Below are 507,195 nucleotides of genomic sequence, written 5' to 3' on the forward strand. Positions count from 1 at the left end.
GTGTTTTACATAGCAAACAAAAATGATCCCAAAAAACCACATGCAAAATAATCATGTGAAATATCATGCCACATGGAGGCATGAAGAGGTATTTGGTCCCCAATTGATTTTACGCAATGCTATACATTCTTCTTGCTGAATTCCTCCACATCGCTGTGCTGTGTTGTAATTGTGGTTTATAAGGAACACTGAGACAAAGACATGACAAAGACACATAGAAGGTTGCTGCTGCTTCCCTCATTTGCAATCAAGCGCGTAATGTTCAAGAGTGAAAAGGCTCTGCGCTGCAAAATGTATGTGTGTGTGTAATGGGGTTGATGACCAGGGTGGAGGCGAGGAAGGGGGGAGGGAGGGTTCGTCAGTTATATAGCGTCTCTGCCTCTGCTTTGTACTCCTGTTTCTCTGAACCATCGGGATAAATACGCCGAGTTTTGAGTCAGTGTTTGATGAAGCGTTGCAGGTATCTTCTTCAGTGTTGTTTTTTTTAGCTTTTAAAGCACACAAGTGAAGGAAATACATTGAATCTAAACACGTATAAGAGCACATTCTCCTCAGATGGAGGCTTTCTTGCAGCCAAAGCGATCCGAAGGCACACCATAGGTCAGATACATTACAGACAAGAAGCAGTTTTTGCAGCAGAGTATGACCATGCTCAGCAATACTGCCATCTCCCTTCCCAGCAGTCTTCACCACCCTTCAGGAGGTGGGACAGCTTCTCGAGTTCTTACAAACATCTTCATCAGTCTGATTTAAATGTTTCAAACCAACGCTGTCAGATGACACTACTGTACGCGACGTTGTCAAGCGCGATGATTTCCCTGGTTGGCTGCCTTTGTCCTTCAGAGCCAGAGGACACTGGTCACGAATAAACCCTTCCACATCAGGCCCTAGGAGAAGCAGTAAACCAACATTTCCATAGGGACTTGGCTTTCCACGCTCCGCTGATATGCCTGTAATGCATGCATTTTAATGTGGCGCCCCTCTCAAACAGTATACCACCGCTGCTTCACTGGTGTTTGCATTCAGCTAAACTATTTTAGTCAGCACCTCTGTGCGTACCGTAGAACTTCTAATGAGCATGCCGTGCATGTGTGTAGCAGACTGCGTGTTCTTCATTGTAGCCATCAGTCAATAAATATTTTTATCCTGACATAAAACTTTGCATTATAATAGCACGCTGTTAAAGTGCATGTACTGTTTGTATTTTGAAGTCGACGACGCAGAATTATTTGCTATTTAAAATTCAAACTAGCATCAGTAAACTGCAGATCCTTGCTTTCATAAGAGGAGGTGATGCTGAAGTCTTGGGAACATGAATATGATCCATAGAAGTACCACTATACGTAATGCCAAGTAAACTACAAGTAGGAATGTCTGCTGGCTTTCATATACCAGGAAATGATTATTGTGATCGTGAAAGTTAGGGAGCAAAAATAGCCTACATCTATATATATAGGCTAAGTGAAATTTTCTGCACTTCTATTTACAGATGAGTCAAATAGATGTCAAACAGAGAATGTAAAATCAAAGAATGCTTACTTAAAGGAACAGTGTGGAACATTTCTGGGGATCTATTACCAGAAATGAAATATAATATACAAAGTTTTCATGACTGTATAATCACCTGAAACTAAGAATCGTTGTGTTTTCGTTAGCTTAGAATGAGCCCTTCATATCTACGTAGGGAGCAGGTCCTCTTCACAGAGTCCGCCATGTTTCTACAGTATCCCACAACAGACAAACCAAACACTGGTTACCTGAAGGCCACCGTAGTTCTCCAACATGCTTTTGAAACTGCGGAAACCTGATCCACATAGAGGGCAAAACCGTGGTACCGCCAGCCGCCGTCTGATTTCCATTGCTCCTTAAGTAGTGTTATTATGGTAAGGATGGCCTCTGAGCGAGGTGAACGGCGTTACACGGTTTTGCACTCGGTGGCTCACGTTACCAAAGTCTTGGAGAAGGAGGAGTGAGTGGAGGGGTACGCAGTCGGTTGCAATCTGCAACCACACCATAAGATGCTGCCAAATCCTACACACTGTACTTGTAAACAAGAGTTTACCTGTTCTTAGGCACAGCAGGGCTTTGTGCTAATATGCTCACAATGACAATGGTAGCATGTTGATGTTTAGACACAGTGGAGGGTATATGCAGGTATACCCACCTCTTTTTCTGGCAGTTTACAGTATACCCACTTCCTCCTTCGTAACCTATACCTACATCCACCTCATCAATGACGGTGACTTCTTACTGGCCTGGCCTTGCCCACTCTTCCAGCATATGCCACGTGGACCTGTCATCGCTCCTCTAATTTCCATACCAGTCAATGACCCACAGTAATAATTGTGATATATGGCCAAAGACGCAGCACCTTGGTTGCTGACCTTTCCCACAATCCCATACTGGGCAACCTTCACTACTACACCCCCCTCCTCTTCTTCAAACAGCCCTATTCAGGGGGGCCCTCCATCCTCCATCCTCCCTTCTCCCCCTCTCCCCCATCACCTCTGCATCTCGTCGCTGGCTCGATGTACGCGGCTCGCCACACTCCAGTGGCTCCATGAATGTTAATGTCGGGACTGGGGGGAGGGAAGGAGGGAGGTGTGGCTGCGTGGCTTAGGGAGCCGCTTCACCTGGTCTGAAATGCACAGCTACGTATAAGGAGCTTTTTGCATATTATTGTTCATATTAGTGGAGCTGTGTTTCTCCCATATTGTAAAAAGTGAGATTTCCATGTCTTTTATATTACAAAGCAGGTTTAAGTAATATATAAATACTGTGAAAGTATCAAAACACTCAATCCATGGAGAAATACACACAGCTGTCCATTTGTGATGTCACAAATCTACAATATTTAGACCATTTCACAGTTTTAAATGTAAACATACTAAATGTGCCCCAGTTTATTCCTGTTGCAGTGTATGTGAATGACATCAGCTGACAGGATGTAAACATGGACCCAAGCTGTTTTCTAGCAACGCAATTCTGTTGCCATTCCGTTGAAATGCGCTAAAACGGAGTGTTTCAGACATAGTATGAATACAGGTATATTCAGACAGACAGTATGAGAAAAATAATGTGTTTTTTTAACATTAAAGCATGTAAACATGTTCTAGTAGAAACCCAAAATACAAACATGAACCTGAAAATGAGCATGATATGTCCCCTTTAAATTGCAGTAATTTCAGTAACAGTCTGGTGCATGAGTATCAGTATTAGGAGAAATAGAAACCTAGTTATTATATACTCAACTACAGCATTATTGATTTCCTCCTGAAGATGAAAAACAGACATTTGATGAAATAGTTTTGTTAGTGGATCTGTTTATTGTTGTATTTTTCAGTGAAGTCAAGATTAAAACATTTAGTTGGAGCTTTTAACTTGAAGTCCTCTGTCTCGTTCTGATTCCTCTTCTGTCTGCAGCACTTTTGTCTGCTTGCGAATTAGCCCTCCTCTCCGTCGTCCCGGCGTTCGGCTAGTCACCGATGTTTACTAAGCTCTGACAGAATCAGAATGTATGCATTATGTGGTGATGATCACACGGTGTTGTAATCTTTGACCCCTGTGGCACGTTCCGAACGCAGATTGGAGATTAAGCCTCTCGTGCAGCTGGCTGACAGACTGCCTCGCTGCCCCTGGAGAGATTCACTGCCTGGCTGTAACTCTGCAGACTGGCCTCTCTGCATTAAAGATACAATACGTCATTCATTTTAATTTTTTTGATCTACAGATGGAAATTGCATTTCATAAATTCCGTTCGCCCTTCATCATTTAAGTCTATCAAACATTATAAATCATGAAAGCCTTGAAATGCATACTGTAGGGAAATCTCACTCAGAAGCACCAGCATCATAAAACTATATGCAAACAAAGCCAGCAGTGTTTTACCTCCCATTAGAGATTCAGCTTAAACCCACCTAGACCGGGAGTCATGTACTGTTTGATCAAACTATATGGCAGCATGTTCTGGGTACTAAATTTAATGGAAATGGACTGCTTTTATGACTTATGCCCTTTTGCTTCACCATATGAATAAATTGCTATTAATGCATGTGAATTTATGTGTACATTTTAGTTGAAAATCAAGTATATATATTTACCAGTTCTAACAACTACTTCATAAGAACTTTTGATTTATGGGCTTTCACTGAGTTCTAATGAAGAATGTGGGCTGCCTTTAATAAGTAGTACTTAAACTAACTTTACAGAAGTACAGGTATTATAAGACGTGGGGAAAATACACTTAAAGGAACAGTGTGTAGCATTAAAGGGGATTTATTGGTAGAAATGGAATATAATATTAATATGTTTTCTTTAGTTTATAATCACCTGAAAATAAGAACCGTGTTTTGGTTAAACCAAACACTGGCTCTAGAGAGAGCCAATCACGTTTTTGCGTCGGCCACCGTCGTTCTTCTTTGCTTGGGACATGGGAAATGTTTCAGTTGGTTGCAACCTAGCTGCCGCCAAATCCTACACACTGCACCTTTAAGCAAAATAAAAAAATGTGTTTAAAATTAGCCCACATTTAATAGGTACACTGACATGCAGCTTAAGTTAAATCCAAATTAAATTATACTTGCTGTTTGTGTTGTAGAATGATTTAATTTTAGTTATTATTAATTATTAAGAATTCAATTTGAAAAAGGAGTGCTTTAAGTAAACTTTACCTTAACACAAGCTTTATCACACTTATGGAAAATGCACTTGAAATGCAGTATATTTCAAAATACAACGTATACAAATTTACAACTTGAAAAATATTGACATGTTGATATACTTAGTAGTCGTCTACTAAAATAGATTTAAACCATATTGAAAATATTGCTAAATAGAAAGTTAGGCTACTTCTAATGTGGTAACAAGAAATACACACATTTACTCATACAGTATATTGGGAAAATATACCTGATCAAACATTTAACATGCATCTTAATATACGTATGGAAATATATTTCTATTTTTACTTGAGACGGTATATTGTATTATTCATCAGTTTTGCTTCATTTGGATATTAAAGAGGACCTATTATGCTTTTGTGCTTTTTCCCTTTCCTTTAGTGTATTATATAGTTTTTTGTGCATGTAAAAGGTCTGCAAAGTTACAAATCCCAATGTCCACTCCAAAGGGAGTTACTCTCCCCTACAGAAACACTGCTCCTGAACTGCCTGAAACGCCTTGCTTGAAGTTTTGCCTTTTCTTCCGTAACATGGTGATGTCACCAAGTAACACTTTTGCATAATACCTGACTAGCAGCTTGTTTGGTATGCCCTCAAACAAAGCTAGTTAGAGCGGAGTCCAAAAAGGTTTGGATCGGTTGATCAATCACAGCAGTGGGCCAGCTGACCAATTAGAGCAGACTGGGCTTTTCAGGAGGGCAGGGCAGGACCTCAAACGGAGCGTTTCAGACAGAGGATGAAAAGAGGTGCTGCAGCACAGCCGGTATGAGAAAAGTAAAGCGTTTTTTGAACATTAAAGCATGTAAACATGTTCTAGTAGAAACCCAAAAAACAAGTATATACCTGAAAATAAGCATAATAGGTCCTCTTTAAACATATTTTGTAGACAGGCCACAACTATGCTCATGTAAAACAACAGGCATTCTACATATGAGGTTGCCTTGATGTGACAGATGCTGGCTTATTCAGAGGTCACCTATTTCTATTCAGGACGGGCAAGAAAAAAAAATCTACTGACAGTTACTCAACTCATAAGACACATATGAAAAGTGTCTTAGTGTGGCTTGCCTGCTATACACTCTCCAACATGGTTGAAATGTAAAAAGGCAGGCAGGCAAGCAGAGATGAGATGAGCTCTTCAGAATCCTCAGCCTGGAGAGAATGAGAACAGCTGGGGCCTGGCACTCCCTCTGTGCCGCTCTACTCTTTGTCACGGCCAAAAGACTCTTGTTTTCAGGCAGTAATCAGACAGCCCTGGGGCTCTGTAAAGACCCTGTTCTCTTTTCATCTCAACTGTTGCACACACCCTGCTAATTGGAATCCTGCAACTGGGTCACAGGCATTGTCTCTCAAGTGCCGTCAAGTCATTGAGACGCGTGAATGTGGAATTATGGTTGCCTCAGATGCATGATTGAGTCCCCCCCCCCCTGCGCTATCTTAATGCCTCCATTTCAATCTCATCGCAGACACTGATTTTCTCCTTTTTTTTCCATTAATATTTCTTGCTGTTCCCTGTTCTGTTTTTGTCACAGTTCACCATCACTGGGGCTTGGCAATTGGGAAGTAAAATAAATGAAAATTCTGTAAATATCAGCTGAGTTCCTCTATTAAACGTAGGTATTTCTTTTGACTAACAAAAGGCAAACAAAGCCTTCAAGACTGTTGATGTAACTAAATGTATTTTATAGGAATGTCAAAGTTAACGCGATAATAACGCGTTAACGCAAAATTGTTATCACGCCATTCATTTCTTTAACACATTAACGCAATTGATCTTTCAGAGGTTGTAGCGGGCTCAGTTTTAAAGCTAGAGTGAAGATACTGGTGTATGAAACTAGGGAACCTAAGGAATCCATTGGTACCAACCATGGTATATGAAATGGAAGAAGGACTTAATGTACATGTTTAATGTTTTGGGTTTGGTTTTTGTTATCAATCTTTCATGAAATGGCTTAAAAACCACTGACATATTTTGTTCTACAGATGATAAAAGATGGGAATGGCTGTTTCATTTTGATATCTTCAACTTAGCTGACTTTATTTTAAAGCCATGGAAAAGAAGTCTAGATACTAGGGCTGTCAAAGTTAACGCAATAATGCAAATTTGTTTTAACGCCATGCATTAAGGCAACTTGCGATTTTTAGGTTGTAGCAGGCTCAGTTTTAAAGCTAGAGCGAAGGTACTGGCATCATAAGAAACTACAAAAAAACAAGGAATCCACTGGTACCAACCATGCATACTAGCATGTCGCAAAGAACGTAAGATATGGCTCCAAACGTATGCTAAATTTTGGTGAGGAAAAACTGGCACGGCCATTTTCAAAGGGGTCCTTTGACCTCTGACCTCAAGATATGTGAATTAAAATGGGTTCTATGGGTACCCACGAGTCTCCCCTTTACAGACATGCCCACTTTATGATAATCACATGCAGTTTGGGGCAAGCTGTTGTTGCCTGTTGGGCTTGAGTTTGTCATGTTATGATTTGAGCATATTTTTTTATGCTAAAATGCAGTACCTTTGAGGGTTTCTGGACAATATTTGTTATTGTTTTGTGTTAATTGATTTCCAATAATAAATATATACATACATTTACATAAAACAAGCATATTTGCCCACTCCCATGTTGATGAGAGTGTTAAATAATTGACAGATCTCCCTTTAAGGTGCATTTTGAACTGATAAAAGAAGTGCGATTAATCATGGACAATCATGCGATTAATCACTATTAAATATTTTAATCTATCGATAGCCCTAGTATTTTATTATAAATCAACACTTCTTATCCACATTGTAAATAGAAAAAAGGACAACATTAAGTCGCTTCCTGCAAGCTTCCCTCCATTCCAGTGGTTGAGGAGGAACCCGATTCCGTAGTTTGCCGGTGATTAAAAGAAGAATTAGCCGGCCTTCGCATGGCACCACAAATGAGCAAAACCCTCTGGGAGGCCAGAGAGACCAAGCAAGGCACATTTCCAATTATAGCACCAAATGACTCATTTTCTTATTGGGCCTCCTATAATTGTGGTGGGTATTGGGTGCATGCAACTCAATTTGTCTTACATATTTGTTGGTGGGATTGTAAAAGAGTTGACGGAGCCAAAGGGGATGATATGAAAGAATGAGACAAAATAAAATAAAAAAAAAGGATGAGACAGATCCCTCAATATTTGTTTGATCTGCTTCATCCTCCTTAATACTGTTGAAGTTTTAAAAGCCAGGGAGAAAATGCCACTTTAATCATCAGTGGATTGGGAAGACTATCATTTTCGAGTAATCAGAAAATGCCTCTCCAGAGTAATGGACTTTGTTCTGACTGCTGGAATTAATGAGGCTTCCAGTGATGCGATTATCTGTCCCGAGGATCATCAATATATAAAAATAATTGACAAATTAAATTACTGCAAATTCTTGGAAACTTGAGTTTTAAAACGGCCCTTTTTTCATGTAACAAAAATAGAAAGTTTTTGCACACAAACTAAGTTGGGTAAGCTTTATTAAATTTGCAGACACATTAAATTCTTCTCCATCCTTGTATAGGAAACAACCAGTTACTTATAAAGCAACTGGACTACAGGTCAATACAGTCACATTAAAAAGGCACAGCAGCACTGACCACGAAGCCGTTTCACATTGCTGACGTTGCATTTTCTGCAGAGCATTATGACACGATGATCTATTAGGACTGAGTTCAACATTATGGTGCCGTTTTTTCCCGACTATTATGCACTCTATTCTCACACAATTTGCTTGTCTATTGGTACCAAACTCAAGTAGAGGAGCAATATGCGATTCAAACACGTTTTTCACAAAAAATGAATATTAAAAAATAAGTAACATTACACACACTTGAGGTACAAAGTTATGAAAAAACTTAACTTGAAATTAATATTAAATAGAACAGTTGAGTGTGGATTACAGTGAAAATTAGACACCCTATTTGACATGTAACAGTGCACAGTAGTCTTTGTTCTTTCACAGACATTTAATGATTTATACATCTAATTAGAGCAAATTAAAAAATATTTTTTTAGTTAAAAAACAAACAAAAAAAAAACCTCAAAAAAATTGCAGTAATTGGTTTTAGGAGATAACTAGTTGTCAAAAAAACCAAAAAAAAAACCCAAGTGAGAACAGACTATTTTTCGAAAACAAGCACGCTATTATCCACTCTGATCATTTAAACTATTATCACCTCTGTATTTCTTACTGTTTGTACCACTTTTGTGCGTGTATGTGTTTAATGCACCACTTTAAACTGCAGGTTTGACTCTGGGTGCGATGTGAGGGAACAGTAAGCAGTAAAGTGCATCTTAAAGCAGCATGTGTTGTACTGTGCGAGCGAGAACAGAAGGGACAGCTGTGGTTTTTGTTGCGAGGCGAGCTGCCCGTCGCTCGCTGCAGGGTAACTGTGAAACAGTCGGGGTCTAAAAGGGACCCCGTCCCCGCTCCCTGCTGGGCTCTCCTGTCCAGATCTGTTGTAGTGTTCCCCCTCTGTCTTTGTTCAGTAACTAAGTGCTCCCTACTTAGGAGTGTAAAACCCCCTTTTTTCACACTAATGCCCCCAGCAATGTGTTGTCATTGTCAAGTTGGTCATCAAAACACTTGCGTATCTTTAACAAGCATATGTCACAAACCACGGTGCGTTTTAATATGACAACATTTTTTCTAAATGTATTGTTGTTGTGTTTGATTATCATGGAAGCATCAACATCAGCTTGGGCCGACTGTGTAAACTCCAATTACATATTAGATATTTCTTTAGTCAGTTTTTCAATTGCACTTGAATACAAAACACAACAGATTTATCTTAAACACAACACGCAAGACAATTTACAAAATGTCATAATTGATGTCAGTCAATCTGAAACTCCTGCTTAGTTGAGAATCATAGCCAACGATTCATCAGTAACCTCGGCAGCTGCCGAGGCCCATCACGTTGGCTCCTCCAGCCTCTCGGTTTCCAGCCCAGGTCTCAGCCGAGAGGAGGTCTGGCTGAGCCGGGGCTCCTTTTGGCGCTCGTTTGCGGGGCCTGAGCTGAGCGTCAGCCAGGCAGGGGGGGAGGGGAGGGGGCTAGGTGGAGGCCGACGTCTCCATTGTGGACAGGATGCGGACCACCTCGGCTCTCTGCGTGGGCGATATGTGCTGGGTCATGTGCACGATGGAATCCATGGCGACCTCTGGGTTGGCTTGAACGAGGCTTAAAAAAATAAAAGGAAAACTGTCATAATCATGCAAGGAAAGCTGGATTTCACATGTGTTTACCAGGTGGGCGGATGGATGGGGGCGGGGGGGGTAATGACAGGTGATAATGAGTTGCACTGTATAACTCTTCACCGCTGAACCTGCATTGTTTACAATCATCACCTGCGTATCTGCTTGAGGATGTGATCTCGGCGGATGTACTTGATGTTCTCGTCGACGACGGACCTCGCGCCCTCTTCTTCGGCTAGTTGCCTCTCCAGCCATGCCACCACCTCCTCATTATTATCCCACAGATAGGCCTGTATGATGCAGGAGGAGGGGGTGAGGGGGTTAAAGGAGTGGAGATGAATCATTGTGAGCAAGATTCAATGTATTTTTGGATGAATAAGGCCTAGAAATCACGTTTTCTGATGGTTAGGGGTGTCAAGGGACATTTGTCAAGTATTTATTAACATGGGAGTGGGTAAATATGCTTGCTTTATGCAAATGTATGTATATATTTATTACTGGAAATCAATTAACAACACATAACAATGACAAATATTGTCCAGAAACCCTCACAGGTACTGCATTTAGCATAAAAAAAATACGCTCAAATCATAACATGGCAAACTCAAGCCCAACAGGCAACGAGACTCGTTTGTACCCATAGAACCAGTATCTTCATTCTAGCATTAAAACTGAGCCCGCTACAACTTCAAAAAGATTGATTGCGTTAAAATTAGTGGTGTTAAAACAAATTTGCGCATTATTGCGGGGTTAACTTTGACAGCCCTTGCAGCAACATTCTCTTAAAATTGTTTTATATTTTCTCTTCATTTCAATTTTTTAAGAGAAAAAATAAGAGAAGTCAACTCCAGATGCACCAAACGTTCTTAACCATCCAGATCGGCTCTTAACTAGGTGTGCTCAATGATGAATCCCACTTGATCGTAAATTGGAGGCGTGTGGCCGATTGTTTATTATTTGTTTATTATTAGCATAGATAACGCGCCTTAAACACAACATAAGGTCCAACATTGGACCAACATAAGGTCCAACATTGGTCCATTGATCCCAATGGATCAATGGACCAATATCAATAGTATTTATTTAGTCCACAAATGTAATAATCCAATCATTACCAATCATCATAATAAAAAAAACCATAATAATCTAAATTTGATTTTATGATATTCATGCTTTTTTGTTGTTGTTCCTCAAATGTAAAACACATGTTTCCTTCCATTGGACAATTTGTGGACTTTGAAAACAAGATTTTTTTTTTTCCTTGTCTTGGTCGGAGTGCTCTCGACCATTCGTAAAATTTGTAATCTTTCCTAAGAGAAGAGCAAAAGTAAGAAACTCCCAGAAATCAATGGGAACGAACAAAATAAATACAACTCGTGGATACAAACAAAACTAAGAGGAAATTTGTTTGTATATGGCTTCCTGCATGAGGCCCAATGTGTGCAAGATTCAAAGTATTTCTGGATAAATAAGGCCTAGCAATCACACCTTTTCTTATGGTTATTGGGGATTAAAGGAAACAGTTACATGACAACATGACATGAGAAACTTACATATAATGTATGAACGGATTAAAATGTATAACATATCATGAATCAACAAATAATATCAACAACAAAAGAGATGGACAGGCACAAAGTGAGGGCCGGATGTCTTGTTGACTGGACCCCGATAGGAAAATTAGTATTCATGAGTGCTGGCATCTCTGATCCTAAACAAAGCCAGGCTGGAGGGCTTAGCAAAAAAGATTTTGGGGGGCTGAAGGGGGTTTAATGGGCTCTTGCCTTTTTTTTTTTTATGAACAGTCCTGCTTGAGGTTCACAAGAACATTTAATGCCCCTTATTAATCATTTTTAATCTGTTTGCTTTTAATTAAGAAACAGCGTGTTGCTCTCCTATCTGCACGTGCCAGGGCTGTGATTAATTGTGGCTTAAGACAGCCAGTCCTGATTGGGATAATATATTAGCTAACAAGAAGGCCACTTCTTAGGAGATCTCCAAAACGCCGGGCCCGGCTCCTGTCGCCCCTGCGGCTGGTCCACCGAGCCTGAGACTGAGCCTGAAACCGGGCCTGGAAGGGATGGCATTTATGGATCACTGAAGGATGTTTATTTTCATTAACTACCAGTTATCAGACCATCTGTATTTCATCATGATGCTTTAATAGGAATGCTTACTACTTCTTTATCTGGTGCACTTTGAGAAGAAGGAAATAGGAGCTTCAGGATAAAACCTCTAATAGTAATCATTCCTCGAGGCTAAGAGAGCGTTTACTTGAGCATATATACACTTCCCTGAAATGAAGTAAACCTCTGAGTTTAGTGGCGACAATCTGTCAAAGACTCTCTCCATAATTCATCACAGAACACTGGATATGATGACTTCGGTTATATGATAAACTATAGAATCTAAATATAAAATTGTAAAAACTATAGGGCTGTCAAAGTCAATGCGATAATGTGTTAACGCAAATTAGTTTTAACGCCACTAAATGTCTTTAATGCATTAACGCAACTTACGATTTTTAGGTTTAGGTAGCGGGCTCAGTTTTAAAGCTAGATACTGGCATCATATGAAACTAGAAAAAGCTAAGGAATCCATTGGTAACAACCATGTCGTACTAGCTTGTCACAAAGGAGCGGAAATAATGCTCCAAATTTACGCTAAATTTTGGCGAGGAAAAACTGGCATGGCCATTTTCAAAGGGGTCCCTTGACCTCTGACCTCAAGATATGTGAATAAAATGGGTACCCATGAGTCTCCCCTTTACAGACATGCCCACTTTATGATAACCACATGCAGTTTTGGGGCAAGTCATAGTCAAGTCAACACACTGACACACTGACAGCTGTTGTTGCCTGCTGGGCTGCAGTTTGCCATGTTATGATTTGAGCATATTTTTCTTATGCTAAATGCAGTACCTGTGAGGGTTTCTAGACAATACTTGTCATTGTTTTGTTTTGTTAATTGATTTCCAATAATAAATATATACATAGATTTGCATAAAGCAGCATATTTGCCCACTCCCATGTTGATAAGAGTATTAAATACTTGACAAATCTGCCTTTAAGGTGCATTTTGAACAGATAAAAAATGTGTGAGTATTCTATACTGTTTTGCCCTCATTTTAATCTCTTGGGTTTTATACTGCAAGATGTTTTGAGTAATTATATGGTATTTTTTGCACTTTTTAAAGCTATAAAGAACTACAAACTGACCACTCAAATGAGGCTGTACTGGCTAACTGACATTATTTTAATTTATAAATATGTATTTAAAATTAAAAAAGTAAAAGCTCAATTAAAAGTCCTTCAAGTCCTTAAAATTAACCCCCAGTTTACAAACTATGTAAGTCTATGAGATATTATTTATCTAGTTTTCTACATTTTCCACTCCTTGTCTATAGAAACAAGTCCTGTAAGTATGTGGTGGGGTTTTACCTTGACGGCCCCCTCGGCCTCCACAAACCAGCGGCGCAGCATGGCCTGGATCTGGCCGTCTGTCAGCTCGCTGTTGGCCTCTTGGATCTTCCTCTTCACCGTGTCCTCCAGCAGCAGACGCCGCAGGCGCCAGTAAAAGAACTGACGGGAGGTTGGCCATTCGAGGATATCCTGAGATGAGCAAAAGACAAAAATAAATAATGTAAATGCAGCTACTGTTATTAGAAGCTACTATCGCCTACATTTTACATACAAGTCGGTGTATTTCATTTAAAGGGGAATAAGATTAATTTTCTGCCTGTCTCACCCCATTCCTTGGATGTCACAATGACATAGAACTCATTAAGGAAATCGGACCACCTCTGTGCTGTACATTTGGCTTGATTTGAGAAATGGCTGTTTATTTTTTTTGGATTACATAATCCCAGGCCGAATATGTATGACACCATCTGCTTTAATACAAATTACACTCAATTTCAAGGGCTAATTAAGCTTTATGAAAACTGTATGTGAGAATCTTTTCATTTTGTTGTGGATTTACAAGTGTAACACTGTTAACTAGGTTAATGTGTGTTACAGAAATGTGTTATTCTGTAAATTAAAGGGGACCCATTATGCTTTTTCCCTTTACTTTAGAGTGCAACATAGTTTTTTTGTGCATGTAAAAGGTCTGCAAAGTTACAAAGCCCGAAGTCAACGCCAAATTGAGTTACTCTCCCCCACAGAAACACTGCTCCTAAACTGCCTGAAACGCCTTGCTTGAAGTCCTGCCTTTTCTTCCGTAACATGGTGATGTCACCAAGTAACACCGTTGCATAATACCTGACTAGCAGCTAGTTTGGTACGCCCTCAAATATAGCTAGTTAGAGCGGAGCTGGAGCGCAGTCTGAAGAGTTTGGTTCGTTTGACCAATCAGAAAATACAAGAATGCAACTGAAAATAAGCATAATAGGTCTTCTTTAAGTATTCATCGCAGTTGACTGAAGATCACCAATTTCTCTGTAGATGAACTCGAGTTGAACGTGCAGACCACTACAGATGGTAAAGTCTTTACAGTGTGGACAAAATACACTGCTCACATGACCAGAGGGGTCTTTCACAGATGGATGGCAGTCAAAGTGAGTGTGTGTATGTTTGTATGTGAAATATGGGACTGCGAAGGCACAGGATGAGACGGGGCCTGCCTGAGGCTGCTCTGTGGTTTCTAAAGGTGATTGACCAGGGTCATCATGAGATAATTATGAGGACGAGTCTCGCAGCCTGGTGCGACCACACATTATTCACTAGGCAGGTGCAGCAGCAGCTAGACTGATTCTCCCCTGTGGGCTTTTCAGGTTATTCACATACTGCACACACTCGCACTGTAGCAAATACACGCCCGCAAGAAGCGCTCACCGTTATTACGCCTTTCTCTTGCATGCGACCTGGGGTGTCGTGGAGGTCCGCAAACTGCACAGCCACCTGGTGGTAGATGGGCAGGAGGAACTCCTCGCGCTCCTTCAGCTTGGTCTCCAACTCTTTACGATCAGGGGGGCTCAGCTCTGGCGTTCCTGTTGGAAAACAATACCATAAAAACACTGAAAAAAACATAATTTGCCAAAACCTGACTGCCTGCAGGTTTTAATGGAGGATGGAACCTGCCAAAATCAAAAATAAATAAATAAATGACTCGATAAATAAATAAATATGCCATCAGATGTAGCAAAAATAATATTAAAAATAAATGTAGCCATTAATGAATTAATAAAATGTGACATAAATTGATATTTCTGTTTTAATCTCCTTCTTTATTTATTTATCTTTGTATTTTATATATATTTTTTTATTATTTTATATCAATCAATCAATTAATGGCTACATTTATTTTTAGTATTATTTTGCTGCATTTAATGACATATTTATTTATCTTTGTATTAATTCCCTTATTTATTTACTCTTCTGTGGCTACACAGGGCTGTGTATTGTCAAGAATCTGGCGATACGATACGCATCATGACACAGGGGTTGCAATTCAATATACTGCGATATATTACGATACTGTAAGCAAGGCCATGTATTGCAATTTTTTAAAATCTAAATATAAGAAAACTGTCATAGTAAATTATAAAGAACACAAGTAAAATAGTATTGAGCTAATCTTTGCATGTAAACTATTACTAAAAAATCAATAGAGTTTTTGAGAATCAATACAGTATCACTAAACAAAATATTGCGACACTCAATATTTTCAATATTTTCTTACACCCCTAGTCAAGTTGGTTAATCAATGAATTAATGGCTACATTTATTTTTAATATTATTTTTGCTGCATTTAATGTCATTTATTTATTTATTTATCGAGTCATTTATTTATATATTATTTTATTTATATATTCATTTATTTTTGTATTTTGCACGTTCCCTCCTCCATAGGTTTTGATTACAAGCCGTGTGTATAGACAAGGATTCACAGTTAATGCTAATGGATACAGGAAATATAATGTACAAGGTACTGAGCCAAGAATCCTGTCCTCACATAGTAGCATTATAGTTGGCCTTCCCTTATAGTCCCGTTACCATCAAATCAGCTTCTACATGAGCATGCAGCGGGGAATTAACTCCTGCTAACATCGTTTTGTTTTAGAGCTCCCCCAAACCCCTGGCTGCTGTCACCAAAGACTGATTTCTGTCAATTCCAATCTGTAAGCCTCCCCAACAAACCCTCCATTCCACCAGTTTCGCCCACAGCGCCCCACACAGCAACATTGGACCACAGTTGCTCTCTGAGCCTGGAGGAAAATCAATAGGCTGTGCAGGAGAGACAGGAGAGCTGGTGATTGATCTGAGCAGGCTGTGATTGACACGTCTCCCCGGGGGGAATGCGGTGAAGATGATACAATCAACCCCAGATAAAGAACGACTGAAAGCGCACATGCTCCCACCTGATATATTGCTCCTTACTAAAACGAGGGCGAGGCCGTGGGGGGACATAGACGCCAGTTAAGAGCTATAATTAGAATCGAAGTGGAGGACTCACCCAGTCTTTCAGACAAGCCCGTGTAGATCGGATCCACTCTTCTCATGGTCTTCACCAAATCCTTCCTCCTGAATTTGATCTCCACCGTTCCTTCAGGCTCCAAAACTCCACCTCTGGAGGCGAGAACGATTTAAGTGAACAAAAGGTGGTTTTGATAATGATGATGCTCCCTTTTTTTTCAGTCCAACTCACCGGCTGTCCTTGTCGGCGTACATCTCCATGTGACGTGGGTTGATGGTGGGGTCTATGACCACCCAGGATCCTCCCCTCAGCTCGGCCTGTGGGGGGATATAAATCAGCACCGGCTGCTTGTACTCCCTCAGCCCGTCCACGATGTAGGCCCCGAACTTCAGCACCTGGTCGTACATGTCTAAGAGGGAGAGTTTCATGTGAGACGCTGAATGGTTTTAAATCCCAGATTGGCTGATTACCGTTGAGACGGACGTACCTTTCATTCCTCCAGAAAAGCCCCTCCAGTTGGAAAATACCATAAGAGGTAGGCCCTCTCTGTTCAGGTCCTTGATGGCCTGGGCTGTTTTGAAAGCAGAGTCTGGGAACCACACCTGTCCTGCCTGCTGGATGATCTAAATATACAAATCAGAAAAATCTGCATCAGCACCTGGGTGTCTGTAAATTAGGGCTGTTTATTGGCAAGAATCTGGCGATACGATATGTATCATGATACAGGGGTAACCATTCAATATATTATGATACTGTAAGCAAGGCAATATATTCAGATTTTTTAAAATCTAATTTTAGGAAAACTGTCAGACACATTCCACATCTAAAAACGCTAGCTGTGATGCTTTTTTTTCAGTGTGTTTGGGAGGTTGTGCTTCTGTTGCGCCTGCCTTTACCAACCAAAACCTGCGTGCTGCAATGACGATGATGATAAAGTTGCGGTAATTTAGCAGGAAGCCTCACTGACCAAACACAATCAAAACAAAAATAAATTGATTTTAGCACCGTAAATCCCTCACAGTAGCTTTACACTCAATATTTTATTTAACATTATACCTTTCATATTATTATATATTTATAATATATTATTATATATTATATATTTTCTTACACCCCTACTGTAAGTGGTTGCCAGTTCACGCTTTAGTATATGCGCTTGAGCGACCCCTTACCTTCGCCTCTGAGTCCAGATTGGCTGGATCGGCTGGGATCGACAGCTCCACTGACCTGGTTTCCACAGCGACCACCCCGGTAGGTATCCCGCCCAGTCTGTGGAAGAGAGGCTATTCAGCGCTTGACATCTACAAAATACCTTGACTGCGTTTATAGTGCGAACAAATTCATTATTGGCGGTGTGTCATCATGTTTTAGTGCTCTGTTGGGGAGTCTTACCTGGCTCTGCCTACCACCACGCTCTGAGCCCACGGCTGCATGATCTCCATGAAGGAGCCCTGGTCAAAAAAGCCACTCTGCCAGGAACCCTTTGGAGCTGTATACACAGAGAGGATGAGGGAGAGTAGTGAGTGCAGAATGGTTAAAAAAAAAAAAAAAAAGAGTGAAAGAGGAAAGAAAGTGGAGTTGATAATTGCAAATTGGAAACTGAATCTCTTTCCATAGCGTTTTCAAGAACTCTGGCTTCATTCCTCCCGCAGTCCGAGGTTGCGTGTTTCTTTCCCTCCGAATCTGTAATCTTGGCAGCAAACCATGATGGATGACTGCAGGAGGAGGCTTATTCAGCTCTTTTTCTGCCTGCACACCCAGAGAAACATGCCCGGCCTGCGAGGTTACCATTCAATTAAGCCTCGCTGCTCGTCACTACCAGAGACGTTGACTGGCTTCCCACACGGTCCCCCAATCTCTTTGGCTGTCCCGAGCTGTAATTACACCGATGTGGAACCTGCTCAGTCCTGACCTGCAGTGTAAAACACGCTGGATCCATTTCGCTGCTATCTTGATGTTGTTGCCTTTAGCAACATGACGCTAGGCTTCACTGTTTCTCTATTAGTTTCTTAATAGTCTCTCCAGTAATGAATTTTTCCAACCTTTAACCAAGGGGATATTAGGATTAAATGATGAATATTATTTATTTTATAAATAACACACACAAAAAATGGGGAGTGTGGTTCTTTACAACTGCTGATAAAGCATTTTGAATAAAAATGATTAGTAGAGGAAATGAGCAAAAGTGAAAGTGTATAAATCATCATCATCGTAGTTAACAACCAGGATTCTATAAGAGGCAATACAACTTTCAGTGCAACTCAGTATTGGATGCAGCCATTTATCCCATTTCTGGAGTAGAGAATGGCTATAAGGCTGAATGTACAGTATGAATTGTGGGCTGCAACTAGCAATTGTTTTCATTATGGATTAAATCAGATGATTATTTAGTTATTAATATTGAAAATTTTGGTGTCAAAACTGGTGAAAAATGGCAGCCAGTTTCCCATAGCCATATTTGATGTCACAGAATTGCCTGTTTTTCCAAATCAACAATCACAAATGTATAAGATAAGATATTTAATTTACAGTCATATAAAAATGAAAAGAAAAGCAGGAAAGCCGAACAATGGAGAAGCTTAACAGGCAAATATTTGGCATTTTTGCTTAATAATTGATAAATTCCTTGAATTCATATGCAGAATTTGTAGGCAACGGGACAAGATTTTAGCATCGGAAGCGTTCTGGTTTCCATTTGTAGTCTGAGTAGTAGTGACCGATTCATGTTCGAGCAGGCTTTGGTTGAATGCAGGCAAACAGTCCATGTGGACAGCAAAAGAGGTAGAACATATTGGCCGAAATGCAATCTTGGAACCCACCGGCTATCGTCTGACGATGATTACGCTTTTTATTGGTTTAAAATTAGTTTGTAAATTTGTGAAACAATCCGGTCGCGCACGTCGTCTCTCAAACTCCAGTCTTGCATCTCAAGTTGCTAATTGGACTGTAAACAACGAGCAGCGCACGGAAAAGAAAGTCTTTGCCCGGATATTCATTGGCTACACCTGAAACGCCAAAAATATAGAGGCTTATCCGTCGTCAGAGAGATAACCGATGGGTTCTGAGATTGAGTAGTAGTTGAATGTGAGGAATAAGGACGACACCTGGGTTAATCAAAATGTTTTTTGTTTGTTTGTTTTTTTTAAATCCTACTCACTTAATATTTACTTATTTATTAAAGATCTGGCATCACAGAACCACCACCTGAACAGTATCTATTGGAACTACAGTCGCCTACACTATTCTGTACCAACCTACCTGGCAACAAAAATGAGCAATTAAAAGATCTCACTGGACACCCAGTCTTGGACACTCACTCTGGCTGGGACGTCCTGCTAGCATCCAGCGAGGGTCATAGGGAGTCTTTGTAGGTATAAAATCCACTAGCCGATCTATGGGATCCTTGGCATTGAGGATGGGCACTGGACTGGATTTACACTGAAAAAAAAAAGGAAATGTCTTTAGTTTTACGATGACAAAAAAAACACACAGCTCTTAACATTTGGATGAGTTCATTTATCACACGGATATATATAGGATGCAGCATCCTATTCAAAACGACAGCTAAACATTTACCATGGGCATGTAGGACAGCCACTGCAGGAGCGCGAAGACTCCCTCAAAGTCATCGCAAACAGTAGTGTGGGTCACGCCATTGTTGTGCATGATTTGAATGCCGCCGAGTTGGTTGTTGGACGTGTACACTTCTCTGCCCAGCACCTGTAGTGGGAAAAAGATGACAGGTATGGATTTTATTAGGGCTGCAACTAACGATTATTTTCATTGTTGATCATTTTCTCGATTAGTTGTTCAGTCTATGAAATGTCAGAAAATGGTTAGAAATATCCATCAGTGTTTCCCAAAACCCAAGACGGCATCTTCATATGTCTTGTTTTCAGTTGAATCCCAGATTGTGTGACATTTAATTTTGGCTTTTAAAAGGTATGTACTGTGGAAGCACTGCTCTTGAGACCTGCTTGAAAACTGGAGCAGCGATTTTCTGCCCAATTTAATTTAGTGTGGATTCCCCCTTTAAAAAAGCCTCCTCTCTCTGGTCTCCAATGGAGGCAACAGGGCTAATCCGCTGCTCATGTTGCGCAACCATGGCTGACAACAGGAGGTGTTGTCACCGGGCTTCTGGTGGTGTGGGGGTGGGCTGTGGATCATTGAGATCGCACACAGACATGCCGGGTAACTAAAGCCCCGTTTCCACCAAGAAGTTCCCGGTAATTTTAGTCCCTGGAACTACTTTTCAAGGAAGTAAAAGGTTCTTTCAGCCCACTGTTGTCTGTGTTTTCACCGCGGTCTAAAGACCTGCAAAGATTAGGCAAATTAGACCTCCGTTTCATCTAAAATACATGTTAAAAAAAAATAAACGTTTGGTTTTGTCTAACTGCGACGACATTTACCGCTGCATATATTTACCGATGCAATGAATGAAATACAGAAGAGGAAAATGAAACTAAAAGCGTTTGTATCCACAGTACATCCGTTGAGTGTTTGATGGTTATTTATTTGTGCTTTAGAACGTAACCGATATGAAACAATCAGAAAATAACTTTGGCACCACCACACTGCCTACCTCCTCTAACGTTACTGCTGGCCCTCGCGATCTCGCACTTTTTTTTTAATGAGTCAGGAGGCTGACATCAGAGCCTAACTTTACTTTAATGTTATCAGAAAAAAAGGGAAATGTTCTCCCCTCGTCCTAAATCGATACTAGAGTACTTCCTTGTTTATGAATGAAGCAGTACAGGAGTTGAAGCCATTGAAGCAGTGTGTGTGTTATAACAATCAGCGAAGGTCATCCCTGCAAACTCCACCCGGAAAGTCAGATAAAATGAGATAATCCTTTATTAGTCCCACAGCGGGGAAATTACAGTAGCAAGGGGGGACAGTGCAAACAACTAGTTACATACTTTAAGAAAGTACTACCTCCTTAACAGGGCCTTTTTTCGGGGTAACAAGGCCACGTAAAATGTCCCCGAAATTTAATTTAGAACCTGGTCCCTGCGGTCGAAATGCAATGGGCTCCTCAAAAGGTTCTGGGGCAAAGTTCCTGCGGTGAAAACGGGGCTTAACAGCATGGGGCCTTGCATTACATGCCCCACTGCCTCGTCAATACAGGTGATCAGCAGCCAGAAATCCCTCTACCACGGCGGTCACAGGTGGGTGGCATGCCCTTTCTCATCCAAAACACTCAATTAATTCAAAAGGCTTACATCCCTTTTTGTTGTCATGTGTATTCTGAATCTATATCCCTCATCTTCCAGTTGTGATAGATGTTTCTCTTGTATAAGGGTGATATGGAAGCCACCAAACTACTTTTTACCTGCCAAACTGCCCCTATGCCAACCGGAAGCCATAAAATCTCACTCCCCCAGCCCACCCTATTTTCATAAGCAGCCTAGAACAGGTGGCAGGGCCCTGCCATGGTTCCATAAAAATCAGAGAGGAGCTCAATCCCTACCCTCGGCTCTCACCTTTTCAGCCATCATTTACTTTCTTTATTACCATTAATGGTTATGTATCTGGCTACAAATCTAGGGCGCTCTCCTAAAGCTGTCAGGAAAGCCAGCGGCCCCGAGAAACATTGCAGTCACCTTGACATACACAAAACCCCCGGTGCCTCCGGCCATCGCCGGCTTCATTAAGATTCCACAGCAGAGAGGAGGGGATGGAGGAGGAGGAGGAGGAGGAGGAACAGAGGGAGATGACTGGGAGGAAGAAAATGAGGGGCCAACTGGATGTAACAGCTCACTGGGGTATTTACGCTCGTAGTTACTATCCACTCCCCATGAAAATATGAGAGCTTTCCAGCAGCTAATGGAATGATGATCTCTGGGTGGCAGCCTCCTGCTCTCCATTAAGTCTCAGTTAATAACCAGGAAACCACATGATAAACAGGCAGAAAGAACTATCCTATTTCTTGCACGTGTTTTGCTAGTAAAATCAGTGCTATTTTAAAATGCAATCAATTGTAAACAAATGATATACTGCAATACATCACCTGCGCATTGTTGACACTTGTCAGGCAAACATTACCACTCCCAAATAGAGCTAAACAGCGAGGCCATCTAAAAAACAATTGGAGCTCCCAGCAAATAGGTGTGCCATCATGGGGCCATTTGCATGATCTGTCATGTTCGCGATCTGTCATCAAATTTGAAATGGAGTCATCTTAATTCACTGACAAGGACGGAGAATGGAAAGCCAAGACAAGAGGAGGGTGGTGAAGCGTGACACACACACGTGCATCCGCACACACACACACACCAATCAACCGCGCGCAGAAAACAATCTGCCTCAGCAAAAACTTTTCGTTTTTGATTAAAAACAAATGATATGGGTGTCCTGCGCCGCAGCCTCCGGCATGTCGCTCTATTTCTATGCAAATACAACTTCATGGTTCGCTTTCAATTATTCCGCTCATGAGTGGCAGGCGGGCCTGTGGCTGGGATCGGAGGGGGGAATCCTAGTAGAACAGGAGGAGTCGGAAAGGAGGCTTGATCGCCGAGTTGAAACTGCACCAAAGTACACTTTTCTAATTTCTTTTCTTTGATATATATAAACACTAGGGTTGTCAATCGATTCAAATATTTAATCGCATGATTGTCCATAGTTAAGCACGATTAATCACTAATTTTTTATCTGTTCAAAATGTACCTTAAAGGGGGATTTGTCAAGTATTTAATACCCTTATCAACATGGGAGTGGGTAAATATGCTTGTTTTATGCAAATGTATGTATATATTTATTATTGGAAATCAATTAGCAACACAAAACAATGACAAATATTGTCCAGAAACCCTCACAGGTACTACATTTAGCATCAAAATATGTTCAAATCATAACAAACTCAAGCCCAACAGGCAACAACAGCTGTCAGTGTGCTGACTTGACTATGACTTGCCTAAAACTGCATGTGATTATCATAAAGTGGGCATGTCTGTAAAGGGGAGACTCGTGGGTACCCATAGAACCCATTTTCATTCACATATCTTGAGGTGAGAGGTCAAGGGAGCCCTTTAAAAAAGACCATGCCAGTTTTTCCTCACCAAAATTTAGCGCAAGTTTGGAGCGTTATTTGCGACATGCAAGTATGACATGGTTGGTACCAATGGATTCCTTAGGTTTTTTAGTTTCATATGATGCCAGTGTATTCACTCTAACTATAAAACTGAGCCCGCTACAACCTCCGAAAGATCGGCGGCCCTTTGGATTTTTAAGAGCTTTATTTAATATCGCAAGTTGTGTTAATGCGTTAAAGAAATTAGTGACAAATTTTGCGTTATTATCGCATTAACTTTGACAGTCCTAAAAAAAAAAAACCACACACAGCTCCCTTCCAGATCTGTTTGCTCTTACTCCCATATTAGCTGAAAAACTTAATAGAGAGCTAATGAGTATTTATAGTGAATTCCTCATTAAAATGCAAATTGTGTGAATTTAGAGAGAGAACACATTTGGTGCTTATTCAGTGTTTCAGTGCACACAATCACACAACGGCATCATTGTTTTCAATTTAAAAAAAAACAACAGTTTTTGTGTTGTACTGAAATACGCATTTACATAGATCATTTATTTTACCTTGTTGAGTGCTCCCGCTCCAGTGAGGATAATGTGAGAGTTGTCCACTTGAATGGTTCTCTGTCCGAGCCTCACCAGATAGGCCCCGATCCCTATGGCTCTGCATGTGACCTGTAGGTCAAGACAATCACGTCAAGGCTTGCAAGCCAATCACGACTCTTTGTGTCGAGCGAGTCTTTGTTCTCGCACAGCTCCAGGCTGAGGAGGAGGAGGAGACTACACATGTATGCGTGGTGCTTGTTGTGCACAAGTGCGGCCACTTCAGTCTTACCAGGTTCATGGTGATGATCTCATCGTAAGCCAGAGAGGATTCTCCAGCAATCATCCCAGACCCTTTCAGGTTCTCCACGCCCAGCCCTTCATCTTTTCCAATGATGTCAGTGATCTTGTACCTGCATGGCAACACACGTATTAACTCAAAAGCCAGACGTGACGCTCCAATAGCTTTCCCCTTCCATCGTCACCTCTCTGTTGTAGTCTCATGAGCTTTAAACCGTGAAGACGTGCATACTTGACTGATACTACAGCATCTTGTAGATTAATTTCCTCACGTACAAAGTTAGACACTAAGGTGTGATAAAAAAAAAGATGTACCTGGATTCTCCCTCATCCTCCACGTGTTCGCAATGCACAGAGTTCAGGGCTGAAACTTTCTTGTAATCCTGAGGTGTGAGGTAGAGATACTTGAAACCCTGTAGGGAGATATAGCAACGACTGCTTAGTTATGAAAGACAACAGTACAGATGCAAACCACAAAAACAGGGATAAGATAATCAAATACCATGATAAAGAAATACACTAATATATGCGGTATATACAAATAAATAAACACCCACAAATAAAATACTGTGTGACTGACCTTATACGGATCAGCTGGATCTTGCCAGGCCACGTGGAACATGTGCCTGATTTCCTCCGCCAGCCCGATGCGGGCGCCGCTGTTTGCTGCAATGTAGATCCGGGGGATGCGGCTCTCTCGGGCCATCTCGGAGGCCCGCAGGAACAAGACATCCTCCTGCGGCCCGAACGAGCCGATCTTGTGCGTGATGTCGTTGCTTATGACGATGATCTCGCGTCCCGCTGGGTATTCTGGCGTGCGCAGAGTCATCCGCCATGCCACCATGCCAATCTGTATAGACAGAACAGAGGCACTTCAACACACTAAATACTTCATAAATATAATGTCCCATAAATACACTGTGAATACTCTATATTTATTTAATTGTAGCATTTTATCCTTGGCATAAATAGAATTACTAGACATAGGTATTTTGTCTTAATGCACTTTCAATGATGCATTAATCATTGCCATAAAACAATAAAGTATTTAAAAAGCACTCGAGAACACAGCCAAAGAAACACAGAGACACCTACAGAGTGAAAGGGAAATTGCACATCTAAAAAGAGGAGGTAGAGAGACAAAGAAAAAGGTCATGGAAAAGCATGACTGTATTCATGTAAAGAGAAATCTATTTTAGTATGGGCCTTGGTCCTGGAATGATCTTCAGGCTAGGCTCAACCTGGAGTCCCTCATCTCGCTAGCCAGTTGAAAACAAAAGTTATCAGAAGTTTTAAATCACAAACTGTTCTTGCAAAAACGCATCAAAATTGTTGTTGCCTTATTGTCTATATATATATATATATATATATATCATACAGTTTCTGTGACTATCTAACCTCTTCTGTTGATGAGTGGACAGTTTTTACTCGGTAATGTATTGTTTGGTTTTTGTTTTTGTTTTATTGTATGTATGAAATCGACATGCATTCGACTTTTAACTTCACTGACTTCTTGGCCAGATCGCCGTCGTGAAATAATTTTTTTCTCAGTGGATTTTATCTGGTAAAATAAAGGTCAAAGGTTATATTGATAACATTTTTATGTAGACAAATAATACAAAAAAATAATAATAATGGCTTTTCCAAAAAAGAATATAATTGTATTATGAATGTGAATTAAACATTTAAAAAATGTTGGTGGGTCCAAAACGAATGTTTTGGTTATCTCTGTGGAAGATATCTGACGTTTGGTTCCCACTTCTAGTACAGCTCGTGAGCCAATAGTATTAGTATGTAGTAATAGTTTACCGAACTCGCAACCACTTGTTGTGAAGGGAACGCAATGGAACGGGTGGAGGGAAAATGTGACATCTAGTGGCTAAATGTTATCAGTTGCAACTTTAAATAAAATAAAGAAATCAAACTAAAAAGACTGACCTCGTTGCCCCCTGGCAGCCTGTTCATCTGCACCAGCTGACCTTGGGCGTCAAGAACCAGCTCTGTGAAGGTGAGCAGCTCATTAGGAAGAGGGCACTTGGGTAAGTGGGCGAAGGTCTGGTAAGAGTGCCACAGCTTTTTCAGAGCCTGCATAGAAAAAAAAATCAGAATAAAGTTATTCCATCAACATTATTTGGCCAATCTAAGCCCAATGGCCAAGATGTGAGATATTAGTTTCTGTATTGTACCTGTCTGAACATCTCTGGAAAGTCATAGACGTAGGTGGTGCCCAGAGACTGCGCCTGGAAGCGCTTCGACTGCAGCAGGTCCTTGGTCACGTAGGGGGTGTTGATGAGCATGCCGTGCAGCGGACCCTGCTTGTCTCCGTAAGCTTGGAACATGATCTGAGCCAAGAGGGACAAAGACAGAGTCACTTTATAGATATACTGACATCTTCTGCAACCTTGCCAAAACATCATGGACTTGAGAATGATGATGATAATGAGCATCTGTCATACCCACTGCTACAGCATTAACCAATACAAAGTATATGATGCAAAAAAAAAACTCATTCTATACACTATGAACACATTCACACAGAAGCACAACTCAGATGTTAAAGAGCAATGTACACACAGGAAGTAGTGTACAGCCTAGAGAGGACACCAGGCTTCGTCATCATACGTTATCAGGGCCATCAGACAGACAGAAACATTCACTTGTGCTACAATGTTGTTAAGTGCAGGTATGTTTGATGCAGGCCCTTCCAATCACAGATGTTTTGCTGGATTAGGAAAAAGATCAGCAGCATGTCTTTGTTTGCCAAAAGCATTCAACTCCACACTAAAGCCCTGTTTCCACCCAGAACTTCCTGGTAATTTTCGTCCAGGGACTACTTTTCAAGAAACTAAAAGTTTTTTTTTGGGGGGGGTAAAAAGTCGGAAAATGTCCCTGGAAATTAATTTAGACCCTGGTTCCTGCGGTTGAAACGCAATGAGTTCCTCAAAAGGTTACTAGTTCCGGGGTAAAATTCCTGCGGTCGAAACGGGGCTTAACACCCACATTATCTTGCAACTAGATTCTAAAGTGAAGTTCAATCATTTTTATAAATGATTGCAGGAAATGCAGTTTTTTTTTCTCAACCGTGTTTAGACTCAACGACTCTCCCATTCACTAATATGGATGGTTGATGAATGGCTGGATGAAGTGTAACTTACCTGATCAGCTGCGAGGTAAAAGGATACTACTGAAAGAATTGTCCACCGGGCTAAGGGCACGACACCATACTGGATCTTTATTTCAACTCAATAAAGCCAGAATGTTTATATTCTACTGTATTAAAAAAAAAGACCAACCCCATCTTTAACTTTACAAGAGAGGTTGTCAAATTGCATTCTGGGAGCTGAAGCCCTTTTGCCAGCGACCGGACAATAAAGCAGGTGAGATGGAAAATGTGTGAGTGCCCCACCTGTCGGTCTTTGGGCCCCACCTGTCCCGTTCGGGAGTCAGTGACCTCCTTGTACAGGCTGATGTCCAGGTAGTAGCCCGATTCATTCGTGAGGAAGAGGCGGATGGGGATTTGCTTTCCCGTCGGGGTCAGGCGGATGTTGATTTTCAGCTCGGCCTGAAGGACGCGCAGCTTCCACAGACGGCTGCCGTAGCGCATCACCATGGAGCGCACGGACTCCTCGATCTGGAGTTGGTAGAGGAAGCAAACTCATTAATAACACTGTGAGCTGTATCAGAGATATGTATGTGTGTGTGTGATAGTTTCACAAACCTTGGATGGGTCCATGATGACTGTGGGGACAAAATTGAGGAAGATGTGGTTGCAGTCGGTTCGTACGGTCGTGTTGTTGAAAGCTACCTCCAGCTCATCCATGGCTTCCAGCAGCAGACGCTCTGCCTCATTGTGAAGGTATTCAAAAGAGGCCTCCTAGTGAAGGAACAGATACAAAAAGAAAGATGTTTAATATGTAAAATCCAACAAAAGGACTTGTGTTGGAGAATCCAAAACTTCGGAAAATAACGTTAAAAAGGGAGTGCAAAGGTTGTTTCTCCATTGTCTCACCTTTGTGACCAGATCGGAGTGGCGGATGATGGCTCGCACAAAGAAGCGGTAGTCCGTCACCTCTATGCCCACCTCCACACGGGCCGCACCCAGGTACAAGTGCATCTTGTGGTTGGCACATGGGATGGCGGAGAGGGCAAAATTGCGCATGCGGTTGAGCTCCAACTGGAAAGCTAGTGCCGGCTCCAAATGGCGGTAGATCCTGTCCTCCTCAAACTATTGAGAAACCGGCACAATCACAAACATTTGAAATACTCAAAGACTTTCCTGAACTTTTTTTTCCTTTAAAAGTTTTAGACGTCCCTGCCATCATCTCCTCCATTAACAGAAGTAGTTCAAATTGGCAATTTCAGGAGTTGATGTAAGAGTAAAAAAAAAAAAAGATGCCTGTGAGCCGCACGCTGTATTAAGTAAATGAAATTATGGGCAATCTCCATCTCAGAAAGCTTGCTAATGGGTGTCATTTCTCTTAAATGGGAGACATAATTAAAGAGTTCATTACTTTAATGAGTTTTGGTGGTGTCATTGTGGTGAAACTATCAGGGGTAACGGAGAGGAAGAGCCATCGCTGATTGTGATAGAGTGAAATTCAGGGCTGCCAGGGGGGTGGAAAGTTGTTTCCTATAACCACAACACGGTTTTGAACGGTCTCCCAGACAAAGGAAAGTCAAACTGTTTTATTTTGAAATTTGTAGGTTAATTTGCAATGTCACAATAATCTGATGCATACATATATCCCTTCATCTTTTCAAGATGCGGTCATTTCTACATGAGCAAACACCAATTTGGCCATAAAAGGTACAGTGTGCGGGATTGTACACGCTTGTGAAACTGCAGTAACGTGAGCCGCAGAGTGCAAAACCATGGTAACGTCGTTCCTCTCACTCAGAGGCCATACTTACCATGATAACACTACTTTTGGTGGAACGGAAGTCAGACAGCGGCTGGCGGTAGCACAGTTTTGCACTCTGTGGCTCACGTTACTGCAGTTTCACAAGCGTGTCCGAGAACTATGGTTGCTTTCAAGTAACGTAAAAATACGAAAAGGCTCTCTCTAGAGCCAGTGTTTGCTTTGTCCATTCTGGGCTAGTGTAGAAACATGGCGGACTCCGTGAAGAGGACACGTAGATATGAAGGGCTCATTTTAAGCTAACGAAAACACAACGATTCTTAATTTCAGCCGTTTATACACTCATGAAAACAAAGTTATGAACATTATATTCCATTTCTGCTAATAGATCCCCCGAAATGTTACACACTGTTCCTTTAAGAAAACATGTAAAAGTTAAAAGTGATGATTTGACACATGGTTTGTAATATGTAGACACCCACCTTGTCTCTCGCACGGAATGTGAAAAATTTGGGGAATTCCCTCTGTGTGGAAGATAGTGAGACAGAAATAGAAAGAACAAAATCAATCAATAATGTCTGCATAACAAAACAAAAAAAACATGCTTGTAAGCACAGAAGTGTTAAGAATACAAAATCAGTTAGACATGTACTAACTAGAAACCTACAGTAATCACAGCAGGCGACAATAAGCTAAGCTGGGCTTTGCTACGACGGTAAGTATGGAGTATTATGCAGTGATGATCAGGACCTTGTTCTACATGTCATTTATCTATCAGGGAATCACTGTGTATTCACTCAGACAGCGAGCTCACATAATAATGGTAATAGGGCTGTATATATATAGCAGCACTCACTACGCTAATGAATAAAACATTTCCTTTTTTTGGAGACATTTGATCCTCTAAATAATGCGCGGCGGTAGCCCTGTTTGACGCTATCAGATGAAGTGTCCCACTTGCCAAAACAATGCCAGACCGATTGGGGACTCTCTCATCGGCTCGCAGCCTACACAATAACAAGGGGACTGGAATAGTACACACACACACACACACACACTGGCCATGATTTGACACTGTGATTACGTATCATATTTTACAATATAGTTACGATGAGCGTGCAGAATAGTGCAGGCTACTGAAAAACCCCTCCGCGTATCAAGGGCCGCATAATGATGGTGACGCGAGTCGTCGTGATTAGCTCTCATCAGAGACTGTGGTGCCATCAAAAGAAAAATCAAAGCCCTTTGTCAAAAAAATGACAGCGGAAAGCGAAAAGAACGGGGGCATTTCTCAAAAGCTAATCCTGTTCTAAATCCCTGCCATTATCATCCATATGCTAAGTGGGTGCTCTGTTGATAATGGGTCAAACCCTGGGAACACAAACTGTGTACTGCAGCACAATCGACGGAGCGTATCGCAAAACTGCCGTGATTGAGGGGTTTCAATTCCTTCTTTGCTATACGTGCTAAAAATGTGTGCTCACATTACAGCAAGGCACGAAAAACTGATATTTCATGGTGACAAAATCTGTGCAGTGAGTTCATGTCTTTAAGCTCTAAAAACTAACCCAAACATATATTGAGTCAGTACAATGTTGTGATAGGTTTCTTTTATTTATGCTGGTGCAACAGAGATGAACAACCTTCCTCTTGAGATCAGGGAGTTGCAGAATCCCATGGCTTGTAATGGATCAAGCAGTCACTGCTGGATAAAATCCATGTAGGTATATTTGTACCCTCTGTGGATCATCTACAGCAGTTTTTCCCCAAAGACTGCATCGGGACCCAAAGGTGGGTCGCGGGAGATTTTTTAGTCTTTTAAGATATATATCTGCAGTATACCTTTGAGTCTATTATTAATAATTATTAAATCTAATATGAAAGGCTAGCATACATTCTGTTTGTTTTACTGATGTGAGGAAATGAAAAGAATGAGAGAGCCCCTTAACTCTGCATAAATGCATTTATTTGGTCTCATTTATAAAGTATTTATGTATATGTTTTCAATAACACGTGCATAAAATGAAGTTGTGATTTATCAAACATATATATCTCTTGGAAATGGCTGGTTTACCTATTCAAGATAGTCTAAGGTGATGTGGAAATGGCAGTTAAAATGGTCAGGAACGTTCATTTACGCACAAAACTCTTCTCACGATTTATAAATAAGGCCTATTGTGAATTGGGTCGCGATGGTTTGTCATTTTTAAAACGTGGGTCTAGAGTATTTTAAAACCATTATACTGCAACTAGCTGTCTGGATTTAATGTGTAAGGCATGTTTGAACCAAATGTATTAATACTTTGTCCCATAAATCAAATCAAAGAGCCACCCATCCTCATTTCCTTCGTCTCCCTCTACTCACATGAAACCTTTGGTCCACCTCACAGTTGACTTGCTTCCTGAAATCCTGTCATCATAAATGCAGCGAAAAGCAAGGCATGCAAGAAAGAGAGATACAGAGACAAACAGGAAAAATAAGCTAGATTTCAAATTATTACCACATCATGTCATTCCATATATACACTAAGTATTAGTAATTACAAAAAGAGAGATGCGGAACAATTTGTTTTAAAAAAAAAAAATTGAGACATGCTATTCAGAACTGCTGATTTGGTGACATGCACGGCAGCAGATTGTGGAGACAGGTAGTTGTAAAAAAAAGTAAGATGGGCTCTCACCTTCTGGGCCACAAGGAAAGTCAGCCTACGGATGCCATGTTCAAACAGCAGAGATTTCTGGAATGGGAAAAATATCAGGATGAGATTTCTCTAAGACTTCCAAAAGATAGAATTACCGCCTCACTGCTGTATGCCTCCGCCAACCAGTGAAGCTGCAGTTTAAATCCATGTCCGTCCAAAATGCCATCACTTCATCATTTTATCCGGTTAAACATTTGTATGAAATTGTCATAATTAGAGTATGAATTCTTGAGGTATGGCCAAAAATGTGTTTTGTGAGGTCATGACCTTGACCATTGACCTTTGACCACCAAATTCTAATCAGTTCATCCTTGATTCCACTGAATCAAGGACATTTGTGCCAGATTTAAAGAAATTCCCTCCAGGCGTTCCTGAAATATCACGAGAATCGGACGGACGTGTGGTCACATTGACCTTGACGGTCTAGAACGGAGTCCACAAATAACGAAATCTGATCTTCAATCGGCAAAAACATGCAAAAACTCTCGCGAGACTCGCTGCCTAATCAGTTCATCCTAATTTCAAGTGGCCGTTTTTCCCAAATTTGAAGAATGTCCCTCCATGTGTTCCTGAGATATCGCGTTCACAAGAATTGTTCGTACTGACGGACAACCCGAAAACATAATGCCTCCAGCCACTGCTGTCGCCGGTGCGGAGGCATAAAAATAACTCTCACTGCTGAAATCAAGAGAAACAAAAGGCCTTGTTGTCGACCGCTCCCACCTTTGACTGAGTAAACTCTCGGAACACGGCTGCCAGGCCGTCGTCATCAATGTCGCTGTCCGTCTTAATGGCCACATTCAGGATATGGATAGGCTCGTCCAGGATGCTCTGGAGGACAAAGCAATTGCACATTTCATTCTAAGGTACACAGACAGTCACACAGGTCAATGAGCAGCAATCAGTTTCCCCTCACCTTGTTGTCCTCTTCGCCGTACAGGACGGGATTACCTCCCTCCGGGAAGGTCGGACTTGACGGAGGAGAGTCAGAGAAGCAGCTCAACACGTCGTTTATGTTCCTGCAGAGGAGGAAAAAGTCATACGTGCAATTAATCACACTTGAAAATATCATCCTCACCTATCAATCAAATACATCAAAGTTATTTCATACAAAATAGGACTGACCTGGTGAACTCCTGGAAGGAGCGGAAAGCGACCATGGCTCCCATGCGCTGACAAGGCGGCGTAAAGGACGTGTCGAGCAGAACGTCGCTGACGCTGTTCATGTGCAGCATGCCGTAGTGGTTTAGGTTGGATGAGAATGACATCCTAGAGTGTCGACACAGAGCGATTAACAATGGGAATCTGACACGCTGCTAGAAATGACTGAAGATTTTCCCCATCCACCTTTAAGAACCTCACAACAGTTTTGATCCCTCAGTTTTTTGGCAATTTGAGATGGACCACAATTATGTGTTAATTGTAGGAGACTCTTTATTTTAAAAACTGAATGAGGTTCAAATTATTGAAAAAAAAGCAAGTAGGAACACCATCGCTTGTGAACACAGACCACATGTTAGTCAAATTAAACCCAAAAATATTCCTTGCACAGGAACAAGGAAACACCAGAAAGACCCTTTAAATATTCACTTTGTTGGGTGTTAGTCCTTTCGGTTGCAAGAAGCCGTCCCAGAAGTTACCACCCGCTGAAAGCACTCAAGATGTTTTTTGTGTGTCAAACCTGTCGTCAGACTCTGAATCGGAGGCATTTTTCTTTTCAGGGTTATCATCCTTAGATTTACTATCTTGTGCTTTAAGGTCCCGGGGTTTCTTTTCCTGTAATCTAGTGTCGGCAGCTTTTATAAAGTCCAGGATGGGAGCAGACATTCTCCTGGCAGGACAGTCACAGTCACAAGTTTCAGTTCGGGAGATTTTGCACCGGTGTACATCATGTCATTTGAATTATCTTACACCACTTTACATCCCAAGATATTCCAAATCTCAACTACATTGAAGTACACACACACAATAGTTTGGGATATAACACTCTTTCACAAAGACACAAACACAGTCTCAACAAAATGCTTAACACAGAGGCTGAATGCCAAGGGCCATGCTGTTGTCAGCAAGATTAAGAATCATTGTGTTTCTCAATCAGACGAAATTCCAGTTGCTAAATCTGTTTCATTTTTGGATTTTTTTTAAAGTTGCACAACTTCACAATTTGTTGACTTTATCACCAGATGAATTAATTATATCATGAATTACTGCTTTGACCATGCAGCTAGGTAGTCACTATTAGTCTATGCAATGAAAGGAATGTTTACAATACCTGTTTAGAGTGGGGATGTTCCCTCTGCAATCAAACAACATTGATTACTTCGTGGTTAGTTGCAGGCATCAGGAGAGGGAGACAGTCAAAAGTGTAGCAATGTGTGTGTGTGTGTGTGTGTGTGTGTGTGTGTGTGTGTGTGTGTGCCCCTTTAATGTGATGAATTTGCACTGATCAATATTAGGGCTGACCCGAATGCTTCAAAGCTTTGACCGTTGCCATGGTAATGAACCGCCAAATCAGTATTCAAATGCTTTTTTTTTAATGTAAGTATATAATAATGTATAAATCCTCAAATAGCCCATGAAATAAGGAATAATCCCACAACATTATTCCTTATTCATATTAAACATGAATATTTATTAGTAATTTTCAGACAGATATCACTATTTGTTGTGTGTGTAGAGTTGCGTACAGTAGTGCGGCAGCGGCATTGAAATGGGGGAGATGGAGACAGACAGATAAACATGTCAGCCTGCTGAGTTTGAATATTTCTCATCGAAGCCCCAAAAATGGTGTTCGGGACAGCCCTAATCAATATCTAAATGAATCCAATGAATGTAAAAATAGAGGATAAAGTGAATCTACACACATAAACACACATTTCACTTCCTGACTGCTCCCTTTACAACATGCATTATGAGATCCTAAAGGCACTCCTTGTCCTGAGGTATACCCCCTGAACAAAGACGGTGATTCATTTCACACACACTCATGCTGTCTTTAGTTCACAGTGATGAGATAAACACGAAGGTTAATTCAGACACTAGGGTGACCAGACGTCCCGAAAAATTCGGGACAGTCCCCGAACTTGTACAGTAGTGCCACGAGTTGATAAACAACTACGCATAAGAGGAGTCTGGAGGGAAATACCCATGGATCATTGCTGCCTTACGAGATCCAAACAAAGCGTTTCGCAAAGTCTGCAAGTAAGAATACTGCTATTCATATTACTACTGTTCATTGACACTGAATGTAATGTACTGGAGGCCACGCCCATCCCCAACTGTCCCGAATTTCACCCATTCTCATCTGGTCACCCTATCACACACATACAATCACAAGCATGCAATCAAATGTGCGTACGAAAAACGATTGGACTGCGAAGCGATAAACAAGCAAAATACACCGGAACACATTCACACGCAGACAACCCGGACACGATCACACACGTGGGATGCAACAGAAAAAATGCCACAGTACTTCGTCTGGTACAAGCTTTTTTTTCAAATGCCGGGCATGTACGAGACAAATCCTGAGTTTGTCTATTCGGATTCTTAAGTTTAAGCACCCTGGTGTTTTGCCAGGACTTAACAAGGAAGAGCGACTGATATGAGACTCTTGGAAGTTGGAAGCCTTTTTTGCTCACACATTTGTTGACAAACCAAGAAAAGTATTTTTTCAAAATACCTTCTTTTGCACATGAGGAGCATTATTTACACGGAGAACAACGATGAACAATGAACACGTAGCTGGGAAGGTGGGAGGGTAACCGTGGCACCATGGATGACGTCAGATTGTGAAGTAAACTCATTTTAAAAGTAACTTATTCATCATCAGCGCCTTAGATATTTATCTTATAGTAATAGGCATTGGAGTGTTATGTTTTGTGTAACCACAGCACACCTCCACCTATGCTACAAACACATAGACAATTGAATAACACAGTGTTGTGTGAGGCAGGAAAGATACAAATATAGAAGGAGCCACCGAATGATGCTGATAATTCTGAGGAAAAAGGCAGTGCGATGACCAAATGTATGCTCTTTCCACTGATGTAAAATTCAATATCCATCCCTTTCCATAGTGCCGTTTAAGGGGGGGGGAGCAATGGGAAAGGTGATGCACAACATGTGAGCATTGCGGGAATTTTGTGTGCCTGATACCTGTTGGGGTGCGAGGTGGGAAGCATGAACTGGAACTCCACTATACACGTGTTGTCCCTCAGCTGCCGATGCTGAACGCTGTTGAGCTCATAGGCGATGTACGCTCTGCGGACGTACACCTGCGGTTATTAGAGATAAGAAAATATTAGTTTGATTATTATGTGAATCGCCTGCATTTTAACATTCGATCAAATGAAGTAAAAAGGCAAATAGAGATTGTTCCTCTCACCTCAAGGGCAGCCATCCTGACTACCTGATTACTGTGGTAGAAGAAGTTGGGCAGAACGTCGAAGATGGACGTTTCTGACAGGATCAGTTTCTAGAAACAAAAAACAAAAAAGGAAAATAAGTCATCTTTAAAACTTTCTCCCATTTTCAGAGCATTAGATAAATCCAGTGGGCAACTCCGGGGTCTAAAAAGTGAAGCCAATGCGGAAGTTCCTTAAACTTGCATTCTTTTTAATAGCCAGCAGGGGGCGACTCCTCTGGTTGCAAAAATAAGTCTGATTGTATAGAAATCTATGAGAAAATGACCCTACTTCTCACTTGATTTATTACCTCAGTAAAAATGAGTTTCAAGTCACTGCCACAGCATTGTTCGGTCTACGAGTTGTCCATGTTTTCATCTTAGAACTTTGACCTTTTCACAGTGTGTTTTCAGTTCATGAAAGTTAATTAGAACCTTTTCGGTCGCCTAAAAATGTCTCCAGCTTATGGTTGAACTTAGCTCCCCTCTCTACTCGTGTCACTTCTGGTTTAAAAAAAACAAGATGGTGACGGCCGAAATGCTGAACTGGAGGCTTCGAAAAGGCAGTCCACAAACCAATGGGTGACGTCACGGTGACTACGTCCACTTCTTATATACAGTCTATGGATAAACCCAACTCCTTTATTGCCTACCTGCAGGTTCTCGATGCAGAATTGGTGTCCGTACATATCAATGGCAGAGAGGAAGATGGACTCCACCTGGTTGTGTCGGAGCTCGTAAGAGGGGAGGTGGGAAGCTATCAACACCTGGGTAGAAAGGATGAATGGAATACTGTCAACTCATTTATTTATTATTAAACGAAATTAAAATTATTAAATTTGTTAACAAAAATTCGAAATCCCCATCTGACCTGCCGGGCACGCAGCGCCACCTTGGCGTTGGTCGTCTTGCTGAGCTGGGTGAGTTCGGTCAAGATAGCCATCAGTTCGTCCGTCAGCGTGGGATCACGGCCACACAGCTGATCCTAGACACAGGAGGTGGTAACGTTACATAACATCACCGGCTGGATGTCTTACAACTCTTTAGTTCTGACTCGAGCAAGGACGGACACTTACGATGAGCATAGTAACCAGCAGGTTCTTCTTGGTGACTTGAGCGTGGGAGAAGATGTAGTTGAGCACGTTGGCCATGTCGCCTTTGTTTTCCTCACGCAGTGCGAACACACACTTGTCGTAGTGTCCTGTTAAGAGGCCGACATGTAAGAGCTTTGATAAATACAGCACAGGGGAATGAAAAGGATAACAAATGCTGAGGTGGTTATTGTGAAAGAGCTCCACCAAGTGGACAGAACGGTCTCTTGCATGTGGCAACATGTCACCACAATGAACCCTTGAAACCAATTATTAAGTGTGTTGATGGTGCTGTCCCTCACCATTCTGAAACTGGATCTCCACTTTCAGGTACTGTCTGAGCAAGTCCATCACCACCGCCTTCATGTGACCTCTGATGCCACTGCGATACCTGTTGGAGACAAACACAGTCTGGTCAGACACAAAGAAGAACGCAGCATTGATCTAAGTGGGCACAGTAGATCTAGTGACTAGGAAAACTGCAATCTGCCACTTTGGGTCATAGGCTGTTATGTAAATCCAAGAGATCAATGCATTACATTGAGATAGATAGAAAGTATCATACTCACTTCTGCACAAGCTGAACGATGCTTTGTGTGTTCATAAAGAAGACTTCTCTCTCGGACTTCTTGTTAAGAGTAGCAGCATGACTGTCCAGGATGTTTGCAATCTGGAAAGATAAACAATATAAGAAGTTAATCCGGCAGTGCAAGGCTATAATAGTTTTGAATTTTTATTTTATTTTAGTTTTGAATATGTAGTTTATTTTAGTTTTGACTTTTCAATTTCATTTTAGCGTAGTTTTAGTTTAGTTTCAGTTTTTTTTGTTAGGGCCAGGCATAATGTCTCAGAAGCATGTACCTACATACAAAATACATGGTTGGAGAACTATTTAGGAATGGTCAAAATGTTTCATGTTTGATCTTCACGCTACATTTGTGAAGCAATTGCGGCATAGCGCCATCTCCTGGAATGTCAAGTCCATTCAATTTCTGTGGTTCAATGTCACGAGAGTTGAAGGAAGTTCATGCAGTCTCCTTTTATTGGTTGTGATATACAGTATTATAACTGGAAAAGTTAAAACTGAAACTACTATTACTATAATAACTTTGCAGCAGTGAAGACTTAACTGATGACCCCCTCAGTTAGCTTCCTCCCTTTATATCAAGAGGTCCTAACTGGGTGTGAAATGTGTGAATAAACTAGAGATGAATATCATTAGAGTTGTGTGATAACACCCTTTCACTACAGCTCACATCAGTGTACTAGCCTTTCTTTGCTCTTCATAAATTATGCATGTTTTAACAGTAATAAAATAAATAAATAAATAAATAATAATAAAAAGTGTTTAAATAATCCAGCAACTTGTTGTAAGACAAAATTCTTGTCTCATTACATTTCACATCGAGAAACTCTGAGTGAATCCAACTGTTATATGTGTAAACACAATTCCTTATGCACACACAGACAGAGACAGTACTTGCATTCTGCTTACCCTTTTGCAGATATGCAAATATATTTTGAAATGATTTGTTTGCACAAGAAACTGTACAAAAAGTCATGAGGAGGAGTGTTTTTCTGGCTGAATGGAAAATTACTGTGCACTATGGTTGAGAAATCCCACTGCCAAACTAACACAACTTTTAGAAGAAAATCGATCACTGTGGAAACCAATACAACCCAATTATTATAACGGGCTTTTACTGCTGTTTTGTAGATGATCTAATGTGGCAGCATTACAAATGTGCTATATATCTATACATAACTAATTACTCTGTTCTCTGTGGGGGTTACCGTGGAAACCAAACATTATTATTAATGGCACAGAAAAAAAAGTGCTCAACAGGAGTTTTACTGTTATCAGGCGAGGTACGTTTAAGAAGAATTCTGTGGGCGTAGTTAGTGTGGTGTGTTGGGGCACCTGCTGGCTGGGAAACTGGCAGAGCACGGAGGTGATGTTGCTGGCATACTGAGCCATCTCCTTCTTGATGCACTTCTCCACAGCGGGGGGGATGCGGCCGGACACGCTGGTCATGATGTCCTGAAGCTCCAGCAGCGGCAAAGAGGGGTCGCGCATGGTTTTCATCAACCTCTCCACGCACTCTTTCAACTAGGACAGACACAAGAGGCAGATATTTAAAAGGAACTGCTTACAGTTGATGTTGCCGTGTACCCGGGTGTGTGTGTGAATTCTTACTTTAGCGCTGAAGAAAGGCTCGGGAAGACAGTAGCCGTTCATTATGTGAACAAGGTGATCCAGTGTGTTGTGGAAGACTCTGTGTAGCTTCTCCCCTCTCAGAGCTACTGCTTGGATAATAGGCAGGGGCCCGGTGTGCAGCTCTGCCTGTAAGACAAATACTTATAATTAAGCACATTTTACAACATTGTTGTGCATATGCTGGTGCTCATGGTGTAGTCTAGAAGGAAGTAGTGTGCATACTCTGAAATAAACAAGGTATTCTGTCTAAATGCAAGTTGAAGAAAACAATATCCTGAATAATGTTTGTACAAAAAAGTAGTCCAACATGTGTAGTTCACACTTTTTTCTTCTGTGGGCATTACTTTCTAACCAGTAGTGACACATTTACCAGAACTGGGCTCCTTCTCCACCACTAAGTCTGCCTCCCTGTTTATGCAGACACCCGTTTCCTTGAGGTAATTGAGCCTTCATCTTCGTTGGCAGCCTCAATTTCCTGCCTCATTGATGTTTGGACTTCATAACATACACAAAAATGCACACACCCAAAGAACTAATATATAGGCTAAGAGTAAGTAGAGTGCATCTTGTGTGTATGAAGATGTAGACCCCTGCCATTATGACAGCCTGTTACTTTTCATAATAGAAAGAGCTGAAAGCTAAACTGTATGGCCTAACTTGAAATGCAAACTTGAACTAAACAAAGACATATTAGTAATATTATAGTCCATTTAGCTAGTCCCACTCAGAGTGAAATTGATACTTTTGGTTCGTTTTCTATTTAGTCTGGTACGGTTTCAGAGTGCACAAATTAAAGCAGACGAAGTTAAAAATTAATTAGCTGAGAGGTGTGTACAAAGTAGTGAAGGTATCTTTTTCGTCCCGAGAGCTGCCACTTCTATGCAGGGAATCGCGAACTTTGACATATTGCTGTCAACGTTTTTCGGCACTGATCTACTGTGTCCTCGAATCCATTTCCTCCTGTTTATCTCCAATGACTTGATAAACGTCACTATTTTTGTGGACTTTATTTAACATATTCTGTGTGTTGCCTTTGACCCGGATGTCGAGCAAAAACATCAGACTTCTGCAGAAGTCCAGGTCCATCCTCTCTCACTCATGTTAACCTGTCATTTACCTGTGTCCATCTAAACAAACGCCCGCGCAGGCAGCCTGCATTTTGGTTTTCTTGGACCACTTCGAACCAGTTGTTTTGGTCCGAACCAAAGTATGATTACTGCGTTCGCAACTGCCCAAATGAACCGTACCAGAGTTTGATTAAAACGGAATAACGTTGGCTTGTGAAAGCGCCCTTACATAGTATTTTAGCAGGCATATGAGAATTCCTACTTAGCGTACAGTACACCTGCGTAGATTGCATTAGTCAGACACACAGTACCTGTTGCACTCTGCTGGGGTCGTCTAGTTGCAGCTTGGCTATGACACAGCCAGGCTCCAGTGCTGCTCCAGCCCTCTTCACATAGTGAATACAACCAGACTCTGCAGCTGTCAAGGTCATTACCATCTTCATCACCTGGAATTTACAAGTACAATGATTATATCTTTACAACTCAAACAAAACTAAAGTGAAAATTTTAACTGATTCCATCTTTCTTGTGGACAACATACAAACATACTGTACCTCTATTTCAGCGTAGCACTGGCCAGAAAACACGTGTCCGCCATCCTCGACTGTGTACTGGATCAGTTTTCCTGCTGAAGGAGATCGCAGCAGCGAAGGGTCGTTCTCCCTTTCAAAAACACAGGTCTTGTTCCCAATTGTGATGCGATACCTGTAGGGGGGGAAAAAAAGATACTTTGTCTTAACAGAAATCAGAAGTCTTAAGTGCATCAAGTAGTTTCTGTAAAGTTGTTAACAGAGTCAAGATATTTCCAGGCAACTATTTAGCAAATTAAAACATGTGTTTCATTTCATTATCTTTTCATTCAATGTCATTCTAAAGCTTCGTTGCCTCTTACCTGTCCACCTCTTCTTTCATGTACGTAGTGTAGCTGCTTCCATCATAAGACAGCAAAAGACCTCCATCGCTGAGCCGATGGACGTCCACTTCGGCGGAGGAGTGGTTCATGATGACCACGTAGGAGTTGGGACACTGGCGCGTCACTGTCAGGACGTACTTGGTGCCTTCGTAGATCAGTTCCACGTCCACGGTGTTGAGAAGTGTGTGTGCTGGCAGCACCTGGCCCCTGGTCGGAGAGTAAAGAGCGTCTTATATTTTCTATTCTATTTTCTTTTTCCGATAGTATCTACTGCTTGGAATGGATTCATATGACATGCCATATGTTTTTTACCTTTCCAGAGAGTGCAGAAAGTTGGACACACTGTTCCTTAGATTGACATCTGCCACATGAAGAGCCCCGCTCACAATTCCCAGCATGGTATCTGGACGCTCCGCCTGCACACAACATACACTCATTACTTCTTAGCCAGGAAAAAGCTTCAAGTCAAAAGCTTTGACGTTTTAGTTTAGCCCACGTCCAGTGGCGGCTGGTGGAATTTTTTTCTAGGTAGGGCTATGCCACATCCAATCAATTTCAGCAAACAAGCCGGTATGATTTAATGCAAAAAAAGTGAGGGTATCAAAAACACATTACTACTTTTCAGTTAAATAATCAACAATTATTTTATTCCAACAGGAGCAGTAAATAATGCTTAGACAACAGTATAATATGTACTCAGCGGTGGAAAGTAACTAAGTACATTTACTCAAGTACAATTTTGAGGTACTTGTACTTTACTTGAGTATTTCCATGTTGTGATACTTTCTACTTCTACTCCACATCTCAGAGGGAAATATTGTACTTTTTACTACACTACATTGATTTAATAACTTTAGTTACTTTACAGATTCAGATTATTAATACAAAATATAATCAACGAATGAATGATGTATTATTATAGATTAACAGTAGAACATGAAACAGGTAACGTGAAAGAACTCATGTTTCTCTGTGTCCTCCGGTTTCCTCCGGTGCTCCTAATGGCATCTGCTGCCTAGCAACCGTCTATGAGAGCCGGCTGTCAATCACTCCGAACTCCGACCAAACGGTCAAACTAGGCAGCGCTGATCAAATATGAATACATTTTCTGTTACGTTAATGACTATTTCTCGCCTCAGATGTCTTCAGAATCATCTTGTAGTGCACGGTTTAGCTGTAAAATGAGAAAGTTTGTGACGCCGCCGCTTTTGTGAAATCTGGTGAAGGAACGCCAAGTTCTGGTCACATGACCAGAGCACAGCCAATAGGAATGCTCTCTCTCGATGAACTGACCTGTGATTGGTCAAAGTCTCCCGTCACAGGCTAGATGTTCTGAAGCTTGACGTCAGCAGTAGCTGCTTCGGGCGATAAAATAATCGCCCATCTCGTATCAGATTTGAGGACGCTGATTGGCTAAATTTAATGTCAATCGTTCAGAGCTTGAATCAGCTATTGGCTAAGCTGCTGCGTAGACCCGCCTGCCCGGGGCAATTTTTTCAGTCGCCCCAGAGCTGAACTTCAGACATACAGAGGAGGAGGAGAGACAGGGGATGTGCAGGAAAACCATATATTTTGCACAGATGATTTTCTATCATATTTTCCACATATTACTGGGTGCATTCCATATTTTAAACACAAATATCGACAAATTTTTATAATTTATTATTAGTAGTAGTAGTAGTAATGTTTTTTTTTGTGTGTGGCTGTCTGGCTCAGGGGGGTTGGCGCCCTAGCGCCCTATATTGACCAGCCGCCACTGCCCACGTCCCATTCGCTAACATGGAGGGGGCGGGATTAATGACCTATACTGCAGCCAGCCACCAGGAGGCGATCGAGATGTTTCGGCTTCATTTTTGGGGAGCCGTCATGTCGGCAATCTTTATATACAGTCTGTGGTCTCAACACTTAGACGTAGTGTGGTTTCAGCACGGACATTATAACATGGGTCAGTATATCAAACACGTCTTTTCTCATTATAGTTTTCCATAATATCTCTACATACCTGCATCTTCTCCGAGATGAGCCTGTCCAACCAGCCTGTGTCGATGGTGTTGTGCTGAAAGCTTTCAGTCTCCAGCAGCTTAATGAGGTATTCCACTGTGGTCCTGAAGTCTCCTCTGATAGACAGCTCCTTCAGAGCCACCACCAAGTTGCTAGAAAGAGATTAAAACGTAACCAAATATGTCAACGATAAAAACCTCTGATTGGACAAATGTTTTGTTTTTTTATTTTCTGTGTACTCACGAGATGGCTTCTTCCCGATTCTCTCCCCAAGAGAAACAGTGTCCAAACTGGGAGTCGGCGAACTCGTGCAGCCCTCCAGCCGCTGCGACGCTGAAGTAGCCCCACACGTTCTTATTGCTGCGGAAATTCAGCTCTTGCACTGTTCCCGAGCTCGGCTTGAAACCCTGCAATCGCACCACATTTCACCTTCTCATGAACTGAACCAGCTTATTTGACATTAAGAGAAGGGTTACATCTAGAAGTAAGAACAATAGCCTTTAAGAACAAGTATTTTGCGTACCGGGACGCAGTGAGGCTTACCTCATCGGGGTTTTCACTGGTGATACGTGCTGCAATGACGTGACCCCGTGGGGAGGGGGCTGTCGACAGACCCTCAAAGTCAATGGGAGAGTCTCCCCAGGGCTGGACCCCGTAAAGCATCCTGATGTCTTTGATCCTTTGAAGAGGAATACCCATAGCAATCTGACAGAAGATAGATGTATTAGAAGGGGTGTAAGAAAATATCGAGTATCACAATATTCTGTTTTGTGATACTGTATTAATTCTCCAAAACACTATTGATTTTTAATTAATAGTTTACAAGCAAAGATTAATTAGTCAATACTTTATTTTATTTCCAAAGAAATGTTCCCTCTCAGTGTATGTGCCCTCTCAAAGTAGTGCTATGATGTTGGATGTTACAGGGACTGTGATAAATGCAAATGCAGATTCTACTGTTCGGATTGCATAAGAAAGTACATTTTTTTTCTCTGATTTTATGCATATGGTGGGGTTGTTCTTTATACTATGACAGTTTCCCTTAAAATTAGATTAAAAACCCCCCGCAATATATCACCTTTACAGACATGCCCACTTTATGATACTTGCATGCAGTTTGGGGCAAAAACCATGCAGTTTTTTTGAGTGCAGTTCAAATGTGTTATTTTCACCTATTCTAAAATGGTGTATTTGAATATTTCTGCATACTGGAGTCCCTAAACAGTCTTGGAATTACAAAGATTGGGTATCACTGTAAAGCTGAGACTCTTGTGGATCCAATGAGTCCAATTGTATTCATGTGTAATGATGTTGGTCCCCACAGTAGCTAATTCAGTTAGTTCTGTTTTCACTCAGATGTTATACATATGGCGGTGTGTTCTTTATACTATGACAGTTTTCCTAAAATTATATTTGAAAAAATTGCAATATATCACCTTGCTTAGTCTTTCAATATATTGCAATATATTGAATCGTTACCCCTGTATCGTGATACGTATTGTTTTGCCAGATTCTTGCCAATGCACAGCTAGGTATCAGTACAAAATATGTTTATGCATACATACATAGATATATAGAACAGGCTCACAGGCCCTGAACCAAAAATGTAAACAACACATTATAGCACACAATATAGACTTTGATTGTATTATCTTTGAATGAACCACATAAAGTTGTCCCCTGCGTGCTTTCTGACGGTTGTCAACATCATGTTTTCTAGACAACCGATAAGCACCATCTTTCTTACAAATAGTGAGTCCTGTTGCCTGGAAAAAAAAAGATCCTCATCCTTTGTGCCGGAGTCAGTGTGTCACTCCCACAGTAACATCCAACCAGCTCGGCTACAAAGCTTTCCCAGCAACACTGCCCTTCAGCTTGACTGCCGCTGACCTACTTACACACGATCCTAAACACTGCTGAACACATCACGTGATGAGTGCTGCTACAACCACTAGATCTACCACACGGGTTCCTGCCTCCTTCTTTTGCAGTCCGTTGTCATGGAGACAGGGGGCCCCGTCTAGTGCAAAGCGTTGAAGCGTGCTAACTTTGTCTGCTGCAGGACGGTCCCAGACTCAAACTGTACAGTATGTGATGTAAAGTGTGCTCTTTGTAACACTGAAGGGTGGGGGTGTCTGGGTGGAACTGACCTGTAGTTGGGCAGCAGGCAAGTTGATATCAGCCACCATCTCAGTACAGGGGTGTTCCACCTGTAGACGAGGGTTGAGCTCCAGGAAGTAGAAGCTGCCGTCCTGGCTGTAGAGGTACTCCACTGTACCTGCACTGACGTAGCCCACCATTTTAGCCAGCTTCACCGCACACTGAGGAGGGAAAACAACTCAGGTTCAAATGCTTTCAATAAATCTGAATTTACTAAGTTGGTGTTAGATCTCCATTTATCAGCTATATACAAGTACAAACAATGCTAGATGGGTTGTACCCTTTCCATATCCTCAAACACATCAGAAGTGGCGATGGTAGCGGGAGCCTCCTCTATAATTTTCTGGTGCCGTCGCTGCACAGAACAGTCTCTACCAAACAGGGATATGGCATTGCCATATTGATCGGCCAAGATCTGGACCTCCAGGTGGCGGGCGTGCTTGGCGAGCTGCATGACGAAAATAGGCGATCCTGGAACTTCTGCCTGGACCTGGAGAACCAAAGAGAAAGTAAATCCCCTGCAGCCAAAAAATGCCCAAACATCCTGTTCTAAATGTCCGTACTTTTTCCCGCACTTTGGTGCAGCCACATTTTCCCATTTGGATCTCTAAAGTGGCTTCAAACCTTATTCTATAATGTGTTACGTCCTGCACGGTGTTTCAAATTAAAAGCTGGATTTTTAGCCTGAGTTTCCACGTACCTGTCTGAAGAGATTGGGGAAATCATCAGCAGAGTTGACTTTACGGATGCCTTTTCCTCCGCCTCCCTCCGAGGCTTTCACCATGACGGGGTAGCCGACCTTCTCCGCAGCCTGGAAAGCGACGGAAATATACAGCTTTCAAGCATACATGCACAGTATACTGCAGCACACGTGCAACATTCATTTGGCATTAGGAACCTTCAGTTAAAATGACATGATTACCTTCATGCCATCCTCCACATCCTGGATGCAGCCAAGCTCATACACGTCAGTCGGAACATTGACGATTTTCTTCTTTTGGTGGTTTTCCGACCATTCTACTGTCAGGCCTGAGAAAACAAACGAATGGATAACATATTCAGCATACAAGCAAACACCTACTACACAGAGATGGGATCGAGTCATTGTTTTGCAAGTCACAAGTAAGTCTCAAGTCTTTGTACTCAAGTCCCAAGTCCTAACCTTCGAGTTTTGAGTCCTAAACAAGTCATAAAGCGCTCTTGAGCAAATGTAACAACAGAGTAACTGGCGCCAACTGGCGCTCAATAACGTAACATTAGTTCTTCTCCTGCAAATTGATTGGATGCTGTCTGATTGGTTCAAACAAAGTGGATCTGGGGAATTAAGTGTAAGATAATCAAATGTAAGTCCCAAGAATATTCACAAAAATAAAGAGTCCAGAGTTCAAACAAAAAAAAAAAAAAAAACTTTTCAGGGATTCAGCAATAAAAAACAAAAGAGTTTGTTCAGTTCACTTTTTACCCCCACGAGTAAATCCTCCTAAAACATTCCATAAAGGATCTCTCAAAAAGTAAATAAAGCCAACATCTCCGACGCTTGAGTTACCTCCAGTACCGGGCAGTTGATCGCCTTCATGCACACACTTTTTAAATAACATACTTTTTTAATCTTTGGGCTTTGGCGAAGGTATCACGTATTTTCAAGTCAAAAGGCTCAAGTCCAAGCGAAGTCACGAGTCACTGGTGTTAAAGTCCAAGTCAAGATGCAAGTCTTTTTTATTTTTTTCAAGTCGAGTCTAAAGCCATTAAATTTGTGACTCAAGTCCACACCTCTGCTACTACATGAAGTTTAAATCTGATCCTAAACAGCCTTAACAAAAGACTATGTTTGGACCCGACACAAACTGCACCCTACCTTCGCCGCTCCAGGGAAGGGTTGGAATGCCAGCTGTCTGAGCCACGATAGACGAGGCAATCTTGTCTCCTAGAGCCCACATAGCTTGACTTGGGGGACCTGGAAAAAAAAGCATTTTAATTGAGTGGACTGATGATGTGAAGGGTCAAAGGGATAGACAACGTAAGAAGCTTCTCTTACCCATGAAAGCAATGCCATTCTTGTGAAGCAGCTCTGGTAGTTTGGGGTTCTCGGAGGCATGACCCCATCCAGCCCACACTGCCTGTAAGAACCGAGAGAATGACAACGAGTATTCAATCAATGATACAAGTGTAAATTACTGTGGGAAAACTATAGATATAGTAAGTGTGAGGTCGTACCTGAACAGGTATGCGTTTAGCAATGTCCAGAATGAGCTCGACATTGGCGTAGTTGTTGTTATTAGTTCCTCCCGGCACCGGCACGTAATGATCTGCCATTTTGATGTACTCTGAGAAAGACAGAACCACAGAAAACCTCTTTGTTTTTCCCCATGTTGCTGGAGTCACATCTACAAAATCCCTCACTGGGTGCCAGTGCACTGTCTTGTGAATTAGCTAAGGTGTTTGGATGCACTGCAAAAGAGCTGAGGGTGTGTGTTTTGCCTTGACATATCAAACTAAAGCTCACCTGCGTTGGCCTTCAGGTCCTCCGGGGTCACCATCACAACAAAGCGGATTGCCCTTTCATTGCGAAACATCTCATAGGCCCAGCGGCGGATGGAGCGCATGCATTTGACCGCTGCAATGCCATTGTTGGCGATGAGCACCTGGAGAAGCAAAATAGTTTAGTTATCAATGTTGATTTGCACACATAAGTTGAAATACTTCACTAGGTATTGGCTGATCTTATCTTGTCACAGATAGTAATTACATTTTCGTGGGGCTGTGTGATGCAAACGCACAATTTGTTCTGTTTTAGAGTTCTTCACTGGTTTGTTTTTCATCATTAAAGAAGTTGTGCTAAATAAAAAAATCATCACCTTCTCGATGACCTTGTTGCCGCCAAAGCGGGTGACGAACTCAGCAGGAGAAGCCACGGTGAAGTCCCTCTGGAGATCAATACGCCGCCGGTCTCTGCCCTGCTTCACCAGGTGCAGCCCTGACATGCTCGGCCTGTTTTAAGAAATACAAGGAATGCATGAGACAGCCATTCATATGACACCTCCAGTTTCGGAAAGAACAGTGTGTTATGTAGCTATAATAACAAGCAGATAACTCATTTTTTTCCAGTGTGCAAAACACAAGACGAGAATTTAGATATTAAACTCCCAGGGGCAAACTGTTGTGCGAGTGTTTCGGCAGCAGCGGTGCTTTAAAAACGGTTTATGTTTATAGCCCAGAACATAAAAAAGTCACTGATATCACCTCATATTGATAAGAAGCTGACTGGTCTAAGGAGCAGAGGATGTGACTACTGTCTCTTATCTTAAATGTTATAGCTTGTCGGTGAGTTACAGCTTAATCAATCAGAACATGTACTTATGATGAATGATAGGAATGATTTTGGAAAGTGTTAGAAAAGCAAAAAATAAAAGGGTCAAACAATATCTTTAAGAAGCTTACAGTATAGCCACACAGAGAGAGCAGAACATATTGTGCATAGCAGGACACTTTACAGTCCTCAAAATATGTTTACATTGTGCTTTGGCAGACACCCCCGTCCAGTATTTCCAGTTTTAAAACAGCTGTCCCAAGTTCTTTCAGCTAAAGCCCAACTTCTCTCGTCCCTGTTTGTCCCCATGAAACTGATCAGACAAAACCAGACTGGGCAAAGCAATGACCCCCATATCTTGTGTACAGTAGATAATGTGATTCTAAAATGTGCAAGCTGCAAGCAAAATCAAACTTTCCTGACAATATTTACAGACCAAATTTACAGATAAACATGTATAAAATCTGTTTTTAACGAAAGGAGAAAAAAGCATGTCTATGAGAGAAGATAGTGTACATCAGCACGTGTATCTCATTTGAATCTCAAATCTTCTGTGAGGCTTTAGAGGAAAATGTGATTTCACAAGCCGCTGTGAAAGCGACAGTGAAATGCAAGGTCTAGGCAGCCCAGTAAAAGAAAACTGGGGCCGGCAGACGGACTAAAGACTGCTGCAAGCTTTTAAATGAAGTTCTGTCAGTGCTGAAAAGCTCCTTTTCGGCCGTCGGATTGGAAATTTCTGTGTGTAAACATTTTTTCAACTTTCCCAAACCAACGTTTCTGAAGTCTATGCCTACTTTCCAGGCCTACCACCCAGACTCACAACACAAAGAAAGCCTTTAGCAGTGTACAGCTAGTGAAACCACATTTTTTTCACATGTGCTGTAGAACGGTCTACCCAGTAGTACATAGTTTGAACAGAGTGTCATTTGTACTACAGGAGTAGTCTCATAGAGACAGCATTTGAAGATGCAAATTCCCTGTGTTGTATTTGCAAGCCACTCAGAAATAATGGGATTTGAGGCTGCTAGATTAATGTCTTCCGTAATATGTAAATGTATGCATCACTATGGGTACAATTTACAAACGACGGAACAAAAGTAAATCATCCAGAAAAGCTTCAATTGAAACAGTGATTTTCTTAAACCCTAAAGAACCAGTAATATTTTCCAAGTAAACATGATACCATCTTGATCAAAATTGGTCTGCATGCCTGAGAAAAGACACACTTTAGAATACCTGAACTAATCATAACAGTAAAAACCAGACCAGGTTTGCATTCTGACCTCAGATTCTGTATGGGCCCATCAATGTGGTCGAATCCCATTTCAAACGTGCTGCTCGAGCTATCAGAGGACGGCGACGAGGAGCGAGTCTCCTTCTCCTCCAACTGCAAGTCAGGCTTCCCGGGGATCTCATCCTCCGAGTTCTCCTCCGACACCGATCCCACGATGAAGTGAGAGTTCAACGCTGCGATGGCTGGGTTCTTCTTGGCAGCACCGTCCTGCTGTGCCATGGCTGGACGACACGAACAGGCTGCAAATACTGCAGGAAAGAGACAAAACAGTGGCAGCAAACAGTTATAAAGGCGATATGGAGTCCAAATATCATGGTACAGTGTGTGTCACAAGAGCGCCGTGATTCTGTTTGTCATATTGCAAAAGTGGGTTACATAATCTGAAGTATCTCGAACTGATATTGCAAAACTTGGACTCACTCCGGGAGCATCAGTACATTTTGTGCAGGCTCTGCAAAAACGTGCCATTATTGAACATGCCCAAACAGTTGTAGGTCAGAATGCAAGAAGGGATTAAATAATGACACTGTCATCAGTTAACCACACAGCCAGAAGCATATGAAGCATTGTTTCAGCCCCAAATAACTGCAACCCCCATATAAAAACACTGATTATCCTGTGAAAAGCATATATTAAACAGTCTATAAAACATGTATAAATCCTGCCTGCATGTGAGATAAAGTGTGCCTGCTACTTAGGACTGGGCAATATATTGATATTAAATTGATATTTTGATATGAGAATAGATATTGTCTTTTTTTGTTTATCATAATATGCCATAAGTGTTTCTGGTTTTAAATAGATAATTCATACGACACCTTCTCACACAAAAATATATCTTATACTGTATATGTTCTTAATGTATATGTTCTTAATATGCCTGTATATGTTCTTAATATGCCCTTGTACAAAGTATTTCCTTTTATAATTGTAATATAACTTATTATTTTAATGGAGCTTCCCAGCAAAAAGCATTTCACACGATTGTACCTTGACAATAAACATCTTGAATCTTGAATCTTGGTTTTAAAGGCTACATTACAGTAAAATGATGTCATTTTCTGAACTTACCAGACTGTTCTAACTGCTCTGTTATTTGCCTTTACCCACTTAGTGATTATATCCACATTACTGATGGTTATTTATCAAAAATAACGTTGTGTAAATAGTTTGTGAAATATCGTCGCAATACTGATATATCGAGGTAATTGGTAAAGAAAAATATTGTGATATTTTATTTTTTCTCCATATCACCCTACTGCCCTACTGCCAATAGAAAGAAACAAAAGAACACTTGTAGCCAATGTAATGCAACGAGACAGTCGTATGACTACAACTCGATGTTGCATACATTGATTTCAGGGCCCATTTAACTGAAAAGACTAACAGTAACTCCTCTAGTATTCTAGTAGTCTTCTCCTTCACTTCCTCGTTTAATAAGTTACTAAGGACGTGCTATATACAATGTTAATTAACACCACTATGGAAACATCGAGATGTGCTGCTGTCCAACCTGACAGTTTCTGTGGCTCAGAGGGTAGAGCAGGTTGTCCACCAAATCGGAAGGTCGGATGATCGATCCCCGCCTTGAGCAAGACACTTAACCCCAAATTGTTCCCGAAGGCATAGCCATCGGTGTGTGAATGAGTATTTAGATTAGAACCTGATGGGCAAAGTTGGCAGCCTCTGACATCTGTGTGTGAATGTTGATATGTAGTGTAAAGAGCTTTGAGTGGTTGGAAGACTAGAAAAGCGCTATATAAATACAAGTCCATCTATTCCTTTACGTTGATACAATAAAGTTGTCTCGGCAGGTGGCCGACTCCCAGGTATGGCACACCTTACCTACCTAGCTTTAGCTGCTTGCGGGACCAGAAAAACAAGCCAAGCACTGCAGCCAGACCCACTGCAACCGTGAGCCAGGAGAACATCACACAACGATACCGAAAGCTGCATTTAACAGAGCGAAACTTCTGACTAAAACCATATTATTTAATGTCGTAGCTGATAAAGTGCTTCCTAGCTAGCTCCTGTCAGCGTTGAGTTAACTAATAACGTAGTTGTCAAGTGAAAGCTAGCTTCATATAAACTCACCAGCAGCCACAGATAAGCTGCTAATAACCTAGGTGTTAGCTATAGCTTACCGACAGCAGCTAATACAGTTATAATGCCACAGTTAGTGGCTCTAATACAGTGACTGTCTGTCTGCAGGTGCGCTGTACTGCAGAGTGAGCGGAACTAAACCACAGAGAGGAGGACTAATGTGAGATAAACATGTCGACTCACCGTGGGAGATGCACCGAAACGTAATCCTGAAAAAAAGTTGAGTCCAAAAGATCAATGAATTAGTTGTGTCTGTCTGTCAGACATCTCTGTGTTCCAGTGATGATGAAAGAAACAAATCACATCATGATGCGGTAGCAGACGGTTTAACAGCAGAGAGTGGGGTGATGTGATGATGTGATGATGCGCAGTAGGCAGGTTACTCCTGGACGTTGACCTCTGACCGCAACTTCCGCTATAGAAATAGAGTAAAGTAGAAAAGACGCCACACTATGGATGGATTCTGCTTCACACCCCAAGATGGCTGCAGCAAAAGGTATGTGGGAAGTACAATAAAAATAGTATTCATATTATGTATTGTGTATATAAATATATATATATATATATATATACATATATTATGTATTATATATTTTATATTATGTATGATACATAGTGTTAAATGGTATGTGGAAAGTAAAATAAAAATAGTATTAATATTATATATTGTGTATATATATATATATACATATATATTATGTTTTATATATGTCATATTATGTATGATACATAGTGTTAAATGGTATGTGGGAAGTAAAATAAAAATAGTATTAATATTATACATTGTGTGTGTATATATATATATATATATATATATATATATATATATATATATATATATATATATTATGTATTATATATGTTATATTATGTATGATACATAGTGTTAAATGGTATGTGGGAAAAAGGTTTGTGGGAAGTTAAATAAAAATAGTATTAATATTATATATTATGTATATATATGTATTATATATGTTATATTATGTATAATACATAGTGTTAAATAAAGAGAAATAGTGGAGTTAAAAGAAATACACCTTCTTCTTCAGCTGAAACAAAATGACCAGACTCATTTACTATTATTATTTTGTTTTCCTTACACATTATTTAACCATTCGACAAGTGTTGTAGAAATAGCAACGTTCCCAACTATGCATATAAAGTCCCTCTTTTGTGTTGTGTTAAATGAAATTATTAAAACAATATCAAATGTGTGAAAAGCTAACCCTAACACTAAAACAATTCACAAAGTGAAGCTGAAGGGAAAAAAGAATAAAGTTAGCTGTGATTTCATGAGCAAAACGCACTAGACTTCCACTGCGTGTACTGCAAAAAAGATTAATTCAAGATTCAAGATTCTTTTCTATCTATTTCGCCTAGATCTATGAAGGTGTCGTTCGCAAAGAACCAATCAGATTCAAGAGCGACTTTATGGGCGGGTCTAAGAGGGTGATGGGAGGGGCGGGTCCCGGAAGAGGTTGTCTCTCTTCTAGCATGTGCTGTCTGTCTGCCGCACAACACTGCTGATGTCTGACACCTCACGTGTGTTTTGTCCGCAGAAAACGTTTCACAGTTTCAGGTCTTTGTTATCGCATGTGCTTGAAACCACACTTATCTGACAGACCGCTGTTAGAATTACAAGACCACTTCTGATCAGGCATTTATGACAACAATAAAGCAGTAGGACAACGCCTCGAGTCTATACCTTGCAGGCAGATGCCATTTCGTTTCCAGGAAGCAATGTGGGATGAACCTTGATGAACCTATTTGATACAGTGTAGTGTATGGGATGAACCCAGAACACTGATCCTGGCTGCTAATGACATAAGGGTGTCAGTCTCTTGGCATTTGAATACAACAACTATATCATGATTCTGCAACATTATTCTTTAAAACTATTCAATTATTATTTGCATAATAACAGTGCGATGTAAACACTAGCTGAAATCACTAAAATGCACACCCAGCTAAGTTATCGATGAAATTCATAAAATGATCCCTAGGCCACGCAGACCAAGAATTGAATGGCCATCTATTTTATTTCAATAAACCCAACTCTCTATTTAAATCAAGATTTTGCGATCACCGACTTGCTGCATCATTTTGCCTGTACCTTGAGCTTGTTTAAAGTACAATTATGTACCGTTGGTGTGATTTTGTACCTTTTTAAAGCTGCAGTAGGCAGAATATTTTTGGCATCATTGGGCAAAAATTCCATAATAACCTTTCAGCGTATTGTAACTCAAGTGCTCTGAGATATAACTAGACGTTGCACCTCCTAATGGCTCTGTTTTCATGCTTTAGAAAATCTAGCCATGTGACAGAAAGCTTTGGCCAATCACAGGTCATTTCAGAGAGAGCGTTTCCTATTGGCTGTGCTCTGGCTAGTGGGCGGTGCTTGGAAATATTATATTACAGTAACAGAATATTGATTCATATTTGATCAACGCTGCCTAGTTTGATTGGAGTTCCCAAGTGATTGACAGCAGCTCAGAGACGACAGCTGGGCGGCAGGCTCCAGCTCGGCTCTGATTGGTTGTTTTCCTCCGGTCTGTGAAATCTTGTAGATGCCGTTAGGAGCACTGGGGGAAACCGGAGGACACAGAGAGGCACACAATTTTTTTCAGATTACCCGTCTCATGCACTAATATCAGGATATAGCGACCGTTTTATAAATTTGTTTTTAATCATATTTGCTCCAATTCTACGCACTGCAGCTTATAAAATAAGATCAAATTGATTCCTGGAGGGAATTCACAATAAGCTACCCAGCAGTAGCCTATAAAGAAGATCTTGAAATGAGGTCTACCAGTTGCAACATTTATGTGACGTATACACATTAATGCATCCCTAATTTTAATCCAATAATATTATCTTGAAATGGGCCATTCTGCATAATGAGTAGGCTAATTTTACTTTTGGTACTTTGAGTATATTTTAATGCTTCTACTTTTGTACTTTTACTGAAGCAAAATTTTGAATGCAGCACTTTTTACTTGTAACAGAGTATTTCTACATTGTGGTATTTCTACTTTCAAAATGTCAAAAATAGTAAATGTGAAAGGATCTGTATCTGCACCAGCTCAGCTTCCAAAAATCAGCCCCTGTGCTGCAAAGGATCAGATTAGTACGGTGTGATAAGTCACCCAATTGATTTTTATACTTATGGAACGAAAAGAAGACTTCTCATTCTTTTATTTCCTGACTGTTTTGTTGTTGCATGGTAGCCTATATTTTCAGCTGCAGGGGTTTTAAGACACAAAATAAGAACAGAACAGTCGATTAGAAGGCCTAAATAAAATGGGAACTATAAAGATGTGAGCTCAGTGCTGTAATGAATCCAATGTCATAAACTGTGATTTAAATTGCGTGAAATAACCTCTCGGTGCCAGTTTTTCCCAATCATATCTTTATAGATTAATTCCACTATCTAAACTGTCTTTGAATAGTGATATAAAAAAAAATGTGGTGTTAATGCAATTGTGATCCACTAGATGGCCTCAGAGGCCATTAGTTTGCCATCTCTAAGTACAGTAAATTAAAGAACAAACCGTCTCGACAAGCAGGTGTTTTTTTTAAAGTTAAAATTGTAGCCTTATGTATCATATAGTTCAACATTGCATTAATATCATTAAACAAATTAAAGATCTATATATTTTTACTCTTATCTTTTTTCTATATTTGGCCCTCAAAGCTAACAACAAGAAAACTGAGATATACTGTATAAGACATTCCTCCATATATAGGTTAAAGGGAGGGATGAAATCTGTTGTATTTATTATCTGTTATATTTATTTATTCCATACAAAGAACAGCACATGTAACAAACTTGACATAAGAATATTTGCTATTCATCTATCTAACATTCTATCTTATTTGTAATTTGTTTTTGGGTGTACAGAGACTTTATCTATTTGAATTAGGGCTGTCAATCAATTCAAATATTTAATCGCTATAAATAGCATGATTGTCCATGATTAATCACAAATTTTTCTCTGTTTAAAATGTCCATTAAAGGCAAATTTGTCAAGTATTTAATAATCTTATCAACGTGAGTAGGTAAATATGCTTGCATTATGCAAATGTATCTATATATTTATGATTGGAAGTCAATTAACAACACAAAACAATGACAAATATTGTCCAGAAACCCTCACAGGTACTGCATTTAGCATAAAAAATATGCTCAAATCATAACATCGCAAACTCAAGCCCAACGGGCAACAACAGCTGTCAGTGTGTCAGTGTGCTGACTTGACTATGACTTGCCCCAAACTGCATGTGATTATCATAAAGTGGGCATGTCTGTAAAGGGCAGACTCGTGGGTACCCATAGAACCCATTTTCATTCACACATCTTGAGGTCCGAGGTCAAGGGACCCCTTTTGAAAATGACCATGCCAGTTTTTCCTTGCCAAAATTTAGCGCAAGTTTGGCGCGTTATTTAGCCTCTTTCAGGACAAGTATGACATGTTGGTACCAACCAAAAATTAGTGCCGTTAAAACAAATTTGCGTTAACTTTGACAGCCCTAATTTGAATGCATTTGCTGAGAAAATCCACAATACAACTGCAAACAGTCAGAGGAAGTTATCTCAGTGATCACCGTTGACCTTCCCTTTCCAAACCTATGTATAGTTAGTGTTTATGGCATATTTTTACACAACTGTCCGTCTGCTCCCCTTTTTTAATGGTTTAGCTATTTGATTCATACTTCAAGCATCACCTTTCTGTATCCGCACTCTAACCGAGTCCCCGCAAGACCCACTCTAGTGCTTTATTCATGATAACACAGGCTTTTGGATGATATCCCTGTTAAGAGCATTATTCATATTGTATGCTACAGACGACTATCTAGTCCCTTTAAGCCATCTGTGTTGACATTTTTTATCACGGCACTTACTTTCAGAGGAGATTTAGAGCACCAATATGCTGAGTATTCTTCCAGGAATATGTGATGCAACCGTGTCATGCGGAGGATAATAATTAATTTATAAATCCCATCTGAGCTTTACAGACCTGAGAACGTGTATCGCTTCTCTTGACACATTCCAGATCACTTATAGATGGGCAGCACCTTGTGGTTGAAATATTAACTTATCTGTGAGTTAATAGTTTTCAAGTTTTCTATGCAATGTGAGATAATTACCCCAACACCTATGCTATTGCTTGCCCGTCAACTAGACCTAAAAAAGAGGAATATGGGTGCAGGGTGAGGCAGGATGTTGTTGACCTTTCCTTTTGGTGCATCTCTCCCAACAACCGCCCAAAACTATCCAGCACTGCAGGGAGTACTCTTCTGCTGTCTGCAAAACTTTGCCGTTGACCTCCTCGCCACGTTTTTGAGCCAGGGGAGATGTTCTTTCGGTTTAACGCCATACGCTCAGCCAAGGAGAAAATGCACACAATAGAGGTTCAGACGGGAGCCCAGCACAGCGGGAGATCTTTCAGATCAATTTTCCTCCTGGGAGACCACCTGAATTTTTCACACCAGCAGCTACCGTACAGTGAAAAAGTTTTGTTATGGAGTGCCATGCCACGGTTATTTTGTCATGGTTGAGAAACTAGTACAAAGACATTTTAGATGATAGCTGTCTTCATCATACTGACGTTTGAAATACGACTTACAGAATTAACTTTTTAAGAGGTATATCTGTGAATTGATTCCATTGAATAACTATAGCTAAGCGATGCAATATTTGTCTCCACAATGAATAGAATGTGAAGTGAAACACATTTTTTTTTCTTTTATTTACTTATAAGTGAAAATATTAGTAGTGCTAATAGTCTTATATTTGGGGTTTATTAGGGCATTTGACTGGTTTGCATTGATAATTCAAGCATTGCAGTTTGTGGTTTATGTTTCCTGTGGCTTTTCCCTTTAAAAGTTCTCCCTCCACACTGGGCTATGTCAGGCAGATAGATGACATCATCATCAGCAAAACTAGCGGCCTTTTAACACCCGCTGTGTGTGACGGCCTTAATGATGACCATGGTGGATTTACCCTGCTGTATCCATTGTGATAATGTACCATGGTGAACTCGCACTCCTTTTCTCCAAGTGTAAATATAGCCTGAACCATCTCCTTTGCATACATATGCAGCTATACAGTTTACATGAATGGACTATAGCTTATACTGTATATCCAGAAGTGACATGACCCTTTGTCACAATGTACCACTACTCTCTAATGCAGGGGTGCCCAATACGTCGATCGCGATCTACTGGTCGATCGCAAAGGTAGTGTGGGTAGATCGCATGGCATTAAAAAAATAAATAAAAAAAAAATAATTAAAAATAGACGTCAGCCTATCAGAGCAGATTGAGAACTGTCTGTCAGAGTTTGACAGACGCTTTCAAGACTTTGTTTAACTGGAGCCAGTCGCTACATTCATGTGCTACCCTTTTCGGGAAGATGCTGAGGCTGATTCACTTGCATCAAAAATTGCAACACTGTTTCACCTGAACTCATCTGGAGTGGAGGATGAGATTTTGACACTACAAGCTGACATTCAGCTTAAGTCCAGGGCTCATGGACAGTTCTGGAACTTACTCATAGAGGAAAAGTACCCCAACATGAGGAAATGTGCTACCTCCTTGACTGCATTATTCGGCTCCACTTATTTATGCGAGTCAGCCTTTTCCCACATGAAGATTATTAAGTCCAAATACCGTTCCACCTTGACTGATAATCATTTGGAAGTGTGCTTGAGGCTGGCTATCAGCAGCTACTGTCCGGACTATGCATCCCTGGCTGATTCCATTCAGTGCAAGTCATCAGAGTAAGGTAATGACAAAAAATGTACAGAGTTATATTGTACAATATGGGTTCATGCAGTTATGCAAGGTACACCAACATATATTGTACATATAAAGAATACTCAATATATTTATAAATAAATATATGTTTTGCATTTTTATAGTAGGTAGATCATTTTGACTTGGTCATTTTATAAGTAGCTCGCATGCTGAAAAAGTGTGTGCACCCCTGCTCTAATGCCTTCAGCAGGGTTGCATTGCTCTCTCTGTGAAGCTTTCCAGGGGGTCGTTTTTCTCCCTGTCCTTAATTAACAATGTTATCCTGCCAGCTCTTATATTTGTGAACCACTGTTAGTTTACTTATAGTAAAGATTTCATAACGTGAGGCTGAAATATAAGCAGTATTTCCTTCCAGAGGCCTATTGTAGCCGTTCCTTATCTCCTCTTAAAGGTCCAATGTGTAGGATCTGGCGGTATCTCGTGGTGAGGTGAGGAGATTGCAACCAACTGAAGCCTCTCCCATGACCCAAGCATGTCGGAGAGCTATGGTAGCCGTCGCAAAAACGCAAATGTCCCTCTCTAGAGCCATTTGGAGCAGAGCCAGTGCGTAGAGTGTGTCTGTACGTGGGAAGTGAGTGATGAAGAGAGAGAGAGAGAGAGTGGCGGTGACAAGAGCGAATAACGTTATCGACTCCGGGCCGAACAGGAAAAGTTAACAAAGTTTGGTTTGTCCGTTCTGGGCTATACTGTTGAAACATGGCGGTGCAACATGGCGGACTCCGTTGAGAGGACTCGCTCCCTATGTAGATATAAACGGCTAAGCAAACGAAAACACAACGATTCTTATTATCAGGTGACTATGCGCTAAAGAAAACATACTTATTAATATCATATTCCATTTCTGCAAGTAGATCTCCCTAATTGTTACACACTAGTCATTTAAAGGGGAATTCAGAGCATTTCTATTGCCTCCGCATAGCTCTCAACATGCCGACGGCTGAGCCAGTGGTTCACAGCTAACAGTGCCCCCATGTTTCAAGGAAACAAAGCAAAAGTGCCCTCTTGGATACCCTTATGTAGATAAAACATGATGAAGTGCCCTCTATGGTACCATTCCAGTAGAGAAAACAATATGCAGTTCACTAATAGTGGAATAAATGGAGAAAATTTGATGCAGTGCCATATAGGCTGCCCACATGCTAGAAAACGTTCTGTGCTGGTGCCTCACAGCATGCAGCTGGTGACCTATTTATTTATTCATTCATTTTCGCCCCTACCCCTAAAACAGCCTAAGTCCGCCACTATATCTTTACATAGCAAATAGTGGTTTGCTGCTATATTAATGCTCTGAATCCCATAAAGAGAACCTTTAATGTTCGGATAAAATGTGTTAATCTTTGTGAGCCCTATATACATGAACATATAAAATATGCACTTATACACTGTTAGCAAACTTGTGTGAAAGCTCAAGTGTGTGGAAAGGTCATATACTTCTAAATACCCAAGAAATATTTCAACAAAACATCCTACATCGACCACATGAATCAATATTTAATTTCTGTATTCAGAAAAAAAAAGTATTTTTCTGTGCAGCTTGAGCAGATGTACGAGCAGAGCAGATTAGCAACTCAAGTGTAGCTTTGCTGTCACAAGCAGAGATGTTTTGGGAATTGCCCCGGCAAGCAGTGAGCTGCACTCATGCATATGGAATGAAGTGCACAGGACCGCTCATTCACCTTTATTGCTCAGCCACCATTGCTATGGCCAAGGGCATGGCAGCAGCAGCAGCAGCAGCTGTTGCACAGAGCCACTTTTAGCTTGCTGCGAAGCTTCAACAAGCGATAATATGAAGCTGCAATTCCCCCCCAAAAATTAAATACTTAAGTGACACATTTTTAATTCACTTGCTATTATTGATTCTTGGAGAGTGGGAGCAGCAGTGCCAAGATGTACTATCCTAAGATTGCTTTCCAAAACCATTACTGCAGAATTAAGATCATTAGGTTCCCATCAATCTTTGCCTTACAATGCATTTAACTGTCAGATGATGAGAGTGAGTAATTTGGTTAGAAGGTCAGCCAGGGCCACGGTGCCATACTCCTAACAAACATGGAAAATTGAGGACAGGCCAGAAAAGAAAAGCACGAGGGCTGATCTTGCCAAAACAGTATTCGGAAGTACAATCGAAATTTAGTTTAGTCAAATTAACTTAAAGGATTATAGGCCTAACATCCAGACAGATCCTGATCCACGCCGGATGAGCTGGTTTCATTGAATCCAGCTCTTGAATCCAGTCCAACTCTTGACACGTCTGTGTAGCTTTGTAGACATTGATCTTTGATGGTCTAGTGGCCAACAACCTTTTATATATAATTTGTTTTTGTTAATCAGTGTGCCACGTCAACATTAAAGTTAACATTACATTTAATTATGACACCTCATCAAAATTTTAATCTCCAACGGATCTGTAATTTTATTCCATCCATATAGGCAACATGCATAGCATTAATCCAACCAAACTTAGAGGCAGTGTAGGGTGGGTCTTTGTGGAATGTGGGTTGTAAAAAAAATCAATCAAACTACCGTAAATAACAGGCTGCACAACTGCCAATGGCTGTGCTAATCTGGCATGCATATGAGAGCACTTCAACATTTACAAAAACTCCCTTGCACACTTATTGCTAGTGTGCCATTGGTTAAGCTACCGCGTGCCAATGGTGGCACCCAAGGTCGCCTGGTCTATAACATAAAATAATGACAAATGATTACTGATCTATGCTTCAGTATTTTTCAGCTTCATATAGTATTTATTAACACAAAAGAAAGACAAATGCTTAGCTGTTAGAGTCTAGACCTTTAATTACCTCTGTTTTAAGCACCATCCATGACAATGCGCTATACTTGGTTGGGTTAGCTTGTGTGGAGAAATCAATCACAAATTATGGTGAGTTATCTTATTTAAGATGTACATAGTGATGCGACAGCAGAGGTAATGTGATATCTGACCTGTTTCTCATACTAGACATCTGGATATTTAATGTGCAATGTAACATCAACGATACTATATAAACATATCAAGACAACTGCATGAAATGTGAACATCTTTATTTAAATTGTGGAAAAACAATTCACCTGAATAATTTGGCAGACAACCTGCCAGATTACTGAAGACATTTTTCTTAAGTGCTGGTTTAAAAAAAACAAAACGAAATCCTGAGTTTTTCCCTCCAAGTTCATGGTGCGGCTTTGGTACATGTGAAACTGTGAACAGGTGGTTTCCTCATATCTCAATGGCAGGTTTAACAGTGATCAGTTACAGTATTCAGTCTCAGAAGGCTTTGATTTGTCATGTTTTATACAGTATGTGAAAACTAGAACAAAATATTTACACCATCATACAGAATAAAGGAGTGTTTTATTCATTTTTAAAGCACATTATTGTCCTGCTGTAAAGCATTCCACTTTGGGCATTGAGTTTTGCTTAGCTCGTTTCCCCCCAAAGGAATTCAAATGAACATATTTTTAATAGTTTTTTGTATTACTATAGAATGTCCAGTAAGCATTGATTTGGTGTTTTTGCAAATCAAAAAGACACCCAGATGTCTAGAACTCGGCAAAATTTGGTTGAATCAGTCAAAGATTTGTTTAGACATCTAGGTTGCATTTAAAGGAACAGTGTGTAACATATAAAAGACTTAAAACTTTTAAGTTTAAGATTTAAGAAGTTCCAGATAGGGCCATTCGCTTTTTCGCATCTGCCACCGTAGTTCTCCTACACGCTTGGCAGACGGGAGAAGTTTCAGTCGGTTGCAATCTGCAACCTCACCGCTAGATGTCGCCAGATCCTACACACTGCACCTTTAATGGTTGTTTCAAATGACTATATATCAACATGTCGTGAGAACCTCCTTCACACTGATAAATATAATTAAGCCTAGTGTCTTTTGACCTGTAAATCACCAAATCAGTGTTTATTAGGCAGCTTTATTGATGATATAATGACAACTTGAATAGCAGCAACACATGCAGTTTCTGACAAAATATGTATTTAAGGTGATTATTATGTGCAACTTCATAAACTTGTTTGTGTCACTCGGTATCCACCACGTGTAGGATGAAAAACAACATACAGGAGAGTCTATTGTGGAGGAAGTCCTCTAACCGGATTATGCGTGTTTGGTAGTTCATTAATGTTTTTCGGTGAAGCAGTCTTCTGCTTGGCCTTGGTTTTGTGACTGTGATTGTCAGACACTGGGCTCGACTCTCTGCTGCCCCCAGATTTGGACACCTCAGACTGTGAGTTTGTACTGCCAGGCGATCTGGTTGTCAGTAGGTTTTGGCCTGAGGTGACCGAGGTGGTGGGGATCTGATAGGGGCTGAATCGCAACCAGGGCCGAGAGCTGCGGAAACAGTGGTTTCTGGCCAGCGTGGAGGTCGCAGAACAGGTGGGGAGTGCTGGCGCTGCCATGTAGCCGTATGGATAGGAGAACAGTCCTCCGAAGGGTGACAGCGAGATTCCCTGTGCGAAAGAATAAGATTGTTAATTGTTAAACACCATCGATTTTCTGATGTTCAGACTTTTTGGGAAACAAGCACAGTTGCTCAAACTGATTGTGAAGCCATTTCTGTTTGTGTCCCCTCGTCACAGATTGCATGTCTGAGTTGTGAGCTCAGCTTAGGAGTGGTATTATAGAGAAAAATTCAGAAAAATTAGCAGAAATGTGTGTTTTTTCTTCTATTATTTCCTACCCTAGTAATCATCTTGCACCCCCTAAGATTCTTCTCTTGACCCCTTGTAGGTAGGGAACTACTGGCCTGGATTAGCATAGGCCTAATGGTGTGGAAAATGCATAGACTTTATATAAGAAGTGGACGTAGTCGCTGTGACTTCACCCATTGGTTTATGGACGGCCTTTTCGAAGCCTTGAGTTTAGCATTTTGGCTGTCGCCATCTTGGCTTTGGCCATCGCCATCTTGGTTTTTTGCAACCAAAAGTGACACTAGAGGGTGGAGCTAAGTACAACCGAACGCTGAATAAGAAATTTTTAGGCGACCAAAGTGTTACAATTAACTTTCATGAACATGAACACCCAGACCGGACGACGCTGTGGTAGTGACCTGTCAATCACAAGGTAGACACGCCCTAAAGCATACCCTGCTTTATTGTCTATTTGACTCTAAATGGGACTATAATTTACTAAATGAATATCATGCTGTATTGAAGAAGACTTGAAACTAGCGATAGAGACCATAAACTCATGTTTACAATCTTTACTGAGGTAATAAATCAAGTGAGAGGTAGGCTCATTTTCTCATAGACTTCCATACAATCTGACAATCTTTTTTCAACCAGAGGAGTCGCCCCCTGCTGGCTATTAAAAAGAATGCAAGTTTAAGGCACTTCAGTATTGGCTTCACTTTTCAGAACCGGAGGTTGCTTACTGGGAAAATGCCATATTATTTGAGGCTTGCACTGCGGCAACAAATTGACCTTGCAGATTTGCGGAGTGTAACATTTGTCAATTCAGATTTCTTTCACCATTCCATCACCTCGTCCAGCAGAGAGAGTTTTGCATTGTTGGGCCATTAAGAAATTTATTAACAACTTTCGAATCAGTCTTTCCACTCAATGATATCACATGAGTTTTCTTCTTTACTTCTTTTGCAAGCACTTTTTTATAAAGAAAACTGTTCTTTCATTAGAGGAATATTGGAAGGAAGGTCGCTAAGACCCCCCAACTGCTTGGGGCGCCTGTCAATGGACTGCCCCCTCGCTCTGATATAACTCCATTAATGCATGTGCGTAGGTCCTGTTTGTGCATGTGTGTTTATTTCGGGCTAATGTGTAAAAATAACAATGGACTGGAAAAAATTTAATTTCCCCTCGGGGATAAATAAAGTATGTCTTCTTCTTCTTTTAAGACCCCACTGCACTTCTTGTTTAATGGTTGCTTGGTCAATTTGGCGATCAAGGACTGTATTAACCCACATTTTATTCCCAAAAGTATAATTATCTTAATTGTATAATCTGAAACATACAACAATTGCATTTCATAATTTTTTAAACATTGAATTTGAAGTATTTAAAGCTCATAACGAGCATGATCTTATTGGCTGGAGGCTGATAACATTACTTCATCCAGGACTAAAACATATACAGTACAATTTAAAGGGTCAGTTCACCCAATTTACAAAAATATTTTTTTTAACTTTTTCCTAGAGGGACTATAAAGATACCATCACTATACCCATGTTTTTTGTAATGACACCTTCAATGGAATCTTTAAGTGCTTTGATGGAGTAGTGGCAGATGTTTTTGTGAGGAAATACATGTGAATGGATCCTTTAAGGAGCCAACATCCTGAGCCTCCGATATCTGGTCATTATAAGAATATGTGTGATATAAGGAATAGCGTGCTCCTGCTGAACCTTACCTGAGATGCCAGCATGTGCTGCGACAGGTGAAACATGAAGGGAGATGGACAGGTGATGCTCTGAGAAGACAGGCCTCCGTTTTCTACTCCAGGCAAAGAAGACAACAGATGTCCCACACCATCTGGCTTCACCGATAACTGTCCCGGATGAAACAACAAAGGTGCTCCGAGCTTGAGAAACTGTTGACTGTGCGCACTCGAGAAATCCAAAGTCTGAAGGTGACCAGAGCCGAGGGACAAGGAGCTCTGCGTTTGCGATGTCATAAGCGGGGCACCGTCTTTGATTTCGCTCATGTGCTTTTTTGAAGAATCCATCTCTGTAGAGTACAAATCATCTGATGTCCTAAACACTGTCCTCTCTTTTGTTGTGTCCTGATTGTCGTCGCTCCTACTGAGAGCAGGCTGGTTCCACGGTATCTCATCGCTCTTCTGTCTCAAAGTAGACACATGTTCAGTCCTGGAACAGCTTGCTTCAGCAATGTCCTCATCTTGTAGATCGATATCTGAATCACTTCCAATATTGTTGTCATCTGGGGGGGAAAAAAACATTAGATTCATTAAATTTATGTGCAGTTAAAAGTAAAACAAGCGTAGTTCTGCCTTGTGCCCTTATTAGAACCGTAGACCGTATATATATAGATAGATGACGCGTCTCTACTTCCTCCCACTGCACAAAAGTGAAGCCAAAATATCCCAGATACGGGAGCTGCCATCTTGAGATTTTGACGTCATTTAGAGCCAGAATCTGCGGTGTAGTGATCGGGCAGTGGATCAGCGGTATCGAGGTCCGAACCGATCGTGAGCCATGCACGGCTGCAGCTTGTTAGAGAGAGATAATCACAGCTGTCAACCACGACGTCTCAGCCCCTTTTTATAGCATCAAATAACTAATTAAACCCAAACTTATCAGAAAAATTAACATTTGAACATACATCAGCGTGATAAGAACTACTTAAAGTGACAGAAACCATTTTCAGGAAAAAATTATTTGACATGTACTTTGACTTTTTAGTTTGGCCCATGCCCCATCCGCTAACATAAAGGGGATTTATGACCTATACTGCAGCCAGCCACCAGGGGGCAATCAAGATGTTTTGGCTTCACTTTTGGAGAGCTGTCACGTCATCCATCTTACAGTCTATGATTAGAACACAGTGGGGACGGAGATGACTTAGTGCAAACATCTTGAGCCATGAACGAGACAGTGTTCATGTGTGACTAACCTCAAGGCACTTGAACAGTGGATTCATTAAAGCAAAGCTATATTTTGTTTTGCCAGATTGAGTCATACAGTACACAATTTTCCCCCTATTGTGTTTTCTGGCCACCTCATTAGTGAAAGTTTATTGTTGACTTTGAAAACAGGACAAAACAACAATCTTACTAGCTGATGAAGACCATGATATGTGGTTGAAAGCTAATGAAAAGAGCTAGTATGTAGACCCCGAGTGTTAAGATTTGTTTTGTTACTGTAGTACATATTTGTAACGCCCATCTTATCTTCTCAGAAGGCATCATCTCCAGTGACCGTAGTTAACACGTCAGAAAGCCAACAATAGGGTCTTTTTCACGGAACACATTTTGATGTGTCACAGTAAGAAAAGCACAGGTGTAAATAATAAAATGAATGAAGGCTGGATTTCATTTTAGCTGCTTCAGTGTCAGGGTCCTGCTATTATGCATGCTGGCTCACTGTCACACTGTCATGGATTACTCATGGATTACAAATCACCTATACTCAGATCTCTTCATTGGCTCCCTGTAGCATATAGGATCCACTTTAAAATTCTCACTCTCACTTACAGAGCATTACACGGTGAGACTGCATATATGGCTGAACTACTTTACCCCTATTCATCAGCTCACTCTCTTAGGTCTAACAATGCATTTCTCTATGTATTGTGTTTTATTTGTTGATTTCTTAACCACGTGGCTTGTGTGGTCACCTCCTTTTATATGAGCTCTTGGTGACACTTCATTTTATAGGTCCGCAAATTTCATGATAATTAGGTGATAATTAGCAAGTAACCTATTTGAAATTTCTTTGGAATTACTGCCAAATTACCCCAATATTTACCTCATTTATCAAAAATTACTTTATTATAAACATGATTTAAAAATGATATGCTAAAATAGTAGATAATCGTTAAAATAGGGCCCTTAGGCTTGAGAAGCGGATGTGCGCTGCTCTTCATTGGAGGTGGAAAACCAAAACTAATAGAAGACACTTCTGATCAGGCACATTGTGTGACTTATCGTCTACAAAAATGTAACCTGGTAGCTGATTTAACGATTCAGGGAGTTTTTTTAAGAAATTTAAAATAAGTTATTATGCTAATTATAATCTATTTACCAGCAGACATGGAAATAAAGCATATCAATTAACTTTGTATTCTTTTCCTGGAAATGTACTATATAAATTACCAGCTATTTATTACTGCTTATTGGGAAATAGCGGAATATAATTATCAAATAATGTTTATAATAGATATAAAATAATGATAATAAGTCCAGAGTCAAGTCTCAAGTCAAGACAGCGAAACAAAGTAATTTTTGATAAATGTTGAGGTAAATATTGGGGTAATTTTGCAGTAATTCCAAAGAACTTTCAAATAGGTTACTCGCTAATTATCACCTAATTACTATGAAATTTGCAGACCTGTAAAATGAAGAGTTACCGAGCTCTTTCTTGTATGTTTGCATATTGATCTTGTCAATCACTTTGTGATGTATGTCTGTGACAAGCGCTTTATAAATACTTTTTACTTACTAATTCATTTTCACATACATTGTTTATCTCATACTGTCTGTCTGAATATACCTGTATTCACCCTCTGTCTGAAACCGTTTTAGCGTTTGTCTCTTTAAGCCCCCCTCCTGAAAAAGCCCAGTCTGCTCTGATTGGCTTTTGAGAAAAATATGGTGCACCTTTGCAAAGGTAGTTCTCAAGCCGTGGGTGGAGATACTCAGAAGGGTATTATTTCACATTTTGTGGGTTGATATGCACTCCAGATACCCAGATGTATGTGCACAAGCACTTAAAAAGTGAGTTTTTCATGGTATGTCCCCTTTAAGATCCACATTTGAATTCTGATTTAATATGTGCATATGTAAAGAAAAGTTTCATAAAAAAATCTTTGTGGCTCCAGAGGGAGCTGCTTGAAATCTGATTAATTGCCTAAAGGATGTTGCATGAGTCAGCTTCGATTGGGACACACCCAAATCTCCACCAAACCATTGGTGGTCGAGTTGCATTGTGGGCAATGTAGGCGCCAGATTTTGATAAGGAAGAATGATGTTTAGTGACTGCACGTTTAACACTTAGTCCTATTAAAAAAACTATGTGGGTTCATTGAAACATTGTCATAGAGTCAGTTTAATGACATAATAGACTGCTAGTTAACCCACCTTGACAGGTTGGTGTGGACATCAGAGGGCTGCTCACCAGCTCCCGAGGAGAATAAAACGGATCACTGGTACTGGGCTGTTCACACGAGTCATCAGAATCAGCACAGTCCGCTTTGCTTTGGTTCTCGTGCATTGAAGAAACAGTTAACTGCTTACTCCTGCAGGATCACAAATTCAGATTAGGTCAACATATATACCCATATGGGTATATGCCCTTTAATATTATGATGAATCATGATGGCAAAACAAATACCTCTTTTCTCGCCTCCCATTTCCAGTGTCTCTGAATCCTTTGGCGAAGGGATTGTTGTCGATTTTTAGCTGTGTAATCTTATAAAGAAAAGGAAAAAATCAGCAAGGGGCAAAAATAGAGATCCTTGCACAGCATCCACAAAGCTCATATGTGGCACTAATGATGGAGCCTCTTTTTTAGGCCCTATATGACCTTAAAATTGACCTTTCCAAACCATCGCAATAGGCACCATGTTTCTCTCTTAATTTGACATACAAATAAAATCCACATCACTGCAAAATCATTGCCAGGGGCATCTGGTGTATAATGCATGCATATGACTAGATTAGGAGTGGGTGTGGAGGGAGGGAGGATGGAGGTTACCTTTTCATTCTGATAAGCAGTGACAGCAATGAACTCTGTCTCCGGGAAAACATAAGTCCGGAAGGTGCTGTAGGGAAGCTTCATTATGTCGTTGGCTCTCACAATATGAAATCTGGGTTGGTATTTATGCATCGAATTCAAAATTGTCTGGGAAAAAATGAATACAAAGAAAGAATATGAATGGTGTGGAGAGTAAATTACATAATTTACTAGAATGACTCATAGAAGTTCAATTTAAAAATAAATTAATACTGCAATAATTAAAGATAGAATAATTGCTATAGGATACTTACAAATCCATGCTTATCCGAAATATTATTGGTGAGTTTGAGTTTATGGAAAGCGACTGGCTTGCTCATCCACTGCTCTCCTTTGGACGGGCTGTCCGGGTGGATGTACATGCGCTTTGGCATCTCCGGGTCAGCTTTTCCCGCCACCACCCAGCGGGAGTTGTGAAACTTGTAGCGGCAGTCATCAACAGCGACGATGTCCATCAGCAGGATGTACTTTGCTGTTTCAACCAGCCCGTCTACACGCACTTTGAAAGCCGGGAACATCCTCCTGTGGCAGAGAGAGAATTAATTCGAATCTTTAATTTGGACTTTTTTGCATGCATTAGAGAATTTTTTCGTTAATATATAAAAAAAAATTAGTTTGGATGATGGAAAAATTGAATAGTCTAATTTTTTTTTTTTTATTATAGTTGGCTAATTGAGCATTGATTGAACTGGATCCCTGGAACTATAAGTGATCAAAGGGCCCTGATCAGAAGGACTGATGTATTGGCTTCTTAAAAAATTACAAACAGCAGCTAAATCCCTAAAAATCAATCCCATAATAATAAAAACAAGTTATAACTTAGAATAAAATGATGGCATTTAAACACCCATGACTTTACGTCCCATAATGGCACTTTCAATATTCACATTCACCTATTTTTTCTTTTTTCTTTATTTATTTGCACATATATAAAACTTCACAAAATCCAGTCAATGAAAAAAACAAAACAAGAAGTACACAAAATGTGCAGGAAAAACCTAACCAAAAACACATCCAAACAATCCAATAAAAACAATGAAATACATACAAAAAAAACAGTACAGAAGAAAAGAAAATATATCTAAACATATCAAAAGATAATTAGACATCATGAATTAAATGTGATGATAATTTAATTTTTTTTAAATGTTCTAAGGATAACCTACCTTCCTGATTTTGTAATAACCATCTCAGTTCCCATTTTGTGAAATTCATTCCATAAAGTCTTTGACTCCAGCGTGACTTTTGGGTCGTCTTCCAGCCCTTCTTCGTCCGCCTGCAGGCTCTTAAAGGACCGCGGCGGATGAACCGGCTGCTGCTGCCGCTGTTGACCCAGAGCCGTGCGTAAAAGCCCCGCGTCAGAGGCGGCGCGCTCCGGCAGAGGCTCGACCAGGGAGGCGGCGACGTCTGGGAAAGAGAGCGCGGCGGGGAAAAACGATGGCTGAGCGGCGGTAAAGAAGGCTGACAAGGGCAAGGCACCTGGTCGATGAGCTTGGAAAGGGTGGTAAGCCATGGCAGCCGCTGCTGTGTCGACTGGATCTCTCATCGGGGCATCTGATCTGACAGGTCGATACTACATAAAGTCTCACTTGCTGCTGCTGCTGCTGCAGGCGCGCAAATTGCAACAACCTTTTTGGAGAGTTTGTGAGTTTTGTAGCATGACCAAGAGATCAAATGTCCAGAAGTCTCCAGTCAAGATATTGAGATGCAATGATGGTCCTTTTTTTGCAGTCTAGATCCACTTTGGCACCATGCATGCGCAAAGCTGGTTAAAAACTGCAGTGGCACCGAGGAATGTGGACCAAGAGGGTGATAAAAAAAGATGGTGTTTTTACTCTGTCACACGTCTGTCCTCTCCTCTCCGGCACGCCACACTAATGAGCCAAATATCTTCACTGTCCCTACCAATTACACACAGGCTGGGCGTGGTTTCTACCGCTCACACTACAGGGACATAGTGGGATTTTAGTGGGTTAGACAGCAGCATGCATAACAACATTAATAAGTAGTAGCACAGCATGAATGAATGATTATTAAAGTATTTTATCAACTTTGTTTTTTATATATATATCTTAATATATTATAATACCTATTAATAAGAATGAGAATAAAATGTATCATTATTATTATTACTATTACTGTATTTTTGATTTATATATTTTCTTTGTTTATTTTGTGTGAAATCTCCATATATGAAATGCAAATTATTATTATTATTATTATTAATAATAATAATAATAATAATTAGAAATTAATTATGTATATAGAATGCAGTCAATTGAAAATACATTGACGCAAGGGTGTAATAAATTGTGATTATGACAGCATTCATTAGAGATGTTTTAATTTGGAGGATGCCATCATCTGGAAAAAGTTTAACAGTTTGAATCCCAAATACAAAAGGTTTTCTTGTGACAATAACACGATTTTTTTTTTCGAAATACTATACTATGACATACTATACTATGGCATTTTTGTGTATTTTTTTTTTTTTTTACATATTATACTACGATATTGGAGAATGAAATAAAAGAAGAAGAATATACAGGTGATGATCGTCATGCCATATAGGCCTATTCCCACAAGTGACATTCAAAACATTCTCTAAATGTGTCTGAACTTCTGGATGGCTGGCTGACTCATTCGCTCCTCTATTATCCATCTTTTGAATACAGCCCAGGTTTTTGATGAAGTGCATGGATCTGTTAATTAAGGCGGACTTGGGCGCCAGTTTGCTGGCGTCCCACGAAGAGCCGAGAGCTCTCTCCTGTCACTTCACATTTAGGCAACTCTCCAAATCCTCAAGTTGCCTGCTCCAGTTTTCCTCCCAGTGCAGCCTGCAGGGCTACTTTAGCTTTTTGTGAACAGGAGAGAACCTGAGTTAAGGAATGAACATGACTGCAAGGATCTGAATGAAAGCAGCACTTGTCTAATGAAAGACGAGATAAAACGTGGGACAATTTGGCTCTTCAGTGATGGCAAGACATAAGAGCTTTTTTTTTCTTTCTTTTTACTCATTTTCTTTTTTGTAATCTCCCTTGTAGACCAATCTAAGACTATAGGCATTGAACAAACTTGGAGTGAAAGGTTTTTCAATAATTCATCCATTAATTATAACTGTAGAGGAGGCTAGAGTCTAGACTTTTCGGGAAAAAACATAATTTAAATGAAGTTAAGGTTTCCTTCCTAAGTTACAAAGTGTTGTGAAGTGTTAATTTCCGCTGATAGGCTATCCTTTGTTATATTAGGCTTATGCAAAAGATGAATTTGATGTAGATTCAACAGGTTCCCTGGTAATATTAAAGGCTTTATTAATATTAGAAAGGGAATATTAATATTGCAAGGCTCTAGTGAAACATCAAAACAGCAGTGAAAACAATTGTTCCCTTTCAGCAATGTGATCTAGTGGTGTGTTTGCACATTTAAAACAACATATATGTAATTTATTTATCTATTTATTAATTTATTGTCATCCTCATATTACATATCAATATCAGCACAATGTCTACAGAAAACACAACTTACACCAAGTCCCATAAAAAGATGAGGAGGAAAGTTGAACTCAATCGGCCACTGAATTTAAAGCTTTTATTTATACATTTAGAATTTTCTTATCTTGATCAAGATGGGTTGTTTTATATTCATATTATTTCCCTAGTTGACAGAATTGAAGCAGAGAAATTTCCTTAAACGAAAATACAAAGTTGACCACTGATGTGCTCTCTCTCTCTCTCTCTCTCTCTCTCTCTCTCTCTCTCTCTCTCTCTCTCTCTCTCTCTATTTCTTTTCTTTTCTAGGTGGAATTTGTAATCAAATTACAGTTTCTTCAATGATAATTTACTGAACTTTTGTAAATTCTGTCAGAATCAAATCAAAGCATGATGTTTCCTCTGATGACAACTTCCAGGTCAGCTGAATGAGCTGATTCTCGGGCCTGTAAAGTAAGTCAGTGATATCCTACACTGATTGAATTGGCAAATGCCTTTGTTTCCTTGCATTAATTTAAAAAAAAAAAATGTTGCATCTTTCTTTATTGAAGTCTTCAAAATGTATTTGTGCAATATTGCATACAAATTAGAATATCACAAGCCACTTATTAATAATGCAGTCATACAGAGAAAGAGACATGAAAACAAAAATGTTACATTACTTTGTAAGAATTACTGATAATATAAGGACAATAGTTTGTTCATTTACAGGATCTTGGAGGAAAGGTTCCATATACCATCACTTAAAAGAGAATATATAACTCTCACAATAATGATTGTTTACTTTTAATCAGTCCTTTTCTCCTGAAAGAATAAAAAAAAGTCTGCTGTTTTTTCTCTTTGCTGCACCGAGGGCTGGACCACAATGAGTGCAAGGTGAAGTGGAGTGCTGCTTGACAGTTACAAGGCAGGAAAGGCTCGGGATAGGAAGTGATCTCACAGGTCCAACAAATGATCAATGGCTCCCGAGATAGAGAAGGGTAATAACTTGTAATCAAAGCCATGAGAGGAGTTCAGAGAAGCACGATCGAGAGTAGACGGGTGGGAAGACATCACTCACCACTCCTTTCTGTAGACTTTCACAGAAATGGCGTGCATGCCATGAGGTTGCCTCTCTAACACAGCCAATGACAACACTAGAAAAAAAGTTTGCGGTTGAAGAAGGGAGCTGGCTGTGGTTGGGTCTGCTTTTCCTCACTCAGCGCTACTGAGAGGGATGGTCTGATATGCCACCATTTTTTCCTCTGGTGCAGCTCCAGCCGACGACGGCTTGAGAGAAGCGCCAGAACAGGAAGGAGGCAATCAATCTGAGTGATGGTGCATGCATTTCACCTCCCAGGTCACAGTCCACACCTGGGACAAATTCAGAAGAATGTTAGGCCACTGAGGGTTCCTGGCAAAGTCATCCAAAGGGCAAGCCAGTAAAGAACGTATCACATCTGAGGGTTGGGAGAGCACTCTTAAATGACAAACGGGAGGAAGAGGACAGGAAGATAAACTTAAGCGTGGACTTAAGGCCGAGCGGAGAGGTCAAAGGAAGCGGTCACCTCAAGTGTTGTCTGGGCTCTGTAGGGCCTTGTTTTAATCATGACATCATATTGGTAACATAATAGACACAACACATGGATCTGTTTATCCTGATTGTAAGCTCTAGACGCTGGGATTAGTGTTGCTCCGCAAGCAGAGAGATGCATTACCACAAAAATGGCGCATTTATGGATTCAATTAAGAGTATCTTTCCTGTAATGCGCAGGGAAGATATTTGTATCCTCTGCCTCCATTTATTTTTCATTACACATGAATCGCATGTTTATTTGTTGTTGCATTAAAAATGTCTGTCCATGCTTATCTGAGGGTGATTCACGATGATATCACTTTCCAAAGCTCAGACTTCAGTGTACTTTCCGAGCTCCAGCAGAGTGGAATGTGGCACATTAAAGAGGTTGAGATGATGAACTCCATTAGAGAGCTGAACACTTTGTGCTGCATCTTGAAGGTCCCACATGTGTTTTGTTGTACTTTTTGTTTCCAAACCATTTCACTTTCGTGCCAGATTTTGCATGTTTTGACACCATACTGTGTACACTGCTTAATTCTCCATACACTCTAAAAGGAAAGGAGAAACAGTCTTACTAAATATTTATGCCCGAATGACACCATATTGTAGATAAATGCTGAGTTTGCGCTTTACTTACACTTTCTTAAAGGTGCCGTGTGTAGGATCTGGCAGCATCTAGTGGTGAGGTTGAGGATTGCAACCAACTGAAACTTCTACCATGTGCCAAGCATGTAGGAGAACTACTTTGGCCGACGCGAAAATGTGGAAATGCGAATGGCCCTATCTAGAGCCAGTGTTTGGTTTGTCCGTTCTGGGCTGCTGTAGAAACATGGCTGCCACTTCCATGAAAAGGACCTTCGCGTAAGAAGATAAAAACGTCTCATTCTAAGGTAACAAAAACACAACGATTCATATTTTCAGATGATTATACCACTAAAGAAAACATAATATTATATTCCATTTACGCTAATAGATCCACCTTAATGTTACACACCGTTCCTTTAATTCACTGGGTCATCACAGAACTTGCGCAAGACAATGGACTGTAACCCTTTAAAGGATTAATGGTATAGCTAATGAATGTACTTGTACTATTGGACATTTGTATTCCATGCCAGTATGGGGTGGTGGCCCTTACTGTTAGGGCACTATGATGCAGCTGTAGTTGCTATGTTTTGATGGAACTGCAAGACTGTGCTACAAGCACTGGGCAACTTGGTCGTAAAAGTGAAGCCAATGTGGAAGTGCTTTAAACTTGCATTTTTTTCTAATTGCCAGCAGGGGGCGACTCCTCTGGTTGCAAAAAGAAGTCTGATTGTATAGAAGTCTATGAGAAAATGACCCTACTTCTCACTTGATTTATTACCTCAGAAAACATTGTAAACATGAGTTTATGGTCTCAATCTCTAGTTTCAAGTCTTCTTCAATATACAGCATGATATTCATTTAGTAAATTATGGTCCCATTTGGAGTAAAATAGACGATAAACAGGATATGCTTTAGGGCGTGACTAACTTGTGATTGACATGTTGCCACCACGGCGTTTTCTGGTCTGAGTGTTGTCTGTGTTTTTGTCTTACAACTTTAACCCTTTCACAGTGTGTTACCAGTTCATGAAAGTTAATTATAACCTTTTTCCATCCATCCATCTTCTTCAACTGCTTATCCGGGATCGGGTCGCGGGGGCAACACCTCCAGCAGGGGACCCCAAACTTCCCTTTCCCGGGCCACATTAACCAGCTCTGACTGGGGGATCCCGAGGCGTTCCCAGGCCAGAGTAGAGATATAATCTCTCCACCTAGTCCTGGGTCTTCCCCGTGGTCTCCTCCCAGCTGGTCGTGCCTGGAACACCTCCCAAGGGAGGCGCCCAGGAGGCATCCGTGCTAGATGCCCGAACCACCTCAACTGGCTCCTTTCGACGCAAAGGAGCAAGGACTCTACTCCGAGTCCCTCACGGATGACTGAGCTTCTTACCCTATCTCTAAGGGAGACGCCAGCCACCCTCCTTTTTGGTTGCCTAAAAATGCCTTATTCAGTGTTCGGTTGTACTTAGCTCCACCCTCTCATGTCGCTTCTGGTTGCAAAAAAAAATATGGCGACGGCCAAAAACCAAGATGACAACAGCCAAAATGCCGAACTCAAGGCTTCGAGTCCACAAACCAATGGGTGACGTCACAGTGACTACGTCCACTTCTTATATAGCATACAGTCTATGGTTTGGATGGAACCACATGTCAAACTTCAAGTCCATGGCAAGTCCTCTGCAACTCAGCACGAGAAATCATCTACTTCAGGTTAATGTTTGTCAGGAAAAGAATTTACTCAGACCATCCATTTTCCATTGTTCAGTTGGCTAGCTTAGCGCTAAACTTGTTTGTTGCCAATTAGGTACCACCATTAGGTTGCAAATCAATTGCAGTTGATGCCCGAATGAAGGCACTGACGTTGTCATTGACCCATAGACATCAGGAGACACTTTGTATCTTCCCTGGCCTGTACTGCAATCTACTTTAATCATCTCTGACAGACCTTCTTGATAAAGTAGATGGATTTAATGCCTCGGGGTACTGTGAACTTGGATAGCTTAGCTTCATACGCAACTGACCCATTAGTTTTCACATGCACACTGTATAGCCATGCGCACACACTTACCCTTTGTACAGGACTGAAAGCCACCAGTCTGCTTGAAGCACAGTATTATCAGCCCTGTCTAAAAGGTCATTAACACGGATGCAGACTGGTTGATATTACTCTCGCTCGACCTCCCCCCTTACAAACATCACTTGAGCTATACCTATTTAGCTCAATGGCAGAGTGAAAGAGGAGATGAACGCTAACAATAAGAGCAGAATGGATGTATAGAAATGGGCAGGCGATGTGTCACTCTGTTACAGAGATGTGTTCTTTCTTTTCTTACTATATTGTAGGATTTCTAGCCAAGCAGTGTGCCTTTATGGATGGTAATGTTGGTCAGTACGTCTCAACAAATGCTGGATGGATTGCCATCCATGCCAATCTTTTCAGAGACATTCATGTTCCTCAGAGGATGAATTGTGACTTTGGTGAACCCGTGTCTTACCCTCTAGAGTTACCCTCTGAGTTTAACATTTGTAGAAATGTCTCACCAATTATTGGATGGATTGCCAAGAAAAGTATGCATTGTCATAACTTTGAAGATAACTTAACTTTGTATCTAACACCCACATCAAGTCTAAGTTTTATTTTGTCCAACAGTGTCCGATACTCATTTGTCAAATACCAAATAGGCTACCCGCAAAACTAATGACATTACCATCTTCCTCAGCTTATGTTTTGTGCTAATTAACAAGTGTTAGAAGATAGTAGGCTAGATGTTGAAGCCAATGAGGAAGTGCCTTAAACTTGCATTCTTTCTTATAGCCAGCAGGGGGCGACTCCTCTGGTTGCAAAAAGAAGTCTGATTGTATAGAAGTCTGAGAAAATGACCCTGGAGTCTTGCGGATGGAACTGCAAGACTGTGCTACAAGCAGTGGGCAACTTGGTTTGAAAAGTGAAGCCAATGTGGAAGTGCTTTAAACTTGCAATTTTTCTAACAGCCAGCAGGGGGTGACTCCTCTGGTTGCAAAAATAAGTCTGATTGTCTATGGGAAAGTTGGGAAAATGACCCTACTTCTCACTTGATTTATTACCTCAGTAAACATTGTAAACATGAGTTTATGGTCTCAATCGCTAGTTTCAAGTCTTCTTCAATTCAGCATGATATTTAGTATATTATGGTCCCATTTAGAGTCAAATAGACCATAAAGTCTATTGCAATATATGTATTGCATTGCATCCCACCGTACAGGTAGGCCCTTTTTTCCGGTCACTCTAGCAAATATGTGTAATGATCCAAGATAGATTGAATTTGAGCAAATTCATCCAAGCATTAGCTTTGCTGAACACCACAGCAGACTAAGTGAGTTGGTTCATGTGAGTTCAGTGAATGATATGAATGGAATGGTTTGATAGCTTTTAACTTAAAGGTTGAGATAAAGACAGAGCGAGACGCATTTGTATGCAATTTAGTGTGAATGGCTCGCGTGTGGATCAACTGACCTCTTAGAAAGAGAGACGGGTTGTCTATGAGATAAACCTAATGTTGTAGTAATGAATTTTGGGTTGCATTAACCCATTTGTGGTGGTGTTTCAAGAGCAGACTCTGAGCGTCTGGGATTCCAACTTAATCTAATGACAGAGACGCAGAGACACAACTAATTATAAAGAGAGGGCCATGTCATTGTTCTTGCTGCGGGGACTATAAATATATAGCCCCAAATTGAATCAGGGCCTAATAGACACACTGTAAGAGACGCCATGTCAATTCTAACCATCTTAAAGCCTTGTGAACTCCCAGTGCAAAGTGGCACTGGCAACAAAACGTCCAATGGGTTTTGGAAAAAAGCATCTTTTGTTCACTTAATGGAATTAGGAAATATTTTTGCTTCCTAAACAAGTTAAACATACGACTCAATGGCATGGCAGACAGACTTCTTATTTTGGAAATAGGCCTAATGCTTAATAGAGTTGACTCCCTGTTGAGGCACCGTCGCACCACTATAACTTTGTTTGTTTAGATTTATTGGATTTACAGGAAGACGTGTTTACTTCAAATTCATTTAGCAGGCTTTCAGAGGGACTGACTGATGTATGTGGCTCAACTTTGAAAGCTTCTTGCGTACATGCTCTTGCTATAGTAGTATTCAAGATGACAGGGCTTTCTCACTTCTTATGTTAAATCAAATACATCAACATTAAATTGCAAGTGTAATACATTAAATGCCAATTTAATTTTGATCTTAGATCAATATATAATAAAGAAAGCTTTGTCAGGACCACATAGATGTGATTCACTTGCTTCTGTCATATAGAGCAGTAGTTCCTAACCTTTTTCCTTAGGGACACCTTTTCTATCATTGAGTAAACTGATGACTCCCATCTAAGTGACATATTTTATGGATATTTCATATTATATTCAATGCATAACAATAACGGTACAGAACAACTGATGAACTGTACAATTAACCCAATACAATAACTGCAGGAAGTTTGTCTTTAGGTCCTCACCGTGCACTTATCCTGTTTCCTCATTGGCCGTTGAGTGTTGGAGTTTTCTCATTGGCCATTGAGTGTTGGGAGTTTCCTCACTGGCTGTTGAGTGTTGGAGTTTCCTCATTGGCTGTTGAGTGTTTGAGTTTCCTCATTGGCCGTTGAGTGTTGGAGTTTCCTCATTGCCCGTTAAGTGTTGGAGGTTCCTCATTGGCCATTGCTCTTTCAAAATGAAAAGGCGGTAACAGTCCTTTGTTTACATCTTCACAGGGGTGCAGTGGTTCCACTCACCTTCGCAAGTGATTGCCTCGCTTCCCAGCATGGTACGCTTGATGGGCTGCCACTAGACACAAGGCACTAGGCATCTAATTGGATGAACGCTTTCCCTCATGGCAAAGAGTATCAATATACGTTCATTGCTCGTGGGCTGCTGCTCCCAGATTTCAAACCAAAACCAACATGGCGACTCGTTTGGAAACTTTCTTCTCTTATATCACAGAAATAGTTCATCGAAATGTGTTTCTGAAAACATTTTATGCGAGAAATAAGCCATGCATTTGTCTTTATTTTTCAGTCGACAACGGTTAGTTTAAAAGTTTCTAGGGAGTTTCTGGAGGCGGCGAGTCGCGCCGGTTGCCTAGACCTCAACTTTATGCAAATGAGGAGTGGCCAACGGCTGCTTACATAGACAATGGGAAGTGTGGAAAGAGGCTGTGAACATGTACCATTACTGGATTTAACATTATAGACATGACCACTGACTATTTGTGTGACAATTTAGCCCCAAAATCACAGACTGACCTTACACGGTCCAGACATATACTCGGTTTTGACCGAGTCTTTTTTTAAAAGTTAAAAAAGTTGTCTTACACCCCTTAAAATCAAGACCCCTAACCCAACCCCCCGTTATAGCTTTGGTGACCCCTAGTGGGGGTCGTGACCCTCAGGTTTGGAACCAGTCTTATAGAGTAACTATCATAGAATGTCTAACCTTCTCACGATAAAACCTGTTTAGAGTATTTATGCATGCAATATACAGATAGTTGGACATATTAAATATTGAAATATTGGCTTGTACTTTGGATGAACTGTTTTAAGGCCATGATACTCATTGGGACAAAAACATGTTAAAAAGAAGAAGAGAATAAAACAGGTCATGTCTGACTGAGGACATTATTCATTACAAAGGTTTAGACCTTTATCCTGTGGGATGCCGCATCTCTCCGGTTGCTTTGCTGCATCAGATTTGCTATTAAATCATTTACTACATCATGTCTCTCTAAGCCTGCAACTCCTGTGCATTTCCTGGTATCCGAAACGTCAGAAATCCCATCAGAGAGACAGAGACAGCCAGCAGAAGGCTTTTGTACAGCTGCCTTTTTAACGCATCTCTACTCTGCCTCACCTGAAAGTCTTTTTGGAGCGTCGTCTTTCAGTTCTTTTGGAACCCCTGGTAGCAGTACGAGGGCCCAAAGTGTCTACTAAGGGACCTTTCATAGCCAAATAAGGCTGCCTCCATGCCTGAGGGCATGTGACAGTGGTGGATGGGACCTGAGAGGACAAGAGGGCTCCACAGTACTCAATATTACATGACAGTCTGTGTAGCTGCGTGGCACTGCAGCTCACTTTACAGAGAAAAGCTACAATGTAACAGTGTCTGATTATGCTGTACAGGTTTGGCAACACACAACTGCTGTGTATTCTTTTGAACCTTCCTGGTGTCTCACATTATTTTTTTGTGAAAATACAAAGAGTTACAACTGGGTTATCATTGAGAGACCTGGCCAGCTGACATATAGAAATAGCAATGTATAAGCTGCTACTGCATGGACAACGAAGCTTCCAACCCTCAGTGAGAATAATGATTTGTTAGGGGTGTGTTTCATTTCAAGTGATTGTAGAACATTACTTGTTGCAGTAATGTTTTGCATCAATAACTAAATTCTTAATGATGATTGCCTGGAACAGCACCACATTGTTCGCTGTGCACGCCATTTTCACTCCTCATCTATCTATCTATCTATCTATCTATCTATCTATCTATCTATCTATCTATCTATCTATCTATCTATCTATCTATCTATCTATCTATCTATCTATCTATCTATCTATCTATCTATCTATCTATCTATCTATCTATCTATCTATCTATGATGTTGTGTTGCCAAACCTAAGGAAGGGTTTTGTTTAATTCATAACATTAAGAATGTGTTTACTACGACTGAAAAGAGATGCCGAGGGGTCCGACAAAGCGTGAGTATGTGACGAGTAGAGGCATGCCGCGGGCATGGTCAGAATAATGAAATCAGGGAAGGAAATGAAATCAAAGGCGGAAAAAAAATCTATATTAGACTTTATAAATAACATCACATGGTACAAAAAGTGCTCTATTGTTGTGTTGCGAGTTGCAGCGTGCAGCAGAATCACTGCCGGCAAATTAGAGAATCGAATAGCACGTTTTACTTGTGACTTTGGAATGTAATTGGTTGCTGTGCCGTTTTTGACAGTTTTGACCTGGATCCAGGTCTATATGAGTCTCCCCTCCTGTCTTTCTTATCTTACCAAAGCCGAACCACTGTGAGCCCGTGACCACACAAATAAACTACGTTGGTATGGTGTAACTAAGGTTACTCCCCAGTGAGTGTGTGTCCAATGAATTGGTCAGTTGTGCTAAAGAATTCTGGGATAGCACATGGGGTGACCCGCACTACCCTGGGCCACCCACCGAGCCCTGCTCTTGGAAAAATCTAGTCTTTCCTTGAATTTCAATTTAACAGAACAGTTAATTAGCTAATCCCCCTTGCTGGCATACCCATTGTAATGTTTATTAAGCTTGACATCGTTGCTTGCATGGCTGTATGCGTGTGTTAGCGCATGTGTGTTTGCTTTTCACCTGTTGGCTGGGTAATGGTGTTAGCAGTGCAGATGTTACTGAGAAATTGGTGAAGTGCCAATGACAGGCTGAAGGACTGCAGCAATATAGGCTGTATGGGTTTAGATGCAAAAAAATCACAACCAACTCCCCACAAAATAATCCTATATGCATTTACAACGCAAAGGAACAAATTATTAAGATCTAATTAATTAAGTGTTCTTAAAGGTACAGTGTGTAGGATTTGGCGACATCTAGTGACGTGGTTGCAGATTGCAACCAACTGGGTAACCCTTCGTTCACTCCTCCCTCTCACGAAAATGTGAGCCGCCGAGGGCAAAACCATGGTAACGCTTGCTCAGAGTCCATCCTTACCATAATAACACTACTTTAGGAGTAACAGAAGTCAGACGGAGGCTGGCGGTACCACAGTTTTGCACTCAGCAGCTCACGTTACCACAGTTTCACAAGCGTGTCGGAGAACTACGGTGGCATTCAGGTAACGTAAAAACGTGAAAGGCTTTCTCTAGAGCCAGTGTTTGGTTTGTTCATTCTGGGCTACTGTAGAAACATGGCAGAGCAACATGGCAGACTCAGGACCCACTCCCTATGTACAGTAGATATGAAGGGTTCATTCTAAGCTAACAAAAACACAATTCTTAGTTTCATTAAGACATATTTATGAATATTTTTAATTACATTTCTGCTAATTACACTGTGTTCATTCTATTGTGTAAAAGTAGTCTTGTAATAATGAATAAATGATTCATGCATTATTGCTAATGACTTCATCTAAGTGTTTCCCACAGCTTTGCCAAGTCCCATCAGAGGCTAATCGAAGCTAATTACAATGGGTTGCGAGATTAGGGCTGGTGGGATAGAAAAAGCTGAGCCAAGCATTCGGACTGGGATGCAATGAGATCGCAAACACAGGCGGCTAAATTGATGTGCTCCTGGTCTATTACAGGATGAAGAGCTCAGTGACCTGAAAAGACTTCAGAGTTGAGTTGTTGTCCTCAAGTCTGAGATTGTGAATAGCCTATTTGTTCGTGTTTGATTGTGAATTGGGCTGATAAACTTTTCAGTTATGAGTTGTAAGTGTTGCGTCAGATGATTTGTGTCTTGTCAGACCGAATATCTGTCATGTGATGACCCTTCTTAAATTTGTTCCGTGATTCAGTCTGCATTTGCGCTCCGGGGATTGACCATTGGCGACCTTGCATTCTCCCAACAAGATTATCTTGAGATTCACGAGAAAAACTATTTCTACTCGGTCATCCTTTGAGGATGTAATGTACAGCCAAAACACACTGGCAAAAACAACATTTTATTTTTGTTTGACTTTATCACAAAGCACTCAAGGGTGTACTTTTAAAATGCAGTAGATTTAATACATAGTTTGGTGAAAGTTCAAAGAGGAAGATTACTTTTCAGCATCTTGCTCTCCGCAATTCAATCTGATTTTGTCACGTCTGTCAAACTCCTGTTAAATTACCTTGTTGCTGCTCAGACCTAGTCCAATGAGCTTCTCAGGAATCCACACTGTGAAAGGGTTAAAGTTCTAAGAAGAAAACACAGACAACATCCAGACCGGACAACGCTGTGGTAGCGACCTGTCAATAGCAAGGTATCCACACCCTAAAGCAAACCCTGCTTTATGGTCTATTTGACTCTAAATGGGACCATAATTTACTAAATGAACATCATGCTGTATTGAAGAAGACTTGAAACTAGTCATTGAGACCATAAACTCATGTTTACAATGTTTACTGAGGTAATAAATCAAGTGATAAGTAGGCTCATTTTCTTCAATTTCTATACAATCGGACTTCTTTTTGCAACCAGAGGAGTCGCCCCCTGCTGGCTATTACAAAGAATGCAAGTTTAAGGCACTTCAGCATTGGCTTCACTTTTCAGAATCAGAGGTTGCCGCCTGTTCTAGACTGATGAGACTCTTTAATACTGTTTAATGTAGTGATAATAATTTCATGATGTCAAGGAATGGACAAAATAGATAATATCATGTTTGCTTATGGTATAGGCTACTGTATATTGTGATATAATACTTTTTTTAATTGTTTTCGCTCACGCTTCATTTTACAGGTCCACATTAGGTGATAATTAGCAGGTAACCTATTTGAAATTTCTTTGAAATTACTGCCAAATTACCCTAATATTTACCTAAGTGTTACCTATATGTATATCAGATACATTTATGTCGCTTCAATACACAGGTCCTAGTACACAAGCAGTAACGCCTTTTTCAGTGTAATCTCCATGCAATAGTGGGAAACCTAATTGTCACCAAAAGCATTTTTATGCAAACATACACAATCCACTGTCCTTGTCATCTAGTATTATCTACCAGTGTGCTAAGATCGTGCGTGAAGGCACGGTGGCACCGGACTGCAGTTCCTATTCAGTCGCACCCTGTCACCAACTCTTGGGCTACTCTGCAAAAGGCTGTGCCAATGTCAACAGCGTGATAGTCTTTACAGGTTAGCCGGAGTTGTGTGTGTGTGTGTATGTGTGTGTGTGTGTGTGTTTGTGTATACGTGTTGTTTGGCTCTGTGCAGCTGGAATCTGCTTTCCTTTGCTGGCCGATGTGTTGAGTATGTGAAAGTGTTGCCGTTAAAAGCTGCAGATGCGTGCTGGCAGTGACAGAGGAGGCGTTGGACAGCTCCCAGGCTCCAGCACGTCCTCCTGACTTCACCCTCACCTTAATCCAAACTGAAAAGACAACACATTTCTAGCAACACAAATTCAGTGACTTGAGAGCTGCCTCCATTGCCAGCAGGGAATTAGGAATGAGATGAGTCAACTGTTTCTTTTCACATCTCCCCTCTGTGTTTTTGCATCTGTGAGCATCCGTGTGTGTTTCTGCACATATACCCAGATTTGGCATGAACAAAAACAGTAAAGGACAAACAGCAGTAGCAAGGAAGAACAGACACTCCTGTCTTATCAAATGAGTTCCTTTGTGCAAGCATTTACCAAAAAAAGGCTTTTAAGGATTAGAGTGACTAGTACCCGAAAACATGCCTGTTCAGAACGGGCTGAATGCTTGGCCTGTGGTTTGCTCGAGAGCTGCTCATACACTCGACACTGCATTTCCTTGGGGTCTGAGCAATACACCTGCCATGGCATAGCGTCACACACCCAAGTCGCGGTTAGAGACATCAGTGAAATACACTCTGGACAGAGTATTAGGGCCACATTGAGGAAAAAAAAAATAAATCTGAGATTTTGAGAATAAAGTCATAATATTACGAGAATAAAGTAATACATTTACGAGAAAAAAAAGTTGTATTATGAGAATAAAGTCATAAGTTTATGAGAAAAAAGTTGTGGTATTATGAGAATAAAGTCATAATATTATAAAGTAGCAATTTTACGTGTTATTTTAGAGGGGAAATAGAGCAGCGTGCCGCCTGTGTGAAAATGAGAAATGTGGAACATCTTGTGAAGTTATACTTTAGTATAACTTCACAAGATGTTATACTAGATGTCTTTATTTGCCAAGTATTTCTTCACAAATAAAGAAATACTTGGCACATCAGCACCACATTATCATAAGCATCAGGACCTTGAAAAGATTGTGTAAGAAACTGCATTTATTCCAAAGAAATAACCACACGAACCTAGGACCTCTTTTTTCTCGTAAAGTTATGTCTTTATTCTCGTAATAATAAAATGTTTCTTTCTTGTAAAGTTATGACTTTATTCTCTTAATATTGCGACTTTTTTTTCTTGAAATATTATGACTTTATTCTCGAAATCTCAGATTTTTTTTTTCCTCAATGTGGTCCTAATACTCCGTTGTAAAAAAATACACCCTGTTTCTCGTGGTCAGAAACATTGGTGAAATACACTAAGCAGAGGTAATTTCCAAATAGGTGTATTAGTCACTTGTTTTGATATAACTATTGCGGTTATAAAGTAAAACATGGATTTAATTAGCGGAGGTATTTTGCTGGAGGTAACGTTAGGCTTTTAGTGTTATAAGTTAGTATCAAGTCATACGCCGGGGAAATACAGTCTTCCTCACGATGGAAAAACTGCTCGTGTTGACTCCAGGGAAGTGAAGAAGAGTCCGGTTGTAATGTTTTATTCAGCATCCATGTAATGTTAGAATATCCAGCACCCATGTGACATTAGCTTTGTCCAACATCCAGCAGCAAAAGGAAGTGGAGTGAATGTAAGTCAGGCCCGCTGTGGACGACATGCTGGACTCAGTAGATAGAGCCCTGAAGCCCGGCCCTCGCTGCTGCATAGAGCGCTGTGTTTGTTTATTAATATTAAACGTGTCGCATGTCCAAATTGTACCAAACATGATCAGAGCACCCCTTTGGGTCCCCAGCAATACACCGGCCAAATGTGAAGTAGATCGGATGAACGGTTGTCGAGATATGCAAAGGACATACAGACAGACAGAGATTCCTTGCTTTATAGTTGACTATGTGATTTGTCTGTTTCTTGCCAGATTTTTTTTTGCTCACATTTTCATTCAGATTTTTTTTTTCATTCAGATAGGCTATGTGCAATTTATATTTTAAGAAATTTCTGTATACTCCCTTTTTTTCTTTTCCTTTAAGACTAAGGCCCCTATTCAAATCGCAGCGACAAGTGCAAACCGATAGTTCTTGGGCGGATCATGGCCTGTTTGGGCATCTCACTGTGAATCAATCGAATTTCAAGGACAGGAAAATACCAAATGGTCGGTGCGCTGCCATGAAAATAGGGCCTCTAGAGTTGCAAACTTAATTTTGTTGCACTTGAAGTGAATAAAGACAGCATACTACTGTATATTTACCAACCGCGACAGTGACGTTGGTATTGTTTCCATCTTGTGAGTCTGTATTAGTCATCATGGCAAAATGTGTTCTTAGAGACACCTACTGTAGCGAGAACTACCACAGAGGCGGTTTTGAGTAATTTGCCAGGTGTTTATATTTCTGTCTGTGTGTGGACAGATTTTGTCACCATGATAGCATTGCAATCGTGCAAGATGCAGTCACAAAACTTTTCAGGTGTGTAGTTGAGATCAAAATGAAGACCGAGTTCAAAGACGGGAGTGGTCCGAGCAAGGGCGCCGGACGTATTAGGGTAGGAATTGGGTGCGATTTGGCGTTGCGGCTGGTGTGATCCCAATGCAACATGGTCTCTAGTTTAGCTTTTGTATTCATTATGTGTTTGCATTAGGGGTGCAACTAATGATTATTTTCATTGTCGATTAGTTGTTTGGTCTATAAAATGTCAGAAAATGGTGAAAAATATTGATCAGTTTTTCCCAAAGCCCAAGACGACATCTGTAAATGTCTTGTTTTGTTCGCAACTCAAAGATATTCAGTTTACTGTCATAGAGGAGTAAAGAAACCAGAAAATATTCACATTTAAGAAGCTGGAATCAGAGATTTTTTTTCCTTAAACAATTACTCAAACTGATTAATCGATTAACAAAATAGTTGGTGATTAATTTAATAGATAGATATCTAATCGATTAATCGTTGCAGCTCTATTTTGCATCAATCTATCAGCAAAAAGCATGGCACCACTGCATAAAAACCTCGTTTGAGGTATGATTCTAGATGCGGCACAGGAACCATAGCTGACACTAATCTTGACCCTAACTGGAAAAATTTAATTTGTCGATGCTCAGCCACGTCAACTTGATCCCCGGCCACACACTGCTTAATCAGTTCAGTGGGGTTACTAATTGACCTTCTCACAAAACCTAGTCAGCACTGTGTTTGCTGTAAGCGCTGGGTGTCAGGCGGGATAACACTTTTTGCCTGTGGTTCACAGCGATGACCCTCGATGGCGTTATAATCCCGGCTTCAGAGGTTTGATCAGAGTAAGAGCATTATAAGCTATGGCAGGTCAGATGGCCGCCTTAAAGCAATGATGGCCCACAAGGACACATTAGCGGAGGATTAAACACAGTGGTTACATATGGTGACAAAACTGCTTTAACAAAAAGAAGAGCACACCATTAACTTCTCAGCACGTCATCTTGGCGAGCTAATCATTGTGTCACACTATTCCCCACGAAATCGCCTTAGGTTTGACAGCTGTAAACTTAACCCTCCTCGATGTTTTCAGTTCAAACATTTTAACGAATTTTCTCCAAAATGTGTAAGCCTCTTGGCTTTTGTTGTAACTTTTGTATGATTTTGTCCCATCCTTTGTTAGATATAATATATTATATATAATATATTATATATATATAATATATATAAAATATATATATATTATATATATATATATTCCGAGCAATATTTGTGTAATCGCGTGTTCGCTCGACACCGATTGATAGATTACTAACACCATCCTTACATCATTCCAATCTGCCTTAAACCTTCCGCTTATGTGTGTGAGGTGAAACTGATTTTTTCAGGGAAACAGCCACAGGACTTAAAGGCAGCTAAGAATCTTAACCTCAACAAACCTCTAAATCCAGCTCCAAAATGCCAACATACTATGGTGGGTCACATCTGTCGCTCTATAACCAAACGCTCATTGTCACAGCAATTAAAATGGTGTAAGATGCTAAGAATAGTGTAGGCGTTTCCTTCCATGTCTTGCTGCAGTCAAAATATCCAGAGTGGCAGTTTACTTTGACATAAGTCATTACTATATAGACATTGCAGGTGAAATTTTCAAATGTAGTAAATTTGACTTATTTGATGTAACATTTCATATTTAAAATTGACCATTTCACAGATGTCGTAGTAACCACTATACACTTTCATTTCAGCCAAATCCCATCTGGGCGTAACGTGATGACAGCATTACTTGTAGTAGGCTAACGTGGCACCTGAGCATGTTGACCCCTGGCTCCGAATTAAATAGATTTAATGATCAGAGGACAAACCTTCTCTGACGGTCTACTTGTTCCTGGAAAACTTGTGTGCCTAGAGAGCCCGAGGAAAGCGAATTAGCCACTTGAATCCATCTGTATCGTGCTTTTTGGGTGTCTCATTTCAACATATCGTCATACAACAGTTTGTATCTTCTGAAAAGTTATTCCTCATTTTTCATGCGTTTTCCTATGAATGTCTTTTCAAAATAAAACTACAATGAGAACAGCAATGTATCCTCATACAACGGTTCATATGATTTTTTTACAAAAAGTTATTCCTCATTTTTTGTACGTTTTCCTACGAATTTGCAGCAACACGTGAGGCACATCTCAAGTTTCCACTCAAGTCTTTTCAAAATAAAACTACTATGAGAACAGCAATGTATCCTCATACAACAGTCATATGATTTTTTTTACGAAAAGTTATTCCTCGTTTTTGTGCGTTTTCCTACGAATGTGCAGCAACATGTGAGGCGCATCTCAATTTCCTATCCAGTCTTTTCAAAATAAAACTACTATGAGAACAGCAATGTATCCTCATGTATCCTCATACGAAATTTCTGTGTTTTTTTTCATCTACCCATCCAGCCCCGATCTCCTCCCTATGTGGCGTTTGTTGCTCTTTATACTTTCTGGTTCACGATTACGTGGATTACATATGAATCGATTTTGTGGGATATATACGAATTACAGTGCATTTCTTTTTTGAAGGTATAGCTATGCACGGTGTATGAGATCAGCCTGCTCATTTAAGAACAGCAATCCATCCGCTTTTGACATCAGTTGCCTGCGAAGTAGTAAAGCATCAAGTATCAGTCCGTGTTGAGCTTTACAAAATGATGCATGTAGTAGAATGTTTTAATTGTAGAGTTAATACTCACCAATCTGTGTATGAAATGATTTCACATACACAATCATTTATTACGTTTATTCACAAGGTTTTCACAAGCTTTATATGGAGTTTTAACTAACTGAGTAACACACTGCACAAAGGGAAAAAGAAAACATTTTCCTTCATTTTCCTTTACAATTTAACACCACAGTGTACAGCAGGGCTCATTGGCATTTCTTAACAAGATTGATCCACAGCCAGTGGAGTGGCTTAGTGGGAATAAGTGGACAATTCTTAAACCTATGGATAAAACATGCAACCCCGTTGCCGAGCCAGAGGCAATGGCATCAACAAACTACATTGTGCTGGTATGACAGCCGACTAGACTGTTGTCAGGCTATTAAATAGGCACTCTCAGTCGCTATAAGCCCCATAGATGTGGGTCAATAAGGGCCTACTACACCTACTAGTAGGTTTTATCATCTATTCACATGGTATATCACCAAAAGAAGGTATAAAACAACAAAGCAGCAACCTCTAGTGACGGAGCAGAAGTCAGGCGTCTTTGTGTTCATAGTTATTTTAACCCAAAACATGATGTTTTTCCCTAAACTTAACTGTTTGTTTGTTTTGCCTAAACCTAAATAAGTCGAAATTTGATTGCCTAAATCTAAAAAAGCCTTTTTGTTTGTGGTCAAAACGTGACGTTTCATTAAATTTTACAACATGTTAAATGTGTTGCTTTTAAGTCTCACTTTCAGTTTTACAACATAGCAGGCGTAGTAGGCCTCTAATGACCCACATGTATGGCATTTATAGCGACTGATAATGCCTATTTAATGGCCTGATAACAGTTGAATCGATTGCCAAGATATTAGGTTGCAGAACAGTGTGAAATGAGTGCTGAGAAGTGAATTTGACTAAGGAGAAATGCTGTTCAAAAATAACAAAACAAAAAAATGACCATGTAACATAAAATATAACATAAAAAACGTTAAGGTCTTTTTTGTTGGACATAAGGTGGACTTTAAGTTCATTCCATGACACTTTCTCAGATTATGTTCACTCTGTGCACATGTGCTGCAATGGGCAGAAAAGAGTGACTTTGAGCTGCAGGCGTTTTGGTTGAGTGTCCCTGTGAGTTTTTGTCTATGAGCAAGAGAGTGACCGATGGAGGCGCTGGACCGTGATGGAGCAGAAAGGGACGGTGATGATGACTGTATCAGGGGTGAGGGTGCAATCCGTCTAAATGAGTGACTCTTGTCTGAAGTGCTGTCGGGAAGGTTCCATGTGATCCTGGTCAACAACACACACCATCCAGTTGGGAGGCGTCAACGTGGTGCCAGACCTCATGACCTACCACAAAGGGAAGCCATTGTGTTGCAACAAGCCCCCCTATTCAGGAACCGTCGTCAATATCAGCTACTGTAATGAGCATAACTAGAAACATTCTGATTCATCACAAGATGCATGTAAACCACATCAGTGGTGCCACAAAGCAGAACCAGAAATGCAGAGTTTGATTACAACATGACATAAATAAGATAATAATGAAAGGAGGAATGTGAGTTGGGGAAAGTCCGAGTCCTATCTTGTGTGAGCGAAACATACAAAGAATCATTTTTATGACGAAAGCAGTATTTGATCACGATCCTGCCTGCTGTCTTTGAGTCAGAGCAAGGGGCGGGGGGGAGAAAAGGAGGGCACGTCACCTCCCATCATCTGGAGAAGTCTTTCTCCTCATAGCACTTACTCTGGAGCCTCCCAAGAGTGGCAGAGGGCAAGCCATTAAAGGCCTGCTGAAACACTACCGATACTGTCACAAGGAGACAGGAGACATGGAAAGAAACAAGTAAGGCAGGCTGTGACACTCTTCCTCTCACGGCTCTCGCTGCTCCTGTCCGTACTAAGAGAGGAACAGCGGTTTAATTTAATAATGAAAATTTCATAGGCCACTGATGCAAGGTATGAAGCTACAAATACAGAAATAAAGTGCGAGGGTAGCAGTCAGAACAGGTGGGTGACAAATTAAAGGCGAGTAAGTCTGGTCTACCACAAACTGCCAACACAGCTTGAGTTTCAGGTCTGTGAGCCATCATTCCCTGTATGGAAGCACCATGTTTCTACACTCATTTACTCAGGTTTTTCCTTAAATCTGTCTGTATCTGCTTGACTGTCCCAGTAAACATGGTTTGGGTGATTAGAGGATGAAAGGGAATGACATCTATGTTACATCTTGTTTCTTCAACGCGTAGCAGATTCTATAACAGATCTACTGCACATTGAAATATAGTAAATAGGGCTGTAAATCTATTAAAATATTTATTTGCGATTAATGACATGATTGTCCATAGTTAATCGCAATTAATCGCAAATGAATTGCTAATTTTTTTTTATCTGTTCAAAATGCACCTTAAAGGATTTGTCAAGTATTTAATACACTTATCAACATGGGAGTGGGCAAATATGCTGCTTTATGCAAATATATGTATATATTCATTAGTGGAAATCAATTAACAACACAAAACAATGACACAATATTGTCCAGAAATCCTCACAGGTACTGCATTTAGCATAAAAATAATAAATCATAACATGGCAAACTGAAGCCCAACAGGCAACAACAGCTGTCAGTGTGTCAGTGGGCTGACTTGACTATGACTTGCCCCAAACTGCATGTGATTATCATAAAGTGGGCATGAATGTAAAGGGGAGACTCGTGGGTACCCATAGAACCCATTTTCATGAACATATCTTGAGGTCAGAGGTCAACGGAACCCCAAAATTTTGCATCAAATTTTCAAATGATGTAGTTTTAAGCCCAACCATGTAGTTCTTTCCTAAACGTAACTAAGTGGTTTTGTTGCCTAAACCTAAAGTGACGCCAAGGGTAGTGGTTTTGATGCGGCGGTATGTGATGAGTTGGGATGAGAACATGTTGGTTGGCAATGTAAAGAATGGGAAGTATGTATTTGCTCTCTGCGCCCCCCCCCCTCCCAGTTTGCTGTGATGATGCTTATTTGTAGGAAATACGAGGAGGGGGAGTAGAGGGAGAGGTGGTGGACAATGATACGCTCCACTGGCTGATGTACAGTGACAGACTGTCTGCAGTAAGAGGGGAATGTTGCATGTTTGGCAGGTCAGCAGATGCTGGGCTGACAGTCAATGAAATATTCAAGTCAAGACACAATCATGGATCTGATGTCTGTAATGTCTCAGAAACAGACCCTGGGTAAGGACAGGAAATGTGTTCCTAAAGTACAGTATATATCACAGGGACAAAATATCACAAGAAAAAAATGACCAGTGATGTTTTTCATTTACCTTTATGTGAGTCTGGCTTTCAAGCCCACCTTACTGCAGGGATGGAAAGACTGGTAGAATGTAATTTTTTTCTACCTATAGTATACAGTAATAGCCAATGACACCACCATTCACTATTGAATGAGTAAAGCTTAAAGCAGACATTGGAGTGTCCCAGGAGCTGCTTATGCTCACTTGTAGGGAGGTGGCAAATCAATAAAGATCAATTATTGTTGCCAAAACTGCCATCCATATACTTAATATTCAGCATAAATCAAATATGGCAAACCATTTTTCCTATTTAAAGGACCAGTGTGTAACAATTAGGGGGATCTATAGACAGAAATGGAATAATATATTAATGAAAAAGTATCTTTTTTTTTGTGTATAATCACATGATGATAAGAATCATGTTTTCGTTACCTTAGAAGGAAGTGTTTATATTTACATAGTGAGCGAGTTTTCTCTCCACGGAGTCCGCCACCATCATGTTTCTACAGTAGCCCAGAACGGACAGACCAAACACTCTTAACTTTTCCTGCTTGGGCCAGAATTGAACTCCCTTGAACTCGCTCTTTTTGCCACCACTCTCTCTCTTGCTTCACTACTCACTTCCCTCGTACACACACACACACACACACACACACACACACACACACACACACACACACACTGGCTCTACTCCAAATGATTCGAGATAGGGCCATTTGCGTTTTCCCATCAGCCACCGTAGCTCTCCAACACGCTTGGCACACGGGAGAGGCTTCAGTTGGTTGCAATCTCCTCAACTCACCGCTATAGATACCGCCAGATCCTACACACTGGACCTTTAAGTGGCTTATATTCAAACAGTCTAGTCACATTCATAGGAGTGATTTATGCTTTCCATTTGCCAGCAACTTCTTAATCTTTGGCTGCATTTCTTCTTTAAAAATGGAAATACAGGAAGTGCAAATCATTCTCAAAACTCAACTCAAGGTCTGCTGACTCGGTTGTTCTGGAGCTTGCTCCGTTGTCATGAAACTGTAGATGTGAACTTTCCATTTTTATGAGCATGCGTTATTATTCTCTTCTGTGTTGGTTTACAAGTCATTTTTAACAGACAACGTCAAGATGTTATATGCTATGTTTATTACTGATCCATACCTGTGGAATTTGAATTGTAGACACCATATTTTCTGATTTAAAAAAAAAAAAAGTGTGTAATAAGATATTGAAGAGACTACTGTAAAGATGCAACTGTTTAATCCTTTTACATCACTGCCATCTACTGGAACAAAATGCCAGTGCACCGTTTACAAACATGAGCATAAGTATTCCCCCTATATATTCAAGCTACACAGTAGCTGAAGGCAATATAGACACGGTTTTATTAACAAAGTTGGTTTACTTTTACGAAACAGAAACATGCTAAAGTCATTAAATATAGTCATGATAACAGCTGCACACACACTGGGCTATAGATATTGTCGTTTGAACAACACCGCAACAACAGACATAACGGCACCGATTGGAAGATGAGAACTTTATTACAACACACAGACACTGTATATCCAGTCACTTTCAACGCACGTAGCTTATACAGTTAGTCCTGAAAATGTGCAGGTTGTAGTGGATGTGTGAAGCCAGACCTAGAAGTATTGTCATTGTCAAGAAAACAAACCACATGCCCATTAACATTCATGACCTCTGGACACTTACACAACATACAGAGTAGATCCGAGCATGCCAGACTCCTGAAAAAAAAAAACAATAACTTTGCATAATAATGTACTGTACAAACTTCTATTGCATATTGACGTACTGTACAAAACCAACAAACTGCTCTGAAAAAAAACAAAAAAACATTAACCAGGTTTATAGGAGCAGGTTTAGTATGCTGTAGTGTGGATGGTAAAATGGCAATGACTGCAGGTTGCATGATAAATCCCAAATATCAAAACCTGTGAAAAGCACCTCTGACTCATTTGTGCTAAGGCAACCATGACACTTTTTTATGGAAAAGGAAGGCAAAACATATCAGCTAAAACAGTGACCGAGCTGCCATGTTGTTAACGCGAGTTAGAGCTTTTAAAATTTACACCTTGAAACGGATCCTTCCTGCATTCACACATAAGGTGTTTTATGTGCAGATTAAAACACAAGTTATGGGAGTAAAGCACACACAAGGATACAATATATGAAAACAAATAGAAAGGCTTATAGTGCTCCAGGGATGACGTATTTAGTTAGCATCGCCCTGGGTTCCCATTGGGTTTTGGATTATTGCAGAAAATAAGCTCTGTGGTGAACAAACATTTATGATACTTATAAGTTTAGTTCAGCAAGATAATCTCCACAATTTAACACTACTTCTATGATTTTTGAAGCGGGAATGCAATCACCAGAAGTAACGTTAGGCTATAAACGAACTACACCATGGTCGCATGAACGCCACTTGTTAGCAACCGTCTTTTTTAAGACCTATAAAAGCTTCAAAATTCACGATTGGAATATTTGTTATGTGTATTTTATGTTGTAGAACTAAACATTAATTCTCTTAAGCTTGTGTTAACCACAGACCTTATTTCAGGCATCTAACTAAAAACCCATTTACTTCCAGACGAGGGAACTAAAAGGGATAAAATGTGAACTCATTTCCAGGTTTTGGACTCATTCCTATAGCACTCTATTGAAATGGTGTTAGTGCCTATAGTGGACACTTAAAAATTAACTGGATGTTATAGAAAGAAACAAATGTCAAGGGTAAAGCAGACTCCTAGCCACCTCCCAGTGAGGCACAGGTATTGATATAGGCTTTCACATCAGCACCCAACACAGTACCAATACCCATTGGGCCAAATCATAAATGGAGATGCCAAAAAAAATGTCAAGCAAAGTACCATCAAAGGGTCAATTCACTAAAACCACACATATGTACATGGATAGATACCACGAGGGAGAGTTTGTTTTTTTCTGATTTGATGAACAGACCAAGCGATGCATAAGATACACCAATTAGCTGAGGAGCAATTGGGATCATAACAGTACATAATTAGTCACTGGTGACCATAAAACAAATAATAGACTTAAAAATCAATACCCTCATCATAATTACCTCAGACCATTGCGTGTCAAATTTTCCCATTATTTTTGCATGCTACATTAACGGTATTAAAAAATGACAGAGGTTTCTATTGCACCCAATTAAACAATAAAAGAAACCTCTAACAGTTAATGATGTTCCGATACCGAGTACCGATCCGATACCAGCGTGATAAAGATTGTTGTTGTTATCGTCACGACAAACTCCCAGCCATCAGTTCTTCTTCGCTGCTCTAAAACAGTAGTTGCCAGTGGCAGCCATGATACATCCAGGGCGACAGCACAGTGAAGGTTTTGGAGCGGCGAAGGAGAATTGATTTCCAGTTAAACAAGTTGATTTCTTTCTGGTTCAATAAATTAGGGTATCGGATCGGTGCATAGACTCGTCGATACCAATCCCGAATTTTGGGCAGTATCTGACATTATCGGACAGTATCGGAACAACTCAACAGCGGCATAGTAGCACATTTCATCTAAGAGGAAAGATTCCAAACAACTGGTCTGAGGTATTGAACCCAATGAAGGAAAGACTGGCATGTTAAAAAGTAAAAATTGTGAATTCATTTGATAAAAATCTAATCTGGAAGCTTGCATGTGTCACAATTTTATCTCAGATCGTAGTGATCCATCTTCTTCAAAATACGTCTTTTTGATATACAATACATACTTCTACGTATGAAAATAGATTGAATGGATCTAAAGTTTTAAATTTTTTCGCAAACACTCAAATTTAAAGAGGGGGGGCAGGAAGAAGAGCAAGAAGAAAAAGGTTAAAACAGCAACACATTTACAGTCTCATTTCTCACATATTTACAAAAACAAGACTTTGTATAAAAAAGTATACATCTAGGAATAGACCTGATACATGAGCAAAGTTGACACGATGCAGATTATCCTTCCGGCCTCAGGGCAAAAAAACACTGTTTCTATATGAGACGAGGTTCAGCACACGCACAAGGCAGCGTTGCGGTGCTGTGGTAGGATACCGCTTTCCTCGGAGGAGCTTCTCGTTTGACGGGATTGTTCACTTTGTACATTGCTGCGAGGCGTCTCCCGGGGGAAGCTTTCGCCGGAGGACCGACCGGGCCGACGGGGAGGACCTCTGAGTTCAGGGGGGGTGTGCGGAGAACGGCGAGACCTTTTTGACGGAGGAGCAGGAGCAGCAGCAGCAGCAGCGCAGTCCATTTGGGTTGTCGAGTCTTGCTTTTCGAAGACATTCGCAGAACCGTCCGAGGGGGGCAGCGTGGCCCTCGCGGAGTCAACGTCGGGTGAAAGCTGTGCGGCGGCACAGGAAGCCGCCTCGTACAGCCCAAATGCCTGCTCCAGAGCTGTGGAACTGTCTTTGAACGGGGAGGAATCACTCCGCTGAAAAAAAACAAATCATAAAATGTAATTAAAATTTGATAATTTATTATCACATTATATTATAATACACATGTATTTATACATTTAAATCAATTCTGTTTCTTTTTGTCAAGAAAAAATGCTATTCATCAATCTAAAATAAATAAATGAGACACACAGATGGAAGCTGTTACAAATGGGACATAGACTAAAAGCATGGAAATAAACAACAGTTTGACAAACAATATTGGATTAAGATGTTTTCAGATGGTTCTATGTTGAGTTTTAGGAATGTAGAGAGTGAATATAGATCTATGACTTACAATTGATAGAATACTGACACTGGGTAATTCAGGAGGTAGAAGCATGCTCAGTGCTCTAGTAGCTATTCACTTTTTAAAAAAACATAATGCTCTGTTCAAAAGCATTATTACTTGGTGTTCTCTCACCAAATACTTCACTGCCTGTCTACCGGCGGGACTTTTTTTTTTGGCTGATGTACTTCATTTCATGAAGCTAGAGAAAATCAGACACACACTACGTGGCTCCATCTCCAAATCTGAACGAGTTTAGCAGCCCTTCCTTAGACATATTTCTTCCTATATGACCAAGATGACCCATACATTAGTAATCATTCCACACTACGAACCATTTTTTGTTGTTTGTCTCTCTTTATTTTTAATTCTTTTTTCTTAATTTTGATTTGGCTTTTGCAAGTAGTCAATCATTTTTTTTAAATATATTATTCTTATTGTTTTTTTTCTTACATTTTTGTCCCTTTTTTTGTCTTTGGGCTTCATGACTCTGCTATAACTTGCTGATATTCCTATATTTTGGGAGGATTTATACATTATGTATTGTATCATATGTCATTGCCCAATGATATGTTGTGTATAAGAAAATTCAAATAAACAGTCCGCAATCAAAAAACTATGATTGAGGGAAAATAAGAAAGATCAAATGATCATCTTCTCCTCCCAAAGAAAATCCCTCTCCTATTTAAAAGAGTTATGGAAAGTAGGCCGAATGTATATTTTTTTTAAAAACACCCCTTAAAATCAAGAAGGCCTTGCGACCCACCGTGAAGCTTTGGTGACCCCTAGAGGGGGTCGGGACCCCCAGGTTGGGAACCAGTGGTTTATATCATTTGTTAATCCAATACCATAGGAGACATCAACAATGTTACCAGATTCTCACTTGGTATATCTTAAGACTGAATACAAGAAGCTATAAAGGGTGTGATATCCAGTATACTGTAATTAGCATTGGCACAGTGAAATGTCTGTTCAACATGTTTTAAATACCTTTTAATAAACCATTTTGAGTTCACTGTCTCCCTCTACTGGCTAAAGTAGGAACAAGGTTTAATGTGGTACTGGTGATGGTAACCATCATTTAAGTCATTTAATGTTTTTGAATTAGTTATTTCACTTTTCTTTTCAAATACTGGCCAACAGATTTAAAGATGATCTACAGCTCTCTTATAGCAGTACAATATCAATACCAGGGTAATCTATGCTCCCAAGCAGAGAGGACCAGCCTCATTTTCATATCCAAATAGCAGATTTTTTCGCCACCAGTCTCAACAACAGAAGCCTGGCTATTCAGCTAATAGATCATAAACAAATCATTGGCTGGTCATATTTGCTGACACTTTTGATACATTTGTTTTCATAACTGAGCAGTCACCTCACTACCACTCCAGGCACGGCCATCCCTCATGTTCTTCTCCATATATCTCATCTTCTTCAAAAAACATGTCATCCTCATTCTCCTCCTGTTGGCCCCGGAAACAAAGAGTGATTTGTTGAAACTGACGGTCCACCGATTAAAAAACGGCCGGTATGACCTTACGTAAACAGCCATCGGTGACCACAAACTTTTAGATTTTAACTGGTGAGAGTATTAAACAAAATGACAATAAAAAATGGACTGGAATATATAAAAAAGGACAATACAGTGAAAAGCAAGCAACAAACAAACACAGAAATATTCAGTATATTTTTCCATTGTCAGAGTGGCTGTGAGGTGCTTTCCCCGACTCTGCATTTTGGAAAATATATAATATGTAATTTTGCTGTATGATTTATATGGTTCATCCTAATGAAAGAGGATGCAACAAAGTTATGGCACTAACCGTTGGGATCGCACATGTGTTATAAGTTGTTCCCGGAAAGGGAACATGGTCCATTCCTGTAGACATGTCGACGACGATCTCATCTCGATGCATAGGGATAGGCGGGCCTCCGCGCTCCTGTAGCGCCAGGACAATAACTGTTGTGTTGTCTGCACGGAGCATGCGCTCTTTCCAAAACAGTAGGGCTGTGCATCCCAGCCGCCGGGCGCAGGACATTCCCTTTGGTCCCTAAAAGCAAAAAGAAAATGAATGAGTTCATATAATCCTGTAAATTCTAAAGCTTCCAGGCTCCAACAAGTGTGAAGATAATAACTATGACTACTTTCATCCTGTCAAAATTATAACTATTTTAAATTTTGTGTATGCAATGGCGATTTTTTTTCCGATTAATTCACATGTCAAGATTTGATAAACTGTTTTTGTCATGAATACTTTCACACAGACCGTGAATGTTACGCGGCTAAAAAGGGACACTTTCTTTTCGAAACAAGGTTGATTTCCTGAGCGTTCGCACCGCAAATAAAGGCATCAACCAATCACGTTGTGCAGAACGGGTTGAGTTGCACCTATATTCATGAAACAATAACGGAAGCTCCGTAGTCCGAACCAGGATGGCAAACTTAATTGCTCCTTTCAACCTTGACAAAGTCATCGCACACCGGATTCCACTCCTTCCGTTCTTACCTTTCACAATAAAAGCCCTAGACAAACAGACATAGCATTTTGCATTTTCGTGTTGTTTATTCGTTATGCCCCCCGGTGTGTAAAGGCCTTTAGTTGCACAATTACGTACCACCATTTTGTCGTGGCTAGAACACATGTTGACGGCATTCTTCGGCGGCATCATATTCCACAGTCCGTCGCTGCCGAGGATGATGTAGCGATGCCGGTTGGGGTCGAGGGTCATCACGGTGGTGTCGGGCTCTGGGGAAACCACAAACTCCCCGCTGTAGAAATCGTAGCTCCAGAGGTCACCTTTTCAAAAGATAACAAAAAAATAATATCACTTTTAGAGGAATAATTAAACAAAAAAATACCAATATACAGTATAACTTTATGGATTTTACTCATTTTTACCGAGGGATCGGGCCACAGCCAGGAAGGGGATCTGGTCAATGACTGTGCTCCTCCTCACGGGGCCATTATGGGTCAGCCTGGGCCTCTTCCACACAACACGGTTCACCCCAGATTTCTTCATTACACTACAGTTACAAGAACACACTTCAATACAAAGGCAAGCTTAGAAGATTGACAGGAAATACAGCAAGGTTGAAACGAACAAGTGCAAGAAACCATCTGTGTGATGTTATTTGGCTGTTTGACATAGCCCCTGCCCTTATAATACAACTCAATCTATGTCTTCTATGAGGTCCTGTTCGCCAACTCACCTGCCACCCAGTCGCTCGATCCTTTCTTTTTCTTTAGGAAGTTCAGGTTTATGGTCTTGTGTTATTTCCAGCGCCTGGAGCGTGATATCAGAGGCGTTTTCTTGCACTCCGACCACCACCGCCGAATCCCCTACATGGGCGACGTACATGTGAACTCCGCGGATCACAATCACGCTGGCGGTGGTGCCTGATGTGCTGGGCAGGCCGGTAATAGTCTTTGGCCACTCCGCTGTAAAGGGAGAAAAAAGAAGTAACATGTTACTCAGTGATATGGTCAAAGTTTTTAAGGGAAACATTGTTGGTAGTATCAGTGAGGGCAATAAAACAAAGCCAAAATGTTGTTAATTATGAAAAAAATAGTTGTGATTCATCTGACACTGCAACATACAGGCTACTTAAATGCTGCATGAGTAGGGTTTGTTTTTAAAAACAATATGCTTTCTCAGATTTATATTGAAGCCAAGTAAAAAGTAGATTGAAGATGGAAATACCTTACTGGACTTATGTCTGATTTCCACTATACACCAATGGAGCCATAAGAGGATTATGAACATACGGAATAATACAGTTAGGAAGCCTTTCCATCTGGCATAAAGGCATTAATATTGTCTACCAAGGTCAGGATGCCTCTACCACAAGATATGTTAGTTTGCATGTAAACAAACATGTAAATTGTAGTTCAGCCTGCAAGCAAGTCTGAAGAAAATGTGCACTTCAAACCTGCTTAACTTCACTTTTGCAGCAGCTACACAGCCCATGGCCTTAAGAGCAACCATGTATGGGGAATGATTTGGCTCTGTTTGCTCAGTGTTTGTGCTCTACACAGCATCTTACTGCATCAATACAAATAAAACAATTGTTATGTTTCTCAATTTGCCAACATGGAGTTTTAGACTCCAGGAAAACAAGCCAAATTAAAAGAATGTTCTTCAATTTGATGAACTGCAAAACTCTATCACTATCCCACAGCACTGGTGATGAAGATAGACTCTGTTAGTAACGGATCAGAGAGCTGTTTCATAAAGCATGACGACCACATAAGCCAGGCTTAACCCGAGTAAATCTGGTTTATTTTGGAGAAATTTGGTTTCATAACTCAGGATTAAATAGGTTTGACCCATGTTACCATAGAAACACATCCCTCTGCAGGGTAGCCTCATGCTGTTTAGGCGACTTTTTTTAGACTTCAGCTCAGGCTTAACCAGTATTTCACTTTAATATTTAATCATTCATATCACAGGTTTAATATGTGCTGCTCTGTGGCTGTGAACATCACGGTTTGCTTTACTTCTCTCCATTAGTGAATTGATCTGAGCTTCATATCTCAGGTTTGTGTTTTACGGTTGTTACTCAAGAAGAATTTTCAAAATAAGGCCTGCTTCTCGTAGCTTTCTTTATAAACCTGATTCAGCACCACTTTCTACAAACCTTTCCTGCAGAAATATGTGTATATTATCTAGGGATGCACCGATCCGACTTTTTCAGTCGCGATACCTGGGCGTTGGGTGTCGGCCGATACCGAGTACCGATACCAGTGTTTAATGAATAAGCTGTATGCCTCACTGTGTGGAAGTGACTGGGATCATTCTTCTATGTGTGTAAGGCAACATCAGGCTTGACTTAAACATTGCTTTCCTAACATTATAAAACAAAACATAACAAATAGATATACATTTACTGTATTGTTATTTATTATCAAAATAATAGATCGTACTGATCGTAGCAACTCGGTAAAACATCTTTAAAATGAACAGGAATTAAAACTCAGTTGTAAACCTTTTCAATACAGCAACAAATTGGTCAAAACAGGAATTAAAAATACAGTATATAATGTATATAGTATATAAACATAGAATTGAATTTAATAGAGCGGGCCCCATTGTCACCGATATCCGATCCAGCTATTTGAGTCAGTATCTGCCTGATATCTGATCCGGTATCGGATAACCTCTCTCTCTCTCTCTCTCTTACTTCACAGTGAATTGATGTGATCTGAGCATCATGTCTCAGGTTTGTGTTTTACTGTTGTTACTCAAGAATACTTTTCACAATAAGTCATACTTCTTGTAGCCGACTACATGAAACCTGATTTCTGCAGAAATATGTGTGTATTATTCAGAGAATTTTATATTAGAGGGAAAAGACATTGTATTTCTGTCAAATTGAGAGACGGATGAACAAAATACACATGAGAGAAATACACGCTTTCAATAACAGGGATGTAAGAGCCAAAACCTGATGCTGGCATACTGAGGTTGTGGTGTAATTCACTTTTATGAACACTAGGTGGCACTGCATTAATTGACTGACCCAGTCACGGGTATATAAGTAAGGAGGTGTGTTGTTGGCGTCAGGGTTTAGCCCGGAAGGGCAAATGGTTTTTGACCGCAGGGACGCTGAATTGTTTGCCGTGTTATTATTGTTTACTCGTTGCTATGGTAACTGGACTTGCTTCCTTAATACCATATTAGGAATAAATGAACTATTATTGTAAAACCAACGAGCGGACTCAGGATCAGTTTTGTACAGCACAACAGACAACTAAAGGACCATCTACAGCGAAAAGCGCGTCAGTCCAGGGCTAATCACCTCAGTAGCTAAAGTATTAGATTTTAGCTCCTACAATTAGTCAAAAACCCGTCCTGTTGGAACTCAACGGAGGCGACGCGGGAGGACGAGGAGAGCTGCCGGTGTGGATTTCGGCTTCGTTTGGAGGACGTCTGCAGCCATCCATGGGCGGTAGGACGGAGGAGCTACGGAGCTAATGCTAAAGCCGGCTGTGGAGCATCGGACCACGGCATCACTACAAGGCGCCCGACGCGGAGGTATCGTAGCGCTACACTGTGTAATGGCCATATAGTGTGTGCACACATACGCGGGCGGAAATCCAATGCATTGGTTGCCGAAGCGGGCGGACTTTGGACTTTGCGCTGACTGTTTGTTGCATTGACTGTTAAGTGACTGACCGTTTAGTATGGAGAGTCGCGAAGCGGCGTCGGGCCGTATTACCGGTACTGGTGCACAAACCGCTAGTGAGACTGGCGGTGTTGAAACACCAGCTGAGAAGCGGGTAGTAAAGCTCACCGTGAAAGCGCCTGCTGATAAACTGGAAAAGTTGCAAGACAGCAGAAGGGCTAATCTAAACAAAGTAACAAACATAAGAAAATCAATTCAAAGTTTGATGGTTATGGGTGATAAAGAACAGGTACAAAATGCTCTTGAAGAGTTGATTAATGTGTGTAATGAAGCTAAATGTGTGCATGAATCTCTGTTGGTTTTGTTGCCATGTGATGAAAAAGAAAAACATGTGACATGGTTTAAAGCCAAAATGCTGGCACCTAATGAGTGTATTGCTGAGGCAAAAAGGTGGGTTTCATGCATTGAAGGTGACACACATGAAAATGGTAATATTGAGGATGATATTCATCCAGATGACAGTGTTTCTAATGTTTGTAGCAAACACTCAAGCCACAAAAGTGTGAGCAGTGGTAAGTCAAGTACCACATCCTCTGCCAGAATAAAGGTGGAGGCAGACAGAGCTGCACTCATGGCTCGTGTTGGAGCTTTGAAAGAAAGGCAAGCTTTGGAGGAGCAAGAGAACAGCAGTTGAAGAGGAAAAGAGAGCAGCTTGACTTGGAAGCTGAACTAGCTGCATCCACTGCTAAGCTAGCAGTATTGAGGGCATATGATGTGGGAAGCTCCTCTCAAGTACCATCAAATGGCATGAATTCCTATTTGCAAAGGGAAAAAAGGAAACTGGAATCTGCAAATGTATTGAATCCTTCTGCAAAGGAATACAAACCTGGATCATGGAAATCATCACAACAAAATGATATGACAAAAGAATCATTACTGTCTAACAGGCCATTGGATATGAGACCAAATGAACATCAGCAGGAAAACAGTTTGTTGGGAACATCACAGCATCTGCAGTACCAACCAACAACTGCTCAGTTAAAGCCAGAGGAAAGGCAGCCTACATACCAGCATCTGGTCGGTCAACATCCAACTGTGGACATACTTACCATCATGCACAGACAAAATGAAATCACAGCTGCTTTGGTTCAACAGCAGCGTTCACTGTCTCTACCACCGAGAGATATTCCCTTATTCGAAGGGGATCCTCTCCAATACAGGACATTCATCAAAGCCTTTGAGCAAGGAGTGGAGGAAAAGGCAGGAAAAGCAGATTGTTTGTATTATTTGGAACAGTTTACCAGAGGACAACCACAAGAACTGGTACGTAGCTGCCAACATATGGCTCCTGAGCGTGGCTATGCAGTGGCAAAGGGTCTTCTACAGGAACACTTTGGAAATCAGTACAAAATCGCAACTGCTTATATGGAAAAGGCTTTGGCTTGGCAAATAATAAAATCTGAGGACGTGAAAGCACTCCAAGCTTACTCTTTGTTCTTACGTGGCTGTTGTAACGTGATGGGGGAACTCCAGTACATGGAAGAACTGGATATGCCTGTAAATATGAGAGCCATCATTTCAAAGTTGCCATACAAAATGAGAGAACAATGGAGGACAGTAGCTCATGACATAATGGAGAAAAGCAATAACAGAGCTTACTTCATTGATCTGGTCAAATTCATGGAGCGTCATGTCAGAATTCTTTCCGACCCACTGTTTGGCAACATACAGGAACCAACATCTGGCGTTACTGGGACAAAGCCTCTCACCAGTTTTAAGCCACAGTCTGGGTACAAGGTGAAGGGAAACATTGTCGCCACCACAGTAACATCTAAGGACTTGCCCCAGGAGGCTAAGGAACCAACATCAGTTCCAGCCAAAGCTGAAAAAGACGAATGCCTCTGCTGTGCTCGTAGTCACTCATTGGACGAGTGCAAACAGTTCAAGGGAAAGAAGCACAAGGAGAAAATTCTGTTTCTGAGGGAAAAGGGAGTTTGCTTTGCATGCTTAGGTGATGGTCACATGAGCAGGGAGTGCGAGATGCGCATGACATGCAAGGTTTGTGGACAAACTCATCCCACTGTGCTTCACATCAAAAGGCAAACAACAGCTTGGCAGCAGGAACCATCTGAACAGCCATATTCATTCCAAACATGTGGACATACAGGGGCCGGTGAGGACCGGTGTGTTCTATCCATTCTCCCTGTAAAGGTGAAATCTGCCAAAGGAAATCGCATTATTGAAACCTATGCCTTTTTGGATCCTGGTAGTTCAGCCACATTCTGCTCAGAACATCTAATGCAGAGGCTGAATGTTACAGGCAGAAGAACCAGCTTCTTGTTGCGCACAATGGGTCAAGAAACAGTTGTTCCAGCTTACTCCTTGACTGGTTTGGAGGTCTCTGATCTTGATGGCAATGACTTCTATATTCTCCCAGAGGTTTTCACACAGAAGAAAATGCCAGTTACAACCGATAGCATGGTGACACATGAGGACCTGGCTAAATGGCCCTACTTGTCAAAGGTACACATTCCAAGCATTAAGGCAAATGTCGACCTGTTGATTGGAACAAATGCTCCCAAGATATTGGAGCCTTGGGAGGTCATCAACAGCTGCGAGAATGGCCCGTATGCCATTAGGACTGTGCTGGGATGGGTTGTAAATGGGCCGCTGATTGGAAACAGTGGCACCCTGGAGGCAGGGCTTCCCTCCGCTAATGTAAACCGGATCTCTGTGTGCAAACTGGAAACTGGAGCACTCAACGGTACTTCAGGATGGGAAGTATTGTTTGAAATTGCCCTTGAAAAGCAAGGAAGTATATCTGCCTAACAACTTTGTGGTGGCAAAGCAAAGTATCCAGGGTTTGAGGAAAAGGTTCCTCAACAACAAACACTTGCACCAGGAGTATGCAGGGTACATGAATGCGCTCATCAGTAAGACCTATGCAGAGCCAGTACCTCAACATCAACTGCATCAGGAAAATGGTCCTACTGTCCAGCTCATTGGCTACTTGTTTGACTGGAGAGGGCTCAAGACATCAGTTGCCTGGTTCCTCAGGTTAAAGGTCGGGTTGTTAGGAAGGATTCGCCTACGAAAGCAGCTGGAAGCTTCTGAGGCTAACCATTCAGAGGAAACCAGTCAGGACAGACCAAAGCCACCATAATTGAAAGGCCAGTCACGAAACTCTGTTTGGTATATGGAGTTTAAATACATAACTTGGTGTATTGTAACATTTGGCTCCTCTTTTTTGTGTATTTTGTTTGAATTGTTATGTCTGCCTACCATAACAATTAGGGGCTGGTGTGTAAGAGCCAAAACCTGATGCTGGCATACTGAGGTTGTGGTGTAATTCACTTTTATGAACACTAGGTGGCACTGCATTAATTGACTGACCCAGTCACCGGTATATAAGTAAGGAGGTGTGTTGTTGGCGTCAGGGTTTAGCCCGGAAGGGCAAAGGGCAAATGGTTTTTGACCGCAGGGACGCTGAATTGTTTGCCGTGTTATTATTGTTTACTCATTGCTATGGTAACTGGACTTGCTTCCTTAATACCATATTAGGAATAAATGAACTATTATTGTAAAACCAACGAGCGGACTCCGGATCAGTTTTGTACAGCACAACAGACAACTAAAGGACCATCTACAGCGAAAAGCGCGTCAGTCCAGGGCTAATCACCTCAGTAGCTAAAGTATTAGATTTTAGCTCCTACAAGGGATGTTGAGACTGAATAATAATACATACTACTGCACTTTTAAAAAGGGAACATCTGTGATGCACAGGGTGAACACAAGTGCAGCGTTAAAAAGTAAAAACATAGATTTGAACCTGATGATCAAATTGACAGAATAGGGTTTTATAATGTACAACTAAAATTAAATTATTTAGTTTTTTTCCCCCTCTTTTAACCCTTAACCCACTTATAATGCTGTGATGGAACCATTCATCAGAGCTATATATTGTAGGCAAGGTCTGACATTAACCTTTTTCCTCACCTGCCACTGTGGCAGGTCACTGAACATTTCTACCGGCCACTACATTTGTTTTGTCTGCCACTTCTGAAATCTAGGTAGAACGCTTTTAAATTGTAAACACTGAGTCAGTGGTACCAGACTGTAGAATTTTAGAATATATCACGTAACCTTAATCCATGACTATATTTAATTTAGGCTTTAGAATTGCTTTTTTAAAATAATATTTCTCCATATAAGGAAAACCTGTCTGCCATGGTGGCAGGTGACCTGAAATGTTTACCTGCCACAGCCGACATTTACCCTGTTATTTGGCAGGTGGCAGGTGCTAATTTCATTCCCTGATTGTAGGGGGTTGTGCTAAATCTGAGAGCTGTGTGTTGTGGTCAGATGACAGCTCACTGTGTTCATGTGTAATGGGATGGACCAGTCGCCAGAGGAGATTGTGGACATCATCATCACACCAGCTGAGTAGGATGCTGCTGCTGCTGCCTCATCATGTGACACAGTTGTGTTGCTGAAACTGTGACAACAGCAGGAATTATGAGCTAAAATGCAGCAATCAAAAAATGAGGGAGCTTAACTTTGATGACTTGCGTAGCTCTTTCCACATTATATGGTGACAACCTGCAACATGATGACCAAATTGACAGAAATAGGGTTTTATAATGTACAATTTGACAGCCTTCTATCGCCTGACGAATATAGCAAGAACTGCTAGAGTCCTCACTAAGACCAAGAAATGGTTTAGGGCCAAAATGCATTTCAGATCTTCTGCTATGTTATGAACCATCCAGACCTCAGGTCATCTAGATCAGGTCTGCTTAGTGTCCCCCAGAGTCAGAACTAAACATGCAGAAGAAGCGTTCAGTTTTTATGCACCAAATATTTGGAACAAGCTCCCAGAAACCTGCAGGGCCAACTCCAACTCTTGAGTTCTTTTAAATCAAAGCTTAAAACTTTCCTGTTTTGCTGCTGCTGCCTTTTATTAAACCAGATAATGATCTTATATACTGCACTAGAGCTTTTACTCTTGTGTGTTATATTCTATTTTAGCTTCTATCCTAGTTTTTATTTTTAACAAGTTTTTATTTTCTAATCTTTAATGTTTTTATAACTGTTTTAATTATGTCTTGATGTTCTTTTGCACTTTGTTGCAATGTTCTTGAATGTTTATGTAAAGGACTTTGAATTGCCCTGTTGCTGAAATGTGCTATACAAATAAAGCTGCCTTGCCTTGCAACTAAAATTCAATTATTTAGGTTTTCTGACAGGTTTCAGGTTTAGCATGATGCTTTTTTCCCTTTTAACCCTTAAACCCACTTCTAATGTTGTGATGAAACCATTCACCAGAGCTATATACTGTTTTGTAGCTGGGTTGTGTGTTGTGGTCAGATGACAGCTCACTGTGTTCATGTGTAATGGGATGGGCCAGTCGCCAGAGGGATTGTGGACATCATCATCACACCAGCTGAGTAGGATGCTGCTGCTGCTGCTTGCATCATGTGACACAGTTTTGTTGCTGAAACTGTGAACTGTGACAGCATGAATTATGAGCTAAAATGCAGCAATACAAAATTAGGGAGCTTAACTTTGATGACTTACGTAGCTCTTTCCACATCGCATGGTGACAGGCGATGAAGCCCTTCTTCAGAGCAGCACACACTTCACTGTGATCCGTCGACCAGAACCCCCGCTGCCTTTTCAATAAATCCCACAGATTCTCTCTGGCGAAGTGTGCCGCTTCTCGGCCTCCGTGGCCGTCAAACACAGCGAAAAACGCCACAGACCTCCGAGTGTCGACTGCATGCTCTGCGACTTTCCCCTCCGACGACACCGGTGCAGCGTTGTTGCCACCACTGTCCTCGTTTGATAGGTTCTCTACCCACATTGCAGAAGCTGGGCCGGATTCGGCAGCAACGTTATTATGACCGTGTGTCTCATTTTCAGTCTGTTTTGTTGGTTCACTCTCAGCTTTCCCCTGTCCTCCCTGTCCTCCCTGTCCTCCATGTCCTCCATGTCCCTGCGACTTCGGATAATCTTCGCCTGGCGACGGCTCGTACTCGATTCTGATCTCGACAACATCCTCCATGTATTTCCTCCCCCCTTGCTCGGAGAATGCACTCATGCGAAATATAATCCCCTCGTCCATGATTAGTGAACGCCTACTGGTTATTATCTAAGCAATAAAAGGGGGTACATGTAGTTTGCTAATTGTAGCTTCCAAAACTACAAATTTTTGAACCGATTTTGCCGCGATTGTATGGCCGAAGGCTTCCTTCCTTTTTGTTTATCTTCTCCGGAGACGTCCCCGCTGTACGTAATGACGTCATTTTTCTCTCCCCACCTATCAAGTTTGCATCTACGCATGGCACGCCATGCTGCCTTTAGGGGCTGCTCGACAAAATTGGAATTACATCAGTAGATTAGTACAGACCACAACAAAACTGCAAAATAGTCTTGAATATGGTTCTTTTCATGACTCGCTTGATGATATCATCCTCAATTTGTCATTGACGGATCCCAGCTGCCGTGCTTTCGCATTAGTATGACAACTCAAGAGAACTTTCTAAAAAGGACTCTTAAAGAAATGAGGGGAAGTGAACGTCGCAAAATTTGCACAGAATTCACCCCAACTATGACACAACGACAGGCTAAGTAAGCAAACTATTTCAATATGTTTCTGTTGTGTGACCATTATTTTGACAGCAATGGGTCTATCATCCACAAATATATCCATATTTTCAGAAGCAATATTACAGCTTGCATGCAGCTTTCACATATTGGGAAAATGGTCATTAACTTGACAGAGAACAGGTATAAACACTTTATTCAGCAAAACCTTATTGCCTTTTTAGCTTTTTAAAATATTTAACGCCCCAGGCTTGAATTAACACCGTGAGTGATTAACACCGATTCATTTCTATTAGATAAATCATTATCAGCAGGTCAATTTGGCGGCCAACTTGAAAAATGGCCGCTATCTTGGATTTTCAAGTGGCCAATCGTTTATATTTGCATAGTGACACCTCAGCAATCATCATGCCAAATTTGGTGCTTGTATCACTATTTGCACAATTTGATTGAAAAATGGATGTTATCCGCTCCACTAATTAAACTAATGATGGCCTAATTCCATTTAGCTGCTTTGTTTTCAGGACTCTGGTGTTGTGTATGCTGTCTCACTGTCACAATACCATGGCTTACCAAGGGACATTGTAATATGATGAAGCCATCATGTTATCAGAGCTGTTCTTTTCCTGCAATGCCAAGTCACACTTCTGTTGTGAAAAAGGCCTATCCTGCTCCTCAGTGTCAGGGACAGCAATCTCCATCACACCCCAGCTGTTTTGGAGGTGTGTCAGCGTGTCAGCCTTATACTCTTACGCCATTGAATGTGGCTTATAAAGATCTTTTTCATTTGCTTGTTGTATCATGAAACATTTTCTCTACAGCCCACTGTCAAGATGCTTTTTATTTTAAGCCTCCAGTATTTGTCTTCGTTGTGTTTGTGTCTTGTGGGAACTTGTGGTATAGGTGTAAGCGTGTGTGTGCATGTGACATGTTCTGATAAAACATCCTGTGCGTTCCAATACTACCATACTATTTAGTATGCCAGAAAAAACATTTAGTATTTCCCAATACATAGTATGCCAAAAACACCAGGATGTCCTATGATGGTGATGCATTTTGCAGTATGCAAGCCAGCATGCTTTTTTGGCTATTCTAACCCACAATCCTCTGTGCAGCAGATATATGAGTTTCCAGTGTTTCAGCCTGATGAATGTTAAGATTCACTCAAAAATCACTGTTGCAGGCTGGGTGAATGTAATGCTACGTCTGGTGTAGTTTAAAAAAAAAAAAAAAAGAACATGGATCACGTGGTAGTGTTGAAAAAATTCAACGTTTTTTGTAAAAAACACACAGTCTATAAGAAAACATAATGCTGTTTTGGGTTTTATTACTGCATTGAGTGTTTGAATGAGCTCTTTATCAAGTACAGGGCTACAGTAATGCCAGGTGGAGGCCTTAACCTTAATTCTCCACCTTCACCCCCCTTATTCACAGATATTCAATATACCGTTTAAAACAGGAATTTTCAGAAACAACACGTTGACAGCACAAATACATCTATTTTACTACGAGTAGAATTCTACAAGGGATCTCATATGTTGATATATGGTCTTCATATGGAAAACACTTGACATTGATTCATGACTTGTAATCCCACCTATGGTATACATTGTTGTGCATGTTTATATATGTACTGCTAAGTAATGTGTGTGTGTGCGTGTAAGCATGCATTTATTCCTGAGGTCACAAGTGACAGTGTGCAAGTAGTACACGTTTGTGCAATGTGTATGGAGATGCATACAGTATAGGCCTATGTGTGTAATGCAATACAGACAGGCCTCTTTGGACTTGAGAATAGAGATGTGGTTGTTGAGATTGCACTGAAATATTGCTGTTTTTTATTACACAAACACAGGTGTTTGTGGAAGTTCACATTCAAATCTTTGGTTTGAATGATCAATGTTAACAAGAAATTGTCTTACAAGATAAAATGCATGCATGGTAATCAAGTCTCTTCCCAAATAAGGACGCATTTGTATTCAAATATTTCTCACTGCTGTGACCTAACACACATTCCTGAAACCTATATGCATTCCTCTCAAGACCTATACTCAGCTGTGAGCTTTGATGGTGGATTTCTCTGCTCCTTTCAGGGAAAATCTTTACATCGCTCTCTTGTGTATGTGTGTGTGTGAGAGAGAGAGAGAGAGAGAGAGAGAGTGAGAGTGAGAGAGAGAGAAGATGCACGTTTTAGGGGAGAAATAGGAATTTCCCACATTATACTTTCCCTCGGTGTCTCCATCCCCTTTTCATCCCTTAATACCCAAAGCTGTGACCTTGACTTTAACCCTCAAACCCCCATGTTTTAGTATCCATCATCTGCTACATTTTCTTTCCTTCTTCCTTCCTGTCTTTTCTTCCGTCATTCTCTTTGCTGTTTATGTCCATTAATAGTCTAGCCCTCTGAGAGGAACCTGTCTGCACACAGGCCACCATTACCAATGAAGAGGCAAAGTGATTTCCATGTAAATGGTGTCAGAATGTCATTTTCAAGTGAAGCCGCTGAGAAAATGAATTCCTGAAGACGAGAGAGATTACCAAGGGGCAACGACACCTGGATTGCATTCTCACAGATTCCCCATGCAGCTCTTGTATTATGGTCCATCCACAAAAATAGCTTTGTTTGGCTCCCCGACTGTGTGAATGCTGAAGTGTCAGTCAGCCCAACCAAAGAGGAGAAAGGGGAAAGCGACTCAGATATTACCATATAAATGTATGGTAATATAACCATTTTTTGATATGAGCAAATCACAGTTAAACTATACTGAGTGTAAGTGTGTGTGTGTGTGTGTGTGTGTGTGTGCGCGCGCGCGCTCTTATTGAAGGCATTTGTTTCCTCATCAACGTACAGTACGGTCAAAGTGTAATGATTAATTGGTGAGGGTACAATGTAAATAGATTATATTTGGACCTCAGTCGACCTTAGGGCTAGCCATTAGTCTATGTGACAGGTTGACCATACAGCTAGAGAAACAATTATTAAGACCAAGACCATTAATGAAAGGCAAAGAGAGGCTAGGACCAAGGGTTAACAGGTTTTTGGAAATCTCAGCCTCAATCCAAATCTCTTCTTTTTTCTTTTTCCAACAGAGAGAAGACACATCAGGGAAATGAATCGGCAACACATTCACAGATGTAAGTACAGGTTTATCATCTCACTGCTACTGTGTGACTGTCCTTAAAGAAACGGTATGTAACATTTTGGGGTATCTATTGGCAGAAATAGAATATAATATTCATAACTATGTTTTCATTAGTGTAAAATCACCTGAAACTAAGAATCGTTGTGTTTTTATTAGCTTATAGATTGAGCTCACAGAGTCCTCCGTGATGCTCCACCATGTTTCTACTAGGGATGTCACGGTACCAAAAATCTAGTAGTCGATACCAATACCAGTGAATTTACACGATTCTCGATACCAATTCGATACCACGGTAAAAAAAACCCCAAAAATAAATAAATCCTATGTAATTCAACACGCACTCCTTTATTTAAACATTTGAACATTACAAAAAAGAGAGGCATGTAGCCTTTAAGTAATAAATGAAAAGAAATGTCTATTAATACTGCAAAACAGAACAGTGGCATGTAGCCTTCAAGTATTTAAAACAAACAATATTGTCTGGATGTCTGTCTTTGAGGTGCTTTGTTAAATTGGAAGTATTTCCTATTTTGGAAAGAAAAGTACGACGGCACCGTTACTGCACCTCATACTGTTTTTTGCGAATCTATTATTACTCCTTTAAATCCGCCTCGAACACAAAGTACTTCCATACCCGACTCTTGCTATTTGTTTTCTCAACGAGTTGAGGCGGATGTAGAGCTGCAGCAGCTGCCATCTTTCACGGCTCGTGTTGTTGTTTTTTTCCGTGCTGTTACGGCGTTCTTCTTCTTCCTTCATTTCACGGCAGATGAGAACACTTGTAAGCGTATACTACCCCATTAGATCTGGAAGAATCGCATCTCCGGTACCTCCGCTAAGGTACCAAATGACCATTACAGGCATCGTTCGGTACCTTTGGTACCGAAGAAAACGAGTACCGTCACATTTTTTGAATTTTGGTACCGAGTTGGTACCGAAGTATTGGTTCTCGTGACATCCCTAGTTTCTACAGTAGCCCAGAACGGACAAACCAAACACTGCATCTAGCGAGAGCCTTTGGTGTTTTTACATTATCTGAAGGCCACTGTAGTTCGCCGTAGAGTGCAAAACCGTTGTACCGCCAGCTGTTATTATGGTGAGGATGGCCTCTGAGCGAGTGCGAACCGTGTTACCGCTAAAGGTGTAAATCACAAGTTTAATCACGATACGATATCATTTTGATTCTTTGGACAACGATACAATATTTGCTGATATCACAAAGTCTGCCACGATATGATTCCTATTCGATAAAATGTAAAATTAGAAAATTTGCTCCGGCTGGTGGGCGGTGCTTGGCATTTCCTCAACTGATCTCAACATGGCTGCCGAGTCACAAACTTTCTCATTTTACAGCTAAACAGTACACTAGAAGATGTTTCTGAAAACATTTTATGTGAGAAATAGGCATTACATTAACAGAATCTTGATTCATATTTGATCAGCGCTGCCAAGTTTGGCTGTATGATCGGAGTTTGCGAGTGATTGACAACTGCTCATAGACGGCAGGCTCCAGCTCGGCTGTGATTGGTTGTTTTCCTCCGGTCTGTGAAATCTTGCACATGTCATTAGGAGCACCGGAGGACACAGAGGCACATGTTTTTTTTTCAGATCACCTGTCTCATCCACGACTGTCAGGATATAGTGATCGTTTTATAAAAATAACTTTTTTTAATCATATTTTCTCCAATTCTACCAACTGCAGCTTTAAATGTTGAATACAAGGTTGAGAACATACATGGTAAATGTGACAAAGAGCATAAATAAGTGTAATAAATTAAAGAGATAAATAGTTTAATGTGTCAGTGTTGAAACATTGAAGAAACGGCGTCGGAAAAGAACAAAGGGAAGTCCACAGAAAAGGAGATGATTGTCGTTTGCTTCACAACAAAGCATTCAATAGATATCCTGCATCCTCCAAATACAAAACATATTTTTTTATGATTGTCCATCACATACTGTCCGTCTTTGTGTATCTCACCTCAGGTTCAAACTGCAACTGACTTGGTCATTCTGACCCAGCTGAGCAACATTTTTTTTTTCGCTAGAGGAGACCACGTTTTCCTCTCCAGATGATTATCTTTCCAATGTCACACTCACAAGTCTGCTCCTGTCAGCGTGATAGATGACCATGATATCGACTTGAGGTTAATTCAAAACCGCACTGCTGAGTTAGATGAAGGATCTGGATAAGAGCGCTGTTGATAAGAGTGCAGTTGAAAAGAAAATTGTTTTGGGTCACATGCCTTGATGCCCCTCTATTGCAGCATCAGACTCGATACATTTCCCCATCATTTTTCTTTCCACAGAAGAATTATAGGCAAGGATACCTAAAAGCCAAACACATAAATGTTTGCCTTTATGGTGTTTGGGTATATAGTATACTGTGCAGGTCTAAGGCTTGCCTTAAATCCCCTGATTTACTGTCAGTTAGGAATAAACATTTGCCTCAACATAGATTGATCTTTCCATAGTACAGGATTTTTAATGCAGCAATGAAACTAAACTTGTTCTGTTTGGCTGATTTGAATACAACACAAAATTACACCTATAAAGCTCCTGTGTATTTTGCCTGATTTGTGCAAATCCACTGAGCCCATCACACTGTTGCATGGTAGATTGAATAGAATAAATAGCTTGCTGAGCAATGTTGCGGATCAATTTGCCTTTTGTTGCACACATCATTACACAGAAGAAGATGCATTCATCAGTCATTGTGGACATTGTTTCCAATACAATAACATACAAAAAAAAATCAATTATTGTAAACAACATTGGATGTGAGCAAAGGTGATCTGGTCATGAAAAAAAAAAATACACAAAGGGGTGCATAGTGGGAGAGAAAAAGGCACGGACATGCAAGCAAGTCATGTGGACTGGAAAAAAATCTAAAATTTCTTTTGGTGCAAATGTGTTTGTCTTTGCTATCTCCATGATGAATTGGGTGTTTTTCCTGCCTTCAGGCCTATGCATGCTAAGGTGCCAGCACCCCCACTGCTTATACCTGAATAGGAATAAGCAGGTAGCAAAAATAAATGGACAAAAACCATTTCAATTTCACTCAGTGAAAGAGAGGCAGGCTGGTTTTAGCTGCGGGTGAACGTGGACCCTGTGGGATGCTTTTCTGCAGATTGTGAACCACGACGTGTCCCCGTATTGCAACAACAACACACTGTGATTCTCTACCCATTGCTGCAAGAAGCTTTGAGCTGTGATGCTTCAAAAAGATACAGTCCATATACAGTATATGCACACTAGACTACAAATTGTGGGTAATAACAGCTCATTTTTGCAATACTAAGTGTTATAATAAATAACGCTGTAAGAAATGTTGAAGTAGTGTTGCTATATTCAAGACAGACACTCTACAAATATTCAAAATTAGTGCTGTTAGTGGATTAAAATATTTAAATCGCGATTAATCGCAAAAATCACACATTTTGTATCTGTTCAAAATGTACCTTAAAGTGAGATTGTCAAGTATTTAATGCTCTTATCAACATGGGAGTGGGCAAATATGCTTGCTTTATGCAAATGTATGTATATATTTATTATTGGAAATCATTTAACAACACAAAACAATGACAAATATTGTCCAGAAATCCTCACAGGTGCTGCATTTAGCATAAAAGAAATATACTCAAATCATAACTCAAGCCTAACAGGCAACAACAGCTGTCAGTGTGCTGACTTGACTATAACTTGCCCAAAACTGCATGTGATTATGATAAAGTGGGCATGTCTGTAAAGGGGAGTCTCGTGGGTACCCAGAGAACCCATTTCCATTCACATATATGGAGGTCAGAGGTCAAGGGACCCCTTTGAAAATGGCCATAACAGTTTTTCCTTGCCAAAATTTAGTGTAAGTTTGGGGCATTATTTAGCCTCCTTCAATTACATGGTTGGTACCAATGTATTCCTTAGTTTTTTTCTAGTTTCATATGATGCGAGTATTTTCACTAGCTGAAATCACCAAATCAGTTAAGTCTAGCATAAAGAAAAAGAAACTTGCCTTTCAACAGGGAGGTGCATCAGATTTATACTCAGCCACCAAGGAGCTTAAAATTGAAATTTTGAGGGCAAAACGGAGCTATAAATCAGACCTGGAAAACAAAATGGCTGCTAATAATCTTGGGTCAGCTTGGACCAGCATGAAAACCATTGCTGGCCTCCAGAGCACAAAAAATAGCACAAACATCACTTTAAATAGCTTTGATTCAGATACTGAATTTGCTAATTCTCTTAATTGTTTTTATAATCGTTTTGATGTGTTTGATTTTGGGAAAGAGATTCAGGAACTGAGCCTCAGACTTCAGGACAATCAGCACTTTCCTATAAACCAAAAGGATGTTGAAAAAGCTTTCTTCCGCACAAAAGTAAACAAGAGCCCTGGACCAGATAATATCTGCGGCCGTTTACTGAAGTCTTGTGCAAAAGAATTGAGCCCAGTTTTTAATTATATTTTTAATCAATCTTTAGAAACACAGCACGTCCCCAAAGTCTGGAAGGATGCTGTTGTTGTCCCGGTTCCTAAATCAAAATGTCCCAAAATTTTAAATGATTTTAGACCAATTGCCCTGACCTCCATCGTAATGAAAACTCTTGAAAAACTGGTAAGGTCAGAAATTTTAAACATCACCGCACACGCACTTGATCCGCTGCAGTTTGCATATCGGCCTAACAGAGGAGTGGAGGACGCCACACTCACTCTGCTTAACCTGCTTTTTAAACACCTGGAGGGAAATGGGTGTCATGCCCGGCTTTTATTCATTGACTTCTCCTCTGCTTTTAACACAATTCAACCACACATTTTAACCCACAGGCTGTTAGAACATTTTAACTTAAGTAACAACCTTGTGGGCTGGATTTTAGACTTTTTAACCAACAGAACACAGAGAGTCAGAGTCAATGGGTTTTTATCAAACAAAGTGGGCTCTTCAACTGGATCCCCACAAGGGTGTGTGCTCTCACCCTTGCTTTTTATTCTTTACACTAATATGTGTCAGAGCACTTTTAAAAATCAAACTATTTTAAAGTATGCGGATGACTCTGTTATTGTCAGTCTTCTTCAGGGCAATGAGAGCAGCCATGGCCCTGTAGTTGATGACTTCGTCAAATGGTGTGAAGAATCACATCTGCAACTAAACATTTCTAAAACCAAAGATATGGTCATTGATTTCAGAAGACATGCTTGTAAACCTGAAATCACAATTATCAAGGGTCAAACTGTCGAACATGTGCAGTCATACAAATACCTTGGGACCGTCATTGACACTAAACTGAACTTTGAGGCAAATTGTGAAGCCGTATGCAAGAAGGGGCACCAGCGCCTGTTCTGCTTGAGGAAGCTGTCCCACTTTCACATTGAAAAAAACATAATGACGCTATTTTATCGTGCTTTTATTGAGTCTGTTTTATCCTTTGCACTAGTGTCATGGTTTGGTACTCTGCCTCTGAAGGACAAAAATAAGCTGAGTCAGATTATTAAATGGTCCAGTCGGCTGATTGGCGAGTCACAGCTGAGTTTAGAGTCTCTGTATACCAGACAGTTACAGCGGATAGCCAGCTACATTTCACAAGATGACTCCCATCCTCTGTCGGGTGAATTCCAGCTTCTCCCATCTGGTCGGAGGTTTAGGGTCCCAAAGTGCAGAACAAAGCGCTACAGGAACAGTTTTGTTCCAGCTGCAATAGTTCACTTAAATAAGTCATAGCAGTTTTTGCACATACTTATTTATGGAAGTTTATCCCTTTTCTCATTTTATTGTGTCTTTTCTGTCCTGATATTTCAGTAGTGTTTTATACTGTTGTTGTGGCCTTCTCTTTTTGCTGGGTCCTGTTTCCAGTAAGCCCTTGAGTACCCCTTGTCATGTTTTTGGTATGTCTGTCTCTTGTCTGTGCTCTACCTCATTGTCGATACGGATGTCATCTTTTTTTTGCTGCAAAACAAATCTACCTACGGGTACAAATAAAGTCACCTGAACCACCTGAACCTGAAAACTGAACCCGCTACAACCTCCGAAATCGAAATTTGCGTTAATGCGTTATTATCGCGTGAGAGACTGCCTCAATTCAAATAGATTCACATTTTACTTAGAATTTACAGAACACTCTGGTTTACCAGTACATTCAATGAAAGCATTCAGAATAGTCCTTCAACTTGCCACTTATTAATTATGTAGTCCATGATGATAAAAAAGGATTGAAAATTGGAAATGGAGAAAAAAAACATGGTCTTATTTTTTTTTATATTCTGATGAAATAAAAATAAAAATGCTAATTCTATTGTTAAAAATCACTATTTTATCATGTCCTTGAGTGTGTGAGGTGTCGGGCTTTAATCTGTGAGAGTAAATTGTGTGAGTGCAGCCTTAGGACCCTGAGGATATTGGACCTAGGTTGCTGCAGAGGTAGCTTTGTGATTTGTATGCACCCCATCTGATAGCGTCTCCTGGATCACAGATGGATTATTTAGGCTTTTCCTTCGGCACAGGCTCCTTCTTTTGATTTTTTCCTGCTTTTTTTTTTTTTTTACAGGTCCGCATTGTATCTCCCTTTTTCTTCCCGTCTCTGCTTTCATTGTTGGATGCCTCAAAAACGCACACTTGGCAGAGATTTGGCATTACCAGAGAAAATGGAACAATAATGCTGGAGGAATAACCTGGAGGGGTAAGTTGTAAAGTTGTACTCATTCATATTAGTGAGGCTATATCTTTAGTAATTTCACTATTGTGAGTGCGCATGTTTTTGGCATAGGTGGCTTCGGAGGGAATTGAATCCTTTCCCTGGCCATTGATTCATTCAGGAGCAGATGCTGTCCACGTGCTGCGGTGCTGAAAGTTATTCGTAGTGAATGTTATTTGTATTCTGATGATTGTATGTTGCCAAACAAGCAATAATTGCTGAATATACCTCTTAATTCTTTAACATTTCTCCTTCCATACATTTACTCTGTCTGAAGACAAGTTAAAAGTGAAGTCTATTTCATAAAATAACCATGCAATATTTTATTGTACTTTGTATTAAAGGTTAAAAAAATAGCTAAATTATAACTTCATTTTACTATAACATCCTAAATAATAAAAGCTCAGTCAACCTGATAAGGTGACATGTACTGAAATGCATGTACCAAGAATGTATGATACATTTATATATATAACCTTCATATTTTTCTTTCTTGATGCTCTCTGTTTTTTATGTTATTTCTCTGGCTTCTGGTTGTGAAAATCCTTAAGTGGTTTCCAAAACCCTAAAGGGATTAAGCTGTGGCTGCGTACAAGTAACCATTGCTAGAATTACATTCAAGCAAATCCAAACCCATATCTTAAAAGATCACTTAATCTGGTGGGTTTAGTTTATTTGGCCGTACTATCAACTCAAAAAAAGGTTGCCCTTAACTGTATTTCCTGGCCAAATAAAGGGGAGGTATGACGTTTTATTTTCAGCAAATAGTGTGGAGGTACAGTATGATGACCATTCTACCGTACTGTACTATGAATGAGAGCATTGACTGAAAAATCACTTGCCAGGTCGAGTGGAGTCAGTAGGTTCATTCCCTATTAAATCCCTTAAAGCTTCAGTAGGCAGAATATTTTTGGCATCATTGCGCAACAAATCCATAATAACCTTGCAGCATATTGTAATTCAAGTGTTCTGAGAGATAACTAGACTTCTGCATCTCCTCATGGCTCTGTTTTCAGGCTTTAAAAAATCTAGCCCGTGACGGGAGACTTTGGCCAATCACAGGTCATTTCAGAGAGAGAGCGTTCCTATTGGCTGTTCATTCAACGGAGGCAGCTGTCAATCACTCGCAATCAAATGGTCAAACTAGGCAGCGCTGATCAAATATGAATCGATATTCTGTTACTGTAATGCTTATTTCTCAAATGTTTTCAGAAACATCTTGTAGTGTACTGTATAGCTGTAAAATTAGAAAGTTTGCTCCGGCTGGTGGGCGGTGCTTGGTTTTGGCTCGACTGTTTTCAACATAGTCACTAGTCACAAACTTTCTCATTTTACAGCTAAACAGTACACTAAAATATATTTCTGAAAACATTTTATGCCAGAAATATGCATTACAGTAACATAATCTTGATTCATATTTGATCAGCGCTGCCTAGTTTGACCGTTGATCGGAGCTTGCGAGTGATTGACAGCTGCTCTGAGACGACAGGCTCCAGCTCGGCTCTGATTGGTTGTTTTTCTCCGGTCTTTGAAATTGGGATTTGCCATTGGGAGCACCGGAGGATACAGAGACACATGTTTTTTTTCTTATTCAGATTACCTGTCTCATGCACTACTGTCAGAATATAATGACAGTTTTATAAAAATAACTTTTTTTCATCATATTTTCTTCATCTTGCCTACCCCAGCTTTAATCTGTAAATGCCTTTATGTGAGCCTGAGGTGTTAGCTGCAGTAGGCACCTTGGTCATTTGGGTGGCCATCAATATTTCCTCCTTTTCTCTTAAAACCTAAATTCCTTCTCAAGTGTTTACACCACACCAAACATACTTTTCGTTTAGTTGTCTAAGGTCTTGATGCTGACTTATCAGTGTCGTCCATCGTCTGGGGCAAAAGGTCACTTGTCCCTGGGATCATCTGTTACCCTCAGGCCGGTTTTTCTCCTCCACAATGCAGACTCAGCCGACTATGACTTGTTACTATGAGCCCTGACAGGTCCCCAGACATCGCCTCTCATACTTTTAATATCCTTTGTCTTGCTCCGATAGCTCCCGTAATGCATTATAGCGGCAGTGATGAAAGCCTGTGTTCGTCTCCCCATCCATTTCCCCCAAAAGACACAGCCATATGTCAGCGATAACTGCCAGGTGTTGATAAGAACTCTTCAGAGGAGACGGCGAGCCTCGTACAATGTTAAAGTGTGCGTTTACTTGATTGACAGTAATATATGCAGGTGGTTTGTGTGTTGTGTGTACATCAAATATCTGAATCTGTCTCTAAAAGCACAAGCCTCTTCTTCCACATACCTCCCTCTGTGGTCTTGATTTAGACTCCAGTTATTGTGCGTGAAAAAAAAAGTCAGTGAATCATACTTCCTGGTTGGTTGTGCCCCCGGCTTTCACTCCGCACCCTGGTGATGTTGTACTACAGAGCTGCTGATTAACCATCACATTTGAGCCTACAATGTGCATAGAGCTACAGATTTAAACGTCTGGCCTTATATACAAATTTGGTGCGTATATACCTGCAAACGCTACAGGTGCGGTACAATATGTTGGCTATTCCTTGCAATTTGCGTCCAAAATAAATGTGTCTGTTGAATTTAAGCATCTCCCCTGCACCTTTTGACATGACACACCTCGTATAACATATTGCAATTGCACGTATCTGTCTCCATGAGTACAGGGGATTGCATTTAGGAGGGAGAAAAGATGGGGAGGGGGATGCTGAAAGCTGCTTGTGTTTACGCTCCAGTGCCCTCTACAGTATGTGATCTGTCTGCTGTGATATAGGGGGAGTTCCTGTTCTGTCTTATAGACAATATGTTAGATGGTAAGCTGTGATTATTCCCCAGTAGACCGAAGAAGGAAGGGGAAATCAGCAGTCCTGTCTCCTTTGATCTGCAGGCTCTCCCCATTAGCTCACACTCCAACAGATATTTTATTGTCATTTAGTTCAGTGCGGGCAAGTTTGCGAGTGTCGGTGAATGCGGGTGTGCAAGTTGTGAGGAGAGCATCTACTGTATATACCACAGTGTTATGTACCCACAGGGTATGTGCATGTTATTTCCATTATATTAATACTAATGAGACCAACACAAAGTTGAAGGTGCAGTGTGTAGGATTTGTCCGCATCTTGTGGTGTGAGATAAATCACTCTGATTGGCTGTTCAGCTTAAGCGATTCAGTGCACGAGAAGAGAAACGGAAGTGAGGAAAGCAAGCCAACAAGTAAAGTCGAGAGGGCAAACACATCTTAATCTCATCTGATCATTCCGATACACGGATATTTTCACGGCGACATGGCCATCTAATGAAGCCAAGTGGTGATTGAAAGTGGTGTGAAAATGGTCGGCAAACGCTGCTTTATGTCATGTACGTATCATAACAACTGCTTGTATATCCACAGTCCTCGGTCTTCCGGTTTCCCTTTTTGAATGGCGAATACGGACAACCACTACCTGCTGGTAGGGAGAGTTATTTCATCTCATGCAGGCGCAGAACGTACGTAATAGTCGGCCAATGGCTGTAGTCTCTGTGGTGTATTTGAGTGCAGCTTTTTGACCAAGACACAGGCGACGTGAGGCTACGCACAGTCTGCCTTCATCGCTGCTAGTTATTTGATGTCTGGTTGGTGTGTCTGGGCCATTAGGAGCAACGGAAGTCAGATGGCGGCTGGTGGTATTACAGTTTTGCACTCTGCAGTTCACTTTACCGTAATTTCACAAGCGTGTCGGAGAACTACGGTGGCCTTCAGATAACCTAAAAACACGAAAGGTTCTCTACTAGAGCCAGTGTTTGGTTTGCCCTTTCTGGGCTACTGTAGAAACATGGTGGTGCAACATGGCGGACTCGGTGAAGAGGACCCGCTCCCTATGTAGATATGAATTGCTCATTCTAAGTTAACGAAAACAATGATTTTTAGTTTCTAGGTGATTATACACCAATGAAAACATAGTTATGAATATTTGATTTCTGCTAATAGATCCCCCAAAATGTTACACACTATTCCTTTAATTGGAAATGCTCTATTCACTGAAAGCATACTGTATACAGTATAAAGCACAGAAGAGAACTATAAGTGTTGACAACACATACTGCTAATCTTTACATAGTGCACCTTGTCTTTTCACATCATGCTTTAGGTGTGAAAGTAACATTTTCCACTGCAGTTATCAGCATATTACACATACATTTAGGTGCTTTTTCTGTTTCACTCATATTTGTGTCCTCCCACTTTCATATTTTTAAATTACATCTTAGATTTATTATTGTTTTCCCTCTACACCCACTTTCTGCCATTCTCCTTTTTGTATTCCCCATATTAGATATGTTAGATAAAACTAAACAATGCCACGCTATTATTACCACCCACATTTAATATTCAGCACTCTACAAAATGCAATCTTCCTCACTCATTACGTTAGTGATATATCCTTGTGTAAATGTTTGTGTAGATGATGTATGGCAGATTTCAATATGAATTTTATTCATATTGAATATTGTATTATATTACTGTGTAATATTGTTTCTGGCTTTCATAGCTTTTGAAACCTCAGCATCTTTACAATATTGGCCAAGCACAGTAAAATCTCATTTTACTAATCAAATTTTTATTGCTGTGTCATGCATACAAATATGCCAAGCCCGCATTGACTTACAAGATTCCACAATTTATTATAAACCCCATCCAGAAGGAAGAACAGAACAGAGCTAAAAATAAAGCACACCTTGTATCATTAAATTTCAGACAGTCATATTTTATATATGTGTATATGTACAGATTCTAAATCTAAATAATGTATCTAATAGGGCTCCCAATCTATTAAAATATTTCTTATTTTTATTTCCATAGTTAATCACAATTAATCGCTTATTAATCACACATTTTTTTATCTGTTCAAAATGTACCTCAAAGGGAGATTTGTCAAGTATTTAATACTCTTATCAACATGGGAGTGGGCAAATACGCTAGCTTTTAGTGCATATTTATTATTGGAAATCAATTAACAACAAAAAACAATGACAAATATTGTCCAGAAACCCTCACAGGTACTGCATTTAGCATAAAAAATATGCTCAAATCATAACATGGCAAACTGCAGTCCAACAGGCTACAACAACTGTCAGTGTGCTGACTTGACTATGACTTGTCCAAAACTGCATGTGATTATCATAAAGCGGGCATGTCTGTAAAGGGGAGACTCGTGGGTACCCATAGAACTCATTTTCATTCACATATCCTGAGGTCAGAGGTCAAGGGACCCCTTTGAAAATGGCCATGCCAGTTTTTCCTCGCCAAAATGTAGCGTTAGTTTGGAGCATTATTTGGTGGTTGGTTCAAATGGATTCCTCAGGTTTTCTAGTTTCTTATGATGCCCTTTAATATATATGTACTCTAGCTGTAAAACTGGGTCCGCTACAACCTAAAAATCGCAAGTTGCGTTAATGCGTTGAAGAAATTAGTGGCCTTAAAACAAACTTGCATTAATGTGATATCATCACGGTAATCTTGACAGCCCTAGTATCTAGCCTTCTTTTACATGGTTTTAAAATAAAGTCTGCTATATTGAGGATATCAAAATGAAACAGCCATTCCCATCTTTTATCGTCTGTAGAACAAAATATCTGTTGTTTTTATTAGCCTTTTAGATTTCATTAAAAACTTCATGAAAGATTGATAACAAAAACCAAACCCAGAACATTAAACATGTACAGTAACTCCTTCTTTCATTCCATATACAGAAAAGGTAGTTGCTAACAACATATCACTGGTTAGTAGATAAATCTCAATCACAAGTTTTTGGCATATTTTTTACAATGTTGGCTGTCGTCTTTGCATTTCTCCGAACAATTAAAGCGGCGCATGGAGTCGGCGGCCGCAGGGTGCCAAGGCATCCCAGGAATCTGGCCGTCCATGAGACAGCTAGGATGAGTTGCAAAGCCGTTTGTACCACAGATGGCTGATCAGTACAACTGACTTCCTATTCCTCCCGCCTGGCGCTGTCACCGTGTCTCATCACCATTCCCACTTGAGAGCAAGGGTGTGTTTTATGTGTTTTGTGTGTGTGTGTGTGTGTGTGTGTGTGTGTGTGTGTATTTGTTGGGGATGTGCAGCAGGTAAATGTGAGCGTGTTTGACTTGGATTATGTATGAGCACATGAAATCTTGATGGAGCACTTGAACGCAAAAGCGTTCACAGTTTTGCACAAAACACAGAGAGAGAGAGTGTTTCAGATGTACTGCAGAAGCTCACTCGTGTGTTGGAATACGATAGGGGGAAGCAACATTGAAGCCGTAGCGATCAGCATTCCCCTCGGTATGTGTGTGTGGATGGATCGGACTGAAACGGACAGACTTGGAGTTTGGCTGCATGCTGGGTGGTTTTCAGAGGAAAGTCCATCTGTCCTTCCTCTCTTCTTTGTAGTGGAATTTCACACGGGAACATGGTTGTGTATAGTGCTCGCCAGCGGGGTAGATGGTGGACGAGGGGTTTGTTTTGTGATTCCACTTTGTGAGAGGAATTGTATAAAAACATGTTTAGCATAATGGGACTTTATTAGGCTAATGATAGTGTAATAAAATATAATGTTATCAGCGATCCCGACCGACATTACTGTCTTTAAGAGGCTGTCACGGGCTCAGTCTTAAAGAAAAAACTAAAAACTGGCATGGCCATTTTCAAAGGGGTCCCTTGACCTCTGACCTCAAGCTATGCGAATGAAAATGGGTTCTATGGGTACCCATGAGTCTCCCCTTTACAGACATGCCCACTTTATGATAATCACATGCAGTTTGGTGCAAATGCCATGCAGTTTTATTACATACAGTATACATTTTTCGTCTATTCTAAAAATGGGGTATTTGAATATTTCTTCATACTGGGGTCCCTAAACAGTTTTAGAATTGCATAAATGATATCATTCATTAGTCATATCATCGTTGTTTCACTGTAAATCTGAGATTCTTGTGGATCCAATAAGCCAAATTGTGTGATGATGTTAGTCCCCATAGTAGCCATTTCATTGTAACGAGACAATTTTTGGAAATTTGACCACACTGTATAAAATGCCCTTTTGTGACCTCTAGGATAATCACAGGTCTTGGTGTCTTAATGTGGTATTTTAGAGGGATTATTGATCATTTTTTATCAATTCTCAAGTAGTAAAAAAAATGGTTAAATTCAGCACCAAATCTGTGTAACAAATGGTATCAACCCAAAACATCTCCCACAATTTATTTTAATGAATTAATTTATTTGTGATTTATGACTAGAAAAACTTGACACACAGTGCTGAGCTGCTTGTCAAATTAATCTTCAGGTTCCCAGCTTTCAGATGATGTACACCACTTCTATGTGACATATACTGCTGACATGCTATCTCCCCCTTTGGCAAATAATGAAGCCAAAATAAAAGCAAAGAATGTTGCTATCTGACTATTGTTGGAGCACAGTGTATACTGATCATTTTATTCCTCCAGTATGTCTCAAGTTGATAATATAACAATAATAATAATAATAAAGTGATATCCCAATAAATGATGTCCCATAAATTCTAAAGTTCACCTCTTCCTCATCTGGTTCCAGGTTTATTAAGGCCTTGTTGAAAGCAGGTCAGGTCATCGGGGACCATGCTGGCTGTACAATCCCCCGTCACATTCTTTCTCATCAGCCTGCTCTGTATCGACCAGCTGCAGCAGGGCCATGCCATGGACTTTTCATCAGGTGAGAATCTTTTCACTGACCAGACATATTAGCAGAACTTCAGTCAGCACCTCATAGGTGCAGCTATACTGTCCTCTTGTGGCTGAAAAAAGACACAGAAATCAGCATATGTATTTATAAATTATTTTCATGAAATGTCCATAAAACAGGGCATCCCCAACTTGCCTTTAGTTGAGCATAATATATTTATTCTATTCTTTAAATTGTTCTCAGTGTTATGGTAATGATCATGATGATGAGACACACAGAGGTCAGGTGTAATCTCCGTGGATGATATTTTGAGGATTAACAACCTACAGTATCATGGTTGTTTTTAAATTAAATTATGGACTTCCATATAGATATGGTCACAGTGATAGCTTTGTTATTCTGTTTTGAGCGTTCTACTGGACAAATGATAATCAGTACAGTTATGATTAAATAACTATAAATATGATTAAATAACTAAAAAAAAATTAAAATAAATTCAACACATTTTAAAACCTGCACTCCAGCATGACAATAACAAAACAGTTAGATACTTGCCTTTGTTGCTGCTTATTGGTTTTAATTCCAAATGCTGTGATGAAGTGGTGGTGCCCTCTAGTGGTATATTTCTAGATAAAATCTATGACTATAAGCCACAGCCAATCACCCAGCCAGTGTGTAAAACATGGGTAAATCAATGGAAACTTTATGGTTGGTGCGTGTAAGCATTTGACTTATGAATGTTATGCATAATTCACATCTTTCAGATTGTGTTCATCGATGATATAATTTGAGTACTCTAAAGTGTACAAAATGTTTATTGCTTGCTTTCATTTCCTGTCTATAGTTATAGATGTTGTGTAGATGTAAAGTAGATTTATTTTCTGTTTACATAGAGGAGATCACATTATTCTTGCGACTAAGACGTTAATGCGTTCATACATACTTCATCTCTCTGTGACTGTGTGATTAAATTTGATCACACCTCACAGTGTTGGCGCTGCTACAATGTGCTTCCAGAGCAAAATGTATTCATCTAGTGGCAAGGGAAATATCTCTTTGCCGTCATGTGTTTTGTAAACGATCACAAACGATCTTCAACTTAACGAGTCATCATCTGAATCAAATTGACTAAAAGTTCATAAATCTGCTCTTTTGACAAAGATGGAAACCATAATATAATATATTGCGGCAACTTATGTAACTAGTTATGTTGCTGTGACTGCTGACATTTTGCAACAGTTTTCAGCTGTATTTCATCCATAAAAAAATATGTATTTGTTTTAGGTTACATAGACACACTGTCTGATCTGGCTGATGACATTACAAGCAATAGCTGAGTCTGTCTCCCCCCCTGCCACCTTTTTTTATACTTTGTGATTTATTTTTTTGGTCTAATATATTATATTATATTATTTATTTATTTATTTATTTATTTCATGCCCTGATATCTATTTAAGTTATTGCTTATGTATACATATGTTTGCATGTACTCTGCTCATGTTCACATGTTTTTTTTTTGTGTTGTTCCTTACTTTCTTTGGTGCAAGGTCTGGTGGGTGGGAGGGGATGGGGGAACGATTGACTGTGTAGGATATTGGAGAGAAGATTTGTCTGCAGGAAATGTTGTATTTGTTGTTTATTTTGTTTGATTGCTCTATTCCACCACTTTCTCAATGCTGAACAAATTAGCTAAAAAATAAATAAATAAATGAAAAATAAAAATCTTGGAAAATGTTCTTCTTTTGTGGTTTTAAAGGTAAGTACTAAATAGAAAGAAAAATAATGTGAGCCTGTGACCCATTTCTTTAGAAGTTCCACAACATTTCTCTATCAGTGAGATTTATTGACTTAGTTTCCTGTTCATGGTTAAAGTGAGGCCAGGAAGAAAAGACGTCTATGTTGCACATGGATAAGTTTGTACATTTTCGTTTTAAGTGTATTTTCCACTGTCGTCGTCCCCATGCAAACAGATGCAGTTAAACACAGAGGGAACCGTGAGGTCATCTCCCAAACACCTGCATCTGACCCAGCATCTGAACAAGACAACAACCTCGGATACAAAGGTACGCTGCCAAGTGCTAAATGTGATTTTATGCCATTCCGGTCGATCAGGAGCAATAATCTAACTTTCCTTTAAAGGGACAGTGTGTAACATTTTGGGGGATCTATTAGCAGAGATGGAATATAATATTCATAACTATATTTTTATTAGTGTATAATCATCTGCCTGTAAGAATTGTTGTGTTTTCGTTGGCTTAGAAGGAACCCTTCATATCTACATAAGGAGCGGGTCCTCTTCACAGAGTCTGCCATGTTGCTCCGCCATGTTTCTACAGTAGCCCAGAACGGACAAACCAAACACTGGCTCTAGAGAGCCTTTTGCTTTTTTATGTTACTTGACGGCCACCGTAATTCTCAGACACGCTTATGAAACTGTGGTAACGTGAGCCTCAGAGTGCAAAACCGTGGTATCGCCAGCCGCCGTCTGACTTCCATTGGCGTTACCACGGTTTGACACTCGGTTGCTCACGTTACCGCAGCCTTGGAAAGGGAAGAGTGAGCAGAGTGAGGTAGAACTCCGTTGGTTGCAAACTGCAACCACACCACTAGATGCCGCCAAATCCTACACACTGTACCTTTAACAAAGCAATGAAGAGCTTTGATCTTACCGCCTAGCTCTCTACACAACATATATCTATCATTCTTCCATCTCTTGTCATACGCAATGTTGTTGTTACTGCAGCATACAGTATACTTGTGTTAATCCAGCAGTACACGTCGTTTAGTCTCTTGTTTTTATTCTAATCTTGTCATCAAAATATCAGATCTGTTTTATCCAATTATTTCTGAGCGGCCTATACTTTTGTCTTGGTCTTGTAAAACAGTTTGAAAGAAATGTCTGAAATAAGCCTCGACTAAGCCAGCAGTGAGTTAAGTGGTGCTCCAGATTGTGCTGATTCTGTATTTTGTCCTTTGAAAGATACGACGTTGAACCCAATTCCCAGGAAGAGGACTATGTTTCCTTTTGCTGACAAAGACTCTAATACCACTTAATGCCAGTTCAGCAGCTGCAAGACCTCAAGTGCTGTGTCCAAAGCCAACGCAGTTCAATCCCCCCTCTCCCTTCGCTTTGACATTTTATGGCGAGGGCTCTGACTTTGGTGATGTATTGGGATAGAACAAAGCTAAACGTTTAGGAGTTCTCTCCCTATGGCCTCTATGGTTTTGGAGGATGACAAAATAAGACTCTCTGACGCCTGCCACAAATTTAAGTTAACAAGAAGACGAAAATGAGATGCTAAAATAATGATGTTTTTGGCCCTTTTATCTTTAATGGGCAGCATAACAACGTTTTTTTCTTTTGTGGAATCTAAATTGGAGCTCTTACTGGCTTCCATCTGATGTAGTTTATGTGGAGCTAATGGCTGAAAGAGGGATTCTTTATCTGTCTGTTTCCTCTCTCAAGATAAGATGCCTATTTTTTTCATTTTTTTTTTCATACCTTAAATCTTTTGTGGCACAGCAGGAAAGAAAAAAAAAGATGACAGTGAGATTGTGAGAAGTTGAAAGGATGTCCAAGTCTTAACGACTGATAAGACCAGCCGAGTAGCTGCCAGTTTGCCAATTTGGAGGGAGATCGAGGAGAGCAGAGGCACGGCTATTGCATCAGCTTTTCTCACAGTTTGATGGCGAAACGTGGAAGGCTGTCTCTTATTTTGCTTAGACACTTTGGTTGACCCTGAGCAACTATAGCGACGCGCAGTGAGAGGTGCTGCTGACAAATATGCAAAGGCATAAACGAGTGGAGGGAAATGACAGAGCTGTCACGGATAATAGGAAATAGGGAGAGTGGAAAATAAAAGCTAGAATGGGGAAAATAATGTAGTGAAAGTCGCTGTGCCATGTGTTACATACGCAAATATACACACAGCTCATACGGTCCACTTGCTCGCGTAATTAAAATCTGCATTTCACTCCTGATATCAGGTATAGTCTGTATTTTTTTCATGGACCAAACACTGACTAATACAGGACTCGCCGAGGCCAAGTTTGTTGGTCCGCGGAGGATCCAAATTATTTACTCCTTCATAAATATTTTTGGGGATTTGGCTTTGTGCTTTTTTTGGAGATATTTTCTCCCTCTGGCTCCGAACCAACTGGAGAGCTACTTTGGAGTGAAATAAATAAATAAAAATAGGTCTCAGTACTTGGCACGGTCTCCTTGAAACCCTTGCCATTTCATGTGCTGTGTTGCCATGAAGACGCGCTTGTCTTTGTGTCCGTTTTTTTCACCATCTGTTCCTGGAAAATATCAGTGTTGGAGTCTAGATGTTTTTGGATTGTGACCAATTGTGAAATGTGCGATAGAACCCACAAGCCGTGCATTTAGCTGTGTGCACTGCACCTGTTGTTATGTTGAGGCAACACGCGCATGAAGCAAGAGCCCCACTGTTGAATCTCTATCCTCTTGTTATTTGTGCTTTCGCCCTACTGTGATGGCAGCTAGTTTATACCTGTCAATGTTATAAAAAGAGACTAATTATACAGTCATTACATGACCAAGACCATATTGCTCTAAACAGCAGTGATTCTCAAAGTGGGGTCCGTGTCAGGGGGCGAAATAATTGACTATAAATTTTTAAATTGTGCCGTTCTAATTAAAAGTGCATTATCTACAGATGGGGACCATTTGCGCCAATAAAACAAGCTTATTGTGTCCATTACTCCACCAACGTTAGCTTTGAGCCAATAGAAACTCTGATAACTTCATTAATTTAAAGTTGAAGCACTGGTAAATTTAAATGTCTGGATTCATCAGTACTATGCTAGTGTTGCTACTGTTCATTTACTGAACGTTTTTAAGATCAATTACATGAAATTCAGACTATAAATGCTATCAAGTTGAGTCCAAATGCAATTTTTAATGAAATCACCCTTTGTTTAAAAGGTATATAAGTGGTATTAACATTCAATAACATTGCAAATTTCCCCGCTGTGGGACTAATAAAAGATTTTATTTTACCTTAACATGATTCAAATTGAAATGTGTTTCTGTTCATCACTATGAAACAAGTCTGAAGCATTTAGAGTGAAAAGTTTTAGAATATAAATAGCTCCAATGTGATCTAAGAGTACAAATGTAAGCATAATAGGTGTTACGATTAAGACGGGGTCCTTGGAAAATTCTCTCCCCCAAAAGTTTGAGAGCCCCTGCTCTACAGTGGTACTATTGCAGTCATTCAGTTTCAGCCCACTGAGCTGCCAGAGAGTCATATAATGGGGATAATATTGGCGGAAATAGAAAAATGTAAACAGAAACTGTCTGGTAGGGAAAAGAAACACAATTGCAATGTGCAAACAAAGAATAAAGACTTAATAATAGGGGAAATGGCAAGAAATATAGCAGTACTGTATATACCAGTGCCATTGTGTTGCTGCAAACATGTTGAATAGGGTATAGGAGAAAGAAAAAGAGAGTGGAAGGTGTTCTTGAATGGGGGGAAAAAAAATGGAAAGAATGCTTTATAAAGGCTCGTGGTGAGACAGTAATTTCCCATATTCTACTGGTTGTTTACCAACCGTGATGGCTCAGTTTAGACTGCAGCAGGCACTCCATTCAGCAGAGCCACCCAGTGGTCCACAATGGGCAATTAAAGGATTTGAGGCGAGGTCACGGAGAGGGAGGGCTGAGGAAGTCAATTTAGTTCAGTCTAAATGTGACTTTAAAGACCAGGAGCATCACTTCTGTGACGTGTTAGTGAGACAGAGTGATTGAAGTTAGTCTGAATACATAATTATCCTCTCTTTTCTTCTGTTACTAATTTTGGTTGGACATGGGAAGGAATTTTTAAGCGTGTGCTTTTTATTGTAGACGTGATGCGTGCACTTAACTTGACATATTTTTGTAGTGTCATGCAGCCTGCCTTCTTATTCCACTGGACGTTCTCAGCATGGCGTGGAAAGAATTAGGGAGCAGACGGAATTTCACTTTAAAGCGACAGTAGGCAGAATATTTTTGGCATCACTGGGCAAAAATGACATAATGACCTTTCAGCATAATTCAAGTGTTTTGAGAGATAACTAGACTTCTGCACCTCATCTTGGCTCTGTTTTCAGGCTTTAGAACATCTAGCCATTGACGGGAGACTTTGGCCAATCACGGGTAATTTCAGAGAGAGAGCGTTCCTATTGGCTGTTCATTCAACAGGCGCAGCTGTCAATCACTCGCAAACTCTGATCAAACAGTCAAACTAGGCAGCGCTGATCAAATATTAATTAATATTCTCTTCAAATGTTTTCAGAAACATCTTGTAGTGTACTGTTTAGCTGTAAAATGAGAAAGTTTGCTCTGGCTAGTGGGCGGTGCTTGGTATTTACTCAACTGATCTCAACATGGCTACCGAATGACACATTTTTTCATTTTACAGCTAAGCAGTACACTACGAGATGTTTCTCAAAACATTTGAGGCGAGAAATAGGCATTACAGTAACAGAATATTGATTTAGTATTTGATCAGCGCTGCCTAATTTGACCGTTTGATCGGAGTTCGCGAGTGATTGACAGCTGCTCAGAGACGACAAGGCTCCAGCTTGGCTCTGATTGGTTGTTTTCCTCCGGTCTGTGAAATCTTGCAGATGCCATTAGGAACACCGAAGGACACAAAGACACATTATTATTTTTTTCAGATGACATGTCTCATGCACTATACTGTCAGGATATAGTGAATGTTTCATAAAAATAACTTTTTTTTTGTATCATATTTGGTCAATTTCTACCCACTGCATCTTTAAATATCAATATTTCAAAACAAAAACTATAAGCCCAGACTGTGCTGCAGCCTTGCAGCCAGCAGAGGGAGTGCTGACCTCCTTAGAAATCACAAGACATTTCTGCGGTTCACTAGGTCAGAGATATATACTGTAACTATTAACTTTAAAAGGATTAATCTTAGCTTAATTCAAAATGTATTTGTATTTATCACTCAGGCAATGTGATTATTACTTCAGCATGTTTCATACCAAGACACAATATGTGAGGCATCACATTTCTAATGCACTTCAAATGCCATTTCATTTCCCAGTGGTGTGTTGAGAGGTCAAAGGGCGAAATCTTCATCGATTTTTGTCATGGAAAGAAGAACCACAATGCTCTCCGGGTGTGGAAGAAGGCACATTTTACTGGCTCATTATAGAAATACACTATTTATTTTTTTCCCCCATATATGTGCAGCCTGAGCTGGTTTTTGGTTTTAATTAATAAGCACACAGTGAAAGTGCACGTAGTCTTGATGGGAAGGTATAAATAGTATAAATAATTCATTCAAGGTCAAATGTTCACTTTCAACTGTAGACACACTTTAAAATATTAAGTGCACTTTTTTGTTTGGGGGAATTCTGCACCTTCATAAAATTCTCTTTTTAACATATAATGATGGACACTTAAAACAAAAGCGTTTGATTGGTGCAGCCAGTTTGGATCCTATATACTGCAGGCTTTCCAATAAGCTAGAAACAGCTTGAATCATGGGATGATCTTCTGTTGGCTATTAAAACTACATCCACATAGTTTGCAGTCATTTTTAGCCCAGGGTGTTTTTTCTTTTTCTTTTTCTTTTTTCATAAGAGGACGTGCCTTGATGCAAGTGGAGCCTCGTGTTGTGAATGTCTCCTTATGCGGTTAAATGGTGCCTGACTCGCAGGAATCTCCTCCTGCACAACAGAAAAAAAAAGCCTCTGACTGGTTTAAGGGGGGAAACCAAAGCAGCACTGAGTGCGCAAAGACGCGCGGCGCCTCATCCAACCAGGAACCAAGGGGGTCAAAAAACTACACGTTTAAACCATTAAAGCAGACTGACTGACTGCAACAGGACGACTCTCTTTTTTTGGGGGATTCTTGCTCTCCATTCAGCCGCAGAAAGCTTCTCCTCCCGACCGAAGTGGAACTAATAGCGTTTATCTGATCACAGATGAATTCCGCCAAGTTCTCTGCGTTTGGAAGTGAGACGTTCGGGGACAATCCGAGTGGCATTGAGTGGATTACTTCTCGAGTGCCTCCGACTGATCTCAACTTTGATTCAAAATAGAAAAATCCCACTCTCCGGTGGAGCAGTTGTTGAACAGTATTATCTGTGTCATTGCGGAGTTCAGGAACTCTCTCTCTCTCCATCACCGGCTCTGCGGTATAGAAGTTGTGATTTCGATGAAATAGACAGCAAAAGCGCATTCTAACTGGATTCCCACCGTCTCCAGCTGCTCTTGAATGATGCCTGCCTGTCTGACGGGGATTTACTGTCTACTGGCACTTCTACACATTTGTTCAGGTATTATTACCACCACAGCTTTTCCTTGTTTCAGTTTTCGAGTTTATTTGTCATATGCATTTAAAAGTACAGTGTATACAGTGAAATGCATTTTTACCCTGGCTCTCTCTCTCAGCCCTTAAAATCTATAAATAGTACAGTTGATAAATACTACAATAAATAAGACAATACCTGAGAATAAAATTATAAAACAACCTCCATAAAACAATCCACAGCTCTGCATTCATTTAGTGCTACTGTTCAGTAGTTCTGTGTTTTCAGGATGGGAAGTTTCAAAAAAAAAGAATAGCATGTGTATATAAAAAAAAGAATGGTTTAAATAGCAATGGTGGGAACAGAGAAAGAAGTGATGCATTTGCTAAGTTTGATCCATCATGGCACCCTGCGGGTATTTCAGTCACCTTTCCTCTGTTTAGCCAGCAGCCAGTATCTAGCTCTATGTGGCCCCTACTGACCCATACTGCGTCCTGCCTGGTTTGCTGAAAGTGACCCATTTATCTCTCTATGCTCTGCTGCAGCCCAGTGAAACACAAGCAGCTCTTATCACACCGGTGGAAATTAATTGCCACAGTTTAAGTGTCCAAAGAGGGGGGAAAAAAAGAGGTTTATTGTGTGAGAGCAGGTTGTGTTATGTATATGATAAGAAATGCATGTGAGGAGTCAAACATAGCAGGGTTATCATCATCTTCAGTGCTCAGTGGGTGCATACATTACAGGAGTTGCACAGGTTAATGAGAAGCAGAATGATGACTTCACTTGGGCAGTCCCTTTGCACCAGTCAGACCAGTATAAGGATACTTCCAATGGATGGGAAAAAAAGGCTCCATGCACTGGCAATGTCATGCATGGTAGTAGAGCAGCAGCGATCAATCAATGAGTTGTCAGCTTTTAATTAATCAACAACTATTTTGATTAATCAGTTTGAGTCATTTTTTTAAGATAAAAAAAGTAAAAATTCTCTGATTCTAGCTTCTTAAAGGTGAATATTTTCTGGTTTATTTACTCCTTTATGACAGTAAAATTAATATCTTTGAGTTTTGGACAAAACAAGACATTTGAGGATGTCATCTTGGGCTTTGGGAAACACTTAATGATCATTTTTCACAATTTATGACATTTTCTGGATTAAGTATATTGATTAATTGAGAAAATAATCAGCAGATTAATCGACAATGAAAATAACCATTTGATGCAGCCCTACATGGTAGATTCACTACTAGATTCTGGAATAAATATTTAAATACATGTTTTTTTGGGGGTGCGGGGTTGAGAGTTAGATTCCCATCTACTGTGGTATTTTTAGTTTGCTTTATATTTTTATCTCATAATTTGAGTATGCCTACTCCAACCCAGCACGACACATTTTGGGAAATTGTCAAACATCATGTGACTGAGACAGAGAAGAAAGCGTTGGATTATACTGTACATGTTGTGTGGTTGCTGTGTTTCTGTTGGAGGGTTCATGGTTCATTCTGGGAAAATGACCAAGCATAATATTGGTATAGCGCTGATATTGCAGGTGAAGGTTGGGGTGCACATCAGCAAGGAAAAGTTTTTGTTGGAGCGCTGACAGCATACTTACTTTCCACTAGACCGGTATTGGCTCACACGTTTTTTCTTTAGCCACGATCACTGCTCATGTTAGCCACTGTGTTGCAGTCAAGCAGCAGACCTTGCAGGTGTATCCATTGTAGGAGCATCACTTCCTCCACCCAAGGCACACTAATGTTATGCAAAATATAGGAGCAACTGTAGAGTGCTACTGGAATGAGTCCTAAAACCTGGAAATAAGTTGGCATTTTAGCACTTCCGGTTCCCTCATCTGGAAGTCAATGGGTTAGTTAGATGCCTGAAATAAGGTTTATTGTTAACACAAGCTTAAGAGATTTGAACGTTTTGTTCTACAATATAAAATATGTCAGTAAATATCCCACTTGTGAATTCTGAAGCATAAAAAAGGCGGTTGCTGGTTGGCCAACAAAAATACGTCATCCCTGGGGCACTCTATAGTCACATAGACCAATAGTTGGTAGCTTCAGTCCAGATATTAGATAACAACATGTTTACCTTTGCACCTGCTGTGGGACACGAGCTGATTGACCGCAGCACATCAAATAGTGAATAATGACTAAATCTTACCACCGTAACTTTTATTTTACCTATTTTAAGCTACTACTTTAAGCTAATTGTAGGTTAAAGCTTCAGCCTGATGTAGGAAGCAAACAAAAAAAAATACAAAACTAAAACTTTTTGATGATATTCACCAGTAATCATAGACATTTTCAGCGCATCTCTTCTTGTAACCACAGGCAAAGGCACATAAGAGATGTTTTTAGAAATTTCAAGAGTCCCTGAAACTCCCGACTGGCGCCAGTCTTGTTCACTCTGTAAGACAAAGACAGCTGTCAGTAACATTAGCAGTGGCCACTGACTGAAAAAAGAACAATATATTTTCAGCACTAGAGCTTTCATAAGTGTCTGTCACTGAGAGATGGGCTTTATTTAGTCCTTTCTTTGACAGTGTAGAGGCAGATTTTTCCAAGGTTTTTTGCTCTTAACCTTCTTGGGTGTGACACCATTCTTTAAAGTCAACATATTATGAGTGTTATTTATGTCCCATTTTCCAAACCAAACATAATGCACCAAATTTTCTTCCTTGCTTCTGTGACCAGAAGCAGAAGCTGCACAGTATCAACATGTGGATATAATACAGCCATTTACCAACGGTTTTCTTAAATTCCGGCGGTGACTCAAAAAAGGAAAACTTACTAAGGCTACCCTGTCCACATCAAGAGCACAAAAAAATGTGTATGACACCAATGTTCCAGTTCGTTGTCTCTAAATTTATAAACTGACACACTTGGTAACTACTCAATCCTGAGGAGCATTTAAAGAGTACTCAAGGACATTTGTGCTGTTCTATCCTTTTTAGGAATGTTCTCTGATCCTTCAACATGATGTGAATATGTTAATTTGCTTAACCTGACATGAAACTAACCCTTTATTTGAAGCTCAAAGAGTATTTAATCAATGCAAGATTTTATAAGGTGTACAGTAAATGTATAGCAATGGCCATATTTGAACCATAAACTGTTTATATAAGAAGTGGACGTAGTTTGTGGACTGCCATTTTGAAGCCTCAAGTTCGGCATTTTGGCTGGCGCCCTCTTGTTTTTTGGCTGTCACCATCTTGGTTTCTTGCAACCAAAAGTGACACGAGAGGGTGGAGCTAAGTACAACCGAACGCTGAACAAGACTTTTTTAGGCGACCAAAAAGGTCATAATTAACTTTCATGAACTGAAAACACACTGTGAAAGGGTTAAAGTTGCAAGATGAAAACACAACACCCAGACCGGACAACGCAGTGGTAGCGATCTGTCAATCACAAGGTAACCACGCCCTAAAGCATACCTAGCTTTATTGTATATTTGACTCTAAATGGGACCATAATTTACTAAATGAACATCATGCTGTATTGAAGAAGACTTGAAAGTAGCGATAGAGACCATAAACTCATGTTTACACTGTTTACTGAGGTCAAATCAAGTGAGAAGTAGGGTCATTTTCTCAAAGACTTCTCTACAATCGGACTTCTTTTTGCAACCAGATGAGTTGCCCCCTGCTGGCTATTAGAAAGAATGCAAGTTTAAGGCACTTCCGCATTGGCTTCACTTTTCTGACCCCAGAGTTGCCCACAGGTTTGACCCTCTGAGTGTGTTCATCACATCCCTATCCCACCATAGATTAGATTAGACAGGGATTTTTAAACATTATATATGGGATAGCTGCCAGGCTTACATGCCTGTCCTTGAAAATTAATCACGCATTACTAATTGCAATCCAAATTATTACATGTTCTTTCCTGCCTACTTTTGTTTAATGCATACCAACTCATCCATTTGTATGGCAACTTGACTGTAGCATAAAAATGGCCCATCATTAAAACATCAAGCTCTGAAAGCTGTGCTGTGAAGTGACTGCATCTTACTCAGAACTAAAGGGAAAACCATGGAACTCCCCTTTCGTCGAGAGTTTAATCTCCGCATAATAAATCTACCCACGGTAATTGGATGATGCATAATAATCTAAATGATGGACCATTAAAAGCATATGCTCGTGTCGAGATGGCTTTGTCCCTTTCATCCCACGGATCCAAATTATGCCTCCCCAGAGTGACGCCGTTACTTGCCTCGCCATTCTACCTGCTGTGTTTGATGGCCTGTAAACACTGTCTAAAAAGGAACCATGGGAAAATAAAAGAAGGGCTCATCCTGTTAGTCTTTGTTATGACGGTTGTCTCAACTGTGCTTCAGTACAGGATTCGAAAGCTCAGTTAACCCTCTCAGTTCTGCTGGGACTGTTAGGATTAATATCTTCATAATAGCCGCACTAGCTAAGCTAATAACTAGGCTAATTACTTGAGCAATAAGTGACCAAGGCCCTCGGAGGCTTATTTTACCTTTTATAGACCCCCTCGTATGTGTTATCAGTGGAGAAGTAAGTACAAGAGGGGCTGAGAGACCAGCAGAACACAGCCTAATCCCATCACTGGTGTGTGCAGCAGCCCCATAGGGAGCAGTTTGATTGAGACATGTGGCTGGCCTGCAGGAGTTAGTTGCACACAGGTCAGAGTTCACTTGTACCTACTCATGCTGCTTGGACAACTGACACTCGTGGCTGCAAGAGGTTGACTGTTGTGACCTAAAATACACAGCACAGCACTTGTTGCAGAACGCTGGACTTTAAGTAATGATGGCTTGATTGGGGTGAAAGCTGGCCTGCTGTGTCGTCCCCTAAGCTAACAAGACTCCCTGTAGTCTTTGTGGTGGTGACAGTGATGAGCCGAGTCCCACTGCTAATGAGGACTTCTTTCGCTATGGATGATGGGGCTGATGGGACATCTTTGCGCACCGACGGGAATTCCTTTGTTTGTTCCATGGAATTGTCAAATTCCTCCTTTCCTTCCTTAGAAGTAATGCAACTAACAAGCTTTGCCGGAGAGCAGTTTGAAAGAGCATCTTCATTAATGTTTATTTCTTGGAACACGCCAACGTGAAGGATAGGAATATGATTTTTTTTTTAAAAAAATCATTCAGGGTGTGGCCCCACTCTGCTTCATTCATGCTGTCTGAGAATCTGCAGAAACTACTCTGTTATTTTTGAAGAAAGATGCACTGGTTGCTTGCTAATTTAGCAGATGTTCTGTTATTCTTTACTGCTGGCAGCGACTCTGGCACAGCTTTGAATGGCTTTAAGGCTTTCAAGCTATTTTTATTGTTGCCCATCATTGGGATCCATCAAACCTGGTTTTAAGTGTATGTCTGGACTTCTTAAGCAGTTCTTGTGTTTATTAGGACTGTCATTCGATTAAGATATTTAATCAAGATTAATCACATGGTTATCTATAGTGATTAGTGATTAATCACAAATTAATCACTAATCACTTTTTTTATTTTTAAATAAATAAAAATTTTTTTTTTAAATTAATCGCACATATTTTATCTGTTTAAATTGTACCTTAAAGGGAGATTTGTCAAGTATTTCATTCTCTTATCAACATGGGAGTGGACAAAAATGCTTGCTTTATGCAAGTATATGTATATATTTAGGCTGTTATTGGAAATCAATTAATTAAATGTCCAGAAACCCTCAGAGCTACTGCATTTAGCATGAAAAACATGCACAAATCATAAGCAAACTCAAGCCCAACAGTCAAAAAACAGCGGTCAGTGTGTCAGTGTGCTGACTTGACTATGACTTGCCCCAAACGGCATGGGATTATCATAAATTGGGCATGTCTGTAAAGGGGAGACTCGTGGGTATCCATAGATTCATTCACATTTTCAGGTCAAGGGACCCCTTTGAAAATGGCAATGGCAGTTTTTCTCTCGCCAAAATTTAGCAAAAGTTTGGAGCATTATTGAGCCTCCTTCGTGACAAGCTAGTATGTCATTGGTTGGTACCAATGGATTCCTTAGGTTTTTCTAGTTAGCAGTAAGCTTTAAAACTGACCCCGCCACAACCTCAAAATCGCATGTTGCGTTAATGCATTAAAGAAATTAGTGGCGTTAAAATTAACGCTTTATTATTTCATTAACTTTGACAGCCCTAGTTTATATTTCGAAAGAGATGAGTCGGATAAACACATATACATCTTAAAGAGGAGTTATTATGCTTTTGTGCTTTTTCCCTTTCCTTTGGTGTGTTATATAGTTTTTTTTGTGCATGTAAAAAGGTCCGCAAAGTTACAAAGCCCAATATCCACGCTTAAGGGAGTTCTCTCTCCCCCACAAAAACACTGTTACTGAACTGCCTGAAACGCCTTGCTAAAGTCCTGCCCTTTCTTCTGTAACGTGGTGATGTCACCAAGTAACACATTTGCATAATACCTGTCTAGCGGCTAGTTTGGCACACCCTCAAGCAAAGCTAGTTAGAGCGGAGCTGGAGCAGAGTCCGAAGAGTTTGGATCGATTGACCAATCACAACAGAGTGGGCCAGCTGACCAATCAGAGAGTTGACTTTTTGGGAGGGCGGGGCAGGAGGGCGGGGCAGGAGCTCAAACAGAGCGTTTCAGACAGAGGGTGAAAAGGTGCTGCAGAACAGCTGGTATGAGAAAAATAATGTGTTTTTTGAACATTAAAGCATGTAAACATGTCCTAGTAGAAACACAGAGTACAAGAATGCACCTGCAAATAATTATAATAGGTCCTCTTTAAATTATCTGTCCATTGTCATACAGAGCATCTACAGAGTCAGCCCATGTAAAGATGGGTCATGCCAAAGGAATGTTGTTTGACACAGGTGTTTTTGACGTCATCATCACCTGAAAGATGCTCATGTGAACTTTGTCCCCCAGGAACTGTTCTGGCAGAGAAACTGAGACTGTATCTCTCTTGTCTCTCAAACCCCTGCAGACGTTGCTGCAATTGTTTGCCTCTGACTGAATGTGCATACATGCATATGTAATGGTGTTAGCACAAGCTTGTTTTTAGTGTGTGTTTTCGGATTGTGTGCTGAAAGCTGTGATTCGTGATTGCTTCCCTTGTTTACTCACCGGTTTCCTGTGGCGCTGCGAGGCCAAGCATGGTTGCCAACCCTGGGGATGGGAAGCTACTGAGAGCTTTAACAAGCGCCCGAGGGCCTGGAGATCACAGGTCATCACACCTTCTCACAGGCACACACATATACGTACACACACACAACTCCTCCTCCTCATTTTGAGGAGGATCGATAACTATCTGCCTGCCCCACAAAGGTAGCAGGTTCCTTGCCTGGAGGATCCTCCCACACCCATATACTACTTCCTTCAACCTTTTCAACACATCTCTGTAAAAATAGAATCACAGCAGTTCATTGGTTCAGTCAGATCGTTCAATTGTTTTCATCGACACTTAAAGCACAATAATATCTTTATTAGGTGCAACAACAACTCAAGCATGAGCTGAAACAAATAATATATAAATTAAAGGATTAAAAATGACTTTTAATTCTAATTTTACCATGAAAATATAAAAAGCATGAAGCTGAGCACAAAATAAAATAAAAAATATTAATTATAATGCATATATTAGCATGCAGACACTATTTTTACTAACCAAATAATTATGTAATTTAAGTAATGCGTTATTTAATGCCGTTAACACACCGGCTGTGTTTTTTTTTTACACGGCGAAAAAGTGATGTACTTTTTTTTTGGAACAAGGTCGATTTTCTGAGCTTTCGCACCGCGACTAAAGGCATCAACCAATCACGGTGTGCGGAATGGGTTGAGTTGCGCCTATATTTATGAAACAACAACACAGAGGCTTCATAATCTTAACCAAGATGGCAGAATGTATTACTCCTTTCAACCTTGTCAAAGGCATCGCTGACCAGATCCACTCCTTCTGTTCTTACCTTTCACAATAAAAGCCCTAGACATATGCTGTAGTATTCGCAGACAAGTATTTTGCATTTTTGTGTCCTTTTTTCATCACGACCCCGGTGTGTAAAGGCCTTAAGGCTGATAAAATGTGGTAGTACCCGCTGTGTCACAGAACTACGGCATAAGGAAAAAAATTAGAGAAAGATTCTTTTTATTTTGCATTTCGAGAATAAAGTTGAAATTCCAGTATATGCACTCACGCTAGTAGTTTGATTTATTCTCAAAAGTTTTACGTTTATCTCGACATTTCGTCTTTATTCTAAACATTTCGACTTTATTCTTAACAGTTTGACTTTATTCTCAAAATGCCCCCCAAAAAAAAACAAAAAAAAACATCCTCCTCTGATTTATTTTTCTTTATGCCAGGCCCTAATAGTCTTCCGTACAGATCACATCATACTACTGCGAAAACAAAATTAAGGTTGCAGACTAACACCACCCAATAAATAAGCCTAACATGGACCTTATATGGCTCTGCTAAATTATTATTTGTGAACTTGCTTTGATAAATCTTTTTGGCATCTTGTGCTGGTCACCCTCTCAGTTCCTCACAATAAACTGTGCTAAATAGTGAACCCATAGCCACGCTCATCTGGACAGACTAGCTTCTAAGATCAGAAATTCCCTTGGGTTTGTGGCTTTCTCCAGGCTGTTTGTACTCCTTTGGCCTAGGTTTCCTGTTCTGAGGTCAGTGTCCAGCCTTGGCTGTGTGCTGATCAGGCACTTTGGATAATTACTTCTGTGAATAAAATCTGCTCTTTATAGTTATGAGATTTATTCATAATGTAGGCTAATTGTTAAGACATCCTACACCTGAAGTGAGTTTATGAATTCATCTTGTTTCCTACTCTGATAATTAAGATGTACTGAGACTGGCAGAATGTGTCTCTGAAACTAATTGTTGTACATACTGTATATGGCCCTACAACTTGTCCATCCGTGCTTTAGCTAATGATTGCAGTGCTGCAGTGGTTGCTTTCAGAGTGATGCTGTATTCCTCAAGGATTTGGGTTGGAGAGTAATTGGGAGGATTAATATTTTTGAAAGGACAGCTTTAAAGGTCATAGTAATAGCATAACCTCAGAGATGCTTCTCAAGGTTACATCTCCTCTCCAGTCAGGCGGCTAATAATCAATAGGATCGATATGCTCCCAGTGACTTGGCTTATAGAATCGATAAGCCAAGTCACTGGTGCTTTCAGTTCAGTCGTCCGTTAAATAATGAATCATTTCTTGATACATTCAACTGGTTTGATTTTATGACATTTCTTTGAAATTCTAACATTATAATTTATTCTGACAGCCTTGATCAGAACACATCTAAACCAAACCCAGTGCTCCATTTGGCTTATTAGATCCCAGTACGAAGTTCAGTGATGATGAAGAGAGCGGGTGGAATCAGCAGGCCAGTATGATGCCCTCAGGACTGACCTTGTTATTACAGGGAGAGGACCTACCTAATGTTACCTTCATTAACCAGAGGTTGACGTTGGAATGTGTCTCAAAGCATCTCGAGCATTTTGACATACAGTCTCATTAGCTATAGTGGGAGAGCCAGTGGGAGATATTTGTATTACGTCCGAATGGCATGATGTTGAATGAAGATTTAAAGGGAGATACTGGCCAATACAGATACCCGTAGTCGTTGTATATCAGTTTGGTTTGTTATTCTTAGTGTCTAAAGCTAATTTCTCTCATTCAGCATGATTAACTGAAGAAATATTTCAATCCTGTAAAGTAGACTTGTGTGTTTAGTTCGTCTGATACAAGGATAAACATTTTTCCTTGCTACTTTTGATGTCTCGCTGACCAGTTCACAAGAACACCATCATTAATCTTTTTATTTTCGCCCCCACAGTCATCAAGAACCAAATTTCACATCTGCTAAGTCATCTATAGAGTTTGTGTAAATAAGACTGACACTTGTATGGTCTAAATAGAAAAAAAAGCTTCTTGGATCCAGGCTGTTCTTAGTTTTTCTATTTCAGTTCACTTATTCTACTAAATTTATCTTAAATGTATTGTTATTAGTATTACTTCTTATACACTTTATAGTTTTACTCTTGTTTCTATTCTTATGTTGTTGTAATTTACTTTTCTATTTTAATTTACTTATTTTTACTAGATTTATCTTGCTCTTATTGCTGTTCTATTTTTTTTTTTTTTTCGACTCATTGAATCAACAAGAGTCTCAGTTTTCCCCTCATACCCAATTTATGCAATTCTAAGACTGTTTAGGGACCCCAGTATGCAGAAATATTAAAATACACCATTTAAGAGTTATAACACATTTGTACTTCATGCAAAATAAATGCATTGTTTTTGCGCAGAACTGCATGTGGGCATGTCTGTAAAGGCAGACTCGTGGGTACCCATAGAACCCATTTTCATTCACATATCTTGAGGTCAGTCGTAAGGGACCCCTTTGAAAACGGCCATGCCAGTTTTTTCTCGCCAAAATTTAGCGCAAGTTTGGACCGTTATTTAACCTCCTTCCCGACATCCAAGTATAACATGGTTGGTACCAATAGATGAGCCCGCTAAAACGCTTCAAAATGCTTTTTTCCCGAAGCCAAAAATCTTTTTCCCACATGACCTTCTGCAGTTTTCTGCATGATGACGCTGCTACATGTACAGTGTATACAGTATATACAGTACATCCCTATAGTTTATTAACGTTACATACAGGAACTTAGATGGCGGTCTGCATTCTCCCACTTTGCAGAAGCAGACATGTCCATATTACTAGGGGATGCAGAGTGGCATGATAGCCAATAACATCATCATGTTTTTTTTATGCCTCAGGTTAATGAGGGAGTAAGAAAGAAATAAAGCTTGGACGGGGATAGTATCAAGGTGTTAGGAAGAGGGAAGACATCTGCAGTCTTTGGTGGCTATGTTATGAAATACAGTAATTAACTCATGTTCAGAATATATATGTAGGAACACGGAGATAAAAGGAAACTCCAGACACTCATTAATCTCACAGACATTTTGTTCCCATAGCCTGTGATTTTCAACCGCTATAAGAACTACTTCCAATCAGACAAATTACCTGCACTGGTTTTCCCACTTCAAACTTTGGCTTTATTGTGACCTGCGAGATTGCTATCAAGCGTGGACTGCAGCCAGATTATTAAAGCTGCTTTTATTCCAAATGGTGTTGGTTTGGCAGCGAGAGGTATGACGAATTGTTGCGTTCAGCTTTTTTTGTTCACGAATCATTGCAATTACATTTAACAGTCGAGTGGAACCTCTCTTCGACCGGCAGATCATTACAACTTTTGCCAAGATTTTCAGATTGCAAGCTAAGTTTTTGCATTCTTAAAGCACTTTATTACAACACACAAAAGTAACAGTTTACCTCAGAAACACCTCGTATACCCCTCAATCCTCACAACATGGCAAACAAAGCTGGGCTTTAACCCTATTCCACACGTCAACAACCAAACCCAGAGCCCCTCGTGCCAACATGCACGATCAACAGCACCACCGTGAATGGAGCCAAATAAAAAGCTGTTCATACAGATAAATTCTCGAATTACTACCAGATGAGCTGTTTTAATCACCTTTTAAAAATCAGTTTGAGCAGCTTATTGAAGGGTGAGCGTTTCATAGAAAAAAAAAAAAAGGATTGAAGTCTGTTCATAAACACTTCAATCCTGCACAGCAAAAACGAAGTGAAAAGCAATTTGTGTCAAGACACAGTTGAGATGATATTTGCCCAGTGGAAGTGATTGACACAAGCAGGTTTGCTGTGGAAAAAAAGAGGTCAGTATATTATGGATTTCCTAGAGCTGCTTCTTTTCCACGCTGAACTCTGACTTCTTGGCCGTGCTTTATTGCCACTTGTAGAATTGCTGCTTCCTGCAGGTACTGTTGATAGACTAGTGTCTGAACAAATATACACTGCATACTTTATAGGAGTGGATTATTTTGTCTGCACCGAGTACTGCAAGTACAGGAAGATCTAATATTTAAAATGAAGACTGTATTTCCACCAAGGTAGTAATGTGGCACCAGCAACAACAGCAGCTGTGTTTTGATAAGATTCACATTTGGCTCTTTGGCTTCACTGCTGCCAATGTGACGGACACCCGTTGGTGTTTTTCAAACAGTCTGACTGCTGCCTCAAGATCTGAAACCATTTTGAGAAACAACAAAACACATTTGATTGTTCTTTCTTTATAAGCAATGTCGGGTTAGAGTGTTAATTTGTGAAAATAAGACAAGTGACGTGCCACACTTTCGTAAACCTGTTTTGAGTTAGTACATTTTATTACTTCCTTTTTAATCCCAGAGTCTTATTGCAAAGGGAACACAGTTAGACACTAAAAGAAGTCATAGGTCACACTACCTGTGATATTGACAGAGAGGCATTTTATATATGCATGTGTAAATATTCTCTATCTTGCATAGATTCTTTGTGCACAGATGTTACCAAGAAGCACACAACATGAGTGAAACAGGTGGCCGGCAGCTCACATAGCTGGACATCAGTGAGTCACAGTCAGTCACGAGAGGGTGTGATGTACTTTGCAGTCTGCATTTTGAATCAGAAAGAGGAGCCAGAGATGCATTTAATCTTTGGATAGAGAACTTATGCTAAAATAATTTAATTGTCTCCTGGCTCTAGCTTCGTAAAGTACTTAACAGTGAGTGGTAGCAATTTTCTCATTTAACTGCAAATCTGTTTTCCAAAGTGTCAAACTATTCTTTGCAAAGTCAGATATAAATGTAATCCAACTAGAAAGAGATAGTTGGGTGTTTTGAAGCGGCGTTGTATGAGGTACTTATCCATAGTCAGTGTGTTACCTACAGTAGATGGCGGTCGGCACGTCCCCAGTTTGGAGAAGAAGACAGGAGTACCAACACGGGAGTAAAGCAATGTAATGCTGTGGACGGGGCTGGAAGCAAAATGTATTTTAGCCTCGCAAGAAAAAAAAAAATCAATATCAGTTTAAGTGTACGCTATATCTAGAATATTTTCACCTTACCGTGAGAAAACCCTTTCCAACGGGGAACTGAAGCCATTGTATCTATGCTCTCGCCAAAGCCACCAGACTCCGTTGAAAAAAAACTGTAATTATTACCTTGTGCAACCGCTGGGTTGCTGGTCTACCGCTGCCTTGATTGATTGATTGTGTTATTGTGTGACTTTGGTGAATCCTAAATATCCAAAGTCACACAATAAGACAAACTAACTAACAGATCGAGGCAGCGGTAGACCAGCAACTTCCGTGTTGTGCGAGGTAAAATTACTGGGTGGTTTTTTTCAATGGAGTCTGGTTGCTTTGGCGAGAGCATAGATAACGGCTTCAGTTCCCTATCGGAAACACATAGACTGTATAAGTGTTGCACGGCAAGGTAAACCCGCAAAAATATTCTAAATCTAACATACATATAAACTTATATTGATTTTTTTAGGTGGCTAAAATACGTTTTGCTGCCGGCCCCGTCCACATCAGTACACTGCTTTGGTTCCGTGCAGTAACTTTTGTCTGCTTCTCCAAACTGGGGGCGTGCCAACAACCATCTACTGTAGGTAATACACTAGCTCTGGATAAGTACCCCATACATTCCCACTTGAAAACACCCAAACTATCCCTTTAATACCATAGAACATGTTTCTGCTTATACTCTGATACAGTGAGGCTTATTGCAGAGCTAAGTGACATCCATCTATCCCTTCTACTACACAGGTTATTAACAATGCCAGTAAAATTGGAGTGAGTCTACACAGCACTAGCCTATAATCTCCTGTGGCTGAATGCACCCTCTTATTAATGTCCTCTTGGAACGTTGCGTTAATGCTATGATTATTTTTAGTGTCAATGCAGTCCAAAAGCATTCTGCCTCTTCAATAAGAGACAGTAATTTAGAGTCGGAAGAGCGGTTTAGAGGCAATTCTGAGTTGTGTTTGAATTTCTGTCTGTCTGTCTGTTGTTATTGAGACATTGTCTAATACAGTACATGTATGCACACATTCATGAAGTGGGACCTCAGTGGGCTTCAGAGTAGTAGATGGGTTTGGTGCTCAGGGCATAGTCTCTCTCCCTTCACAGTGTGACAGTCGGTTCACATCTGGGCTGCCACTACCAGGGGCGCAATTAAGACCGAAAATAAATGTAGGTCACGCAGACATGCACTTGTGACATGAAATGACACAGCATGAAGCTAATGTAATATTAATGTATTAACTCAGTTAGTGTAGCAAAAAGCGTTTTAAATGACAGTTTTATAGCTTACAAGCCTCAAAGGAGATGAAGGAAACATGATAAAGTACAGATGGTCAAACACACATTATGCAGTCTGTTTAAGTCTACGTTGTAACTGATGAGAAGATAAGGCAACCGCATTAAATCAGTATATGCAAGATTAACCCAAAGTGGATTTTGTATTTTTCTTTAATAATAACAAACTACATCTTCAGTGTCTGTCTCTATTCATGGGAAGTTTGACTTCCAAGCGCTGCCTGAGTGATAATCAATGGCCTATACAGCCTCTTTACTTTCCACTGAACATTTAATGGAGTGATGATAAGCCTCTCAGATGGGCTGCGGCTGGCCTTTCCAGGCACTTGTGCTTCAAAGGTGTTTCTCATCGCAAATACAGGAGCTTAACCGTCCATATGGCGAAGCAATACACAGTATATAAACAGCAAAACGTGTAGAGAATTCTGACAATTTTGGCTACAATTAGGGATTAACAGACAACAGTATTAGCATAGCTGTGAATATGTCATGCGCACTTGACCAGCAAGTCAGTTTAATGTCACGTTTGAGGAGCAAATCTAAATATTTCAATGAACTGAAGCAACAATAACATATTGTTGGATTCTAACTAACTGCAGGAATATAAGATGTGAAATGCAGACCACAGCTTGTGTGTCATTGACAGGCTGATGGATTTATTCTCCAGTTAATGTGTCCTGGTGACCTAGTTGGCTCAGATGTTTATCGTGTACCAGCAATGTTCTGGTTTGAATCTGCCCTGAGGACTTCATCGCTTGTTACCTTCCCAGTGAGCATTTAACCACTGACAACACAAAGCAGATTTTCTTTTTACAATATTGTATTATTGCACAGTAAAAGACAAACAAAATAAAAACAATTTAGGACCGGACTTCATGAAATTAACACACAAATAAATATTTGCACACAATTCTCAATGACGGAGCTTCATAAAGTAATTAAATTAGGGCTGTCAATCGATTAAAATATTTAATTGGAATTAATCGCATGATTGTCAATGGTGATTAATCGTAAATTAATCGCACATATTTTATATGTTCAAAATGTACCTTAAAGTGAGATTTGTCAAGTATTTTATACTCAACATGGGAGTAAGCAAATTGCTTTATGCAAATGTCTGTATATATTTATAATTGGAAATTGATTAAAAACACAAAACAATGACAAATATTGTCCAGAAACCCTCACAGATACTGCATTTAGAATAAAAGATATGCTCAAATCATAACATGGCAAACTGCAGCCCAACAGGTAACAACAGCTGTCAGTGTGTCAGTGTGCTGACTTGTCTATGACTTGCCCCAAACTGCATGTGATTATCATAAAGTGGGCATATCTGTAAAAGGGAGACTGGTGGGTACACATAGAACCCATTTGTATTCACATATCTTGAGGTCAGAGGTCAAGGGACCAGATTTTCCTCACCAAAATTTTGGCTAAGGGAAATTGTAATGGCCATTTTTTACTATTTTCTGACATTTTATAGACTTAATGATTAATGGATTCATAGTAAAAAAAAATAATTGGTAGGTTAATTGATATTGAAAACATTTGCTTTTCTAATTATTTCAAAATCTTCCTCTGCATCTTGTAATAGGAATTCTTTAGCCGCTTCAGCTTGTAAGCGTATTCCCACTATCTTTCTCTGAACATCTGGGCGCTGCAGTTGGTAGGCGTTATCATGTCCATGACCTTGACTCTCCTCTCTGCAGACTGCGTTGTGCATTTTGTTGTTAGAACAGTGCCGGAAGAAAGAACCTCACGGTATTGTAATTAAAGTTTTCCCTAACTTCCATGTGATTGAAATCACCTTTTACAAATGCAATTTAAGAAGATCAAATGTGCTAGCAGCACAACGTAAGAGAGAGAGAGAGAGAGAGAGAGAGTGCGGTTGCAGACACCTTGTCCTGGCCACACACAGACACAGAGGCGCACTCGCATTCCTTCCCCCGCATACTTGAGTGAATGACAGTGTTCAACTGTTCCACTTAATTGTAGTTTATACAGCCTGAGAAAGAATGTCTGGCATTTATTGGTTCCCTGTGTTTTACTTTGCAAATGAATGAGTGTGTGGGTATGTCTGGAGTAAGTGTCTCTGAGGGATGAGCAACTCAAATGGTTTATATTCCAATGAGTCAGTTTTGCTTTTCTTTTGTTAAAGGAATAACTCAGTGTTTTGGGGAAAATGAGCTTATTCGCTGTCATGCCGAGTGTTAGATGAGAAGATCGATACCACTCTCTCTTTGCAATAAATATGACAGCCTGTTCTCATACACCGTTCGTAGCTAAACCTACAAAAAGTAATGCACTGTAATTCATATATATACCACAAAGTCAATTTGTATGTAATCCAAGTAATCGTGAACCAGCAAGTATTAGAGACCGATGTTCGTATCCTGTGTGAGTCACGTAAGTTTCGTACTTAAGTTGCACCAACGTTCCTATTTGAACCCAAACGTTGACTTATTTGTCATCTAACTTCCGTACTTAAGTAATGCCACTTCCACAGTCTTTTTCTAAACCTAACTAAGTAGATTTGTTTCCTAAACCTAACCAAGTTGTTTCCTGTAAAGACGGAAGTATATTTGAAAAGACTGTATGTATGTAACGAGCAGAAATTGACACATGTTGCTTGACATTTATAGGAAAACTACGTAGTAAAATGTCATACAATTATGTATGAGGATACGTTGATTATGAAGCTAAAGCCAAGACACGGGTAGCTTAGCTTAGCATAAAGACTGGAAACAGGGGGAAACTGCTAGCTTGGCTCTGTCAAAAGGTAAAAAAAAAAAACTCCCACCAGCTCCTCTAGCACTCACTCTTTAACATGTTATATCTTGTTTGTTTAATCCATACAAAAACTGAAGTGTATAAATGACACATTGTGGTTTTATGGGGGGGTTTCTGTTGGACTATTTCTTGGCCAACCACAGCTAAGCTGAACTAACTGTCTCCCGGCTCGGGCTTCATATTAAACATATCCAGACATGAGAGTGATATCAGTCTTTTAATATGAAGACCTTTACACACTGGGGCGTGACGTATAAACGACACAAAAATGCAAAATACTCGCCTGCACATATTTTGCATCAAAACTATTCATACCGACAGCGATGCAAATTTGCGATTGTTACAACACTTTTTCAATAAAAGATTCAAACAGATTTGAACAGGCAGAGGACCAACTACTGGGATCCTGTTGACCCAGAGCATCTGGCAAGTTTGTCTGAGGTAAATAGTTGTATCGCCTAAGCTACTGAAAACTGTTTCATTGAGTTTCCTTTTAATTTAGCATTTCACTTTTCAATGTGAAGTGATGTCCTCTGGTAAACAGTTACGCAATGTATATGTCTAGGGCTTTTATTGTGAAAGGGAAGAACAGAAGGAGTGGATCTGGTATGCTCTGCATTTGTCAAGGTTGAAAGGAGTAATAGAGTTTGCCATCCTGGTTCGGACTACGGAGGCTCTGTGTTGTTGTACACTATAGTGTACATTTTGAATATGGTCGTTCCTGCTCAACATGATTGATTGATGGCTTATTTGAGGTGCGAAAGCTCAGAAAAATCAACCTTGTTCCGAAAAAAAAAAATGTAATTGCTTTTTTGCTGCATAAAAAAAAGCAAGAAAGCCAAGTAATTTTAAATTAATTTTAAATGTAGAAATATAAAAAGTAGGTCTGTCAATCAATTAGAATATTTAATCAACCTCTAAAAGGTCAATTGCGTTAATGAAATTGGTAGCGTCAAAAACAAATTTGTGTTAACGCGTTATTATCGCGTTAACTTTGACAGCCCTAATAAAAAGTAATGTTTATAATACTTATGTGTTTCAGTGCCATCATTAAAACCCTTGTTTTGATGGTCATGACAATAATCACCTAACAATAGACATACTATCCTCAACCTTGGTAGCAACAAAAGTCTTTGTGCAGTAATTGTTTTTTGATCTATCGACTGGCATTATTCCTTTTCCTTTCAAGTTATATTATTGCATGCTGATTTATATGAATATTCACATTCAACATTTATACTGCTCATTTATTTGAGCAGCAGCGAGGATTCTGCTGAGACAGCTAATCCCCCTTAATAAACACATGCATAAGCATTAAATCTTAGTTAAGTCAACAACATAAAACACCACATGAGGAGGCTGGGATGGTGGAGGGAGCTTCTGCAGCAAACGGCATTGGCTTGAGCGTAATCAACAGAGTAACAATAATTGTACGTTTATAATATCCGTGCTGTACACCTGCATGAATATGATTGGATGCGACTAGCCACACAGCTGTGAATGAGCCAATTATTGTGAAACATATTGCAAACAGCTGATGCCAATCAGCAAATACATGCCCGACTTCAGTGCTCTGCATGAACGAACTAGTTAATTATGCTTCGGTATGGAGAAAATGTGGATGGTTTTAAAAATAAGTATTACTCTGAGCACGATTTTGTCTTTTGTGTGCGTGTAACCTTTTTATTATATAGTCTGCACAGTGTTATAAAACAGGTCCCTGGTCTCCCTTATAGCCCCTTTTGATGTAGCGCTGAATCCACATTAGTCACAACTTGGCCTTGGAAGAGAGGATTTGTTGGATGTTTTGCTGGCATTTCCGTATAATCAGATGTGCTTAAAATACCAAAGGTGGCGCAGTGATGCACTGCAAACACTTGCATAATATCACCCACTTGTCTCACTAATACTTTGCTGCTGCGAGTTTAAAGAGTCAGACGAGACATGTCTCGTCTGGGTCTGTAAAGTGTATTTTTGGTAGAAATGCTGACAGCATTCAGTTGTTATTCAGACACAGGATTCACTGTGCAATATAAAGTCACACTTAATCCACTATTTTTGTGTAATTGTGTACTCGCACTGCATGTCAGGCCAAAGGTGGAGAAATGCCAACATCTGTCTAACGCTTGCTGGCTGTCCTTATTCAAAATTACATTATACATTTCTGACTACTAAATTTAGGGCAAAATTAAGGGCAAATATGCTTCCTTTATGCAAATGTATGTATATATTTATTATTGGAAATCAATTACCAGCACAAAAGAATGACAAATATTGTCCAGAAACCCTCACAGGTACTGCATTTAGCATAAAAAATATGCTCAAATCATAAGATGGCAAACTGAAGCCCAACAGGCAACAACAGCTGTCAGTGTGTCAGTGTGTTGACTTGACTATGACTTGCCCCAAACGGCATGTGATTATCATAAAGTGGGCATGTCTGTAAAGGGGAGACTCGAGGGTACCCATAGAATCCATTTTCATTCACATATCTTAAGGTCAGAGGTCAATGGAGCCCTTTGAAAATAGCCATGCCACATTTTCCTTGCCAAAATTTAGCGTAAGTTGGAGCGTCATTTAGCCTCCTTCGCGATAAAATAGCATGACATGGTTGATACCAATGGATTCCTTGCTTAAAACCTGAGCTCGCTACAACCTAAAAATCACAAGTCGGTTAATGCGTTAAATAAATTAGTGGCGTTAAAACTAATTTGCGTTAATGTGTTATTATCGCGTTAACTTTGACAGCCCTAAACTAAATATAAAACAAGTTTGGTAGTTCAGTTGAAGTTTTCACGGCGTGACTCTTTGGTGCTATGGTGGTCTTTTGTTTCTCTGTGTCTTGGCTGTCTCTCAAATGCTCTCTAAGCCCCTAAATCTTGATATCCGCCTTGTTCATCTGGCCTCGGATAGTTGTCTGTTCAAACATGTGGTGTCATTTGACTTACAAGAGTGCTGCTTTGAACTCAGAAGCTTCTGGAAATCTCTGTCTCGCCATTAAAAAGTGTGGGCTGATTCACCATCTAGCCCACGGGTCACAAAAAAAAAGAAAACTAAATGACTTTTACAGACTGAAACAAAAGGGATTTCCTTAACAAGACATAGCCGTTCCATTTACTGCGCACTCTTTAAGCCTCCAACCAAATCTGCCTGCCGTTTATTATTAGCTGTGCCTGACTACCACTCTTCCACTCGAGCACAGGTAATCCCACATGTACCTCAGGTGGAGATTTACCATTTCCACCACTGTGGGCTCTGGTAGGCTTGGTGTCGGAGTCACTGAGCAAGCTGATTGTGTCACACAGCTGTCAGCAGCACTCTACATTAATAAATGTCACCCGCTGCTTCTCTAGTACTTTGGGAAAACCACGAAGAGACAATTGTGCACATTCTTCCAGAAGTGAATTTGGAGGTTTTTGAGTCGGAGTTGACTAGTCTCCAAGTGATGCTCCGACAACATGTGTGTCAGCGTGTGCGTCTGTCAGCCCGTCTGAAGTGTTATACCTTTGGAAAGGATCGTTTTTCATGCAGAGCTGACAGATAGTGCGACCTCAGTGCACCAAGCTAATTTTGATTGTGATATTTGATATTTTTCTCTGTATATTTCTTTGGTTCCGTTCCAAACAGTCATAGTAGCCTCCTTTCATGCACTCTAAATACATACAGTACTGCACTGTACATGACACCGGGGTAGGTCGACCCAAGACCACCGGCGTTGCAGTAAATTACACTCATATTTGTCATATTGTGTTATTAGAATCTCATAGGGTATGATTTGTTGTTTCAAATCCCCTACCATCCCCCCTTTATCGCCTCTTTGTTTCCACCTCTTTTCCTCCTGTAATTTATCCCCTCATGCCTTCTTTTCTAACTCGCATATTCACCAAACCAACTTGAATAAAATACAAAATACCTAGCTTGTTATTCCACCATGCTGTGGCTTTGTACTCTATGCTTTTCTGCACATTTTAGTTGATTCTCCAGAGAGACACACATACTCTCTACCCACCTCGTTTCTCACTGACTGAGACAAAACTACACAGACATGCTCCTTTCTCTTTTATGCTTGTTGCTCTTCACTCCCCTTCCCTCGCTAGATCTTCACAAGACAACAGAACCGCCTCGGGGATGACTGGCAGAAAAATACATATTTGTAGGGGCACAGGTGCTACAAATGACCTTTGGTGTGTATGTATGTACTCCATTGTGCATCCGTGTGCATGGGTTTTGCATACTGATCGTATGCTGGCTGCTGGCCCTTTGCAGATAAAGCCCGGTCTTCTGGGGGCCCACTTGTGGTGGGCTGATATTGCCTTACTGTAATGCCAGGGAGCTTAGGGAGCTGCATGGACCCTTAGGCATCAGCCCAACACAATTAGAAAACACAGGCAGCATGTGTGTGACCGAAGGCCACAGTGGCCACCTTGTTTGTATTGTTCTGTTATAGGTTTAAATGTCTAGACCGTATGTAAAATTGTACTTAAATTAAATGTGTACAGCTATTCTTGCTCACAACTACATGGGTGGTTTTGCCTTTCTTTTGTTTTTTGTTTTTTGGAGAGCTATACATATGTGGTTTCAGATTTTTTCCCCTCATTTTCAAGATTATTCAGAACTCTGCAACGCAACATCTGGGGGTCATAGCAATCAGTCTTAGGTGTTAGTCTTGCAGGTGAGGACCTGGCTTTGTCCTGTTACCTTCCCAGGTTGTGCTATTGAAGAAATGGTTCAGTAAATTTGATTTATTTGCTCACAGTACTGAAAAAATGCCTGAAAATGTCAGTCGGTTGGCCCACCAGTTTGGTGCAGACTAGTGGGCAACATCCGGGTCTGAAAAGTGAAGCCAATGCAAAAGTGTCTTAAACTTGCATTCTTTCTAGCCAGCAGGGGGCGACTCCTCTGGTTGCAAAAAGTAATCAGATTGTATAGAAGTCTTTGAGAAAATTACCCTACTTCTCACTTGATTTGTTACCTCAGTAAACATTGTAAACATGAGTTTATGGTCTCAATCTCTAGTTTCAAGTTTTCTTCAATACAGCATGATGTTCATTTAGTGAATTATGGTCCCATTTAGAATACAATAGACCCGGGTATGCTTTAGGGCACGAACGGTAACATTTTGGTGGCCTAAAAATATCTTGTTCAGTGTTAGATTGTACTCTACCCTCTCATGTCACTTCTGGTTGCAAACAACCAAGATGGCGACGGCCAAAATGCCGAACTCGAGGCTTCAAAACAGCAGCCCACAAACCAATGGGTGATGTCATGGTGACTGCGTCCACTTCTTAAATACAGTCTATGGTGCAGATATTGGTGCCCAGAGGATGAATCCTAATAACTTGTAGCCGTGTTTTGAGCAAAATGTTAAAGTCAATATGCTAATAATATGCTTACAATGACAAAGTTAACATGCTGATGATTATTAGTGTTTACCATGGGCACCATCTTAGTTTATCATGTTAGCATGCTAACATTTGGTAATTAGCTCAATTGCGATTCTTTGTAGAGAAACTAAGTTTTTCAGATATGTCGATAAAATCAACTAATTGATTAGTCATTTAAGATTTTCTTTGGTTGAGGACAGTCCTAATTGTAAGCATATTTGCATGCCGCCTTTAGCATTTTGCTCAAAACGCAGCTACAGCCTCACAGTGCTGCTAGAGTGGCTGTAGACTTGTTTTCATTAAATTCCGTTCACCTCCATTATATTTGGGGTTTGAGGCAGAAATCTCAGAAGGAAATCACAAAACCTTGCCAAATACATCCCAAACTATCTGCATAGCAAGGTACACTAGGGCTTTGTGAGACAATTAGGTTTAATTTGTGTTAACTTCCCAAAAAGGCCTGTTTATGGTGTGTACATTACCTACATTTTTGCCTTTACGGACCTTCAAGCTACATTTGCACTGTGCTGGTGCAAAGAAAGGTCCTCTTGGGGCTCTTATTTTTCTTTTTCTTTTTTAAAGTGCTGGGGGTGTTACTGGGGAGTTTTTAGGTGGGTAATTACCCGCCTTTCCAATTCAACTTTTTGGCAGATTTTGCATTCATTAGCTTGTAGCCTTTTAGCTAGGTCGACCACTTGACAGCATTAAAGGAAAAGCAGACAAAGGAAGCAAATGGAAAGAAAGAAAAAAAAAAACCCTGAATGTAATAGTGAGGCAGTTGGAGGGCTTATCTCAGCAGTCCACATCCATTACTGCTTCCATCCAGGTAATATGGAGCTTTTTGATGCAAAAACATACAAAATGTCAACATAAGCTTTCACACTCATCAAAGGCCTATTGTTCCCGACTTCTTGTCTAAGTGGGGTTGTACTCTACTTCTTTAATACTATCACATTTTCCTTAATACGATTTTGGAAAAAAGACAGTAAATGTAGATTATGTGCAAACACACATCCAACACATTACCCCGGCGGATAGAATTCTCACCCGTTTCACAATGTGTGAGGTGTTATCTCTCTGGGTAAACACTTATCCGTGTGGGATTTATTGGTTGCAGCGGGAGTGTAGGAGCTCATCACTCTCTTGCACGGTGGTGATTATCTGCTTTACAGGGCCATCGGCACATTAAAGCGTGACCTGCTGAAGGCTGTGTAAGCTGGTGTTTGCAGAAGCATGAAAGAACAGGAAAAGTGTTCCCACAGCAATAAAATAGGTAAACAGTGGTGACATTAAATGCCACATTTCCTTCATATTTTCTGTCTCTCTTCACTCTCTCTCTCTGTGAATGAGCTGTTTTTTTTTAGCACAATTGCTTGTGCGTTTTGGTGTAGGATTAAATTTTACATTTACTCTGTAAAATAATGACTAGCTGTTTTGTAGAAGCCACCAGATTCTCCAGCCTTCACACAATACTGGAGGGGAAATAAAGGAGAGAAAATGAGCGTCGGTGTGTGTGTGTGGACAGGGTTGGAGGTGGGCTGTTCTCGACTGTTGGGGGATTGGAAAGAGATGGAAGGAATGTAAGATGTGCAGAGGCATTGGGGTTGTGTACCTGGATCTCATTAGGGGAGGTTTGCTTTGTCCTCCGCCTCACAGGGACTCATTGTTACACGGTTTCTTTGAGAAGACCAGCGTGATTGACATCTCAACAGTGTATCAGGGATTAGAGGTGATTTTGTGGTTGTTAGTGTAGAGTATGGTTGGAGGTATTGACTCGTATTTCTATGGCTGGTTTAACGATTTCAGAGGCTGTGGTAAAATTGGCTCCAAACGATGAACCCAAAGCATAAATAAATGTATACTCCAGTAGGGTGGAGGACAGAGAGTGATGGCTCCTGTTAAGGATGGTTATCCTTTCTCTTTAGCTCAGGAACAGGCATCTATGGACAATACACAGCTGCATGAAGACGTATACGTAGATTTTCCACCACATTTATTTCCCTATTTCACTAATAAGGGTGTAAGAAAATATCGATGCACGTGAGTATTGCGATATTATGTTTTGTATCTGTATCGATTCTCCAAAACTATCAATTCTTAATTAACCTCTTAAAAATCCACCCGCCCACGGACCTGTCCGCAATTCGATATTTCGGAGGATGTAGTGGGCTCGGTTCTAAAGCTAGAGTGAAGATATTCATCATATGAAACTAGAACCTAAGGAATCCATTGGTGCCAACCATGTCATACTTGCATTTCCCAAAAGAGGGGAAATAACGTTACAAAATGATGCTAAATTTTGGCGAGGAAAAACTGGCATGGCAATTTTCAAAGAGGTCCCCTTGACCTCTGACCTCAATATACAGTATATGAATGAAAATGGGTTCAATATGGGTACCCCCCTATGCAGACATGCCCACTTTAAGCTAATTCCATGCAGTTTTGCGCAAAAACCATACCGTTTTTTGAATGCAGTATAAATGTGTGATTTTCACCTAATCTAAAATTGTGTATTTTAATATTTCTGCATACTGGGTAGGGCTGCACGATTATAGTCAAAATGATAATCCTGATTATTTTGATCAATATTGATATCACGATTATTTATCAGGATTATTCATTGATTTTAGAGACAAAATATTTTATTTATCACATTTAAATATACAGAGCACTGCTTTCACTGCCACATTCCTCCTAATACAAGTATTTGCATCAAAATAAGACTTATTCCTTAAGTCTTATTTAAGTCTTAGTCCTTATTCACAGTGTATCTCCTAGAACCAAAATAAAATTATACCAAAACTTTTTACCCAAATATTAAATCAACAGAGCACTGCTTTCACTTTCACATTGTGCTACAGTACATTCCTGCTAATTACCAAATCTTTGCATCAAAATAAGACTTAAAATAAAGTTCTCTTCAACTGAATTTCATGCCTTTTTTGTTTTTCCCATAAAATATACTGTATATTATATTACTCATCTACTCTGGACTGCAGCCGCAACATTTAGAAACGTTTTTTTTTACAGGCTCTGCAGGGTGTGGCTCGAAGTGGCATGATAGCTCCCCAAAAGTGAAGCCAAATCATCTTGATCCCCCCGTATGAGTGTTTTTACATTTTACTTTTCAATATCACAGGAGATCCGGTTCATTTAATTGTGAGAATCCAAAATTGTGAATGCGATTAATATTTGATTAATTGTGCAGCCCTAAAACTGGGGTCCCTAAACAGAATTGCATATATTGGGTATGACTGGAAAGCTGAGACTCTTGTGGATCCAATATGTCCAGTTGTATTCATGTGTAATGATGTTAGTCCCCATAGTAGCCATTTCACATTGTGACTTTTTTTACTCCAATGGTGATGTGTCTTTATACTATGACAGTTTCCCTAAAATTAGATTTAAAAAAGTCAATATATCGCCTTGCTTGCTGTTTTGCAAAATATTACAATATATTGAATCGTTACCCCTGTATCATGATACGTATCGTATCGCCAGATTCCTGCAAATACACAGCCCTAGTCACTAATTAAGTGAACTGTGCAAACAATCACAATAATACATTCGGGGATTTGCATTTCCTCTATTGTTACCTGTAGTAGCAGAAGTTTCAGACACGTTTAAAATATTTCAACCATTGAAATGAACACAGCCGTCGTCTATAGCATTGTGTCGTCGGAGCCACTGATAACACCATAATCCCATTAGAATTCAGCCTTGAAGCTTTTTTTCAAAAAAACTGCTGTATATAAATATTCCTTTGCAAAGACATGTTTTAAGGCGAGACATGTTTTGAAAGATATTACTTCCCGAGGATTTCACATGTCAGCATTGTTTTTTTTAATTTACAATGCCTCATGGGGTTCCAACTGCTGAAACAAAAGAGAAACATTTTATGAGCGACATGCAATTGTGTGCTAATTATATTGTCAAACTGGATTATTGTTAATACAAGGCGCTTGCACAGCAATAATAATGTGCCGTGTCTAATTCCTTTAGAGCTGCTGCTGTTTTGATTAGTACTACTCTTTATTGCATGGAAGGATTATTTGATGTATTCTGCTCTTTGTGTTGTGTCTTACAAATACAGTAAGTCTCGTATACTAATACGGCAGTAAAGTGTATACATGGAACCAATTCTCCTCTTTGCTTATGTCACCTTTCAATGCTTTTTTCTCTCCAGGGTCTCGTCTTCGCCAGGAAGACTTCCCTCCTCGCATTGTGGAGCACCCCTCTGACCTCATTGTGTCCAAAGGGGAACCGGCCACTCTCAACTGCAAGGCCGAGGGTCGTCCGACCCCCACGGTGGAATGGTACAAAGACGGGGAGCGCGTCGAGACGGACCGCGACAACCCCCGCTCCCACCGCATGCTGCTGCCCAGCGGGTCCCTCTTCTTCCTGCGCATCGTCCACGGGCGACGGAGCAAGCCCGACGACGGCAGCTACGTGTGCGTGGCCCGAAACTATCTGGGCCAGGCCATTAGCCACAATGCATCCCTGGAAGTAGCCAGTAAGTTCTGCTGCTGTGTGTTGGTGTTTACGTGTGCTTAGAGCTTTGAAAATTCTGTTAAAAACATCATCAGAAAAATACACCTAACATATAAATGACCACAGCCAAACATTAGAATCAAAAGTGAGATCAGATTGCAAAGTCTTTGACCAAGAATAAGCAAGAAGCTATCTCTAATACGCAGGCATAAGATGCAGATATCAAGATAATCATTGGCTCAGCTCTTTTAAGCATTTTAATTGATTTCCCAATCTCTCAATGTGCGTGATGATAGCGGGGATTTTAATATTCATCTTCAAAGAAAGTAAACAGCTTTTGAAAAAAGTCTGGAAATGATTTCCTCAATCTAACCTTCAGATAATCCCCCTGCATAAAGTCCTGAAGCAAGAATAACTAAAGCAAACTTTATCGTACGTGGAAATACTTTGATTCTCACTAAAATATACAGTCTTTGTTGTATTACTTTACTTGGTGTCTTCTCACTTTCAACTCAACCAATTGCATTGATCTAATTATACATGAAACCATAGATTGTATAGAGTCTAGTGGACGTAGTCACCGTGACATCACCCATTGGTTTGTTGAAGCCTCGGCATCTGGATTTTTGGCCGTAACCATTTAGTTTTTTTGCAACCAGAAGGTTAAGGTTAAGTTAAGGTTCTAAGACAAAAGCATGGACAACATTCAGACCGAACAACGCCGTGGTAGCGACGTGTCAATCACAAGGTAGCCACGCCCTAAAGCATCCCCTGCTTTATTGTCTATTTGACTCTAAATGGGACCATAATTTACTAAATGAACATCATGCTGTATTGAACAAGACTTAAAACTAGCGATTGAGACCATAAACTCATGTTTACAATGTTTATTGAAGTAATAAATTAAGTGAGAAGTAGGGTCCTTTTCTCATAGACTTCTATATAATCTGATTTATTTTTGCAGCCAGAGAAGTCGCCCCCCTAAATTTAAAGCACTTCCGCATTGGCTTCACATTTCAGACCCCGGAGGTTGCCCACTGCATGAAACATTAAAGCCTGTTTTATTTTGTTGCTTTCCTACCAATATTGGTCATTTTTATGATCGAGGGACAGGTGTGAGTTCACTATGCGACCCACCTGTCAGACACGCAGCAGCTGTGCGTCTGCTTTAGTCCCCCAGGTTTAAACAAGTGCTGAGTGTGTCCCTAACAGGTGACAGTGTCAACTCGCTGAATCGTAGAGCTGTTAAGTGTCAAGTGTGTGGCGATGCCAGTTAAACAGCCTTTCACTGCAGTGCGTCTCAGGCAGGAATCTGTCAGGTTGCATGCAGCAGCCAAACGTGTCTGTGTGTATATATATGTTAGTTAGAGTGATGGAATGAAGCTTGTGTAGAAGCAGACAGAGGTTAGAGGGCAGAGGGCAAAAGGTCAAGGCTTACGACCATCAGAATAGGGTGAGTGCAGATGGTGTGTGAATCCCTATAGGACACAGGTTCTGCAAGTCCAAAAACACTGGGGTCTGGTTAACAACAAGACTGCACTGAAAGAAGGAAGTGTTGGTAACAAGGGTTAACAACCGCAGCAGTGCCCTTACACACCGCATAGTTCCCCATCCCCTTACCGTCCATCCCCCGCTCTGCTCAGCTGCGTCAGCTTACTGAGCTCTCTACCCGGCCAGGCTCGGTCTCCAGGGCACATACTTCGTAAAGGGTTTTAGAATAATAATACCCCGCTAGTATCCGTTTCACCTTTTGAATTATAATGAAAGAGATGGTCAAACGGTATCACGGTAATGCTAGATCAGCACTCTAACCCCGAGAAGCTCAGCCCTCTAGGGGGAGAGTTTATTACTCGGAGTTCGCTAAATTTACCGTCAGGTTTTAAGGTCGAGGGAGAAAGGAACACAGGGAGGACTTGTTGAAGCTGCCCGGATGAGTTATGTCTCCCCCCGGTTCATCCTTCAGAGGTCACACAGATTCATGGGTCACCCTGGGGCTGGATAGTAAAACAGAACCCCCTTTGGCAAATGCTGCTGAGTTAGGGAGTTTATAAGAGGCATGAGGAGCTGGGGAGTGTTAAAAGGAGGATTGACCTCACTGTGTCAATAGCCCAACGTGTCAGATCATTTGTCTGGTCTTGTTAATGGGATACTTGTTAATCTTTTAATGACTTTAATGTAGCTTCGACTAAAGGGAACTGTATTCAAAATAATGACTGGGTTTCGAGCTGACGTGTTACTCTTTTGTGTGATACGCAGTAAGCTGATGCTTTTGAATAATTTGCTTTGACAGCCTGTGCACACACACGAAAAGTATCATCATGTTTCACTTATTGAGTTTGTCATTCAAAAATCACTCAGGCAATAATGCCGTGCAATGACACTCACAGTAATAGAGCGGAATCATGGATTGCAATCATTTTCCAGTATAAAGTCACAATAGCTTTCAAACTGACTCCAAAATACACTGGATGTTCACTGATCTCCTCCTGCTTCAGTTGGTACATGTCAACCGGCAACAGTGAAAACAACAGCTGTGCGCAGCTCTCCAGCGCGTGCCAACGTTTTTTGGCCGTTCTGTGTCCTCCGCTCGCCACGCACAGTCGATCACACACGGGTCTACTACACAGGTAAAACACAGTCTGTTTATATCGCAGCCTCACATCTGCACATGTTGAATGTAAACCAGCATGTTACCGCTCTTCATGAACACATCTGGATGGGTGTTTGTCAGTGTAACGGGCTGAGATGATCTGAGATTCACTCTGTCACTTGTCTTTTTGAAAACTGGTAGTGTAAATGTAATTTTATTGTCACACATTGTACATAGCACAGCACACAGTGAAATTTTAGCTACTGCATTTAACCCATCCTAGTATATTAGGAGTCGAGCACCTCGGCAGTTCCTAGCTACCAGTCCACTCTCCATACTTGGTCTGTGCGGGGACTTGAACCAGCGACCTTCCGGTTCCCGAGCCATGTCCCCCATGCACTGAGCTACCCCCTGTTTAGTATAGTTGTAGTGTACTTTATCGCTAAACTGTGTCGCTGCGAACCGATCAGGTTAACATTGTGTTGATGGTCAAAACGCACACACATTCAGGTGTGCAATGCTGGACATTGGAGGGTGCATTGTCTGTGGTGCACGGCCCTTAAGAAGAAGAAGAAGAAGAAGAAGAAAGAGCACTTTATTAATCCCCGAAGGGAAATTCAATTTACCACTCTGTGTCCTGTGTTTACTGTTCTGTGTTTTACTGAACATCCAGCGTGCTAGTTAAATACTGACTGTGTCAGGTGTGTGCACATTTGGATATAAATAGGAGCTAGTACAGGCACAGCCTCATTTCCCAGATCAGTAACATTAACCACTAGCCATTAGTGCTTTATTTTAATTATGCTGATGGCTGTTCATTACCTTAAAGGGGAACACCATCTAGATTAAGAATTCCATTATGTTATTTCCATGGCCTAGGAAAGTTCAATCGATATTTGTGAACATGAGCTACTCTCTCTCAAAGCCAGAAACCAGAGAAGTAAGTCTCAAACTTGTGATGTCATAGGGTATAAAGTATGGAGCTGTTCCATAGACAATCAATGGGAGACTGATTTTGTGGACCCACAGAATGTTTGCTTTCTTTTTTATACCCAAATGAGATGTATTCTATTGTAGTGTTGTCAGTTGTGAAACAGAAAATGTTCCCATATACTCAGAACATTCCCCTGGGTGCTCTCAGTGACATCTAGAACATCTCTCCCCATTCATTGTTTATGGAGCAGATTCAGACTTTATACCCTATGACATCAAGTTTTTCACAAGAGTTTTAGCTCTCTAGTTTTTGGATTTGAGAGAGAGTTGTCCATGCTTACTAATATTTTTTGGATTGTCTTAGACCATAGGAATAACATGTATGAATTTTGAATATGGGCGTAGTTCCCCTTTAACCTTACCTTAAACCTTTTTTGCGGGTTCCACCCACATCCCCAAAGTGAACCCTTCACTTTAGTGCTATCATTAGGTCAGCATTTTATTTGTGCAATTCTTTGAGTTATGACCAAACACCTGCACAACTAATGACCTTCCCATCAGTCTCAGCTGTTTTTAGTGTTTAGTGCTAATACGCAAATGTTAGCATGCTAACATGCTAAATTAAGATGGTGAGAATGGTAAACCTTACACCTGCTTCACATCAGCATGTTAGCATTGTCATTGTGAGCAAGTTAGCATATGAATTTAGCATTTAACTGAAAGCACCGCTTCAATGAGCCAGTAGCACATTTGTAGAGTAAATGATGGACTCTCAGTGCACTGAAGATATGATGGCATTAGTCAATACAATGAATAATTTATGCTCCGCACCTGTCCCTAAAAATAAACGTTAAGAAGCCGTGGTTAATACATGATTGGCCGTCTTGAATATCTTGTCACTTTATATCTATATGATGAGTTCATGGACTTGGCTACTCAGGCAGGTATGTCGACAAAAGTCTCACGGAGCATTAGTCATTTCATCTTTCATCGACAAAGTAAATGAGAAAGCTACAGTGGGAAATTAATTACTTCTAAAAGCTTCAAGTCGATTCCAAATGAATTTACAGTATTATAACTTTTTCCAGTGCCGCTTTGATTCAAGCGAAGTAAGAGAGAAATGATGAAAAGCGGGGAGACGGCTGACAAAAGACAGGCTGGCAGGCAGAAAGCGACGGGAGCAGGAACGGAGTGACAGGGACAGACGGGAACAGAAGCGAGGGAGGAAGAAGTGTCTGTCCTTCAAGGCACAGAAGTGAAACTAGTTTGCAGAAAATTGAGGTGACGTGGTAGAGACAGTGACAGATGTAGTATGTGCTGGTGCCTGAAGCGTGACCATAGGGTTGAAATACTGTGTAAGCACACACAACATGCTCACAGACACACACACACACACACACACACACACACACATGGACTAGTGGAGCCCTTTCTGAAAGTGAAAGAGATGAAATGAGAGAAAAAAAAAGACATATAACTTAGTTCCTATCCAATAAATGTCACAGAAGACACTCAGCATATTTTTTTCTCTGCCTGCAGGGACCCTAGAGGACCCTGGGAAATGAACATATGTCCTATTGACCTCAGCCACTTGATTCAATCATGGAGCGCTTTATTGAGGTGAAGGCAAAGTCACAGCCTGTGTACTCTAAAGGTTATTGGATAGTAGACCTGTTTTTAAGTTCCGTAAGGGAGAGGAATAAATGTTATTCTTAAACTAATTGGACACTGCCATTTGCTAGAGGAAAGAGAGGCTTGTGGCAGGGCTGAAGGTTAGGACACTGCAGTGATGAAGTAATGAGCTACGGGAAAAGACAACAGTACAGCCACATTACTGCTTACGCGTGAGAGCGTATGAAGCAAAAGGTAGAAACATCCCCGCTGATTCCTCTATTTGTATATTGAGATATATATTTTTTTATTTATATGTCACACAAATACATTTACAAGACACAGCTGCTAAAGTCAAAAGAAAAACATCAAACATAACATTATATTAGGGCTATCAATCGATTAAAATATTTAATCGCATGATTGTCCATAGTTAATTGCGAATGATTGCAAATTAATTGCACATTTTTATCTGTTCAAAATGTACCTTAAAGTATGTAATACTCATGTCAACATGGGAGTGGGCAAATATGCTTGCTTTATGCAAATATATGTACATATTTATCATTGGAAATCAATTAACAACACAAAACAATGACAAATATTGTCCAGAAACCCTCACAGGTACTGCATTTAGCATAAAAAAATATGTTTAAATCATAACATGGCAAACTCAAGTCCAACAGGCAACAACAGCTGTCAGTGTGCTGACTTGACTATGACTTGCCCTAAACTGCATGAGATTATCATAAAGTGGGCGTGTCTGTAAAGGGGAGATTCATGGATACCCATAGAACCCATTTTCATGCACATATCTTGAGGTCAGAGGTTAAGGGACCCCTTTGAAAATGGCCATGCCAGTTTTTCCTTGCCAAAATGTAGCGCAACTTTGGAGCGTTATTTAGCCTCCTTCATGACAAGCTAGTATGGCATGGTTTGTACCAATGGATTCCTTAGGTTGATACCAGTGTCTTCACTCTATCTTTGCTTTAAAACTGAGCCCGCTACAACCTAAAAATCACAAGTTGCGTTAACACATTATTATCGCGTTAACTTTGACAGCCCTATTTAAAATATTTTATTTTGGCAGCTAAACGTATAGATATATGTAAGATGATTATAAATGGCAATAGAACAGTTTAACACAGACAATGAAGCAGTCTTGATGAGATTTCTTGCAACTTCCAAAGCATGCCCCGCCGACGCAATTTTTTTTGTGATATATACAAATACAGACACAGATAGAGTTGCATTACACATGTTACGTGCTACATTTCAGGTAGCACACATACATTATGTTTAAGTAGAAGACTTTATATGTTTCAATTGTGCACCACATAGCAGAGTAACCACAGTTAAGCCTGATTTGTATCCCTATAAAAGGCTTGTTTCCTCGTCTCAGGGTTTCTCCAAGTACATAAAATGTTTCATATGTGAATAGCCAACTCAGTGTTTGTGCATCCTCCATATTTTTAATGTTATGGCTAAACGAAATATTGTTACTTCCCAGTAAAAATGATAATAGACAACAACAGCAAAAAAGAAAAAGAAAATGGTATCAGTGAGATGTAATAGTGGACATATCCAGATCTCAGCTGAGCACATACAAATCTATGCTTCCTAGGTGCTTTATATAAAACATACATCTCCACACTGTATTAATATTTCATCATCCTAAATGTATGCAGTTTTGTTTTCTTTTCATAACTTGAAAAGGGAAAGCCAGAGGGAGACATGTGATGGCGTGTGGTAATTGCATGAATGCATTAACGTGACGGACATGTTCATCGTAACACCGTGCTCTCTGAAGTGGATCATGGGATATGCGCGGCTCAGTCAGACTGCGAGATTGACAGCTTAAGGTGGGACCCCTGGTCTGCCTCCCTGTCCGCTCTTCTTTGATTGTAATCTTGTGTTGGGAACGAGTGGGTTCAGGAGACGTACGTGGCAGCGAAGAGAGAGAGAGAGGCGGATTCTCAGAGGTCGCGTTTCCCCTCTGCCTGCCCCTATCCATTAACTAATGGCTCCCCACTTCAAATGGCTGTCACTGTCACTGACAGCATCCTGTCTGTAGTCACTCCGGATAAAAGCAATAAAAGATCCTAAGTGGCAGTGGAGCGGTATGTCTCAGGAAAGTTGTCATTTTCTCTCCACAAGGACCAGGAGTGATATTGTTTGATTGACAAACACAGACACATTGTAAATGCTCTTCATCCACAGCCACAGAGTCAGATATCAGTGTTTACTTCCAATTGCCTGTGACAGTCTGTGAATGCTGCGCTAGCCCTCTCGTTCCTCATTCTGTTTTCCGCTCCCTTGTTCTCTTCCCAGTTGGCCTATGGTTAGATCAGTCAGTGAATAAGTATCACACTCCGGGGACAGCTGGTTTGTGTTTACAGTCTGGAGACTGGGGCGAGTGCACTGCAAGTATTGTCTAAACAATTTTAGTTGCTATATTCCCCTAGGCTCAGCGTTTCCAAGAGCCAGATTTGTGCCAGAGTGTCAGGAACGCAGGGAAAGAGTTTGTTTGGCTCGCAGCGGCACGGTGAAGGGAGAAGAGAGGGGAAGTACTCAAGAGCTTCTGACAAAGACCATATGGTTCCTGGGTGTGTGGCAATATTATTTATCAGAATGTAAAGGCGTTCCTTTCGCATGTGTATGTGGTTGCATTGTGTCAGGACTGTGCTCTGTGCACGTGTGTCAACCAAACTTGAAAACCTTGAGACCTCAAAAATAGGGAGGATTTCAGAACCAAAGCGGGGTGTCTCAGGGACTTTCCTGCATTCTGGTGACTTTTAAAAAATGAAAATAGCTAAATAAGTACACTGCAACAGTATTTTTATGTTAAACAGGCCTACTTCTAATTTTACTTTTAATTCTCAGGAAAGAAAACTGAATAATTTGCCTCTCTAAACTTGTGTGTCATTTTTTGCCCCTGCTTGAGTATTTGTTTCTTTTAGTACTTCTCTCTCCGTCTTTCACTCACTGAAAATCCTTTCAGACACAGCGCGACAACAGCACCACTGCACTCTGAAACCCATTATTTCCAATGGCTTGAGCGAGCGCAGCTCAAACTCCGTTCTGTCGCAAGCAGCTCTCTTTCACCAGGGAAACGACATTTGGTGTAGCTCTATTGTTGTCTGGGTGGGAACAGTATAGGGCTTACACATAGGGCTGCACAATTAATAGAATATTAATTGCGATCACGATTTGGACTTCCCACAATTAAATGAACAATGATCAAATGCGATATTGATGTTTAAAAGGGCGTGCTCTGCTCATAGAGAACTCTGTCGAAACAAGCGCTTCCTAACATGAGACCATCCAGATGTGTTGGCTTCACTGTTGGGGAGCTGTCTCGCCGCTGCACGCGCCATACAGCAGCTGCCTGTAAAAAAAATTACCTGAATGTTGCGGCTGCAGTCCAGATTAGAAGAGTAATATACTGTATATTACTTGTTATGCCAACAAGCAAAACAAACATGCACTGAATTCAGGTGAAGACAAATCTTATTTTAAGTCTTATTTTATATGCAAAGAGTTGTTAATTAGCAGGAATGTAGTACAACATGGAAGTGAAAGCAGTGCTCTGTTTATTTAAATGTGAAATACGATTAGATTAATAAGATAAGATATTTAAAAGTGCAATGACAATATTTTGTCCCTAAAATCAATGAATAATCATGATAAATAATCAGGATCTCAATATTGATCAAATTGTGATTATCATTTTGGCCATAATTGTGCAGCCCTACTTATACATGCTGTGCAGTGCTAAAAACAGGTTGAGATAAGGAAAAGGAAAACAAGGTGTGAAAATGAAATCGGGAGAAATACGTGAGTATTGTGACCCCGGGAGGAAACTTGGAGTCTCCCTGGAAAATCAGGAGGATTGGCAAGTATGGTGTCAACTGAAACAGTCGCTACTGTGACAGGAAAGATAGGAGTGACCTTCACATCTTTACATTCTTTGACAGATTACTGAATTATACCATTAATTATTTTTTTTCACACTTTCTCTGACAAAAGGAGCTTTCATTTTGCTATAGGGATGCCTTGTAGCCATGTAAAGAAAATAAAAGAAATGTCTGCTTTACATGTGATATAATAAGCTGACAGGCACTGTGAATTATCTGCACTGTTTAAGGTTCCTTACAGACATATGAAGCCTTCTTTATTGGCATATGTTGTGTGTACACTTTTCTCTTTTCATGCATATCTTTGGAGGATAAGCCGAGGAGAGACAGACGTGCCGCAATGAGAGTCAAATCAACAAATCTGTCTGTTGAAGTTAGACTTTGTGTACAGTATGCCTCTGTGCGCCCATATGTGGGTGACATGATATGCTTTGGGTGGCTCTCCATTTCTTCTTCATGTTGGATATAATTTTGCTATGAGTAATGTATTCAGCTGTGGTTGTTGCTGGGGAGACACACTGTTTGGCTCGGCCCATTTCCCCCCCGACACTAAATCATTTCCCCCCTTTTTTCCCGCTCAGCGCTGAACCTCAGTGCTGGTGGCATTTCCCCGCAGCCTTCGGAGCAGCCAGATTTTATCCATTTCCGATAAAACTCCATGCTCGGTGTGTCATGTTACTCTGATGTCATATGTATTTTATTCACCCATTTGCTGATTTGTAACACGGAAAGAGAAACCTCCCAGAGGGGCCAAAATAACCAGCACTCATGTGCTTAGCTGCAGAAGTTTTTCCAACAAACTGAAATTAATTAACAGTGAAAACCCATCATCAAGTCACAACTTGCAACAAACCCTGTAATGACATAAGCTATGATATGTCTAGTGTGCCCTATATTTTACTTGTGAATTTGTCAGTGTGGAAGTATTAAGGGCTTACAGTATGGTTGAGTAATCCTGCTGTCAATGAGAGAAGAGGGATGGTTGTGAATTTGCTGAGATGTTAGCCTTTTCCATCCTCCATCTGTCACTCCATAACGCCACAGTCAACAGCACCCACCAGCCACATCTGTGCTCGGGGTTAATGCTATTTCCAGCAGGGGTCAAAGGTTGGGTCACTATTTCATCTTAACCTTGTGTCAGTTTCATTTGTCAAACATTTCCGCCTGCTCTCTCAAAATATGTGGTAACATATAAAAGTTATCAAGCTCAGTGCAACTCTGACAGTCCCTTCAGGGCGTGAGAATGAAAAATGAACACTCTCCCAGATGTGCGCTGTGTAATTGTGGTTTGATGATTGTTTGTTAGTGTTTATCATTAAAATGCCAACTTTTTAGACTATCATTAAGCTAATCAAAATTCTTATGCGATCTAGAAGAGGCGGACATTCTGTTTTGTTACTGCCAACCATAATCAAATATTTTCGGAATAAATACCAGACAGCGAAATTGCACGAATGTTTTTAAGCGATATAAACCAACATTCTTTCTTTGCTTAACAAAGTAAAATAATCCCATTCGATTTAGATGCTTTGCTTGCTCTTGGCTTACGGCAGTGCACTTGCTGTTGTGTCCACCACATAGGCACAGAGGCTCTTTCCTCTCATATACACAATTTAAACTCAAACTATTATTGCTAGTCTTTGAATAAGCCACATCAGCTTTCCTGCTATAGTCGTCACTTTATCTAATTAACAAACATGAACACACGTCTTGTCCTGCACCTTAGCTCATTGTGCGAGCAACCAAACAAGCATTCACTGAGAAAAAGTGCTAACGTCAGTTTGTGAGCTAGATAGATAATTAGCCGGTCAGCTGCAGCATATTAAACACAATGTAAACTTACCTACAAATGTTACTTTGGTTTGTTAAGATGTTAGTGTGGTCCTTACCCCTCACCACCACTGTTAACAACACACATTTTGCCCATGGTTTGTAAGCTTTAAGGCAAGATTACTTTTTCTCTTATTCCCCTGCTGGGGCTCTGCCTGCAAGCTGCTGTCAATCAAACACAAACACAACCCTCCAGCGGCTAAAAGATATTTCTGATATTTAGACCTTTTTTTGTTTGCTTTAATAATTAATAACTTTTGACAACAAATTGAAAATTATATAGACATTATGTTTGACTGCTAAATGTGATTTATTTTTAAGTCTTTAAAATAACTAACATGGTGCAGGCTGCCACGACCTGGCAGTCCATATAAAGTATATTGCTTAATAGAGCAGGGGGAAAATATCAACCAGCATAGTTTCGTGATATTTTGCGTGGCAATATCGTATCGATACACAGACGTCAAGTATTGATCTTTTATTATATAAACTATTACTATTGCAAATACAATAAGGATGTTAATCGATTAAAATATTTAATCGTGATTAATTGTATGATTGTCCATGCCATACCATACCAGTATCTTCACTCTAGGTTTAAAACTGAGCACGCTACAACCTAAAAAACGCAAGTTGCGTTAATGCATTAAAGAAATAAGTGGCATTAAAATTAATTTCCGTTAACGAATTATTATCACGTTAACTTCGACAGCCCTAAAATACAAATTAAACTTTTTGCTAACAATTGCTTTTTCAGTCCACTATTGTGCTGAGTTTTTTTTTCTGGTGCAGTCATGGGTAAAGTCAGTGGGATTGGCAGGAAGTTAGTCAAAACAAAGATGGAGACATCGGAGAGAGAAATCAGAAATGCGCCGTCCGCGTTTCAATCAAACGTCTGGACTTATTTTGGATTTTTTTTGCGAGGAAGGGAAGCAGGACTTGAGTGTGACACAAAATGTGCGAGGAGGGTCGTATGAAAATATTGTCACTGATATCTGATCTAGCTATGTGAGTCAGTATTGGCCCTATATCTGATCTGGTATCGGTATCAGTGCATTCCTAATCAATATTTGCTAAACAGGTATGTAGCCAACCAGCTGAAATAGTTTGGTTTACCTGAGAGGTAAAGCTAAATATCATCTGCATAGTAATGAACTGAGATGCATGCTATTATGATATGGTGAGAACCTAATATTGATAAAACATTGAAGCACACATAATCAAATCAGATAATTTTTTGAAACATTGCAGGGCAATCTGAGAGATACTACACTTTGCTGAATACTGTATCGCAATACAGTACTTCACAGAAATTACACCGCAGAGAAGCAGCCACAGACACTTGGAATCAGAGATGTGATCATTTGCCAGTGCAGCAGCAGCAGCAGCAGAGTATTAGACTGTTAATGCAGTATTGTTCCTACTGCTTACCAGCCACAACCAAAGATTCTGGTATCTTCTCTAATAGGCTGCAGATGTGGTGATTTATAACATGCAGTGGATTAGGGGACAAAGAGTGAGAGAGAGGGGTGGTTCCTCAATGGAAAGCAGAATAATGAGGTGAACAGTTCCAAGGCACATTCAACCATTCCTGTGCCTGCCTGGCTGTCAGTTCTGCATCCCCTATTTTCTGCCGTTTTCCTCCTCCTCCCCCTCCTCTTCCTCCTTCTGGAGCATCGCTTCATCTCTTTCTCCTGTGGGAATACTTTGGAATGTGCATACAGGTTTCTGATGGAGCTGCTGTTGTTGAAGCTGCTTACTGAAAGCTTTGATGACCATTGATGTGTTCCCCATTATTGTCACTACAAATTGTATGTATGTCTATCTGTGTACGGTGCGCAGTATGCAGAGGCAGACACCAAAACAAGGGTGTGTCTCTGTGTTTTCATGTCGATGCTGCCCTATCCTTAAAACGTAGTGGTCGAAAAACATAACATTATTTAAATTAAATTGATTTTTTGAATTAAATAGTGCCAAAAATTGTGTTTGAACTTGACTTGCATCACCACACTGCCACTTTAAGGGGATGTGCTTTTTCTATCTTCTATCAACAGCCTTTTTGTTATGTTGACATTGCAAGATTCAAATTCAATATTTTGCCAATTAATTGTGTTGCTATGCGTGGTTGTGGTGATAATTAATATTCACAATCTCTGTGTTTGCTTAGCTGGCAGCTTCCTTCCACACCCAGAGACAAAATTCCCTTTTTTTCTGTGTTATCAAGGCCAATATTCAAGGTCTCAGTTTTATTATGCGAGACAGGGACAGTGAGATGAATGAGAAGCGCTCGTCTACCTAGCAGTCTAGCATAAGTATCTACAAGCACCATTACAGTAGATATTTACATGTAGACTTTCCATTGCCTACATTCTCTCAGATATGTGAAAGTATATCGTCTTCAAATGCCACAGAATATGCAAAGATGGAATATTTCATCATGCAAAACTCCCCTCTGCCAATAAAACCATCCTCTCTGTTTGCTCAATCTCCGTTTTTCTCTGTGGAAAAGTCCCTTTAACTGTTCCTCCCAGACACTTCCCAAGGCTATTGCGGAGATATAACAAAGAGGCGCAGATACAGACAGCATGAGATGAGGCACTGGGAGCTGAAGGAGTGGATAAAGCTGAGAGGTAAAGGAAAACCGAGGGACACTGAAGAGGGACTGTAGATAATTAAAAGGATCTTCAGAGTGATATAGCCCTTAGCACTGGGACTGCTCATTCATTTACACACATATAAATGCCTCTCCACACATTAAAACCAGATAATGCAGCCAAAGATGTGTTGGTTTTACACTCTTCATGCTACATTCAGGACATAAATCTGTCTCCTCCCACCCGTATCTTTAATATGAGTTATGCAAAGCACGTTAGGATTCAACTCATTTTCATAACAGCAATCTACTCGCAATTTATCACTATCAAGCATGAAAAATATGCTATTATGCAGCTGAAATTATTTTTTTGGTTTAATATAATATATTGTGTTTCCAGGATGCAGTAATTTGCATATTCATTTTTAGGTTTAAATGTCAAATTGAAATATGTGCCTGATACTAATGAAACTGTTTCCTGTTGGAATCTAGTGGCGTTCACTTCCACTATCTATAGAGACTCACACATGCACAAACACACCACCGATGGAAGTTTACAGCTCATTTATCAGACTAATGTGATTATAATATGTATTCATAGTTAAGAATGGCAGGGGACTTAGCTGATATTACGTTTACTGTGCGTAGTAATCGATCAGCTTTTTTTCTAGTGACATAATTGACTTCTTTTAGGACAATGAAGGTCACGCGTGACTTAGTACTCTGCACTGTCTGGTGGAGTGGTGCTAATAGTGCTCTGCTTGTTTCTGGGGCTTGTAATCATGGCAGTTCTCTCCCGGGTCGCTGAGGTCAGAGGGATGAACAGCTGATTTGACTGTTTGACAACCTGTCAGCAACTGGTCTGCCACCAGAGTAATGTGTGTGTCAGTGAAAGAATGGAAGATGAGATAAATACCACCTGTTACTATGTGAATGGAACTGTCTGTCTGACCGCTCATATTCTACTGCTTGCTTGAGGGTAACAAGGGTAAGGTAGAGGGGGAAAATGCCTGCAAAAAAACACAAGGATTTAATTATTTAAAGGGGACATATCATGCTCATTTTCAGGTTGTATTTTGGGTTTCTACTAGAACATGTTTACATGCTTTAATGTTCAAAAAACACATTATTTTTCTCATAGTCTATCTGAATATACCTGAATATTCACCCTTTGTCTGAAAAGTTATGTTTGAGCGCCTGTCTCTTTAAGGCCCCCTCCTGAAAAAGCCCAGTCTGCTTTGATTCAAGCCCCCAGGAAGAACGCTGGGCTCTGAAGCAAATTTTCGTAGTGGCCAAATGGCAGTACTACAACTGCGTGTCCGTCACGTGATGCCATTGGGCCAAAAAATACTTTTTCCCTGAGACTTACATTGGGAAAGAGACGTCTGTAATTCAGCGAATGTTTTAGTTTTAGGTAAATCCACTTCCACTCCAGTATGAACACTTGAATAGCCCTTATTTAAATCAGTAAGTCCTAAAAGTCGTAAAATACACTAATAGCCGAATCCAGAGTTATTTCTCTTCCTCTGTTCATGTAAATGAGACCCAGATCGCGGTTGGAGCGAGGGCTTGAAGGCGGGGTTAAAGGAACCGCTACTGCGCCTGCTCTATTGGCCCAATGGATGCAGAAGATCGGCGAATGATCCGGGTACTTTATCACTCGGCAGTCGAGCCATTTTGGCTTGTTGCTCCACTGAGCAACTCTCATAGGAATGAACGGGATCCCGCCTACAACGCTGTATCCAGTTCTCTTTATACATCCATGCACTGATTGGTTTGCAAGAAAATATGGTGCACCTTTGCAAAGGTAGTGCGCAAGCCGTGGCCGGTATATTCAAATGAGCCTGCATGTGACATAGGAAGGGGAGCCAAATCTGAATGCTTGTTGAATCATATGTTTTCTAATCTAGGCAGCCAAAAAAAAACTGACTGGGTTGTCTTATTTCACAGTTTGTGGGTTGGTAGGCACTCCAGATACCCAAATGTATGAGTACAAACACAGTTTTCATGACCCCCTTTAAATCTTAAGAGTTTTGTTCAAACCAAAAATTTAACATTTGTACAGTCTGTGGCAGTAGGGAAACAAAGTGCTCAAATTACCAAGAATGCTTCCGTATTATTGATCAATTAGGTCACAACACTGTAACAAAAATGCAGCTTGTTAACTTTTGATTTCTCATCTAACGTATAGGCAGGTTACCCAAGTTTACTAAATGTATTTCCAGTAAGGAAAGTGTAGCAATCAAATCCATGATCAAATGTAGTCAGTAGTGATAAATGCACAAGGAGACTGAATGAAATACAACTGAACTGAGGAAGAAGATTTTTCTAAGGAAGTCATGTCTTTGTGACTGTGAAATAATGACACAAAACATCAGCATCTGTGCAAATTTAATAAGAGGAATAGCAGCTCTGTTTGCTCTATGCTTGATGGCACCTCCATTTTCTAGCGCCACATGATGTGTAGTAGCAGATGAATGAAGGGTGTGCTCTCCTACACGAATGCACAAATTGCCCCGGCTGCAGAGTGCTAATACGGTTTGCTTTTAAGCATAACCACAAAAATATATTTAGATATTCCAGTAAGACAATTCATACCCAGAAAACAACATGTATGAACACCTTTTGTGGTCTATTTATTAGGGCCGCCCCCTCTCGATTAGTTGACTAATTGGACGTTTTGGTCTTAGTCGACTAAGATTTCTTACTCAATTTGTCATTTTTTATGCTTTTTCATGCTGAATGACTTATTTCCACGAAACCTAAGAGCACATCACTGGTAAACACAAGATTTAAAGTGGTGCTTTTGTGTGATTCTTTGTGGAGAAACTCGGTTTCTATTGATTAAATCGATGAGTCGACAGATTCGTATATGAGTGTTTGTCGACTAAGAAGTTCTTTAGTTGAGGACAGCCTTGTTATTTATTGATTGTCGTAGTACCTCAGTGTCATTACATCCAGCATTTCCTTCCAGCCTCATAGCTAACTGTTAATTATTGACTAATTATTATTTGCCTACTCACTTGATGATGTGAGGAAAGACAGATAGTCCGATCTAGATCAAGTGATCTCATCATCTCTGAGTGTCAGACAGTATTTTGTTGAGATGTACATTCTGTAAGATCTCACCTTGCATTGGTACATTGTGGATCTAAACGTGTCTTTGGTACAACAGAATCAGGTTTCTATCTAGACTAGTTTATTGACCGTATAGCCTGGCAGTGCTTCTTCTCATGAAAGATTCAGAGGCATACATAAGAAGGATATTCCTTTCCAGGCACCGATCCTATATGTTATCCCAGCGGCCTCCGAGCTGAGCTGGCTAATTATAGGCTCACTGAATTCATTTGGAGTGAGTGAAGGGAACTGGATTGATCGGGTACTTGGATTGCAGCAAACTTCTCTCTTCTAGTGTGTGGTACTATGGACTTTTTAAGTGCAATAATCACACCGAATGTGTGAAAAGGTTTGGATGTTATGTCTGTTTGTTGGTCATGGTTTGTCAAAGCTGTAAATAAATAGCTTCAGGATTTCTGACATCCACCTCCTGTTTTATTGCCTGTCGACGTTTTTGCTACAAAACCCTCTCATGGCCTACCAGATATATGTATGTCATAATACGGCATGAGAAATGTGTTGCTAAAGGTCTCGCACCGAAATGTCGACAGGCAATAAAACATACCCACCCACCCGCTACACATCTTTTTCGTCCACTCTGTATTTTGATGTGCGAGAAGCCTCTCAAGATGAGTGGTTGTTTAATTGACAGCTGCTTCACTTAACTGGTACCCCTCACTGACAGATGAGGAAGTTTCTACACTAATAGCCATCGGACACCTGCGTGTCTTGTCAGTTTTTCCTTGAGGTTTGTTGACGGCGTGTGCAGCAGAGACAGCGGGATATGATGTGGGAACGCTGTCAGTCTGATGTCTTATATTCTCGCTGTCACCTCTTCTCTCTCACTCACACGACTTGCCATTTATAAATAGAGTACGCCGAAGCCATGTGTCGTTATTGTTGGCGTGCATTTCTTCCAGCATTTGTATCTCTGACAAACAAGCAAAAATATATATATCATGGACAGAGAGGATCAGATTTACTTCGAGGTTTTCATACATTCTTTTCATGCATTTATTTTTTGAAGCGCACTTTATTTATATTCACTTGCAGTTTTGTCATCCTGTTTTTCCTTCACTTCTTAGTACCTCAAATGCACGGTGTAACTTTCCCTGTATTTGTTATCTTTTTAATAAGCTGATACGCTAAATAAACCATAAAGTCTGAAGAATTCATATAAAATATACTGTACGCAGACAAGAGAATTGCAAGGTCAAGGCACTCATATTCCCCCTTTTCTTCATAGTGTATTTTCTTTCTGGGTTTTGCTTGTTTGAGTAGAACTTGGCCTTGGGTCTGCCTCTCTCCACCCTCTCTATCTGCTGCGGCTCTGTTGGCATTGATTATCTCAGACCTGAGGTATCCACTGTGTGTGTGTATGTGTGTGTGTGTGTGTGCATAATGTGTGTGTATCTGTTTCACCCTCTCTAGCTCCGTTGCATGCTGAGAAGGCAGATATATCTCTAGAGGTTCTGTAATAGAGCGTATAGTGTTGCCCGCCTCACATTGCCATGGGGGGATGGAGGTATAGTGTTGGATAGTGGGGAGGGATAGAGAGGAAAGGAAATAGGGGAGAGGGCAAAGGATGAGAGTATACATCGTTAACTTACAGATACGAATGAAATCCTGTCTGTTTGATTAGCCCTTTGACTCCACTGGTCACAAACACTCCTAGTTTTAGCTAATTGAATCGTGTTTTTATCTCCGCCAGGCGAAAGCGTGGGGGGAGATCATGCGTTCGGTCGAGTGTGTGCGTGCGTATATCTGTCTGTCCACGGCTAATCTTGCATACTACTTGACCCACCCGCCTAATACTTTTTGTGCACATATTTATGACCGTATGCTCAAGGACCTCTCATGGTTGCGGTGATTCACACTTTTTGAGAAACCTATTTTTATTGACTGTTTTATACAGGGCTGACCCGAATGCTTCGATGTTTCGACCATTGCCATGACTTCCAAAATCAGTATTCAAATAATTAGCATATATTTTTATACATAAATATGTAATAATAAAGTATACATCTCCAAGTAGCTCATGAAATAATGAATAATCCCACATTATTCATTATTCATATTCAACATTATTTATTATGAGTTGTTCTCAGATAGATATCGCTGTTGGTTGTGTGTAGAGGTGTATGTGTGTACAGTAGTGTAGCAGCAGTACAGTCCCGGCCACTGAAACGGGGAGATATAGAAAGACAGAAGAACGTATCAGCCGGCTGCGCCGCACCCCGAAGCTTCAAATACCTTTGAATATTTCTCACCAAAACTTCAAAGCCAAAGAATTTGGTATTCGGGAAAGCCCTAGTATTATACCGTCAATGCCTGCTGACTCCTCACTCCTCTTAACCGTCCGGTAGGGGCAGCAAGTGATCAACAACTGCTACAGTAGCAAAAAGCATTTCCAGCAATCGGCTAGGCTAAAAAACAGCCTTACCTAGTCTGTTGCAGACCACATTTTGGCTTTTTGTCGTGGCTCACAAACTGACATCCGTAGAAAAGTCTGCTCTTAATTTGAACTGGAGCATCTACAGATTCATTTCATACGTTAAGATCCACTAAAGTTAGGCACGATACGAGATGTAAAAAAATCCCAGTTTTTGTTATCTTCACCATGATCTTGACTGTAAGGGAGCTTGAGATTGAACTCTTCTTTGATTGGGAGGGGAGAGGGAGACCCGGTGGAGATCTGCGCTCTACTGAGTGCACTTTTTTCTAGTTTCGGGAGATATTTCGGGGTGGTAGCCAAAAGGTTAGAGAGGCGAACTTGTAACCGGAAGGTCGCCGGTATCCCCCGTACCGGCAGGATAAATCTGGGTGGGGAAAGTGAAAAAGCAGCGCCTCAGTAATTACCACCACTGAGGTGCCCTTGAGCAAGGCCCTTAACCCCAACCGCTCCAGTGGAGCAGCTCAGTGGCCACCAGGTCAGACTGTGGTTGTATTGGGCAGCTTCCAGGTGTGAATGTGATCAGGGCATTCCTGAAAAAGAGAACATTGCTCTCAGTGAATCTCCCCTGAATAAATAAATGAACAAAAACAAATCATGCAGAATGTACTTTGACCCAAATCAAAACAATAAACATAATATTTCCTTGCTTACCTTGGTATCTAGCCATGCAGATAGTTTTGGTTTTATGCCTCCATGAGTTGAGATATCTGTCTCTGAGATTGCTGTCTCCACTCCCAATGGAGGTGAATGGAATTTTGTTTTCTGGAGTTACCAGCATTTGAAAATGTTTTGTGTATTTTGTAACTTTGGTGAACCTGCCCTTTAACAGCTAAGTTTTAGAAGGTAACAGCACCAAGCCAGGTTCAATGGCAACATCAATTTTCAGAAACATTGTTCTGTTACTCTGGATAATCAAAAAAAACATCTCGATGGTTTCCATTGGTACTATTATTTTATTAAAAAGTACTTTTTTGAAAACTGTTCAAGGCCATGTCGTTGGATTATCCAGGGTAATAGGATGATTTGTACTGGAAAGACATGTTGCTTTGTCTTTTTTCAATGCTATGAGCACCACAAACACAATTCCATTGACCTCCATTGTATAGGCGGAGCAGATGTGCCAAAATCTGGCAAAATAAAACCAAGACTATCAGCATGTCTAAACACTACTATAATTAAGTGAGGAAATGTTTTTCAAATTTGAGTGAATTGGCCTTATAAAGAAAACAAGAGGAAAAACAGACAAGGCTGGTTGTTGAAGTCTTTTCTTTTTGCAAAAAAGATATTTAATCCACCTATATGTATCGGGAATAGACACATAACAGTAATAGATGTTAATGCTTCCACGCTGAGTATGTATGTGCAGTGAGGAGCAGCAGCACAGCTAGATGACTCCAGTACCAAATTGCTTCTGGGAGGTAGAAATGCAGGAAGCTTCACACTCCCATGAACACGCAGCGGGGTAACGTGCTGTACGTTGTTTACAGTATACACAGTCTGCCGTGTTTAATAGCCCTCCCCGTCACTCCCATTTGGTCCCTGAAAAGAACGACAAGCTCACAAACATCGGGACTTTAACAGCCCATGCATGTTAGTCACTACGCTTCAATGGAGGCTATTAAACATGGGCTACCTGCAACACAGACACCTACTGGGCCTAATCAAGGGTTTCAGTCCCAGTAAACCTCACTGTTCCTTGCATTGTAAATTACTGTAAGTCTACCGCGAACGTATGTTGACCTCCCGCTTTCCATTCAAACCCCCAAGCAGCGGCACATTTGTATCAAGCAGAGCGGAAAAAACACTGCGTCCAACAACAAACCAATTAATTTGGACACATGCTGCCATATGAGACGGCGAATTGAAATTAAGAAAATGGAAGTCAACCATGGCTATACGGAAAAACCTTGGTATAATGTGCAGCTCAGTGGCGTGTTGCGCGAGAGGTTGAGGAAGCTACGGAACTGAAACGGAAATGATAATTAACACTGACCTCGACTCGACCCTGATTCTCTCCTCTACATGTAAATTTTTTTCTTCTCCAGGCAGCCTTTAGCGACACAAAAGAAAGTCTCTCTCCACAGACTGTGAAGGACAACATTTCATTTGAGTCCACAATGCCAGACTTCCCAGACAAAAAGGTTATCCTATCCCCAACTGCCCTCTTTCTCATTTCTTCCTATTCGGATCCAGACAGTGCTGAGTCTACTAAGAGCAAGACAGCTGGAGGGATTACAGTGAGCTAATTATAAGATATCTATCCATAATTGCAGCGGATTACGCTATTATTCAAACAGATCTTAACGGCACAAATGCCTTAACCACCATCACATTACGTAGCATATATCGCTATGTATTATTCACTATTTATACAGCTGAAACTAAATACCACATTTCAGCTTAAAGAGCCTTGGTAAGGGGTAAAGAATAACCAAACTATATTACCCTTTACAGCTCTTTTCGCTGTCTGTAACGCATCATTGATAACTCCATTAGGCTTGTGCATTGAGGGTATTGTTGGACAGAAATGGCACGGTCCATTCAGGTAGCAGATCAATCGGCGAGACTAATTCCTGGAGGAGCGCATGATTTGACTTCTGGGCTGGCCTTAAGAGTGACATTTAGTGGAGGAAATCATTTGAGCAAATACCATTAATCTGGTGAAGATGTCCTGTCCTTAACTCCATCTACTCACTCCCTTTATATGATAAGAAAAGTGAATATGCGGTTATAAGGAAACTATTAACCATCTTGGAATTTTGCAATCTCTTCTTAATTCATTTGCACTGGTGGCACTGAAACATTACTGTCAATGTTTCAGTAGATCAATGGTCAACTGCACAAGATAAGTTGCAAAAGTCAGCTCTTAGGTGTTAAGGTACAGTCACATTTGAATTCAGTCCAATTAATTTTATTATGCCTCCGCGCTGGCGACAGCCGTGGCCAAAGGCAATATGTTTTTGGGTTGTCTATCCGTACGTCCCTACGTTCGTCTGTTCGTCTGTACGCACAGTCCATTCTCAGGAACGTCTAGAGGGAATTTCTTCAAATTTGGCACAAACGTCCACCTGGACTCAAGGATGAATTGATTGGATTTTGGTGATCAAAGATCAAGATCACTGTGACCTCATGTCCGTTCCATTCTCGTGATATCTCAGGAACGGTCGTGTCTAGAAGTTAACCGGCAAATTGCGAAAACTTGCAAAAACTCTTGCAAGACTCGCTGCCCGACAACCTATCTTAACCTTAACCGTTCAAGGTCAATGCCTAACCTTAACTATTGGAGGTCAATGCCTAACCTTAACCATCTCGCGAGAGTTTCGCAATATACGTGTTACCTTCTAGACACGAGCCTCAGGAACGCCTCGAGGGAATTTCTTCAAATTTGGCACAAATGTCCAATTGAAGTCAAGGATAAACTGATCAGATTTCGGTGGTCAAAAGTCACTGTGATCTCACAAAACATGTTTTTGGCCATAACTCAAGAATTCATATGCTAATTTCACACAAATGTCTAATAGGATGAAATAATGAATGAATAACGAATAATACATGTAAACTGAAACTTGACTGGTCGGCATACAACTGCGAGGCGGTAATTTGTTTGCACTTTGCACTGAAACCAGATGTGATCTCATGTCTTTGATACTAATAATACTAGTTAGTATACATAGTATTATAGCTGTAGTCCTAGTATGGCTGTGAGGCATTTAGCATTTTGAATAAAAATAAAAAGCTAAAATCATTTGTCATGTTGTAACTCGTGTACTCTATTCCTATCTCAAATGTGTCTTGGTAATTTACAGTACTTTGTACAATGGAGTGTAGTAGTCTAGTATGATATAAAGTGGGAGTCGATGGAAGTGAATGAGAAGAAAAGTGAATATCCACATGGTGCAAGTATTTGCGCGTCCTTCCATCCATCTGCATTTCTCTGTTGCCAGGGTGGCAGTATGTTGTTTATCAACCTCGCTGGTTTTTAAAATAATCCATTTAGCAGTATGTTCACTTTGCTTCCTGCTGCCTCCTGCCCGTCAGAGCAGCTGTCTCCGTACGCACGGCGCAGCAAGCCAACCTTAACGTCTTCTTTGCACTGCTGCTAAAACCAATTAAATTTACGGCAAAGAAATCACCTGATTACAAAGCTACCGAGCACCCCACTCCACCCCCACCCTACACCCACCATTTCCCTCTGGTGTCTGTATTCATGTGTGCATCTGTGTATGCATGCCACCAAGGGCAATGTTAAGAGCTGATCAGGTGGGAATGTGACATACTTTCTGCTTGTGAGTGCGCCTGTCTTCTTTGCTAATCCATATGGGCGCGGCACTAATTAAATCCAGCGGCTCAACCATTCACACCACTGGCTGCTTGGCACTGAGCAAAAAAAAATCTGTTGGTGTTCTGCCAGGTAATATGGCAAAACCAGCGGGGGGGAGTTTACGGGCGTCTGTGTTAATGTCAGTAATAGAGAAGGGGGTGTGATTGAGGGTGTTTGTGTGCAGTAAATATTAAATCTAGTCTAGTGTTTGTAGATGGGACAGTCAGATAGGGTTGCAGCTGATGATGTAGATGTCTGTGTAAGAGGCGAGCGTCTGTCAGCAGGGTTAATAGCGGAAGGCGGGGGTGACATCATGTCACGCGAGGCCTCCTCACTGCAGCCAACTCCGCTGGAGTCACTGAGACAGACTGGCAGGCTGCTCTTCTCTCCAGAAACGACAGCCTCTCTCAGCAATTTCCAAGCCTTATCAAATCTAAAGAGTATAAATGTGTGCCTTCCATCACCTCTGACCTCGTCACTCCCCCGTGGCTTTCTACCAGCCACCTTCCATCCCCACAGCAGAAACTTATTATCGGGTTATAAGTGAGGCGGCTTTAGCCTCGGATTTATTCTCTTGAGTGCATCCTATCCATTTTTTCTAGAATTGTTTAGTAGGAAATGTTTTATGTATTATTTGTGTGCAGATGTGCATGAGGGAGGTCACTTGTCTACAGGGATTTTATAATTGTCTGCTTGATGTAGTAATTTCACAGCAAACATGTTGATGTTCTCGTGTGAGACTATGCTTGATTAGTCCCCTGCATGGGAGGGCTAATGTGTCGGTTTATTGGTGTTGTGTTAACAGGGTAAAGATTTATGGAGGGAGGGGGAAGGCAGACCAGCTTGTATTCTGTGGTCCGCACAACATATAGATAGATAAATGGAAATTGGGTCCATTTGTCACTGCCCCTGACTTGCCTGGGACGCGGCGTACCTGTGGAGTGCAGAGCCAGGCAGAGATGTGACTATACAGAGAAGTGAGATGTTTGTCCAGTTGCTTATTGGGTCGTCTATATCACACGTGTCCCTCTTTGAGCCTGCTCTATAGCCCCCTGCACATGGTACTGCTGGCTCACTATACACCAAAGGAGAGAACAAGGCTTTTTAAAGATTCCCGGCTGTTTGTGCTCACACCTTTTGAAAAAAAAGTTTGTTGCTGTAATAAAGAGCTATACATAAAGCTTGGAAACCACATCCTGAAAGAGAAGAACAGTGAAATCACATTGTGCATACTTGTATTTATGGTTTCTACTAGAACATGTTTGCATGCTTTCAATAAAAAAAAAAATGGCTTTATTTTTCTGCTGCTGTGCTTATAGCACCTTTTTTCACCCTCCGTCTAAAATGTTCTGTTGGACCTCCGCTCCCCCCCTCCCGAAAAGCTGCTCCGATTGGTCAGCTGGCCCACTTTGTTGTGATTGGTCATCCGAATCAAACTCTTCGGACTGTGCTCCAGCTCCGCTCTAACTAGCTTTGTTTGAGGGCGTGCCAAACTAGCCGCTAGGCAGGCATTATGCAAATGTGTTACTTGGTGACATCACCACGTTACCAAAGAAAAGGCGGGACTTCATGCGTGGCATTTCAGGCAGTTCAGGAGCAGTGTTTCTGTGGGGAGAGTAACTCCCTTTGGTGTGGACTTTAGGCTTTGTAACTTTGCAAACCTTTTGTATGCACACAAATACTATATAACACACTAAAGGAGAGGGAAAAAGGCACAAGAGCATAATAGGTCCTCTTTAAAGACTACATCACATTGTTGCTAAAATAATAAAATGATGGCAAAGTAATGGTTCATTCACAGCCACACTGCATTTTAGCCTCTAAAAGGACAAGAACTTTAAGAGAAAGTTCTTTGAAAATCACATACTAAAAAATAAAGGGAGACAAACCACTCATCTAAGCGCATCCTTTATTGTTTTGAAAATGCAGTAGGCCTTTGTGTTTCTGAATGTCTCAAATTATTGTGTCACATTAAGGACTCAAACACACAGAAAGTGACACTGACATTGTTGTGCAACTTAAAAAATCAGCCCTGCGTGTGGTTACACGTTGGTTAATGTTAGGAAATGATTGTGGCTTCGGTTTTCTGTCATTGTTGACTTTTTCAATATTATACCGCGACCACACTCGTTCCCTAACCTTAACCAAGCAGTGCTTTGAGTTGCCTGAACATAACCATTAAGTCTAAGCACACTTTACAAGCAGAGATTATATTGTGGGAGCAGATATTTAATGAACACTTTGCAAATAAATTCAGCACCAACACTTTGCACCTTACCGTATTACGTTAATTAACAACGTTTCCTCATTATGTCGATGAAAAATATAATCCAGACGCCATTATGTTTCTAACAAAACAAACTTGCTGTTGCAAATTAGCAGTATAAAACCCTCATTTCTAGGAGACAGGATTGTTTATTAAGCACATTCCCCCTATAATTTCCTCAGGGATACAAGTTGTGGCACAAAATGGGGGGAAAAAATCTCCTCATGCACACACAGTAAGTGCTGAGTTTACCAGAAGCAACAGCAGTTTCTCTGGAACCTAGAAGAAGTGAGTAATTATAATGTTGAATGATAGCTTCCATGGCTACAAGGATACAGAAAACTGAAACTTCAGCAATATAAAACCCAATAAAAATACACCATATCATCAAATATGAGTTAATGTCTTCATCAAATGAAGGCATAAAAAAAAGTAGAATCTCACAGGTGATCAGTGACTAATGTTTGTTGGCCGTCATACAACAGAATGTGCACCTGTGTTGTTATTTATTTCAGATTATGAAGTTAGTCTTATTCAAGTCCTTTTACAGTAATGTTCAGCCAGCAGTTTTTCTGTTCCTTTTTTCATACGTAGAAAAGAAGAGAGAGACGTTGAGGCAGAGACAGACACAAAGCCACAGTGCAGTTGTGTGGTTTACTCTGGTATTCTGCTGACATGGGATCCATTAGGAGGGTTTCGGTGGGGGGGAGGGGGGGTTGGAGGGGTGGAGAATGCACAACAGGACTGGGAGAGAGAGAGAAAAAAAAAAAAGGGAAGCGTGTGGGCCTAAAAAATCAGCGAGGAAAATCTGAAAGACTTGAGAGCAGGTTTTTTGATGCAGGAGAGAAGAAAAAAGCAAGATGGGGAGGAGCAAAAGCCTTGAGAGATGGCGAGATAGCTCGGAGGAAACAAAGGAGATGAGAGTAAGCAGAGATTGAAGTTGGAAGACGGGAAAACACAAGGGAGAACGAAAAAGTGATGAGGGTGTACAGTACTGTACATGCACTGGAAGGAAAGAGATGAGAGGAGAGCTGGTGGGGGGCTGATTCAGCTTACTTTGGTGGAGAATCAAAGCTGCATGGTGGAGCCAATGAACTGTCACAAACAAAAAAAAATATTCAGGTGTGCACTTGCCTCAACCAAAACTGACAATGACGCACACTATTGACCTCATCTTGGCCTGCTAATTTGCTCCCATTCAGCCTAGGTGAATCACCTATAATGTGATAGGTGAATGCATTTCAACAGAGCTTATTCATGGCATACCTCATGCTAATGATAAGGCAGGGTGTCTGTACACACACTTAGCGATCTCTCCTGCGGTGCCCAAATGATAACCCTCCGTCCCTGTCATCACTGGCGCCTCGCACGCCAACCAACCGGGAGTGTCATTGTCAAGGAGATTGGAAACACCTGGAGGCTGGCTGGCATCGACCAACAGCAACATCAGTCGGGCCATATTTATGCAAAAATCAAACATTGACAGAACGTTTGTAGCCACGGGGCTGTGGCCTGTGTTTACGAGAGGGATTTTGCAGAGAGGGGATGGAGAAAGAGGATAACAGAGCGCACCGTATTAGCTTTTATTTTCGAAAATGCGCCTCATGTAATTACAGATTCTCACCTCTCTCACTTTGCTCACTTTTCTAGCAACATTTTCACATGCAAATATCCACTCTCTCCCCCAATTGTGCCCCCTGACCACAACATCAAACGGAATGAGCTATCAGAGACGAGAACCGGGCGAAGCATCCAATATCATTTTTTTTTTTTTTTTCGTATAATCACGTTTTTCTCTCTTCCCTTTTGGCATATCATTTCGAGCCCTCTGCTTTTTTTTCCCTCCCCCACACCTATCCTCAAACTCTCCTCGTCAGAAAGACAAATTACCCAGCGGGCTGCTCTTTTAGCTGTGCTTTCTGTACAATAATCAATTTGAGGACGAGAGAAAGAGAGAAGGCTCGAGAAACGTGAAATTATTCATCAGGGTCTCTCAGTAGCGGGGCTGTAGAAGTAGTAGAGGTGTAGGGGGGGGATGGTAGGGGCTACCTCGTCCTCCGTGAGATAATTAGGGAGAAGACCGAAGAGCAGAAATATAAGGGGAAGGCTGCAGGCCGGCGAGAGGAGAGAAAAAAAAGAGAGATGGAGAGGTGCAGACATGGGGGGGATCGTAGCTACTCAGAGAGCAGTTTGTTGTTATATTTGGAAATCTTGAGATGGTGTTTAGTTTGTCGTCCCAGCAACAGACAGATACACAGGAGAGGATGGAGGATAGACAGCTGGGGCTGGTGACGAGTGAAGGGGAAGTGTAGAGAGGAGGAGGAGGAAGAGCTTTGAGGGGAGCATGACTAGCTTCAGTTAAACTACTCAGGAGAAAAAGAAGGATAGCGCACAAGGAGGGGAAAAATGAGCCCGGCTCTCTCTTGTGGCGGGGTGTTTATTCAGAGACCTCTTGTTTCCTACCAATTAAAGGGGCTGGGGACTGCTTCAGCACAATATTCCCCGTCTTGCTCCCTCCTCTTCTCAATCTGTCTTCACTTTCTGCTTCCCTTCTTCTGCAATGTTTGCTCCATCTGCAATTTTTTTATCTTTTAAACATCTCACAATGTGCATGTGCTTGTATCTTCTCCTATCTGACATTCTCATTTATTTGACATCTAAATTTGTTAAGGAACACTTTCACCGCATGCGCGCCATAATCTGTAATATGTTTATCTTGTTTTAATTACTTGTATTATCTACAGCAGCTTGCATTTGTTCTGTTCTTATCGATGCCCTATACCCTTCTTTGTGCTGCTGCTGCCGCAATGACCCTATTTCCCCAGAGGGATCATTAAAGTTTCATCTTTCACCCCTCATTCGTTTCCCTCTCCATTCACTCCTCCCCGGTGCAGATCGGTCCAAACCAAACAAGCTTGTCGTTATACTCGATTTCTCGTACCGGTCCGACTAAATCTCCCGTCTGAAGGGTTTGTAAGCGCCAAAGACTACTGTGTCTAGGCTGTTTTTGTAATGTATAAAATAGGGCTGGGACGATTCATCTATCTCCCGATTTTATACTATCACCATAATTGGGTGTCGATTTGATATGTATTGCGATTCTACGAGAGTTGGGATTCGATATTACAATTTATTGCGATTTTTGTTAACTATTTTAACACAAGACCATGGGAAAAAGTGAAATCATACACTTGTAGGAACTTTTACTTTGGAAAATATCTAAATGAGTACAATAAGAATGTTTGATTTTCAGCAAGTATGTAGTCAGAGATGTCCTGAAGTCAAATATATCAGTCATTGTCAGGCATTATTTATAAAAAAAAATTCCAGCAACCCAAAAATCAAAGAATAAAGACATTTCCCTCACAAATTAGTAGTATTTTCTTATTAATTTATAAGAGAAATGTGATGTTTAATACTTCTGGTGAATATAATCCAATCAATCTTAATTCCATATATGTATTTTGTATATAGTTCCCTTTGTTAACACCTTATTTTGAAAACCGGACCTAGTCACACGTGTATACTTCTGCTAACTTCGCCAACTGCGTCGCTAGCTCTGCCGTCAGCTCCGTTCTCTCTATACATCCATGGTCAGCTCCATCGGGCCCATTTGAACGCATTTAACATAAATGTCAGTATATGGGTCATTAAAAAATGTATTTCAAAATCTTTCAAAAAAAAATTGTGATACATAAGTGAATACATTTTTTTCCCACCCCTAGTAAAAAAGCACATATGACAAATCTGTAGCTGTATCTTTGCATATGATCACATATTTCATTTCTGAAACCCCTATGAAGTTGATGGTCATATGGTGCATATATTTATATGTTTGCACCAAGCTCAGAATGTATTTCTAGAAGCCGCCTCGGAGGGTGAGAAATAATTGAGAACACTGTACAACAGAATGCTCGAAAGCCATGGACGCTTCATGTCATCTGCTCTGGAGTACACACATACACATCGACTTTCCCCCCGCCTGCACCCATCATTATCAGTATCAAACACCTGACAAGATGCACTATTTGGCTCTAAATCAGCCAATCATTCATTTCTTTTTTTTTTTTTTATACCTCTATGCTGCAGCTCTTCACACATCCCATCAGTAAATAATGTGTAGGCTGGCGTCAAATGCAGCATCTATACACGCCTCGGAGCCATGTGATTCTGCAATCTGCACCTGCACTGTCAGCATCTTTCCCTGTCACAATAATGCAATTTTCCTTGGTTGAATAAAGGCATTGTTGCGTAGTGTTGTGCATCTTGCTGCAGACTGCATGGCTGTCAATCAGTGTAATATGGCTTCGCAATATAATGCCACAGTCCCAGATATTTGTGTGAAAGCTGCCCATGATTCTCGCTATCTCTGTCTGATTTATATCATCTTTTTTTTTCCTGTCACACTGGAGAGCGTTACATACCTACCGTAGCCTCGTTCTCTCCAAGGCCTTGAATTGTCTCGCAGATTGATGACGGGTGGGGGGAAAGGACTAGGGCACCTCGGGGTACATTAGGATGCGGAACATAGCTGTAACTGCGAGTGTGTGTGTGTGCGTTTGTTGGGACATAACTTTGCCTATTTTGGCACCCGCCCCAGCCGAAGCACAAACATTACAGCGAGTCTCGTTCGGCGTTGCATTCGCCGTATCTCTTTGTTTCTTTGTGTCTGCATCTCTACTTCTACCCATGCTTGTATGTCTTTGTCTTGCTCACTTTTCTCTTTGTTGCAATACATCGCCCTCCCCACCACCAGCTCTTCCTCCTCCTCTCCATCGCCTCTCTTTGTGACCCGGGTGCACTCCTCCCTCGGAGCATCTCTCCTGGGTTTTGCTTTTTTATTATTTTCTACCCCTACCCACTTTGTCTTCTTCAACAAACAAAGGCCAGGTAGGAATTAGGCTAGATTCTCATTTAAACAAAGAGGAGCCCACTAAGCTTCAGATTTATGCTCTGTCTGCAGTGTGTAATTGCACATACCCCCAAGTTTGCCCCTCTTTTCTTTTTGTGTACAGTTCATGGAGAGGTGCTTATTTAGAACTCAACCTAGCCATAGGAGATTTTCCAAACACCATTTTCTAAGGTCATCCTGCTCAAACATAAGGTTTCCAAGGGGCTGTATACTGGAATACATTTGTCTCAAGGTCTGTCTGCTTTCCAGTTCTTTTGTTTTGTCAAACAAAGCCCGCAAAGGCTTTCTCACCAATCTCACTCCTTCAGGGTGTGTTTCGGGGGGGATTCGTCGGCCTTATTAGTGGAAAAAATCTCGCCGTTATTTTTTTGTCCGTGCAAAGAAATTAATTGACACACACACGCACTTGCGTACACGCTTCCCTCCGCTAACCATATTTTATCAACTCGTTAATGTTCCCAATTACTCTGTCAAACACTGCCAACGTTTTGCAGCGTGGCACGCTTATTGAAATGGTAATGCAACCATCTCAAAGTGAAAGTCTTTCATTCACTGGGCTTCTAAGTGGATTTATTCATGACAATTTACTCTTCTCATGCAGGATTACACTAATGAGAGGGTTCAAGGGTGGTGTGTGTGTGGCTTTTTCTCCACTTTCATGCGAGAGGGACTCTTGCCCCGGAGAGAAAGGGCCACGTTTTTCTAACTGCCTCCAGCTCTCTCCATTATTCAGAAAGAAGAGGACTTGATTTGTACCATTTCCCATTCTCATTGCACTTCCTGCCTTTTTTAAAGGATTCAGTTGTCGTTTATAGTCGTCGCTGTTTTTTTTTTTATCTGATTTGAATCACAAACCGGTCGGTGAATTGCTTCACACCTGGAACAGGCCTTAAATGGAATAGAGCAATGCTTGTGTGCCACAAGACCAGACTGCAAGGCATCTCCTCGCAGGAGGTCAGGTCCCTATGGGGAGGTATTGTTAGTACAGATCTCAGTATGTAGGTCATTGTGCTCCGAGTTCAACAATCCCCAGGTATTGCCTCTGCTCTCGTCATTTCAGCTCGCTACTGTCAGCGCCCTGTCATACACCTCTCTGCGTCCCCTTGCCCGTCGCTCATTAGTGTCCTCCACTCGTTTGCTCCTTTAGCTTCCTATCATCACTCACACCAGAAGGAATTCCAGTTTTGTTTGGAATAATTAACTGGAGATAGTGGTCATTTCACAATCACACGTTTTTTTTAAAAGCTTGCGGCAGGTGCTTAAAGTAAAGGACATGCTTGATGAGTTTAGTCGTATACACCATACAGTTTACCTGAGGTGGTTATGTGAATTTATGGCGATGGGTTTCAAGAACTCGTGGTGTACAAAGTGTAAGCTACTTACAAAATAACAGGCGGCAACAGCAGACACCACCCACACATATAAACATTTTATTCAGACTTCAGAAAGATTCAATCAATACAAGGCTTGCATCATCAAAAAGCTGAAGGAGCGCTCGGTCCTTGCAGACTTGCATAGAAAATACAAAGGACCGAATGCATTTGCACTGATTGAACTGACCGAGCTGCCATCTTTAGTCTGATTTACCCTCTATCCATTTATTTTGATTAATAGAAGTACATGTAGTGTAATGAAATAGTGAAGCCTTAGCAAAATTTACTTAAAATTCATTAGTACGTCGGATGATTGCAAAGTAATCCAATTTAAGTACCAGATTTAACAAGTAGAACCCCCGTGGGTTTACTCCCACACTCCAGTGGCACACAGGTCAGTTAAAACATAATCAATATAACAATTGCCGATGTAACATGAAAGCCTGTCATTGTTGCAGAAATGTAATGTAAAAGATAGTTGAGATACTATAACCTAATTTACTACATAGTAAGCTAATTATTATGGCAACAACTGGGTTGCATACAGCAGTACACTTGCATAAACTCCCACTGGTCAACGTATCCTTATACAACTGTTAGTATATCTTCCGAAAAGTTATTTTGTTATTTTTCCTGCGTTTTCCTGCAACATGAGCGATCATTGCCACTGTGCCAACCCCTGTAGTGTTTAGGCAACAAAACTACTTAGTTAGGTTTAGGAAAAGATCGTGTTTTGGGTTAACATAACTACGGAAGTGGCGTTACTAAGTATGGAAGTTTGTTTCACACAGAACACGAACACCGGTCTCCTGGGCGAGTCAGATGTTTTATGACCCACCTTCCACCCCGACCTCCTCCCTACACTACATCATCCTTCCTGATTCACGATTACGTAGATTACATACAAATCGATTATGTGGGTTATATATGAAATATAGTGCATTACCATTCATAGGTATAGTGTATGAGAACTGCACAGGTATAGAGGGCTTTACAAACCAGTGAGGTTGTGCCTGCAGCCCAGGGGGCAGAAAACACATGCTAGAATAGCTTGTATTACAATAATGTTGCACGTTGCATAATGATAAGATTAAAGGTAGGGTTGGTAAAGATTTTAAAAGCATTTTTTTTTTTGTTAAATTAGTTGATATTCTTATTACATCCCGACAGCAATCAATAAATCCAAGGCTCTGACAAAAAAAAAAAGGAAGAATCCAGTATCTGTGGCTGTCGCAGGACTGTAATAAACCCGTCCAATCATTTCATTCGACCCAAAAGTAATGATTGGACGGACTACCTACCTGCCTGTCTACCTGTGCACACTCATTGCGCGTCACCGGAGTCTTCCACAAGCTGCTAGCCTGACAGCTGTGAGTACTAACAATAGTCATGTTCATTGTTCATGTTCATTAGGATATGTTTGTGACACATACAGTACATATAGGCCTGAAGCAACAGACTGTCAGTTTTGCCGACTTGGCGAATTTCTGGGTAGATTTATGGACTTTTGGAGCTAATCAGCAGTTAGTACTAGTGGAGAAGAGTTGGCAACACTGGGTTTTGTTTTTCGGTTAGATCATTTTTAAAAATACTCTCGCTAGTTTCTCACCGACCCTGCCTTTAACTTTAACTTTAATCCTGTAGACATCGCAAATTGGTTAATTCTTATTTGTTATGAAATTTAAAAAAAAGACATTGTCTCTAGTATCCACAGAGATTTGGAATGGATTTGTGAGCTTTTGCAAAAGTAATCTTTGGCTAAGTTTTGATGGGTGGTTGACAGTTAACAGTCTTTTTCAAATCTATTCTGATCCCTGTACTATTTAGCCTACCATAGTCAGTCTAATCATTAACCGCAGTTGCGTCACACTGGGCTTCTGTACAGAAAGCAACAACAAACATGGGGATCCAACCATTTATACCACGCTATAGCATTACAATTCAGCACCGTTAATGTCTTTCTTTAAGCTATACTTCCCTACTTTAAAAATGGCAGTTTGATATAGAGCAGGTGTGTCCAGAGTGACGGTATGTTTTGTCTGAATGTCAGATCTTCACGGACAGAGCGGTCTCGCTTTTGTGTTGACTGCTCCAGAGTAAATGAGCATAAGTTATGTGTGGGAATGTTTTCAATAAAAACACTGTGTAGCCTATAAACAACAGAGCATGTGTGTGTGTGCGTCTGCTTCTCTGAACATGTGTAACAACTTGTCGGCCTCTCACAAAGCCTACAGCTCATAAAGATGTCTACAGCACTAGTTCTTAAATCTTAAAACCAAAACACAATGTAATGTCTGTGCACCTATATTTATCTTCTCAAAGGATTTAGTATTTGATATCGGTTTTATTTATACTGCACCACCTGTGTTAAATCTAGAAATCTGATCATCATCCTAAATACTGACGTAGTGTTTCGTTCTATTGTCATAAGGAAAGAGAGAGAAATCAAGCCGTTTTAGGGAACTGCGATTTAACCTTTTGCACTTTTGTTTGATTGACAATGTACCTAACCCCATCAGAGCGGTTTTCACCCAGCTCTTCTGCCACCCCACTAATTATCCTAATCTGCTTCATGTCCGTCTGTCTCTCTGTATCTGCCCTCTCCTTATTCTCCTCTTTCTTTTTCTCCCGTCTTCCTTCTTACAGAGGGATGGGGATGAGTGGAGGAGATTAAAATGGAGGTTACACAATCCTTTTAGCTGGTTTTAATGTCTGCCCCTCACGAGTGATATGTTCTGCACGTACATCAACAGGATTAGAGTGTCAGAACATCCGAGAACCGATGAACCGGTGCATCCATCCTTGCGCACACGCTCACACGCCATCATTGTATCCATAAACCCCCTGTCAGAATGCGGTGCCTCTTAATAGGTTGTGTGAACGTTCATTGCCAGTGTACCATCATTTCTGCTGACTTTCCTATCGTTATTGTGTTTTTCAATAGTGGAAAACAGCACAACTTAACAGATAAGTTAAGGCCAAAAAAGAGGCCAATTAAAGAGGCCAAAAATTTAGCATAAAACGAGAGTTTGTTCGGGTTGCAGGCACTTCCGTAACTACGGTTCTATGAATTCTGGATGACCTCCAGAGGTAGTGCTTAACACTTGATGTTATCCATCTTGCGCACTGCCTCTGGCGGTCAGGAAGAATGAAATAGAAACATGTGTGGGTTGGAATTAAGACACGGAAAACAAGACAAAACAATAAACAAGCAAAAATATGAGGCAATTTTGTAGTTTAAAGGGACTCGCCCTCGCGCTTTTGCTTGCACTACTGACACACATGAGACTGAACATGATTAACAGGCCTCATGTTGATTAACGTTAGCAACATTATCCAGCTAAAAACCACAATATCACTATATATTTCACATGCTTACCAAACGAAGGTCCGGCCGATGTTGATCCTAGGATTAACTTTTCCTGCTTCAGCCTCCCGACCGTGGTCAAAAGACACACGGGAGGCACCATAGTTTTGGTCGCCAGGGCCGGAGTCGATAATGTTACTCGCACCGGAGTTAACCCCCGTCACTCCACTCAGAAGTAGGGAAACAAGACAAGGAAAACCTCTGTTCTTGAGGAGCTGCAGCATTTATTTCTGCACTAACTGCAACTTCCACTGGACATTCACTTGATATTCTCAAAGCTAAACTAAATCTCTTTTGCTCCGCTGCTCGCTCGTTTTCTCACACACTCGCTGCCGCTCCCTCTCTCTCTTGCTTCACCACTCACTTCGCACTGGCTCTGCTATTCTCCCACAACACTATTTTCGTCCGATGTCGGTCACATTCCTGTTTTTCAAGATGGGCTTCTCTAGATATAACTTTGTTGTTTTTTTGCTTCCATGTTAGAGTCTGAGTTGCCGTGGGGGGCTGGTCATTTGTTGGCGTTAGCGGACTCCATGAACGTTAGCACACGTGGTTGCACACTGTTATCCCTGAAGGCATTCGCAAGCGCTCATGGCGTCACATCCGTTGGATTTTCCCGGAAAAAACAGCCCGGGTTCTTGACATTAAAAGCAGTCTACAGGCTGATAGAGGAAACCCAGAAAGTTGCTGAAGGTCTCGTTTTTTAGGTTAGGTTACAGCCTGTGCACACATTTGCAATAAAAAAAATTATTAAAAAACACTTGTAAAAACTTACATATAGACCCTTTAAATTCTGAGTATAGTAACAATAGTGGGTTGAGGTTATTTCTGTCTGTATGCTAATGTGTGTGAAGGTTGAAGAAGAGGGATTAAGGGTAGTGACAAAATGTTAATTGTCACAAGACAGCATGAGATGAAAATGATATAAACTATTAAAATAAAAGTAAACAATATCTGATATGAATCCAGTAAGCACAGATCAGCTTTGGGTAGGCATTCCCAACACGTCTTACATAAAGATGCATACGAAGCTAATGCCATGGCCATGACAGAGCTATCCACGGGGGAGAGCAAGAGAAAAGGTGTAAAGATTTGGCCCAACAAATATTATAACTGGGAGCTTTACCCCGGCAAGTTGTTGAGTTAATTGGCTCGCCAGACATAAGATGGATTTAGGGCCCTGCGTGCAAAAAAAAAAAAAAAAGAAGAAAACCTGTTTGCCCTGGGACTTTTGTGAGTAATGATTTCTGTGCAGAAAATGAAATTCAAATAGGGGAGCTTAGGGAGGACAGGCAAGGATTTTCTTGTTTGCTTCATAAGCAGCGCGCACTGTCTTTTGGATGCAAGTGTGTATTCCGCAACTCTCGTGTGGCGTAGTTATGAGACCGGGCTAATGCATGTATTCTAATTTGTATGTGAAGGACCTTCTTTTTTTTTTATTGGATTTGCTTGGTTGCAGTTTATATTAAGTTATTGGCTTTGGTATGTGCTTGTGAAGGGGTACAGGGCCCACTGGACCTCCTGCGTGAGTGTGTGTCTCTTTTTTCGATCTATCTGACCAGCTACAGTACATGAGCCGCACATATTGGTTTTTCGGTGGAGCAGCTGTTTCTCCTGCAGTTTTCTGTCTCTCCAGACTGCAGCTCTGTAAGAGCAAGGAGGAGAAAGGGGGGAGATGTATAAAAGCAGGGGGGTAGGAAGAGGTCAGGAGATAGATTGTGAGAAAAGTCAAGGTTTTTCTATCTGCTGGGTTTGGATAGGAGCTGTATTTTTAAGGCTAGCTTTGAGTATTTATTATATTTATATATTTTCAAGTAAGTGCTCTGGGGTATTTTAGTCAAAGAAAGCTGGTTTGTATTTAAGCTGAAATGAATGTTTTTTCTTAAGCACTGGGAAACATTAAGACTTCGGGACAGTGTAATAGATGCCAGTACTTATTTTTACTTATTACTACTTACTCTTGGAATAATGTGTTTTAGTGCGGTCTCGGTCCAGAGTGCCACGGAACAGAGAAGGAACCACAATTCCAGCCTCTGCCTTTTTTCCATTTTAGTATTTACATATCACTGACATGGTCTGATAAAGTATATGAAAATCTGTCACGCTGTGCCTACAATATGTAAGGAATAACAAGAGTCATTTTTAGAGACTTCATTTATTTTCTAGGGAGCATTTCATCAAACTCCCATTTTTCTCCGCTCACTATTGAACCATTTAGAGGAGGCCAGTGTGTACGTGATACTCGAATATGTAACTGATTAATAATGCATGGGGTTCCAATGGATGAAGTAAGTGAAATATAATCAGTTGCATTCACTTTTTACTGTTTATGTTATTTATTAAATAAATACCAAACAGTTATTCAGCGTTTCCAATGTGGGGGACTGTTTTTTATTTAACTGAAACAACTTTAAGCCTCCGGTAACATGTGGAAGTCATCTTTACTGTATTTCTGACATTTTATTCCATCTTAGTGAAATTCTATTTTGGTTAAAGGAATAGCTCAACATTTTGGGAATCCCTAAAGTCTTGTCATCGCCATCGCCGTGAGGTTGCCAAATACTGCAGAGACGCCGGAAAGCCACTACTCCCGGCCAAGAAAAAGTCCCCCTTAAAACCACAACTTGTCGTTTTTACACATTGGATTTTGTACAGATTAAACAAAAAAAAACATATCATGTGTTAATTAGTGAGCTTTGGAGGTGCTGCGAAGGTGGATTTTTGTCTACTTTGGACATATCCAGTTTGGCTGTTTCCTCCTGTTTCCAGTCTTTATGCTACTTACTGTAAGCTAAGCTAAGAGGCTGCTGGCTCTAGATTCATATTCAGCGCACAGACATCGATTTTCTCATCAAACTCTCAGGCAAGAAAGCAAATTAAGTGTTTGTTGAACTATTCCTTTACACCTGTTGTCAAAAACAAAACCATTCAAAACCTTTCTCTGACAAAAGAGAATACATCCTGGCAATTGAGGACTGTTCAACTGAATTTGAATCTGCTATTGGAAAGGTGAAGGGTCCCCTCCATTTATTTCTCTCACAAAGAAAACCATATTTATTATGCAGTTGGCAGCTAATTATGCTTATCAAGCTCAGACCCCGCTGATTGTAAAAAATGAGGTTCCATTCTTAATATTTAATTCCTCGAGTCAGCAGTGACTTACATGCCATGGCGTGTTTCCCCTTCTTTCATTTAGGTTCTGCTTTTATCTTTGTAATATGAAGATTCTGATAAATTATAAAACATATGAAAGTATAAAACACATCAAACTAATGATGTGGAAAAGCACTTTCTTCTTCCTAAAAATCTAAAAATCTGTCAGTAGTTGTTAAACAGGCATTTGTATGAGCTGATTGCTAATTGTATTCCTCCGCTACAATATGAGTTGGAAGCGGCAGCATGCACAGCTGTTGTCCTGCTTTTGGCAAAGCTATAACTGATATTAAACCGTCAGAGCCTTGCAGTAATGTTGACGTTGACTTTGGGGCATGCAAATGATTGCTGTACCAAAATAGTTGTACAGCTGGATCTGCAGTATATAAAAGCAATTTGAATACAAAATGCAGTAACGAGGGAGGGCTAGTTTATAACTGTGGTGACGAAAGGTGCCTCTGGCTGTCTCACGCAGCGATGCCGTGTGATAAGGTTACCGTGTGTGCCCCATGCCGCCTCCTCCGCCGCCGCTGTCTGTGGTGTTTGGATTGTGTTCCTTTTTGGTCCAGTTGGACTCTGCAGAGAGGATTATTGGAGCTCGGCTGCAGTAGGCCTTTCAAGCTACGGCTCAGGCTCCAGAGGACTAACAACAAGCCAGACACTGTCAGATCCAGGGGTAGCGAGGCCAAGGGCAGGATGCTTTGAAGTGGGCTATGAGATTCTCATCTGGAGGGATCAGATGGAGGGCGAAAAGAAGACAGCGAGAGGTGCAAAGCTCCAGCTAAACAGGCGAGCCGGGTTGGCTTCAGAAGCTGTAGAGAGGTGGGTTTCACTGTTAGAAGCCCGAGCCTGCAGTACATGCTACGAATGGCTTAAAAAACCTGTGGAAAGTCACGTGGCTGCAACATGTGAAACGGCCAAGTATGATTTGAGAATAACAAGAGAGACATGAAAGCCTACAAAGCCTTAAATGTTCTCTATACGATATCCAGAGCATTAATATAGCAGGGAACAGCTATTTGCTATTCAAAGATATGGAGGAGTAATAATAATAATAACTTTATTTATATAGCACCTTTCAAAACAAGGTTACAAAGTGCTTTACAATAAAAGCATGATAAAAGTAAGGCTGAGATCGTCAGGCAGGGAGTTCCACAGCTGAGGGGCCCGGACAGCAAAAACCCGGTCACCTTTGTTGACAAGTTTGGATGTAATGTAATGTCTACCTGAGCAGAGAATGAAGTCACTCTCCCTCTGTGTATGTTGTAATCCGAGCGTCTCCTTGCTTTGTTGACAAAGCTGAGTGCGTGCCTTTTAGTGCATGTGAGCGTGCTCCACTGGTTAGCTCACGACCGCTGCTCTACACTTCGCTCATATGGCGTTTACAGCTGATAACACCGTCCAGACCGGCGGCGCCGTCGCAGAAGCGTAGCACCCACCCTCCGGTTCCCCCTCGGGTTAACACTGTTAACTTTGTCAGCACTGTCATACTTTTCACTGTTAGCACCATTAGCTACGAGCCACCGGCTCAGCCGTCGCCATGGTGAGAGACGTGCTGAGAGACGTGCGGAGGCAATAGAAATACTCCCAATCTCGCATTTAGTAGGGATGCACCGATACCGATACCGGATTGGAAATCGGGCTGATACTGACTCAGATAGCTGGATCGGATATCGGTGACAATGAGGCCAATCTATTAAATTCAATTCTTCGTTTATATACTATATACATTATATACTAGAATTGTAATTCCTGTTTAAGTTTTGACCAATTTGTTGCTGCATTAAAAAGGTTTACACCTGAATTGTAATTCCTGTTCATTTTGAAGATTTTTTTGCTAATTTTATTTTAATAATAAATAGCAATCCACTAAAAAAAAAACACAGAGTTAACACCTCATTGTCACCAAAGTCAGCCAGTTTGAGCTCGCCCTTGTCGTTGATGAGCAGGTTCTGAGGCTTCAGGTCTCTGTGGAGTATTTTCCTCTTGTGACAGTAGGACAGACCACGCAGCAGCTGGAACATGAAGATCTTGACATTATGCATGCTCATGAGATTCCCGCAGTTGTCCAAGTATTGTTTAAGGTCACTGTCAAGATATACTGTATGTATTTATTTGGTACATTTTGTTTTACAAAGTTAGGAAAGCAATGTTTAAGTCGAGCCCGATGTTGCATTACATATAAAAGAATAATCCCAGTCACTTCCTCGCAGTGAGGACAACAGTTTATTAATTTAACACTGGCCATCGGATCAGTACTCTGCATCGGCCAAAGCCAAAGTATCTCTATCAGTATCGGGACTGAAAAAGTTGTTTCGGTGCATCCCTACCATTTAGCACAAAGCCTCAAAGTTTTTGAAGCAGATGGGGAGATACAGGAGAAATATTAATCATTCTGCAATCAAAGCACGCTGAGAAAAAAAATGATGTCTGTGTTTATATAGCAGAGGTAAGAAATAGGGTTTAATTTGTGTTGATTGCCCTCTGCATAATTCTTCACACATCCCTAAAATCAGGGCAGTCGTTGCAGGATGTCCACATTTTATCAGTCTGCAACATTTAATATATGCATCCAGCATATATTTTTCCTCATTGTCTCCGCCACTCCTTGAGAGTATAGCTTGTCAGGATACGTTTACTGATAAACAGGAATCAGTAATGTTGAGAAACTGGAGATAAGACAACAGTCTTGGCGTAGATTAGGAGTGCTTACATTTGTGTATGCCTGCATGGTTTTTACTTGGCCATGCATAATTTCGTATTATAACTTAATAACCAGATACATTTTCCCCTTCTGAGAACATAAACAGTCAAGTTTTACAAGCACATGTTCCAGATTATTTGTGTGCTTACCCGGCAACAATAGTACAACATGCAAAAATGGGCCAACTTTTCCTTGTTCACACACATACAAAAACATGCACACTTATGAGAACATTCTTCACTAACCTTTCATAAGCTTCCTCTGCTTTTAACCCTTATCTCTCTCCTCGCCTTATGTTTTACACTAACTCCGGCGCTATCACCGAAAATACATCTTTAACAAAGGGGGGTTTGAGGAAATAGTCCAGGCTTTCCAATCCTACAGAGACGTTAGGACCTCACACGATAGTAAAAACAGATGTGTAACCTGATTGGACTTATGAGATAGTATCAGTCAATCAATCAACACACACACACATACACACACTGTACGCACAATTGTGATGGTCTCACTTTCTTCCTGTCTGATGTAACCTCAACCGTGTTTTTGCGTCCCACGAGGAATGCCTTTTATCATGTGACACGGTCGTGTTGGCGGCAGCAGTGTTGGCGGTGGTGGGGACCGAGGAGGGGGGTCGTCAGACAGCTGTTTCCCATCAGCCCCCAGTCAACTGCAGTCATCCAGTTGCAACGCATGCTCATGAGGATCAGAGAGGCAGAGCAGCAGAGTGGAGCTCAAAGAAGTGCGGGGGCCAAAAATGCCTCCAATTAGGAGGTCATCCCAATTTGTTCTCCCGTATCCACGCTGCCCATCAGGGCGTCTCGGGCCCCGCTTGTCCCGGCGTTACGTACAAATCCGTTGCCAGAGGTGAACAAGTTGCCGCCATCTGGGAGTCATTATGCCTTTTCCTCATTGTTTCCTGTCTTTTCACCCCGACCCGGCTCGACTTGAGTTCTGCTCTCTCTGTGTTGGCTCAGCTCCCTTGGCTTGTTCGGGTTCTAAGCCCCCCACTGTAATTTAAGACTGGGAATGCTTAACAGCAGACACTCATGCACAGGCGTCTACATTAGCACATGTTGTTCACCTCATCAGGAGCAGCATTTTTCTCAGTTACATAGAACAAAAGATCTACCCCCTTTCTCTTTTACACACCCCAATTCCACTTTCTTTCTAGCGAACGATAGTCCCACACTACAGTTTACATTATTCCGGTAGATTTTTTTTTGACACATTTAAGTTTTGAGCATCCCTTGCCGCTCATCCCTGCTCATGGTGTCTAGAGCTCAATGGTATAGTCCTTGGCACTCTGTCAGGGGGTCCGCAAAATAATTTGCTATAAATCATGAAATTGTGCTGTATCGTTAAAAAGTGCATATCTACAGATGGGGACCATTCGCGCCAATAAAACAACCATATTGTGTCCATTACTCCCACCCACGTTAGCTTTGGGGCCAATAGAAATTGGATATCTGGATTTATTATGCCAGTCTTGACACTGTTCATTTTCTGACAACTTCTCAGATCAATTACTTGAAAAGTATAAATGTTGTCAAGTTGAGTCCATGCAATTTGAATAAAACGACAAAGTACATAAGTGGTGTTAACACGATAGTTCCAATGGCATAAGAGTACAAATGGTAGTAAGCATTATGCTTAATCGATGTTACAATAATAAGGGTGTCCTTGGAAAATGTTCTCCCCTGTTTGGGGTCCCTGGCCCCAAAAAGTGAAAAGAGAACCCCTGGTTTAGAGCTTGAGGCTGTACAGTGGAGCCCTTTATATACAGTCTACGGTGGAGACAGGAATGAGCCCACTGTGGCCACCAGAAATCACACTCTTCTGTTTGGGCTTCTTGGAGTGGATGCTTTGTCTCCAGTTCAGCTCCTGGCTAGCGAGCTATTTTTTTTTTTGTTCTGTGGCGCAGGCCACTCGTTGTGGAAAGATGATAAATTGCTGTGGTAGCTTTTCCGCTGGCTGCTAGTGGAGCCGTCTTGGATCTCACCTTTCTGCATTGCTCCGTAGTTGTGCATCTTCTCGTCTTACTGTCGGCCATTAGGACAAGCAGCTTTCTCAGCAGCTTGTCTTATCCCCTGTTTGGAGTGAGGGAGTAATCCCATGAGGAATCTTTCCAGATTGTGTCTGTTATATATTACAGCGCTGATTTACATGAGTGATATATCACATATATCATGTAATAGATATATTAACAACTCATCACAATGGAGGTATTTTGGGCAAGAGTTTGTGTGCTGCTCTTAAAACATGTGTTGGACAGAGCTAGCAAACAACCCTTTATTATGCTGCCTTTAAAAAGGAACCCGTAAGGTCGTATTTTAGCCAAGTACACAATATCCTGCTGTTCAAGTGGTTTAAGTTTTGAGAATGATGTTGCTAGGTGACAATATGGCCTTGTTCCCCTTGCAAAAGTGGTGATAATTTTGTGTTTTGTGCATTTAATTGCCATCCTAGGAACCGAAAAAAATAAATAAAAACAATACCCTTGGGCTGACATACAAAACATAAGCATACAATATTTCACAACTTCTCAACCCAGAGCTTCAAAATTCCCACTTGTGAAAGCTGTGAATACCACAGCAGTCAGTCAATGAACTCTTTTCGTTAACACAATAAACACAACCCCACTCGAAGGCACCAACATAATGAGCAAATATTGTAATTTCATTGTCAAATCATAGTCAAACATCATTAAATTCCACTCTATTGACTGTTCTGCTTTCCTTTCTGTGTGTTTTTACAGTTTTGCGCGATGACTTCAGACAGAACCCAGTGGACGTCATGGTCGCGGTGGGCGAGCCGGCCGTGCTGGAGTGCCAACCGCCCCGCGGGCACCCTGAACCCACAATATCCTGGAGGAGAGATGGCACCAACTTAGATGACAGAGATGAACGCATCACAGTAAGAGAGGCCACTTTGACCTTAAGTATTACACATAATTCTGACCTTTAAGGAATAGTTCACACGCAAAATCTTGTCAATACTTACCATCATGTTAGAGTCTAATAGCTTGACAAAACATTGATTACTGACAGGGATGCACAATATATACACTGTAGGTGGTGGTATGCACCTTTAAAGTTGGTTTGTGATCTGCCAATAAACACAGAGAAGAAGAAGAACAAACACAGCACGCTGACTAAGGGGCCAACCATGTTGTCGCCGGTGTGGATGTTTTTCACAGTTTCAGACGAAGACAACAAAATTGCAATTTACAATACAAGTTTTTTGATGTACTTTACTAGACAAAATAGTGATGTCAGTTAGATTTGGTTAGGTCAGAGCTATGGAATATTAAATCATCCATCTTTGCTCACTACATCTTTGCGTTTCTTACCCTCAGGCATGCATAAACTACAAGTTATGAACTTCTTTCTAAAATAAAAAAAGTGAAAATTATCGATTATCGGCAATGACAAACAGGTAATCATCGGTTATCGGTATCGGCTGAAAGAAATCCATAACGTGCTTCCCTAATTAGCGATTGGTACATTCATGTGATGCAAAACATTGCTGTTAGATGCTATTAATCACATGGCTTCACAACATTTGGATTATGCTGCACACGCTATTTGGTATTTAGCTGCCATTTTTGGAATTCTAAAGAACCAAATTACCTCTTCCCTCAGTCATTTTGAAGTATGGAAAAGCTTTTGGAGATCACAAAATAATTTCCTTGTGGTCCATGAGATCACTAAATAACATCATCTGTCCTCTCTGAGTTCCTGCACAGAATTAAAAATGCCAGGAGAAAAACCAAAACGAAGATTTATTTGGCCCATAAAAAAATGCTAACCACAAGAAAAACCAATTTTTATATGCCTGATGGCAAAAAATACACAACAACAAGCCGGCAGGCACTGGTAAGTGTCATCATATGAGCTATAGCATGCTATTAATCTGCTTTATTAAGTTGTCATGCGGCATACAGTACACAGCGGTGATTTTCTTTTCATGTTGTTGTATACACACTACTGATTTCAGAGCCAGGAGCGTCTGATTGGTCAGGCCAGCAGGAACAGGCTTCAAGAGTAGAACCATGTTTCAGCAGCTCACATGATTCCGTGTGTGTGTGTGAATGTTGATTTGTTTATCTGAATGTCTGTGCATGCTCCCGGGGACACACGAGAGCGGATTCAAAGCTCATGTTAGTGCGGAGTGACAGGTAGCGTCTCTCTGGGGGACTGTGATGGACAGAGCAGCTATCTCTGATTTAAGGAGAGGCATGGATCAGAGCCAGGGGGGGAGGCTCCACTGAGGGAAATACAAAGGCTGCGTCTTGCTTTGTACTTTTCTGCGTGCCTGTCTTTGTCCCCCCTAATCATCTTCTCTATATGGAAATATGTCTTTGCCATGAGAGTTCTCTCAAAGACATCACTTACTGTACAAAGACCAAAGGAGTCCACCACAAGTGATTCGTGGCTACTTTCCATCCTTTTGGAGTGTTCCCCATGTGGCCTGGACCATCATTTATTAATACTGATATGTAGATAAACTCAAGTTAATTCTCATAAACGATTTTGAGAAAGACTCACAGACAGGAAAGGTTTGATTTATTGATTTAAATTTTTAAAAAGACGCCTTTATACAGAAAAATACATGGGAATCACACTATAAGCAGCTTCAGAGTGTGTGTGCCTTTAGGGCATCTGAGGCTACGTGAAGAAGAAAGAGAACACATTGAACCGGAGCAGAAGCGAAAGCTGAGGTTTCAGTGTCCGAGATGGAGGATAGACAAAACCACATTTTTGGATTTCTTAGCAATGGAATTGCTAAAAACGAGGAGCGGTCAGTCCAGGAAATAAAAAAGGCTCTTGGTCTGCTCTTTAATCAGCTGCTAAAGTTACTAGTGCAGCAGTATTTACAGCAAACAGCAAGAAGAAGTTGCAGAACACAAGTATAGCATTAGTCCGTGGCATTGGTTTGAGCTATTGCAGTCCTTTAGGAATAATTCACTGGCATCGCCACTTACCGCACAATTTGATATTGGTTCATTGAGGGACAGTTATTACAGGATGCGCGATGAATCTGAGACTCGTATCTCTTTATCCAAGGTTCAACTGGATAACCTCAATCACCTGGTTTTAATATGGCTATGCATTTAATGAAAATATTAGTGCTTACTCAATGAGATGGAAAACTACCGTATGAGCCAATAATACATATATCCACTGACATTCAAGTAATTAGAAAGAAATCCTTTATTGTATGTCTACATGCCATAGGTTCACCTATTCTATATTTGCCGCCATACCATAGCTTTTATTAATGTAAATGAGCTGTTATGAGTTCATGCAATTGTCTTATCTTTCATGTGCAAATAAGAGACACAAAGACTAAACTATATATTAAAAATAAATAAGCTAAATCCATGTATTTATATTTTGATTAGAGCTGTCAATTGATTAAAATTGCAGTTAATCGCATGATTATCCATAGTTAATCGTGATTAATTGCGATTAATCGCACATTTTTTTATCTGTTCAAAATGTACTTTAGAGGGATATGTCTCAAGTATTTAATACTATTATCAACATGGGATTTGGCAAATATGCTTGCTTTGTGCAAATTAATGTATATATTTATTATTGGAAATCAATTCACAACACAAAACACTGACAAATACTGTCCAGAAACCCTCACAGGTTCTGCATTTATTTTCTAGTTTCATATGATACCAGTATCTCCACCCTAGCTTTAAAACCTGCTACACCCCCCAAAAGATCGATTGCGTTAATGTGTTAAAGAAATTTGTGGTGTTAAGATGAATTTGCGTTAACGCCTTATTATCGCATTAACTTTGACAGTCCTAGTATTTATATTTTAAAAGTAGAGGGTACTGTGTAGGATTTGGCAGCATCTAGTGGTGTGGTTGCATATAGCAATCAACTGAGTACCCCTCTGCTCACTGCTCGCTTTCGAAGACTGCGGTAACGTGAGCCGCCGGGTGCAAAACCATGGTAACGCCGTTCGCCTAAGAGGCTATCGTTACCATAATAACACCACTTTAGAAGCAACGGAAGTCAGACGGCGGCTGGCGGTACCACAGTTTTGCACTCTGCGGCTCACGTTACTGCAATTTCACAAGCGTGTCGGAGAACTACAGTGACCTTCAGGTTACGTAAAAATGTGGAAGTCTCTTGGCTACTGTAGAAACCTGGCGGAGCAACATGGCGGATTCTGTGAAGAGGACCCGCTCCCTATGTAGATATGAAGGGCTCATTCTAAGCTAACGAAAACACATCAATTCTTAGGTTCAGGTGATTATACACTAATGAAAACATAGTTATGAATATTATATTCCATTTCCGCTATTAAATCCCCCAAAATGTTCCACACTGTTCCTATAATATGTATTTGTTTTGTTTGGTTGCCAATACTGCCAATACATGCAGCCTGTCTTACTTACTTACTCAGGATTCCAACAATGATGTCATATGTCATTCATGGCTCATTCGCAGTGGTATAAACACCCCTGTTACTATATGCAGTCGTGCAGTCATGTTTTTTTAGTCACAGAACATTTTGCATTGACTCTAATGCGAGTCCGCTCCAAACATCCAAACCAACCCTCTTGGATACTGACAGGAATGGCTGAATCTGCAATACCAGCTCCCAAATTCCCCCTCCTTGCTCCTTGTGATTACTAGGGGTATGAAAAGTACACAGAACCACAAGTCACACACACCACAGTCTGTTAAATCTTCTTAGAACCACATCATTTGCATCACATTTAGAATGTCAGCCATAGTTAGGCCACTCTTAGTTGTTATGTGTTTGGTTTACTGTGCGAGCTGTTTGCGGTGGAAGGTTAGCCTGGAGGAGGCTTAGTAATAAATAAAAGGCTGTTGGTTTCATCGCTGCAGCAGCGATTTAATGATGTATTTCTATATAGTGAGTGGAGAGTGCTGCTCAACCGAGCCAGGTGCTGTTTAGCATGACGCTGAATCCCTTGCCTGCTTTGTGGACGCAGCACTGTAGGCAGCCTTGACCTCTGACCTCTGTTAAGAAACAACCACGCGATTAAAGGCTGCGTGTGTCTCTAGCAGGCATGTATGTATGAATAGATCGATTCCGTTGCTTACTCTGAGTAGTAAAAAAAGCAATCTTAAATCATAATAATGAGGCTGAAAGTTTAATTGAATGGCAGCGAGAAGGCATCTGATGCCTGTTATGTTTGTTTAGAAATCTTCAGACCCGCTACAGTAGCGATGCCTGCTCACTGCTGCTCCGGGATCACCTCTGGCACTGAGTAGCTACAGACTATCAGTGCAGTAGCTCACATTGAAAGCACTATAAAGACAGCTACCATAGTCTGTGGGGGCGTCTGCTGGATAGGAAATGAAAAGAAGGAAAACAGTATGGAGTGCATATATCTTCCACGTCTTTGTTGTGTGTGTGTGTATGTGTGTGTGTGTGCGGATATATCAGTATAGAGGAGGTAGAAAGTTTGGGAAAGGCAAAGAAGGCCGACTGAACATCTGAGGAAGGTCTCTACAAAGAGGCGGCGTCTTTGTTCCCAGGGTTCTGTGCTAATGTAGCACTAGATATGAATTATGTAATTTCATAATGGGTGACCTTCTAGTGCAGCTTGAAAGGCAGCGCAAATTCTGTTCCTTCAATAAAGAGATGCATACAGATGCACATAATCTACTTGCAAGCAACAAGCTACTTGCTGTTATGCCATCAAGTGCATACAAAAATGTATATTTTAAAGTGAAATATAGCCCAAGATGTGATTATATGTGTGTGGTATCATGCATCACCTCTGAGACCCGCATAGACACGTTTTTGTCTTTTTGTCTTTGGGGGGGGGGGGGGCATTTGGGGGTATAGAAGTGATGTACATCATCTGAAAGCTGGGAAGATTAATTTGAGATGCAGCTCAGCACTGTGCGTCAAGTTGTTCTAGTCATAAATCAGAAATAAACATGAATTGATTGATTAATTACAATTAATTGTGAGAGTGTATCAGGGTTTAGAACATTTTGAAAGAAGTATATGATGGCCATTCCCATGCTCTATTATGTCCCATAATTTGTTACAAATTTGGTGCTAAATTTAACCATTTTTTCATTTAACCACTGGAGAATTCATAAAAATGATCAGTAAACCCTCCAAAATACCACCACGTTAAGTCACCAAGACCTTGAGGAACACCATATAAAAAGCCATACTGTGATTTGAATTTGAATCTACCTAGGAAGGCCATGCATCCTCTGAATGTCATAGGTATCTAGTTTGTGGCTGTAAAGTTTCATGAGGCTGTGATTATCCTAGAGGTCACCACAGGTCATTTTATACAGTGTGGTCAAGTTTTTAAAAAATGGTCTCACTATATGAAATGGCTACTATGGGGACAAATATCATCACACATGAATATAATTGGGCTCATTGGATCCACAAGAGTCTCAGCTTTACAGCGATACCCAATTTATGCAATTCCAAGACTGTTTAGGGACCCCAGTATGCAGAAATATTCAAACACACCATTTTTAGACTAGGCGAAAATAACACATTTGTACTTCATGCATTAAACTATATGGCTTTTGCCCAAAACTGCATGGGATTATCATAAAGTTGGCATGTCTGTAAAGGGGAGACTCGTGGGTATAAGCTAGTTCCATATGATACCAGCAAGTTCACTCTAGCTCTAATGAGCCTGCTACAGCCTCTGAAAGACGGTAAAGTCGGCCGTCTCAGAGGCTTAAAGTTAACACATACATTAGTGAAAACTTTAGCTGTTGCACATTCCTTCACAAAATGTACAAATTGTGGCCATATTATTTATATGCGTTATGAAAGTGCCGCACTCACTCTGTTGTTGTGCTTTTCTTTTAGATTCGCAGTGGCAAGCTGATGATCACCAACACCAGGAAGAGCGATGCGGGGAAATACATCTGCGTTGGAACTAACATGGTGGGAGAGAGGGAGAGCGAGATCGCTGAACTCACTGTGCTAGGTAACATTTTTCGGCTTTGTGATTGCATTTCACAATGTTGCACTTAGTCTAAGTACCCTCTCAGTTCACCGTGGTTTAGTTTGCCAGCCTGATATGCGAGGTCTTTGTCACCGGTGTATAATAACCCATTAATTGCGTTGATTATGCAGCACTACCATCCAATCTGCCAGCTTTGGAGAGGTCTCCCACAAAAACATCTACCGCTGCTACATCCAACGCTACGACCTCTCAAACCTCTCAGCACAAGAGCTCCCCATGCTACCTCCAACACCCCCTATCTCTAAACGCCTGTTTCCAAGCCAGCATTTCTCCATCCCCCCACTTATTTTCCTAACATTTCCCATCAGAATAGAGCTCTTATCAGTATCACATGGTTAGATGACCTTGGTTGAGGTTGGGTGTATATAGTATAGGGCCCCATTGAGCCATTCAAGGCTGTGAGAATATTCTTGCTGAATACAAAACTAGGTCAAAATATGTTGTTCTACAGGTTGTGCATAATAAATGACTTTGGAGACTGACGGGTGATTATCTCTAGAATATTAAATGTTTCCAAACTCTATGATAATTGCAGTATGTAGATTACCTTGCATATTTTGCTAGGTTTTCTGTATTTATTAGAAGTGATTTTTTTTTTTTTAGGCTTTGTTGGAAAAAAAATTCCAAGCAATTGGTTGAAGTCATGGGAGCAGACAGTATTGGTAGTTAGAGCTAAAAATAACAAGATTTACAGTTACATAAACATGTTCATTGTTTTTTCTATCCCTCACCAGATAGTCGACTGACTGTGCTCACATTGAATACATGAATTCCAAAGTAAATGTTATTATTTTGCTATAATTCCTTGCACAAGTTCCTGCATCAAGTGCATAAGACGATAGAAACAAAATTAAACCCTTAATAAAAAGACAATAAACAATCCATTAGTACACTTGGTACAGTGACGTTTAGATAAGCTACAGTTACTACACAGATGTTGGAAAATTTACAATAATTTTAGTATTTTTTTTTAAGAATAAACAAGTACATTATGTAAACTAGTCAAGGATAACAAACTAGAGACCATCTTGCGATGGGCTCACACCAAATTGGGCCAAAAAAGTAAAGTGGTATTAAACACGGCTGCTGTCACTGTGGTCCAAGGCTGCAATAACAGGCAGGTGCTTCGGTGAACGTCATAAATGCTTTCTGGTGTGAAGTGCAAGCTAGCTTTTACCTTGTACGGCTAGCTAGCTGCATGTCAGCAAAACAACAATGGCGGCTCCCTAAAGATGTTAGCATAGATACTGCATTAGCGTCAGTTACATCAGAACTGGAGAGTATTTCTTCATTTAAAGAAGAGCAAAGAACGCCACTGAAGGAACTTTTCTCGATTGAAAAGATGTTTTTGCTCTTCTCCCGACTAGTATCAGCAAGAGTTTGATTGACAGATGGCTCATCCAATCGCTGCCAAGTATTTTTTTGAAAGAGCCTGTCCTTTTCCAATCAGTTTTCAATGACGGTTTCTCAGATGGTTCTGTGTAACAAATCATCTGGTGGGTCAGGTTAAGCTAGCTTGGCGCCATGTTAATAATTCCCCCCAAAAATAGGTTGTCCTCATAAGTAGCTAGCGCCGTGTTGTACAGCTCCGGGTATTCATACAGCAGCATTATCAACTACTCCATCGCTCTTCTTTCTTCTTCTGCCTCCTTCTATTTCCGCGAAAGCGCTTCCCCTCATTGACATCACACGCCTGTAAAGTTTCGTGACTGCATCTTGCACGGTTGTAACGCTATCGCGGTGACAAAATCTGTCCACAAACAGACATACATATAAACCTGGCAAAGTACTCAAAGCCACTTCTGTGGTAGTTCCCGTTACAGTAGGTGTCTCCAGGACCACAATTTTTGCCATGATGACACACACACAGATATTCACAAGGTGAAAACAACACCAATGTCGCTGTCACGGCTGGTAAAAAAGTGTAGGGATATATATAGGCACTCATTATGAACATTGTGACAGTGATGATTACATTGACATTTGTGCTTGTTGCTGCGATGCCGCCCTCCAGAGCGCCCGACCTTTCTGAAGCGGCCCAGCAGCGTGGTGGTGCTGGCAGAGGAGAGCGTGGAGTTCCACTGCGTGGTTCAAGGAGACCCTGTTCCCACTGTCCGCTGGAGGAAAGATGATTCCGACCTGCCTAAGGGCCGGTAATGCACAGAGGCCCTCTATGCACATTAATTTACCATGCAAACACAGTGTGTCAACTTTTTTCTTTCATCTCCTGACTGCGTGTGTGTGTCCGTCCTGCCTGCAGATTTGAAATCCTAGAGGACCATACCTTGATCGTTCGCCAAGTGACCTCTTCAGATGAGGGCTCCTATACATGCGTGGTGGAGAACATGGTTGGAAAGTCTGAATCATCCGCCACGCTCACTGTACACGGTCAGTACAACCCGACCCTCGCATGTTATGTCCTCTAAACGTAGCACCCCCCTCCTCTTCTAAACACACCTCTTTCATAGCTTTCCTTTTCAAGGATGAAGTATTTGCAACTCAGCTGCTTCTAGCCCCTAACTCTAACAACTAATCCTGTCTTGTAGTGTCACAAATTAGCAGACAGTGACTTCATTTTCATTATGATGTTGCCCTCAAGACAGTACAGACAGACAGTGTTTTTTTGTTTTTTCACTTCCTTGCTGGAGGTCTGCAGCAGTTCTAAAAAAAAACAAGCAGTATAGCATCAGTTTGTTTACAGTATGTCTCATGCTAATGTCCTGTACAAACTGAGAAGAGCATGCAAAGTAAATGTTTACGTGACCGCGGAAAATGGATCCATTTGGTCTGCGTGGTCCTGCCACAATGACACCCTTTAGTCCTTAAATCAGCGGCAGGAAACGAGCAGCGAGACACAGTCACACTCACAGACAGACCCACATACTGTATGTATACACATAAACACACGGCGGTGACACAGTGGGCGATATAGACTGTGAGGGCAGTAGGACTTAATTAAAGATAAGTCAGGGTTGGTCGCATGCTGGGAAATGACATGGTTCCAATTACATCGTCTTCGCCCTCCCTCCAAAAACCTGAGAAAACGAGCATCGGGGGGGACCGTAGCTAATTTGGGCGGTGGATAGAGAAGGGCTGGCAGATGAGTAGAAGTTGTATTATGGGATGAAACAGAGAGCTATCTAAGTTATTGCGTGTTTCATAATTAAATCAAAAAAAACTCTGGCAGGCGTTGTCGCAGCTCTAGTCGTAACCACAGAATCATTTTTACTGACCTAGAACATTTGGATGATATTAAGCAGTTGCTATTTGAAACACATGTCGCAGGCCAAGGAGCGTTTTATAAGGTCCCAAGTATCAGATGAAATGACTCCTCAGCATTGCACTCATTAAAAGTATCTGTATGTTTTTGGTCCTTTCAGACCGGGTGCTTAAACCCAGCTTTTCTGCAATTCATTTGAACACAAGAATGTTGAGCAATAGCCGCAGTCATCCTCTCGCAGCAGCTCCAAAACCAGCTAGGTTAGCTAGCCATTCATTTGACTATAAATCTAGTTTACAGATGTCAAGATGTACAGTAGTTCCCATCTCAAAATGTGTCTTTGTTCGTGTAGTACATTTAGTAGAGCAAATCCCTGCACAGCACCGGCAGTTCCTTCTATCCAGACACAATGCTTCTTCCTCACCCCTCACAGTTTATGTCCTCGTTAGGGGGGTTTCATCTTTGTCCAAAGACGCCTCAAGGCTGGCTGGCTCTGTAACTCAAACCGGCAATTACATACAGTTTTCACACCTCTCAGTCAACTAGTCTGCTGGGTTCTAATAGGGGCTAAACAGCATGCCTTGTCCTTTGACTTCTGTTCGTTTTTTTTTGGTCATTATAGTTTTGGGCGTCTGAAGAAATGTTTTACTATTCATTCCAAAAGCTTTCCAAAATCTCTTTTCATGTACATATTTTTCTATACTGAAACAGAGTCAGGACTGTCAGAGGTAGCGCGATAATAACGCATTAACGTAGATTAGTTTTAACCCCACTAATTTCTTTAACGCATTAAGGTGGCTAAATAACGCTTTAAACTTGCGCTAAATTTTGGCAAGGAAAAACTGGCATGGCCATTTTCAAACGGTCCCCTTGACCTCTGTTGTTGCCTGTTGGGCTTGAGTTTGTCATGATTATGATTTGACCATATTTTGTTATGCTAAATGCAGTACCTGTGAGGGTTTCTGGACAATATTTGTCATTGATTTGTGTTGTTAATTGATTTCCAGTAATACATTTATATACATACATTTGCATAAAGAAAGCATATTTACCCACTCCAATGTTGATACGATTATTAAATACATGACAAATCTCCCTTTAAGGTACATTTTTAACAGATAATAAATATGCGATTAATTTGCGATTCATCACGATTAACTACGGACAATCATCAATCGCGATAAAAATATTTTAATCGGTTGACAGCCCTAATGAACATGTATGAAAGAGTTGGTTATCCAAAATAATCCTTCATCACTTACACTGTTCATTGATGCCATCCATATTTCTTTATGAGGGGGTCAAATTAAATCAATCATATAAAACACATCATCGTCAATAAATTATAGGTTTTCTTTGTTTTTGTTTTTCACTCTGCCTATCCATATTTGCATGTAAAATAATGATAATGAAATACATTATCATTAGTAAATACATTTTTACTTGCACCCCCATACTACTGACTGTCTACTGCTTCATACCAACTCCATTGTGCTCTTTCAACCATGTGTCAATATTGTTGAGTGCATCATTGCAGTTCCATATACCTGAATGTGCCTTCATTACTCATTCCACTGCTCTTTTTTTGTGTCTTTTCCCTTGTAGTCAATACTGGTAAGTTATCATCCATCCCTCATCCACCACCCGATGACATCCCTGTCATTGTCCTATCTTCACTGTTATTCCATCCACCAATACAGTATGTAATTCATGTTATGTGTGAGCTAATAAATATATATGTGCTGTTTTTTTCATTTAAAAAAGGTAAATAATGGCGGTTTCTTGCTACATACAACACTTAGCCTGTATTCCCTGAGCTTTTCATGCATACTGAGATGTTCTAAAACTTGGAATGATGCAAATGTATCAGGCTGCCAGGTAATTAGGACCTCATTTCCTCTGCAGTGCCCCCAGCGTTTGCCATACGCCCCAGGAACCAGGTGGTGGCAGTGGGCAGGACGGTCACCTTCCAGTGCGAGGCCACTGGCAACCCACAGCCCGCGATCTTCTGGCAGAGGGAGGGCAGCGAGGTGAGACTTACCCTCAGTCTGTCATCACACTAAATCACTACTCAGTGCAAATAGATAGCGAGTGAATTGGTTTCTAACTCTGCGATCTCTGCCTCCTTCTCCAGAGTCTCCTGTTCTCTTACCAGCCACCGCAGCCCTTTAGCCGCCTGTCTGTCTCCCAGATGGGCAGCTTGACTATTACCGATGTTCAGCGCTCTGATGGCGGCTTCTACAGCTGCCAGGCTCTCAACATCGCCGGCAGTGTTATTACCAAAGCACTGCTGGAGGTCACAGACTGTGAGTAAAGCGAAGGTGTGGTGGAGATGAAGGGCAGATGGGCGGGATTCTTATTCAGCAGCTTTCGAGCTTCAATGTTTTGTCTTTTGGCTAAACGGACTACTTTGCTTCAACAGTTTTTTTTATTGTTGAGCCATTACCAGTCTGCAACCCAGGCTGCAGACTGGTAATGGTGAGAGCTACAGTACCTCCCTTATAGGTGTGGTAGTTGGCCTTGGTTACTACTCCCTTGTTACTGTCTGGGGAGGGATTTCAGGAGATGTTTTTCACATGTTGGGCTCAAAACCATCTGTTTCCATGGTGATTGTGTGTGAAGAGTGTCTGGCCTTATCTATCTTACCTTTGAAAATATAATGTCCTAACTTACAACAGTACAATATAATCTAAATTAAGAGGACTAGGGGAAATAGATTTATCATTATCCATTGTAACTCCATTAATATAACTTTCTATTCTACTGTAAATATGTGTGAATTAAGACTACAGGATTGACATATATGATATTACTTAAAGGTATTTTTATATAGAAAATGGTCTGAGCGACTGCAAATCTTAGGTGATGAATTAACTTTGTTAATTGTTTTTTTTTAAAAAGCAATTTAAATGTGCTTGGAGGCCCGCACCAGTAATTACACACCACCAGCAAAGTCTACAAGCTCCCAATTAACTGACCTGTGTGATCATCAATGCATGTGTGTGGGTAACTGCGTACCAGATACATACATATTAAATTAATGAAGATTATTGCTTCAGGCTTAAACAGATAGTTACTGTTACTCTGAGTTGTTCAGTGCAGCCCTGCTAGTTATAAAGGATAATGTGCTGCACATGCTGGTAATGCAGCGGCCTTTATAGGGAAATGAGAGGCATCCACTCAGTGAAAAATCTGTTACAGGTAATGGAAATAAAAAAAAAAAAAAAGATGGGGACATGTTTTATGTAATTTTTTTCAGTGGTCTATAGCGCCGCACTCATGCCTGCACCTGTTTCTCTCTACTCTCCCCTCCCCCAAATTATCTCCATCCCACCACACTCCTCTCATCCCCGTTTTTGGAGTGGTGCATTTGTATGGAAATAACTGGTACCTCCGGCAGTTTTCAAGGCGTGCGCTTCCATCACCTTTTTTTTGGGGTGTTTATTATTTATTTATCTAAAACCCCTGCCCCCATCCACAGGCTTTTAAAATGTAAGAGAGAGAGAGAGAGCCAAGAGAGAGCTCTGTTATCTAAGTGGGATTGTTATTAGTTGGGCTTTGCCGTTGTGATTGGAGCCGGCTCCAGCGGTACCTACTGCCGAATGAACGATTAGTTGCTCTCCGCTGGAGGGGAAAAGTTGATTTCTTTTTCCTCCGCTGCCTGCGCATGCCGCCTAAACCTATTGTTCTCTCTTTACCAATTTTCCTTTCAATATCTTTCACATCTTATCGGTCTTTCATTTCTTTGGCAGCATTTTCATTTTCTTTACTTTCATCTTTCTTACTTTTTATTTTTGTATCTCTCTCTTCAAGACTTTGATCTTTTGTCAACGTCAGTTTCCAATTCCGAATTATACGGTGGACACCACTGTTTTTTGGGGCATTTTGCCTCTATGTCATGGTGATAATAGAGATACAGACAGGATGAGAATGCAGGAAGAGAGAGGGGGATGTCATGATGCAACAACCGGAATCAAACCGGGGACCTTGCAGTTAAACGATACGCGTCTTAGCCACTCAGACACCAGACGCCCCTACTGTTTTTACTATTAATACTGTATAAACCCCAGTACAAGAAAGTAACATACCTTTTGTACCAACAGGAAATTATAGCATCATGTGACGGACTTCACATAAGAGACCCTGTTTCCTCTCTATTAAGCATACAAAGCATATGAGCACGACCAGCCTGTTCTCATTTCCAGGGCGTCAAATACTGAGGCTTTGTCGCGGACGTCAGCATTCAGTACCGCCGCACACGGCACCCGTTGACGTAGTTTAAAGAGCGAAAACACATACATAAGGTGGGAGGGAGGGAAGGTGGATGTGTCCAACAGACACAAGGCTTCCATCCAGGAGACCGCTGTTCATATCCCATGTGTTAAGTTTCACTTTCAGGTCACAATCAACTGTTCGTTTGCGTCCCGTGTTCACAATGTTCAGTATCATTTTCACTGTACAAACGTCAAAGTTTTAAGTCCAGTTCTTTCCTAAACCTAACTAAGTGGTTTTGTTGCCTAATGCTAAAGTGACGCCAAGGGTAACTACAGTGGTTTTGAAGCCAAAAATAAAGTGACACCAATGACGTGACAAAGCGGCGTTATGTTAAGGGTTGGGATGAAAGCGTGTTGGCACGACACCAGAAACTGAGATCTTTCCGTAACCTTACTTTACCAATACTGTCCTTTTTATAATGACCACAATGTTTCTGAAACCTCAAACAGATGCTTTTAGTTGCCTGAACATGACCCCCAAAACCTTAAACATGTTTTAGCTGGAGTGGCTTTTGTAGCAAAACATAAAACACATGTTCAATATGAATAAATTGTGTTTGAGTTATCATGAACAACACGTTTGGAGTTTCCTTGAAAACGTATTTGCACATTCTTAAATTTGAAAACTTCTCAAATAGCAAACAAAACATTTCTAAAGCATGTAATACTTTTGTTTTTTGGGTGTCTCCTTAATATCAAAATCAAACATATTTTATTGATCCCTGGAGGGAAATTGGGGCATTACAGTTGCTCTTAAATAAACATAAACAACATGTAAAAAAAAAAATAGAAATAAAGGAGTATGTAACATGTAAATTGTGTGCATAATGCTACAATATGTATCACAGTATATGTAGAAAAATATAAATAAATAATATAAATAAGAATAAGAAATGAGAATATAAGAAATATATGCAAATATTTAGATCAAGACATACAGTATATTACCATAGTGCAGATACATAAATATGAAATGCTGAGAAGTGTGTTAAATATACATGCTAGAATGGTATGAATAAGAATTAAATAAGAATATTTAATTCAGAGTATTGCACAGTTGAATTATTGAACAAATTGTTGTACAGTTGAGTTAAGTCAGTAATGCACAAGAGAATAATAATAAATTATGGGGTAGTAGCAGTTGACGGGTGAACTAAGTCCAGGTCCAGTCTATTGACATCTTATTATTAATAATCTGAGTGTCACACACTCAGATGCGCTAATAATTTTCACTCTGTGTTGCATTGTGGGACAATGGTATCCATCATCATACACAAAAGTGGGGGCATTTTTCAATAAACTTTATTTTGTAATGTTGCCGGTGTGAACCACACACGTTTTAACTATGTAGTATGATAAAAGGCCACCGGGCAAGTATTAACATTATTAGTCTTTCACTTCCCTACTTTTTTTTTTTTTTTATTAGCTGGGTCGGACCACCCTCCTCCTGTTATTAGGCAGGGCCCGCTCAATCAGACCATTCCTGTGGACAGCACAGTGGTCCTGGGTTGCCAAACGGCCGACTCTCCACCTCCTACAGTCCACTGGAAGAAGGACGGTGTGTTGGTGTCTCCGGTGGACTCCCGCATGTCCAGAGCAGACACAGGATCACTGGAGATCCGCTACGCTAAGGTAGGAGAAGTAAAATAACAGTTAGCATTTAGCACTGAGCCAAGCCAACCCACTAATATCTACCCATGTACTTCCTGTCCTCAGCTGGGAGATACAGGCTTCTACACTTGTGTGGCTTCTAGTCCCAATGGAGAGGCTTCCTGGACGGCATACTTACAGGTGGAGGGTAGGTCACACTAATCAAGACGGGCTCATAAAGGCTGAAGAGTCCTGTGTAGTGTACTTTAATGGATTTCTTGGTATCTCTGGCAGAGTTTGGAGTTGTTGTTCAGTCCAGTCAGCCGATTGACCCTAACCTGATTCCCAGTGCTCCGTCTAAACCCGAGGTGACTGACATCAGCCGTACCTCGGTCACTCTGTCGTGGAAATCAAACCCCAATGCTGGCGCGACACCTTCATCTTACCTGATCGAGGCATTCAGGTTAGACATACGTAGTATCCAGCATGTTACTTACTTGATGAAACTTCCCTTGCATCCTTGTGTTATCATTTCCTTCACCTCTTCCCTGCAGTTATACATTAGGCAGCAGATGGGTGACCCTAGCTGAGCATATAAAGACACAGACCTTTGTGCTGAAGAACCTGAAGCCTGCAGCCGTCTACCTCTTTATGGTCAGAGCGGTGAACGCTTACGGCCTCAGCGACCCCAGTCCAATCTCCGACTCTGTCAGAACGCAGGGTCAGTGTGGGCTTTTCATTCATCTTTCATTCCAATTTCATTTCCAAATGAAAAATTCTCTGTTGCTATTTTACTTCTTTACTTTCCTTTTGTACCAACAGACAGCACTTCCACCATGCAGGGAGTGGATCACCGTCACATCCAGAGGGAGCTGGGAGACGTGGTCATCCACCTGCACACGCCAACTGTCCTCTCGTCTTCCGCTGTCAGGATGCAGTGGATGGTAAGGAGGCCGTACCATGATGACTTTCCTGCGCACAGGCAACAGTTTTTGCTTACATGTCAGAGTTAATATGGAAAAAAAGGTCTAATGTGCTATTTTACCAGTAAATGCAAACACATACTGCATATCAACAAATTATATAAAAGCCAAGGGGTTCATGGGTTTAGAAATAAAACAAGACTGTCTGTGCTGACTGAGTTATTATCAGGGATTATTATAGAGCAGACTCTGATGTGTTTTCTCTTATTCTCCCAAGCAACACAAATAAGTGAACTGTCAGTGATGAATGAGCAAATGCACCTTCAACAGTGATATAGTGAAACAGAGAGATCTGAACACTTCAGGAGGAGCTTCTAGGCTAAAACTGCCTCATGTGAAAGTGTTTAAAAGATGTATTTTATGCTGAAATTACATGTCGTTTTCTCTCTAAACATATATTAATAGAGAATAAACCCACAGCACAGAAAAGTGATGTGATATGTTGTTCCGAACACATAGGAATTTAGTGCAGCATTTTTCAGTGTGGATGCATGCGTTTGGATGTGCCTCCACAGAAACTATTTGAAGGCATTCTTTGTCATAATTGTGTGGTTTAAATGGAAAGTGCTTAGTCTTCTCCTGGCTTGATTTTAACCAGAGCTATGTCGAGGGGAAACTATTAATGACCTCATATTGTGGCTTACAGTGAGAATTCACAGATATTAGGAAATGTTAGTCTGTATCAACCTAAAGGGAATTAACTGAGTTTTAACTAGGGCTGTCAAAGTCAACACGATAATAACGCAGGTTTGTTTTAATGGCACCAATTTCTTTAATGTATTAACGCAATAGATTTTTTGGAGGTTGAGGCGGGCTCAGTTTTAAAGTGAGAGTGAAGATCCTACTATCATATGAAACTAGAAAACCTAAGGAACCCATTGGTACTAAAGGAGGCTAAATATCGCTCCAAACTTGCGCTAAGGAAAAACTGTCATGGCCATTTTCAAAGGGGTCCCTTGACCTCTGACCTCAAGATATGTGAATTAAAATGGGTTCTATGGGTACCCACGAGTCTCCCTTTTACAGACACGCCCACTTTATGATAATCACATGCAGTGTTGGGGCAAGTCATAGTCAAGTCAGCACACTGACACACTGACAGCTGTTGTTGCCTGTTGGGCTTGAGTTTGCCATGTTATGAATGTGTGACTGTGAGGGTTTATAGATTTCCAGTAATAAATATATACATACATTTGCATAAAGCAAGTATATTTACCCACTCCCATGTTGATAAGCGTATTAAATACTTGACAAATCTCCCTTTAAGGTACATTTTAAACAGATAAAAAAATTAATTTGCGATTAATTGTGATTAACTATGGACAATTTAAACGATTGACAGCCCTAGTTTTCACAGATCATTCCTGCTGGATTTTCACTCTCACCCAAGATGAGGCGTGAACCTCTTAGATGTATGTTGTTTTAACTCCCACGCAGACTTCATTACAGCAATAAAACCTGCATCACATTCACACATCTCTTTGATTCAAACCCAGATGTTTATTTGCTCGTGATCAAAAAGGGTCTCAGTGTCATATTTATTGTGACATTTATGCAGCTTGTTTTTATCTCCGCGTGTGTCTCCACTAGGTCGAGCAGCAGTCTCCGTACATCCAGGGTTACAAGGTGCTTTACAGGGCGTCCGCCGAGCACGGCCAGCCGGAGGGGCAGTGGAGCGTCCTGGAGGTGCACGCCCCGCGGGAGGACGGGGTGGTGATCGGTCAGCTGAAGAGAGGATCCATCTACGAGTTCAAAGTGCGTCCCTTCTTTGATGAGTTCCAGGGAGCTGACAGCGAGGTGAAGGTGGTCAGGACGTTGGAAGAAGGTGACCGAAAACTTTTGTTCTGCAGTATTAAATGTATCTATAAATAGCAAAGTATTGAATAACATTGGTGCAATATTTGGAGGACAATACAAAAGCCAGGTATTGCTTTTTTTGTGTTAGAGATGCAGACCACACCTGGGATGCAGACAGCATAAAAATGAGCTGGTGTTTATGTCTGCATAGTTAACTGTATACCTCATTGTCTTAGCCCCTAGCAGAGCACCCCAGGGCGTTACAGTGACAAAGAGCGATGCCAATGGGACCGCCATCCTCGTTGCTTGGAAACCGCCTCCGGAACGGGAAGAAGCTGGAGTCATTCAGGAGTACAAGGTAAGAAAAGAAGGTCTCTCCCCCCCCCCCCCCTCGCCCTCTCCTGTAAACATGCTCTGACTCATGTGTATTACAATTAATGGCATCTTCGTGAGGGCTGACGACGCCTCTCGCGTTGTTAGATGTGTCCCTCAGGCAGTCACTGTCATCTCGTCGCCTTTTCTTGACAGATCTGGTGCCTGGGTAACGAGAGTCGCTATCATGTAAACCAGTCGGTCGACGGCTCCACCTTCTCAGTGCTCATCCCCAGTCTGGCGCCGGGAATTCGCTACAGCGTTGAGGTTGCGGCCAGCAACGGCGCCGGACCCGGGGTCAAGAGTGATGTCACTTTCTTTCAATTAGGTGAGAGTCCTCAACCAAAAAAGGAGTGTTTGTTTAGGGAGGCGTCACAAAAGTAGGCCTAAAAACAGGGTGAAAACTTCTATAACATGTCTTAGCCTCCTTTTCATTATATAGGCTTCATGAAAAATGTAATAAAGCACCATATTGTGCTTACCCTGCTGTTACTTGGCTTCATATAGTTTTTTAATGATGCCCTTTGCTGCTGCATCAACATTTTTGTACACACTGGAATCCTCAGTTCTGCACGTCATTGCAGTTGTTTTCACATATAATGTCTTCTCTCTCTCTTTCTCCTTTTTACCGGTCAGACTCTGCAGGCCAGATGATGGATATCAGTGAGGAAAGAGACACTCTGTCTCAGATTTCAGACGTGGTGAGGCAGCCGGCATTTATCGCCGGCATTGGCGCCACCTGCTGGCTGGTCCTCATGATCTTCAGTGTGTGGCTCTACCGTCACCGCAAGAAGAGAAGTGGCCTCAGCAGCACATACACCGGCATCCGCAAGGGTGTGTGTTCCTCTGTTGTTTGTCTGTTTGTGTGTGCGTATATCTTAGAAAGGTAGATAGATGTGGATGCTAACCCTATAGGCCAAGTGTGCATCTGCAGGTTATCATGTTACATTTGAAGGTCGTTATGATTATAGAAGGTATCAAGCCGTGACACGCTGCCACCACACTAAACAGCATCTCTGTGATATTATGGAATCATTTCAGAGGCTGATAAGCAGATAACATCAAAGGGTGCAAAATAATCTCCCCCTGACACAAAGACTTCAGAAACAACATTTGCATTTGCGACTACGCAGCCAGTCAAAAGGCTGACCTTTAGTCGCTCATTTGTAGAGTGTCATTTCCCTCAACACAGCGCAGTTCTTAGAGGCACAAGGCCTGTCAACCTGCCATTACCCCGTCTGCTACAATATCACTGTTATTTTCCCACACTCTCTCTCCCCCATTAACCTTCACCTGGACACTCTTCAAAGACAGAGGCAGCAGTAAAGGCAGATGGCATGTGGTTATTTACATGTTTGCACACATGAGTTTTTCACATGAAGAGATGTCCATCACACAGCCGATAGTACATGCATAGACACGTCAAAACCTCGTAGTGTGAGTAAGTAAGCACATAGCTACTATGATGATAAAGGTTATTGAAATGATTTCAGTTTGCTCATCTTACTCCTTGTCTGTCCCTACAGTCCCGTCATTCACCTTTACACCTACAGGTATGTACAGTAGGATTGTTCTGCTATAGTAATGTTTGATATTTTATGTATTTGGCAAGTAAAAGATTAGCGTTATTGTATTTTATTCAGATCCAAAGATTAAATTGCATCCTGTCTTTTTCATATGGAAAATTATGGAAGCACAACTGAAAGATTGCTCACTGCTAAAAGAGCATATAAATGTGATTTTACAAACATCTCAACATAGCATACGGCAAACAAAAAAACGAAATGGAGTGAGATTAAATTAAGTAAAACATCATCAAGAATATGAGCTAAAAGGGAAAGTGATTAAATAGTTCTCTCTCTAAAGTTGAAACTAAAGTAGCAACTGTTGCTACCTAAACAGTACACAATTCTAGTACTAGCATTTATGGAAATTAGGGCTGTCAATCTATTAAAATATTTAATAGAGATTAATGATTGTCCATATTTAATAATGATTAATTGCAAATTAATCACAATTTTTTTATCCGTTCAAAATGTACCTAAAAGGGAGATTTGTCACGTATTTAATACTCTTATCCGCAGGGGAGTTGGTAAATATGCTTGTTTATTTTGTATATATTTATTATTGGAAATCGATTAACAACCCAATACAATGACAAATATTGTCCAGAAACCCTCACAGGTACTGCATTTAGCATAAAGAAAATATACTCAAATCATAACATGATAAACTGCAGCCCAACAGGCAACAACAGCTGTCAGTGTGTCAGTGTGCTGACTTGACTATGACTTGCCCCAAAACTGCATGTGATTATCATAAAGTGGGCATGTCTGTAAAGGGGAGACTCGTGGGTACCCATAGAACCCATTTTAATTCACATATCTTGAGGTCAGAGGTCAAGGGACCCCTTTGAAAATGACACTGCCAGTTTTTCCTCACCAAAATTTAGCGTAAGTTTGGAGCGTTCTTCTCTCTAGTTTTAAAACTGAGCCCGCTACAAGGTAAAAATCACAACTTACATTAATGCATCAAAGAAATTAGTGGCGTTATTATCACGTTAAACTTTGACAGCCCTAATGGAAATATGTATTTGTTGAAATAAAATTGTGGATTTAGCTAATCATAATAAAGCAACAACATCTATATGCAGATAGTGTGCCAAGCTCACTAGGCTGGGTTCATTTGATTAAACAAGTAAAGTATGGAATATATTCTACAAGAAATGTATTTGTTTGATATTTTAGTGGTGGTGGAGGAGAAACCGTCTCAAACAGTGCATCGGTTCTGAAGTTCTGCGGAGGTCGGCAAAGGCACAGTCAATTATTTGTGTTGTGTTCATGCACATTAAACCACAGAGTCAGACTTTGTGCCCTGTCGAAGGAGTGCAGACTTCTGACTTTAGAGTCTTTGTTTATAATCTCTACCTGCCTTTCATGGCTTCACTTTCTCTGCCTTTGGCACTTCCTCTTCTTGACAGCTCATCAAGGTTTTTTTTTTTCCTGTTTCTCTTTGCAGTGGCGTATCAAAGAGGAGAATCTGTGTGCAGTGCTGGCAGGTGAGTGATATTTTTGTCCCTTTGTGTTTTATAGAGACTCGCAGGAGGAATGCACTCACATTGTGGAAACACTAGGGGGAGATGTCTCCCTGCTCTAAACGATGAACCTCATGCATCCACCCACCATGCTCATTCATCAGCGATATGTGAGAAAGGGCAGGTTTTGATTGACAGCTCTGTGGTCCTCCTTGTTGCAGACCTGGCCTTCTCAGCATGGGTGAACCTCTAAACCAGCTGTGGCTGCCAGACAATTGGCCAAATGCATGTGCCAATCACAAGGACTGTAGCATCAACTGCTGCAATAATGGCAACGGCACCAGTGACAGCAACATGACAACATACAGCCGACCAGGTAAGTGCAATACTGAGCTCATGTCATAGTTCAGGTACCAGTAGGAGTATCTCAGGTATATACTGTGTTGTGTGTCTTATAAAACAGCTTCCATCAGTGCTGAATCTTTGTGACTTCATGTGCTGCTTTGTCTCGTGTTCTCTTTAGCCGACTGCATAGCAAACTATGGAAACCATCCAGAAATCAAACAGGGGGGACAGCTTGGTTCGGAGACGGCCATTTACAGCGACGTGAACCTCTCCAACAAGCTCAATGAGATTAAAACGTTCAACAACTCCAACTTGTGCTACGCAAGTCCGGGAGGAGATCCAGCAGCCACGTACGAACCCATCCCGTACGCCACCACGCAGCTGATCCAGGCCAGCATTAAGAACAAGGCGGCCTCTGGTGTGGCTATGGCGGAGACTCTGGACATGCCCTGCTGGAAACAGCCTCCCAACCCGCCTCCGATACCAAAGGAGATGGCGGCACAGATGCAGTACAACATATTTGAGCAAAACATGCTAAATAAAGGTAAACAGGATCACATTTTGTTTGCTTTACACGATTTATATATAAAGAAAAAGAAAGCTAAATGTTCTCTTTGTCTTCAGATCACCTGCAAGGAAGTGAAGGTATGATCCACCCTAAAACCATCCCCTACAACCAGACCCGGGATCACAGCACAGGAGGCTCACACCACAGCTCCGACAGAGGCAGCAACAGCACCTCAGGTGAGGCCAACGGCTACTCTGTACAGTGGTGCATTTTAATGAGGTAAAGCCATAAGTCTTTGTTTACCTTGATGTTTTTTTCTTCTCATCTCGCAGGGAGTCAAAATCTAAAGAAAGGATCGCGGGCCCCGAAGATCCCAAAACATAATGCAGTAAGCTGGGGAGAAGCTCCGTCTCCTCCTCATGCCAACACCTGGGTCTGTGACGAGTATAGCCTACCCATGGAAAGGAGGTATGGGGGGGAGACACACTCAGATGCATGCACTAATACTCAGACCGTCACATACCGGTACTTTGCAAAAAAGTCAACGCCACGCCCCCTTTTGGGGGATAGAAAACTGAAAATCACATAGATATCAATGTAATTTGAATTGTGTTTGGATTGTAATTTTGGCAATACATTCATCTCTTGTTAAACAAATGTTTGTTTTATACCCATGTCTAATAATTATTTTGCGATCTTGCCAGAACCTGAGCGTTCGCAATACCTTAATAAATTAAAGATGATTGGTTGCTGCCATGTCCCTTCAGTCTTCCCCTGTCCAACACAGTGGCCGGATATTGTTTATCCAGAAATCTATATTCCATTGAATCACGTTAGGCTAAGTGTTGTCTGTAAATCACCAACTTGTTAATAGACAACTGTTTGATCTATAGGTTGAGATTTAGTGTATGACTGTATTACTGCAGCAGCCTCCCACTCAAGCCAACGTTACCTAGCCATGCTAGTCACTGTCACCAGCATCATTTAGCCATTAACCACACTGACAGTGAATATTCACGTATCGTATGTGCCTCAAATCTCAGTGTGAAAGCCTTGGTTAACCCGCTATACAACAGATTTTTGTCATTTTCTCTCTTGTGACAGCAAGTTTTTTTTCCTCAAAAGGAAGCGCAACCTCGGCGATGACGCGATGGTAGTCTGGTCTTCCTTGGAGCCATAAAACCCCTCTTTTATATATTTTTTAGGACATGGCAGGGGAAAAATCTGAGATTTTTGGTTTTATTGTTGGTGTAGCCAACTGCATAACAACTCTTCGGCATAGCGTTATTACTATTACCGGTTTGTTTAAAGTAGAAGTTTGAAGACATGTTTCAACTTCTTCTGTTTACCGTGTTGCCGGGATTGTTTTCCCTCAAAAGGGGGAAATGAGAGCCGACGAATATGACGTATTGCCGGTCTGATGTATGACACAGAAATGCATACAGTAGTCCCTTCAGTCGGTAGTGTTGAGGTGGAGTCTCGAAAAGAGATAGCTGCAGTAGTGCCCTGAAATATGCACCAAACATATGACTTTATTTGTTCTCGACTGACTATCCGGTGCATATAATTAGATAAAAATTAGAATTAGAAAAAAAAGATTTATTATTTTGAATGTGTCCTGTTAAAATATAGCTATTGCTTATTGTGTTGCTCTTTGGAAAGTGCAGACCACCAGGATACACTGACTGGAAAAACAAAAACAATACTATGATGAAGTTATCAGGCGTAATTGGAGGTATGCTGTGAACACCTGCAAACCTTCTGTCAAAACACGGCCTTATTGTCACAGCCGACACTTTTCACCAAACTAATTAAACAATTTACATTCTTGTCATTGTCAGACAGTTTACTGTGACAGCAGGTTTTACATAATTACTCCGTAAAATGCACAACGAAGAGAACAGAAACAAGCGTGCATCGAAGAGATGTGCAGCATCTCAGCAATAAAAACCAGATGGTGCAGAAAGCTTTTTGTTTCGTCTTTGTACGTTTTCCCATGATGGAAATTTGTGTTTTGATGGCGGACCGAGGGATTTGCACTCATGTCTAATGGGCTGTGACTAATGTGTCAGGACTGCCGGCACCCCTCATTCCTTTAGCCATTACCTCATGTCAGTTGTCCTTTTCTTTTCAGTTTTGATCTAGTGGAGAGAATAGAAAGCTGTCCTACTCCACCAGTTAGAGGGGCGGCTTCATCTCCTACCGAAGTGTCCTATAGTCACCAACCTAACACAACACCCCAGGGAGACCTGAGCAATGGTCTACACGATAGAGTCGAGCACCCCAGGTAACCAGATTAAACCTGAAACCATTTTTAACTGACACATTTTTTTGTTGTGACGAGATTGCACAGATTTCTTTTTAATGCACTTCCCAGCCACCCTCGCCCTCTTTCCCCAACACACACCTACAGCTCCATACCCTTCTGTATGGACACCGATGAACAGGAAGAGGATGAAGAGGAGGAGGAGGAAGAGGAGGAGGAGGCTGAGGAGGAGACAGACGCAGAGCTCGCTGAAAGTCACTACAGCCAACACCACAACCGGCAGAAGCACAAACACCAGCTGCACCACCCCTCTCCACACAAGCTGCTCCTCCACGGGCTGGAGCAGACCCCGGCCTCCAGCACCGGGGATCTGGACAGATCGGTCACGGGGTCCATGGTTAACAGCTGGGGCTCAGCGTCCGAGGACAACATCTCATCTGGCAGGTCCAGTGTTGTCAGCACCTCGGAGGGATCCTTCTTCACAGACGGCGATTTCAACCAGGCCGTAACGTCTTCGCGGGATATTGTAGGTCTGCGCATGTGCAGATACCCAGAGGAGTCAGGTGAGAAGGCCTCTGGGGAGGAAAGAATAATTTTTTTGGGGTTCAAACTTATTAGCCACACTAGTACCACGCCTCAAGGGATGGCAATATCAGTCTGTCATTTGGCCCATCTGTTTGGTCCAAGACAATGGAAATTGGTAAACACATTCACATGTTTCCATAGGATTTCCTGACTTTCCATCTAGCGCCATCATCCGGTAAAGATTTCATTGCCACGTTGTTAGCACGTCGATGTTAGCACGTCGATGTTAGCACGTCGATGTTAGCATTTCGCTCAAAGCACCACTGTGCCTTATGCTGCGTTCCATTAGAACTGGGAAGTTGGAATTTCATCTGGAATGCTCCCTGAAGTCAGATTTCTCACTCGGAAAAGTCGGACAAACCTCACCAACCCTGTCCTCAAAATCCAAGATGGCTGCTCTGCGCTACAGTAAAAAAAAGCTGTAGTAATATACTGTGTATAGCACTTATGTCTCATTTGTGACTCATTAAATCAGTCGTACACACAGTACTGTGGACAGTATGGCGTTTGTATGCACAATATACCGGAGTAATGCATTGTTATCAACTGGTATTGCTAGCAATAGCTTACAGTAGCTAACCTGACTGGACCAAACCCCATTAAGTTTGCTGACTTGTACTGGAATCACACTGGAATGCGGTCAGGCATTCGGGTGTGACGTCATTCCCAGCTTCGACTTCTGATTTCCGAGGTATATTGAACGCAGCATATCTACAGTACGTCATTTTTTTTCCTAGGATGGCAAAGTAATGACCACTCTACTTTGCCTCTGATTGGTTAGTACTCATTGCCTTCGTTGCATAAGGACTGAGATTGGTTAGGGTAAGAACATCAGGGGAAGCCAATCAGAGGCAGTGTGGGGCAGGTCATGCCTTTGCCATCCTATGGAAAAAAATATTGCATATACAGCCTCACAGAGCTGCTAGCAAAAGCTCTACCCAGTGAATATTTGACTGATATATCACTCAAATTAAAAGATTATGTATTTGTTATATGAAAAACATAAACTTTATCATGTCATATATCATGACTTTAATCTGATTTCTCTAACTCAGACACTTACAATGACTGCATTAGTATTTTACAACACATCAACTCAGAAGTTTACTGTTATATGTGACATTTTATGTGATCTAAACATGTTGTAAACACATGATTTGTGCTAAATCCTTATGATGATTTCAGGCCGGCGGCTCCAGCGGCCCAGCAGCCCCATGTCTACAGACAGCAACATGAGCCCTGCAATAACACATAAAAGACCCAGAAGGCATAAACAGAATCAGTCAGGTCAGCCGGACTACCAACCCAAAGATGTCTTCAATGATGGTAAAAAACTGAACCAAGAATGAGATTAGAGATGAACTCCTCCTAATCACTCTTGGATAACACTTGGATCTCTGTGCTCTACTGTTTTCCCCAGACTCTTGCATGCCTCTGAATTATTCCAGCCAGATGTCCCATGGTGACTACAAAGTGAGGGGGGCCACGCTGCCTCGGATGGGCTCTGGGGACGCCCGGGGTCGACGAGGCAGTGCTGGGACTCACAGGGTCAGGGAGGCTACGTCTGAGCAGAGAGAGAGCCAAGACAAGCACAAGACTCCACACGGAGGAAAAGGAAGCAGCAAAAGCCGACAGCACTCAGGCACTGAACGGATTACATTGCGCACTTTTTAATAAGTGATTGATTGACCAGCCAACTAAAATGTTTTCTTTCTTGTCTCTCCTACAGAATTTGGGGATGTCCTTCTGTACAGCCGTCCCTCTTTCCCATCAGGTCAAGCTCAGAGGGAGCCTGATGATACTAATTCATCCAGCTTTATGTCGTGTGGAGACTCAAGGACCAAACAGGGAGGACAGGTGGCACCGACAGGACAGGTGGAAGAGGTAAATCCAAATCACTATTTGGTGTTCTTTTGCACAAATATATGTGTTTTTATTAGCTGTGAGACAAGTTAAAGGTGCTATTGATAACATTCAGCCACTAGATGTCGCATTCTCCCTCCCCCGTTCCAATGCGTTCACTTCACAACAAGTCATTGCCAGGCACTTACCGTCAATCTCGTTTTTTCCTCACTAACTGACGACCCAGAGATACCATATGATACCAACGCCGTTTTACTATTGGCTCACAATAATGACTACTGTGTTTACAAAATTAAAAGCTGGTACTTTTTCACAACATTTTCCTGCGGATATTTCAGAATAAAAGCATTGTGCTAACAAATTAATTGATTCTTTCGGCCAATAAAATGCTACAGGGCTTTTACTTTGAAATGAAGACAGGAAGTGTAAAATATTTTTTTTCTGTGACATATTCTACAGATATAGACATTGAAACTGTAGAAATGTTGCTGGTATGATGTCAATATACTGTCAAAAGAACATTTTCACTGTCTGTTGTCGTTGTGAATCGCACGCAGCACGCTGTAAAAATAGGCGAGACCTTGAATCTCTAGAAGAGACGAAGCTGACACGCAGTCTGAGCCGCGCCACTCACGCGGGCAGTGTGGCTGCTGACGTTCACAATGAGGCCCGGGCTTTAGAAATGGGAATCGAATGTCAGATATCTTGCACAGAGATAAACAAAACATTAATTTTGGACCCGCTAACACTTTTAAAATGATTAATTCATGATCATAATCCTTTTTTTCCAGAAAACCCATACTTTTATATGGCACCTTTCTAAAGGCTATGTGGATGTATTATTTTTTGAAAAAATATATGTCTACATAAAAATGTTATCAATAGCACCTTTAAGTAACAATTTAAGTGCATTAAATGCGATAAGAGAAACATGACACTGTTTTCTTTTCACAGTTCCTGAAAAGCTAAGAAGCAATGCGAGCACAAAAGGAATATCCTACATTTGCTTCAGACGAAGGACTTTGACCTTTACGATATGGAAAAAAAAGACTCTAAAAATACTGCACAATACATGCTATTGTTTTCTACTTCAAATTTCTCATTAGGTGTTTAGAAAAAAAAGAAAAAAAGTGCCCTCATGTTTAAGTCTGTGGACTTCAATTTGATGCACTGTTTATTGTTTGCTTTTTGGGCGACCGGCCTCCAGGAGCCTGACCCGCTGGTTGCTCAGTAAAGTAAGATGAATGCACATTTGATGGCGGTCGTGAGTGTCTACACAAATATTGTCCATGGCGACTGCTTGATGCGGTCCGCACATGATCTTTGCTTGTCCGTTGTCTTTGTTATTTTACTGTAATTGATATTCCGTCATTACCAGCCATCTTGTAAATTCTTGAAATTGTTTACTGCCACAGAAGTGCTTCAAATTCAAATTTTATATAACAGTGTTAATGTTTTATAAGTGATGTACATCTTGTCTTTGTATTATTTGTCCTACTTTTGGTTATAAAAGCACAATCACTTAATTTTATTCTAAGTCTTTATTATATGAATTTTAGTCTGGAGGGAATCGGTCGTTGGAGTCGTGTTAATCATTTCATCAGTTCACTTCAGGCTGAGAAAATGATTGTTGATTGTGATTGTGCATTCGGTTGCGTACATTTGAGCTGCTTTCATTCAGATTTGAACTATCTGTTGTGTGTACTGAGAGAATTGCATGCAGATTCACCCTGTAGGAGCTTTTACTTAACATCTTGACTGCTTTGTCGTCCCTTTGGGATGATGGAAAAACCTGGTCATGGACTGGTTCCATTTATTGTTTTCTCCACTGAGTCCATTTCATTTAGTCTTGCGTTCCCTTGGCCATAACTTCTGGAGCAGGGCTGGACAATACGCTTCATTTATCCAATTACTGATCATCTTACCAACTTAAATTACCAACCAAAAAAAACTAATATTTTTAAGAACAATGTATTAAGAAAATATATTGATGTTGTTTATTTATAGTTACAAAGTGAAATTTGCATTGTGCTCTAGATTTGTATGTTCATATTGTCCAGCCCTATTCTATAAGTTATATATGGAACAAATATGTCACTTTAACTACTCTGTTTGAATAAATATTGCTGTTCCTTAAGCAACAACAACAAATAATCTTTTAACTCATTATTTAACATAATTCTATATTGCCTATCCTCTGTGCAGTTTCAAGTGAAACCCTACTTTTCCACCATGAATAACCAGAAATGGCAAAAAAAAAAAAAAAAGCTCATGGTACCATGACCTGAATCTCAGTGGTGGATGAAGTACCTGAAAGCCACACTTGAATAAAAGTACAGATACCTAATCAGAAAATTACTTTAGTAGAAGTCACCTATTAGAATATTACTTGAGTAAAAGTCTTAAAGTGTCTGATATTAAATGTACTTAAGTATTGAAAGTAAAAGTACAAGTAAGTGCTGTTAATAAAAAAGCAAGCAAGTCAGAATTTTGAGATTTATGAAATGTATGGGGTAGACACACATGCGCAAAATTAATATTTGCCTACCGTTCACTTCCATTCTATACGAGCGAAAGTGCGAAAAATCATTTACTTCCGGTTACGAGCACATTTGCATCTTTGCATTTGAAATGCAGTTCACTTTGAAGAACTTTCAGTTCGAGAATTGCCTCAGCAGGCGACAGACACACGCCTGCTTTCGCGCATGTGTGACCGTGCCTTCATTATTCCTCTTAACATGAACACCACCTTAAAAATGGAGGCTACTTCACACTTGAAGAAAAACAAGGTCTCCCCAATTTAAAGGATTTAAAGAACAAAATCCTTCTTTTTTTTCCCCTCGTAGTGGCAAGTAGCATAATCTGACATGCAGCCTGCCTGGACTTGAGCAGAGATCAAAACTTAATTAAAGCTTCGTGAGCACTCTGTTTGCACTTTCCCATCACGTAAAGCTAGGACCACTGATTTGCCAAACCTGCTTGCTTTCAATATTAATGAAGATACTTAGGGGAAGTGTATCGGAGTAAAAGTGTACATATTATTTAGGAAATGTAGTGGAGTAAAAGTGAAAGTTGACAGAAGTATAAAAAGTAAAGTAAAGTACAGATACTACCGAAAAGAAATACTTAAGTACTGCAACAAAGTATTATTACTACGTTACATTACACCACTGCTGAATATTCACAGACATATTAGAAAAAGATGGCAAACGTGCAACTGAATGTTAATCATTTCACTCGTATCTACAAAGGTGGTTTTTAAAATTAACAAAACTAAAGCTAAATAGAAAAACAAGTATGATGAGTTGAGTAGTATGTTTCCTGGTACTTTTTTCACCTTTTCCGTGAAATAAATTATTTTTTATTTCAAGACCTTGAGAAGTTTAAAGCAAAAAAATAAACAGCACACACAACAAGGCTTTGACAATAACCCTTTATTTCTTGAACCACTTCTCTGTATAATACGAAGTTCACTAAGTTTATACTTCAAGAGACATTATTGAATGGATATGGTTTATGAAATGTGCACTCTTTGTGTAGAAGTGGCATCAAGGAAACGATTCTTTAAAATGAACCTCAGTGATTCAGACCATGAAATTTGGTATATGTTTAAAAGCATATGAAATTTCAATTGCAGTATTCCCAAAGGCCAGCCATTGTTGAGAATTGTATTCATGATGAAAACATCTTCAAAGATATTTGTTCCTGTTTTGTTTAGTTCGGGTCATGACTTCAAACTGGCACCAGATTTTTTGCTGAATGCCCTTCAGTATCGTCCCACAGGTAAACCAATTCTGTGGTTGTGTGAGGTGATGGTGGATGAGGAAGACGGGAGAAAAAGAAAACTGTGAGGATGTGATGAGACATGCTGTTTCATTAACCTCACGTATGAACCTCAATCAACAGAGCAGCTGTGTGCTGTTGAAGGGAAGAAAGTCTTTCGCAGATGTCTTTCAATGCACGAGTTATGTGTGCGAGTATCAGTTTGACTATTCCTTGACTCGCTCAGTAAGTGGTGCATCATCCGCAAATAATTACAGTGATTTTATAATTTTACAGAAGTCATTCATTGTGATTAATTAACAAGGTTGATCCTGAACCAACTTCACTCAGCAGTGATAAGTGAAGTGAGTAGGTACCATGACCTTCGTGGTGCTTTTGTTTTTACCTCTGATATCAAATACAAAATGTGATTGTGACTACCTGAGTAGACACAAACTGAAGAATGACTTTGATTTCACTTTCAGTTCACTTTGTCTTTAATCTGAGTCCTTCAAATTAGACTTTGGTAGGCATTACTGACAATTACTCTATGTTTCTGATATTATTTTTGTTGTGAATGATTTAAGATTATCCAAAACGCTTAAAGCTGCAGTTGGTAATTTATTAGCCGTTAGCAAATATGATAAAAAGTTACTTTTTATAAATCTGTCACTATATCCTGACGGTAATGCATGAGACAGATACTCTATGAAAGAAATCATGTTTTTACCATGCCCGAACAAAAACAACCAATCAGAGCTGAGCAGCCTCAGGGAAGCTGTCAATCAAACTCCGATCGAACTGTCAAACGGCAGCGCTGATTAAATATGAATCAACATTCTATTACTGTAACACCTATTTCTTGCCTCAAATGTTTTCAGAAACATATTTTAGTATACCGTTTAGGTGTAAAATGAGAAAGTTTGTGACCGCCATATTGAATAGAGTCGAGCCAAAACCAAGCACCGCCCACTAGCCGGGGAAAACGTTCTCATTTTAGAATGAGAAATCTTGCATTAGGAGCGCAGGAGGGCAGAGATAAACCTGTTTTGTTTTTTTTATTGTTTTTTCAGATTACCTGTCTCATGCACTACTGTCAGGATACAGTGACCGCTTTATAAAAATAACCTTTTTTATCATATTTGCTCAAAGTTACCGACTTCAGCTTTAAAGCGGCCATAGTCAATATTTTTATGTTAACAATGGATCAAATATGTATGTAAGGGTTGTTTTTCATAAAGAAATCCACAGAGACTAATCACCTGACTCTGCAGTTCCCCACAGCTCTACAGTATGAAGCCTTCTGGTGTCTTTCAGCTCATTGTTTTGGTTGTCGGTCCTGTAACTTTACAGTTTTAGTTATTCACTTTCACCTCTCGCATCATCATCAAAACCCCATCGTACACTACCTGCCAAACACCAAATATCCGAGAGACACAGTTAATAACTAGCTGGTGAACATAGCGGAGAATATTTCCTTTAGGGGTTGGTGGAGATTAAAAACAGAGTGCTGGACACACACACACAACTCCAAATGAATGCTAATGTTACTTTGTATCTACTGAATAGAAAACTGTTTGCAAACAAGTTCATTATACCATTGTTTCACAGCTCATTTGCCTTCAGGTGCCCAAGAAATCAGTTATTGCAGGATAAACTTGAGTCAGTGTATGAAAATTTATCAGGTAATAGGCTACAATCTCCATATTTATGACCCATTTCAGAAGGTCAAGTGACCTGAAGGGACCAGGAGACAGACATAATGATAATAATGAAAACCTTTTTCAGTAATTAAATCTTAAATTCTCACAATCCACTGCTCCCCTCAACCTATAAACAATTAAACTCCCTATTTGGCTGTTTTCCCACTCTATCAAACTTAGCTTTCAGAACACACACTGCCAGCGGGAAGTGGATCAGAGGCAGAAGGATGGTCTCCTCACCTTTCAAGTAGGATCATACTTCTCAGAGAAGTTGTCTCAGTCCTTATTCCTACTTCTACATAAACACAACAGAACCTGGAGAAGTTTGTGGGAACAGAGAAAAAATAAAGTACAATGAAGAGGGCTGCTCAGCACTTTTTAAACCCTTAATCACCAACATCAATCCTCCTGTAGACTCACTGACCCGCAACAATCCACATCACTCAAGACACTTCACACAATAGCGGGAAACTTGTATGGTTTTCTTCAGTCTATCAACTGTTCTCACTCACTCACATTGTGGCAGTAGGTAAAGTGACTAAATGTGCAAGAAATAACCCAAATCGCTCTTAGTTATTCTGATGATCTACAAAAAAGAAAACACTGCAAAGCTACTTACTGTGTAACTAAAGAACATCGACAGTATAAACAAAAAAATAATTTAATAACAATTGTATTGAGTAGTGTAATTTTTGAGAACTTTATACGCCACAGTAGGATAATTTATCAGTTTTAATATTGATTACACACCGCAGCATATTAGACTGTCATCGGGTCATTGAATGGGGCGTTATCAGTGGTTATAAGCCTCATAGATGTGGGTCAGTAGGGCCCTGCTACACCCAGTAGTAGGATTTGTCATCTATTCACATTGTTGATTGCCAAAAGAAGGAATAAAATAAGACAACAGGGACCCTTAAGTGACTGCAGTAATTATTACAGGAGCATTAAGTTTCACTTTCACTTTTGAAACGTAGAACTTTAAGCCAAATCACGTTGTTTTTCTCTAAACTTAACTAAGTGGTTTTGTTGCCTAAACCTAAAGAATTTGTAGTTTTGTTGCCTGAACCTAAAGAAGCCATTTTTTTAGTGTTCAAAACGAGTGAAAGTAGATTGAAGTTCTTGCCGGTTCTACTAGACTACCCCAACCTTCTATAAGGGATAATGTACAGCGAGCCGGTCATTGTTGTGAAAGAATCCCCGACGCGGAGCAGTGGGTTGGACCCCGTCTCTCATCGCCCTGAAGGGGATTCTTTCATAACAATGACCCGCTAGCTGTACATTATCCCGCTTATTACACAGCTACTTACTTAACATATCAATATTTTGACACAAAAATGTTCCGCCAGAGTCCGACATCAGAACTGTGCCCATAGCAACGGTCTGCTATACAGAAATTGCAGACCGCAGAACGCCTTGATTGACCAATCAGAACCGAGTATTCAACACAGCCATGTAATAACGCTTGATATTGTTCTCCTCCCACCCCCCAGCTTCATGCATCCCTGAACACATGATTCAATGCCTGTATGGTGTAGAAAGAAATTAAAAAAAACTTGACATCATATATAGAAAATGATTTATTTAAATGGTGAAAGTGCTGCAGGCGGTGTGTCGCTCCCCGTCTGACCTTAATGCGTGTACATTAAACAAACAGACAAACCGAACTGAAAACATAACCTCCTTGGTGGAGATAACTAACTGTATGTTGACCTGATGTTAGCACATGTGTTTTCTTGTTGGAAATGCAATTGTGAGTGACGGGTTGTAAATGGGTTTTGGCAGGCAGCTGCCACCCCCTCTTCCCGGTACTGCATACCGGCACTGAATCTTTTAGTGGTACGGAGTACCATACCGGTGAACTTCTTTCACCCCTGATTCAAAATGTAACGTTTCATTCAGTTTTACAACACGTTGGAACGTGTTGCTTTTAAGTTTCGCTTTGATGCTCATCGCAAGTGATAATGTACATTTAACGAGCTGATAACATTCGAATCGAGTGCACAATTAGCCAAGGAAGCACTAAACACTCAGACAACATACTGATACAAAACATGTAGTAGTAGAGAAAATATAGAGAAAATATATCCTTGTATGTATTACTTACAATGTAATTACTAACATTTTATCACCTCTCATAATACATAATTAATGGCCGCATTCACAATATTTGCTCATTAACAGTAGGTGAGAGTCACAAAGGCTAATTTCAATACCTGTGAGACCGTCTCGTATGTGTCCTTGTGCAAAAAGTCTGACCTTTATAGTTGCACAGCCGTCAGCAGCTACGACAGTGCGATCTACCTTTTTTTGTCCAATTATCACTTCAAACGAGTGATATGACTGAATGATGGATGACTAATTTTAACTCACGCTGTGAAGGTAATGTCTATTCCAATCAACATCGCTGACCCATGATTGCTGAATTTAAAAAAAAATATATATATATACCCTATTAATAAGGGGGGGGGGAAATCCTTTTCATTATTGCCTCTGAGATGATGATTACATATAAAAAGCTGTTGTGTGCATGGGCATTACTTAAATTGAAACTTGAATATGCAACATTTAATAGTTTTTACAGTATGTTTACTGAGTCATTCATGCAATCAGCCTCTTCATGAATTATTCCAATGACTTGATTGCAACCAAATAGAATTCTGAGGATGATTCGGTCGTGTGAGTAATGCTGTTTTTCTTCTCTTGAAAAACTACTTCTGAACACCATAAATGGCTGCCTTCATCCCCTTCTATTGCTTTTGCTTTCTTTCTTCTGTTTTTCTTCCTTTTTCAAGGACAACTGTCTACAGTGGGTTATTCAAGTGTTTGCCTTGGTTTCTAAGATACTGCGTGTGAGTGTGTGTGTGTGTGTGTGTTCATGTGTGCTGCCAACTTTCATTTTCAATTTTGCCATGTTTATCCAGCAGATTCTCTGCAATCTGTTGACAAAGAGCCGGCCATGACAGCTAGGGCAAATGTGGCGGGATTGCTAGAGAAGCTGACAGAAAAAGTAAAACTGATGGCTGTCAACCCTGAGCAACTCTTCATAAGGGGGACATATCTATAGGGACGGTATGGCGAATAAAAATGTCTCCTCTGACCTACCAGCTGAGCTGCACCATATGTCATCTAGGTGTTCAATTTCCTCCCATTGTCACACGCCAAATGTTGAAATAATCCCAAATATTATTCCTGCATTTGTTGTGGAAGTCATTGGAGGCTTTGGAGGACTGGTACATGTAATCATTCAGGCAGCAGGGGTTTCTACATAATGAGGTTTATTGAGGTTGTGCAGAAGGCACTGTTGCAGGAAAAGAAGTCTGGAGGTGATGAAGACATTGATTAGCTTCAGAGCAGTGAAACAAACAGGTGGCGTCGGAGATAGGCAGCGTTTCTCCGGCTTTGGGGGGGGAATGTTTTCCTGTGTCATTGACATACTCGGAGGCAGGGGGGTGAGGTGACACCGGTGTTGAGTGAGAAGTTATGAGTGCAGGAGTAATGAAGTGCAAATTTACGATTTCAAAATTTATTGCAGTTGTGTTTGTGGAAGATTACTTTCTCTTAAAGCAGACAGTTGGCGAGGAATTAGGAGGTGTCAGAGATAATGAATCTGGTGGCGAGGTGGAGCTCGATCCAGCAGTGGTAAATTCAAATTTGTTTATGGAGATGCATCACTGTCTGTCACTATAAAAGTTGACTGCAAACCGGGGGAGGATAGGACACCGAGAGGACTTACAGTGGCAAATGAGAAAGCTGCACTCAAGGCAGAGAGGGTGATGACATGGCCTTATCTGGCAGCAGGAGAGTTAGTTATAACATCTAAATATAAATGTCGGAGCCCTATAGGAGAGAACGGGGGCTGTAACAAAGTATATATATACCATGAACAAAATCAATCACAAGTATATTATGTCACAAAGTGAAAGATTAACAACGTGTTTTAGGATTTGCAGAAAATACTAATGTATTTGAACTTGTTGTTCAAATACATTGTGTCATAGTTGTTGACATTCTCATTACATCCCGACAGCAATTAAAGGAACAATATGTAGGACTGACAGCTACACTTTCAAATGGGTAACAGCAGTCCAAATTCAAAATTCATGGCTCCAAATAATTGGACGTTTTTGCAATTTGAGGGTTACCTTCTTGACACGACCGCATTAGTCTCTGGCCAGCAGCAGTAGTTTAAATCACTTCCCCGGCTGTGTGTCTCAAATACTCGTTGCCTTGATAACCCAGCCGCACACGGACCACAGAGACATGTGCCGAGGCTTTTAATGTCGGGTAAAATCTAACGTTAACGTTACCTCTGTTGATCCTGTCTGTTTGCTTGCTTCCATGGCTGCAGAAGGCTGTGCCAATTTGTTTCATATGTGGCAACGGGGTTCCGAAATGGGCAGTGGACGGGGTCACACAGATCCAAAACAAAACAGACGCTCTGACCGGAATGGAAATTTCTAAGGAGAACTTATTGGCTGTAGCATTGATTGTTGTAGAAGCCAGTATTTCAATTCAGCATGTTTCCTTAATCTCTGATGACATGTAATGGTCATTTTCTGATTTATTACAGTTAATATATTACATATTGGTCCTTCAATAAATCAAATGCTCTGACAAAAAACGAAAACAAATCTGGTATCTGTGGGTGTTGCAGGATTGTAATAAACCCGTCTAATGAAATGACTGAATGGCCTATACACCTGCCTGACTGCGCACACTCTGCCCGTGCACTCATTGTGCATCACCAGAGTCTTCCAGCTGCTAGCTTGACAGCTTTGAGTACTAACAATAGCCATGTTTGTTGTTTATTTTCATTATGATATGTTTATAAGGATCATTTTGAGGAAGTGGCTTTGGAGGGAGGCCTGAAGGGATGGACTTGGTGACTTCCTCGCTAGATTTAGGGACTTTTGGAGCTTGTGCTGCTCACTACTTTCATTGGAGTTGGCAATACTGGGCTGGGTTTTTCGGTTGGATCATCTTTAAAATCGAGATTCAAAGAAAAAAAAAAATTAAGATTACTACCTTTAAAGGTCCCCTACAGACATTTTTTTTTAGACATATAAAAAATAATATGCTTTGAATAATACTTTTTTTCCTCAGAAAAGTTCAGTTTCAAAAATCCAGAATCTATGAATATCCAAGTATTTTTCATCTAAGAAATTTAACTTCTCGACAAAATATGTCTCTTTCTTCGCTGAAAAGTCCACCCACGTTTTTTTAGTGGAGGGGGACTTTAAGTTAAACATGGCCGGCAGGCGTTGTTGTCTTGTCTCTGATTAATTTGAATTAAATTTGAGACATTTTAGATTTAGGATAGTAAATGCACTGGCTGTTATCTGATCGGCTTTAAGGCTCTTATGGCTCAGGGAGAGTCCATGACAACATCAGCAGACTTTTGGACAATAGTGCAGAGACAATCTGTTTTAACTAGAAAGGCAGAACTACCAGCTCACCACTCCACTCTCCAGGGGAGCGTCCAGCAACTAGAGCTGAGTCTTTGTTTCAGTAGAGCGAGTCCTGGAGGCTGAGACCTGGAGAGTGTGTCCGGATTTGTGAGATTAAGTATATAGGCAAAGATACATATACTAATATCAGCATGCAAATGCACTTTCTGTATTTACTTAAACGCCCTCTATCAGAGACCTCCAGGGGAGGCCTCCCTGCTTCATATCAATGGCACAATGTGAAGTGGCAACATAAAAGAAGTAGTTGAACCATCAGGGTGAACAAGATGAAAATAAATTGGTCACTGAGGGAGCTAAAGGCCAGGAGACCGCTGGCCTTTGGCTTACCCTCAGGGTAACTGAGCCACAGAGCGGGACCCGCAGTCTCCGGTGGGGGTGCATGTTAACCACCACACTGTTTGAATGTTGCAATTAGCCAAATGTCATGAGTCAGAAATCTGCCTTTCAGGGCAATGTTACACATAATCAGGCTGAAAAGGTTGTCCACCACATGATGGGGAAAATTTCATGAAATGATGCCGCTCATGCAATATTGAGATCTAACAAAAGATAGAAAAGAGAGTGATGTTCCTTCCCTTTCTTCATCCATTAAAGCAGAAATAATGATTGCAGAGTAAGAAAGCCTACCCTATACTGAATGTAAAGTCTGGCTGTTATGCACAGCATTAAAAGGCTAGATAAAATACAGTATAATGAATGCAGATAGGTCTCGTTGGTCGTGTGTCAAAATATACAGTGGAGCTCTGTAATCACACTGTCTACATTTCCTTTGAGAATGTATGATTCTGACATTTCTTGTGTCTAAAATTGGCTCTTCACAGTCATGTTGGCACTACGGATATGAATATCGTGCATGCAAATATGCTAATCATTTTTGCATTTTGTTACATCTTGAATAAATATGTCCACTGTCTGTATTGTGTGAAGCTGATTTTGTTACTGTAAACTGCTGCCTGTCATTATTATTCATTTATGTTCACCTAGATAAGAGGGTGATTTACTCAGAGGACTGTTTTGTTGCATCCACAATCAGACAGACTGATTTTTGTTTAAATCTGTATGGCTATTTTGCACAAATGACTAAACACACTGAGTTCAAAGTGGATAGTCGCTATTTCTATAGATGTATTATGTGATTTTGTCTGAAGAACTGTCTTAAATATTAACATCTTTAATCTTTAGCCATTTGATTACATACAAAGGATGGAGGAAATGAAATATAGACATTTGTTCACACTAAGGCTGTCAATCGATTCAAATGTTTAATCCTGATTAATCACATCATTGTCCATGCTAAATCACAATTAATCAAATTTTTTAAGATGTTCAAAATGTACCTTAAAGGGAGATTGGTCAAGTTTTTAATACATTTTAGATTTAGTATTTTAATTAAACTCTTATCAGCATGGGAGTGGGTAAATATGCTTGCTTTATGCAAACATATGCATATATGTATTACTGGAAATCAATTAACAACACAAAACAATGACAAATATTGTCCATAAACCCTCACAAGAACTGCATTTAGCATATAAAATATGCTCAAATCATAATATGGCAAACTCAAGCCCAACAGGCAACAACAGCTGTCAGTGTGTCAGTGTGCTGACTTGACAGTGACTTGTCCAAAACTGCATGTGATTATCACAAAGTGGGAATGTCTGTAAAGGGGAAACTTTTGGGTACCCATAGAACCCATTTTCATTCACATATCTTGAGATCAGAGGTCAAGGGACCCCTATAAAAATGTCCATGACAGTTTTTCCTCACCAGAACTTAGCGTAAGTTTGGAGCGTTATTTAGCCTCCTTCGCAACGAGCTAGTATGACACGGTTGGTACCATATCTATCTTTAAAACTGAGCCCAGTACAATCTCTGGAAGATCGATTGTGTTGATGCGTTAAAGAAATTAGTGGCGTTAAAAAGAATTTACATCAACGCGTTATTATCTCGTTAACTTTGACAGCCCTAGTTCACACTTGTTTTTAAGCTTTCTCACATTGTTGTCACATCATTCAAATACTAGAATGAATGCTCGCAATGTGCCGTGTGAATTGTCTTTTTTATATAGTAATTGAAAAATGTCTGGCTAAATTAATGTGGTCGTCTCTGCTTTGTTGTCATTATTACTACTTGTGCTCTCTGTAGAAAAAAGGATCCTCCATTACAAATATTTCTTTGTAGCAATGTCCAGAGAAGTGAAGCAGTTTGAGGCCAAATTGTTCCCCTGAGTGCTGAACAAATAGCACAGCAGTAAATAACAGTTACAGTAAACACCCCTAAAGTGACCACACCATTCCAAACACCAGTGTATTAAACTAAATCTTTATAAGATGGAGCTGTAACTCTGCAGGTGGAACTTTGTAATTGGGCCCTGTGGGATTGGCTATGTGTTTCTGTTCTTCCGTTAAATTCACATGTACTACAAGCTAGATAAATTAAGAGGAGCCTATGCAGGACTTGGTGGTGAGATTGTGTGGAGGAAGAGCGGCTGATCCCTGTAATAGAGAAACCAAATTGTGTCAAAGTGAGTATAGTATTGACTACACAATGCCAAATCTTTTGTCCCCATATCACCTCTGGAAACTCAACCAGTTGGATTTAAAGCTTAAATGGTGGATTGCACATGGTGCCCTGTCTGCACAATATCTGCAGACAATCCTAATCCCTGTCTATCTCTCTCAAGATACAAATATTGACAAGCTGTCCCACACTGCGCATAGCACCAATTGCACCATAGCCTGAAGCTATCCTCCCCACTGCTGTCCAGATCTTTGCTTGGGGAAATGTCATTCAGAGATAACTGAATCTCTAACTGAGTCCTTCCTGGCTCCTCTGGGATGGAATAAAGTTGAATCTGAAACTTGTTCAAAACTATGGCCAAGACAAAATATGTTTTTAAGACACCATATATTTAACCAGTGTGTCAGACAGTCAATTCTTGGAGGCCATACACCATCCTCATGTGTGCAAGGATAATGGTAAAGCTTATAGATCTTTATTTGAATTTAAATTATTTGAATAAGATGGACAGTAACACAGTAATCTATACTATACTATGACTTTTTTATGACTTTTTTCTACATACTATTCTCTGACTTTTTTTGACATACTATTCTATGACTTTTTCCGACATACTATACTATGACTTTTTGACATATTACACTAAGACTTTTCGGACATGCTATATTATGGCTTTTTTGTGACTTTTTCGACACACTATAATATGACTTTTTTTTTTACTTTTTTGGACATGCTTATACGATGACTTTATGACCTTTTCCGACATACTATACAATTACTTTTTTATGACTTTTTTTGACATACTGTTGTTACTTATTTTCAATATAATATATTATAACTTTTTTATGACTTTTTTCTACATACTATACACATACTATAGTAAGACTTTTTGACATATTGCATGACATATTGCTATGACTTTTTTCGACATACTAAAATAAAAAAGTCATAGTATACTATGTCAAACTAAATAAAAAAGTCATAGTATGTAGAAAAATAGTCATATTATAGAAATATTTTTTTTTAAAAGGTCACAATATAGTATGTCGAAAAAATTAAAAAGTCATAGTATAGTATGTCAAAAATATATATATACAATTATAGTATAGTATGTCAAAAAAATCATAGTATAGTATGTCGAATAAAATGAAAAAGCCATAGTATATAGTATGTCGAAAAAAATTCATAGTATAGTATGTCGACAAAATAAAAAAGTCATACTATAGTATGACCGAAAAAAGTCAGTATAGTAATTAAAAAAAATAAGAAAAAGTCATAGTATAGTATGTCAAAAAAATGAAAAACGTAAGTGTAGTTTGTCGAATAAAAAGTTATAGTATAATATGTCGAAAAAATTAAAAAAATAATAGTATAGTATGTCAAAACATTTTTAAAAACAGTGAAAGTATAGTATGTCAGAAAAAAAAAGAACAGTCATAGTATAGTATATGAAAAAAAAAGCATAGTATAGTATGTCGAAAAAAGTAATAGTATAGTATGTCGAAAAATCAAAAAAGTACCAGTATAGTTTGTGGAAGAAAAATTATGGTACAGTATGTTTACATTTTTTTTCAAAAACTCAAAGTATAGTATGTTGAGAAAAAACTCCTAGAATAGTATGTTGAAAAAATTAAAAATTAAAATTAAAAATTAAAAAAAATGTAAAAGTCATTGTATAGTATGTCGAAAAAGTTTTTAAAAGTCATTATATGTTATGTTGAATAAAGACATTGTACAGTATGTCGAAAAAATTAAAATAAGTCATAGTATAGTAAAGTATGTCGAAAAAATTAAAATAAGTCTTAGTATAGTATGTCAAAAAAATTAAACAAAAGTCATAGTATAGTATGTCGAAAAAGGTCATAGTATAGTGTCGAAAAAATTAACTAAAGTCATAGTGTATTATGTTGAAACAAAAGTCACAATAGTATGTTGAAAAATTAAAAAGGTCAGAGTACAGTATTTTGAAAAAAGTCATTGTATACTATGTTGAAAAAAAGAAAAAAAAGTCATAGTATAGTATGTCGAAAAAAAGTCTTAGTATATCGAAAAAATTAAAAAGTCATACTATAGTATGTTGGAAAAAAGTCATAGTATAATATATCGAAAAAATTAAAAATTCATAGTATAGTATTTCGTAAAAAAGTCATAGTATTGTATATAGAAAACATTTAAATAAAGTCATAGTATATTACGTTCTGGCCTGATGAAAAGGAACTTTCAGTTCATTTTTGCAGCCACTAGGGATTGCTGCTTCTTTTTACTACAGGCTTTAATGCTTGTCCTTTGACACTGGTGGCCATGTTTGTTTTCCCCTGCACTCCTGAGTAGAAAGGTGAACACTCTAGTCAGAGCATCTGCATCCGTCTTCTTTTGGAATCACTTTTAGAATCATGGTCTGTACGTATTGCTTTTATAAGATGCAAATATTTACATCAATGTTTATATTTTGTGTGGATGGCTAGATTAGACCATGTTTTTTTATGTGTTACGCACTACTCATTGTTGACTATGTAACCTGTCCTGTTCATGGTTTTCCGCTAGATATATTGGTAGCTAGATATCTCACATATGCTTTATGACGCATATGATAGGCATGATGGAAATGTTTATTAATGAGGCTTATCTTAATCATTGTTTCCTTTATTTTATATTTTTATTTAAGTTTTACTCCATTCTCATACTGTCAATACTAACAGTGGTGCGCAATAAATCCATCATTCATTTACTACAGTGTGTTGAAGGAGCTATTTGTCTGTCTAGTTAAGGAAAAGTCATAATATTGTATGTCGAAAAAATTAAAAAAGTAATAGTGTAGTATGTCAAAAAAAAGGTCCTATTATAGTATGTCAAAAATATAAAAAAGTCATAGTATAGTATGTTGGAAAAAAAGTCATACTATACTATATCCAATTTAAAATATTAAAAAAAAAGTCAGTATTCTATGTCGAAAAAAAAGAGTATAGTATTTAAAAAAATATAGAAAAGTCATAGTGTATTAGTCACAAAAAAAGTCATAGTATAATATGTAAAAAAAAAGTAATAGCATAGTATTTAGAAAAAAATTAAAACAGTCATAGTATGGTATGTAAAAAAATCTAAATAAGTTTCAGTATAGTATTTGGAAAAGTCATATCATAGTATTTCGAAAATATAAATAATTCATAGTATAGTATGTCGAGAAAAAGTCATATAGTATGTCAACAATATGAAAAAGTCATAGTATAGCATGTTGAAAAAAAGTCATAGTATAGTAGGTTGAAAAACTAAAAATAAGTCGTAGTATAGTATGTCGAAAAAAAGTCATAGTATAGTTGGTCGAAAAAATTAAAAAAGTCTAAGTATAGTATATAAAAAAAACACTTAGTATAGTATGTTGAAAAAAGTCTTAGTATAGTATGTCGAAAAAAAGTCTTAGTATGTCGAAAAAATAAGAAGTCACAGTATAGTATGTTGAAAAATTAAAAAAAATTGTAAAGTATGTTGATTAAATAAACAAAATTCATAGTATGTTATGTCTAAAAAAAGTCATAGTATATAGTATTTCGACTGTTTTTTTTTAAGTCAAAAATATAAACAAAAAACACAGTATAATATGTCAGAAAAAATATCCAAAATACGTTACATACTGGCTATACATATTTTTCGACATACTATACTATGGCTTTTTTTAAAATACTATACTATAACTTTTTTTTACATAATATACTATGACTTTTTTTCGACATACATATGACTTTTTTATGTTTTCCAAATGCTATACTATGACTTTTTTCGACATGCTATACTTTGGCGTTTTACATTTTTTCGTCATACAATACTATGGCTATTTTTGCGACATACTATACTATGGCTTTTTTTCGACATACTATACTATGATTTTTTTTCGATATACTATACTATGACTTTTTAAATTTTTTCTTCATACTATACTATGACTTTTTTTTCGACATACTATACTATGACTTTTAAAATTTTTTCTTCATACTATACTATGGCTTTTTTTTTGACAAACTATACTATGGCTTTTCTTCGACAAAGTATACTATGGCTTTTTTTTCGACATACTATACTATGACTTTTTTTTATTTTTTGGACATACTATACTATGGCTTTTTTAATTTTTTCGACATGCTATACCATAACTTTTTTTTCAAAATACTATACTATGACTTTTAATTTTTTTTCATAATATACTATGGCTTTTTACTTCGACATACTGTACTATGACTTTTTATATTTTTTTGACGTACTATACTATGGCTTTATTTTGACATACTATACTATGTCCTGTTTTTTTTATTTTGTCAACATGCTATACTATGGCTTTTTTCCGACATACTATTCTATGACTTTTTAAATTTTTTCTAAATACTATACTAATGGCTTTTTTCGACATACTGTACTATGACTTTTTAAAAAAAATACTAAATACTATACTATGGCTTTTTTCGACATACTATACTATAACTTTTATGATGACTTTCTTTCGGCATACACAAGATTTACATACATATGTAAACATATAGTATGTAAATATATATACACACCCACCCACCCACCCACACACACACACACACATACACTCTACCGACAGTATATATATATAAACTATGTAAACATCAAGAAAGATATTTTGAAAGAATAAATTTAACCTAAGACATCAAAAATTCAGACAAATGTAAAGCATGGATCACATAAATCATCCAGAGCACCTTCTGTAAGGAGAGGCATTCTACATCTTTATCGTGTTCTGCTGTGGTATGGTTATTTGACAACATCTGACAAAGATCTCTGTTAGATCGAAATGTTTATCTGTTAACTCCAATTAGCTGGTTTCTACCATTACAGTGTATGGATCTTTTATCTGATGTTTGCCATGAGCAGGTTTTGAGAAATAGAATCACGTAAGATCAATACAGTCAGAACAACCCTGTAAAATAATTCATCATTTAACTGTGTAGCACCTGTGTGAGCCACTGGCTACGTTGTTGTATTAATACCACATATATAGGGCGCTAATATTCTAACATTGAATCCATGGACTTGGAAACAAGAAAGATATCTGTTCAGGCAAAAATAATAAAATTCTGTATTCTATATTGTATATAAAAAAAGACAATATCTAAACTAGCTTGAGAAGTTTAAAAAAAGGAATTTCAAAATTCCAAAACTTTTGTGGGTAAATGCAGTGTGTCAGATTCATAGGCATTGTGAGAAGAAATCTGGTTTGTTTTCACATACACATTTTATTTTGCATCAAAGGATTGAAAAACGGCCCAACTGTATGTGGCTGCGTATTCCTGAGGGCAAACCAATCTGGCAGATAAAGATTCTTCAAAGGGAGAGCCATTACCAGAACAATGATCAGAACAAAACCATCCAAAACAAGTGGAAAGACATCGCATCGCGAATCTCATTGGCAGAAAACGCTAATTGGCTGCATTTTAAAACTGGAAAAAGGTTTTTAAAAGCTCTTCAAATTTGGCAGTTGGTCAAGACTATACATCTTTGTGAGATGATAGTTTAAATTCATAACCATTTAACAGTGTAATACATAAGAACAAATATAGTATAGTTTATTTGATGTTTAACATCATATATACTTGTCGTTAAACTCTGCATGTCATTTGTCTTCAAGTGACAACAGGACATTTTGGCCTGGACATTTCCCTTTACTGTCATATTGTCCTTTCAATATTGCACTGTCACTATGTCACTGTATGTAATTGGAAAAAGAATTACCAAAACAAATATATATATATATTTTTATTAACATACTCTTTTTTTTTGTGAATGGCAGGGAAGAGACACAAACCTATTTTCCTATGTCTTTGCTTTGGATATCACAACTGATGTGTTGCTTTGTTACCATAAAACAATGTTCTGGTAACTATTTGCTGAGAACCATTGTTAGTGTAATGCATAATAGGAAGTAGTGTAAAACACAGTTTGTTATATTGGCGTATTATTTCCAAGTATTTACCTGTGTTTTTCCTTGCAGCTGTTTCTCAAAACAATTATAGCACAGCCAAGTATATATCTTCTGTTTAAGGTTCTGTTTAACATAGACGTCCCTCTTTGCCATTATGATTCTCCTCCTCAGCTCAGCTGACAATGGGTTTGTGCTTATTTTCACCAAAACGCTCTGTGCAAAGTACAACGATACAGTAGCTTCATCAAAATAAGCTAACAGTTTGAGCATTAATGAAAAAATCATTCACAGTAATAAATCACAAAAGAGACAACATTGGGTTTGGCTTGCATAGCAAAGCAAAAAGGAAGAGGAAAAAAAAACATTAAAAAATATATTTACAAATTATGCAAGTCCTTTTTCGTATTAGTTAGTCATTTTGTCGTGATTTTTCTTCTTCATCTCCACCGTGTGAATATTTGTACACCATGTGACAGAAAAAAGAAGCGGGACATATAACATACCGTTTACTCTTTTGAAGAGGGGGGATGAAAATAACACTGTGAGACTGGTGTCTGTGTCTGTACATGACATTTACAGCTCTGCATTTTATCTCGCACTCTGTTCCTTTTGTCTTCATTCTGTCTCCTCTCCGTCTCCCAAACATCATTCTGTGTCACTCGCAGAGAGAAAATCTCATAGCGCTTACAAACAAGGTGTCCTGGGACAGGGAACAACTGCAGGGAATGATGCTTCACAAAGACTCTGGAAGAGCAGAAAAACAACAATGTAAAATCTGGGTGACATTTAATACTTCACTCTCAATATCTGCATCTCCATTTTCACAATTCAAGGATGTATCTCATTTTGGATGCAAGCTTGAAATTGGTTGGATTCTACAGCTTTCCTTCTTGTTATACTTCTTGCAAATATACACTTTTTTATCCCTATTGAGAGGTATACATTATATAACTGTATTGTGATGCTGTCACAACTGACTAGAAGAGGCAAATCTGAGTTGTCTCGTCTTTCTTTACAAATTGTTGAAGTGACAGCCACAATTTACGATGCATTATTTGCCCTATAATTACTAAACTGCATGGCTTTTCTGTTATTCTTTGTCAATCAGAGTGAAGCAGAAAAAAAACAACAACTATAAAATGGATTATAAAAATGACAAGAAAGTTTCAGTAAAACTGGCATATTATTTCTCTCTGCAGACATAAGTGACATTTGCTTGCTTAGATTACATTCATTATGTTTTATGTGCACACAAGTACATCCTCGTGGGGATCAACACTTACAGTGCTCCCTTTTCTCTGTGCTGTTTGTGGAAGGATGCCCGTTGTGGGTGGGATCTGTGCCAGGTCTCTTGTGGGAGCCCCTACTCAGGGTGGCCCTGTTGGATGTTGTGCCGCTCCAGGAAGCCATATGCTGCCGCTCCAGCGTCGACACGGTCACCATGCACTCCTCAGAGGGGTCTGAGGCCGCAGCTGCCCACGAGCTGTGCATGCGGGAACCCACGCTGTGCAGGGACTTCATGGCCGGTGTGTGGGCTGCTGAGTGGATGGTAAACGAGGGGTATTTGGCGAAGGATACAAATGAGACATCATGATAGAGGTGCTCCTCTCTGAATTTACTATAAACGAGGATTTTCTGGCAAATACTGTGCTGGGAGAGCGTAAAAAGACATAACTTACTTTCGGCGTTGTTGTCTCTTCGTCTGGGCAGAGTCCCAACTTTGCCCGCCTGTGGTTTGAGGCCAGTCAGTGCTGCCCTCTTGTGGCCAAGGCTATGTGTGCCCTGTGCGCCATGGTCTGCTGAACCAGAGCTGTCGGAGCGACACTGTTGCGAGCTTTTACCTACCGAGAGGGAGTTAACAAAGATAAAGATTTGGCTAAGCATGCCTGAACAAGTATGTGGCTCACATGCAATGGATTGAGCAAGACACTTAAGTAATGGTGAATGTTACATCCTATACTTGCATTTATATAGCGCCTTTAAAGACTTCCGACGACTCATAGCGCTTTACACTCCATGTCAGCATTCCTATTCACACACACATTGATACACTGATGGCAGAGGCTGCCATACAAGGTGCCAACCTGCCCATCAGGATCTACTCTAAATACTCATTCACACACCGGTGGCACAGCCTTCAGGAGCAATTTCGGGGTTAAATGTCTTGCCTAAGGACACTTCGACAATTGAAATCAAGTCAAACTTGTGTTAAACATACGAGTCTACATGTGACGTCTTGAAAGGAGTATTGAAGATGATTCACAAGTTTCCATCACGCAGGATATTTGTGGAAATAAACAACTATAACTCCCTCATGCTTACTACTTAGTATACATTCTTAAGAGAATATCATTACTGAGTGCTTTAATCAGAAGGCCTCAGGACCTATTTTTCTTTGTTGCAGCAATTAAGCAACCAGTTGTATGAAGTTCAAAACATAGAACAGCATTGAATCTATTTAAATCATGAAAATATACCATTTAAAGCAGGGGTCTCAAACTCGCGGCCCGCGGGCCAATTGCGGCCCGCAAGACGATATTTTGTGGCCCCCACCTTGATATGAAAGTTTAATGTTAGTGCGGCCCGCAAATTTTTTTTTTTTTATAAAGTTTTTTTTTTTGGGGGGCATTTTTTCATTTTTATTGACAGGACAGTGGATAGAGTCTTGGAAAGGGGGGAGAGAGAGAGAGTGGATGCGGAAAGGGCCACAGGCCGGATTCGAACCCGGGCCGCCGCGGTCAGGACCAAGTCTTGTTACATGGGCGCCCGCTCTACCAACTGAGCTAACCAGGCGCCCTCGGCCCGCGAGATTTATGTGAATGGCAGTTTGCCGTGGAAGGTCCCTTTGTTGCGCGAGCCCGAGCTGAACGAACCTACCCATCACAGTGGGGTATATGGCTCCCGGGGACGGGCAATCGGCCGGGCTTGATGCAAGCAGAGAAACATTTCACAACAACTATGGTGGCGCCCGTGTAACATCGCATAAACTAGATTAAAGCTTGATTTATACTTCTGCGTTGAATCGACGCCGTAGCCTGACGTGCACCTCTCCAGAAATGTAACTACACGTCGCGGCGACGCAGACCGCAACAGCTGTGATTGGTCCAGTCTGTCAGCGATGCTGAGCGGCCAGGACCCCGGACAACCACAGAAAGTTCTACTTCTCTCTGCCTCCATCTTTTCAATGTTTGTTCACACAAATCCACTCAGATGAAAGAAGGAAACTCATAGAGACGCCGCCGCCAACTAGCGGTTTGGTGGTGTAATTGCAGAGCAACACAAACACAGCAGGCACGACTTTATTGTGGAGTGACACCAAGTGGAATGAATATATATCTTGTCACACAGCCCCAATCATGTCTTTTTCAAAGCCTGCAGTGAAGAGAAAGATTGGTGACGAGCACAGACAATTTCAGGAAAAGTGGGAGACGCAATAGAGGCCATGTTCAGAAGAACCGTTCATGTTCTTCAATGTTCCATTCATGTTCAGGACAGTTCATGTTCAGAAGAACCGTTCATGTTCAGAAGAACCCATTCAAGTTAAAGAACTGTTAATAATGACGTTTGAGAAGATTGTTTTTTTTTTAACAAAGCTTTTTTTGTGGAATACCTGATGCGGCCCAGCCTCACCCAGACTCTGCCTCCAGCGGCCCCCAGGTAAATTGAGTTTGAGACCACTGATTTAAAGCATTAAATCCACATCTGCAATATGGCACCCCCTGTGGAAATACTGCCACCACACTGGCTTTGTTCCTCATTTGTTTCACTGGACTGAAGCTATTTTCTCAATCTGCCTGCTAGCACTTCTAATACAAACATGACACGATAAAATGTTTGCATTGCTAATGTTGGTAAATATTTTTAGTCATACCGACCTGAGTTTTGCCCCGCAACGGCTTATTAAAAATGTTGAAAACACATATCCTCAATGCACAAGTCAATCTCTTAACCTGTCAAACAACGGAGTCTAAAAATGGTACAGTTCCGTCCCTGTGGGAGAAGCCTTCAAGTTTCTCTCTAAAGAAAGGCTTTCAGACAGAACCTTATTTATAAATGCATCAAATCTTAAATGTTCGACGTGTGGCTTTTCAAATATAGAGCACTACTAAAGTTTTTAATATATTCTATGTTATGGTTTTGATGTCTATGTCAGAATAGCTTCAAGTAACTTTTCACAGACTGCCTGAGAATATGTCTTTGATAAAGAATACTTACAGAGAAAAAAGGATAACCTATGATTTAGAGTAGAATATATAACAAAACTGGAAAGAGTATCTGTCTGTATGTCCTTCGAGTTTCTCAATAACCGTTCATCCGATGGACTTCACACTTGGCAGGTGTATTGCTGAGGACCCGAGGAAGTGCAGTGCTGAGTGTGAAGTTGTTTGGATGAGTGGTTCTTGAGAGAGATATACCGAAGTCCAAGACTGAATACTTTTAAGCCTATAAAAAATGTCTTACTTTACAACAGCTATGTTTATTTTACTACATTACCTTTCAGTGTCAATCACTGTCCCTGCTGGCTACATAAACATTTTTTTTTCATCTGAAAATTACACACAATTTCACCCAAAGCCCAGTTTTCCACTAGTACTTAAATGCAGCATGCATTTGCGGAACTGTATGGAGCTGGAGACGTGAAATTGTAAAACTTATCCGAGCGTATCAGGCGATCCGTGCGCACACAGGAATCTTTCCGAAAGCGAAAATGATCAGATCTGTGAAGTTGAAGCTAAACATCTGTACGTAAAATATGAATATGTATTCAGGTTATTTGTTTTACATGTGTTCGAATTGATTGGTATTTGTGTGTAGATTGGAACACAATTTGTGTACCCAAAATGACACACAAATTGTTATTTTTCATTTGTGTGATCATGTAATACACATTGAGAGTGACCATTTTGAGACTAATTTCACTCCATATTAAATGGGCTATTGTACGCCTTGGTCTTTGTTCTGTGCAGTGTGTCCGTAGGTGATAGTTCAGCCAGCCAACAGACTGCAGAGTGTTTGCTGCCTCAGTGGTCCAAACCCTATTGGCAGACAGGAATGTTGATATTGGCTGACTCTACGAAACCCTGGATTAGGTTAAAAAAAATATATGTTTTTGAACATTCAATGCCATGTTTTTTTACATTATTTTACTATTGGGATATCTGTGCATGGCAACTAAAAAGGCTTTGTTATGGAAAGCTTGTATTCATGGTTAAAAAAAAAAAAAAGGCAACATTGTTTGTCAGACACATGCATCCACAACCCTGACCTCCACACACACTTTGCCTTGCTACATTAAGAAGACACTTCTTCCTGCACAATGTCATGGGAGTTAAACTGTGTACTGCAAACTCCTCTAATATTAATGCAATTTCTTGGGCTGAGTGGCTGCAGCCTTTTCAGCTCCATATAGGAGGAAAAAAAGCAATGTGTCTGCACTTTTAATATGATCTGTCCACAGCTATTTGATGCCCGCATAATAACATATTTTCCGATAAAAACATGGTTACATTTTGTTATTCTTACATCTGTTTCTTTAGACATATGTTTTGAATAATGCTCCATTTGTTAGGGATAACGAGAAAATAAAACAATCCATGTAAGATACAAAGGGATCAATAAATATGTCCAAATCTCGATAAATATACATATATGTATGTGCATATGAATGTGTGCCTTCAATAAACAATAAATCAAATTACAGCTATAAATTAAAAACAGTATATTATTTTACTTAAAAATGTACTTGGAACTCTGTCATCCACAACATTTTCCATACTTTTATACATTCGTAATGAATATGTTCTATTGTTGAAATGGCATATATTAATACTAGGGATAATAACGCGTTAACACAAATATGTTTTAATGCCACTAATTTCTTTAACCCAACTTGTTTTTTTTTGGTTGTAGCAGGCTCAATTTTATAGTTAGAGTGAAGATACTGGCATCATATGAAACTAGAAAACCTAAGGAATCCATTGGTATCAACGTCTCATACTAGCTTTTCGTGAAGGGGGCTAAATAATGCTCCAAACTATGCTAAATTTTGGAGAGGGAAAACTGTCATGGCCATTTTCAAAGGGGTCCCTTGACCTCTGACCTCAAGATATGTGAATGAAAATGGGTTCTATGGGTACCCACGAGTCTCCCCTTGACAGACATGCCCACTTTATGATAATCACATGCAGTTTTGGGCAAGTCGTAGTCAAGTCAACACACTGACACACTGACAGCTGTTGTTGCCTGTTGGGCTTGAGTTTGCCATGTTATGATTTGAGCATATTTTATATGCTAAATGCAGTACTTGTGAGGGTTTCCGGACAATATTTGTCATTGTTTTGGGTTGTTAATTGATTTCCAATACATATATCATATCAAAATAAACATACATTTTCATAAAACAAGCATATTTGCCTACTCCCATGTTGATAAGAATATTAAATACTTACAAATCTCCCTTTAAGGTACATTTTGAACAAATTAACAACGTGTGATTAATTGCAATTAAATATCAATCGCTTGCCAGCCCTAATTTATACATAAGTTATTTACAAAAGCCCATAACTGGTATGTTTGCTCTATCATGTTATCTGTGGACTTATTATTTATCTATCTGCAGCTGCATTGGCCAAATTTCTCAAGGTTTCATCATATTTTGAGCTGCAGAAATGATGAGATGATGGCGCCTATACCCTTTTTACTGTCAATGCCCTGGTGGTCTACTCATTTAAAAGAAATGACTTCAGTCAAATTCGTTTTTTACCGCATGCAAAACATACCTGAGCCCTCAAGGTTATCCACGCTGTGACCGGGAGTGTATTCAAAGCCACACAGATTCTTTGACACCATAGCGTATCTTTCCTCCTCCTCCACATCCTCGTCTTCTTCAGAAAGGAGAGTTGCTCCCAGTTCAGAGCCCAGTGTACTGGACATGAAGTCCATGGGAGGGATGGGGGTGCTGGACACGTTTGGACTGCCCTTCATGTGCCTAATTCATTGTAGGGAAATACCGTATATTAGGGAATAAAATACATTTAAAAAAAGCAATGGAGGTCAGATAATGAGCATAAATACGTGAAAACAAGTTTCAGAATGCAGAATCAGTGCATATTCAGAAAGGTAGAGATGCAATGTGCAGAGACTGTGAATGCCTGCAGTGATTTCACTGATTACTTTCTCAGAGCTGGTGTGTGTTGTGCTAACACAATGGAGTTGTAATTGGGCTGGATAAAGGATATCTGGATGGGCAGGGCTGTCACCAACATGCCTGTTATCTCCCCCACAGCTGTCCTCCACGATGGCTCACATCCCGCCATGGAGGAGATGCATGCATAATTACCAACTCTATTTACTGATGTCAGAACAGCATGTTAGACTAAACCCAGTCATTACCCTCCAACACGTGTCGCCTCTGACTTGTCAAGTCTCCCGATGCTCCATCAAAGGTGCAATCAATAGGAGAGCTGTTTTTATCGCTCGCAAGAAACACGGGCCGCAGGTTTGGGCTGACACATGTAAATACCAGTATTATAAGACGCTCAAACATCGGCTATTGATATGCAAAAAACCCAAACTATCAACGGAATGAAATGAATAAAATTACAGGTATCTCTCCTCCTGAGCAAAGCAAACGTATTTGAACAAAATTGTGATGCAGGCACACAGTATAAAGGTTTTAAATGATCGAACAGTCACACAGGTTGTTTTTTTTTACAACCAAACTAGAATTATTGCCTCTTATGTATGGATGTATGGCTCCACCAACCAGAAAAGTTGCAATTTACATTTACGCTGTTCAAAATGTCATCACTTCATAATTGTATCCTGTTAGATATTTGTGTGAAATTGTCATAATTAGCATATGAATTCTTCAATTATGGCCAAAAAGGTGTTTTGTGAGGTGACAATGATATTGACCTTTGATCAACAAAATCTAATCAGGTCATCCTTGAGTCCAAGTGGAAGTCAAAGCGTTCCTGAGATATCGCTTTCACAAGAATGAAATGAACGTAAGGTCACAGTGACCTTGACGTTTGACCTTTGACCACCAAAATATAATCAGTTCATCCTTGAGTTCAACTGGACGTTTGTGCCAAATTTGAAGAAATTCCTTCAAGGCGTTCCAGAGATATCGCGTTCACAAGAATGGTATGGACGTGAGGTCACAGTGACCTTGACTTTTGACAACCAAAATCAAATCAGTTCATCCTTATCCATATCGCGTTCACGAGAATGGATCGGACGTACGTACGTACAGACGGTCGGACAGACAACCTGAAAACATAATCCCTCCGCCCACGGCTGTCGCCAGCGCGGAGACATAAAAAAATACATCAAATTATAGAAGGAAGTTGGTCTCAAAATGTAGTAAACCAGAGCAGTAAAAGTTCCTTACCATGACTGCTTGGCCACCTCGTATTGGTAAGCTCTGGTCAACTCATCCAAGTGGGCCTGCAAAATGGATTGCATTTCGTCATGGTGGGCAGAGCTGAGAGAGGAAGACGAGGGCTGGCTGAAGGAAGTTCCTGCCGGCGAGGAAGACCTTCCTCTCAGGGGAGGAGTGGGACCTCTCTCCTCCTCCACCTCATTGTCCAAATTCTGGTGGCGGTAGGCCTGGACGGACATGGGCGGGGCCCAGCTGTTGCTGTCATATCTGGCATGTGGACAAATGTTTTATGTATTAATCATCACATTGCTGAACAGTTGATTGCATATAATTGAAGAGGATAGGGAATATTTAAGGATTTACAGGGACAATTTGCCTCCTTTTATGATGAGGATGTCCAGTCATTGTTGGCGGTAAATGTGGTCAATTGAAGCAATAAATCCCCCGGTGCTTGGTGTGCTGTATTGGCCGAGAAAGCTGAGTTCTCCTGCTCGCGTAGCCGTGCTGGCAGTGCCTACATGTACCAGGAGGCATTGCGCTCCAGCTTCTGACTACCAGAGGTCTGCCGGCCATATTCTCTTGCACAGAAAATGCCGCCACAGCATTTTTTCGGCTGTGCACTCGAATAAATACGGCTGAATATCCGAGTCAGCCAAATTTACCCTCGTCCATATTTTGGGATGCCATTTTTGCTGTTTGAAACATACAGTAGCTAGTTTGCACTACAAGCAAAGACAGCAAGGGTGTTCTGTCTTTGAGCGGCATCTAGAACACATACATTTTTGCAAAACAGTCATAATCTTAGGTCGCGTAAATGACTTCAGCTTAAAGTGCCCTCTATCAGTATACAGAGGCTGGCAAAACAAGCCTTATCCACTATGGTCCTTGGTCCCGGAATGATCTGCAGGCCAAGCCTAAACTTGAGACCCTTCCCTCTTTACATTATTCTAAACTTAGAATAAAGGAGGTGGTCACTGCTAGCTGCAGTTACTTCAATTATCTAACAAACCAAAATGCCGCCTTGTTAATACACTGTATGATGTAATGTATTTTTGTCGTACCTATTGTTGCTGCTGTGATTTGATGTCGTTGTCTTGTTATGTGTTGATGCTGCTATCTGACCCTTGGCTAGGTCACACTTGTAAAAGAGGTTTTAATCTCGACGTGACTTCCTGATGAACAAATCCAAACTAAAATAAACTGTAGTTCTGCCTTGCATCCAACTAATGTCACGTCAAATGACGGCAAGGGATGCAGGAAGAACAAGAGATTTTGCAGCGTCAAACTCAGTTTCTCGGTCAATATAGCACGCAATGAGGAATTTATTCTTTCAATTGACTACGTTTACCATCGACACTGATTAGTCATCCACAGAAAAGGTAGTTCATTTTCCCTTTAATGACATTCCTATATTGACTTACTCTAGTCTGATTGGATTGAAAATTTCAGTTAAGTCAATAGATGACACATTCTCCCTCCCCCGTTCCATTGCTTTTACTTCACAATAAGTTGTTGCCAGGCACTTATCGTCAATCTCAGCCATTTATCCATTGGCTAGAGATACAATGTGACACCATTTTACTATTGTTGTGTATTGTTTTTGCTATTGTTTGCCTTGTTAGAAGTGGGAACCGAACATCAGATATGGTCCACAGAGATAAACAAAACATTAATTTTGGACCTGCCAAAATGTTTAAAATGATTAATTTACAATCATAACAATTTTTTTCAGGAAAAGCCATACTTTTATTCTGCAATTTTCTTAAAGCTCTGTGGATGTATTCTTATTTATTTTTTTAAATATTAATTTATATGAAAATGTTATCAACAAGACCTTTAATAATATATTTTCTTCCATTGGCAAGTGTATAACAGCTCAATACAAACCTATTTCTATTATTTTTTCTATATTAGGAAAATAGGTAGCTAGAGGTCTACTTCTTGTCCAAACTCTCTGATAGAAAACACACGCACACACACACACTCTGGGTACAGGTACAGGATATTGTGACCTCTGTGTTTGCATGTGTTTCTTCTGTCGACGTGTGTTTTTGTGTTTGTGTGCGCATCTGTTCCAGGGCAGAGATTGATGAGATATGAATGTATCTTACCCTCCTCCATGGTTTTCCTGGGGGTAACGGTCAAGGTCAACCTCGGTACCAGGGAGAGGGTGCATGGGTGGCGGAGGCAGGGGCATGTTAGCCCAGCACGTCCCATTTGATTTAGAGGCCTTTGTTCCACCCTTCACCTTCTTTTTCTTCCCAACCTTTGTACCTGGGGAGGAAAGGTAAAGAGGGAAAGAAGTTTAGTCTGTAGAAATCTCTGTACACAAATATTATTCTATACGGAATTCTCTAACACCTACCTTGAAAGCTATCTTCTATCTTTCTCTGCTATCTGAACTTTTTCAAACCCGTCTCCCACCCAATGTTCATTATTTCTCTTTTTTTTGTGTGCTGACAGCGCATTAGGACTTTTTTTTATGTTGACATTTCGTAAAGAGGCACAAAAACCTGCGGCAAACCACTTTAAGTTGCTTCCCCCACTTGCTTTACTTTATCTCCGGTAAGCCTGACATTTAGCTGAGCGCATGGGCTAATGTGCAAAAGTACACACAGAAATGCCTCCATGACTTTACTAAAAATGTATATATAGACTGCGTAAATATCTCAGAACACTGAGGGACTTTCCGCCATCACTAATCATGTTAACCCCAAAGAAATGCGTCATGATTGGGTGACATTTCTGGGCTAGATGAGCTCCCGGGGTAGAATTGTGATGAAGACAGAAGAGTAATTAAGAACATTATCCTAGGGGTCTGTTTTCAGTGAATATGTAAATAAATTCCCTCCTTTTCATTTTGCTCTATCTCTGGTTCAGTTTGCCAACTCCCTTGTAGCCCCTCTAACGGGCTTTTTATTTGCAAAATGTTGCTTTTGCCGGACGTTCAAGCACTGCTGCAGTCCACAGAGACACAAGACACATAAGCAAGAATCGAAAAACATCTTCTCTGCTAGACTTGAGAGGTTGAATGAGAGGTTTAGTATCTAAGATATATTCACTCTTGATTTATGTCTGCAAACCTCTGTCAATACATCAAATCTGGAGTATCGGCTGTCCTGTGGATGACATTTGCTGGTTAACAGTCCGGGTCAATTTAGATGGTACTTCCAAAAAATCCACAAACTGCATCTTACTTCCAGGAAGCTCCATCTGATGAAGCTCTCATCCTACTCTGACTGCGAACTCTGACCTAATGGGGACGTAGGGTCTTTCCTGCACATCTATTGGAACTGCCTAGGGGTAGTGTTTTTCTGGAAATTGGTATCTACAACCTCATCTGACCTACTTGTTACTAAAGTACCATTTTGTCCAAAGCTGCTCCTATTGAATGATACAGTACTTCCTCTCTAAACACTCTTTTAACGCAATCGATTTAGCGTGTTCTGTTTTAAAGCTAGAGTGAGGATACTGGTATCATATGAAACTAAAAAAACCTAAGGAATCCATTGGTACCAACCATGTCATACTAGCTTGTCGTGAAGGAGGCTAAATAACACTCTGGACTTTACGCTACATTTTGGCGAAGAAAAACTGTCATGGCCATTTTCAAAGGGGTCCCTTGACCTCTGACCTCAAGATATGTGAATGAAAATGGGTTCTATGGGTACCCACGAGTCTCCCCTTCACAGACATGCCCACTTTATGATAATCACATGCAGTTTGGGGCAAGTCATAGTCAAGTCAGCACACTGACAGCTGTTGTTGCCTCTTGGGCTTGAGTTTGCCATGTTATGATTTGAGCATATTTTTTATGCTAAATGCAGTACCTGTGAGGGTTTCTAGGCAATATTTGTCATTGTTTTGTGTTGTTAATTGATTTCTAATAATAAATATACATACATTTGCATAAAGCAAGCATATTTGCCAACTCCCATGTTGATAAGAGTATTAAATACTTGAGAAATACATTTTGAATAGATAAAAATGTGCGATTAATTTGCAGTTAATCACGATTAACTATGGACAATCATGTGATTAATAGCGATTAAATATTTTAATCAAATCGACAGACATAAATATATATATATATAAATATATATATATAGAGAGAGAGAGAGATATGAGAGAGAGAGAGAGAGAGACGCACTAGGTCATAGACCTATACAATTATTCTTATGCAAATATTACCATATTCGCATATCAACATACATGTCATGTAATTGTTTATATATGTGAGTATATACGTATATGTGCATATCATTTTTTTTCCCTTTACATTTTGATTTACTAAGGCCAATTATAATGTCTATTGGGTTGCAGCCAGGGGTGGGGGGCTAATTGTTCTGTATTTGTTTATGTGTGCTGTTTGTTACCCGTGTTGACATAGTTGACAACAAAAAAAGAGTGCAAACACACCGCCAAAAAAAAAAAAAAAAGGATTAAACTTTATCTTCAACGTTGCTCGTACCGCTGCCAGGTCGTCTGTCAGTCAGCGAGTAGCCCAGGTTTGCCATCTCCTGCTGGGCCTGGAGAGAAGCCTTCCAGCGGGGATCTGGCCTGTCCACGGCCAGCTCGTGGAAGCTGTTGGACTGGAGTATCTGAGTGGTAGCGTAGGGGGTGGGCTGACTGCCTCGCGCCGGGCTGCTGTAGCCCGCTTTCCCCATGAAGTCAATACTGCTGTAGATGGCACCATCAGACAGCATAGTGCCCGTCTTCTCCACCGCCGCGGACGGCAAAACATCTGAGACAAAAAAGAGGAGGGTGACAGAGCGAGGAGAGAAGAAAAAGGGATCATGGAGAGATAAGTTGACATGAAGTTAACGATCTTTAAGGTCATTAACACTCCCTGCTGCTCTGGCACTCTGCATTAGTTAAATACAGGTCTCAAATGGACTTGATATGAATGAAAGTGATTATCTGCTAGCACAATTAGCATGCAACACGCTGTGGGAGCCCGGTGGAGTGCTCACAAGAGGGATATTCAAACAGCGCTAACCTTCAGCTCTACTGTCTTGCACACATAAAGCCTGCAGCTCACCGGGGCTCCAATGAGCTGAGAGAACATACAATAAAAACACTCCAACTACATACAACCTTGCAAAAAAATGCACAATGGCAGGAGCATGAGAAAGAACGAAAAAGTTAATGCAAAAACTTAAATATCAGGCTTGTCAAATCCAATTAGCAAAGTATTGCCCTCAAAGGCTCTTTTAATTTGCATGCATGTGTTTGTTTGTGTGATGATTTGCTGTCACTGCGCTTCCAAATGGATGAGCATCAAAACTGTCGGACCAGGCATTGCTAAAACTGTATTTTCCAACACCCCAGCCCCAGCCTGTTTATGTTTTCTTACCGCCTCGGCCAAAGTTGCCGCCGCCCTTCGGACTCCCTAAACCCCCGTTAGCCGGGAGGCTCGTGGAGGGCCAGGAGTCAGCCAACCAGGGGAGGCCTTGGTCACCCGCTTTCAACAGCCCTGGACGGCTGTGAGAGGATGTTTGTAGAAGAAAGAGAGACAAAGAGAATAGACATAGTTAAATATCCAGCCTGGGCCGTAACAGTATTGCTCATTTTCTTCCTGCTGCATCAACAACAAATTGATGTGAAAACTCATTCAGCATATTCTCGCCTGTGGAGCAGCCCGGCGCACAGGCGCCAATAAACAACGGAGAGGCATAAAATGGCAAGTCTATAAATCAGACTTCTTTCTCCCCTCAACTCCACCACCCCTAACTCTCCCCGGAGAAACAAGGCAGGCCTAAATACACACTAAATCCACTTTAGAGCCTTAGCACAACAGAAATTTACATTTTAAATTGAGAATCATGGACAGCCCCTGGCAGATCGGCTACACTGCTGCACCGTCTCCATGGCAACACAGACAGCAAAAGCCCATTAGGTGGTTTAGGAAAGCTACCGTGTCATTTTGTCTTAGTGAAATACAACGGTCATGAATACAGGCTTTGACTTCAAGGTAGGAAAGTTGTGGGCAGCAATTCAGGGAGAAAAAAAGGCAATTTACAACCACTTCGTATCAGCTGCTGTGAAAAAAAAAAAAAGAAACAAAACATCCACATGCCTCGTGCATCCTGTTCGCATATGTTTGCTTAATGTGCAGCTACACAGTGAATTTTCCACCGAGGCTGATTCACAGAGCGCCGAGGGAATTGTTCACAGCTGACTTGGTGATGGCTCAAAGGTGTTCAAACAATTACATCAATAATTTCCATTTTAGAACGCACAAGCATATACATACATTTACATACATTTGCTTGGAAACACGTGCCAACACCCAACACAGTACACAATGTGGAGGAGCACACACAAAAGGGTTGGGCAAGGAACTGTTTATTTTTAGTCCATTATTTGCCACATTTGCTCTAGCTGTGGGCTTATCTGCTTGCTTAGGTGTGACAAAACGGAAAGAGGGAAGAGGGAGGAATAAAAAAAAAAGAAGAGGACCTTCATTCCCTTTCTGTTCTGCAAAGCAAATTCGCCCCCTTCCTCTTGCACACTTTGATATTCGGTGGATACAAAGGTTCATTTTGGGCATTTTGAGCCGGCGAGAAATTCTCACGGCCGCCGAGTGGAGTCTCAAGGTCCAGCACTTTGTTTTTCCATCGCCACATGCGACCCGTCACAGCGTACTGTACGCCAAGCATTTTTTGAACAGCACATTCATCACCTCTCTCCCCCCTTCCTCCCCCGACCTCTCGCTCTGCCAACAACCTCAGACTGAACCGAGAGCGAGCCAGTGAATAAAGCCCTCACCTGCGTTAATTGGTAGCGCTCACTTCAAAGGGGTGATTAATGATTTCATCAAGCGTACATCAGTGCAAATCATGCACCGAAATGAGTAAGCAGCGGGAATATTGGAACATGTATGCAAATTCTGTTCGTTATGAAAGAACTCTTCATTTAGTATGACAATAGGCTCTTGTCACTGAGGAGGCGGACTGAGCATAACACTGCGAGGCACTGAAATGTAAGTTAATTTCGGTTCTTACCTTCCATTTCTGATCAGGCCTCGGTCTCTTTGGAATGTAACTTGAGGAGAAAGGAGGAAAGAGGAAAATAAATGCCATTATTTTGTCTAAAAATGTACAGAAACACCATCAATTTGAATGACTGATAGAGTCTGCTGTCAAGAATGTAGGCAGCTAAATTACTAATGCACGATGCAAAGACATACCTGCACGGGTAAAGGTGAATGACTGAACTGCAATTCAAAAAGAAGAAGAAAGTAGATAAAGCGTCATGAATCATACATACTGATATACAAAAAGATGCAGCAATATTCTCACGTTCAAAAACATTCATGAAAGCAGGTGTGGAAATATGAAACGAGTCCTTTCATCTTTGCTTTGCTTGTTCATTTATCACTGACGATATGTCAGCGCTGATCACATCTTGATGAAACCCGAGGCGTTAATGCATAGCCGCTGCATTCCAGCATTTTCTGAAATACACTGATTGCCCCGAGGGATAAAGTTCAAATGGAAGTGACCCATTTGACCCCTTTTGCCCTGGGGAATCTGCATCATCAAAATTTGATTTATTAATGTCTTCCAAAATATAAATTGGAGCATAGAGGCTGTCTTAAAAACAGATATTTATACTGAAAATGAAATATTTCATTATTGGACACCTAAGAACACAACAAAAACAGCAATTAATGCTGCATTTAAGTATTTAATATCATTATAATTAAACTTAGTTAAAAAAAATAATAATAATATTTAAAGAGGACCTATTATGCTCATTTTCAGGTGCATATTTGTATTTTGGGTTTCTACTAGAACATGTTTATATGCTTTAATGTTCAAAAAACGCTTTATTTTACTCATACTAGCTTTGCTGTGGCACCTCTTTTCACCGTCTGTCTGAAATGCTCTGTTTGAGCCCCCTCCCCCAAAGAGCCCTGTCTGCTCTGATTGGTCAGCTGGCCCACTGCGTTGTGATTGGTCAACGGAACCAAACTCTTAGGACTCTAACTAGCTCTGTTTGAGGGCGTGCCAAACTAGCCGCTAGGCAGGTATTATGCAAATGTGTTACTTGGTGACATCACAACGTTATGGAAGAAAAGGCGGGGCATCAAGCAAGGCATTTCAGGCAGTTCAGGAGCAGTGTTTCTGTGGAGGAGAGTAACTCCCTTTGGCATGGTCTTAGGCCTTTGTAACTTTGGAGACCTTTTACATGCACAAAAAAACAGTAAAACACACTAAAGGAAAGGGAAAAAGCATAATAGGTCCTCTTTAAATATAAATCATATAATATTTTATATCTTAACCATTCCTGTAACAATTTGCTACATTTTCTCTAAATTGGAAATGTGTTTTTTTGGAATTAAACTCCTCAATTTGTTTTGGGAGAAGGGATCAGAGAAGCAGCACTCAATCATGTAAATCCCTATTGAATTAGGAAATCGCAGCGCTCTCTCCGCAAGTCACCACAGTGACAGCTGCAATACACATTATGATAATGGCACATAGCTATATGCTTGACTCGCGGAGGGATAAAAGAATATTTCAAACGTAAACCTGGACGAGCCTCGTGTTAATGTGCAAACAACACCAGCCGTGGTCTGATAATGGAAGGGGGATGTTAAATTACTTATTTCGCATGAATGTATTAGACTGTTGAGGTGCGGTGCTGATGGAACTCAGCACAGTTGATGCACATCAGTGCACAGTGAATTAAAGTAAATAGGGCCTATTTCCATTTGCGCTGAATACATTTCCTTTGTTCTGCATTTTAGCCAGCTCAAATGGAGTCACATCAGCGGTGACATCAGCTTTCGTTGGAGAGAGAGAGAGACCTAGTGTGCTTTGAGATTCTGTGTTGGTGCAGAACCATGTAAATTGATTTTTTTTTTTTTTTACCTGCATAGTTGCTGAGTCCCTTCCGCTTTTTTCTCCTCCAGTACAGCCAGGCGCTGAAGCCCATGAGGACGATCCAGCAGGCCCCTCCCAAACCGGCGATGAAGGCCGGCTGCTTCACCACGTCCGAGATGCTATTGTTGCCCTCCGATCCCGTCATTACGTCCCTCAGCTCTGCACCTGGGGGCACCGCACACAAATACACAACACACACAAAGAAGAGACAAATGAACAAATAACTATGTTTCAATAGTTGCTGTGGTGTGAATAATTCAGGATGAAAATTAAATCAATTCCATCTCCATTGTAGTCCAAAACATGCCTGAAATGTGAACCAAAAAAATGAATACATATCTGACAGAAGAGGACAATGTGAATGAATAACAAACAATTACCAGTATTATTTGTATAATTGTGTGTTTGGGTTCATTTTTTGGGGGGTTAATTCATCAGGTGCTACAAGAATGAGTCTTAAAACCCGGATAGGAGTTTGCACTTCAGGTTCCCTCGTCTGGAAGTCAATGGGTTTTCTGAATGGGTTTTTAGTTAGATGCCTGAAATAAGGTCTGTGGGTAATACGACGGTAATATGTTCTACAACATAAAATACATCAATAAATACCCCATTCCTGAATTTTTCAGCCTTTAAGTGTCTTAAAAAAAGGCAGTTACTAACAAGTGGCTAAATGAGACTACTAAACGTCATCACGGTGACTCGTCCGTCTTTACAGCCTTGGTGTGTTCTCTCACGCTGATGCGACGGTGGTGTAGTTTGTCTATAGCCTAACGTTAGCTTTTTACATCTGACAAATGCATTTACACTTAAAAAAAATCATAAAATTGGTGTTCATTTGTGGAGATTTTCTTGCTGAACAAAACGTGTAAGTATCATAAATGTGTGTTTGTCACAGAGATTATTTTCTGCAATAATCCAAAACCCAATGGAAAAATCCCATTGGCTTTTTGTTGAAGGAACCCAGGGCAATGCTAACTTCCTGGTTGGCCTACAAAAAAATATGTCATCCCTGGAGCACTCTATAAAAGCAAAAGATCCATTGTTCAGGTCAAATCATGCACTTAAAAAAAAACAATAAATAGAGCATATATTAAAGACACATGGACCACAAGAACAGCTAAAAGATGAGACAATGAAAAAAAACAAAACAGAGAGGGGTCAACTGTGGTAAAAGCACAAAAACACACACACTAAAAAAAAAGGAAAAAAAGGCATCAGTGCATCCAATATGTAGGCAGAGTAAATCAATTCAGCAGTGCACTTATCAACTTGAGCTGCAAGACACGAGATTGACAGAGCAGCTCTGACAGAGTTTGATTTTCTGTTGCGGCTACTGTGCTGTGAAATTAGATTCACAGTCTCCAGCAGGAAACCCCCCAACCCCACCCCACCTACCCCCGCCCCCGTCATTAAGCTTCAGTCCACATGCCTGTGTTTCCCTTTCTCTGTGCGTTAAGGGTGTTATTATATATCAGTCAAAAGTCACAGATGAAGAGCATCTGGCCGGGGCTCCGATATTGATTCTGGGCTTATATACTCTGGGCATCCTTTAGCTATTTGATAAGATGTGATAGGCTGATAAGCTCCTACAAAAACACTGTCTACTTTGTTAGCGCCAGCTGCCCACATATTGAGGAGGATTATTGATATGGCTAACAGTACTTGGCACGGTGTTACCAGACACTACACTTATTAATGAACCGCAATTGATTTCTCGGTAGACGTCTGCGTTGTAAAGTGCAATCTTCTTTCTCCAAGTGCAATAAATTGTTAAATCATCTTTCCAGACCCCCCTCCCAAGTCTGGGATGGAGACCTCCCCCATTATGAGGTCATTTCATTTGACTTCAGGTGTGTGAGAGTGGATTACCCAAGATGATGAGCTGGGGTTTGCTCTTGACCCCCACCCCTGCGCTGGTGCCTGCAGCCACCTCCACATGGTACTGCACACCGGTCTGCAGCCCCCCAACTACCACTGAACGGATGGTTGCGTCCACAGACTTATTGACATGGAAGCGGGTTTCGTTGGCCAGACACCAGATCTAACAAAGACAGACACACCAGACAGAATTCATTGTAAGGATACTAAAATATTCAATTTGGTAGAGCGTTAAAAAGGTGCAGAGTTTGATCCCACCTTGTACTCCTGGATGATGCCGTTCTGTTGGTCGGAGGGAGGAGGGTCCCACGACACGCTGATGGACGTGCTGTTATGGCTCCCGACTGTCAACACTGCCACTTGCTGTGGAGGCGCACCAGGTGCTGATTGGTCAAGAGGGGGGTGAAAAGAAACAAAGGAAATACATAAGAAAAAAAGAATAAAAATGATTTAGCATATGGTTCCTAACTGACTTTACTGTTTTTCAAAGGCTGTAGTAAGTTCAGTTAGAACTTGAGTGAAGCAGATATCATAAGGAATCCATTGGTACCAACCATGTCATGCTAGCTTGTCAGAAAGGAGGCTAAATAACGCTCCAAAGTTAGGCTACATTTTGTCGAGGAAAAACTGGCATGGCCATTTTCAAAGGGGTCCCTTGACCTCTGACCTCAAGATATATGAATGGAAAAGGGTTCTAACGGTACCCACAAGTCTCCCCTTTACAGACATGCCCACTTTATGATAATCACATGCAGTTTGGGGCAAAAACAATGCAGTTTTTTGCATGCAGTATAAATGTGTTATTTTCGCCTGTCCCAAAAATGATGTGTTTGAATATTTATGCATACTGGGGTCCCTAAACAGTCTTAGAATTACACACAGTACATTGGGTATCACTGACAGTGTCTTGGAGTCTCTCTGGAGACTTTCTCTGGAATCACTGGAGACTCTTGTGGATCCAATGAGCCCTATTGTATTCATGTGTGATGATGTAAGTCCCCATAGTAGCCCTTTCATTGTATTGAGACCATTTTTTTAAATTTGACCGCTAAAATGATCTGTTGTGACCTCTAGGATGATCACAACCTCGTGAAACTTTACAACCACAAACTAGAGACCTATAGAGCATTCAGATGAGGTATGGCTTTCCTAGCTAGATTGACAATAAGTGGGTTTCTCAGCAGTTTCCAGAACAGACGCGCTCGCCATCCAATCTCCGAAAAATGCAATTCTTGCAGAAATTTCCAAATGTCAAAGGTTTTTGATACCAAATTAGAGCATGGCTTTTTCTATGGTGTTACTTAATGTGTTGGTGTCTTAATGTGGTATTTTGGAGGGATTATTGATCATTTTTTTCATCAATTCTCAAGTGGTAAAAATGGTTAAATTTAGCACCAAATCTGTGTAACATATGGTATCAACTCCAAAATTGCTAAAAAAAATTATGAGACAATGACCATCATATACTTATATCATAACGTTTTAAGCCCTTATACACTTTCACAATTTATTTTAATAAATTAAGTAATTAATTAAATCATGTTTATTTCAGATTTATGACATTCATGTTCACCACTTCTATGTGGCATTTACTATTTACCTACTATCTGTACCCCCATAAATAAGACAAAAAAGGGTCTATAATGGGTCTCAGAGGTTCAACAGAAAAATGAGTGTCTCCTGTTTTTTTTATCATGTCAGAGAAGGATTTGTCTCACTCACTACCTCAACTCATATTCATACAGCAAGCCATACAACAAGGTCCTTTCTAAGCCAGCGTGGCAGATGGCTACCAGAGCACTTCATCTCAATTTCATATCTGAGGATTTCTTTTTTTTTTTGGGGATGCACTGGGGCCTAAAAAAAGGCACCATTCTTTTATTATACTGAGTTTAAGATTCTATTATCTTACTGGCATCATAAGTTACACACACCAAGGTCCAAATTGCACTCTACTAATAGCACACAGGATCACCCATCCAAGCAGACCAGCAAATTCAGATTTGAGCGGAATTTCCTCGTCCAAAGAAAAATGGCTGAGCCCAGCAGCAAATCATTCCCATAATGGACTACAACCATTACGGCCACATGTAAATGCATTCAGAGTAGCTGCATATCTTATCTGAGTGAAAATGGTCAGTCTCCGTGTCCTATAATGAGGATTCTGTGATGGTTTGTCAACAGAAATGTGGCGCTATGTGCCTCACGGTGCCAAATTCAAACTCCCTCCTTAATGCGTCATTTTTTTTTTAATGTACCAAACTGGCCTGATAACCTGCATGGACAGATTGGCGATTTGAAGAGACTGCGGTCTGCAGGAGGTAAACACCATGTCTATGCAACTGAGCAAATCATCATCTCTCACGGAACGGACTACACAACCGCTCTGGGCGCACAGTATCTCGCGATTCCCATTAAAACTATCATTATGTTCTGACTGAGTGGATGAAATAACTACTCTGAACCTAATTAAGGAACTGAAAAAAAATAATGCTATCTGCAGTTGGTCCGTGTAAGCAAGGCACTGAATGCCACGGCAGTGCGGAGAAGCCAAAGCAGGTGGTCCATGACGGGATTGTCTTGTTCGCCACCTGGACAGAGAGCAACATGGTTACTGTGACTTCTTCTCCAGATGGGATTAGGTTTTGTAAATGGTTGTTCCAATGTGCACAGTGTCTCTGTGAGGCAACAGCAAGCAGTGTTTGTATTGGTAGATCAGAGAAATAAAGCCAGGCCATTGTAGGAGTCCTGAGACTGACTGTCTTCTAACAGCTGGAAAGCTCTCAACATCTGGCTCAGTTCACTCATATAAGAAATGATGGCAAAAAAATGGATTTTTTGAAGTTGAAAAGATGAAACAAACCTCCCTGAATGATTTAACTTGTGCTTAAAAGAGAGGCTCTAAACAGATATGGCATGTCGGCAAAATATCTGACAGCCCGGCAGTACAAAGGAATTAAATCTGCCATATGAGAGGCACTTTATTTCTATTACATTTAACAAATTGACTCAACCCAGTTTGAGGATATCTATATTCAGCCATTTGGACAGTATTGACTTTCTGAAGCAATTACTGTTAAACCAACTCGCGCAGATGTACTGTCACAATAATAATGATGATTTTATGGTTCAGAAGGCAAAATGACTCATTTAATGACAGGACAGACAAATATACAACTCCTACACTTATGATATATTAATACTGAGATACCATCTGGCAGGGACGCACATAATCTTTGGTTAAAACAAACACTAACCAGCATAAATACAGAAGTCAACCTTTGCAAATGATTTGGATTGCTTACCAACATTCTGCAAAAGAAACCCAACACTTTATGTGTGGCTCATAATTTATAAGGCAATCCATCATCTTTGTAAGCCAAATTTCACAAAAATCAAATCAGAATCCTAAATCTATTGAGGGGAAAACAAACAATCAAAAACATCCAATAGAGCGCAAACTGCCACCAGTGTTGGAGCGTTCTTATGTTTACAAAACTCCAGCCAGGAAGTTTATCATTTATCATTTTGATTTGATTTTCCGAAAAAAAAAAAAAAAATAGTACATAGAAATAAAGCTGTTCAGCTGTTGGACTTTTGCACTACCACATAAACACGGAATAATAGCTTATGACCACAGTGATAACTAAAATATGCATTCAGTTTCATATTCAAACTGCGATCATGTCAAAGAGGAGGTTTAAAGAGGACCTATTATGCTTTTTTTCAGGTGCGTACTTGTATTTTGTGTTTCTACTAGAACATGTCTAAATGCTTTAATGTTCAAAAAACGCTTTATTTTTCTCACACCGGCTGTGCTGCAGCACCTCTTTTCCTCTGTCTGAAGCGCTGTGTTTGAGCTACTGTCCCCCCCTCCCAAAAAGCCCCGTCTTCTCTGATTGGTCAGCTGGCCCACTGTTGTGATTGGTCAACCCAACCAATTTCTTTGGACTCTGCTCCAGCTCCGCTCTAACTAACTTTATTTGAGGGTGTGCCAAACTAGCCGCTAGGCAGGTATTATGCAAATGTCTTACTTGGTGACATCACCATGTTACGGGAGAAAAGGCAGGACCTCAAGCAAGGCGTTTCAGGCAGTTCAGGAGCAGTGTTTCTGTGGGGGAGAGTAACTCCCTTTGGCGTGGACTTTGGGCTTTGTAGCATTGTAGACCTTTTACATGCACAAAAAACTATATAACGCACTAAAGGAAATGGAAAAATCACAAAAGCATAATAGGTCCTCTTTAACTTAAAACTATATATACATATTTTGGTTAACTAATGTGAGTGCACAATCAATCAAGTAAGTTTTCCAAATATCATTTCAGTGTTGCTGTTTCAGCAAACTGATGGAGCTTGCCCAGTCAGACGAAGGTATACATTAGGAGAAGACGGGAAGCATTAAGTGTAGTTCTGCAATTTCCGTATGTACGAGAACAATCCCCGAGGATGAATAATGGTTACAATACCAGTAATGACTCAGGATAACATTACAATAAAGGGCCACAACAGCGGAAAAAGGTCAAAGACTGTGCTCTTAATAATGTGACTAATAAGATATTAAGACTGATGGACACAGCGGAGTAATTTAAAGCAATAAATGCTTCCTGTTTGTGAGGGGAAATTTCAGTTTTTACTCACAGCTGTGCAATTAAACAAAAGGCACTTAAGCTGCTTAATGTCCTGCTATTCAAGGTATAAAGTGGTAAACATAACCTGCTATGCAAATGAGGACATCAATTAAGGTAATTAATTCATGAATTAGCAAACATTTCTATGTCAACACACCTGTCAACATATAACACATGTGTAATGTAAAATAAACTCTATCTGGTAGGGTCAGGGAGTTCTATTCCACACAGGCTGGTCTTTGCTCTTCACTGACCCTCTTGCCACGGTTTCATAATATCAGTATATCCTCATCTCAACAGCTATATCTCCTATAGCATTTCCTTTGGTTTGCCCTCAGCAGTGGTGGATCCTATGGATGACAGGGATGACGGTGACGTCACACAACCCACTGCCTCCGGCCACATTGCTCACACCAACAACTCATCGAAAGGATGCGAGGATCATTAATCTTAATGCACAATTTCCCCCTGTATGCAGTGGGAGACACCGGCTGTTTTGACCTCCGAGACCCCTAAGACGCCCTTTGCTGCCTTTCACAAACGCAGCGGCGCATTCCCAATCTGCCTTTGATGGATAGAGTGTTTTTCTCACAATTCTGCAGAGCAGTACATTTCCGGTCTCTAGAGTATCAGTAGATCAAGCCATTTTTTTCCTGTACCCATGGATCCCAAGTAACGAGAGCATGTGCCCCAGTCCACAAAGACCTCTAGTGATCCTGCGAGGCCATTTTAATTGGCCTACAGTGAGGTGAATTTCTCTTTGTGTCCCCTGTTCATAGCCGTCCTTATCCTCCTACTGTGAGGAAGATGCATTAATGGCCTCATTATGACTTGCTGTCAGTTCAGCCAAGTTCCACACAGTCCAGCTGGTTTCAGCACATGAATGCAATAAACTACATGAAGAGGTTCCCCCCCCCCCGCCCAGCCAGCAGGCACAACACAGCGTTTGTGAAGCACAGTAAGCACGCAAGTTAATTCTTAACCTTGTAAATGGTAGTTTGAGAAAACAATCCCAACTCAAGGGCCAGCCTTTTCCTGAGCTTTTAACCTTTTGACATGGTCCTCGTCAGTGGATGGAGTTCGCTCAGTTGTTATGAGAGTTGTTTTGATGTCATCCGTAGCACTTTTAGGACTTAGAAAAAGATATCTTGAGAAGAAGCTTTTAGCAAAGTTGAACTCCATTTTTTTAAGCCAAAATTTGTATACATTCTAGCAAACTAGTGTCGTTAAAGGTATGCCGAATTAGCAAGTTCTGAATTCATAAGGAGCGTCTCTCTTCTTTGACTTTTAAGGGGATTTATGGACGTTTATTCGCCATGGACATCGAAGATAATTATATTGTCGGAAAGTGCAAGTTCCATCGAATGTAAAAATATGTGTATCATGTATGTGTGTTCAGATTTGATTGAGCGATGACTCAGAGAAGGAGTGTGATTCTTTGACGCGTCACTCTATGACAAGAGATTGAGGCTATTATTAATTAATCAAATTATACTACAAGTTGTCCTTTTTACAAATAAAGGATGCAACAAATGATGTTATGTTAAACTCATTTGTGCAGTAAACAGTTAATCTAAGAAGAATCAGTAGCTGATCCAGCGGGCTACCTCCGTGGGTCTGAAAAGTGAAGCCAATGCGGAAGTGCCTTAAACTTGCATTCTTTCTAATAGCCAGCAGGGGGCGACTCCGCTGGTTGCAAAAAGAAGTTTGATTGTATAGAAGTCTATGAGAAAATGAGCCTACTTCTCACTTGATTTATTACCTCAGTAAACATTGTAAACATGAGTTTACGGTATCAATCACTAGTTTTCAAGTCCTCTTCAATACAGCATGATGACTCTGGGAGTTGTCTGTGTTTTAGTCATGGAACTTTAACCCTTTCATAGTATGTTTTCAGTTCATGAAAGTTAATTATAACCTTTCTGGATCAACTAAAATATCTTACTCAGCATTTGGTTGTACTTAGCTCCACCCTCTCGTGTCACCTCTGGTTGCAAATAACCAAGATGCTGAATTTGAGGCTTCAAAACGGCAGTCCACAAACCAATGGGTGACGTCACAGTGACTATGTCCTCTTCCTATACACAGTGTATGAGCTTATCAGTTGACCTGCACGATAGGAGGACACCAAGACGTGTTAACACCAATAAACTGGAGATTGAAACCATGTGTGTGTGTGTGTTGGTAAAGCGGGGTCATATCACGCAGGTCTGGTTGGTGCGTGACGGAGACATGGCAGCATGGGGTCCACAGAGGAGCAGAGAGAGAGTTGAGTGTATGTCAAAGGAGGCAGTTTGTGCCCTCCCCCTCTGCCCACCAACCCATAGAGGCCCAGGCTTGTCACAGACCCCCACTGCGCTGTCTGGGAGACCTGTTTTCACACACAGGGGACATGGCACTGCAGCAGCAGCATGCGCGTGTGGGCGGGTGTACTTGAAATGCCATTATCCGTTACTATCTAGCCATGAAGCCATTACTAGCGGCAACTAAACATAAAAGTAGGTAGAACCATTTACACAAGAGCATCTGCTCATGCATAAGTCACTAAATCTTACGTCTCTTTGCGACGTAAAGTCGGCAGAGAAATTGATTTTTGTCAGTAAATGTGAATTAATTTGTCCCCTTACCTTCCTCCATGGTGCGTGCTGTCATGGATTCACTGTCTGCCCCCTGGAACTCATTGAAGTATGGCCGCACTTTAATCTCATAGACGATGCCTTTCTTCAGACCGGGGAGAGTTATGTCTCTCTCTGAGGCGACCTTCAAGTCCTGTATCTGCCACGGCCCTGGGGAGGGCAGCCCTGACGTCTGCCGGTACAGAACACGGTAGCCTTGAATAAACTGGGATGGATTCTCCACCTGAGAGGGGAAAGGAGAGAGAGAGCGGGATGAAGACATACTGCACGGTAATGATGTGGGAGGTGGCGTACATCTGTGTGTAAACTGCTTTGGAGCTGTGGATCAGCATTCAGTTTGTGTCCTCTGTCAGTGACAATGCACGCTTAGTTAATCATACAGTTTAATTAGCAGCAGAGGAACAAGGAACCACGTGACGAGAGTTGTAGTGTATTTGCCAAAGCTGAACAGCACCCTTGAGTCAGACTCTTAGCACAATTTGGACTCAAAATACTTTTTCTTGCTGGTGCATTTCAGGGGAAGAGTAAAATATGTAACACGGGCGGAAGCACGGAAAGGCTTTTACAAGTGATATAAAGCAGCTGTTTATCATCGGACCAGTCAAAATATATCAGGACGGATCTCTTTTCTTCTCTCTTTCTCTCTCTGTATAGCCTCAGTCCGCATGTCATTAACAGAATGATTTTTGAATCTAAAAGCCTTAGAAACACAAGATGTAGAGCCACAAATGTATATCGTTGAGGCTGGTTGTCTGTTTTTCATATTGTCTTAGAAGAGATAGCTGAAGAATGAATGAAGATGAAGTCTGGAATGAAGATTGTGGTTACAACTAGGTGAGCGGCACTTTGCTGCATCTCTGTTTTGTCACCTGACATTTAGCGGAGTAACAGATTGCCCAATTAAAGCGGCAGTAGGCAGAATATTTTTGGCATCATTGGGCAAAAATTCCATATTAACCTTTCAACATATTGTAATTCAATTGTTCTGAGAGAAAACTAGACTTATGCACCTCCTCTTGGCTCTGTTTTCAAGCTTTAAAAAATCTAAGTTATTTCAGAGAGAGAGCGTTCCTAATGGCTGTTCATTCAACGGAGGCAGCTGTCATCACTCGCGAACATCGAACAAACGGTCAAAATAAGCAGCGCTGATCAATTATGAATCAAAGTTCTGTTACTGTAATGACTATTTCTTGCGTAAAATGTTTTCAGAAACATCTTGTAGTGTACTGTTTAGCTGTAAAAATGAGAAAGTTTGCTCCGGCTGGTGGGCGGTGCTTGGTATTGCCTCAACTTATCTCAACAAGGGGTCACAAACTTTCTCATTTTACAGCTAAACAGTACACTACAAGATGTTTCTGAAAACATTTTATGTGAGAAATAGGCATTTCAGTAACAGAATATTGATTCATATTTGATCAGTACTCCCTAGGTTGACCATTTGATCGGAGTTCACGAGTGATTGACAGCTGATCAGAGACGGCAAGGCTTCAGCTCGGGTCTGATATTTGTGCAACTGTTCCCACATCACATGCACAGGACAACAAAGACTTCAAACCAAATCCAACAGTGCACACAAGGACACTTTTGCTTGACATTGGGTAATGAATGAGTGTGTTCCCTGCAAATGGAGCCTGGTCGAAACACGACAGCAGACCCATTCAGATCAACCGCAAACGCAGGTTCATCCTGTCACTGTTGTTGTACAGACAAGCGTGAAATAGCAGACTAGCGTAAACCCATCCTAGGTGTGTCATTAACCTACAGCAGCAGACAGTGGGGACACCTTGCCAGCAGACAGGAATAACATTTCCCAGATAAAGGGCTGACTGCGAACTGCCTCCAGAAGTGACACATATATCACCTAATGGTGATGTATTTGTCCTGAATAGAAACATTAGTCTTGATTCCTGCATCACCTCAAACCATTCAAAATTGATGGAGCACCAGCTGCTCAGACTATGAATGTGTAGCCATCCCTCAATGTTTATTCAGTGCCTGTGCCAGCTAATCCAAAACATAGAGACATGCCAAGTATGAAGTTTCCCAAACAAGCTTGGGCGAAACTTGTTTTGCTGCTCTGAAGCTACTATAAATCACCACAAATGTTTAAAAAATGCAGTGGGGAACTCTGGTTCTGAAAAGTGGAAGCCAAAGTGGAAGTGCCTTAAACATGCATTCTTTCTAAAGGCCAGCAGGGGGCGACTCCTCTGGTTGCAAAAACAAGTCAGATTGTATAGAAGTCTGTGAGAAAATAACCCTACTTCTCACTTGATTTATTACCTCAGTAAACATTGTGAACATGAGTTTATGGTCTCAACCGTTAGTCTCAAGTCTTCTTCAATACAGTTCATTTAGTAAAATATGGTCCCATTTAGAGTCAAATAGACCATAAAGCAGGGTATACTTTAAGGCGTGGCTACCTAATTATTGACAGGTCGCTACCACGGCATTGTCCGGTCTGGGAGTTGTCCGTGTTTCATCTTAGAGCTTTACGTTAATGAATCGTGTCACTTCTGGTTGCAAAAAACCAAGATGGCGACAGCCAAAATCCCAAACTCGAGGCTTCAAAACGGCAGTCCACAAACTAATGGGTTACGTCACGTGACTACGTCCACTTCTTTTATACAGTCTATGAAAAGATCTTATATAAGTACTCACAGTCCATGTGACCTGCACTGAAGTGGAGCTAATGACCACGGGGTTATGCATGCTGACCACCACGTCTCCCAACTCCTTCTGCACGCGGCGATGGTCCACTCCCTGTGCTGTGGGACTAATGTCTGGGAGAGAGAAAGAAAGAAAGAAATTCAGGCATTTTGAGTGGAATATTGATGCGTATTGCTAAGAAGCCATTAAAATACAATCTTATTTCTGTACCTTGAGTGCGGACAGGCTCAGACATGGGGCTGGGGTCCCCGAGCCCTTGAGCATTGACTGCCCTGATGATGAACAGGTAGACAGTATTGGGTCGCAGATCCTTGACTGTGAATTCGGTGGTCTTCACATGGTCTGCCACTGTCTGCCAGCTGTTACTCACTGACTGACTGTAGAGAGAGAGCATGATGAAATAGAATTAATTAGGAAGAATCTCATCATTACTATAGAAGTAATCTAGACAGTTTATTTGGGGCGACACTGATTCTGCCGTGTTCCTAGAGACTGGAAGCAAAAACCACATGTCACACAGTAATGACATGCCATACTCACTTATGAAATACTTCCTGTCATTGTCAAAAAGAATAATCATGACTCATGCTACGCCTTTGTAGTCCTTTAACTAGCTGGTAAGGGAAGAAAAAAGCTAATTCTCATGTGCCAATCATTTTCTGCTGGAAGTGAGCTTTTATTTGCCAAATAATTAACATTCAAATTTAAATACCAGAATATTTTTTAACATTAATTGTAAGCCATTCAGAATATCCTGCTTGGAAATTGCCCTGGCTTGATTGAATGCCTATAGAAACACCAACTGCCATGAAAGTTTGGGGTCACTAAACGTAGCCAGAGGCCATAGGTCACAGACATACCCGAAGGCCTCAATGACATAGGAGGACACTGGGGAGCCCGCCTCTGGCCCCGGTTCCCATGACAACGAGATACTGCTCTTGGTAACATCGGTGACCTCTGGCTTGGAGGGCGGCCCTGGGAGGGCCGTGGCGTTGTGAGACATGAAGTCTAAGAGGTCAGTGGAGTCTGACAGAGAGGGAAACGTAGAGAGAGACAAAATTAATACCTGCAACTGCAAAAGCATATCGTGCGACGTTATGCTTGATATGCATTAAACTGTGTTCATTTTAAATATGAATCAGCAGACCTCTGACATCCAAGTAGGCACTCCACGATGTTTCTCCACTGGAGCTGGTGGCAACACAGGTGTACAACCCCAAATCAGACAGCTAAGGAAGACAGATTGTATTATCATTAATGCTCAAACAAGCTCCCATTTAATCTGCAGCATGAAAACTTCAACAGAAACTAAATTTAACACTCAAAACTAGGGCTGTCAATCAATTAAAATGTTTAATTGTGATTAATCGCAAATTAATCGCAAATTTTTTATCTGGTCAGAATACACCTTAAAGGGAGATCTGTCAAGTATTTAATACTCTTATCAACATGGGAGTGGACAAATATGCTTGCTTTATGCAAATGTATGTATATATCTATTATTGGAAATCAATTAACAACACAAAACAATGGCAAATTGTCTAGAAACCCTCACAGGTACTGCATTTAGCATAAAAAATATGCTCAACTCATAACATGGCAAACACAAACCCAACAAAGGGGAGACTCGTGGGTACCCAGAAACCATTTTAATTCACATATCTTGAGGTCAAAGGTCAAGGGACCCCTTTGAAAATGGCCATGCCAGGTTTTCCTTGCCAAAATTTAGCATAGGTTTGGAGTGTTATTTAGCCTCCTTTGCGTTTTTCTAGGTTCACATGGTGCCAGTATCTTTACTCTAGCTTTAAAACTGAGCCCGCTAAAACCTAAAAAACGCGAGTTGCATTAATGCGTTAAAGAAATTAGTAGCGTTAAAACAAATTTACATTAACGCGTTATTATGACGTTAACTATGACAGCCCTACCAAAAACCAAAGAGTTAGGTGAAGCTGTCACTATGAAACTGACCCATAAAGATTTCCTCTGTAATACAGATAATGCAGATTTTCATGGCTGTGCTCTGTTGCTGTGTTCCAGTGAATCCAATAGTCTTAGTGAGTCTGATCCCAGATGGCTTCTACAAGCTCCTTACGTCACTCTGGGCTTTTGAAGGAGGTTCGCAGCTAGTAGTACAGTAAAAATGCATTAACCTCCACTGGCCTGCATTTGGCTCGAGAAAAGCCGGAGAGTGGATGTGGAAACTTTAACGGCGGCCAATGAAAAAAAAAAAAAGAGCCCAGTAAGAGCTGACATTAATTTTCTTAATTGATTTCCTCCAATAATAGTCACCCACCCTATTCCCAGAGCCATCAGCATTATCATCATCAGTGCTGACACAGGGAATAAGAGATATGACAATCTATTTTATATTGGCAATGCCTCAGGAGCCACTCACAACTGTGCTATCTCTCAAGAGGGAGTCGAAGGGAGAGTGACGCAGGAAGAGCACTTTGACACTGTGACAGGACACTGTATATTGCACTCCCTCCATTATATTACCCCCTTTAGACTCCACTCACTTGTCCCCGTCCTTGAGACCTTGAGTCTAACTCCTGCCTCAGAGATTCAAACTAAATAGCAGGCGTTTAACAACTTATAAAAATCAATACTCGCTATTCATCTTTTAAAAGCAACCTGACTGCGCTTGTCCATTTGAATTACATTCAGCTGACATCAGCTGGCAGATGGGAGAAGTTCTCTTTCTTCTTTCAAATGCAATGGAAAAAAACTTTCTTTGTGTGTATCTATGTTTGTACAATACATGTAGATCCTTTTTTATGGTTGTTTTCATTGACAGTGCAGTGAAAGGTAGGTCATGAAAATAATGAAACACAGACATAGAAATAGAGGGCTACAGGAATGAGTCCTAAAACCATGAAAAGAGTTAGCAATTCAATGGTCAATGTATTTTTTGAATGGGTTTTTAGTTAGATGCCCAATATAAGGTCTGTGGTCAACACAAGCTTAAGAGATTTTAACATTTTGTTCTACAATATAAAATACGTCAGTAAATATCCCACTAGTGAATTTTGAAGCATATATGCGTCTTAAAAAAGGTGGTTGCTAACAAGTGGCTAAATGAGAATGACTCATACACCTTTACAGCCTAGTTGTGTATACTTGCGCTCATGCGTCCGTGACGTAGTTTGCTTATATAACGTTAGCTTTTTACTTCCAGGGATTGCATTTACACTTCAAAAATCATAAAAATTTGGTTTATTTGTGAAGATTATCTTGCTGAACAAAACGTCTAAGTATCATAAACGTTTGTTTAACACAGAGCTTATTTTCTGCAATAATCCAAAACCCAATTGAAAAGTCCAATTGGCTTTTTGTCTAGGAAACCCAGGGTGATGCTAACTTCCTGGTTGGCCTACAAAAATACATCATCCCTGGAGCACTCTATAGGAGTCCTTCCTGCTGAGGAGGAAACATTACACTGTATACAAGTACAACTTGCAGGTTAGTAAAATGTGAAATGTGTGCACAGTGTGATTATTTGCAGCCACACATCTACAAGAGATTCAACTGATATGGAGCTGAGTAGAAGACGACTCATTTTGGGGTAAAAAAATTCTCTCAAAGACTAATTAGCAATCCTTTGTTTTTATTAATTAATCCTCAGGTCCAGATAGAACCATTGCCAATGAAACTTGATTGCTGCAATTGCTTGGACCGCTTCAGGTACAGCAAAAAAGGAAGGCTTCATTGTAGTAAAGTCACAGTGGTTCCAGATCTCAGCAATTATTTTGGTGATGTTATCATATACGAGTTTAGGGTAAAAATTACAAAAACAAAGACCCAAATTGCAATAAACTGGAATTCCCCTTTAACCCCTCAACACCCGGCGGGACCGGCCGCTATTCTGTCTTTCAGAAGTTGTTCAAGCTAGAGTGAAGATACTGATATCATAAATGAAACTAGAACAGTTTTGCATGCAGTACAAATGTGTTGTTATCACCTGTACTAAAATGGTGTATTTTAATATTTCTGCATACTGGGGTCCCTAAATGTCTTAGAATTGCATAAATTCTGTATGACTCTGAGACTCTTGTGGATCCAATGAGCCCAATTGTATTCATGTGTGATGATGTTAGTCCCCATAGTAGCCATTTCAATGCAGTGTGACCATTTATTTTAAAACTTGACATCACTTTATAAAATGACCTGTGGTGACCTCTAGGATAAGCACAGCCTCATGAAACTTTACATCCACAAACTAGAGACCTATAGGGCATTCAGAGTATGTATGACTTCCCTAGATATATTGACAATAAGGGGGTTTCTGAGCAGTTTCCAGGACAGACTTTCTCGCCATCCAATCACCAAAAAATAAAATTCTTGCAGTAATTTCCAAATGTCAAAAGTTTTCGATACCAAAATCCCAGCATGTCTTTTTCTATGGTGTTCCTTGAGGTCTTGGTGTCTTAATGTGGTATTTGGGAGGGATTATTGATAATTTTTTATCAATTCTCGAGTGGTAAAAAAAACCAAATCTGTGTAGCAAATGGCATCAACCCAGAAATTGCTACAACAAATTATGAGACATAATAAAGCATGGCCATCATATACTTCTATCTTCATGTTCAAAGCCCTGATACACTTTCACAATTTATTTTGATGAATTAATTAAATTATAAATTAATTATTATTTCTTATGAATGACTATAATAACTTGACAAACAGCACTGAGCTGCACCTCAACTTGTAAGCCATTGTGCTACGTACTGTAATGCTACATGTACAATATATATGCATTTCTCTGTAATCCAGTGTAACCCACCCTGGTGCTCTGGATCTGAAGGCTGCCGTGCTCCAGCAGGGAAAACCGCGGGTCCTTTCCAAGCAGACTGGCGCCATTCTTCCGCCATGTGACTGTGGGCTCCGGGTCCCCCGACGCCTGACACCTGAGTAGGGACACGCTTCCCAAGGCCTGCGTTTGGTTGGACGGGCCTTGTCGGATAATGGGCGGAGGGCGGTCCTTCAGGGCTAAGGGTAATAATCAAGGAACAGGTGTTATTTTATTTTAAACGCACATTCCCACCACTGTTATTTTGATGTCATGGCCTTGGCATCTAGAAATGACTCTGGTTAGATTTTACCTGATTTGTGGATAAAAAAACAAAAAAAACATGACCTTATCACAAGGTGTTAATTTGTGATTGCAGTAATTGCATTAGTGACTGCAGGCCCAAGATGTTAGGGTTCAATCCGGCGGATATGTTGTGAGAGAAAGTGACTGTTTTTGTGGGCCTTTTTCCACAGTAAGGCAGTGTGCTCATGGCACTGCATCACACCTTTGAGCTTTAATTACTAGGTGAGGATTAACGATGCTTCACCCGTGGTGCTAATTACCATACCTTCTTTATAACACCTCTCAACACATTCATGCCTGTCCTCTCTCTTCCTACTCTGACTCATGGCTTCACCTCCTCCTCTTCGCCCCCCACCTAACACACACACTAAACTTAACTCTAAATTAGCATGCCGAGCAGAACAACAATACATCTCTTTTAAAGCTTTTTAAAGCATGTTATATCATCCAGAAAACAGCCCCTGCACTCTGCAACAGTAATTTCTGGAGTGTTGAAGCTCTCTAGGTCTTGTAACTACCCCCCCGCTTCCAATTTCCTCGCCGCTGCTCTCCACTGTTATCAGGTCTGTCTCCGTACGTACAAGTGTTTACAGCAGGTTCCCCCTGCCTTATCTTCCATCACACCTCCTTCAGCACAATGAGGAACATGGCAACTCGAGCAGAATGGCAGAGAAAAATCACGAACAACTAGGAGCAGGTACAGTACAGAACCACATAGAAGGCTGAATTGATTTGCATTTAAGTGGCAATATAAACGTCATCTGCAGTGTGTTGTTGACACGCATTTATTGGGAATTCACTGATATGTGACAGTGTTATGAACATGAAATAAATGCTTCAATAATCAGCCTTTCACGGGGAACTTCAGTTGAGCATTAGTCTTTATATTGGCTAAAGACAGACAGTCTAGTATTGCATTTTCAGGAAACATCTACTGTATAGCAAGCTATCATTACCCGCCCCCCCCCCAGCGACTGAGAGCCAACAACAACAACATCATATTGCTGTTCCTAATTTAGCTGTAGTCCTGTAAAAAATGAAATAATACACTCCAGGCTTTGGTGACAAAGGTAATAATAAAATGTTGCTTTTGGAGATTGTTTATCACTTATCAGAACCAGAGGCTGCTCAGGCTGTAAAATATACTGAATTGTTTTTAGTGGGTTTGCAGATAAAAGGGATGCGGACTTAACTACTGGTTGTATGCCTCCTACTGAGTTGAGAGAATGTTTGTTATTAATACACTTCTCACAAACTACCCAGTGTTCCATCGAAATCTGTGACCAAAGAGAGCCAGCAACACATGAGGTCAACATTTCTAACGGCTGTCGTCAGAAAATGTGACCTCACTGTACCTGTGTAATAAATGACGCAAATATGTAACAGAAAATACACAAAACTAAATTGGTAAAAAACATAAATGTATTTTAATACTTTTACTTTGAAGATATATTCACAAAACTCTAAAAGAAAAGCTGAAGATAAGCAGAGTGGGGTCGCATTTTCTGAAGACAGACGTCAAAACGGTGATGTCATATGCTGCTGGCTCTCTGCGGTCACAGATTTCGGTGGTCACAGATTTACACCGGTACTCTTCTCTGCCCTCTCCATATCAGGTTCTCTGGCAGGATTTTTCCTACCATTATAAGGCACAGTGCCAGCCTTTTGTGCAGTGCCTCATATGCCATATGGATATAACAAACAATGTTGAGAACATCTGGACGAGCCGACAGGGATGAGAACGAGGGTGCTGTAAATTATCGATACAATGTTCACCTTATTCCTTAATGTAATGTAATGTAATTAGTGAACTATTCATCATAACCTTTTTTTTGTGGACAAATATAATCAATGAAACATTATTTAAAGGTTTTCTGAATCTGCTCTTCTGATTTACTGAATATGATTTTACGGGCCAAACATTTCCAGAAGAATTAAATGTTCAGACGAAGGCTGTGATAAGTGTTAGTAATAAAATAATTATTTAACTAGTAATAATAATGGTACACAATCAAACTGCATAGTTTTAAAGGTACAGTGTGTAGGATTTGGTGGCATCTAGTGGTGTTGTTGCAGATTGCAACCAACTGAATACCCCTCAGCTCACTCCTACCTTTCCAAGATTGCGGTAACGTGAGCCGCCGAGTGCAAAACCATGGTAACGCTGTTCACCTCGCTTAGAGGCCATCCTTACCATAATAACACTACTGTAGGGGCAGCAGAAGTCAGACGGCGGCTGGCGTTACCACAGTTTTTCACTCTGTGGCTCAGGTTACCGTAGTTTCACAAGCTTGTCGGAGTACTACGGTGGCCTTCAGGTAACATGAAATGATGGTAAAAGCATGAAAGGCTTTCTCTGAACCTGTGGTTTCGTTTGTCCGTTCTGGGCTACTGTAGAAACATGGCAGAGCAACATGGCGAACTACATGAAGAGGACCTGCTCCCTATGTAGATATAGAGGGCTCATTCTAAACTAACAAAAACACAATGATTCTTAGATTTAGGTGATTATACACTGATGAAAACATAGCTATGAATTTTCTATTTCATTTCTATTTCTATTTCATAGATCCCCTGAAATGTCACACACTGTTCTTTTAAGTCAAGAACCATCAAATTTTCTTGGGCGAGGATCCCCAATATCTACAAGTATCTTTTACTCACTGTAGAAACTCAGAATGTAATAATGATTGCTGATACCGGCAGGCAGACACACACCAACATGTGAATAAGGGGAGTACTGGCACTTATTTTTTTCCACTTCAAGCACTGTCTAGTATCAAATCCCTGTAGGCTTGAAGTACGGCTTTAAAAGAGTGCGGTTTGCTCCTACAGTACGTGGAGGGCAGCGGCCGTGGTCAGCTTGGATTCCCAGCAGTTGCATTGGATTCTAATGGCGACCCAGTTTCACATCCATAGAAACTTGTTAAACCATGTCCGCTGCATCTCAACTGTCTATCAGTATGCTCAGGTTCCAAACAACTTTCAGCAAGAATTGGCTAAATACAATGCCTCTGTTTCAATCCTCACACACAACCCTCCTCAGCTTGCAAGCCAGTGTACGCGCATTACAGTGCACAAAAGCTGTTCTTATAGTGGTCAGGAGAACTGCCCTGTACTCGCACAAGAATCACTTTAGCACGTACCCTTCTCTCAAGTCTGACTGGATAAGTAATAAACCTGTCAGTCACACATCTGACGCAACAGGATGGAGCACATCCAAAGTTTACTTCCAGTGCAGGACCCTCTTGGACACCCCTAATCTTGAGTAATTCTAAAAACGTCCCGTCAAGCTTCCAAAGCTCCACTTAGTATCACGGCAACTCTCCGTTTACAGCCATCAATCAACAGCACTTCTCCCTTCCCTCGTGCTCGGCACCAACCATTTGGATATCGATCCGTCTCCTCCGAGTGACAGAACAGGAGTCATTTCCTATCCAAAAACACTTCAACAGATGTTAATTTAATAATGTGTGGAAAAGCAGAAAAAGCCAAGAAATAAATGGAGAGAAGGGCATAAACAGCTCCCAGCTGGCAGCGGCTCAGCACTTAATGTTGACATTAAAGCTTTGTCACACACACACACACATTTTTTTTTTAAAATGTCTCTCCATCAAGTAGACAGTTTTATTTTATACAGTTTCAGTCTTTTCAGGCCATTCACATTTACCACAGTGAGGTGATAATTAAAACGGATGATTGTGGGTGACTGGCTTTTAGAACATACTGTATAGATTCATCCTGGCAATGTGAGCGTGGGTAGACAAATAGGCTTTGATTTATTCACAGTTTTATTAGGTCTGAACAGTGCTGCAAGCTTATGCGTGTGTTTTTTTTGTATAATTTTAAAGCCCAGTATGCACCACGATAAAAATGCATCAAATACAAATACATAATACTTGTGACAAGGCTATTAATGTGTGTTGTTCGTATGCTACCCCGACAACATACTAAACAACATGCTAAAACAAACCTGTGACTTCAGGAATAATGACAGGAATATGAACATGTTGAGAGCAGTTGTAGTTACAAACTGATGTCATAATTCGTATAAATCATTCACACACTTAAATAGGCTACGATATCAAAACGTACGCACAACGACAAGCCAAGTAGGCCGATAAGGCAAGAATACTTAATTATACTGTTCTTAAGTATATCTCAATCAAAAGATTAAGTACAAGTAGGCCTGTAAACCAAGTATACTTAGACTTTTCTGTATACTTGTCAGTATAAGTCAAGTATACTTAGACTTTTCTGTATACTTGTCAGTATAAGCCAAGTATACTTAGACTTTTATATATACTTGTCAGTATAAGTCAAGTATACTTAGACTTTTATATATACTTGTCAGTATGAGCCAAGTATACTTAGACTTTTCTGTATACTTGTCAGTATGAGCCAAGTATACTTAAACTTTTCTGTATACTTATCAGTATGAGACAAGTATACTTAGACTTTTCTATATATTTGTCAGTATGAGCCAAGTATACTTACGTACGCTATTGGTAAGTATATCTCTGATAAGTTCATAATAAGTAAACTGCAATTATACTCTCTTAATTTAAGTTTAAAAGAAGTATACTACTAGCACACTTGAATAAACTTCTTTTTGGTAAGGGATAAATCAGTGGTGTTTCTGTCACATACCAGCAGGGTTGGGAGGGTTACTTTAAAAATGTAATCCAATACAATTACTAATTACCTGTTAAAAAATGTAATTAACAACTTAATCCAAGCATCACAATATAAAGGTAATGTAATCTGATTACTTTCAGTTACTTTTGGATTACCTCAATAAAAAATATGCAAATAAAGACAAGAGAAAAGAAAAATGCTGAAATTTCGCCACTATCTTTTATGTAAAGCAGAAAAGAGGAACAACATCACAGTACAGTGCAAGTTCTGCTTTCCAGCTGTAAAAATGCCGTCATCATCCAAGGACTTGAATCATTGGCACATTAGTTACCGGATTTTAACTGGGAGCAGCAGAAGTACCAATAAAAATTCAATTCAATTAACCTACATGCAAACTTTTAGGGCTTTACTGTGTCTTATTGTGGTTATATAAATGTAATTTATGGTGCTTTTAGATTGCTGCTATAGCTGATAAATTTCTGCTCAGGCATCTCTGACAATTACGGAGATGCCTGAGCGCCGTGTTGCTCGCTCTGTGAGAGAGACAGAGGGAAGAGAAGGTGGACTTTGCACAGAATGTTTGTGGGCGTTGCTAAATAATAATCATTTTAATGTCAATGTTATGAATGAAGCTTTGAATTATTCAGTAAAGCCTTACAAATTCCCCTTTTTTCTCCTGTATTGGAACCAGAAATATGAAGCAGTTTGATCATATCCTACGAACCGTCTTTTCACGCTGGGATGCCTCTCGGCAAAAAGAATAGTCTTGATGAACTGGAACATGCGCAAACCATCCTGCTTTGTGATAACTTGCGCTGTACTGTGATATTGTTCCTCTTTTCTGCTTTACATACAAAATAATAGCGAAATTTCCACCCAGTAAAAGCATTTTTTTCACTAACAAGAGCTACACCGACTATCTCTACCTGACGGCTTTATGTTAAATGTATTTTAAAATTGTAATCCTGCTAGTAATCCCCATTTTTTACCAAATGTATCTGAAATCTGATTATGTCTTTTTTTCTGTAACTGAAATGGATTACAGTTAAATTTTTTTGGTATCCTAATTACATAATGTAGTTCCATGTAATCTGTTACTCCCCAAGCCTGCCTACCAGTTATGGAGAAATCCCTTCTGGTGAAATGACCTGTGTATTCAGCGTTGCAATCATGCAATAGTGTTTTGTATTCACTAACATTGTGCATGGGCTTTTCCTAATGCATACAGTAATTAAACTAACATGGCGTAACAATAGAATGTAGGCTCAAAACATAATTGCTATTAGCGCATGTTGGTGCTGTTAAATCACATACCGTAATTCAAACAAAAAAAGTAGCTCTCATAGTTTGTGTGTCCAGACTTACCGTCTGCTACCTCAAGCTGGGCCTTGGCCAGGATGCTGCCTGCTACCGTGAGGGCCTGGCAGATATAATACCCGGCATCAGAGCGTTGCACAGATGAAATGGTCAACTCTCCATTCACGGACACAGAGACGCGGCTATCTCCCTGCGTTGGCTGGCTGGGAAACAGAAGATCCTACAGGGAGTGAAAGTGGGAAGGAAATAAAATGGGATGGCATACTTGCTTGGTAGCCCAAAGGTATAAAATGTAGGAACTGGAACCTCCTTTAAAGAGGAAGCATATTTTCCATCTGCATGTGAAAAATTTTGTGGAAAAATTCAGTATTTAGTTGTCTTGAAGAAGATACTGTATCCTCACAAATCCTCATAAAGTAAAAATTGTGTCACACAAAAACTGTTCCACTGCTTTGAATTAGGGCTGCAAATCGATTTAAATATTTAATCTCAATTAATTGTATGATTGTCCATAGTTAATCGTGATTAATCACAAATTAATTGCATATTTGTTATCTGTTCAGAATGTACCTTAAAGGGAGATTTGTCAAGTATTTAACCATTTTATCAACATGGGAGTGGGCAAATATGCTTGCTTTATGCAAATGTATGTATATATTTATTATTGGAAATCAATTAACAACACAAAACAATGACAAATATTGCCCAGAAACCATGTCGGATACTGCATTTAGCATAACAAATATATGCTCAAATCATTACATGGCAAACTGCAGCCCAGTGCGTCAGTGTGCTGACTTGACTATGACTTATCATAAAGTGGGCATGTCTGTAAAGGGGAGACTCGTGGGTACCCAGAGAACCCATTTTCATTCCCATATCTTCAGGTCAGAGGTCAAGGGACCCCTTTGAAAATGTTTCCTCGCCAAAATTTTAAACAAGTTTGTAGTATAACATGGTTGGTACCAATGGATTTCTTGGGTTTTTCTAGTTTAATATGATGCCAGGATCTTCACTCTAGCTATAAAACTGAGCATGCTACAACCAAAAATTAAATTAGTGGCATTAAAATAAATTTGCATTAAGGCATTATTATCACATTACCTTTGACAGCCCTAATTTAAATATATTATTTGGACTATTAGTGCAAATATCCTTCACATTATTGAGTAGTTTAAATCATATACTGCATTTCTGACAAGGTTCTGCTAAACTCATCTGTGTTGTACCCCAAGGGTCAATTTTGAGACCAATGTTTTTCTTAAATTACATTTTCACCCTTGGTCATTTAATAAACGGGCACATATACATATTTGCTTTTTATGCAGATGATATTTGTATCTTCCTGTCACTGATAGTAACTTAAACTATTCTTAAGATTAACTTATCCCATGTTTTTGTGTCTAAGTGACTAATGGGGACAATCATTTCTGAAATTGGTCCAGTATTGAGAGAAAACGCCGTCAATGTCAATGTAACGTTACGTTCACTAAAAATGCTTGTTTTTGCCACTGACAGGCTCAGATTGTTAGTGTGTCTGACAATATTATGGAAAGGACCATATAGAGAAATAAAACATTGTTCTTTAACTTTCACTTGATTCGGTCTATTTGTTTTTGTCCAAGTCCCGCTCAAGGAGAAGTCTCATTGTGAAATCTGAATATATCCTTATACTCTGGCTCACATAAAGATGGACAGAATTTAAAGACCTCATCCACATTGTCAAAGTCATCTAAATATTCAACCATGATATTGAAAATCTTTTAGTTAAGACTAAGCTACACTTTATGTACTCCAACACAACAAACTCTGCCCGACTGGCACTGGCTGGATGTATCTATTCCACCATTGTCTTCCAGCAACATGTCACCTCGAGAGATTTCAGAATGAGACTTCTCCTTGATCAAGACTCTTTCCATAATGTCTGACACTTATAATAAAAATCAGAGCCTGTCATGGCAAAAACTTTCAGTGGACAGAAATGACGGTGCCAGCTTGCCCCAATAGTTTTACATTGCAGCCCATGAGCAGCTGCAATCTACAGCGCTCTCCCTCAGTATTGGACCAATTTCAGAAATTATTGTCCCTATTAGTCAGTTACACAAAAAAATGGGAAAATAGGGTCCAGGTTGAAAAATACAGAAGTTACCCTTTAACATTTTGTCAATCGGGAAAGAATTTAAGAGTTTTGTGTATTTTAACTTCACATCTTTGGCCAACACAACTGACTTTAAAGCAATCGCTGCTGTGTTCAAGACATGTCTTCAAATCGCTGACATATTCCAACAAATATGTACAATGCCGTTAGAAAAGTGGGTCAATGTCTCTTTCCTACTAGGTCTGAATGGCAGTTTACCCCCAGAGTGATAATCCTGCTGTAATAACCTGCAGCCATGCTCGTAAAATTGAGGCATCAGCGTTGTCGTGATGTTTCTGCACCCCGAGCAGACAAGCTGATGGGCAGGAAAGGACATTAGCCTGCTTTCATTATGTCTAATGACTCTAATGCTGCACATGACATTGTTTCTTGCTAAGTGAATTGGCCGGTCAGACTGGTGCAGATTGATGATAAATGACCACTTCATTATCTGTATGTGGAACGGAACCACATTGTGCTGTCCCCTGGTTTGATCCTTTTAGTCGGATCTTTGCCCATTTTTTGAATATTTTAGATACTTTGCTCTGGATGATACCGCAGAATTTATGTCTGTATAGCAAGGCGGGCCTATAAGAGAAATCATTAATTCCCCATCATACACATATACATCCAGATACATACAAATTAGGGTTAGCGTTAATAACACGTTAACGCATATTTGTTTTAACACCACTAATTTCATTAACGCAACTTGCGATTTTTAAGTTGTAGCGGGCTCAGTTTTAAAGCTAGTGAAGATACTGGCATCATATGAAGCTAAAAAACCTAAGGAAAATATTGGTACCAACCATGTCACACTAGCTTGTCAAAAAGGAGGTTAAATCATGCTCCAAACTTACGCTAAATTTTGGTGAGAAAAAAACTGACATGGCCATTTTCAAAGGGGTCACTTGACCTCTGACCTCAAGATATGTGAATGAAAATTAGTTCTATGGGTACCAACGAGTCTCCCCTTTACAGACATGCCCGCTTTATGATAATTACATGCAGTTTGGGGCAAGTCATAGTCAAGTCAGCACACTGACACACTGACAGCTGTTGTTGCCTGTTGGGCTTGAGTTTGCAATGTTATGATTTGAGCATATTTTATTATGCTAAATGCAGTACCTGTGAGGGTTTCTGGACAATATTTATCATTCTTTTGTGTCAATTGATTTTCAATTATAAATATATACATACATTTGCACAAAGCAAGTATATTTACCCACTCCCATGTTGATAAGAGTATTAAATGCTTGACAAATCTTCCTTTAAGGTACACTTTGAGCAGATACAAAATGAACGATTAATCACGATTTCATATTTTAATTGATTGACAGCCCCAATATAAATTCAACAAAATCAGTATCCTCACCTGGCTTCCCTCTCGCTGCCAGAAGACAGTGGGCTGAGGTTTGCCCCTTGTCTCGCAAGGAAAGGTAGCTGTTCTTCCTTGTGCCACGATCTGGTCACGGGGTCGCACCACAAACTGGGGCGCCTCTGAAGTTAAAGGTGAAATAAACCATAACACAATAGCAACACACTTGCACAGACTTCAAAGTGGATATTATAGAAGGACTAGTTTAAAAGAAAAAATCTGGGACCGAAGGTCCAGCTGCAAAGCTAATAGGTTCATGCACTAGGTCTTTGTTATTTCTTTAAGAACTATTTCTTTAACTATATCAATCACACAAGCCATTCATCCAGCTGCCAGAACATCAGAATGAATGATATCAAGTAATTATCAGGGTGCCTTAACGTCTTTCTCAATTTGAGTTTTTGAATCAGGGCCTATCAATCATACTGTATCTGGACCCCTTGAAAAAAAAGTGAGGTGGTAAATCCAAACTGCCAGGGGAAGTCATGGGCTGATAGTAACAACGTAGATATGCATGTCCACTATTAGTTCCATGAATGTGTTTGTGGAATGCCGCAACAGTCCATGCATACAATGTGTGCGTGTGATCAAAAACAGAAAGAGAGCAACGCATGCACAATGGGATCAGCTCTTACTTACCAACGGGGCGAGCTGGTGACACAACAATGGTGTGGGTGAGATTAACACACAACAGAGAGAGAAGGAAAGCGAAGAGGAGTAGAACAGAGGGACAGAAAAATAAGAATGAAAATCAGAAATGAATGAGATGGAGTTGGGTTTCCATCCATGAAGTTAAGAGGGGGTGGGGGAGGAGGGTGGAGCTCAGTCACCAAAAGCAGGTGATGGCATGGGCCTCAAGGAAATGGCACCTTGGCAATGTTAGAGGGGAAGGGTAAGCATTGCCAAAAAACACTGGCTGGACAATTTATCTGTAACGCTTGTGTCACAATAATTGCACATTCACACAGTTAACAGATCTGTTTGTATAGCGGGTGTCTCTTGGACAAGGGCAGGCTTAGAATACATTAAAATCAGTAAATAGCAAATTATAATTATTACTGTCATGTATTACTTTTGTTGCACCATCAGCCCAATGAGAACTTTAATCAGTAAAAGTAATTAAAAACCCAAACAGCTAGTGCTGATATAACAACATTCAGATAAGGTCTATTTTTTTTCCTTATCATTGATCATTTCTTCAGAAAAATGTTCATGTCTTTGTCCAGTGTTTACTGCCTTAGTGCAGCTTTTGTATTAGTGATCTGTGTTAACTCACTATACATGTCTTATTTTATTATACCCAAGCACAAATCTGGCTTAACATAAAGGATATATTGCTCAAAATATGTCAAATATGTTTGACTCTGACACCAATCTTAAGATTGGGTTAGAACATCTCTTCATGGTATAAAACAATTCATGCATGAGTTTTAGGAACAAGAGTAAGAATCCAATATATAAAATAATAAAGAAGGAAAGTTATGATATGTAATGTACAGTGTGTATGATGTTTTTATCCAGGTGATAAGAACATGTTGGTTGGTTCCAAGTCAAGTGTTACTTCTCTTAAAGGGATAGTTTGGGTGTTTTGAAGTGGGGTTTTATGAGGTACTTATCTATAGTCAGTGTATTATCTACAGTAGATGATGGCTGTCACGCCCCCAGTTTGGAGAATCAGGCAGGGGTTACCGCACGGAACCAAAGCAATGTACCGCTATGGACGGGGCCGGCAGGAAAACCTATTTTAGCCACCTAAAAATAATCAATATCAGTTCAAGCGTACGCTATACCTTGCCATTAGACAGCTATAGAGTCTATGTTTCCGACGGGGAACTGACGCCGTTATGCTCTCGCCAAACTAACCACACTCCATTGAAAACAGTAATTTTACCTCGCAGAAGGTGGGAATAGTGCTCGTCTACCGCTGCCTCGATCGGTTAGTTAGTTTGTGTTATTATAGCACAAACAAACTGACGAATCGAGGCATCGGTAGACCAGCAATCCCCGTGTTCTGCGAGGTAAAATTACAGTTTTTTTCAATGAAGTCTGGTGTCTTTGGCGAGAGCATTGATGGATACAACGACTTCAGTTCCCTCTCAGAAAGGGCTGTTCTCACGGCAAGGTGTACACTTGGCTAAAATCCATTTTGCTGCCAGCCCCGTCCACAGCAGCACATTGCTTTGCTTCTGGGCGGTAACTCCTGTCTGTTTCTCCAAACTGGGGTTGCGTCGACCCGCATCTACTGTAGGTAACACGCTGACTATGGCTAAGTACCTCATACAACCCCACTTCAAAACACCCAAACTGTCCCTTTAAAGTGTATGAACAATGCTTTCACGCTCTCCAGTTATAATGCCAATGGGGTCTGATTCGCCAAATAGCAATATCATTTTTATTGTTACGATATCAACCTTTACTCTGAAGTAGCCTCCTCACGTTAATATGGTGTAAATATGGAGTGAGTGGGCTGGTATGGAGAATGAGCCCCCCAGGAGAAGTCATAACAGTTCACTTAGAGCTGGTTAGATTGTTCATATCTGGAGCCTGGCTGGAGATCTGGAGCAATCAAGTACATCAGCCCCGCTATATGAAAAGAAAAGCTGAGGCCAGGCCCAGCCTTTCAGCAGGGGGGCAATAACGCTCGTAAAGTGGGCAATAAAGGACTGATTGTCCTGCAGTCTGCTTTGGGAGACACAAAAAATATCAGGGATGGGTTATGAGCTTTGCCACAGGCGAGTCCACACAGTTACCCACCTCTGATAGTCAGGTAGGCAGAGGCCTCCAGTTTCCCAACGCGGTTCTCTGCTAGGCAGGTGAAGGTTCCTTGATCACTGACTGATGCTTTCTTTATCCTCAGCAGGAAGTCCTCTTTTTCATATCTGATGTCATACCTGGAGATAGCGACAACGAGTCAAGTGGTTGATTTCATCAAAACGGGATGATCAATAACAATTACGCACATCAAAAAATGTTCATTTAGATAAAGTAAATACAAACACTGAAATTGAATTGTGTAAACTTGTGTGATGTTTTTTAGATGTAGGCTTTTTATGTAGGTTGTGTCATTTTTTTGATAGAATAAAGACCGACTTTCTAAGACAATTAAAGACTCCCTGCTGCACACACTCTGCCGCAGAAGCAGAGAAAAAAAAGGGGAGCAATTATGCTGAGATGAAGGCACGGCAAAATGAAAGGTGCTTTCAGCTGGAACCCTGACTGTTCCACTATTTCAATATTTATAAAGACGAGCCACCCACTGTGGTGTGGGCTGTGCAGTACGCTATACTATATGTGTGTGTGTGTGAGTGCATCTGTGTGGGGAGAGAGTAAGCAAAAAGAGAGAGGGGAGACGGAGACAGAGGGGGAGAGACAGACAAACAGTCTGAGAGTAAGGGAGTGGCACAGTCTGACAAACTGGATTTGATGAATGAGCCAAGCAGTAAGAAATGACTAATTCATAAGATACGTTCCATGCATCAGTGCAGCATACTGCAAGGCAGCAGCGGTGCAGTTAGAGTGAGAGAAACATCTCAGCGACCAGAGTTTAGATAAGCGCCTCAGAGGGGGCTACGGACAGAAAGAGGAGAGGAGAGCAAAGGAGTCGGGCTCTCCCTCTCTGGGGTCCCTTTTGGCGTGAGAGATCCTGTGAAATTGTCTAGCCAGCCATACTGATTCCGAGATGGGAGACAAGTCAGGCAGAGAAATGGCACAAGGGGTGAGAAAAAGTCACATTTGAAATAGATGTTCCAAAAGGGTGTGGGCAGAATATCGATGGGGGCGGGGGGTTGGGGGGGGTTGCGAGGGTCTCGTCCAGAGTCTGCTGAGGACTCCATTCACAGCACATCTCTGACCCAGATACAGCCTTCCCAGGAGGCTGACGGGTTTACGGAAAAGAATGAAAGGAGTGGAAGGAGGGAAGTGAGGCGAAGCAGGTCTGAAAGTAGGACATGTTTCTAGAGTCAAGGGGTACCGAGGCAGAGGGCACCACACAGGTGGGCAGACAGACGGCCAGACGGAGAGAGACCGGAAGATACTATAGTCTGCCTCACGATCTGACACACCAGAGACGGTACCATTCAGTTGTTATATAATAATAATAATGGCTTGTAACAGGTGTTAAACTTGTAGCAGAAGGAACTGTTTTAGTAGATTACATTTCTTTAGTAGTCCTTTTAAATAAATAATCAATTTAACATAGATGACTTCTAGGTTTTGAGCATCACAGTCTCCATATTTACTCAATTATATCTGTTTAGTTACTCTTGTATTTGATTTACTTGATAGCAATTCTAGCAGAAATGTAATACATATACAAGTTAATCATTAGGGCAGTAAATCGATTAAAATATTTAATCGCGATTAATCGCATGCTTGTCCATAGTTAATCTGGACTAACCGCAAATTAATCACAATTTTTTCATCAGTTAAATGACTTATCTGTGACTTAAAGGGAGATTTGTCAAGTATTCAATACTTTTATCAACATGGGAGTGGGCAAAGGCTTGTTTTATGCAAATATATGTATAAATCTATTGTTGGAAATCAATTAACAATGCAAAACACTGACAAATATTGTCCAAAAATAATTGTAATTTCTCATGATGTGTCTGAAATTGCCATGGAACTACTCAACAAACTCAGAAAGAGTGCTAACCTGTGTTTTATGTTTAAATCGGTGTTGGTATTATATAAATTGGAGTTATTGCTCAATTTAGTCGTAAAAACATTTAAAATCAAGCTGAAATCCCATTTTGTCATCCCTTTATGCAGTCTTAAAGAGGACCTTTGCTTTTGTGCTTTTTCCCATTTCCTTTAGAAACACTGCTCCTGAACTTTTGAACTGCCCGAAACGCCTTGCTTGAAGTCCTGCCTTTTTCTTACGTAACGCGGTGATGTCACCAAGTAACACATTTGCATAAAACCTGCCCAGCGGCCAGTTTGGCACGCCCTCAAATAAAAAGCGAGTTAGAGCTGAGTTGGAGCAGAATCCGAAGAGTTTGGTTCGGTTGACCAATCACAACAGAGGTGTCCAGCTGACCAATCAGAGCAGATAAGGCTTTTCGGGAGTGGGGGCAGGAGCTCAAACAGAGTGTTTCAGACAGAGGGTGAAAAGAGGTGCCGCAGCACAGCCAGTATGAGAAAAATAAAGCGTTTTTTGAACATTAAAGCATGTAAACATGTTCTAGTAGAAACCCAAAATACAAATACGCACCCAAAAATAAGCATGATAGGTCCTCTTTAAATAATGTCAACATGTTTTGAATGCATTGTTAATAGTTTTATATTATTAAAAGGAAGAAAAAGAGATCTTAAACCTATAGTCAAACCAAGCGAAGGAATTAAAAGGCTTTGATGGATGGCCAGATTGCATAATGAGACACACTGTAATTAAAAATATAAAGCGCTGAGCACTAACTATTAAGGCCCACATGACAGGCTGATAATGACTTAAAAAAATAAGTGCTCTAATGGGATTGCGAGGCAATTAACATGTGCTTATGATGTGTGGGTACACAAGGGTGAACCAAACCGCAGGAACACCTTCGAATACGATGCAATCCAATGCGACAGCTTCACAAACTACCAAAAAAATGACCACAGAAATCAATCTATACAGACTGGACATTATACACCTCATATAGGTACTATTCCTTGTAGGGCAATTGTATTGGAATGCTTTATATTATGCATATACTCCATCTCTGGGCCTTTTAGTGCTTTGTGTACACACACACACACACACACACATAATGTACAGTGGTACTTGATTAGTCAAAAACAGCCATTGGACATGCTTTCATCTGTAGTTCAAACAGCAAATAATGAGATTTTCTGCCTGCTAATAAATGATTTTTACCACACTGATGAAAGTCTGCCATGAGTAATATGTTGATTTTTTTCCCCTCAAGTGGGACTCATTAGCTGTGCTTCAGCATTCATCAACTAGGACTTTTATCCACAGACACATGCATCCCTCACCTGCCACGGGGAATGTCCAAGTCCTCCTTTTTCCAGCGCAGCGTGGGAGGTGGGTCGCCATGAACCTGACACCTGAACTCGACGGTCTCGTCCACTAAGACCACCTGGTTCACAGGCCGTTGCACAAACACCGGCCTTTCTGTATGTGGGCAGCACACATGACATGGATGCTAAATATACTTCTGACAGAGTGGTAAATACTGTATGTGCTAGCGTGCAGCGAGTACCTGAGGAAAAACAAAATGCTTTATTCCTTTTTTTGATCCAGGCAAAGAATGTATGTCATACTGCTTACCAAACACTGAGAGCTGAGCTTTTTCACTCTCTCTCTCCCCAACCATGTTGGCCGCCACACACACATATATCCCCACATCACTCTTCTTGGTATTTGAGATGGTTAGCTTTCCTCCACGAACCTGACCAAAAAAAAACATTTACAAAGAACCAGTTCAATACAAAGTGCTTCACAGCTCCAGGTAAATGTGAACAGGTGAATCGTTGAGCGTGTGATTCAGAGTATAAGGGTCATGTAAAAGGTAGAGGAGTGCACCCCGGAGAGCAACCCACCGTGATCCTGTCATCTTTGAGGTCAAGGCGAGCTTTATCTTTCCTCCAGAAGGTGGTGGGTTCAGGATGCCCGCGTGGAGGCTGACACTCGAGACTGGCCGTCTCCCCGACCGCCACCACCACATCTTGCGGGTTCTGCCTGAAGTCGTCGCGTAACACTATGAGACAAAAATAAAGAGAGCGGTGGATGTTACTCCAACTGTAACGGTGGCTCATTCAGTTGATTAGTTTGAAGTTTCATCGCTCTGAGACTGAGCTGTCTTGGGCTTACTGACCCCATACCACCTTTTCCTAATGCAAAAGTCCAAAGATAATTCTATCTATTCAAGTAGACTGCCTCGCAGGACCCTCAGCAATCTCTCCGTCTTTAATAATACAGCTGTCCCCCCCCGAGGGTATGAGCACAGGCTCTTCTTTGATCTCAGTAGCTAAATGTAAGAGCGTGCAAAGCCAGGTAGGATTAATGGTACAATATACATGGGAAAGACATCCAGCAGAAGAGCAAGAAACATAAAAGGAAAGTAAAACTTTAAGGGAGGTCTAGAAGTTAAAGATCATGCATTACAAATTCAAACACTACAATTCTACAGCCCTTATAGTGGCTTCCTAAGAAAAATCTCCTTACATCCCACATAGGGAAAGTGTTGGATAGAACAAATAACCAACATCTTGAGTTCATAACACACATAAACACACCAGTGCTTATTGTTGTTGTTTTGTAAACCCACAGGTGATGGCAGCAATGCACACGTTGGGGCAGGCAGGTGGACAGTTTGACCTGAATCTTGTTCTAAAAGGAAACTTTATGGAGTCCATAATGGAACAGGTACATCCTCTGGGGAGTATGAATGAGTTCAGTCCATTAAAGTTAAAGTAGTTTATTGTGTACAAGTACTGTATGAGCAGAGGTGTGGACTCGAGTCACATGACGTGGACTTGAATCAGACTCGAGTCACCAATTTGATGACTTTAGACTCAACTGGACAAAATCAAACTCTTACAACTCGACTTGGACTTTAACACCAGTGACTCGTGGCTTCACTTGGACTTGAGCCTTTTGACTTGAAAATACTTGATACCTTCCCCCAAGCCCATGTGTTAAAAAGTGTGTTATTTAAAGTGCACAAATGCGATCAACTGCCCGGTACTGGCGGTAACTCAGTCAGCATCAGGGATGTTGGGTTTATTTACTTTTTGAGATATCCTTTATTGATTTGTGTGGCAAGAGGATTTACTCATGGGGGAACTGAACTGAACAAACTGAATTTCTATCTTTTGTTCTTTATTGCTGAATCCATGAAAAGTGGTGTTTTTTGGTTGAACTCTGGACTTTTTGGATAGTTTTTTTAATATTATTGGGTATTTGGGGCATTTGCTTATCTCACACTTAATTCCCCAGATCAACTTTGTTTAAACCAATCCAACACATCCAATCAAGTTACAGCAGAAAACCATGAAGTGCTAACCAGTTACTCTGTTGTTAAAATGGCATTACATTTGGTGAAGAGTGCATTATGACTTGTTTAGGACTTGGAAGTCAAATGTTAGGACTTCCTAACTTGACTTGGAACTTGACTTGGGACTTGTCAGTCTTGATTCAAGACTTGACTTGAGACTTGCCTGTCTTGACTTGGGACTTGACTTGGAACTTGTAAGTCTTGACTTGGTACTTGACTTAGGACTTGCCAGTCTTGACTTGGGTCTTGACTTGGGACTTGTCAGTCTTGACTTGGGACTTGAGTGCAGTGACTTGAGACTTACTTGTGACTTGCAACACAATAACTCGGTCCCACCTCTGACTATTAGTAGTAAAGTATGCACCTATTGGCCTGATGATTGTGCTAGAAGGACACCAAATCATTCAAATGTATCAGCTGGAAACCTGGAATAGCCACAAATACAATGATCAATACAATCTAAGTATCAAAGGCTGCACTGTGGGCTCTAAAAGATCCAATTTTTATACTTATTATTTTGATTAATAAAATGTACCAGTGGCTCAGACAAATTTATTTTTCTGAAACCTTGGATGAAAACAGCAGTTTGTACTTTGTAGCAGGCACACAGGGTCAGACCTTGGTTACATGAAAAGAGGCTGCACCACCGCATGTACAAATTGGAAGCAGCACCGGTGGCCAGGGATATTGACTGAATCACTCCTTTATGAAGCTTCATGAAATGACTAGGGAACAGGTGCAAGGTCTCATTTAGGACCAGGGGTAAAATGGTTTCAAAATATCTCATTAAGAGCAGCAAATGTTACTGAGATGTTCCTGTTAGAGGGTTATACTGTTTGAAAAATCATACGGCAAGTCCACCATGCTTTTCTGTAGAGGAATAAATACAGTAGCTAGAAGAGGGGCAACAACTCAGAAGAAAAAAAAAGCCTGGAATTATGACAGCTACTTGAAATGCAGATGGTGAAATATGCCAAAATTGCTTTTTTTATATCTCGAACGTACACACCCTTAGTTCATTAGTATTCCATTTATGGGCAGTTATTTCTGCATTCTTCCACTGTTGGACAAGCGTTTGAATTTATCAATTGCAGGGATGTCTGTACTTGTGTTCAAAGGAGCGAGAACATCAAGAATTGTCAGCCAAGCAATGCCTGTAGAAGCCATACTCATGCATTTTGAGTTACAAGGTTACGGCTTCAAAACTTCCTAATTCTGTCACAACTGTTATCCCAAAGAACAATTCAAAAGCTACTGCTTTAAGCAGGAATGACTGTACTGTAAGCCATCACTGGAATTATGGTTAAAAATAGAGATCACGATTTGGATCCTGCAATGAGTTGCGCCCGCTTTGCATTAATACCTTATGACATGTTGTTTTTGTGAAAAGCCTAACTGTGGGCCAATTTTGAATAATAAAGTGTCTTGTGTGACAACAGTTGAAATTAACTTTGAAAATAAAGGAAAATGGTTGTAAAGAGTTAAAACGTTTTTGTTTGTCAAAGAAAATCTCGTGGATAAATATTGGCTGCTAAGTGTCGTTTTGGATTTAAGATATAATGAATGACTAGTGAACCAAAATATTATTCACGCTTGCTGGATGTAGATAACAGATCATATTTAGCCAATTTAGTCCTTTTAATCATTCCATTTTGGTAGTCACTGCTTTTCCAAGAAATGTCTAATGTAAATCAAATGCATGTTGCATGACTAAAACCAAATGATAGTTTTTTAAAACTCAGAGCAGCATAGAACGGAAACACTGGTTTGGTTGCTTTTCATCCTCATTACAGCCGTAAGCTGTCCTGCTGATATACTGTAGCATGAATTCCAAGTCCCATGGGACACCTCTAGTGGAAAAGAAAATCAGGATGGAGCCAAAGGCCCTTCGGCCCAGCTGTCAATCACATCCAGTCTGTGCGGGCGTAAATGAGTCTCTGTTGCAGACACTACTTTGGCACAGACATATGCATGGTACGCTTAGTGACCCACTCCATACAGAAAACACTCATCCAGTCACACACAACTACCTTCCCGTTGCCATGTTGTCACATTACAGATGCTTCTGCAACGGCAAAGCTCGTCTCAAGAGACTGTGAAACCCAGACGCGCACAGGAGAAACTGGATAATTCAAGACAAGTGAAAGCCCAATTAGCCAAAAGTAAGGCATTGTGTCATATTGAATTGTGTGATATTTTACCGGAACAATAGTAACTGTGACACAGATCTAAAAACCTTATTACGTCTGCGACTAACAATTATTTGCATTGTCTATTAATCTATTGATTATTTTCTCGATTAATTGATTAGTCGTTTGGTCTATAAAAATGTCAGAAAATGTCCATCAGTGTTTCCAGAAGCCCAAGATGACGTCCTCAAATGTCTTGTTTTGTCCACATCTCAAAGATATCCAGTTTACTGTCATAGAGGAGTAAAGAAACCAGAAAATATTCACATTTGAGAAGCTGGTATCAAAGAATTCAGACTTTTCAAATCAAACAATACTGATTTTTTTCTTAAAGCCGTTTAATCAATTATCAAAATAGTTGGAGATAAATTTAATAGGTAACAACTAATCAATTAATCGTTGCAGCTCTAAACCCTAATAGAGACCGATAATAGTATGTTGTCTGCTACAGGTACTAGTGGTCCAAGGTCTCAGCAATTTGCAATTATATCTTTCAGGGCTGTCAATCGATTAAAATGTTTAATCGCGATTAATCGCATGGTTGTCCATAGATAATCGCAATTAATCAGAAATTAATCACACATTTTTTATCTGTTTAAAATGTACCTTTAAGGTAGATTGGTCAAGTGTTTAATATTCTTTTCAACATCAGAGTGGGCAAATATCCTTGCTTTACGCAAATGTATGTATATATTAATCATTGGAAATTAATTAACAACACAAAACAATGACAAATATTGTCCAGAAACCCTGACGGGTACTGCATTTAGCATAAAAATATGCTGAAATCATAACATGGCAAACTCCAGCCCAACAGGCAACAACAGCTGTCAGTGTGTCAGTGTGCTGACTTGACTATGACTTGCCCCAAACTGCATGTGATTCTCATAAAGTGGGCATGTCTGTAAAGGGGAGAATTGTGGGTACCCTGAAAACCCATTTTCATTCACATACAAGGGACCCCTTTGAAAAGGGCCATGCCAGTTTTCCTCACCAAAATTTAGCGCAAGTTTGCAGCGTTACTTAGCCTCCTTCATGACAAGCTACTATGACATGGTTGGTACCAATGTATTCCTTAGGTTTTTCTAGTTTCAGGTTTTCATATGATGATCTTCACTCTACGTTTAAAATTAAGCCTGCTACAACCTGAAAATCGCAAGTTGCTTTAATGTGTTAAAAAATTAGAGGCGTTAAAATGAAATTGCGTTAATGCGTTATTATCGTGTTAACTTTGACATCCCTAATATCTATCTCATTTAAAAGTCCCCAAACAATTAATTTCTCCTGTACGTTTCGCTTATTGTTTCAATTTCAGGGATATTTCCAATTTGCACAACACCCCAAAATTACAAAAAAATAGGGTTTTCATTTGTTTTATGATTGATGGTGTACACAATAAATCATGTCTAAATAAATTGGAAGTGACTGACTAATTATATACAATCTCTTGGTAATAGGCTACTGCCGATTTGAAAGGGTGTGGGGGTGGGGTCTTTGCCCAAATGCATAAATAGCGGTTGGTTCTGTGGTTGTGATTTATTCAACCCCGACGGTATGCATTACCCCGCTGCAGTGACAGCTATCCCACACCCCCAACGCTGCTGTGGGTGTCCCCTGTCCTTTCCTGTTCTCACTGCAGGTTTCTGTACGGTAGGTGGTGTTCGTCAAGGCATGTGAGATGTGGGGGTGGGGGGTGCTGTTGTTCTAATCTATTGGTCTCAAATGTGGCGCCCCTGTGGAGGCAGCACCCATGTGTAGTCTGTTGCCGGGTGGTAATTATTTCCGATGGCGGGGCCGCCACCGCTGCCTAATGTTGTCTGATTGAGTACTGCTCAATTATTCAAACAAGCCGTTCAGGGGGCTCACTCATTCACCAGTTTCATTTATCAAATCAGAAGGAGAATGATTTGTAAATGGGCTTCATTTCATGGCACAATGGGTGGTAAAATAATGTGACAAGGTGGAAGTATCTGAATACAAATAACTATACAGGGACTCATTATATGATTAATAGGCGTGTGCGGTTGTTGCAGATTTTTAGATATTCCATTTTAGCATCCTGATTTCTTGAGACCCTCTTCAGCTACAGCAGCACTCTATTTCATTTCAACATTTTTTACCATCAGATCCACGAAGATCCCACTTGAGATCTTGATGCACGTCGCTCAGCGCGAAAAGCTCCCCAAATCATCCAAATGTAGAACTCCATTTGGTAACAAATACCTGGATTTGGAGCAGCCTGTTTATTTCTACACAGTGGATAATGCTTCAAAACATTGCAGTACATTCACCAGACAACGCATTTATTATCTTGTCTGGTACACTTAATAGCTTGTGTATCCATTAAGCTTGCATACATTTACTGCGGCGTCTCTTTTCAAGGATGCGAGTCAGAGTTGCTGAGTGTCATGACATCACACAGTCATAAAAAGAAAAGTAAGTAAGAATGTTTTGTTGTGTTTGTATTTCAGTCGTCCTGTCGTTGCTGAGGGATGGCAATGTTGGTTTGTCTGTCACTTGGCCTGTGGTTCCACCACTGTGGCCTATAGTGTAATGAAATGCCATGAAATTCAGTCCAGACATTGACGGTCATGACGGGACCTCCACCTCTCCCTCGGTCCCTGTCACCTAGAATATCTTTGTTTTAAGCTGAGCTGGTGGCATGGCTCTAGGAGTGTCAATGTCAGTCTGTCGGTCGGCCCGCCACTTAAGTCCAGACCGAATATCTCTTCAAGTGAATACTTGAAGAGATATCCCTAGAGGGTCAATCCTGCTGACTTTGGTGAACCCCTGACTTTCCTTCCATTGCCAGGTTGAATGTTTTTTTGGTTGTTTTTTAGTGACATGTCTTGACAACTATTGGATGGACTGTCATGGCATTTGGTACAAACATTCATATATTCCTCAGGATGAATTGCAATAACTTCGGTATTCCACTGATTTGTCCTTTCAGCATATTGTAATTCAAGTGTTCTGAGAGAAAACTAGACTATTGCACCTCCTCTTGGCTCTGTTTTCAGGCTTTAAAAAATGTAGCCTGTGACGGAAGACTTTGGCCAATCACAGGTCATTTCAGAGAGAGAGAGAGCGTTCCTATTGGCTGTTCATTCAACGGAGGCAGCTGTCAATCACTCGCAAACTCCGATCAAACGGTCAAACTAGGCAGCGCAATCAAATATGGATTAATATTCTGTTACTGTAATGCCTATTTCCCGCCTCAAATGTTTTCAGAAACATCTTGTAGTGTAGTGTTTAGCTGTAAGATGAGAAAGTTTGCTCTGGCTGGTGGGCAGTGCTTGGTATTTCCTCAACTGATCTCAACATAGTGGCCGGGTCAACGTGATATTGAAAGTTAAGCAATATAATTCAAAGTCAAACCCATTTGGCCAAGCAGGACTAGACAATCAATTTCACCTTTAAAAGGTGAATAATAATAACGGAATAATAGTACGCTAAATTTTCAAAATGATCCAACCAAAAAAACAGTGTGGCCAACTCTTTTCCAATGAAAGTAGTACTAGCAGCAGTAGCTCCAAAAGTCCCTAAATCTGTAATAATGACAGTCCGTCCATTCACGCCTCTCTCCAAAGCCACTCCCCCAAAATTATCATTATGAATCTAAACAACAAATATGGCTATTGTTAGTACTCACAGGGGTCAAGCTAGCAGCTTGTGGAAGACAGGGTAACATGCAATGAGTGGATGGGCAGAGTGCGCGCAGGCAAGCTGTCCAATCATTTCATTCGGGGCAAAATGAAATGATTGGACGGCTAATGAGAATTTCAACAAATTACGTAATTATTAAACATAATTACATAATAAAAAATGTTTTTGAAGAACATTACCAACCCTAGCTTTAAGTGTAATGTAACCAAAATACAAAATTAGACAAGTAGTCATTTCCCCAGTGTATGCATGTATGTCCATGCATCTGTGAAAGAAACAGGAGATGGTGAGATGCAGACTCTGATGCGATTAAGGAGTTGCATTTTCTAATCATTTTTGACCTATTAATTTAGCACTAATTGAGTCAGTTCAGAGCATTAATGAATCGAAAAAGACATTCGTTCACTTCATAATACAAAATGGTAAATAAACAAGGTGTGACAGACAGATGGGGATGGGTGAAAAACTTACAACCCAATTAACTCATGCGGCATTTTGTTTACTTTGTAGGGATCTGCTTGTTTGCTTGTGCATGCTTGTGTGTGTGTCTTTGTGTGCATATGTGTGTGTGCCGGTGCAAGCAGGCTGGTGTTCCAGCAAGGGAATATATAACCCCACCCAAAAGAAAACTGTTGTGGTACAGTACTGTGAAGCAACACTGCAGAGGCAAAAAGAAACAGAATTGTATATGAGGAGAGATGACACTAACACCTTGCGAGTTATTGCATGTAACAGATGGCTGTATTTCCATTTTGGAATCACATATGCAATGAAGAATTGATGTGCTGCATGTGGACAAAGCTCGCCACATAGCAGGTTCAAACAGCAATCAGGTGGTATTCTGTTATATGCATTTATTAGGGCTGTCAAACGATTAAAATATTTATATAATCGTATGATTTTCCATAGTTTATTGTGAGTGATCCCAAATTAATCACGCATTTTTTATCTGTTCAAAATGTACCTTGAAGGGAGATTTTAATAAAACATATTTAATACTGTTATCAGCATGGGAGTGGACAAATATACTCACTCCATGAAAATGTATGAATATATTTATTATTGGAAACATAAACCCTCACAGGTACTGCATTGAGCATAAGAAATATGCTCAAATCATAACATGTCAAACTCAAGCCCAACAGGCAACAACAGCTGTCAGTATGTCAGTGTAATGACTTGACTATGGCTTGCCCCAAACTGCATGCGATTATCATAAAGTGGGCATTTCTGTAAAGGGGAGACTCGTGGGTATCCATAGAACCCATTTTCATTCACATATCTTGAGGTCAGAGGTCAAGGGACCCCTTTGAAAATGGCCATGCCCGTTTTTCCTCCCCAAAATATAGCGTTTGGAGCATTATTTAGCCTCCTTCACGACAAACTAGAATGACATGGTTGGTATCAATTGATTTGTTAGGTTTTCTAGTTTCATATGATATCAGTATCTTCCCTATCTTTAATTTGTTATTTTTTATGCAATGTGCTTGAGCAAGAATGTCAGGCATTGTGACGCTAAACTAACCATAAAACTGTTGTAAAGCTTTATACAGTTAGTGATCCGGCATCCAGAAAATGCTTTACAACAGCTAAGTGATTTCTTATGACAGTGGTCTGCTAAATTGTGGTTTGGAGTCTGCTGAAGATTCTTTTTGAACGCGATCGCCTGTAGGGGTGTGTCACTTTCTCAAGGATGTCCCATATCTGTCACATGCATAAAACGCACACTGACGCATACACACACACATGCATAAACAAAAAAAAACAGCTGCCCTGTCTTTATATCACAAACTTTGCTGATGACCACAACACATCATCGCTGCTCAAGAGACAGACGCAGAAATAGCAAGACAGATATGCAGACACACAAACGGGGAGGGGGGGAGGATAAATCTAGAGTGCAGAGGGCTATTTACATCGGGGGGATTTTTTGAATAAATAAACAACTTAACATGTCGGTGCCCTAAAAAAGTCATCAGCAATCAGTCAGGACTGCGATCAGCGGGGAGATGGGGAGCGTTTACAGAGTGTCCCTCGAGGCTACGAGCCCGGCACAGACGTACATTACCTATTATAATCCTGCCTTCCCAGCAGCAGGACACAATGTGAGCAAATCAAGGGCCTTATTCACAGAAAGAACATGCATGTAGACAACATTTCAATTCTTGGCATGTATTTAGGGTCCAGACAATATGCTTAAGTAGAAAAACAAAAGGGTACAAAAGGTAAATCAATATTGGTTTAGAATGAGGGGTAAATTGAATTCTTACAGTGGTTAAAGTCTCATTATAAAAGCTTATTAGTTGGTGCACAATTTCCAGCTCTAATTTGCATTATTGACCACTGCTGGAGTGTGTGTATGGGTAAATGTTTTTCTTATTTTCTCCAAATGTATTCATCAAGGATTGGTACCACATATGGACCAAATATGACCCGAGCTCATTTTTCCATTTTTGATACCCTACATAAATAATCCAAGGCAGCGTGAAATCAGGAGTTCCATGGCAACCAAAGTCAGCAGTCTCCAAATTTATAAGCAGGGCAGCTAGAAAACCTTAGCACCGCTTCACTTTGCTTTTTTGGCATCATTAGTGTCGAGTCCAATTGGCGTCAATATGAAGGTTGGAAATAGATGCACAGTGAAAAGTGGGCACGCCTCTGGCAACACAAAATTTAGCTAGAGTTTTAGATGCAATTTAGTTTCTGTAAACTGGGGACGACTATAGCTAACAGAGGCAGAATTTAATGGGGAGTGATGTTTTTCCCGCTGTTTCCTTTAGAATTATCTTCTATAAAATATTTATTGAGTTTTTGTATGCGCATTCAACCAAAAATACTGTTTATATTGAGAGCGTTACTATTGGCTGTGCTCCTGCTGGTAGGCGGTGCTTGGTATTTCCTAATCTTTCTCATTTTACAGCTAAACAGTACACTACAAGATGTTTCTGTAAATATTTGAGGGAAGAAATAGGCATTACATTGACAGAATATTGATTCATATTTGATCAGCGCTGCTTAGTTTGACCGTTTGGTCGGAGTTTGCGAGTGATTGACAGCTGCTCAGAGACGGCAAGGCTCCAGCTCGGCTCTGATTGGTTGTTTTCCTCCGGTCTGTGAAACCTTGCAGATGCCATTAGGAGCACCACGGAGGACACAGGAGGACACCGGAGGATACCGGAGGACACTGGAGGACACAGAGGCACATTATTTTTTTCAGATTACCTGACTCACGCACTACTGTCAGGATATAGTGACCGTTTTTTTAACCATATTTGCGCCATTTCTACCCACTGCTGCTTTAAGCATGCAAATGGCTTTTAAAATTTGTACTATACACAACCATAGGGCCCATTTTATGCTCTTTCCATGAGATGTTTGAATGTGAATTTACACTTAGGCGTTAGGCTAAAACATATTTTTTATGCATTCTTTGGCCTTTTAGTTAGGAGCCAGTCAACCACCATGAGGGGTTAACAATAAACGCCCCACCATTGTCATGTTTAATTAACCTCCATTCTCCTGTCATGTAATGTAAATTGAAGTTGTGGATGCTATAGGAGGAGGGTTCTCCTCCCTCCCCCTCAACCCCCATCTCCCACCATATCTCCATTCCCTCATCTCTCACTTGCCATGCCTCCAGTTACAGCAACAGCATTCCCTCAGACCACATTTCCACATCTATAATTAATTACTCCTGTCTCTGCATTTCTTCACTACAACACATTCCTCTATCTCTCAGACTAACCTTTATTGTAAATCTGCCCTGCTCCCCTCGACTATCTTGCATCTACTTACAACTGTAAACCCGGATGCACGTTTGTATGCAAGGCATTATGCACACATTTGACCTTAGTTCATGATTTTAAATTAAAGGATTCCTCATTAATTGTAGTGTTTTATCTTCTTGAGTATTCAAAGGAAAAATCTGATCGGCCTGGGAGGCCCATATGACCTGTGTTCATACTGCTCTGGCTCTTATTGGATGAACAGTAAGGAGGGAGAGAAAAAAATTGGAAGAAAGAAAAATATAGAAAAAGGCGCGATCACATTATTTCTCCTCAAAGACCATGGATATCATAAACCCTTACAGCAATATTGTGGGGATGTACAACATGAGCTGGAAAAATGAGTCAGGGATCAGAATCTAGCCTTTTATCCGCCTTGTTTCACTAAAGCAGCGGTCACCCAGAGAGAGGGAGCTTTCTTACATGCGCTCGTCTTCTCTAACTGAAATTATGCACGCTGCTGTGTTTCGCAGTCAGCGTCGTCTTCACCATCACAATGGAATGAACTGGATGGACCTTTAAAGGTTAAAAAAGGCGTAACCTGTTTTTCTACACCTTTCCTATAATTCTCTATAGGCTATATCATATTTCCCTTGACTTTTGTGGAATCTAATGGAAGAAAGTGATGTTAGAGAACAATCCGCGCGTCTGCAGCAACCTGCGTGATCAAACACATCTCATGATGGCCACCAGAGATGGCGGTACTAAGCCGTGTTTACCACAACATTCTGGTTATATCCTTCCTTGCACGGGTACATACAGATGGGCCACAATATGTGCATGTTTGGATAGTATATAGATATGTGTGAATGCATTTGAAGAAATGCTCGGAGCTATGAAGCACTGCACCCCCACTATACTGCTGGCATTCGGCGCAAAAGAAAACTAATTAATATGGTAATGTCAGGCTACCACATCTACTGATAATATATGGCACGCTTTGTTTGCACTGATTTGACCTTTGATCTCTAAATGAGAAAATGAACTGAAATGATCAGATATGAGTGTAGTACACAAGGTTCATGTGACCTGGAGGTGATGCAATTCATAGGCACATAATACATAATCCCCCCACCCTCCGGACCCATACGCCATGTTACACACAGGGCCTACAGACTGGTATCAGGGCGGATCAATAACAAATCTGACCAATACTGGGGTTTTAAGGACACTGATGTTGATATTTGAGTTTAAAAAATCTGATTTAATAGCTGATATTCTTTTTTACATTATGGATATTGAGTAAAGGACTCTATTGGTATCGGTATAACTTTAAGGGTACTGGTATTGGTACTGGCATAGTATTTTTAGTAGTAGTATTTCTATTTACTAATTTTTTTTAATGCATTTATTGTTTTTTAGTGTTACAGATAAATTCAATGTGACTGTTTTATAAACAAAACACACACACACACACAATGAGATATAAATAAATAGAATAAAATAATTAAATTAAATTAAAAAAGGGGGAGTTCAAGTTGTATACAAATTCAACATGAAATTTCATTGATGCTCTGTATGCAAAAATAATGACAACGACTATAGGTCTGCAAATTACATATGAGGAGATGTCAGGCATAGTATTTTTTTAAACAATACCCAGCCCTACTAATTGGTTGACATACTGTATATCTGAGAGCTACGGATCGGCCATCCGTGATGCTGATGTACCGGTGGGGTCACAAGTCGAGCATTCAGAAGTCACAAGTCGCCTTCCACGAGGTAGGAGGGGGTCCAGGTATAAGTCTCGGTAGCCCTAAGCTCCTCCCATATCCCTCCCAGCCCCCGTCACCGATGCTCCACTGAGCAGCTTAGAAGATTATTCACCCCAAATCTCTGTTAATCACATCTATGCACACCCCCCCTGGTGAACCCAAGGCCACCCAGCACAGATCCTGTATGTACATACGTACATACATACACAGAGAGCAGCTGCTCGCGGCTGCCGTTGACCTGCTGCTCTCTCCAACACCTTTCCCAGGATCTCTCTATACCTCTTCCATCACTTAAAGTGTCTAAGCAGATTAAAATGTGCTATCTATCAGGAAGAAAGACTGTGGTGCCACTTCAGAAAATGGCATGCATTTCTTATATATGACATTTCCATAGACAGTATGGAAAATCAGTCCAATCTTCCGGTGATCGCCCATGATGGGGTGATCGGTCTCTGCAGAGAGAGCACGTCGTTCCCCGTGTGAACACACGCATGCATATTCATGCGTGGTGGAGGTGCACGCTGACACACACCGAGGGAGGTACGTGTGCAAATACAATCGCGGGCGACATCTCTTTCTCTGTCACACACACGCGGAAGGTAAAACCGCTCAATCCATCAACATCTTTATGCAGCAGACGTTCACGTTTCAAGTTAATCATCTCTCTCTTCATCCTCTGTCAGTCTTCCTCTCGATTTTTTTTTCACCCACATTTTGTGAAACAAAGGAGGTGCCTTCTTCCAACTCTGTTCATCCACATACCCAAGTATTAGTCCCAATCACAAACAATCTACCCTGTCTATGTCCACCACATCACATCTCTCCCTAAGGACAAAAATGTATGTAATGGCTTTTAGAGTGAATCTAGAGCCAAGGTCCAAGTAAAAGAAAAAACAACAATTCAAATAGAGCAGTTCATTATTTGAGCAGAGCGTGCGGTGCAGTGGTTGACAAAATAACTGTAAATACTGACATGGCTAATCTCAGCACAGCTGTTAGCATTAGGTCCTTTAATCCCGGTCCAGATCGGTGATGTGCTCACACTAGCTTGGGGACAGATGAGCAACAGCCACCAGGCTGCCAAGTGGGCTAAAGGCAGCAGACTGGCCCCGACGCTCACTTTTCGACATGATAAGCTGTGAATCTGTGGGTCCTGGAGTGCGGCTCCAAACAGCACAGTCTTTGTGTTGCATCATACAGCCTTTTTGACTAAATGTGACAGCCTGAATCTGCCGCAATCTCACACCAAAACTCAGAAAGCCCAGAAATGAAGACAAATAGGGTCAGCTGACAAAAAACATCATGCACTCTTGTAAAGAGAGGAGACAATTTTATTAGTTTGTTCTTTGTTGGAACAAGCAATGAAAGGCAATGATTTAGCAGAACTACAGATGAGATACAAATATAATGTTGTTAAACTATAAACTATTAAGTCACACTATTTTGTATGATGTTTTTTTACACGTTTTCTTAATTAGCTTATAATGTGTGCAACATTTTGATCAAACTCCACTATATGTTTAAAGCCAAATTGGATTGAACATCCGTACACCTGAATCAGTACACCTGGCAGTGCACAACTCAGCTGTTGCTGTTGTATAAATAAACTATTGGTATTATTTATCCAGCTAAGTCTCCCAAAAATTACGTTCCCATTAGGGCAGTCAAAGTTAATGCGATATAAGGCGTTCGCAAATTTGTTTTACCGCCACTGATTTTTTTTAACGCATTAACGCAACTTTTAGGTGGTTGCGGGCTCAGTTTTAAAGCTAGCTTCATCATATGAAACTAGAAAACCTAAAGAATCCATTGCTAAAAACCACGTTAGACTAGCTTGTTAAGAAGAATGCTAAATAACGCTCCAAACTTACGCTAAATTTTGACGATGAAATACTGGCAGGGCCATATTCAAAGGGGTCCCTTGACCTCTGACTTCAAGATATGTGGATGAAAATGGGCTCTATGGGTACCCACAAGTCTCCTCTTTACAGGCATGCCCACTTTAGGGCTGAGTTCCAATAATAAATACATGTATATAAATACATTTGCATAAAGCAAGCATTTGCGCACTCTCATGTTGATAAGAGTATTAAATACTTTACAAATCTTTCTTTTTAAGGTACATTTTGAACAGATAAAAATATGTGTGATTAATCACGATTAACTATTTTAATCAATTGACAGCCCTAGTTCCCATACAACCAAACTGCACTGTAAATACATTTTTGATGGAAACATATTTTCTCCTGGATTACGTTTGTTTTTGACGTATCACAAATACATATGTAATCATTGTCCATGGGAGTCCGTGTAGGGAGGAGGTTGGTGTGGACAGGTGGGTTAACACAGGACATTCACCCAGGAAGCCGCTGTTTGTGTCCACTGTGAAACCAAAAGTCAACGTCGACCTACAAACATGCTTTTAATCCAAACCATGATGTTTTTTGACTAAACATAACCAAGCAGTGCTGTTGCATTTTTGATTTGTTTTGTTTCAATTTACACATTTTTAATCACGTGTTTAAATCTGTGACCGTAATCTGGGAGGAAATAAGTTTCCCTCGAAATTGAGAATGAAGTTTAGTGTTTGAAAACGTAATGTTGTGGGAGACAGAGTTGGATTTATCAGCTGCTTTTCTTTGTCTCTCTCTTTCTCTCTTTATATTGGGGTTACTTTGTTGAAAGACCAACAGAAACAGCGCCCAGCTCTTCAAGCAAACACACGTGTATCAATGCAGTTTGCTCAGATGTTCTCTATATAAAGAAGGATCTGCCCCGTTTGATTTTCTAGCCCTGCGCTTTATCTGATTTTATCAGAATCAAATCATATTTGTTGATGCTTTCATAACCTGTCAATCAGAGTTCTAACTGACGTGCTATCACTCATCACAGAGAGCTCCCCCTGATGAAATACAGTGCACAACACAGAGACGGTTCTTTTTTTTTTCCCTTGCGGCAATGTAATAACCCCTTTAAATCACGGTTAAAATGACTGCGGTGAGAGGCTGACTCTGCAGTATGAAGTGCTGCACTTGTCTGTTGCTGACACACCGGAGCCAGTCTGCCTTTACTGTCTGATCTGCATACAATGCTGTGTGCCAAACCCGGTCCCAGTCTGTGGTCAGATGAACCAGAGAGGAAACATCTGTGTCACGTATCAGAAAGAAGAAAGGTCAGAGGAGTAAGACATGTAATAAATGACTGACAGATGCAAGCGCGTACATGGATGCCAACACGTATTCTCTAGGTACAAAGGCGTAAGGAAACTGACAATCCTGTCTTAATCTCCTGGATGAGGAAAATCAACCAACACTCCCTCAGCATGCAAACAGACAGTGCAAACAAAATACACCCAGTTGGCTTCCACAGTCTGTCCTCTTTCAGCTCACTATTGAAATTCAAAGATTACTCGTTAAATTGAAACTATTTAATAAAACGATGGCATCAAAACTGAAAAAAATGGAAATTCCTACAAACTACAGGGTGTATTTACCTGAAGTTAGTTTCATTGCATTGAGCAGGGATTATGCAAGTTATTCAGCAATTCTGAAATGGGATGACATTGACTAACCCATTGCTGGCCTTCGATGAACTTCCTTGGTATATGCAGGCAGCAAAACGCTTAAATGATTCAGACTGTTTACTTAATGCGGCAGTAGGCAGAATATTTTTGGCATCATTGGGTAAAAATTCCATAATAATCTTTCAGCCTATTATAATTCAAATGCTCTGAGAGAAAACTAGACTTCTGCACCTCCTCTTGGCTCTGTTTTCAGGCTTTAAACAATCTAGAGACTTTGGCCAATCACAGGTCATTTCAGAGAGAGAGCATTTATATTGGCTGTTTGGTCAAAGGAGGCAGCTGTCAATAACTTGTGAACTCCGATCAAACTGTCAAACTAGGCAGCGCTGAACAAATATGAATCAATATTCTGTTACTGTAATGCCTATTTCTCGCCTCAAATGTTTTCAGAAACATCTTGTAGTGTACTGTTCAGCTGTAAAATGAGAAAGTTTGCTCCGGCTGGTGGGCGGTGCTTGGCATTTCCTCAACTGATCTCAACATGGCTGCCGGGTCACAAACTTTCTTATTTTACAGCTAAACAGTACACTACAAGATCTTAGGCATACAGTAGACATTACAGTAACAGAATATTGATTCATATTTGATCAGCGCTGCCTAGTTTGACCGTTTGATCGGAGTTTGCGAGTGATTGACAGCTGCTCAGAGACCACAGGCTCCAGCTCGGCTCTGATTGGTTGTTTTCCTCCGGTCTGTGAAATCTTGTAGATGCCATTAGGAGCACTGGAGAAAACTGGAGGACACAGAGGCTAATGATTTTTTCAGATTACCTGTCTCATGCAGTACTGTCAGGATATAGTGACCGTTTTATAATCGTTTTTTAATCAGATTTGCTCCAACCTGCCTACCCCAGCTTTAGTTGGCCTTTTTAAAAAACAAAAAGTTTTAGAAATGCCAAAACAAATTAACAGGTTGTTTTCCTTTCCCTGCTAATTATTAAATCTTCTAATCTTCTTGGTAAGCACCCAGATGCTTTCAAATAAAAAGGGACTAAAACGGGAGGATATTTTCTACTCATTATAATGTCCTTCTAAGATGGTTGGTGGTGTTTTTCAGCATGAAGTACAAAAGCCGAGAAGCTCCGAGACGGGAAAAGGAGGAAGATACGGGGGACTGAAGAAGGGGTCAATCAATAAAAGTTGGCTTTTCATAGTTAATACAGCTGTATTCAGCCTGTGCTCCCGACACTACAAAGACTGCACTTATGATTGTTAAGTTGCTCCAATTACTGGCTGGCAGAGGCATTTGAGAAAAGCACCATTAACCCCGGCATCCGAAGAAAACAGAAAACAGCCGGGTGTTTTCTCTCAGGGAATGTAATTGATGAGACACCGTGGAACAACACACCCACTGGAGCATCCAGTCCCACGGCAAATTATTGCTTGGCTTACAGTATGTGTGGAGTCTACCTGGTTGCTGTTTTCATCATATTTTTGTGCCTGACTACAGCAATAACATTCTATGAAACAGAATCGAATAAACACAGTACAATCTACTTCCGCAAAATAAAACCTTTCTTTTCCTTTTGTATAAAAATATCAAATTGTGCTTAATTTCACTGTAAGAGTAATAATTAACATTTCCGGGCTGAAGATTAACATGTAAAAAATGTAGGAGTATTTCAGTGTTTCACTTTTCCTGGCAGCAGTAATGTGCGTAAACACAGCTGCATTCAAAGTGTTTTCAGTAGACAGCCTAATCCACACAGCAGCAGAGGAATCATCCTTCAGTCTGACACACTGAGTCTTCAGCCCCCGCACATCACTAAAGCTTTTTTTCCCTGAAATTCTCTGAATCCAAGGCTGCATGTAAATAAACTATTTCTGTATTAAATATGTATATTGAAGTCTATGTTAGAATGAAATCCAAAGGGTGATGTAAAAAAGACTTATTCGGGCAGCACAAACACTAAGTGGTAAGTCATGAAACGGCAAGAAGGTCCTGAGTTTACATGTTCTCCCTGTATCTGTTTAGGTCTCCTCTGCTTTCCTCCCAACAGTCCAAAGTCATGCAGGTTAGGTGAAATTGGAAATTGCCCGTAGGTGTGAATGTGCTCATCAGTCCATATGCGTGATAGCTCTGTGAAAGACTGACGAGCTTTCCCTGCACACCCAATGTGTGCTGGGAAAGCTCGTCAGGCTCCGTCCTCTTTAACCTGAACATCAACTGGATGTATTGGCACATTGTACAGACATTCACATTACCCAGAGGATGGATCCTATCCATGCTGGTGATATTTGGTGTTAAAGGGATAGTTTGGGTGTTTTGAAGTGGGGTTGTATGAGGTACTTATCCATAGTCAGTATATTACCTACAGTAGATGACATCGGCACACCCCCAGTTTGGAGAAACAGACAGGAGTTACGGCCCAGAAGCAAAGCAATGTGCTGCTGTGGACGGGGCCGGCAGCAAAACGGATTTTAGCCAAGTGTACACTATATGTAGAATATTTTCACTGCTTTACCTTGCCGTGAGACAGCCCTTTCTGACAGGGAACTCAAGTCGTTGTATCCATCTATGTAAAGCCACCAGACTTCATTGAAAAAACTGTAATTTTACCTCGCAGAAAACAGGGATTGCTGGTCTACCGTCGCCTCGATTGGTCAGTTTGTTTGTGCTATAATAACACAAACTAACTAACTGATCGAGGCAGCGGTGGACGAGCACTATTCCCACCTTCTGCTAGGAAAAATTACTGTCTTTATCAATGCAGTCTGGTTGCTTTGGCAAGAGCATAGCCGCTTCAGTTCCCCGTCGGAAACGTTTCGGTAGCAAAACATATTTCAGCCACCTAAAAGAAAGGCTCAATCAATATCAGTGTAAATGTATGCTATATTTAGAATATTTTCATCAGTTTACCTTGCCGTGGGACAGCTATACAGTCTATGTTTCTGATGGGAAACTGAAGCCGTAATTTATGCTCTCGCCAAAGCCACCAGACTCCATTGAAAAAAACAGTAATTTTACCTCGCAGAACACAGTTGAGTTGAGGATCTACCGCTGCCTCGATTGGTTTGTGTTATTGTGTGATTCACCAAAGTCACAAAACAGCACAAACAAACTAACCGATCAAGATTAGCATAAATGTGCCAGCCTAATGTGGTAGGTGAGCGTGACACACTTTACAGCCCCACTAATGTGTGTTGTCGCCACAACAACAATCGCCATTTTCTTCTGACTTAGACAAACGACCACAGCAAACGTCCGTTCTACTCCTATTCCATTTCTGGGAGTGACAGTGTGTGAAGTGTCCTTTTTGAAAACATTTTATCAGTAAAAGTCAGGTGCAAACTATTCACGGATATGCTGGGTTTCAGCAAGATGGATTACTGTGTGGACCTTAGAAGTCTCCAATATCTGGAATCACATCTCTGCTGCCCCCATTGGCTTAATGGACTGGATCCTATGTGAGCATTCACTCCCCGTGTCACTCCGTTGCACCACTTCTGGCTCCACAAAATGCTAAAAATATTCCAGTATAAAGGTGAGTGGACTCCACATTCCCTTCAAAAAATTTCAAAAGGCTATGATTTATCCTGTAAGTGCGAAAATCTTCTTTCAGAGCATGCTTAAGAGCTTGCAGAATCTCATCCACCTCGTCAGCCATTTGGTGTAGGTATTAACCCCCCCCCACCCACACCCCCTCCTTCATAATCTCTATGCTGGGAGATAGGGGCAAAACATAATCAGCTCAGATAACTAGGCTATCACAGAGGTGTATAGGCTTCCATACCCATCATTTCTGCGTTATAATATTTTTAAAACACGTTTTTTTTCCACTAGAACATTTTCACTTAGCTCATTTGTCTTCATCCTATGGAGGCCGTCGGAGTTATTGCCAAGCAAAAAATTCCTTTGTTTCCTTATCATTTAATTGATCAGCAGAACGATCTGTAATAATGAATTGTTTCCGAGCAAATTCCTAAATTACAGAGCGCAGCGTGTAGTAACAACTTCATTAGACGGGGCTCGAGGTTTTTATCAGAATGAAACGTTCATTATAGCGTTAGCGTGCACTCACGTTTCTATCCGCGATAGAAATATCTAAATTAGAGCGTAAAAAAAAATCAACATATTCCTTTTCTTAAGCAAATACAGCTGGATAGACTGTTTTTACTCTTACTTCTTTGTTTGAGGAGTGTGTATGAATTAGTAATAAGACCAGTGATCCCCTTGCTGCTAAATAGGTTAGAGGAAAGAATATATAATTATGCACTGTATGAGGGAAGATGGGGGGTTGTGAGAGACGGCTCTACAGATGGAAAAACAGACTGCCAGATAGCAAGATGTTGAGGGGGATACAATGTAGAGAGAGTGTAGAGAGAGAGAGTGTTTATTCTGGATGGGTAGCTGTATAGTTTCAACCTTGGTGGGTGTGCTGTTGTCGAGCGCTGCATGGCTGAGTTGAGCTGCAGTGCAACTCGCTGTGGCTCACTCTCCAAACCCTCACCCACAGAGAGTTCCCCCAACTGTCACATGCCACTGAACCAGGGTAAACAGCGCGCACACACACACACACACACACACACACGCACATGCGCGCACACGCACATACACATACACATACACAGCAGAGCCATTTTCATTAACAGAACCACTGGCACACTCAGCCCAGCTGGTCCCTGAGTCGACACTGGAACTGCACATCTGGTGTCATTGCTCCGTTAGAGGGAGGCCATCTGGTTGGATGGATGGATGGATGGATGGATGGAGGGATGGAAAGAGGAAGGGGGGAGACAGGAAAAAGAGACAAAGGGGAGTCAAAGGAGATAGGGGAGACGGCGAAACCAGGCCTCTCATCGATACTGTGCCATTCAATGTTTCGCATAAAAAATGGATCTGTTTTGTCGGATGCGCCGTGTGTACTCTCTGCGTGCATTAGTCCTCTTCCGAGTAAGAGGATTAGATGTCAAAGTCAGGTTTGCACTCGGAGCATTTGGAGCTAATGGCAATGAACAGATAGCATGTTTAATGGCTCTCAGCAACGTCTTCTCAAACATGACTGATGCTCCCTCTGCATTGTCCTTTGGCTTACACGGGGGAACTTAATATTACATAATACACAAGAAACATTAATAATTGTTAGGTGTTTCCATGTGACGTCGCTTGAACTTCCCTGTTCTCCGTGCTGTAATGTGTTATGTTATTCAGTGCCTACCAGTCTATTTGTATTAGAACACTGGCTGTTGAAGGCACGCCCCGTATAGAATCCATGCGACGCTCCAATTAACCCCGCGTTTATACTTCACTGGAAACTATATATGCAGAGCCGCACCGCCGTGGCTGATTGTGCATGGTGTTGCGGAGACGCTCCGTCTACAGCTGCAAGCATGTGAAGGCGATGTGTAGACGCAAGAACAAGTCATGACAAAACCGTCTTAGTCACTTATTGATGCAATGGCACATAATGAAAAGCGAGGGCCCTTCTGCAGTGGTTTGCGGGTGCATATTAGGGCTGCACAATTAATCGAATATTAACGGAAATCACGATTTGGGCTTCCCACAATTAAATCAAAATGATCGCCAGCCAATAACCTGTGATCGTGATGTTTGGGGTTCACTTTTGGGGATAGATATTATCTATACAAACAATGTGTTTTCTGAGTAAATTGAGAGAATAATATTGTTTATTTAGCCTCTTAATGTAGCTAATTTTGCTCTCAAAGAACACCAGATTGATGCATTAACTTTAAAATGTAGCTAGCAAAAGGTAGGGTGAATATTTCTGTATTTTTTCATATTGCAAAAAAAATATATTGTACTGTCCAACATCGTGCTTTTGTTCTTTTTTACTGACCACAGTTTGACCCTACTTTACTTTACTTACTTTATACTTTATTGTCAGACAGGTCTGAAATTTGTTTTGCATAACAGCAGCTCCGTTTGCAACATCACAGAAAGGACAAAGACAATAAACAAGGATACAAACATTTAAACATTACAATCACAGAAGACAATATTCAGGGACCTTTAATGCACATTTGATCTGGGATTAGGCTCCATATTTAGTTTAAGGATTGACTGATGCAAAAAAGAGTGCTTCAGTCTAACCTTATTAAATCGTGGAACCCTGTATCTCCGATTCGATGGTAACAGTTGATATTCACTGTTCAAAACATGATTGGGGTTAGAGACGATGTTGTTAGCCAGCCTTAAGATGTTATTATGATAGGCTGATTCATAGAGTTTCTCAAGGGGTTGACCAACAATCTTTGAGCAGATTTTCATTTGTTGGAGCAGTTTTGACTTTAAAGTAGTTGACAAATTCTTGACGCCGATGAAGACATGTGACGCACGTTTAGGTCCCACATTGTGAGGCGAAAGGTCAGAAACCCTTGAACGCACCAGCAGTAACGCAGTTATATTTTATGTTAAGGCACATGCACACATACACACACACACACACACACACACACACACACACACACACACAAAGTGCCTCCTGCCGCCAGTGGCCAACTGAATCATGCTCTTATTAAACCTTGATCGGAATTCGAGCTAGGGCATTATCCACTTACAGTTATTAATGCTGCAGCTCTCCTGGGAGGGCAGAGCTGGCAGCGAGGGAGGGACGCACGCCACACATACAGATGCTGGCATAAAAGCTCCATGACTGGAGGTAGGATTGTTTACATTACATGCATGGATGAGGTCTGCATTGTTTCAACGACTAGAAAAAAACGCTGACCCTGTTAGGTAAAGAATGCACACGATCCACTGTGAAAAGAGATACAAAAAAAAGCACCGGGCAAAAACGTAATCCTTTAACAGACGCATTATCATCAAACCAATCAGGAAAGTGGCGAGCAGATACGATAACCCCGCGCTAGATGCTTGATGAGACATAACAAAAAATTGCTCCTAAAAATCCTAGCCTCAAGGGAGACAAAGAAATGGAGATTCTCGTTTTTACTTTTCCGGTACACTTAAAACCTCAGCCCCTGTTAATTAGAAATCCACAGACATTCCTTCTTTTGACAAAGTTAATTAAAAATGTGCACACTTTACCGCTGCTAGAGAGAAACATAAGAGTAAGAGGAGAGTGAAAAGGAAGGGAAATTAATGGAGAGTTCATGTTGCACGTACAGGAAGGCAATTAGAAGATGTTAAGTGGCTGGCTGATTGAAGGTCTTGTTAGTTCTGTGAAAGTAGATGGAGAGGTATAAAAGGAAAAAAAAACTAGATTTATGCAACATTCATGTATGTTGCCATGTTACGGAACTACTGAGATGAATTTGCATTGCTTCCAGGCGTATGAGCTAAGAGCTGTGTGTGCACACAACAGAGCAGGTGCAGAGGGAAAATATTAGTAGCCTAACTGCGTGAATACATTCAGTCTGTGTTTGTGTGTAGACTGCTGAATTCTTTGCAGTGAGTAACAGCAAGTGGCAGCCTTAAATCTTGATCTCTATTTGGAACTCTAGTTTGACACCACAGCTGAAGCGATTAGACGATTAATCGATTCCTTAATCTACAGAGAATCTGCAACAATTTTGATAATAGACTAATCGTTTATATCATTTAAAAAAAAATTATGCTTAAGAGTTTGTGGTTTCACATACGTGTGGCTGTCAATCAGCTAAAATATTTAATTGCGATTAATAACACATTCTTTATCTGTTCAAAAGGTACGTTAAAGGGAGATTAGTCAAGTATTTAATACTCTTATCAACAAGGGAGTGGGCAAATATGCTGCTTTAATGCAAATGTATGTATATATTTATTATTGGAAATCAATTAACAACACAAAACAATGACAAATATTGTCCAGAAACCCTCACAGGTACTGCATTTAGCATAATAAAATATGCTCAAATCATAACATGGCAAACTCAAGCCCAACAGGCAACAACAGCTGTCAGTGTGCTGACTTGACTATAATTTGCCCCAAAACTGCATGTGATTAGTATAAAGTGGGCATGTCTGTAAAGGGGAGACTCGTGGGTACCCATAGAACCCATTTTCAATCACATATCTTGAGGTCAGAGGTCAAGGGATCACTTTTAAAATGTCTATGCCAGTTTTTCCTCGCTACAATTTTTCTTAAGTTTGGAGTGTAATTTAGCTTCCTTCGCGACAAGCTAGCATACCAATGGATTCCTTATGTTTTATAGTTTCATTTGATGCCAGTATCTTCACTCTAGCTTTAAAACTGAGCCCGCTAAAACCTAAAAAATGTGGTGTTAAAACGAATTTGCGTTAACATGTTATCGCTTTAACTTTGACATCCCTAATCAGAACTGGAGAGTAATTCTTTATCGAAAAAAAACAGCGAAGAATTGCACTGAAGGTGATGTTTCCTTTGTTAGTTTGATTGACAGATGGTTCATCCAGTCACCTGCCAAGTATCTTTGTGTCAAAACCAAACCATCTGACGGGTCAGGTTATATCGGTCGGCCAAAAGAAGCAATTTGAAGACGTCAACTTGCAGCGCTAGAAAAATTGTGATGGACATTTTCCACTATTTTCATACATTTTATAGACCAAACAGAAATTAATCATTAGTTGCAGCCCTACTGACACCGCTGCACACGCCAAAGTCACCTTGTACACTAAAAACCAGAAACTCCTGCATTGGCTATTAGAGGAGACTTAAAGAAACACACTTATTACAATATCTTTAGATGCATTTTGGCCATTTACCTGCTGAGACGATTCCCTTCTCTTTGTTGTTCTGCTTTAGATGTGTGGCTTTAATTAAAGTTCCTCTAAACTGTATTGCTGTTTATGAGGGGAATCTGTTTACAATGGAGGAGTGGAAACTAATTTAAATTGTTGCCACCTACGCAGATGCTGTTTAATTGGATGGGACTGATAATGGCAGTGTTTTTGTTGTGGTTGAGGGGGGAAAAAAACACATTTCAAGAATGTTCTCTAATCTGCACAAGGGTCATTAGTGTTCACACAATCACAATAGTAAGCTGGATATAGGTAGAACTTATTGTGAGGCCCTGGCCAATAAATGGGAGGCAAAATGCTATCCTTATATCTGCTATTACTGCAGTGTTTGTAGGAGGTATTGCACATTAGTTTGCAGCAAAATGTCCTTCCCTCCAGTGCCAACTAACTTTAGGATTTGCGCTTTAACCAGTTGGTAGTCCTTTCTAATCCTTAATAGTCCTTCCAAGAGACGGAGCACCTGTATGTACATACGCCAAGCCGCAGTAGTGAATTTTCCACCCGGGGATGGAATGATACCAGCTAGGCCTTGCTGCCTGGACAACACAGTAATACAAGGGGAGTGGTGGCTGTTGAACGCGAGCCAGACCAGCTAGACAGGGGGAGGGGGGAACGCATGCTGGGAAAGGGAAGCGACAACTGTGGCTGGATCTGGCTTTGATGAGGAGGCATGAGAAGAGGGGAGGCTCAGTCTTCTTCGAGGGAAGCAGGTGTGTGAGGAGGTGATAAGGACGCCGTGGCAGGCACTACACACACACACACACAGGCGTGCAAACAAATAAAAATACTCCAGCAAATACCACTTGCTGAAACCGTTCAACACTAAATTTGAATGGCATCCCTTCAAATAACTGAGCTTGCACACTGGTGCAGAGCCTAACTCTCCCTGTTTGCTCGCATCATAAAAAAAGACAGACAGAGAATTATGGTGCAAGAAAAGAAAAAAAAGAAAAGAACGAGATGAAGGTGATGAGAAAAAGTGGGCGAAGGAGGTTCTTTTAAGGCGCTAATATTGTGGTAAACACTGCGTTTCTGGGGGAGAATGTGTGTGTGTGTTAGTTGCCTATACTGTAAGTGCTTGTACACATTATACCACACGCATATACATTAATGTGCGAGAGTTAAAGCGTCCCCGGGGAGTGCTTTGTGGCAATGTGTGGTACAGAACAGCGTAAAGTAATTTATGGATAAGATACTTTTTTTTTTTTTTGGCTGGCTTATTTCAGAATCCATTAAGATTAATTAAGTGCTGCTAAATGTGGTGCTATAGAGTTCAGATTTCAGATGCATTCTAATCATTAGCTCGCAGTTTATTCAGCCAGCTTAACAGCTGCTAATAGCCTGAGTGAAGCCGGTCCAGAGTGTTCTAATGGTCGGGGAACAGGGAGTACGGCTATTGGACTGGTGGACGGCGAATTAGTGATTGAGAACGTCTATTGCGGCGTTAATGTATAAACCATGGTGCATCGACATAGTATGCACCTGTCCATCCTTGTTAATCAAAGGCAGGGGGAGAGTAAGGGAGACAGAAAGCAGGCAATTAGACACTCTGTCATCAAATATTTTATTTGTTTGGCAGGAAGACTGCATTAAACAGTGAAGGGAGACACAGCCAAGCACGCCTCAGCCTACTTCATATCCACTGTTGTTTCAGATAGACTTTCCGCAAGCAATTAGCTCCAATCAGGGATTAATTGAGTTGACACAGAAGGAGAAAGGGTGGTTTTGGAATTGTTCTGCTTTAGCATTCGCCCTAAGTCCAATTAAAACGTCATTTCATTGATTGCCTGTCTGTTCGCTTCAACTAAGCATTTGTCAGCACACGTGTGTATATTTGTGTATGTTTCCATGTAAACAGTCTGTTTAGGCAATCTGTTTGTGGGCAATGGGACAAGATTTTGGTGTCGGCAGCATTCTGGTTTCCTTTTGTTGTCCGAGTAGTGCTGACCAATCACGTTCGAGCAGGCTTTAGTTGAATGCAGGTAAACAGTCCATGTGGAGAGCAAAAGAGACGGAACGCATTGGCCGAAATGCAATCTGGGAACCCACCGGCTATCATTTGACGATGATTTAGCTTTAAAGTTTGCTTGTAAACTGGCTACTTGTGAAACAATCCAGTCGCACATGTCGTCTCTCAACTCCAACTCCATTCTCGCATCCCAAGTTGCTAAGCAGACTGTAAACTATGAGCAGTGAAAAGAAAAGGAAGTGTTGGCCCAGATATCTGCTGGCTACACCGGAACCCCAGAAATATAGCCCCTGGCCCCCAGAGGCTTATCCGTCACCAGACCAATAGCCGATGGGTTCCAAGATTGTGTGTGCATATATGCCTTAAATCTTTATCATCATCCTACAGTTCCATGGAAACTGAAAAAAAAAAAAAACAGATGATGAGGACTGTAGGGATGTCAAAATTACAGAAATTTAGTAGTCGATACCAATACCGATGAAATTCCACAATTCTCGATACCCAATTCGATACCACGTTAACAAAAAACGATCTATGTACTTTAACATACGCTCCTTTATTACTGTTTGCATACTGTTTTCTGCAAATTTATTATAAATCCCTGATGATCTGCCTCAAATTTCACACCAAAAAACTAAATTTTACAAGACTACATTAGAATTCATCACAATAACCTTAAAAGTTAGCATCGCGCAATACTTATTTTTCCTGATTAGATCTTGAATGCACCATAATGTAACTCAAGGAGACCTAAGTACGTCAGCTGTTAGCTCTGTTATTTAGCCAAGAAGGACTGCGTTTCCCACCAGTTGCTAACAGCTAACGTTAACTAGCTCTCCTCCTGCCGATTTCAACACGAATTTGTTGTTCACAATGTAGCATTATCAGGAAAATTTTCTATCGTCCCTTAACACCCTTAGTCTCGAGCCCCTGACGGTACCCACGGTACTTGCAGTACTGTAGAAAAAAGGTGTACCATCACATTTTCAGAATTTTGGCATTGACATGGTACTTCTGACATTCCTAATTCCTAGAGGACTGTGTGATATCGTGGAAAGCTTCGGAACAAGCAAGTATAGGAGGACCTAGACTTAAGATTGCTGTTAACTGCCTTTTCAAGGGTCAAGAAGTTTAATAACTTCTGTCATGTTTGCAGATTTAAGTAGAGTAGTGTTTTCACTGTTCATTTAATGTAAGATGTTTCATTGTACTGCACTGACTGAAATTTAGTAGGAGTAACATACAGACAACCAACAAAGCTACTTTCCAATATATGAAAGAAAAAGGCTATGTTTCCTCAGGTATTCCTTGAAGGATACTGATGGCAAACACCTGATCACCTCTGATCTTTAAACCACACTTCAAAATGGACAAGAGAGCTGTGCCTGACGATATGAAACTGCTTTGATAAACTGAAAAATAGCTAGTAGTCTGAACATAAGAGCCTAAATATAAGTAAAATCAGGTCAGGCATTTCACCACACAATGAGCAATGACATAAATTATCTTAATAATCCACTCTTCTGCATAGTAGTTAATGAATTCAAACACGCCTACACATGAATTAAACTAAATTTGTCAAGCGATAAGAATTATTTGGGTTATTTATAATAGTCCCTTGTACTGAGCCTGGGCAAAATTACAAATGTATCCATTTTAAGAACAGAACTAAATATTTACAAACTTTTCTCTTTTTTGGGGCACTCAACTAACTATAGTCTTGTAATAAAAAAGCTAATATTGTAAATAGTTAATGAAAACATGAATTAATTCCATAAAATATGCAAAAGAGACAAGATAAATGTCCATATTTGATGGTGAAAAACATCCCGCGTGGATGACTGCACAGGGATAGACTTGTGTTCAACAGAAGCTGGTTATCTGAGGCGATCTGGACCAAGCTGGGAAAGAAAGTGCACTCACACAAACTTGTACCCTGAATAGCAAATTATGCAAAAATTAGTACTGTCTGTACCACTTAAGCCAGCCTTTTCCTTCCTGGACATGCTGAGCTTTTTGTACGAGTCATGTCAATTCATCAGTGGGCTATAATTATGGTATGTTAATGTTGATAATGGGGATCCGTGCGTCATGATCATCTGTGGCGTCATCTTTGTTTTGGATTGAAGAGTGGGCAAAGTGAGGAATCAGGATGGCTGGGGGCTGTTTTAAGCAGTAAAACAAAGGGACTTTAAAGAGGACCTGTTATGCTTTTGTGCTTTTACCCTTTCCTTTAGTGCGTTATAGTTTTTTTGTGCATGTACAATGTCTGCAAATTACAAAGCCCCAAGGCCACACCAAAGGGAATTCCTCTCCCGACAGAAACACTGCTCCTGAACTGCCTGAAAAGCCTTGCATGAAGTCCCGCCTTTTCTTCCGTAATGTGGTGATGTCACCAAGTAACACATTTGCATAATACCTGCCATCAGCTTGTTTGGCATACCCTCAAACAAAGCTAGTTAGCTATTTTTTTTTTTTTTTACATGAATAAAAGTTACAAAACATAACAGCATCCCTGCTGTGACTAAAATCAGTAAGAGAACTGCACATTTATAAAGATAATGGCTGGCGGAGGCTTTCAACAATTACACAATAACACACCGTACTGTAAACATGACTGACAGCACATGAAAGCATAGAGATCCACATCCATTTATTCACAGATAAAGCAGAGATATTGTAGATTCGATTTACTTTGTAATTCAAAAGCAGAATAAATCACCTTCATCTTCACCATATCTATTTTCCTCCCCTCTCATCCCCTTTAGCAATTGGCATTTTCACCACACACAATGAGCAAGCAGGTTACTAAACGGCATCACTTAAATCCACACAAACAGTGCATTTTCGCTTAGTAAATTACACGAATGGAGTCATTTTGTTAATCTTCTCATCCATTTTCCACTCAACAAGTGGCACACCTTAAAATACAAATGAATTATGTTAAAAGCCTCCAAAAAAAACAGTCTGCCTGCGTTCCTTCATGTCACAGCATGGCAAAAAAAATATTCTACATGGATGGTAAATCAGATTCTTCATTTAAAAAAAAAAAAAAAAAAATACTAAAAAGCCACAGCACTTTAACATCTGACTCTAATAGTAGTTAAAGGTACAGTGTGTAGGATTCAACGGCATCTAGTGGAGTGGTTGCATATTTCAACCAACTGAATATCCGTCAACTCACTCTCCTCTCTTTCCAAGACTGCGTTAACGTGAGCCACCGGGTGCAAAACCGTGGTAACGCCATTCTTACCATAATAACACTACTGTAGGAGCAACGGAAGTCAGACAGCGGCTGGCGGTACCACGATTTTACACTCTGCGACTCACGTTACCGAAGTTTCACAAGCGTGTCCAAGAACTACAGTGGCCATCAGGTAACATAAAAACGCAAAAGGCTCTCTCTAAAGCCAGTGTTAGATTTGTTCGTTCTGGGCTACTATAGAAACATGGCGGACTCTGTGAAGAGGACCCGCTCCCTATGTAAATATGAAGGGCTCATTCTAAGGTAACAAAAACACAACGATTCTTGGTTTCAGGTGATTATACACTAGTTACAAACATTATATTCCATTTCTGCAAATAGATCCCCCAAAATGTTACACACTGTAGTTTTAGGCAAGCTCGAGCGGAATGTCTGAGTTTAAGAAGTATAATTGCAAGTGCTTCAGCTGAGACATTTACTTCCAGATAAACAGAACAGGTAGGTCAAGTGTTAATACCTTAAATTTCTTCCCATTAAAAGGGTCTGTTTAATCGTCCTTGAGCAAGCTCTTACTCATTGTAACATATTGTACAATTTCTCAGAATCCCCACGAAATGATTTCTATATTTAATTAATAAATTCATCCTTTACTTTATCACAATTCAAATCATAAGAGTTTAATCATACCAAGAATAAGACGCATTGTTACATGTATCTAAATTCCTTTTGAACAGATAAAAAATGTGTGATTGATTTGCGATTAATCACGATTAACTATTGACAATCTTGCGATTAATCGCCATTAAATGTTTTAAACGACTGACAGCCCTAATATTTAGATAGGCAACACCACATGATCCATCATTGTGATTGGTAGGTCAAATCTGTCCTGAAATATTGCTGCAAAGAGTGGTTTTGCAATTACCAACGCAATTATTTCACACTCTGTGTGGGAGTCGGTAGTCTATCCAGGCAAGCAAGAGCTGTGCAAAAGCTATTTGAGCATATTGCTTGGCAGACATGACTAAAGTTAGGTGAGTAAGTTTGGGCATTTCTTCACAACAGCTTTCACAAACAGTTGGTCGGAATTTACTCCATTAGATATTTCCAGGAGAATTGTTCACCTCAGCTCTAGCAGTAACAGTGAGTCAAAGAGATAAAAAATGACCCTTTTGTCATTGGTATTTGTGTAAGATCTCGATCACAACTACAGCCTAGGGCAAGGCTAAAAGAACACTACATAAATTGCTTCATCTGTTAGTTACGGGAGTGTCTGCTACCCAACAGGCAGAGGATGCGGGCAGGCAATACAAGCCAACAACCTTATTGTTTCGGGGGGTTTTCATGACCCCTCGTGACAACTGCTTCCCCACAAAACATCCATCACGGGAAATGATGAGGTGCGTGTTTGTCTCTCTCCACTCTATATGCATTTCTGCGCACTCTGACAGAAAGCTGTCAGATGTGGGGGCTGGAGTGATTTTCCACTGGCATCCATGGAGAAAATCCTGGTTGGATTCAGAAGCTGCCTGGCTTTTTTTCTGATGTGTTAAGAGTGCTGGAGACAGGCCTGGCGGGTTTAAGCAGATTAATTAGGGTGTAGCAAAGACTGTGAAGAAATCTCTCTTCCATAGATGCTATATCCACTGACACAGCTTTGCATATACCGGCAAGTCCCCTGAAATGTGCTCACTACCCCCCGCATCTCGCTCTAAAACTCTCTCATGGACACACACACACACACACACATATATACTGCACACACACACACACTGGAGACACTGTTGGAGGGCAAAAAGTCTGCCATGGCCCCCCACTCATCCTCCCTCTCTCTCTCCGGGGTTAGTCCAATAATCATCCCTCTTTCCCTGAATGTGTTTACCCTCCCTGTTTTCCTCTAACTCTGTTTTTGCTTGGAACACATTTCCCCTTGTTAGCGCACTTGCAAGGAAAATTCTATTCTATTAGGGATGATTTTCACTTCCTGCCTCTCCGTCGGAACATGGTGTTCGTGTAAACAGGGTTGCCCACGAGGTGAACAGAAAAAAAAAAAATATGAGAAAGAAACAGACGAGCGAGGGATTAGCAGCTGGGAAAGTGGTGCGGTTTAAAATTCAGAACTGATGCACACCACCGATAATAATGGCTCTTTATGAGCAGCAGGCTGGGTGTTGCTCTAGAGATATATGGAAAGTGACCCAAACTGAAACCAAAACTTGTTATTCCTTCTCCGCTTTCCGCGAAATACCCATTATCTGCCATCTTATCTTGCCGCGCTGATTGATATTGAAGAAAAGACAAGGGCAGAAAATAGAAACACCCCCCCGCCCATCCCCGAATCCTCATCACCATCATCATTTTCATCATTACATGAAATATGACCGAGAGCATAATCCCACAATGCCGTGCAAACGTCGACGTGAGTTAGCGTCAAGAAGACACAAGAGATATGCATGCATCATCTGGCCAGGAGAACATCACTTGTGGGGAGACAGCCAGAGGCCCTACGGAGGAGAAGTGGAGAGGAGGGTGGTGGTGGTGGTGGTGGAGGGGGGGGGGGGGGGGGGGGGGGGGGGGGAAGAGAATAGTAGAGGGAGAAGAAGGAATAAAGGGTTCAGAACAACAGAAAAGGGAATTGAGAGGGAAGTGAAAAGAAAATGAGGTTCAATATTAGGGAGGGAAAAAGAGGATGAAGTGAGTGGGATATTCACCGTAGCACAGGGAGGGAAATAATACAGAGGCAATCAGAGAAAATGGAGGCATAATATCCCGGCGCTGCATAATCTCCGCAGATTCAAGCATAATGCATAATCTCCACAGGTTCAACAATACACCATGTGCCCTAATTCTGCAGCCAATTACAAAGTGGGTGCCGTTTGGTCGGTTTTCGCATGTGTGGGTATGGATTTGACTTGGATGTGGATTTGAGGTGGGTGTCTTTCTGAAGGGTGCAGCAGACAGCTGGGGTCCCCATGCATGCTCCGTCCCTCCCCTTTGCACTTCTCTAATGCCCTTCACTGACCAGATTAAAGCCCAAATGACAAATGCACAAAGGCTGGAAACATCTGTTCTGGAACACACTGTCCATCCACTCCCCGTGCTGAGCTCTGTTGGTCACTCCACAGTTCCGGTCCCCGCGCGGACAACATCTGCAGCGATGGACTAGTGCACATTAACTACTGGAGCATGAGACCAAGCTAACCCAGTAACCATGAGAGCATCGTCCTTTTTACACAGGAACACAAGTGCTTTATAAAAGAAAACTGCTTTCCACATTGTTGCCTTTTGTATAATTAAACTGATGTTATCTGTGTTCTTTAAACTAAAATGTGTATTTTGACAACCATTTAGGTAACGTGACATTTTACTAGTGATGTCACGAGAACTAATGCTTTGTTACAAAGTTGGTGCCAACATTCTGAAAACGTGACGGTACTCGTTTTTCTACAGTACCTTAGGTACCAGGGATCATGGCTCGAGGCTAATGTCATTATGTCGTTATGTCGTAATGACGTTAAATGTTAACAGCTCATGGGCAGCGCAGTCCTGCTTGGCTAAATAACGGAGCTAACAGCTAACGGAGGTTGCATTGAGTTACATTATGATGTGTTCAAGCTCTATTCAGTATTCAGAAGGGCACCGATACCGATACTGGATCGGATATAAGGTCAATATTGATTCAGATAGCTGGATCGGCTGATCCATTCAACTCAATTTTATGTTTATATACTATATATATTATTCACTGCAATTTTAATTCCTGTACAAGTTTTTTTTCTCCAATGTGTTGCTGCATTAAAAAAGATTTACACTTGAATTGTAATTCCTGTTAATTTTGAAGATTTTCCACCAAGTCGCAGATGTACGATTTATAACTTTAATAATTTAACAGTTAAATACAGTTATATCTGTGTATTTATTGGTCACATTTAGGTTTACAAAGTTAGGAAAGCAATGTTTAAGTCAAGCCCGATGTTGTCGATACACTTAAAAAGAATGATCCCAGTCACTTTCACACAGTAAGACATACAGGTTATTAATTAAACACTGGTATCGGATTGGTACTCTTTATCGGCCGATACCCAAAGCCCAGGTTTCGCTATCGGGACTGAAAAAGTAAGATTGGTGCATCCCTACTATTCAGTTAAAATGAGGCCAATTGGGCGAAGGTAAATTATAACATTATCATGATGAGTTCAAATGTAATCTTGTAAACATTTAGTTTTTGGCGAGAAACTTGAGGCAGATCATCAGGTGTTAATAATAATATATTTATTTTTTTTACCGTGGTAACGAATTAGGAATCGAGAATCGTGGAATTTCACAGGTACCGGTATCGACTATTTAATTTATTGTATCATGACATTCCTACATTTTACGATAGCCTGGTACTCATTCGACTCATTCTCAAGTGCGGTTTTCCTCGTGATGCATTTGAATTTGGGCTTAGTATCGGTGTTGTCTCGTGCCATCTTTCCCTCCAAGGGTACTCAGCTTGGGGTAAAAAGGGTTGCTGTTAGGAAAAAAGTGTTGTGACTTCTACGATCTACCACATGCTGATATTGTGCAACTTCCACTTAGCCTTGTTGTGTCTGCTTCACATTACACTCCATAACCCCTTTTCCTGCTGTACATAGCAGCCATGCCAGTCTCTTGCAAGCCTTAAAAAAAAAAAAACACTGGTTGTGAACGAAAGAGCTTTTGAGTCTTTGCCAAAAAATATGTTTCACTTCTACAACAAATGCAATTACACGGCGTGCCATCCTTCGTTGTGAACTAGTGTAAAGTGTCTTTAAGTATGAAGTTAAGCCACTATGGGCCCTGCAGCTCACGACATGTGCTTCCTATCACTTTTAATTCAGATAAGGGATTTTTACAGCTGCGGCTAAGGACTTAAGAGTCCTCACAGCATAGAGTAAATGGAGCATATTAGTAGCAGTGCACAAAATTCCATGAGGTGGAAGGCAGCACATCTATACCAACAACCTAGAAACTAAATGGTTTTATAAATTAAACAAATACTGAGTAAATATCTAGGCTATGAGGGTCACCAAGTCTGTAGGTTGAGGAGATGAAGGACACCAAATGGCGTGTTGTTTTGAATGTTGGAGATGAGGCAGTAATCTAGGGAGGGGAGTGGAAAGGTGCTTATTGGGAAGAATGTGAAGTCATAAACTGCAGTACTATGTGGGTGAATGAAGGATCAAAATAGACAGAAAGTAAAGGCATGCGGTGCCGGGTGGTTAGCAGCTCAGATACAGCACTTAGACTCCTGGTACACCGGCTCTGAATCGGCCACCCAGTCCATCGTTCTGCCCTAGCAATACTCCAACAGTAACTATTGCATGCTTTTCACAAAAACACATCAGGTGTGGATGGAATCTTATTTGCTTCCTTGTTGCAATTACATCCTGTACAACAGTGGAGAATGAATTGACACACATGGGGGTGCAGCACTCATTGGTATAAAAGGCAGTGACATGCCATACAGCATTTATTTATGAAATAACCTATCCCAGGTAAAAAGCACGCAGAAACACATGCTTGAGTGTGCGAGCTTGGATAAAAGAAAGACACTACGTTGGGTGAATTTCATGAATAAATCACGCTTCCGGATATTCCCTTTGCTTTTTACTCACTGAAGTGTATAAGAGTGATGTCATCCTTTTTCAACTGCCCTGGCACTCTCTCCACTTCTTGTGAATCAGAGGACACGATGGATGGAGTTGTTGACCGTTACTTGGCAAACCGATGTGATTGAGGTGAATGAACGGGCGAAACGGAAGTCTGGAAGGTGACACTTAGCAGATATAACAGCGCTTTGGCCTAGATTGGTGGGATGTTGGGTGGGCCACATGAATAATAAACTAACTACACAGTCCCTCTTGCTGGCTGTCTTCCCTCTCATCACCCCCCGCCAGACTGGAGACCACTGAAGGGAGTGGATCTAAGCTCACTCAAATTAGTGCCATGAAAAGACAAAGCTATTTCAACACAATGACTAGCTTCCAGTCCAGCTTAATATACCAGAAAAGAATGAAGATACTACATTATAATACTACTGCTTGTCCCTGGGTGCTTTCTTTATTTTCATTAGAAGCAAATGTGCCTGAAGATGCCTTCTTACCCATGTGCCAAGACAAGTCTTTATGCAGCGATTGTACATCAATCACTGCACAGCAACCATTATGAACCATTACCATTTTATTGAGAGACACATGACTTAGCTCAGGCTGTTATCATACACCGTTCGTAGCTTTACCTACGAAAAGTAACGCACTGTAATTCATATATATTCCACTAAATCAATTTGTATGTAATCCATGTAATCGTGAACCAGGAAGAATAAAGAGCGACAAATGCCACACTTTCGGCCAGGACACCGGTGTTCGTATCCCGTGTGAAACCAGAAGTTGATTCATTTACAGTGGTGGAAGAAGTTCTCAGATCATTGACTTAAGTAAAAGTAGAATTATCATGCCCTAAAAATACTCCAGTACAGGTAAAAGTCCTGAATTTCATATGTTACCTAAGTACAAGTACAGAAATATTATCAGCAAAATGTACTTTAAGTATCTAAAGTAAAAGTTATCATTACGTACAGTGGCTCCTTTTACAGTGTTACATTATGATATAATATTTCATTATTCTGTTTTTATCACTGATGAATACATTTAAGAGCATTTTAATGTTGTAGTTCGTCAATGTGGAGCCACTTTGAGATATTTATATACTAGTGGGTAGATTGGACTATATTATATAAGCATATCATATGTTGTTGAAGTAAAAGGTTAGTAGTAACTATAGCTATTAAATAAATGTAGTGGAGTAAAAAGTACAATATGTCCCTCTGGGATGTAGTGGAGTAGAAGAATAAAGTAGCATAAAATGGAAATACTCAAGTAAAGTACAAGTAGGATAAAATTGTACTTAAGTACAATACTTGAGTGAATGTACTTCACTGTTTGTTAAGTAAGTTATTTTAACCTAAACCACAATCTTTTCCTAAACCTAACTAAGTAGTTTTGTTGCCTAAACCTAACCAAGTATATCAAGCATAGTAATTTTAACCCGAACATTGACTTATATGTTACGTAACTTCTTTACTTAAGTAATGCCACTTCTGTAGTTATTTTAAACCAAACCATGATCGTTTCCTAAACCTAACTAAGTAGTATTGTTGCCAAAACTTAACCAAGTATTTTAAGCGTAGTTATTTTAACCCAAACATTGACTTATTTGTCACGTTAATTCCATAATTAAGTAACGCCACTTCCGTAATTATTTTAACCCAAAACATGACCTTTTCCTAAACCTAAATAAGTAGTTTTGTTGCCTTAACCTAACCAAGTTGTTTCCTGGGAAGACGGAAGATTATTTTGAAAGGACTGCATGCATGTAACGAATGGAAATTGACACATGTTACTGGACATTCATAGGAAAACGCAGGAAAAATGAGTAATGACTTCATAAGATATAAAAAACGTTTTATGAGGATATGTTGCTTAGCTTTGTCACTCAGATGCACACACATACATGTACTATGAGCACATGGGCATGCTAGGGGTGAGTTTGAATATTACTACTGTGTTTTTACTTTTTTTTTTCTACCATAATCCATTCTGTTCATCCTAATATTGATACCTGACTTTATGTAATGCTTATAAAACATGGCTGGATGTAAGCTTTCAGAAAAAAACAGAAGGCTAACACCCAGCGGCAGCGGCCATAGATGACAGCAGCAATAAGTTACTGCTGTATCTGTAATAGTGTGAAGGCCTCATTCAAGGTCTGCTAATGGAGAAGCTTAAGCCAGCGCCAACTCATCTAAAAGGAGATGTATGGCCATATTTCAAATTCAAATGTCGAAACACGACTGCATTAAATTATAGCCGATAATGTACTACTGTGCACGGCATCACAATATACTACCTTGAAAGGTAGACAGCGGCGTGTAATGAATCATTTTGTGATCCGTCATATTGGAAATGGATTGCGCGGTGCGGTCTTTGCCAAGTCGCAGCCCAAACGTGCACAGGCAAAATAAAATGATCAAGTTTTTCTGTATGTATGTATGAATGTAAATCTATCAGTTATGCTTCTGCCAGAGAGGGTAATGTAAATTAGTATATTGGCTGTATTTAAAATAAATATCTGGATGCATTTTTACCACATAGTCTTCTCTTGGACTAGTACAACTTAAGCATTAAAACTCAAGGCTACTCTGACAGGAAACAGATTTTTTCTCTCACTGTATGAGAAGCGCTGTCTGTCAGATAGGGACGGAGTAGCAGGCAGCTGAACCCTTCCACCACTGTTTTGCTGGAGGATTTTCAATCAGTGTGCAAGACACCTCGGGCACACAGGAATATTTGGTTTATTCATTCAACAGGGATCCTCAGTCACAGGCTATGACAGGTGCATGGGAGCAGCTTGACCCAATGTGACCTTTAGCAGAGTTTTGCCAATCACTTCCTGAACACAACTGCTGTTATACTAATGGATGGCACTGACTGCTGCTGTCATTAGACTGGACTTTGCAGTCAATACAGCCATCTTTGAATTAATATTGTCAAGTCGTACAATTTCCAGAACCCTTTACAATACTTTTCATCAGGCGCCAAGACACTACAGTTATGTCTTTTCTTTCCAAGGAAGTCCAACAATAGCCTTAAACTTGATGATGCACTTAATAAAAATGCATATCCAGAAGGATTAAATCAATTTATATAAGGGCAAATGAAAAATATCTAATCAACTGAGCACAAAATTGAGCCAAACAATATATTTTAATCATACTTTTTTTTTGCTTCAGTAGACTATTTTCTATTTGGTCAGCACTCTAGTTTTTGTCATGGAAACAATGCTGATTAACAAATATCCTTTGTCATATTACTTTCCCCTTGTAAAAAATATCATTGCTTCTTGATGGGGGAGGAGATGTAAGTTGGTATTTTATTGAAATTGAAATAAAAATGCAATATGCACATTATTTAAAGGGGAGACGTTGATTAAGTGGAATTATTATAGAGAAATATGAGTGGTGCCAAATGGAGATGATTTAAATTAAAGCCAAATTCAAATTAAAGTTGCCTAATTACCAACGCATCGCCACACATTTTAATTGAAGTCAGATTCAAGAGAATGACATGACCACCTAAAAGCATTTACCAGGGTATGATAGACACTCAGTGGCCACTTTATTAGGTACACCTGTCAATCTAATGCAATACAATACAACAGCTCAGCCGTAACATGTCTTTTTGCTGACATTGTCGGAAATGTTAAATTCAATTATATGTTAAATATTGAGGTCATAGTTAAAGGTTGTGTTGTAATGAACCACATCATACTGAGAGGTGTTTCAAATGTTTCGTCTATCCCAATTACATACATGAGTGGGGCAGAATATTAGAAACACCTCTCAATATAATGCAGTCCATCCATCCACCATCACTGACTATGACCTCAATGCTAAAACATATAATTTAATAAATGTAGGACAATTAAAAAAAAAAAAACTGAACATTATAGGCATCATAAAAGTAGATTTTATGGTAGAACCATTGTATTGGATTGCATAAGACTAGGGCTGCAAATAACGATTACTTTCATTGTTGATTCATTTGTTGATTATTTTCTCCATAATTGATTGGTTCTTTGGTCTATAAAATGTGAGAAAATGGTGAAAAATGTCGATCAAAGTTTCCCAAAGCCCAAAATGACGTCCTAAAATGTCTTGTTTTGTCCACAACTCGAAGAGATTCAATTTACCGTCATAGAAGAGTAAAGAAACCAGAAAATATTCACATTTAAGAAGCTGTTTTCAACTATTAGATCAATAAATAAAGTGGCACAGAATTTGGAAAACACAGAAAAGCATGTAACATGTTGAATTGTATCTTGAATGGCTGTTTCTGAAGAGAATTAGAGAGCAACAACAAGCTGCAACACAGTAAATGCAGTTAGTGTGCCTCCTCGCACCAGGCATATGTTTCTTCCAACCGACTGTAAGAAAGTGCACCAGAGCTCTTAAAGGTGTTTGCATGGCCCAATTAACACCAGATGCTAGCCCTTAGCTAACTTACCGAACCTCGCAATGCACAGACCTCCAAGGAGTGAGCATGGTCCAGTTAGCACCAGATGCTAGCCCCTTATCTCACTGTCCTCAGCCAAAAAATATGCATAAATTAGTTCCACTTGGCTGCTCTGGCCACCTCTACATCTGCACTGTTGTAAGCGTAAGGCCACCTTCAACAGAGGAAAATACATCTCCTATATGTTGGTATTGTTTTATTATTGTCTTACACTGACACAAAGACTAAATAACAAATGATGAGACATGTTGAGCTATTCAAAAAGGTCGTATGGTCATTTCATCAGCCGTATTACAGGCAAATATGCCATTATAATCAACCACTGCACTGGACAGCAATTACAGCAAGTATGCACGAAATGTAAATAGTCCAATGGGATTCTACTGCACTACTCTAACTGGATGAGAACACAGATGGTAATCAGCTGTACATTATCATTATGTACATTTTACTTCATGTGTGACCTCATTGAAAGCAACAACCCACTGTCCTAGGTCCAGACAACTAACATTTTCCTCATCGTGGCAGACAGAGTTGCAAATGAATCAGAGTGAAAACACAGGCAGCAAACAGCTTGCAAAATTCCCATCCGTCATGTTAATATTCAACCCAATACACTACATCAGTGGTTCCAAACCTGGGGTCAGGGCCCCCCTTAGGGAGGGCGTCAAAAATCACAGGGGGTGCGCCACAATTTGTCTGCTCTGTGGTTGTCAAAATTAAATTTGCACATATATAACCAAAATCATAATAACACAATTACTGGATAATTAATACAAAAGTATGTATATAAAACAATTTTAAAAGATTTTTGCTACTTAGTTGGCAACATTATGTTTAAATCTGGTATTTGTGCACAGTTGCAGATAAAGATTAGGCTACACTAATATTATCAGTATTACACTATTATGCTACTATTTGTAGAATTAGATTCCAGTAGTGGCAACATTGGATTGTTCCCGACTCGTGTGATCCAAACATTTCCAACAACTCCAGAGTGTTGAAAAGTCCAGAAGTCAACAGTTATTGAAAAAAGACAGATATAATAATTTCCAAAAGTCACAACATGTTTTTATCTAACAAAATATTCTGCTTCAATCCATCATTTTTGCCATTCAGCCTTTCAAAAACAACATTTTCTCCCGCTTGCCACACTCAAAAGCAGACACGCACATGTATTAACGGGGGAATCTAGCAGCAATCTAACAGGACCATAAATTAAATTTATGTAACCACAATATATCACAAAAAATCTATTTAGACTCTAACAATACTATAGTAAATTAATTAAGTCGTTACAATCACGGCAATCACTTGGTGAATCAGTCAAGACATCATCACTTTATGTTGAGAAAACTGATTTGAAAGTTGATTTAATAAAAAAGACTAACTCATTTAATACACTGAATCTTTTTTTTTTTTTTTTTAAATGATGACATCAGACGTACACACATATGCAATTAGGGGGGGCTTCAAGGGAAATAAGTGGGGAACCACTGCACTACATTATAGCAGGATACTGTGAATACAACATGCTGACCTGTAAAGAATGAGGCCTTATGACTGTCATTTTTCATAAATCATGGAGTCCCCATGTTTTTAATACCGGACAGTGCATTTTTCTCATTAATTTCAAAGCCTTTAACGCGTTTGAAGCATTCTGTGGGTTTCTCGTGGGTTTTGTGAGACTCTAAGTGCCCCGAGTTGGAAAAAGTTCAACTCTGAACAGATAAATGCTCTTAAGCTTTTTCTCTGCCGCCTAATCGTAAGAGCTCAGGGGGTGTCCTTCTCCACTGCACTGTCAACAACAGTACTGGAGGAAAAAAAAGGCTAGTAGTGCTTATTACTGACCACCCGGAGCTAGTATCTGATTAAACGGACAGAACTTGCCACGACATAAACAACCCACATCAAGCTAAGAGGAACATTAGAGGGGCATTTGAACCTTCGGGTACATTTTTAGATTTGTCTTTCGGTTACTGCTGTGTTTTCGATTGCCTTAGCTGTAAATAGTTATGTGCGGCTCGCTGGCACACAAGTCACCGATAGCGGATTATGTGCTGCCCAGCAACAGCAAGATGCCACCACTGCAAAAAAAGATGCCTCAGTGTGATTGGGTTAAGAGATTTAGGGTAGAAAAGGATTTGTTTCCAGTGTGCTAAGGCTTTTAAAGAATCATACTCTTGTAGGTATATTGACAGCTTTACATATCTTAGTTCTGGCTGTACTTGAATGGTAGCTCTTTTATCACAAGTCCAACTAGATACATGTCATTCAGAGCATAGAACATGATAATGTTCATCCCAATACACCTTTCAAAAGAAGATGGAAGCTCCTTCAATGTGTTCACTATATCAGATACCACTGATTGAATCCCCATAAATCTTAGAAGAAAGATATGTCCCAATATTTTATAGCAACATCTCAAATATCACAGATTTGGCTCAAAGGGACAATGTCACACAGAGTATAACCGTTATTCAGCTTTTAGTGAAACTGCAGAGTGATTTTCCCCCACAGTGTATTTGGTTTATCAGAATACACTGACCAGAACAGAACACATGAGAAGACAACACGTAATTGTTTTTTTCTGTTGCGTCATAATGTCCAAATTATGAGGCAATTAAGATATTAAACTTAAAGCTAGGGTTGGTAATTTTCTTCAAAAAGTTTGTTGGTATATTGGTTGAAATTCTCATTACATCCCGACAGCAATCAATAAATCAAAAGCTCTGACAAAAAAAATAAAGAAATCCGGTATTTGTGGCTGTAGCAGGACTGTAATAAGCCTGTCCAATCATTTCATTCTACAAGCTGTTAGCTTGACAGCTGTGAGTACTACCAATAGTCATGTTTGTTGTTTACGTTCATTATGAACATTTTGGGGGAGTGGCTTTGGAGGGAGGCCTAAAGGGACGGACTGTCAGTGTTGGCGACTTTCTCTTTAGATTTAGGGACTTTTGGAGGTAGTGCTGCTAGTTACTTTCATTGGAAAAGAGTTGGCAACACTGGATTGAGCTTTTCTGTTTGATCATTTTTAACCCTTTGAACCCTGCTTTGTCCGCCTGCATTGGTATTTTTGCTTATTGTGATGTAATTTCTTAGAGTATCTTCAAATGCTTCATATCCCTAAAATCTGTACAACCTAATCTAGCAGGTTGTGTCAGTCAATAAACTATAATACTTATAATTATTATAGAATAAATTAAGTTGTGCCATAAATAAAAAAAAATAAAAAAAAATTGGACATGTTTTTTCATCAAATTTTACAAAATAAACACACAAAACATACTGATCTAAATATTTCTAAATGTATAAACATGAACAAAATATTTCTTAAGACTCCATAAGTTATTTTTTTAGTTTTTGAGATATGCTAATTGTTATGGGCACATCCATAGCAAAGGCGTTTTAATAGTTTTGTTACTTTCCGCAAGACAGAAGTGTTAGGTTTCTGTTGCAAAAATAATGAATGCCCTTGTAATTATGTTTTTTTATCTTAGATCGATTAACACACGATCATGCGAACAATGATTTCCAGCAACCGCTCGCAGGAGGTTCATTAATATCTAGAGTACTCTTACTAGTTACTCTTACTATTACTCTCAACATTACCAACCCTAGCTTTAATTCAAGCATGTACATATTATATCATTTTATAATATGAAGATAACTATGGTGAAGGCAGAAAGAAAATAATGAAAGCAAAAACTTATCCTCAACACCTCGACAGCTGAGAAAGATCAGTTCTGATCATCTGGGTTCACAAAACTCTGTACTCTGTACCAGCTTAACGAGAGCAAGGCAGAGGAAGGCAAACAGGGGATAAGCACACAGGGGGGCTGTTGGACTGGCAACAGATGGTGCAATGTGGCCAACCTATCTACTCACAGAAAACATTGACAATCTGCCTGGGAACACACAGGGTTGGCAGGCACCAACTTTGGATGCTGTCAATGGGTAAGAGTGAAATGCATGATTGATGGCAACTTGCCACTTTCAAAAACACCAGAGAGTTTCCGTCCAATAGAAACCCTACTGAACCTTACTGTAAGTGGTGTGTGCTACATTTTCTTGAATCTCACCACTAGCGCTAACGAGGTGCTTAATAATATTAATGGCTGACCATAACCTCATTTCTGGTATCACATCAAAAACCCCGACCAGAGCCCAGGCCTGACCAAACACAAACACTGTCTAATCCCACTACGCACGTGGTGTGTGCCAGTTTTAAAGCGCAAATATGGAGGTGGGAAATGATTCCTTCCATGTGATGCACTTTGGGAGGGAACACTATTTCATGCCTGGAGAAAGCAAGGCTTTGACTCTCAAATTATGCCAATTAGGCTAATGTTGTTTACTGCATAGTCTGCGGCGCCGAATGGCTCAAAGGAATGCCCGTCACTGAAGGGAGCACAGTGACAAGGAAGCAGGGAATGAGGACGCAAATGATTTCTCAACAGGGACAAGACACAACACAAGCTGAGGGTCAAATTTGTATAATGTAAATAACCCCCGCATGGGTATTTTTTGCATATGGTGAGTAGAAGTGTTGACTGGTTTTTATAGCAGTACACGAAATACAAATATCTTGGCTTAAGAGTTGATGTGTTCTTCCTAAAGTTACTTAAAGCAGCAGTAAGAAAGATTGTAGCAAATACGATTAAAAAAAGTTATTTTTATAAAACAGTCACTAAATCCTGACAATAGTGAAAAAAAAATCTGAAAAAAAAAAAAAAAGTGCTTCTGTGTCGTCCGTTATCTGCAAGAACTACAGACCGGAGGAAAACAACCTATCAGAGCCGAGCTGGAGCCTTGCCGTCTCTGAGCAGCTGTCAATCACTCGCGAACTCCGATCAAACGGTCAAACTAGGCAACGCTGATCAAATATGAATCAATATTCTGTTATGTTAATGCCTATTTTTCGCTTCAAATGTTTTCAGAAACATCTTGTAGTCTACTGGTTAGCTGTAAAATGAAAAAGTTTGTGACCCGGCAGCCATGTTGAGATCAGTTGAGGAAATACCAAGCACTGCCCACTAGCCAGAGCAAACTTTTTCATTTTACAGCTAAACAGTACACTAAGAAATGTTTCTAAAAACATTTTATGTGAGATATAGGCATTAAAGGAACAGAATATTCATTTGTATTTGATCAGCGCTGCCTAATTTGACCATTTGATCGGAGTTTGTGAGTGATTGACAGCTGCCTCCGTTGAATAAACAGGCGAAAGGAACGCTCTGTGTCTGAAATGACCTGTAATTGGTCAAAGTCTCCCGTAACAGGCTAGATTTTTTAAAGCCTGAAAATAGAGCCATGAGGAAGTGCAGAAGTCTAGTTATCTCTCATAACACTTGAATTACAATATGCTGAATGGTTATTATGGAATTTTTGCCCAATGATGCCAAAAATATTCTGCCTACTGCCACTTCAAATGTTAAAGTTTCTTCACACATTTCAAAAGAAATGGAATTGGTGACTCCAAGATACTCATATCAATTGGCATGAGTGATCAGCTGTTGGTTCCCCTGGCCCGTTTCGCAAAATTAATTTGAGAGCACTGCTTCTCAGAGATCGCAGTCTCGCAAATTACAGATAAATTTGAGAGTGCTACAGGACTCTCACATGCTCACGCATGGGCCATAATTATGCTGTTTGTTTTGATTAGTGAAACGTGAAAATGAGAGAGGGGAAACAATTCCATGTTGCCAATCACTGCTTGAATATTGCAAATTTGGTGAAACAGGCTCCTGGTCTCTCTGGTCTTGCTAACTAATCTAATTAGTTAACTAACTGATTCTAAATGTTGTGTATTTCTGCGTGTTCTCTTTCTTATTAGGAAACAGCAACATTTTGGAATGCCAAAAATATTCAAGTAGCAGACATTCATTTTTAGCTGGAGGTGACCTTTGAAAATTGAAGTGAGAAATGTTGCCTGCAGTTGTAACTAAATAACATTAATTTTGTTGGTAAGTTGGCCAAAGGTCAAAATAAAACTCAGGGAAATCTGGCAGAAGATTCCTTTTATGAAAAAAAAACTCTCTAACATTCTACTATGTTAGAATGTTTTGTGTTTTTGCAGTTCAGAAGGATCAGAGTGATGTGTGGTGAGTCGTCTCTAGTGAAACAATCTAGCTGATCGCATCATATCAATTTCAGTAGCCAGAACCCTGTTAGGGCGTGTGTCCATATAGCGTTTTCCCCTGGCAGAAAAGCACCCGCAGGGCGCTGGGGAGCGTTCCATCCCAGCGCTTCATCAAAAAAGCGCTCCCGCTGCGCGTGGGTTTTGTTTCTATGACAACAATATCTGTATCACCACTCTAACTCATACTTCATTATCTATTTGGGCTACTATCTGTTTGTTTGACATTGCCTGTTTACCATGAGCACCAACCGGAGGATTGCTTGAAAAGGTGCGTCAGTGACCATACCAGCGCCTTTCTGACAAGTTCAGAGATTTTCAACTAGTAAAAGCGCTCAGAACGGCCGCACAAAAAAGTCAGAGCGCTTTATACACTCTCTCCTATGAATAATCAGCCTTAAAGGGTTAGTTCACCCTAATTACAAAAGCCAAAACAAAACAAACAAAAACATATTTCATTATTTAATTTACCCTATTGGTATTTAGCCATGCTTATATTTTCAGCTATGCCAGCAGCATGGCCATGTCTGTCTGATGGATTACCGTGAATCAATATGATAATTTATCACACAATAATACACAATTATGTCGTCTAAATTGATAATAACATGCATATACTAACTCAAATTTCTCAGAAAATTTGATCATTTTGTACTTAAGTTTTTAATAACATGAGAAAATAAATATTAATAAATAAAGTATTTCATATACACTATTTATTAGGGCTGTCAATCCTGATTAATTGCATGATTTTCCATTTGTGTTCACAATTATTCGCACATATTTTATTTTTTCAAAATGTACCTTAAAGGGAGATTTGTCAAGTATTTAATACTCTTATCAACATGGGAGAGGGCAATATACTTACTTTATGTATGTATGTATGTATATATTTATTACTGCAAATCAATTATCAACACAAAACAATGACAAATATTGTCCAGAAACCCTCACAGGCACTGCATTTAGCATAAAAAATATGCTCAAATCATAACATGACAAACTCAAGCCCCACAGGTAACAATAGCTGTCAGTGTGCTGACTTGACTATGACTTGACCCAAACTGTATGGGTTTACCATAAAGTTGGCATATCTGTAAAGGGAAGCCTCGTGGGTACCCATAGAACCCATTTTCATTCACATATCTTGAGGTCAGAATTCAAGGGACCCCTATGAAAATGGCCATGCCGCTTTTTCCTCACCAAAATTTAGCATACGTTTGGAGTGTTATTTAACCTCATTCCTGACAAGCCAGTATCACATGTTGCGTAAGTTTGGAACGTTACTGAGCAGCACAACCATTTATTTATTGAATTACCAGAAAACATGCTATATATCATTATCGAGATATGAAATGACTTATATCTGGATAGAAAATTGTGCCCATAGGCCTATCGCCCTGCCCTACAGTCCACAACTTTACCTCAAAGAATGAATCTCAAGCATTACTTCTACTCATTCTACTAAAACTTCAAATAAATGTCCGGTTTGTTTAATCACTCATCAAAATAATCACCACAGTGTGCTAAAAAACAATGCAGGCAGTAGATTTATCTAGCATCGCGGCTGATCAGTTTGTTGGCCGCCTGTAACTGGGAGGATATAATTGATGACTGTCTGGCTAATTCACTTAGCCCAGTCAAACAGAGGGGGACTCGTCTTGCTCTTGAGTTTTGTGCTAATGAACACCCTTGCATCCGTCGCCCTTCCACCCACACCTCCCTTCAACACATCGCTGTTTACGTCTTTCTGTCCCCTTCTTAATAGTTTGTGGGAGCTGTTCTAATTCCATCAACAGCCACTCACTCTGATGATTAGTGCCAGTCCACTGGTGGCCTGGAGGTCGCACAGTTGTTTGTTGACGGCGCTCTGAAGTAGCGCTCAGCTGCAGCGCTCAGCTGCAGCGTCTGAATAAAACAAGACTGAAGATGTGAAAAGCTGGCTCGGTGGTGGGCCATGTGTGATTGTACACATTGACAGCAGGTGACGGTCGATTATTAAAATTACACACTTGGATGTGAGAAACAAGTGACATGCTGCAACGGTACGAGAAACACAATGAGTCTTGTTTATCAAGCAAAAAAAATGCACGACCGTCTAATAATAAACAGACATGGCCTGATTTTTTTCTGGGAAATGGCTGATGTTATCATTTGTGTCAAATATGCACCCAACGGTACAGGAAATAGAATTTCAACAAGGGTGAGAATACTCCAGGTTTGTGCCACAGTGATGTTTTTTTCGGCTGAAGCAGTGAATGTTCCCTTACCGGCCTTGGATCAAATATGCCACTCTCCAGGGTCTTATTTTTGGCTTTCATATTTCAAATCGGGAGAAAAACATAGTTGAGAATTCGGGGTTAGTTTCAGTCATTTTCAACTGAAGAAAGATACATGCTCAATGTACAAAGCACTTCCCCTGTAAAACCACCATTCTGGAAAATATCCACAGTGTGCTTCAATACATAGCAAAAATGAAATAATCTTGCAGTATGGTCATACTGTCTTTAAGAGGACCTATTATGCTTTTGTGCTGCCTGCGTTATTGTCTATTTGACTCTAAATGGGACCATAATTTACTAAATGAATATCATGCTGTAATGAAGAAGACTTCAAACTTGCGATTGAGACCATAAACTCATGTTTACAAAATTTTACTGAGGTAATAAATCAAGTGAAAAGTAGGGTCATTTTCTCATAGACTTCTATACAATCAGACTTCTTTTTGCAACCAGAGGAGTCGCCCCCTGCTGGCTATTAGAAAGAATGCAAGTTTAAGGCACTCCCGCTTTGGCTTCACTTTTCAGACCCAGAGGTTGCCTCTGCTCCTAAACTGCCTGAAACTTCTTGCTGGAAGTCACGCCTTTTTCTTCTGTAATGTGATGTCACCAAGTAACACGTACATAATACCTGCCTAGTGACTAGTTTGGCACGTCCTCAAACAAAGCTAGTTAGAGCGGAGCTGGAGCGGAGTCCGAAGAGTTTGGTTTGGTTTACCAATCAAAACAGAGTGGGCCAGCTGACCAATCAGAGCAGACTGGGCTTTTCTCGGGGGATGAGCTCAAACACAGCGTTTCAGTACAACGGTGAAAAGAGGTGCTGCAGCACAGCCGGTATAAGAAAAATAAAGTGTTTGCTTTTTTTACATTAAAGCATGTAAGCATGCTCTAGTAGAAACCCAAAATACATATGCACCTGAACATATGCATAACAGGTCCTCTTTAATGGGCATCACAGTTGTATTGAAGTGAGCCAGAAGTCAGAGGCACAGGAGGAACAAGCATAACTGTAAGAAACAAGTCTGAAAGGGCAAACACTTTCAAATGTGTTAATGGATAATAAAGCAAACAAAAGAGGGAGTTGATACAGGGTGAGGAAAACATAAATTGTTTCTTCAAATGTAAGGAAAACTATCATTTTGCTTTTTAGGCGTTTTCTGCTTTTGCCATTTTACTCACAGTCCATTTAGAAAATCAATACAACATAAGACATACAAAGTGATTTTGCTATCTTACTGTCTATTGATTATTTGTCATGAGCTCTACTGTGCAACATGTATGGAAAAAAAACTGTGTAGAAATAAGTATTTGTTTGTTTTTTAAGCAAGGTTTGGTTAATTTATAAGACAAACAGCTGTCATGAGGTATATTATTTGTTTTTGCCAGGCTGCTGCCAGATGTAGATTTCTGGCATATCTACATCATTTACATATTTCAAGCTTTGCTACCATCTTAAACAGCTGAAGTGTTTTGCATCACATGGAATGAATAATGCCCCTTCAAATTTCATGTCAGACTGAAGCTCATAAAATGCATGACGAACCTCCAAAATTGAGCTTGTTCAGCACAAATGTGCCCAGGGGAGCAGCACCCCCCTCAAGTTAAGCTACATTTTCTAAGCCACTGGTTGAGATACAAAGCTACAGCCCATTAGAAAATTTCAGGATGTGTGTGGACTCTAAGGAAGCAGACCGTTTTGAGCCAGGCTCGCTGTCAGAGCACACCCACAGCACTTTCATCTACCCGCTCGCTCCCACCCGCAGCATTGCATGACAACTTTGGCTGCAGCAACACTGGCAGTAGCACTGCAGCCCCTGAAGGAGCCATGCCAGTATGCATCCCTATAGCCATGTTGTTCTGAATTACACAAAGAGGACTAGAGGCTGCCTTGGACATACTGTTTTTTTTTTATGTAAGAGACGCTCCAGAAAAAAAATAAACCTATTGACATTGTCTGCGCAAGAGGAGACAACAAAATAGGTTAGTGTCTGTTATTTCATCTGGGAAACATGACTGAAATAATCATTTGTGGGTAAAGTTGTGAGCGTGTAGCTTCTACAACTAGGAACTGAAGATCTAAATATATGGGGTTAGAAAACAACCCAATGCAAGTGGTATTTAAATTTGACTACTAAATTGCAAAGCCTACACAGTCATTATCTTGCCACCCAGCTTTAAAGGAGACCTCACAATCGGACAACTGAAAATCCCACAGTAGTCGATAAGAGTGGGAATCACCAGATTATTATTAATTATCACGATACTTGAGTCACAATACAATCTTATTGCGATTTTAAACATTTTGCGATAAGATATATTGCCATTTATTACCTTTTTTCAACTGCAAATTATGCCGTTTGTCAACATCTGCTTTATCTAATAAGATACAGATTTTACTCTGTTCATTCACATATCTTGAGGTTAAAGGTCAAGGGACCCCTTTGAAAATTGGCCATGCCAGTTTTTCCCGGCTAAATTTTGCTGGCTTTGGAGCTTTATTTAGCATTCTTTCCGACAAGCTATGACATGGTTCTACTGTCATATGATACCAGTATATTCACTATTGCTTGAAGACTGAGCCTGATATAATCTCTGAAAACAGAATAGGCAGCAGGCCGGCGGATCGTTAAGAGGTTAATAGTAGGGCTGTCCAAGTTAACATAATATTAATGTTTGCATTGATGCAAATTCGTTTCAACGCCACTAATTTCTTTAACGCAAACTTGCAGTTTTTATGTTGTAGGGGTTTTAAAGGTAGAGTGAAGATACTGGTATCATATGATACTAGAAAACCTAAGGAATCCATTGATACCATGTCAAACTAGATTGTCGTAAAGGAAGCTAAATGACGGTCCAAACTTACGCTAAATTTTGGCGAGGGAAAACTGGCATGATCATTTTCAAAGGGGTCCCTTGACCTCTGACCTCAAGATATGTGAATGAAAATGGCTTCTATGGGTACCGACGAGTCTCCCCTTTACAAACATGCCCACTTTATGATAATCACTTGCGGTTTTGGGTAAGTCATAGTCAAGTCAGCACACTGACACACTGACAGCTGTTGTTGCCTGTTGGGCTGCAGTTTGCCATGTTATGATTTGAGCATATTTTTTAAGCTAAATGCAGTACCTGTGAGGGTTTCTGGACAGTATGTGTCATTGTTTTGTGTTGTTAATTGATTTCCAATAATAAATATATACATACATTTGCATAAAGCAAGCATATTTTCCCACTCCCATGTTGATAACAGTATTAAATACTTGACAAATCTCCCTTTAGGGTTTATTTTGAACAGATAAAAACCGTGTGATTAATTTGTGATTTTATGATAACTATGGACAACAGAGACTTATTGAAGTGTGAGGTGCACTCCACTGTGCAAGTACTAAGATGGTACTACTTTCCCCATAAATATAGCAAAATCCATACAAATTCACAAAGAGATCTAAACAAGGCTTCAATAAGAATTCAATATTCTACAATACATCATTCAAGACTCATAAGAGAGCTGCTTTGGAATGAAAAGGAAAGCCATATTCCTCAGATTTAGATTTAGTTCCTGTTTGTTTGGTACTTGTTATTTGCAACAATACATTGTGTTTGTTTATTTCACCATCCATATGTATTGCTGATACATAAGTAGCGTACCTCTCTCCAACTCCAACAATAGGGGAAAAAAAAAACGATTTGTCAATAATAATTGCAGCTCCTACACTTACAATGAATGTGACAATTAACTTGGAAAATGAATTCAGAATGCCCGTTTGAGCTGCAAAAATACAAATGAGCTTTATTGTATTTAAGGGAGAACCAGAAAATCCCCGCAAAATCACTTTGACACAGTCATTGTGTTCATAAAGTCGGCCTCTATTCAGTCAAGGGAATCAGCGGAGCGGCTGTAACATTTGTCTCCTGACACTATAACGACAGTTTTGGGTCTCTGGTTTCTTTATGAGGGACAGTTAGTCACTGTCTTAAAATACAACAGTGCTGTTCAAGATGTAAAGACAGGGATACTGTTATAGTAGCTTATAGATAGTACAATATCAAACACCACAATGTCTCATGTTATACGTACAAGCCATATCCTGACACACACAGACACACATTCCCGTTTACCCAGCATTTCCTTAAGCATTAGTATTTCCAGGACCACTATTGATTTGAGAGAAAGGAGAGGAAACAGCACCGGTAAAGGAAGACAATAGGAATACAAGTGTCTAATGTGGAAAAAGGCAATAAGACAAAGAGAGGATGTGGCGCACAAAACGACACAAAGATCTCAGATAACGTCTCTGACTGAGTCGCTATTAGGTTCAGGGCTCTTATCTCAGTTTTTTTTCTTCTTTCTTTTTTTTTTCCGTTCCTATTTCATGATTTGCCCACAAAGCCAAGTGGGAGACAAATCCACAAAAGCCACAAGAGCACCGTTAAGACCATAACTCTGATGGGAAGAGTTCCTTCCGATTCTTATTACAACAAACTACAGGATACATCATAGTCAAGTCATTAAGTCCAACAACTTCCATGTTTTATGATTCAAAACAGGCATGTGTACAGGGTCGGCAAGTATATTTTTTTGTTTGCCACTCAGAAATTTTATCTGCCACTTTTTAAATCTATGCGCTAAATGAAAGAATAACATTTTAGATCATTCAATGTTCGATATATTTTACACAAAACAACATAATATACAAATTCCAGAGTTCGAATTACACCGTAGCTTTCTGGGAGCCCTATTTTTCGGGGGTAGAAGGATACTGTACACAGCACTGTATTGTACTTTGCTATTGTCATTTATAGTGCTTATTTGCGTAAAAACACAATTCAAATGATTAGGAAATACATGATTGTATTTTTATTTAAATATTTGCTTTGATTAAAAAACGTTGGCATCAGTAGTTTTAATTATGTATTATAAGCTGCTTAGAGCTAGTGTTAATGTTAGGAAGTTAAACAGGTCATAAGTCCCTCTCTAATATCTATTTTATATTGCTGGGAAAACATCTCATTCAAACAAATGGATTTATTAAAAGTTTCTTGCCAGAAACTTAATTTTACGAGATTACATTTGAAAACATCATGATAAAATTAGGATTTACCTTTGCCCAATACTCATTTTAACTGAACAGAGCTTGAACGCACCATAATGGACTCAATGGAACCTCCGTTAACATTAGTAGCTACGTAATTTAACAGCTTCTAACAGGTAACGTTACTAGCTCTCCTCCTGTTGATTTCAACACAGATTTGTTGTTCACAATGTAGCATTATCGGGGAAAAAATAGGGTGCGTCCCTCAGGTTTAGCAGCGCCATGCTTTTGAACGCTTTTTTTTCTCTCTGCCGTGGCTCCGGTCACAAACAAACTGAATGTTACAGCGTGCGTATGCATCATTGTGCATACGTAACAATCAGAAAGCATTAATACAGAGGAATCAATAGTCACGGAGGCATGAGATGCCAAGGAATCAAACAACTAGGAACCGATTCTCTGTTCCCATCCCCAGCATTTTCCCTGCCTGCAAAAGTGACGTATGGCCTGGCGATTTCATCCGCCACTGCCAACAATTTACTTGCATTTGGTGGGTGGCGGGTTAAAATTCCAGACCCTGCATGTGTATAGAAATGATTGGGCAGGCGAATGTTGTATAAATTCAAAATCAAAAGGCATTATAACTGCAACGGTTAATCGATTATTTGTCAACTATTAAATTAATCGCCAACTATTTTGATAATCAATTAATTGCTGTGAGTCATTTTTTAAGAAAACAAAAGTAAAAATTCTCTGATTCCAGCTTCTTAAATATGAATACTTTCCGGTATCTTTACTCCTCAATGACAGTAAGCTTAATATCTTTGAGTAGTGGACAAAAACAAAACATTTGAGGACGTCATCTTGGGCTTTAGGAAACGCTGATCAACATTTTTCACCATTTTTAGACCAAACAACAGTCGGACTAATCGAGAAAATGATCGTAAGATTAATAGACAATGAAAATGATCGTTGCAGCCCTAAAGATAATGTTTGCCTGGAATTCCCTGTTTGCTCCTTGTGTGTTACCACCTCTACGAGAGCGAGAAACAGAGAGCAGGGGAGACAGTGTGGGTGTTTGTGTGTGTGTGTGTGTGTGTGTGTGTGTGTGCATGATGCATGTATATCTGCGTGTGCGTCCGAGCGTGTGTGCATCTCGTTCATGGCAAGAAATCAGCTCAGTTTAGCACATAATGGAAATGTGAATAGCCCAGAGCGTCCTCTCTCTCGCTCCCACACAGGGAGAGAACTGGCTGGGAGCAGGCTGCATCTTTCCAAATCCAAACAGGGAGGGAAAGAGAGAGAGAGTTAGCTAGGTTAAAATCCTTCTCTCCCTCCCTGGAGCGATTCACAGCTCTGCCCATACATTACCCAAACAGGTCATCCAAACAGGTCTCACTAGCAGTCTGGAAAACATATTCGCACACATATGCGCACACATGTTATGCACACGGCTACACACACTTGTAGGTGGAAAGGTGACGTTGCTCATATTATGACGGATGGCGATCTCATATACGGATCTCTCAGCACCAAAATGATATGCTTAATTTAACATATACTCTACCTTTTTCAGATTCAACATTAACACTTTTCACATTTCCACAAAAGGTTACCAACCTCAATACATACTGCAATTTTTCCATTTTCTTGCCATGCAACACTGAGATTCCCCTTGACCAGGGCAGTACCTTTGTGCCCACAGGGATAAGATGAAAACTCAAGACTTACGTGCTACTTCTAGAGATGCGTTCCGGCTTACGGCCTCTCCCAGATAGTTCCGGGCCACGCACACGTAGCTGCCGTCGTCGGGCTTGCTCCGTCGGCCGTGGATGATGCGCAGGAAGAAGAGGGACCCGCTGGGCAGCAACATGCGATGGGAGCGGGGGTTGTCGCGGTCCGTCTCGACGCGCTCCCCGTCTTTGTACCATTCCACCGTGGGGGTCGGACGGCCCTCGGCCTTGCAGTTGAGAGTGGCTGGTTCCCCTTTGGACACAATGAGGTCAGAGGGGTGCTCCGCGATGCGGGGAGGGGAGTCTTCCTGGCGGATACGAGACCCTGGAGGGAGAAACGAGAGTATAAAGTTACCATTAAAGAAATAGTCATAGTAAATACATACACATAAAAAATGCATTTTAATTTTGCTGCAGCAGCAACAGCAGTATGTTTGGGGGAAAATGAAGTTAACTGTTAGCATGGCAAAACAATAGGGCAGCCCTCTCTTAGTCGATTAGTCTATTAATCGGTCCTTTTGTTCTTATTCAACAAAGATTTCTAGTCAGTTAGTCATTTTTTATGCTTTTTTTCATGCTGAATGACTTATTTCCAAGGCAATTATGATCACATTTGTGGTAAACACAAGATGTCAAGTGATGCTTTTGTGTGATTTTTTGTGGAGAAACTGTGATTCAAAATGTGAGAGGCCCCACACATAACGACATGTTAAATTGTTAAAAGCAGCACACCACTAACAGATTCCATTAATGAACAACAAGAGTCCGGACACAAAAAAATGGAAATCTCACAAAATATCTTGTAATCAAACATGACTTTAGTGTAAACAAACATGGCAGATGGTTAGTCTTTGCACTACTTTATACTGAAAATTCCCGAAGTATAGGCCAAAAATCAACACGTTGGAACTCCATTTCTGAGGTCCATCTTAGTACTACTTTATGCTTTGCGTTTTGCATTAGCTCTTGCATTAGCTTGGTTCTCAATTGGCTATCGTTCTTTCCCACGTGACTGCGTCATCTGCTGTCCTTGGGGTTCCCCACACACAACAGGATATACAATCGTAAATATTGAACATGTTTAATGTTTACGATTTGAGATCAGTGTGGCCAGGATGGACTTCCGAGCCGATCAGAGGATGTAACATACCTCACACCACAGAAATATCTGGAAAGATTATCTTAAGAACCATCAAAAAATCGGGACTTTGCTGACAGTTGTCGGGAGGGGGGATTCGGGCCCAAAATCGTCATGATTCTCATGTAGCATGTACCCGGCATAACACAATACGATTTTGTCGCCTAATCATTTAGTCGATTTAATCGACAGATCTGTAAAACTGTGTTTCTCCACAAAGAATCACACAAAAGCAACACTTTAAATCTTGCGTTTACCAGGGATGTGCTCATAAGTTTCTTAGAAATAAGTCAAACGACTAATCATCTACAGAAATCTTAGTCGACTAAGACCATAAAGACGGATTAATCGATTAATCGATGGAGGGGGCAGCCCTAATAAATGGTCTACATAAATCCAATCTCTCACTAACATTATATTTTCACTGCTTTTTAACCATGAAACATTAGATGTGTACACACATTCATAAATGTGATTGGTAGACTAAAACCACGTATAATTTCATTACAGTCCTTGAAAGGAAAGTTGATTAGTGTTGGCTTCTTACTACACTCAGGCTCCCATATTTACTTTCACAGACAGGAGCTGAGGAGTCATTACATCTCATTAGCTTTTTCATTAACACGTTCCATCAAACACTGACATCATCAAACATGTTGTCTCAGTGGGTGTAGAACAGCAGCTGCTACATTGGATTTTTATTCACTTTGTAATGTAATAGCATGGATACACAAAATGTACAATTCCTCCTTAAAGGCTACATTATTATACGAACATGCATAAATATTTAGATTTTAACCTGAGTGTTTGATAGCCGATCCTCAGCAAATGTCATGAGACCGATCCTGATAAGAGCAGCATCATCATTTGTGTAACCGCAACCCAGTTAACAACCCCTGCTCTCCATTTATTTGGCCGTGTGAACACCTTTCTGAAATTCTACCTCTAAATGTCACAGAGGAAATGTAGTGGCACTACTGTGTTTGTTTACAGACACGACAGCATCCCAGCTCTCATCTGTTTCATGGTGTATGAGCACATTAGAATATCTGTGTTAAAAGGTCTCCCATTTCCGTCGTGTGCATGCAAAACAAACCTAGAAAGTGATTTTTGAGTCGCTAAAAGAGACTTTTCGGACTGTCACGAGGCGAAGAAATAAGTAAGATATAAATAAATGAAAATGATGTTACACGGTCTTCTTGTCTTTTTTGCCTTTGATGGTGACAAATCCTACAAATTGCAAAGGCAACCATGATGACTGGCTGCTATACGGCTACCGAAATAAAGCTGCGAATGTGAGTAAAATTGATGTGACTGTCTATAATGTTAAGAGGTTTGTTGACAGAAAGCATTCCATTAGCATGGCGCCGACACGCCAAACTGAGGCGATACATTATGTTTTTAACATGCTTTTAAAAACCTATACATAATGCTTCTTGGGTAAGTAACATTTGTGTGGAGCCACAAACAAACACAGTCCCCGGGTTGCTGACTTCTTCTAATTGGTTGTCCCATTACCCAGCGTCCACTGTGGCTAATGCACAGTTTGACTTGTGCTGTCAGACAACAGAATTGAAATTAGAGGATTTAAGTTGTGGGTGTCTCAGTGGTTGGTATACTGTAAACTAGCAGCAAGCAGGTCCAGCGGGGTCCTGTCAGTCTGTTTTGCAATGTGATGGACTGGCAACCCATCCAGGGGGTTTGCCTGCTTTCTGCTCAATGCGTGCTCCAGCACCCCATGACCCTGAATATGAATAAGTGGGGATAGGAAATGAATAGATGGATGGATGTTTTTTTGTTTTTCTTTATGACTCCTTGATTGGCATTTTAAGAGCTGAATAGTCCTGTGTGTCAGCCCAGACGTACAGCAGTGCGTGAAATAGTCACAAAATTGAATGTATTGATTCATGAACATAGACGTAAATTTCACATTATTTTCATGATGATCAGCACAAAATCAATTTGTATGCAATCCACGTAATTGTGAAGCAGGAAGTATAGAGAGCGGCTGAACGGTGTGTAGAGAGGAGGTCAGGGTGGATGGGTGGGTCAAAATAATCATGACTTTCGCCCAGGAGACCGGTGTTCATTTCCACGGTAAAACCACAAGTCAAAGTTAAATTATTGTCATGTAACTTCCAAACTTAATTTACAGCACTTCCAGAGTCATTTTAACCCAAACCACACTCTTTTCCTAAACCTAACTAAGTAGTTTTGTTGCTGAAGCCTAACCAAGTCGATCTATTCCTCAACCTAACTAAGTAGTTTGTTGCCAAAGCCTAACCAAATCGATCTATTCCTAAATCTAACTAAGTAGTTTTGTTGCCTAAACCTAAAGAAGTCGATCTTTCCTAAACCTAATTAAGTAGTTTTGTTGTCGAAGCCTAACCAAGTTGATCTATTCCTTAACCTAACTAAGTAGTTTGTTGCCAAAGCCTAACCAAATCAATCTATTCCTAAACCTAACTAAGTAGTTTTGTTAGCTAAATCTAACCAAGTTGATCCTTTCCTAAACCTAACTAAGTACTTTTGTGGCCTAAGCCTAACCAAGTCAATTTATTCCTAAACCTAACTAAGTAGTTGTGTTGCCTAAACTTAACCAAGTCGATCTTTTCCTAAGCCTAGTAGTTTGGTTGCCTAAATATTACCAAGTCAATCTTTTACTAAACCTAACTAAGTAGTTTTATTTTGAAAAGACTGGAACGGAAATTGACACGAGCATTGAACCGCCCACAAAAAATATGTTCTTGAAAGTCGTGCTGAGCAGAAAATCTATGATATGAATAAAATAGATTAAATTTCATGACTATTTCACGGACTGCCGTGAGACTGTGTTGTGTGATGACAAATGCTCAGATTATAAATAATGATTCTTGGTATGGATACATTTAAAAAATGGCCAAAATGTGGCTTCTCTTTTAGCCTCGGACTGCCTAAAGCTGTTAAGCATCAAGCTTTGTCGTCTTTTTTTCTCTCCGACAGTGGGTCTGTTTATGGGGATCTGTCCATGGTGCTGAAGCTGAAACTCAAGGTCTGGCATGGCAGAAAAAAAAGCTGGTCAGGAGGAACAAGTTAGGGCTTGTAAGCAGGAACCACTCTCACAAAAGTCACTCTGAGGTGATGTCTGTCTACCAGTGGAGTTCAGAGGAACTCAATTCCGACTTACAACCAACCTCAAAGTCAGGCCGAGCCCTGCGAATTCAAAATCAGTGGCATTTATAAAAGACTTAAATAGACAGATACAACCCGTCAAAATGGCCACACAGTAATATAAATTGTTATTGTGCACAGACTGCAGCATTATCCTCTCTAATAAATCCCAGATTACCTACAGAATTGCCCCAGGCGTAGTCGGTCAGACACCAACAATTGGGATTACTTGTGCCTCCTTCTCACAGATGTTTGAATTTTAAATACTAAAACGAAAAAGGCTGTAATGTACACCGAGTCACCCGTTTATTACAATATCTGCAGAATCGATTACAAGCTGCAATAAATGCTATTTTAGTGAAGCTTGCAATGTATTTGTTGAGACTGTGTCAGACGTGCTGATAAATGTATGTAAAATGGGGTGGTCAAAATATAAAAAAAACATATTTCAGTGGCAGTCCAATACAAATTAAAGCCTCCAAAATGACTTTAGAGTTCAAGCAACGCTTCCCAGAAATGATGTCAACAAAAATGATCACTTATTAGCTTTCACAAAGATACAGTAGCATTAACTGCAGAGCCGCTGTATTGCTTTTGCTCTACACTGCACACATGTACCAAATAAACTGGCGACACAGCAACTCCGGTGTCCTGGAACCACCCAAATCCACACCTGCTCTTGATTTACCCCACTGACACAGATTTATGTTATACTGGGCTATACAGGGGACAACGTAGTAAAACAACACACAACGCCTCCTGTCAAGAAGCTTAGATACATCTCTGCAGTTGTACATACAGTAAAGTCCATGTAGTTTAGACACAAACAGTCAGGGGTGAATTTACACAATATGAGCAAGCATATCTTCTCTATATATGGCACATATCAGGGACAGAACATACAGTTATAGCTCCATCATCTGCCTGAGCAAACCTTATGCATTATAGGCCACACAGAATATGACCAAAGAGAAGTCCATTACAGAAAGTGTGAGCACAGTTTGATAAATTATAGGTTTGCAACACTTTTGAAGGATTATACAAGTGCAATACAACAACAATATGACATATAGGGAGTTATATTGATTAAAACAAAATTAATTATTTTGTTTTTCCTTCAGGAATACAAAAAGTTTAGTGTGCACTTAGCACACATTTCAAAGATAATACAGGTACTTTTTAAAGCTGCCAAAGATTGCACTCCAGTGACAAATGTGTTCAATTAGGGCAGCCCTTATGAATAAATGAGCAACTTTCGTCTACACCCTGTACAGTAAGCCATTAAGCAATTGGTCTGGCACAATATCTTACATCTAGACTGAATGAGGCAACGAGAATATGGCGCATTGGCATGGTATATTCATCATTTTAAACACAAATTGAAGAGGAACAACAAATCCACTGTACATCATGTGGGTTTATCTTCTTGATGCACTTGAACTGACCAGACCATGGGTCGAATTATACGCTCCAGGTCAGAGCCCAGTGTGTCTGTTCTGAAGATATAAATACATCATAACATTTACTAAAAGATGTGTGTGTAAACTTACCGTCGGTTTGGGTGTAGAGGAGTCCACAGAGAAATAAATACTGTAGAGGAGCCATTCTGGCATATTGGCCCCTGTGAGCTTATCGGCGCATGAATTCCTCCTCAAGCCAAATAAACAATTAATCAATTTCCACTTGAGCGACTTTGTGACTCAATTTACTGTTTTGGAGTTAAAATAAATCAGTTTTATTTGCGCCTCTGCATGAGAGAGAGAGAGAGAGAGATCATTCACGCGTCCATTCTTCCTCTCCAAAGAGCGCACCAGTCTGTCGACGCGTTGGGGAAATTTCTGCAGTCACCCAATCGCAAACATCACCGACGCCCAAAAGACACTCCGGTTACTGACGGTAACCGACCGCATTTCTTCTGATACTTCTCCTCCTCTACCGGGTCCGACCGCGGGAAAACGCGTCCATCCTCACGCGGGACAAGTTGCGAGATGAAAAAGGTGGAGACGAGATTCAGTCGGAGGTGAGTGGAGCTGCTCGGTGCAGCATCAGCAGCAGCACAGCAGCCCCTCCTCTCCGCTCTTCTCCAATCCACTCTATAGTCTCCACTGCCCTGGGAGAAAACTAACATACACAATAGATCCCAACTCAGCTGCACTTTGCATTCCAGACAAATCAGATGCTGATAATGCTGCTAATTAGTGTTTTTTTCCACCCTTTTTTTTCTTTTTTTCACTGGGAGGCAATTTAACACAATCAGCTGAGAAATTACGCATGCAGCGTGATCAATATGGATTCCAATGAAAGTATGCTGCTATATATATATGGCTTTTGTTTGTTGGTCAGAATTTTCTCATTTATTTCTTGGAGCAATTTCATTGTATTTAATTCAGGGCTGTCAATCAATTCAAATATTGCGATTAATCGCATGATTGTCCATATAGTTGATCACGATTAATTGCAAATTAATCGCATATTTGTTATCTGCTCAAAATGTACCTTAAAGGGAGATTTGTCGAACATTTAATACTATTATCATGGGAGTGGGCAAATATGCTTTCTTTATGCAAATTTATATATTATTGGAGATCAATTAACAACACAATGACAAATATTGTCTAGAAACCCTCACAGGCACTGCATTTATCATAAACAATCTCAAATCATAACATGGCAAACTCAAGTCTAACAGGTAACAACAGCTGTCAGTGTGTCAGTGTGTTGACTTGACTATGACTTGCCCCAAACTGCATGTGATTATCATAAAGTGGGCATGTTTGTAAAGGGGAGACTCGTGGGTACCCATAGAACCCATTTTTATTCACATATCTGGAGGTCAGAGGTCAAGGGACCCCTTTGAAAATGGCCATGACAGTTTTTCCTTGCCAAAATTTAGCGCAGGTTTGGAGCGTTATTTAACCTCCTTCCCAACAAGATAGTATGGCATGGTTGGTACCAAGGGATTCCTTAGTTTTGTTAGTTTCATATGATGAGAGCATCTTCACAGCTCTAGCAGCTCTGAGCCCGGTACAACCTCCGGAATTCGATTGCATTAATGCGTCAAAACTAATTTGCGTTAATGCATTATTATCCCGTTAACTTTGACAGTCCTGCTTTTTTTTAAAATGTATTTATAGTTATTATATATATCTTGTTCTAATTTTTTGCCATCACTATTATGTAGTCATATTATTTCTGTATGCTAAACTTGTGTTCTCTATAACAATGTTGAAATTTTAACACTGTTTAGATGGATGCTTCAAATAAACCCAGTGTTTTTTTGTTTTTTTTTGCCTCTTCCTGCACTGTATACTGTATTATTTATTTGTGCTATGTTTGTATAGTCTTAATGTGTGCAAAGAAAATAAACATAAATAAATAAAAGTATGCTGCTGTGGCCATTTTGTTGGTCAGGTTTTGTTTTGGTCTTTCTTGGACATATTAGATTACAGTACAAAAACATTACCTTTGGTGGATTTCTGCCATCATTATTTAATTGTATTTAATTGCATGGCTGTCCACAAAACTCATGAAATGTCATTTTGTCATATAGAAGTTCTTCTTCTTCTTCTTCTCAACATGAGACATCAGAACACTGTTCTGTGCACACACACATAATGCAGTTTTGTCACTATAGAGCCATTTTGTTTGTCCAACAAAACAAACAAACAAGCATGCCTCCTCTGTTTTGCAGATCTGATCTCACAGAATTGATGCATTATTCCAGTGTTTTTCCTCCTATTAACCCCTAACCCTTGTGTACCACCATCCTGCCAAAAAAACATGTGTCAAGTCAAATAATTGCATTTAGCTTTACCAGGTGTCATTTTATTTTCATATCCATGGTTGAAAAAGCTTTTCACAAAGAAATGGCACTTCATTCCCGCCTACTGCTCGAGGTGCTTATCCCGCCTTTGTCGTCAATACTGCTCAATATCGTCAATAGCATAATAAATGCAGCGCCTCGCCGTGAGACGAGAATGAGATGGCCCGTATCAGGTGTTATTGATCCGGAGGGTGAAATTAAACCATTTTTTGCATTGTGTCCGCGGCAGTAAATTGAATAGTAATTGTGCACGATGGCTAAATCGAGGGTGCAAAGTGAACACAATCATTTTAATTGGATAGATCTCATCCATCAGGGAATTATGTCTTCAATAGAATTGTTCTTATGGCAGCTCAGCTCCGTTTATGGTGTTGTGAAGACCTCTTGCCTCTCAATAGCTTTATGGTTATGTGTCAATAATGCAAGAAAACTGAAGTAAGTGCCATTTTTGGAGAAAAAAAAAGGGGGAAAGAAATACTGTATTTCCGTTCCTGGGAAACCACAATAGAGGACATGACTCGTCACTGACTGTTTTTCAGATTTTATGCAAAGGGTGACCTTAACCCCGTAGCACATCCTGTCTTTCAGAAGAACGAGGAGGTAATAAATAGGCTTTTGAGGAAATTAATATCCTCACAAAATCCATCAAGGTGAACTTTAATGATCTGAGAAGGAAACTTCAAGAACACGTTAGCACTAATTGTACCAAATGACTTAACACGCAGCGATGTTGCTATTCATCATCAGCACTTACGGTTGAAAAAACTGTTGGTATCAGTCTCATATCTCTTCCCAATGAGAATTGGGAGAGTAACTAATAGACGTAGTGGGAGACTGCAAGGGAGCTAAAGCCAAAATGGTAATGTCGGTGTTTAAATGCAGGAGAGATATTAAAACATTCAGTCTAGACACTGACTGAGAAATGTGACGATTAATAAGCAGTGACACAGTTAAGAGTTATAGACATTGAGTTAGAGACAGTATGAAGACTACTGTGTATGGTGAAGAACATGATGTCAGATGAAACCACTGAAAGTCATATATGTAACACAGACTGCACCTATACTGTTAATAACACAAAGGTAAGATTTTAGAATAAATATGTCCTGGGATTTGGTTACATCTGTTAGGTCAGTCCATTTTTAGCTAAGTGACAACCTAGAGTTGATTATATAGCAGATTACAGTTTAATACAAGGCTAGCCATTCAATATATATATTTATGTTTAAACGAGAACATCACCTAAATTAAGAATTCCAATATGTTATTTCCATGGCCTAGTAAAGTTCAATCAATATTTGTGAACATGAGTTACTCTCTCCCAAAGCCAGAAACCAGAGAAGTAAGTCTCAAACTTGTGATGTCATAAGTCACAAGTCTGGAGCTGCTCCATTGACAATGAATGGGAGGCTGATTTTGTGGACCAATAGAATTTGTTTTCATTTGTATACCCAAATGAGCTTTATTCTATTGTAGTGTTCTCAGTTGTGAAACTGAAAACGTTCCCATATACTCAATATAGACTTACGGTTCAAAAGTTACATGCCAAAATGTAAAGTTTATTGTTATAGCACCACCATCTGGCCAAATAGCACCACATTCGACACTGCACTCCCTTGGGTCCTCAGCAATATATGCACCACGTGTGAAGTAGATCGGATGAGTGATTCTCGAGATATGCGAAGGACACACAGAGGAACAGACATACAGAGATTCCTCGCTTTACAGTTGAAGGACATCACAAATTTGAGTTTCAGCACTCTGGTTTTTGGATTTGGGAGAGAGTTGTTCATGTTTACTAATATTTTTGGGATTGTCTTAGACCATAGAAATAACATGTATGAATTTTGAAAATGGGCGTAGGGCCCCTTTAAAATCTTCACAACAGTGTGCTGCTGTTTTGCTGTATATCACTGATTTTGTTTTTATGTTATCCTGCTGACAATGACCAGAATATTTCTCATGAAGTAAAATGTTATAATAAGTAAATAAAATATGAGACACATTTTCACTTTTTACTTCCTCGCCACCCTTACATTGTATGAAATCAGACAAAATGATGGCTTGTCAAATTGAATTGAATTTTTTGTAAATCATAATAATCTGAATAAATACCATATATTACAGAAACTGTACACTCTGAAAAGCCGATCATCTTTGACTGAGCCAGTCTCACTGGCAAGAAGAACACACATGAACACACCCTCTGAAAATAGGCATGATATATCTGTGAATAGCACCTTCATGTATAGGTTAGGAGATTGAAAATAGCATTAAAATGTAGATATCCAGGAGAAAATGGCATGTGGCATGAGTAATTGCGTAATGGCAATTTATGTGATGTCAAAAGAAAGAGAATGTACGTTTATTGTGCGAGTTGATTTGATGTTTATCTTTGAAGTTGAATAAGATAAGAGAGGCAGAGAAAGACTCCATCTCTCATCACACACTGAGGCAGACATGTTTCCAGGCAACGTGGGACTCTGCTGCCTGTCTCACACAAACCAAAATCAAAAGGGCCACTGACTCTCATCAATCTACCTCTCTCTCTGTTGATCACACATAGGAGACAGTGTCAAGGTCACAAGTTTTGTCCGCACCATTACCTACTCATACCCGTGTTTGTCCAAGCCAAGAGTGCTGGAGGTAACAGATGGTGTGTGTGACAAGTGTGTTCAACACCAGGCATGCTCAGCCTTAGTGAGAGCAGACAGAGTAGACATGTGTCCTGACCACAAAGTCCAAACCTGTATACAAGTGACAACGCTCTGTCTAACAGGATGCCTGAAACAGTGCCTTGAAATGTACGACAATGATTAGAGTATTTTCATTTTATGTAAAACTGAGAAATTGAAAAAGCCACAGTGTTTGTTGTCATAGCCACGTTGTATCACACAGCATTTTAAAATGCGGCATCAAAATATTTGAACACTGTTGTCGCGGTTGAGTTGATTTCCACACATGGCATGTGTACGACAGCGTATTAGGTCCATTGTAGGTAAAAAAATAATAATTACAGAGCCGGGGGAAAGGGGTAATATTTTCAGATTTTTTTTTTTTCCTATTAGGGCTGTCAAAGTTAACGCAAATTAATTTTAACGCCACTAATTTCTTTAACGCAAATAATGCAATCCATGTTTTGGAGGTGGTAGCGGGCTCAGTTTTGAAGCTAGAATGAAGATGCTGGTACCATATGAAGCTAGAAAACCTAAAGAATCCATTAGTATCAACCATGTCATACTAGCTTGTCAGGAAGGTTAAATAACGATCCAAACGTATGCTAAATTTTGACAAGGAAAAACTGGCATGACCATTTTCGAAGGGGTTCCTTGACCTCTGACATCAAGATATGTGAATGAAAATGGGTTCTCTGGGTACCCACGAGTCTCCCCTTTACAGACATGCCCACTTTATGATAATCCCATGCAGTTTGGGGCAAGTCATAGACAGCTGTTGTTGCCTGTTCGGCTTGAGTTTGCCATGTTATGATTTGAGCATAATTTGTATGCTAAATGCAGTACCTATGAGAGTTTCTGGACAATATTTGTCATTGTTTTGTGTTCTTAATTGATTTCTAATAATAAATATATACATACATTTACATAAAGCAAGCATATTTCTCCACTTCCATGTTGATAAGAGTATTAAATACTTGACAAATCTCCCTTTAAGGTACATTTTGAACAGATAAAAAAAATGTGTGATTAATTTGCGATTAATCGCGATTAAATATTTCAATCAATTGACAGCCCTATTTTTTACATTTTAGATTAAAGACATACATTTATGAAAACAAACTCAGATATGAAATTGAATTATGTATTGTAGCTGAGTCTCCATTCATCCATTCTCATCTGTTTAGGGTCGAGTCGCGGGGTCAGCAGGCTAAGCAGGCTGAGCATGGTATTCCAGATGTCCCTCTCCCCAGCAAACTCAATGTAATTCACCACAATCTGTGGTTCAACACAAGCAGTTATGTTATGTGCTTTTTCTGTGTTGCTTTTCCCTTCACACAGTGACAGCGTCAGTGTGTAACTATGGTAACGCAGTGTGTTCGGAGTAAATGTCTTTTCGGGGGTTGGTTTTTACGGTTTGTTTTTTTCCTGTAACTTCTATAATATTAGTAATTATGTTCATAAAAGAACACATGACAGACATGAAAGAAAAAGTGTATATGTATATGTATCTTTCAGGAGTTTTTTCTCGTAAATTTATGACTTAAATCTCGGAAATTCCAAGTATTTTATAGCTCCGTAATTATTATAATTTTTTTTATCTACAATGGCCCTAATACACTGCCGTACAAATGTGCAGCTTATTTTTCTGGAAAATTTAGTTTCAGTGACAAGCGTGTTTATATACAATGTAATAGAAACGTGACATTCTCACCTCGCCATAGCCAATTTTCCATGTTATGACATTCCGCATAAGACATCCAATAAAACCATATATCTTTGAAGTACCCTGGCCTTTTCCCTTTGCGTCAAGAAAAAGTGCATTTTTATACTTTTTTTAATATAACTGCTCCCATAACTGCTTTTATTGTGCTGCAATAAGTTCTTTCATCGAAAATAGACATAAAACACGAGACAGAGTACTAAAACTCTGTATATTGTTCCACTGTGACCATAAACTCCATTGAGCAACACTTCCCGCATAAACATTAAAAACAGTTAATCAAAGGATTTATAGTACAACCAATCCTACTGAGGCTACTGGTTTCAGCTCATCATTTTGGATTGCAGATCACTGAGTCACTCTAAATCACTCCATATGATGAATAAAGTTGTACTGTATTGAACGGTAATTGCTCCATATGAAATAATGTACTGTACAATCCATCAGTTGCAAGGACTTGGGCAAGTGGTGGCTGACTGTGGCTTGTTTCTGTCTTGAAACAGAAACAAGCCCCCCCCCCCCCCTCCCCGCTATTGTTCAGATTGGCTGAGTTCCACAAGTTATTAGGATAATGTGTGGGGGTGTTTTCAAGGCTGTCAGGGAAAACTGTGCTTCCTTACGAATGCAACATGAGGTAGTCAGAGGCTGAGGAAAGAGAGCCAGTAGTGCAAACTGACTGTAGAGGTTGGGTAGGTCCAGCTGACTGTTCAAGGAGCAAATCCCTATCAGGGATTTCTGTTTGAACAGTCCATCACAAAAAAAACCACGGTAGACTCTGAACCAAGTTATGAAAATTGATGGTCACATGGCAGACAATTGTACTTGGGATAGTATCACTGTGATGCTATAAAGCCTTACACAGAGTAACAACGACACAAGTTGGCTCCAATGGCTGGTCACCTGGTGCAAGAGGAGATGTTCAATTAGCTGATGGATCAATTTTGCCTCTAGGTTGTGTGCTGCTGCAACACATTTTCACTCCCAACTTGTCAAATACCGCAGATTGGTCAGTAGCCCTACGCTTCAAACTATGACACTCTAGGTACTACTCTAGTGTCAGTTTTGGATTCAGGGATGGCGCAATAGTTTCCACTTGTTACATGTATAGTCTCTTTTCAAAATAAACTTCCAACCAATGGTGTAGCCACGGGTGTGCCCAAAAATCAGATGCAGATTTAATATTCAGTTATAGCCTTACTAAAACCAGTTACTATTACCACTATCCATCTGCAGTTGTTCTATACAGTATTCCTACTAGTGGAAGTTCGCAACTCTACACAAACATTTAGCAGGAAAATAATTTATGAATTCATGAGTCGTTGCGTGCGACCGGGGCCGGTAGTAAACGGAGCGGCAGCGTCATTGCTTGCTGCATTCACCTGCACTCGGACATCAGAGTTTCGCTCTTGGCAGCTGGGATGGCTGTATTAGTTATTAAAAAATTCTGCTTGCACCCTCCGGCCATCGCATAAAGGGCTTTTCTATCTCAACGTCCCTGGATCATGTGGCACACTCACTTTTTCTGATGCACACCCACATTTTTTTTTCTGGCTAAGCTAGTGCTTCCAATGTAGGTTTATTTATTTTTAGGTTTATTTATGCAACAAAACTACATGGTTAGTTTTAAGCGACAAAAGTACTTGGTTAGGTTTAGGAAAACATAGTGGTTTGGGTTAAAATAAGAATGTTTGTTGCATAAAATAAGTATGCATGTTTCCTAACTGCTGTTAAATAGGCTACGTAAGAAAACTATGGTTAATAAATCAATGTTTACTTGGTTTCACACGAGACACAAACAGCGGCCTCCTGGATAAAAGTCCAATCATACACATAAGTGACGTCTTGGTTAGCCTAGAGAGTTGTTATTGATTATAAAATAAGCCATTAAATTCAACTGCATTTGAGTTGTAAATATAGAGAAGGAAGACGTGCCATGGTTTTCTGTATCCAGGCTTTTCTTTAAATCTCAGACTGTGCCATGCCTCTTGGGACACTTTTGAAGTAATATACAGAGGACTCTTGAAATCAAAGCAAGACATCACAAGATGCCTCTTCTCAAGAGAAACAGTTTTCTCTCTTTGGGAGACGAGTGGTGTTGTCAATGCATTACTATCACTTTATTCCCATGCAGTGGACACAATGCTCCCCCTGTATACCTTCACGCTCCACAAACCACCGTTGACCTCCTGACACACCTTGCTAGAGTGGAGAGAGAAGGACCCAATCCTACCATCTCCATTTAAATGCTTTCAAGGTGAAAAGGCCCCATTCAGCTTCTTCAAGTGGAAGCAGTACTTTGGGGGACACTAGTAGCGAGGTATGTCTCTCGTGATATAGACGCATAGGAGAAAGAAAGGGCTTCTGGTTAATCAGGCGCAAGGACATTTACACCATTTGTTTTTCCTCTGGATGAGCACAGGAAACAAAAATAGATGAAAAAACAAGAAAAACGCTGAGAGCAATATGAGGGAGAAACCCAAGGAAGCACTGTGCTCTTAACATTTTCAAAATGGCAGATAATAGTCTTCTCCCATGCGTGTAAACATTGGATTTCCATAGAAATGGCCTCTTTCTGTGCCTCAAACGGGTAGTCATGGGTGAGAGAGTTATGTAGCTCTCACCTCTTAATCTTGTTAGATGTTTCTCAAACAGCACTGGGTCTCTGGTTTAAAAAAAAGAAAATAGAAAAACATGCAGTGGGAAGGAATCTTAAGGAGAGCATATGTCAGTGTTGGCAGTTTGAATACTGCTTCGAACAGTATGGGACTTTCAATCAATCACATTGATCTGACAAAAGACTACAGGTCTGATGTCATGTTGAAATTACCTCCTTTTTATTTCAATCTATTTACTTGTGTTCCATTTTAGAAATTGGTTTAAGTCACGTACAGTATGAAGTCACTTGTATATTATAAATATGAAACAAGAAGTTTGACCTTAATACATAATCCAACATTTAAAATGTAAATTTGATCTTTGCCAATGTTGTTGTAATCTTTCTTCTGTGTCATAAACAGTTGGTAAATGGTAATATGCAATCTTTAATATAGGACCCTTTGTAGGATCCATAAAATCGAATAAGCACAGATTTTATATATAATACAACAAAAATACAAAAACAAGAATTTATTAACGTGAGTGTTCAGCCAACCCGATCGCATGGAAAGGCATATAAATTACAAGAACATGCCATGTCATGAGGACGCATTTTAGGCTTTTTGCGTGTAACGTCCGTAATTAGGTTTAGACATCAAAACCACTTGGTTAGGTTTAGGAAATAAAAAGTCACAATTGGCCATAAGATAAGTAGACTAAAGTAATCTTAAGTAAACTAAATACAATATCTATGGAAACAACATCACAAATAAAAAAAACAAATGTTACTTACAAAACAAAACACCGGTCTCCTCGTTGCGTTTACATTGCGGTCAGTTCAGACTACATGGCGTCCAAATGGCATACCAAAAGCAAAAACAGCGTTCTTGTTGCATGCTAAATGCCTCGCAAATTATCGTGTCATTCAACTGGGGTGGTTCAGCAGAAGCTTGTCCTACTTTCTTATGAAACATTATGAATAGATATCTCATTTTAATGCATCTGAATGGCCATTTTCAAATTGAAATAACATTTTGTAATCAGATAATGTTTTAATGTCACTTAGCACATCGACCAAACCCACATCCTCCAACTGAGGCTGAGGCATTATTATCTTTCAATCATAAAGTTTTATATTTTTCAATACTTTCATGTTGATAGAGAGAAAAATATAATAAGTTTATTGGATTTAAATGAAGAAGATTATTCCATCATCCATTTTCCACATTTAGACTAATTTATATGATGATAATTGAAGTGAGTGATGGCAATTGCAATTTGTAGATTCTCATTTGTACAAGCAAGCCATTTTATGTTTGTGTTTTTCATCGAAATCCTAACAGTGCAGTTCTGATCATTTATAAGTTGTATTAATAAATACAGCCCAGTGATTCCAATTCATAAGAAAAACAGAGCAAAATGTAATGAAAGACGTCTTTCATTTTAGAGTGGAGTGGGACATTATGTGGCATCTGTCTGTGTAGGCACAGTCTTGAGAACATAATAACTCAAGAACAATACATGCCAGAAACCTAATACCCCTTTTCTCCCCTTGAAACCTGTCGTGCACTCCTCCACAGTAGATGATCTGATTAGATTTTGGAGAGCTTTTGTCGCATAAATTTGCATTTCTGTGAGGATAAAATACATTCATTCTAGACTCCCGTCAGGCTCAGGCAGCACCTCCATCTCTGAGGATGTGGTTCTCTCCTGGATAAATGGTGGGCTGCTCCATTAACGGGGTCCTATGATCCCAAGCAGAAGAGTTCAGGTGTGTCAGGAAGTGGGAGGAAGAGAGGGACAGTGAGTTTGACTGAAGATTTTGCGCATCACTTCCAACTCTATGTTTTCTGGTCAGTCTTCCGTGTGTCACTGACCTATGGTCATGAGGTTTCTGGGCAGTGACCGAAAGACTGAGACTGTGGATACAATTGACCGTGGGTTCGCCTGCACTCTGCGTGACAGGGTGAGGGATTTAGCGATCCAAAAGGACCTAGGTATCATTGCTGCTCCTTCACATCAGCAGAAACTGCAAAGGTAGTTCAGGGTGCACCCGGGGGGCGACGCAAATCCAGCGGGGATTGTTTTAGTAATTCATTGTCCATTGTTCTTATTCAAATTGATTTACTTCCTTAACTTCTGAAAAAAACATAATGAGATGCAATAGACTTCCAAACCAGAGCACCAAAGTCTAAAATTCATCTATTAGGGTTTAGCCTAATAATTAAATTTCTACTTGATTTTAATAATTGTGTATTTATTTTTTTACAACGGAAAAATAAATAGTAAAATAAACCAAAATATTTTTTTAAAGGTGCAGTGTGTAGGATCTGGCGGCATCTTGCAGTGAATAATTGAACCAACTTCTCCCATATGCCAAGCGTGTAGGACTTTAGTGGCCGACGTGAAAACGTGACGATGTGAAAATGTGAATGGCCCTCTCCAGAGCCAGTGTTTAATTTGTCCGTTCTGGGCTACCGTAGAAACATGGCGGCCTGCTCTGTGAAGAGGACCCGCTCCGTATGTAGATATAAACGGCTCATACTAAAGTAACGAAAACACAACGATTCAAATTTTCAGGTGATTATACTCTAAAGAAAACAAAACTTATTCATATTATATTCTGTTTCTGCCAATAGATCCTTTAAATGCTACACACTGTTCCATTAAAGCAATTCAATGTGCAGTACAGAGCCATTTATCTAGTAGCAGTGAGAAGGTTATCCTATCTTCTGATTGTCACCTTCACCTGATTTGCACAGTAATGTCAAAATAAGATGTATGAGACTAGAATAGGCCTCCTACTTCAACAGTATATTACAAATTACAGCCAAATTAAATGCCAGTTTTACATGTAGCCTATGGAATAGTTTGAAGTTTCATTCATAATGTTGACATTCAAATTATTAGTATTAATAACTTTGAGTTGAGTGTCCATGAAGCATTTTTTTCTGAGTGGGTTAGGGGTTGAATAGAAGAGCGCTTAGTTTTTTTTGTGACTGTGGTGAGTGCTATTTGTTGAAAATATTGAACACAGCAAGCACTGCCGCGTGTCCTCGTCTCTTTAATTGTCTCAATCTTCAATCCAAAGTCAAAATTTATTGATGTAATCACTTACAAAATGTTTTTTTTTCTAGTTAAATATTCTCCTTCAATCGACATTTGTTGGCGTTTAGCCTTTCAATAACAACATTTTCACTGCAGTCAAAAAAACGTTTGTTCTCCCGCTTGCCGCACACACACAAAGGGATGCTCACACCTGTAGTGACAGTTATTCAAAGCTTCATTCCAAAACAACAATAGAAGTTTCAAATGTAAAAAAAGAAATGTCTTTCAGTACAGCCATAGTTTTATAAATAGCATAGCTTACTCACTCATTGTCTCTGTAGTCATCTTATTGGGAAGAATGGCGCTGCTTTTGCTGAGACATCGATGTCTGGCTGAGTTTTAGTCTCATATCAGGGTCGACATTGACCTGGTTTTGCTTCTCTGTTATCCGACTAGTGTGGAAAATAGGCTACTAACCGTAAGCTTTATTCCATATTCCTTTATTCCATATAGCAAACCTAGGCAGTGTCACAAAATGGTCAGCTTCAATGCTAAAGTCTGACAAAACAGCAAAACACTAAATTTATATTATATGATAATGTTTGAATTTACATAAAAGTTGATTTAGCATTAAAAACAACACATCTATGCTACTCGCTACTAGGCTCGCAGACAGTTTTGGCACGTTACCACCAAGCCGTCCAGTTCAATTCAGTTCAGTTTTTTACATATTAGAACGGTTATTTTTGCATTTCCATTAGCAAAAGTTGTGTATAGTACCAATAGAACCACTCCATTTTTGGCACCACCTCGGTCGAGGTTCCAAGCGAGCTGAGCCGATAATAGAAAGTGGAGTTAAATCACTGCAGACCACTGATTGGTCAGAGAGAATCATCACTAGCACGCCATGGGCCATCCTGCACACATTTTTAAAAAGATAAGCCGTCAATAGGGCCTGCAATTTTTAATTCACTAGCTCACAAAACTGCACAGTACACTATGCTGTACAATTGACAAAGTGCAAATGTTTCTCTGTTTGGTTGCTGTTGAAATGATTTAGCTAGTGTCCCATTGAAGATGATGTCACGGCAGTTTAATGCGCCGCTGCTATGGCGATCAGCTGAAAATCCCGCCTACACTGAGGGGGTACTATCTGCAGTGGAAAAGGAAAGGACCTTGTACCAAAAGTGAGTCGAGTCGAGGTGAGCAGAGCCGTACTAAACAGTGGAAACACGGCGGAGCAAATAAGTGGCAAAAGGGGAGCCCTAAGATGAATTACTTGGTACATGAGGATGCCTGCTAATGTTATGCTCTTTCACCACACAGGTTTACAAGGTACTACATGTGCCTATTCAACTCCAATGACCTTTCAGCAAATGTTCTGTTTTACATCTTGTGTTCACACTAGCCTTTTTAAGATAGCATCTCGGTGCATCAGATACAGTAAGCCCTGAGATAACTGTAGTTAAAGCATTACATTATTAAAGTCAATCATATCCACAGTGATGACAGGAACATAGAAATGAGATGGAGCTTAGACAAGCTTAGAGGTGACTCACATCTGGTGTGAAAAAACTCAATACTCATGACTCTCAACCTTGGAAAAAACATTGTGTACTACACAGCCAAGGACACTGCATTGTAGGCGACAGTGTTGATGTCTGTGAGACAAATAGCAGCAGACCTATACACACATGAAGCTTACTACATCTACACAACCCCAATATTACTCAGACGCTTGCATCGCCATAACATTGAACCCAGTCATTTCTGATCTCAGCATCAATCTTGACAAAATGGATTGATGGTGTTCCAACAGAGCTGGGGATGATATATGACTCATCATCACAGCCATTGTTTCATATACATAATGATTCATAACCCACGAAACAGGCCCAGTGGTTCAATTCAGCTGCTGGATATTGAAATTTAAATTGGTTGAAGAGGCAGATATGAGCTTTAGGAACAGAAAGTACAACACTAGAGCCCTTTTTTGTCCACTTAAAATCAAGTATTGAAAACACAAGTGTTTGCAGAAGGCACACTTGTGTTCTTCTGTTCTACTGTTGCTAAATGAAGTACTCTAAGGAGATGTGTGTGTGAATGTCACTTACAGGGGTTAACATTTTGCAAGGAGAGGATACAGGGGAGATAAGAGCATATGACAGGGAGGAAGATTCACCTTCATATTATTTGTAAAAAGTTTTCAATCTCAATGGCAAAGTAAGAGGTCAGGCTGTTCTCATACACCGTTCGTAGCTATAAAAAACGAATGCACTGTAATTCGAAATCAATTCATATGTAATCCACGTAATCGTGAACCAGGAAGTATAAAGTGCCACAAACGCCGCGTACGGAGGAGGTCGAGGTGGATGGATGGGTCAAAAAACACTGGATTTTTGCCTAGGAGTCCACTTTTTGTGTACCATATGAAACCAGAAGTCAATGTTGATTTATTTGTACCTAAATTACGACACTTCCAGAGTTATTTTAACACAAACCACAATCTTTTCCTTAACCTAACTAAGTAATTGTTGCTGCCTAAACCTAACCAAGTTGTTTCCTGTGAAGACGGAAGTTTATTTTGAAAAGACTGTATGCATGTAACGAGGGCAAATTGTCACATATTGCTGCACATTCGCAGGAAAACACACAAAAAATTAGGAATAACTTTTCTTAAACTATCATACAAACCGTTGTATGAGAATACGTTGAAGAGGGCTAAAGGCTTACAATATATCGCTAATGTAACCTTGAACACCGACGATTGCAGATTGCAACTGAGTACCACTCCGCTCACTCCTCCCTTTCCAAGACTGCGCTAACGTGAGCCGCCGAGTACAAAACCGTGGTTACGCCGTTCGTCTCGCTCGGAGGCCATCCTTACCATAGCAACACTACTTTAGGAGCATACGGAAATCAGACGGCGGCTGGCGGTACCACGGCTCATGTTACTGCAGTTTCACGAGCGTGTCGGAGAACTACGGTGGCCTTCAGGTAACGCAAAAGGCTCTCTCTAGAGCCAGTGTTTGGTTTGTCCGTTCTGGGCTACTGTAGAAACATGGCGGAGCAACATGGCGGACTCTGTGAAGAGGACTCGCTCCCTATGTAGATATGAAGGACTCATTCTAAGCTAACGTAAACACAACAATTCTTAGTTTCAGGTGATTATACACAAATGAAAACATAGTTATGAATATTAAATTCCATTCCTGTAAATAGATCCCCGAAATATTACACACTGTTCCTTTAAACTGCATCACCCTACCCTACAGTAAGGCTTCATATTGGTCTACTTTTCCCTCGCTATGGGGTTTTCCTGTGTGGGGAAATGTGTAGGCTATATACAGATTGAGCTCAACCGGGAAGGCTGTGATGCAGCTGGAGGGTGGTGGAAAGAATTGGACAGGTCTTGGTAGATCTTCATTAAAGAGATCAATGTCCGAGGAGAAGCTCATTATGTGTGGCTAAAACAGGTAATAAACTTAGATTGACAGATGAGTGATTAGGTTTAGAAAGACAGGTACTTGTGAGGCACATGAACGGGAGACATTCAAACAGAGCAGATATAGGTCTATGCATGCCTCTGTTAGTATGGGAAACTGAATCTGTGATGTGTATCCTTTTGTTCCTGAACTTAGTTAATGTTATAACTTCATTTGTCATTTCTAATAGTAGACTTAGCTACAGCGATGCCCCCAGGTGTCACAGCAGCAAATCAGACAAACTACAGTATCCACTGATGCCAGAATGAGCGTGAAGTGAATGGCAGAGCCTTAGTGAGAGAGAACGTTGTCAAGTATTGTTAATGTAACATGCCATCCCTAATACTGTAGACAAGATTAAATATTGGCTGAGTGAAGTCCTTTAGTAAATGAGAGCCTATTACTATTTTTTTTCTTAAGACAGGACTGTTGGTTTGTATGATGAGTGATATTTTTGGAGGCTATGTTTGTGAGAGATGATGATAATATGAGAAGGCGGATGGATTATTCCTGCTGTCGTCATTAGGCCTCATTTTGTTTTTCTGTGATAAGGTACCTGAAAAGCAAAGCGATCTCAGTGCTCGGCGTAAATGTCATCGTCTAACTCTTTTAAAACGTGAGAAATACTCTTACATTTGTAACTACACTTTAAAACAGTGATTGATTGCATACTTGGCAGCACTAGTTATATGGCTGGCATTTGTATGTGGTTGGCACAGAAAGTAGATGATGTCAAATGTATTACACTTTATATTCATTAGTCCTCAGTTTGAAAGATGGCTATAAATGTACACAATTAAAGTAACTTATAGCCTATACTTCTAAATAACTTTTAACAACACTGTTGATCACGTGATTTTCTCCACAAGATTTTGGATATTGGCGGCAAATTTGCATCCCTACCTTTCATCTATCTTTACATCAACACTATGTATTGAATATATACTAGGGCTGTCAAAGTTAATGCGATAATAACGCGTTAACGTAAATTTGTTTTAATGGCACTAATTTCTTTAACGCATTAACGCAACTTGTGTTAGGTTGTAGAGCGCTCAGTTTTAAAGCTAGGCTGAAGATCATCATATGAAGCTAGAAAACCTAAGAAATCCATTGGTTCCAACCATGTCATACTAGCTTGTCGTGAAGGAGTCTAAATAACACTCCAAAGAGTAAAAATGGCATGGCCATTTTCAGAGGGGTCCCTTGACCTCTGATCTCAAGATTTGTGAATGAAAATGGGTTCTATGGGTACCCACGAGTCTCCCCTTTACAGACATGCCCATTTTATGGTAATACCATGCACTTTTGGGCAAGTCATAGTCAAGTCAATGTTGTTGCCTGTTGAGCTTGAGTTTGCCATGTTATGATTTGAGCACATGTTTTATGCTAAATACAGCACCTGTGAGTGTTTCTGTACAATATTTGTCATGGTTTTGTGTTGTTAATTGATTTCCAATAATAAATATATACATGTATTTGCATAAAGTAATCATATTTGCCCACTCCCATGTTGATAGGAGTATTAAATAAATCCGAGTATTAAATACATTTTGAACAGATAAAAAATGGGATTAATTTGCGATTGATCACAATTAATAATGAACAATCACGTGATTAATCGCGATTCAATATTTTAAGTGATTGACAGCCGTAGTCTGAGCATTTCATTCTTCTGGAAATGTTTGCACTGTAAAATCATATTTAAATCAAAAGAGCAGATTCAGAAAACTTTTAAATAATTGCATTCATTATATTTGTTCACAACTAAAAAAAAGTTATGACGAACAGTTCACTAATAATTTTTACTAAAGGGACGTGAAGGACGTATTGTATCGATAAATTACAGCACCCTCGTTTATTTTTTTGGAAATTGCCAGCAAATTTGCCTCCCTATCCTTCATCTGATCTTTTCATCAACACTATCGATTGAATACATACTATTTATATATTGTTATGTAAATGTGAATCTAGGTGAAAATCAATACTAGTTTAAAGAGCAATGTATCAAAAAGCTAGCAGGGGAGAGAATGTGCACCCTGTGGTGATGCAATGTTTTGAAACATGTATGTGTTGTGAATAGGCCTTATAGGCCGATTTATTATTACAGTCAGTACACCAGAGATAACTGAGCCATCTTTTTATGTATTGTTTTGAAAATTGTTTTGTGACCCATAATGACTGCACATCCCATACATACCTGCCTTCTGTACTTAAATATATACAGAGTGCCTCATTATCACCTGTTGTTGTAAGCCATATTTCATATTTTTTTCAAAACAAGCAATCATCCAATTATCCAATCAAAATGTTCCCTGCATAGTTTGAAACCATCCTCTTCTGTATGGACGGTATTCTGGCTTGCTGCAGTCTTCGTGGTTGTCAGTGGATTTGCACGTTTGCTTGTTGGTGTAGCTGATCAATTCATACACCGGAGGCTACTACTGTACGACCGCCACACAAGTATCAGTCCACGCCCGTGTCCGTGCGCTGGTTGTAGTAAAAAGGCCGCTTGTCTTTGGAGGGAGGCTGACTTTGTGGATGACAGAATGGAAGAGGATTTGTTTTACCCTGTAGGTTTTACCTGGTGGGCAACCTCCTGGTCGGAGAAGTGAAGCCAATGGAGAAGTGCCTTAAACTTGCATTATTTCATAAGAAAATGAGCCTACTTCTCACTTGATTTATTATCTCAGTAAACATTATAAACATGAGTTTATGGTCTAAATAGCTAGTTCCGTGTCTTCTTCAATACAGCATGATGTTCATTTAGTAAATAATGGTCCCATTTAAAGTCAAATAGACCATAAAGCAGGGTATGTTTTAGGGCGTGGCTACCTTGTGAATGACATTCCGCTACCACGGCGTTGCCCGGTCTGGGTGTTGTCATGTTTTTATCTTAGAACTTTAACCCTTTCACAGTATTTTCAGTAACTTTCAGATCAATGAAAATTAATTATAACCTTTTTGGTTGCCTAAAAATATCTCATTCAGCATTCAGTTGTACTTAGCTCCACCCTCTCATGTTACTTCTGGTTGCAAAAAAACAAGATGACGACGGCCAAAAACCAAGATGGCGACAGACAAAATGCCAAAGGTTACCCGCAAGTTGAGAAAACATGCAAAAAAATCTTGTGGGACTAACTGACAGACCTATCCTAACCTTAACCTTCGAGGTCAATGCCCAACCTTAACCATCTCACGTAAGTTTCACATCTCGGGGACTTTCTAGACACAACCCGAGGTCGAGGCTTCAAAACAACAGGCCACAAACCAATAGGTGACATCACGGTGACTACATCCATTTTTCATAGACAGTCAATGCTTTTACTATATATATTAAGTGCTCAACTTAAGCTGTGGGCAGCAGAGAATGCATGTCTACAGAGCTGGATTTCCTCTCAATCTGTCTAGCATATACAGTATATGTAAAAATACATTACTAAGCCCTACTGTATGTTTATAGCACTGGAAGCATGTTTGTGTGAAGCACAGGAGGTTATCAAAGAGACTGTGCCACAGCTGTGAGGGCTGAGCAGCTGTTGAAGAAGTACTTGTTTTAAAATGTTTTTTTTTTTTTTTTTTTACAGCTTTGTGTTCAGAGGAAATCATTACTTCCCACCAGTCTAGCGTCTAGATTTCTAAAGTAGCAAATATTTATAATAATCAAAGCTCAACATTTTCCCTGTAGGCCAGTTTTGAATATGACGTTAAGTGAGTTGGAAAACTATTTACACTTTTCAGTTGCAGAATAGCACACATTACAGTATGTTTATCCAACCTCTGCCACAAGCATCTGCCTCTGCTGTTTTTATCGCCTCTCCAATGCGGCAATTAACAACAGCAGCTAACTGTCTGTACTGCACTGCTGCCCCCTGCTTATGGGCTGTGGTAAACAAATCATATAGGGGGGACTGTGAAAGAAGTAGGTGAGAAGGACATCAGTTTCTCAAAAGCAACACATTCGCTGCCTCTACCGCCCCGGTGTTCACTAAGTTGTACAAAATAGTTTGACGACTTTGTTTGCGCTTTTTAAATATGCAAGACTTCAGACGTGTCTTACCATTTCCATAAAAAATCGTCCTTTTTCTGTTACAATGTACAAAAGTAAGAATGACAGAAGCCGTCTCCGGCAGCCTCTAGACACTTGTTCATTCGGCGCTGTTGTTTTCGGTGTCAAACAGACAGATACATAATATACAATGGATGGCACTCTCAAAAGATACAAAGGAATATACCCAACGCATTTGCATTCTTTCCCAGGAGAGGTGCTGCACATCTAGCTGGAAAATCAGCCTATTCTTAGATTATTCAGAAAATAACATGATGTGCTTCTCACATACATAAAAATGTTGTTTTGTCCTCCGGAACAAGAAGCACTCTCACCTAGTACTTTCACCTCCGATGGGGAAATATTCTATGGACCAAATCTGCAATTATTCTCACTTGAGCAGGCAGCTCAAATAGTTTTCATTTGGATAATCGGTTCCTTCAGGTAGACTTTGAGAAGGAAAAAAACTGTGTTTGAAGAGAATACACGCCGGACAATCAATAAGATCCACTTGCATAAAAAACACCACGCTCTGGCGTTAACATGCAAACTCGAAGACGGAGGGGGGGAGGGTGCTTAAAGGGTCTGCTTGAAATGATCAATGCACATGGTTGCATCAAAAGGTAAATAGACGGGTGGCAAATAGAGGGAAAGGGGGGTAGCGTGCTGAATCTACACAGCAGCCAATACTAATAAGGGAAAGCTAAGCCGTTAGTGAGGCTTAAAGCAGCTTACAGATGAAGAGAGTCTCAATTTGGCTGCAGTATTTTTTTGCTCCAAACACTAAAATCTTGCGCGGCTTAGTAATTTCTTCACATATACTGTATGTGTCAGACAGAATGAAAGGAAATCCAACTCCGTTGAAATGCATCCACTGCCGCCTGCAGCTTAAGTTGAGCACTTAATATGTGGTAAAGGGAGCTTAATTGGAAAGGAGATGTAGACACTTTCATTCCCGGCCGGATGTGATTTTAAACAATGTTAACATTAATGCGAGTGTACCATCCATATCCAGCCACGTCTCAGTGAGATTTAATTTTCTCTAGGTGATACATAGTATATTTGAATTCAGATTGAAGTTGGCGCTGAACAACACGAACTTTAGTGCGATTCTGCAGATGAGCGATCTATACTTGCAGAAAAATCCAATCATAGTGTCAGGAAATGAATTGAGGATGTGAAGTTATGTGAAGTTCTGTGATGTTCTTACTAGGGCTGTCAATCAATTAAAATATTTAATCAGGATTAATCGCATGATTGCCCATAGTTAATCGTGATTGATCGCAAATTAATTGCACATTTTTATCTGTTCAAAATGTACCTTAAAGGGAGTTTTTTCAAGTATTTAATACTCTTATCAACATGGGATAGGGAAAATATGCTTGCTTTATGCAAATGTATGTATATTTTATATTGGAAATCAATTAACAACACAAAACAATGACAAATAATGTCCAGAGACCCTCACAGGTACTGCATTTAACATAATCAATATGCTCAAATCATAACATGGCAAACTCAAGCCCAACAGGCAACAACAGTAAGTGTGTGAGTGTGCTGACTTGACTAAGCCCATGATTGTTCATAGCTAATCGTGATTAATCGCAAATTAATCACAGATTTTTTATCTGTTCAAGATTTGGCAAGAATTTAATACTCTTATCAACATGGGAGTGGGCAAATATGCTTGCTTTATGCAAATGTATGTATATATTTATTAAGGGAAATCAATTAATAACCCTCACAGGTACTGTATTTAGCAGTACGATGAAAATTTTTCCTCGACAAAATTTAGTGCAAGTTTTGATCAATATTAAACCTCCTTTGCAAAAGGCTAGTATGACATGGTCTGTACCAATGGCTTCCTTAGGTTTTAGGTGTTTCATATGATACCAGTAAAAGAAATTATTGGCGTTAAAACAAATTTGCGTTAACAAGTTATTATCGCATTAACTTTGACAGTCCTAATAAGAAGTGGATGTAGTCACCGTGACGTTACTCATTGGTTTGTGGACCCTTCTGAAGCCTCAAGTTGGGCATTTTGGCTGTCGCCATCTTGTTTTTTTGCCGTCATCATCTTGACTTTTTGGAACCACAAGTGACACAAGAGGGTGAAGGTAAGTACAAGCGAACGCTGAATAAGACATTTTTAGGCGACCAAAATGTTACTTTAAATTCATGAACTGTAATCACACTGTGAAAGGGTTAAAGGTGTAAGACGAAAACACGGAAAACTCCCAGACCGGACAACACCGTGGTAGCGACCTGTCAATCACAAGGTAGCCACGCCCTAAAGCATACCCTGCTTTATTGTCTATTTTACTCTACTACTACTATACTATAACTACACTATAATTTACTAAATGAACATCATGCTGTATTGAAGAATACTTGAAACTAGCGATTGAGACCATAAACTCATGTTTACAATGTTTACTGGGGTAATAAATCAAGTGAGAAGTGGAGTTATTTTCTCATAGGCTTTTATACAAACAAATACAATATACAGACTTTTTTTTTGCAACCAGAGGAGTCGACCCCTACTGGCTATTAAAAATAATGCAAGTTTAAGGCACTTCCACATTGGCTTCACTTTTTAGACCCAGAGTTTGCCCACGGTAGTGTTTAGAAGGGAACCCTCGAGTTGGGGAAACTCTCTCAGATGGTTAAGTTAGGCATTGATCTTGAATAGTTAAGGTTAGGCATTGATCTTGAATAGTTAAGGTTAGGCATTAATCTTGAATAGTTAAGGTTAGGCATTGATCACGAATAGTTAAGGTTAGGCATTGATGGCGGATAGTTAAGATTAGGATAGGTCGTTGGGCAGCAAGCCTCGGTTAAGTTTTTTGTCGTTCTCAGATCAGATTTTGTAATTTGCGGGTTACCTTCTAGATATGACTGTTGCCTACTGGTTCTTTATCAATGGCATATTCTGTCCTATGCAGGATATCTCGGTGGCGTTGCTTTCAGCTGTTCACCTTGGTTCATTCGGTAGTCACACTGCTGCTAGTCATGATGTTGCATATATTATAGCATCTAAAAACATTCTTACCAAAATTAAAAAATGGGCCATGCATATTCAACTTAATCCTGTCCTGGAATGACGCCATATAAACAAATTGTGCAATGCAAAAGGCAAATCAGCACGTTTTTGATCTTCTCATTCCGACTCAAAGCAAGACAAAAATGGTAATATTTGTAGTTAAATTAATCAATTCCAAAAAATCGATATTTAGTTTCAGTTTCATGTTTGTAATATTTGCATCACATCTGGCTGTGTCTTAATTGGCACTGCTTTATCCAATACCAGCTGTTTACATCTTTCTTATCAGCGAGGTTTGCAGCATTTTGTCACATCCTCACAGCCAAATTAATCTGCATATCTAAACAACAACACAAACAGATTTAAGACCTGTCAGCTTAACCAAACTGCTCATCATTTCTCTTAGTTTCTCTAGAGTAAACCAGGTGTCTCTCTTCTATCCTCTTTTTTTTTCCGTGATCACCACAACACTTTTAATTTCCTGCAAATTTTACGCACCAGTTGTGATTTATTCTCCATTTCCTTATATTTAAATTACATTTTTTTTTTTTTATTTACAGTTTGCCTTTTGGATGTGTTACAATATGCATTTGAGGATTTAATTTGTCATCTCTTGTTCTTACATTGTTTCATTCCTTTTTGCCTCAATTTGCTCCAGTATGCAAATTAACATTTGTGGGGGTAATACTCTGGATGCAAAACTTGCTTGCTAGCTCACTGACTCATAGCTGAATATGAGAATTGTATTTTTGGTTTTTAGGCTGTCTGAGGAATTTGAATTTCTCTCCTAGGTGTTTCACTGTATACATATTGGGATTCAGCTCTCCTACTTTGGTGATCCCTGACTTTTCATTTTGCACCACCTTCAGGTGAAAATTTTAATTTGTGACTCGAGTCACATGACTTGGACTCGAGTCACACGATCAGCATGCCTCAAGTTTGAAGAAACAGACAGAAGCACAGTCACAGGAGTCACAAAGCAATTCCCCTGCTGTGGACGGGACCAGCAGCAAAACGTATTTTAGCTACCAAAAAGAAAGTCTCACCTAAAAGAAAATCAATATCAGTTTAAAGCGGCAGTAGGCAGTATATTTTTTGGCTTCATTGGGCAAAAATTCCATAATAATCTTTCAGCATATTGTAGTTCAAGCATTCTGGGAGATAACTAGACTTCTGAACCTCCTCATGGCTCTGATTTCAGGCTTTAAAAAAAAAGCCCGTGACGGAAGACTTTGACCAATTGCAGGTCATTTCAAAGAGAGAGCATTCCTATTGGCTGTGCTCCGGACATGTGATCGGGGCTTGGCATTCCTTCAAGAAATCTCAACATGGCTGCCGGGTCAAAGATGTCCTCATTTTACAGCTAAACCGTGCACTACAAGATGATTCTGAAAACATTTGAGGTGAGAAATAGGCATTAACGTAACATAATATTGAGTCATATTTGATCAGCGCTGCCTAGTTTGACCGTTTGGTCAGAGTTTGCGAGTGATTGACAGCCGGCTCTCATAGACGGCAGCTGGACAGCAGACCTCAGATCAGCTCTTACTGCTTGTTTTCCTCTTGTCTGTGAAATCTTGCAGGTGCCATTAGGAGCACCGGAGGACACCGGAGGACACCGGAGGACACCGGAGGACACCGGATGACACCGAAGGACACATAATTTTTTCCAGGTTACCTGTTTCCTGTACTACTCTCAGGATATAGCGACCGTTTTATAAAAATAACTTTTTTTAATCATATTTGTTCCAATCTGCCTACTACAGCTTTAAGTGTACGCTATATTTAGAATATTTTCTGACGGAAAACTGAACTGAAAGTGTCTTTATTGATGTTTTTAGGTGAGCCTTTCTTTTAGGTGGCTAGAATACGTTTTGCTGCGGCTTCTTGTCCACAGCACTTTATTGCTTTGCTCCAGTGTTGGTACTCTGGCACACTTCAAGTTTGGAGAAATAGACAACCATCTACTGCAGGTAATACACTGACTATGTTTAAGTACATCATACAACCCCACTTCAAAACACCTGGACTATCCCTTTAAGGATTTTTGGGTACTCCATCAAATCTTTGATTTTGCGTTAGCTCAGTAGGGGGTTTTAGCACACACTGTTCATAAAAGTGCAAATACTGTACAAAGGGGGAAAAAAAGGGGCTTCCAACAGGCCTGGGGAGAAACGACAAAGAACACTGGAAGGAGCTAAAAGTAAAAATGTTTTAAGCTTGTGATGAGCAGAACTCACACAGAGGAAAAGACAAACATAAGCGGCTGTAATGTAATAGATATGCAAAGCATATAGTGCTCTGTCTCAGTCAGCATTACAGGGACCTAGAAATAAGAAAAGGAGGGATAACAGGGGAAATGACTTCAGCTCTCCTGGGACAGACCACATAATATCAAGACACTACACAGACAGAACTCAATATAATAAACATTAAGTAATAGGAAAACGGTGAGGAGGATTGTGCTATTAATAAAAACCAGCATCCTCCTCCTGAGTACGTCCCTTGTTCCGCACCCTGCCAATTTGACTCTCCCATCAAGCGTGACAAGCTGCTGGATATATGCTATCAAAGAATTGAACTCATGCGACCTGCTACCCCTAAGGATGAAATAGCACCCTCACAAGCTCACTTAGAAGCACGAGATAAAGCACAACACGCACCCTTCACGGCAGGACGCGCCACAATGCTCCCGCTCCCCACAGCAACAGCCCCGCCGCTGCTTAATCTAATCAGTTCGAATTAACCTTAATACACACTGCGCCCCCGGGCTTTTGACTCTGCTGTATCTCGCTGACACACCTTGTACAACTTCACCACATTCCCCGCAGAATGACTGCCACCGGGCCTAACTTGGGCTGACACACGGGGCTCGAGAAAAGTTCATTTGCAGATAACTTTGACAAAACTCAAATCAGGGATCTCAAGGAACCACCAGAGTATAAAATTATGAAATATTTTGATTTACAAAAGTATCAAATGATCATTTGGGGAAGATCGTTATTGCTTAGTCCTCATATAGTTATTTTATATACGCTAACAAAAATCAGGCTGAAATTGCATGTATTCTGGCTAGGGCTGTCAAAGTTAACGCGATAATAACCCGTTAAAAAAAAATTGGTTTTAACGGCACAAATTTTTTTCACGGTTTCAGTTTTAAAGCTAGATTAAAGATACTGGCATCATATGAAATTAGATAACCTGAGGAATCCGAGGTACCAACCATGTCATACCAGCTTGTCGCGAAGGAGGTTAAATAACGGTCCAAACTAAAGCTAAATTTTGGCGAGGAAAAACTAGCTTGGCCATTTTGAAAGGGGTCTCTTGACCTCTGACCTAAAGGAAAATGGGTTCTATGGGTACCCAAGAGTCTCCCCTTTACATAAATGCCCACTTTATGATAATCACATGCAGTTTGGGGCAAGTCATAGTTAAGTCAGCATGACAGCTGTTGTTGCCCGTTGGGCTTGAGGGCATATTATGAGTTGAGCATATCTTTTTTATGCTAAATGCAGTACCTGTGAGGGTTTCTGGACAATATTTGTCATTGTTTTGTGTTGTTAATTGATTTTCAATAATAAAGATATACATACATTTGCATAAAGCAAGCATATTTGCCCAATCCCATGTTGATAAGTGTATTAAATTCTTGAGAATTCTCCCTTTAAGGTACATTTTGAACAGATACAAACAATCTGTGATTAATTTTAGAATAATCAGGATTAGTTGTGGACAATAATGCGACTAATTGTGATTAAATATTTTAATCGATTGACAGCCCTAATTCTAGCACACACAGCTGAGAAAAGAACATTTGAGTCAAGAGGAGAAAAGTTGATGGCCTTAAAAAGAGGTATCAACAGCTAAAAGCCTCCACCGGCTAGTATACTAGGTACATAATTACGTTATATTACACTCATCTTGCACCAGACTGGACACCCCACTGACCCCAGAACAGCCTGACATCTTCAGGGCAGAGATTCATCTAATTATCCCTGCCAAAGCACTGCACAGATAGTAGCGGGACGCTGGTCATTTTATACAGTGCCGGGGTCATCGCACTGCATGCTGATGACATATTCATAATGAAATATTCATCTTAGCGCGGTACACAGTGCTCTGTTTAACATTAAAATTTGGCCAGCGGGCTGCCTCTGGTCTTCATCACACTGATGTTGACTGTCTCACAAAATGCTGTTTACCATTTCAAACAGTGCTGCCTGCTGGACTTCTCTTGCTCTACTGAATAAGGAAGAGACACTCGAGACTGAATATACTACAGTGTCACGAGTGATTGAAAAAAAAGAAGAGAAATGTACATGATTTAGCTTATCTTTTTGTCTGACACTGATTTGCCACGAAATAAGCTATGAATACTTGGCACACACATCCAGTGACACAGTGGCAAACATACAGATAGAATGTTTTTCTCCTTGATATTCTGATTTGGATCCTATGAACAGCACATACAGGCCTCTTGAGGTCCTCTTGGACCCTATTTTGTCATTTCCCTGTTGGTCTATCATTCTCATGAGATGATGTTTGTGTGGCTTTATCTCATCTGTACAGTGCATACAGTGAATATATGTCCCTCTATACTGTATATATTTTTCAAATATGTAACAACATGGGTGACATTTTCCACAGCAACACAGATTTGCTTTTATCATTTAGGCAAATGCAGATGTCCACAGTTACACTGCCATCATCTGGTGTGTTAAAAAAAAAAGAAAAACGACACGGGCAGACTGCAGCCGACAGCGCGGGACACTCCTGAAAAACTAGGCCGACGGACACTCACCGACTGCCCCAAACTGTCCGACGGCCGACCGTCGGCTTGGTGTGTCAGGGCCTTTGAAGTGAAAACTAATCTTAAAAGCAACACGTGTACGTTGTACGTTGTACATGAAATGTTACGTTTTGAACACAAACAAAACTTGCTTTTTTAGGTTTAGGCAACAAAACCACTTAGTTAAGTTTAGGGGAAAAGATCTTGTTTTGGTTTAAAATAACTACGTTTGAAAAGTGAAGCTGTACCACTTTTGCTTCTGTCATAATTACTACGGTCGCTAGAGGTCTTTGTCGTCTTCTTGTATTCCTTCTTTCGGCGATCGACCATGGGAATGGACGACAAAACCTACTAGTGGGTATAGCAGGGCCCTACTGACCCACATCTATGAGGATTGTTACCACTGATAACCCCCCATTTAATGACCTGATAACAGTCTAATCGGCTGGGATATGATTCAGGATCTAATGTGAAACAATTAATTATCCTAGATTCTTTTTTTAATTTAATTGTAAACTATTTAAAAAAATTGTTTAATTGAATCTACATCACCAAATAATAAAAATAACATGCTTTAAAGCAAACCATCATCTGAACAATCTTCCATCAAAAACTGAAGATACGCACAGGCCTCTTGAGGTGCTCTTGGACCCTATTTTGTCATTTCCCTGTTGGTTTATCATTCTCATGGGATGATGTTTGTGTGGCTTTATCTCATCTGCACAGTGCAAACAGTGTATGTGTCCCTCATTATATATTTTTCAAATATGTAACATGCGTGACATTTTCCACAGCAACACAGATTTGCTTTGATCATTTAGGCAAATGCAGATGTCCACAGTTACACTGCCATCAAGTGGCGGAAAAGCAGTAATCTGGTGTTTAGGATGTGTGTCACTCCACGTGACTCAATGCATCTCTTGTTCTTTCCACCCGGCATATCATTCTTCCAGTAGACACAGCTGACAAATAATGCCAGGCCTTTAGCTCGAACCTGCATCGAATTGGTTTAGGGAAACTGGATAAATATTCCACCAGGATGGAGGAGAAAATATTTTATGAAGATTTGCTTGAACTGTGTTTGTATCTTTATTGTATATTTGGTAATAACTGATAATTTATGAACATATAAATTGGAATACAGTGGAGGAAGGCTTGAGTACATTTTAAGGCATGAAAGCTGACACGTTCTGAGTTTTACTGAAAACATGTAAATATGTCTATATTTGCATAACCTAAATGTGGCCTCGACCTAACATGTTATGTGTGTGTACTGTCTACAACTCTGTGTTGTGACATTTGACTTAATATATACAGTGATGGATAAACAATGGAGAGAAGATTAATCTGCCATCACACACCCACACCAGTCGGAGGAAAGGAGGGGGAGTGATTTTGTCACTGAAACTGAGTTTTGCTGCCATCTCCTGGTAACAAGGTCTCATTACATTACATACAACATAATTGCCACATTTACAGTAACACAACTTACAATCAATCAACAATTTCCCAATGTTTTCAATGATCTGTCCATTCATATCAACTGTTTCAATATAGCTTTGAGCTGCTGTTGTCGCAGACGTATAGAGGCCCTGTACTATATTTAAGGTAGGGATGCACCGATCTGATTTTTTCAGTCTCGATAGCGATACCTGGGCTTTGGGTATCGGCCGATACAGAGTACTGATCCACTATCAGTGTTTAATTAATAAGCTGTATGCCTCACTATGTGGAAGTGACTGGGATCATTATTTTATGTGTAAGGCAACATCAGGCTTGATTTAAACATTGCTTTCCTAACCTTGTAAAACAAAATGTAACAAATAAATATATAGATAACATAACATAAATTTAGTGAATTGTTATTTATTATTAAAATAAAAAAATCATACACCAACAACCTAGCAAGAAAATCTTCAAAAGTAGCAGAAATTACAATTCATGTGTAAACCATTTTAAAGCAGATACAAACTGGTCAAAACTTAAACAGGAATTAAAATTCTAGTATATAATGTGTATGTTATATAAACATAGAACTGAATAGAATAGATCAGCCCCATTGTCACCAGTATCCGATCCAGCTTTTTGAGGCAGTATCGGCCCGATATCCGATCCGGTATCGGTATCGGTGCATCCTTATTTTGAACATTAGGTTTTCATTTATGGCATGCTGTGTGTGCGTGAGCATTTGTAAATAGGAATAGAAAGATCCAATATTTTAGTATTGGGTAAGTTTGTATGTTAAGAAAATTGAAGCATTTAAGAAATGTGTTAATTGACTGCATATTCTGTGAAAACAACATGAATTGTGTTAATGGTATGGTGGTCCACAACAGACATATGTTGTTCTAATTGTGTTAAGAGTTTTGAGGATGTGACCACAGATTGGACAAAAGGATGTTAGCAATTGGAAAACTGTAATACAATTCACTGTGCTTTGAAAAATAAGGTGTTTAGTTGTACCAAACCATCCAAATCCATACTGTTATGCTCTACTTTTGAAAATGAACACCATTTTACCCCCATGTCACAATTTACTTATATAGTCCTGTGCTCAGGTGGCTGAAAAGAGTTACTATAGAAACACCAGATTGTGTCTGGCTTCATTTTTAGGGTTAGGCCGAGGTAAAGGTTACATTATGAATGCATAAACAACCTTTGCCGAACATCTACGCCCCGTCACCTGTTCATTATCAGCACTTGAATATCCAAATCCAGTTTAAGCTCTCCTCAACTCATCCTCACTACAAACCACAGCACAGCTTCAAACCTTATTATTTTCAGTAGCACTAACAGAAAGGCTCTGAGGCGGTCTATACAAGATCAGTAGCAGAATCGATGTGCAGAAGCTCGAGCCATTGTTTAACTCTGAAGAGCGCTACAGTATGATGCCAAACCTTGCAGCATTGCTACATTGAGCGCTGCGCACATCTTTGATTTAACACTTCTGCTGCCCACAGAATTCAAATGATTTGAACTTTAACCCTTCTCGCTGTGCACTGACCTTGCAAAGTGTGTCCACTGAGATTAAAGCTGACCAAGAGGCTTAAACATGAAGAGAATATCTGAGTTTCTGGAGATATATAAGCCCAAAGTAAGTGTATATTGTTTGTCTCGAGCATAAATGTAACAATGCACTGCAGATAGATCAATGTTTTCAGGCCATTGAATGTGCATTATAGCTCTAAGCTATAAGCATCATAGATGTGGGTCAGTAGAGGCATACTACGCCTGTTTTAAAAGTGAAAGCGAAACTTAAAAGCAACACGTTCTAACATGTAAAACTGCATGAAACAACTTCCTTAGGTTTAAGCAACAAAAACACTTAGTTAAGTTTAGGAAGAAAGATTGTGTCTTGGTTTAAACTATGTTTCAAAGGTGAAACTTGTGAAAACAAAAACAACTACACGTCGTTGGTAACCGGAATTTGCATGGTTGATGCAAAGCCCTGTTTTTTGTGTCCCATCCATCGGCCCGGACTTTCTCCCCAACAGCGCCTCACTTCCGCTTTTGCTTCTATCATAATTAGTACGGTCACTAGAGGTCGCTGTCGTCTTCTTTTATTCCTTATTTTGGTGATCGACCATGTGAATAGATGATAAAAACCTACCATGGGGTGTAGCTGCGGGTCAGGTCGGGTTCGGGTGGTTGAGTAACACATATTTGTACAATGTCAGGTCATAACGTACCGGTGGGTGCGGCTGAACCGTGCATAATTAATGAGCGCAGTCAGGAGGACTCGTCTAACTGCAAAGCTGCATTCTTAATCATTCAACCTGTGTTTTTCATTAGATAATAAGATCATATTTTATGTGAAATAAGTTTGACTAAAATGACAGAAATGTTCAATATAATCTGATGACTAAACAGGACTAAGGTTAAATAGAAAAAACATTGCTGACAAAATTAAGAAAGAAAACATTTTTACTAAATCAAATGACTTTTCGGTGACTAAAATTGGACAAAAACCTTTTGAGTTGTCGTCGACTAAAACTACGAGGATAAAATTTCTAAAATGTGACTAAAGCATTTTCGTCTTAAGACTAAGACTAAAACTAAAATAGCCGCCAAAATTAACACTCTTTGCCCAAACCAAATGCTAGCTAGTTCACACCCTTATATCATTTGTAGACAGTTTAGGAATGCAAAAATCATCAAAAATTATGTTGTTGGCTCCATCCAAATCCACTAGTGGGATTTGTATTCTTATTAGACTCAGTCATGTAGCCTCGACCTTTTGCCTCAGATCTTTTCGTAGCGTTTAATGCTGTGTCAAGTTTGCAGAGAGAAGTTTGGTAAAGGCTGTTGACAAGCAGGGACGAATCCTGGGGGGGTTTGCTTCGGGGCAGCGTTCATAACTAGGAGGATGATTGTTGTTTTGTGTACATTTGTTGACGTTTAATTGCCTTTAAACCCATGTGGGACACAGAAGGTAATTGGTTTGGATGTAAGGACGAGGGGATGGGGGGAGAAGGCAATTGGAACTGACAACTGAAAATATTGCCTTATTAAAAAATGTTAGAAAAATAATATACAGAGTTAGACAAAATAACAAATACTTCATGAAAGCATCACAGGTTGACCAATACTCCCGCAGTTGGCCACAGATGATTCGGCCGTTTTGGGGGATCTTTCTGTTGTAACATGTAAATCAAAGTACTGTTTGGCTACCCTCTTATATAGTTGATAAATGTTACCAATTTGCATTTAACCTAAGAAGATCCATCTTTGCTGCAGTGTTTAGTACTAGTGATTGTTACTTTACAATTGAAAGCCGTGTCCTTGAGGTTTCAATGTGACATCCAATCCCTGTATATCCACCCGATTAGACTGTTATCAGCTCATTAAATGTGCATTATCCCTCTAAGCTACAAGCATCATAGATGTGGGTCAGTAGGGGGCTACTACGCCTGTTGTAACCTGAAAGCGAAACTTAAAAGCAACACATTCTAACTAGGGCTGTCAATCGATTAAAATAGTTATTTGCGATTAATCGCAAATTTATCACACATTTTTTATCTGTTCAAAATGTACCTTAAAGGGAGATTTGTCAAGTATTTAATACTTTTATCAACAAGGGAGAGGGCATATATGCTTGCTTTATGCAAATGTATGTATATATTCAATACTGGAAATCAATTAACAACACAAAACAATGACAAATATTGTCCAGAAACCCTCACAGGTAGCTACTGCATTTTGCATTAAAAAAATACGCTCATATCATAACATGAAAAGCCCAACAGACAACAACAGCTGTCAGTGTGTCAGTGTGCTGACTTGATTAAGACTTGCCCCAAACTGCATGTGATTATCATAAAGTGGGCATGTCTGTAAAGGGGAGACTCGTGGGTACTCGTAGAACCCATTTTCATTCACATATCTTGAGGTTAAAAGTCAAGGGACTTTTGAAAATGGCCATGGCAGTTTTTCCTCACCAAAATTTAGTGCAAGTTTGGAGAGTTATTTAGCCTCCTTTGCGACAAGCTGGTGTGGTGCATGGTTGGTACCAATGGATTCCTTAGATTTTTTAGTTTCATATAATACCAGTATCTTAACTTTAGCTTTAAAATTGAGTCTGCTACAACCTAAAAATCGCAAGTTGCGTTAAGGCTTAAAGAAATTAGTGGCGCTAAACGAATTTGCGTTAACATGTTATTATTGCGTTAAATTTAACAGCCCTAGTTCTAACATGTTCTAAAATTGCATTAAATGTTTAGTTTTGAACACAAACAAAACAGATTATTTAGGTTTAGGCAACAAAGCCACTTGGTTTAGTTTAGGGAAAAAGATTGTGTTTTGGCTTAAAATAACTACATTGGAAAAGTGAAACTTAACGCTTGTGAATACAAAGACAGGTAACGCCAACGTTGTTGGTTTCACATGGGATGAGAACCTCAGTCTCCTGGGTGAAAGCCTTCTGTTTGGTGACCCATCCATCACCCCTAACCAGAAAGACAGCGTGTCTTTCACGCTGTCTTTCTGCTTTCTGCTTTTGCTGCTAAAGCTGGCTGTCTTCTTTTATTCCTTATTCTGGTGATCGGCCATGTGAATAGATGACAAAACCTACTAGTGGGTGTAGCAGGGCCCTACTGACCCATATCTATGAGGCTCATAACCACTGATAACGCCCCATTTAATGAAATGAAACAATTTATTATCCTAGATTCTTTTTTTAATTGAATTGAAAACAATTAAAGAAAGTGTTTAATTGAATATTTACATCCCAAAATAATAACAATAACATGCTTCAAAGCAAACCATCATCTGAACAATCAGCTATTAAATCTGAAGACATGCACAGCTGGCTGCCATTAAGTCCCACAGCCCACTCAGCGAGATTCATTTACCATATTGGATCGCAACAAGCAAATTAAGAAATGTGATGGAACATTGATGACACCAATGTGAAGTTATCAGTTAAATGAAGATTTCCTTGATAATGTGTTTTTACAGCAGAAATTAAGATAGTAATCATGACACTTTTTTTGCAAATGTTATCTGTGTACATTTCGTTCTCTGTTGTGAGCAATGTTAAGAAAAAGACGGCTTGCACACTCTTAATGCAGAAATAACTCTATTCAATGCCTCTGTGCACCAAAACAGCCTGCTTCAATAACACCTTCCTTCCATTCTGCAGTAAGGACTCTAACTCGACTTCTTATAATTAGTAACTCTAGAAATATACCCCTGCACCTATATGCAATGATTTATTGGAAAGGCAGCTTTAGGTTTCTGTGAATCGTGTTGACGTGCCATTATACTATACTGTATAGGTGTCTGGCTATGTGCGATGCTGCTGACACTGAGCTGAACCTAATTAACATTCTGTTGCACAAACTAATTCTGCCGACTCTGGTCCAAGAAAAGTGACCGCGAGGTCTTTGTCAAGGCGCAGTAAAAAACAAAACAAAAAACAAAGCATTAAAGGTATATACCAGCACATTCTCACTCCCAATTTGTCAAATACCACCGATTGGTCAGTACCCCTCGGCATTGGAGACCGATGCACGGGGTACCCCTCTTGCGTTACTTTTGGACAGACCAGGGATGGTTTGTCAATATACGCTCATCACATGCATAGTGTCCTTTCAAAATAAACTTCCATTTTCACAGGAAGTTAGGTTTAGGGAACACAACCACTTAGTTAATGTTAAAAAAAAAATGGTCGTTGTTGACGTTAACTTCACTGACTAATGACTTACGTGACTAGTGACTCAGATGACAAATTACGTACGTGAATCACAGAACTGACGATAACGTGTCATGTGACTAAAGACTCACATGACTCACGGGACTGACGATACTAACGACTGACATGACTCACGATACTAACGACTCACATGACTCACAGGACTGATGATACTTATGACTCACGTGACTAGCGACACTCATGTGCCTCACGGGACTGACAATACTGATGACTAACGTGACCAGCGACTCACGTGACTCACAGGACAGACAATACTCACGTGACTGACGGTACTAATGACTCACGTTACTGATGATACTAACGAGTCACGTGACTAGCAACTCACGTGACCGACGGTACTAACGACTCACGGGACTGACGATACCGAAGAGTCATGTGACTAACGGCTGACGATACTAATGACTCACATGACTAGCGACTTACGTGACTCGCTGGACTGACGATACTAACGACTCAAATGACTAGCGACTCACGTAACTGACGGTACGAACGACTCACGTGACTAACAACTCACAGGACTGATGATACCGAAAAGTCGTGTGACTAACAACTGACATGACAAAATAAGTCAACGTTACCTTTAGTTTGACACGGGAAGCCAACACCAGTCTCCTGGTTGAAAGTCCTGTGTTTGTTTGACAGATCCACCACCCCTCTCAACCACCCTGAACGGACTCTCACGCTATTAATACTACGTTACTCGCTCCGACCATCCAATAACGCCTTAGGTGGGTTTACATTGGAGTTAGTTGAAGGCCTGGTTCGTCACATACGGTTGCTAAAGGGTGCCTCTGTGCGTTGCTTTCCGATGCCGAGTGGCGCTACCCGATTGCCGGTATTTGACGAGTTTGGAGTGAGACCGGGTTGAACATACATACAGAGGTTAGAGAACAGGTGTTCACAATCAGAAATATAATATACTAATATTGGAAAGACCCTTCCTTAGATCCACCTGTGCACAAATTACTTCCATTTAGATTAAAAAAACACTTAAAAACCTACAAGCAGCTGATGACAATATCTATCAATACCCAGGAAAGTCTTTACATTCCCTTTTATTCATGTTTGAGAGGCTTGACTCAGGCATAATATGCCTTTGGCGACAAAGAACATAATAAAAAGCTATTTATCTCACAAGCAATTGGCTTGCTCAGTTTGACTTCAATGTCATTGTTTAATGTATGACTATCTATACACACACCCAATCAAAGTCATTTGCATGGAGGATATGATTTGAAGGAGTACACGTGAGTGGCTCTTCACATGGCCATTGCAGTTGACTAAATGGTGTTCCTGTTTTCCTGCAGAATGATGTCATACATTTAGCTACCATTAGGTTGGAAAGACAGGCTCATGTGCAGGTGGTTAGGGATTATTTTATCTTCATCCACCAATTTCTTTCCTCATTCTTAATTATACCATCTTCAAAGAATATGGCCAAGATAATCCAACATTTACTTTGTTCATGTGAGCTTACAATACATGTTTAAGCACATTCAAATACAGGGGTAATCATGATTGGTGGCCGTGCATGTTATAGTGTACACTGTACAGCCTCACACTGCTTCGTAAACAGTGCTCTCTTTTTCTTTTCCAGGTCACGAGCCATTTGACAAACTGTGACATTTTCATGTCTTTGTGCTCGTTCATATCACAACTGCCTATAAATCCCAAACTCTGTTACCCAGCCTACTGTAAACAGGCAGCATTGGAGGGGAAGGGATGCTATTGTGCCATCTCAGCATTTACCAAAGGACAGTGCTACCCTTAGGTCTTATACTTTAATGTCATACTGTAAGTTAGTGTCTCGGGAGTAAAGAAAAATGCTCCTGCTGTTATCTCGATAAAAAAAAAAAATTATACCAACCTTTATCTTTTGTGTCATGACAGTTTCTTTATATGACATTTTCAATGCCGCAATTTCCTTAATTGTATTTCATCATTGTTCGCATGGATGTAACAGTGCAAATGAAGAAGAACAGTTTCAAAATCTCATTGTCATTGCTTTCTTAAATTAACTATTTAAACGTATAAGACAGATTACTGTATCTATTGAAGATTGTTTCTTTAAAATTGCGAGTGTGGGCTGGTACTGCTGATAAACATGTCCCGTTAATTTATGGTGGGGCTGTCGAATGGCTTTTAAGGGTTGTAAATATCAGGCTGGTATCATTTTGGAGACAGCTTCATAGTGCAGGTGAAGAAAAAGGGCAAGAAGACAGGAAGACCTCCTTTGTGGAGATGAAGATTTCCAAGTTAGTCCAGTCATTAGGTTCAGATTCTAACTGGTTTTGGTTTGCTATAGTAATTAAGCTCATATTGTCTGCCCAGAAGCCTACACTGAAAAATATTCTATTAATATCTAATCATGCTGGAGACAAAAGTGGGATACCGCACACCACTGTTTTACTTGAAGCCACAACCACTGTGATACTGTTGTGCAGCTGTGTATTGTCAGTGCAAGCAGGAGTTGTTAGCCTCATGTAGGTAAAATGTGTATTTTCAACAACAAAAAAATAAGCCGAAAATGCATCTTCAAAAAGTGCAATTTGTAAGATCTGGCCACATGCTACAAAGTAGTGGGGTGCAGCATTCACCCATTGGGCAACTTCCGGGTCTGAAAAGTGAAGTCAATGGGGAAGTGCCTTAAACTCGCATTCTTTCTAACAGCCAGCAAGGGGGCGACTCCTCTGGTTGCAAAAAGAAGTCTGATTGCATAGAAGTCTATGAGAAAATGACCATACTTACAAATGACTCACTTGATTTATGACCTCAGTAAACTTTGTAAAACATGAGTTTATGGTCTCAATCGCTAGTTTCATGTCTTTTTCAATACGATCATTGTGTAAATTACGGTTCCATTTAGATTAAAATAGATGATAAAGCAAGGTATGCTTTAGGGCGCAGCTACCTTGTGATTGATAGGTCGCTACCACGCTATGCGTTGTCTCATCTGGAAGTTGTCCATGTGTTTGTCTTTTCCCTTTCAACCCTTTCACAGTGTGTGCTGAGTTCATGAAATTTAATAAAAAATTTTGGTCACCTAAAAATGTCTTATTGAGCATTCAGTTCAGTAGCTCCACCCTCTTGTGTCACTTCTGGTTGCAAAATCCAAGATGGCAACGGCCAAAATGCCAAACTCAAGGCTTCAAAACAGCAGTCCACAAACCAATGCGTGACATCACGGTGACTACATCCACTTCTTATATAAACTACGATTTCACCTCTATACTGGGTTCATGCAACCGATTACCGGACATTTTACAAGAAAATATGATGGTCAAAATACGAAGAGCACTTACTTCCATCTTTAATGTTGGATGGCGGTGTGTCTCTGGCATCTCCGGTCAAGCGTTCCCTGCGGAGCCACAGTAGGTATCTGCAACACAATACATTGACGTTGACATAACGTCAACACTATAACCTCTTCTGTTATGTTAATTTTTTTAATGTTTTAAACAAAAATTCTAGCCAGATCTTACACATTTCACCTTTAAATTAAATGCATCAAACATCCAAAAAATAATTATCTATTTGCTGAACACAGGTGTCCCTGTTGCCACATAAACTGCAGAAAAAAAACCCTCAGTGAATTTTATGTCCAAACTGTGTTTCCTCAGCATAGCCAGTTTTATTATTTGTGTGTAAGGATGAACCTCAGCACCACTAAATGACTGATGTGTAATAAAAGCCCATTATTGGTCAGACCCTGATATAAACAGAGCTGGAGACAGTAGAGTAGCCCTTAATGAGGGGCAGCAAAGCATAAATTCCTTTCACGGTCAAACAAGTGCTGAAATCAGTTTGTTGAAAAACTTAAGCAAAGTGTCATCTGGAGGGGACTAAAACTGCACTGCGAGTGATAGGAAGACACACATGACTACAAATGACAGCGAGAGATTAACCAAAGCACCACATTTTATGGCCAACTCCCTTACTGGTACACACTTGAGTTAACAGAGGATACTGCCCTGCTGGGGTCTCATTCCAAGCAGCATAAGCAAAACAGAGGCTTCTTCAGGCTCGCTCAAATATCTCTGCTCTCCCAGGCTCCGGCTTCTTTCTCTTCCAATTGTCTTGCGTACAATTGTCTTGTATGAGCTTGTGCGCTGAGAGCAACTCCCACTATCAGCTCTGAATTAATTTTCATAGAAAGACTGTGGGTGTGTGTGTGTGGGGGGACACACACACCTAAAAAGGAAATTGCAATGGTGTGTAGTAAATATTTTTCATAATTAGAATGGAAATTAAAAAAAAGCAAGAGTGACTCATAGTGTTTGTATTTTAGCAATACAGGTATATAGTTTAGTTTAGTGGTTCCCAACCTAGGGGTTGAGCCCCTGGAAAGGGTCACAAGATGAATCGTGAGGGGTTGTGAGATGATTAAAGGGTAACTTCTGTATTTTTCAACCTGGGCCCTATTTTCCCATGTTTGTGTGTCTAACTGACTGATAAGAACGACAATTTCTGAAATTGGTCCAGTATTGAGGGAGAGCGCAGTAGATGGCAACTGCTCACAAGCTGCAATGTAATCCTATTGGGGCAAGCTGACACCGTCATTAACGTCCACTAAAAGTGCTTGTTTTTGCCATGACAGGCTCAGATTGTTATCATAAGTGTCTGACATTATGGAAAGAGTCTCGCTCAGGGAGAAGTCTGAAATCTCGCTCGAGGTAGAAGAAAACAGTGGAATAGTGGAATACATCCATGGTGGAAACGCGAGTGCAAACAGGGAAGAGTTTGTTGTGTTGGAGTACACAAAGCATAGCTTAGTGTTATCTAATAGATTTTCAATGTCATGGCTGAATATTTAGATGATTTCAACAATGTGGGTGACATCTTTGTATTTATTTGAGCCAGAGTATACGGATATTCCGATCTCACAACAAGACTTTGTCCTCGATTTGGACACAATGACAAACAGACCAGATAAAGCAAAAGGTAAGAAAAATGGTTTATTTCTCTATAGGGTCCTTTCCATAATGTTGACATTTATAATAACAATCTCAGCCTGTCAGTGGAAAAACAAGAACTAACATTTCCTTGACACTGCTCACTTGCCCTCGCAGCTCGTTTCACAGCTGCCGGTTACAGCGTTATCCCTCAATACTGGACCAATTTCAGAAATTGTTGTCCCTATTAGTCACACGGACACATGGGAAAATAGAGTCCAGGTTGAAAAATACCAAAGTTACCCTTTATTGTAGAGAAAAGATGGAAAACAAAGTCTTCCTTCACACATTTGTATTCAATTTTTGAAAAATGTCTCTGATCTTTGCTTCTTTTGTGATGTATTGGATGATTTGACCTCTTTGAGCCTTGGACAGTTATTCAAATTAATCCATCTGAAAGGTTTCGGGAACTGCTTGGTGAAACCGCTAACAACCCATAGACATCTAAAGCCTGTGACAAGAGACCCCAATTAGACACAGCTTTTTTGTAAGGGCTCACAAGCCAAAAAGATTGGAAACCACTGGTTTCATCTTTAACAATGTGTTGTATTTTACATGCTCATATATCTTTTTTATATGTAAAATCTTAATCCAACTAGTAACTATAGCTGTCAAAATATAGTGGAGTAGAAAAAGAGGTGGAAAGAGTAGTATAATATTGTACTATGTAAAAGTAATGTTACTTTAAATACATTTTACTCAAGTAGAAGTACTCTACTTGTGTAAAAATGTACTTAAGTAAAAGTAAAACGTAGGTAAGTTAAAATGTACTCTGAGTAAACGTTACTTCGTTACATTTTAAATGTCATTTTATGCACAAGTGGAACAACATCAGCAACATGACCCCTTAAATTATGTCCAAATCAACAGACGAGCACTCTGCAGTCTGTGCATACAACCGCTTATCAATTATAAATACACAACAGCCTTCCTCAGTGTAGTCTCACAAGAATTAACCAGGAAAGAGACAAAACTCAAGATAATTAAACAAAAATGATCTACAATGAACAAAACAAGCTATGGACACCATGGTGCCTGAAGCTTCTTTTAGAATTAACGGTAGAATAAAGCATCACCAAAACAGACAACGTGGACATGTATAAACAATATAAACTCCACAGTAGCTGCAGCCACCGACACACACATTATGTGTGTGCATGTAATGGGGATACTCAAGTGCATGTACAAGTACCTAAAAATTGCTACCCGAGCTAAATGACATAACACAAAAAGAAGGGTAGGAAGAAAAACAATATGATTACATCATATATTGTGATTCTTAAAAATACCAATAGTCTGTCGAAGGGCTGTCGAAGTTAACGCAATGATAATGCATAAACATAAATTTGTTTTAACGTCACAAATTTCTTTAACGCATTAATGCAACTTGCAATTTTTGAGGTTGTAGCCGGCTTTGTTTTAAAGCTAGAAGATACTGGCATCATATGAATCTATAAAAACATAAGTAATCCGAGGTACCAACCATGACATACTAGCTTGTTGCAAAGGAGGCTAAATAACGCTCTGAACTTACACTAGATTTTGGTCAGGAGAAACTGGCATGGCCATTTTCAAAGGGGTCCCTTTACCTCTTACCGCAAGATATGTGAATGAAAATGGGTTCTTTGGGTACCCACGAGTCTCCCCTTTACAGACATGCCCACTTTATGATAATCACATGCAGTTTGGGGCAAGTCAAGTCAGCACACTGGCACACTGACAGCTGTTGTTGCCTGTTGGGCTTGAGTTTGCAACGTTATGATTTCAGCATATTTTTTTTTTTTTATGTAAAATGCTACCTGTGAGGGTTTCTGGACAATATTTGTCATTGTTTTGTGTTGCTAATTGATTTCCAATAATACATTTATACATATATTTGCATAAAACCAGCATTTCTTTCCCATTCCCATGTTGATTTGAGCATTAAATACTAGACAAATCTCCCTTTAAGATACATTTTGAACAGATAAAAAAAGTGATTAATTTGTGATTAATTTGTGATTAATCGCGATTAATCATGGACCATCATGCGATTAATCGCGATGAAATATTTGTATAGATTGACAGCCCTAATCTTAAATCATGGCAGTTTGTGGAGAAAGACATGTCTTGATAGCGACTAATTGAAACAAGTTTTCCTCCTGTCTAAGAGAATCTGATTCTTAGTATATGTTACAGTACTTGTACAGACAGAAAACTAGAATGTGTTAAAAATGTTGGCAGTGTGGCAGCTGACACGGTGAAAATAGTCATTAAAAGTCTTTGAATGCTGTGTGAAGATTATTAACTTGCCTCAATATTTAAGGGAATAATATGGAATGAGAAGTTTGGTTCTTTTTTTATGACATTTTGACAACATGTTTATATCATCACATGCATTGCTATTTTTAAAAATCATAATAATTCATAAATATTGCAATCACATAGACTGATGACAGAAAAATACTGCCACCTCTGTACACCCTTTGTGTCTGCACTGCTGAAGGGAATCATTTGAGTGCAAAAGTTGATGCCGAATAATAATGCTGGCATTCTGATGTCTTTTATCAGTACTTATGTTAGTATAAAGCAATTTGTTCAAGCTATTTGTTTACACTGTCATGCCACTTCTTTTTCTTGGTTAAGGCATCTTTCACGTTTTTGATGAACACTGAGCAAACAGAACATCAAAAAATTACAGAGCGGCATTAACACCGACTAACACAGCATGGCGAAAAATGGGAGAAAGAATTGCCTCTCAGCACTTTCACAGCCCTAGGAGATTTAAATAATAAAAAGCACTGGGCCTCTGAACAAACAGGATAATTATGGCCTACAGTCTTCCTGTCGCTCGTCTGGCACGGCCAAGCGGAAAGAAACATGTTATTACCACTCAAAGGTTCTGCAAGGAGAATTAGGAGAAATAAATGTTTCATGTAGAAGGATGGCTTCACGGCGAATCCCTCTGACCAAATCAACAGCCACATTCGACTGCTTTCATGTATTTTAGCAGTGACAAAAATCTCACTGTATGGCGCACACATGCACATTAAAGAACATTTGAAATATTTAAATAAAATCATCCATTTAGTTTGATTAATCACGTCCTTATAGTAGAACAAATACTAATGCGCCAGTATGATTAATGTTTGCCTTTGTTACCTCACCTTAGTCAATTCAACGCTATCATCAACACACTTTGTGCGTCAGAAAACACACCAAGCGGAGGATTCAAAAGGACTTCCACTGATCAGTTTAGCTAATTAGATCTTTGTTATAAAATAACTGTCTCTGTCAGGTCTTCTCAGAGCACAGGGACTCGGACCTTTCTGTCTGGTCTGCTCTGTCTCGCTCCAACATGTGTGTAGCTGCCAGCAGTACTGTTCAGTGGAACAGATGGTGTTGTAATGAAAAGAGCTTGTCTCCATTAGCTGCCCTGCCTTTCTGTAACACAGTCATTCAAGGCAGCCGTCGCTTTCATATTGCCACACTTTTCAAAACCTAACAATGGCAGCGCAACGCTATATGACCTTTATGTCTGACGCTACACCGCTTTGCCACATACGAAATGCAACGCTTCGCCACGGATCCGATCTTTCCTTCTTTCCTCATTCTTTACAATTTCAAAGACTGCAACTGCACAGAAAAAAATCTTTGTGTTGATTTGTTTATGATTTCAGCATTTAAACCTTGACATTTGCAATGTGAGTTAAGAGAATTATCTTATTCTAGTATGATTTCAAAGGGTCTTATTGGCATGGAAACATATATTTACAAAACAACTGTCAACTAAAAACAAAAAATCTTTTCCTCTCCCTAGGTTCCATTGTGGTGGATCCATCTCTCCATATATGTTTCACATTATATGTATCACATTATATGCATCATCTACATCTATTGCACGTCTGTCCATCCTGGAAGGGGGATCCCTCCTTTGAGGCTCTTCCTGAGGTTACTTCCATTATTTGGTGGTGGTCGAGCGAGCTATTGAGTGAATGAAGAGAGGGAGCGGTGTTAGTGAGAACAAAGCAGTGAATCAGAGAAATAAAACATTATTTTCTGATTTGTTTCACAGCGGTTACGTTCTAAAGCACAAATAAACACACCCGCACCTCCACACAACCCTGCAGGAAGGTGTTGCATTGCTGGATTTTGAATGAATGCAGCTAAAGGGGAACCTGTCCTTCGGTATCAGGCGACCAGCGGTGTTTGATGGACTGAATTGGCTGAACGGGTTGCACACCCTGCTATTGGCTGTGGGTTACACCCACGTGGGGCCCAAAGGCTCTTTGCTGACACCCAGAAACATCCCAAACACAGCAAAATAAGAAGAAAAGAGAAAATACAGGCTGAAGGTCTCTGTATATACAGACACCGCCACACACTTCTACTGGGTCATAAGTGATGATTGAGAGGGTTTATTATTGTATCAGTCTATACATTGTTTTTTTAGGAAAATGAGGCATATTACACCTTTAACTTTCATGAACTGAAAACACAATGTTTAAAGCGCTAAGAAAAAAACACAGACAACTCCAAGACCGAACAACGCCATGGTAGCGACCTGTCAATCACAAGGTAGCCACGCCCTAAAGCATGCCCTACTTTATGGTCTATTTGACTCTAAATGGGACCATAATTTACTAAATGAACATAATGCTGTATTGAAGAAGACTGGAAACTAGCAATTGAGACCATAAACTCATGTTTACAATGTTTACTGCGGTAATAAATCAACTGACAAGGGTAATTTTCTCGTAGACTTCTATACAATCAGGTTTTTTTGCAACCAGAGGAGTCACCTCCTGCTGGCTATTAGAAAGAATGCAAGTTCCGCATTGGCTTCACTTTTCAGAACCGGAGGTTGCCGCCGCCTGCTTAATATTACGGTATTACAAAAGATGTAAATGTGTTGGCCAAAATAGATTTATTTTGAAGTAACAGATTTTAACAGTGTTTGGGTTTAGAGTCACAGAGAATGTCAGATAGTTGAGAGACACAGAGAAAACCTGATGTTTGTAATGAGGTTTTATGATCATCCGAAGGACTTTCAGTCCTTTACATTTAAGTGACAAGGCTGTGCACAGAGACATTACGTCTGGCCTCTATACTTTAAATTTAATGAGAGCTGCATGCTCTAATTCAAATGTCATATTCTTGCATGCCAAGTTTACATCTTCTTTTCATATTTAGCTGGGGTAATGCGGGAAGACCTTTCAGTCAAAAAAGCCACCTTCCACCACACTTTGTGTATTAATTATGAATATGCTTTCAGGGCAAGGCCATCCAGATGTCTTGTGGCAATTGGAAAACCTTTTTGCTTCCTCGCTTATTTTTGAATTCAGATCGGGGGAAATCCCCAATGAAGCTCGGGAGGCCATTTCCACAGTCCAATTAGCATCTTAAGCAATTAGAGTGGCGAAGAAGCCCATGGTAATTTTCGGTCCAGGCAATTTGAACCTAGGGTTGCAGCATACTGTGCAGTGTAATGCCTGCATCGAGAGCGCAAACATGCAGCCAAGAACACAGCAATCCCATTTGTGCTGAAGAAGAGAACCACTGAAAAATAATATTTATGCTTGCACTTTAAAAAGCCAAATATTCGAGATGAAGCAAATGGCATACAGTGGTGTGTCAACAATCCTGTATTCGCCACTTTGTTTGCCATAATACTTCTGATTTTAGTGCTCATTGTGTATTAACAGCTTTGTCATTTTCTTTGACATTGTATTCAAAGCATAATGAGGTTTAAAGTGTATACTTCGCCTCCCCATCAAATCACACCCTGCAAATAAGACTATATTAAATTATGTGTACTGTATGCAATGTGCACTTAAAACGATGCAACAGAAACAAAAAGACAAAAGCAACCCACACTTACACATTTCATAGCAACACTCAAAAGCTCAACATATTGCACATTTTCATTTATGTTGGAAGTTTCAGCAGCACAGTGCTGAAAAAACAACCCGATGGGGCAGTTTAAAGTGGCAGTAGGCAGAATGTTTTTGGAATCATTGGGCAAAAATCCCAAAATAACCTTTCAGCATATTGTAATTCAAGTGTTCTGAGAGATAACTAGACTTCTGCACCTCGTCATGGCTCTGTTTTCAGGCTTCAAAAAATCAATCTAATCCCGTGACGGGAGTAGGGATGTCACAATACCAGAAATCTAGTAGTCGATACCAATACCAGTGAATTTCCATGATTATCGATACCCAATTCGATACCACGGTAAAAAAAAAAAAGGAAAATTATGAGACTTTATTCCGCAGGTATAGCTCAATGACTGTAAGAAAACAGCAGAGGCTGTACACGCATATACACACTCTCTCTATATACAGTATATCCTCAGATTGCAAGCAGTAGTTTAAATTCACTGAGATGGTGACAGACAATTAGACCATTGAATATGTATTTAAAATGCTAATGTTATATTTTGATGACAATAAAAACACCACTTTTCAGAAATTTAGCAATAAACAACAAAAGATAGAAATTCAGTTCAGTTTCAAACGATCAAACGATCAAACGGTCATACTAGGAAGTGCTGATCAAATATTAATTAATATTTTGTCATTCTTCTGATTAATTCTCACGCAATGTTTTCAGAAACATCTTGTAATGTACTGTTTAGCTGTAAAATGAGAACGTTTGACCCGGCTGGTTGGCGGTGCTTGGTATTTCCTCAACTGATCTCAACATGGTCACAAATTTTCTCATTTTACAGCTAAACAGTACCCTAAAACATGTATACTTTTTACAGTAACATAATCTTGATTCATATTTGATCAGCGCTGCCTAGTTTGACCGTTTGATTGGAGTTCGTAAGTGATTGACAGCTGCTCAGAGACGGCAAGGCTCCAGCTCGGCTCCGATTGGTTGTTTTCCTCCGGTTTGTGAAATCTTGCAGATGCCATAATGAGCATCGGAGGACAATGGAGGCAAAAATTTTTTTTTTCAGATTATCTGTCTCATGCACTACTGTCAGGATATAGGGACCGTTTCATAAAAATATATATTTTTTTAATTATATCTGCGCCAATCTTGCCCACTGCTGCTTTAAGTAAAATGAAAGAGGGCGTTTTTACTTATATATATATAATGGTTACCCATATATGCAATGAATGTCTGCATTACACAGTGACACTGAATGCAGAATGAAGTGCTTAATGAGATATGCACTCAAGCATCCACCCAACTCTACAGTCATAAGAGGGATAGATTTCAGTAATGATAATCTCTGAATAATTATAACTTTCCTCATGCACTGCAATCTAAAAATTTCATGTCGTTTCAAGATACTGTAATTACTTTTTTTGATAGCCTTCCAGTGGCACACAAATAGTCCGTAGCAAAGCAAACCGAAGACATGTAGTAACTAAATGGGTATTTTTTGTTTTTTGATTCAACAAGCAACAACATGACAGAAACACAGATTTCACAAAACCAAGATAGGTACGTGTGAATCGCAGCATTTTTCTTTAACAGAGCAGATAACACTTGATAAATGACCTAGCTGCTACTACAACAACACTGTGTTTTCTTAACCAGCTTCAGAGGCCTTGTTAAAATGCCGCTACAGCACCCGTGTGTTAAGCCTAAGGTCATTTGCCACCTAAAATCAGCAGCCTTCTAAGTAACAACTTTCATCGTCATCAGCACTGCCTCGATGTTTAAATCCAATGCTTTAAGGCCAGAGAGAAGGCACGTGAAGATCTTTAATTCTGCTGCACACAAAGGATACGAGACATCCACTCTGATATCCACTCTGATCAACTGAGGCCAGCCTGGTCTGCTTAAAATTACATTCCATTGTCAATTACGTTTCGAGGGAAATATATTTTTTCCCGAGATTGAGTTGTTTTTTTGACATATCACAAATATGTGTTTAATCAAAGTTCGCGGAAGTCTTGTTAGAGACGAGGTTGGGGTGGATGGGTGGGTCAAACAAACACGGGACTTTCACCCAGGAGGCCGTTGTTCGTGCCCAGTGTCAACCCGATGTCATGGGAGGGCATTTAATAGCACAACATTGCCGGGATATTCAGCTTGTCATGAGAACACAATTTAGCTTTTTTGCATGTCATTTGTATACACCGCTTTTCAAGTGTAATTTTTAAGACACGCAACAAAATGATGGTAACTGCAGCATTTTGGTTTAGCCCAGTGCTTGAAGTGAAAAAAAAAATTGTTATTATTTTGTGCCAGTCATAATCAGCTGTGATTGTATTGCTATATTATTACAATACTTGAGCTATGCATTTTTTATGGTAGGCCTATAATACTCCAACTGAAGCATTATCACGTTAAGGTGATGTGTTGGTATTTTTACTCACAGTGCTAATAGTTAAAGTGTTATCCTGTGTTATTTGTAGCCTATAGTAACTCTCTATATTATATTATAGGATGCCTATAGCCTGGAATCAACAGCAGCCAGCCAGACAGGCAAGCATGCAGAACTGAGGTGTGTGAGTTATTCATTCAGGTTTTAGGAGCAGTGTCCTACACAGGATGTTCCTACATATTATGCAGCAGGATAAAGAGACACATTCTGAATTTCTACAGTGAATAAAAGATTCAAGGAGATATTGTGGATCCCCCAAGAAAATGTGAAGGTTTTTGACCTAAAACTATGCAATTTTGGACCATTATTATTAATAATTAAATTATTTTGTATTATTTATCACAGCCTTCGTCTGAACATTTAATTCTTCTGGAAATGTTTCCCATGTAAAATTTATATTCTAATATTCTATCAATCAAAAGAGCAGATTCAGAAAACTTTTAAATATGTTTTATTAATTATATTTATTCACAAATAAAAATCACCATTAAAAATCTCCCAGAGAACCTCATATGGAGAGGGCAGAAAAGAGTACCAGCAGCTTGTGAGAAGTACCAGTACGCATGGAAAACGGTACGCCAAGGAGTAAAATGTAGATGTATGTAGGTGAGTACCGGCCCACTTCGAGCACAGGTTTAAGCAACAAAATCACTTAGTTAGGTTTAGGAAAAACTCATGGTTACAACTAAAATAAGTAAATTAAGTCAATTAAGTAAAATGTGTACAGAAACAACGTAACAGAAGTACGGAAAAAAAGACACAAACGTCACAAACCTTACTTCAAAATAACTCAACAACACTTTAAGACACAAACACCGGTTCATGGTTTGAAAGTCCTGTTTGTTGGACCTATCCATGAGTGTTCTTCACTTTATATTATACGTCACTAGCTCTGAGCGTAGCATGTTTACGCGGAGGCATTTACACTGCAGTCAATACAGACTACATGATGTACAAATGTCACGCCAAGAGCAAAAACGGCGTTCTTATTGCACGCAAAATTACTCAATTACTAATTCATATGCCATTTAGTGCGACTGGGCTGGCCTGTGTGTGACCAAAAGTCAATGCTGATTTATTTTAATTTACATCCATAACTTAAATAACGTAACAAACATACTTATCTTAAGCCAAACCATGATGTTTTACTAAACCTATCTGAGTAGTTTTATCCATTTCCTGAATATCACCAAGTCATTTTGTTGCGTTTTTGTTTCCTTAACCACGTTTAAAACTGCGACTGTAATCCGGGAGAAGTTTCCTCGAAAAGGCAATTGAGAATGCAGTTAAGTTGTATGGGAACGTAATTTTGTAGGAGACAGGGTTGCCGAGGCATCACTGGCCCAGAGACACTGGTTGGAGTATGTTGTCTCTATGTGCCCTATTTAATGCCAATTTAAAGGATTCCTCCTGGATCTGTAAGTGGCTTACATAAAGGCCTAGGACCGCTCTGTGCCAAGACTCTCCTGAAGCAATGACAGCATTTCGCCACCAAATGCTACTACTGTATCCGGAGGTGTTCCATATGCCACAAAGGTATTTCACATCTCCACACCCAATTACAAGGACACATAAATGCAAGGCAAGGAATGTTCCGCTCAGTCCCTTGTCGCAATAAGCCTTTTTTTTTTGCCAGATTATGCTCTTTATGCAGAGGCCTGCACAATCACATGCAACACACATGAGAGACAGCCACAGTGGACATAACGGTGGGAAGCAACTTAATCATTTCTTTTACTTACAAAGGCTACAGGGGGATATCTATGAGGTCGTTTGATTGGTTAGCTTCTTAAAATCAGGATTAATGGAGATCATGCACTGGAAATGTATGCTATATCATAGCCGAGAGCTCTGGAGAGAGCGTTAAACACTGCTTGAAATCCATAACTACAGCACAGGTTGAAACGCACATGGTTGAAACGTCCTTCCAAGAATTCTTAAGAGACAGACTAATCCTTAACAGAAACATTTGTGCAATTAAATATTTGGCTCGCATACTCTGCTTTCCCTTGCCACTTTGCACTCGGTGAACATTCTCAAACGCAGGACTCGCTCATGGAAAACAATCTCTACACCTTTTAGATGACTTAGAATACTGACTCAAATCCAAGCATTACAAACTTTAAGTTCTAATATATATCTTATAAAATGTAATGTTAAGCTGCCATGCATTGTACTGGTCTTTGTGTGAAATCAATAGGAGTGTCACGACTCTCCAAATCCAAGATTACATTTTCCATTTAAACATACCATTGTTAGGCTATGGAGTCTTGATTCGTCAAGATCAACGGATTATTGGTTTCATGCCTTGACAACTGTCATTTACACTTTCAAATTCTTCTTTAAAAAGAGAACTGAACTCCCCTTTTCATTTATAAAAGTGTTTCAAAAATTAGACATTAAACAGTCTACGATATAAAAAGCTGCATCTTTTCAATATCAGTATCTGTGTGACCCACCTCAGTACATAATCATTACAAAAACAAAACATAAATCCTTCTGCATCTGCTGTAATGTACAAAAATATGTTTTGTTGTCATTTACAGTCACGCTTGTTTCTCTTCTCTCTTTTTTTCCACTCTTCTCTGATCACTGTGTCACCGAGGGCAGAGCTAGTCCCATTAGCTTTTTGCTCTCGCTACCAACATCAGCTGCTCTGATTTAACAATGTTGAGCAGAATAAACGTGCATGTAGGCTGAAATTCACCCGTGGTGTTGTTCTGTCGGGAGATGCGGTGACTTAAAGCTGCAGTGGGTAGAAATGGAGCAAATATGGTGGTGTATGGATACCGTTGTCCTCCGGTGCTCCTAATGGCATCTGCAAGATTTCACAGACTGGAGGAAAACAACTAATCAGAGCCGAGCTGGAGCCTGTCATCTCTGAGCAGCTGTCAATCACTCAAGAAATCCAATCAAATGTTCAAACTAGGCAGCGCTGATCAAATATGAATCAATATTCTGTTCCTGTAATGCATATTTTTCCCCTCGAATGTGTTCAGAAACATTTTATAGTGTACTGTTTAGCTGTAAAATGAGAAAGTTTGTGACTCGGCAGCCATGTTGAGATCAGTTGAGGAAATACCAAGCACCGCCCACCAGCCGGAGCACAGCAAATACGAACGCTCAATAGGAACGCTCTCTCTCTCTGAAATGACCTGTGATTGGTCAAAGTCTCCCGTCACGGAATGTTTTTTTTAAAGCCTGAAAACAGAGCCATGAGGAGGTGCAGAAGTCTAGTTTTCTCTCAGAGCACTTAAATTACAATATGCGGAAAGGTTATTATGGAATTTCTGCCCAATGATGCCAAAAATATTCTGCCTACTGAAAGATTAATGTTAAACCAAGTAAGAGTAGAAGAGCTATGGGTAAGGAAAAGTAACTAACTAACTTAAGTCCGCTAGCCGCTAGGCTAATTCATACCATGTAAAATGCCATAGGCATGCAGGAAGTGCCCTGAGTATTGACAGGGACGGCCTACAATTCCCATCATGCCTGCCTAGTTCCGAGTGCTGGACGGAGTAGTTTAAGTTAGCTGTTTTATGTTAAAAAATGCAAATGTTACTTCTGTTAGTGTCCAGATGCACGTACGGTGGTAGGCGGGGGTGGACAAAAAAAAAATATTGGTTGATTTCGATGGTCGAAATCGGGAGCTGATTCCTATTGATTTCTTATTTAGAATCAAAATCGTGACACGCCTAGATATTACTTAAAAATGTCTTTATTCCGTAATGAAAAAAGCCTGCTACATATTGAATGTAGTATAATATTGTCTGTGTTTATTCCTGCTATAAATAGGTAGGGTGTGCGCGACGTGAGTGTGTTCCATCAGATAAAAACAGTTAAATTAAGACTTGAGTGCTGAGATGATGGATGTAAGATGAGTGGCTTTAGATGGAGAATGCAGATGGCATACTCCGCCCCACCTCAGTCCCCCTCATCCTCAATCCATCCCGCACCATGTTGCTCTCACACTACATATCCTGCCGCTGTCCCTCCTAAAACGAGCTGTACTATTCAGAGAAAGAAGCTTTTAATTGCATTTTCATGTAGGTGTTTTCAGAGGGTGTCGTTCCCCAGGCAGAGGGAAGAGTGCTCTGAGACGAGCCTTACATGCTCGCCAGTGCAGTCAAGCCCCACCAGGGGAAGTGCGTCAGAGTGGAGAGGTGCTGGAAGTGCAGACAGCCCTGTAGGGACACTTGAAAAAGCCATAACAGCCAGAGTATAAATAAATGCATGGGGAGAGCATTTTTCCTCATGGATGAAAAAGCCTTTAACCTTTTGGTCCACATAAGAGCAGAAATCGTTCTGTGACATTTCACTTGTATATCCCCTCTTTTTCTTTCCAGATAGATAATTGCTAGCTTTTATAGGTAAATCAGCACCGTCGTATTGGATTCCAGCGGCCTATTTAGCATTCTCAATCTAGCACCGTGCCAGTGAATTTGAATACATTTGGATGTTCCAAGGGAGCACCTGTGAATTTTGAGATGCAGTCCCTTTGCCCAGTTTATTCAGCATTAGTGAACACTCACCACTGTCTCCTCCTGTGTCGACAAAAAAAAGACAGAAAAGAGTTTGTTTCAGCCCAAAATATGTGATGCCACACTGATGCATAATTGATTTGGAAAAGGACAGAAAAGGAAACTGTGACATAAGCAGAACAGAGTTTGATGTTTTAGGGTACTACACAAAGATAATACTGAAAAGGAAGTTACAGCTTGTAAGAATCGTGTACAAATTCTGCCCTAATCCTTGAGCTCGACGGACCCGGTATTATGTCAAAGTCTGTTCCCCCGGTTGAATAGTGTTTCCCACCAGGTCCACCACTGTGGCATAGGCCTAGTTACAAAAGGTCATGATGGAAGATGGTCTATTTATGGAAGATGTGCATGTTATACTGTTCTGAAAACATGGAGTCTTTCAGAATCTGTAAACCAACTGTTTGTTGTCCAAACTATGTCTTATTAAGAATAATTTTATTAGTTAAGTCATACAAATATATCCTTTGTAAATATAAGAGCAAGTTGTCCTCGTCGGTCTGAAATAACATGTTTGGTATCGCTGGAAACTACAAATTCAGATCTTTCTAATGTACCCAAACGCACCTCAACTTGAAATACAAAGCTTCCGCTATTAAAGGGGAAACGTTCAAACTTCGCATTTTATTGCTAAACAGACATGAATCTATAATCTTGCCAAATATTTCATCAAGGCATATGCTATTTTTTGCCCAAAACGGCCGATTTTAGTTTTGTTACGTTAGAGTGAGCGTTAGGGAGGAGTCAGCAGCCGTCTTAGTCAAGTTTGACTGACTTGCACTGGTGGGATCTCTGGCTGTTTGTGTATTTGAGCACTTATTCTATTCAGCTTGATTAGATGAAACTGTGGATACTTCATAAAGCACTGTGAGGCCTTGCATTGTCCATTTATCTGCCTGCATAGCATGGAGCTCTTCAGTCGTCTGAGTATATCTTAATAAATTGTATCATAAATGTATTTTAGTGTATTTTCATCATCAGAATACATTCAGTTGCATCATTAGCCTATCCATGGGATCTTGGTTATAATATTTAGGGCTGCAAGATTATGGCCAAAACGATAATCACCATTATTTTGATCAATATTGAGATCATGATTATTTATCACAATTATTCAAAATATCTTTATTGCAATTTCACATTTAAATGAACAGAGCGCTGCTATCACTTCCATGTTGTGCTACATTCCGAATGTTGTCTTATGCTTTGCTATTGTTATCTATAGTGGTTATTTGCATAAAAACACACAATTCAAATGATTAGGAAATAAATGATTGTATTTTTATTGAAATATTTACTTTGATTAAAACAAATCTTGGCATTAGTACTTCAAAATTATATATTATAAGCTGCTTAGAGCTATTGCTAGGAAGTTAAACAGGTCATAATTCTCTCTCTAATATCTTTTTGTTATTGCTGTGAAAACATCTCCTTCAAACAACTGGATTTATTCAATTTCACGACAAAAATTACATTTTACTGGGCGCCTGGGTTAGCTCAGTTGGTAGAGCGGGCGTCCATGTATCAAGGCTTGGTCCTGACCGCGGCGGCCCGGGTTCGAATCTGGCCTGTGGCCCTTTCCGCATCCACTCTCTCTCTCCCCCCTTTCAAGACTCTATCCACTGTCCTCAATAAAAATGGAAAAATGCCCCCCAAAAAATAACTTTAAAAAAAAAAAAAAATTACATTTTACAAAAGCACATTTGAACGCATCATGATAGTGTTATAATTCGCCCAATACACATTTTTACAGAGTAGATCTTGAACGTATCGTAATGTACTGCAATGTATGAGGTCATTGTAATGGTAGCTCCTTTAATGCTGGCTCTTTAGCTTCATGCTTTTGGCAGACGAGCCAGTGACTGTAATTACTCTGAGCAGCATCATGGGAATGAATAACAATATAATAAGTGTGTTTATGTTTTTAAGGTTGTTCCTCCACAGCTTATTTTGGACTTGCAGTTGTGACAAATTGCAGCCTTATGTCTTCTTCACTCACACTGAAGATCTTCCACACCGACGATGTGTGTGTGTGTGTGTGTGTGTGACGTTACTGACTGTGCCGCTGCCAGCGCATCAGTGCATCTCTAGTTGTTAGTTTAGGAAGCGTGCATCCTAAACGTCAATATCGCAGTTAATCATATCTCCGATCTATGGTCGATCTATATCTATAATAGATCTTGGTGATATACTAAGCAAGGCTAGAAATCAATTTTTTTTTATTTCTGTTTACTCTGGAAAGGTAATAGAAATAGGTTTACTTACAATCGATTCATATTCCTTATCTTCTTAAACTTTCAAAGGAGACCAGAAATATACATATACACCTTATGGTCGGGGAGCTATTTCTGATTCATTTTGATTATGTTATTTTAAGCCTGTTTTTCATATAGGGTACTGTAGGTTGGGCTACCATTGGAAAAGCAGACAAGAGACTGTAAAAACTGCTTGTTTGAATCCCAAAACTTGCTGAAAATGCTGAAAGAAATGTATGAAAAAAACTTTCTACCAGTCACTCAGTACTGCCTTCATCCACACTATAAAATGGTACTTGGTGGATTGACATGTTTGAGGAAAGGATACAGATGGCTGTGTTCAATGTTGCATAACCAACAAGACAACACGACAAGACACAAAACGGCCCAATCGGTTGTTTCGGAGTGAGTGAATTTCCCCATGCTGATTGTGATTGAGGGGTTTGACTATACTTCATAAATATGACAACATAAGTATAAGTGCAGTGTTTACAATATTACTGATGAAAACGATCCTCTAACACTTTGCCCATACCTACCATTACTGGATTAATAATTTAGATGCAGTCTAGCATGTGGTATTAAAAGACCTGCCAATCAATCTGACAGCGATATCATGTTCTGAGGTTCTGACATTTAGCGGTGGGTCAATCCTTTTGCTATCATCTGAATCACAAATCGCCCCTTCAAAAGTGGTAAAGCGTACAGGTTGACTGATCAATAGCATCGCACTATGGTTGCACTAGACAGCCGAGGGAATCGGGCGAACAGTAGCATGTGTGCTTATCCAGGTTTCGCTGGATAAATAATGGTTAAAAAATCCACCCAGTCAGTTTCCCATCCATTGAAGTAGAAGAACAGCTTCGGGCTGTACATCAATGTGACATCACAGATCATAGACGCGGATCTCTGAGGGCTCATTTATAAAGCTTGTATACACTGAAGATACGCCCTAAAAAACTGTGCACAGCAGCTCCCAATCTCTGGCAGAGATTAAGAGAACAGGAATGTGCCCCTATGTTTCTTGCGGAGGGGGAATAACACTTAAACACTGAATACAAAGAAGAGGCAATCTGTAAAAATTATGGAAATTAGGGTAACACTTATTTGCACCATTTAAACTTGTACTAGCTGGAGTGTATTATGATCTACCACATATGACTCGCTTGGATGGCATATAAGGCACATTTAATTAGCAGGTTTTTAATGAGTCTGATGAAATGGTCTCTCGGTATGGTGCAGCAGACTATCAGACACCACAACAACCCCTGGTGCAGTGTTTCGGAAGCTCAAATCTATAGTGTAATATATATATCGTGCACATTTGTAATTTATGATATGCAAGGCAATATATAAACGGCTGCAGTTATCGCCCTTTACATTTATTTCATAATATAACCTGAACTAGTCAGTCTTGCTTTCTGCCTTTTTATTGGGCAGTTTTATAGTATTGAGACAGACAGGAAATGAGGGTAGAGAGGAACGGGGACGTTGCGGCCACATAGTATGCGCCCCAACCTCTTTTCCACCACGATGCCCCCAATCTCATTTCCAACACAAGGAATCTTTTTTAAACTAATTTAAATGAAATTAGTGGTATGCGGAATGGTGAATCACTATGAATATATAAGGGGTAATAATATCTCCATAGGTTATGTTAAGGGTGTGTACAGCCACAGTCCTAGAAATGGGTAGAAAATGTAGTTATTACGGCTGTGCTACTTCACTGCAAATGTAAGCTCTAGCATTAGTGAATATTTGTCTGAATTGCATATTACACATATTATATAGTGTGTCCAACTACTGCAGCACTGTTAGAAAATGGGAAGTTTAATTGCGAGGAGTGTAGATGCATTATTAGTAGGGCTGTCAAAGTTTGTTTTAACGCCACTAATTTCTTTAATGCATTAACGCAATCCATCTTTCGGAGGTTGTAGCAGGCTCAGTTTTAAAGCTACAGTGAAGATGCTGGCATCATAGAAACTAAAAGAAATCTAAGGAATCCATTGGTACCAACCATGTCATACTAGTTTGTCACGAAGGAGGCTAAATAACGCTCCAAACTTGCACTAAATTTTGGCGAGGAAAAACTGCCATGGCCATTTTCAAAGGGGTCCCTTGACCTCTGACCTCAAGATATGCGAATGAAAATGGGTTCTATAGGTACCAACGAGTCTCCCCTTTACACACATGCCCCATTTATAATAATCACATGCAGTTTTGGGCAAGTCATAGTCAAGTCAGCACACTGACACACTGACAGCTGTTGTTGCCTGTTGGGCTGCAGTTTGCCATGTTATGATTTGAGCATATTTGTTTATGCTACATGCAGTACCTGTGAGGGTTTCTGGACAATATTTGTCATTGTTTTGTGTTGTTAATTGTTTCCACTAATGAATATATGCATACATTTGCATAAATTAAGCATATTTGCCCACTCCCATGTTGAGTATTAAATACTTGACAAATCTCTAAGGTATATTTTCAACAGATAAAACGTATGATTAATTTGCGATTAATCGCGATAAACTATTGATTGATTGACAGCCCTAATTATTAGATGTATTATTGGTCAGTCTTTGTTACTACTTAAAACTGGTTTGTGTCTTAATGGTGCTGATCTGCACACAGTGTACTAATCTTTATTTTGGTTATACCATCAAATAAAAAGCATTCATATTTTACGCTCGATTTGACTGTGAACCAAAGGCTTTTCAACTTTGCAACTTAATCTGCTTTTTTTGTTGTTCTTTGGTTATGAAATCGTTTTTATCTTTTTCTGTCTTCTGATGCAAGTTCGAGACATCTTAATTTTCGTCAAAGTAATAATGAGAATGGGATCGTGGCTTTTTTGAAGTTTTTACTTGGGTGGTGATAAATTAAAGGGTGATTTATATTGAACTATTTTTTTGTTGTCCCTCTAAACTAAAAGTTCCAACAGGCCTAAGTGAAAAATGAAGAAATTAATAGTTTACACATAAATGCTGAAATTAGGCCTTTATGACAAATTGAGCTATACCTGTAGAAATCCAACCAACAAATGCAAGGCCATCCAAATCAGGCTGCACGTGATGGATGGAGGTTTCATTTGGAATATTATAATATAATTACATAATGTGATTCCCAAAGACTGGCAGAAGATTTTATTAGGGTCAACAAATAAAGTTGCAGAATGTCTTCCATCGTCTTTTATTGAACATTTAGATCTGCAGTAAACCTTTGAGCCACATGAGTGAGCCTGAATGTTTGTATTGTTCTAATAATTGTAGGCTACTTATAACATTAAATCTAATATGAAAGACTAGCATACATTCTGTTTGTTTTACTGATGAGAGGAAAAAAACAAGAGCCTGTTAACTCTGCCTGAATCCACTTATTTGGGCTCATTTATAAAGTATTTAACATGTGTATATGTTTTCAATAATACATGCATCAAACAAAGTTTATCAAACATATCGACAATCTGGTTTAATTTATTCAAGATAATATAAGGTGATGCTGAAATGGCAGTAAAAATTATCGTAACGTTCATTTACGCACAAATTCGTTCTTGTCTCAACTTATAGATACAGCCTATTGTGAATTGGGTCACGATGCTTTGTCATTTTAAAAAAGTGGTTTGGGAAACACTGTTATATACAGTATATTATATTGCATACAATATACAGTATATTGTGATCTTTTCTGTCAAAGTAAAATCGCAATTTTACATTCAAAACAACATGCACTTCCAAACACTATACATACAGTACAATGACATGAATGACGTGTAGTAGTGTGCATATATTATAGTGGATTAAGATATGATTGGCATTAAAAGAGAGAGCATAACATATGAATATGGTAACAGAATGTAGGAGTACGGCTTATGTGTGCAAGTAGGCCTGGGGTTAAATGTGTGTGCGAATGTGTCAACATGTGTAAGAATAAGTGTAAAGACATAGAATAATAAGAGTACAGCTACATAGGAGGTAGAAAATTTAATTAAAATGCGTATAAATAACTCTACTGCTCCATCCTTCCTTGTTTTCATCAAAGTCAAACCCGTGGAACTTCAGTTCTGATATTTGCAAGGTTTGAAATTTTGACCTTGAAATATTATGTCCCCGCCAGGCACATAAGTGTACGTTATTGCCAGAACTTGGTGCCAAAAATCATCATCCTGTCTGCTTTAATCAAAATCACAAGAGTAGTGTCTGAGTGATTAACTTGAAGTTTTGAATCAGTTTTGCCACAGAGTATTTTTGAAGATATTAACATCTTTTGATACTATTTTCATGTACACACTTATCTTTTTTTATCCTTTATCTTTAATTCTAGGTTATTCAGCGTGATTGCTGTATGACAGTATGAGGTATCCATGTCACTTACACTATGACTGACATTTTATTCCAACTCCGAGCATTAACATCGCCGAATCATTGAATAATATATGAAACTGGATGGCTCAGCTCGACTGAGCTGAAACTGCAAATAGATCAATGTCCGGTGGTTGTGCTGTAGCCTACCCTATACAGACCTAAGTGTGCAGACAAGTTCTCTAACACAAACCGAGTGTTCGGGACAAACACAATTATTTCCTGCCCACCTTTGGGAGCGACTTCAATTCTGGCTGGCTGCTCCCTCCACAAAATGTGGTTGATCAGCCACATTCACCGGAATTAATCATGAATCAAATGAACCGATCCTGAGTGTATTCACTGCGGTTGAACAGCTTGCAAGAATTAAAAGAATCATCTTCCCACTCTAATTCCAGTCACTGGGTTCTCAAAGAGAAAGCAACTTTCATCATCATCATCAATCAATACAGAAAGTAAAAGAGGGTGCGCTCAGCAGACTTGTGTCCAATTTCTTCAGACGTTCGTTCATTGTTAAATTAAAGCGAGAGTACCTCATTTCCACATTTGGGTATACAAGCTTCTTAAATCTATGTGTTTTCTCCTTAAAATCTATATATCAGTAATGCAGGCAGGCAAGGTTTCAACAGTAACTCATTTCACAGTTTAAATTCTGAATCTTGGGCTCTTTTAATCAGTGAACCGTGTGAAAGTAGGTTCTCATTATAACCAAAGTGAACGACTACCATCCAGTTTTATTGATTTGAAAGAATTTAAGGGAGAATTGCAATGTGCATTTCCAAAATAAGCCGTGGAGGTACAACCTTAAAAGCTCCGTGCTGTCTGCTGACTGCATGGACTCAATGGAGGTTCCATTGAGTTACATTATGATGTGTTCAGGCTCTATTCAGTAAACTGCGCGATGGTAAATTATAATGAACATGTGTTCAAATTAGGGCTGTCAATCGATTAAAACATTTAATCGCGATTAATCTCATATTTTTTTTGTTCTGTTTAAAATGTACCTTAAAAGGGAGATTTGTCAAGTGTTTAATATTCTTCTCAACATGGGAGTAGGCAAATATGCTTGCTTTATGCAAATGTATGTATATATTTATTAAAACACACAAAACAATGACAAATATTGTCCAGAAACCCTCACAGGTACTGCATGTAGCATACAAAAATATGCTCAAATCATAACATGGCAAACTCAAGCATGACAGGCAACAACAACTGTCAGTGTGTCAGTGTGCTGACTTGACTATGACTTGCCCCAAACTGCATGTGATTATCATAAAGTGGGCATGTCTGTAAAGGGGAGAATCATGGGTACCCATAGAACCCATTTTCATTCACATATCTTGAGGTCAGAGGTCAAGAGACCCCTTTGAAAATAGCCATGCCAGCTTTTCCTTGCCAAAAATTCAGTGCAAGTTTGGTGAATTATTTAACCTCCATTGCGACAAGCTAGTATGACATAAAACTGAGTCCGTTACAACTTAAAAATTTCAAGTTGCATTAATGCGTTAAAGAAACTAGTGGTGTCAAAACAAATTAGCGTTAACGTTATATTGTCAACTTTGACAGCCCTAGTTCAAATGTAATCTTGTAAAATATAGTTTTTGGTGAGAAATTTGAATAAATCCAGTTGTTTGAAGGAGATGTTTTCACAGCAATATAAAACACATATTAGAGCGAGAAATAGGGCTTGTTTAAATTCCTAACACTAGCTCTAAACAGCTTATAATATATAATTAGAACTACTAATTCCAGTATTTTTTAATCAAAGAAAATATTTAAATAATAATACATTCATTTCTATCCTAATCGTTAGAGTTTTGTGTTTTTATGCAAATAACCACTATACATGACAATAACAAAGATAATATTTAAATTTTTTCACGGCTGGAATATAGCATAACATGGAAGTGAAAGCAGCGCTGTTTATTTAAATGTGAAATTGCAATAAAAATATTCTGTCCCTAATATCTATGAATAATCGTGATAAATAATCGTGATCTCAATATTTATCAAACCAATCGTGCTTGTCATTTTGGCCATAATCGTGCAGCCCTAGCGTAGACTGTGGGACACTAAGGATCCCTGCATGATATGCCTTATTAAATACACTTTTTCCAAGTGTGAATTATTTGGAAGTGATGGATATTTGTCATCAGAGTGCATCACTAACAACATTTTCTGTCACTCTGAATAGATGGCCCGGGGGGATGAAGTCGCAGAAAATAATGTTTAAACACCAATGACATGCTCTATTTGATAATATGAGCTACCTGGTCACTGTAATGCTCTCTCTCTTTCTCTCTCTCTGCATCTTCCTCAGCCTCCCCTGTGACTCCTGCATTGACAACCTCAATATGATTCCTCGACAATTTATTTTATTGTTTTTGATCTCACGCTCGCTATGAATTACCCATGTATGTTGCGGAAAAATGTCACGGGAGTGCGCTGTATGAAATAACAATGCAGTTCACAGTGTGCAGTCTTAGCTAGTTGTCGTCGCCTGGCTCTCGTTGTGTCTGCTTCTCTCTTTGATGCCTGCATTGAAAAACACTAAGACATAAATTTGTTCTGTTTTTGTGCTTAGAAGGAGTGGAGGGAGGGGGGTTCAGAGAAAGCTCCGGAATGCTTATTTTCCCCGCCGTGTTGAGAAGAACAACACTTGCTATGTGTCAAACAAATGGTAATAAATTTGTGTCTTATTACTGGATATTGTAAACAAGTCACAGTGCAACAGCAACACTGGGCTTAATCCAGCTTTGCTTCTATACACCAATAGGGTTTTTTTTTTTTTCTTCTTCTGCAAATGGTTAACGGTTGCAGTAGGCCATGTTGGGAGACTGCACAAACATTCCTCGCACAGCCTGTATAGCCAGGAGGTGAATTTGTGTAACACAATCCCCAAATACTAATGGCATGCTCTCTGTGATAATACTTTATTATAGCTCAGACTCGTATTCCTCACCTGGTCTTCTCTCCTTCCTCCCCGACTCGCCTGCGGGCTCTCTCATTCTCTCTAACGCCGTTTTACCAACAGCCATGAGGAAAAAGCAAACACATCTTTATTTGTTATAAATTCAACATTAAAGTTGAACATAAATATTACTTTTTAAATTATGCTAATGGCCCCTACAAGGACACAATGGGCTGTTTATAGTGCAAAAGTAAGCTCTCCGGCTGACAAATGGCTTACCTTTAAAGGTGGGCGGGTGGTGGGCTCCATTAGCAACCGCAAACAAACCGCAGGTGAAATACTGCAGCAGTGTCCATAAACTTCATTATTACCTGCTCTACTTTTTAAATGTTGACATTTCCATTCAAGGATATTCGTAAAGTGCAGAATGCAAAATGAGAAAGAAATGATACTCAAGGAATTCAGCGAGAAGAGGCACATAACAGACATGTTAGCCTCGTAACATAAACCTTTTATGATCAGGTGGCAAAAAAATCACCTACAAAAGTTAAGTGCATATGCAGCCTTGAGTAAATCACAACAAATGGTAGTGTTTGCACACAGCTGTACTGTGTACTTTGAAACCGGTCCTTGGCTTGGAGTGCATGCTTGCATCCAACAATATACTGCAGTGAAAATGTACTGGAGATATAACAAAATGTTGTCTTTAAGCCAAATTTGAAGAATGACAATTAAGAGATAGGATATGTAGATTTTTTTTCTTCTCCATCATAAACTGTTCCATAACTTGGAAAATCCGTAACTTAGAGTGAATTAACTTCAGGTGGGTATATCGTGAGAAACTTTTTTTTTTGTGTTTGTGCACATACATTTGGGTATCTGGAGTGCCTACCAACCCACAAACTGTGAAATAAGACAACCCAGTCAGTTTTTTTGTGGGCTGTCTAGTTCAGAAAATATGTGATTCAACAAGCCATTCAGATTTAGCTTCCCTTCCTATGTCCCTTCCTATGACATGCCGGCTCATCAGAATGTACCATCGACGGCTTGAGAACTACCTTTGCAAGGGGTGCACCAAGCCGTCGGAGCCAATCAGAGAGGACTGGGCTTTTTCGGGAGAGGGTCTTAAAGAGACAGGCGCTAAAACGTAGCATTTCAGAAATGAATACAGGTATGTTCAGACAGACAGTATGAGAAAAATAATGCGTTTTTTTAACATTAATGCATGTAAAGATGTTCTAGTAGAAACCAAAAACACAGTATAACAAATACTTATAATATATACAAATACAAATAAAGTATGAACCTGAAAATAAGCAAGCGGGCAACCTCCAGGGTCTGAAAAGTGAAGCCGATGCTGAAGTGCCTTAAACTTGCATTCTCTTTAATAGCCAGCAGGGGGCGATTCCTCTGGTTGCAAAAAGAAGTCTAATTGTATAGAAGTCTATTAGAAAATGAGCCTACTTCTTACTTGATTTATTACCTCAGTAAACATTGTAAACATGAGTTTATGGTCTCAATCGCTAGTTTCAAGTCTTCTTCACTGCAGCATGATTTTTATTTAGTAAATTATGGTCCCATTTAGAGTCAAATAGACCATAAAGCAGGGCATGCTTTAGGGCGTGGCTACCTTGTGATTGACAGGTCGCTACCATGGCGTTGTCCTTTATTTTCGTCTTACAACCTTAACCCTTTCATAGTGTGTTTTCAGTTCATGAAAGTTAATTACAACCTTTTTGGTCACATAAAAATGTCTTATTCAGCGTTCGGTTGTACTTAGCTACCCTCTCGTGTGACTTCTTGTTGCAAAAAACCAAGATGGGGACGGCCAGAAACCAAGATGGCGACAGCCGAAATGCCGAACTCGAAGCTTTAAAACATCCGTCCACAAACCGATGGGTGACGTCACGGTGACTGCGTCCACTTCTTATTTACAGTCTATGAGATAAGCATAATATGTCCCCTTTAAGTTAAGAAAATATGAATAATGTTGTTTTGTGACTTGTAACAATTGCAACTTGAAACTATCTAACAGTTTAAAGGCTCTCACAGCAGCCCCCTTTCACAGTCTCGAGGAATGTGGGAATGTATAAAATCCCTTTACGAACACATGCAGTGTGAAGGGAAAATCCAATAATTCTATTAATTCTTGTTTCTTAGCAGAGGAACCACTTCACCACAGCCTTCCTAAACAGCTGACCAGATATTTTCACTCTCCTGACAAAACGACTGCGCTGCTGGCAGCTCGAGTTAGCAGCCTTCTTTTCACCCGTCAGATCAGTCAGTCAGTCAAATTTCAGCTCTCAGTCTCACTTTAGAATTGTTTCGTGCAATTAAATTGAAGCACCTCCAATAAACCTACCTGGAAGACAATGAACACAGTCAATTATAAACATCTTCATTAGGAATTACAGTAAGCTTTGCACTGCTCAATTTGTTGAAAGGAGTAATCATAATAATTACACTCTTCAGCGTCTGTGTCTTCCTTCTGTATTGTGACTGTGTAAGTGACAAATTGACTATGAAGCACAAGCAAACCCTGCCCCCCCCCCTCCTCGGGTTCAACTGAAAAGTCAAGTGTCTTTGAGCGCAGTGTTTTCCTACTATAATATTCATATATGGTTGACATGCTGTAGCTGAATAATCCTGAAAGAAAACGGAACTTCCATGAACATGTTGTAGTTTATTTTGTTCACACTTTGAGAATCACAGGAAACAAATGATCAGCAGTATGAGCTACAGTATGCTCACTGGGAAAAGCACAAAACACAACGGAGAGTCACTGATGTGTGATATTTTTCTGAAAGTATTACCCTATGCATATTGGGAAAACATGACTCTAATATGACTTTACTAACTCATATTATTGCCCATAGTGACTCTCTACCTGATATTCTTCCCCATTATTATATTTCTCTTTTATCATCCTCATATTTATTCCCCATTATTACAAAAAATAAAACTTTCAAAAATAAAATGTCCAATTTATTATCATTGTTATTGTCGTTATTATTGTCACTATTATTATTATCATTTTTTTTTCATCATTATTATCATTATTATTATTATGATCAACATCATCATCATCATTGTCATTAATATCATCATCATTATTATTATTATTATTATTATTATTATTATTATTATTATTATTATTGTTATTATCATCATCACCATCACCATTATTATTATTATTATATTATTGTTATTGTTATCATAATCATTATTGTCATGTTTATCATTATTATTCTTATCATTGCCATCAGTGTCATTATTATCATTATTATTATCGTCATCATAATCATCATTATCATTGTCGTAACTATTATTATTATTATTATGATGTTGTTGTTGTTGTTATTGTTATTATCATTATCAGTATTATTATTGTTATTATTATTATTATTATCATCATCATCGCCATCAGTATCATTGTTATCATTATTATTATTATTGCCATCAGTATTATTATTGTTGTTAATATTATCATCATTATTTTTAATATTATTATTATCATGGTTATTATTATCATCATCTTATAACCTGTAATTACCACTGTATCTCCCCAGTATTGCATTATTAATGAGCCATAATGTAAAGTGCTATCAATTATTTACCACAATATTTCCTGCTTTATATAATCATTTTTCAAACTAATGTCTGTTTATGCTCCTCTTCATATTCATTCAACAGCAAGGACAGCTGGAAATGTCTTTAGAATGTCCTGGGAATGTGTATTTATGTAAACTGAAGTGTACCAAATATTCCTGGGTTCACTGTAGTTCACTTAACTCAGTAAAAGGAAAAACGAATTCAATATTTGTACCTTTTTATTTATTTTATTTTTTTCAAAAGATTCAAATGTGGTCTTGCAGCAAGATGAATATTTCAAGCAGGAAAGGCTTTGATAGAGTGCATTTGAGAGTTGTGTCACTGTACAATGGGTTTGGTGGGCTCCATGCTTGGAGCACTTTGGCTGCAGAGTGGCAGAGAGAGAATGGCCGCCGTCCAGCTGAGATAATGGAATTGGTGTGTTCTCCCAGAGCTGTGCTCCTGGCTGGAGTTAATTCTGTTAATAGCAGGAGCTTCTACAGTCAAACCCTTTCCCTGGCTTGGGCAGCGCTCAGAGAGCAAAAGAGGTGGCTTCTGTAAGACAGGTGATGGATGTATAATGGATTAACTGGAAAGTGGCACATACAGCTTACAATTGTTCTTGAAGCTGCTAATGTGTAATCATAAAAGGACTTGGCGCTCCATATTTAAATCCAAGTGCCATTCATGCAAGGGCAAAGGCACCGCGCATTTCTGAACAGAGTGCATATCTCACAGCCCAGCGCCATTAACATCCGTCAAGATTATTTGTATATCGCATACAATGTCTCCTCTGGTTTTATAGGCACACATCAGCAACAGTTAGCTCACCGTGCTTTTAGAAAATATAGGGACAATTCCCCAAAACCCTGAACTCATGCAGACAATGAGAAACGAAGCAATTTAGAAAGAGATTCCCCTTCCACAGACGGCTGAGGATGCAATCAGCACTATAGTTAACCCTGTCAAAAACACCTATTGATGTTTGTTCACCCTGACAGTATAATGGCATTGATTCTTCACAGTTTACTTGAAGGCTTAAGTAAGTTTTCAAATAGGATCTAACTGTGTGGAAATCTTTCTCATAACCCCGAACACATATATGTGTATTTATGGCAGCAAAATGGATACAAAATGTCAATATATGTGTATATGTTATATATGAAATAGGGCAGTAAATCAATTAAAATATTTAATCGCATGATTCATTGCATGATTAATCGCAAATAAATGGCACATTTTTGAAATTTTTTCATCCGTTCAAAATGTACCTTAAAAGGGAGATTTGTCAAATATTTAATACTCTTTTCAACATGGGAGTGGGCAAATATTCTTGCTTTATGCAAAGTAGGTATATATTTATCATTGGAAATCAATTAACAACACAAAACAATGATAAATATTGTCCAGAAACCCTCACAGGTACTGCATTTAGCATAAAAAAATATGCTCAAATCATAACATGGCAAATTCAAGCCCAACAGGCAACGACAGCTGTCAGTGTGTCAGTGTGCTGACTTGACTATGACTTGCCCCAAACTGCATGTGGTTATCATAAAGTGGGCATGTCTGTAAAGGGGAGACTCATGGGTACCCATAGAACCCATTTTCATTCACATATCTTGAGGTCAGAGGTCAAGGGACCCCTTTGAAAATTGCCATTCAGTGTAACTTTGTAGCGTTATTTAGCCTCCTTCGCCTACATACAATTACCAATGGATTCCTTAGGTTTTCTAGTTTCATACCAGTATCTTCACTCTAGCTTTAAAACTAAGCCAGGTACAACCTCTGAAATCGCAAGCTGCGTTAAAGAAATTAGTGGTGTTATAAATGAATTTCAATGCGTTATCGCGTTAACTTTGACAACCCTAGTAACAATGTTACGTAACAACCATAACTACCATGAATAAACAACAACCGCCCCCTTTATGGACTCTGTTATGCAACATTACGTAACAAGCGTAACAACGCTACATAACAAAACAAATGCATGTAAAATACATATACATGATTTTTGATATTTTGTCTGTAGATGCTTCTTCTTGAGTTAGATTTGTTGTTTAAATCCAAATGCTATGTTTATTTTGTTAAAATGCATGGGTGTGTTTCACCTACTTTTGAGCTAATATGAGTCAGTCAAACCCTACAAAGACAAAGCAATGATAATTCTACAGCCGAGCCAACATGCAGACATTTTTTTTTCTATATGAAGAAGTGACCGCCACGACACCTTGGCAAAGTACGACTATCTGAATATTGGCAGTTCATATCATAGACTCCTTCTGTCAACCTGGTTTCCTGCAGTAACATTGCAAATCTTTCCTTTTGTTCCCCTTGCTTATAATGTAAAAAGTGCATTAAAATGCACGGTGCGGTTGCCATAAATACATATCAATGACAAATGCCAGCCGGGTAGATTAGTGTGCAGTTTTTGATCGCTGTCAAACCCATTGTCTATCAGCTGGAGCAGAAGCTATAAATGAGGCTCATTGTTTCAGGCTTAGGTCAGAATATGAATTCTGCATGACGTGTGCACACTAGAGAAGAAATCTCCCGTAATCTTCACCTCGAGTTAATTACTGCAGACAAACATTATGGATCGCCAGAGACTCTTATCGTCGACTGCTTGAATACAGAGGAGATTTGCCCCACATCTGATATGATTTGAAACTCTAAGTAATCTCCGCAACAAAACAATCTGTTTGCCCTATTGTCAAATTTATCCCTTTTTTCCATGAGCCGATCTGAAGGAGATGGATGTACATTCTCACTAATTACAGCAATTATTACTCAGTGGTGATATAACAAGCTCTCAAACAATTACCCCCTTCTTCCCTTCCTCTCTCTCTCTCTGTCTCTTCCACCCACACAGTCTCAACAGAAGTATTTCACTGCACAAATATATGCTCGCCATTTATTCCAGCTCATAAGGAAAAACTACAAGCGTATCACTCATTATAGCGCACGTTGACATAGAAACAAAACAAGACCAGCACCGGGGAGCCAACTTGCATCCTGCTGAGCACAAGATGTTGGGATGGTGACACTCTCTGTTATGCCAAATTCACAAGAGTGCTGACTAAACCCTTTTGCCTTACATGCACAGAAAAAAATATATATACTGCCTGGAGTGCAGAGAGGCATCCACCTTTAACATACTGTAGGACTTCTACTGTCACTGGCAGAGGCAGTGTTCAATAAACTAGCTTTCGTATTGCTGATTTAGCAAGGCATGTTAACTAAAAATACATCCCTATTTACAGCAATAGCTATGGGGGAAGTTATAGGCTATGTGTACCCACACGCAGCTGGGAGCTACCGAGTACAAACACTATAGCCGTGTCTTGTTGGCCTCAGAGCAGATCTACTACCACAGTGCCTTGTTTAATACCCTGCTCAGGGGCATTTCAGCTACGGTGGATGACAGAGGGGAGATCACTCCTCTGTCAGTATCCCTGACCAGATTTGCCGCCGCTGAAGCAGCACCGTTTCTTAGCACGAGCTTGTTCTTTAACCAGTGCCACGCCACGCGCACGGTCTGGAAAAAACAGCTTAGACGGGGACGCTTTGACGTCGCTACATTACGCAACTTGTTCTCAATATGCAGTATCATCCCGTTCCATTTTTTGACGTGGAAAAAAGAGACGTCTGGAAAAACAATATTCAAGAAGTGATTCCTCTCTAGGAATGTTTGGACTCTCATCAAAGTGCTCTCCTTCAGTTAGTTTTCTGTCTCCAGCCAGCGTTTCTGCGTGCCACATGGCAGAGGCTGTTGAGGGCCTGCGGGGGAGTGAAAAGTGAGTACAATGGACAAAGGCATGTGTGGCACCTCACATCCATTTCTTCTCTTCCTCGCAGCTATTATTGTATGAAAGTGCTGTCGACGGCTTTTGCACCGCACCGCGCATTCTCAAAAAATAGGAAACTCACCTGCCTCTCGCAAATGGAAATGATACCGGCAGAATAAAAGATCCATATCAGCGAGGATTCAGAAAGAAGGATACACTTAGATCTTGAAACTCACTTTTATCGCTCAACAATTTTTAGTACACAATACTTGTAAAATGACTTACTTATATCTTCAAGCACTTTGTTTTGCAAGATATTTGTCATAATGCATGCAAATTTTGACCTCAGGATTGTACGATGGTGCTAAAACCCTGCATTAGAATTGCCAGGTCAGGTCTGGTGATTGGTAATTATTACCTCCTCATGAAAGGAGTGTTTTCGTCATTCTGGATGAAGACACTAAACATATTCAAATGGGATAACTATTGCATGACAATGTTGATAATCTGGTAATGTTAAATGGCATGATGGTAATTTTAGGGCTGGAACTAATCATTATTTTCATTTCATTCCATTAATACTTTTTTTTAAGTGATAGATTAACCATCGAGACCGTAAAATGTACAAAAAGAAAATGGTGAAAAATCCCCATCACAGCTTACCAGAGCCCAGAGTGATATATTTAAATTGCTCGTTTCGTCTTGCCAACTGTCCAAAGGAACAGTGTGTAACATTTTGGAGGATCTATTAGTAGAAATATAATATTCATGACTCTGTTTTCATTAGTGTATTATTACCTGAAACTAAGAATCGTTGTGTTTTCATTACTTTAGAATGAGCCCTTCATATCTACATAGGGAGGACCTTTTCACGGAGTCCGCCATGTTGTTCCCCCATGTTTCTACAGTAGCCCACAACGGACAAACCAAACACTGACTCACAAGAGAGACTTTCACGTTTTTACGTTACCTGAAGGCCACTGTAGTTCTCCGACACACTTGTGAAACTGCTGTAACGTGAGCCGCATAGCATAAAACCGTTGTACCGCCGTATGACTTCCGTTGCTCCTAAAGTAGTGTTATTGTGCAATCTGCAACCACACCACTAGATGCCACTTAATCTTACACACTGTTTCGTTAAAGATTTTACAATGATATCAAAAAGAGAAGCAGCAAAACCTCAGATTTGAGAAACAGGAGCCAATGAATGATTGCTATTTTTGCTTGGTAAATGACAAATGATTGAATGGACGTAATCCTATATATTCTACAAAATCAGATTCCGGAAGTATTTAAAATTTATTTGGGAATTACATCAAACTGGACATGACTAAAATGGACTGAAACTGACATATGGCATGGGTGTTCACAGACAAACAGTTTTTTCACTTGGCAGTCTGACTCACAGGATGTAGACTGGCCTCATAGACTTGCACATAAAGTCTGTATTTTTTGTCCGAAATTGTCGCACGCTTAAAAATAAATCCGACCCCAAGTCAATCACGTTTAGACATGGACTCCAAAACTTTCATCCGTCATTAAAGTTTTCGAAACAGGTTTGATTTTCTGCGTTTCTTTGCATCCGTCAAAAGCCAAAAAATTGCTGTTTGACAACTCTGAGCCACCGTCCATGCTGACGTTATCATCCAAAATGACATCTGATAAACTGATTCACATCTTCCAGCGCAAAGCACTTCATGATAAAGAAATAAAAGAATACAGAGTGTCAAGTGATTGCAGAGCAGCTTGTAATGGGGGGATGGTCACAAAACAAATGATTTACAAAAGATTAGACAGTAGTGATTGTGCTCTCGGCAGCTTAACGATAGCTTTTTGCTAATGTCATTCATTTACTAGCCCCGTTTGGGACTGGCACTATCCATTGCATGGCACCAGAGTTGTTCCGATACCGATACCAGTATCGGAAAGGCATCAGATACTGCCCAAAATCGGCGAGTATGCCAGTCTAGGCACCGATCTGATACCGTAATTTATTAACCCAGAAAAAAATCTATTTATTTAACCTGAATTCAATTCCACTAGCCATACATGGGTCAAAAAATACAGACTTGTCCGTAAGTCTGCCATTGGCTGCGTATTTCACGTGCCATTATCATGCCCTTCTGCTTTCTATTCTGCACCCTGTGCTTAACGACACCCAAGATGATTGTGATTGGTTTAAAGAAACACAAACAAGCCAGAGCGTTTTTTTTTTCCCCTATAGCAGAATAATAATGTGTGGGGGCCAGACCTTTCTTTGGCGCTGACACAGCGCTGTGGTCTGGCTATGCGAGATGCTTCACTTGGTAATGAGGACATACTTGGCAATATTCTCTAATTTGACCTGGAGTGGGACTGCTAAATAGGCTATCTGAATCAGTTCAATAAAAAAACAACATTACCTCCTCCTCCTAGTGATGGTGAAAAATAAGACAAGATCATTTACCTAAGCTAAGTTCCAAAAATAAAATTGTGTTTTGTTTTTTTATTCCTCGTCATAATGCTCTCACTCCACGTTCCTAATATAAAGCACAAGTTGTGGATTTAGTGGGCACATCTGTACTGGATCGTTGAACCCAGATGGATGGACACAGCTTTATTCATCCTCTTGACCCTGGTTTACATTGCAGCCCAGATTGTAGAAGATTAAAAGATTTGCCATGTGGCCTTCTTTCTACTTTCAAGGTTTATGTCTCATGTTGCACACATCCCTGAGTTTCTAGTGTTGGCATGAAGATAATATAATTTCCGATATATTTATTTAATTAAATACTAACTTGCCGCCGGTATGTTTATGTTAATATTAAGCTGGTCGCTATAATACGTTTTCTATGGTCATTGGATGCCAAGATGTAAACTGCTGAGGCCTTGAGATTCACCTCCAGCCTAATCACACCATCAGTGTTTTCCCTCCTGTGCAAATGTGCCTGTTGATGGGCTGTCTAATGTGAGAGCTGTGGCCAGGCCTGGAAGAAGTCATCCACTCGCCTCATTTGGTCGCTTCATTGCACTCTGGGAAATATTTCATGAGGTCTAAGTGACTAAAACACACAGTGAGCATTTTTTATAAGATCTTTACATTTTAATATGGTTGAGATATTTAAAAGTTTGAAGTTGACGGGAAGGAACTTGTGTGCTCTCTGCACACTTGAAGCCTTTTGAAGCATTTTGCGAGGTTTAGATTTATGAAGGACAGCATTGTGGTCATATGCTAACGTAAATGACAATGATATGTATAACCAGAGCTTATTAAACCTTTTGTTAGTGCATATGTGTTTTATTTGAAATCATTGGGTGAATTGGGGCAATAACTACAGTTGATCTTTTCATCATTATAGCAGGTTTTTTTATGGTTATTGTATCAATAGTGTTAATTATTTTTAAGAGAAGGCTGCCAATTCACAGGCAAAATTAAGAAAACAATTATAACATATGTTACAGTCCTAGTTACATTGTTATCAGTTTTGTATAGTTCAAAAGGATAATTCCAGTGTATTACAATTTGGATGTTATTTTCAGCCCAATAGCCAGAGAAAAATCTTGTCTGATGGGGCAGGTAACTTGTTGCTCGTTTCTAAACAAGCTAGTTGTTTAACCAGATTATCTAATCCACTTCACTTGGAGGCAAAATAAAAAATGAGTGCACTCCTTTTCTTTGTCAATAATTCCTTATTGCAAAGGAAATCTATGTGTACACAACTACCAGAATTATCCGAGTGCGATTTCATGCAGTCTTGATCTTGACACATAGGGAAATTATCCGGTTATTGACTTTGTTATGAAAACACATTTGTGTGTAAGGTCATGCTGTAATTTGAAAAATGTAACAGAACTAAATATTTCCATATATTGGGGGCATGGAGATGTCATTGATTTCACACTGCATGTTTTACCGTAGTCACTAGACACCTTAATCTAATAAAAAAATTAATACATTTCTAACTAATTTGTTTTATGTAACATCGGAGAAATGCCTCTCTCTTTTGAAGGTATTCAGGATTCTGACTGTGGCAGATGTCTGTGTTCGTGGGGATCTCAACCACATTAAATATAACTCAGCTTGTTTGTACTCCTGCTATTCCAATTGATTTAGCACCTTAAAGGTCCGCCTTTGCCTAATGACTCCTTCAATTTGCTGTTCAGTATGCAACCCTCTCTCCTAACACCTGAATTTCCCCTCTTGGGGATCAATAAAGGCTTTTTATCTTAGCAGTGATACTGCTATATTTTTGCCTTATACTGTATGTTTTAAGGGAAACGTAATTGCCTGGATTATGTTAAGGGGCAATGTTTTTCTGGTGAAGGAAGTGCAAGGTTTGTGTAACTCATGCACAGCGTAGGAAGGTTGTCGGAGATGCGGGCGTACAAAAACACATGACTTTGGCACTGGAGACAGGGCTTTGCAAGCTGACTCCTGCATGTGGTTAGGGTTAGGCAAGCAAGTCACTTATGACTTCAATATTTAACCACGATCTTTCCTCAGTTTTAACCAAGTGCTGTGAGTGCCTCAACTGAACTATAAAAATGCATGCTTTAGTTGCTACAACTAATCGCAAATTAATTGCACATTTTTTTCCTGTTCAAAATGTATTTAAAAGGGAGATTTGTCAAGTATTTAATTCTCTTATCAACGTGGGAGTGGGCAAATGTGCTTGCTTTATGCAAATGTATGCATATATTTATTATTGGAAATCAATTCACAAAACAAAACAATGACAAAGGGTTAGAAACCCTCGAGGTACTGCATTTAGCATGAAAAATATGCTCAAATCATAACATGGCAAACTCAAGCCCAACAGGCAACAACAGCTGTCAGTGTGTCAGTGTGCTGACTTGACTATGACTTGCCCCAAACTGCATGTGATTATCATAAAGTGGGCATATCTGTAAAGGGGAGACTTGTGGGTACCCACAGAACCCATTTACATTCACATATCTTGAGGTCAGAGGTCAAGGGACTGCTTTGAAAATGGCTATGACAGTTTTTCCTCACCAAAATTTAGCGCATGTTTGAAGCATTATTTAACTTCCTTTGCCACAAGCTAGTATGACATGGTTGGTACCAATGGATTCCCTAGGTTTTTCTAGTTTCATATAATGCCAGTATTCACTCTAGCTTTAAAACTGAGCCCAGTGGCGGTAAAACAAATTTGCGTTAACGCATTATTATCGCGTTAACTTTGACGGCCCTAGTAAATACATTCTCTATGAACATTTTAGCAACTTGTCGGACACATTCATTAAAAACATTTCCTCTTCTGTTGATAAAACTTGTAATCCAGGTGGCATTATGTTTCTCTGTTGCATGTAAATAGATTTCTGTGAGTGAGGGTTGTTGTTTGCAGCCACCTGGGGGGATATGGCTCAAGGATAGATGTCTTATTGGTAAGCATGAGGTTTGACATTTAGTAACTCCAAACCTGTGTGCTGTCAACTTTTCATCAGATTAATTCCATCCTTAGGTGACAGGGGTTACTCACTTAAGCCGTGGTTTGATGACCCTATTTGCCGACCTCATCACTTTGGGAGCTGCCCCCTTAGTGGAAAAAGAAAAGCATAGACGTGCTCCATCAATAGACTGCAACAATGGCTGAAGGCTGCGTCTGGATCAGACAAGAAAGTCTTGCAAAATATAATGCATTGCATTGTAGTGCATAGGGCTGTCACAATAACCGCAATATTGCAATACCGCGCTATTGACTAGCCAACTGTAGGGCATGGCAAGCAACTGCCACAACCACTATGTTCACGTTTGTTTTTTTCCTTTTCTTAATTCTTTGCAATGGGAGCGCTGCGTATTTTCACCATGCTACAAACGGCAGCAGCGTGAGTGTCTATTCTGCCCTGAGCGCTGCATGTTTGGTCTTTTTTTCTGGTCGCAGTTTGAAAAATGTTCAAATTTGGGCTGCGCTTGTGACTGTTTACTAGTGGTGGGACGATTCACGTATCTCCTAAATCAATACTATCACAATACTTGGGTGCTGATTCGATATGTATTGCGATTTTTAAGTATTGCGATTCAACATTACGATTTATTGCGATTTGTGCTAACCTTTTAAAACTAGACCACGGGAAAAAGTTGAAAAACACACTTCTAGGGACTTTTACTTTGGAAAATATCTAAATTAATACAGTAAGAATATTTGATTTTCAGCATGTATGTAGTCAGAGATGTCCTAAAGTCAAATATATCAGTCATTGTCAGGAATCATTTATTAAAATATTTTTTCCAGCAACCTAAAAATCAAAGAGTAAAGACATTTACCTCACAGATTATTGGTATTTTCTTTTCTATATCGATTCTGGCATTAAAAATATCTATTTCAAAATCGTTAAAAAAAATAAATAAATAAAAGAAAATCACGATACAGAGGTTAATCCATTTTTTTCCCACCATTACTTTTTACCCAGTCATCCAATCACAATGGAGGAGGGGCGGGACAAATACCACAAAGACCACCCATCACATCATACATGTAGGCTACAAGTGCTGAACAACAATTGAGGAGAAATTAATACATAGACCAGCGGGGCCGTCCTCTCACCGTATGTGCTTCAACCTTCCCTTCATCCAGAGCAAGTACTCTGCCTTGTGCCAAAATTTGTACTTCTGTGGATATTCCGTATCATAGCAACCAGACATTACCAAAGCGCCTCAGCTGAAAAAAAAAGCTGCATTTAACAATAAACAAGTATTTAATTAGTTTTACTAATTTTTGTCATTTAAAAAGCAACAATATACCTAATAATCACCTAACAATAAAGCTCATTTATACAGCACTAAAATCAGGATAAATTAAGTAATTTGCAAAAAAAAAGAAGGGAATAATATTGCATATCGCGTTGTTGAGCCAATCATCATCACCGCAGGGAGAAATTCCATACCACTACAGTCCTAGTAGTGCACAGTATAGCCCTGGCACAAAGACTCCCGTAATGCTATCCACAGTGGGACCCACATGCCAATTCACCCAGCAAATATGGAATGAATTCATGTGCATCAGCAGCTCATCATGCATTGCTAAATATGGTTGCTATATATGAGATGGAGAAAGTCAGTAAAGCTTTCGGTACCAGAGTAAAGAGGAGGACCCACGGGCTCTCCACATTTAAGTGGCAATCAGACTGCTTGTGAAGCGTTAAAGCAAACTACTGGTCACTGGCTGATCTCACCCTTGATCTTACCAAACGCCTCTTATAGACCTATTATAGATCAGCTGCCAGGATCGCGGGCTGCGCCTGAATGGAAATGACGGGGACCTCAAATCAGGCCATAATCTGTTTATTGCCGAAGGAACAGCTATGAGAACAGCTGTTCTCTACATGTTCTAACCAAAGACAAACCGGTTCATGAGGAAGTCGAGCTCAGATATTGAAATACACGGAACAATTATCGCCTATATGAAGTTTAGCAGACTAGAAGAGTGAACAAAAGTTAGCTTTAGGGACTAAATGAAAAGAATATGTTTTGGAAATAAAGGCAAGTGGAGCTATGGGAGACCGGTGTAGCTGCAGAGGTGAAGATTTATATTTATTATAGTTTCTCTTTCTGTCTCTTTCAATTAAATCTCAAGCTAAAAAGGTCAACGCGGTCAAGGAATTTATCCACAGTTGACTTTATGGTGTTTGTTTGCCTCAGACATCCATACAACATCACCTTTGTTTCTTGTTCTTTTTCAGCAACTTGACTACAGCGTTCTGTTAAAATCACAGATTTCTTCTCTTAGCCTTGGTAGCCAAAATAATATACTAATGGCCCGGCATTATGACCCTGTTGGCAGCTTAATTATCTCGAGGCTACAGCTATGGGGAAGAGCATGTACTATTTCACATTCCCTTCACTTGTTTCCAATATTTTTTTGGCAGTGGCCTGGTGTGTGGCATTATCATTATTATTTTTTGTTTTAATGTTTTTTTGCAAGTGAACTTATTATTCTGTTCAATGCTCATATGTCTTCACCAATAACCATCATTGTCACTGCAATATCCCTTTCTGTCTCAAAGTCCTGTTCCATTACTGGTTCTTACCTTTTAGGCTGAACATGACAAGTATTATGAATGATTTTTTTTTTTTTTGTGGCAGCCAACTCTTTAGCTAAACACACCTCCAAATAGGTAATATGGGTATCATCACATTTTGTAATCCATCCATCCATTATCTGTAACCACTTACAGGGGAGTGGGGGTTGGAGCCGATCCCAGCTGACATTGGGCGAAGGCGAGGTACACCGTGCACAGCTCCAAATTTTGTAATGCTTCATTCAAATGGATTTTGGTGACAAAGTTCCAGTTCCAACAACATTAAGCACTGGCTAGCTAGATATTATTGAAAATCACCTATGGAAAAAAAATATAACTTTAATTGCTACTTTACATTTTTATTGTTATAAATATAATTTGCCTGTCAATCGATTAAACTATTTATTCGCGATTAATCACACATTTTTTTATCTGTACAGAATGTACCTTAAGGGGAGATTTGTCAAGTATTTAATGTTCTTATCAACATGGGAGTGGGCAAATATGCTTGCTTTATGCAAATATATGCATATATTTATTATTGGAAATCAATTAACAACACAAAACAATGACAAATATTGTCCAGAAACCCTCACAGGTACTACATTTAGCATAAAACATATGCTCAAATCATAACATGGCAAACTCAAGCCCAACAGGCAACAACAGCTGTCAGTGTGTAAGTGTACTAACTTGCCCCAAACTGCATGTGATTATCATAAAGTGGGCAATGTCTGTAAAGGGGAGACTCCTGGGTATCAATAGAACCCATTTGAAAACCATTACAGTTTTTCCTCGCCAAAATTTAGTATGATATGGTTGGTGATTCCTTAGGTTTTTCTAATTTCATGATACCAGTATCTTGACTCTAGCTTTAAAATTGAGCCTGCTACAATGTAAAAATCGCAGTTTTTTTTAATGTGTTAAAGAAATTAGTGCCGTTAAAATTAATTTGCGTTAACGTGCTATTATTGGGTTAACTTTGACAGCCCTAAAATATAAGAAAGATTACATTTTTACAACATCCTCTATACAGTATACACACTCTTTATATGTAAAGATCCCCTCCAGAGACTTTTGAAGACGTAAAAATACTCTGCTTGTAATGATATGTTTTTTCCACAAAAGACACCCTTCTTCTCCCTCATTGTAAAATCCAGGATGAATATGCAAATATTGTTCTTTTCAAAAGAGCCTACTCCACCTCAAGTTCATTCTCGCTGTATGTGCACAGGAGGGTTCACGTTTCCACATCACACTATTGTAAGTTGCATATCGGGTTTATCGTCTGCCGATCTAGTTGTGATGTCACAAAGCCATCTTGTACGTGAACGTGTTAACTCAGATTTAAGGTGAGCGCAGAAACATTTCCCCTTAAACAGTTGAATTTTGAAAGCTCAAACACAAGTGTTACAAAAAGCAAAACACATTTTTGAGTGAAAAGAGACATTAAATGATAAGGCTGGCATTTGTCTATATGTTTTAATGTAAAAAAAAAAACATTAAAAGACCAAAAGGAACAATGTGTTTGTCCAATATACCCCTACCCTGTCTGTTGCTCCCTTCCTCAAGTCCATTGGTTCCCATAGACGATGTAAATCTAAAGCCTATAGTACCCATTTTAAACGCTAGCCGTCGGTTTTACATATTATTCCTTAAGCACTTAAGCAAGCAATTAAGCAAATTAGTAGTAACATAAGCAATTGCTATGCAACCTTGATGCTGGCATTACAATATCATAATAGTTCTAAACTATTAGAAAGCAGTTGGAATTAGAACATGAAGAAAAACTTGTGGAAAAAGGAAAAATACTTCAATACGACATCATCAAATTTAAGCAGCAGGAATGTGGCATTCATTACTGCAGTGCACTGCTGGCATGTGACTTTGATGTGCATATGATGTGCAAGTAGAAAGGAGCAAAAAGAACCGACACTGGAACGGTAACTACTCTGATAACGGAGCAGAAATCCTGTTGAAAGAGCCATCGCTTTTCATACACTCCAATTACATGACTCTCCTGCATGGCCATCATGAATCATAGAACAGATCATGATCCTTTAATGGAGACATTGAATCACTGACGAGTGGGGCTTGGCTGTTTCCTGATCCTGTTATTCTGTGCTCAGCGGTGTGAGGAACGGACTGAGAACGATTTCTACTTTTCACAAATGTGGTACACAAAGTGAAGTGAAGCACGCAAAATTACGCCTTGATCGAGGACATAATTGAGGGAACAATGAATGATGATGATGGAAAAATTTGGCTGCTAATGACATGGAAACTGGAGGGTGCATATCAGTATTGTCAAAGGGTCAACCGTGAAGTGTGACTGTTTAGTAAATTTCTTTATGTATGACATACTGATTTTCTGTTTGCCTAATCACTGTATATGTTGATATATATCTGTTGAAGTTAAGCAACAGTTTTTCAGTGGTTATCAGCGACTGCGTTTGCATGAGCACGGGTATCCTGGTTTTGAGCAATCGGGATATGGCGTTTACATGGAGAATGAAAAACCTGGTTATGCAGATCCCTGTATACATGATCATAACAGTATTCAGGTTTCTGATAGGGTTTAAGTTGTAACACGAAAACGCTGACAACACCCAGACCAGATAAGGTAGCCACGCCCTAAAGCATTACAATGTTTCCTGAGGTAATGAATCAAGTGAGAAGTAGGCTCATTTTCTCATAGACATTGATACAATCTGACTTATTTTTGCAACCAGAGGAGTCGCCCCCTGCTGGCTATTAGAAAGAATGCATGTTTAAGGCAGTTCCGCATCGGCTTCACTTTTCAGACCCGGAGGTTGCCCACTGGTACAATCAAAGAATTTTCAGAAATCTGGATAAGATGTTTACGTGGGCAAAATATAACCGGGATACTAGTCTGTTGAACTGGAGACTGGAAAACCGTGTGTCAATAGTTTTGTCTTTATGTGTGTGTTATCTCTCTGATGGATTTGTGATATTCCAGAGTGGATCAATATTTGAGTGTCGATACATTCCATCCAAACGCTTGCTTTGGACTAAAGAATATCAATACAAGTCATATTTTAAATAGTAATTTTAACATTTGGTGAAGTTGAATGCACATCTGCTGCAGACGAGATGAAAACATTGATATACTGCCAATTACTGTATAGGAGAGAAGCTTTATCTCTCCCTCCATATTCTCCTGTACATAGATACAGATGTGAAACACACTGTGAGAGACGGTAACAAGACAGAGTGAACTCTGCTGCGCTGGAAGTGATTGATTGAGTTAATTAGCTCATATTTTCAGTGGACATGATGTGAAAGGCCTTATTCTTCTAATGGTTGTTTGTTGAACATCATTGTGGAAATTAATATTCGTTTTACTGCGGTTGCTGTAATGGAAAAAATGCTCTGATCATTGACAGTTAATTGATACTAGTGCATTGATGTAAAGCTACTATTCCTGGTATCACTTTGTATTAGGTGGGAAAAATCTGTTATGTTGACCATGCATTAAAGGTGTTTTCACAGGTTTTTTTTTTCCAACCACTTGTAATAGTAGAAATACATGGAAATGAAATGACATTTTTTTCAGAGGCATTCACATTCAATCAGAATGGACGAACAGTGTGTTAAAGAGGACATATCATGCTCATTTTCAAGTTCATACTTGCATTTTTGGTTTCTACTAGAACATGTTTACATGCTTCAATGTTCAAAAAAGACATTATTTTTCTCATACTGTCTGAATATACCTGTATTCACCCTCTGTCTGAAACTCTCCGTTTTAGCGCCTGTCTCTCCCTCTCGAAAAGCCCTGTATTGCTTCCAATGAGTCTGCATGTGACATAGGAAGGGGAGCAAAATCTGAATGGCTTGTTGATGAATCACATGTTTTGCGATCATGGGTTTTTGTAACCCGCACCCACCCGACCCATTATGAGAGCAAATTCCACATAGCCCGACCCTCAAAAATAGACGTCAATCATGGTGATTGCACGGATCATGTTCTAAGATTACGTACCGCCACCATGGCAGGTGTATGTATTTATTTTTGAGGGAGAAACAGTGCAATGTTTTTGTAAGTTATTAATGACTTACTCGGAACGCTGCTTTGTCAATTTTTTTTTTGTCAATCAACCCACAATATTTTCTAGTAAGCTCAAACCTGCCCGGGTCGACCCGCACATCGTTTTCTAAGCAGCCGACTAAAACTGACTGGGTTAACTTACTTAACAGTTTCTGGGTTGGTAAGAACTCCAGATACCCAAATATACACCGATCAGCCATAACATTATGACCACCTGCCTAATATTGAGTAGGTCCCCCTTTTGCCGCCAAAACAGCCCTGACCCGTCGAGGCATGGATTCCACTAGACCTCTGAAGGTATGCTGTGGTATCTGGCAGCAAGCCGTCAGTAGCGGATCCTTTAAGTCCTGTAAGTTGTGAGGTGGGGCCTCCGTGGATCAGACTTGTTTGTCCAGCACATCCCACAGATGCTCGATTGGATTGAGATCTGGAGAATTTGGAGGCCAAGTCAACACCTCAAACTCGTTGCCATCCACATGATGTAAAAGAAAACGGGATTCATCAGACCAGGCCACCTTCTTCCATTGCTCCGTGGTCCAGTTCTGATGCTCACGTGCCCATTGTAGGCGCTTTTGGCGGTGGACACGGGTCAGCATGGGCACCCTGACCGGTCTGCGGCTACGCAGCCTCTTACGCAACAAACTGCGATGCACTGTGTGTTCTGACACCTTTCTATCGGAACCAGCATTAACTTTTTCAGCAATTTGAGCTACAGTAGCTCTTCTATTGGATCGGACAACACGGGCCAGCCTTCGCTCCCCATGTGCATCAATGAGCCATGGCCTCCCATGACCCTGTTGCCGGTTCACCGGTTTTCCTTACTTGGACCACTTTTGGTAGGTCCTGACCACTGCAGACAGGGAACATCCCACAAGAGCTGCAGTTTTGGAGATGCTCTGACCCAGTCGTCTAGCCTTCACAATTTGGCCCTTGTCAAAGCTGCTCACATCCTCACGCTTGCCCATTTTTTCTGATTCCAGCACATCAACTTCAAGGACAAAATGTTCACTTGCTGCCTAATATATCCCACCCACTGCCAGGTGCCATTGAAAAGAGATAGGTGAAGTGAATAACATTGACTGTCAGTGGTCATAATGTTATGGCTGATCAGTGTATGTTCATAAGCACTGAAAAAGTGAGTTTTCCATGATATGTCTCCTTTAAGCCTTTATTTGATAAAAGCTTTAAACATATATCGACCATCTCCCTGCTATTGCCAGTAACTATTTACCACTTGCCTATACTGCTCTCGTTCACAATGATAGTCCAAAACCAAGCTCACTGTGTTTTCAAAGTTTTCTCAACATCAAAAATAGAATGTAAATAAAAAGCATTTTATCTCCAAACCTTTTGGTAAAGGTCACATATTCCTTATCTGAGCTGCATAAAAACTCCTTTTACACTATCCTTATCTTCAGCTTAAAGAACATCCCTATATCATGGCAGTTCTGGTTAGATTCGCTGCCTGCAAGTTATCCTTGCCTTAACTGTGGCCTGCGTGCTCTGTCGTCTGACTGACTGATGTGCTTTCATGAATCATGTGGTCAGATTTCTAAACCGACACACTACATTTTGTCATCCTGACATCTCCATCCAAGCGTACAAATGCCACGCTGTAGAAAGTTTGCCTCAGAGTGAAAATTAGAATTCACAGTAGAAAGAAAAAAAATATATTTAGCTATAGAGCTTTGGCTGGAGTGGTGTATGACAACAAAAATGTGCCCCAGAAACCATTTCTATGGTTAGAATTGTCAAATTTCCTGCATTTGCAAATTGACGTGTTCATTTTAGTTGGATGTGGAACAGATGTCTTAGCTTATTCCACTATGTTTTTTTTTGGGTCTGTGTTGTTGCTCGAGGGCTTTCACATTTTGAGGTCCTTCCAGTGCTGCTTGGCTGCCCTGTTGGAAGTCACCCAAATCAAAGATGCACTGTGTTCTTTCAAATAAATCAGCTCATACATGATGTCTTATTTTTTTTGTCTAGCACCCATGTTTTTAGCCTTTAACTATTTTTGATCTGTCAAAGTAATCACTGGTAATCAGATTGCTGGCATATATTCAATAACAGGATTTTGTCTAGTTCTCATTCAATCGGAAGTTGAATGTGTTTTTTTGGCCACATGGAGGTGGTGCATGGCAGAATATTCCAAGAGAAATTGGTGCCATTTCTCACAGTTTGAAGCAAATGCACACAGCTCTCTGTGTGCTGAGGATACACAACAGCTAAATATTCGTGTTGCTCCTCTTTGGAGTGCTTCAGTCCCGTAAAGTTCACCCACAGTTCGCTTTTTAAGGAGATGAGGGACTCCTCTGACGGGGAGTCACTCCACCTTACAACCGCCCTCACCACTTTAAAAACAGCAGCCGCTGACAAGTGAATTTAACTGTGAACGCGATGAGCCTGCATAGCACATATCCAAGTTGTAGAAGCAGTAAGAGCAAAGTAAATCCAGTGTTTACCACAAGATTTTTGGGAGACTGTGGTGGGTGGACCTTGGAACCTCTAGGGGGGACCGGGGGCATGCTCCCCTGGTCGAAAAATTGTGTACCTTTTAAAGTTAAATGCATCAATCTGGAGCACTTTCAGGTCAAGACTAAGGCTAGATCTATGAAGAACTTTGTGCTCTTGTAAACAATGTTGTGCTCTCTCAGTGGTGGAACGTAACTAAGTACATTTAGGCTACTCAAGTACTGTACTTAAGAACAATTTTGAGGTACTTTACTTGAGTATTTCCATTTTATGTGACTACATTTATACTACTACTCCACTACGCCTCAGAGGGAAATATTGTGCTTTTAATTTCACTACATATATTTGACAATATTGCCTACTACCTACTTTGCAGATTCAGATTCTTCATATAAAATATAAATCAACTTATAAACTATGATGTATTATTAAGTAGGATATAAAGTAGTTCAAATTAGCTCCATCTTTACCAGCTGCAACATTAAAGTGATGAACGCATCAATAATTATAATCCAAGGATACACCGTAATATATTCTGAAATGAGCCATTCTGTATTATGAGTACTTTTACTTTTAAGTACATTTTAATATTCAAACTTTTGTACTTTTACTCAAGTAACATTTTGAATGCAGGACTTTTACTTGTAACAGAGTATTTTTACACTGATATTACTTTTACTTAAATAAAAGACCTGAGCGCTTCTTCCACCACTTTGCTCTAATAAATAATTTAATCATAAACACATTAGTTCTATAGATATGAATGGTGATGACACAGCAAAAAGTAACACTCACAAAGCATGGAAAATGAGACAAGGCCCGTGTTTGAAGACGAGTCGGGTGGGTTGCCGAAATCAGCGTAGATCCCTGACGCACCGAGGACAGTCAACCCTGGTGGACACCCCTGCAGGAAGAGAGGGCACAGTGATTGTCCATAGTTAATTGAGATGAATTGCAAATGAATTGCACATATGTACCTTAAAAGCGAGATTTGTCAAATATATATACGCTTATCAACACGGGAGTGGGCAGATATGCTTCCTTTGTGCAAATGCATGTATGTATTTATTATTGGAAATCAATTAGCAACACAAAACTATGACAAATATTGTCCTTAAAACCCTCACAGGTACTGCATTTAGCATAAAAACATATGCTAAAATCAAAACATAGGGGTCAGAGGTCAAGGGACCCCATTGAAAATGGCCATGCCAGTTTTGCCAAAATTTAGCAGCAAGTTTGGAGCGATATTTAGCCTCAAGCTATTATGACATGGTTGGCATCATATGATACCAGTATATTCACTCTGGCTTTAAAATTTAGCACGCTACAACCTAAAAATCACAAGTTGTGTTGTTGCGTTAAAGAAATTAGTGGCGTTAAAACTAATTTACATTAACACGTTATTGTCGCGTTAACTTTGAAAGCCCTAATATATACAGTATATACATACACAGACACCCACACGTACCTGTGTCTGGAAATGTGAGTGAGACCGAAACTTCAGTTCCATTTTCATCAGCACAAGAACCCTTCTAAAATCAGGGCTATTTTCTGTTTTAGCAGGCTGAGGTAACTCTATTCATCTTGTCGCCTCGAGTACTGCAATGCTTGTAGTGATTGTAGTGGAGCTGTTATATGAAGCCATTCAAAACAAAGCATATTTTGCATATCACCTCAAACTGTTGTTAGTCAAAACCGGCGAGGGTAAAAGCACCGAGTCAAGTGTCGACCAATTATCAGTATAACACTAAAAGCAACAAAGAATGAACGGCACTAACCCATCTTAAAAACATTGTTTCAGTAAAAAGCATATCTCCAAAAGAGTTTTCATTTGTGTGACAACTGCACAATGCATTATTTAGCTACCCGAAGAGCAATAGCATAACACCAGAGTGAAAAAAGGCACACTCGTAGCCATGTCTGGAGACATAAATCAGTCAGAAACTATGCCTGTATTTCTGCAACGTCGCCCAACCTGATTCATCAGAATGTTTTTCCTGGTGTCATTCCTGCTACCTAACACTTGTTTCCTGAGCTTGTTTTCCTGCTAGAGGAGGGTGTGTAGAGACAGTATATATTAGCAGTTTTGAATGGGGAAATCGGTTATGCACCACTGACAGTGTAAGACATGCAGTCAGCAAAACTGGCAAATCTTTTAGCGAGTGTCATAAAATCTCCCAGACACACTTTCAGGGTCACACAGCAACAGAAACACTGTGTATGTATTTTTGGGACGACTCATGCAAGTGGGGGTGGGGGGGGGGGTAGTTCCGCTGTGGATTTGATGGATGCCAGACTTGTATTTTGTCACACAATCTAAATGTTTTTTCAAACCTGAATTACTGCCACGAACCACGCTGGTTCTGAAAGTAATCCTACCCTTTCAAATGGCACTGAGTGATGCATCTGTAAAAGCTCCGCTGAGAGGAAAACAAGATGTTTTTCAGTGACGACACTGTTGTCTGGCAGAAGGCTGTGGTTGCGTGCACATCTCCACGCACCATGCTGTCCAAAATCCACGTGTGGTTTTAATGTGATTATATAATTTGACTCCATCTTTCACAAATTTATAACATTTTGAACTAAAAACCTGTATTGAAATGTTGCCTGATCAAATGGTTGATAATTGGAGTTACTGTGCAGGAGTGAGCAGCAATCACGGTGTGTGTAATTCCTCCCTATTTCTTATAATGTTCCTCAATTTGAAAAGCAAATATGATGCATGTCGTCCCTCCCTCTGCTGCCTGTCTTAAAGCCCTTTTGTGTTTACTGAGGAAACCACACTCGAGTTCACCAGAAATGGAGAGAGGAAGAAGGTATAAGCTGTTTGACAGAACCATGTAATATTTCACAATTTGCCTGTCAGTTGTCAGACTGTTAGTAGACATCAAGGGCTGCCTGTATACATGTATGTGCCACTTTTTGCCCAGAAACTAGCAGACATTTTATTTGGAGGCATAATGTTTTTAGCACTATAACCTGTTGGGTTCCAACTGAGTTTTCCTACATAAAGGAAGTTGATGTGTTAAGATCTCCTTCTATTAACATATAGTCACTTAAACTGCACAGTTAAAGCTAGGGTTGGTAATGTTCTTCAAAAATGTTTTTGTTATATAAGTTGAAATTCTCATAGAGAGGCAAAGTCCCGCCGGACAGGATCCAAAAAACATTTGTCTCTCGCCGTTAACTACCGTACATATTTTTTTTAGAAATAAGCGGAGGAGGAGGAAATCCAGTATTTGTGGTTGTCACAGGAATGCAATAAGCCTGTCCAATCATTTCTTCCGGCCCAATGAAATGATTGGACGGGCTGCTGCCTGCGCGCAATCTGCCCGTGTATTCATTGTGCATCACTGGAGTCTTCCACAAGCTGTTATAGCTTGACAGCTGAGTACTAACAATAGTCATGTTTGTTGTTTACGTCATAATGATAATTTTGGGGGAGTGGCTTTTGCAGAGAAGCCTGCAGGGACAGGCTGTCAGTGTTGACGACTTGGCGATTTTCCCGCTAGATTTAGTGACTTTTGGAGCTAGTGCTGCAAGCTACTTTCATTGGAAAGGAGTTGACAACATTGGGCTGGGCTTTTCAATTGGATGACTTTTTTCAAATTTAACACACTCTTGCTAGTTTCTCAACAATACCAACCCTAGCTTCAATGTGGGAATAATGCATTTGAAATTGTAGATTGTGTGTCATCAATCGATAGGCTGTTATGGCTCAAATTACAGTGTGTAGTAGCTTTGAATAACAACACGAAAGCTACCCTATGGCGGTGTTACGGGACATACAGTATCCAGTGTCAGACCAAGGTCCAGACCCAGGCTTTTATTATGAACCCATGTGCTGACATCTGTTTATGGCAAATTGTGTGAATATGCAATAGGCCCATGTGTTCAATATTTGACAGTGACTGCTGCAATCTAATGCTGCAACTGCATATTCTGCTTTTGTGCGCACACACAAGGTTGTTTAGCCTTGAAACAACAGCATTATGCATCTTTCTCCTGCGGTCTGTTGAGGCTGGAAAGGATATGATATCATGTGTAGTGGAAAAAAAAGTAAAGGAGAGAAACACGCTGTTACTCCTGTTAACTGCATGTGTTTACAGGACATTGAAACTGTAGTCATAGTGACTTTATGAATATTTACTGATCAGCGGGGTTGTGTAGAAACAATTTGTCTTTTGTGCAATACACATTTAGATATTATGGTCTAGGATCCGATATCAAAATAACGATTTGTAACGATTTAGTTTCAGCTCAGATTGGACATGAATTGATATTCTAAATTGGACTGGAATTTAATGCGGCAGTAGGCAGAATATTTTTGGTATCATTGGGCAAAAATTCCATAATAACTTTTCAGCATATTGTAATTCAAGTGTTCTGAGAGATAACTAGACTTCTGCACCTCCTCATGGCTCTGTTTTCAGGCTTTAAAAAATCTAATCTAAACTAATTGGCCAATCACAGGTCATTTCAGAGGGAGAGAGTGTTCCTATTGGCTGTGCTTGGTATTTCCTCAACTGATCTCAACATGGCTGCCAGATCACAAACTTTCTCATTTTACAGCTAAACAGTACACTACAAGATGTTTCTGAAAAAAATGTATGTGAGAAATAGGCATTATATTGATTCATATTTGATCAGCGCTGCCTAGTTTGAACGTTTGATCAGAGTTTGCAAGTGATTGACAGCTGCTCAGAGACAGCAAGGGTCCAGCTCGGCTCTGATCGGTTGTTTTCCTCCGGACTGTGAAATCTTGCAGATGCCATTAGGAGCACAAGAGGACACAGAGGCAATAATCATTATATTATATTGTTATTTTTTTATCATATTTGCTCCAACCTGCCAACTAAACAATTAGTTGCTTACTTTTAATTTCATGTACAAAGTGCTGAATGCTCCAAAATGAAATCTACTGCCTGTCAATAATAGAAAACAATGGGATGTAATAGAGGATAACTTTTTGTGCAGCCCCAAAATAGCGTGCATTGTTTACCTCAGTTCCAAGTTGTTGGTATGTCATCCATCTGCATTGTGCATTTTCAACAACACCATATGAGTTTTTGTAAATAAAAGACCTTATTGCTTCAGCTACTGCAGTCGACTGGGACGAATTACCAACCATGCGCTACCTTTGTTGCCAGCTTGCCTCAGGTTGACTGCTCATGCAGGTAACATTAACATCAGCCCTCAGTTGCACTGTAGCAAGCCTTACACCCCCTACAGTAACACGTATTCAAATATACCCAGCACCAACACAAGCTATACACGAGCACAGTAATAGTTTGTTATAATTTGAAATACTACTTGTAGTCAATTATTCAGCCCCTTAGAATAGCTTCAAGCTTCACTCGGGAATGCTGCTGATTGGAATTGTTCACATAAAGAAAAAAAGGAGCAAAAATAGCGGCACAAAAATAGTGCCGAAAGTCACTCAAAGAGACGTATTAAAGCACAATGTTTCAAGAATTTGTTTTAGAACATCCACAAATTGAACACTTTGAAACACCTGTCAGCGATTCAGAACTTCTGCCTCGGGGAATCAAACTCTCAGTCTGGAGCTGAGTTTCTGACATTAGAGGCACAGTGTTCAACATTGTACACTGGCAGCAGAGGCAGACTAGTGAAGGCGAGGAATAGCGCAAGCAACAAACAAAAAAAAGAAAAAAGCATGCTGTTGACACATGTACAGCCTCAACCTAAGGCATGTTTATCAGTGGAGGGAAAAAAGCGAGTTGTCACGACACGATAAATTAGCATTTTTTTGTCATGTTTTTAACTTTAGCATAAAAGCTGACACCCTAAACCCACCATAAACTGTAAACCGATGTTCACAAGTGAAGCGTGTACCGCTAAGACGATTATTTTCAGGTGTTATGAACGAGTTATTAACTATGTTTGGAGTGATGCCTCGCTATATGATTGAGTTTCTCCAGCCCCGTGCATTCTGTGGGGAGCGGAGCATCATGGGGCTGCCTTGACAAGCTCATCCATCAGCACAGCATGTTCAAGTCCCCATCAAATGCCTGCACCGCTCCATAAAGTGGAGGAGGAGAGGTGTCATTCCCTAAACAGAATATATGGTCTCTCACTGAGACACAAATTAGACAGTAAATACATTACAGTGGAAGTAGCCTCTTCCGCGGCAACATGTTTGCACTGCCGCTGTGCCAAAATCAACACTGCAGGGCTATTAAAGGAGGCCGCTCACCTGCCAACGAGACGTACACATTTGCATTAGATTACCTCAGCACCTCGCTCACATCGGACTACAGCATTAACATAGTGACAGCTTGATCTTTTAAGGGGAGTCTAACATAAACTCAATTCATTAACTTTCATACTCAAAGTCGGCACACAAACTCGGATTTCGGGGCTATTTTTAATTATATTATTATCACCTTGACATTAAAATTTTTTGAGTTAGTTTGGTAGCATAATTATCATCGCTTTCAGCCTTGACTGACCATTATTCAAAGCGTGTTAAACTGGAGGCACAGGTGGAATGCAGCCCGTCACAAATTTTGATTTGGCATGCACATGGAGTGAATCTGTGTCCGTTCATTCTGGCCCATCTCGTCGGAATACTCTTCTCACACACATAATACATAACTGCACAATGCACGCACAAAACAGAGCCGTGGCGCCGTCCCACACACTTAATTAATTTCCCCTCCCCCTGTCATTGTGCTTCCCAGTTTGGTATGGCCAATTCCCAGCAGTGCTCGTCTCTCCTCACTCCACTGTTGGCCTGGAGAGGGTGTAGACGGCCACATATTATCCTCTGATACGCACCCTACCAGTGAGCCGCCATAACATGCGAGAAAGTTAATATGATCCGTTAGACTATACTCGCCTATGACAAAAGGAAGGAGTCGCTTTTTGCAACAACAAAGACATGACTCCTCCTTGCTTTCCCACCAATGAACATGGCTGTGTTTGTTGCATTTGCTCAGCCAAGCCTGAGGTAACATGACTAGGGATTGAGCCTAGGTTTCTGCAGTGCACCTATGCACCCCACCATGCTTTTAAATCATTGGTAGGAGACCATTAAAGCTGGAGTAGGCGTCATAGCGATGTGACGTTGAGGACATTTTCCCACCGGTTCATAAACTTGTGACAACACCGGTGTTACCGATTACACCGGACATTTTACAAGACAAGATGACGGTCAATATATGTAGCACACTTACTTTGATCCTTAACGTTGGATGGCTGTGTGTCTGGCCTCCAAACAACCAATCAGAGCCGAGCTGGAGCCTTGCCGTCTCTGAGCAGCTGTCAATCACTTGCAAACTCCGATCAAACCGTCAAACTAGGCAGCGCTGAACAAATATGAATCAATATTCTGTTACTGTAATGCCTTAATGTTTTCAGAATTGCTTGTAGTGTAGTGTTTAACTGTAAAAGGAAGGAGTTTGTGACCCGGCAGCCATGTTGAGATCGGTTGAGGAAATACCAAGCACCGCCCACCAGCCGGAGCAAACTTTCTCATTTTACAGCTAAATAGTACACTACAAGATGTTTCTGGAAACATTTTTCGCGAGAAATAGCCCTTCGAGTAACATAATATTAATTCATATTTGATCAGCGCTGCTTAGTTTGACCGTTTGATCAGAGTTTGTGAGTGATTGACAGCTGCCTCCGTTTAATGAACAGCCAATAGGAACGCTCTCTCTCTCTATCTCTCTCTCTCTCTCAAATGACCTGTGATTGACCAAAGTCTCCCGTCACAGGCTAGATTTTTTTCTAGTCTAGTTATCTCTCAGAGCACTTGAATTACAATAAGCTGAAAGGTTATTGTGGAATTTTTTGCCCAACGATGCCAAAAATATTCTGCCTACTGTATGTTAAGAAATCTAGCAACATATCTCACCTAAGCGAAGCAAAAAAGATATCTGGTGCTGAAGGAGAGCATGGAGAAGTTGTATTTGCTATGCCAAGTCAAGCAGAGCCCAGATGCCGCCAGATATGTGAGGAAAATACTAGTTTCACGGGCAGCAAGAGAAATGTTATTGTAAATTATGGAGCTTGAGGATGAAAACCGAGGTGACTTGTCTTTTCTGTGTGATGTAACGGCGTATTTCAGTGACCCACATGCCTGAATGTGAAACTGGAAGGACACAAACCGGGCATTCATGAATATGCATGCCGCAGTAAAAGGCAATTCAAACGAATCTGCATTCACAGGGAGAGCCAAACTGCAACAGGAAAAGTGCAAATTTAGGAAGAGGTTTACGAACCTTGATTCCCATAAACAGTTTTGAAAGTTTTACAAATCCATTTGCAGTTGAGTTGCGGAGAGTTATTCCGAAACACTGACACATAGAGCTGAATTAATTGCAGTGGAACAGCCGAGCGAGGGCCAAGTTTGATTCTCTTGAGGCAAAAGAGTTTGCCCCTTTCATCTCAGACACAATGCCACAACTCCGCCTTGAGGCTGCCTGCGCGCCAGGCATGTTTGGAAGCATTTATTTGTGTAAACAAATGCTCTCCGTGATGAGGCTCAACAATCATCTCACAGTGCCCACCTGACAGACAAGAAGAGGTGTCTATTTTTTTAATTTATTTTTTTCAAAAGGTGTCTGCTGTCTGACTACAATGTATTATTTCAGTAACAGCTTTCACATTTTCACGGCTCTTGTTTTCAAATGACTGATCACAGTCTAGCCGGCGCAATCAAACTAGAAGGGCAGCTGCACAATGAGTATCAAAACAATCACAATGAGTGTTTGTATCAAACACAAAGATAGCAGGAAACCAACACAAAAAGCAGTCAGTTTTATTGAATTGATACAGATAGGATAATGCAGTGCAGCGAGAGAAGCTTTGTGTGGCTTAATTTGCAAAGAAAGATACAAAACTACCCGAATGAAACTAAATATTGACAGTGTGAGGCTCTGACTGTCAGAATGTGTGAGATGATGGAAAGGTCAGAAACATGATTTGGGTGTACATGTTGGACAAAAGGTTAGTGACTGTGTCAGAATAGTTACTGGCTGTCAGTCTATAACAAAATAACTGGCCCGTTTGGAAATGTCACAAACAGGCTTTATTACCCACTGAGATTGAAAATGTGCACTCTGCCATCTGAAATATACAGTATGGTGCACATATACACATACAGTATATATACACACATATTTACTTTAGTCCTATTGCAATTTTAAACAATTTGCAATATGCTGATTATTGCCGTAAGATATATTCCGATTGTTTACCTTTTTTCAACTGCAAATTATGCAGTTTGTCAACATCTGTTTTATCTAATAAGATAACAGTTTCCACTCTGTTCATCTCAGAGTTTTAATTCAGATATCTTGAGGTCAGAGGCCAACATTTTGTGTAACCGTGGAGCGTTATTTAGCGTTCTTCCCAACAAGCTAACATGACATTGTTGGTACCAATGTATTCCTTTGTTTTTTTTAGTTTCATATGATACCACTATCTGCACTCCAGCTTTAACACGAAGCCCGCTACAACCTCAAAATCACAAGTTGCGTTAATGTGTTAAAGAAATTAGTGGTGTTAAAACAAATAACCTCTCTATGAGGTAATTATAACTACAAAATAAAAAAGTAAAATTTAAAACACACGTGGGCTTTTATTGTGAAGCAGTCACAAGAAACAAAATGTATTTGTCACGAGGTTAGCGCTGATAGTGATTTTTTCATCAAAAATGCAGTCTTTTTTACAGCGGATCAGTTTTACATATTTTTACGTATTTTTCACAATACATCTTTATACATAAAGTTGATAGTAAGGTTTGACAGTGTACTTTGTGGTCTTGCCAATCCAAGTAGAGTCTGACAAAAAATATTGTGAATTTCCAGGATAACAGTGTCTCTCAGCACTCAAAGCAGCTAGAAAGAAACAAGGAGAGCCAAAAGAAGACAATTAAAAGGACCTTGTTAAAACCTGGCGCCTACATTACCCACAATGTGACTCGATCTCCATCACTTCAGTCTGAGACTGGGATGAGGAGCGGGCTACAGAGGTCTAATGAACTCCCTCCTTTCCAACTCCACACCCCTCAGATGTTTTTAATCTTCAAACTTGACTCAAGTGACATCACTTGAGGCAATTTATCAGACTTCACACAGCTCCCTCTGGACCCATTAAAGGTTTATACAACTATTTTTCACATGTGCAGTATACTTTCTAGGGGTCCACGGATAGTCCACTATTCGATCTAAGGAGCCCAATTCGCCTGCCAATCTCACAGTCGAAACATCACAGTGGCGGGAAAATGTGGTTATGAAACAAAGAATCATTCCATTTTTTATAAATATCAGCCAATCAATACAAATTTGAAAATAACTCATCTGCTTTCAATCAATCTCCCAACACGTGAATAAATCACTTTCCAAATGTGCAGCACCATCGGAGCAGCATCTTGGTTAAATAGGCTAAATTTATGAGCGATTCTTTGCCAAAATCAGCGGGGGAAGGCACGTACTAACAGCCATTTTCGACTTGCCGCGTTCTCGCCGCGCTCTCGCCGTCTCTCTCTCTCATTGACTGTCATTTCCCTTCTGTCTGTGGATTTCTACAATGGAGGCAAGTGGAATTAGGGCCGAAAGTTCTATTTACAACCACAGAAAGCAAGCAGGCTAATCATATTCTGTTTGTCTGTCTATCTATGTCCGCTGCATTTCAGTACTATGGACAGCGCCGCTGCTAAAGACACACCCTCTACACACAACAGACAGCGCTGTCCTGAAACAACAGCTAAGCAATAGTCACATGTATCTTGGCCAACAATTTTGTTGTTATTGCTATTTTTCTATGGATACAAAAAGCTTAAGCAAATGGGTGATGATAAGCAAGACTTCTCCAATCAGATGGACTTTCCATCATGTAACCTGGAAAGAGGATAAGCTACACAAACAAACACAAAGCCAAACTGAAGCACAAAATTCACACAGATAGGAGAATGAAACGAACAGAGGGAGATATAGAGAGAGACAAGAGGAAAGGCTGAATCTCTTGGAGGACGAAGATCCAGATCCAACATGTGCAATGAGGCACCGAGAGACAGAAGAGAGAGAGAGAGCGGTCCCAGGACGGCCGATGGTCCAGCAGAAGTTTATGACGTCAAATGATTAAATCCGTAATCCTGATCTCAAGAGACAAAGGCCTTACCTACTGAGCTACTGTGATCATGAACTGTATTCTGCATTTTGATGTACATCTATAGTACAGTGTTCAGTTTTGAAGAGAACATTGCCACGTTAAAATTCCTTAATGAAAGTGAGGATTTTAGTGATCACCCTTTTTATGGCTTAGCAGGGCTTTGCTACTTGATCATAACTTTGACAGGCCAGTGGGGAGAATCGGGAAATTAAAGTGACAAGCAGTGTGACAGTCTGATTGAAAAGAGAATAGACTGTAACTTCATTAGTGCCACCCATCAATCAATTTGAGCAAAGTTTTACAGACATCTTTATGAGAGAACAGACATCATGATCTCCGTTTGATGATTCATCAAACTTATTGGACTAGGCTATGTGCAGCTGGACTTTTTCATACAGGACGCTTGGATCTGTCTCATTGCAGCATTTTTCCTGTTAACTAATAAAGACACAAGTTCAGTTTATATTTTAGCATTTAGGGGGGAATGTGCTGTGGGATAAAAGGAACAAATTCAGAATTGATGGTAGGTAATCAACTGGTTGACAGGTCCTTTTTTTTTTTTTTAGTTCAAACCAATTTGATCATGTGGGGTATTAGAAGTAGCATGGCTCATCGCGCTAATAGACTTACCCCATATTGAGTTGTGAACATAATTATATCACACATATGGTATGGAATAACACCCTTTCGGTGCTGTGATAGTGTTGGTTTAAATGTATTCATGGAAATGTGTCAAAAGCAGGTGGCAACCTCCGGGTCTGAAAAGTGAAGCCAATGCGGAAGTGCCTTAAACTTGGATTATTTCTAATAGCCAGCAGGGGGCGACTCCTCTGGTTGCAATAGAAGTCTATGAGAAAATGACCCTGCTTCTTACTTGATTTATTACCTCAGTAAATATTGTAAATATGAGTTTATGGTTTCAATTGCTAGTCTCAAGTCTTCTTCAATACAGCATGATGTTCATTTAGTAAATTATGGTCCCATTTAGAGTCAAATAGACCATAAAGCAGGGTATGCTTTAGGGCGTGACTACCTTGTGATTGACAGGTCACTACCACGGCGTTGTCCGGTCTTGGAGTTGTCCGTGTTTTTGTCTAAGAACTTTAACCCTTTCACAGTGTGTTTTCAGTTCATGAAAGTTAACATTTCAATTATTCTCAAACGGTTTGTATGATATCTTACGAAAAAGTTATTCCTCTTTTTTGTTTTTTTTCCTACATATGTCCATCAACACGTGTCAATTTACACTCGTTACATGCATACAGTCTTTTCAAAATAAAGTTCCGTCTTCACAGGAAACAACTTCCTTAGGTTTAGGCAAGAAAGCTACTTAGTTAGGCTTAGGAAAAGATGGACTTGGTTAGGATTAGGCAACAAAACTACTTAGTTATGTTTAGGAAAAGATCGCGGTTTGGCTTAACATAACTCCAGAAGTGACGTTACTTACGTGACAAATAAATCAACGTTTGACTTATGATTTCACACGGGACATGAACGCCGATCCCCTGGGCGAAAATCCAGCATTTTTGGATCCTTACACGTCCTTACACGGCGTTTGCCGCTATTTATATTTCCTGGTTCACGATTACGTTAATTACACACAAATTGATTTTGTGGGATATACACCAATTACAGTGCATTACATTTCTTAAGTTTTGCTACAAACATTGTATGAGACCAGCCTGAACATTTTGGTCGCCTAAAAAAATCGTATTCAGCGTTTGGTCGTTAGCTCCACCCTCTCCTGTCACCTCTGGTTGCAAAAAAACAAGATGGTGACGACCAAAATGCCGAACTCGAGGCTTCAAAACAGCAGTCCACAAACCAATGGCTGACATCTCAGTGATTACGTCCACTTCTTATATCCAGTCTATGATCAAAAGTGATTTTGGTATTACTTTTTGGCCATCGTATCTCTTCTCGGTTAACCTATACAATAATGTTACAATAACATTGCATCAAGCCTACAAATGTGTTCTGCTCTGGATCCTGTGTGTTTTCTTTCATTTGTATGTTTTTTTGCACATTCATTTGTCAGCAGCAGCCAAACAGTTTATGAAATTGTTCTGGCTCATGTTATATTTATGTATAAAAATTGAAAGAGATGACCACACAATATCATTCTATTGTAAATGGACACTGGTGAGCCAAATCAGAAAGCTATGTGTTGGCCATCAAGGACTTGGCAAGTGGGAGTGTTACAGTCCAAAACATGAACAAAGGGTATGTACTTTTGGCTGTTATGCACATTATCTCACTTGTTTCAAGACATAAAGAGACCACCTGTTACTTAGAATTTGAGTTTCTGATGTGAAGACACACTTTTATTGCATACAATGAGAGGCAAAAGGATGAATAGAAAACTGTTGCAAATATTGCAACACACTTGACATGTGGTTAAGGTTGTGATTTTGTTCTACTTATTTTCCCTTGTATGTGCTATTGATTTTTTTTTCTGTTTGAGCATCTGTGTTGTTTTTTTCTTTCTTTTTTCGCAGTGAGGTCAGTCCCACTGAGACCTGATACCACCTCCTTTTGTAGATATAGATATGTATTTTGAAAGTTAAAAGCATTATGTTAGCCAGTGAAAAAGAAGTACTACAGGATAAAAGCTTAAGTCATTTCCTTGCGACTTTCTAATTTGTTCCAGTAAAATTTACATGCCATGTAAAGTCAGCTTTCATATTCAAAGAAGGAATACGAAAATGTATACATACATTAAGAAATATATGATCTGCGGAGAATAATTTGCCCTTTTATTTGCCACTCAGCACTCATCATGAGAAAAAAAAAATCATATTAATATTTCTGCTCTTATGATCATCATGTACTTTGCGCCGATCAAAGCAATTTTCTACCTTTAGAATGCAATTTTATCTGGGGAGCACTTTGACGTAAGCAATTTGTTTGAGGCGCAGCTATAATTTTCTTAACTACTCTCACAGAGCCGTGAGAGGCTGTTTGTTACAATGCTGGAAGACACAGACAGATGATATGCAACCTGCTCTGCCTCCTCCGTTCTTTCACTGCATCCCCTCTGGCTACTTGAGCAACACGCAGGAATGGGAAAAGGGCCATTTTAACTTTAGCCCTCTGACAGAGTCACAGACCTCGAGGCAGAACATCTCATTATGAAGCTACAAACATCATATTTCTTTTTCAAACTACATGTAAATAAATAAATAAATAACAAGGAGAAAAACACTCTGCACACAAAACCAGTAACATTCTTCTACTGTGCCGTGTATCAAATCAGCTTTAGTATCACTTAAATATATTATTCAAATTAGGGCTGACAAAGAGATAATAAAAAAAAGCGATAATGTGTTAACGCAAATTTGTTTTAATGCCACTCATTTCTTTAACGCATTAACGCAACTTGCGATTTTTAGGTTGTAGCGGGCTCAGTTTTACTCCACTCGTACCAACCATACTAACTCGTCGGGAAGGAGGAAAAACTGTCATGGCCTTTTCCAAAAGGGATCCCTTGACCTCGGACCTCTGGATATGTGAATAAAATGGTCTCCCCTTTACAAACATGCCCACTTTATGATAATCACATGCAGTTTTGGGGCAAGTCATAGTCAAGTCAGCACACTGACACACTGAAAGATGTTGTTGCCTGTTGGGCTTGAGTTTGCCAAGTTATGATTTGAGCATATTTTTTATGCTAAATGCATAGCCTATTAGACTGTTGTCAGGCTATTAAAAAGGCGTTATCAGTCACTATAAGCCCCATAGATGTGGGTCAATAGGGGCCTACTAAACCCACTAGTAGGTTTTATCATCTATCCACATGGCAGATCACCGAAAGACTTTATAAAAAGAACATGACAGAGACCTCTAGCGGCCGTACTAATTATGACAGGAGCAGAAGCGGAAGTCAGGCGCTGTGGTGTAGATAATGTGAAACTCACAAAACACAGGGTTTTCACCAAGGAGACAGGAGTTTGCATCCTGTGTGAAACCAACACTATGTAGTTGTGTTCGTAGTTATTTTAACCAAAAACACTGGGTTTTTCCCTAAACTTAACTTACGTCTTTTTTTTTTGCCTAAACCTAAAGAAGTTGGTAATTGATTTCCAATAATAAATATTTACATAAATTTGCATAAAGCAAGCATATTAAGAGTTATAAATACTTGACAAATCTCCCTTTAAGGTACATTTTGAACATATAAAAAATGTGTGATTAATTTGCGATTAATGACGAATAACCTAATTGAAATATATTATCGATGGGTGTAAGTTATTTACTTTACCTCACAATGTAAAAGACTTTATGTTCTAAATTTAAATGGGTTTAAATTTGTTTTTAAACATAGTTTTAAATAAGTGGGTGCTGCAGAAATAGGTAACTTTTCCCACATAAATGGAACATTTTTTTCTCAGTTATTTTCTCTATTTTATTGTGTATCGCAGTTATTTGGCATGAATATATGTTCTTTAACATTTCAGTGGATATTTTTGTACTATTCAGCGCCGCCTTTTCAGAAAGCAGCTATTCACTCCTGATATGAATCTCATTTTGGCAGAGAGGCAGCACAGCTTTGCATGATTGGCTGTATTGCTGTCCTCTCACACTCCCACAGACATGCATTTGATTTGTCACCAGCATCCAAAGTCTTATCTAAACACTGCGAAGAATCTCTGAGTAAATGTTCCCCCGTTGGCACACTTCAGCCGAAACCAGCTACTCTGCAAAAAGGATCTTCTAAGTACCTTTTCTTTTTTATATGTGAAGGGAGATTAGAATGCACTGCGAAATAAAGAGAATAAATGATGTGAAGACGACTTGGCACATGAAAACATGCAGGCCGTGCTACATTATTACCATGTGATAAGAGGACTGTAGATTTTCATTCAATCCTTCCTCGCGAGAGGGAGAATGAAAGAAAACAGGCCAAACTTAAGTAATTGGCTTCAGAAGTTGCAGCTTTCTCGTCCTCCGTTTCCAGGCTGAGAGGGGGAAACCTGCCATGCTTGTCAAATCTTCTTGACTGTTACTGTGATGGCCAAAGAGAGTAAAAATGGCATCCATCTTGTAGGAGTAAAGGGGGGAAATACAGGTTTGGTCATGTGTGAAAGAACGTCTCGTTATGGAAGTGAAATATGTCACATTGGCAGCTACCAAATTGACATTTTTTAAATTCAATTTTTCAATTCACTACACTGTTTAACAATTGGGAACTTTTTTTAAATAACTAATCATGGCCAAAAAGAAGTGTTGGACATCAGAATGTGCTTCTGTGCCTTACTCTTTTGTAAATGTGCCCAGTATGTACTGTATTTATCCTGTGCGGGTGGCAGGACCACAGGGATATACAGAAAGTAGGTGCTGGAAATCTGGTGTGTGAATTGATTTTATTAATTTATTAATTAATTTCTATTTATTTAATATTATCATTACTGTTTATGTATTTTGTTTCATAATGGCTCTTTAATGAGGATATTTTTGCCTTAGCAATATTTATAGAAAATGCATGAGACAAAGAACACTGTATCCAACATAATAAGACCTTTTTGTTAAGGAAAATTAATTTTCTGACATTTTCTTTCTTTCTTTGAATTTGTGGAACTGTATGTTATGACTGGTCATGTGGCCAGCTTGGTTGTTGTTGTTGTTGTTGTCCAGTGTCTTTTAAGCCCACATAGGCTGGGGCACCAAATGGTACAGGACACTCAAATAAACAAATCAATCAATCATAAATACATAAATAATAATTTATATGATTAATTTAATTAATTTGTTGTGGTTTAGGTTGTTGTAGTTTTTTTTCTTAAAGAAACAATAAAAAGCATGATTTAACAAAAAACAAAAAAGAATGTTGCATCTGTGCCAAGGCTGCATTTGGGGGTCCTCCATTTCCTGCTTTCTGATGATTTTTTAATGCACCAATTCATGGTGGAAATGTCTTTATTTATGCAAAGGAAAACACAAAATTTAGGTGCCAGGTGACAATTCAAATTATGAAAATATAATGGAATTAAATGCAGTAAGGCTCTCAGGTATTCTGTATTCCTTTTACATATTTATTCTCCTGTACTGTAGGTCAAATTTTCTCATTTAATGTTGTCACTGCTGAGTCAACACACACATGTAGGCATGATTTACTCTTCCCACGTCTTTTGTTTAGGGAAGTTACCTCTTTAAATGTGCATGAGGCATCTGTTCACCTCAACTATAAATTAATTCATTTTAATTAATTTATAAATGCGGCATCCCTGACTGATGGTTCACAAAAGCTTTATTTGCTCCGTACACCGTAAGAGCTCGAGAAAACAAAACACAAATATTAAAATTTGTATCCTTACACAAATGACAAGCTCTGATACAGTGCTACACATAAGCATATTTAACTTTAAATTAAATTATTAGTCCCTATTTAAGCCTTAAATTACACATATAACGCAGTACTAACGCTGAATTCACACCAGGCAGGTTGAGTCAACATGGCGTCTTTGCTAGCTCACACGCTTTTTAAATAAGCAAAACTATGAAACTACATTATAAAGTCACTTCTAATCAAATATTGTATGAAACGAAACATTGACAAACCTTGTGTCCTTATCAGCCATGTGCTAAACAAACAAAAAAGTATAAAGCATTCCTTCTTTTGGAAGGCATGCCAATAATTTTTACATAATCATATTTTACCACTTACCGGAATTACCCTTTCAAAATCAAAGCACCTGCCTTTATAATGTAACTAACAGGTTATATTAACGGTGTTACCCTTTAAAAAATAAAAGCACCCAGCTTTATTGTAACTAACTTTTACAATAAACCCCTGGACTTGAATAGCTCATATGTGTTTCAGCAAGATTTCTATTCGTTCAAAACTCTCTATACATTTAAAACACATCCCACACATCTGTGTTCTCTGATAATACCAGAATAAAGTCATATTATTTCAAGAAAAAAAATCTACCTGCCCTATAGTCTGCTGTACATTACGTAATGGCTCTGCTGATATAGTAGTATTCCCTTCAGACCGTCTGCAATGCACGTGTTCTAAATATTGAGGGGGGACAGCGGCGACCCCTTATCCCCCCTCCCCCGCAACCTACGCCTATGATCTGTGCACACATTTTCTGACTCTCCATCACTGATATTGTAATACAACAACCTGTCAGGCAATAACAAATATTTGCAATATTGGCTGTCCAACACACCTGCTATTGCTCTTGATAATAATCTCATGTCACATGTGGCAAGCATGTAACAGGATGTGATTTATGGTCCAACAACAGATTCACTGTTTGCACGGGTTTGAGATACGATCACAATGGCCTCTGCAGAAAGAAGAATACGTGTAGAAGGTTATAGGCTACATTCATTATTTTGACTCCTAAAGAATTTAAATAAGAAAAATTAAGGTGCAATAGAAATTCCCTAAGGTGGAAAGCAACAGTATAGTTTTGAGGAATCAACGATAGGGGTGTGAAGATATATCAATATGGATCAACATTATCAATTTAATGATCAATCATCCAATATCATCAATACAAAGTGAAAACATTGATGTATATTGTCATCTTTATGATATCCCTTTATTTTGAAATTCCCATGGGACGTCTGTGTCACCATTACCTTTCAAGCGTACCTCCTTCCTAAACATTCAAACAGTGCTTAAACATGAGAAATGTGGCACTTTTAGGTGAACAGCAGGAGGTCTATTTTTATTCTTTTTATTAAAAAGAATAGATTTTTTTTCCTTTAAATGTCTGGATGAGGCCTGTAATAAAATTGTCAAATCTTATTTTAGTTGCTTTTTGTGAGTTGATATAAATGTAACAGATTGTGTTAAATGAGCATATGATATCGTCTCATATGGATTGCAGGCCCCCGAATTTAATCGAATCAAAATCCTATTGTGGCAGAACTTGTGATATATGGTAGCATACTGTGCATACATGTCTTGGCACGTGAAACAACAGGATTCTTTCTAAATGAAGACTACTTTTCACTTCTCCTCGAATTCCAGGGAAGATAGTAGCTTGTGTTGGTGAGCATTCTTGTGTCCTGGCACGTTTAATACAATACAGTATATAACAGAAATGCTCAGGCTCAGAGTCTCAAGAATGCATGTGATGAGCTTTGATTAAGAAATGTATTTCTCACAATGATTTATTTGGAGCAAGAAACTAATAAACAAATAAAAAAAAGAAAATCAATTTGAGCAGAAACTGCTACATACCATAACTAAAGGGATAAATAAAATACAATTCCCAGCGTTTACAAATCAAGGCTACACTCTTTGTTGTCTTATAGCAGATTAAAAAATACTATTTTACCATTTATTGGTTCGCTAGTCACGGTTCGGGTCGTGTATGCATTGCTCGGTTCATTTGAAATAAGTTATGAGGCCGATTGTGTATTTTTTTTCATGTAGAGTTAGGCTCCCGTTTATTGTCATACTAGAACTCAAGGCCTATGGAAGGAGGCTTGGACACGGGCGGACATGGGTCTTGAGGTATGGGGTATAACACCCTGTAATATGTCTTGTATTTATTAATTATTTTTAAATAACACAGTGGCACACAAATCAACCGTATTCCTTTCCAAATACTGCACTTTTTGAGTGGAAAAACTAATCTCTCAATTGAGAGCTGATAATCAGGGATTTGAGACATATGTTATACTGTTTTCTTTTTTTTTTTAGTATAGTTCTGGTTGAGCTTATGCTTCAATTTATGTTGATTGCCTTAGTCTATAATAATAAGCTGCATTGTTTTGTTTGCACTAATTACTGTAGAAGACCTTTTCTTTCAATTAAGATTTGACAATGAAGTAGTGTTTATGTTCCTTATGTAAGCCATACTTTTGTTAAGGCAAACATTTGTTAACTTATTTTTGCCAAATAAATGAAAAGCATGTTGAAATCAGAACATGACCTCCTCGCTGTAACATAAATGTACTGAACCAAACCGAAAACCGTGATATGAACCGTTCCACCCCTAATGACTTATTTGTCCTTCAATAACAAAAAACATGAAAAAAAACAATAATTTCTACTACAATATCTTCTCATTGGAGCAAAACGTTTTCTCTTACTTGCAGTGCAGAGAGCATGTGTTTGCATTTAAAGACATTTTGCTTGTTTCACTCTAACTTTCAGGCTGGATAAGAAGACAAGTGAATCCAAACAGCAAGCTGTAATCCCAGTAAACAATAGCAGGTATTGTGGCGAAATCTCTTTAACTAAACTCACATTTCATCACTGTTTTAAGATGTCCTTAAATACTGTGTAATGAGTTACCGTCATTGGAATGCACCGTTGCCAAGCACACACAGCTTCAGAATTCCGGTCTGCATTTCCAGAGATACTTGTAATCAACCGAGTCCTGATTTCCCAAAACTGATTAGCTGCTGCCATTCAGCATTTGGCAAGCGGTGTCCTCCAACTGTTCAACTTTCTGCTGTGGCTTGTATTGCCTGTTTGTTTTTTTTGTGAGTTTGTCTTCAGACGTACAAATGTTTTTTTTAAAGAAAGTTCTATCACTCCAAGTTATTCTCGGTGAGATAGGCAGCACAAATACATGAGCAGGAACTTAAGTCCGGCTCATTAGGCAGCACAAAAATCAAGCCGTCTTCAGTGTTCAATAAATCCTTCGGGAGTGTATATGTGAAGTTAAATTCTGCACTTGGCAGCCAGATAGACTACATCACTTTCCTGAGATAGGCTTCTCGCTGCTCAGTAGGAGATAAACAGCCAGGCTGGAGGACGTGAGCAGGTGCTGCAGCCTAACATTACTTCCTGACTCCTCTAGCCACAGCCACCCCCTACCATGCCCCCTACACCTCCACAGCATGGAGTACAAACTTCAGGAGATTGATGTCATCTCCCAAACAAACAACTAAAAAGTATAAAAAAGCCTCAGTGAAGGAGTTGTATTGGCTTCAAGGCTTGGTCAGAGGTGTGCATCTATTCCAGTATCACTAAAGATATGCTTTCTTTAAAAAATAGATACTTTATAGATTCTCAAAAACAGTGTGTCAATTATTAAATAATAGTTAACATGCAAAGATGAACTCAGTCAATACTTTATTGAATCTGCAAAAAAGATGCTCCCTCTCAGTGTATGGGCCCTATCAAAGTAGTGCTATGATGTTTAATGTTACAGGAACTGTGATCAATGCAAATGCAGATACTGTTCTGACTGCAGAAAAAAAAAGTAAACTTTATTTTCCTCAGATTGTATGCATATGGTGGTGTTCTCTTTATACTATGACAGTTTTCCTGAAATTTTATTTAAAATTAAAAAAAAGAACAAAAAAAAAGCCATATATCGCCTTGCTTACAGTATCGCAATGTATTGTAATATATTGAATAGTGACCCCTGTATCATGATACGTATCGTATCGCCAGGATTTGTATTGACTTTGAGGCTTGGTCAGAGGTGTGCCCTCTCAAAGTAGTGATATGATGTTGGATGTTACAGGGAGTATGATCAAATCTGACTGCATAAAAAAAGTGTATAAGTTTTATTTAAAAAAATAAATTAAAAAATATCGCAATACATCGCTTGCTTACAATATCACAATATATTGAATCGTAACCCCTGTATCATGATACGTATCGTATCGCCAAGATTTGTATTGTCTTCGAGGCTTGGTCAGAGGTGTGAATCTATTCCAGTGTCACCAAAGATATGCTTTCTTTAAAACAAATAATCTTTCTTAAAAATATTGAATATCACGTTATTATGTGTTGTGATACTGTCTTAACAATTGATGATTTTAATAAATAGTTTACATGCAAAGATTAATCAGTCAATACCTCATTTGCAAAGAGATGCGCCCTCAAAGTAGTAGTTTTTTTATAAATCAGATTTTATGCATATTAATAGGTTATTGTTATTCTGTGTTTCTATGTTATTAGTATGTTATTGTTATTCTATGTTTATATCTTATATTTTCTAAGTTAGTTGTAGTAATCTGGTATATTTATAGTGTATTGTAATATATTCTTTATATTGTGTATACTATAGATTTTTATCTCTAGTATTGATATGAATATTTACTGTATATTTACTGTTCCTGTACATTGCCTTGATAACCTGCTGCTTTAACATAAGAATACAATATGGTGGTGTGTTCTTTATACTATGACAGTTTTCCTAAAATTAGATTTTTTTAAAAATCGCAATATATCGCCTTACTTACAGTATCGCAATCGTAACCCCTGTAACATAATACAAAACGCATCGCCACTCTTGTCAATACACAGCCCTAGAAAAAAGTCAACTCCAAACATCTCTGACATATGAACCCAATATTAAATCTATTGTGTCCCAATAGTTTGAATCATGTGTATGCTTTCAGAAGATGCAAATGGCCAACAATGGTGTTGCAGTTATAGCAGCAGCACCTCTACAAAAATGGCAAGCTGTGCACATAATATTAGATAAAATATATGCTCTTACATTAAGGAGCACCATCCACTCTTTTTTGTAATAAACCACAAAGTAAGATATATGAAAGTAGAATCATTAACCATCATCATGTCTAGTTGGATTTGTAAGTCATTTTGCATCTTTTTCCATTACCTTTTTATAAATGCATAACACATGAAAAATGAAGCATATGGAAAGTGTTCATTTGTAACTTGGTTCGGTTTCTTTATATTCTATGTGCGTGCGAAGTTAAATCCATTGCAGACTTTACTGTAACAGCATTTATGAGAATTGTAAAATAACCCCACTGCCATGCCCTCTCAAGACGTGTTTACAATCACAGGATTTCACATCATATGCTGTCGGAAGAAAACTGCATTTTGCATTCACTCTGTTGTTGTTCAGGCTGTACAACAGGGGAAAAAACTATGGAAGAAGATAAAATGTGATGCTTCAGCTTCCCTCGTTGAACAGATTTGCGTCCCATATGTCTAGGGCAACAAAAGAGAGGCTCTAGAGAGGCAACCAACAACCTTCAGGAGTGATACAGGAAACAGATGAGATGTTTAGATCTTCTAAAAGAATGGGCTCGATTCCAAAACAGAGCTTTAGAGTTGCAGGGAGGAAGTAAACAAGCAAGAAAAGCGTATTGGCTGGGAACCGAGGTGAGAGGTGTGCTGGCGGAGCAAATAGAATGCTTACAGCCTGAGGAGGTATACAATGATATTCAATTACGGGTTTTCTAATATACTAAAGACGTGAATGCAGGGGGGAGAGAAGAGGAAGGGAGTTTATTTAGTTGGGAGCAGAAAGAAAAGGGATAGAGTGAGACCTTTATTTGACGAGTACGAGACACACGAGGTGAGGGGAAGGATGAGAGACTTTTAATTAGACAAGATCGACAGTGAGAGGTTGTGAAGTCTAATTAGGTGCGTTTGAAAAAAAAAAAAAACGCTTTTGAAAGTGAGGTCGCTCGACTGAATGAGAGACTTCATTATGGCTGAAAGAAAGCGAGAGGTGGACGATGTATTTTTTAAACACTATGTGCGACATTTTAGATAACAAGTGCTTAGTTCTTTTGTCTGTTTCATTAGCGGATGAATTCCCTGTCAATTTAATTTTCACGATACAGAGGGCCCTAATTTTGTAAAAGAGCAGATCAAGCCCCGCGACCTTGTTAAGTGACAGTCTCATTGGGCACAAGCAGGTATTTTCCTGCCTGCATCCATTTGGTAATTTCGTGGCTCTCCGTGGCATCAGCTGGAACAAAATGTGAGGGGGCGCACGCTAAAGGGAAATGACAATAAAAAGCAGGCAATTTGGCATTGAATATTGTGCTGCCCACTGCTTCAAATGTCTTAGCATGGTTGCAATTTTGTGCTGTTTCTTTCGAGTTAACTGGGGAAGACACAACCATAGACTGCATATAAGAAGAGGACATAGTCCCTGTGATGTCATTCAAAGTCTCACCTATGAAACTACTGTACTATAAAGCTTATGCTATGCATTTATTGAGGGAGGTTGAGTTGATTTACATGCAATCATTATTTTTTTGGCCAGTTCGGAACAGAAACAAGCTGTGAACACAGCATGGACATATCAGGCTGTTCTCAAACAACACAATTTTACGAGATTTTAAACCAAACCACGATCTTGTGTTAAACCTAACCAAGTAGTTTTGTCGCCTCAACCAAACCAAGTTGATCTGTTCCTAAACCTAAGTTTTTTTGTCGCCTAAATCTAACCAAGCTGTTATTTTGAAAAGACTGCATGCATGTTACAAGCTGAAAATTGACACGTGCGCCAAATGTTGTCGGACATTCCTCGGAAAACGCACGAAAAATGAGAAATAACTTTTTTCGGAAGATATCATACCAACTGTTGTATGAGGATACGTTGGACATATTAATACCTTTTAAGTTGATTACAGCAGATTAGGGATGTCCATAATTAACCGTTTAACCGTTGACCGACATTAAGCATTTTAACCGATTAACGCTATCGGTTTAAACGGTTAAAGGAAATGTTAATAATTAACTCAAAACCTGAGCGGCTCAGAGGAGCAGCTTGTCACTTTAAGGAGAAAAGCTGGTCCACCTCAAGAGCCCACCTTAAGAGGCAGAGCCGAAGTTGCAGGATACAGGAAGTCGGCTCCGGTCTCTGGCTCGCTTGAGCGGAGCGGAGGAGTTGTAGTTTCGTAGCATTTATTCACCGACAAATAACAGTTAATAATCTGTTAACGAGGTTCGGTTATTGGTTAAAAACATTTTTTCAAAATGAGCATCCCTACAGCAGATACAGAGCAACATCAACATTTATTTGGATTTATTTATGTTTCTAATAACCGGATCATTTTAACAGCATTATTCACCCTCCTTTGTAGCTCTGTTTTTGGTCTCCACCAACTACTGAGGGAAATATCTGGCTCTTTAGCTTATAAATGCTTCACTATGTTCACCGCAGCTAGTCGCTCATTGTGTCTCCTGTTTGGTGTTGCACAGGTATCCTACAGCGGAGAGCGTAAACCAAAACTGTAAAGTTACAGACAAGAAAACAATGAGCTGAAAGATGTTTCTTAGAGCTGAAGGGAAGTGCAGTCTGGTGATAATTCCCTTTCACATTACACACTCATAATAAGATCTATTGCTCTTATAAAGGTATTGATATTGGCAGCTTTAAACTAATGTCCAGCTGACAATAAGTGCTGTCTGACCTGTGCCGTCTCATGTGAAAGTAAAGTATCGAGGGTTCGGGTTGCCTAACACAAAGAAACTGGACGAGTATGGATATTTTACACAGAGAGTCTTCTCAAACTAATCTCGAACTGGTAACTAAAACCCTTATCAGCGAACTATCACAGAAAGAATGAGCCAAAGTGCTCTCCTCACTTGGGATTCTCTCTCAAATTAAGCCTAAATAGTTTTTGGGGAGTCCAATAGAACTGGTAAATGATTGTAAAGTGAATGAATGTAGTCCTTATCTCCATACGAAACCATTTGGGAATTCTCATAAGCTGAACCAATCATTATCTGTAAATGAAACAAAAATTTTCCCCATAGTGAATTTAAAGCAGTAGGTTTTAATAAACTTGCCTACTAAACGGGAGCAATATCTAGGTACCAGTTGATCAATATTTCTTTTCTCATGCAGGAGACTCGCCCCAAATGTATTTTCCAGGAGGCTGCCAATTAGATGATACCTCCATCGCTGATTAACCAGCAGTTTGTATTCTTGGCAGAGTTTCGCAAAAGGCCTCAAGGTATTGCTGTCATATAGATCTCATATCTTTTTCACCAGAGACATCAACCAGTCAATATGTAAGCTACTACTTACTTCTCTCTCTGCATTTACAGAGCTGACTCATCCTGGCATGCTCCCACTCTGCTCCCATGGCTCAATTCAATATTGTGCAGGGTGTCTCCCACTCAACCTCATTTCACACACACACACACAGCTCAGTCACTGCAACAAAACTTCTCTATACATTCTACTTTTCTATTTACATTTCACAGTCCCATATGGGCAGGGACTTGAAAGGGCTCACACTTTTAAAGGAGCACACGGCACATTTCACTGGCATGAAAGCAATAAAAACAGATGTACATTTGCACATGTTAGAACATCACCCAAATATATAACACAAACATTGTTTTCATCTTTCATACTTTCCAAAATATTTAATGTTATTTGGGAATTTTTTCTCCCGCATTCAAATGAGTGGACGGAATGTTCAGAGTTATAATTATATCGTTGCAGCTCTAATTTTAGGATTGCCTCACCACGGCTCTAAACGTGGGGACGGCTGAGCTGGCAACTAGTAACTAATAGCAAAAGGTATAGAAGCAAAGGGACGAAACTCCGGTGTTTTTTGACAACAGCTGCTAAAACCATTTTGGACTGAACACGCTTATTGTATTTATAATATTTTATTGTTCAACTCAGGCCATTTCGGTAGAATATGACAATAGAATAGAAATAATGTTGTTTTACTTTTGTAAAGCATTTTTTAGGCGCACGTTTTACTGTAGTCGCTTTCAGTCCAAAATGGCGGAAGCGTAGTTTTGTTGCTGGGTGCAGATGTTGCAATGGAACAAACAATTGACTTCTTAGCAATATACATTCTTTATTAACAGTGCTAACAGTGCAAACAACGGCAACAGTGCTGACAGAATTAACACTGTTAACCTGTGGTTGGAACCATGAAGGTGGGCATTACAACACCGTGGGTCGGGACGTCGTTATCAGCTATAACCGCCGTATGAGCACAGCGCAGAGCGGCGACCATTAGCTAACCAGTGGGGCACGCTCATAGGGACACACATGCACTGTGACTTCATTCTCTGCTCAGGATGCCATTACTCCTCTATATCTTTACATAGCTAATAGTTGTTTGCTGCTATATTAATGCTATGAATTTCAAATGAACTATCTGACCCAGGAGTCACTCAGCAGTTACCATCACCATGGCAACCTCTAACTGCAGGTGGGGACACACAGCTGATTCAGATTTGCTAATTAGACTGATCTCTGCGGTGATTATCAACCATTTGACAACACAGGTGTTACATTTGAAAAATTTTAACTGAAGCTACTATTTCAACTCCTCGCATTGCTAAGACTAGCTGGAATTTGAGTCCTGGCCTCTCATGTTATTCTCTATTTTGTGACTATGTGGATTCATAACTGACATGACACACACACAGACACTGATAGCCTCTAAACAAGGATCTAATGTTAGGAATTCACACATACAGTATATCGTTATGTTTAGTGCAACTGCTTTAACCTTGTGTCAGACAGTATAGGGGAAGCTTTTCTCTCTGTGTCATGTATACACACAAACACACAGAGATTTTCAAAAGAAAAACCCCCGTGATAAAAGGAGCTTACCAGGGAGCTCTGGGTTAGGCCAGTTTTTCAAAATAAAAGCCCCTAGAAGCAAACAAGAGCTTACTGGGGCTCTGGAATGAGATGGATTTTCAAAATATGAGCCTCAAAAGGTAACATGAGCTTGCTGCAGGCTTCATGAGCACTTTCAAAATAAAAACCTGGATGATTTTGTCTTTACACACACACACACAACTAAACTCCTTCTACTGCATGGCAGTGCTTATAGGGTTCAGACCTCAGCTGATGGTTTATCCTTATTCCATATATACACTTAAATGACACTCAACTCTTTCTCCGTACACTGAAGCTCATATAAGTCCTTACACTACAAGTCTAATTTCATTGCTTTAAAGACTATATATGGCCCCCATTATACCTTTCCTGTTATTCCAACTCTTCCTACTCCTTCAGCTGCTCCTTCACACAAATTTGAGCCAACAATGCAGTTTAGCTCCCAGACATTTATCAAGCAATGCTGTCCAGCTCCCAGCCATACATGAAGCAATACAGTACAGATTCCCAAACAATGCAGTCCCACCACAATTTTCCTCCGGAAATTGCATTCTCTACTCTCTCTAGGATATATGATCAAAACACAATATTTCCACTGCATTAAATACGTTTAAAGCCAATTAATAAAATCAGGCAGAAAGTGGCTGCAGCACTGCACATCTACTGCTGCAATGTCCTTGAAACCAGTCGTAAACCACTGACTGCAGCACCAGAAATACATTTCTGACCACAGGACCAGAAGTAAACAGCTGACTACACAACTGGAAACAAAACAAGCAGCAACGAGACCAGAAATAAATGACTGACCCACGGAGCCGGAACTAAACTGATGATCACAGGAGAGTAGGTAGATGACCAATTATCAAGCGGTGAACGGGCAAAGCTCTGAGGGGTTTGACATCCGTGAGCTTATGTGCGTGTCCTCCCTCCCCCCCCCTTCGACAAGCCGGTGCCCTTTCGGCTGCCTCTTAAAAGACTCGGCCGCTGTGAATTTGGTGTCTACACTGACTGTCCCCGAGGAGATGGGCCACCAGTTCCTCCTAAAGGTTACATTCTGTCACTTCAGGGGAGAGGGTCAGCCGTTTGTGATGATTACAATCCACTAGTGAGTGGGAATATGTGTGTGGGGGGGAGTGACAGACCAATAAAAGGTTTGGATATGTAGCAAAGTGGGAGTAGTTACAATACGGTGTAATATGCAGAATGATTTTGGAAATAACATCAATATGTTTCTGTGCTGACTGCTCTTTAGGGTGAAAGTGTACTGCAATAAGTAAGCAAATATCATCTAAAAGGTTCTGAATAAATTGATGATACTGTACACACTTCGCTACTATATAATATTGATCACCACTGAAAGCACATCTCAGCACAGATAGTCGATAAATGTTGGACTGTGGTTGGTAAAATGTTGAAAAAAAATTGTTAAATGCAGAGGCTCCTGGACATTTTCAGGGTTTTTTCCTGGCTCAAAATGAGTCGGAGGTGGTACCATCCAGAATTTTATGAAACTTGGGACCCTCTAGGGGAGTGCGGGGGAATGCTCCCCCGGAAAATAAGTTTGTACATTTTAAAGTTAAATGCATCAATCTGGAGCACTTTGAGAGCAAAATTAAGAGGCTAGATCTATGAAGAACTTGGGCTGTCTCATATTCATATATCCATTCATATTCATATATACGTTTTTTATCGGTCACAAACATACAGTGCCTTCAGAAAGTATTCAGACCCCTTCACTTTTTTCACATTTTGTTATGTTGCAGCCTTATGCTAAAATCAATAAAATTACTTTTTTCCCTCATCAATCTACACCACAATGACAAAGTGGAAACATTGACATAAGTATTCAGACCCTTTACTCAGTACTGAGTTGAAGCCCCTTTGGCAGCGATTACAGCATCGAGTCTTCTTGGGTATGACGTGACAAGCTTTGCACACCTGGATTTGGGGAGTTTCTGCCATTCTTCTCTGCAGATCCTCTCCAGCTCTGTCGGGTTGGATGGGGACCGTCGGTTGACAGACATTTTCAGGTCTCTCCAGAGATGTTCGATTGGGTTCAAGTCAGGGCTCTGGCTGGGCCACTGAAGGACATTCACAGAGTTGTCCCTAAGCCACTCCTGCGTTATCTTGGCTGTGTGCTTAGGGTCATTGTCCTGTTGGAAGGTGAACCTTCGGCCCAGTCTGAGATCCTGAGCGCTCTGGACCAGGTTTTCATTAAGAATATCTCTGTACTTTGCTCTGTTCAGCTTTCCCTCAACCCTGACCAGTCGCCTTTCCCTGCCGCTGAAAAATACCCCAAAAGTATGATGCTGCCACCACCGTGCTTCACCGTTGGGGTGGTATTGGGCAGGTGATGAGCGGTGCCTGGATTCCTCCAGACATAATGCTTAGAATTGAGGCCAAACAGTTCAATCTTGGTTTCGTCAGATCAGACAATCTTGTTTCTCACAGTCTGAGTGTCCTTTAGGTGCCTTTTTGCAAACTCCAAGCGAACTTTCATGTCCGTCTGGCCACTCTGCCATTAAGCCCAGATCGGTGGAGTGTTGCAATGATGGTTGTCCTTCTGGAAGTTTCTCCCATCTCCACACAGGATCTCTGGAGCTCAGTCAGAGTGACCATCGGGTTCTTGGTCACCTCTCTTACCAAGGCCCTTCTCCCCCCGATGCTCAGATTGGCCGGGCGGCCAGCTCTAATGAGAGTCCTGGTTGTTCCAAACTTCTGCCATTTAAGAATTACGGAGGCCACTGTGCTCATTGGGACCTTCAATGCTGCAGAATTTTTTTGTAGCCTTCCCCAGATCTGTGCCTCGACACAATCCTGTCTCTGAGCTCTTCCTTCGATCTCATGGATTGGTTTTTGCTCTGATATGCATTATCAGCTGTGAGATAAACAAGTGTGTGCCTTTCCAAATCATGTCCAATCAATTGAATTTACCACAGGTGGACTCCAGTCAAGGTGGAGAAACATCTCAAAGATGATTGAGGGAAATGGGAGGCACCTGAGCTAAATTTCAAGTGTCACAGCAAAGGGTCTGAATACTTATATCAATGTGATATTTCAGTTTTTCCTTTTTAATAAATTTGCAAAAATTTCTAAAATTCTGTTTCCACTTTGTCATTGTGGTGTATTGCGTGTAGATTGATGAGGAAAAAAAGTAATTTTATCGATTTTAGCATAAGGCTGCAACATAACAAAATGTGAAAAAAGTGAAGGGGTCTGAATACTTTCTGAAGGCATTGTATGTGCAGCTGCCACATGATCAGTGTGGAAGTTTTTCAGCGTGAGTGAAGAAGACATAAAGCTGCATTTTGATACAACTGCAAGTCCAAAATAAGCCGTTGAGGAACAACCTTAAAACATTTGGAACAACTAACTTAATCAGAAACTTATTATATCGTAATTCATTCCCATGATGCTGCTCAGAGTAATCACAGTAACGGCTCGTCTGCCGACAGCATGGAGCACGTTATGGTGGGTTCAAGCTCTACTCAGTAAAATGAGTATAAGGCGATGGTTGAATAAGTCCAGTTTTTTTAAGTAAATATTTTCACAGCAATATAAAATAGATGGATATAACATGTTTAACTTCTTAGCACTAGCTCTAAACACCTTATAATATATAATTAAAACTACTAATGCCAAGATTGTTTTTGTGCAAATAACCACTATAGATGACAATAAAAAAGCAAAAGGATAACATTTAGAGTTTTTGACGGTTGGAATGTAGCAGAACATGGAAGTGAAAGCAGCGCTCTGTTTATATAAAATGTGAAATTGCAATACAAAATATTTTGTCCCTAAAATCTATGAATAATCATGATACTAATCGTAATCTCAATATTGATCAAAATATTCAGGATTATCATTTTGGCCATAATTGTGCAGCTCTATAGCGCCACCACATCAGCATAATGCCGCAATTGCAGTTACAAATGACAGAAATCCACCAAGTGCAACACTTGTTAGAAAATAGCGTTTTCCATGAAGACACTTGGCAGAGTTTTGTCGAGAGCTGGAGGAACTTGACGGAGACGGCCGCCTCGTAATGGTCTATGCAGGAATAACCCTGATTATATCCAGCCTTACATAACTGGTATTTAAATATAATGTTAAACTTTCAAACCCATCAATGGATTATGAGGAAAAATCAGCAGTGTTTAAACAGTGCAGTATGAGATTGGTAAGGACTCGCAAATTAATTCGGCAATAAAACCCCCGGTGAAATAAAAAGGCGCTGCAACCAAATAACGTAAAAGTCTCACACAGAGATAATACGACGTTGGGATAATGAGCCAATCAATTATTTGGATCCGCTCAAGTGACAGTTGGCTCTCACCATTCAGCAAAGTCAACTCGCTGCCTACAAAAAAAAAAAAAGAAACGTCTCCGGGTGTTTCTATTTCGCACACACCGCCACCTAAAACTAAATACCCTCAGAGAGGAGAAGACACATAAAACAAAAAAGGGAAGTACAACAGCTCCCTCCTGGAAGAAAGTGAACCACAACCAATTATTCTATCACCTGGAGGCCTCTATAAAAGGTTGACGGATTGTATGAGACAGGTGATTAGTTTTGAGTGTCGGATGATTGGGCTGTGAACTCTACGCTTAACTATTACAAGGACTAATGGAAGGAAAGCTAATAATCTTCCGGAAAAACTCCCTAACAAGCTTTCTTACTTTTTTAGTTAAACATAATGAAACCAAATATTGAAACAGCCTTCTCTGTCAAATACCTAGAAACCCTTTCAGTCGATGCGCCAGAGATGATGAACAGACTCACTATTCTACTTTTATTTCCACAATAAATTAGCGATTTTTACGCTTGATTGACACTAAAACTAGCATTTTGAAGTTACTGAAGGTTACTCCGAAGCCATGAATTACTCACCGAGGAAGATTCCACTAATTAGACTTAATATTTAATTACAAATCACGGCCTGTAAATTATAATAAGCCAAGACTATCTTCCGACAACAGACTGTAATGCCCTCAGGCGCTCCACACATAGCTCGTTTAACATTTCATTCGCTGTGAGATTTTCTTCCGTTCTTACAGATGACTTTGGATGCGTCATGCCATTTCACTCGCCGGTAAATCTTGAATCTTAATGAATGAACACGCTGTGATGCTGTGACCTATTTATGTTCTTTTTTTTCCTCCGTTTTGAGCAATCATGCTTTCAAATCTTTAGCACATTTATCAATAATATGTATTTATTTACCTATGTTTAGCCTATATTGGTATCTTGTTTGTATCTTTTTATGTCTTCTTCTTCTTCTTTCAGGACAAACATGCATATTTCATGGCCCCTGTCTGGCCCTGTCTTCACTCTCAGCCGATTCTGGCCCTTTTTGTGGTTCTTTACAGCAGCTCGTATTACTGAGAGTATTAAGTGCCACACATACCTCTTCCAATCCATCCTCCGATCATTTAAGTTCCCTTTCCATTCCAATCTCTACCTGGTTTGAACTGAGGTAACATCCGTCTCAAAAATGTTTTTTTCCCCCTGTAATTGCACTTGACAAACAACCCGCTGGCCCAAGTAACTGTTTATTGACTTGTCTTTCTACAGAGTGCCGCTGCTCCTCATGGTGCAGCGCCACTATAGTCGTTCGAGAGGCACAAGGTGCTGGCTCGCACCCATCCCCACCCAGGTGCCACGGTGTGTAAATGTAATGATCGATTTCGAATTTGTCGAGAGCTGCAGGGAATGCCGCTGGTTACACAAACTGTCCCAATAACCACGGAATGCGAACTTCTCTCCCTGCAGCTTTTCAATGGGCGAGAGGCTATTTGTTCTCACGTTGCTCACATATTTTTAACAATATCCCTCTGGCAGCAGCAGCAGCTAAAATAAATATGAAGAAAATGGGTATTTGTGTTTCGCACGCATGTACAGTATGTGCCTGCCTACTCCAGATTAGTCCAGTTGCATATAGGCATGTTACTGATATGCTTATTGTTTTTGAGTAGTTTTTAACTTATTCACATTGTGATGGAAATTGTAGGGGTGGGGGGAAAAAGTATACAGCATAGTATCACAATATTTTGTGTGGCAATATTGTATCAATACATGGATGCCAAGTAGTGATCTTTTATTATATAAACTATTAAGTTCTTAATGCGACAGCCGCTATTCTGTCTTTCAGAGGTTGTATCTGGCTCAGTCTTAAAGCTAGAGTGAAAAAACTGGTATCACATGAAACTACAAAACTAGGGATGTCAATCGATTAAAATATTTAATCGCAATTAATTGCATAATTGTCCATAGTTAATCGTGATTAATCGCAAATTAATCAAAAATGTGTTATCTGTTCAAAATGTGCATTAAAAGGGAGATTTGTCAAGTATTTAATACTCTTATCAATGTGGGAGTGAGCAGATGTGCTTGCTTTATGCAAATATAAGTATCCATTAATTATTGGAAATCAATTAACAACACAAAACAATGACAAACATTGTCCAGGAACCCTCACAGGTACTGCATTTAGCATTAAAAAAATATGCTCAAATCATAACATGACAAACTCAAGCCCCACAGGCAACAACAGCTGTCAGTGTGCTGACTTGACTATGACTTGCCAAAAACTGCATGGGATTATCATAAAGTGGGCATGTCTGTAAAGGGGAGACTCGTGGGTACCCATAGAACCCATTTTCATTCACATATTTTGAGGTCAGAGGTCAAGGGACCCCTTTGAAAAATGCCATGCTAGTTTTTCCTCGCCAAAATTTAGCATAAGTTTGGAGCGTTATTTAGCCTCCTTCGAGACAAGCTGGTATGACATGGTCGGATTCCTTAGGTTTTTCTTGTTTCATATGATACCAGTATCTTCATTCTAGCTTTAAAACCACTACAACCATAAAATCGCAGTTGCGTTAATGCATTAAAGAAATTAGTGGCTTTAAAACAAATTTGCGTTGATGTGTTATTATCATGTTAACTTTGACGGCCCTATTTATTATATTAACTATTAACCTCTTAACAATCCAACAGGCCCGGACACCATTCTGTCTGTCAGAGGTTGTAGCGGGCTCAGTCTTAAAGCTAGAGTGAAGATACTAGTATAATATGAAACTAGGAAACCTAATCGATTAGTACCAATCACGTCATGTCAGCTTGTCGGGAAGAATGCTAAATAACGCTACAAATTTGTGCAAAATTTTGGTGAGGAAAAACTGGCATGGCCATTTTCAGAGGGGTCCCTTGACCTCTGACCTCAAGATATGTGAATGAAAACTCTGAGATGAACAGAGTAAAAACTGTATCTTATTAGATAAACAGATGTTGACAAACTATCATTTGCAGTTGAAAAAAGGTAATGAAATGCAATATATCTTTTCGCAACACTCAGCATATCACTAAATATTTAAAATCTGATTGTATCGTAACTTAAGTATCGTGATAATATCATACCGTGGGGCCTCTGGTGATTCCCACCCCTAGGAAATGGTGGTATTAAAGGTTTACATGCATTTAATCTGAATGACATGTAATCTTTATGAAATGTAATCTTTAAGAAACAGAGGTTTTCAGCATTTATAATACTGCAGAGCATGGGAAAAGCAGGAATTATATGACCCTGGGTTATCATTTCACCTATATGTGTTAGTTTTCCTTTTGTTAGATCCTCTGCTGTGGAGGATGTTGACACCTGGCACGGAGATGTGTTTCATGGTTGTCTGTGCTAATTTATAAGGTTGCATTCAACTTATTGCAGGCCGTTCATTCACTTGCAGTGACGCCACGTGTGCACGCATTAAAAGATCTATAGGAGAATTAATAAACAAATATTGTGTCTGTGCATTTGGCTGCCTCTTTCTCATCCCTCTAGACAGCAACTGATTTTTAAATTGCCACGACAACATTAAAGATAAAATTCAGGTCTTAATGAAACATTTGGTTTTCTGCGTATTTGTAATAGATCTGCAAGGAGTTCCGACGTGCTATATCTCACTAAAATTCAAGTGGGCACTTGAGAGAAAAAGGAAAATCCCACCATGACCTCCAATGTCGAGAGCCTTTATTAGTTATTGCAGAGAGTAGTAGGTATTGTAAATGCCCAGCTTAAGCTGTAAATGGAAATGAGTGTGAGAGAGGGGAGAAACTGCTAATGTACTTTAGACATCTGGAGACATCTATGTATATGCTGAATACATCTTAGGCGAACGCAAACTGTGTTAATTCCATTTGGACCTGTACTGGTGGCTTATTAGATTACTGCTTAAATGTCATGTTTGTCAGGTTTAGAGATGTAAATGGAAAGTATTAAATGTATCCTTTAAGGCTACAAAGGGGTACTGAGCGAGCTCTCCCTGGCTACCAGAGAGTTGGGAACACAATTTATGGCTGATTTAATCTAATACGGATCGCTACCGCTCCACATGCCTTTGAGTGTGTGGGTGGTTTACAATGAACTAAGTGAATATTTGGCGCCACAGTCAGCCTAGAAAGTATTTGGACAGTGAAATACTGTTTGATATCGTGGCTCCATTGTCTTTCCTACTTCAAATGTTTCAACGAGATGATGCTAATGAGGTTAGCTGGTTTTTAATTTTAGAGTATCTTCAGATTCAAATTAATATTCAATGAAGCGCTTGTTCGGTTCTTTTTTATTCCACTGTTAGAGTCATTATGTGCGTGCGGTGCCTGGAGATACAAGTGCCTCTCAGTGAACAAGGGGCTTATTGTGAACAGAGGCCAGCAGCGCTGAAGCACCGCTCACCTGTTCAGCCCGACGGCCAACTCCGCTCCGCTCTGCCCCTGCCAAGCTACACCGCAACCAGCTGGTGGCAATCTTCAATTACAACACCTGAGTCGCATTAACTCGTCAGCCCCGGCCCTGAAAGCCAGCAGGTGCGCGAGGGAGAGGTGCAGAGGTCTCGCCGGCGCCCGTGGACACGGCTTGGCTCGTGTCAAAAGAAATAAAAGATGTTTTATTAATTTACCGCAGTGTAGGTTTCTCTTCTCTTTGTGTGGCAATTGCAGATTTCTGGTGAGTAATGGAGCTACAGGTGCCTGTACCTGTAGTGTGCCAGTGGAGCCTCTGTATCATTTTAAAGAATGATGTATGTTGCTGAATGCACTGTTAAAACTGTTGATGTTTTAATTTCCCATTAAACCATTCGTGTAATAATTTGCAGCTTATGGTGCAATAACAGTTCTTCTAACATAATACAGTTCCCATTATTGTAATAGATTTCACCTGCAATTGATGTGACAACTTCCATCTCGTCAGTGTAGCAAATATCACATTATTGGATTGATTAAAAAGGTTGTGCTTTTTATAACAAACAGTTGCTCAGCTTTTATACATTCGTACATTTGGTTTTAAAGGTGTTATATGTGAGATTGGGAGCATTTCTATTGCCTCTCAACGGCTCTCAACATGGCGATGGTTGAGCCGGTGGCTCAAAGCTAACTGTGCTACGCTTCCACGAAGGCGCCGTCGGTCTGGACAGCGTTATCAGCTTAAACCGCCAGTGCAGAGCGGCGACCATGAGCAAAGAGTATAGAAGCAAAGAGGCAAAACTGTGGTGCTTTTTTGACAACAGCCGCTAGATGGCGCTGTGGTAGAGCTGCCGCCATTTTGGACTGAAAACGCCAATGAGTCTATGGCCATGTATGTATAAAGAGACGTCTGTAAATCAGAGGGTAATTCTTTTTTTAGGTAAATCAACTTCCCAGTACGAACACTTAAATAGCCCTCATTTAAATCATTATGTCGTAAAAGTTGTAAAATGCTCTAATAGCCGAATCTAGAGTTATTTTCCTCAGCATAATAAACGCGCATCAGACCCACAGGTCTGCACCATCCTGCACGCTCGTATGACATATCCGGTTCTGCCAGCTTCCTGCTAGCTGTAATAATGGATATATCGGCTGTGTTTATGTCCATCACTCTCCTTATGCTCCTCTGGGAAGTGGCCGGGCAAAAAAGTATAATAGATAAATAAATAAGTAAGTAAGTAGATAGTTGTAAAAGTATGCATTTTTATAATATTTGTATTGTTCAACACAGGCCATTTCAGTATAGGCATAAAAATTATGACATTAGAATAGAAATAATTTTGTACGGCACTTTGTAGGATGATGTTTTGCTGGCGTCCGGTAGTCGTTTTCAGTCCAAAATGGCAAGAGCGTGGCTCTGCTGCTGGGCGCCGACGTTGCAATGGAATGAACAATTAACTTTCACTTCTTAGCAATATACATTCCTTTCCATGTGCTAGCCAGTAGGGCACGCTCACATGCACAAACATGCACTTAAAGCCACATAAGGCCGGCATGGCTATGTCAACAAAGTAAGGAGAAGCTTGGATTACAACACACAAAGATGAAGAGTGACTTCATTCTCTGCTCAGGTAGACATTACTCCTCTATATCATTACATAGCAAATAGTTGTTTGCTGAAAGTGATGATTTGATGTTATAAGAAAGTGTTTTTTTTTTTTATCATGTCAGTTTCTTTTATAGTCCTTAGTGTTGATAGGATTATTTTGTATGGATAAAATCTTCCAGATGAGCAGCCACACATTACATACCACCTTCAAGTAACATAGAGCAAAAGACCAAAGATGAATCCCCATTAGAATTCTTTGAAAAGCAACACACTTGGGGTTTCACAGCTGAGTAATTGCACAAGAAGATTTCTGACTTGTTATCTGACCAATTGCTTTTGACATAATTAAATGTAGCCACCGTGTACCGAGGAGATGTTTATTTTTTTCATATATTGATATCCTTAATTAAAGTACACCTTCTGTCCTTTCACCTCAAAGTCACTCTGTCTTTTCCTTGTAAAACAAATCATTATAACAAACTAAAATTCAATCTCACTCAGTGCCGTCGCATCATAACAAGCCCTTGATCTTGGTGGCAGCGTGCCTCATTGTTCGAATTAATTCTGAAACACTCGCATCCGCTGGCTCTGTTTAGACAAAGATTTACTCAAGTGAAGATATTAACTCTGAAATTTATTTGCTGATATTGTCGCAGAGGAACTGAGAGTGACAGCTAAATTTGAGGATTCTGCGGACTGTTAAAGGGTTGTGGGGTAGATTAGGCAGGAAGTGAATCTGTATTCTGGGTTATAATCATAGACTGTATATAGGAAGTGGACGAAGTTATCGTGACATCATCCGTTGGTTTGTGGACTGACATTTTGAATCCTCGAGTTTGGTTTTTGGCCATCGCCATCTTCATTTTGTAACCAGAAGTGACAAGAAACGGAGGAGTTAAGTACAACTGAACGCTGAATAAGACATTTTTAGGCAACCAAAATGTTACAATTAACTTTCATGAACAGAAAACACACTGCGAAAGGTGTAAAGTTCTAAGACGAAAACATGGACAACTCCCAGACCGGACAACACTGTGGTAGCGACCTTTCAATCACAAGGTAGCCACGCCCTAAAGCATACCCTGTTTTATGGTCTATTTAACTCTACATGGGACCATAATTTACCAAATGAACATCATGCTGTATTGAAGAAGATTTGAAACTAGCGATTGAAACCAGAAACTGGGGCTGGATGACTTTGAAAAAATATTTAATTGTGATTATTCTGACTGATATTGCAATTGCAATATGATTTGCGATATTACAGGGAATGATAAGGTTTACATCGTTAAACTTGTTTTTATTGAAAAAATATATTAAAATGATTATGGTGTGATTTTTGTGGAGATCTGTACCAAACAAAGATGTTTTCTGAAGTCTGTAGAATATGATGTGTCTGCCGGGAAATCTCTGCAGCATGACAATATTTAAAGTAAAATGGCATTTTGACACAAATTTTTACTTTAACAAAGTTTGCAATTTTAACAAATACTGCGATTTGAAAATCTGCAGTAGGCCATATTGCGATTTCGATAAAATGTTGATTAATTGTGCAGCCCTACCACAAACTCATGTTTACAGTGTTAACTGAGGTAATAGATTGCTGCGGGAATGACGTATTTCTGTAGGCCAACCAGGAAGCTAGCATCGCCCTGGGTTCCCTTGACAAAAAGCCAATGGGATTTTTCCATTGGCTTTTGGATTATTGCAGAAAATAACTCTGTAGCAAACACACGTTTATGATATATACACGTTTTTTTCAGCAAGATAATCTCCACAAATGAACACCACTTCTACAATTTTTTGTAGCGTAAATGCAATCAGCAGAAGTAAAAAGCTAACGTTGGGCTATAAACGAACCACACCACGGTCGCATGGACGCGAGTATACACAACGAGGCTGTAAAGGCGGACGAGTCGGCGTGATGACGTTTAGTAGTCTTATTTAGCTACTTGTTAGGAACCGCCTTTTTTAAGACACAAAGGCTTAAAAATTCACAAGTGGGGTATTTATCAACGTATTTTATGTCGTAGAACAAAACTTTAAAATCTCTTCAGCTTATGTTAACCACAGACCTTATTTCAGCCATGTAAATAAAAACCCAGAGAGACGAGTGAACCGGAAGTCCTAAAATGCTAACTCATTTCCGGATTTTAGGACTCATTCCTGTAGCACTCTATAGATCATGTGAGAAGTCATTTTCTCAAAGACTTCTATACAATCCGACTTATTTTGCAACCAGAGGAGTCGCCCCCTGCTGGCTATTAGAAAGAGTACAAGTTTAAGGCACTTACGCATCGGCTTCACTTTTCAGAACCGGAGGTCAAATGAAAAAACAACCAAAAAGATAGGTTGATATAATTATCTTTAAGATAGATGTTCTGATACTGTTGATTGTATCATCAATTGTGCACGCACCTTAAATTGTTCTGAAATCACGTCTGACCTGACTGTTTGAGGGCTTGTCGCTCTATTACAAAAGGTCTGTCAATGCAAATGGATAGCTTGTAGGTAATTCAGTAATGACTGAGAGGGTGCTCAGGTGGGAGGTAATAGAGTGTTAAATGAGTGATGCAAAGCCTCACAGACTGAGCTGAGTAGGGGAGAGGTTGCACCGACTGCTCTCTGCGCCAGCTGATACACATATACAGTATGTTCTCTTTTTTTTTTCTCGCACACTTTTTAGTATGTGCGAGAGCAACTGACGGCCAAGATTAAATTAATGATGATGTTGCATATGAAACATACCAAGTGCACTTCTCAAGAGTACTTATTCACTTAGAGCAAACGTCCTGTAATGATGATTCACTTAAATTTACTTCATCAATTTTAATGCTGTAATAACATCGTCAGTTAATCAAAGTAAAAATGTCGGGGGCAGTAATATAAATGGCCGAGTGTGATCAGACTTAAAGACTTGTAGCCGTCATTCGTTCCACTTCTATTTCTGATATCAATCATTTATATAGAAATGGCCTTGAATGGATGAGCAAAAAAAAAAAAACACTACTGTGTTTCTCTCTTCCAGCACTTGAAATTGTAGTGCACACACAAGGATGCAGATTTGGATTGATCACTCAGGCATTTTTCTCCTCCAGTGAAATAACCGTGACAATGTCTGGAACATTGTTTTTGCTTCTTTTTTTTTGAGAGAGCAGGAGCAAGCTTGAAAAAGCATCAGAGCAACAAGGCGGCGTCTGATCCATGTTACATTTGTATTCACGCTACTAAAAGACATGGATTTTGAAGTCATTCATCGGTATAGCAACCATAGTGCAGGCTTTTAGAAGCGTAGCTCCCAGGTGCATGGTTTATTATATAGAGAGCAGATGTAGTTTGAAGAAACATTGCTGCTTGAAAGTATTTAATTGGAGACTGCATTTCCAGACAGCCATCCCTGCCGCTGGTTTTATTCTAATTGCCAGCAGCAACGCACTTAATGAAGCGAGTGGTGAAGAGTGTGGGTAGAAGAGTGAGAGTGACCAGGTTTCCACGGCAACAGCAGCGGTAGCCGAGTAGTGTTTTCATCTTGAGGAAAAGGCTACAGGAGAGCAGTGTTTCCCTGCAGTGCTTCCTGCAGCTCTATAATGAACATCTATACGGTAATAGATATATGCGTGGAAATGTTGCAATGCTGAAACAAATCTATGCAAACCTGTAGAGTAAGGCTTCTACAATCCACCAGTGGAACAATTTCCCTCCAAACCTCAGGATTAGGCCACTACTGAGGTACACTGGTGCACCATCTTAAAAGTGACTCTGCAGGGGGAGAGCTTTGAAAGCTTTCTGTCTTAAGATGTGAACAAAGAAATAGCAATTTTTGGCCCTGCTTGTCTTACAGATATACATCAATGCAGGTTCTTTGGAAGCCAGAGGGTGTCCATTTGCACTACTTCAACCACAGATGCCCACAATGAATCATCATTACCACTGCTCGAAGGGGGCCGGTACTTGGCGGTACCTCTACATTTTACTCTTTGGCGTACCGTGACTTTTTCTTGGGCACCGGCACTTCTCACAAGCTGCCGGTTACTCCTTTCTGAACTCAAGTTCTCTGGGAGATTCATAATGGTGATTCATAGTGGCGCCAGCGCCAGCATTTTTGCACCACGCCTCATAAGCCGTATGAATATAAAAACAATGCATCTGGACGAGCCGACCAAGCGGCAAACGCGGAAGCGCCAAAAACTGCCGTTCATCGAATCAAAGAACGTATATAGCTAAGAAGTGAAAGTCAATTGTTCGTTCCGCTGCAACGTCAGCGTCCAGCAGCAGTGTTACGTCTCCGCCATTGTGGACTGAAAACGACTACCGGACGCCAGTAAAACGTCTGCCTACAAAGTGCCGTACAGAAGTAAAACAAAATTATTTCTATTCTATTGTCATCATTTTAAAGTCTCTAAATGTATTAATTAAATAAAAATATTATAAATATATATGCATACTATTATAACTATTTATTTACTTATTTATTTATTCAACTTTTTTGCCCGGCCGCTTCCCAGAGGAGCATAAAGTGAGTGATGGACATAAATGGAAGTTCCAGCACACAGATTTTGAGAGCAATCTCAAACTTTTTCATGTCAAGGATCCAAAATAGCTGTACAATAGACCACAGACCATGGCTGTATAAGAGGTTGTGCCCTTTGCCCTGCGTGTTAGTAAATAGCCTACAACTACATTAAATGCTGTTTATGTCATGCTACTAGCACAACTAGCTACTGGCAGATAGCCGGTTGTTTGGGAACAGAGACGTTAATACATCCAACACAGTACAGGCTTACAGCATACAGCCCATGGGTGTATTGTAAGATAATAAAAGTGATGAATTACAGCCAATATATCCATTATTACAACCGCATACAGCTAGCAGGAAGCTGGCAGAACCGGATATGTCATATAAGCGTGCAGGGCGGTGCAGTCCCGTGGGTCTGATGCACATTTATTATGCCGAGGAAATAACTCTGGATTTGGCTATTAGTGCATTTTACAACTTTTAGGATACTAAAAGGGGCTATTTAAATGTTTGTACTGGGAAGTTGATTTACCTCGAAAAAAAATTACCCTCTGACTTATAGACGTTTCTTTATACATTCATGGCAATGGACTCATTGGTGTTTTTTTTTGTCCAAAATGGCGACCACAGCGCCATCTAGCAGCTATTGTCAAAAAGAAACCGGAGTTTCGCCTCTTTGCTTCTATACTCTTTGATGGAATGGCCATTTGAGGCTAGCTCCAAAAGGGAGTCAATCCCCATAGATCCCCATGTTAAAATGCCCAACTTTACAGCAAAAATAAACTGGTACAAAGGTCGTTTTAGTCTCATCTAATTTCCCCCTGAATTTTTATAAATTTAAATTATATTAAGGCTTAATTCAGGGCGTGGCCGCTTTGAGTGACAGGTGGGTACCGTCTCAGGTCGCTAGCTGCTGGCTTACTGCTCTACTCCGTCACGCGGGCCCCGCCTCAGCTCCACCGACGATCCATCTCCTTGCCCATTTTTTGGATTAGCTGGGAGTTTATTCTGTGTCGTCACTACCAAGATGGTGACAGCCGGGGCCACCCACTTTCAGCTTCACAACGGCACTTCAGAAACCTATGACTGACATCACAGAGACTACATCTATATTTGATACAGTCTATGGAGCCGGCGCACAGCACAGGAGAGGGGGGGTGAGAACGAGGGTGGTGTAATTCATTCATACGATGTTCACGTCCTTTTTTTTTTATTAATTTGTGAACCATTTGTCACAACTTTTTTTATTTGTGAATAAATATTATTCATGAAACATTTTTTAAAGGTTTTCTGAATCTGCTCTTTTGATTTATAGAATATGATTTTACAGAGCAAACATTTCCAGAAGAATTAAATGTTCAGATGAAGGCTGTGATATGTGTAAATAATAAAATTATTTAATTATACGTTTTATTATAAGTAACTAATAGGCGGGCCATGGTCTCAAATGTTTTCCTATTTCGACCACGACTAGGGATAGCATTAATCGGTTAAAATGCTTAATGTTGGTAAACGGTTAAACGGTTAATTATTGACATCCCTAACCAGGAATTATTGAGAATTATTCAATTTTGACAGAGCATTTCTATTTTAACCGCTGCAGCTTTTCTAGCCTTTACGGTACTGGTTTAGCAGCCCAGGAAACTCACAGACCAATTGCATGTGTTGTAAATCATCTTACGTGATGCTACTCAGCCAGTCAAATCTGTGCATTCTGATAAGCACTGACAAAAGACAACAGTGGGAGAAATAACTGAGTCAGAAAAAAATTATTTCACATGGTGTGCTCGAACTGAGGGTACATAAAACAATCTAAGCCACAATTTCAATATATATGGCAATGAATCATAATGTAAGTTACACATTATGATGTTCTGGACCTTTACTTGAGAAAATTCTCTCTAACTGGAACTCTTTGAATTTTAATTGAATACCCCCTGTGACTAGGCTATAGTAATAATAATGGTCCAAAACTATGTGAAATTGCATAGTTTTAGGTCAAAAACCTTCACATTTTCTTTGGGGGAGGACTCCCAAACCCAATATATTCAAGTATATTTTATTCACTATAGAAATTCAGAATGTGTCTCTTTATCCTGCTGCATAATATGTAGGAACATCCTGACTGTCTGGGACACTGCTCCTAAACCCTTGAATGAATAGCTCACACGCCTCAGCTCTGCATGCATTCCTGCCCGTCTGGCTGACTGCTGTTGATTCCAGGCTATAGGCATCCTATAATATGTTATAGAGTGAAACTATAGGCTACAAATAACATAGGAAAGCACTTTAGTATGAACCCTATAACCCTATAAAGTTCCAGTTGGAATATTATTGGAGTATTATATGCCAACTATAGAAGATGCAAAGCCCAAGCATAATAATATAACAATAAAATTACAACTGATTTTGACCGACACAGTATAACATGCTTAAAGAAATAGAAATAGATTGCGGATACTGCCTGACACAGGCCAACATGTGAATAAGGGGAGTTCTGGCACTTATTTGTTTTCCACTTCAAGTACTGATCATTACCCCTGCAGTAGAGTTCTACAAACTGACCCAATGGCCCCAACAAAGTATCAGGTTTGTTTTTTTTGGTGCACTCCAGCCTGAGGTCGCGTTCAGGTTTGGTTATTTTCAAATATCATTTATAAAGAAACTTCTCTCTCTTTCTTTTTCGCCAATGGTCTGAATCTATGCGTGTCATGTGTTCCAAGTAGGACACACTATGCCCAGCAGGAACAGAGAAAAGAGAGGCAGAGCGTAGCCGATGTGTTGCATTAGCCTAGCGGTCAGTAGTGGATGAAACAAAGCAAAAACTTGCTAAAGGGAGCGTCTCAAAATCCCCAATGATTCAGGGAAGGCTTCTTCACTGTAGGAACATTATGACCTTGCATGATCCACGATTATGACTATGCACAGAACTGTCAAATCCAGCTGGGAAAGACGCTCAAAGTTGAAACAAGCCAGGATCTTAGCCAGTATTGGGGAAAGGCAATATTGAGCTTGATGTGGACGATCAAGTTCTCAAACCTAACTCATAACTGGTAGTCTGTCTGTGCACTCCAACATAATAAATACACCTATATATATATGTGAGAATTTAAGGTACATTAAGCCATGTTCATTTTGGCACCTGGTTTTTATTTAGCTTTGTGATTTGATGAAAATATATGTTAGTTTTAGGTTGATTTTTGTTAACTTAAGTCCATGTTTAGTCCACAAAAAACAGTCTGGTTTTGTTGCTGCTTCCTGTCTAATTCTCAGTAGATTGTGGATGAATTAATTAACGGTATTGCAACAGGTCAAGTGGCTATCAACATCTGAATAAGAAATTCCACAAATGCATGCAGGTCGTTGAATAAGGGTGCTTTCATAAGCCAACATTTAATCAAACTCTGGTGCGGTTCAACAACCTAGTGCGGTTTGTTTGATCAAAACAACCGGTCCAAGATCGCTTGCAAGAGGTTGTCTCGGACCATTTTCAAGCGAACCAAAATTTGTTGAGATGATCACAGGTAAATGACAGGTTATCATGAGTGGGAGAGGACTCACCTGGACCTGGATTGCAGAAGTCCGATGTTTGCTTGAAATCTAGGCCGAAAAGAACATCCATCCATCCCTCCATCATCTGTAGTGGGGGGGGGGGCTGGAGCCGATCCCAGCTGACATTGGGCTAAGGCTGAAGAGAATACAGAATATGATAAATAAAGTCCACAAAAACAGTGACATTTATAAAGTCATTAGAGATAAACTGGAGGAGAAGGGATTCGTGCACACAGTAGATCAGTGCTGAGTCAAAGAGAAAAAACTTGGACAGTAATATTTCAAAGGGATTCCCTGCATAGAAGTGGCAGCTATCGAGATGAAAAAGATAAATTCACTCCTTCATACACGCCCCTCAACAAATATATATATATTTTTGTTCAGCTTTAATTTGTGCACTGTGAAACTGAACCAGAATAAATCGAAAACCTGATTCGGACTAGCCAAACAGACTATGGCTTGTGAAAGTGCCCTACGACTTTGCATTAAAGAGGACCTATTATGCTTATTTTCAGGTGCACACTTGTAATACGGGTTTCTACTAGAACATATTTAAATGCTTTAAAGTTCTCATTCCGGCTGTGCTGCAGCACCTCTTTTCACCCTCTGTCTGAAACGCTCTGTTTGAGCTCCTCGAAAAGCTCAGTCAGCTCCAATTGGTCAGCTGGCCCTCTGTTGTGATTGGTCAACCGAACCAATCTCTTTGGACTCCACTCCAGCTCCGCTCTAACTAGCTTTGTTTGAGGGCATGCCGAACTAGCCACTAGGTAAAGTATGTTACTTGGTGACATAACCATGTTACAGAAGAAAAGGGTGGGACTTCAACCAAGGCGTTTCAAGCAGTTCAGTGTTTCTGTGGAGTTACTCCCTTTGGCGTGGACTTTGTAACTTTGCAAACCTTTTACATGTACAAAAAACTATAACACACTGAAAGAAAAAGGAAAAGCACAAAAGCATAATAGGTCTACTTTAAAAGTAGCTTTCACATTATCATTTAGCTTTTTGCTGTTGACGGAAAAACACATTTTGTCTTAGTTCAATGTTTACTTTCTTATTTAGTCTTAGTGTTGTTTTCAGCCTGAAAAAAAAGGTCATCAATGAATATTTTTCCTCAGTTTTCGCTGATGAAATTGACACGGCAGTTAAGTTTGGATACCTTAAAATACTTGGTTAAGATTAGGCAAAGAGCTTGTTTGGGGCAAATAATCGTTAACTACAACATAGGGCTGCACGATTATGGCCAAAATGATAATCACAATCATTATTCATCATGATTATACATTGATTTTAGTGACAAAATATTTTTATTGCGCTTTCACATTTAAATAAACATAGAACTGCTTTCACGTATAGAAATGAGGGCTGCACAATGTTGGAAAAAACTGGCATTGTAATATTTCTACTGCGATATATATTACGATATGAAAAAATACAGGATTACTTTAATTTTTTAGGTAACATTTAAAAGTTATGACATCCATCTGGTGCACTTTGAGAGCAAAATTAAAAAGCTAGATCTATGAAGAACTATGCTCTTGTTGGTGGCTATAGCTGTTAGTTTAGGAAGCGCTTGATTTGATATGCAGCAGAGTTTTCTATGAGCAGAGCATGCATTTTAAATGTCAATATTGCAGGCGATTTTAATTTAATTGTGGGAAGCCAAAATCGTGATCACGATTAATCTTCGATTAATTGTGCAGCCCTACTACAACATGTGATGAAGTTTAGGGGATGATGAATGAAAGCCTTTGTGCACTCTACCCACCACCCTGACATCCACATCATCCCTTCCACTGTGCTGCAAGCAGAGCTTGTTCCTGCTTTGCCACTGAACATAAACACTGGCTGCTACTTTTCTTTATCCGAAGAGGAGCTCAGGGGCAAGGCAGATTTATTGTTAGGAGATATTATACTTTAATGTGCTGTCAAGTGTCACTGCTGGCTACAATTTCCGATATTCCCACTCTACATGTAACTTCATACTTATATAAGCTACTTCCTGCGTCTTAATGTGCTGTATATTTTAGTCATTATTTGTTCATCAGAGAGGAAGGAATAGCTTACATATAATGCCAGGTCAGTCAGTCTCAAAATGTGCTAGTAGGTAGGTAGATTTATTGAAATGCCTCAGTTTGATATTCACACTTTTTTAAAACTTCAAAACAAGCTCCAACTTTACCACAGCTGATGCCAACCTACTACACTGTAAAAGGAATATGATCCGCAAAACTGAATTATAAGTCCGGCTGCTCATGAGATATGTATGGAGTTATTGATTCAATTTAACATCTTCAATTTATCATCTTCCTGGCCTCATCTTTATTGCGTTGTCAATTACCACACGGTCTCGGGTCTCTCTCGCCCAATTCTAGGTGACTCCCCTGAATAGCGAAACACTTCCATGAGTCAAAAAGCAGATAATAACCATAATACTGAGACAGCACATCCCTCAAGTAAGAGGGTCTCCAGCAGAACATAGACACATTAATAATTGATAGATAGAAAAGCCAGCCCTACGCGGCAATTCGGAGAGGCCCAGCGCCTGCCACAGGAGAAATTTCCAGCAGCAAATAGGTCTTGAAGGTGCCAGTTATGTCATCTTTCACTACAACAGTGAAGTGAAACGCCGAGCAAGTCTAATAGACTCATAAATTAGAAAACGGCGCCCCTTACCCTGAGTTGAAATTCAGGGGAGAGCAGCAATGCTGTAATACCTCAGTAAGAATTTAACCGGTGTTACTGAGATAACAAAATATCTGTGAATGATGAAAAAAAAGTTCTCTAAAACTTGTGTATTTGGGCAAGTAGACCAACACATACAAGCATATACTACTTTTGATTTTACTTGTTATTTCAACAGAGGGTACACTGGGTTTTGTGGAAGATATAGAACAGTCACCGTGCTGTAGTTCAGCATGCAGTATCTATCACTGGATGATGTTCTATGCACAGCAAGCTAGCCGTCCCATGTCCAGCTTTAAGGTTGCATGCTATTGATAATATTGGCTTCCTCTCACTACGTAGGGAGCAGGGTATAGGCTAAAATCAGCAGCAAGTTGAGCATGGTATCAGAGCGGATAAACTCAGTAAAGTTCATCATGCAAGTTCCTTTTACAAGCAGCGTATTGGAAGAAGATCTTGGAGCGGACAATTGTATCTCTTCGAGCTATAGAAACTCCACCCTGCTGTTTGGAGTGGTTGATAGATAGAGTAGTCACAAAAGAAAATACAAACAGACTACAGCAAACAACTTTAAACCTGCAGTATGTATTGAATAGGCAGAGGTGGAAAGAGTCTAGAATATTGCACTTGAGTTTAATGACACTTTACTAAAGTACTGTATTTATGGTGCTTCTGAACGTCGAGTTGTGAGGTGTTGGTTGACGCTGTCAGAAATGGCAGAGGCCACAGAAGTTAATTTTTTGTTGCATAACAAGTTAATATATTGTAATTTTAGTCATATATTGTTTTTCTTTGTAATTTTATAATAGGTCTGAGGAAAATGTTGATATTGCAAACGACCCCATCTTTTTTCCTCTGTCATTATGTCTTTGCATTTACTGCATTATGTTACCCGCTTGCTAAATTGTTAACCTATGTGGCTTCTAGAAGTCTACAGTAACGTCAATATTGCCGTTGCTTAGCAGCGGTGTTCTCACGACTCAACCACTTGAACGGCAAACATATTATGTGTACACAACTTCCCATGTTGTTAACACGAGCTCACGAGTGTCATTTGAAGGCACCAAAAGGCAATTGGTTCGTTCCATTGCAGCATCAGCACCCAGCAGCCAAGCAACGCTTCCACCATTGTTGGACTTAAAGCGACTACCGGTGAGCAAGATTAACTGGTGATATTCCCCTTGCATTACAGACAGATGTCTCGTAACTGTGGCCTCTCAGTTGACTTACCAGAAAATAAACATTTTGATCGCTTCGCCTCTCTCACATTCATGTGTCGGTATCTTTTGAAAGATTACAAACGGAACAGTTTGCTGGAAAAATAATTTCACGTGCGTGAGGCTGCGGACCAAGAGACAAAGACCACACAGCTGAACAAATAAAGTTAAAGAGTAGACAGGACTGTATGTGCCGTCCCGCTAACGTTAGTTGCAAAATTTTAGTTAACAGTCTAATCTGGGTGAATGTGCGCTGCACAGTGAAAAATAGCGTTGCGATGAGAGAGATAAATGTCTGTAGCATTAAAATATAAAACATGATCGGTGGTACATAGCCTGCAGATGCTGTATCACAAGTTAATCTGAGCGGATCACAGTTTGCCACAGTAGTCATCTTCATGCTTGCGTTGGAGCTGGGTGTAAAGTTTAAACAACAGACTGTATATTTCACTTACAGGTTGTATGAAAGTATGAACAGGTCTCAAATCGACTTGACGTCAGATTAATAACGATATATGATACAAATATAAGACTGAAAACGAAAATATTTTGTAAAGGATTTATTGACGCAAGTGTTTTGAACAGGCATCGACACCTACCACCTACTTTACTCTTGTCCTGAGATCGGCATCGTAACCGCAGCCTCACGCACGTGAAATGAATGAATGTGAGAGAGGGGAAGAGATCAAAATGTTTATTTTTTGGTAAATCGACAATGGGTCTTGAGAGGCCACTCCTACGACACATCTGATCTGTAATGCACGGGAATATCAACTGTTAATTCAATCACAGTTAATCTTGCACACCAGTAAAACGCCCGGCTAAAAAGTACTGTACAAAAGTAAAAAAAAAAAAAATTCTATTGTCATATTCTACCGAAATAGCCTGTGCTGAATAATTAAATATTATAAATATAATGTGTCAGTCCAAAATAGCGGCAGCAGCTGTGACTGCATCTTGCACGGTTGGACACTATCACGTTGACAAAATCTGTCCACAGTCAGACAGAAATATAAACACCTGGTAAAGTATTCAAAACTATCTCTGTGGTAGTTCCTGCTACAGTAAGCATCTCTAGAACCACATTTGTTCGTGTCTAGACGGTGAAATGCAAATTGCAAAACTCTCACGAGATGGTGAAGGTTAGGCATTGACCTTGAATAGTTGTGGTTAGGATAGGTCGTATCTATCTACAGTATCTCTCGAACGCACATTTGGGAAAAGTCACAGGCTAAAAGGCTCGTCATTTTTTATATAAACAGTTATTTCAGACCGTCTTGGCGGTCTGTTAAATTAAAGAACATCTTTAGGTTACAAAATAAATTGCAATAAATGGTAATGTATACACTAGTGGAACAACTTCAGCAACATGAGCCCTGATGTCCAAACCAATAATAGGTTCCATTTCTTTGTACTTTGCAGCCTGTGTGTGTGCAGCTGATTATGAATTATAAATATTCAAGTGCTTTCCTCACTTTAGCCTCACTAGAATTAACCAGAAAAGAGACAAAGCTCCAACCCTGAGTTTCATTCTTTGAGCAGCAAATTAAAGCTGAGAGACCTGCTTGCTGCATTATTTTTTAAAGTACTATCAGTGGTTTACTAAAATATACTGAATTAATTCTAAGTTGGGTTCATTTGTTATTGTGAATGATTTGTGAAGATTTTGGTCCAGGAGTTGAGATCAAGTTACATGGAACATTTTTTAAAAGCGAGGGATATTGTCTGATCAGTGTTGTTGATACGTTTGTATAATTTCGACAGGGAGGTGATGAGCTCAACAATTTATTGTAAATTCTTCATTCTTCTTTCAGACTGACTTTAGGTGCAATGACTAAATTTGAGTAAAGGTGTTGAGACATGATTCCTGACCTATGCTGTACTTGTAGATGAGTTCTTCAAAGGTTATGAAAGCTGAATATTGTATAATGTGTTGAAACTGTGTGTTTTTTCTTCTAACACTGACTGAGCTGTTGCTACAACAGTGTTTTTGAAGCATTTGTGGCTTGTTATTGAGGTGTTGATGAATGTCAATTGTGAGATATCAAGGTCTTTACATTGTTGTTCTATAACAATATCTAACCAGGGGTGGCATTGTTCAGTGGCTGCAATGAAATCGTTGAAAGCATTTCAATTCATCATTTTGGTAATAGTTTCAACTGGTTGACTGCAGTTCTTCCAATGAATGACATTGGAAGTTTCATCCATCTGTTGATGTTGTCTTCTATTGTTTTGATAAGTGAATTGAAGTTTAAAAGCACTAGCTCTGACAGCTTGGGAGAAATATTAATGCGTAGGTGATGTCAGATTCCAACTCTTTTTGGAAAGTGGTGTTGATTTGGACCAGATGATGGAGTAGTAGTAGTACATTTTAAAGAATCTATTGAAAAGATTAATGGTTTCTTGTAATGAGACTTGTGGGTTCTGTAAGTAAAGTAAGATGCAATCTGTGTATAGACTTATTCTATGGTTTTGTTAGATTGTACACATTTAATACTGTGGCTCTATAGTGGTCACCTGCAGCAAGGGTTTCCATGAAGATAGAAGGTGCAAAGTGAAACTTGGTGAGTTAGCCCGTTAGTTCTTACTTTGAAAACAGGTGAGTTGTACAGTGTCAACCCAATTGATAAATGACTCTCTCAACCCAAATATTCAACCCGGTCTCACTTCCAACTCATCAAATACCACCGGTTGATAACCAGGGAACCTTTGTTTGTGTCTCATGTGAAACTAAAAGTAACATTGACTTATTTTGTCAGTCTTTAGTCTCATGACTCGTCGGTATGATCAGTCCCGTGAGTCGCTAGTCAGGGAAGTTAACGTCAACCACGACCTTTTCCTAACCCCAACCAAGGAGGGTGAAAAGAGGAGATATCATGCATCATCAACTCATCATATCTTTGGGGTACAACACAGTAAAATCTGATCTGCACTCGCTGAAATTGAGCCAATGGCAACGCACGACCGCAGCTCCAGTTACACTGCGCACGTGTCCGAGCCTCTTTCAATAGGCCTTGACCCTAACTAAGTGATTGTGTTGTCTAACACCTAACTTCCTGTGAAAATTTAAGTTTATTTTGAAAGGACACTATGCAAGCGTATCCACACGCCATCCCTGGTCTGTCCAAAAGTAGCACAAGAGTGAGAATGTGTTGCGATATTTTGAACTTGCTATCTAATTAACTTAACTAGCAGCTTTTTCTGCATCTAATGAAACCACTACTGTTTCAGTCAGATTGCTTAATTTCTTGGGTCTTTCAGAAAATAGGGATGATATAGTTTGCCAAAAAAAATTTTTTTTTTATAGCTGGGATATTCTTCTCTTTCTTTTGTTGAAGTTGTTTTGCAAGATATTTCCCTTATTTATTATTCTATTCAAACTGATCCCGTTGTAGAAGCTGAAGTAAAAAAAATAAATAATTTCTTATATCACTCAATTCTAATTTAGAGAGAGTCCTTTGTGGGAGCTTTTCATTTGATTTCCAATTCCATGTTTTTCATGATCTTCATATTGTTTGTTTTCTTCCTGAGAGATGAGTATGAGATTATTTCCCCCTGTATTACTGTTTTTTGGAGTTTCCAGAGTATTGTTGGTGAGGTGTTTGTCACTTATGTCCATGAAGGATGCCCACTCTCCTGAAGTACCCGTCAAAGTCTGGATCTCTGAGGAGTGAAACATTAAAGCGCCATCTGGAAGGCTGTTTGTAAAATTGCTTACAGTGGAGAACTAAGCAGATAGGGGGTATGGTCACTTATTACAATTGAAGGGATTGATGTATCAGTTACTAGTGAGGGAAAAGCCAATGTGGCAGTGAAAAATATGAAAATTAATTTGCTGTTTGATTATTTATACACCAACTGTCACCGAGTCCTAACTCCTCCGTATACTGTAGTGTTTTATTGCCAATTCCTGCAAGTTGTTGTTGATGCTCTATTGTTGGGTTAAGAACGGTGAGAGAAAACTTCCAGTGACTGTGATCTACGGATGCTAGTTTGAAGTGTGTGAAGTGATTCTTGAAGTAGGCATTAATCAGAATTACATTTATTTAAATGAATAAATATTTTATTCCTTTAAGCATGCGAGCCAATCCTACGTATGTTCCAGCTTAGGAATTTAAGTGGGGCAACGATTGAGGGTTTTTTGGGATGACGCGTCCTGGTGAGTGATTTGCCATGAGTAATGTGTGTTTGTGTCTGATTATGCAAGCTTGTGTGTGCATCTGTGTGTGTGTGTGTGAGAGGTTTAAAATATCTTGTGATTTTAGCAGGGTGTCACCAGTTACCATATTAGGAATTGACAGCAACAGATACTTTACGGTGGCTCGGGGAGAATTGCTTGATTGTTCCAACTTTAGTTGTGGGCTCGGACAGAGGTCTTTTCTTTGGTTTTGTGACAAGCAAACCCAGCTTATTGTCACTAGAGAACGGAACCTGCCAAAATCAAGAATAAATGAACAAATAAATGAAAGACTCAATAAATAAATACATAAATAGATCATTAAATGTAGCAAAATTAATATTAAAAATAAATGTAGCCATTAATGAATTGATAAAATGTGTACATTGATATTTCTGTTTTAATTTGCTTCTTTTTAATTTATCTTTGTATGAATTCCCTTATTTATGTACTCCTCTGGTTTTTCCCTTTTATTTATTTATGAAATCATTTTTATATATATATTTTTTTTATTTATTTTTTTTATTTATTTTGTATTATTTATTCTTTTTAATCCATTATTTACTCATTTATTTATTTATTTATATTTATTTTATATTTATTTTTTAAATAAATATCAGCATCGACCTAGATGTTGCCACTCTGAAGGAGTTTAACCTCGGAAAGGGGACTGTACCAATACGAGGCAGCGGGGGTGGGGAGCAGCAGCAGCAGGCCAAAGCAGCCACCGTTTATCTAACTAACATATAAACATTCACCCTGACCCCATGATGACACACGTTGAGTGACAGCCCTCTCATTTGCATAATGAGGCAGAACTGCACAAAGAAATGCAAAAAGAAATGTGAAAAGAAATGTATAAAGAAAATACAGAAAAAGATAAGTTGGGGAAATAAATAAGGGGTGAAATGCAAAGGGAAAATAAATATAAATAAATGCATAAATACTTCAATAAATACACACATTTAATAATAAATATGAAATAAATAAAAAATGAATGTAAAAATAAATAAATATAAGATAAAAATAATACAAATAAATACATACATAAATAAAAGGGAAATTAAATAGAAGAGTAAATACATAAGGGAACTAGTCCAAAGATAAATAAATAAAGAAGCAAATTAAAAAAGAAATATCAATTCATGTCACATTTTATCAATGAATTAATGGCTAACATTTATTTTGAACAAATTTTTTTGCTACATTGATTTTTTTATTTATTGAGTCATTTATTTATTCATTCATTTATTTTTTTGATTTTGGCAGGTTCTGTCCTCCTTGTGTCTGTGGATGATATATTCTTTTGCTTGTTTGGGATGGATGAGTTTTGCAGAGGCGTACCAGGAGCCATTTCCATTATGCACTACTACTACTATTCATTGTAGTAGTGCCAGATGTATGATTCCAGTTTGGCTATTTCCTCCAGTAGCATAGAAAGTGTTGATTTTAGGTTAGTGTTAGTTTTAGGTTGTGTCATAGTTACACTTGTGTGGGTATTGCAACAGATCTACAGGTATGAGGCACAACTACAACTGGCTTGGAACTGGCCATGGATTGTACAATATATAAGACGTGGACATACTGTAGTCACCGTGACGTCACCCATTGGTTTGTGGACTGCCGTTTTGAAGCCTCGAGTTTGGCATTTTGACCGTCGCCATCTTGGTTATTTGCAACCAGAAGTGACACGAGAGGGTGGTGCTAAGTTCAGGTGACCAAAAGTGTTATAATTTAACTTTCATGAACTGAAAACACACTGTGAAAGGGTTAAAGTTGTAAGACAAAAACACGGACAACTCCCAGACCAGACAACGCCGTGGAGGTGACCTGTCAATCACAAGGTAGCCACGCCCTAAATCATACCCTGCTTTATGGTCTGTTAGACCATAATTTACTAAATGAACATCATGCTGTATTGATGAAGACTAGAATCTAGCGATTGAGACCATAAATTCATTTTTCCTGAGGCAATAAATCAAGTAAGAAGTAGGGTTATTTTCTCATAGACTTCTATACAATCTGACTTCTTTTTGCAACCAGATGAGTCGCCCCCTGCTGGCTGTTAGAAAGAATGCAGGTTTAAGGCACTTCTGCATTGGCTTCACCCAGAGGTTACCCACTGGAACTGACTAGCAGCCGGCTGGGAGGGGGAATTCTAGGTGGCTTCAGAAGCATTGCTTTAACTATTTTTTATGCTGTACTAATAGGTGGTATCATACTAAAACTGCTAAGTGACTCCATAATCGTCCACCATTGAAAATCTGGTATGTCCAAATAATATGTAATGTTATATGTCTGTTTAAATGGACACACTGTGTGTGTTGGTGTTTCGAGATGCCTCCCTTTGCAGTGGCAGTTGTCCATTACACGGCTACTGCTTGCCTAAACATCAGTTAAGAGGGTGAGAGACCTTTGCTCTCTTGGTCCACCCATGTCACAAACTCATCAGACTTGATGGAGCTGTGCCATGCTGAGGCATCCTTCAGACCTAAAAGCCTTGCTGAGCTCTCTCAGGTCCAGGATGGTCCACTTGGATGCTTTTCACTCTCCATCTCACAGGGAGAAAAAAAAAACGCATCCCGTCCGTCATGCTGTCGGAAGGGTTCGTAAAAAGGCCGGGCGATGGCGTTTCACAGGTCAGCACCCTGGTGGTCAGCACCCTGCCTCTATAGTGTACTGTATATGCTGCGTGTGTGTCGAGGTCTCTATTAAGGTCAAAGATCAGAGTGACCTATAAGCTGTTCTCTGTCAGTCTTCCCGTTGGCCCGTCATCACATTTCTACATGACCGGATCTAATGTTGAGCCGAATGTGATTTTGCGTTCGGGATATATTCACTTTATGTCGAAAATCAGCGATCCTTAACACCTGCAAGATCCAATTAACTGTGATGAGCCATTTTTTTGTGTAGCCATTTTATACTCAATGTCACTTTATGCCAGTGTTCACTGAGATAATGCAATCCAATTATTGACTACACAGAAATCTTTATGTAACAAAGCCATACATTGACTGGAGTCTTATCCATAATGCTCACTGTGGCGGCAATGACTGAAGAAAATGTGCCTAATGAGTGTAGATTAACAGGCTTATACAAGGGAGATTGTATCTTTTATCTATGTCCATAAGAATTAATTCCATTAACTCCATATACAACAGTGGTCAGTGCGGTTGTTCAGCAGTCTCAGGGTGCCTATAGCATGTGTTTGATGTTTGAAGCATATATAATGTAGGTAGAGTAGGGTGATCCAATGTTATAGGGCAGTGAAAGGCAATTTCAAGGGCTTTAGTGCTGAATATCTTACGCTGTTGAATATTTAGCTGCATGGCTGTATGGATGGCAGAGTGGATTGGTCAATCTACTATTTTGTTCCAGATGGAAATGTCTCAACAACTATTGGATGGATCGCCCTGAAAATTCTTGAGGATGAA

The 507,195-nt window shown here is 40.0% G+C and overlaps 5 protein-coding genes and 1 long non-coding RNA gene across 14 annotated transcripts; 2 read left to right on the forward strand and 4 right to left on the reverse strand.

Annotated features, from left to right (window-relative positions):
• Nucleotides 1–8,156: 8,156 nt before the first annotated feature.
• acaca (acetyl-CoA carboxylase alpha) lies at nt 8,157–52,691 on the reverse strand. 6 transcript variants are annotated; one of them, XM_074611866.1, is made up of 55 exons: nt 52,044–52,197; nt 50,184–50,442; nt 48,449–48,581; nt 48,097–48,235; nt 47,808–47,917; nt 47,629–47,710; nt 47,449–47,547; nt 46,516–46,622; nt 46,294–46,404; nt 45,874–46,083; nt 45,584–45,754; nt 43,977–44,138; nt 43,677–43,840; nt 43,435–43,585; nt 41,745–41,848; nt 41,412–41,639; nt 41,074–41,224; nt 40,831–40,965; nt 39,432–39,578; nt 39,156–39,344; nt 37,804–37,904; nt 37,537–37,625; nt 37,220–37,344; nt 37,015–37,128; nt 36,797–36,910; nt 36,126–36,215; nt 35,897–36,015; nt 34,011–34,034; nt 33,420–33,569; nt 32,864–33,007; nt 32,655–32,757; nt 32,462–32,569; nt 31,718–31,774; nt 31,402–31,446; nt 29,519–29,560; nt 28,187–28,402; nt 27,896–28,051; nt 27,584–27,808; nt 26,364–26,519; nt 26,116–26,262; nt 24,758–25,027; nt 24,493–24,590; nt 24,170–24,290; nt 23,899–24,009; nt 19,885–20,028; nt 19,626–19,746; nt 17,701–17,797; nt 17,481–17,577; nt 16,796–16,931; nt 16,540–16,717; nt 16,348–16,460; nt 14,727–14,881; nt 13,332–13,502; nt 10,045–10,181; nt 8,157–9,877 (listed from the first exon to the last, which is right to left on the reverse strand). In XM_074611866.1, the coding sequence occupies exons 1-55, from the start codon at nt 52,123–52,125 to the stop codon at nt 9,751–9,753; spliced, it is 7,335 nt and encodes a 2,444-aa protein (XP_074467967.1). In that variant the 5' UTR covers nt 52,126–52,197; the 3' UTR covers nt 8,157–9,750. The 6 variants fall into 6 exon arrangements, with proteins under 6 accessions (XP_074467967.1, XP_074467974.1, XP_074467971.1 ...); XM_074611873.1 differs by lacking the exons at nt 33,420–33,569; nt 52,044–52,197 and adding an exon at nt 52,481–52,691; XM_074611870.1 differs by lacking the exon at nt 33,420–33,569.
• A 9,655-nt stretch (nt 52,692–62,346) lies between these two features.
• LOC141752902 (T-box transcription factor TBX2b-like) lies at nt 62,347–71,099 on the reverse strand. Its single transcript, XM_074611156.1, has 7 exons — nt 70,720–71,099; nt 69,808–70,075; nt 69,515–69,661; nt 69,152–69,228; nt 68,899–69,056; nt 65,491–66,020; nt 62,347–63,575 (listed from the first exon to the last, which is right to left on the reverse strand). Exons 1-7 carry the CDS (start codon nt 71,097–71,099, stop codon nt 63,195–63,197), a joined length of 1,941 nt encoding a protein of 646 aa, XP_074467257.1. The 3' UTR covers nt 62,347–63,194.
• Nucleotides 71,100–94,885: 23,786 nt separating this feature from the next.
• Nucleotides 94,886–110,880, reverse strand: LOC141752255 (protein phosphatase 1D-like). 2 transcript variants are annotated; one of them, XM_074610024.1, is made up of 7 exons: nt 109,982–110,870; nt 101,489–101,717; nt 101,178–101,302; nt 100,894–101,075; nt 100,101–100,328; nt 99,653–99,740; nt 94,886–97,984 (listed from the first exon to the last, which is right to left on the reverse strand). In XM_074610024.1, exons 1-6 carry the CDS (start codon nt 110,526–110,528, stop codon nt 99,657–99,659), a joined length of 1,395 nt encoding a protein of 464 aa, XP_074466125.1. In that variant the 5' UTR covers nt 110,529–110,870; the 3' UTR covers nt 94,886–97,984; nt 99,653–99,656. The 2 variants fall into 2 exon arrangements, with proteins under 2 accessions (XP_074466125.1, XP_074466124.1); XM_074610023.1 differs by lacking the exon at nt 99,653–99,740 and having other exon boundaries at nt 109,982–110,880.
• A 3,246-nt stretch (nt 110,881–114,126) lies between these two features.
• LOC141752254 (roundabout homolog 1-like) lies at nt 114,127–236,844 on the forward strand. Of its 3 annotated transcripts, XM_074610019.1 has the most exons (32): nt 114,127–114,145; nt 120,688–120,819; nt 128,421–128,558; nt 130,499–130,591; nt 163,391–163,717; nt 207,596–207,753; nt 213,694–213,814; nt 215,868–216,006; nt 216,114–216,241; nt 218,979–219,103; nt 219,208–219,379; nt 222,774–222,979; nt 223,064–223,145; nt 223,232–223,400; nt 223,492–223,658; nt 223,760–223,881; nt 225,511–225,745; nt 225,954–226,075; nt 226,246–226,417; nt 226,726–226,923; nt 227,616–227,642; nt 229,108–229,147; nt 229,345–229,499; nt 229,647–230,012; nt 230,093–230,212; nt 230,309–230,444; nt 232,111–232,263; nt 232,354–232,805; nt 234,013–234,153; nt 234,248–234,469; nt 234,557–234,711; nt 235,645–236,844. In XM_074610019.1, the coding sequence occupies exons 3-32, from the start codon at nt 128,465–128,467 to the stop codon at nt 235,657–235,659; spliced, it is 4,812 nt and encodes a 1,603-aa protein (XP_074466120.1). In that variant the 5' UTR covers nt 114,127–114,145; nt 120,688–120,819; nt 128,421–128,464; the 3' UTR covers nt 235,660–236,844. The 3 variants fall into 3 exon arrangements, with proteins under 3 accessions (XP_074466120.1, XP_074466122.1, XP_074466123.1); XM_074610021.1 differs by lacking the exons at nt 114,127–114,145; nt 120,688–120,819; nt 128,421–128,558; nt 130,499–130,591 and adding an exon at nt 135,970–136,849; XM_074610022.1 differs by lacking the exons at nt 114,127–114,145; nt 120,688–120,819; nt 128,421–128,558; ... (2 more) ...; nt 207,596–207,753; nt 213,694–213,814 and adding an exon at nt 218,679–218,772.
• Nucleotides 236,845–253,382: 16,538 nt separating this feature from the next.
• Nucleotides 253,383–366,188, reverse strand: LOC141752901 (roundabout homolog 2-like). Its single transcript, XM_074611155.1, has 27 exons — nt 365,655–366,188; nt 359,815–360,141; nt 304,285–304,442; nt 304,013–304,133; nt 303,718–303,856; nt 300,493–300,629; nt 297,736–297,860; nt 294,272–294,443; nt 287,957–288,162; nt 284,321–284,402; nt 284,034–284,199; nt 283,384–283,550; nt 283,165–283,286; nt 280,498–280,729; nt 273,501–273,625; nt 273,234–273,405; nt 271,353–271,529; nt 269,663–269,689; nt 269,478–269,517; nt 267,827–267,954; nt 266,942–267,214; nt 264,582–264,744; nt 262,480–262,737; nt 260,864–261,072; nt 255,764–255,925; nt 255,368–255,622; nt 253,383–254,828 (listed from the first exon to the last, which is right to left on the reverse strand). Coding segments are annotated over exons 1-27 (4,200 nt in total). The 5' UTR covers nt 365,710–366,188; the 3' UTR covers nt 253,383–254,826.
• A 23,644-nt stretch (nt 366,189–389,832) lies between these two features.
• LOC141753321 (uncharacterized) lies at nt 389,833–402,394 on the forward strand. Its single transcript, XR_012590431.1, has 4 exons — nt 389,833–389,944; nt 390,125–390,214; nt 390,383–390,514; nt 402,141–402,394. It is a non-coding gene; the product is annotated as an uncharacterized LOC141753321 (long non-coding RNA).
• Nucleotides 402,395–507,195: the final 104,801 nt, after the last annotated feature.

This window comes from Sebastes fasciatus, chromosome 16 (assembly GCF_043250625.1).
Source record: "Sebastes fasciatus isolate fSebFas1 chromosome 16, fSebFas1.pri, whole genome shotgun sequence".
In the NCBI taxonomy this organism is placed as follows: domain Eukaryota; kingdom Metazoa; phylum Chordata; class Actinopteri; order Perciformes; family Sebastidae; genus Sebastes; species Sebastes fasciatus.

Coding starts and splice junctions, on each gene's coding strand:
- acaca (XM_074611866.1), bottom strand. CDS start 52,125: ATGTTCTCCTGGCTCACGGTTGCAGTGGGTCTGGCTGCAGTGCTTGGC. Junction 45,755..45,873: donor TGTTTGAGGATATGGAAAGG/GTACAACCCATC, acceptor TTCCCTCCTCAG/TGTGCGGTGAAGCTGGCTAA. Junction 41,849..43,434: donor TCATCTCGGAGAAGATGCAG/GTATGTAGAGAT, acceptor TGTTGTGTGCAG/GCGGAGCGTCCAGATACCAT.
- LOC141752902 (XM_074611156.1), bottom strand. CDS start 71,099: ATGAGAGATCCAGTCGACACAGCAGCGGCTGCCATGGCTTACCACCCT. Junction 66,021..68,898: donor GTCCACACCAACCTGTCAAG/GTGGGTTAACTA, acceptor TTTCCCCCCCAG/ATGACAACAATATTGGAAGT. Junction 63,576..65,490: donor AGCACATGCTGGCATCTCAG/GTAAGGTTCAGC, acceptor TCTTTCGCACAG/GGAATCTCGCTGTCACCCTT.
- LOC141752255 (XM_074610023.1), bottom strand. CDS start 110,528: ATGGACGAGGGGATTATATTTCGCATGAGTGCATTCTCCGAGCAAGGG. Junction 101,076..101,177: donor GGCTGTGGCCCGATCCCTCG/GTAAAAATGAGT, acceptor TCTTTTGAAAAG/GTGACCTCTGGAGCTACGAT. Junction 97,985..100,100: donor ACACATGTGCGATCCCAACG/GTTAGTGCCATA, acceptor GTTTTTTTTCAG/CGGAGTGATTCCTCCCCGTT.
- LOC141752254 (XM_074610019.1), top strand. CDS start 128,465: ATGCTGGCTGTACAATCCCCCGTCACATTCTTTCTCATCAGCCTGCTC. Junction 232,264..232,353: donor GATAGAGTCGAGCACCCCAG/GTAACCAGATTA, acceptor TGCACTTCCCAG/CCACCCTCGCCCTCTTTCCC. Junction 234,154..234,247: donor CAAAGATGTCTTCAATGATG/GTAAAAAACTGA, acceptor TGTTTTCCCCAG/ACTCTTGCATGCCTCTGAAT.
- LOC141752901 (XM_074611155.1), bottom strand. CDS start 365,709: ATGGCTCCTCTACAGTATTTATTTCTCTGTGGACTCCTCTACACCCAA. Junction 284,403..287,956: donor TTCAGATCCAGAGCACCAGG/GTGGGTTACACT, acceptor TGTCTTCCTTAG/CTGTCTGATTTGGGGTTGTA. Junction 262,738..264,581: donor CAGGAAAACCATGGAGGAGG/GTAAGATACATT, acceptor TCCACATGCCAG/ATATGACAGCAACAGCTGGG.